At 48.9% G+C, this 574,131-nt stretch overlaps 4 protein-coding genes and 4 long non-coding RNA genes across 33 annotated transcripts; 5 read left to right on the top strand and 3 right to left on the bottom strand.

Moving 5' to 3' along the window:
• Positions 1 to 2,040: 2,040 nt before the first annotated feature.
• Pwwp2b (PWWP domain containing 2B) lies at positions 2,041 to 20,669 on the top strand. Of its 2 annotated transcripts, none has more exons than XM_052761046.1 (3): positions 2,041 to 2,212; positions 8,577 to 10,272; positions 19,898 to 20,669. In XM_052761046.1, the coding sequence occupies exons 1-2, from the start codon at positions 2,088 to 2,090 to the stop codon at positions 10,252 to 10,254; spliced, it is 1,803 nt and encodes a 600-aa protein (XP_052617006.1). In that variant the 5' UTR covers positions 2,041 to 2,087; the 3' UTR covers positions 10,255 to 10,272; positions 19,898 to 20,669. The 2 variants fall into 2 exon arrangements, with proteins under 2 accessions (XP_052617006.1, XP_052617005.1); XM_052761045.1 differs by having other exon boundaries at positions 2,042 to 2,212; positions 8,577 to 9,967.
• Positions 20,670 to 23,170: 2,501 nt separating this feature from the next.
• On the top strand, positions 23,171 to 37,385 carry LOC128094746 (uncharacterized). 2 transcript variants are annotated; one of them, XR_008213040.1, is made up of 4 exons: positions 23,171 to 32,514; positions 32,878 to 32,966; positions 35,815 to 35,990; positions 36,935 to 37,385. It is a non-coding gene; the product is annotated as an uncharacterized LOC128094746 (long non-coding RNA). The 2 variants fall into 2 exon arrangements; XR_008213039.1 differs by lacking the exon at positions 23,171 to 32,514 and adding an exon at positions 32,532 to 32,594.
• A 13,266-nt stretch (positions 37,386 to 50,651) lies between these two features.
• On the top strand, positions 50,652 to 78,518 carry LOC128095166 (uncharacterized). Its single transcript, XR_008213174.1, has 4 exons — positions 50,652 to 50,807; positions 70,007 to 70,170; positions 77,855 to 78,101; positions 78,255 to 78,518. It is a non-coding gene; the product is annotated as an uncharacterized LOC128095166 (long non-coding RNA).
• Positions 78,519 to 88,061: 9,543 nt separating this feature from the next.
• On the top strand, positions 88,062 to 103,278 carry LOC128094890 (uncharacterized). Of its 2 annotated transcripts, XR_008213102.1 has the most exons (4): positions 88,062 to 88,284; positions 91,483 to 94,563; positions 100,476 to 100,544; positions 102,213 to 103,278. It is a non-coding gene; the product is annotated as an uncharacterized LOC128094890 (long non-coding RNA). The 2 variants fall into 2 exon arrangements; XR_008213101.1 differs by having other exon boundaries at positions 100,476 to 103,278.
• A 42,473-nt stretch (positions 103,279 to 145,751) lies between these two features.
• Inpp5a (inositol polyphosphate-5-phosphatase A) lies at positions 145,752 to 346,139 on the top strand. Of its 2 annotated transcripts, none has more exons than XM_052714263.1 (16): positions 145,752 to 145,937; positions 203,924 to 203,965; positions 236,402 to 236,502; positions 242,885 to 242,972; positions 272,470 to 272,533; positions 279,383 to 279,486; positions 286,623 to 286,675; positions 288,089 to 288,208; positions 303,945 to 304,029; positions 322,952 to 323,047; positions 323,139 to 323,213; positions 330,800 to 330,873; positions 341,219 to 341,330; positions 343,801 to 343,869; positions 344,664 to 344,700; positions 344,835 to 346,139. In XM_052714263.1, the coding sequence occupies exons 1-16, from the start codon at positions 145,863 to 145,865 to the stop codon at positions 344,906 to 344,908; spliced, it is 1,269 nt and encodes a 422-aa protein (XP_052570223.1). In that variant the 5' UTR covers positions 145,752 to 145,862; the 3' UTR covers positions 344,909 to 346,139. The 2 variants fall into 2 exon arrangements, with proteins under 2 accessions (XP_052570223.1, XP_052570224.1); XM_052714264.1 differs by having other exon boundaries at positions 344,664 to 344,751.
• LOC128095385 (uncharacterized) lies at positions 294,731 to 317,501 on the bottom strand. Its single transcript, XR_008213235.1, has 4 exons — positions 309,070 to 317,501; positions 308,780 to 308,863; positions 303,636 to 303,798; positions 294,731 to 295,620 (listed from the first exon to the last, which is right to left on the bottom strand). It is a non-coding gene; the product is annotated as an uncharacterized LOC128095385 (long non-coding RNA).
• Positions 346,140 to 347,824: 1,685 nt separating the features above from the next.
• On the bottom strand, positions 347,825 to 349,394 carry Nkx6-2 (NK6 homeobox 2). The gene is made up of 3 exons (XM_052714265.1): positions 348,716 to 349,394; positions 348,463 to 348,635; positions 347,825 to 348,273 (listed from the first exon to the last, which is right to left on the bottom strand). The coding sequence occupies exons 1-3, from the start codon at positions 349,119 to 349,121 to the stop codon at positions 348,019 to 348,021; spliced, it is 834 nt and encodes a 277-aa protein (XP_052570225.1). The 5' UTR covers positions 349,122 to 349,394; the 3' UTR covers positions 347,825 to 348,018.
• Positions 349,395 to 369,165: 19,771 nt separating this feature from the next.
• Cfap46 (cilia and flagella associated protein 46) lies at positions 369,166 to 465,144 on the bottom strand. 22 transcript variants are annotated; one of them, XM_052761167.1, is made up of 59 exons: positions 463,408 to 465,143; positions 463,042 to 463,166; positions 462,707 to 462,838; positions 462,178 to 462,242; positions 459,195 to 459,359; positions 458,253 to 458,376; positions 457,565 to 457,659; positions 456,575 to 456,685; positions 453,482 to 453,581; positions 445,239 to 445,337; positions 444,447 to 444,736; positions 439,916 to 440,144; positions 439,542 to 439,662; positions 437,786 to 437,909; positions 437,042 to 437,172; positions 436,298 to 436,422; positions 435,057 to 435,190; positions 434,272 to 434,484; positions 433,044 to 433,209; positions 432,743 to 432,892; positions 431,870 to 431,977; positions 431,205 to 431,371; positions 423,836 to 423,967; positions 423,134 to 423,296; positions 420,571 to 420,658; positions 417,506 to 417,644; positions 417,075 to 417,258; positions 413,241 to 413,409; positions 412,417 to 412,622; positions 411,645 to 411,956; positions 411,233 to 411,382; positions 408,715 to 408,863; positions 407,943 to 408,041; positions 405,874 to 406,006; positions 404,129 to 404,275; positions 400,929 to 401,129; positions 400,710 to 400,816; positions 399,846 to 400,022; positions 398,666 to 398,801; positions 391,203 to 391,391; positions 389,832 to 390,020; positions 388,138 to 388,278; positions 387,878 to 388,057; positions 387,314 to 387,484; positions 384,745 to 384,842; positions 384,163 to 384,239; positions 383,653 to 383,747; positions 383,023 to 383,144; positions 382,082 to 382,161; positions 379,937 to 380,089; positions 375,531 to 375,601; positions 375,352 to 375,412; positions 375,240 to 375,275; positions 374,752 to 374,854; positions 373,929 to 374,041; positions 372,056 to 372,137; positions 371,572 to 371,708; positions 371,392 to 371,469; positions 369,166 to 369,543 (listed from the first exon to the last, which is right to left on the bottom strand). In XM_052761167.1, exons 1-59 carry the CDS (start codon positions 463,454 to 463,456, stop codon positions 369,422 to 369,424), a joined length of 8,013 nt encoding a protein of 2,670 aa, XP_052617127.1. In that variant the 5' UTR covers positions 463,457 to 465,143; the 3' UTR covers positions 369,166 to 369,421. The 22 variants fall into 22 exon arrangements, 21 of the variants coding, with proteins under 21 accessions (XP_052617127.1, XP_052617130.1, XP_052617133.1 ...); XM_052761170.1 differs by having other exon boundaries at positions 444,447 to 444,637; positions 463,408 to 465,141; XM_052761168.1 differs by lacking the exon at positions 369,166 to 369,543 and adding an exon at positions 369,557 to 370,844.
• Positions 465,145 to 574,131: the final 108,987 nt, after the last annotated feature.

The following is a 574,131-nucleotide window of genomic DNA, read 5'->3' as shown; positions in this document are numbered from 1 at the left end:
TTTTTAAAAATGGCTTCCAAATACACATTAAAATACACAGCACAAACCTGGCAGGCTGGCCCAGAAAGCAGCGCAAGTGGGCTGTGGCCCGTGGCCCTTCCCTCTCCTCCCCAGCTCTGACCACTAGCAGCCCAGGAGCTTCCTGCCACAGGCTAAACCCTAGGTTCTGTCTGTCCCTTGTGTCTCTGTGTCCCTCCAAGCCAAATCTGTCCCTTACCACAACCAAATTATTCCTGTTGACATCTCGGAATTAATAGAAACGTCTTACCCACACAATAAGCTGGCAGTTTTCAAGGTGTTCTCCTGCCCTTGTTTAGCAAACTTACTTTCCACCCCTCTATAACCTGAGGTCCCTCCACAAGGGCACCTGCTTGCTCAAGTGTCTTTTTCCACGGCCCCTTCCACTGGCCTCTCATAGCCCCAGTTGCTCAGAACTTGTGGGTGTCCCCAGCTTGGGAGCTACTAAACTGGGGGAAGAGGGTCCTGCTATGGTCTGTCCTTTAGCAGGCACCCCCAATACTCAGGCACAGATGCTCAGTTGATATCTGGGCTGAGCGAGTGGGCAGCCACCCACCAGCCATCCACCTGGGACTGGGCTGGGAATGGTTCCTGCAGCCACCATTTTTGCTCCAAATTTTGCTGCACCCAGCTCTGGAGAGAAGGCATGAGGATAACAGACGCTTGGGGGAGGCGGGGTGCCCATCAACAGGACTCCGCCCAGGCTTTCTCATCTGCTCTGGAACTAGGGCCATGGTCGCCTTAAGGTGAGGTAGAGCGGTGCCAGAGGCGGCCTCGACTGTCCTCGGTGGCGGCGTCTGTGGTAGCAGCCCTGAAGCAGGTCCCAGCGGGGGAAAACCTCCATTCCCAAGCTGAGAGGGGCACGGGCTCAGGAGACCGGTGGCCAGGGCCTCAATGCCCTCCTGGTGCCACCAATCAAGGCGATGCCGCCAGGCTTAGGGGCCCGGGTCGCAGATGCCGTTGGTCATTACAACACAGCCGACCCTTGGGGACAGTCAGTTACGGGTTCCGAATCCGGATCCAAAGTGCAAGTGCTTGCGGAAGCCGGAGGAGGTCTGAGGTGGCGGTCAGGCGTCCGCCGGGCGCCGCCACCTCCCACTCCTGGCCAGCCTACCCCCGCAGGCTCGGCTGCGCGCGCCTGGGAGCCCGGCTCTTGCTCTCGGGAGGCGGCTCTTCGTCATGTACACTAGGCGAGGCGCGTTGCGGCGTCTAGTCGGGGGAGACCTAAGAGACTGGTCCTAGGGCTCTGAATGGAATTATCCTCCCCAACGCTAGTGCTGGCCACCCCTGCGTTCTGTGAGGTCCTCACTCTGGCGCGAGCCCTCTTGTCGCCCAGGAGGCGTCGAGCACACCTGGGTAGCCCAGTGCTAAGTCGCCCGTGTGGTCAGGGCGACACACAAGGCCTCGTTGCAAGAGTCCCACTGGGGTCCCTCAGCACCCCGAGTCTCCTCGGCCAGGCCTGACTCGCTTCAAACACACGCGCCCACAGACTTTCCCAAGTACTGAGTGGACATAGGAGTCGTGCGTAGGAGACGCTGCCAGGGTACGCTAGCACAGACTGCTAGGCAGGGGACCCCAGGGTGCATGGGGGAAGGGCCCCAGGCTGCGCCGGGGTTAAGGGAGTGGCCCCGGGACAGGATCAGGAAGGAGGTGGGGCCCGGGGTGGGACCCAGAGCAGCAGAATGGGGGAAGGGCCTGGGCCCGGGGAGTGTCCCTGCCACCCCTCGGTTCCTGGCAGGGCCTCCTAGGGGGCATTCCTAGCCAGCGTGGCGGCAAGATTCACGAACCCTCCTCTCCGCCCGGCGGGGCCCCGCAATGCGTTGCCAGTCCAGCTCTGAGAGCCGGCTGTGGGGCGCACACTGCGGGCGGACCGCCCCACGCCCTCCGGTTCCCGGGAGCGCAGCCCGCGGCCGCGCGCCCCGGCCCAGCTCCGCGGTGGCGGCCGGCAGAGAGAGCTTTGTGACGTCAGGCGGCGTCACGCGGGGCTGACCCGGCGGCGGCGGCGGCGGCGGCGGCGGCGGCGGCAGCGGCGGTGGCGGGCGGGGGCGGCCTCCGGAGGCGGCGAGAGCATGGAGCCGCGGGCCGGCAGCCGGTTGCCGGTGCGGGTGGAACAGGTCGTCAACGGCGCGCTGGTGGTCACCGTGAGCTGTGGCGAGCGCAGCTTCGCCGGGATCCTGCTGGATTGCACGAAAAAGTGAGCGGGGCAGGGTCGCGGGCCCGGGACTCCTCGGAATCCCCCGGGACACTCCCCCGCCGATTCAAGGTTCCGATGCAGGCTCTTGGGCAGAGCAGCAAAGCCCGGCGCCCACTTTCAGTTTTTCCCGGGCCGGGGTTTCGAGGCGCGCCAGCTGGCCGCCGGTCTGGGTGCGAAAGTGGCTCTCTCCCAAAGTCGCGGTGACTTTCGGGGCAGGAGAGCATGTGGCCCCGCTGAGGGGCTGCGGGAGCCGGCCGGGACTCATGGGAAGCATTGCCTGAAACTCCGCACATCTGCCATAATTAACGCACTTTTCTTTGTTCAGAAGCACTGTTGATTCGACTGTTTGCAGAATTGTGATTCGTTTAAGGGGGTCAGTTACGCGGTGGCCTCACCTGTCACAAAAGGGAGAAGCCCTATCTCTATCGTGGGTCCCGAGGCTTGTAGGAGTGACTGGTGGGGACCAACTGCGACGACTGCGGGGTGTAGAAACACTGATGTGGGCGAGGTGCCTCGCGGGGGAGTGGAAGATACAAGTTACAGGGCCAATGCCTCTACTGGAGGGGCGCATTGGGCTCAGCTCCTGAGACCACCTGTGCACCCCTTGCAGGGGTTTCTGCGGCGCAGAGCAGCCACCTGAACCCGGAGTCACATGGCAGTGCGCTGTCACTGCCGGATAAATGATTAGGCATTAATCAGGCTGTGACTCTTCGGCTCCAGCCGGTCTTTATTCTGGAACTGGGAACAGAGAAAGGCTCTGCTTCCAAAGATTCAACTTTTTCCCTTCCTAAAACCCAGATCTTCCTGGGTTCCCAGCACAGAGCCGAGCCCTTCCTTCTCTGACAGTTACCCTGCTGACATTATGTCTTCATTAGATGTGCCAGAAGCCATTTATGCACAAGTCATGTGACTTAACATATGGCCTCCCGTGTGACTGGTGCCCCTCTCTTGTTGGTTAGCACAGGGTGATGTGGTGACTTTCAGGGGCTGCCGAATAGCCACCTGAGCGCCTCCAGTGAAGGCCCTCCCCCACCCTGCTGATGGCTGCCCTGTCCTCCCTAGGCAGGTCTGGCTCAGTCCTCAGCCTGCAGGGCTGCACCCCTGCTCTACCTGTGCTGCCTGCTCTGGCCTCTCTCCCTAGAGAGTGTCTGCAGCAGAGGACTTGCATTTCTCCAGCTCTTCAGGCTCCAGTGCTCAGAATAAGATAGGCCGAGGTAGTTCTAGCTTGTGGCTGAGACTGTCTATAGAGATAGTGGGATAGCCTGAGGCCCATGGCTAACCTGGCTTACAGATCCATGCACCCTTCATGAAAAGAAGCTGCTGGGATCTTGAGAATGGGAACTAGCAGCACAAGATGCATGGGTGTCTGTGCCCCACAGACTACCATAACCAAAACCCCTCGGAGCCTGGAGCTCAGCCTCCCTCAGTGGTCACAGCTCTTCTCTGCACTTGGCTTTGGCTGCGGCTGTGACTTTGCAGAGAATCTGAAGATAAAGCTGCTTTTCCCTGCCCCTCCAGTCTTGCAAGGTTTGGCCTTGAAACTATCCCTCCATCTTCCCCACCCCTAATCTTTCCTTCAGGCCACCCCCGGTTTCTGTTTCCAGTGTTCTAGCCATGGTAGTGTAAGTTTCAAAGCTAATATTTACAGCCCTGCTTGCCAGGCAGGACCCAGTACAGCTTAGGAATGATCTGGGTGTTAATTGGCAGCAGGGTCTGCTTTTAGCCTACAGGGTCCACACGCTGACCTACCCTCCCAGGTACCAGTTTCTTCTCAGGGTCCAGTACCAGTCTTTGCTTCTATGGAGGCCCAGTCCTTGGATGTGGGCCAGGGAAGAGCTCCCAAATTCTATTTCCTCTCACCTCAGGGGAGCATCTGGGTCTCAAAGCAGCAAGCAGGTCAGCATTCCTGGGGTACTGGTGGCGTTTTATCCTGGGGTACTGGTGGCGTTTATAGCCGTCAGAGCTCCCACAGTTTGGATACAGACCTGGTGGCCCGATTGTCCTTTATGGTTCCTGATCACTGTGTGTCCCCCTTGCTAGATTGGAAGTATCGCCTGGATGGTCCCATTCACATAGGCTCCTGGGTGGAAGGGGCTGAGACTGGATCCAGCCACCACCACCACCACCACCGGTGTTCATCGTGGAGTTATTGAAAGATGTTTTCTCTTTTGATCCCCTTCCCTGGCTGCAGATGGTTGGGGAGCTCTGAGAGGTCTTGCCTGCAAGCCACCTGGCACAGTGCCAAGTACCACCTCCCACTTATATCCTGAATCTGCTGCCTGGCAATAGAGCAGCCTGAAGCAAGTTCTCTGCTGCTCTGAGTACCTGTGCATTCCTGTACGTTCACTGAGCAGCTACACTGTGCCAGGGAGTGGGGTGAGCCTCTGCCAAGCTGCCTCTGTGATCCCTACTTACAAATTTGAGGATCCCTTCCAAGGTGTGCTGACCCAAATCCTTCATGAAGGGGTGGGGTCGACACTGTTCTGCAGGCGGTGTAGAGGTATGTCTCTTACTGAGCACCTCAGGTGAGGTAACCCTGGCCAAAGGGTAGTCTGCAGACGGCAAAGGCTCACTGACTCAGGACTTCTAATCTTTTTGTTTGTTTGTTTGTTTGTTTGTTTTTCAAGACAGGGTTTCTCTGTGTAGCTTTGCGCCTTTCCTGGAACTCGCTTTGGAGACCAGGCTAGCCTCGAACTCACAGAGATCCACCTGGCTCTGCCTCCCGAGTGCTGGGATTAAAGGCGTGTGCCACCACCGCCCGGCTAGAGCTGTTGATTCTTAAACATCACCACACAACCCCTGAGCCCATCTGCTGGGATGGTCAGCGTGGCATCCTCTGTGACCAAGACCACAGCCACTGCCTGTCATCAGGCTAAAGAGCACTCTGTCCTGGAATATACCATCCAGGATGGAGGCTCAGCTGCTGATGGCTATTCATGAGAGTATGTAGTAGGCACAGAGGTCACAATAGCACTCAGACATCCTCTCTGCCCTCAAGGAACTGGAGGGTCCCAGGTGCCTTGCACTTCACAGCTGGTGTGCTGGGGGCTTGGTTGGCATGCTGGAATTGGGAGCTTTACCATCGAGATGTAGGTTGGCTGAGTGGGTAAGGAAGACATGGGAGTGGGGTGGGCCTGGTCTGAGCTTCTAGGGGAGCCTTAGGGCTTACGGTCGGACGGTATTGGTGCTAATAAGTCTTTGATGCTAATACATGCAGGATCCTCACCTATTTTCCCTTGGAAATCTGGGGTCAGTGCCCAAAGATGTGGGGCAGGTCCAGTTGTATGCTCTGGAGAAGGGGCTCCTCTGGTGTCCAGGCTGTGACTTATCCTGAGAACCTCCTCACCTTGACTCCCAGAGCAGAAGTGGTCCCTGGAGGCCTCTGGGTACTTTGCAGTTGTGAGCAGCCCATTCTGTTTTCTGCAAGACCTTCCTGCTCGTGGCCCTATCCAGCTCTAGCCCTATTGCTTCCTGGCTGTTTGCTGGGCAGCAGAAAGACCACAGGGACTTTCTAAACTAAGCCCTGGTGAACAGCCCAAGGTGGGGCCTTGGGTGTTTGGACTTGGGCCTTCCTGGGGCTGCAGGCTCCTGGCAACAGAGCTATGTAGAGAAGTTTCCGCAGGCTCCCGCCCAGCTTTGCACATCCGCATGCCTCTGATCCAGGAGCCTGTTGACTCAACCCTCAGGCAGTGGCAGGATGGCCTCTGCCACCACAGGCTCAGGGAGGAAGGCCCTAGAAAGGCGGAGTGGGGGAGGGGTTGCCACTTGGGTGCCAGGAGCCCCATGAGCCCTGGGTCTGCCTGCAGATCTGGGAAGCCGGATGGAGGCAGCTGCAAGCAGGGGCAGCCCAGAGCTCTGGCAGGGAGCCAGAACTGTATTCTTACTGTCCATGGGCTGGCCTTAGCCAGGCTACTCTGGGTGAGTGGCTGAGACATACCCACAGGTGAGTCCCCAGGGACATGATTTGGTCACTGGTGTCTTGCTGAGGACTTTGGGCCAGGCCATATGCCCCCAGGACTGTGTGTCCTCATCAGAGCACTGTACAGAACAGGAGAGGCTCGGTATTCCTGGGAGCCCTGTTTCCTGTCCTCTTTGTTAGTACTGCTTTTGCTTTTGGATATGACCCCCTCTTATAACCCGGGCTTCTCAACCCTGCGAAGTTTCCCCATCTTTTCCTGAAATCAGAGGTTCTTTCCTCTGCCTCTGAGTTCCCCAAGATGCTATGCTTCTAGGAGATCCTGGCTCCTACCCTGGTGGATCATTCCCTAATCTCCAGGCACCTCTCCTACATACCTACCCAAAGTTAGTCATCTCCAAAGCTGCACCCATTCATTCAGCAGGCCCTCTTAGTCCACTGTGAACCCTGACAGGTTCCTCTCGCTGCCAAAGCCCTTAGCACTTCCTGTGGGCCTCTGTCCTTGAGACTGGTCAGCTGGGACCACAGCCTGGCCTTGCTGGGGTTGCCAAGCCTTGGGAGCCACAGGCTGTAGCACACACTCCCCCCCCCCCCATGGGCCCCAGGCCAGGCCACAGTTTGCCCACTTGTTTTCCCCTGTGCCATGGCCATCTCCATGCTTGGAGGTAGCTAGCGGATCCCAACATCCCAGGACTGGGCAGCAGGGTCATGTTTGCAGGTCCCTTCACCTCATTGTCTTATCTGTGAAGAGGGACTGTCACTGCTGCTGGTCATTCCGTGGAACTGCTAAAGGGTTAAAGGAGCTTAAGTCAGAGCCACAGCCACAAGCTCTGCTTCCTAGATGGCGGAAGCACTAAAGCAGAGCCCTGGAGCTCCATGGCCTCCCAAAGTTTAGCAGTTAGCCTCAGCGACTTTCATGGCTCCTAGGGGAAGTCATCAGCCAGCCTGCCTTGACCTAGGGTGAGCTGTTCTGATGTTTACCCACCAGGCAGGCCTTGGGTGTGGCCGAAGCAGGGGCAAGGCAGTAGCTCTAGGAAAGAAGAGTGGCCGCCTGCTGCTGGGTCCATGTCATTTCTGAGGAAAATCTGGCCCCTGGACTCTGAGAAAGGACCAGCTCCAGCCTGTGGTAATGCTTGACGGCCCTGGCCCAAGTCAGGACCTGTGTTTGCAGCCAAGCACTGGGTGTCTGTCGTCAGCATACAGAGTCTGACTAGGCCTCTGGAAGAAGCAGACCCCCCGAAGTGCTCTTTGCCCTCTACAGGACCTGTCAGGTGGTCAGCACAAGGAGGAGGGGAGGGATGGACAGATAAGAGGAAGGGCTAGAGGGAATCCCCACTTCATGTCCTAGGTGACTGTGGAAGTGGGCAGGGAGGTGGACTTTGGATAGTAACTCTCCATCCCTGGCCCCTTGTCTGCTCTGCCTCCCATACCATCCACTTGCCATTCCTTCCTGCTGTCTTATGGCCTTCTCTAGCCCTTAGTCGAGTCTGGGCAGGGTACCCTGTTCCCAGTTCCTGGGATGACCTCCACTCCCTTCCCCAGGACCTGGATGTGTGTTACTCTCGCAGGAATGCTACGCTCCCTGGGGCGGGTATTCCAGCTTCCCCTTTCTTCCAACATCCTCATTAGAGTCACTGTGCTGTTTTCTGAGGGCGGGGTCCAGAGGTGACAGGTTGGCTGAGGAATCTTTTCTAGAGGCCATGGAAGTAGAGGCCAGTTGTGAAGCTTTGGGAAGCAATAGAGCCCAAAGGCTGTGCTTTGGCGCCTCTGGCCTCTAGGTAGCAGAAGCTGTGGCTGTGACTCTGGATCTGGCCACGTGTGGCTCCCACCCTGCACGTACAGATGTGTACAAGGCAACTGGGACCAGGGTGCTCCATAACACATTCTTTTGTTGTTGTTTTTGTTTTTTCGAGACAGGGTTTCTCTGTGTAGCTTTACACCTTTCCTGGAACTCACTCTGTAGGCCAGGCTGGCCTTGAACTCACAGAGATCCGCCTGCCTCTGCCTCCCGAGTACTGGGATTAAAGGCGTGCACCACCACCGCCCAGCATCCATAACACATTTTTAGGGTCAGGAGGCTTGTGTGGAGTCCCCAGCAAGTTGAGTCCCTTGTTCTCTTAAAGGAAACGACAACTGAGGCGCATGAACAGAGGCCTGGGTTCTGTGGCTACTGGCCACGGGGCAGGTGAACTCCCTCTCAGGCCACGTCCTGTCTTGGGATGCAGATGTTCTCAGGTTTCTAGAAGCATGTCAGCCTTCAAACCATATGTCACAGGACATACAGGGCCTGGGCACCTGTTTAATGTCAACCTGTACCTGTTTAATGTTAACTACTGCTCTGGATCTAGATACAGACGGCCTCCCAGGCCTAGAGCTTGTTAGGTGACAGATGCTGGGCGTAGCTGGAATTCTCGTCATTCTCACTCTGATTTTGTTCCTTTCTACCAGGTCCGGCCTTTTCGGCCTGTCTCCATCGACTCTGCTGCCTCTGGCTGACAACCCCTCTGTCATCAGCTGTCATGGCCAGGTGCCTAAGGAGGGAACTGGAGAAGTGATGCAGCTGGGAACAGGACCTCTGCCTCCTCACCACACAGACCAGCCCCCAGAAAAGGATCAGCCTCCCAAGACAGCTGGGTCGGAGCTGCCCCCACCTCTCATTCCACCTCTGCCTGCTGGGAACCTTCCTCCCTTTCCACCATACTTTGAGGGTGCCCCTTTCCCCCACCCACTATGGCTGAGGAACACCTACCAGCAGTGGGTGCCGCAGCCCCCACCCAGGACCATCAAGCGGACCCGGCGGCGACTGTCCCGCAACCGGGACCCTGGCAGACTCATTCTTAGCACGATCCGCCTGCGGCCACGCCAGGTACTGTGTGAGAAATGCAAGAGTACTGTGAGTCCTCAGGAGGCCAGTCCTGGCCCCCTGACCACCCCCAGACCCCGCCGGAGGCTAGGCAGTGGCCCTGACAGTGAGCACCGTAAGCCAGAAGAACCAGAGGACAGTGACTCCGTATCTGCGGCCACCTCAAGGAGGAGCAAGAGGGAGAAGCGGGAAGAGGACAGGGTTCCTGGAGAACGTGTTCCACGGAGCCCAGTCATCAAGATCTCCTACAGCACGCCACAGGGCAAGGGTGAGGTGGTCAAGATCCCATCCAGAGTGCACGGCTCTGTGGAGCCCTTCTGTCCCCAACAGCCTCTACAGAACGGCAGCCAGGACTTAGAGGTAGCGAGGGATGTGGAGCCCAGGGGTGGTGGTGACCGACCACCCAGCGGGCATTCTATTCCCAAGCTGAAGCTGACTCGGCCATTGCCTCCCATCTCAGACCTGCCGCCTCCCAAAATCCGCCTGAAGCCCCACCGGCTGAGGGATGGGGAGCATGAGCCTCTGTACAAGGCTGAGCTGGTTGAGGAGCTGAATGGATGCCCCCGAGGCCCCCTGGCCAACTCTCCTGCTCTCTTTGCTGATGGCTCTACCCATGGGCTGGAGGATTTGTCTTCTGGAAGTTCTGGTGAGGACGATGACCTCAAGGGGTTTACTCACGGTAAACATGGACGTGGTAGCTTGGCTTTCCTTGTCGACTGCCCGGGGAGGAGAGCAGATTGTACCAGTGAATCTGTGTGCAGCACCGACAGCCTGGATGAACTGAAATCATCTGGTTCAGAAGTGACATCTCCAGACACAGGAGACCTGTCATCTGGTGACGGCGCCTCTGTGCCTTCCTCTTCTGCTGACACTCGCCAGACAGTCCCTCCCCTCACGGTCAGGCTGCACACGCAGAGCGTCTCACAATGTGTGACCGAAGATGGAAGGACGGTGGCTGTAGGGGACATTGTGTGGGGTAAGATTCATGGTTTTCCTTGGTGGCCAGCGCGTGTCCTTGACATCAGCCTTGGCCAGAAGGAGGATGGAGAGCCCTCTTGGCAAGAAGCGAAAGTCTCATGGTTTGGGTCTCCAACTACATCATTCTTGTCTATTTCAAAACTGTCCCCTTTCTCTGAATTTTTCAAACTGAGATTTAACCGTAAGAAGAAGGGGATGTATCGGAGAGCTATAACTGAGGCTGCTAACGCCACACAACATGTGGCCCCAGAAATAAGGGAGCTCTTGACCCAGTTTGAAATGTAACTTTGGTTCCGGGAGCAGGTGAGTGTTGTGTCCACTGGGTGCCTGCTGTTCCCAAAGCAGTGATCCTGAGCCGGTGTCAGCAGCCAGCCCCCAGGGAGCCAGACTTTGTCCTGTTGCTCAGCAGGGGCTGTCCTAACACACTAGTGCCCTCACTGATGTTGTCCCCGGAGCCCACACATCCCAACAGAGATGCTTTAAAGATTCTGATTATCGCCGGGCGGTGGTGGCGCACGCCTTTAATCCCAGCACTCGGGAGGCAGAGCCAGGCGGATCTCTGTGAGTTCGAGGCCAGCCTGGGCTACCAAGTGAGTTCCAGGAAAGGCGCAAAGCTACACAGAGAAACCCTGTCTCGAAAAACCAAAAAAAAAAAAAAAAAAAAAAGATTCTGATTATCGAGTGTGTGTTGGTGATTGTGAGTTTTGCAGCCAGTTAATCAAAGGAAGCCCTCCCTATGAGTCTTCTGCTGGGATTTTTGAGAAAGGGATGCAGTTTGCCTGACTCTGACTGGGGTAAAGGGAGAGCAGAAAGATAAAGGGCAGGCCATCATCTTCTGTCACTCTGAGGAAACTTCTTTTACTCTCTTCCCTAGTGACCTTCATCATCTTCACTAGTAGCCTTAAAGCTCCTGCTTATGGGGGTGCATGCCATGCTGGCCCAGCATCTGACTGGCAGGGAAGTGGTGGGGGGCACAGTAAGGAGAGCATCTTACCCTCCAGTGAAGCCGGCCTCAGCTCCTCAAGCAGGCCGTTCCCCCTCAGCACACCCCTCTCTCCTTCGCGGCAAGTGTGATGGTTCCCGCATGGTTCTGAATGCCATGTGGCCAGGTGCACCCAGTTCTGATGCCCCGGTGCTCTGTACAGCGTCTTGGTCTCTCATGGAAGAACTCTGTAGTTTAGTAGTCAGTCCTCAGATGGACTACAGGGTCTGGGGCATTGCACCATGCGCGGTTAGGGAGTGTCATCCTTCAGGCTTGTGGGGGATCACGGGGTGTGATCACATGGAGTAGGGAGACTCTGGTGGATCTGTAGTCACCATGTGGGGTGTCTGGAAACATGAGGGATACAACCTGCCTGCACTTACACAACCTGCCTGCACTTCCACAACCTGCCTGCACTTCTCCCTGGGCATACTCACATCTGATAGCCACTTCCAGCTGTGACCGCCCTGGTGATTGACTCTGTGAGGTCTGGCCTAGGGCTCGCTTCCTGGCTCCAGGCAGCCTCTTTGTTTTGCTTAATCCTTGGCTTAATGTGACCTCAGAGTACAGAGACATGGAGATCAGGTCAGGTGATTATACTCAGAAGACAAGAGCAGTGCATCTCCCTCCAGCCGGACCCCCGACTTGGTCTTAGTTCCTTCAGGGACTGATCTGCCCAGACCTCTTGCTCACGCCGCCATTTTGGCGTCATGCTTTCTTAGATGATAGCCTTTTGTCAGTCTTTCAGGCTTAGCCGGGCCCGCTGACGTCTGGTTCAGGAAGAGGGGTCTGGGATACCTCTCGAGCCTGTTCACTGTTCTGCCAGTTAAACAGGAGGTACCAGGAGATGAAGCAGTAATGGGGGGCAGGCTTTGGGGCCAGCTGTCAGCCTGCTCTGGCACCTACCTTCTCCACTGCGTCCTGGTTGTGCATAATGTCTCTTTCTCTACACAGCCAAGCTAGTTTCTCTTCAGTTTTGGGACCTTTGTGTAGAATGAGGCAGGTAGAAACAGGCATTGGCGGCTGTGGCAACAGCCTCCGAATCTCTCTCTCTCTCTCTCTCTCTCTCTCTCTCTCTCTCTCTCTCTCTCTCTCGGTTTTTTCGAGACAAGGTTTCTCAATGTAACAGCCCTGGCTGTTTTGGAACTCACTTTGTAGACCAGGCTGGCCTTGAACTCACAGAACAGAGATCCACCTGCCTCTGCTGGGATTAAAGGTGTGCACCACCACACCTGGCACCTCTGCAAATCTTAAGGCAGAACACCCATCAGGCTAATCAGAGAAGGGTCAGCTGACTTGCCCTGAGTCCCGGTGCTGTATCCTAGCCCTGGTAGAACCTCAGCTGTAGCCACACCCAGTCCTGGCACACTCTCCACCTGGTTGTGGCTTACTGGGCCCCTCCTCATGCTCTTCCCTGCCTTGGCCCTCTGTTCAGCAGCTGGTCATGGCACTGGCTTGACCGGAGGCAGTATGGATGAAAGCTGACAGCCCCTGTCATGTGCCCCAATTATGTGGCATAAACCCAGGTCCTGGTGAGAGATGGATGGAGTCTAGCCTGACTTTCAATTCCCATCATAGCAGCTGTGTAGATCCAGATGGTGACTGGAGACGCCTACCCAAAGGGACCCCTGGGCTCTGGAAGCCCAGCCAGGCCTTAGCTGCACTTTGGAGAATGCAGCCTTGTAGGTTCTGGGCGGCCCTGCTTATCCGGAAGCAGAGGAAAAAAATCTCACCCAACTGGTTTGCCTGGCCCCCGGGTCCTGGGCTGTGCCTGGACCAGCATGCACCCAGCAGCCCTTTGCTTTCCTGGGAGTGTGGAGCGCTGGGTCTCTATAGCAGCAAAGTGCTCAATGGTGCTTGTCTGGCTGGTGTTTTGGTTCTGTAAGGACTTTATAAACATGGAGAGGAGGTTCCTGCCAGGCAGGTCAAGTGCTCATCAGTGATCCGAGCTGGTGTTTGCAGCTAGAACCTCCTGCTGTGTGAATTGGGGGGGGTCCCCTGGTGGACAAATGTGCCTTGCACTGTCCCTAGTGCTATTAGAGTTAAGCCCTTCCAGCTGGCGCAGGCAGGGAACCTGGGGACCTGGCCCTCCCTAAGCAGAAGCTGTTGAAATGCTGATGGGGATCCAGGGAAGGGCATAATTGCTGGCCTGGGCATTTGAAAGTGGGAAGCTGCCCCGGGATAGAGTTCAGGTAGGAGGAGAGGCCTGATGGAGAAGGTCGGCTTCCAGGTCCAGCTCACTGGCAGTTCATATCTGGCCCTGCAAGTACCTGAAGACAGCTGTGATGGGACAGCAGTTCTTCAGGATTTGGGGGTGTCTGTGCCACTCTCACGTGTGCTGGGAGCCATCATAGGAAGCACAGCCACATGTTCCCTTCCAAAGGCACTGAGCTCAGTATCCCACCCAAGAGACCCTATACTCACCTTGATGGATGGCTGAAGGACCAGCTAAGGGAACTTGGTGTGGACACCCTGCACACTGGACCTAGATGGGGTGGGGTGGGAAGGGCCCCTATCAAGGACTTTCCTGGGACATGGTGTCATTTGTCAAACTCAATGACTCCTTCAAGTAAGTCCTGATCCAGATGTACAGGCTCGGCTGCCCTCACTCCAGACGTGTGCAGAGATTCGTTTCCTTGTGTACCATGGGGTGGCAATGGTACCTGTTTTGTGGATGAGTGAGGGGTATACAACATTATGGGCTTAGGAATGAACTTGTAGGCAGATTTGGAGGTGATACCATACCTTCTCTAGCTACACTGGGGTTGTTTACTCAGGGGCTCTGGTGTGAGTTTAGTGGTTGGGACAGGAAGCTCTTGGCGATGCTTTCGTGGAAGTAGAGCCTCTACCCCTGGTTGGACAGGACAGGTTTCTGCTACCACCCATGATGCTGCCTGGAGCCCTGTAGAAGATGGCCACCCAACTTTGTCCTCCATATGAGTGGGTGCTCCCCAAATGGAGAACTTGACTTTACCTACCTCCCAGACCAGCAAAGATTGAAAAGGGCTGGTTTGAGTCCACATACTTTGGTTCTTCAAGACAGGGTGTCTCTGTGTAGCTTTTGGAGCCTGTCCTGGAACTTGCTCTGTAGACAGGGCTGGCCTTGAACTTACGGAGATCAGCCTGCTTTTGCCTCCTCAGCGCTGGGATTAAAGGCGTGCGCCACCGCAGCCCAGCTTGAGTCCACATTCCTCTCCAGCCCCTGGTCCTGTCTTCCTCCTCTAGCTAGTGTGTCTGTTATCCACCCTGCAGGTACTCAGCTGGATATGGGCTAGCAGGGTGGGCAGAATCCTGGAGATATCTGTGAGTCACAGTTCCCAAATTAATGTGTCCTAATCACACAGGCATGCTCCAGGAAGGAAGGGACAAGGGCTTTGAAGCAGATCATACGGTCAGAACCCAGACCTACACTGTTATCTGGGAGGGCTTCCTGGAGAAAGTGACTTGAGATCTAAATCAGGTGTAGGGGATTGTGGGAGGTAGTTCCAGGGCAGACCCTGTTCCAGGTGCTGCAGACTCTGGCCTGACCCTAGAAACAATGGCGCCTGAAATACAGGACTCAGAGCAGTGAGCAGGTCCAGTCATCTGTGCTGAAACAAGCTATAGAGAGTGGGCAACGTATGGTGTTAAATCCTCAGACAAGAGGGTGCTGCCTCTCCCTGCCCCACAATACTGACCTCAAAGTGACCCTGGTGGGCTAATGGTGGCAAAGTGCCCAAGGCCTGGCTTAAAGTGTCTCTGGTGGAAAGCTCAGAGCCCTGGTACCACAGGCTGAAGGTGAGGGGCATTCAATAGGACATGAGTGGGGACAGTACTGTGGGAGACAGAGGAGGAAAGAGGACCTTGCTATGGCTGGCAAGGCTCTATTCAGGACCTCAGTGAGGAGGGATGCTGTGGGGATAAGAGAGTGGCACCATAGAAGCAGGAAGAGAGGGTCCAGGAGAGGGTGGGCTCACTACCCCCGAGGGCAGGACGCCCTAAAGGATCAGGAGGACTCAGGGCTGACAGTAACGGGATGGGGCCTTGCTCACCCTGTCCCGCAACACTCTCAAGAGGTACAGCATGCCTGCCCTGGTTGCCTGGGAGCTACAACGGTTGATGGTGCCTCTTTTCTGTTTTCTGGAGTGCCCAGGCAATCTGCGGACAGAGGCACAGAGTTGGCAGGTAGCCAGCACAGTGCTTGGCTGCTGCGTGGACTGGAAGTTATATCACTTCCCTACAAGGAAGATGGAGTACCATCCCAGGACCTAGCCCCTAGGACAGTGGAGACATCACAGGCCCCAGACATGGGAGCATCCAGGCCTCAACCTTGGGTGGCCAGACCGCTGGGCTGAAAGCTCTCCCGGGGAGTACAGCACACCCGTGCCCTGGATGGCCCCCTTTGCTGGCCCTCATCCTCCCGAGAGTCAGTTTGTCTTGTGGCCATGGTAACAGACTGCCACAAAGGAGGGCCTACAAACACCCCCATGTCCTTTAGAGTCAGAGGTCTGGAATCAAGGGTTGAGCTCAAGGGGGCCCCTCTGAAAGCTGGGGAGGGTAGCCAACTCTCCAGCTCCTGGTGGCTCCAGGAGCTGCTGGCTGTGGCCGTGTCCCTCTAGTTTGCCTCCGTAATCTTGGAGCTCCTTCCTCTTCCTCAGCATGGTATCGTAAGCTGCCCTTCTGACAAGGACCCATAATGACTTTGGGGGCCCACCTACAGAGTTCAGTATAATCATCTTAGAAACACCTAATTGGGTTATATCTGCAGAAGTGTGTGGTAGAAGCTGACATGAACAGATTACAGACATTAGGGTCTAGGTCTGTGGGGTGCTGTCCACCTCTCACCCATCCCTTCCGGTCAACATTCCCAGCTTATTGGTCGTTGGAATACCTGCACACACTGTCTGTGCCCAGCCTCTCATGGAGCAGAGAGAAGGCTGAGCTTCAAGGATAGACTGTCCCTGGGCCCACGGAGGCAGCAAGAGCCACTGCCTCTGTGCCCCACCACACCATCCTGATTGGACAGGAGCACCTGCAAAGAGCCATTATGGTGCGGAGCTCCAGGGGGTCTGTGCTGTGAGGGAAGGAATTGTTGTTCCAGAAAGATCCGTCTGTGAAGGCGTTTGAGACAGCCAGTTCAGGGAACATCGTGGCCCCTCTCGCCTTCCTGCTTCTTGACATTTATTTCTCCTGGGAAAGTAGATATGATCAGGATCCAGTGTATTGCAGGTGCTAGTGCACTGTGCCTGCTGGGTGGAAAGGAGGACATGCCCCCCAGACCCCAAGTGCACTGTGCACCACCCCCATCCCCGCAGTGTCTCCCCCATCCAGTCTTTGAACAGCATCCTTTAGTGGAACGCACCAAACCAGCTCGCTCTTCTAGCACTTCTGCGCCCCCCCCCCCCCCCATGGCTTGTCAGCTGACTTCTGCATTGCTTTCAGGGAATTCAGGTCCTCTGGGAAGGTTGTAATTATTTTGTTCCAGAAGGAAACTAAGGCCTATAATTCCAGGCCTTCTACAGGGGCTCAGGCCTTCCCACCCACTGGCTCCCAGTGGCCTGTCCCTGCCACTGCCACTGGGTATGGTGTGGGAGCCTGCAGGCAGGCCGACAGGACAGTTGGGGGCAGGTAAATGGGAAGAGCAGGTGTTAAAGTGTCTGGGGCTTCATGGGCCCTCTCCAGAGTCTCTGAACGTTCCTACCCGTTTTGGGCCAAGTACTGGCTGTTTTCTGTCGAGAGGCTGTGGTCTCAACCCCCATCTCTATATGTTGGTCCCTGCCCCTCCCTGCTTTGGGCTTCGTCTCGTAGACCCCTCCTTGGACTGCCCATCAAGAAGTTACTCCCTTTGGTCAGTCAAAGTGCAGACTTGAGGTTATCACATAACCTGCTATCCATAGAGAATATTTCCAGTCCCCACCGCTCGTGGTGGTCTCGAGGCTCACCTAGTCACTGGTGAGCTGACTGTGTCTTCCTTCCCCAACCATGCGTGTTCGGGCACAGTGGCTATCCTGCAAGGCCAGGCTGAACCATGGGTAGATCCCTGACAGACTGACAGGGCAGCTGTCCAGTGACTCAGGAGCTGCGTCCTAAGCCAGTGTTCCCTAACAGTGTAGTGCTTGTCAACATGCCCCACTGCTTCCGGCCAGCAGGAGTTCCTCCGCTGCTGAGATTGCCCACCCTAAGTCACTCAGTCCATCAGCCCCAGGCCTTCGGTGACCACGGCATCTGGCAGCAGCCTGGCTTCCTGCCACACCCAACATCCCACTCTAGCACTCTACATTTTCTGGCCAGGCCTGAGGCGCTCACACTTCCTGAGGGCCCAGGCCTGGGCCCAGGCTGCTCAATGCTCCCGGCTTGCTCTAACTCCTGAATTGTTTACTGGCTTCTGGGGTTAACACTGGGGGTTACTTTTTTTTTTTTTTTTCCTTATAGCAAAGCTTTGACTCCTAGTGGTAGTATAATAATACAATTACTAATTTTACATATGCAAAATTGAATTGCTTTTAGTAATGCATGTTATACATATCTTTTACTGCATTACAATACAGTATGATAGTTTTAGGATATAAGACCACTAATGTCGTCCACCAGGAGGGCTGGCCACCAAGGTTGTCCAGATGATAGATGACACAACCGTCTAGGACCTCCACATTCCTGTGTTTCAAAGGCCTTGAGGACAATTCCTTTCTGAGTCAAGTTGTGACACAAACACAGCAATACAGGTTTATTTCATTTGCATTCGTTATTGTATTTCTAAAGTCTAGCCGTGTCTTGTCATGCTGTGAGCATTTCTGCTTGGCATCCCTCATGGTCCCTCCTGACCCTCTCAGAGTCAGCACCCTAGTCTGGGAGGCTTGTCTCTATGATCTTTACATAAGCAAGCTCATGAACACTATCCTCTGAGGGCTGAGCAGTGGCAAACAGCAACTACTTTTGGGTTGTTCCTGTCCTTTCTTTGGGGAGCTGAAGGGTGAGCCCCCTAGGTTTCTTAGCTATGGAGAAAGCTGGATTTGGGTAGAGAGGTGCCCCAAGCTGCAGGGTGGGATGGGCTGGGGTAGGATGAGTCTGATATTCTGTAGGTTTCTGGGGTGGCCTGGTGTTCTCGCGTGTCAGCAACCCAGAGCCTCGAGGCTTGCTCTGCCATGCTGGTCCCAATGCTGGTAAGGGGCCAGCTCCCTGAGAGTGGGAGGGAAAGGCTTCTTTGAAGGCCACAGTTGTAGGACAAAGAGAGGCTCGAGGCCAGGAGCAGGCTCCTCTCAAAGCTTGTCCTTTCCCCCCAATGAAGGTTTCTACTGCTGGATGTTTTAAGGACATTTCCAAAGGTCAGGCTATGGTGATGAGAGAAACTTAGTTTTAACTGTCTCCCAAGGCTGAGGTTTTTATGTTGTTGTTGTTTTTCAGTAAAGCATGGATGGCCTCAATATGAGCCCCTTTCAAACCTTAAAGCACTCATTAGAAGCGGCAGGAGAAGTGGTTTTAAGTCATGCTACCCCCCCCCACCCCCCACTATACCTGTTACATCTGCACAGACCCTAGACCTTACAGGCATGCCAAGGCCATTCAGAGATCTGGGACTCCCTACCCACAGAGGCTGTCTCTCCTCACATGTGTTCCAGCCTGGATGTAGGTCAGCCTGTGGGGCCAGGGTAGGTCAGAATGCTGAGCACCAAGAGAGCTGTGTGGTATATTTATGGGCCTCCTTTACTTTGCTTCTAGGGTGATGGGAGAGGCTCCTCGCCCCAGGACCTGTTTGCACGTGACTTTCTAACTAACATAATGCATCTTGATGAATTGAGTTCCTCTGATTCTCAAGAGCCTCCAGGGGCCCAGAGAACCAAGGTCCTTTGGTTGGGCAGATTGCTGAGCTGCTGCAATTGTTCAGTGTGTCCACGTGTACACACGCGAACATGCACGTATATGTACACAAGCAGAGGATCCCTTTAAGCCTTCCGCAGTGGGATCACAGGTAGTTGCCACACCCATCTGGGTGCTGTGGCTCCAAACTCCAGTCCTCAAATTTGCACAGCCAGTCTCTCCAGCCCCTGGTTTCTAGATTCTCCCAGGTTGGGCATTCCCTATAGTCTTTTCCCCAGGGAAGATGGGGATTTTGTGTTCTCTGAGCATTCTTCTCCATCAACATGTTCAGAAACCTGGCTTGCTGATGAGAGTCGGGGTTTGTGTGCGTAAACGGAACCCATCACTGCAGATCATACAGGATTCTGCTCTCCGAACTTTGCTGTGGCCCTGCTTCCTGTCTGATTTGCTTTGTAGTCCTGTTGCCTGCCTATCTATCTGCAGCTCTGAAGAGAAGTCTTTCAGTGCTTCAGGCATATTAGGTATCCATTTTAGCTTAAAACTGCTGAGTTGACACATTTCTCCAAAACACCTCAACTAAGCATAATGCTTACAGATATCTGTGCTCCCTGGGTAGTAGCAGTGGTCAGGCCCGGAGCTGCAGAATGGTTGTATCTGTAAGCCAGACACCTGGGGCTGGTGCCACAGCCCCCTCCATCTACACACACACACACACACACACACACACACACACACACACACACACTCATCATCTGTGTTCAGGTCTGCCCTCCTTCACCCTGGGGGCAGAGGACATGTCCTGGTGAATGGGGAGCCCAGGATTCCCTGTGCAGTGAGCTCATTGCTAGAACCACAGTGTCCCAGTGTTTGGCCCTCCTACTGGACTTGGCTGATCCTGTGGTCAAAGCCTCCCACTATCTAAGATCCTCTGCTTTCCTCAAGCATGGCTAAGCACTGGTACCTCAGGTTGTGAGAACAAGAGAGGTATGGTGAGGGCTGGTGGGGAAACTGAGCAGCCTTAGGGACTCTGCAAAGCCGTAGAGCCCAAGGCTGAGAAGACTCTGATGCAAACGTGGAAGTGCTTGGACCCTCTAGGGTCCTGCTCCCTACAACTGACCCTCGGTAACATCTACCTTTTCTGCTTCTCTCAAGGTCACCGACACTGAGGGTGGAGCTGCTGTCCTGGAACTTCTGTCCGAGGGGCCCCTGTGCCTCTGGCTGGCTGTGTGCAGAAACATGCTGGGCACAGTGGTTGGCCTGACTCCGGGTCCCCAGAGGAGCAGGTGTGCATGGGGAGGAGCCAAGCTCAGGGCACCTGGCTCCTCTCGGCTGAATGTATCTGTTCCCTTTGATTCAGGCTTCGGCATTCCTAGCTGAGAAGTGTCCTGGAGCTTGGTGACATGTTTGCTGCTTTGTGTGTGAGCAGCTGCCAGGCTTGGGCACCCTCAAACAGAAGCAGGGCCTTCTGCCCAGCCTGTGAGACTTCTGCGTGGGTACAGGGCACCCTCCTGGGCCTGGCCTCGGCTATTCAGCTGGAGCCGCTTTGCAGGCTTGAGGAAACCAAATCGCACGTCTGAGGTTCTTCTCCAGCCCTGGGGTATAGGGTCTCTGTGCTCTTGAGCCAGGAATCTAGTTGGGTCTCCTCCACATTCCTCTCAAAGCATGGGCCCCTGGGCTCCCAGCCCTGGCCGGCAAGGCCGCCTAGATCTGAGATGCTGCTATGTCACCTACTGTGAGGGGGAGAGAAAGGGGAAGGGCAGAACTGAAAACAGGCCTCAGGTTAGGACATACCAGCTCTGCCCTGTGAGGCCACATTCCTTTCTCCTCTGTCACTTTCCAGACCAAAAAGAAAACAGAAAGAAAAGAAAACTGTCTCTGCCCCTTTGTTTAAGCGTGAAGAGGAATAAACAGGAGTCTGGGTTGAGGCTCTTGCCTGAATAGCCTCAAAAGGGCACCTGCCTGACCTGTGAGGGAGGGTACCGCCCTCTGATGGGGTGAAGAAGGGCCGTGGCCACCCCTGTCAAGGTGGTGGTGTGCCTGTCGTATTGCTCATTCACAGTCACCTGACGGGATGCAAATTTGAAGCAAGCGGCCACTCTTTGCTCCAAGTGGTGGCTTCAGTCTCCTGCCTCAGGCCTCCCTCCTGGTTCTCTGGTCCACCCTGAGTCCCTCAGGCAGAGGCTTGGGCCTGGAATGGTTTGGCTCTTTCCTCCTGTGGAGCCTTCCGCCTCCCTTTTCTCCCTTTGCTCAATTAGAGTTAAAGGATGTCCTGAGATTGCAGTAGTGGCTTTTCCCGTTCCTGATTTTAATGGAAAATATTCCGGGTGTTGAGGGTGCCATAGCCCTCAGGAGGAACCTGTGGGCAAGATGGGAGCACTGGTTGTCTTCAAGGCCTTCTCCAAGCACAGGAAGGAGAAGAGGCTTGATGCAGATCCATTACTGACTAGCCCAAGGGCTGCTCTAACTGTGTCCTGAGGTTCTGGATCTGCTCTTTGGAGTCAGGAGAATGTTTTCCCAACTTTTTGTAGCAGCAAAGCCTTCTCCACGTTCAAGCCCCCCAGGAAGAAGTGATACCAGAGACTTGCCCCCAAGACCCTATATATACACCATCTCTCTATTTTCAGGTCTCTCCCCATCATCCTGGAGGCCCTTGTGTCAGGAGGGATATGTCTTGGTGAATGGGAGATTCTGGGGTTCCCTGTGCAGCCAGCTCATGGCTAGAGCAACAGCTCTTCCCCCAGAGCCCCAGTGTCTGGCCCCAAGGACTGCTGAAAATGCACACGTAGGAGTGGGGACCTTGTATGAGAGGGGGCTTTGGAGGAATGAGAGCAGTCGGCCTTGCCTTTGTGGCCCCCACCCCCACCCCGTTCTGAGGCTGGGAGAGGAGGGTGGAAGAGCCACCTACAGCTGTTTCCTGGGCATGGCTTCCCCACATCTGTCCTACAACCTAGGAAGAGTGAGTTTCAGCCTCTGGCCAACCAGGGGCCCTGTAGTCACATGCTATACCATGTCCTTAGTTGATAGACTTCCTCTCAGGGGTTCCCCAGGAAAAGCTGAGCTGGGGGAATTCATGCCTCCAACTATCTTGAGCCAAGTGGACCCTGCCATGTGGGGCCTGGGACAGGGGTTTGTCTCTTCCAGAGACCTGCTCTGCTGGGCAGGAGGGTGGGGATATATATGAAGCAAACAGAACCAAGTAGACTGGTCTGTACTTTGTCTACGGAGTGCATTCTACCTACCTCTTCAAGAGCATTAGTCCAGAGCTGGTATAGTAGTCAGAGGCAGAAGGATCTGACAGGGAGGTGTAGGCCAGCCAGGGCTACATAACCCTGTCTCAGAAAAAAACAAAAAACAGACCAGGAAAGGCCACTGGCACCTGTCCCAGGCTCTACTGAAGACTGAAGAAAAAAACCAGCATGATGTGTGAGTGCTATACCCGGGCTACCCCAACTCAGAGGGGGCTGGCCTTGTCCTCTGCCCGTAGCTGTCTCTAGCACCCACATTCTTGAACCACAAGTTCTGGCTTGAGGCTGGTGGAACCTGAGGAGGGAAGACCAGTTTCCTCAACAAAGTGGAAGAGTCTGTTTCCAGGCATCCCCTTTTAGCCCAGCCTATTGGGCAGGTACTGTTCTAGGCGCCCAGTGTCTCTGCTAAGGGAGCTGAGGCCCAGGAGCACCTGCCACTGGGCAACTCTCAGCCACGCACAACCTTTACTAGGCCAGAGCTTCTGACAGGATTTAGGCCAGTGACACAGGCAAGGACTGGTGTCTGTGAAAACGAGGTCTACATCAGAGCAGTGTGAGCACAACTCTTAGAACTCAGTTCTGGACATCAGAGGATGGGGTCAGATGTTGTCCTTCCCACGTGTTCCGAGGGCTCTGCAAGCTGCCCTGCCTGGTGGATCTCAGAGCAGTCGGCCTTGGGCACCTTATCCTAGAGAACTGAGAAACTGCAATGAAAAGTAGTTCTCCAGGTGTGGGGTGCCTCTAGAATACTTATCCTGTGCCTGGCCATGGAAGGTGATGTCCTAGTCAGGGTTACCCTTGCCACGATGAAACACCATGACCAAAAGCAAGTTGGAGGAAAGGGTTCATTTGGCTTCTTACACTTCCACATCATAGTCCATCATGGAAGGAAGTTAAGACAGGAACCTGGAGGCAGGAACTGATTCAGAGACCATGGAAGGGGACTGCTTACTGGCTTGCTCCCTCTGGCTTGTCCAGCTCTTTTTTCTTTTTCCTTTTTTTTTTTTAAAATTAAAAGAATTTTTATTGTATTTTTGTTATTTAAAATAATTTTTAACTTTAAGTATGTTTGATCATATTCTTCCCCTCTCTAGAACAACAGCCCCCGCAAATCAAGAAAATGATCCACCAAAAAAGTAAACAAAAAAACCCATCAAACTATAACCAAATAAACACACACACACACACACACACACACACACACACACACACACACACACACACACACAACAAAACCTGTGGCATTACGTTTGTCAACTACTCTTGAACATGAGGCCTGCCCTGGAATGGTTAAGATACCCAGTGTCACTCCATTGGAGAAAACTGATTTTCCCTCTCCCAGCAGGTCTAAATGACAGTTCAGTTGTTAGCCTTTACCCTAGTGGCTAGAATTTCATTCATTCATTTTTTAAAATATAGCAATAAAATATAAGATTAAAAAAACTATCACGTCAAAGTTGGACAAGACGAACCAACAGAAGGAAAAGAGCCCAAGAGAAGGCACAAGAGTGAGAGAGACTCTCATTCACATACTCAGGAGTCCTACAAAAACACTAAACTGGAAGCCATATTATGAGCACAGAGGACCTGGTACAGACCCATGCAGGCCCTGCGCATGGCGCTTCAGTCTCTCTGAGTTCCTATGAGTTTTGCTTATGTTGATTGAGAGGGCTCTGATTTCTTGGAGTCCTCTGTCACCTCTGACTCTTACACTCTCTGCCTCCTCTTCTGTGGAGTTTCCTGAGGTGTAAGGAGAGGGGTTTTTATTTAGCCTGCTTTCTTATAGCACTGGGGACCACCAACCCAGGAATGGCACTACTCACAGTGGAACTCCCACGTCAATCACTGAGAAGATGTCCTACAGGTTTGCCTACAGCCCAGTTTATGGAGAGTTTTCTCAGTTGAGACTCCCTCCTCTCCAGTGACTCTAGCTTGTGTCACACTGACATAGAACTAGCCAGGACAGGTGGAAAGCACTACCTTTTTGCATACCTGTACACTCAACACCCTAGGGCACTGGGGAGTCCTATCACTAAAACAGAAGGAACTCTTGCATGCCTGACATTTCCCAGACTTCAGGACCATGAAAGTCCCTCTCAGGTCCCTTGGTAGCACTTCTTAGAGAAGCCAATGAGGTACGCAGTACTCACACGGATGGCTGGGTCAGTCCCTAGAACCCTGATGCAACCTGATCCTGCTCACTTCCTAAGTTGGGACCCTTGCTTGCCCACAGAAGGCCAGTGCCCCCTCGAGCTGTCCACAACCTCAGAGGCTCAGGGCATCAAAGCTTTCAGGAAGGGTGGTCAAGATAGTCCTAGAATCCTAAGCTAGCCTATGCTGCCTATCACCCACCCCCCAAGCCTGGGGAGAGCAGCTATCCTGGGGCCTAGATGATGCTTCAGATCTAATGAGAAGTGCAAGCAGTTTCATTAAGAAGTCATTGAGAACGTCTTTTTAAGAAGAACATTTGTGGTGCTTTCTGAGTCTGATTTCATGGTAGTGCACAGGAGACTGGGGAATAGTGGGGAAAGGCCATTACCCCTAGGTTGACCCCAATGGAAGGGTCCCCAGAAGGTAACACCTGCCTCTTCTAAACAACTCTTGGGTGACTCTCCTTCTAGTCCTGGTGAATGACCCCTTGGAGAACCCCTGACACAAAGCCTTCTTCCCCACAAGGAGGCCTGGAATGCTTGACATGGCATGCTTCTGTGTAGCCAGTGGTGGGTAGCCACTCCGTGTGGCTCTCACTACTCACCTGCCCTGGGTGCCATGCTCTGCTCTGGCTTCAGATGACACACCCACTATGGCCTCCAGGCCCTGTTGCCAATGCTTCCTTCTGATACACAGGATGGCTATCCAAGGTTACTAGCTCCCTTTCTGCTCACTGGGACGGGGAGCTCCCAGGAAGATGACAGGAGCAAACACTTGGATTTCAGGTACTAGCCAGGAGTGTGGGGAGTGTGTCCTGTGGGAATTTGGAGACATGGGCAGAGAGAGCTGGTACTGAGTCCCTCCCACTCCCATGGACTCCCACAGGAAAGAGATGATCCACTTAGAGCAGAAATTGGCTGGGTCTCTTCCATCATCCACCCCAGAGTGCCACTGGAGAAGCTCCAACACCTTCACCTTCAGATGCCAGTGGGTATGAGTGGGACTCTAGCCAGGTTGGGGGGGGGGGGCTGGTATAATTCCTTCCCAGAATAGTGACAACCTAAGAGCAGACTTTATTCCACCAGTCAGACATCCAGCATCCTTCATGTGAAGCAGTGACATGACCCTCCCTGTTCTACAACCAGCTCTTACTCCATCATCCCTTCTTTCCCTCAGGATTGGCGATCAGTTGTCAGGTGCTGAGGCCAGCTGTCACTACTCTGATACTGAACAGCCTGGATGGAGAGTGACATGGAGGATCTGTGGGTGGAGCCCCAAGTAATAGTATCCCAAGCATGCACAGGGACTCTGTTCTGTCTTTTACCTCCCTAACCCCTACCCCTGCCTGAGCTCCTCCTACCCACCTCTACCAACCTTCTACTCCCTCTGCGCCTCCATGTTGCAGCCAAGGCATGTCCTTACCTGCCTGCTCAGATGGCCCTGGAGGCTGTGGGTGCTGGGACTGTAGCCTGGCAATGTGGGGCAGGGTGAGGCTGGACAGAGGCCTGGACAGCAGAACTTCTGGCCCCAGGACAGACCTGACCTGGCCCTGCACTCCTTGGGGCCACCTTAGCTACTCCTGTGCGCACACATACCCCCTTGGCCCCGCAGCCTAGCCCTTTTGGGTCTCTCGTGACTAAGGAGGAAGGAGGAGAGGGGAAGGGACAAGGGCAGAGTCGTCCCTGTGGGCTTCATCAAGCCTGAAGCCCTGTACTATAACTATACAAAAAGGGAAGGCTTAGCCTCGCCCCCGCCCCCAACTAACTCCTGGTCTCTGTCCACTGAGAAGGAAGGCCCCAAACCTGGACACTTCCAGATGCTGCCCGTGGTGCCACACCCTGGTGTGGTTTCTGCAGGGCCTCTTTTTCCTCTAACTCTGAGGTCACCACTGTTGGAGGTAGAAAATTAGTAAAATAAAGTAAAAGAAGATAAAAGTAGGTGGGCTCCGCCCATATGTGCTTTGCGCTCGGTTCTCAGAGAGACTTCTGGCATTCACAGATGTTTGCTCTTCAGATTTGGCCTCCTGCCACCAAGAAGCTCCGCCTGGCTCTCCCTTCCATGTTCCCCATGTCTCCCCATGTCCTGGGATTCCCCCTGCCTGCCAGGCTCTGGGGCTGCTCCCAGTTGCCTGGTGTTTGATGGCGTCTTACCCCCCTGGACACTGCAGAAAGAGCAAGGGCCTAAATGGGATTGACTCCCATGGGAGCCTCCCCCTCCGCTGTCCCTGTCTGCCATGGAAAGGAGTGAGCCAGGAAGAGAGAAGCTACACACGGCAGAGCACACACCCATACCCACCACACACACACACACACACACACACACACACCACACACACAGGTGGGGGTGGGCTGTCTGAATAGCTAGGTTGGGCCTGTCCCTGGCTGTCATCTGTTCAGGAGGGTTAAGCTGTTTGGTGCCCCAGAAACCCAAAGAAGCTTCCAGAGCTGACCAATGCCTAGCCAGAAGGAGGGGCTGTGGCTGGAGGGGGAGCTGCCCACAGGTCTGATCCAGGACTGACTTCCTCCTCCCGCAGCCTCTGTGGATTCAAGGAAGATTCAGCGGCCCCTCCTGCTCTTCCTACGACTATGGCTACTGCTGTCACCAGCCCAGACCCCCTTCCTGCCCGCCCCCCTCCGGAGGCGCCAACCAGCCTCTGCCCCAGCTGGTTTATTTTTAGCTCCTGCCCTGCCTGACACTGCCTTGGATTTTGCACTGGGATCTACCCGAAGCCCTTCCTAGGGTAGGCAGGCTTTGACCACCGGAGGGCACAGGGAGGGCTTCCTTCCTTGTGATTCTAGGAAGTGGCAGGAAGAGTGGTATTCCTGACCTTCCTGACCAACTGAGAGATGGAGCCTGGGAGTGGGGCCCAATGAAGCCCATAGCAGAACAGATTCAGTGTCCACAGCTAGAGGGGACAGTAGAGGCTGAGGAGCTGGAATGTCAGTCTGAAGAGAGCAGTTGCAGTCACAGCATGAGGCCTAGTCTGTAGGGCATAGGTGGGAATCACAAGTTGGGACCATAGCAGTCTGAGGGTGGACATTAGGACAGAGAGGCAGCTGCTCATAGAAACAAGGGGCATGTGCTGATTGGACTCTACGGGAGACATGATAGCAAGGCCCATGTAGTGGTAGTGACGGGATAGTCCCAGGTAGGAGGGAGGAAGAGGGGTTGGGGCAGACGGGCCTGAGAGGTCCAGGGTTTCTGGAGCACAGGACTGGGTCCTCATGCTCCCAACCTTGCAGAAGGGTTACATCCTTGCACAGGAGAGGGTTTGAGAGATGAGTGCACACACGGCAGGATGCACACTCAGCAACACTTACTCTGGGACAGATCTATGCAAGTCATACAGCTCATCAAGAAGGTCCCTGGAAGATCAGCGGGAAGCCACACAAAGCATGTCCACCTTCTTCAGTCCTGCATGGAACGGGAAGGCCAGGACCCAGCAGGTGACACCAGCAGTGAAGACACCAGCCCATGGGGGCCCTGGATGGACCTTGTCAAGTATGAGTCTTTCCCGGTAGCCACTCACCGCAGAGGTCCAACCTGACCATTTGAGGGGCTTGCTGAGTGGTTGGTACAATGAGTGGGTTTTATTTAGTGTGTTCACAGACAGGCACACACAACACTATAGTCTATTTGATGACATCACCATGTCCTCTGAAGGAAAATCCGTACTTTTTAACTGTGTTACCCCCAGACCTCAATGGCCACTACTCTGACTTCTGCCACAAGAGTCATTCTATCCTAGACGTTCATGTCCTGTGTCCATGGAGTCACACTGCACATGGTTTGGGTCTTCATCCCCTGAGTGTGTTACCAAGGTTCATCCACGTTACCTGTATACTTCCACGCTCCAGCCTTTCTAAGCCTGAAGAATGCTCTGTCATGTGGGCGTGCCACATTTCACAGTAAGATTTTTGTTGTTTGGGTCGGTGTTTTTCTGAAGTGATAGAAATTGAACCCAGGGTGATGCACAGGCTGGGAACATCCTTTATCTCTAACGTGCCCCCACAACACCCCCATTCTGCTGACCCGACAGCCCATCTGTTGATAGACCTTGCGCCATTGTGAATTAAGCTGCCAAGAACGCTGGTGCACGGGTTTCTGTGTGGACAGGGGTTTGTATATGGTCACTGGGTCCTGTGGGTCGCAGCTACATGTCATTTTCAGACAGCAGCCATGGTGGTGACTTCCAGTGACAGGGGAGCCACTGTGGCCAGCTACCAGCTCTATTAAGGGCAGGACTGAGCTGTGCCTTGGCTCCCAGGTCTCAGACTTGGAGGCATCCAGCCCACAAGACCAGATTAGCTGCTAAGGGTGGTCGCGAGGGATGGTAACCCTAGCGGGAGGCCCAGCCAGGCACTCTAGATATTCCTGCTGCAGACATGCTGTTCTGAGTGCCTTAGGCCAGTGCTGAGGCAGGAGGCACAGTCTTGCATGGTGTCCCGGGTTCATGGTAGCATGCTTTCGGGGTAGCACCCAGGACGGCACTAGATTCAGAGTCATCCCCTTCCTTGCGCTGAGCTTCCTCCTGTGCTGGCAGTTTGGGGCCAGGGCACACACTCCCAGCCTCCGCGGTGAACACGGAGCAGGCAGAGTCTGGGCACACGGTACCTGCTGCATTAAGCGCAGTCCACACTGGCCCTGCTGTGTCTTCTCCTGCCTGTAATCTTATCACACATGGTTTAGGGTCTGCAGAAGGTGCGGCACGGTGCTGTTCTCAGCCTGGAGATGGACTGGTTGTAAGTATTCCGTCTTACACGTTGTTCCCTAGAGCTCCTGCTAACTGGCAGCATTCCTACAGACAACAGGCCCCTTCTTGGCTTGGCAGCATCCTCCTCACATATTGTACGTTTTCCTCTGAAATGTTTAACGTGCTCAAGTCTAGCTTCAATCACATCAGCTCTATGGCAGACTAATCACTTAGCCTGATTGTTGAGCTGCATTTGGTTCTGGGATTTTTAAAACACAGAAGAAAACAACCCTACCAAGCTCCATACCCACAGACCGCTGCGCAGCTGATCCTTCACAGGAAAATGTATTGCCCTCTCTGGGGCTTTGTGGTTGGGTTAGTGTTTACTGGGAGTGAAAATTGTTTTACCCACCAGCACAGTGCCTAGAATGTTGGACAGATGTTAATTGTGTTATCGATGCCAAAACTGGAAACACCTTGCCCCTTCCCAGAGTTGAGCTTTTTGGTTTAATTACTATAACTGTGATGGCTGAAACCGAAGCGCGTGTGCATTCGGAACGGGAAACACTGATGTTAGAAAGTAATTTCAGATCTGCATGCATAGCTGGGGATGGAGATAGCAGGTGTGTCAAAGAGCAGGGCTGCTGGCTGATTCTGGCACGCGTGTGGGGGGAGGGGGTAGTGTGACGGTGCCTTCCATGCATGCCCATGCTGTGTTTATAGCTGGCGATGATTTCTCATCTGCAGTGACTCCATGATTCCAAGCCTTATTCCTTAAATGCAGAGGCAAACAGCAGTCTGTTCCGGTAGACACAGGCTGCAGGTCATTTGGTGGTGGACTTGCTGGCCTGGCCCAGGGCCTCTTTCCCAGACCCCTGCATTGCTCCAAGGTGGTATGTGTGGGTGGGTGGGGGACTGCTTTGGCAGCCAAGGGATCTTTTTTATTTCACAATTAATAGATGCAAACACGGTAATAGACTTAATATTTTAGAGTTGTCTTTGATTTATACAAAGTGAACTAATAGTTGGGGAGTCCCGCGTACTTTTCGTGGTTCCCCTGTCCTTCACTTCTGGCAGTGGGGTGACTTGTCTGGCAGAGCTGGTATCGACACTGTTACCGACAGCCATCTGCTCACCACATGAGAGTGGACTCTCTCTCGGAGCTGCACATTCAATGGGTTTGGGCATAGTCACACTGTCACATCTTCCATTGCAGCATCATACACAAGCCTCTGTCCACAAATTCTGCAATCCACCGTTTCAAGTGAACAAACACACAAGACCACGAAGAGCTCCAGTTCCAGTGGCACATTTGCTAAAACATCAACAGCACAGGTGTGGGGAATAGTGATGTGTTTACTCCAAGGCGCACTGGGTATCAAAGACCCATATTCCTCAGACCATCCCCGTGGCTTTGAGCCTGGAGTGAGAGTGGGCAGCGCTTGAAATACTCAAGGCAACGATAAAGTGAGGTGACCGCATGTTATCTACTGGAAATGAAGTTCCAAAGCTGCTAATATTCTCAAGAGAAGGAAATGACTATTTGAGTCAGAAATCAGTGAACATAAAATGTTAGTTTTCCTTGTCCAAGTTCCTAGTCCCCATGGATTAAGTCTCTACTCTATAGACATATGGAAATATTGTGAATCAGAAGAAATAAAATGCTAACAGGGATAAAAAAATGTGTTTTCAAAATCAAACATGCTGTTTTTGAAACTCCACCTTCATTAGCACCAGGTGGGCTTTGACTGCTGTCTGCACAATGGCTCAGTGAATTCACTGATCTGCCCTGAGAAAAAGCAGATTGATGAGGAGAAGCTGATTACGCTCAGTGGCAGGAGGTGTGATTAATGCCTACTCACACAGCAACCAGGATGGTTCCATTTCACTGTCTTCCCGTGACTCAAAGACAGTGGCTAAGAACCCCAAGAGGGAAAGGGAGAAATCCATTCCAGGGACCCCAGGCATCCAACAAGCATCAAGTGTCACTGGTCGCTGCATGCTGGAGGCCTAAGAAGTTGGTTGCAGGAGCTCCACCATCATCAATATCATCATTATCTTCATCTTCACCACTATCACCAGAACCATGGTCTTACCACCATTATCACCATCAACACCTCCATCATCTTCGCTAACACCATATCACAATCACCTCTAACATCATCTTCATTAGCACTTTGAACTCCATCACCGTCATCATAACCATCATCTTTGACACCCTCATCTTCAACCTAAGCACGATCACAACCATCTTCATGTCTTCATCATCACCACCATCATGACCGTGACCTTTATCAGGGTCGTAGTCACTGTCATTACTGCTGGCAAGCCAGGTAGATGAGGTGGGGGGGGGGGGCTGACTCCTATTGATCAAGACCCCACGTAGAGAAGTGTGTACTGTGTGAACGGACATACAGACCCAGAGAAGGGAGAATACTGACGTAGAAAGGAAGTGACAGGGTGGCCCTGAGAGTCCTGCCAGCACTAGGCATCCTTGTTCTTGGTGGTGTTTCAGACTGTGCAGTTGCCCAGGGCCTCCACGTTCTGCCCTCCCAGGTCCTCTTCTGCTCTCTCCTACCCTGTCTATTCATTCTGCATTTTCTACCCTTGTTTTTTAAACTTCCTACCTTCAGGAAGCACATACACTCCCTGCCCCCTGCAGGTCTTAGAACTCAGGGCCAGCCAGAGCCAGGGGTTGGCATCCAGTGTAGGAAGAAAATAGAGTTGGAATTCTGCCTATAAATGTCTCCATCCCTTTTCTGGTGACTGATACTCCATCCACACAGAGCTCTCGGCTTGCGGATGCTCTGGGGATCAGATATGCCAAAGACCCTTCTAGTTAGAAGGGTGGGGTCTACTGCATGCTCATTCCAGCCTTCCATGATTATCATTCTGAGCCATCCACTGCTTGCCGGCATCCAGGCCCCCTGGAAGCCACCCCTATGCCCCACAGAAAGCCCCGATGGCAGGCCCTGACATGTTTTGTACCCTGTAGCTTGGCAACCATGGGATAGAGTGGGCATCCTGTCAACATTCCTAGGACTCTCTCTCATCCTCTAGCCCTGCCTGGTCTCCATCAGCATGTGAACTCACACTTAAGGTTACTCTGGGGCGAAACTGGGAATGAGGCTCCCGTCAGGACCCCCCCCCCCAAGACTGTTGTTCCTTTCTGTGTGTACTGGGCCTCATAGCTCTCTACCCTCATCCTGCTCCTTCTGGGCAAAGTTGGACTGTAGGTCTCTTTCTTCAGATCCTCCTTTCCATGGCTTTTTCTCTTCTTTTTTAAATCTCTAGTAAAACAGGTGTTTCATGCACAAAAGCACTCTGTGGACACCACAGACCAGAGTGGAGACAGATAGGTGGGAAGAGAGTACCCATACCAGCTTTCTTTTTCAGGTTCTAGCACAAGGTACCAAGGGTAGCAAAACTTTGGGCTTAAAGGAGTGATACTTGTCTACTTGGGTCCTTGAGGGAGCATCTCCTCTTCATCTGGCACATCCCTGGTAGTTTGAGCTCCAGATAGTCTCTGAGCTCATCCAGCATATGCCCCAGGCCTCCCCAGGCTCTGCAAGACATGGTGGTGACAGCGTTTCCTAGGAAACTGCAGCTAGCTGCCAGACCAACACGCCTGTGCCCCTTGGGGCTTCAGTGGGTGTAGGCTGGGATGCTCCAGAGGGAAGGTGTGTGTCTGTGTGTAGTGAGATGAGGAGTGAGGGGGGTGAGGAGGCACATGTGTATGTGTGTCCACAAGAATACTCATGTGAGTATGTGGTACTGTGTGTGAAGCATTCCCATGTGAGTTCTGTATTTGGGATCTTCATGGAGTGCATGTCTGAGTGTCTTGGGTCTGTGTTCTCCAAGCCTCCGTACGGATGTGTGAGCTTGTGTGCACTGGGCTTTGGTGTGCCTCTAAATCCATGTGGGTGTATGTATCTTTCTGTGTCTGTTTGTACGTCTGTGTGTACACAGATATATTTGAGGAGCTGTGTGCGTGTGGGCAGTGTATTGGGTTTCTGGAATACTCTTGTGTTCTCTCTCCGCAGGTCTGAGACTTCCTGGCTGCAGCCTCATGGGCCCAGAGCCAAGCTTGCTACCAGCCAGCAATGCACCACTCCTGCCCTGGAGCCTTCAGGTAAACTAACTGCCTTTAGCAAACAAGCGGGTGGGGTGGGCGGCGACAGGGTCACCAAGGCAAGCACAGACCTGGCTGAGAGCCTTGAAAGTGGTACCACTCTCCCAAGCTGACTACCTAGCAGCAAGAAACAATACTGTCTTCAGATCAACCCCCTTCCCTGAGTCCCACCTGCCTCGGGGAAGACAGGATGTCGGAGTGGTGTAAGTATGAAGGAGGGGCCACTGTCAAGGAGGACTTGGCGGGGTGGGGGGGGTGGGGGGGTGGGGGGTGGGGGGTGGGGGGTGGGGGGGGGTGGGGGGGCCTCCCAGGGTGCCTGAGCAGGAATCAGGGTGGGGCCTAGGGAGCAGGGAAGGAGGACAGGAGGGAGAGAGGGGCTTCCAGGGCTAGGGTTGCAGTTGACACAGGCCTCAGGGAGACAGGTCTCCTCCATCACCTCCCCAGCCACAGCCTCCGCATTAGAAATGCCACGGGAAGCAGGGACAGTGCAGGTGAGCCAGTCTGCAGCTATGCCTGAGAATGGGGGGGGGGGCAGACCAGAGATCCAGAATGGGGGCAGGCCTCACAAGCAGGAACTATGGGACAGACAATGACAGAGCCCCCAAGAGGTTCTCTGGGAGAGGCGCTGCAGCTGGTTGTAGAAGGACGAAGGCTGACCTGAGCAGAGCCATGATAAACACCTCTGTCGCAGGCTCACCTAGAGAAGCCGGCAGCGCCAGAGCCTCGGCTCCTCCTCTGCAGCCCAGGCCCCAGCGGAAAAAGCTGAGAAAGCACCAGGCACACCAGGCACAAAGAAAGGGACGGATAGGAAGGGCTCAGGGACCCCAGCGTTCAGAGCTGCCAATGGTCTTCTCCCACAGAGCACACTCAGGCCTGAGCTGGGCCTGCTGTGAGGGGTTGGGGGTACCTCCATAGACAGGAAGGATCGCATGCAGGCCCTTGTCCAGTCAGCAGATGTGGGCCCAGTAGAGAAGGAAATGCCTTCCCCACCCCCAGCCAGTGAAGAGCTGGGCCCTAGCCAGAAGGAGTGACAAGCGGGGAGGACAGCAGTCAGGGACAGGATGGACAGGATCAATCAGACCCTCATTCCACCCACTGCCACCCCATCGTCCCCTCTCCCACCATCCTGTTTCTGCATCATCCTAAGAGAGGCAAATCTGAACGTTTGATTCAGTATATGGTGCTTCCTCTTTGCTGACTAGAATATGTCTGCTGTAGGAGCAAATGGAAAAATTAAAGCATGCAGAATTTGCATAGTTAAGCTGGGTGTGGTGGCACACACCAGTAACCCCAGCAGCTGAAAGGCAGAGGCAGATGTGAGGCCAGCCTGGGCTACGTAGTGAGTTCCACAGAGCCCAGGTTCCAAAGGGAGAACCTGTCTCAAGGAGAGAGAGAGAGAGAGAGAGAGAGAGAGAGAGAGAGAGAGAGAGAGAGAGAGAAGAAACTTACACACTTAACATTAAAATAAGCAACCATTTCCCCCCTTAAGTGAATATTGGACTAGAGACAAGATGAAGTCAGTCGATGCTGACAGGTATAAACTCCTTTTATTATTATGTGCTCCACTCTGGCTAGGGTTAGGGGCCTGTGCTGTCCATGTGGGTGTGTGGTGCCCTCCATAAACCCTGCACCTGTCTGCTGCCCTTACTTGCTCTAGGCAGAACTTAAAGGACAGAGCCAGGGAACATCTTCCTGCTGACCTCAGCCAGGACCCTGCAGCTTCTAGCTTCCTCCCAGAGAGCTCTGCCTCAGGGAATATTTCCCTGTGGACTTATTGAACAGGACCACCATCAGCTCTAGAGTGCTCCTGTATGTTCCAAAGCCTGATCTTTGTGCATTGTGTCTGGGCATCCTGGATACCTGATTGACACAGGATATGCTAAATAAAGTTGTGTCTGGTGGGAAGAGGGGATTCTTCTCCTGAGGTGGATGCCTGGTGGTGCCCTGTGGGGTGGGGGACTCTAACAGTGTCTGGAGGAGAAATATATATATATATCTTAGTGTGGGCACCTTGAGCAAGCAGCAGGCAAGCCTGATCATGTGCAGCCAGCGGTGGGTACAATGGCTGCCAGTCACCATTCCCAGGACCTGAGCAGGCCTTTGTAACTGTCCTCATTATTTTGTGATACAATAAATATTAGACCTGAAAGATGATAAACAATAGAATTTTTTAGATTTATTTTTTCTTATTTTAATTATGTGCATGTGTGTCTATATGTGGTATTATGTACATGAATGCACATGCCCACAGAGATCAGACAGAGGTGTCAGATCTCCCTAGAGCTGAGGTTATAGGCAGCCTGATGTGGGTGCTGGGAATTGAACTCAGGTCCTCAGGTAGAGCAATATGTGCTCTTAACCACTGGACCATCTCTCCAGCCCATAATTTTATTTTTTAACTGTAGCCTGGGAAGTTCATGATTGAGCCTCAGCTGGTCTAGTGTCTGGTGAGGCTGCTGTTGCTTCCAGAGGGCGCGATCTCACTGGGTCCTCACACAAGAGAACAGTCAGGAAGGCGGTCTGCATCCCTCCAGGCCGTCTATAGGGACAGAGCCTGGAGACCTGATTACTTCTAAAGTAAACCTCCCAACGCAGTCCTCTTGGGGGTTAGGTTCTAACATGAATTCAGAGTGCACCAGTAATCAGTCAGCAGCAGAAGCCAGGAGGGTTGGTTTCCTGAGTCCTCCATGCTCAGTGTTTAGCCAAACACTAGTCTAGAGGGCACTGTGGAGGCCCTTTAAGAGGGAAGATGCAGTAGGACCCAACAGCAGAGCCAGACAGACCTCAGGGATCCACTGAGAGAGCCTGTTAGATGGCTGCTCCCACGACACAAGCTTTTCCCTATCAGGGCTCCCAGGCACTGGACACCTACTCAACCAGCTGACATCCTGCGGTTGCTGAACACGACCTGGGCGGGAGACTCCACGGCACTCAAAAGCAAGGATCCAGGAAGCCTCTCATTTAGTGGGGATTATGACAGACAGCAAGGGCCCTCAGGGATTCAGATCCCAGGGAACACCCCACGTGAGTACAGAGTCTGTCATAACCTTTTAAATGTTCCTCTACTCACCACTCACTTCAAAATACAGGCCATGTGTCCAGGGCCTCTAAGAACAGAGAAGATGGCACGAATGTTACCCTAATTCAACCCCAAAGGAGCAGACAGGGTCAAGGCAGCTTTTTGAGGGGGACCAAATCCAACAGACACCTTGCTTGTCCCTGAGACAACTGCTTGCTCTACAGCCCAGAAATGTGCCATATCTCAGCCATAGCCTGGGGACAGAACAGGTGAGTGGTATCCAGATAGTCCCAAGTATAGGGACAGTCACTGAGCGACCTTCTTTTCTCTGAGCCCCATGGGGTATTCCAGTGTACCTGCCAATAGGCCAGGGCAGAGAAGTTCTGAATATACCCATGACCTCAACTCACCCCAGCCACACATCAGATTCCTATTGGGAGACATCACGCCCTAATGGGTGATGGCCTCTGTGCACAGGACTGGGGCTCTCCATGTATGCAGCTAGCTTGCTCATTTCACTATCCTTCCTGGAGCCACGCTGTGAGGCTACTTAGGAAATGCCAGGCCTCTTCCCGGAGCCTGGTGGCATCTTTCAGTGTATCAGTTTACTCAATGCCTTGACAAAACTCCTGTCTTAAGTTCCTCCAGCACTTGAGGGAGGAAGGGTTCATTTCAGTTAGAGGGACACAGCCCACCATGGCGTGGATGTAGTGGCAGCAGGAGCTTGAGGCCGCTGGTCACATTGCACCCACCGCTGAGAAGCAGAGTTGGGCATGCTAGTGCTCAGCTCACTTTCTCTTTGTATGAAGTCTAGGACCCCAGCCCATGGAATGGTGTTGCCCGCAGTAAAGGTGGGTCTTTGTACCTCCGTCGACATAACCTACATAATCCCTTGCAGTCATGCCCAGAGGCTAACCTAACCTACATAATCTCTCACGGGTGTTCCTAGAGGACTGTCTCCTATATGAGTCTGGATCCTGTCAAGTTGACGACATGAACAGTCACCGGCAGTGATTGCAGCCATGAAGCACCCTGTTCTCCAAAGTGCAGGCCCAAGCTGTTCCTCAACAGTGCCCAGCCCTTCCTGAATGCTCCTTGTGTTGCTCTGTTCTCACTTAAAACTTGTAGCTGTTCTTTATAAGCTATGAAGAAGCATAAGGATGGAGCTGAAGAGATGGTTCAGTACTTAACAGTACTTCCTGCTCTTCCAGAAGACGTGTTGAGGTGCTAACAACCGCCTGTAACTCAAGCTCCAGCGATTTAATGCTGACTTCTGGACTCCTTGGCACCTGCACACACCGAGAACATATTCTTACTGTCAATAAAAATAAATCCTTAAAAAAAGAGAAAACATAAGGAAACATTCTTAAAAGAAAATTAAAATTACCCACATTCAATTCACTAGAGATGAAATCGGTTAACCACTTTGATGTATTTCTTTAGGGGATACGTATGAGTGTGTGTGTGTGTGTGTGTGTGTGTGTGTGTGTGTGTGTGTGTGTGGTGTGTGTGAAGGCAGCTGAAACAAATCTGAGCATAACATCATTTTACTTCAAGCATTGAGGTTTGTTTACACAAACAGGGCTGTTCAGGGCAAATTTTACACTCAGTAGTCCCCGAGTTGGTCCTAGTTGGCCATTTGGTTATTTTGTACCGAGTCACCCACTGATGGCACATCCTGCTGGAGTGTGGCCCCCAGGGAGGGTGTCCTGTACTTCCTGGCTCCAGGTGAAGTCATGTCTAAGGCTCTGGTCTAAAGGACCAGATGGACTGCTAGGAAACATAGATGCTCCAGAAAGATATGCTTGCTGGGAATGTTTTATCCCAAATGCAAAAGAAATGGCAGACACAGCATTGAAATGAGAACCATGACATTTCCCTTTCTCTCCTGGAACATTAAGAGTGACATACGCTCAGTGGAAAAATCACAGGAAAATGTCAGTTAAGTAAAAACTATTTCCCTGATCCTCCTACACCAAGAGTGGTTGTCCTTTTAAGCCCTGTCACTCCCCTCCTTCTCCCTCTTTCAGGAGCGGGGGAGGAGTGTGGAGGCTTCAAGCTTCCTTACTTAGTGGCCAGCAGGTCTTAGCATGTGACTTGCGTTCCCTGAGCCTTGGCCCATTGCAGAAGAGGTGTGAAGAGGTTTAAGGAGCCAATTGCAGTGCGTTGGTCTCCACCGCTCAACCTGTGCTGTCTCCAAATGCCACACAGGAGGCATCTTCCCACAGAAGCTGATGCATACCCTCGGCCTTTTTGAGTGACCCCCTGGCATTCCACTGCGTGGGTGCAGAGAGTTACATAATCTGACTTCCATGGCTGGAAATTTAGATGGCTTTTAGATTTGACTATTATAAGCAATCCCGTGATAAGTGGTCTCCTGGTGAGCTGTTTATACTAGTCTGTGGCTCTTTCTGGGGACAACCTCCCATCTAGGGAGTTGCAGGTTACAGGGATGCAGGGACCAGGCTTGGAAACAGTTTGCCTGTGCTTTCTATGCACACCACTTAGAGCATATTGCCTCTACCAGTCCTGCTTCTGTCTCGGGCAGGATGTGTGTAAGTGTGTATGTGCACCACAAACGTTCATGTATATGTGCTGTGGACCATGTATGTGTGCCGTATTGACTTTTACAGGACATCAGCCCTGAGAAACAGTTGGGAGAGGCACTAATGAAAGGTAAAGCAGGGAGCAGGACTGGGTGTGGGGAGACTCAGACCACCATGAGGGTCTGGCAGCGGGGCAGCCAACAGGAGGAGGGGTCGGGGGAGGGGCACCTGTACAACTGCATGGTCAAGTCGGGGCATGCCCAGTGTGGTATTCAGTCCAGGCCAGGGCCTGCTGGGAAGAGTGTGGCCTCAGTACGATGGCACTGGATTCTGATGCTTTGCAGGCTGGTAGCTGGTAGTATAGTGGCAGCTGGCAGACAAGTTCTGTTTGAAGGGAAGCTGTACATCTACACAACACTTGGTTAGTCCAGTACCCTTAGTGTGCAAGTCCGTGGCTACTCATGAGATAAGCGATGCTGTTTACTGAGCCATTTGACTTCCTCCTGAAAGCCCATCTAAAAAAAATCCCTGATGCTTACATTTTCTTATTTATTTATAGGATGCCTTTGTATATTTCTTCTACTTTGGGACAAAACTATTTATTTTAGGAAGCTTAGAAGTTGAGGCGGCATGTATGTGGTGGTTAGATTAACTCAGGCCTTGGGCTCAGCTGTTTGAACAATTTAGTAACTTTTCAGCCATCTTCACCCCTGGAGCCTCAGATTTCTTCATTGCCTATTTGGGTGCTAGCAGGACCAGGTATCCAGAGCCAAGAAGGGAGCTGGTATCCTCAGACTGTAGGTAAGAGTGAGGTCTACAGGCATAGTCTACAGAGGCCAGCTGTGAGCAGCCTCTTTGTTGTTTCGTATGCATCTTAGAATTTCAAACATCTCAGGTGACATGGGAACTCCTGAAACTCAATGATGTCGCAAAAATGGGCAAAGGACTTGAGTAGACCTTCATGTCATGGGAGGGTGCTAAATCCACCGCAGCCTCCTAGTGGTCCCCAGAGCACTTTGGAGTCCAGGAAATTGGAAAGATCAAGCAGGAATATGTGTCACATGACTTGGGCAGTTGGGTGAGGTCAGAGCACCCTTCCGTGGCCTCCTTGTTCTGTACTGGTCCTGAGACGAAACTCTTTCTGCCAGGATTGTGTGGAGGGATCTGTTAGGAGCTCTTTCAAGTTTCTTTCATTCATTCCCATCCTGTGGTGGTAACAGGAAGGGCACACGTAGGGACAGTGCATTGGGAAGTACACACTCTTGCTTTACCCATGGGGTGGGGGGGTCAATAATAGCAAGGAGGGGCAAGGAGGCTTGTGGCAGGATGAGATGCACACTCATCTGCCTGAGCACTATGTTCTTTCATCAGCCCAACACATGCTCCAGGCTGTAGAAGACACTGGATGTGTCAGTATTGAGCTGGTGGCTTCCTATGTAGCTCTGTCTCTCCCCTTGAAGACCCGCTCATCCTGCAGAGGCTAGATGCAAAGCAAGGTGGAACAGAGATCTTGTCAGAGAGAGAGAGATGCAGGGAGCTGATAAGAGGAGAGTTGGGGGGTGGGGCATGATAGAGGGCGGGGCTTTGGTGGTCTGTAAGGAAAGGACTCAGAGGCAGCAAGGGACAGAGTTCTGGATATTTTGGACATGCTGACCCCACAGAATTAGCAGTCACCTGGTCCTTCTTCACCTATCACGTGCCAGGCCACAGGCTGTCTCCAAGAGCCCTGCTTCCTGTCCTAAGAAGGGCTGGGCTTGGTCCATTTGAGTCTCTGTTGGGGAGAGCCTGGGGACTGAGACTGGAAGCTGGGCTGGCTCTACAACTGCCCATGGGTGCAGCATGAGCTTGGAGAAATGGCCCCCTCTGCCACCCACCCTGAATGTCCATAACTTTCCACCTGTGGTGGCTATTCTTTGGTGTCAACTTGACTCAATCAGGAATTAACTAAAACCCAAATGGCCAGGCATACCTATAAGGGATTTTTTTCTTAATGAAGTCATTCGAAATGGGGAGACCCTCTTCTAATCTGGATCTTTGAGGTGGGAAGATCCACCTTCAATCTGGACCACACCTTCTCCTGGCAGCCTATATTCACGGAAGAAGGAAACCTGCTCTCTCTTTGCCAGCTTGCTCTCCATAGCATACCCATTCCTCTACTGGCATTAGAGCCTACTTCTTCAGGATTCTGGAGTATACTGAAGACCAGCTGAGACATCTAGCCCCATGGACTGGATCCTGGAACCTTCTGTTGGTAGACAGCCATTGTTGGATCACAGCCTGTAAGTGCTGTCCCTCTAAAGAAAATCCTGATTAAGACATCACCCCTGGCACCACATAGTGAGCAGACAGATTCATCCAGAGAAAACTTAGGGTTGCCTCTCTCAGTGCCTCCCGTACAGAGTAAGCTGCAGAGACATCTGTGCTGCTCAAGCTGTTGGTAAAGGAGTGAGCTCAAGGTCCAGAGCAAGCTCTTCCCCCACAACTGTCCTGAGAGGCTGTGATCAGCAAAGCAGCACGACAGCAAGACTGCCTCCTCCCACGCAGGCTCCTCCACGCCTGTCCAGTTGCTGTGACCTTGATGAACTGAGTCTGCCATCTCACAACCCAGGGAGGGCTCTGCTAAATCTAGCAATGCTGCTCTCCCTGACAGGTGACACAGTCAAACACCCACCATAATCTCTGACTGCTCAGCACCCCATCAGATGGTTCGGAGGTGGGAGCAGGAATGGGGGCTTGCTCTGCCTGATCTCCACTTTAGTCTACTCGAGAGGTTCCAGAAGAGCGTTGACTCGTGTGCCAAACTCTTGGAACACTTGGTCCCCAGTTGATGGCACTATTTTGGGAGGGTCTACAAACTTCCGTAGGTAGACCTCGTTGGAGAAACAGGTTACTGGGGACTGTGCCTTTGAAATTAAATCTGTTCCTTTCTCATTCTTTGTTTCATGTGTGTCTTGAGGCAAACAACCTACTCCTGTACACACACTCCCACCATCACAATGGTCTGTCCAAGTACACAGGGCCAAGTGACCATGGACTGAATCCTGAGAAACCATGTCCCATTAAGGCTTTCCTCCTGCAACTTGTTCCTTTAGATATTTTGGTTCACAGTGACACAGGACAAATTTATATAGGCCCGAATGCTGTGCTCACCATAGGATCCTCCTTAGGACCCAGGTTCACTGCTTTCTCTGGGAACATCCCTACACTGTCCACTCCATGTTCTTTGGACCCTGCCAAGGTGTAGATCCTGTCCTCCGGACTCCTTCCCATCCTCGGCCATCTCTACCCTGCATGTTCCTCATATTGGCTGCCAAGAGATGCTCAATTCCAGCTACATCTCCAAGTGAGCATCTGTACCAGGCACCGTTGTGGGCCCTGGAGACACATTCCATTCCTGGAAGATAGTTCAGCCTAGGGAACAGTTAAGCAGCAAGCATAGGCCCTTAGGAATGGCCCCAGTGTTGCCCCGCCAGCCTGTGGCATGAGTGATGAAGGGAAGAGAGGTTTTATGATCCAATATTAACTTTTCTCAAAAAAAAAAAAAAGTGAAGCAAAACACACTAGTTAGTATTTGGTGACTGTGAAAAAACACCTGAGATAATGAGCCGAGGAAAAGTCTGCTCTGGCTCCCTGGTCTCAGAGGCATCAGTCCATGGTGGGTCAGCTCTGTGGCTGTGTCAGCTGAGGACATGGCTGGTGTGTATAGCAGAGACACATGCTTACTATTCAGTTACCGTAAGCCAAGAGTGAGAGGAAGGGACTAAGGTCCTAATAGCACCCCCAAAGGCACACCCCACTGATCTACTTCCAGTAGGCCCCTTCTCCTGAAGACTCTGATAATCTTCCTAGAGCACCAAGCTGAGGACCAAGCCTCCATCTCACAGTCACTGAGGAGGCAGTTCAAGGCTCAGACTACAGTAGTGTGAGAACTCAAATAGAACAAAACGTTAGCGGGAGAACTGCCAGGTTTCCCCGGCCCTCAGCACAGCAGCCTCTGCCTCTGCCCGCTGCCTGCTCGGCTGCAGGGCTGCAGAGCCTGGCCACAGGCCACACAGTCTGTGACTCCAGTCTTGGCAGCCAGGATGAGGAACATGCAGGGGTGAGTCACGCTGTGACCCCAGTTCTCTTGTGGTTATTTGTGGGCACCCCGCTTTAATCGAGACCAGATTCATTTCTATCTCTCTCCCCGCCCTGGATTATGCTATTCCTGCTTCCAATTCACACCTTGGTAGATGTTCTGTGGCCCTGTGACTTCTGCTCCCTACTGTAGTCCCAGTAACTGAGACAGGGGAATGTCAAGCAGTAGAAGATCAGTCAACCTCAGGGGGTTACAAATAGCACGTGCAAGAGGATGACTTCTAGAAACTGTGACCTGGAGATGGAAAACATTCATTAGAATAACTTGTAAGGCCATCAAGCTGAGCATAGAAGCACACGCCTATAGTCCCAGCCCTAATGAGGCTGAGGAAGGAGGATCATGACTATGAGGCCAGCCTGGACTGCATGTCAAAAAACAAAACAAGATCATCAAATGCTGTCAAAGGTTTAAGGGTGGAAGGCAAATTTAAAATGAAACAAAACCCCACTCTTCCTTGTTCCTGGCGTCTTTATAAAATCTATTTTCTTATTTAAAAAGTAACTCAGGTCTCTTATGAAGCAATCACAAAGTACCAACAGTGGAAAAATGTGTCCTGAGCCATCAATGCCTGGCGTACCCAGAAACGATCCTCATTCACCTTGGTCAAGATGTCTCAGGAAACTTTGAGGGCACAAAGTGTGTTTGTGTGTGTGTGTGTGTGTGTGTGTGTGTGTGTGTGTGTATGTGTGTGTGTGTGTGTGTGTGTGTGTGTCTGTCTGTCTGTCTGTCTGTCTGTCTGTATGTGTGCTCTCGTGCATGTACTTTTTTTTTTTGAGACAGGGTTTCTCTCTATAGCTCTGGCTGTTCTGGAATTCGCTTGTAGACTAGGCTGGCCTCGAACTACAGAGATCCGCCTGCCTCTGCCTCCCTAGTGCTGGGATTTAAGGCGTGCACTACCACACTTGACTGCACAGGAACATTTTAGTCCAGAACTATGTTATAACCAAACCCAGAACTATGTTATAACCAAATGTCTCACCAGCCTTTCGAGGTGAGATGCTGAGTCTCTTTTCAGACATGCCCTTTACTGTTGGCAAGGACAGTGGAGCTGGGGGAGGCAACAGGGGGAAAGTAGAGAGCAGGAAACATGAGATCCTTCAAAAAGGGCAGCTTGGGAGAGGAAGGCCCTTGTCTTTTTTGGGGCTGGGGTTGGATGTAAGATAAGATGTTTAAGGAGACAAGGAAGGACCAGAACTAGCCTGGAATCCCAGGAGAGATTTTGGGGATGGTACAAGGCTGCACAGCTGCTCCCATGATGCTCATTTACCAAGGCAGCAATGTTCACCTCCAACCCATGTCTTCATGGTTACTTTGTTTCTATGGCATTTCCCCTTGAAGTTCATGCGGGCAGTCAGGGGGAACCACCAAGGAGAGAGGATCTTATACTAGTGAGACAGATACAATGGCTCAACTTTTCCAATGAGTTTATAGCAAAGAGCAGAGCACTGTTAAGTACTATAAAAATATTGCTGACATTAATGACAGATCTTTATTGTCTTAGTCACTATTCTATTGCTGTGAAGAGACACCATGACCAAGGCAACTGTTATAGAAGAAAACATTTAACTGGGGGCTTGCTTACACTTTCAGAGGGTTGGTTCATTATCATCATGGTAGAGAGCATGGTGGCAAGCTTCGTGCTGAACAGTAGCTGAGAGCTACATCCTGATCTGCAAGCAGAGATGGGGGAGCAGATTGAGCCTGGCATGGGCTTTTGAAACCCACCCCCCAGTGATATACTTCCTCCAACAAGGCCATACCTACTTCAATAAGGCTACACCTCCTAATCCTTCTCAAATAGTGCCTCTCTCTGGTCACTAAGCACACACCCATTCATTTTTGTTTTTTGAAATAGTCTCTCCAGTCTGGTCTTGAACTCTCAATACAGCTACCTTTATCTCTCGTTCCTGGTTTTACATGTATGAGCCACCATACCCAGTTTTGTTTAGTACTGGGGACCAAACCCAGGGCTTCATGCACGTTAGGTCAGCACTTTACTGAGTTACAGCCCTAGCTCTTAAGCACCTCTTTTAATGTTTATTTTTTCTCTAAAGCTAAAATATAGGGACTCCAGGGGCTGTTAAATCCGTAGCCAAAAGCTGTTAGACTCTTCCCTGGGGCCTGGCTGCTTTGAACCGAAAACAAGCAGACAAACAGGCCCTCCCTAGAAGCCAGGGAGACAGTTCTCATGAATGCCTAGATACTCTGAATGCTTCACAGATAGATCCCCAAGGAAGTTGTACTGCAACCACAGCTGCTTAGTGCCCAAGCTCCTCACCGGTTCAAGAAGGTAATATTCCAGTCAAAACTGTTCCAAATGGCTTGCTCTACCTTTGTGTTTATCACCAGTCTCAGTGAACTCTAGAAACCACTTTCCTTGCGGCCCAGCAGTTGTGGGCTGCAACTGGTGCAAACACACTGCTTCATTTGCATAAGGTCACTGTACCCCTCCCTGACCAGATAAGCAAGGGGCTCAGCTGATGGCTCCATCCAGCCCGAAGGAATCCTCCTACGCTGCCCCCGGTATTGCAACACTGGGTCCCTTGAAAGGTTTCTCGAACATGTTTGGTTTTTCCTTGCCCGCTTTTTGGTCATTGTCATTAGTAGAACGGGCTGAGCGGGTGACAGAGAAGAGATGTCCAGAGTGGCAGCTGGTGAGGGTGGCAGCTGCACAGCAGCTGGCCGGGAGCCTTGAAGAGTTCCACGGAGTGGCGCAGGGCGCAGAGTAGAAGTGGCAGAGACGACAAAGGTGACAGCCAGTTAAAAGGCAAGAAACCATCAGCCTCAGTGCCTGCAAGTGTCAAGCCGTGACTCCAAATACCCCAGGTCATCGTGAGAACTGAGCGGCTTAACGCTGCCTACTGGTGCTATGGAAGCCTGGCATGACAACAGCTGCTGAGCGCAGGGTGGCTGGGTCTTAATGCCCAGAGTGATAAGCCTCTAGCTTGAGAACCTAGAGCCATAAGGCTCTGGCTTCTAAAACCTGGAGCAAGAGGGCCTCGGGTCTTAGGGTTTGATCTGTATGCCTCTGGGTCTGCTAGACTTATCTGTGAGTCTTGAGCACTCAAGGGCCTGGGGTTGCCAACACCAGAAGGTGTCACCTCAACATCTCACAATTTGCCTCCAGGTACAAGAAAAGCACCCCAGCCACCTGAGCGGCAACACAAAGACCTGCTTTTGTGCTCTGGCCCCAGATACCATGTGAGGGGGCCCCTCTCTCTTCACTGCCTTTGATCTGCTTCTTGGACTTCATCCTCTACCACTAAATCTTTTTTGCACAAAAATAATTTGCAAATATCAGCAACCAGTTAGCTCTTTAATGGAGCTTTAATTTTTAAATGAATATTTATGAGCTGTTAGGAGCCAAGCTGAGTCAGTGGTGGAGCCCTGGAGCCTGGAAGTCCCTGAGCAGAGCCGAGTTGGTTAGGCCCGGTTATCCCTGCAGAAGCTGGGGGAGGGAGGCAGGAGGGGCCTGGTCCTGTCACGGCTCTCAGGCCCCAGTTCCCAAGCTCCCCTTACTCCTCGTGCCCCATTCGCTCTGACTCCTGTCCCTCTCCTGGTTTGTCTGTCCTCTAAGCCGTGCTCTGCCATATCGCTGCATCTAGACTTGCTCTACACCCTAGCCATTGTCTGCATCCCAGCAGGAGCCCACCACAAAGAAGCTCATTGCTTATGTCCTCTCTGTCTCAAATACCCAAAGGCTGAGACTTGGGGACAGAGGGAGTGGTCAAAGGGACCTGAAATGTTCCTCCCCAACTGCCTGTCAGTACTTCCTGGACACAGTGCTCTAGCTAGGCACAGCCGCTCCAGGCTCTGTCCATATCCCAGAAGCCTGGGTGACCTCATGAAAGGCTGAGGAGAAGAAGCTGGTCACAGTGGTCATACAACTGGAATTGACTTTAAGGCATGGAGTGGAGCCTCCCTAAGGCTGGACCTTTGGGTAGAAAGGCAGTGTGGTGGGGCTCAGACCTAGGGCGAGGGGCTGCAGCCTCAGTTGTGGGCCTTGGACACCCAAACTCTGCAGAGAGCATGAGAGAAGTTCTAGCCGCTTCTCTGAAGGAGCCCAGGGTGGAAGCCACTAACAGATGAGCTGCCATGGTCCATGGTAAGGCTGGGCCTTGAGTGTGGCCCCTCACCCCCATCCTGCCTATGAGCGTCAAGCCCCTCCCAACACTGCCCCCTGCTATGACAGGCCCATGGGAAGGGGGGGCACTCAAAAGTACTTGGAGCATCAGTTCTGGAGCCAGCAGCAATAGAAGGTAGGCCAAGGGTGAGAAGGAACTTGGTCTGACTCTGTAGGTACAGCGGGGTCAGGGTAAAGGTGGGCAGGACCTCCACTGAGTGCAGAGGAGGCCTCAAGCATGGATCATGCTGGAAGATGAGGGTGGCTAGACTAAGGGATTGCAATGGGCTGTGAGCTCCCTGCTGACTCACTTAGGGAGAGACAGAGGAAGTGTGGGCAGGGGGAGGAGCTGGCAGAGGAGGAGGAAGAAGAGGAGGAAGAGGAGGAGCAGGCAGGAGGAGAGGGGAAGGGAGACTGGGTTCCCTACTGCTCCTTCTGAGCAAGGCCATCCAGGTTGCTCCCCAGGGATTCTGGGCATTTAGGGTAGAAAATAGACAAGAGATGAGCAGGCTCTCTGGGGAGCTCTGCCCTGAGTAGCAGCCACTCGGGAGCACAGCCTGGCTTTGGGATCTCACTGTGGAAATCCCCCAGGCTACACCTCTTGAAAGACCCACCTGGGCTTGGAACCAGGGGCCAGTGAGACCTACTCTAGTATTTCTCTAGCATTTTTTGCCAGAGTGACGGGCAGGCCCGGGAACTAATTGCAGAGGCCCTCCTGGCGGTATGGGGCTGTTCCCAGGCCTGGAATCCAGCTACTACCCCATCCTGAGTGGTGCTGGCCAGAGTGGCCCTCAGAGTGGTCCAACACGTGTCCCAGATCCTGAAGGCTCAGGGATAACAAGTGGGACCACCACAGGGCACAGAGGGACTTGGCTGTGCCCTACTTCATCGTGTGTGTCACCGTGCAGAGACAGGGTTAGGCCCGAGCTTCTGGGTGCCTGGGGCAGGGACTGGCTGTAGCATTAGCATGGGCCACTGGGTTCTACCCCTCTGGCAGCTTTCCCGGCAGGAGATAGGAGAGGCAGAGGCTTAGTGTCAGCAGCCTTGGCGAGTGCCAGCCCTGCACTCCTCCCATCCCCTCCCTGCCCTCCTCCACCCCTTCTCCCCCCTCCCTTCTGAATCAACATTTCCCTCTCTGGCCCTGGAAGGCCCAGGCTTGGAGGGTTTGGAGGTTCCTGTTCTTACCCAAACCTCAGACAAGAAGCATATTTCCAGTCTCTCTCCAAGGCCAGCCCCAGGCCCCACAGCAACTGTCTCCTGGGCCTCCCACACACCAGAGGCCAGAGGCCAGAACCTGGTGAGGCTGCCTAGTGAGCAGCTGGAAAAGCCGGTTTGGGCCTGTGTGAACAGGTGGCCTTAGTCTGGCTTTCAGGAATGCAGCCTGAGGAGGCTGCAGTATCTAAGACCACTCTTGCTTCCCAACCTGGGGAAGTTGGGGAGGCCCACCTGGCACCCTTCCACCCATCCCCAGGACCCCAGATTGTTTTGGAAGAGCTCCCAAGGCTCTTTAGATTATGGAGGAGGAGCAGCCTGTGAAGGCTAAGGGCCTGCTCAGGCAGAGGCAGGAAACAAATTGCCTGTCAAAAATCCTAATTAAAATACAGTATAAGCAACATTGACTCCCTCTCTAAGGGATAGGGTGGTGGTGGTTGAGGGAGGCGGGGATTAGGGAAGCCAGTCCCCAGACACCAGTCTAAAGAGCCCTCAAATACTGCAAGGAAAGCCATAGCTGCTCTAATTTAAAGATTATATTAGTAAGTGGGGTTTCTAAACAAAAGAAGGATCTCCTGAGAGAAGCAGAATGAGGCCCCTTCCCAGATGTGGCCCCACATCTCCCTCCAGGCTCCACTCCAACTGGAAAGGGCTGCCTGCCCTAAGCCTTGCCCAAGTTCTTCTGGTATTTAGGGTTTTGTCTTGGGTTTTATTATAGATATTAATAAGATAAAATGTACACTATTAAAAAATCTGAAAATACAAAAAGAAATAATCTATTTAGGAGAAAAAAAATGAAGCAGAAACCAGGAGATAGTGGGCTGGGGGCCCTGGAGTGTTTGCTTTGTCTTCTGGGACTCAAGCCTCCATCTGCGCCTCCTAGAGCAGGGGACCCCAGAATGTTGATGGAGGGCGTTCTATTGCCTTCTCTGGGTCCTGCCTATAATGACTGGGAGGAACCATCTCAATTCAGAGGGTCAGCTGCTGAGGCCCCAAATACATGGAACACCAGAATGCAGGTCCTGTGGGCCTTAAAGGACAGTGGAGTCAGGAGGGTGGGTGAGAGGCAGGGGCAGCAGATAGGGACCGAATTGTAACCCTGGGAGAGCAGTAAGTGCAGATATACACCCTCAGCACAGACCTGTGCCTGAGAATTGCCCCGGGCCACCACTGCCTCCGATATGACCTGCAGGCTGTGCCTATAACGTGGACTGATTTTAAAATTCAACTGCACTTCCATGTATAAAATATTCACATTGTCTTTCTGCTTAAGTGCATTATTTATATTGCCACCCATGAAATATTCACATCTGACTTTGACTTCCAGTCAGTACCCGTGGGTGACAGGCTGCCCAAAGTGCTCATAGGAGGGTGCAGTGATGTAGCAGGTGTGCTCAGGGAACCTGGGTGCAGACCCCTAGGGAGGTGTGGCCCATCCGGAGCTTGAACCCGGACCCCTCAAGGAGGAGCTCCCGAGAGAGTAGAGGCACAGTTAACACTTAACAGAATCTGACCCACATTCACCTGGGTACCCAGCTGCTGGCAGGTGACACCTGGGAGTGTGCTGGAACCTGCATATTATGCTGCCTGTCACAGCATGGCAGCAATACAATGAGCTGCAGCACTTGGCAGAAATCCACGAGCCCCATGCGGCCACAGGGAAGGGGACAGCCCCGCAAGAACACTGATTCCCCAGGCCCTCTGGCAGTGGCTACCACAACTGCCTGAACCCTAGGGCTGGGAGGAAGACTCAGTTCAGAGAGCCCACAGGGCCAATCCCCAGAGGCACACAGGCTGGCTTGCCTAACACAGGATTCTCTGCTGCCCAGTGCCCAGTAGTTTGTGTAGTCAGCAGAGGGAGGGGGTGGGCACTCTCTGCTGGCTTCTTGCAGAAAGGTCGAGTTACCACACTCCTAGAAGCCTCCCCATGCACCTCTTGTTCACACTGCACTGGGCTCCCTTATAACCGTCAGCACCCCCTATACTCAGCTGCCTATGGTAGCCAGGCACATACCCCCTCCATATTCCCAGGAGGCAGACTCCCTGGTCCTGACCTTCATGAAGCTCTGGACAGCCTGGCTTCTTAGGCTGGGAAGCCATGGAGCAGGAGGGAGAGGCTGGAGGTTTGATGGCTCCAGTGACCAGACTGGTGGTAGCACCTAACTTGTCCTCTGACCCCCATCAGGCCTGGCCTCCCATGTCCAAGGCTGATCCCCACTCCCCGGCATTGGTTTTGACCTCGCTGGTGCCTCTGGTCTGAGGGTGGGATGGAGCCTCTGTCTAGGAACTTCCCCCAATCCCAGCCGAGCAGAAACACTAGATACTGAGGTCAGAGTCCCCACGGAAGATGTCCCATGCATACACTATGACTGTGGCCAGTCTACCTGAGTCTGAGGTTTTGGAGTGTGGCAGGGAGGATAGAGAAAGCTAGATTCTCGGGTCCTGCTGGGTCATTTTAAGAAACGAGATTTAGAGTAGGCAACAGCAAATTTGCTCAGCCTCCTTTCTCCCTTCTGTGCCCCAGGATCATATTAACGCTATCTCTAGGTATCCCAGGGTGGTGGGGAGGCTGAGCTACCCTGGGTGGTCCTCCCTGTGCCTCCAGTAGGAAGGGCCCAGACAGTGCAGTGATGCCACCTGCCGACACTTTGCAGCATTGCAAGATCCTGAGGGGAATCCAAGCCCAGGGCTGGCAGGTCCCAGAGAAAGGACATGATTGCTTCTTCTAAATGGACACTGGCAAGGCTGCACACATACTTACTTGGTTAAGACCAGGAGCAAGGTGTCCCGGACAACCCCAGAGGTAAGGTTCTGGCAGCCATGGGTGAAGCTGGAGAGACACCAGGTAGAGGGGTCCTGGACAAACAGAGGGACCAGTGCTGTGAGGCCAGAGTCAAGCAAAGGAGGTCTAGGAGGTGCATGTGAATTTGCTTTCATGATAAATTTACAAATTTTGGGACTTTGGGGCCTGAGCAGGAGTCTTTCTAAAGCAGAGACTGTCAACATTAAAGATTAAGAGAAGACATAGTGTCACAGGAGTATGGGCATGGGGTAGGGACATGATGCCAGAGGTCAGATGCTTGGGTCTTGGGTGATGACGGTGGGTCAGTTCTCTAGCCCTGGCTCTCAGGGTGAGCACCAGGAAAGTGCAGAGAGACGCCATTTTGCAGCAGGGTGGAGGCTGGGGAGTGGTAGGGACATGGCTGCTGAGGCCCCCATGTCTCTCCTTAGCTGTGCAGACTTGCTAGGAAAGGCATAGCCCTGGAACATACAGTCCTATGGGGTGACCCCACCCCCAGGAAGTAGAGTCCTGGAGGACAGTCCTGGGGGCATCCTTGAGGACACGGAACCAGAGTGACATAGTCGTAAGGGCAGAGTCATGAGGGAGCACACTTCAGGGAGCCAGGGCAGATGGGCTCTCTCTGAGGCTGCAGGGCTTGGCTCTGATGCCAGGGCGTCCTGGGCCAGTGCAGTCAGCTTGGGGGAATGATGGCGTCAAAGAAGCTGAGACCTAGTAAAGCTCACACTGTGTCCTTGGCACAGGCTGTGCAGGTCCTGGGAGAGGAACGAGGTGACATCTTCATTTCCATAGCAACCGCGATGCTTGGCAGCGTGACAGAGGGCTAAGAGGTGGCAGGTGCACATGGCTGAGCCATGTGAAGAGCCCAGCCTGCTCAGACAAGACACGGCGGCTGCTTTCTGGGCCACGACCCTGCACTAAGGAAGCTGTCCAGGACTCAGGTCCTCCAGCCCACCTCTAAATGGCTCCTAAGTGCTTCCTGATCTTTGATCCAGGGTGCTGTGGCCCCGAGAGCCCATGCTAGAGCTAGGGCTACTGTTATCATGCCTGTCCATAGCCCTATTCCAGCACTCTGGGCCTGGCCTGCTGAACTACTCAGCTTCCCTTGCCCATAGGTGGACTGGTCAGTACTTTCACAGGACTCTGGCCCTCAAGGGATACATTTGTAGACGTGTGTGGGGACTGCTTATCTCCCTACCTTGCCTCTTTTGTTTTTAGCTCAGATCGGTAGGTTGGACCCTCTGCCTGCACCCAATGCATAGTAACCCATAGTAGGAAGGTGGGGAATCTCCCTGTACTGAAGGGAAACTGAAACACACAGCTTGTCCAAGATAAATTGTGAGCTCCACAAAATCTCACCCTCCCCTCCCCCTTTTTTGAGACAGGGTCTCACTTTGTAGCCCTAGTTGTCCTGGAACTCATTATGTAGATCAGGCTAGCCTTAAATTCACAGAGATCTACCTGCCTCTGCTTCCCATGTTCTGGGGTTAAAGGCATGTATCACCATACTCAGCACAAATTTTCCTTTTGGGCCATGCTTCCTTGCTGAGAGCTGAGCAACGCTGTCTTCTCATGGTGGTCCTACCTACTGTAGCAAATTGTTACGGTAGATAACACCTGGGGTGGGCAGGTGGAAGCCCCTTGGCTAAGAGGCACCTATCATTGCCAGACACTTGAGTCCACTAAGGTTAACTGGTCCATGAACCATGAAGTGCTCTTGTTATCTGGCTGTAGGGGGCATGCCTGGCAGTGGCCCTGCGCTAGGGAGTGGAGGGTGAGGGGTGGTCTTACAGATATGCTACCTGGTCATGAGAGGGCCCTTTGCACCGAGAGGCTATCAGTTTTGATTCTGTTGTGATATAAAATTCCCCAATGGAAGCAACTTAAGGGAGCAAGGGTTTATTTGGCTCTAGGTTCCAGCCCCTCGTTTCTGGGAATTCACAGCAGCAGACGCTTGAGTGAGCTGGTTGCTTTACATCTGCAGTCAGAAGCCAGTAATCAGGGCGTGCATGTTGGTGCTCAGCTCCCTATCACCTCCAGGACCCAGCCCATGAAATGGTGCTGCCCGCATTCAGGGTAGGTCTGTGTCTTAGTTGCTGCGGGCCGCAGGAATATATCATAAGAACTCAGCGGGTTATGGCAAAGCACTACCTGGAGGGATCAAGGATTTCCTCCAGAGGAAGCCAAATTCCAAGGAGCTTTTGGTGTTACTTGGCTTGTTATATATCAGCTGTCTTTTGTTATGAAAATCATGTGTGCCTTCATAGTTTTCCCAATTGACTTTTCCCTAAGAAGGGCTAACAGTGTGGACTGATCACTCTCTGGACATACACATTCCAGGTATTTGGAGAACAGCCTCAGGAAAGGCTTTCTCTGGAATCAGATATCTCCTTTGGCCACTTTCAAGGACTAGCAGTAATAACAGTCCACATGCAAGTCTCCTGGTTTAAGATAAATTCCACAAGGAGACACCGTAGACAGGTAGACATTAAGTAATAACTTTATACAATTTAGCTCAGACCCTTCCTTCTTACAGCCTTACTAACTTTATAGACCTCTAACTCCTTACCTAACCACTTCTAGGAATATTTAGATAACCTTCTGCGCTGACAGCTATGCTCAGCCAGAACTCCCAGTTCAAGCCTCCCTGTAATTATCATCACTTGCAGCATCCGGCCAGGTCCATCCCCAGATGGAGGAAAGTACCTTATCAGAGATGCCTCTGTACTCTCTAAGAACAGACTTAAGCATCCAGACTACCTGTTTGAGAAGGCCTGGCAGATGTGCCAATTAAGCTTTACTTCCTCCTTTCCCAAACCTTACCTCTAGTTCCAGATCTCCCTTTAACTATCACCAGAGGCATCTAGCTGTACACAGGTTGCTTAGTGACTGAGCACACTTTCCCCCACCCTGCAGAAAAATGGCAGATAGCTTGGACAGATAGGAGCCACAGGAAAAAAGAAGACAGTTTTATTTTCTCCCATTGACCTAGCAACTTATAGATTCTTAACATTTTCTACTAATCACGTTTAAGACTATAGTTGAGCACATAAGAGCCCTCTTCTTAGATATTACCTAAATTTAGCCTTTAGTTAATTCATTTCCCCATTGGTCACTTCCCTTTGGGGTGGCAAATGATAATTAACGGTTATTGCCTCCCTATGTGATTCTTATCACCCCTCCGTTTGACCCTGGAAGCCTGGCTTTGCACTGCCAAGGGATTACTCCTTGTAAGTGTATATATACCAGGACTTCCAGGGCATGGGGATGGAGAAGAGAAAAGAGAATGGAAGAACTAGATGGGTAAGTTGAGAGGAACAAACTGAGATGGGGAAGAACTGGATTGAAGGGCTAAAAGAGAGGACTAGAGGAACGAGATGGAAGATGAGGAAGAGCCAGATGGGGAAGAACAAGATGAGGAAGAACAAGATGAGAGAGAAGGAGATGGGAGAGGAGCTGATATGGGAAAGAACTAGATGGCTGAGAACCTAGAAGGGACAAAACTAGATGTAGGAATTAAGGTAGAACCTCAAGGGGACAACAAATAAGTTGAGAGATGTTGGGCAAGAAAGGAGCTAAATATGAGAGCAGAGTATATGCTTGTAACTGATACAGAATAATAAAGTATATGGACTAAGGAATTTCATGTACATAGATTCATTTATTTTCATCAAAGATTAATTATCCTGGTTGTAGATTCTTCCCGGACCATGGGAGGGGACTACTGAGGGGCTGGACCCCCATAGTCCCCGATACTTACTTAGGGTTTCTATTGCTGTGAAGAGACACAATGACCACAACAACTTTTTTTTGTTTTTGTTTTTGTTTTTCGAGACAGCGTTTCTCTGTGTAATTTTGGTGCCTGTCCTGGATCTCGCTCTGTAGACCGGGCTGGCCTCAAACACACAGAGATCTGCCTGGCTCTGCCTCCCGAGTGCTGGGATTAAAGGTGTGCACCACCACCGTCTGGCCTGGCAACTCTTATAAATGAAAACATTTAATTGGGGCTGGCTTACAGTTCAGAGGTTTAGTCCATTATCATCATGGTGGGCCATGGTGGCAATATAGGCAGACATGGTGCTGGAAAAACAGTTGAGAGTTCTACATCTAGATCCACAGGCAGCAGCAGGAGACTGTACCACACTGGGCGTAGCTTGAGCATAGCAGACTTCTAAGCCCGCCCCCATAGTGACATACTTCCTCCAACAAGGCCACACCTACTCCAACAAGGCCATACCTCCCAATAGCACCACTCCCTATGGACCTATGGGTGTGGGGGGGGCATTTTCCTTCAAACCACCACAGTCTTCCCACCTCAATTAACCCAATTAAAAAAAAAAATCCCAGCCGGGCGGTGGTGGCGCACGCCTTTAATCCCAGCACTCAGGAGGCAGAGCCAGGCAGATCTCTGTGAGTTCGAGGCCAGCCTGGACTACCAAGTGAGTTCCAGGAAAGGCGCAAAGCTACACAGAGAAACCCTGTCTCGAAAAACAACAACAACAAAAAAAAACAAAATAAAAAAAAATCCCTCACAGGCATGCCCACAGATCAAATTAATCTAGACCATTCCTGATGGAGACTCTCTTCCTTGTTGATTCTCGATTGTACTAAGTTGACAATCGACACTAACCATCACACAAGTGGAAGCTACATTGTGGTACCTGGTGACAGACAAAGGCTGCCCACCTTGCACTGAAGGCCTCCCCTGTGATCCTGCTCTTCCTGCACACATCCCCCAGTAGGCCCCAGCTCTGGCCTCTCCTCCAGCCTATGGCCTAGCTCTAACACTTGCTGATTGACAGGGATGGGGAGGAGCCAGGGGTCCGCAGTCCTTGTAGACAAGCTTCTCAGTGATGGCCTTTTAGCGCTGCTAGCCCTTGTTCTGGGCCTCTACGGAGGACAACCCCAGGAATGGCTGGCTGGTCACAGGGTCTGAGCATGTACACTGGATGAAGATGCTGCCACATTCCCCCTGCCGGGGTTGGGGAACCGTCCAAACCTAGGAGCCCAGTGAGGCCTGTCATGGGTGACAGAAGTCTGCAAGGGTGAGATATACAGACACCATGTATTAGCTGCAAATACAAAGTCTGAAGTTTCAGAGAATGATGAGAACTCACATGAGGACTTTTCCAGGCATAGCACCAGGAAAGTGAAGACTCCTTGACACTGTGTAGCATCATGAGCATCCATTCAGCATATGACAGCCAGTGCATGGGTCAGTCTGTGATTTAGCTAGCCCAGAGGACCCACTGATTACCAGCTCAGAGAGAGCCATTACTGGTGAGTAAATGGGGAATGTAGCTCCTGCTAGGTCCATGTGTCTGGCTGCCAATGCGATGTGGGCACAGGCTCATGATACGTGGGGTGGAATCAGAATCACATGGTTGACCCACTGTGGATGACAAAATCCTTCTCAGGGGAAAGGCCAAGAGCCTCCCGAGAAGCCTGCCCCTTCCAGGTAACCCCCCTTTAAATACAAGAGACCAAAGAAAGTGTATCCCTGAGACAGCAGATGGGAGCAGAGCTACCTACAACAGTAGCTAGAGATGAAAGGTCTAAATGGCATCACTAGACAAAGACAGACCCTTCAGAAGGTCACAGAGAGTGCCCGCAGTTCACAGGCTTAGCAGCCCACCCTCAGTCATAGCTTAGCCCAGCTCAGCCCTGCTGATGCAGGAAGGAGTCCAGAAAAAGCCCTGATGGCTAGGGCTGCAGTCATGCTCAGCTCTGCCAGCAGAGGGCACCCCACACTTGTGTGAGCTGTTCCAGAGTACCCAGGAACCAGCAGTACACAGTGCAATTCAAAAAGCTCCTCTGGTTGCAAGCCTGCAGAAACTCGTGACTGGTACTCTGAAGTTTACAGTCAAATGTAGCCATGACCTGGAGTAATCCCAGAAACTTCTCCCCAGACGTTTCTTACCCAAGGGCACATACTTCTGTATTCACATAACTGGGAATGAGCTAAGGTTGGGTACCCACACTCTTTCAGGCAGTCTTGGAAGTGGCAGGTTGTGTGTGCTCTTTACACCAGGTTGCTTTGACTCAGGTGTGGTGCTGCGAAAAGTCCCACTGTCTGTGGCCCCCGTGTTGTTGCCCATGTGACCACAAACAGAGCTGTGTGATCTCTGAAATAAGTAGTGACTGATGACCACAGGCTGTCAATGTGCAGCTGCTCAGTGCTTCTCTGTTCTTCCCTATTTACTATCTATCGATCTACATATTTACATATCTGTCTATCTATCTACCTACTTATCTATCTATCTACTATCTATCTATTTATTCATTTTGGTTTTTGAGACAGAATCTCTTTACACAGATCTGTCTGTCCTAGAACTCAGTATAACTCACTACTTAGACCAGGCCTGGCCTTGAACTCATAGAGATCTACCTGCTTCTGCTTCCCAAGTGCTAGTATTTGCTGTGGGATGTTCTGTATGTTAAATGTGTTGCTCTGATTGGTTAATAAATAAAACACTGATTGTCCAGTAGCCAGGCAAGCAGTATAGGCAGGACAAGGAGAGAGGAGAATTCTGGGAACAGGAAGGCTGAGTCAGGAGAGACACTGCCAGCCGCCGCCATGATAAGCAACATGTGAAGATGCTGGTAAGCCATGAGCCACGTGGCAAGGTATAGATTTACAGAAGTGGGTTAATTTAAGATAGAAGAACTAGATAACAAGAAGCCTGTTGCGGCCATACAGTTTGTAAGCAATATAAATCTCTGTGTGTTTACTTGGTTGGGTCTAAGCAGCTGCGGGACTGGCGAGTGAGAGAGATTTGTCCTGACCGTGGGCCAGGCAAGACCAGAAAAACTCTAGCTACAAGTATTCAAAGTGTGTGCCACTACACTCAGTCCCTCCCTCTTTAAAAGCAAGGTCTCACTATGTAGTTCTGGCTGGTCTAGAAAATCACCTGGGCCCTAAATATTTTTAGTGTGTGTGTGTGTGTGTGTGTGTGTGTGTGTGTGTGTGTGTGTGTATGCCTGCACATACACATGCCTGGAAGCCAGAGCACAACTTGTGGGAGTTAGTTTTCTCCTTCCATCCTGCAGGCCCCAGAGATCTAACTCAGGTCTCAGGGCTTTGCAGCAGGTGCCTTTCCCCGTGAGGCATCTCACCAACCCATGCCCTCTCCTCCTGCATAGCGCATCTTTAGAAGTGAGAGTGAATGTCCTCAGGGTCCTTCCAGGAGGCATCAGAACTCTCTTGGAGGAGTGAGAGGTACAAAATTTGGGATAATGGTTTACATGTGCAATACCCTTGCAGAGGCCTCCGGAGAGAAACAAGACTGACTTTTGATGTAGATGCCCTGTCCCCCTGGCTGGCTGGACAGTGGATCTGAACTGGCTCTACCTTCCCTGGGGCCAGTGAGGGCTCCATGAACTGCACCTGACCACGGCTGCAGCTCTGTTGGGTCTCCCACCTTGAACCTGGGAGGTCCACCTAAGAGTGCTAAGAGAAATAATGGCTGCTCGAGCCCTGGCCCCCAGTACCTGAGAGGTTCTACCTGGCCCTAAACATGTAGGGGTTCCATGTGTCTCCCCTTGAACCACAGACAGGTAGTACAGTTGTTTCACTGCAGGTCCAGTGACACAAGGGTCCAGGTTTATACCTCAGGCTAGGCCAGCTCTCAGCTTCTCCTCTTTATTGTTCCGCTTCTCCCTGTTCCACTGGCTAATGCTTCTCTATTTCTGGTCCCCATCTTCTGATTAGCTCTCTTGTCCCTCTCCTTTCTCCCTGGTGGTAGCCCTGCCTTCTCCCCTTTCCACTCTCACTCTCCAGGTGCCCTTGGTCCCCAGCAACTGTCTTGCTGCCTGTGAGAGTGCTGAAATATACCAGATGGATGGATGGATGGATGGATGGATGGATGGATGGATGGATGGATGGACAACTGGATGGATGAATGCATGGATGCATGGATGGATGAGTGGGTGGGTGGGTGGATGGGTGGATGTGTGAGTGGATGGATGGATGAATGGATGGATGCATGGATGGGTGGATGGATAGATGGATGGATGGATGGACAAGTGGATGGATGGATGGATGGGTAGGTGGGTGGACAGACAGAATGGCTGGTGGGTGAATGGATGCATGGGTGTTTGTATGTATAGAATGTATGAATGAGTGGATGGATATGAATGGATGGTTGGGTAGATGGATGGATGAGTGGATGGGTGGATGTATGAGATGACTACACGGATGGGTAGATAGATGGATGGAACATCTTACATCAAACTGGCCTCTGGACTCTTGTGGCAATGCAGAGTGGACCTTTGGACCTGAGGACCTCAAAAACTCTGAATTTTCTTCCTTCTTTTGCTGCAGAAAGTCTGTGTGTAGCCCTGCTTCTTGACCCCTGCCCAGGTACAGCTGTCTAGCAGAGCAGTCTACTGCCCTGCACTCCACTGCCTGGTCCTTGAGTATATACATCCTCTGCCTTCTCTGGGACGGGTGAAATCGGGTTATACAGCTTTCTAGAGGGATGGGGAGGCGGCCTCCAAAATCAGGACAGATGGCGGTGCTTCTCCGGGGAGAGCTGAGAATTAGGTCCATTAGGTTGTTTCTAAATTAGTCAGAGGATGACTGAGCTCCATGGGCCTCAGGAGTCACGTTCCAGTGTCCCAGCACAGGTAGGAGGCCTGACACTTCCCAGAGGGCTGTGTTTCATCCCCACCCCCCAAATAAGGAAATGATAGTGGGAAGGCTGCGGAACAAAACAGAGTCAATGGAGCAGGGTTAGGCTTCAGCCAGAGAAGGGGCAACAAAGGGGGAAATAAGACTGGGGAGATGAGGAAAGGGAGAAAGGGGTGGGTGGCGGGGCACCTATGCAGGTGGGGAGGCGAGGTACCTGTGCATACGGAAAAGTGGGCATCTTTGTAGTCAGGGGAATAGACGTGTGCAGACGTATGCAGGCAGGGAACGCGGGCACTTGTGTAGACAAGAGGGTGTTGCAGAATGCTGTCCTCCAAGCCAAACAGCCATCATCTTCATCACATCTTTCCATACTTGCAAGAGGCTGTCACAGCCCCACTTGCTGATTGTTGGTATTCCCTCACGGAAGGAGGGAGTGGGGAGGGTGACTGAACCTTTACCTGAGATTCCAGATTCTCCTCTCAGCCTAATTGAACATGGCCTGGATAGAGAGAAGTTGTCTTAGGAGGTGTTAGAGCATATGGGTGTAGTGGGTAGCCATTCCAGCTTTGATCTGGAAGTTCCAACCCCCATTGAGGCTTCGGTAACTGTCATGCCTACAAGGCGGGGCCGAGAGAGGACCCTGAAGACTCGAGATCCGGTTGCACCAGCTGTCTTGGTTCCTAGACCCTGGATGCTGGAGGTAGACCGAGCAGAGTTCTCCAGAGAACACCACAGGACTGTGCTACACCTTTCCCAGACCCTGTTACCTATCCCTTCACTTGTAAGTTACTGCACAAAATAAACCTCCCTTTTAACTACATGGAGTGGCCTTAATAATTTCACCAATATATGGGCTGGAGAAGGTTATCTGGAAAGGAACTTTATCTACATGGCTATGGGGAAGCCATCATGTATCCTGGGGGCAGGTTTTCTAAAGCAGTTCTTTAGGGTCCTCCATACTTTGGCCCGTAGTCCCTCATCCCTGCTTTGGAAGTAAGGTCAATAAACTCATTGGTTCCCCAGGATGAAATTTGGTTTGTCATTGGGACCTTATGGGAAGAAGGTTGGTGTTTATATCTCCTCAGGGAAGGAGTTGTCAACACAGAGGGGTAGCTCCCACTGAATACCTCTTTGTGCCTGGGAGAGGGCTGGGTCTCCAGGCTACAACAGCATTAAATAGCATAAATAAATTCTCCACCTATCAACGGTGAGCATTCAGAGTGGCCAGTGGCACTCGAGGGGACACTGATGGGCAAGGACTTATGGGCCTGGGAAATAGCCTGCTGCCCTCTTGAGACTAGGCACTGAGCACCCTTGGATGGACACTAGAACTCATGGGCAAAGTCTGGACCTTTACTTGACCTGTCGCCAGGGTGAGCTGAGCAGGAAGCATCATGTGAAGGCATTATCCAGGGCTCCTCTTGGGGACCTGGCTCAGGAAGCACCCTGCTAGAAGGCCACTATGTGTGGAAACCTAGTATTCTCCCCCCCACCCCCCGTATGTCAGACCCAGCCCTGGGGAAGCATGGTAAGCACACGGTATCCACAGGAGTGTAGATGCTCCCTTCCTACTGTTCTCTCCAGCAGAGAGGGCTGGGAAAAGACAGAGAGACTGGGAGCATCAAGAGGTCTGGCTGGAGATGGGGTACCTTCATTCCCTGGTAGTAGGCAGCTGCCATTTTTCAGGGTAGATTGTGAGCAGAAGGTGAGACTCACATGTCCAGCTCCTGCCTTCTGACCCAGAGCAGGGTTGGAGCCCCCCCCCCCGATCTGACAGTGGCTAATTGAGGCTGAGGGTACGGGGACTGTGGTCAGTCTCTGGTCAGGCAATGAAAGGACTAAACAGACACCATAACAGGCTGTCAGTCTTCTCTCAGAGATCAGGCCTCCAGCAAGCAGTTTCTGGGAGGGCCCTGAACAAAAGACATAGTCCTCGCAGTAGCTCCCTTTCTGCACGTACTCTGACTGCTCAAGGTTCAGCCAGTTGTTTACTGTGTGGGACCCCTCACCAATTTAGAGCTATGTGCATGGGTCAAAGTGAACATGCGAGGCCATCCAGCCTCCATGGCAGCTCAAGGACAAAGCCAGGGACTTGTCCAGGCCTGCCCCAAAATGATAACTGTAACCCGCAACCAGTAAATTCAAAGGTTTTACATACCCTCACCCAATCATATAATGCAAAGGCTTATACCACCCAGCTTGCGGTTTTTCCCTTTAAAAACCCCTCACCCTGAGAGCTCAGGGTCATCCTCCTCTACCTGCTGTGTCAAGTTTTGGACACGGACCAAGCCCGGGTTGCTTGTTATCAATAAAGCCCTTTGTGCTTTGCATTGGATATGGACTCTGTGGTGGTCTTGCTCGGGGGTCTCTCGACACGGGCACAACAGTGACCCACGTAGTGCTGGATGTATATCAGAAAACTAGGCGGTTAGAGCATTTCAGGATGGCTTGTTCAATGAACAATCCCTCATGTCTTCCCACCTACTCCATAGGAGTACCCTAACTGTAAGGGGGTGCCATGTCTCTGGGAGGCTACCCAAGCTCTGAGAGGTATCTCAGCCCTGAGAGGGTGTCTGGTCCTGGGAGGGTTTTAAATACTGACAGTGCTTTTGCCTAGCGCTTTCTGAGGCTTTCACCTGACAGATGTGGGGTTACCAAGGATGTTCAGGTCACACTCAAGTGGTGAGAAATGGGACAAGTACTGGTCACTGTTCCTCTCTCCTGGCAGAAGCCAGAAAGAACTGCAGAGGCTACCAACCCTGGACCTCCCATGACTGCCGGCCTTAAGCTAGGGCTGCCTGAGACGCAGCTCCCAGTACCTATCACCTCAGCAAATTAGCCAGCACCAGACACCATGAGAGAGCAGGTGGGATTCCCTGGTCACCGGTTCAGTAGACCTGCGCCCCAGTCTGTCTCGTCCCCCTTGTCCCTGTCCTTTTGCTCGTTTCTCCCAGCCTTAGCCATAGAGAGGATCTGTTGGCTGTCTCTTCCCCCAACATTCTTCCCTTGCTTAAGCAACAAGTTTCCGGTCCTGTTAGCTGGGCATCACAGTGTGTGTATGTGTGTGTGGGTGGGTGTTCAGGAGTGGCACACCCAGTCCTCCAAACAGGGTGCTCATCTTTAAGGCCGCTGGGCTGCTGGCATTTCCATTAGTGGGTGGACATACTCTGGAGAGCCTGGCTTTGCAGGCTGGTGGTTCTAGAACAGTGGTTCTCAATGCTTCCTAATGCTGTGACCCTTTAATACAGTTCCTCATGTTATGGTGACCCCCAACCATAAAATTATTATTATTATTTTTTTAAAGACAGAGTTTCTCTGTGTAGCTTTGGAACCTGTCCTGGAACTCACTCTGTAGACCAGGCTGGCCTCAAACTCACAGAAATCCACCTGCCTCTGCCTCCCTAGTGCTGGAATTAAAGGCGTGCGCCACCACCTGACCCATAAAATTATTTTGTTGCTACTTCATAACTGTAATTTTGCTACTGTTATGAATCATAATGTAAATATTTTCAGAGAAAGAGGTTTGCCAAAAGGGTCATGACCCACAGGTTGAAAACCACTGTTCTGGAGCTCTTTACAGCCCTGGGGACACCCTAGATCCACAGCCTACCTCCAAGTACACCAAAGTGGGCCGTTAGTGGAATAGGTCCATGGTGTTCCCTGAAAGGCAGTTCCCCCCTACCCCCAGAGCTCTGTGAGACAACAGCTAATCAAAGAGGTAGCCCCTTTATTAAGGTGTCGGAGGCCTAGGAGCAGGCTTGACATGGCTAAGGTGGACCTCACAGGTCTGGCCCTGTCCATGTTTGGAAAGGTGACAGTCCTGATACCCCTGCATCCTCCTAGAGGCCATCGGGGAGCCATGCTGGTGTTGCCTGGCCCTGCCCACGTATTTGGAAGGGCTGTTGCAGCCTCAGCCAGCTCCTCATGTTCTCTGGCTGAGCTGAAAGCCAGCATGTTTTTCCAGGCCTGGAAACTCCCAGAAGGAGGGGAGCTGGCCTCACTGTACGGAACAGAGCCATCTTGAGGTTGGCCCAGGAATAGCCCTTGTCTTCCAGCAAATGTCCAAAGAAACTCCAAACTGTCTACCCTGATTGAAGGGTGTGGGCAGCCATTCATGGGCAAGCAGAACCAGCAAACACACACACGTGGGTCTGGGACAAGCCTGGAGCAACCAATTAGAAGAACTTCTAATTTGTGAATGAACCCGGACCATTAGGTAAATGTCAATGCTGGAGGGGATGGAAAGGGAAACTGAGCCCCATAGTGTAGTCAGTTAGCTCCTAGGAATGGTTAAGCTGACCCTGGCTCCTCCCTTTCTGCCTCGATGTCTCAGAAAACCGACTGCCATATCAAGGGGCCTGGGACTCAGGAGGTTACCCTCACCTCCACAGCAGAACAGTTGGGATGTGTGTCCCCACTTCAGCCCCTGGGCACAGGCCTCTTGGAGACAGTGCAACTGTTGAGGTCACTGTCTTAGGACAGCACTCACTGCTGGCCCTGGTGGTGGGAAAGGAAGTGGCTAGGCCTGGCCTGAACGAGCCCATCTGGTTTTCTTCTCTGGCTAGGAGTCTAAAGGAGCCTGGGCCTGCCACAACCCAGAAGCTTCCAAGATACTCTGCAGGCCAAGGCAGGCCCCTCCCACTCCCCAGGCAGGACCTGAAGTCACACCAACAGTCAGCCACTTGCTGGCTGAGGCTCTGAGCCACACTGACCTCTCAGGACCTCCTTGCTTTTCCTGTGAGATATGACAGGGACCGGCTATGGGGATCTTAAGCACAGAGAATCCGTACCCATGCAGCACAGGAGGCCACTGGCCCAGGACTCTAAGTTGCCTCCTTCCTGGCACCAGTCCCAGGGCCTCTATACAGGCCTGGCCTGCAAAAGCTGTGTGTAGAAACCTGGGAGCCTCAGTCCCCAGCCCCTTGCCAGACATGGCCCAGAACAGACCAGAGCTTCCCCTTCTTCCTTCCTTCCTTCCTTCCTTCCTTCCTTCCTTCCTTCCTTCCTTCCTTCCTTCCTTCCCTTCCTTCCTTCCTCCCTTCCTTCCTCCAGGCCCTTCCATCTCCCATTCCCTGCCTCTGTCTATAGGGTGTGTGTGCATGCTCTTTTTGAAACAGCATCTCACCATGTAGCCCTAGCTGTCCTGAAACTCCCTATATAGACCATGCTACCTTCAAACTCACAAAGATTTACCTATCTTTGCCTCTCTAGTGCTGGAATTAAAGGCATATACTACCATGCCCAGTCCTCTTCCTGTGTTTTCGAGTCAGGTCTCTTTATGTAATTCAGACTGGCCTAGGACTTGCTACATAACCCAGACTGGCCTGGAACTTAGGATCTTCCTGGCCCTGCCAATCAAGTGCTAGGATTATAGGCATCAGACAGCATACTCTCAGCCCCAGAGCCTCTCTGTCTGCTCCTAAGGCTACCCCAGTCTCCATTCCTATCAGCCCCAAAGCCTTGTGCATAATGAGGCTAAGTTCAGAAGAACTCAAGGGTGCTGGCAGTTGTCAGAAGGGATCTTAAGACTGGGTGTGGTGGCGCACGCCTTAAATCCCAGCACCCAGGAGGCAGAGGCAGGTGGATCTCTGGGAGTTTAGCACCAGTCTAGTCTATAATAAGAGACTGTTTCAAAACAAACAAGCAAGCAAACAAGCAGACAGACAGACGGAACTGGAAAGACCCTGCAGGTGCCCAGGTGCCACGGCAGACAACAAATGAAACCGCCTAATGGCAGCATCCTGCCCTGCCCTTTGTTCCAGGCACTGTCCCCAGACCACCATGCGGTAAGCACCCCTCCCATTCTTACATCACCCCTTCACTCTCCATCTGCAAGGCTCATTAATGGCCTCATGTCCAGGACACTCTCTTGGGAGGCTCATTGCCAACGAAAGCCCTGTGCCTTTGAAGTCTCTGGACTCATGCCAGCACTGTCCACCCCTAGACTCACAGCCCCTGCATGGCCTCTAAGCTCTGCTCAGTGGCAGCAGGAACATCACGGCCTCTATCAGCTGCACTGCCAGCCAAGAACAAGCAGCCCCGCAGATCCCTCCCTGTCCCCAGCTCTCAGCATCCTTGTTTGTGTGCTCAGAGTAGGAGAAAGGCCTAGTGGGACTCTCTGTAGGAGACCCTGAAGATCATAGGCCCTAGTTATAGGATGCTGCTATCCGGAGGAGGAGGAAGAAGAGGAGGAGGAGGAAGAGGAGGAGGAGGAGGAGGAGGAGGAGGAGGAGGAGGCAGGAGATCAAATGGGCTGTGTCAGTGACATCAGAGAGGTCTGGCTAACTCAGGGTGTCTCTGCCATCCACGGCCTCAGAAAGGTGTACCAGGCAGAGTTGCAGATAAACCAGGACTGCCCCTGCTGAAGCCTCCCAGTGTGCAGGTGTGAGGGTCAGTCCCTTCTGGGAATCCTTTTCTGTGACCCTGAAAAAGCCTGTATGAGGTCAGGAGCACTATCCTCATTTCATCCTCACTGGAGAAGCCAAGGCACAAGGACCATGCAGGAAGCATGTGAGGCTGCACCCAGGCAGGGGTTAGGCCTGACTGTGCAGGCATCTTTAGAGAGGTGACCTAAGACTTAGGGTCATGGGATCATGCCTACCAATCCCCTACCCCAGGAGACCCAGTCCAGGAAAGGGTAGGTCAGGTAGCAGGTTCTCAGGAGGACCACAGTGGGTGAGTCCGGGTGCATCACAGTGACCGAAGCTAGATTCAAGCTTTCCTCTCCTTCAGCCAACATCACTCCTGCTCACTCATCAGGCTGCCGGGGCCTCAGCCAGGCCCCCTACTGAGGTTGTAGACATGATGCTCATGCCGCACCCCAATCACCAGTTCTCTACCCAGTTCTCTGCTCACCATTCCTTGCCTGGCCTCAAAGTCTCTCTTGACTCCACACAAGGATCTAAGACCTCTGAGGCCTCTCACCGGAGGATTGGAGGCCCCCTCCTCCCACATGCAATTAGAAATAAAAATAAAAACAGTGCTAAGACATAAAATACGAGAATAAAGGTCAAAGTTCTGATCTCTCCCACAGTGTCAACTTGGGTGACTTTTCTGCAATAACAAATACCGAATCTGTACTAAAACAGTACCTCCTGGCCAAAGCAACTTCTAAGGGACCCTCCAACTGACTCCTAACTGGCTGAGGCCACTGTGCCCATCACCAGGGTGGGAACCTGGGCCCCTTCAATAGCTGTCTTAGAAATGCCACCCAGAGGCTCAGGCCTGGCACTAGAATTAGCCCTATCTAGTCACATCTCTCTAGTCTGACTCCTTCCAGGTCAGGGGCTGACCACAGACAATAGAGGTATCTATCCCTAGAAAGACTGACTGCAGGACCCAAGACCAAGGGTGGGAGAGTCCCATCCCAAAGGCACGGCTTAGGCTAGTCACTACCTTGTGCCAGCTGGTGGTCTTTGTCAGGGGAGTACTCACTAGACGGAAGGCTCTTTTCCCCACCGGAAGAGAATGTGTGCACAGGGAGAGAACACACTTGACTCCACAATAGAGCCATGGCCTTGGAATAAAGGCCGTGAATCCCATCCTGACACTGGCCAGTCCTGCCCTGGCTCCACTGTGTGTCCCATGCAGCTGGACAAGCTCCCTGGTTCTCTGAGCACACCCAGACAGGCATGACCAGGGCTTTGTGCAATTCTTGGTCTCATCAGATCAGATCTTCCAGTGTACACTGAAGCCAGAGAGCAATTTCCCTGTGAGATCCAGCTGCTGTCGGACATTGGTATGCTAGGCAGAAAGACTGCTTTTCTATCCAGCTACCTTCAAGGCACCCAAGGCCACCCCCAGGCTGTCAGAGGCATGTGTCAACCACTGAGCTTAGAGCTTCTTTCAAGTGGAGACAAAGCAAGGCTGCAGTCTGAAGGACCCCAGGGGACAACCTGATAGACCCAGCCCTCAACTATCTGTCTCAGAACCGGGCTTGGGCAGAAAAGTATGGCTGCTGGCCTGCTGTCCCTCTAGCTTAGGCTAGAGGTAAGAAAGGGGTAGCCCTGGCAGAGGCTCAGCGCTGGGCTGGCTGCTCATCTCACACTGAGTGTCCTCCCAAAGCTGATCTCTGCACGTCCCACGTCTGCTACCTGAGGGTTTAGATAAACCGCTGAAAGTGGAGAAAGACCCTGGGGGCCAGCCCCTCCCACAGCCCAGCCCAGCCCTCCCCGCAGGCCATCATGCCCCAGATACACTTCTGGAAATACACTCACAATTAAATGGAAGGGCTGAGAGCGCTGCCCGCAGAGGAGAGCAATGCAATTACACAACATCTCATTACTGTGCTCCCAGTGGCCCAGGAGGACACTTGCCCGCCAAGGCTGGACAGCAGCGGTCCAGATTGCCTGTGGCTTCCAGGCCCAAGAGTTTCCTGGCTGGAAGCAAGGGAAGAACAGGACCCACTGGCCTCTCCCCAGGAAGGTGACCTGAAGCAGCCTGCATACCCTCAAGTCTGGCCATACCCTCCCGGGCTGGCCATGAATTAATGCATAGGGTGTGGGGACCCTGGGAACAAAGCCCTCTTCCATTTCCTGGATTCATTCAGAAGAACCTATCTGACAACATAGAGAGACAATATGCTGAGAGAACTTCCAAAGCAAGGAGGGTGACTCCTGAAGGAGGTACCTAGGTTTCAGTGGGGTGCAGAGGCCGAGAGGAGGGGTTGAGACACAAGATAACCCTGGGGTGCAGGGCTTGGTATGGATGATGCAGACAGCTGGGTAGTTTAGCAACGGTGTTACTAACCAGATGGCTGGCATCCTTTTGCTCTACCTGGATAGGAATTGTGGGTAGGTGAGGAGAATCTCTTTCTAAGAAGCCTGGCCTCTTGTGTGCCCAAGAGTTTGCGGGTGAACTGGCAGACCCAGAGCATTCAAGCTCTAAGCCCTGAGAGCTACAGGCCTATCACTCTAGGCTTCAGCAAGCCACAGGCTCATGACTCAAGGCACTCAGGCCAGAGGCTTATTGCTTCGGCCTCTAACTACCAGTGGCTCCATCACTTGGCAGTGGTGACATTCCTTGGTTTCCAGCAGTAGTGGGCAGCAGTAGCTGACAACAGGAAGCAGCAGCTGGATTACAGCTTTCATACACACGTCAGGTGCTGGGATCCTGTGTTACAGCCTTCATACACACGTCAGGTGCTGGGATCCTGTGTTACAACCTTCATACAAATGTCAGGAGCTGGGATCCCGTGCTCTTCAGTGGTAAGTGTTACAGCCTTCATACAAATGTCAGGAGCTGGGATCCTGTGCTACAGCCTTCATACACACGTCAGGAGCTGGGATCCCATGCTCTTCAGTGGTAAGTGTTACAGCCTTCATACAAATGTCAGGAGCTGGGATCCTGTGCTCTTCAGTGGTAAGTGTTACAGCCTTCATATAAATGTCAGGTGCTGGGATCCTGTGTCCTTTAGTGGTAAGTGTTACAGCCTTCATACACACGTCAGGAGCTGGGATCCCATGCTCTTCAGTGGTAAGTGTTACGGCCTTCATACAAATGTCAGGTGCTGGGATCCTGTGTCCTTCAGTGGTAAGTGTTACAGCCTTCATACACACGTCAGGAGCTGGGATCCTGTGTCCTTCAGTGGTAAGTGTTATGGCTTTCAGGCAGAAAGAGTTGGACTCCTCAGCCCTTGACAGAAGCCAGTGTTGCTCCTCTCAGGCCTGGGGTATTAAGGAACTGTTACAGCTCTTAGGGCCTAGAGTGTGGAGACTGTAGTGAAGCTGTTTCCTTTATCTCTGTCTTGGAGATGAGCAACTGTGATAATCCACAGGAAACCCTCAGGAGAGGGTTAGCTCTCCTCGTGGAAGGGGTAGAGGGTGAAGAGACTTACAAGCCTCACCATACTCACAAAGCTCCTAAGAATCACATCATCTCCACTGCGGAGGCTCCTCCATCCTGACTGCCGTGAAATAAAAGGAAAATAATTGATTAGGGGCATTTCTAGGGGTGCAGCTGACTTGCTGTGGGATGTTCTGTATGGCAAATGTGTTGCTGATTAGTCATTAAATAAAACACTGATTGGCCATTGGCTAGGCAGGAAGTGTAGGCGGGACAAGGAGGAGAATAAAGCTGGGAAGTGGAAGGCTGAGTCAGAGAGACACTGCCAGCCGCCATGATGAGAAACAGCATGTGAAGGTGCCGGTAAGCCACGAGTCATGTGGCAAGGTATAGATTAATGGAAATGGATTAATTTAAGCTGTAAGAACAGTTAGCAAGAAGCCTGCCAAGGCCATACAGTTTGTAACCAATATAAGTCTCTGTTTACTTGGTTGGGTCTGATGGCTGTGGGACTGGCAGGTGATAGAGATTTGTCCTGACTGTGGGCCAGGCAGGAAAACTCTACCTACACTGACTAGTTGCCTGCTAATAGCCACAGCATTTCTCAGTGATACAGCTGCTTGTGAGTTGCCCGTGCTCCTGTAAGTTACCCTAATACAATTATTAGTTCACCAAGTGGGACTTGGACACACTCTTCTTTGGTCTATTGGTGACCCAGATAAAGTCCTGTCACAGAGATCCTGGAGCCCGCTGTGACCAGGGCCCACAGTTTCTCATCTTTTCACAGCCTTTGTTGCCTCCATCACTTCTGCCACGGCTGCTCTCTGGAATTCTTCAGATGCCCGTTTGTTGCCACTGCCACCATTGGCACCCCTGGAGCAGTGGCGACTGCTGCCTTCACCTCTGCTGACACCTTCCTTTCTTCATGGTACCAGCGGAAATCAAAAGTAGGTAAGAAAAGACAAGTGGAGAGCAGTTTTGTTTTGGGGGGAGGGGCGGGAGGACTTATTATTACAACATCAGGGTGCAGCACAAGAGGGTGTCCTTAAGCTGGCTCACAAAGTGAGCCAAACAGCTTGCTTATATAACCAGAAAAGGGGTGTGTCAAGGGTGTCTACTCCAATTACAGCAAACGCAAGCAAAGGATAATGATTATACCAGTCATGGCACAGTCCCTCATGCAAATAAGAAACTGCACTTATACCAATTACCGTAGTCCCCCATGCAAATAAAGAGCTGCATTTACACCAATCATGCCATAGTCCCTCATTCAAATAAGAAACCATGCCTACATCAATCTCATCAGTCTCTTATGCAAATGAAGGGCACAATTTCTCATGCAGAATGAGAAATTGCTCTTAAATCAATCATAGCTGTCAGTCCATTATGGCAATGAAGAACTGTGCTTACATTAGTCACAAGCCTCTGCTGGGTCATCAGTGCAAGTACTTGTCTTAGGGTTTCTATTGCTGTGATGAAACACAATGACCAAAAGCAACTCAGGGAGGGAAGGGTTTATTTTGCTTGCACATCTACATCACAGTCAATCATTAAATGAAGTTGGGGCAGGAACTCAAGGCAGGAACCTGGAGGCAGGGACTAAAGCAGAGGCCATGAAGGAACTATACTTACTGGCTTGTACTTCATGGCTTGCTCAGTTGCTTTCTTACACCATCTAGGACCACTTGCCCAAGGGTAGCACTGCCGCAGTAAGCTGGACCCATACACATCAATGATTAATCAAGAAAATGCACTAGAGACTTGCCTACAGGCAAATTTTATGGCAGTATTTTCTCAATTAAGAGTCCCTCTTTCCAAATGAATCTAGATTCTGTCCAGTTGACATAAAACTAACCAACACAATTGACTTCTAGTCATCTTGACATGCAAACACATCACTATTAAACCATAACCTTTCCTTTTTCATTTGTCCCCAAGATGTCATGTTAATATTAATACCACAATATAAAACATTATGACTTCTGAAAATCCTGGTCTTTAAAAATTCAAATACTTGCTGGGTGTTGTGGTGCATGCCTTAAATTCTAGTACCCTGGAGGCTGAGGCAGGTTTGAGGCCAGACTGATCAACAGCCAAGGCTACATAGTGAGACACTGTCTTAAAAATAAAACAAGGCAAAAATAAATCTGAGTTCCAGATAAACTGGTCAGTTCTACCTCTTTGACTCTGACATCTTCAGCATACATAATTTGTTTCACAGGTTCAAGCTGGTTCTACTTCACAGCTGCTACTGTCTTTGGTGGTTATCCCATGGTATTGGCTTCTCTGAAATGCTGGAGTCTCCATTGCAACTGGGCTGCACCTTCACCAGTAGAATCTCCTGGGTTCTCTTTAGGAATCCTGGTTCTGCAAATGTCCTCTGTACCCAACATGATTCAAAGCTTCATCTTCTATCTATGACCCTTTCAATCCTGGGGCCTCTATTGTAACTGATGCTGCACCTTTACCAATGGCCTCTCCTGACCTCTCATTATGTCAAGCCTCAACTTCTCTCCACAATCCCTTTATACCTTCAAAAATTCTACCTGAGAAGCTCTTACATATTACCAAGTTCAGCTGCTAGCATACAGTACAGTCTCAGGCCCCTCGGGACCACAGTTTCTTTGTGCCAATCCTGAGGAAATACTCTAAAAGATTCTCAATGATACTACTGTCATCATCATCATTGTCTTCTTGTTCTTTTTCTTGTTCTCCTCCTCCTCCTCCTCCTCCTCCTCCTCCTCCTCCTTTTTTGAGACAGGGTTCCTCTGTGTAACAGCCCTGGCTCTCCTGGAACTCTCTTTGTAGACCAGGCTGGTCTCAAACTCACAGAGATCTGGCTGCCCTGCCTCCTGAGTGTTGGGATTAAAGACATGTGCCACCACTCCTGACTGCCACTGTATTCTTAATCACCACTAACTTCTTAGCTCCAGCTAACCAGCATCAATTATTCCATCAAAGCAAATATTTCACCTTAGTGACTCTGGTCTCTTGTTAATCACAGTCCCAGTTGAGCAGACCCACAGATTATCAACTTGAAATGTCACTCACATGGCCCCAGTAAAGTCTTTATTTCCCTCTGAATGTCACACACCAGACCTCTACTATCCACATTGCTCTCAATACGCTTATCTTCCAAGCTCCCACAGAACAGCCCACTGGTCTCTGAGAACTCAATGGTTTGTACAGTCTGATGTTCAGATGTCACCACAATCCTCCCCAAAACACATGGTCAGGTCTGACACATCAAAATCCAACTCCTGGTACCAATTTTTGCCTTAGGGGTTCTACTGCTGTGAAGTGACACCATGACCATGGCAACTGTTATAAAGGAAAGCATTTAATTGGGCTTGCTTACATTCAAAGGTTTAGTCCCTTATTGTCAGGGCAGGAAGCATGGCAGCACACAGGCAGACATGGTGCTACAACCAGATCAGCAGGCCGCAGGAAGAGAGAGTGAGCCATTGAGCCTGGTTTGAGCTTCTGAAATCTGAAAGCACACTCCCAGTGATATACTTCCTCTAATAAAGCCACATGTACTCCAACAAGGCCACAGGTTCTAATCCTTTCAAATAGTGCCACTCCCTATGAGCCTATGGGGGTCATTTTTATTTAAACTGTCACAGGAAAGAAGGGTTTATTTTTCTTACACTTCCAGATCATAGTCCATCATCAAAGGAAGTCAGGGCAGGAATTCAAGGCAGGAACTGATGTAGAGGCTATGGAGGAATGATGCTTACTGGCTTGATCAGCCTGCTTTTTTTTTTTTTTAAATACCATCCAGGACTATCTTCCTAGGGGTGGCATACACATGTCAGTGATTAATGAAGAAAACACACCAAAGACTAGCCTACAGGCAAACTTTATAGAGGTATTTTATCAATTGGGAGTTCCTCTTCCCAAAAGAATCTAGCTTGTGTCAAGTTGACACAAAATTAACCAACTTGGTGCTCCCTCTTTGGTCTGGGTGGAAGAGGCTAAAGAATCATCTAGAGTTTGTTGAGGCTTGTGGTGGCCAAAAAGTCCAGTGCAAAGTGCTGGAAACAGCTGGAGCTGCGCCTTCAGGCATTGGCATTATGCTTTGGCAGCAAGCAGCTGCAGTTACTGAGCAGATTCCTCCTTGCATCTGTGGGGGGGTCAAAGCATCTGGTGCCAGCATGTGGGCAGTCTAGCTGGCCGCTTGGCTGATAGCTCTTTGCTCAAGTCAGCAAGGACACCAAGAACTAGTTAGACCCCCATCCCTTGACTTCTAAAGCTTATTTAAGGAAAAGATAAACATCAGCAGAGGTGCTTACCACAAAGACCATACATTAACAGTAACAGTGATTTAACATTATTCAATACTGCCATAATGATGTTTAACTCTTGCTCCAGAACACCCAGGGAGAAATGGGTCTTTTAAGTCTGTCTTGAAGGGACTAGTGTTCACATTTTATCCCACATACAAGTGTGGCTATGATCCTTTGTGCAACCTATCCCTTTGTGTGCCTAAAACAAAACGAGGAAAGGAAGAGGGGGAAGGAGATAGATGAGGGGAAGGGAGCTCTGGAGGGCACCTAGGGCTGCAGGTACTTCCTTGGCTGGAAGAGGCAATGGCTTTGGCAGCATTGGGTAGAGGAGGCCTCTCTGAGCCTGCTGACCTCATACCAGCCGCTCATCCTCTGAGATTCTTCCTGCCTCACAGATAGGGTTGGTAGTGTGGTTAGGCAGGTGGGGCTATCTCCGAACTACAAGTATCTCAGAAAGTTCTGCAGATTTGGCACATGTCCTGTGCTGTGGAATAATCCTCTTGTACACTGTAAAGATTTGTCACTCAAATTGGTTTAATAAAACGCTGATTGACCAGTAGCCAGGCAGGAAGTACAGGTGGGACAACCAAACTAAGGATGATGGGAAGGAGAGGGACAGAGTCAGGAGTTGCCAGCCAGATGCAGAAGGAGCAGGAGATGAACTGTGCCATGCTAAAAAGGTACCACCACGTGGCAGAGCATAAATAAGGAATATGAGTTAACTTATAAAGTAAGAGCTAGTTAGTAACAAGCCTGAGCTATTGGCTGAGCCTTTACAATTTGTATAAGCTCTGTGTGTTTATTTGGGAATAGGCAGTTGGGACAGGAAACATCTGATTATAGTCCTGGGCCACTGACATTGTTGTTTATGGCCCTTTGGCCAGAAGTTGTCAATCTAGGCCCTATTAGCCATGCGAGGCCAGGTCAGCTCTTACATCAAACCTGGACTAGCAGGCCCAGGGGTCTAGAGGGTTCCCTCAGCCTGCCCACATCAGGCTGATCTCTGACCTCTTTGTTTGCTAGACATTTGCTCAGATGAGCACACACTTCAAAGTTTTCCCATAAAATAATGTTTCCTGACTTACTTAATGATAAACGGACTTATTGATATTATAAAAAAATGTGTAAAATAGAAGAAAACATAAAAACACTCCAAAAAATTAAGAGCTGTCAAGAGCTATAGCAATATAATAGCTATGACCTTCTGGCCTGCCTTTGACCTTGTAACCTTGAGTATATTTGCTATTCAGGCCTCCTTCTGGCTAGCTCATGCTTGCCTCATGCTATGGTGGTGATAGAAAAGGCAGAGTCCCCCCAAACCACCCTGATACTCCTGCCCCAGGAAGGAAGCTGGCAAAACTGTAACAGGCAAGACCAGCCACCAGCACAGCCTCCCTCTGTGATAGTTCAGGCTTTCAGAGAAAGTCAGGCCGGTGTCCAGGCAAGCTGTTTCCCGCCTGGCCATCGAGGAGAACATTGGAATGAAGTGAGATTGCGCAGAGAGTTGGTAAGCGGGCAACTTGAGGTGACTGCTGAAGCAGAAAGCCGAGCTAGCACTAAAGCCCCAAGGCAGAAAGAGCTATTAACTAACTGCTAGGGCAGAGAGCTGTGAGTGAGGCCACAGTAGTGGACAGGGGATCCTTGCAAGGCTGAAAGGCTCAGTCACGATGAGCAAAGGGTATGTAGGGTGTAAGTCTCGCCAGGCAGCCTGACTGCAAACATCATCTATCTGTGATCTGACTTTCTTCAGGTCCCTGCGCTCTGGAGCGAGTTTGTCACTGAGGGAAATTGGTTGTTGGTTAGAAAACTATGTGAATAAGCCTTTGGGAAAGTCTAGGCACAGTCTAAACAGGAGGGTCCAAGAGGCCTCAGTAAAGCGGGCATCCGGCAGGGCCAGTGAATCGCTCAGGAGGGCTTGAGACTAGGGAGGGGAGCAACTGTGACCAGCTATATCTGGTTTCACCTTAGTGGCTCTGTGACCAGAGAGTGACATTTCATTTATTTCTGTTGCTTCTTCCTGCTCTTTCTCCATTCCTCTGGGACATTTGTCTTCTTATTGGTGTCAGAGTTTTGCATCTGTTGCAAATATTCCCTCCTCTTTGTCTCTTGGCTGTTAATCTATTGAAAGAATTTTTGAACGTCTCTCTGTGTGAAAATCACAACCACTTAAATTTATCCATACTTTTCTCTGATGATTCTTCTTTAGGCTTATGCTTAGAAGTTTGTATCAGGCTGAGTGTAGTGGGATAATCCCAGCACTTGGGAGTCTGAATCGGGAAGATTGTGAGTTCAAGGCCAACATGGGCTACATAATGAGACTGTGCCTCAAAAAGCAAGGTTTGGGGATGTAGCTCAGTGGTAGAGTGCTTGCAGAGTTTATGTATGTGAACATTTTCCCCTTGTAACATCATTTTTTCTTTTCTTTTTCTTTAATCCAGCTGGTATTGATTTATACGAATACTTGGAAAAGACATAACTTCGTTTTCTCTAAATAATGAGCTATCCCATAGTTATCTAAATCATCCCAGAGATAGCCCCTGCACATAACTTGTGCAGCAGAGTTCTGGTGGAAGGCACTTTGCATTGCAGATAATAAAGGCTGAGCCTATAGAAGGCAGGAGGACAGAGCTGATCCCCAGGCTGGAGGAGAATGAGGAGTAGCCCTGGGGCCTAGGCTCAGGAAGCCAGGAGAGCTCTGGGAGTATAGAACAGTGTGAACTGTTCAGGGGACTCCTATGTGGGCTGAAGTCCATACTGAACAGCCAGCACATCCAAAGTGGCCTGGAGGGGACACAGGAGGTCAGAAGGCTGCCTGCCCCCCTCCTTTCCCAGTTCCCTCTGTTACCAAACCAACTCTGCATGCAGCCCACACAAGGGCTCGTTGGCCACCACAGGGTAGGACTGGGATTTCACCCAGCACCCTGCTAAACTATAATTTAAATGGATTTAAAACTTAGGAGTTGTAAAATCTTTATAATTCTGAAGTGAAAAAAATCAATTAAGTCAGAATTCTTTATCTTGCTGAACTAAGCAAACAACATGAAAGACAGACCCAGTAGCACCAAGCAGGACAGATAGAGGCAAGGAGAAACAAGTTTGCTCTCAGGGAAGGAGCCAGAGGATCAACACTTGACCAAACCAGGCAAAGAAGCACACAGAAGTTCCACTCAAAACAAGGCACAGTGGACATGATAGGCCGCTGCTTCCAGAAAGAGATAAGGTGCAAAATGATACCCAAGGTACCTGGGAGCTATGCAAGCAATAAAGGTTGTGGACAGGCAGACCCCTTGCAGACAAATTGCCTGTCCCAGATGTTACTGATGTTACCACACCATCATCTCCACTACCACCCAGCCACCCACTTACCCATAACCCACCCTCCAGTACTGGCTGAGCACTGGTTTGGCCTGACAAGGATCCTCTTCTAGAAAGAGAAACCACTAGAACTTCCAGTGCTTGCTCCAGCTGAATAGCTAGCCTGGGAGCCCAAGGCTGCAGCACAGCCCTGGCTTTCCTGGTCTTGAACTCACAGACATCATCCTGCTTCTGTCTCCCAAGTGCTGGGATTAAAGGTGTGCGCCACCACACCCCACATATTTAATTATTTTATTGTTGTGTGTAAATCTGTGTACATGTGTGAGTGTGTGCACACATGTGCCCTAGCAGGCTTGTTGGGGTCAGAGAATAACTCTTTGGAGATGGTTTTCTCTTCCCCTTTATGTGGGAACTAGAACCCAGGCCACCAAGCTTGCTTGCCAAGCGCCTTTTGCAGGCCTTACTACCAGGGAGGTTGGGGGCTGGTAAGAGATCCCAGGGCAGAGTGACATCTCCAATGCCCTGTCTGTCAGGGAGGAAGCTCCTTGGGTGCCACAAATCTCTCCCTCTGCCAAGAGCATTACGAATAACAAAATAAGAGAGGGAGTTGGAGAGTACTGTGGTGGAGACGGACCTTGCACAGCCCTTACTCCCTCTCAGAAGGCCATGCATTGAGCAGACAGACAAGCTGCAGACATGGTCATCTGCCTCCACAAGGCTCTGTCTTGACTGCTGTCATGTGATAGGCCCTGACCCCACCTTCTCATGAGAGCAAGAGACCCTCCCAAGTGAAAGATAATGCCACCTGGTCCTCACTATTTCCTCCATACACAATGTAAAACACAATCAATAATCACCAGACATGGTAGAGGCAATTATGAAGGAATAATTATGACTAATTGTTAAGAGAAAAGAGACAGTCGGGTGATGGTGGCTCATCCCAGCACCTGATCTCCAGAGCAAGTTTGCAGAGTTTATGTATGTGAACATTTTCCCCTTGTAACATCATTTTTTATTTTCTTTTTCTCCAGCCTGGTCTCCAGAGCAAGTTTCAGGACAGTCAGGGCTGTTACACAGAGAAACCCTGTCTCAAAAAACAAACAAACAAAAAACAACACAAAGTCCTTTAAAAAAGAAAAGAGACACTAGAAGGAGGATCACCACAAACCCAGTCCTCCTGGATCAGCCTTCTGAATGCCTGGATTACAGGTGTGCACCACCACTCACGACGAGTTTTCCTTTGAGAGGTGCAAGTGTTGGACGTGACTCCATTTGTTTGTAAGAACTGCTTTTTTATAGTGAATTATTTTCAGTAACCAATTATTTAAGCCATTCTATGCTTTATTTGTTTCAAGACCCACTATAAGTATTTTAAATTTCAAGATGTGTCCGTCCTTTCTCTGATGTCTTTTCTCTGGTGTCACTTCTCAGCTGCCAGCATTGGAGAATGGGAATAGACTTCTCAAGCCCACGTCCATACAGATGTGCCTTCCTCCAGATTCCTCGGGTCTCTCTAATCTTTCCTGTCATGCTCTTCATGTTTACATGACTTGTAGACAGCTTCTCTGCTTTAAAAAAAAAACTTACTTTATGAAGACATCTTATTTATCCTTTGTGCTCTTGCGTCCATGTTTTCTTGGTTTTTAAATGAAAGTACAAAGCAGGCATTTAAAAAACATTTCTTTGCTAGAAAATATTTCTAATATTGTTGTTATAGCCTCTGTCTTGCATGATAGAGAATCTTTCCATCAGCTCCACGTGAGTTTATTTTGGGCACATACATGTGTATGGGTTGCACACACACACACACACACACACACACACACACACATACATATATATACATGCACATATGTGTGAACAAGTGTGAATAAGTATGTGTAGGATGAGTGTGAGAATACATTGTGTGCCTGTGTGTGCTGGTATATGCAAATATGTCCCCCACACGTGTTCATGTTGCTATATGGGAATGTGTTGTGTGCATGCTTGTTTGTCTCCAGATTGTTCACCCTGGAGGCAGGAGGCCTGACCCACCCAATAGGGGTAGGTGCCTGTCAGTGTTTCTTGATCTTTTATATCCTTTGCTTTGACACTTAACCTGAATAGGCTCAGCCGCTGGCCATGCCAACATCTGTCAGCCTTTCTCATGCAGATGGTGCTGGCCTTTGTCCCCCTTAAAAATGGGAAAGGGAAATCTCTCTTCCAGGAGCAGTGGAGAGCCAGGCTCTGAGAGGAGCCCCTTGCTTGCTAACATGCAGCATCCATCACAGATCCAGGCACCTGGGTTCAAAGCATCCCATTTCCCATGCTATATCTCCTCCAGCTAGACCATGTCCTGGATTCCCAGGTCCCAGAATGGGCACAGACCAGGTGGAGCGCCCAAGTCTATGAGTCCAAGCTGTGACACCATTGCACTCACCCTGGCTGCCTGCTATCCCTATAGTCTGGCCCTTCGAGGATGCTCTTTAGATTTCGGTGAGCTCCTGCTAGTGATCAATAAGCTATTTACCACCGCAGACAGAGGAGCTGTGTGTCTGACAGCCTGTGGCATTTTGCTGGGTAAGAATTAATCAGCGGCAACCTTTGTGGCTGTCAGCGTCTCTGCTCATGATATCTTCCCAAATCTAGGGCTTAACCTAACGCTAGTCAGAGTGGCTGCTTAGGTTCTTAGCTGGAAAGGCCTTAGCCTGAGACTGCCATCACCATCTCTTGTCACCCAAAGATAAGGTCTATCCCATCCTACTTGCACAGAACAGACAGACGGCCAGAGTAGAAGCATTAGGACTCATAGGGCAAGTGGTTGCCAGCAGCCTGGTGAGGGGCTGGCAATGCTCCCAGCCCCTCACTACCATGTATTCACTCCCTTGGGGGGTGAGTACCTCTGTTCCTATCCAGTTGTACCATTGTCTGAGGCACTGAGGGATGAAGATGTGGGTACACTAGGAGATGGTACAGGGTCCTCCTTGATGCTCCTCAGATTGATGGCCAGCCCTCCCCAGTGCTTCTGTTCTCATCATCTTTCTCCACTTGACCCCTTGAGCTGCATTCAATATCTCCTCATGTCTTACCTCTAATGGAAGGTCCACCTCTAGCCACCCCTAAAACAACCCTCCTCCTGAAGACATAGCCCCAAGATTCAACTCAACCTTTTAAAGAATCACCTCTGACATCAGGCAGCCCCAGGCTTCCCTTCCTGTCATCTCTTATCTCAGACCTTCAATCCGCCTGGAGCCCGCCCCTTCTGTCTCAGCCTGGAGTATTGGCTCCCACCGTCTTCAGAACGCCCTCCTTCAGTGGGTCTGGCCCCGACATGACTTACTTGCTCCCCCTAGTGGCTGAGGGCTCCAGGAGGCTGAACAAGTGTCACACAGAAGTCCTGACTTACTGTAGATTCATGAAGCTTCAAGGAGCTGCAAGGTGCTCGTCTGGGCCCCTACATTTTGGGGCCTTCCTGCTCCCATTGGCCTGTGTCCACAGAGATGGCCTGGAGTGAGTGTACATGAGTTCTCTTCTATCTGGTACTCAGAAGTTTCTCCTCATTCCTACCTGCTCCGCTTCAGTGGGACTAGCTGCCCACTGAAGTTTGTCTATTTGTGTGTGTGCACATAGGAGAGCAAGCAAGAGTGGGTGAGTGAGGGAGAGAGAGACAGACGGGGAGAGAGGGAGGGAGAGTGTGGGCACATAGCATGGGGAGGCTAGAGGACAACTGACAACTTGGTCTGTTATTACAGGCACTGTCCACTTTTTTCTGATACAGGATCTCTCACTGGACTGTAGCTAACCAGCTAGGCTAGGCTGGCTGGCCAGCACGCCCCAAGGATCTGCTCATCTCTGCTTCCCCAGCCCTGGAATTACAAATGCATGACACCAAGACTACCTTTTTATTTCTTTCTTTTCTTTTCTTTTTTTCCCCTTTTTCTTATATGATGTCTTAGTTACTTTCCTGTACCTGTAATGAAATACCATGGCCAAGGCAATATGTAGAAGAGTTTGTTTTGGCTTACAGTTCCAGAGGGTTAGAGTCCATCACGGCAGGGCAGAGGCAGTAGGCAGGCATGGCTGAAACTTTACATCTTGAGCCATAAGCACAAAGCAGAGAGACAGAGAGGGAGAGGAGGGGGAGGGAGGGAGGGAGGGAGAGAAAGAGAGAGAGAGAGAGAGAGAGAGAGAGAGAGAGAGAGAGAGAGAGAGAGAGAAAACTGGAAATGGAGAAGGCTTTTTACTCTCAAAGCCAACTCCTCAATGACACACTTCCTCCAGCAATGCTGCTCCTCTTAAACCTCCCAAAACAGTACCACAAACTGGAGACCAGGCATTCAAATGCCATAGACTATAGGGGACATGTCATTCAAAACACAATACGTGAGTTCTGCAATTGAACTCAAGCTTGAAAAGCACGAACTTTACTGACTGAGCTCTCCTCAGCCCCTGAAGGCCATCTTTTATTGATTAACAATGCGCTGAAGGAACAGGAACATACAAACCCTCCCTTCCTAAGAACCTCCTGCTTACGGCATGGTCAAGAGTCACACCTGGAAGGGTCCTGGCCAGAAGTTCAGCCACAACAAAGACCAGACGCCAGTCCTTTTAACCAACACAGAAGCCGCAGTCTTCCCACATGTTGGCTTGTTGTTAATGAAGCACATTCTTTCCCCATCACTCTGCCTTTTGATTCAGTGATCCCATCAGATAGCAGTACATGGACTATTGTGCAGTTACAGGAAGATTTCCCCTTGCTCTGTCCTGATCTCAAGTCCCCCGAGGCACCGGGAGAAAGACGATGAGCCTTGAAGTTAGGATCACCCACTTTACAGAGGCCTCCAGCCAGAGGCCGCCCAAAGACAGCTGGGAGTTCTGTGGGTTGCAGGACAGGCCCATCCAGCTCTCCACACCCAGAGCACTTTGGAGTGTATAGGCAAGGATCTGGGCTGTGGAGGCTGCCAAGGGTCCAAGGCTGCATTGAAGGCACACCCTTCACTAACTGAAAGGCATCCTGGGAGGAGATCACCAAAGACCAGCCTGATTATTGCTGCCCAAACCACTAGTGCCTACAACACTGAAGCACAGCACACACCAAAGCCCTGGCTACATTTAGGGCTAATTTGTGCAGTTCCTGGTGTGCCTCCCACTGCCAAAGTGGCAACTGAGGCTGGAGATGCTTTGCTTCTTGCTTCCTTAGCGAGCAGCAGGTGGGCCCTTCTTGACAGCTCACTTGGCTTCCAAAGTGGGGATAAGGCTGTGAGGGGGTCCCCAGACCATAGCCATGGAGCTGGGGATCCAAGTACTCTGCACACTGAAACTGGGCAGTGAAGGGTGGGATAAAGATAAGGGAACCAGAAAGTAGGTCATGGCCCTGTCTCTCACAGCACCCCTCAGGACACCAAGGTCCCAAAGATAAAATGGGAGAGACTTCTGTCCTCCAGGCCAGGTTGTGGGTGCGCAGAGATGGGGTACCCACCAGTTGCCCACCCTGCAGGTGCAGCCTACCTGCCCTCATTGCATGGGAGTATTAAGGAAACCACTTCAGTAGCCATTTGTGGGATCTTATTCTGGGTTTTCCCTCCATGATCTTGGGCTCTGACTGAAGCACGTCACAGAGGCAGGGGGCATACCTCCAGGGATCCAATGCCTCCCTTGCCCAGCTTCCCAGGCCTCTTAACTCCATCCCCTGCTGTGCTTATGCAGCCCCAAGGAGCAGGAAAAGGCATGGAGAGGTGTCCCCCATAGTACCCTCTGCCTTCCAGGCCCTCGGCCATCAAAGCTATTCCTTGGACCTTATAGCTTGGCAAGAGTTTCTCAAGGAGAAGCCAGGGGCCAGGCAAGACCTGCACACCTCGGGAGGTGGACACAGATGTCCTGTTCTCCTGACATACCTCAACTACAGCCAGTCTTCCACTAAACCCAGTTGTTAGGGTTTGAAGAGAAAATGTCCCCTTCATCCTCATGTGTTAAATACTAGGTCAAGTCGGTGGTTCTGTTTTGGGACACGATGGAAGCTTTAGAAGGTGGGGCCTCATTGAAGGAGTTAGATCACTGAGATTGTGCCCCTGAGGCCTATATATTGCCCAGCCCATTCCCATTCCCAGTGTTGTGATGACCTGCCCAAGCTCATGGGAGCAGATAACCATGGGCTGAACCCTCCAAATCTGTGAGCCAACACAATTGCATTGTTTATGTCAGATATTTTGGCCACAGCAGTGAGAAAGGCTAACACACCCACTAAACCCCTGTTGAAGGACCTAGCATCACACAAGCCTATGCCAGAGCAGGCCCAACTTTATAGGGAGAACTGAGGGTAGCAGTGAGGCCTGAAACATCCAGAGGCTGACCAGATAAGAGTCCTCTCAGCTGGAAGTACCAGACTATCTGCTCCTGTGAACCCCACTGGCTCAGAGTCCTGCAGGCTTGGTCCTGAGCATTCAGTCAGGACAAGCCTGAGTAGGTCACCCTACTGTGCTATCTGAGCCAAAGCCTGCCTTTGTTTCTTTCTCTGTCACAAAATCTCCAGCAAGGCTCACTGAACCTTAGACCAACATCCTGTGAAGCTGTATATCAGGGACCCTAGCCTATGCAGCAGACACAGCCCAGGGGCATGAGGATAACATTGACTAAATCAGAGCTCTGGAGGCCAGAAGGCTCAGACCAAGGTGTCACAAGGCCCTAGTCCTTCTGAAGGCTGTAGGGAAGATTTCCTGGACTCTCAAAGCACACAAATGGCCACACCAAGGTGGCAGCATCTGGTAAACTCATGGGACCCAGGTCAGGATCCCAGCCCAAGGGTAGGCTGAGAGAGCCATGAATCCCATCCAAGTGAATTGGAGGAGAGCTTTGGTGTGGATATGAATAAAGATGAGAACTCTGCCCCACCCACACACCCACACGAGACAAACTTGAATGGCATGGCCTCTTTAAGATAGAAGATAAGCTCCCATGGGAGAAATGTGCTGAGAAGAAACCAGCTGTGCTGTGCAGCATGGAGTTGAAACTGGCCTCATGGTAGCATCCTCCTTTGCCTCCTCATCCCACAGACTGGTGGCCCTTTACATCCAGCTGAAATAGAGCCACTGAGCCTTCAGCCAGTCGATGGAACTTCCATTTGCCATAAGACACAGAACTCAGGTCACAGGAGGACACAGAATGTCCTTACACGGGGACTGCCCCAGCACTGTTCAACACATGGTGATAATGTATAAGATGACCCAACTAGGGCCATGAACTGCAGGACACTGGCCCCTAACAAGAGGGTAAGGCAATGAGCCTGGTGCCCAGTAGGACACACACACACACACACACACACACACACACACACACACACACACTATGGTTGCTCCTGGGTGATACCAGAGTCCCTTAACAACAGCCTGCCTACCCATTTCCAGACCTTTGTCCAAATGGTATACTGTCCCCAGCCGTCAGTGTCCAGAGAAGGGCAGTCTGTTTGAAGAAACAAAGGATCTGAACCAGGTAATTCCTCCCAAATCCACAATACCACTTCCCAGGAGTCTTGGTTCTCATCTCTATTTACAGACACGCAACACATATAAATGAAGAAGCCCTTTTGTTCTATCTATGTCATAAATGACATTCTACTGGGATTATTCTATAACTCCCTTCAAAGAAAAACACTTGATGTTTTTCACATTTTTTTTATAGTTCTGTTGTATGCATTTAGAATTCTGCAAACAAATGGAAAATGGCTGGAAGTCCCCAGAGCAGGGTTGTTTCTACATGTGTAATATCGCTCACCGTGGTGTAGTGGACATCCTTAAGCCTGCTTCTTTGGTACTCACTCCTTTCAGTTTGTGTGTATGACAGGTCCAGCCTGGGAAAATAAAACTCTAGAGCCAGCAGACACAAGCTTCTTTGAACCTTGGGTAAGGAAGGAGCCAGGCCTCTGTGGTAAAGGAAAAAATGTGATATGAAGGTGGAGGAGAGAGACCCGCTCATCCCTACAAACAAGTGCCAACTAACAAATACAGAAGACTGCAGGAGTGGAAAGATGGACACCTTACAGGAAACACAGCCACTAATGATGGTGGCAGAACCATCTGTGGGCCCTAAAGCCATGCTGGGGAGCCTGCAGCCCCAGACCTAAAGCTCATCTGCAGGAACACACACTTTACAAAGGGGATAAGCACCTGGCCATGCAGAAATCCCATGGTGACTTGGAGTAAACGGTAGTTACCAACACTTCCCCACTAGACAACTGTGATGTATTGCACGCTTTGTCCTTTGTCCACAGCCCCAGGCTGCAGTCCTGGTATGGGGCTCCCCAAGAGTAAATCTGTCATAGCCCAGTGACCAGAATGACTGACATCAGTCAGGGCATTGGATTAGTTCCCAGCAGAGGCCCCCAGGGCTGCTACATGTGATGGCTCTCTGCTGAGCCCCTACACCAAAAAGGGGCGCTGCTGTTCCTCAGGTGGGGTCCCAGATCCAAGGAAAGACTAAATAAATTGGAAGGTCAGTGTCCCATAGCTAACTCACGTGTACAAGGAAAGTGCTATTGTCCCAAAGTCACAATTGAGAGTTAGATTATTGCACACCAAAACAGACCTCTGTGGTTCTCCATTAGTCCAAATAGAGACACATCCCTTACAATAGACCTCCAATCAGAAGAGACAAACTAGCAGATGTAACACGAATCTTAAAAAGTCTTACTAATAAAAACAAACCTGGAGGTAGCCAGGTACTGGGGTCAACGCTGGAAGATCAGAGAAGCAGAACAAGCCACAGCTACCTCACCTCGCTGATTCCTCAGCTGATCCTGTTTCCTTAGACTGGAAGCCTCTCAGTCCTCATCTAGAATGGGTCTCAGCTGAACTGCTGCTCAAAAGCCTAAAAGCTTAACCAGGCTCTAGTTCCTGGTCCTCACGCCTTATATACCTTTCTGCTTTCTGCCATCACTTCCTGGGATTAAAAGCTCACTTCCTGGGATTAAAGGCATGAGTCACCATGCCTGGCTGTTTCCAGTGTGGCTTTAAACTCTCAGAGATCCAGGAGGATCTCTGCCTCTGGAATAATAAGGCATGTGTGCCACTATTTTCTGGCCTCTATATCTAGTGACTGCTTTGTTCTCTGACCCCAGATAAGTTTATTAGGGTGCACAATATTTTGGGGAACACAATACCACCACAGGCAGATGCAGATTGAGAAGCAGAGAGAACCCAGGGCTAAATGAAACCTGGAAACCACTATGGAGGATGGTACTGGGCCACTGAGCATTTTGACATGGAACATGCACCAAGCACTGGGGAGTGCCAGTGGAAAACTCCATCAGTTATGTGGTGTTCTGTGGCTGTTTCCTCAGACTGGACATAGTCACTGTCATTGTCCTAATTACTTTTCTATTGCTGTGATAAGCCACCCCAACCAAGACAAGTTAGAATCCTTGAGCATCACTATGGAGAGCATGGCAGCAGGTAGGCAGGCAAGGCACTGGAGCAGTATCCCATAGCTTACATCTTGATCCACAAGCAGGAAGAAGAAAGAGGGCACCCTGGGAATGGCCCGAGTCTTTTGAAACTTCAAAGCCCACTCAGTGACACATCTCTTCCAATAAGACCACACCTCCTAATCCTTCCCAGTTTCATCAGTTGAGGACCAGGAATTCAAACATATGAACTTATGGGGCTTTCTCATTCAAATCACCAGAGCCATCTTGAATCAGAAGAGCTGTGGTCCCTCACACTGGGCCCTTCAATTATTGAGTCCATTAACATTCCTTATGGAAGGAGGATCTGGTGGATTTGAGTGACTTATATTGGCATGCTGGTCAGGTTGATGGGGTACTAAGGCAGTCAAAGGGGAATGAGAAAAGGGGGAGCTGGCACAGGGGCCTCTCCAGCAAGATTTGTGCTGAGCCAGAGTTTCTAGCGAAAAAGTTGACAGAGGCCCAGATGCTGTGCTTGTGGGTGCTGGAGGACTTTAAAGCAGTGGTTCTCAACCTTCCTAATGCTGTGACCCATTAAGACATGTCTTCATGTTGTGGGGAACCCCTCAACCATAAAATTATTTTCGTTGCTATTTCATAACTGTAATTTTGCTACTGTTATGAATCCTAATGTAAATATCTGTGTTTTCCGAACATCTTTGGCAATACCTGTGAAGGGCTCGTGACCCACATGCTGAGAATCACCACTTTAAAGCCTGATGACAATTCACTGAAGAGGTAGAGGAGATGCCAGTGATCCCCAAGGTGCTTGCTACTATGAAAGAAAACCTCCAGGTGGCCAAGATTGCCCACAGGTGAGGCGCATACAAGGCAATAGGAGGTCCCACATTGAGTTGTGGATTTCTGGGTCCTCTACTGTATGAGTAAGTTTTCTCTTGCTGTGATAAAATACCATGATGAAAAGCACCTCATAAAAGAAAGGGTTTATTTCGGCTTATGGTTCCAGAGGGAGAAACCATAATGGCAGGAAAGGCATTGCATGGTGGCATGAGTAGAGATCATATTTCAACCATACACAGAGAGCAGCAAGGGAGAACAGGAAACAGGCTGAGGCTAATTTATGGCAACCCCAGAAGCTCCAGGAACAATGGGCAACAGTAGACAGACTTATAGAAGAATGCCCGTGAGAAAGACAAACCTTGTCACAGGGGTGGGCAGTTACCTCCTGAGGGCATACTGTGTACATTCCTCCCTTGCCAAAGATTACAGTGAGGGTGGACAGACGGACTGCTGGGACTCACCCTACAAACCGTGGTTAGAGTTTCACTGAGGGTGTGAACTGTGAAGAAGTCATGTTCAGCTGGGTGAAATGGGAGCTTATTGAGTTGCCCAGTCCCTGTAGGGTAGTAAATACCAAACAGTTTAGTCAGCCTGGCTGATATGACAAAGTTACAGAAACCTTCTAAGAATTAGAAAAGATATCAAATATTTGCCCAGGCTAACGCCCTTACTACAGTTGGATGTGGCTGGAAAAATAAAAAATAAAATCAAACAACCCACAAATGAGTCAGTGAGAATAACTTGATTCTTGAGAGCTAATTAAGGACGTCCCTCCATCTATGACAACTGTGTCCAACATTGTTCTTTTGAGGAAACAACTGATATGTGGTGGGACCTTTCCCTACTGTGCTGAGCCTCACCTATGCTTTCTTTAATATTCCCGTAGCACTGAGTCCCAGGACCAATTCCCGCTCACCCGACATAGGCAACAGTTCACCTTAGAGTCTTGCCCCAAGGTGACCTTCACAGTCCTGCTATTTGTCACAGGATGGTGGCTTAGAACCTTGCTTTGTCATCCTGCACATCTTCTATTAAAAGCCTTCATTACAGAAATGATGTAATGCTCACTTCTGAGTGTCTTACGGAGTCAGGAAGCCCTGGAGGAAGGGCAGACACATCTGAGAGAAGGAGGATGGAAATCAGTGTGGACAAAGTGCAAGGGTTGAGTCCAGCTGCAGAGTTCGGGGGAGTTCTATGGTTGAGTGAGACACGTATGCTACTGAGAAGGTTAGTGAATACCCTGTGCATGTGAATGCGAAACAGCTGCAGATGTTTGGGGGCAGGGATCTAGGAGTGTTGGATCTTGGAGTGTTGGGTTTTGCACCCCGCCTTGCTCAAGTTGTCTGCCATGTGTGTAACTTGATCAAAAGGGGCTGGCTCCTTGTGGGATTGGGACAGAAAATCTTAAGAGGCTTTTGAGCAAGTCAGATCCCTGTAGGACAGCCTAACAAGCTGTTTGCTTCAATGCATCCATCCCTTTGTACTAGAAGTCATGAGGAACCTGGAAGGTTATGGGGGCTGTGGAAGAAGCAGCCTAAGCAGGTGGTTCTAATAGGGCTTTAGTCTCCGCCATGGAGAGGGAGAGAAGCTCAGCAGAGAACCAGAAGAGCGATTGCTAACAGTATGTAAGACAATCGCATCCATTATCCCACTTTAGTAACGGTAAAAGTGTTGATTTAAATATGGATGCCCCACCCCCATGCTCATATGTCTGACTACTTAGTCATCAAAAGGGGCACTATTTGAGAAGGATTAGAAGGTGTGGCCTTGTTGGAAGAAATATGTCATTAGGGGTGGAATTTGAGGTTTCAAAAGCCCACACCAGGCCCAGGCCCAGGCCCAGTCTCTTTCTCTGTCTCTCTGTCTCTCTCTGTCTCTCTGTCTCTCTCTGTCTCTCTGTCTCTGTCTCTGTCTCTCTCTCCCTTCCTCTCTCTCTCTCTCTCTCTCTCTCTCTCTCTCTCTCTCTTTCTTTCTCTCTCTCTCCTGCCTACAGATCAGGATGTAACTCTCAGCTACTTCTCCAGCACCTGCCTACTTGCTGCCACACTGCCGCCATGATGATAATGGACTAAGCCTCTGAAGCTATAAGCAAGCCCCCAGTTAAACGTTTTCTTTCATAAGAATTGCCTTGGTCACGGTGCTTCTTTACAGCAGTAGAAGAGTGACTGTGATGTTCAGCAATACAAATCAGCACAGACATCATGAGGCCAAGAAAGAGGGGGTGGGGATACCCAGTGGACTGAGGTTAGAGCAGCATGAATGAAAACTGACCCACGATAATCTTTACTGATGATTAGGCTATATGTAGAGGTCTGGCTTTATGGATTGCCCAGTGGAAAAAGGAGATCTGGCAGATGCTGTGTTAGCCACTGTGGGGATAACAGATGTGGAAGGGGGTATATAACAGAGTCCACCAGGGATCAGTTCCTGATACTTTTCATGTGACAACCAATAGCTCATTGAGTCCTCTCAGATGATTGGTGGGTGAATACTGTAGTGGAGTAAGTGTATAAATATACCTGTTTTATGTGGGATTAACAAATAGGCTGCATAGGAATACCTATGCGTGTCACTGAGGGATTCAAATACGCCCTCACCTGTATGGACACTGCCACGGGCCTCTTGCAAGCATTACATACAAGCAAACAGCAGGTAAGGCTACCATCAAGGCCCTCACCCAACTCAGTGTTATGTGTGGACACACCAGAGAATGGACAGCCACAGGGGCACTCATTTCACCAACACAAATTTGCAGAACTGGGTGGAGGACCACTAAATCAAACGTCATTTCTACCCACCTTACAACCTTAAAAGGACTGCATTAGTTGGAAGGAAGGATAAATTGCTAAAATAGCAATTTAAGAGTTTGAATGCTACCTACATTGGAAGAAAAAAAGACCTCGGAAGTTATTAAGTTGACTAGATGAAATTCCCAGTGTTGGAGATGGGCCTCCTTTCTATGAGTTCTTGGCGGTGGCGTGGAGGGGGGGCTCACACATAATACAGGCGATTGCCACTTATGTTGGTTGCATGCCAGAACTGAACATATAAGTGCCTACTGCCCAAAGTATCATATATTTTGGTTGTAGGACATGTAGAAAGCAGGCTGACTTAGTTGGAATCTCTCTCTCTCTACTGGCTTGTATTGATAGTACCAGAGGGTGCTATGTGCTGTGCTACTGGGAGAGAGTTGTCACAGGTAGTTTTTATCACTTATAGATTCTGCACGTTGTTACCCACATGCCAGTCAAGATATGCCCATTGGCACAAGAGTGGCATGGCTGATAAGAGTGCAACCAACTAGTTTCTGTTAGATTGAATGCCCACTCCACAGAAGGAAAGGAATGCTTGCTACTATAAGCCTGGGAGTGAGGGGCTGTGACTATGGAGGTCCTAGGCTCTAATGTGGAAGCTATTGCTTTTATTTTATTAAATGGATGCAATGCACCCATCAAATCACCTTAAAAAGATTTCTTTTAAAGGTTAATTTATTTCTATGTATATGGATGTTTTGCCTGCACGCATGTCTGTGTATGCCTGGTACCTGTGCATGCTTGGTACTGCAGAGGGAAGAAAAAGGCATTGGATCACCTGGAACTGTGTGGGTGCTAGGAACTGAACCCAGGTCCTCTGGAAGAACAGTCGGTGCTCTTAACCGCTGAGCCATCTCTCCAGCTCCAGCAGTTCCACTTCTTAATGCCACCTTTCCATTTTAATTGCTTTTCCTGTAATAGAATACCCTAACAAAAGCAACTTGAGGGAGAAAGAGATTTATAGTTTGGTTTGTTTGTCTCACAGTTTGAGGGTATAGTCCACCATGATGGGAAAGTCCTGGCTGTAGGAGTTCAAAGCAACTGATCATACTGCACCCTGTCAGGAAACAGAATGGTAAACATTTGTGCTCAGCCCACTTTCTCATATTTATTTATTGAAACACAGTCTCACTGTGTAGCTCTTGGCGGCCTGGAGCTCTCCATGTAGAGCAAGCTGGCCTTAAACTCACAGCAATCCACCTGCCTCTGTCTCTCAAGTGCTGGGATTAAAAGCATGTGCCACCATGCCTGGTGCTTTCTCTTATTTTATACAGTTCAGCGCAGGAGGACTGCCTTCAGACTGGACTTAGAAAATACTTAGGGGCTCACATAGATCACCAGAAGGGATAGCTGTTATTATCCTTGATTAATGGGCTGTTCCTTCCTTCTGGGTGGTAAAGATTTCATTAGGGAGGTGGGCTGGGATAGGTATGATGTGCTATAGGTAAATGCAACAGTGAGAGGAGTGTGTCCTCAAGTAGAGGCTTGGTAGGAGTGGTAAACAGTCACACAAGTACACTCAAAAGGTTTGGACAATCCTTGATGGAGAGGGAATGCTATGCTGGGTGGACCTTGGAGCTGTTACTGACTTTCAAAGCTTGTTGCTTTTCAGAGCCTGTGACAGCCCGGATAACCTTCAGAAGCCCTTTCTGAGAACAGAGGGATGGGCCTCTGCACATCACAGACCCATCACCGCAAAAGGCAATTGAAAGCCGGATTTCAGGGCACCACATACCTTGTTGCTGAGGTTCATTAGATGCCCTCTTTCTTAGGGTTTCCACAGGAGCCTTTCTTCCTCAGCCCTGTGTTCCAGGGGCCTCCTCCGGGATGATTTTTAATATCTTTGCCAAATTAAATATGAGCCACCTAATTACAATGGGGACACCCTGCCCTTGGATGAACAAACTCGAGCTATAGAAGAAATGTTGCATCAGCATCGCATCCTCCCTGAACTTTGAAAAGGAGGGAACTAGAAGCCGCGTCTGCTTCTGCTCAGGATGGATCCATCAGCCCCAGTGACTGCTGTGAGAGAGCTCAAGGTGCTGCCCCAAGTTCCTTACGGAAAACAGAGTGCCAAGCCCACCAAGAATGCAGCTGATAGCCCTGCATGACTGTGGCCTCTCCTGTCACTCTGTAAAGGGAGCCAGGGAAGCAGGCCTGAGGCTGGCATGCAACTCATTGGTGGCTAAGGCCATGGTCAGCATGAGAAGGAGCTGAACACTGTTTCTAGAACTGCATCTGGACCAGACCCCCTTTAGAAGGGTGTGCTACAGAGTCCATAGGCCCTGAGTGGTCCAGGCAGTGGCTAGAGGGGCTGGATCCTCTCCATAGGAAACCCCCTCATAGCTGGCAAAAGAAATGGGTGAAGTGCTTATCTCTACCCATGGTGGTGTCCTAGGGACCCAGGGACCCTGCTTTTGAAGACTCTGAGTACTCCAGAGTCCAAGAGAGGAAGTGACAGAGAACATCAGAAAGAATCTTCCGTGAGTGAATATGGTGCAGGCTATGTGTCTAGATGGAAATCTGGACCCCTCAGAGTTGTTACTGATTGATGCCTCTTTCTTCTAACAGTTGAGGGTTAACAGAGGTCCTTGCCACAGACTCGGTGTGGCCTCTGTCTTGTGAGAGTTCTAAGAATCTGTCTGTCATCCCTACTCTATGTCGTGTCTGGGAACCACAAGTTTTGTGGGAAGAGGGGTGAGAAGGAGAGATGAAGACTCAGAGGTGATGGCTTCCTGGGGGTAACACTGGGTGAGAATTACAAGGGGGTTTGTTAGAGGTGAGGCTGACCCAGAATCTCAACAGCATGGAAAGAGGGGGCGTGCCCCAGATCAGTAGTCTCTGGGTACCCCCATCAGAGCAGTCACCCTCCAGCCTTGAAGGCAGCCTGATCCTGGTGGGGTCTAAAGCTTTCTCTCAACTGTGTTGGGACTTGTCTGGGAAAAGTCTTCCTTCAGTGTTACCTCTTAAAAACAACTCTGTTGAGATAGCATTCACATCCCACGCAGCCCACCCACCCATGGTGTGGAGTCTGGTGGTTTGAAGAAATTCACCAATACCAACACCACCACAGCCATTTGTAGAACATTTAACATCACCCCCAAGAACAGCTCTGGGCAGCAACGAATCTACTTTGTGTCTCATGTTCCCAGGTCTGGAAGTTTCACAGGGATGGCATCCGTGGTCCGTGCCAGTTCCTCCCCCATGTGGAGTTTTCTTTGGACACAGTAAGCACTAACTGTGCCCGACTGGTTTGCTTTCAGTGAGCCCTTGAGTTCTAATAACTGTTAGGCATATTTGGGATAGGAATGTAACTCAATATCCAAAGCCCTGTGTCCTGTCTACAGTAACCCAAACACATAGCTTGAATGACAGTATTGCTCAGAGGTCAGTGACATGGGACATCCTAATACCTGGGCTTCCTGGCTTCAGGTGGGGGAGGAACCACCTCCATGGGTGGAGATAAGTACTTCACCCATTTCTCTTGACTTCTTGGACACTTGCCACCCCCTCTGACAGTGGGGACATCATGTTCCCTTAGAAGAGCCATTGGTACTGCAGTTCTCCTCCAGAGCCACCCAGCATCTCCATTGACTCCCCTCCATCCTAAGCCTCCTTCTCTGGGAGGGGCAGTAAACTGACAACTACCCCACATAGTGTTGAAGAGATTCAATGCAACTGGGGCATTTTGGCAGTCACAAGGGGGTATGGTCCACACAGGCAAGAAGAAAAGATATATTTGAAGGAAGTTGAGTTGAGGGGAGAGATGTATAAACATCTGTGTGTATGTGTGTCTATGTGTGTGCATGCACATTACATACATGCGTGGAGGGCCAGAGGTGAACATTCTCCACATTAATTCTTGATATAGGGTTCCTCACTGAACCCGAGCTCACAAATTGGGTAGGCTAGCTGGCCAATGGGCACTGGAGCTCCACCTGTCTCTGTGTTCCCACCCTTACCCTAGTGCTGGGGTTACAGAAGTGTGTTGCTCAGCCCAACTTTTATGCACGTGCTGGGGATCCAGAGTCAGGTCCCCATCCTTGTGCAGCCAAGTCTTTACTGGCTGAGTCATCTTCCAAGCCCAAGATGTTTAAGCATTGTAAATGTCCGAGATGCAAAGCATTCTTCTTTGTTGCTGTGATAAAACACTCAACCAAAAGCAACCTAAGAGAATTTGCTCACAGCCAAGGAAGTACAGCAGAAACCATGGAGGATGCTACTTGCTAGCTGACTTACAGGCTCACACTTAGCTAGATTTCTTATATAGCCTAGAGCTGCCTGCCCAGAGAAGGATGCCATGCCCACAATGGGATGGGCTCAGGAAAGGAGGACCCTGACCTAGTCCACTGTGAACACAAGCCAGTCCAGGATGATTAGACTCAACATAGTCTAGATCCAGGCTCCATGTGGCAGGCTGGGAGAAGAAACTGGGTCACAGTCAGCATGAATCCTTTTGGACTATAGGCTCTGAGAGCATCTTCATGATGTAACCACAGGCTTTCATGTTAATGGCAGGAAGCCCCATCTGCCTTGACACTGCTTCAAAGAACCATTCCCTCTCCCTCTGTGAGATCAGCAAATGTGTCCCCAGGGGCCTCTGAGTCTGGAAATCAGGAGGCTGAGAACTGAAAGAACCACAAGACCAAGGGACCAGCAGGAAGGCCAGGAGAGAACTTGACCCCAGGATGAAGTATGTAATATCCTTTGCCACTCTGCATGCTGTGCTTCAGGAGCCAGGGAAGGTGCATGCTGCATGCTGCCTTGGCCTGCTATTAGTCCCCACAGCCTCATCACCCAGTACTCATGTTTCCCATCACATTCCTCCGTGGGCCATTTGCCCCCAAAGCATGAAGACCACAAGGCATTCCACACTCACTCTGCACTGGGCCCAGGCAGCAGATTCTGATAGTCTGGTTCTGCACACTGACAGCCGTCTCAGGCAGTCCTATCAATCAGCCTCCCATCAGTAGGGAAGGGATGTTCAGGGAATCTTCCAGAATGCAGATAGTGGGAGCCCAGCAGCTTTCAAGTGGTTTGGGGTCCATTTAAATGACACTGGGATCCCACATAATGACAAGTTTGGGTGAGTATATGGCAGGCATGGGAGTTGGGGGATATCAACCATCCTACTAAAGCCAACCATGCAGCTGCAATTGGTACATGGGTTGGGGGGGGCTCAAATATCATAGTCCTCTCCCTCTCCATTCTTCTGTGTCTTGATGTAGCTGGAGTTTTCTCCAGTCCCACCCGGGCCCGCAGCCACTCAGACCCAAGTAAACACACAGAGACTTATATTACTTATAAACTGTTTGGCTGTGGCAGGCTCCATGCTATCCAGTTCTTATTTCTTAAATTAACCCATTTCTATCAATCTATAAGTTGCCACGTGGCTTGTGGCTTACTGGTACTTTCACATCATGCTTCCTCTGTCTCTGGCTGGTGACTCCTGACTCAGCCTTTCTCTTCTCAGAATTGTCTCCTCTCTGCTTGTCCCATCTATACTATACTTCCTGCCTGGCTACTGGCCAATCAATGTTTTACTTATCAACCAAATCAGAGCAACACATTCACAGCATACAGAGTGATCGATATCCACAGCATCTTGAGGCTCAGGACTTGGGACTATTTGCCCTGTCTCAAGCTTGGGGTGTGTGTGTGTGTGTGTGTGTGTGTGTGTGTGTGTGTGTGTGTGTGTGTGTGCTGGGGAATCCACACATTACAGGGCACATGAATGTCCCATCCTTCTTCATTCTTCTGTGTCCTGAGGCTCAGGCATTGGGCAGTCATAGAATGGGGGGATCAGTCAGACTTCCAGAGAGGTGGAAGATGAGTTATAGAGAGCTCTCCTACTGTCAAAGTGACCCCAGGGTGCTTTCTCTCTGGCATGAACCACATGTTTGTAGTTATTCCACTGGTGACAAGAGCAGCTTGTCAAGCACACTAAGAGTAACCGTGTTGAAAATGAAGCTTGGTTCCTAGAAAAATTGTCATGTCCAGCATCTTTAGTCAGGGCTACTCTTCCCCATATTGGCTAAGTGCAGGTAGTTCAGTGTTCCGCCCAGATTACCAGAAGAAATGGGTAAGGACAGGATGCAGCCTCAAAGCAGGGCTAGTGGTCCAGGCTTCGCCCAGGCACTCTGTCTTGGACACACTTGGCTTCTAGGGCTGTGGATTTAAATTCTTGCAAGTCCATATGAGAGAACAAACTAGTACCATAGGAGCTCCCAGTCAGGTGTGCCCCTACCATCAGGCAGGGTGTGTCCTGGGAGCTAGGCTGGCACGTTTGTGGCAGCCTTCTCATAGGAGGTCAAGAGTGGGAGGCAGCATCTCTGCCCACCTGTCTGGTAGCCTTGAGCTCACTCCATAGGCGCACAGATCTGTCTCAAACCCCTATTGGTATCGCCGAGTTTACGGCCTGAGCACAGCCACTCACCTAAGCTCTACAGCAAGTTCTTAAGAGGTTGCACTTGAGCCAGGCATGATACTCCACACTTTTAATCCCAGCATTTAGGAGGCAGAGGCAGGTAGATTCCTGTTAGCTTGAGGCCAGCTTGGTTTCTATAGCAAGTTCCAGGGCAGCTAGGGCTATATAGTGAGACCCTGTCTCAGATTTAAAAAAAAAAAAAGGAGGTTGTACTTGACTTAGGTCTGGCTGCCTCTCCTGAAAGCAGAGCATTTCCCTTAAATGAAATGACCTCTGGCCCCAGCTGGAAGTGGTCATCTCATCTCGAAAATTCATTCGGATGCGCCAGCTCTTTTCTGCAAAATGCGTCTCAGAATTTATATAAAGAAGGGTTTAAAAATAGCTGCTAGAGCCACAGTGAGCGCTGACCCAATTATCGATCAAGAGAGGGAAGCAGGTGCCCACTGGGCATGCTCGCCTCTGCCCAGGCCTCCCTTGTGGCTAGCTCAGAGCCTGTGCACTGCTGGACCTTCAGGAGAAGGTGTTAACTTCTCAGCATGCTTTCCAGAACAAAATGTGTTTCTGACTCCTGAATTTTCTGTGCCTCAAGGGTCTTTCAGCCGGCACTATTTATCACCTGGCTCTCATTTCAGGGACTGGGGAAGCTTTTGGCTTGAGGATGCTCATGTACCTGCTGACCCCCTCCTCGCTGTATAACTACCCCCAAGTGTTTTCAGGATTTTCAAGTTCTAGGACAATTGTCAGCGACTGGTTCCTAGTTCCTTTCTTCTGAACAACCACGTGGCCCAGCACAGGTTCTAGCTATGGTCCTGGCTCTAAAAGAACCACCGGCCTCCATAGCCATCCTCTTGTCCTCCAATTTAATAAGACCCTGGGCTTAGGCTGGGCGGCTGGTGGTGCACACCTTGAATCCCAGCACTAGGAGGCAGAGGCAGGCAGATCTCTGAGTTTGAGGCCAGCCTGGTCTACAGAGCAAGTTCCAGGACAGCCAGGGCTGTTAACATAGAGAAACTCTGTAAAACAAAACAAGCAAACAAGACTTTAAGATTCGACCTGCTGGGACTGAGAAATGGCACTGAGCCTCACACCCCAATCCTGCTCCTGCAAGGGTCACTCAGCAAATAAGGAGGGCCATTATACTGTGGAGAGACGCTGAGAACAGGATAGGTATGTCCCTGCTCTCAGGGGACTCAGGAACCAGGGGGCAATTACACAAGCATGAAGATGGCTTAAAAGCAGGGTTCCATGCCAGTTAGGAAAAGATAATGCTGGATGGACTTGTAGCAGGACATCATAATCTGGGGGCAAAGGGTCAGCTGGCATTTCTGGGGAAGTGAGATTTGAGGAGTGACCTTAATATGGCCTTCTTCTTCTCTCTCTACCTTCAAACACCTAGGCCATCTTCTGCCACTCTCCCCATTCTTAGGCAGGCAAGCCTTGGCTTCTAATCCATACCCCAGGAATAGGCTTGTCCAGTGCCTCCCCCTGAGGTCAAATACTTTCATATTCAGGCTGCCTTGGAGGAGGTGTGTTCCTGGGATGAGCTTTAAGGTTTTTTTTTTTTTTTTTTTTTTTTGTTTTTCGAGACAGGGTTTCTCTGTGTAGCTTTGCGCCTTTCCTGGTACTCGCTTTGGAGACCAGGCTGGCCTCGAACTCACAGAGATCCGCCTGCCTCTGCCTCCTGAGTGCTGGGATTAAAGGCGTGCGCCACCACCGCCCGACGAGCTTTAAGGTTTTAAAAACCCACACCATTCATTCGCAGCTAGCTTTCTCCTGTGTCTCAAGATGCAAGCTCTCAGCTACTGCTTCAGAACCATGCCTGTCTGTCTGCTGCCATGCTTCCTGCCATGATGGTCATGGACTCTCACTCTCTGAAACTGTAAGCTCCTAATAAACTCTTTCTTCTGTAAGTTGCTTTAGTCATAATATCTTATCACAGCAATAAAAAAAAAAAAACCTAAGACACACACCTGCTTCCTCAGTGTGTTTCTCTGGTGTATATTTCTCATATGTTCTGAATCTCTTTGAATGTAGGCCTTACACGTAATACACAAACAGGGTTGTTTTGTAATCAATTCCCAAGATCACTTTATCTTTACTTGTTTTTTAACAAGGAAAACAAGTGTAATCTGTAAATGCTATCCCTAGATGCTTTGGCCTCTGGCTAGAAGGGCAGTTGAACATAGAACCCTAGAAGAGGGCTCTGCCCAATGGACAGCCATCACCAGGTAGTCTGTCCTTCCTTCTACTTAGTTATTTCCAGCTTATTTATTTATTTGTATTTTGAGACAGGGTCTCACTATGTAGCCTTGGCTGATCTGGAGCTTGCTATGTAGATCAGGCTGTCCTTGAACTCACAGAGCTCTATCTGCCTCTGCCTCCCAGTACTGGGATTAAAGGTGTGCCATCACACCTGGTTTATTTCCAGCCATGAGGTGGCATTACTTTTGAAGCAGAAGTCTTATTATTTCAAAACTTGGTAGCACACAAAAGGAAGTCCCTCTAAGGCAGGAGGGTGTATGTGTCCCATCTGGCTGCCTCTACGAACAGTGTCTGGGGCCTGTATATAGAGCTGGGTTTAGACTGGGAATAAGTCCTTTTCAGAAGGAAGGTCCAAAATCTCAAGGCAGGACGGCTCTGAAAGCCCACAGAGAGGTACCTGGATGTGCTAGGTGGGGACCCTGAGGCCCAGTGTCTAAGGGTGCCTCCCTCCAATAGGAACTAACTCTGGACACAACCTGACAACCCTGCACATCTGATGCAAAAGCTCACAGTGATGCCAACAGCATTTCAAGGAGTAAACAGAGATTACTAACTGCAGATCCCTGCCGAGGCACCTGCTCACAGTGACTTGGTCATTGCCTTCCAGGCCAGGCTAGAAAGGCAGGGCCAGCTGGCCTGCACTAGGGGCTTTTGATGAGCTGGCTAGATCTACCATGGGCCAGGTATGCAGGGATGGTGTTCAGGGCACAGCTTGCCTGGATCTCTCAGGAATCTCAGGTGTGCAGACAGTCCTTACCCTCCTGGAGCTCCTGGAACTTCCCGGAATACTAGCAGCTGCCAGCACACCTGAGGGTAGAGGAAGAAAGTCACTAGCAGGTGCCAGCACACTTGAGGGTAGAGGAAGAAAGTCACTAGCAGCTGCCAGCACACTTGAGGGTAGGGGAAATGGAGTCATTAGCAGGTGCCAGCACACCTGAGGGTAGGGGAAATGAGGTCATTAACAGGTGCCAGCACACTTGAGGGTAGGAGAAGGGGGGTCGGTAGTCCTAGCCACCCTGTCTGTGTTCCTGGTTACATTGGGTTACCTCATACTAGAGTCCCTGCTGTGGATAGGGTCCTGTGTAAAAGGCTGGGACTTACGAACATCCCAAGATGAATCTCCAGGGTGTCCTGAGGTGGCAGGAGGAAAGATAGGGACTCAGGGCTGCCAGCAGCTTGCCCTCTTTCCACACTCCTATGGGATCCCAGCCAGAAGCGACAGCAACAGGACCCAAAGCTCCTGTCAGCAGTTCCATGAGCCCCCATGGGTTCTGGCAGAATGTTGGTATGGGCCAGGAGCTCACTGACAGGGCCACTTCTCAAAGTCAAGATCAAGGGAACCGTATATGAAGTGCAGCATTGTCTCTGCCTCACCAAGGAGGGAGCTATGTAAACAACTTGGCATTCTGCACTGGAGATAGACCCTTCCATGGCCCATTTCCTCCTCACAGACTCCTGGATACAGACACCAGTGTGCTTGCCCCTCTTGGAGGTGGCGATTGCTAGACACCTTCAGCAGAGTTATGCTCGGCTGTCATGCCTGTAGTCTTTGAGGCTAGACAATGCCATTGTGCATGGAAACCCCTTCAGCACCCACTGTGCCACCCTTGCCTGCCTTCTGGGAAACCTTGTAAGATGGGCCATGGCATACCAGAGGTAAGATGGTTCATACAAACAGATGCTTGCCACCTAACTTACCACTCAGCTCCCGGTCCCTCCTGTAGCCCCAGAGGTGTATCCTGGGCTTTGTTTCTTCCAGGGTAAGTGACCCTCTGGGTGACTGGCCACAGCTTCCACTCCACAGAGGCCTGACTGCATAGGAACACCAACAGGACCCCACGGAAGCCGGGAGGGGACAATCCCTAGATGAGGGTGAGTGAACTGACTCCCGCTGGCTTTCTCTCCCTTTTGCTCAGGAAGGACCGCATTCAGGATCTTCACTCAAGATTGGAAGGATACCTCAGGAGCCTCCTCCAAGTACCCAGGTGGGTCTTTCTGGGGACAGACATCTGTGTCAGCAGTGTGGGTGTCTGCGGAAGCCCGTGAGTAGGGTGAGGGATGCACTGTCCAGAACAGCATGTATTTTCCTTCAGAAGGGAGTACGTCTCGGCCAGAACTGGGTCTGTGTTACCTGCCAGGCAGGCTGGGAACAGCGGGCCCACCAGTTCACTCAGCTGTAACCTCAGCAGCCAGGACTCTAGGCTTCAGATCCAATTCTGTCTGGTAAAATTGGAGCTCTCCTTACACTAAATGGGCTCCTTGATCTGATTCCATGATCATCATGAAATCAGCGCTATCCAGAGCCCACTCTGAGGTCCTGGAAATTAATTTAGCTATTTCTTGAGCAAGCTCAGCATTCCCACACTGACAGCCCAGCTTTCAAATGCACTGGCTGCTGCTCTCGGGAGCAAGGGAGGGAGGCCAAGATGTCATCTCTGGCATGCTGGAGAACACAGGACCCAGTCAATGCCAGTGAGGCCATTGGCTTTCTACTTGATGGGTGCATCACTAGGCCCAGCAAGGCAGACTCTACCTCACTCAGAGGAGGGGTGCAGAAGTAGCCTCCCTAGCCAGGGTCTCCTATGGGGGAATGTGCGGTTACAGAGAGGTCTCAGAGTTTGGACACAGGAAGGGCAGACAGTTCCCAGCCTTTGCCTCTTCCTTTTCTCATAATCCCCCACTTTGGACATGAACATTATCACATTGAAAACTATCCACTGTGGACCAAGTGTGTTAATAATAAACATGGAACTAGAGTAGACTGTCCTTTCTGGTCCTGCCTTCACTCAGTTTCTTTTAAATGTTGTGGCCTCAGGGTAGTTTGGGGGAGTTTTTTCGCTTTTCTCTCAGGAAGTGTCTGTTTCAAACTGGAATATTTTGTTCCTTGCAAACTTGGTATAACACGTCTCTGCAACCTGTGTGAGACAAATAACACCTCCTACAGGTTCCTAGCTGGAAGGGACCCTGTGACAAAAGACAGCTGAACCAGAGAAAAGTGCACAGAAGCTTAGTGACGTGTGTGTTTCGTGAGCACACAGACACACTAGGAAATACACAGCTTTCAGGATGGGCCTTGTATTGCAGCTTGTGTAGCTTCCTCAGTAAAGATCTGCGAGCCTGGGAGAGGTGACAAGGCAAGGAACACTCAGGGTCTCTAGAGTGGGTGCTGTCGGGCAAGACAAGTGCCTAGCAACGGATAAAAATGGATGTTCTCTCAGCCATGTTAAAGCCAGTCAGCACGAACCCCTCCAGGTCTCCCTGGAGGCTTCAGGGAGTATGTTGTCAGCTTTCACCTCCCAGGGACAGGGGTGGTGGCAGGTCCCTTTGATCTGTAAACCTGGGCCCTGCTTTTTGGTGAGCAGAGGGAGGCAAAGCCCTTGCACCTGATGCTTCTCGACCTTGGCACTTAGCGGTGTTCTGCAATTGTCAGCTGGGTTTTCTTATGCGGAGATAATAATGGCTATAGAACTCTCAGGTCAACCCTCTCCTCTTGAATCAATATTTAAGTCATTATTTTCTAGGAAGTGATTTGCTTTCCATACTTGAACATCTCGTTCATTTTGAAGGAGACTTCAAATTGACTGGTTTGTGGTCTTTTTATCCTTTAAAACTGCTGTACACATCAGCTGACTTCCTCATTTTCGTCCTAGCAGTCACGGCCTTCCCTCTCATGAGCGCTGTGGACGACACTTCAGTCAACTCTCTTTCCTGGGGCTTCTGGATTGGGCCTTATTTGATGACTAATTTTAGCTCATGCCTTTATCTTTTTTCTCCCAGTGACATTGCCCTTAGCCTCCTCTTCTTCCTCTCATTGAGGTTGGATATTTAGCTCATTGATTTTCATTCTTTCCTTCTCTTAAGGCTACAGTTTCCAGGTACCATTACTTTAGTCTATGTAATGATAACAGAATACCTCAGGCTGGGTAATTTATAAAGGTAAAAAATATTCCTCAGTCTTGAGCCTGGAAAGTTCAGAAGAATGGTGCTGGCATCTGGCAAGAGCCTCCAGATGTGTCCTGATGTGGTGGAGGGACAAGATACACAGAGAGGGTTGGACCCATCCTCCTATCAGGACCCCACTCCAGGGAAACAAACCTGGTCCCTCATTAATTACTCTTGAAAGCAGGGCCCTCATTCTTGGTCATTGGGGTTTATTGTTATTATTACTTTTTAAGATTTATTCATTTTATTTTTATATATGAGTGTTTTGCCTGCATATATGTATGTGCACTACATGCATGCCTGTTGTCCAAAGAAATTAGAAGAGGATATCAGATCCCCTGGAACTGGAGTTACAGATGCCTGTGAGCCACCATGTGTGTGCTGAAAACCAAAGTCAGCTCCTCTGCAAAAACAAATACTCTTAACCACCGAACCACGGCTCCAGTTCCCTTGATCACCGTTAAACTCACCTCTCAACACTTCAGACTGTAATGGCAATTGAATTTCAGCTCATTTGATGTGTCTTGTTGTTAGTTAGTTAGTTTGTTTGCTTATTGGTTGAGACAAGATCTCACTATGTGTCCCACGATGGTTTCAAATTCATGGTAATCCTCCTGCTTCACCCTCTTGAGTGCTAGGATTTCAAGTGTAAGCCACAACACCCAGTTTACCAGTTTTAAGGATTTCTAATGTTTATTTTGCATCATTCCTTAATTTGTGTGCCATTTAGAACTGTCTGTTTTATTTTTCCAAATAAATGATGATTTGTAAAGGTTATTTTCATGAGTTATCTGTAAAATCTTGTTTTTACTTCAAACTAATTGCATTATGGCTGAAAACAGTTTGTATGCTACTGAGTCATTGAAATAGACTAACTGACTGTGTTGAAGTAAATAGTCACTTAAAAATTACATTTATTTATTTACTGTGTGTTTGTGTGCATACACAAGCTTGCCAACAATACTCATGTGGTCAGAGGACAGCTTGGGGAAGTTGATTTTCTCCTTCAATCGCATGGATTCCAGGGATCAAATTCAGGTTGTCAGACTTGGTGCCTTTACCAGCTGAGCTGTCTCATGGCCCCCACTTTCGTGTTTGAGAGCAGGAAGGTGCTTCACAGAGCCACAGACACCAACACTTAGAAGGAATGTCCATTCTCACTTCTTGTTGTAGCCACAAATTCCTACCTAAAACCTCTACCACTCATCACAACTCTGTGCCCCTTACAAGTCCAGTAGGAAACGTGGCTCTGACTTTGGGGAGATCCAGATGCATCTGCAAGTCTTACCCAAGCTCTCAGTTTTTCTCATGTCTCCAATGGGGGCTTGTCCTTCTGTGCATGAGGTCTCTTTGTTCTTTAGAGGAGGTGCTTGGCTTCACACCTGCACTTGATAAGGGCAGTTGCTTAAGAGTCAATGCCCTGAAGCTTTTGCTAGTGGTTCTTTCTAAGAGCTTCCCAGATGCATGAGGTGGGCATGGCTTCTCTTTCTCAGGCTGGTGATTGGTGGGTACATATACTGGTCCTTATTTGTTAGTGGGGTAAGGTGGTGTAGGCTGCAGGACTGCTTCATGTTTAGCTACAGGGTGACTTCCTTCTGAGCACAAGAAGGGCACCCACCCTTTCTTTCTGGCCTTTGGCCTCCACCTTAACTGGCAGTGAGGGCTGGGTTCTGATTGTCTGAATGGGTAGCTCAGTTATATGGTTTTGTCTTTAGCCATGGCCAGCAGAGTGACAAGGGAAGAAACAGGCCATATTAAGTCCTAGGGTCAGACAGGCCCGGACTCCAAGGAAGGAACAAACATTATCATCTTCAACTTCTGGGAGAGGGATGGGGCCATGAGCAGGCCCATTCCAGGGCTGTGTTGGGATACTGTGAAGCTAGAGACATGCCCAGGACTGCTCTAAGAGGGTTGGGAACACTCAACGCTATTCTCTGCAGATGGGCTGATGGGAGGGCTATGGCAAAGAGCCCTGGTCCTAAGTGGGACAAAGCAGCAGATCTCTCAGTGCCTACCTTCCAATCTCAAATGAAGCTGCATTATCTCAGCCCAGAGGCTCCTACTCCATAGGCCAAAGTTCTGGTTTCACCACACACTGAGTCACCCGCTTCCCTCTGTATGTCCATGAGCAATGCACCCACACACATCTGTCTACACACTGGTGACACTTCAGAATGAACCTTCAGAGAGCAAAGCACCTCCCACATGGTATGTCACTTTTTCTTGGGAATCTATTTCTATTCACCCCAGATAAAAGAGCAACAGAAGCCCAGACAAATGACACCCATCACAGTCCATTTGGTGAATTCATGAGTTAGCTGGGGGTTATCTGCAGTGTAAAGGGTTACTTACAGAAGCAGAAACCGGTAAGGACTTATATATCCTTGGGGAGGTCTGGTGAGTCTTTCCCTCCTTTCACAGGGGAATATTACAGAATTCACTCTTGCGAGTGTCTTGTGTGAGTGGCCACCGTTGTTCTGATTCACGATGGCAACGATCATATTCAACCCGGAGAAAGCAGCTGTGCAGCACTCTACCCCTTCAACTAGCTCTTAAATTCTATCTCCTCTTTCACAATGTTCCCTGAGCCTTGGAGGGGATGATACAAAGGTATGACTCTTTTCTCCTATTTAGAACTGAGCATTGGGCTGCCACGACATGGTAATAATCATTTATTCTCAGTTGTTTCACTGACTAAGAGTCTCCTCAGTAACCACTGCCCACTAAAAGAAAAAAGAAAAAAAAAAAAAGAAACGTCCCTGACCAAAGCTAACAGCAACAGTAATCGATGGGTATAAACTGAAATATGTAGAAGACAAATTGATAGGGACATCTTATCATTTAATAAGACAACAGTAGGGGCTTCTTCACAAAGCCAATTCGACATGCCCAGCCCTAGGCTTTTGTCCTCATTTGCAGCACCAAACTTGAGTTTCCTGCTGTGGAGTCCGCCTTACATCCAATTGGAAAGCATTTGGTTACATTCACAGCAATCATGCCACTGGTGCACCAGCAGACACTTCTTGTCTAGCGTCCTGAGAACATAACTGGGGATTTCGGGGGAGACGGGGGTGTCCATAACCAGGAAGGACCACTGATACCAGTTCTTCCCCAGCAGCCTGCATAGCACCCTCCAGCACCGTGTACAGCAGCAAGTACAGAGGCTGCCTCAAGATCAGCTACAGCCCAGTTTCTACATGTCCTACAACTCAAGCATGCAGTATCCTCAGGCATATGGATTCACCATCCAGTTCTGGCATGTAACCAACATCAGTGGCAATAGTCTATATTATATGAAGAGTCTCAGGGACCTCCATGACTAACAAGTCGTAAGAGGTGGATTACCAGGATTTTCACTCGGTAACCTTGTGGCTTCTGAGAGGATCTTTTCCCACTAATGCCAAGTGCCTTCACTAAAACTCTGGAATAGCTGTTTCAGCAGCTCATTCTTCCTTTCAATTAACCCAGATCCTACAGAGTTTTCAGATAGCTTAAGAGCCCCTGGAGTTGGTTGTACCAAGCCCGGTTCTGCATATCAGTGTTTGTGACGTATGTGCCCCCACCACAGTCAATTCTCCAAGAACACCCATATATAACACTGACTTGGCTGAGGCCCCTAATGGTAGCCTTCCATGTTGCTTGCTTGCACGAGAATGCTTACAAGAAGCCTTTGCCAGTGTCCACACGGATGAGGACTTATTCGCATCCATTATTGACAGGCACAAGTGTCATAGAGTCTACCTGGCAATCACAGCAGGACAGGTAGATATATGTACTTGCCCAATCATAGCATCCATCTGTCATGTCAAGCCTCACATGTTTGAATAGCATTCAAAATATCACAATATCCCACGGGAATGGGACAGTTGAAGCTATTTCCAGCCTGTCTTGGCTCCCCTATGGCTGACCCAGCACTTGCCAGTTCTTCTTTCTCATGGGACTATCCATAAAATCAAGTCTCTAATTAGAGTTCAACTGTCAGTCCAGTTGCTGCCACCATACTGCTCTGACTCATCTCCTTGCTCCAGCTGCATAGTATCCGCGTTCACTTGTATTGCTGCAGTCACCCATTTCTATCTGCTTAAGTGACCTGCGTCACCAGGAAGTGCAGGGGAGAGCCCTTCCTGGTGTTTGCTTTGTTTTAGTCGGTTGTAGAATTTCACTGATTTCCTCATCAGGTGTCCACAGGTCATACTCACCTGTGAAACTTGCCCAGATCACATAGCTGTGCCTGGCTCTTGCACCATGTATGGACTCGCTTCTCTCTTCATTCCTTCAAGTACATTTGTACATCTTCCAGATGGCTTCCTGAAGCTGTGAGATACCCAGAAATCAGCACTATAGCCTCTATTCAGTAAAGAGGGCTTTTTGTTTGTTTGTTTGTTTTTTGTTGGTCACATGATAACAAAAAAAAAGTCTTGGGCTATCATCCCATGACAAATAATGGGACTGGGACAGGAACCTTGGAGGACTCTAAAGTGAATCATTGCCTGTGGCAGGTGAGTGGGAATTGGTCATGGAACTCAGCAGCTAACAGAATACTAAAGAAAGCACTACTAAGGTCCAAGGCAGAAGGGAAAGACCTCACTACATATCAATTGTTTCATTAAAATAAAAAAGCAATATCTACTTTATTTAGCTCTCATGAATCCGGCCGTTCTCTATGACCCATTTGTGTTTTTGTTACCAGCCACACCCATCTGCAGAAAGGGCTTTTAGCCTGGGAAAATAATCTCCACCTTTCTAATTCCTAGAAGGTCTCTGTAATTTGTCATATCCGCCAGGCTGACTAAACTATTCGGTGTTGACTACCCCACAGGGACTGGGCAACTCGATAAGCTTCCATTTCACCCAACCAAGCAGGACTTCTTCACGGTTCACACCCTCAGCTGAAACTCCAGCCATAGTTTGCAGGGTGAGTCCCAGCAAACACCTACCCCAGTATAATTTCTTGCAGAGGAGAAATGTACACAGTATACTCTTGGGTTGCCCAAGAGTTGCCCACCTCTGTGACACATGAGAAAGATAAAGCTTGTCCGAAGGGTGGGCAATTATCTCCCCATGCTAATTCACAGATGGTTCTGCTGTGTTCCTGTTTTTGTGGCAAATGCTGTGTGACTATTCCTGGGTGATGTATTTCTATTCTACTCAGAAAGAAAGAGAAATCATGGACAGAAGAAATGATTCTACCCAAATCCAGTGTGTGAATTAATAAGCGTATTGGAGTTACTTAGGAGCATGCTGACAAATGAACAGTCCCCTTCTCCCAAAAGTTAACTGTCTAAATATCCTTGAGGATCCACAGGGGCCTTATAGGCCTAGTGAGCCCTCCCATTCTCCCTGACGGAATGCTAACATGCTCAGTCTTGTGAAGATCTTATGCAAGTGACTATAGCTCCTTTCTATTCAAAATGGCAATGATCATTTTCTCGCAGGAGGAAAGAGCCACAACAGAACTGCAGGAAGGTGGGTTAGGGCTACTGAGGTGGATCCAGTGATGCCTGGATGCAGGCCTGAGGCCTAAGTCCTAGCTGGGCTTTCACTGTCTTGTGCTTTCAGCTAATCAATGGAGCTTCAGTTTCCTGACTGTGGAATGGAAACACAGTGAGGTACCAACATTCAAGCCCCTGGGAAAGTGTGCTGTGAACTCGGGGGTGCCAGAAGATCCTGGGACCCAGCTCCAGCTCTGAGCAGAGGCAGCCTTGCCAGCATGACAGCTGAGCTGGCCTCAGTAGGACACAGATGCATTTCTAGGGTGTCATGCAGTCATTTGACAGTGTCCACGGCTTGGGCCTCCTGACCATTGGGTTCTTAGCTGCTAGTCTCCCAGCTCAAAGACTGGGAACTAGTTACAGTAGGTACAGGAACTCATGCTCACAACACAAGCAGCTCTATCCACATCCAGCCCAGCTGTTGTCCAAGAGGAGGATGATTGGGGTCCAGTCATCAGCCCTTGCCAAAGCTTTGGTTTTTATCAGCACAGTTCTGGGTCTGCTTCAAGTAAGCTAGGGGGACTTCATCCATGGGAAGCTTGGCAATATCCCAGGTCAACAAGCATGCATAGCCAGACCCCATGGCTGCCCCCTGAGGAGGAAATGGACATCTGAAGGGACAGTGTCACAGTCTGGATGCAGTGATGAAAAAAAGTCATTTTCATAGATGTGCCTCCTATAAGACAAACACATTCTCAAAAGTAGGAAAAGCTTGCTTGTTCCCCTGAGACATAAGATGAGGCACTCCCAGACCACTTGTGTGGAACACCTCCTAGTGAAAGGTAGGTGCATTTTGGAGACAAAAGAAAATTTGGTGGCTACTTCTTATAGGGGCCAAGGGATTAGGCTAAGTGGTCGTGGCTCCCCCCAGGAGGAACAGAGCTAGACATTGGGGTGAGTGAGCCCCTGGGTGGGCTCACATGCACAGCTGCATCTGGGTCTTCAGGATAAGTGGAATCTTCTTTCAGCAAATGGTCCGTCTACATGAAGCTAATTCTTGCTGGACCCACTAAGAGTCTCCTGTCTCTACCTGCTCCACCTCTAAGAGCAGCCAAGCCAAGCACGCACACTGCAGGACAGAATCTCTCATCCCTTCTCTGCAGCCCCTGCCCCCAAACCAGCCACTCTCCAGCTCCAGATCCCACCAGCTCGGGGAAACCCACATTCTAAAGAGGCCGAAGTAAACGAGTGAGCCCAAGAGTGAAGGAGTTCATGCTGTGGGATGGTCTGTATGTCAAATGTGTTGCTGATTGGTCAATAAATAAATCACTGATTGGTCTGTGGCCAGGCAGGAAGTATAGGTGGGACAAGGAGGAGAATAGAGCTGGGAAGTGGAAGGCTGAGTCAGAGAGACACTGCCAGCCGCCATCAGGACAAGGAAGATGTAAAGTACCGGTAAGCCACGAGCCATGTGGCAAGGTATAGATTAATAGAAATGGATTAATTTAAGCTGTAAGAACGGTTAGCAAGAAGCCTGCCACGGCCATACAGTTTGTAACCAATAAAAGTCTCTGTGTTTACTTGGTTGGGTCTGAATGGCTGTGGGACTGGCGGGTGTCAGAGATTTGTCCTGACTGTGGGCCAGGCAGAAAAACTCTAGCTACAAGTTCATGCCATTGAATGAGCTGTTTTGGAGGCAACAAAATTGGGTAACTCCAGGGAGTGCGAAGGCTATGGGTCAGTCAGAGAAGGCCTCACCAAGGGCTACTGGATGACAAGAAGGTGGCCACACAGTCTAGGCTATGGTAGAGGTGAAGGTCCTGAGACTAGATCAAGCTTCAGATTCTGGGTACAGAAAAGAGGCCTGGGTGTCATTGCGGGAGGAGAGAGGGAGGCATGTGGCCTGGGTGGTTGGTAGGATCTGAAAGACAACTGTAGCCTACACTAGGGACGTCAGCATGTGAGTGAGACCCTGGGGCCTCTAGAGCTACCAGTGACAAACACCAGCCCTACTGTGTCCATAGGTCCTGGCAACTGGAGCTTGCTGCCTTTTGATTGCTCATCGGTCTTTCACTGGAGGAGTTGGGAGAGGCTGAGGGCGGGACTTCCATTCAGGACTAAAGATAAAGCCACGGTCAGGAATGAAGAGCACTGTATTAGGAAGGGGTCCCAGCTGTTTTTTTGTTCTTCTTTTTCACAATTTTATTTTTAGGTTATTTTACTTTATGTGAGTGTCTTGCTCATGTATATGTCTATATTAGAGTTGTTTGTTTGTTTTTGTTTTGTTTGTTTGTTTTTCCAAGACAGGGTTTCTCTGTGTAGCTTTGCGCCTTTCCTGGATCTCACTCTGTAGCCCAGCTGTATTAGGGTTCTTCAGAGTAAAAGAACTTCTAGAATGAATCTCCGAAAATATAAAAAGGGGGTTTGTTAGAATGGCTTAGAGGTTGTGGTCCACCTAGTCTAACAATGACTGGCTATGAGTGAAAAGTCAAGGAATCTAGTAGTTGCTCAGTCCACGAGGCTAGATGGCTGTCTGAGCTGGTCTTCAGTACACTCTGGAATCCCAAAGAAGTAGGCTCTAATGCTAGTGAAGGAATGGACTTGCTGGTGAGAGAGAGAGCAAGCAGGCCAAGAGCGAAAGCTTAATTCTTCCATGTACTCACGTAGGCGTCTAGCAGAAGGTGTGGTCCAGATTAGAGGTGGGTTTTCCCAGATCAAATGATCTGGATTAAAGGTCTGTCTTCCCAACTCAAGATCCCAAAAAGGCATACATATCTCTTCCTAACTCAAATGATCTGTATTAAAGGCATGTCTTTTCCAAGCTCATAAGATCTGGATTAAAGGCATACCTTCCTACCTCAAAGATCCAGATCAGAAGGGGATCTTCCTACTTCATATTAAGCAAATATCCTTTACAAGTGTGCCCGTCATTTTTGGGTTTTACTTAATTCCAGATGTAGTCAAGTTGACAACCAAGAATAGCCATCACAGTGTCTGTGTACCAAGTGCACACTTGTGCCTGAGAAGGCATCAGGTCCTCTGGAAGTGGGGTTATGGACAGTTGTGGGCCACCATCTGCGTGCTGGGAATTGAACCTGGGTCCTCTGAAAGAAGAGCAAGCATTCCTCACTGCTGAGGAACTCATTGCTCCAGGCCCGCAGCTGGCTTCTTGTTGCACCAGGAGCAGAGGTGGTCATGAAGAGAGCTTCTGTTCCAGAAGAGGGAGGCTAGGTGTGCTAAGTGCCCAGTGCTAGAGACTCCGGCAGGCAAAGAGGGCATGGAAAATGCTCCCGGGATGAATAAGGCCGAGGCTGGGCTTTCCCACACAGGACTGTTCATTCTCAGGGAAGCCTCCTTCTTGGCAGGGCACCACCACACCCTCCCCTCTGCTCTCATCAGGCCCGGTGCCCTAACACCTGTTCCTGGACCTTGCACCCAGCCATTCAGGCACACCCTCTCCTGTGGACTGTGACTGTAGCAATTCTGACTCACTGTCCCTGCCCCGTCCCTGCTTCCTGCCCAGCTCTTCTTTCTCCCAGAGCTCCACCTCAGGTCCTCCCTGTCCTTGACGGCGGTGCCCTTCCCTCTGACTTGAACAGTCCAGTGCCAGCTATTTGGTTTCTCCTGCCAGCTACTCCAGGATCCCCATCCCTAGTGCCAGATCAGAAGCAGGACCCCATTATTGTCCTGGTCTCCAGCTTGGCTTGGAGGAATGGTTTGTAGCTGCAGTGGTGACAGTAGGCATGAGCAGACTGGTGACATCCTCACTTCTGCACCTGAAGCTAGGCCAGCCCCATGATGTCCAGCACATAGACTGAGCACCGCTTCCCAACCCCCTCCCCCCAGTCCAACAGTGCCTCAATGTCTGCTGGTCCTGAGAAAACTTCAAGTCTGGCCAAAATAACCAGGAGGCTGCCATCTTGTAGAACCCTATACTGGCTAGTTTTATGTCAACTTGACACAAGCCAGAATCACCGGAAAGGAGGGAACCTCAGTTGGGAAGTTTCCTCCATAAGATTAGGCTGTAGTGCATTTTCTTAATTAGTGATTGATGTGGGAGAGCCCAGCCCATTGTGGGTGGTTCTGTCTCTGGGCTGGTGGGCTGGGGTTCTATAAGAAAGCAGACTGAGCAAGCCATGAGGAACAAGCCAGTAAGCAGCACTCGTCCACAGCCTCTGCATCAGCCCCTGCCTCCAGATTCCTGCCCTGTTTGAGTTCCTACCCTGACTTCCTTCAGTGATGGACTACAATGTGGAAATGTAAGGCAAATAAACACTTTCCTCCCCAACTTGCTTTTGGTCATTGTGGTGGTTTGAAAGAAAATGGCCCCTAAAGGGAGTGGCATTTTTAGGAGGTGTGGCCTTACTGGAGTAGGTGTGGTCTTGTCAGAGGAAATGTGTCACTGTGGAGGTGGGCTTTGGCATCTCATATATGCTCAAGCCATGCCCAGTGTCTCAGTTCACTTCCTGTTGTCTGTAGGATGTGAAACTCTCAGCTCCTTTTCTATCACCATGTCTGTCTGCACATCACCATGTCCTGCCATGATGATAATGGACTAAACTTCTGAACTCCAAGTCACCATCTCAATTAAATGTTTTCCTTTATAACAGTTTCTGTGGTCATGGTGTCTCTCCACAGCAATAGAAACCGTAACAAAGACAGACCCCTTCATGGTCCTTCTCCCAGTGACCACTCAGACCATGGAAGCAGAGAGGAAGAAGCAGGGTAGGAGGAAGCTGCTGGCTCCGTTGCATTGTTTGCTCTATCTATGTTTTGTAAGAGAAATCACTTGTGACTCTGAGAAATTCTCCAGAGCAAACAGGGGATTCCAACTTAGAGACGCCAAAGGAACTTGCCTGTAGCTGCTAAGATTCCCTCGGGAGGTCATGCAGGTCTTGCAGGAAGCAGGGAGTGTCAGCTAGACTTGGTCTTCAAAGGAAAGGGATGATGGTGCTCACTGAGCCCAGGCCAGGCCCAGTACCACCAGCTCTCCACTAGCCTTCCCACATCCCGAGTCATCAGCCCTTTCCACTTTCATATTCAGCTCTTCCCACCTCTGAAACTTTTGATGACAATCCCAGTAAGATTTTACTATAATCCATGACAGACTGTGAACAAAGACAAAGATACTGCAAACAAACAAAAACAAAACAGAAATAAACACCTCTCCCCCAAACCTAAAATAAGCAAAGAAACTATGGACCATGACATCTCGTACACACAGAAAATGTTTAGCTAAGTATACATAAATTAGACTCAGGTTTAAAGAAGAGTGATATTACTTCACAAGAAAGTAGAATTTATCTTGGGAATACAGGGTGGTCCTTGTTTAAAAATCAATGTGGGGGCTGGAGAGACCGCTCAGTCAGTAAAGAGCTTGTGGTCCAAGAGAGAGACCCGAGTTTGGTTTCCTAGAATCCATTTTAAAAACGATGTGTGTGGCAGCATGCACTTGCAATCTTTGTACTGGGGAAGTGGAGATGGGCAGGTCCCTGGGACTCACTGGCCAGCCAAGCCAGCCAAATCAGTGAGTTCCAGGACAATGAGAGAGTCTGCCTTAAATTAAAAAAAAAAAAAAGAGGATAGTGCCTGAGGAACTACAATTGAGGTTGTCTTTTGGCTTTCACACACACACACACACACACACACACACACACACACACACACACACACACCTGTAGACACATTTGATTTGTACCTGCACTCACATGAACATGTGCAACACACACCTACACACACACCTATATACTCCCCAATCCCAATGTGATCTACCACATCAACAAACGAGAGATACCTGTGGTCATCTTGACAAAATGCAACATCCATGCATAAAACCCTCAGCAAAAGAAACCTCCTTCACGAAATAGAAGGCCTGGGCAAAGCTTCATAGCTCACATCCTTCTCAGCTGCCAGTCCGAACGCTTTCTCTAATGTTGGGAACAAGGCAGGAAAAGCCGCTCTTCCCTCTCCCACTCAGCTTCACTACAGGAGTCCTAGAGCAACAAGGAAAGGAAAAGAAGCTGACCTAAGAGAAGAAGCTGAAGTGCTGTGGGATGATCCTTCGGTACGCTATGAGTTTATATTTCTCTCATTGGTTGACAATAAAGTTGTTTTGGCCTATGGCAAGACAGGATAAGGTTAGGCAGAAGAATCAAACTCTCAGAGGAAGAGAGGCCAGGTTGACACAGACACCATGAGCTGTCCAAGAAGCAGGATGCTGGAGGACCCGTAAGCCACAGACCATGTGGCAATAAATAGATTAATAGGAATGGGTTAATTTAAATGTAAGAGCTAGTTAATAATAAGCCTGAGCCACTTGGCCAAACATTTATAATTAATATAAGCCTCTGTGTGGTAATTTGGGAAGCAGCTGCTGGGTATTTGGGAATAGGCAGAACAGAAACTCTGCTTCCTTTTACACTGAGGCCTGGCAGTGGTGGTACTTATCTTTAATCCTAGCACTCAGGAGGCAGAGGCAGGATGATCTCTGTGAGTTTGAGGCCAGCCTGGTCTACAGAGTGAGTTCTAGGACAGCCCAGGCTACACAGAGAAACCATATCTCAAAAACCAAAAAAAACCAACCAAACAAACAAAAAACAAAACAAAACCCATACACTCAAAAAGAGGAAGACCAGACCAAACAGAGTTACTGGTGAAGAAGACAGTCATGTGGAAAAAAATCACAATTTGCAGGAAATCTGAAGGTAGGCTGGGGTGAGGCTCTGTGGTAGAGCGTGTACCTAGCACGCTTGAGAGATACAACTCTAGCCTTAGCATTGCAAATCCCAAGGATCAAATGAGTGATTTTCAAAAACTTCATGCCTTTGTACAATGTATTTTGACCCTATTCACCCACCATTATCTCCCTCCAACTCCCCGTAGTATCTCCCATCCTGTCTCTTTCCCAACTTCATTTCCCAGTCAACATTCTGACATCGATAGGGGAGGGTTCCCCTGCCCTAAGTCCCACCCCTGGCAGAAGAACTAAGGACAGTGGGTGGTTGCTGAGGGAGGGAGAGCCACTCTCCTTTAGACATGAGGCTGCTAATAAATTGCCCAAGCTTCCGGTTGCCCCACGTTCATGAACATATGGGTAGCACTAGTTGAATTCAGGGTTATCAATAACACCAAAAAAGGTGCATTTTGTAAGGCCACAGGATTCATGAACATCACCTGCATCTATGCACACTTCCCTCCCGGTCTTCAAGCTTTGCATCAGTAGATTCAACCAACTGCACATGGACTATAGATTCAAATGTGTGTCTGCACCAAACACACAGACCTTACTGCAAACCCCACGTGTAGGACTGGTGGGATGCCTCAGGGAATGAAAGCACTTGCTGCATAAGCCGGATGTCCTGAGTTTAACCCGTGGAATTCACAGTGGAAGGAGAGAACAGACTCTTCTGGTCTCCAAATGCATGCTGTGGTGCACATGCCTGCACACACACACACACACACACACACACACACACACACACACACACACTGAAACCTGCCCCCTCGATTTTTTTGTTGTTGTTGTTGTTGGTTTGTTTTTGAGACAAGGTCTTGCTAAGTAACCCTAGCTGGTGTGGAACTTTCTATGTAGACCAGGCTGGCTCAAAAGTCACAGAAAACCACTGCCTCGGCCTCTTATACCGGGATCAAAGCTGTGTGCCACTCTACCTACCCTACCTAGTAAAGCTCTCTGAAAAGACTACTGTGCATAGAATAGCATTTCATCAAACCCCTCCTTGGCAGTTATTGAGACCGGCTCTTTTCTTCTTTGTAAACTGCTAGGATTTCAGCTGTCTCTGCACCCCTGAGCTTCTGACATCCCAGGCCACCACGGTTTTCCCTTCTTGAATTCGATTGACTAATAGTCCATCTTCGCAAGCAAATAGTCCATAATTTTCTCTTTTGAATCAGTTTTGACCTGGCCAAGGTTATTCTACCTCATAAAAACACAGTTAGGCAATATCTAGTCTTTTTCTTATCAGAAAAGTTTATATTGCCCGATAATTGCTGTAACTCTGTGAAAGGTTTACCCAACAGGCCCCAAGTCAGTGATAATTCCTGAACATCTCCAAACGTTTACAGTGGTTCGTCTGCTTAGTTTTTCCATATGATTCTTGGAGCTTTTTAAAAAAATTAAGTGTGTGTGTGTGTGTGTGTGTGTGTGTGTGTGTGTATGTGTGTGTGTGTGAGAGAGAGAGAGAGAGACAGAGACAGAGACAGAGACAGAGACAGAGAGACAGACTGAGGACAGAACCCAGGGCCTAGTGAACTTGTACACCTAGGCAAGGGCTCTACCACTGAGCTAGCTATATGCCCTGCCCTCTCTTCTCCACCTTTTATATTGTGGCAGTTCTCACTAAATTACCCAGGCTGGCTTTAACTCACTTTGTAGCCTAAGCAAGCCTTGAACTTCTTGTCTCCTTGCCTTGTAACTATTTTGTTGATTTCTATTTTTACAGAATTATTTGTGATTTCATGTTTTAGTTGCCTTTGTGTTGTGATTTTCTTTCATAAGGACCAGCAGTTGGGAGCTGGAGAGATGGCTCAGTGGTTAATGCCAAGTACTCGTCCAGAGGACCTGATTTCCATTCCCAGTGCCCACATGGAGGCTCACAAACTGTAACTCCAGTTCCAGAGGCTCCAACACACTTTCTGACCTCCTCAGGAGCCGGGCATGCATGTGATACCCATACATACATGCAGACAAAACACTTAACACACAATAAAAAAATTTTAGCTGAGTGGTGGTGGCACATGCCTTTGATCTAGGGATTTGGGAAGCAGAGATAGGCTGATCTCTGAGTTCAAGGCCATCCTGGTCTACAAAGTGAGTTCCAGGACAGCCAGGGCTACATACAGAGAAACCCTGTCTTGAAAAAACAAAACAAAATCTTTAAAGTAAAGACCAGTAGTTGGATATATGTCCAATTTTGACTGCTTTACCATTTTCACTTTTAAAGTAACCAGTTCTTTCCTTGTGATGTTTGGTACTGTGTTTTTTTAGCTATTGTATTTGAATCCTTCACAAATTATCAGTTGCTTCTAGGAAGAGTTTTTCATACATCCCAGAATACTATCAAGTAGTATTTTAATTTTCATTATGTCTCAAACGCCTATGGTTCTTAAATTTTTCTATTTCTTTATTTATGTATTCATTCAGTGATGTGTGTGTGTGTATGTGTGTGACAGAGAGAGAGAGAGAGAGAGAGAGAGAGAGAGAGAGAGAGAGAGAGAGAGAGAGAGAGAGAGAGATGGAGTTACAGGCTGTGTGCCTGATGTAGGTACTGGGAACCAAACTCTGGTCCTCTGGAAGAGCAGAAAGTTCTCTTAACCATTAAGTCATCTCTCCAGCCCCCCCCCCCCCCATGTGGCTTCTGAGGATTTGTTTTCAGTTCTTGTGTGGTTGGTGAATATCTGTGTGAGCCATAGGATCAGCCCAGAACAATTCTGAGGAGAGGATTCAGCTGCCACTGGCCTCCCTGTCCCTGATGTGAGTGGCACTGTCCCAGGTTGTCACTGAGAGGAGGGGTTGCGTGTCTCTGTAGCCCTGGCACCAGTGAAGTATTTAAGGATGGCTGGCAGACTGTCTTTCACTCCTAACATATTTCATTGTAGAAAAAAGGGTCTCAACAAATCACATTTCTTTGGAGGGCATTGTAGAGGTCTCATAGACATTTTAAAATAAACTTTTGCTACATCTTTACAAAATAAATTTATATTTATTTTCTTTATTCTTTATATGACATGTAGCATTTTGTAAAACAACTTGGTCAACCTTGTTACTTGAAAATTTTATCTCCTCATTTATCAAAAGTGGGCAGAACTAATTTTATTTATTTATTATTTATTTATTTATGTATTTCCCACAGTGAATTGCTGATTTTTGTTTCAGTTTGCAGAATTGCAGCATTTATTTCTCTCACACTTTGCTCTCCAAGTCTCTCCCCATCTCACCTTGCCTGATCCCCTTTTGTGTTCCCTGTGTAGAATTCAGCATAGATTTCTAGATTGTCTATAGGGACACTTGCCTTTGAAGAATCGTTCCTCTAATAGCCAGCAGAGAGGAGGCATTTTCTGTCTCTTATGAAGGATGCTTTATGAGCCCCGTGGTGGTGAGGGTTGTGGGACATGTGGCCTGTGTGATGTGTGTACACATGGATACCCCTTTGTAGTATATATATGTAGTATACATATATATTTGTATGGACCTGTGTTTGCACCTATGTGTACTATGTGTGCATGTAAATGGGAAGTTTGTATACATGTATGTAGATGTGTGCTATATGTATGCTTTGTGTACATGTGTGTACCTTGTGTGCAAGTGCATACCTATGTGTGGTGTGCATATATGCAGTATGTGTATGTGTGTGTATACCTATGAGAAGTAGAGAATTACTCTCAGCCCCAACTGTGCAGGTTTGAGTAGGACATGTCAGATGGCTTCCTCCTCTGGGGTCATTTTGGAACCCACTTGGGGGGGATCTCAGAACCAGGGCTCTATGGCTGCCCTCAGGAAGCCCATTCCTAGGTACCTGGCGGTGTCCAGCACAGCTCCTCTGTCCTCTGAATGCTTTTGTTATAGCCCTGACTCACGTGAAACCAGGTCAGCCTGTGTGAACCTCCTGGTGGTTACTCACTCCTGGACTACAGTGCCTTCCTGGGGGCACCTAGGCCCAGCATCACATTGTGTTGCTTCTCACCTGCTGGATCTGATGAAATATGGATGTTGGGGGGCTCATCCCAGTTGCTCCCAAAACAGCCTCCAGCCCCTGGCCTGCCAGGAGCAGAGTCTCCAGGCACATTCGCCATAGATGTCTGTCAATCTCCTTGTTGGTCCAAATTCCTGCCAGATTTCAACAAAAGATGGCAAACCCTGGTTTTAACAGGCGTGACCAGATTTGCATTATTCTGTCTTTGGGGGCACCTGAGTGGGAAGTTTCAAGGGGAAGCCTGCGGCAGGAACGGCTAGCAAGGTTTTTCAAGTGGAAGTCGTTTGCTAAGTGATTTTGAAGTTAATGAGAAACAGCATGCCACCTTCATTCTCTAAAGTGACTTTTTATAACTCTTTCTATTTTCCTTGCTTCATTAAAGCCAGACTTAGGAGACAGCAAACAAGCGCAGGATTAACAGGGTGAAACTGGCTTGGGGAACGATTTTCTCCCCTATGTATAAAAGTGCCCTAACTCCGAAGTCCAGAGACAGAGGGTGGACGCTGCATGACTCCAGTGTGGACAGCAGCAAGCTGGCTTTTCGCAACCTCCTCCTCTTCCAAGGGTATAAGCACAGTGAAGACCCAGTCACAGACACTTCATAGGAAAGGCAGAAAGGCAGGAAGTGGCTGGGAGTGCCAGTCCCCTGCAGAGCTGGGGAGGCCAGCCAGTCTCCACCTTAGCCCGTGTCCCTCTCCAGCATTGCCAGGGAGGCCCAGAGCCAGGGCTTCTAAGAACTTGTAAGGACTGGGGACTTGGAAGGCTTCAGGGCAGGCCTGCCTATCACCACTCCAGCTCCTGGACAGCTGCATCTCTGCCCATTGCAAAGCCTTCCCATTCTGTAGAAGGGTCCCCAGTGCCCGCTCCTGTTGGGGTGGTATTCCTACTCAACCCTGAGCCTGACCCTGAGGGGGTGAGTGTAAACACGAAAACTGTGTTTGTGGACACACAGGCATACATGTGTAGTAGACACCACATCTACAGATGTATGCCGAATGTCAGCACATACATGAACTCGCCCTACCCCCAACTTCCTTCTAATTCTGCTTCCTACCCTTCCCCATCCTGGAGACCCTTTCCAGGACTGGACGGGCTGGGGTTTCTATGCAACCAAGGTTCAGGGATCCTGACTGGGGCAGGAACAAGCACTGTTCCAGACTCACCCTGTGACCTGCTTCAGAAGCTGTTTTTCTGGGCAGCTGTAACTAACTGAGCTGTTGGGGTGAGGCCAGCTCAGTGACATGCTGCCTGGTACCTTTGGGTGCTCAGCAATAGGGCAGGATGCAGAAACCAGTAGGCCAGGGCTGCAGCAGGGGGGCAGGAAATGGGGGATGGTGCTAGGATGGAGTGCTGCCCTCTAGGTGGAGTGGGCCTCAGGGTACCCAGAGATGCCCAGTGGGGACATGCCCACCCCGCTTGAGCCTCAGGCAAGATGGCTCCCTGGGAGGTGAAGGTCAGGCCACATTCCTTGCTGAAGCTGGAATTCTGACATCAGATTTTCCATGCTCGCCTGTGGGGGAGGAGCAGGCTTGGAGCCAGAAGTGCAGGAGTGGCAGATGGGGGAAGGGCAGAGCAGCTGAGGCTGTCTCAGGCTTCGTAGGCCCAATGTCCAAGGAGGGGAAGGCTTTTTTGGCCCACCCACCACCTCCAGGGTCCTTGCTGCCCAGTTCCTTTCCCTGAAGCATCCCTGGCAGCAGCAACTTTCCCATCCCAGCCGGACCTTGCTGAGTCACAAGGGGGCTGGATTAGAGAATGCTAAAAATAGCTGGCGGCTAGCTGGGCCAGCATTAGAAGTTATAATTAGGAGTGGGTAGAGCCATCCTCCTGGGCTGGTCTCACCGTTCAGAGCTGCTGGAGAACCAGGGGTTTGGCCAGGGGCCGTGGGGCTCCCGTATCCCACCTTGGTTACTCTGGGTGGCGGCTCAAGTGGGATTTATACCCTGGTTCCTTGGCCTGACCTCCGTCCAGAAGCCCCGTGGTAACTGTGGCGGTGGGGCTGCTCTTGACTCTAATCTCTGGTCAGGAGAAACCTTCAGATCTCCTTTGGCTCTGGCCCCAGGAATTCACCAATATCTGTAGGGTCTTTTTCGGGACACAAGGAACCACACAGTTCTAGGGTTCTTTCACTTGGCAGGAGGAAGCAGTGCAAAGCGGAGTACCGGATCCTTGTTCAAAAATGACTAAGAATGTGAAGGCAATCCTGGAACCTGAAGGAAGTGCTCATGCCCAGGTCACAGGCCAGGAAGCCGCCTACATCCTTCTCCTGAGGTCATCTGGCCTGCAGGGATGCAGGGGTCATCTGGTAAAGCCAGGGAACACCTGAATCTATAACCTGTTTCCTTGGGAAAACAGCCACGGGCAACCTAACTTCAGAGAAAGGATCTCCCCAGCCCCACCCGACTCGGCCCCTAGAAGCCTTACACTGGACAGGGACTTGAACCCTCAGCCAATCCTTAAGTTAGTTTCTGAGGCCCTGGGCAGTATGCTGGCCCCAGACTGACTAACCAGAGGCTACTTTCCTATCTCAAAACAGTGGCACTTTCGTAACCAAGGGCTAGGGAACCAGATAAGCCCAAACTTCGCAGCTGAGGCTTCACAGCCCCTAGCTCCACCCAATCACCAGCACCCTACGATTCAGACCTCTGCAGGCAAGCCTGGCCCCCAACACAGACACAGTGTATGGGTGAGCAGTTCATTCTGAAAACAACTTTCTGGCTATAAAAAAAAAAGATATTGTTCTCTGTAAACAATACAAACCATTAAAAAAAAAGTAGGAAATATCCTCTACCAGAACCCCCTAAAGCATGCGGATGTGGAGGCCCTGTCTGTATGCCATTATAAGAGGGATATGGCAGGGATGGTCGGTGTCGCCAATCCAATAGGAACATTTCCTGTGCCATTCTGTTTGAATAAACCTATAGTTGGGCCAATGTGCTTTGCTCAAATCTGTCAGTAGACATTTTCGTGGGTCTGCATTTTTGTTTCTGTTTTCCTTTTTTCGGTGTTAGTGTTTAAAGCCAGGGCCTTGCCCATGGTAGGCAAACATTCTTCCACTGAGTTCCATTGGCAACCTGGTTCCATCTCTATCCGCTTTCTAATTTTTCTCAGATAAACCTCCCAAGAAGACATGGGTCAGGGAACAGTCTCTGTTAATTTGACTTGATTTTTTTCAAGACAGGGATTCTCTGTGTAGACCTGGCTATCCGGGAATGAGATTTGTAGACCAGGCTGGTCTTGAACTCAGGAATCCACTTGTCTCTGTCTCTGGAGTGCTAGGATTAAAGGCGTGGGCCACTTCACCCAGCCTCCTGTTAGACTTTGAACTGTTGGGGGTCGGGGATCTGGTATTTTACTTTTCTTCACTGATAGGTGATGGACCGAGGAACCATTGACACTGACCAAGCCCCTGTTCCTGCGCCAGCTCTAGTTAAGATCTTTGCTGTAAAATGAAAGGAGTTTTGGTTTTGGTTTGGTTTGGTTTTTTTCTTTCCCCAGGGTTGTGGGTTGTACCTGGGAGATAAGTGCAATCCATTGACACAGTGCAAGTGGCCAGCTGCCTGGAGGGTAGGTCCTTCTCACTCTGGATAATCATCTCACCTCCAGCCTCTACACTCTGTGGTTCAGACATAGCCTCCAGGACTATCCACTAGAGAAGATCTTGATGAAGGGTATTATCACCAAGCATCCTCCCTCTACTTTGGGCAGAGGTCAGGTAGGGTGTCTAGCCTTCATGTGAGCCTGTGGTCTTCAAATACTCTTCAGGATCTGGGAAGTAGTCCTTCCCTGAGGGCTAGTTTCAGATCTTCTTGGCTGCTAAAGATCTGTCACAGAACAGTGTGAAGAAACCCTGGAGCACAGAGCTGGGACCATGAGGACGTTCTGGGAAGGGATGGCTGCAGACTGAAGAACCCCATGCCCATAAAATCGTAGTATGATCACTACCACAGTAGAACATGTATTCAGGCCACCTGAATTTGTGTTTCTGAGCCATGGTCACTCAAACTCTTATCCACTTAGGCACAAGTGCTGTAGTTTGCATCCACACTGTCCTGCTTGGCCTCAGCACCCTGGTTCCTCAGGAAGCCCCAAGGGAAACAGGAACTCCGCCCGGCTGGAGATATGTCCCCAGAATTCCACTGGGTGGGTAGGTGAGCTAGGGGATTGCAATGCCCTAGCAAATACTAACAAGGATATCCCTTAAGAAGAGTTTCCAGGAAATTTCTGCTGATGATAAACGCTATCCAGAGAGACTCCAGCTTGAGGGGTACAGAAGATAAGATCATCTGTGATCACCCCTGGGAAGTGCAGCCCTATACACACACGGCGACAATGCTGAGAGTCTGGGAGTCTCTGGGTATCTCTGTGTTTAAGGAGGCACCTTTTCTGAGCTATCTTCCGAATGCCCACAGCAGGGGCCCCTCCCCCACCTGGTTTTCAGAGGAATGAGGAAGACACAGGGTCACATAGTTTCTTGGCAGATACCCATTAGAACATTCTAGTTGCCCTTCCTAAATTTTGCCACATCTGAAAAAGAAGAAACCAGATCTACACTTGTCCATGTCCTCATGAACAGTCACTGTGGGCCAAAGGGCACTGCAAGCTGTCCCCTTTGCTATCTGCCTTGGGTATGTCGTGCTCCACAGAGTCTTCGTGTCATAGGTAAACTCAATATTCCCATCATGCACCTGAACACTTGAGGATTGACTGTGAAGCTTTCCTGTTAAGTGGAGCCACCTGGAAGAAAAAGAGGACCTGCTGGGTGACAGCCTAGAGGCGGGACAGCTGCAAGCTACCTGGTGACTGACAGGCTAACCCCTGATGACAGGGTGAGCTTGCAAACACACCTTTTGCCAGAATCTGAGCTGCGCATAAATCCTTCATCCCTGAGAACAAGTCTACCAAGGGCCCAGCTGCCAGTATGGAGTTTATCACTGAAAGTAGCGGGTTTGTTTACCAAAGGGAAACTGAGGCAGTTATGGGACACAAAACCATTGAGAAGTGACTGCTAAGTGTCTCTCACCAGGACAAGTTGAGTTTTCCTGGGGCAGATGACACCTGTAACAAGACCTGACACATTCAGGCCCCTTAGGGGTACTATGGATGGAGGCAACGAGCCGGCTGAGAGAGCTACAGAGAGTCAAGAGCTAGCAAAATGGACAGACCAGAAACACTGGAGGGCGGGGGAAGCTGTGGAGCTCCTCATGTAAATTGTGTAGGGCAATCTTCGGAATGAGTGGCTGTAGGGGAAGGAAGAAATGCTGTGGACCCCAACCCAGAGTATGTTGCCCCTCCATTTCCCCTCTCCCCCACAGCATGTGCTTGCAGAAGACATCTGATAGATTCACATTGCATGGATCCCTGGAAACCATGAGGTGGGACACCTCAGAAGCAACCACCTCTCTGACCATGAGCAAAGCTAGTTCTATGACATAATGTCCACAGGGTCCCCACCAAATTTCATTGTGGACACTATTAATCTGTGCCTAGTCTATGTGTCCAGTAGCAATGGGGCCAAGTTAAAAACTATGCAGATAAAGAGGTAGGGAGGGACATAGAGAATGATGGAGGTTGACTCCCAGGCTGAGAAGAACATTTCTGAGTCCATTCAAGTGGACAGTATGCCCTGGTGACTGGTGACCCTCCCAGCTTGTGGGGGTACAAGCTCAAGAGCAGGTTCAAGTTGGGGCAGGTGCAGATCTGAGTGGTGGGCTGTGCAGGTACCATGTGTGGCTGGGTCCTGTAAACCCTCTCCTGCCAGAGCCCGGGTGAGCTTGCTGCACAGTCCCCCTCCCAGCTTCGGTACTAGATCTCTGGAAACAGGCAGCCAGGCAACAACTCCTCCCAGGCCTGGGATCTGGCCAGTGCTAACTGAAAAGAGCGTGCATGCACTCCACAGCCTCTTGGCCTAGGGCTCTGACTTACAGCAGTCCCTGTCACCAGGATGACACTCTGATGTCCACCTCATCCTTGAGTGTAGTGTCCAGTGTGGGGTGGGGGGGCCTGGTGGCTGATGGCTTGGGCAGGGGACCCTAGGGTGGGAGACAGTCTGGCCGGAAGAGGGCAGTTTCATAATCTTAAAGTCTGCCTCTTCAGTTTAGTCAGTGGTCCCCAAGTAGGCCCCAGATAGGAGGCAAAGAAATGCTGGCAAGACTCTGTCCTGGGCTAGAGGTAGTGAAGGAAAACCGGCAGGAAGGAGCCATGCAGGAGCAGCTGGGCCAGCTCTGAGCCCCAGCATGCAGCCGGGCCAGGGTGAGCCCCTGCCAGACACGCCCACCATGGCCTTTGCTGCCTCCCTGACCGATGAATTACGGAAACTTGGCACTGATGTTGGCCAGGATCCTTGTTCTAAAGCTGGGCCTTGCCCTGTGCCAGGTGGAGCTGGTTGAGGCCTGGAGACCCGCTCTGGCCAAGCGTTGATCCAGCTGCGGGGCCTGCTGGCCAAGCTCTTTGTCCCATCGCTCCAGGAAATGGAAATGTGCCTGCAGCTTTTCATTTTACAGCTGCTTTTACTTTATAAGTCTCTGCTTAAAATAGCTCTGAGTGGGGCCTCTGGTTTACCTTTCCCGAGGTTAAAAGCAGTCGGCTCTGTGGCTCTGCACTGTCAGGAGCCTGAGGGAAAGGCGGAGAGGGGGAAAGGTTGGCCGGAAAGTGTTTCTTCTTTTTATATAACTCTGAGCTGTGATGCTTATATTTTGAAAGTTAAGTAAATACTGTATTCATTCTTGAAACTTATTTTCTTCTATGCAGTCTGAAAGGGTCGTACATGAATTAAGTGCGACAAAAAGACGCCCTGACATCACCTCACAGAACACTACAGGGGCTGGGTCCAGGAACTGAACGAGGGTCTTCCATCCAAGCCTCTGTCTTATAGAGGAATCTCAAGGAATGATGTGACTGGGGTACATCATCTTACAGATGGGGAAACTGAGGCTGGGAGATTCAGTGGTTGAACTAAAGTCATGCCACTATTGAGGGTAAATACTGAGGAACAATGCCTGAAGGTCCTGCCCAAGCCAGCCTGGCCGAAACAGTCCATTGTGGAGATGGTAGAAGCCCTTGCTTGCTTAGAGGCTACTGCCAACCTCTCAGATATCCCTGGAGGAGAATGACAGAATCTTCCACAGACCAGCAGAGCCTCCTTGTCCTAAAGTCATAGAATGTCATAAAGTCCTCAAGTCTCATCCTTGAGATGAGCCTCCCACCAGTCTCCCGCCTGAGCTGTTTCCTGGCCACATCCTGGGAGCTCTGGCTTCCTGTTCACAGAATTCAGTGGATAAGACAGAACCTAGGGGTAGGAGGAGCTCATGAGTGCCATGGTGCTCCACACCCAGCTGCACCCTGACCGAGGCAGGCCTAGGAGAGAAAGCATCAGCTCCATAGGTGCAAGGCACGGGTGGGATGGTTTCCATCACTGAGCACTAGCCCATAACAAGTGGTTGGTGGGCATCAAGGTGCTTCAGCAGACAACCTGGAAGTTGACACTCAGGGCCTGAGTCAGATCGCACTCTGATCAGAACTCCACGACCACGAGAGCTGCAGGGCTTCATCTGTACAGATTTAGCCTCCATACAGAGCTCACGAGACTTACCCCTTTTAGTCCTTGGGTGATTTTCTGCAGTCCCCAGGCTCATCGAGGGCCTCTAAAGTTCTTATCCAAGATTTCCTTTGACAGTTGAGAGAAGGAAGCATGCCAAGGCAGCCCTTAGCTATACGGTCAGTTGCATAACACTGCTTAGGGATGACGGAGTTTGTGACAGGAGTCAGGCCTAGATAGGTGGCTCGTAAGCTCCACAGTGGAGGCAGGAGATAGAGGAGTTTGGTGTAGCCCAGGTCGGAATCAGAGTGCTGCTCAGCTCTAGGCCAAGAGGCAGTGGAGAATGCATGCCCCTTTTAGTAAGCACTGGCCGGATCCAAGACCTGGGTGGAGCTGTTGCCTGGCTGCCTGATCCCAGAGATCCAGCCACCAAAGCTGGGGGAGGGACTGTGCTACAAGCTCACCTAGCAGGGGAGGGTCTCTAGGACCCAGCCACACATGGTACCTGTGCCAGTCCACCACTCCAGCCTGCAGCTGCCCCAACTTGAGCCTGCTCCCGAGTTCTCTTTTCTTGTCCTGCAGCTCCTAGGTCACAACACTGACCACACCAAGGATCTTCCAAGCCATGCCCAGAGCCATGTCTCCCTGATCTCAGTTGCATGGCCAGCTGTGCTAGGTGCTGCCAACCCCACAGTGCCTGCTCGAAGTATTTGTACTATCTCTGTTTCTGCCTCATTCTGTCTCTCTCCCTCCCCACCACGATCTCTCCACCCACCATCACCCCTCCTTTGTCCCAGGGGCTGTAACTGTACCCTTCCTAGCTCATCTGACTGCAGCATTTGGGCAGCCTGGGCCCCACTGAGCCTGGATCTACTAGAAAGGAAACAGAAGTCTCAGACACCACTTCCCATAACCCAGCATGTGTAGATGGCTGCTGGCCACACAGAGCAGGCTTATAACTCCTGGTGGTATGATCTGGCGGTCGCATAGCCTGTAAGATTGTTATCAAGGTCCCCTGAGGAACAGGATAGGAGCATAGTCAGTGTGTTCCAGGGAAGGGCAGAGTAGTGTAAACCTGTATCACAGTGCCGGGGACCCAGGACCCTGGAGAAGAAGCCTGCGCTTGGTCAGGGATACTCATGAGCTCTAGCCCAGCAGGGGCTGGTTGGGGGCCTGCCAGATAAGTCCTGTGGCCCAAGCCATCAAACCACTGCCCTCAGCACAAGTCTTGAACCTCACACCCCCATGCTAACATTTTGGCCACACCTGACTCTGTTTGCCTTCCACATGGAAGGGTCTGTAGAGAAATGCATATGAGCCAGCTCTTGGAGCTTCCCATTATCTGTCTTATGAAGGGCTAATGTGATTTTTTTTCTTGAGAGAAAGGCCTTCGAGGCTGGGGACACACTTAACGAGAGAATCCCTCACTTCAGGTGGCCACCCCTGAGTGGAAGGGAGTGCCCCTTCCAGCCACAGTGCCACTGATCACCACTCCAAAACAGAGTAGCCCAGGTGACTCAGGCCTGATTCACTGCTTATCTTGTACAGGTATGAAATGGAGAGCAGTAGGTGGGAGGGTGTCTCCTCCCTGCCCTCTCTTGGCAAGCTGCTCCTCAAGTTGGGATGGGGAGGCGTTGTTCCCACAATGCTGGCCTCTCCACTCTGTTCCATCTGCCCTGCCTTGTATCCTCTGCTGAGGTGTCTTGTGGCTGAACCTAGGTTGACTTACCTGCTAACTTCTTGAAGGATTCAACACAGAGGAGAGCCATGGAGAAAGGAACTGTGTAATTCTTCCCCATCCTCCCTGGGCTGGGCTGCCCTGACCACAAACCCTTGGGTAGGTATCCCTCTTCCATATGCAGTTATCTCAGGCTCTGGTAGGGGTAGCCCCCTTTTCTATCCCTGCAGAAGTTGGCTCTTACACCCAGTCTTCACTTGCCCCCCAGGTTGAACAACTGCTTCCACTTGGGTGAGAGTCCCTTTAGTAAATACCCTGGCCCATCAGCTGGCTGACATACTCACTATACTCACTATCCCTGACTCAAATTCTGTTCTTATGAAAGTTTTTGCCTGGTCTTAGGAATATTTCACATCAGACACAATCATCATCATCAGCAGCATCCTTTGCTTCTGGCCTTGAAAAATTACATTCCTCCTCAGTTGACAGCTGCTGTCTCCTAACGTCAGACCCATTGCCTGTCCTTCACAAGACGCTTCAAGGTCATATCATCACTCTGATGTATGGTCTGTCCCTAAACCCCAGCTTTCACAAGTGGAAGCTCACTGAGAACCCATTCCACTGAGAGTGTTGCCCTGTGGGCTGGTGCTTTGTGGATTTGGAGAAGATGCATACTAGTACCTGGACTGACAGCAAATCTCAGTCTGGGTGCTGATTATCAGGTTATGCTATCCACTCAGGTTTCTGGGCTGGGCCCAATCAGACAAGTCCAGGGAACCATGTGGGACAAGGCAACTTTGGAGAAGAAACACACAGCTTTCCAACTCTCTGTATCTGAGACTCCTTACATTTTTTACTTTCCTTTTCTTCTCTTTTATTTTATTTTATTTTTTTATTTTTCAAGACAGAGTTTCTCTGTATAGTCCTGGCTGTTCTGGAACTTGCTCTGTAGACTAGGCTGGCCTTGAACTCACAGAGATCCACCTGCCTCTGCTTCCCCAGTGCTGGGATTAGTTATTTTTCTTGTTGCTATGGCAAAATACTTGCCAAAATGAACTTAAAGAGGAAAGGGTTTGTTTTGGCTTACATTCTGAGGGCACAGTCCATCATGGTGGGAAAGGCATGGAGGGCATCAGGAGCTTGAGGAAAATGGTCACATTGCACCTGCTGTCAGGAAGCAGAGAGAGATGAATGCTAATGCTCACCTTACTTTCTCCAGACCCCAGACCATAAGTTTGTGCCACCTATAGTCAGGGCTGGATTTCCCATCTTGTTTAGCATTATCTAGAAACTCCTTCATAGACACTCCCAGATGTTTGTTTCCATGGTGATTCTATATCCTGTCAAGCTGAAATCAGTTTTAAGCATCATACTCCTGTCTGTCTTCTCTCTGATTGTTGAATGATCCCCCCTCCCCTCCGCCCCCAGTGTAGCCTCTTCATCTTTCTTTAGACAATGCCCTCCTGGTTGTGGGAAGTAGGTTGCATCATCTATGGCAGACTATCCTTCCCATATCAAGGTAGCCCCTGGATCATGTACAGCCTGGAGACTAACTCACCCAGGGTAAAGCCAAGCAAAGAGTGACTAGACCTCCCAGAAGTGAGAGGAGGCCATGCCTATCCCCAGCCCCCCAGGCTCAGCAGAACTGAAGCTTGTGTGTATTTGCAATGCCCAAGGAAGCCATCCTACTTGCCCAGGAAGATTCAGGCTCCAAAGCTTTGGAGACCTGGAAATAAGCACTTGAATCATTCTTTGTGCTCCATAGCTCAGGTAAGGAACTGGCCCTGGAGAGGTCTGCTGGAGGAACCTAGCTAGCGCCATGGCTCTTTTTCTAAACCCTGTGTGTGTTTAGAAGCATAGCAAGCTGTGTATTCCTGCAGGCTCAGGATCTGCGCTCTGATCAGGCTCTGGGCTGCCCACATTCAATGATGCCTCTTCTGATCTGCCCACTTTTGTCCTGAACCGTCTGCATGTGGTTTCTTTCCGCTGTCCTTGCCAAGGCGCTGCTGGCCCGAGGTGTTCAAATGGAGAGAAGTCCCTGGGGCTTGTTATAAGGCCAGGAGCAGAAGCTCGCATGTCTGGGGCAAATGGAGAATCACAAGGCCTGGGAGACCTCCGAGGAGCTCCCCTTTTGTGAAGGGCAAATGTGCAGTAAGAGGTCAGCAGAATGGCTCTTGAGTTTCTCCTGAAATTTCAGGGTCTCGGGTCTATGCTGTTTTCTGGGCTTTGACTAGAAAAGGGTCTCTGCCGTTTCTAAGGAGCCTTGGGTTCCGCATGACTCTTGTAATGAACACAGCTAGTCTGGTTCCACTACTCGCTGCTATACTCATTTGAGTATTGAAAGGCTGCTTGTGGGCAGCCGAGCCATCTGTAGTTCTGCTCTTGGGCAGGAGGACACTGGATGATGGGGAGACAGCAAAGGAAGAGGTACGGTGCAGCCAGGATAGTGAGACCTATTCTTGGTGAGACCAGTACCACTGGCCAAACCAGATGGGGCTTCTGTTTACTTATTTACTGTTGTTGTGGTTTTTTTTTTTTTTTTTTTTTTTTTGGTTTTGGTTTTTCGAGACAGGGTTTCTCTGTGTAGCTTTGCGCCTTTTCCTGGAACTCACTTGGTAGACCAGGCTGGCCTCGAACTCACAGAGATCCGCCTGGCTCTGCCTCCCAAGTGCTGGGATTAAAGGTGTGCGCCACCACCGCCCGGCTGTGGTTTTGTTTTTTAAGACAGGGTTTTTCTGTGTAGCCCTAGCTATCCCGGAACTTGCTTTGTAGACCAGGCTGGCCTTGAAATCAGAGATTTGCGTGCCTCTGCCTCCCAAACACTGCAACTAAAGTCATATGCCACCATGCCCCTTGAGATTTTTATTTTTTAAGAAATATTTCATCTTAAAAATTATGATCATATGAGTTGCAAAGCAAATATTTTTCTTGAATCATATTTCAAAAAATAAACAATTTTAATTAAATTTATTTGTGGTTTGGAAAAAAATCTGTCATGTATTTTCCATTCTCAGGCATATTGTCATTTAGCTTTAAATAGCATTACAGTTTTCATTCAAACTTGCTGATATGATTGTCCACCTAAAACATTCAAGAAGATGTCTAGCCGGGCGGTGGTGGCGCATGCCTTTAATCCCAGCACTCGGGAGGCAGAGGCAGGCGGATCTCTGTGAGTTCGAGGCCAGCCTGGGCTACAGAGTGAGTTCCAGGACAGGCTCCAAAGCTACACAGAGAAACCCTGTCTTGAAAAACAAACAAACAAACAAAGTCTAATAAATAATAAAGGAGGGAAAATCAGAAGTGACAGTTTTCAAGTGTTAAATATTCTTCTACTGACAAACTTCAGCCAATTTGAATATGTGGTAGAAGACAATCCAGCGTCAGTAAAAAAAAAAAAAAAAAAAAAAAACACAAAATGCCCAGGAATAAGTATAAGATATATGGCATTCAAAAGAATAGATATGGGCAAAGATGACGCCAGTAGACATGGTACCATGGATGGGGGAAAGCTCACGAGGTCTCATCCCTGCACTGTGAACTACGGGCAGCAGTTGACGGTAGGAGAAACAGTCTTCCCTAGGGAAGAGCACACCAGTTGGTTATCCAATACCAAATGGTCAGCTCTGAAACATTTACATACAAGTCACATTGTGCAGACAGAGTAGGTTGTATTTATGTACTTAGAAATATCCATCTCTAGCTACACATACATGTATGTATATGTAAGAATGTAAAAAAGACGTCATAAATTTGAAAGAGAGAAAAGAAAGGTACATGGCACAGTTTGGAGGGAGGAAAAGGAAGGGAGAAATAATGTAGTTGTATTATAATCTCAAAAAAATAAAAGAGAGAGAGAGGGAAAAAAGAATATACATAGTGGTGCATGCCTTTAATCCCAGGCAGAGGCAGGCTGATCTCTGTGAGTCTGAGGCCAGCCTGGTCTACATGAGAGTTCCAGGATAGCCAAGACTACGTAGAGAGATAACCTATGTCAGAGAAAATAACACAAACAGGCCATGTGGTACTCTATTAATATGCATAACTTTTATGCTTTATATATCAGTTAAAATAATTGCCCTGAAAGAGATATAAGAACTTTTATATAATGGAAAGGCATGCTCTGTATTAGATTCAATTTTATAATTTAAAGACTAGAGAAAAGTTTTCTACCAAGGAAAGAAACGATTTGTATCATAGAACACTTCTGTGGTTTTGTTCTTCTTTTTTTAAGATTAAATTATTTTATTTTATGTGTATGAATGTTTTATCTGCATATATGTTGGCTAATCACATGTGTGCCTGGTGTCCTCAGAAGAGGGCTTTGGATTCCCTGGGAATGGAGTTGCCGATGGTTCTGAGTCATCACTGTAGGTGCTGAGAATTGAACCCATGTCCTTGACGAGAACAGCGGGTGCTCGTTGAGCCCTTTCTCCAGCCCCACCATTGTTTTTGAGCTAGTGATTCTCTGTATAGACCTTGCTGGCCTCAAACTTTCCAAACTCCTTCTACCTTTGCTTCCCGAGGGCTGTGATGACAGATACATACTAGAATACTCTTGATTTTATTGATTTCTGCTTAATTAACAAGATAGGAAAAAAAACACAAATAATAATAAAATACGTTATTTTTATCAAATTTGTAAATACTCTAGCTATTAGACCTGAACTAATGGTGAATTAAAGCAGTTACTGTAAGTCAGGGAGGAAGTGTCTGCAACGGTCTTGACTGTAACTTTTACAAGATATTCCCATTTTCAGAAGCAAACCTGTTTTCACAAGTTAAGGTAGCCCTGTCTAGAAGTCAATAAGCATAGTGGTTGGAATGGAGATTTGGATTCGTTCCCATTGTGAATTCCCAGGACCACACTGGGGTTGTGTTCAACTATGAACAGATGGGCACAAATTCAAAGGATTCAGAAATGGAAGTGATCAACTACTTTTTCTTTTGGTTTTTATTTTTCTTTCCTTTTTTTTTTTCAAGACAAGGTTTCTCTGTGTAGCCTTGGTTGTCCTGGAACTTGCTTTGTTGACCAGACTGTCCTCAAACTCAGAGACCCACCTGCCTCTGCCTCCTGAGTGCTGGATTAAATTTCCCATAAACCATGGTATGGTGATAGTAGCCTGTACATAGAGTGAGTATTTCTGGACGTATCTGTTACATGTGGGGGCTTTGGAGGTTCTCCCTGCTACCCCGAATCCTGACACAGCTCTTCTCCTTTGACACAGAACTGTGGGTGTGTGTGACTGAGGAGGCCACACTTCCTCTTCCTCCCACTTGCAGCTCAGATTCCTAGAAGATGACCCAGAGAAGCATCAGAGTGGCAGGACAGCCTTTCCTCCATGTCACTTTGTTGCCAGAACTATTCTCCACAGAAAGAATGACCCACTCCCAACTGCCCTCCTGGCTCCTCTCTGAACTGTTACAGACAGTCAAGAGCATTTATTTATTCTCCTGAGGGATAGAAGACATCCTATGGCCAAAGTAAGCAACTTACCAAGAGCTGCCGAAGCAAAAGTAAACCATCTGACAAGAAAAAGTCCCGGTAAAGGTTTTTTTGTTTTTTGTTTTCTTTCTTTCTTTCTTTTTTTGACAGGTTTTTATGGTATAACAACCCTGCCTGTTCTGGAACTCTCTTTAAAGACCAGATGGCCTCAAACTCACAGAGATCTGCCTGCCTCTGCCTCTGCTGGGTTTAAAGACATGCACCACCACCGACTGGCCTAAATCTAGATTTTTTTTTTTTTTTTTTTTTTGGTTTTTCGAGACAGGGTTTCTCTGTGTAGCTTTGCGCCTCTCCTGGAACTCGCTTTGGAGACCAGGCTGGCCTCGAACTCACAGAGATCCGCCTGGCTCTGCCTCCCAAGTGCTGGGATTAAAGGCGTGCGCCACCACCGCCCGGCGGATTTTTTTTTTAAATGTGTAGTCTAGGCTGACCTCGAACTTGTGATCCTCCAGCCTCCACCTCCTTCATGAAATCTTACCAGTGTGGGACACCACAAGAAAGTTACTTTAATACAGAGAGGTGTGTAATGTGTATATACAGTGAGATTTGTTTTTGAATGGACCATGACTCAAATAATACAACAGTGTAAATGAATAGTATCTTCTTAGCAGAACGGTTCAGCTCAGTGGGATCTGTTTACTAGTTCATACAGCTTCCCGTGTGTGTGCCAGGGACCATACTTAGCACTCCACATCTACCAACCAATGAAACTGGCTCCACCCAGACACACAATTTAGAGGATCTGAGAAACAAAGTTTCCACTACGGTGTAGCAAAGGCCTGCTCTTGCTCAGTTTGTTTGTTTGGTTTTGAGACAAAGTCTCACTATGCAGCCTTGGACTACAAAGTGTGACCTGGAACTCACTCTGTAGGCCTTGAACTCACAAGAGAGCCATCTGCTCCTGCCTCCTAAGTGCTGGGATTAAAGACATGTGCCACCACACCCAGATTTTCAGCTTTTTAAAACTTGTTATTTTTAGTTCTTTCCTTTTATAACGGCTTGAGTATATTTTTTAAGTGTTCTGTAGACTCAACAATGGACAATAGAAACGGATCTTTACAGAGATGATTTATTGAAATACAAAGTTGCAGAATGGAAATTATGGCTGATCAGAGAATCCTTGAGGATGACTTGTCAACGCTAGCCTTGCCAATTATTATATTAAGAATGTGGGTATCTTCAAAACCATTCTTACTTTAACTCTAAAGACAGCAGCTTTGGCATCATTATACAGCATTTCCAATGCAGAGGCAAATGCTCTTTGTATGTTTTTCCTGACTTCGGTTTAGTTATTTTTGGGGTGGAGGAATTTCAGTTGTTTAGGGACCTATGTGCCTTTTTTGGCCACAGACGTGTATCCCCTCATTGAAGATTTATCCCTCTACAGGTGTCCTGTTTCTGCCAGGTCTGCTGCAACGAGCCTCGATGCCCCTGAGTGTGTGTGTTTCTGTCTGACTCCTTGTGCAGGACAATGCTTTCTGCCTGCTAATTTTATGTAGATAATTTGGCCCTGTCTGCAGTGTATAAGACAAAGGAGAGGAACTGATTTCCTTACCCAGAAGAGCAGTCATTGAACTCACACCATCCTGCTGAGAGCCTCCTGAGATGGTCAGGAAGGATCAAAATTACTGTCTTACAGCACCGAGAGGGTGCTCTGGATCTGGGTGGCTGGGGAGGCCCAGGTTGCAAGGCCTGCCTGAACAGGTTGCTCTCCTCCTATTGGAATCTCTTATCAGCATCAGTGACTTTTATGGACCTGGTTAAGTGCAGAGAAGAAGGGCTGGGAATGGAGCTAGCCTGTAGAGTACTTAGGTTAGGGTGGAGACAGACATCAATCCTGCGGAAGTGGGCCCCTGAGGGCAGAAGAGAAACCTTGCAGAACGGAGTGCCTGGTTGTTGGTGAAGGCTCTGCCTGTGCTGCAAGCTCTCCAGTGACTAAGGATTTGTGAAAGGTCAGTAAATGTATAGTGATCTTACAGCCCAAACCCCAACTAGTGATTTACTTCCAGGGAAGAGTCTGTCTCCTTTCGCAATGCTGGGAGCAAAGTAGAGCCCATGACTGACAGCCAACCCTCAGGGCCAGGCTTTTTGGAGAGCCTCTTCTGGACTTGTACACTGAAGTGCCTGCCTGCATCCTCCTCCCAGGTGATGCCAGATGTGAGCTGTTGAGGGCCAGATAGTCTTCAAGCATCTCTTACCCAGACACTACAGGTTTGGGGTAGAAATGAGCATCAGTCGCTTGCCATTCTGTTTCCTGACGCCTCACTTGTGGAGTGGTTTTTTTTTTTTTTTAAAGAATGAAATGTGCCCAGGAAGCTGCTGTTCTCTAAGGTATTGCTGCAACAGAAGGGTCACAGCACCTTTTCTGAAATTCTCAGGCCCAGATGCCATTCAGAATTCAGATTTTTCTCCCCAAGGACAGTAGTCCACACAGCTCATACGTTGACCATGATATAGTACAAAGGGCATCAGAATACCTGGGTATTTCATTGTATCAGAAATGAAACCTTAGTACACACAAGACTATTTTTCTTTTTTCTTTCTTTTTTTTAAAGATTTATTTATTCATTATGTATACAGTGGTCTGCCTGGATGTATGTCTGCAGACCAGAAGAAGGCATCAGATCTCATTATAGATGGTTGTGAGCCACCATGTGGGTGCTGGGAATTGAACTCAGGTCCTCTGGAAGAACAGCCAGTGCTCTTAAACTCTGAGCCATCTCTCCAGCACAAGACTATTTTTCTTTACTTCCACTTAGGCCGACAAATTAATTTACAACTTCCTATGTATAAAGGATTATGGTTTAATATTAGTGCTCATAAAAATTGTCAGTATCCATACACATCATTGTGAATTCACTTCCTAAAAGTTCCATACTGTTAGCTTGGCGTGGTGGCCTTTGGCACACTGTATGGTACAGTCCAGATTTATTCTGCTCCGCAGGGAGCCAACTGATCCCAGAGGCATTTGCTGAAGAGACTTTCTTTCCCCATGGAATTGCCACCTTGGGCTTCCCATCCTATGGTCCTCAAAAGGACTTTGACTGAAGTTTTATGACAAGTTCTGAAACCAGGTAGTGTGAGTATCCAAACTTTGTTGTTTTTTTCAAAGCTCTCTTGGCTGCTCTAGATCATTTGCCTGTGTCTACATGTTTTAGTGTCAACTTCTATAAAGGGAAAAAAGGCGGGGGGTGGGGGGGAGAGGAGGAAAATGTAGAGGAGGAAGAAAAGGATGGAGGAGGAAGAAGAAAATAAGGAAATAGAAGTTGGGATTACATTGAATCTACAGATCAATAGAGGAAAATTCAAGTTTTGCTGCCCCCGAGTCTTCATGCATAAACATGACACATTCCTCTGCTTAGTGTTAGATTGAAGAGGCTGCTTTGTAGAGGGAAATTAGCCACCTCTTATATCCTATTTATTACCTTCCATAAGCTGGTAAATTCCTAGAGTATGCACTACATGTGTACCTGGTGGCCGCTGAGGCAGAAGGTTTCTGATACCTTGGAACTGGAGTTACAGAAAATTGTGAACTACCATGTGGATGCTGAGAACCCAACTTAGATCCTCTGCAACTGCAGTAAGCATCCTTAACTGCTGAGCCATTTCTCCAGGTCCTAAAAGGATCCTAAAAGCTGAAAATGCTTCACATTTGTTACAACATTCATTTTCTGTTTTTTTTTTTTAATTTCCTTTTTTTTTTTTTTTGGTTTGATTCAGGGATATGTAGTCCAGTATGATCTAGAATTCCTGACCCCCTTGTCTCCATATTCTAAGTTATAGAATTATAGACCTGAGTTCCCACATCTAGCTTATCACATCATTTTTCTAACTATGTGGTAGTAGAGACAATCTAACAGCAATTGGTTGTAACTAGTTAAGTGAATTACCATGCGGGTATTAGGTGTCCTTTATTTATACAGCCATCAGAAACATCTAGAAAGAGTTTTCAGTTTTTCAGAAAGCACTTACAGTACAACATTGGGCTTAAATAAGGAACCCAAAACTGTGCCTGGCATGATCAGAGAGCATCCTGTAGGACGAAGTAAAAAGAAGAAATACTACCAGAATAATATGTCACAAGTAGATGTTCCCTTGTGGGGCTCTGTGCAGGGCTGTAGTTTTTTGATGTTCTTCCATCAGCGTTTGGCTGTTCTGTGTGTGCACAGAGGCATGTATGCATGTTCCTGCATGTGTGTGCCTGTGTGCATGCACATATATGTGTAAGTACATGTGTGCAGCACAGATTAGCCTCAGGTGCCATTCTTCAGGAGCTAATCACCTTTTAAAAATGTATTTATTTTATGTCTATTGGTGTTTGGTCTTTTCCCATGTCTTTGCATGGCATGTGTGCCTGGAGCCTACAAAGTCCAGAAGACAGTGCTGGATCTCTTGAGACTAGAGTGACAGAGGGTTGTGAGTCACCATGTGAGTGCTGGGAATCAAACCAGGGTCCTTTGGAAGGGAAGCCAGTGCTCTTAACCACACCTTAGGGTTTTGTTTTGTTTTGTTTTGTTTTTGAGACAGGATCTCTTATTAGGAACTGGAACTGGCCAATTAGGCTGGGCTGCATGGTCATCAAGCCCCAGGAATCCATCTGTCCTAATCTCTCTAGCAATAAGATTACAAACATGTACCCCCATGCCTGGTTTATATGTGGGGGCTGGGGATCAAACCCAGGTATTAACTCTTGTAGGGCAAGTATATTATCAACCGAGTCATCTCCCCAGCCCCACCATATGATTCTTAGAGGAAAAAGTTCAGAAAGGCACCATACATACAGCTATCTGACATACAGTACACGTGTTTCTTGCCTACCTCCACTGGGAATCTCAGCTTTTTAAAGATCTGGACTTTAGTCTTCACCATTATAAGAATGCACAACAGCATGTTACCTTTCCTAGGGAAATTCTTTGTATTCACACCAGGTAGAGAAGCCACGGAGAGACCAAAGAAACAAATAACCCCATCCAAGTCCAGCTTGGTGAATCAGTGAGTTCATCGGAGTAACTTACACAAACATGAATGACTTGGAGAGTTGCTTTGCTGCAAAGACCACCCCATTATGTGTGATGATCCACAAAAGCTATATGATTTTGCCGCACAATTTGCTCCATTGGTGTTGACTGCTAGCATAAGCTCAGAATGAGACCTCGTAAATTTTGTAAATTTTATAAACCCATGAGTCTTTTAAACTTCTTGCTAGTTTCAAAAGCCTCATGAGCCTGGTGAGTCACCGCCCAGCCCTGAGAGAATGTTACCATCAGGAGGAAACAGCTATACAACAGTACCTAATAAATATTTGTTGAATGAATAGTGAAGTGAGAGCATGTTTGCAGGTTAAGGCTGCATGGTGCTGCTCAGAGTAGCTGATCTGGAGTCCTGCCTGAGCCCTGCCCTGGCCTGTGCTCCTTAGTCTGGAAGTCTCGTTTAAAAAAAAAAAAGACTTTTTAAAAATTATTTTAATTATGTGTATGTGTGTGTACTTCTGTGGCACTTGCACATGAATGCAAGTGCCACAGAAGTCATATTCCCCCAGAGCTGGGCTTATAGACAGTTGTAAGCCACCTAATGGGGGTGCTGGGAATCAAACTCAAGTCCTCAGGAAGACAGTATGTTCTCTTGACCGCTGAGCCATCTCTCCAGCCATCGTTTTCTCATGTACAGAGGGAACAGAAACAGCTCTTAAAGACAGTGCTGAGGAACAGCAGTACGCATTGTGTCGCACTCTCATGCAACTGGACCTGAAGGTGGTGGTAACTGTTACCGGACACATCAGTGAGGAGAGGACCCCTGAGACTCTGGGACACCCTCCTTTCCTGCAGGGCTTTCAGGTGATGACACATGTTCCATCAGCAAATTCCAGGCTCAACTGGGCATGCTGATCTATACCTGCCATTTTAGAATTTTGAGGCAGATGGATCACCATGAATTCAAGGCCAGCCTTGGCCACAAAGTGAGACCTTGTCTCAAAACAAACATGTCCAACTAGATAACTCAAAGTGGGTGAAGATTCATGTTGCCAAGTGTGACAATCTGAGTTTGATGCTCAGGATCTACATACTGGAAGGAAAGAACTGACTCTCACAGGTCACACAGGTTGTACACACACACACACACACACACACACACACACACACACACTATATATATATATATATATATATATATATATATATATATATATGTATATATAATTACAGATAAGTTGCAAATAATAAATAAATAAATAAATAAATAGATAAATAAATAAAATATATCCCAGCTTAAAGAACTCTCAAGCCCCCCTTCCCCTACCAAAAGAAGACAGGATCCTGGATTCTTCTCACTCTGAACCTAGTTAGGCTCTCTGTTTACAGAAAATTATCCAGTAAGTCACTAACCACAGTGTTTTGAGATGCAGTGGTGCTGAGGAGATAGTCAATCACACTGTGAACCTGGAGTTTGCATTTGTGTTAGTTAAACAAAATTAACCTTGGGTCAGGAGGCTGAGTTAGTAACTAGTTGACAGAAAGTAATCGTAGAGCATCAGAGGGCGTCTGGAAGAGAGATAGAGAGACACACAGGAAGAATTAGGGAGGGATTTGGAGTGGTGTGGCTTTTTTTTTTTTTTTTTTTTTTTTGACCAAGTGGAAGAAGGATGCTCTTTCTTTGGGAGATACCAGCAAGGAAAGAAGGTCAGTTAGTTGCAACTCAGCCTCTCTGAGCTAGCAGGTTTTCACCCCAGTTTCTGAATCTCAAGTCTTATTTGTAAATAGAATGGTAGAGATTTAGTTAAAGCTACCTTTAGCAGCAGGGCCAGAGCCAGTGCGTGCAGGAGCAGAATTCTCCCAGGCTGCCGCCTGAATGGCTGGGCTGCTGCTAGAGAAGCGGCCGGTAACTGTGGAGTTGCACTTGCTGGCTGAAATAGCCGTAGATTAAGGCACCGCCACTGTACTGGAGTTGAAAGAACCCAGTGGTGGGATATTGAAGCCTGGCTATGGAAAGAGTGAAATGTGCTTAGCAATGTGAGGTGCCACACTACATATGCTAAGAGTGGCTTCTGAAGGGGACAGAGAATGCTCACAAGGAATATGGGTTGTAAACTTTCAACTTTTTGCTAGTTCCGAATCTGTAAATACATCAAATACATCGGTACTTCCTTAGACTAAGTAACAATGTGGCTAATGCGCTCGCTGCTCTTTCTAGGAAGGTTACAACATACAGTTTAGCAAATGGCTTGGGCCTAATTTCCTTCCTGGGGCCCCAACCCCTCTGGCCGAAGAGGGGTGGATGTCACCACAGCAGGCGGGGATTCATGCTGTCTCTGCCACCACCTCAGTCTTCTGCCCTTCACTGTCCTGGTGGGCTCAGGTCTCTCCCGAACAGGGGAGCAGGGCTTTGCAGCCCTTCTCATTTTGTCTTGGTCCTGATTACGTGGAGACCCTGGACCACATCCAAGAGGTGATGGAAGCTTAGGGGAAGCAGCCTCTTTCCTGCTTTTAGAAATGTGTGGCTTTGAACTTGGGTGAGGTGAGCACCGTTTCTTTCTGAAGACTGGATGCTTCTGGATGCAGCTTTGTGGTGGGCCTGACATCTCACTGATTCATACTATAAATATTTGTTGAGAACTTTTTATATAACCAGCTCCATAACACCGTGATAGTGTAAAGGAGCAAGTGGATGGGAGGTCCTACGGAGGAAGGGGCCGGTGTGGGGCCTGAGAGAAGAGGAGGCCAGCCAGGCTAATGAGACATGTGATTGCCATGGTCCTGAGGCCAGAGCTAGGGTGTTACTGAGGGGATGTTTAAGATGTTTTAGATATAAATTGGAGAAGTAAAGGGGCATATAGGTTTGTGAAAACCCTCTCTGAGTCACATTCAGTTGTGAAGACCAAAGGCAGGATGTGGAACCCAAGAGGTCAGTCAGGAAGAAGTATGCCCCCAGAAAGTACACCACCAGGACCCCAGGACTTGGGTGGGGCACAGAGAGAATCTAGCAAAGGAGAAGAGAGGGAAGGATAAGAGAGATGCGATCCATAGCGTAGGTGCTGGCAGGTGTGTCCTGAACGTGAGAGCAAGCATTCAGGAGTGACAGAGGCGTCAGCCATGTTGAGAAGCTGGCTGAGATCCAGTCTGGAACCTGGCCACTGAATTAGGAGGGCAGTAGGAATCCAGTGTCAGGCCTTGATAGTATGTGGGCATGAGGAGCAAACCTGAAGCTCTGGAAGATATGGCTCCTTGGCATGTTAGGCAGACTCCAGGACACCTTGAGGACAGTGTTGCATTTGAGGCAGAAAGAAGCAGGGACAGTCTGGGCAGTGGTGGCTCATGCCTTTAATCCCAGCACTTGGGAGGCAGAGGCAGGCAGATCTCTGTGAGTTCGAGGACAGCCTGGTTTACAGAGTGAGTTCCAGGTAGGCCCCAAAACTACACAGAGAAACCCTGTCTTGAAAACAACAACAAACAAACAAACAAACAAAAGAAGCAGGGACAGAGCAAGGTGCAGGGGAAAGGAGAGTTTTCAAAAAGCAGAGTCACAGGCCTGTTGTGAGCTGATGGCACCAGCCAGGAGGTAGGGGTGGGGAGTGTCCTGGGTGTGAGACTGGTGCCTCATCTCCCTGAAGGGCAGAGGAGTCACAGAGCAGCTACCAGAGACCCACAGCCTGCTGCTGTAGCAGCATGATCAGACTGCAAATTATTTCCACAGTGAAGAGTGAGAACAGCTGCTGGGGTGGCTGGGGGTCCAGATAGAGGGGGCAGGGTTTTTGTTGACAGTCTTTTGTGATGATAACTAAAGGTGGGCAGCCTGGGGTCTGGCGTTCAGTGGATGAGCCCCTGAGTATGAGGGTGCCTTGGATCAGGGAGTACAGACATGTTCTTGAGTTGTTTTTCTAGCTGAGTATTCTCTACTTTGGGGGCAGACTCAGAGCAAGTGCACAGACACATGATCAGTCTTGGGGGTCAGCCAGAAAGTGTAGGGAACAGACAGAGGCAAGGGAGGGGGGTGCATGAGAATGACAACACCCTGGAGAAGCTGAGGGAGCTGGAAGCCGAGGCAAGTGCATGTCTGTCTGTGTGGGTGTCATGTGGGCATGTATGTGCTGATAAAGGATGGGAACAGCATTGGGTTCGAAGTTTTTTTTTTTTTGTGTGTGTGTTATGAAAGAGAATCTGAAGGGCAGAGTTGAGGGTGAGCAGCTTGGACTTGGAGGTAGTGTGGTTATTGATGATATAAGGAATGAGGCTATGATAGGGTGGGGTGTCCATGTGGGACTAGGACTACCCACTAGGGTACTGGAGGAGTCCAGGAGGGTCTCACGATAACAAGTACAAGAGAGGGCTAAGACTGTGGGTGAGCCATGTTTGAAGGGATACGAAAAGGACAGAATCTGATGTGTATGAGAAAGGAGGTTAAAACAACACCCACCTTGGCCAGGGAGTGATGGGATACGAGGGAGAAGATGGCCTGAGGGGAGGCAAGGAAGCGATGCCACCACGTTCAGAACACTTACAGGGAACAACGTGCCCTATATTTCGTTTCTATTAAGGGTATGTTTACCAGATGTAGTGGTGCGCTCTTATTCAGCCCTTGGGAGGTGGAGAAAAGAGGATTAGGAGTTCAGGGTCAGGCCCAGCTGTGTGAGACCTCTCCCGCCCCCCAAAATAAAGACAAACCAAACCAACCAACCCAACAAACAAACAAAAAAGAATGTTTGCCATATGTTTGCTTTGTTAAAAAATAAAAATAAAGACTGTATTATCCAGCTTGCCTGGGATGGCAAAATGACACTGGCTGGGTGGATTTGATAGCAGAAGTTTATGTCCTACAGCTCCAGAGGCTGGAGTTTCTAGCTCAGGATGCTCCTGGTGTTAGGCAGAGGTCCTCTTGTTGTGTTCACATGACCTTTTGTGTGTAGTTAGAGGGGCTATGGAGGACTGGGGCTCTCTGATCCCACTTCTTATAAGGACACTGATCCCATTAGATCAGAATACCCCTTCCCCTTCAGGCCCCATGTAACTTTAAAGACCTCCAGATAGGCCTTATTTCTCAATAGTCACATGTGAAGTTATGGTTTAAGTCTATTGATTCTGGATAGGGTACACAATTAAGTTCACAGCAGACATCTACTACTGACTGTGTTAGACATCGGCTAAGGGATGGGTGTTTGAGGAATAAAAAGGGTTGTCAGGTAGATTAGGGAGAGAGAGGGGGAAAGAAGCAAAGTGCACTACTGCCCAAGTCTGACGCTACTGCAGAGTGCACTGTAGGACTAGGGGCACATCAAGTGACTGGGCAAAGTGTAGAGAAACACCCGGAATGAATATGGCCACTAACTAGTCTTTGAGTCTTTATAACAGCATTTCTACGTCACTGGCCATGCAGATTTGTCTGGTCCCATCATACATCTGGCATCATGACATCCCCAAACCCATGAGGACAGAGGAGCGAATAAACTTTATTTTGGGTAAATGTCAATTCCTTCTTGGAATTTCTCTCCCTACTTCACCTCTTCAATACTCTCTTCTTCCAAAGCTTGCCAGTAAGACAGGATATCCAAAATCATGGCCATAGATTTTTCTTGAGAAGCTTGCACACATTCACTTGCACTTGTAATACTTTCTCCTAATTCTTTACTTTGTCTCATCTCTGAAATCTTTCTTGGATGGTGCCAAGAGTTGGAAAACACTTGGTTGAGACCATGTGGCTACTGGGCACTGTGCTGCAAGTACCAGATACTCATTTCAAAGCCTTGCTGTGGGAAGCTCATTAACATTGCTGAACGCTAGTTACACATTGGATGGTGTTTATATCTACTGGGTTAAGCAAATGTGCTGCTAAAATTAATTTTGTCTATTAGTTGTTACCTTTGAAAAGTACATCTACAGCCGGCAAGATGGCTCAGTGGGTAAGAGCGCGTGCCACGAAACTAAATAAAAATGTAAAGAATGAACTCTCTAGGAGAACTCCCTTTGCAAAAGGGTTCTGGCATGTCTGTAGCACTGTTTCTTTAAGGTGGATGCCTCCCCCAAGGCTAAGATGCAGCAGTCCCACTGGACAGGGCTTTCTGGTGGCCTAGACTAGCTAGGACAGCTCAGCTCACTATTTGTTCCGTCCCAGGATCAACTGACTCTGCCTCAGAGAAATTTCTCGATTCCTTCCACATCTAGGACTGACTATATTCTTCCAACCAGCACACCTCCCATCCACCCCAGCTCTCTATGGTGGTTAAAATTCCCGACTGACTACAACCTCAACTCTGGGAGGTCTCTGGGTGTGGTATATGGACTGCAGCTGGCTGTCCAAGCACCTACTCTGAATTTTCTTTTCTCCTCCCTTCTTCCCTCCCTCCCCCCAGCTTTCTTTTTTTTTTGATATGGTCTCAAGCTATAGCCCAGGCTGGCCTCGAACTCACAGCAATCCTGCCACAGCCTCTTAGTGCTGGGATTACAGGAGTACACCAATACACTTGTTTCTCAAAAAGATTTTTAATTTTTCTGTTTCTGGATGCAAACAGCTTTCTGTCTTGTAAGCAAAGTCCTACATAAGGAACTGGGTGGACGTGTTAGGAAATTGCAAAATCCCATACACTTAATCTGCAGACCCACTCTTTGCAGACCCAGAGCCCGGGCTGAAGGAGGCTCCTCCCCAATTCTCCAAGACCTTGCTCCCTCCCACGATCCGCCAACGTCCGATTCACCGTATCCGCAAGGGCCCGGACCCCGGCTGGAGTCGCGTTTTCCATCCGGGCAAGGACCGAGGTTTCCGGAGCTCCAAAGCTCCCAACTAGAGCGGGTAGAAGAGCGCGGGCTACAGGTTCCCCAGCTTGCGGCTCCTTTAAGAGGTGCCTTGGTAGCAGGGTCGTGACGTCATGGGAGTGGAGGCTGGAATATGCGCGTAACAGCGGCAGGGCGGGGCAAAGCCTGGGGAGGACCCAGGGACCTGACTGACAGGAATGCCCCATAGGCCTCGCCTCTCCTCTCTCTGGTGTTGGCTCCGCCCCACCCTAGGCCTAGCTCCTGTAGGCAGACCCCGCCCCTGCACAGGCCACGCCCTCTCAGTCTGGCTCGGGCTCGAGGCCCCGCCCTTCCAGCTGACCCACAGCCGGAGAGCCGAGGCCCCAAGTCTTTAGGCTGCCCGCAGGCCCCGCCCCATCCATAGGCCCCGCCCTCGGCGCGACCACCAGCCCCGCCTCCTACGGTCCCACCCTCTGTGGGGCGGGACTTGCCCCAGCCGGAGTCGGCGGCGGCGGCTGCGGGAACTTTCCCGGCGGGTCTAATGGCTGCGCGCGGGCCGCTGTGAGGCGCGGCGGCGAGCGGGCGCGGGGCCGCGGAGCAGCGAAGAGCCAGCGACCGCGAGGCTGGAGCCCCGGCCAGGCCCGGTCCGACCCGCGGAGCCCGCGATGCGCCCCGGTGCTGTCCCCCGGCGCAGCTGACGCCCCGCGGCCCCGCGAGACCCCAGCCCGCCCGGCCCCGCAGGAAGCGGCCGCCGCCACCCAGTCCAGCGCCCGCTCCGCCCGGGCACCATGGCGGGCAAGGCGGCCGCCCCCGGCACCGCGGTCCTGCTGGTCACGGCCAACGTGGGCTCGCTCTTCGACGACGTAAGTGCCGCGCCGTCGGCTAGGGAGGGGCGGCTGCGGGCCAGGAGTCTCCCAGCCCCGGACCCTGACATCCCCATTTCCAGCTGGAGACCTTAAATTCCGGCCCCTACAGCGCCTTCTACAGCCGCGGACTCCGGGCCAGTTGTCTTTTGGACGTGTGACTCTGATGCCCCCTACCCACAGCTGGGGACACCGATCAGGGATCCTCCAGGCCCCAGACCCTGACCCCATAGTGGTGGACCCTAGGCCAGGAAACTTCCAGCACACGCCCCAGACCTTGACACCTTTGCTTTTCTGATTCCCGAGGCCAAACTTGAAGACCCAGCTTTTGAACCCCTATCTTAACCCAGACTACAGGAACCCAGCCTAAGTCTGGATCTTTGAATCCTGATGCTGGTACCTTGCTGTGATCTCTATCCCTTTTCTGCTCCCGAACTCCAGAGCCACAAGTACTGACCTGGAATTTTGACCCAGAATCCTGGTACTTGGATGCCCTGGCCTCTAAACCTAACCACATGCTGACCCCAGGTCTCCTGATTCAATCCTGACCCCCCAGTCTCTGACTCTGATTTCCAAAGTCTGAATTCTGACTCCAGAAACCCAGCTTTTGGTTCCTTCTCCTCTCAACCCAGACCACAGTGACCCTGAACTCTGAGTCTCTACCCTAAAACCTCAGATCCTACACCTATCCATGGCCTCTGAACATGAACCCTGGCCTCTAATTCTGCTCCCCAGCCCTATCCGTGGAGCCTTCCTCACGAAGTCACAATAGACCTCACCCCCAAACCTTAAGCTCCATCATCTGAGTCCTGGTCCCTAGATCCCATCCCTAGGTCCTGTCTCCTGGGGGTGGGGGGAGTCCTGAGATGTGAAGCACCCTTCCTTATTTTGCCATGTTACTTGTAATTGCACTAGCTCTCAAATGAGGCAGTTCTAGTCAAGCCATGGAGGACTTTCTATTCCTTGTTTACTAAATGAAAAGGTGCTGAGAAGCTCTTCAAGGCCAAAAACGATGCCAAAGGCCTTTATCTTCTAGGACTACGCCTCCAGTCCTCAGTCCCACCCTGGAACCCTGGGTTTTCTCCTCTGGGAGGCAGAAGGGAGCTGAGGCCTGGGGCACTGGGAGCTCCCTGGAGCAGGCTGAGGCTGACCTAGTTCAGCATTGCAGCCACGGTGCCACCCTGCTGTTGGTACTTAAACTGCCAACCCAAATAAAGCAGAATGCGGCTCCAAGTGGCATGCTTGTTTAAGAAGAAAGGGTAATGTCACAGATGGAACTATGAAGCCACATACTCCCCTTTCTCTCTCCCTCCCCTTGCCTAGGTGAACAGTTGGGACAATGCCAGGCCTTGGATACAGGCCTGATGTAGATTTCAGGGGAGGGTCTTGTTTCGTTCCTGGCAGCAAGCATGGGAGAGGAGTTTCGTTGAGCTGAGTTCTCAGACAGCGTAGACTTGGTTTTTATTAGTAAAAGGCAGGCGTTATTGCTGTATTTTGTGATTTTACTTATAAACATGTGAGTGTTCTAGTTCGCTGCAGGAGAGGCACTGTTTACCCTCTCAAGTTATAGACAACTTGATGTAGTTTCACGTGTGATCATTTTCTACAAGGGCCTGTATGGGTGTGTGTCCATATATTTAGCATTCTATTCTAGGCCTTCCAGTAACATGTCACTGTAGCGTGGTTTTGTTCAGATGATTCAGATCCGTTAGCTGTGGCTTCAAAGCCTCAGAAATGTCAGGAAAATTAGGCATGGTGGGGCACTTTCATCTCCAAGGGAAAATAATTTTGCTATGAAAACATTCTTTCTAGTAATTTTTGATTCTAAGTTCTAGAGTTTTTTTGTGTTTCAATCATATACATACATACATACATACATACATACATACATACATACATACTTCTGTCTGATGATATTAAAGAGGGTTCTTTTTGGAACAGGAGCTCATCTTGTAGTCCTGGCTAGCCCGCAACTCACTGTGTAGACCAGGCAGACAGAGATCCACCTGCCTCTGCTGGGATTAAAGATGGTACACCACCATGCCTGGCTCAACTCACTTTCATTTAGCAACATGTTCTCTGAATTTTTATTTTTTCCTTACGGCTCTCTGGAGTTTTGTACTGCATTTGCAGCTAGAAGGTGTATTTGTCTTGGTGAATTGTACTTAAGTTAATTCCGAACCAGTCTCCAGGGGCAGTCATACCCTCAATGGAATGACCAAGAAGGGCACACTCATATTCTGGGGCCTGCTTCCTTGGTGGGGGTTTGGGTGCTGTGGGAAAGAAGCTGAAAGAGAGAAAATGGCGAATTCTCAAGTGAGGTCAATGTTAATTCATTGGTTCTACTAGACTCAGAAAATTCTTGTGATTGAGTGTGCCCCTTGGCGCCTCTGATGACAGACATGCCTCTCCAACAGTCTGCAGGACTATAAAGGAGTTTGCACTGTGGGAAACAAGCTCTGCCCTGCCCAGCACAGCGCTTTAGCTGCCGCTTAAGGGAGTCGGTTCCCAGGAGGAAAGTGTCCGATTTGAAACAGTCAGGCTGGCTCCGAAGGCATTTTTTCCTTTTATGCTCTAGCAGTAGGTAGTTTGTTTCTGCATTTGTAGTTTTGAAAGTCTTCCCTCTGATGCCCCTGTCCTCTTCCTAATCCAGAGGTGACCCTTCGTAAAACAACATGCAATTTTTTTTTTTTTAAATTGGGGTTTGAACCCAGGACTTCCCTGCTTAGCTATAGGCCCCAGCCCATGTATGTAAATTTTAATCATAGCTTTGTCGTCAGTACCCTGGGATCTCCAGAACATCTTGTTCAGCCTGCTCTTGTCTCACCAGCAATCCTGGCTGGCATCCTTGCCTGGCAGGGTGGCCCACTACAGTTACTGAGCTGTGCTGCTAAGGGCCCCCAGGTTGCTTCTAGCCATTTGACCTTATAGTGTTGTCCAAATGCCTCACTGTAGGCAGACTTTTGTTTCATGTTCTTAAAAAACTATGTAAGCCCATTAATGTGTGTGTGTGTGTGTGTGTGTGTGTGTGTGTGTGTGTGTGTGTGTGTGTGTGTTGTACTAATCAATAGTCATTGTGTTAGATGTCAAAACTGAAAATGTTAAGCAGAGAACACTCAGCGGACACTCCATTTGCTGGCAGAGGGATTGGTCACTTTATACCCAGCCCCAGGGCAGGGAAGCTCCATGGGCCCTTGGGTTGGAGTGAGATAGTTGATGTTATTACACAGTGTTAGGAAAAAGCAATCTTGGCTAGGTCACTCTTTGCGAGAAGAGAGTCTTCAGCCCATTCTCTGAGGACCTCTGTCCCAGCTGGTGACCCTTCAGAAGTATTTTTCCAGGTAGCCAGGGCACCTGTGACTTTCTATCTCACTAGTAGTGACTGCCACATTGCTTCTCACTGATTCCTAGTTTGACTTGGTGTCACTGGGAGAGAGGGAATGGGTGATCCGGCCATGTCGATGGTTGTTCTGCTGACCTGGCTGGTGTTTTGACCAACGTGTTTCTAGGTCTAGTCTCCTCACTCATTGACTAGTAGTGAATGGAGAAGGTAAATGCTTGAAGGCTTGCTTCAGAGTTCTCCTCACGCTTTCACGGTCAGGCTTTGTTGGCCCTTGGCCCTGCTATATATTCAGAATCAGATGTCATTTGGAGCTGGTTTCCTGCTTTGCTTAGTTTGCTCCCAAGTGGCCCTTTCCAGGCAGACATGGTCTTGCAGAACTGGCAGTAAGCGTTAGTGGGGAGCAAGGGTCCCTAGTCAGCAGGTGTTCTTGAGCCTGGGGATAGAGAGAGGCCAGTCAGACTGCTGTGGGCGGAGAGACTCAGGCAGACAGCCTCTCCCTCCTGCCTCTTTGGGTTTCTCTTTGTTGCCAGGTTTTCCCCATCAGTGTGGAAGGGGCTGTAGTTCTGGCCTCCACAGATCTGCTCTGTCCTCCATATCTGTCCTCCATAGCAGCCTCCAGGAGGGTAGTTGCCCCCTCACTCCTCTCCCCAGGTTCTGCCCCATACTGCTGCACTCTGAGACTCTTGGTGTCAGTACTAGGGTCCTGTTCTTGCAGTCAGCTCAAGAACATTCAAGTCCCCTCAAAGGGAAGCCCTGTGCATTGGCTGTCACCCTCCATTGCTGCTGCCCACTAACTGTATGTTTGCCCTCTCTGTGGATTTGGCTGTTCTGGAGGTTCCTGGTTTCCGGAAGTGGATCTGTGGAGCATGTAGATTTTGTGTCTGGCTTTTTTTTTTTTAACTTAGCGAGAAGTCATCAGACTTCTTCCTGTCATAGCATACATCACTGCTTCATTCCTTTCTGTGGATGGACAGTTGTCCATGTGTGCTTGTGTTGGTCCAGTGATCAGCTAGTGGGCATTTGGACTGTTTTTGCGTCTTGGTTGTGAAAACTGTTGTCAACTCTGGTGTATATGTTCTTGCGCATGACTGTTCTCAGCTCTCAGGGTGTGTGGGCCTTGCAGAGGACTTGCTGAGTCCTGAAGAAACTGTGTCCTGCCACTGGAGACACCAGGCTGTCTATACATAGCTGTCCCATTTCTCTCTCTCTCTCTCTCTCTCTCTCTCTCTCTCTCTCTCTATATATATATATATATATATATATATATATATATATAATATTATATTACTATTCTGGGTTTGTGTTTTGCCTACTTGTATGTCTGTGTAGCACATGTGTGCCTGGTGTCCACAGAGGTCAGAAGAGGGCTTTGGATTCCCTGGGAGTGGAATTTCAGACAGTTCCCTGCCTCCCTACATTTCACATCCCCCCTAGTGGTTCTTGGAGAAACCGCATCCTCCCCAGTACCTAACCTATTGCCCCCCCCCCCCCCCCCCCCCCCCCCCCCCCCCCCCGCAAGACTTGGCTTCTTGGAAATGCTGCTGCATTTGCTTCTCCTTTCCTACTTCTCAGGGTGGTATACCCAGGTCAAGCCACACCTTCCCTGCCATGCTCATTTTCTGGTCCTCACCTGGATTTCATTTCTCTTTGTGATGCCCAAAGCTGCAGGAGAGAGAGGCTGAAGCTGAGGCTAAGGCCAGGATGGACTTGTGCAGCACAGAGGGCCCAACCTGGCCCACTGCAATCAGCCTCCACAGAAGACCAGCAGTCTCTCTTTAAAACGTTATTTTTAGCCTGACGATGGTGGTCCATGCCTTTAATCCCAGCACTGGGGAGGCAGAGGCAGGTGGATCTCAGTTCAAGGTCAGTCTGGTCTACAGAACTGTCAAGAGTAACAGAGAAATCCTGTCAAAAAAGCAAACAACAAAAAACCCATAGTTCTTAAGTGTGTGTATGTGTACACATGAGTATAGTGCCTATGGAGGCCAGAAGAGGGCGCCTGTCTCCTGGAACTGGTGCTGGGAACTGAACTTGGGTCCTCTGTGAGAGAAGTGCATGCTCTTACCCAGTGAACCATTCCTGCCAGCACTCTCTTGAAGTAGGGCTGGCTCACTTGTCTCTTTATTCATTGGCAGAGCACATGGCTGCCAGTGGCCTGGCCTTTCCTGCAGGAAAAGGCTATTTTCAATGTTTAGAATTTTGAGATATACCTGGTGGTCATCTGTTTCCATGTTGTGAATGCTCTCTCACCCCCCCCCCCCCCCCCGCCCCTTTCCCAGTGTGAAGGAACTGGGACTTGGTGTCTCTCCACTGATCCTGGTTGGTCTCAGGATAGGTAGGTAGCTAAGGAGTCTCAGTGTTCTTCCTTTTGACACTGCTGTTTGTGAGCAGAGATTTCAGCAGGTAGTCTGAATTCTAGTCAAGTTTCCTGAATATGTAAGACAGGATCACTGGGTGGTGGTGCACACCTGTAATCCCAGCACTCAGGAGGCAGAGGCAGGCGGATCTCTGAGTTCGAGGACAGCCTGGTCTACAGAGTGAGTTCCGAGATAGCAAGGGCTACACAGAGAAACCTTGTGTCGACCCCCACTCCCTGGAAAAAAAAGTAAGACAGGACGGCTCTTGTCTCCCAGGGTGGTAGGGCTCTTGTCTCCCAGGGTGGTAGGATCAAGTGAGACAGTATTGCAACATTTATGCTACTGTTACTGGCGCTTCTGACCACTGTATGAAACCATTTCTGATTTGTAAACACAGGTGATTTTCCACAGACATCATTTCCTGGCTGCTTTCAATGTTTAGAGTTTTGAGATACAATGTTTAGAATTTAGAGATACACCTGGTGGTCTTCTGCTTCCATGCTATGCTTCCCGCCAACCCCAACTTTGTCCCAGCATAAAGGAACTGGAACCATGTGTTTCTCTGTTACTGACTGGCCTTTGAGGATGCAGTAATCCCCTGTTGGACTGCCATTCTCCTTGTGGCCTACTTTCATTGCTCCAGAGGTGCTGAGGGGCCTGGGTGCATGGGGGTGGTTTGAAATATTAAGTATTTTTTCATCTTTGAGGTAAGCACTTTGAGTAGAGCTGTTGGACGGCCCAGTGACATTTGGGGGCATTTGTGTTCACACAGTCCACGTAGACACTGGAGCAGTCTCATCATGAGGGGCACTCCTCCCAGTAGCAGAGAGGGGCCTGGAATCTGATGGGTGTTTTCATGGACTGGGTGGTCTGACTGGGAAGTCACAGAAACCCATCCCAGACCTGCCTCTGCAAAGGGCCTCAGGAGTCCCTGTCCCCAGCAGTGAGACTACAGCTGAGAGGCTTTGACTTGCAAAGAGGAGCCAACTTCCCTAAGTTACAGCTGAGGGAGTGTGGGCTCTCTCTGGAAACGGCCTCAGCTCTGAGGTGTCTGCCTTCTGTCCTGTGCTGTTAAGGACAGCCATGCTCACACTGGGTGTCCTGCCCTGATGTGAGCTCACTGAATGACCAGTGTGCCTGAGACAGAGAAGGCAGACTTTCCCCCACCCCCGCAGTGCGGTGGTTGAGTCCTTTTCAGTTGTTAGGATACTTGGGAATCTCTCACACTGACACTCTCCAAAGGCCTGGAGAGGTGCCTATGCTGGCCAGGCTCTTGGTACTGCTAGGTAATCAGGTAAGGTCAAAGGTTTGCCTTGCAAGCATCACCTTTGGAGTTGCAGGGAGGGAATTTACAAGGTCTGGTGGCCATTCTGCACTCTCCTCTTTCCTGGAGAGTAGATTAGGTTTTGGCCTCCAGGCATGGTGAAACCTCGAAAAGTCCAGAACTAATTCTCAGGGAAGACAGTGCTGAACTGTTTCATCCAGAGGACTAAGGACACTGGTGTAAACTTCCTGACAAGATACAGTGGTGAGAAAGCTTTCTGGGCTTTCCTTAATGATGAATGAGAATGGAGCACCCACAATGTAGGACCAATGTGAGGCCATTGCCTGTCTTCATGCTAGGATGATTTTGATCCAGATATGGAAATCTTACTCTGATTTAATAATACTGTAGTATTGGCAGATTGGGAGCGGTGTGCACCAGATTAATACAGCATCCCTGTGGGTTCTGTGGGAGGCTGGCTTCTCACCATTGGTCCTTAGCCCACAGTTTCTCACAACTGCTCTGTTTTGTGAGCATGTCTTTGGACTTTATCTTCAAGACACTTGAGTCACTGTTGTGCCTCAGCTTGGCATTAGTGATGAGTATACCCCTGGTGCCTTTGTAGCTCCTCCAACATTTAAGCTGTGAAAGGTCGTTTTGAGAGGTGGCATGCCACCGGAGGAGTGATTGTTGGATACCCCTATGCCATAGGGAGTAGGTGTGCCTGCTGGTCCTCTATAGAATGATTGGGCAGTTACCTTGTATAGATCAACCCTTATAATGCAAAGGGTCCTAGGCCCTGGCAGGGGCTCTGGGTGGGCTGGGCTTAATATTTGATGTAAGGGGATTCCTGGCCGGAGATAGGCCCTGAGTGTGATACCAGGACACTAGTGCTTTGCAAGTCCAGAACATACTGCCTCTGGGTTTGCTTTCTCTTTTGCAAATGGAATGCCTTCAGCTTGTTTCCAGGAGTGTCTCCATGGGCTAGTTACTGCAGAGTCCTGACATACTGATTGACCATTGTGACCTTGAGCTGTTTGTCTTCTTGATTTATCTCTCTGATGAGGGTATGGTGCCTTTCCTTGGAGTTTGCTGAGGCTCTGGGTTATTCTCCCTGCCCTTTGTCCTGGGGTATGCGTGTAGAACAGAGCTGCCTTTCCGTGTTGGAACGGTTGGACCAGCTCCTGCCTTCTGGTCTGGCCCTACTCCATCTCTAAACTGACTGCACCCTAGAGCACAGGCTTCATGATGAATCTGACTCTTACCATCTGCATCCCAAACTCCAAGTCTATTACCTCACATGTTTGGACCTTCCAACTGATGTGCTAGCCCTTTCAAGTTGATCCCGGGCCTTTCTCTCCTCTTGGAGGCTCAGATAGCCCACATTCCGAGTCAGCATGGACCCTGGAGTCTGCTACTTCTCTTTAAAAATATATGTATATTTATTTCCATGTACATGTGTTTGTGTATGTGTGTGTAGGTGCCTATGGAGAGCAGAAGAAGGCATTGGATCCCCTGGAGCTAGAGTTTCAGGTGGTTGTGAGCTGCCCAACATGGGTGCTGGGAGCCAAACTAGGGTCTTCTAGAAGAGCAATGCATTCTTAACTGCTGAGCCATCTCTTCAGTGCCCCATCCCCCCACTCACCCGACATGTGACCCTGGTTCATTTTCTGCTCCTGCCTTTAGTAAGCCAGAATCACCTGGAAATCTGGTTAAGGACATCGAGAGGATAAAGCAGAGAGGAGGCCACATGTCTTTGTCAATGTTACTGGGTGAGCACAAGGTTCTTGAGGCCTTGCCTCTGCCCTCCTAGTTCGATGTGGGGAACTTGCTATGGGTCTCTAGGGACAGCAGCCTCATCTTCAGTATGTCTCTGGGTGCTGCGCTGCTGCCAGATGGCTGGCCAACCACTCACTGAGCCTGAACGCATGTGGCTAACGGTTGTAGCCTCTTGTATGACCTGGCACTGGTCCCAGAGGAACCTCATCCCCTGCAGCTTTGCTGTTTGGCTGCCTTGGCCTGCTGGAACACTTGGGACTCCCCAGAAGCCCTGCTTCTGCATTGGTGCAGTCTCCCTTGCTCATGCGCTTGTTCCCTCTCCTCCCTCACAGTGCTGGTTGCTCAAGTACATTTCTACATCTGTGGCCTCCGAACCACTGTTCTTTCCCAGGGACACCTCCAGATCCCTGCAGGGGCAGTGGCTGTCACTGATCCTTCCAGGACCAGCTTGTGTCCTGGCTTTGGGCAAAACGTTTAGAGTTCTCCTTGCCTGCCTCCCTCTTCTCCAACCTGAAGAGATTCCAGGCTTTGCTTTGTCATGTCGTTTTTCCCTGTTGATGGTTTTCAACATATACATTACATCCAGATGTCTGGCCTTCAACAGCAGCACTGTGCATGGTTTGGGGTTCTCCAGGAGTGGAGGCCTGGCGAGTTTCCTTGGAGTTGCTGGTACCCATGTCTGGATGAAGGTGGAGGCTGGGAGGTGTTTAAGTCAGCTGACATCAAAGGCAATGTGTTGCCCTGGCACAGTGACGTCAGCATTGGCTCTGTTTGCACCTCGTGTGCTATGGGGATAAGTATGGTCAGATCCACTCTTGTGGCTAGTGGAGAAGTCTGATTCTTAGACTGTAGCTCCCCTCCTCTTTTTCCTTTAAATAGTTTTATTGAGGAATAATGTGCATACCATTCAATTTACCTAACAGGCTGTACAGGTCGATGACTTTTGGAAAATGCCTGCATTTATGCAGCTGTTGCCATGAAGTGGTTTTGCAACACTTCCCGCCTGGCCCTCTGCAGTGCTCAGCCACAGCTCCTGGCCCCACCCACCTCAGCTCTGCTGTCCTGTTAGATTCTGTCTTTCCTGAAGTTTTCACATCCTGGAATCGTATGATGTTCAGTCTGATGTCTGGTTTCTCTCACTGAGCACAGTGTGATGGTTTTGAGGTTCCTCAGGTGTGCGTGTCCGCAGTTGGTCTGGCTCATGGCTGAATTGTATTGCACTGTATGGTCACATGGTTCATTTGCCCCCAGTAGGCAGGTCTTTGGGGTATAGTGAATGAGTAAACATTGTTTCCATGGACATAAGTGCTTGTCTTCCTGGGGCTTACAGTTCTGTATGGGAGTGGGTGCCCGCTTCCCTGGGACTGATCGAACAGTCTGTGTGTGTGTGTGTGTGTGTGTGTGTATGCATGTTTCTGGCTGTGCACAGTTTCATACCCTTCTGGCAATGTGTAGGGCTCAGCCTTTGCTGTGCAAGCATCTGGTGGTGCCTTCCTGATGATGAGTAGGCATGGAGTGCCCTATGCATTTCTAGCCTCTTTTAAATAGTAGGCATCCTACAAATTGGTTCCTTTGCCTTATTGTAATGGCTTTTGGCAATGACTGTGGTTGGCAATTCCATGGCTGCTATCTTCCTGCTCACCTCTCTAGGAGGGTAGAGGGACACCCCCAACCCCCGCACTGGAGGCCCCATTTACTTGGACAGACAGGCAGGTGTGATAATGCTCCTTCGTTGAGTATAGTTAATTCAGGTGAAGCAGGAGTAGGCATCCTCCCAGGGGAACTCAGTAGACGATCCTCTTTTATTGCTTACAGGTGCAGGGAACATGCTACTGTTGAGTGGGAAAGGGGTCCTGCAGTTCAACCCATGTCTGTCAATCTCTGGGGGGTGAGGTGGGGCTTTTCCAGGACCCTCACTGACTCTTGACCTGGTATTCTTGCCCTTTCTCAGTTACCGTCTCCCTGGGGTCTGGATTTGTGTTTGTACATCGGTATGCAGGTCTGGGAGGCACTTTGTGGCTGTAGCTCTGTGAACCTATCACCCAGGCTCTAGGTAGGATTGTGGTCATGCTGTGTAGATAATTAGTGGCATGCTGGGCAGGGGCATTGCTGCCAAGCAGGGTGTTTCTATGGACTTGGCTGTAGCATTCTTTGAGGTTAGGTGGGGAACGTCTGTCTATGATGGGATGGTCTGGTATTCTTGGTAGCAGGTGGCTGGCTCTCTTGGCATAGACCTGTCAACATGGGCAGCCACTGTAGGAGAGTAGGGGGTGTTAATTGCAGCTGGGAGGCGTCTGGCTGCCTCAGTGGTGGGAGAACGAGGAAGGGTGAATTTGCTCTCATTTCTCTATTTAAGAGGGTCCTTGACCTTGTCTAAGGCTGTGGGGTGATGGGCTGTCGTCAGGCTTGCTGGCTGACCTGCAGTGGTTGTTGCCTCTCTGGGAGTTGGCCACTGGGATGGCTTGGGTGTGTGGCCCTGGGTCCATCTGGGCTTCAGTCTCTGTTATACGAGGCCCTATCTGAGGTCCTGAGAAGGAGCCAGAGAGGCCTACTTCAGCCCTGAGCAGCCTCCTTCATCCCTTTTGGGATTTTGGTGATTGCTGACTGCATGATGAGTTAGGATGAGAAGTCAGAGTAGGGACATCTTTGGGCTGCTGGCTCTGACCACCCGAGTGACACACATCTAGGTGCTGAGAGTCAGCCTTGCAGCTTCCATCTGTGGATTCTTCTCCTGGAAGAAGAGGTTGCTGCTCTCATTGGTCAGCGAGCCCCTGAGGTGTTTTGGGGTTGTGTACTGGTTGGTTCTAGGCTACAGAGTTTTGTTGGGGGCTTCAATGGACACTTGGTTTGTCTAGTTCAGGAAGTGTCAAGTGTTCCTAGCATCTCGGAGGTGAGGTCCAGCCATGCTGGGTATGATCTAGGGTCATTTGGAGTCACTCTCCTAGCTCTTGTTCGGTTGGGATGGCATCTGCCCGAGGAGCAGGCAGATTTCTGGGGACATGTTTTGCTGCTTTCCTCCTTCATCACAGTTTGCGTTTTTTAGATCTGTCATAACTTCCTGTTTTGCTGTAACGACCTGGGGCCCTCACTGTTGCAGTCAGGTGGTGTACTCTGTGACTGTCCAGGTGTGAGGAAAGGGCCGGCTCATTGTGGGAAACGAGAGTGAGCCATGGAAACTGACCAGTAAGGTAAACAAAACAGCACCCTGTGACAGACCTGAGGCTGTCTGAGAGACCCTCACTGTGTCAGGTGGGCTCTCACTTCCCCCAACCTGCCTCACTTGGTGCAGAAGCTTTGGGGTCCCCCCAGACCTGCTTGCTGTTACCTTTGCAGAGCTCCAGTTTCGCGTGACTCTGCTGTGTCTTAGAGGAAAGACAAGGCCTGGGGAGAGCATGCTGGGAAGTGAGGAGAGGCCTCCAGCAGGAGGGTCTTGGTCCACTGGATATGGTCCAAGGTACTTTGCACATCAGGCCTGTCACCCTCATGGCTTTGGGGGTTCAGCCTCTCCTGCAAAGACACTGGTGACCCACGTTTCCCACAGCCTGGAACCCTACTCTGCCAGCCTTGGAACCTAATTCTGAATGAGAAGCTCTTCCCGAAGCCAGTCTCGAATGGCCTAGCGCACAGAGATGCTCTGCTGTGGAGAGCACAAAGCCCCTGGTGCAGGTGGCAGGAGCTGAGTCCTAAAGGCTTTGGTTTGGAGGATCAGAGCTAGCTGGAGAGGCAAGGAAGGAGTGACTGTTGGGGTTCTGTGACGCAAGAGCAGCGTCAGGAAATGGGGAGTTATGTGGCTGTTAGGGCTGACAGTAGTAGGAACAAGCACCATGGGGTAAGAGGTGCTGTATGCTAATGGTTCTCAGGCCCCTGCTTCTTTCCAGTGAACAAGGTCATTGGCTTGGGTTTGTGTCTAGTGGGAGAGTGTGGCAAATTGTGGGGTGCCATGTCTGCTCCATTGTTATTGTTGTCCCTTCGAGTGGGGGCTTGAGTCTGGTGGAGCCCCTGAGCTGACTGTAATTGTTTCTTAATCTACACGTAAGCAGCTGCTCCCATGGAAGAAGAGAGGTTGCACTGGGGGTGGGGCTAAGGGGGTCTAAAAGCTTCAAGTGACTTGGGACTTCTGACTGTGGATAACAGACTCAAAGACACTGATACATGATCTTTGCATTTTATTTTTTGAATACAATTCTCCTTGGGGAGAGGTCAGCTATACCTTAGTGTCAATAGGAAACCAACACCTGTGCTTCGATGACCTCAATGACCATATTCTCCAGTAGTGGTGTGTAAGATAGATGCATAACACTGACCTCCCTGTTCACACTCTGGAGGGGCTAAACGCTGTGAGCTGCGTGGCCTACATAGATGTGCAGTGGAGGGATGTCAGTCTTTCAGTGGTGTTTGCATCAGGGGCCTGTCTTAACTGATGAGACCCCGGCTTACAGCATCTTTGTAGGAGAGTGCTCAGCACTCACCTGCTGGAGTCAGCTTACCTCCCGTGGCTGGGTGCTGCTCATGGAGCAAGTCCAGTTGTTATAGGTGCAGATCTGAGTCTACAGTTACTTGCCAGAATGTCCCTGGGTACCTGTTGAAAGATCCAGGTACTTGTGTCTGAGGGCAATGAATTGAATTGGATCAGGGACACGTGGTTAGGAAAAGAAATAAACAGTTTATTAAGAAGGAAAGCCCTCCTGGGAGTGGGAGTGGGCTAGTGAGCTAAGGGTAATGATCCCAAAGCACCAGGCCACAAGCAGCACCACCCTTTATAGGACATTTACATAGTAAAGCCCACCTCCTCTTCTTTAGCTCAGACTTTTCTTGCAACAGCTCTGTTTGTTATATGAACCCCAGGTGAGGAAGGGCTTCCAGTCTTTTGCTAAAAGTTGACCTGAACATGCTCTGATTGTTGTGTGAAGTCCAGGTTGGGAAGGACTTTCAGGCTTTCTCTGTCAGCTGGCTGCTTTTCTGTTAATCTTTTTTTTTTAGATTTATTAGCTGGCACATACCTTTAATTCCAGCACTTGGGAGACAGAGGCATTTGGATCTTTGTGAGTTCAAGGCCAGCTTGATCTACATAGTGAGTTCTAGGTCAGCCAGAGCTACCTAGCGAGACTCTGTCCCCCAAAACAAAACAAAAAGCATATACAAGGGATTTATTTTTTATTTATGTGTACGTGTGTCTGATTGTTTATATGTGAACCACATGGATGCAGGTCCCCTTGGAGGCCAAAAGAGGGCATCAGAACCCCTGGAACTGGAGTTAAAAGCAGTTGTGAGCTGCCATGTGGGTTCTGGGAACCAAACTCAGATCCTTTGCAAGAGCAGCAAATGCTCTTAACTGCTGAACCATCTCCCTGACTCCTTGTGTTAATCCCACCCCTCATAGGTTTCTCTGTTTAGCCCTGGCTGTCCTGGAACTCATTCTGTAAACCAGGCTGGCCTCGAACTCCGAGATTCGCCTGCCTCTGCCTCTCAAGTGCTGGGATTAAAGGCATGTGCCCAGCTCCCTTATTTTAATCTTAGTGTAGCTTTCTTTCAGCCTCTATTCTCTCGCCACGCAGTTCCACTAAGATTGCAAAGGATTCCAGAAGATCTGGGTTTGGATGAGGCCTGCCTGGCATTTGGCCATGGTTCTCTGCTAGTTGCAGAGTTCCTGCCCAGAATGTGCTTTTTCACTCTGAGTGCTGTCCAAGTGTGATGGAACCTCTGGAAGGCTGCTCATGGCTGTCTTGTGCTTTAAAGAGTGCCAGTCTCTGTCCTCTGACAAACTGGGAAGCTGACACAATGTTACTGTTATTGTAGAAAGGGTTCAGAGTCTCACCATGCATTCATTTCTTACTTTATACATAAAACAACTTGCTTCCAGGCATGATGTTCAAGCAGGGTAGGTAGGAGAATGTGGAGGTACCCGGAAAGGAAGGGGCACTCTGTCTCTGGGCTGCCTTCCCATAGGCACATATGTGACTAGGTTGCCAGGAGCCATTTAAGAGTCTGTACCTTCCTGAGACTGACCTGGGAATGTTTGGGCACATGCACCAAGCAAACACGAACACACTGACATGAGGCTCTTGTGGAGGCTGCTTGTGCTGGGGCTGATCATAGCTAATCCTTCATGATCCCTTCTCATCCCTGGTGGCCTGGATGACACCTGCTCTGGTATTTCTGCCTCTTGAACAGTGTCCCCATCTGGACTTTCTGGAGGGTGTTTGGACTACTTGGTACTTTGCTGCCAGGTCTCTGGATTAGAAGACCCAGGACATGGTGGCAGTGGTATTGACTCTAGTGAGGGGTGTTATACAGGGAACCTGGTTGTCTTTTCTCCAGAGCTGGAACAAGCTCTCCAGATGGGAGGAGAATGCATATATAACATTAATGGGGTGTGCCGAGTCCCTGTACATTGCCACAGGACTTTGTATCCCCCTTCAGAGTGTGGAGCTCTGATAGTCAGAGGGACCTTTGGAGTGGAGGCTACCTTGTAATAGTGACTTTCCAGGCACTTGCTGGCTGCTGCCTCCTTTGCAACTTCCAGTTTCCCAGAGTCCCCAGGGTCTATGGACATGGGCCTTCTGGAAGTTGTAGTCACGTCTGCATCTGTGCCCAGTGTGCCTAGCCCAGACTGAGTTGAGTAGATCTAGTGTCCTTCCCAGACTTGCTCAGTGTTGCCTCCTCCAAGGTGCTCTCTGAACCCTGGGCCTTGTCATTCACCTCAGCTGGCCAAGAGCTGTGGGTCCTTAGCTCACTCAACTTGCAACTTGCATCTTGTGGCCCTTGCCTTTGAGCGGCATGACCAGACTGGAGAAGCCTCCATGGAAAGGTTCCATCGTTCCATGGCTGCTGGCAGTTTGTGAAGCAGTGGGTTCTGCTTTTGTGCACACGGTGTGGGTGTGGCCTAAACCAGCTGCTTCCTTAGGACCAGCATTTTTCTTACCTCAGCCCCACTGACGGAGCACATGGGTAAGTGAGGCCCCACCTTTTGAATATTTATTTTGTGTGTGTGTGTGTGTATGTGTGTGTGTGTGTGTGTGTGTGTGTGTGTGTGTGTGTGTGTGTGTGTGTGTGATGTGTCCATATCTGTAGAACATACCTCCTTTTCATTTGGAAGAGTCTGTACTGGTTTCTTTTATTATTATCTATAAATTACAAAGTTCATATAACATAGAAATCCTGTTCTAAAATATACAGCTCAGCGTTTCCATGCATTCACCAGCTTGTGCGACCACTAGCACTCTCTAATTCCAGGGTGCTTTAGCATCCTGAAAAGAAACCCAGTGCTTCTTTGTAGTCACCCCCATCCCATTGCCCTGAAACTCTGGCAACCGTAAATCTACTTTTTGTCTCTGGGTCACTGGTTCTGGATGTTTCCTATGAATGGGATTCAGCAGTCTGTCCTGTCGGATGCTTTGACTCAGCACAGTATTTTCTGGGATGGCCCATGGGGTGGCTTTGGTGATACTTCATTCGCTTTCATGACCCAGTGCTATTCCTTTGTGTAGACACACATCACGTTTTGTGGGTATTGATGGACAGTTGGCTGTTACAGATAGGGCTGCTGTGAGCATCCACGTACCAGCTTTTGTTTGAACACAGGTTTCTGTTTTCTTGGGTGTAAACCCAGCTGTGGAGGTGCTGGCCAAGTGAGCTTAGCTTTTGAGGAACTGCTGGGTGCTTTCCACGGCCAGACCGTTTCACGTTCCACTAGCAGTGAGTGACGGGTCCAATGTTTCCACAACCCTAAACAGCACTTGTTATTGCTCGTCTTTGACAATAACTGTCCTGCTAGGGATAAAGTGACATCTTCTTGTGGTTTGATGTGCATTTCCCCAATGTTGAGTTTCTTCATGAGCTGGTTGGGTATTTATATGTCTACTTTGAAGATTCAAATCCACAGCACATTTTAACTTTTTAAAAGAATTATTGTTATTAGAATTCTTTATATATTTTGGGTGCGAGCTTACCAACTTTGTGATTCACAGTTTGTTTTCCCATTTGGTGTATTGTATTCATTTCTTGAGTGTTATTTGAGGCATTGATGGTATTAGTTTTGATGGACTATGCCTTGCTTTTTCTTTGATTACTTGTATCTAGTCTGAGGTTACAAAGACATCTGTTTCCTTTAAGACCTATAGTCATATAAGGAAGGGGGTCTTGCTTCTTTTCTATGTGGCTATCTAGTCATTCCAGAAGCACTTATTAAAAAGATTCTTATTCCCCACTGAACCATCTTATCACTCGTCTTGAAAATTTAATGGCTGTGAACATACAAATTTATTTCTGGACTCATTTATATTTCATTGGTTGACATGTCCATCCTTTTGCCGGCAACACACTCTCTTGATTACCGCAGCTTTGTAGTAAGTCAGCTTGAACTTGGACAGAGGTTTTCACGAGTCTGTAGTTTCTTCAGAGGAGTATTACCATTGTAGTAGTGTGCTTCCAATTAGGTTGAGTTCATCTTAATTTCTTATCTTATTGGTTTTTTAAAGTTAACATACAAAATAAAATCTCTCTCTCTCACCATGGTACCTTGCTTATTCACTCTCCTACTATCTTTCCCATCCCTTTAATTAATTTCACTGATGTTTTAAAAACTATTTTACAAGTCTTGAACTTAGGTTAAGTTTATCCTTCTCGTTGCATTTGTGTGTGATCTGTTGAGAGTTTTATTTCTTTCTGAGTCAGCTTTACTGTTTGTATCTTGCTAGGAATTCTTATGGCACCTGGCTGCTTAGCTACTGCTCCATGATTGGCACCTGGCTGCTTAGCTACTGCTCCATGATTGGCACCTGGCTGCTTAGCTACTGCTCCATGATTGGCACCTGGCTGCTCAGCTCACTGCTCCATGATTGGCACCTGGCTGTTTAGCTACTGCTCCATGATTGACACCTGGCTGCTTAGCTCACTGCTCCATGATTGACACCCGTTCCTTTCCTTTTACTTCCGTGAGGCTGGATCATCTTGTCCTTCATTCCTGACTTTAGGTTTTTCCTCACCAGTCTAATTCAGCTTTGCCAATTTTGCTGATCTTTTGGCCTTCTAGGTTCTCTCTGTCTTCTGGTTGGTGTTGGATGCATTCGGAGTTGAATCACCTGGAAGCCTTTTTTGAGTATTCCTATTTCACCCCTCTGCCTTCACCTCCTCACTTCTTGTAGTTGGTAGACACTAAGCTGATGACCTGAAAACAGCTGAGCTGACTGTCTCCTGTGCAGACAGATGGGGTCCACCCTCTTCTGAGTGTCCGGGGTCATGGCTCTAAGTTTGAGGCTTTGCTCCTGTTTGCGTAAGCTGGGGGGGGGGGCGGACCTCATAAGGGGGCACCCTTGTTGACTTAATATGTTGATGGAATATACCAAGAGTGGGTCAGCTTCCAACAGAAAGATGAATGCCCTGGGTATCTTTTGAGTCAGCCATCCTGTAGCACTGTGCCTGCAGCTCCAAGCATGTGAGAGGACACAGCACCCCTGCAACTGGAGACCATGTACCTGCATGTTGCCATGTTCTAGTGAGTTCTCCTCTGGCCTAACAAGGTTTCTGTTGTGATAGGCATCATGACCAAAAGCAACCTGGGGAAGAAAGGCTTTATTTCACCTTACAGCTCACGTCCATCATGAAGGACAAACCAAGGCAGGAACTCAAGGAGGAGGAACTGAAGCAGAGACCCTGGAAGGATGCTGCTTACTGGTGTGCTTCCATGGCTTGCTCAGCTTTCTTTCCAGACAACCCAGACCTATCTGCCTAGGTGTGGTCCACCCACAGTAGGCTGAGTCTTCCCACATCAATCACTAATCAAGAAAGGCTTGCATAAAGACCAATCTGATGGAGGCATTTTTTTTTTTCAGTTGAGGTTCCCTCTCCCCAGATGACCTTAACTTGTGTTCAGTTGACAAACTAACCCGCACACTCTCACTGTTGACCACTGCAGCTGACACTAGGAAGAAATCAGCACTTCAGGGCTCTTGAAGAAATGCCTTTGAACACTTTCCACTCAGTAGCCCTCGGCAGTGAGCACCCAGGGGTGTATGTTTTGTGTGTACTCCCTGTGGGCTTGGAGAAGTCAGTGTCCAGGCCAACCTGCCCTACTTGCATTGTGACTCATCTACTTGTCTTATTCCTGAAGATGACCTTGCTGGAGGTCCTGGTCCTTAGGGAACACAGACACTTACTGGCCTGGGGCTGCTTACCAAAAGCCTTATTGGGACCAGAGGCAGCTGTTAGCCTGGCTTCCTTCTCCACTTACGCGTGTTTGCTCACTTCTGCACTGACTTGTGCTGTCTCTGCCCCTTGCAGGAACAGAAACTGCTTCTTGCAGTGAGATGCATGCGTCTTCTTGTGCATGATTAATTGCTTTCTTTTTTTTTTTTTTTTTTGGTTTTTCGAGACAGGGTTTCTCTGTGTAGCTTTGCGCCTTTCCTGGGACTCACTTGGTAGCCCAGGCTGGCCTCGAACTCACAGAGATCCGCCTGGCTCTGCCTCCCGAGTGCTGGGATTAAAGGCGTGCGCCACCACCGCCCGGCTTAATTGCTTTCTTTGAGAGATTGGTTTGAACTAAGTCAGTGCACATCATCCTATAGAAACTGATCCAGTGCTGCCTCTAACTCGGTTCTTTCCTGTTACTGCTTCATATTGATGCAGTCCTGCTGGTGTCTCCTCTCTGGCTGCAATAACAGTTGCTAAGAGACCCTAAAGGTCAAGCCCTAAGCTCCCAAGGTATGGAGTACCTTTTGGGGTGATGTAAGACAGCCTTCTCATTGAGCCCCAAGATGTGACAGCAGTCACAGGGGCCTTGCTTTTTGTTGGCTTCAACCTTGGTCAGTGTGGCTTGAGCCCTTCTAGATTGTTAGACTGCTTTCACATCTGTCACCTAGAAGAATGTGTAGAAAATACATCTGGCTCTTGTGTCTTCTTTTAGGTTGTAGACATGGTTATTGATGTCACAAGGGCTTCTTGCTCTCTGCAGATGTGAGTCTGTCTTGTACAGGTTGACCTCCAGCTGCTGGCTCTGTCTTTAGGTGTGAGCTGCAGGTGCTGCTCCACCTCCTACTGAGAACAACCAGGCTTTTTCAGGCCCTGGGGTGTAGTTGAAAGGATTACATATTACAGAATCCCTTAGCTACCTGTCAGCCTAAGGGTAGCTTAAGCAGAAGAGGAAGTGTAGAAACAAGCCACTGGATAGCTCCTAGGAAGAGCCCAAGAGCTAGGCTTGTTGCACCAGCACCCCATGCCTCTCATGAAGCAGTCAATGTTCATCTTTTACTGTTCATGTGGGCTGAAAGCTCCTGTCCTTCCTTGTGTCCACTGCCCTTTCTGAGAAGTGCCAGGTGCATGTGTATGCTACCATGTCCAGAGTTTGGCTGTGTGGGTGGGCTGGAGGCTAGAACCTCTGGTTTATGGTCAACTTGCTCATGTTGTGGACAGCACCCTGGCACCTCCTCCAAGGAGGATGGCTTATGCCCTGAAGCCAGGAGCACAGTGCTGGGAGCAGGAGACAGTGGCTGCTCCCTTCCAGGGCCAACTCCTAGTTTCCGTTTCTCTGCTTCGTTCCACATGCTGCTATGATGTGTGTGTGTGTGTGTGTGTGTGTGTGTGTGTGTGTGTGTGTGTGTGTGTGCGCGCGTGCGTGCACGCCCTTGCCAATACCCTGGCTCCAAGCCCTGTCTCTCTGCTGTTTTTCCAGGCAGCCACTAGGCCTCTTCTTGAGCTCATCATCAGCAAGGATTGACCTATATCCCAAGGAAGCTTCTGCTGTTGGGTGGGGGTCCTTAGTTCATCCTAGAACTGGCCAGGGAGGATGGCTGACCTGGTGGATGCAGTGCCCATCCCCACTTTCACAGGGAGGACAAGGGGCAAGGCCCCAAGGGAAAAGGTACTATCGTCATGGCTTGCCACGGCATCTCAGCCTTTCCTTTGTGCTGTGCCTGAAGGCATCCCTGGGCAGGCATCCTGATGATACTCTATGAGGATAGACATCCATGTAAAGATTTTACAGTCTGGATGAGCTCCACAGTGATTCTAAAGGGAGCTCTGTCTAGTATTTTAAGGTTGAGAGCGTTGTTGGACCAGTTGTGAAATGTGATGCCAGGAAGGTGAGCATGTAAAAGTTTTATGTTTGTGGGTGTGGTCAGCTCTCACATCCATGGTAAGCTCTTGGGCCCATGGTTAGCTCTCACATCCGTGATCCACTCTCCACTTTATAATCAGCTCTCAGGTCTGTGGTCAGCTTTCAGGTATATGGTCAGCTCTCAGGTCTGTGGTCAGCCCTCAGATCTATGGCTAGCTTTTATGTCTGTGGTCAGGTCTCAGGTCAGCCCTTAAATCTATAGTCAGCTCTCAGGTTTATGGTCAGCTCTTAGATCTGTGGCCAACTCTCAAGTCTATGGTTAGCTCTCGAGTACATGATCAACTTGCATGGCCTCGATCAGCTCTTTGGTCCACGGGCAACTTGCAAATCAGGGCTTAGCTTTCAGGTGTATGGCCTGGCTGTTAGGTATGTAGCAGCCAGGCAGGCAGGACTCCAGGATGTGCTGCACCTGGGAATGCAAAGCTCAGGACCATCTGTTCCTCAGAACACAAAGCTACCAGGCCACTTGATTGACAAAATGAAATGTTGCTGCTCCTGCTTCTCACATCTGTTCTGAAGTTGGGGCAGAAACACAATGCTTTTGACTGGTAGGCAGAGCAGAATGTGGGGTGCTCCTTTGATGTGGGGCTTCCCCTAGGATACTGCATCTGGTAGTTAGTGGAGTTCCCAGTGAGATGTGCAGACCTGGCTCTCTGCGTGTCCAGCATGCATGCTTCAACAACTGCGGAGAGTACTTTGGGGTATTGTGCTGACTAGTTCAGCTCCCTGTCGAGAGGTGCTGTGGATGTGCCATGGTGTGAGCTGAGGACTAGATAAACTGGAGCTGGTTCTCAGGTGTGCCCTGAGCAGTTCCAAGTCCCTAACCAAAGTGCCTGCAGGGTTGGCTGGCTGTAGAGGAAAAGCTGAGGCTGTCTGGATGGCAGACCGCCGCTGCTGCTCAGGAGACTGGATGGAGCTCAGGGAAGGCTCAGGGTTACATTTCCTCCTCTCTCTGTGCTGCTCTCTCTGTAACCCTGGCCCCATCCTTTGGCCTGTCTATTACCCTACTTGAGTATACTCAAGCCCTGAGGGCAGGGCAGTATCCAGGCTTGCTTTGCTCTGTATAGACCATGGCAGGGGAGCAAGACTTTTCTCTCCAAAGCCTCCCCCTCCTCCCTCTGATTGCTCCTTCCTTTCTTGGATCCTGCTGCCTGCTGCCCTTGTGCCTTTTCTGTTCCTTGGCAGCTACACTCATTCTAAAGGCTTGCCAGTATTTTTTTTTCTTCCTTACCTTTCCAAAAATCTGCTTCGCTATGATTCTCTCTGAGAAGCAGTGTGCATCTGGGTGGCAGGGACCCCAGCCCTGAGCCCTCACACCTACTCAGCCCTGCAGCCCCAGGCTCTGCTTCCTTTTCCTCCTAATGAGTCACATAGAGTTCTCAGCTCATTGCCTGCCTCAGCCACCTTCCACTTGTTCTTCACTTCCCAGCCTGCACTGTGTTCCTTTGTGACTTTAGATTCTATTCATGTCCCTCTGAAGACCTTTTCCCACATCCCTCAGGATGTCCCACCCTCCCTCCTTCCTCCATGAGAGTCTCAGTGGGTTCACATTGGGCTTTTAGTTCAGCCATTCCTCTCTCCTAGCTGGAGACACCATTGTGGTCTGTGTGAATTTATCCGTGTCATGTAGATCCAGGTCCCCAGTACAGGTCCCAGTCTGTGCAGGCCCAGACTTTCCTCCAGCTCCTATCTGGGTGAGGAGGGGCCCAGTGTTCACCATTGCAGCCTGGCTGTGAGGGAGGTCCTAGGTGCCATCAGCCATGGATGGCCATCTGAGGGCCAGAGCCTTTGGGGTCCCTTGGGTTGGAGAATGTGTCTGTGTCTGTCATGTTGTTGGCCAGTTCATGCCATTTCCTTCCTTGAGCTTCATCTCTTCTTTTGGCCATCACTGAGCTTAGTCCCATGTACCCAGCCTCTTCTGCTCTCTTTGTAGCTCTTACCACTGTGGCTTGGTGGTGGCATCTGTCTTTCTGCTGATCTGTCTGCACATAACATCAGCTTACTGTGGTCACAGCTGGCTGTGCTATTCATCGTACACACTAGTACTAACAGCTCTTAGCCCGGGGCTGTGCTTTGGGAGGACCTGAGGACACCTGTCTTCCGTGCAGTGGGGAAAGTTCGGATGTTGACCTGTGACCCCTGCTGCATCTTGTTCTCTGTCCTAGAAGACACCTGAGTAAATCACAGAGAGAGGCTGTGGCTTTTCCTCAAGCTTACGCACGACAGACAGGATGCCACCCAGTTCCATGGATCTAACTTGGGTTTCTGTGTGCGTGGCAGAAGGAGGAGGGTAGAAAGGACAGATGATTGACTTGTCCGTACCCTGGTCCTTCCCCCTTTCTTCCTTCTCCTCCTCCTTACTCTCATCTTGCTGTCTTCTTCCTCTTCCTTCTCATCCTGCCCTTCAGCATACTTGTCTTCCTCCTTGCTCTTACTCCCCCTTCTTCCTCTTCCCTCTCCTTCCTTTTCTCCTCTTCACATTACTTCCTTCCCTCCCCCCACTTCCTCCTGCTCGGCCTTGCCTTTTCTTCTATGCCTGTGGCCTCCATACCCTGGGCTGTAGGCTATGATTCCTGTAGGTTCCTGCTATGAGGCATGGGTGCATGTAACCTCTGACCCTTTCCTTTTGATAGTCTGTGTTGACCATATGACCTGCTTCCTCTTTCCAAACCCTTTGTTAGGTTCTGGTTATGTGGTGAAAGTAGATTGGCAATGATGATAAGAGTGTGAATTTGGGGTCTGGCCAGACTGGAGACGGATGCCTTGTTCAGAGCCAGAACAGTGAGACTAACCCAGCCAGCAGCCACAAGGGTACCTGCCTAGTGCTCGTACCCTCTCTTTTCACCACAGCTTGGGCTTTGGTGGTATTCCTGGTCTGGGGCAATCTGTGAGGGGAGCTTTGTGGGGTGAGAGGCTCTGCCTTCTTCTGTAATGATGGGATGTTCTAGGTGCACATGCATAAACCAGGGAACTAAACACCAGCCCATTTCCTTTTGGGAATTTTGTTCTGTGTGGTGGTAAGTGGATATGAACATGTGCAGGGTGGAAAAAGTAACAATATATCCTTATATTTGCAAAGGTCATAATTGCTGCTGCGAAACTGCTAAGTAACTCTAAAGTCAAAAGGAGCTCTTTTCTCAGGTGAGCTGGGGTGGATGAAGTGTGAACTGGTGTCCTCTAGGAAAACTGAAGCCAGAGAGGAAAGGAAGGAAGGGAAATGGCCTTGTGGTTGGACCCCTGGCTTTCACTGGGACTGTTGGCCAGATGTTCCTTGAGGGACTAGTTAGTAACAAGCACTCATCTCTTTTTCTTGGGTTTACTTGCCCCAGTTTTACCCACTTGTCACCCAGGTGTGTCTCCATGTCCACTCTGCACTGATGGTTTCCCATAGTAGTCAAGGTCAGCCTTGGTTTATCATTGGGCCAGGAGGCTGGGTGGAGGCTAGTTTTGAACTCCCAGAGATACTTCTGCTGTGTCAGCACAGGGCTGGGCCAGGCGACCCCTTACCCATGAGGAGGCTGGTGTGGTTCTCTGGGTGCTGCTTGGCTGCCTCCTGGCAACACTGCCCTTGTCTCCTCTTCACTGCTCCAGGACTTCATTTTGTTGCCCTGTCTGCGTGTTTGGGGAATGAGGGGAGAGGCTCCTGTGCGGGACTATTGGTGATCTTTAGTGGGAGTCCATGGCTGTTGTTGGGTGGTAGGCCATCAGGGAATTAGGTGGCCGGCCATCAGGGAAGATGGTGATTTGTATAGGATCATTTACTGATCTGGTGTCTTGAAGAGTTGATGCTTGCTTCCTCTCTGGGTTCAGGATTGTGCATCTTGATTGTTTTTGAGTTTCCTCTGCCATGTGCTGTGGTCTGCACATGTGGGCATGTGACTTGAGGCTTGCATGGTGGCCAGTGACATTCTCAGAGCTTTCTTGGCATATCCCCCTCCCTGCTGCATGTGGCCTGGTTCTGAGCTTGCCACTGTCAGTCATGAGTCTCAGCTGAGAAACAGCTCATGGAATCCAATCATTGGTTCCAAGTTTCCTTGTGGTTTGGAAGTGTACATCCAGAGTAATGTTAAGTGGCCAAACACTTGACTAAATCCAAATGGAGAGCCAAGGATAGGAGAGAAAGGAGACCTCAGTGTGACTCTTGTGTACACCAGGCCCTGCCAGAGGCTGCTGCTCCCAGGCCTGTCTGGAGCTCTGGAAGTGGGTGTGTTATGCCACTTTGTATGTCAAGGTGGCTGTTAGTGTTCACTGAGTATGTGCTGTGGGAGTCATCTTTGGTTCTGAGCAGTGCTTAGGACATGGGACCCCTTGCTGGCCACCTGGCTGTGCCCTATAGGAGAGCACTCACACTGGCAAGCCACATTTATAGCATCTTTCACAACGGTGCCAAATCTAGTGTGTGAAAAGCCACTGCACATTTCATGGATTTGAGTAGTACATATCTCATTTTTTAAAATTTAAAACCTAAAATGCTCAAGGTGTAAACCACAGACAAGGCAAAGAACCTCTCCTGCCACTGCCCAAGCCTTGTCATGGCTTTCAGAGACACATTCTCTGATGCAGATGGTGTAGAGGTGATTTGGAGTTTGCAAGTTATCCTGAATACAATCTATCCAGAAAACTCGGGACTCAGGTGTTTAGTCTGGGGAACTAAAACTATCTAGGCCAACATGGCAGGAGATTGGACAACAGCCTCCCAAGCGGTACTCTGATGCCATTGAATGTCCTGTTGGCTCTGGCGGAATTAGGGGTGTTCAGGGCAGTGGGGCTGCAAGTACTTTTAGTCCATGGGTTTGAGAGACTTACAAGCTTGAAGGACCTCAAATTCCTGCTGGGGTTGTTTTCTGTTTGCTCATCACCCTGTATCTGGCCAATGCAAAATGGTGTTACTATTGCTTGTTACTGGTCTTGTGTGCTGGTTTCAGCTTCTCTTTGTAGCTTTTTCTAAGACCTAGGACAAAATGTAGAGAAGTGTTGGCTGAGCAGAGCGGCACAGCTTTCAGTCTCTGGGTGGCATGTGTTGCCCTTCTGTTTGCAGGCAGCCTCAGAGGGTTTTCTCAACTCTACTGCTGGCTGAAACCTTGGGACCTGGCACTCTTCAGAATGGAGACTAAAGTACTGGCATGGAACTCATTGTATAGCCCAGGCTGGCCTTGACCTCTCTCTCTTTCTGCCTCAGCCTCCTCAGTGCTGGGATTACAGGCATGTGCCCACCACACCTGGCTGAAAGTACCTCGCTGAAGACTTCTCGGCTGAGTTTATTTCATGTGTGCTTCTTCCACATGCTGAAATTTTATTGCAATGTGTACGTGTCCTGTGAGCTTCCAGTGGGCAGCTCTCCCTGTATTCATATAGGCCTCTCACTGGGGCTGGGGTGGAATGAATGAGGGTCTTGGGGACAATATTTCCATCCTTTCTGAAGGGCATCAGTGGACAGGAGACTGGCTGGTCACAGCTGGCTGCCTGGAAGCCTTGCATCTGGATGGTGGCTGGGACTGTGCAGCACCTCTGCACATGCTGTCTAGGTGGCTTCGTAGTGGCTCAGGTATCAGGTGCCCTGGCAAACAGGTGGTGCTGACTCTGCAGTGTGACAGCAAAGCTTTCCTGGCACGCGCACCTGCTAAGAGTCTGTTTCCTGGAATATCAATAGCACATTAGGCAGCGCTAAAGTTAATTTTCAGGCCAGAATGGTAGTGACTAAAATCATGGCAGAGTTAGGATCCCAGGCTTGTCGTCCTGTGTTGGGGATTTTGTGCACCATATGAAAGCATGTACTCTTTCTCTGAGGCCTGGGACCTGTACGTTCCTGAAGAATGGACCCAAGAACAGGCCTGTGCATGTAGGTGATGTGTGTTTTCTGTTTCAGGGGGTTGGTCCTTTTTCCTAATACAAGTTGTTGTATTTAGAAAGAGCTGGCTGGCTTTTGCCATCTTGTTCAGGGAATTAGGTGCCATGGACATTAGCCAGTCCCCATGAGCCAAAAAGTAGGTTGCAGAGGAGGACAGGTGGTGCTGGTAGAGCCCACCCAGCACCCCCAGTCTGGTTAGAAACCATCAGACTAGTAACCAAACCCATCTAGCCACATTCCCAGTCATTTGGAAACCAGTGAAGGGAAGAAAACTCAGTGGTACCCACCTCCCCCAGCCGCTGAGGCTGTGGAGAATGTTTACTCCCAGGCTCTTCCTGCAGAAATCTGTTTATTTGAAGTTCTGTGTGTGATGTTTATGTTAGTGAGGGCGAGTCAAGCATGGACTTGGACAGGGGGTTCAGGGATGCTTTGGGTGAGCTCCCTGACAGGACTTGCTGCTAATGTCACCCTTCCTGTGCTGGTGCCATCCCAGTGGCCAGGGGGCCCGTGGAGTGTCCACAAGGGCTGCCCACACTGGCCTGTTCTTTCTGGTGTAATTTCTGCCTCTCATTTTCTGTCTAAGTGTCTGATGTCATTGACATTGTGGCTCATGTGCACTTTAGAGCCTGTGGCTCCTGTCCATGCCTGGGCCACAGCAGTGTTTGAGGAAGTGGTTTCACTACACATTTCTCTGCCCACAGATGCCACCAGCCCGCAACAGCTTTTTGCGCTACTGCTGTGGATCTCCTTGTAGCCCAAATTTGTCCTTCTCTGCTTAGTGTATGAGCGTGGACTTGGAAGGCCAGGTCCCGGGCCCCAGCCTTGAACTGATATAGGCATGGCTCCCTGCAGCCATGGTTGGGTGGGCTTTTCCAGGCTCCCACGGGAAGTCAAGAGAACCCCTCAGGACGAGAACTCCTTGTCTGCTTCTCCCTAGATCACAGCACAGCATGTCTGGTGCGATACAGTTTTGTTTGTAGGGAGAAGGGGTTTAGAAGAAGCTCCACCAGGTGTTGGGCAGCACCACATGCTGCTTTTCCTTCCAGGTGTGCGGATGCAAACTCTAGAGGGTTCTTCAGTTGGTCCTGGGATGAGGGGGGGCAACCTTGGTCCTGGATGTTGAAAGAGGGAGAAAAAGTCACAGCGACCCCTCAGGCTGTGGCATTTTGGAGGTTTCATGGCTGGAGGTCTTCCACCAACTGCAGCCCTTGCTCCTTGAGTCTCTGGGCACAAGATCTATTGTCACCTTTCCCTCGGCCAGCTAGCTGAGCTAGGAATCTCCCTAGTGTTTATAGACATGGCTGCTGTCACCAGCACACACAGTTGGGCATGTGCGTTCCCAAATCGGCACCTTCTCCTCACTCACTGAAACCAAAAGATGCCTCTGGGTACCCATGTACCTGCCTTGGCCTGGGAGGCTCTAGGCTGTGTCCTGAGACTAGATATGGGGCAAGGAGCTGGCTGTGGCTTGGCTGCCACACCCTTACCTTGGAACTGTAGTTTCAGAATGACTTACACAGACCTCTGCTTTGCTCCATGGGTGTCACTTGGTTCCTCCTGCTTCCTCCAAAGTCTAGTCACCTGATCTTTCGACTTGCACCCACACCTAGAGGAATTCCTGTCCAGAGTACCTTGGGATCTTGGAAAGAAGATGTCATGTTAAGTTCCCAGAAACTTTGAGTGGAGTAGACCTTAGGTAGCTGGGTGTGGAAGGGCTTTTGGCAGGGGCCCAATGGAAAAGAGAACATGGGAGGTAGAAAGTACAGGGACACTCCCTGGCAGGGCCACTACACTCAGAGCAAAGCTCAGAAGGCAAAGCCAGAGGGACAGACCATGCTGGAGGCCACCCTGGCCTTGGTCCTTTCCAGGCCCTTACTTTGACATGTCGTCTTCTGTGTTTCCTGTCAAGCTTGCTGGTAGGGTTCTAGTGGACTCTAGAGGTTGTGTTGCTGAGGTGGGATGTCCAGGAGGTGGTATGGGCCTGAGTCTCATGAATCCCTTCATGTTTGTGATTATTGCTTATCACATAGCTATGACTTGTCTGTCACTGAGCTGAAGAACAAGATGTGACCATGATAGACACACGGGCTTCTGTTCTGTCAGGTCTAGTTTTAGCAGGGTAAGAGTGAGCCAGGAGAAGGGTCTGATCCTTCTAGGGGCAGATGGGAATTGGAATCTTTAGGATGTGCCCTTTGCTCTGAGAAAACAGAGCAGAAGATGCTTGGAGGAAAGGGCCTATGGTAGGAAAGAATGGGTAGTTAGAATCAGGATATGATGCAGGTTTCCCTCAGCTGGGCAGACAGGTACACAGCCTTCTCTATCTTCTGTGGGGACAACTAGGCATTGCTATTGGTACTCCCTCAGTGGTGATATTTGCTAGTAAGTGAGCTTGGTAAATTTTTAATTAAACACTTTTATTTATTTATTTATTTATTTAGTTATTTAGTTATTTAGTTATTTATTACACTATTGGGCCTCCAACTCAAGGCTTTTGCATGATGGGCAAGTGCTTTCCTACTGAGCCATACTTTGGTCCTTGCTCTCACTCTTCAGCCCTCAGAATATTATGGTTTGCCATGGAGGAGAATGGGGAGCCAGGAGGAACCAGATTCAAGGAGCAGGTAGAAGTATGAGCACTGTCTTTAGTTTCTCAGATTCCAGCATGTTTGAGGAGAGTGGTCACTTACATTCAGTATGAACCCCAGCTTAGGAGGCATCCTCTTGCTGTGAGCCATTCAAGCAGGGAGTTTGAGTGGAGCCTGTGAGTGTGTATAGCTGACTCAGGATGTCTGGGTTAACTTGCTTCATTGTGTTTTTTTTTTTTTGTTTTTTTTTTTTTTGTTTTTTTTTTTTGTTTTTTTTCTATGGGGACCAGGGAGTAGGGGTTAATATTGGTGGCTTTCTTAGGTTTGTTTTGTTTTCAGGACAGGATTTTTCTGTGTAGCTTTGGCTGTCTTAGAACTACCTCTGTAGACCAAGCTGGCCTCACACTCATAGATATTCACCTGCCTCTGCCTCCCAAGTGCTGGGATTAAAGGCATGCTCCACCACTGCCTGACCTTTCTTAGTATTTGCTCTAATGTTTTCCGTGTGGACCCATTATTCAAAAGGGTTCCAACAGTGTGTACACATTGGTGGGCTGAAGCTTGACATAGATATCTGTTTGCAGTCCCTGAGGATTGTGAAATACCTTCCCAGGGCAGTGCTGTCATCTCTCTGGCTTCTTTCTGGAGACTGTCAGCTTTTGTCTAAAGGTCAAAGGGACCCCTTTTGGGTGACTAAGAAAGCCATACTGTTTTGTAGGGAGAAGCTGGGGCCAAATTGGGAGAGGCAGGTTGGTGGTGAGTGGTTCTGGACAGCTTTTGGGAACAGATTGTGACCCAGGCTTTGAGAGGACAGATATGGATGTGAGGGTGGACAGTTGTCCCTGGAGGGGCCATAGTAGAAGCGGAGAGGGAAGCAGGAGGGGACAGTGACTCATCTGGGCCCATGGTCATGTAGTGTGTGTGGGGTGGCAAGTTCTAGGATTGCTGAGAAGAAGGCAGGAGTAATGGCTTAGCTGTAAAGTCGAGTCCCACAGCAGGGGCTCCTCATAGCCCTGGAGCATACAAGACAGATGAAGGACCCAGCACTGCAGATCTCTGCTTGGGTTGCTACTGGCTGGTTCCCATTGTGTTCCCACCTGGACTCACTGCATATGTAAGAGAGCTCTCTGCTGGCTCCTCTTCCTTTTAGAAGGACAGCTGGCCATATATATGCTCTAAGGACCTCTTGGACCTTAATTAGCTTCCTCTTGGCCCTGTCCCCTCATGTAGGGGGCTAAAGCCTCAGAATGAATTTTAGAAGGTGTGATTTGTTTAGTCCATAACAAAGGACTTGTATGAAGAGGTGTTGCGGTTTTAAGTAGAAGCTGCTAAAAGGGGAGAATTGCCACTGGCTGAGTCTAAGATGATAGGAACATACAGAGCAGACTGGCTTGGATTTCCCAGTCTCTTAAACACCCAGGGGTGCTCCCGGGCAGGAGGTAGGACCACAAAGTGGTGTAGGGATAGCACAGTCTTGCAGGGGAGTTTTGGTTGCAGGTGGATCTCTGGGCACAGAGGAGACACAGATAACTCCTTTTCCTGGTATCTATCTGGCTTTGGTTCATAGCCTTACTATGGGCTCCCATAGTGTGGCTTTATTTTGTGGACGACAGTGGCCTGGTTCTTCTGGAGAAGACCTGGCTTCTCCCCAGTAGCAGGCATCTGCCCCCGTGCTGTACTGAGCCATATGGACAGGAGGGTAGGTTTCTTTTAGGGACTCCAGAAGAGATGGGTGAGTGCTGGTTCCGTTATGGGGGTGGGGGTGGGGCTTGTATCCATACTGGGTTATACAGGCTGCAGTCCTGGCCCTGAGTGCACAGTGGCCTTGGAAATGTGGATGCCTGTGCAGCATTCCTCAGGACAGAGTGGAAAACGGTCCTCACTTCAAAACAGGATGTCTGTGAATAGCTCAAATCGGAGAGTAAAGGATGTTGGAAGCGTTTCTGAGCTTCCAGAGGAGCCAAGCTAGAGAAACTTTACTTCTTTCTTTGTGAGTTCTGAGTTCTCCTGCTGGCTGGCAGGTTCTAGGGTAGTTTCTAGGTTGTATATGTGTCATTGGAAGGATATTTTCATTCTGGGTTCATGTGGGATGATTGATAGTTAAGACCTTATAAGTACCTTCTTGGGGATATGTGTAGGCACGTGTGCATTCCCACCTACACATGTGCTCACACTGACAGAAGCAAGATAGCAATGGTGGGAGGCCAGTGGGCTGGAGACCTCTGCTGGCCAGACAACAGGAGGCACTGGGTCCTGGGCTTGGTTCACAGATGCTATAACTCTGTCCGCGTGAGTAGGTTTTGGTCTGGCAGCTCTGCTTGGCTCTGGGACTGGTCTCCTTGTGATGTGAGACTGGGATAGCTTCAGTGAAGGAGGGTTGTGCTCTGGGCTGTCTAGAAACCTGTGAAGTTGAGTGTGTCTCTTGATGATCCTGAGAGACACAGCAGTCTGGTAACATTCATTGCTCAATGGTGAAGCAGGCTTGAAGTTGAACTCTTTAAATAGGCCAGCTTTCTAGATGGAAAAAAATCAAATAATTAAATTTTGTCGCCATCCATAGTGGAGAAGCCCCTTGGCAGAGATGTTTCTCTCTAGGCACTTTTCATGGAGTCTTGTGGAAGGCTAGGGGGTGGGGGTGGGGCAGCCAATGAAACCTTTGTCCTCCATTGCTCCTGACTCATGTACAGCAGGTCCCATTAGGCAGGTGGCCTGTGCCCTGTGATCCACAAGCATCGGTGAAGCCATGTCCTTCATGTTCCTCCAGCTCCTTAGCCTGGGCTCCAGCTGCATTGTACATCAATCATAGTTCAGGAGCTCCGGCTGAGGGAGATGGATAGGGAGGCCATGTCCCTGGTGCTGAATGTAGGTGCCATGTCTCTGATTTGATGACTTTGGATGTGTTTGCATAAGCTAGTCACAGGCTTTGGGGTAGGTGGTTGTGGGGGAGGTGGCCCTATCTCGGGGGGAAAGATGCTGTGGCCCTACTCGTGGGTCAGAAGTGCAGCCAATACATTGCCACACTTCTCTTGTCTCAGTCCATAGCTGGGGACAGTTGCAGGTTTGAATAGACATGTACTATATGGGCCAAGATTGCTCTCCCTTGGGTGCCCATGTCTCAGCCTGCTTTCATGACTTTGATGCAGGCTCTGTGCTGTGTGTTTGCCTATCATGTATTTCTGGGTAGAACAGTTGTCCCCTCTGTACCCCTGCTGTTCCCAGCTGGGTCCTGGTGGCCAGCTAGCCAGGATCTTACCTAAATTTGGATGCAATGTAGGTTATTAGTCCAGCCATGGTGCTGTGATCAGAGTCCTGGCCTTGCCCCAGCGTTCTCAACTGAGCCTCGAATTCACTGGCTGTGTGATCTGGAGCTATGTGGAACTACTCTAGAAAAGAGCCGTGTTCGGCTCCCCAGTAGGAAGACTGAACATAGCTGACTGTCACTATGGGGTAGAAGGGTACTCAGAGGCCCTGGTTCCCTCTTTTACTTGAGGGCACACTCGGCTTTTCCAGTTACTTGTGTGTGCATAATTGGCTACAAGAACAAATCTAGGGAAAGAGACAGGACAGTGGGTATTTAGCACCAAGCCAGGCCCAGGCACCCTGTTACCTCCTTCAGAGTCAGGCAGGCTTCTCTTGCTTTACGTGTCCCTCTTCCTGGACCTGTGTTGATTTCTGAGCATCTGGCTCTATGTAGAAGCTGAGCTGGGAAGTTAGTTGGACTCTAGCTATAGTTGGGTTGAGTGAGTGTATGAAGGGTGGGCTCTTAGATGCCATTTGGTCTTGAGTAAAGAGGAAGCTGGCCTCCTGTGGGAAGAGGCTGGTCCCTTAGCCCAATAGAAGGTGTACCTGGAGGATATGTGTTACTTGGACAGCATTACAGTGTGGGAGCGTACTCTGAGCATCCTGACTTACCAGGGGAAGAATAGGAGGCAGGGCTGCAGTGTGCTGGAGACCCGAGGGTAAGTCGAAAGTTTTCCTGTGTCCCGCCTGGTCCCGCAGCTGTTCAGACCCAAGTAAACACACAGAGGCTTATATTAATTACAAACTGATGGCCTATGGCTCAAGCTTCTTGCTAGCTAGCTCTTATAACTTAACCCATTTCTTTTAATCTATAAGTTGCCATGTGGCCATGGCATTACTGGTCTGCTGGCATCTTGCTGTTCCTTGGGTGGTGGCTGGCCTCTCCCCCACTCTGTCCTTCTTCTCTCTGTTTCTGTACTTAGATTTCCCACCTGGCTATAAGCTTTCTTATCATAGGCCGAAACAGCTTTATTTACTAACCAATGGGAACAGCATATATTCACAGTGTACAGAAAGACATCCCACAGCACCTGAAGGTTGAATTTCATTCTTAGAGGTGTGGTCTGTGTCTTGTCTTGCCATGCATCAAGGGATATAGGCCCCCCCAGTTGCCCTGCCCTTCCTTTTTAGGGTGGGACTCACATAGCATAGATATACCACTGCAGCTTCTCATTAGCAACAAGCAGTGTGGGAAAGAGAAGAAGGAAGATTTAGCAAGTGCTTATTTAACAGTGATATCCTCTCTCTCTCTCTCTCTCTCTCTCTCTCACACACACACACACACACACACACACACACACACACACACACACACACACACACACATCAGGGATTCTCTGTGTAGTTTTGGTATTCTCTCTGTAGACCAGGCTGTCCTGGAATTCACAGAGATCTGCCTGCCTCTGCCTCCCGAGTGCTGGAATTAAAGGCGTGCACCACCACCGGCAATGTGTCTCTCATTCTGTTCTTAGAAAGCCTTGCTATGAAGCCTGGTCTGGCCTCAAGTTCATGATCTACCTCCCTCAGCCTCTTGAGTGAAGGGCTGAGGACTTTATTTTTAGACTTATTTTGAACCTGACTTCTTACTCATTACACTCTCTGTCATATAAAACATCTTTGCTTCCAGAAGCCATGTCCCAGGCAGCCTTGCCCTTAGAAGCTTTACCGAGCTGGCTAGCTAGATGAGCAGAAATAGTGAGCTCTGGGTTTAGCAAGGGACCCTGCATTAATAAGTAAGATGGAAAGTAATTGAGGAAGCCACCCAATGTCAGTCTTAGGCCTGCACACATATACACATGCACATATGTGAACACACAAATACATGTGAGTGAACACCACACACACAGAAAAAAGGAGGGGGGGAGGGACTAGAAGTTTTGTGACTTACGTTTGTCTCCCCGTGGTATTTTTTGCATATACTGTGGATAATGGTGGAGGGGTCACTTTGCCCACATGTGCATACAGCTTGGTACTGACCACCTCTGTTGACCTTGATTTGCTTTCCATTAGATTGCAGCAGCATCTGTTTTTTTTTTTTTTTTGAGGGGGGGTTTCGAAACAAGGTTTCTCTATAGCTCTGGCTGTCCTGGATCTCACTTTGTAGACCAGGCTGGCCTCAAACTCAGAGATCCATTTGCCTCTGTCCCCTGAGTGCTGGGATTAAAGGTGTGCACCACCACCGCCCGGCCTGCCAGGAGCACCTTCACTGAAAATCAAGGTGTAGGTGCATGTCTGTTTCTGGACTCGATTCTACACCACTGCTCTGTTGGGTCTTATTCCAGGACTCGATGTGGATACAGTGACTTCATAGTTAGTCCTGAGGTCAGTGAAGCCCCTCACTGTTCTTCCTTTAAGATTGGTTTACAAATTGCTGGCATGTTTTGTTTAATGTATGTTTTACAGTACTTTGCCAATTTCTGTCAGAGCCTGCTAGGATTGTGACTTGTGCTGCCCTGAATCTGTGGATCAGCAGGAGGCACCAGGGAGCTGTCTTCTGATTGACACTAGTGGTAGGTGGCTTTTGTTTGTTGAGGCAGCTTCGATTCCCTCACAGTGGTCTGTAGTCCTTGGTCTTGCATGTCTTTTATGCTGTCCTGTCCTGTGGAATGCACGCTGTCAGCTGCTGTGGGCAGTTGTGTTCGTTAGTGGCTGCTGTGGGCAGTTGTGTTCGTTAGTGTGTGGAAAGGAAAAGGAGCTTTAGGACGTTACTCTTGTGTCCCTGACCTTGTGCAGTCACAACTCTTGTGTTGCTCTTCCAGTTTCTTATGGGAGCAGTGTCTACACACGAAGAACCTGCATGTCTTCCCCAGTCCTCGCTGTGCCCTCAGGCCCCGGATACACATGAAGTGCTTCTGTGTTTAGTAGCTCATCAGTAAGGATACAGCATCTCTGTGGGGTTGTTGATGTCCCTTATCAAACAGAGGGTATTTCCTCCTGTTTCCCACATCACTGAAAGTTTTTACTATGGAGTGTTGAATGCTGCCACATGCTTTTCTGTGTCCATCCAAAGGAGCCTGCAGCTTTCCTCCATGCTCACTCAGGGTGGATTACAGTGATCTTGAATGTTGGAGACTCAGTTTTCCCAGGCTAAGCACTCCTTGGTTACACTGCTCCTTTCCCTGTAGTTTAGGGCCCCTTGGCTGGGACCTCTGCCTGTGGCTTTCTTCTCTGCCTGACTCTGCAGCCATGTTGTCTGGCTCAGGTGTCTCTCATAGTGCCTCACAAAACACGCTGGGCTTTTCTCTCCTCTTAACTTGGAAAGAGCTGTATGACACTGATGGTATTTCTTCTTTCGGTGTTTATGGTATTCAGCAGTGAAGCCATCTGTGCCATTTTTGTGGCAAAGTTTTTTTTTCCTTTGACACTATTCTGAGATTTTTTTTAAAGATGAGCGTTTTCTATTTTATTACATGCTAAGTTTTATGTGTTAAAAATTAATTTTTTGTGTGTGCACATGGCATGCACATGTGTGTGTGTGTATGTATGTATGAGAGAGAGAGAGAGAGAGAGAGAGAGAGAGAGAGAGAGAGAGAGTGTTCAGGTATGTGTACACAAATGTAGTACTGTGAGGCCAGAAGAATTTGTCAGATTCCCCTGGAGCTAGAGTTACAGGCAGTTATGAGTGGGTGCTGGGAACTGAACTCAGATCCTCCAGAAGAGGAGTGTATGCTCTTAAATGCTGAGCCATCCTGTGGTGATATTTTGTGTATGCTCTAACAAATAAAGCTTGCCTGAAGATCAGAGGGCAAAGCCAACCACTAGTTAGCCATAGAGACCAGGCAGTGGTGGCCCACACCTTTAATCCTAGCACTTGGGATCTCATGCCTTTGCTCCCAGTGTTTGGGAGACACACACTCCTTTAATCCCAGCACTAGGGAGGTTGAGACAGGAAGTGATATGGCTGGGCAGAGAAAAGGAATATAAGGCAGGAGGAGAAAGCTCAGCCCCTTTCAGGCTGAGGAGTTGGTGAGGTGAGAGGTGGCTGTGGCTTGTTCCGTTGTCTCTCTGATCTTTCAGCATTTACTCTGATATCTGGCTCTGGTTTTGTTTTTTTTTTTTTTATCAAGACCAATAGGATTCATGCTACACCATCCCATTTTTCCATCCCCTTAATTTTACATTTCAAGGAGAAAAAAACCCAAATGATTAGTAAATTGCTTTAGAAGAAAAAATAAGCTTTAATTAAAAATCCATATTTTAGAGGACTAATTTGTACATTTCTTCTCAGTTGTTTGATTAGTGGTATAGTATTCGTGCGTTGTCTCCTCTGTCACGTGTGTTGTGATGGCCCCTGTAGTCCTGAGCTGGCCATTTGTTTCCTTCTCTGTGTCGTGTCCCTGTGGCACCAGCTTTTTTACCCAGGAACCAGCTTTTGGCATCGCTCACTGCTTTCTTGTCTGTTTCCTTTATGGGTATGGAATGAGGGCCTTTGTCTGTCTGGGTTCCTGGCCTGCAGCTGCTTGCCATGTGAAGAATCTGAAGGAAGCCCATGTTGCCTTCTGAGTATGACGGATAGAGGTCCCATTTGAACTGTTTCTAGTATGAAAACTTGGATTATATTTAATTAAAAAATACATTTATTTTCTGGGCGTAGTTGGGCTGGGTTGCATTAAATTGAGTTGTTGGCCAAGGGGATCCTCTGAAAACTGACAGTGGGGCTCCATTGCTGAGGACAACATCTACACAACTCACTGAACATGGAGAAGTCAAGTTGGTACCTACATGGAACTTTTACCCCTATGTTCTAGTCGCTTTGGTGTGGGAAGATACTCTGCAGGCTACTGAAAGAGAAACATGGACACCAACCTAGCCACAAAACCTTTGACCTATAGTCTATTCTGCTTGCAAGATATGCTAGGGCAATGGTGGCACAGAACTTCTGAAAGTAGCCAACCAATGTCTGATTTGACTTAAGGCCCACTCCATGAGAAGGAACCCATACTTCACACTGCTTGAGTAACCAAAAACCAGAGACTAGATAGCCCAAAGACCTATGATAAATAAAACCAAACACAACTGGTCTAAAAACCAAATCAATAAAATTATTTGTAACGATATTCTGCTACACTCATAGATCAGTGCTTTATCTAGTCATCATCTGTAAGATGAATTGTTTAACAGTCTTATTAATAAAAAACCTGGAGCCAGACATTGGGGTAAAAACTGAGAGATCAGGGAAGCAGAAAGAAGCCAGTCATGTTCTTACCACTAAAAATCCTCAGCCTCCAGAGAGCTACTTCCTGTATACTCACGCCTATATATCCTTTCTGTCCCTGCCGTCTCACTTCCTCTCTCCGCCCAGCTACATCACTTCCTCTTTCTGCCCAGCTCTGTCACTTCCGGTCTGTCTGTACAGACCTCCAGACCTCTATGGTTAACTAGTATTGGAATTTAAAGGCATGTGCCACCACGCCTGGCTCTGTTCCCAGTGTGGCCTGAACTCACAGAGATCCACATGAATCTCTGCCTCCTGAATGCTAGGATTAAAGGTGTGTACTAACATTGCCTGACTTCTATGTTTAATATAGTGGCTGGCTTTTTCCTCTGATCTCCAAGTAAGCTTTATTGGGGTGCACAAATAAAATATCACCACAGTCATCATAGAGGCTTCCTCTGACAGCAGTTGGGAACAGATGCAGAGACCCACGGTCAGACATTATGCATAGAGAGAGTCTAAACTGGAGCTCTACATCAAGAGATCCCTTCCCTCAGAAATCAGGGAATCCTTCAAAAGAAGATGCAGTAAGATTGTAAGAGCCAGAGGGGATGGATGACACAGGAGAACAAGCCCCTCTGAATTAACTAAGCAAGGCACATATGAGCTCACAGATTGAAGCAGTAAGCACAGGGCCTTCATGGGTTTGCATCAGGTCCTCTGCTTATATATTATAGCTATTAGCTTTGCATTTTTACGGAACTCCTGACTGTGAGAACGAACAGGTCTCTTGACTCTATTGTCTGCTCTTGGGACTCTTTTCCTCCTGTTGGGTTGCTGTGTCCAACTTCAATATGAAAGTTTTTGGTTCACCTTATTATATTTTATTTTGTCATGTCTGGTTGTTATCTTTTAGAAGCCTATTATTCTCTAATGAGAGACAGAAATGGAGTGGATGGGGGGGCGTGGAACTGGGAGGAGTAGAGGGAGGGGAAACATCTTAAGATGTATGAGAAAAAAATCTATTTTCAATAAAAAAGTTACTATATTATACAAAAGCAAAACAAAACAAAAAAATCCATATTTATTTGCAAGGCATAGTGGCACATGTCTTTAATCCCAGCACCTGGGAGGCAGAGACAGGTAAATCTCTGAAGAATTTGAGGCCAATCTGGTCTACATAGTGAGTTCCAGGCCTGCTAGGACCTGTCTCATTTTTTTTTTTAAACACAGTTTAACATGCTTTCAGATCATGTATATGGGGTGAACTAGAAACATAGGTAAATTCTGTGCTTAGATTTGGATCCTGTCCCAAGCTAGCTCATTATGTGTATGGAAGTGTCCCCTTACTCCAATTCAGAATCAGAAACACTCTAAGCCAAACATTTTGGATAAAGAGACATTCATCCGCGTGGCTGGGTTTTATCCCTCGGAATGAGCTTCAGCTTTTCCTAATTCTCCACAGACATCGTTCCCAGCTCATGAGGTGGAAACACCTGCTAGCTGAGGTGCCCAGTGGTCAGTGTGACCACTGGCTGAGGTAGTCACACTGCTACTCTAGGTCTTCCTTTTGAGTCACAGAGGAGCAGGCCCACATGCAAGGCTTGGAATGACTGCTGGGATTTTCCAGACACATTTTAGGGTAGAGGCCAACCCCACCTGGGCAGGCGTGTGCAGAGGCCAGTCCTCCTTCAGAAGAGGCAGGGTCCCTGGCCTTTCCTAGTCTCTATGTCTGACCACAGCTGGCCTGTCACCAGCAGAACAAAGCCTTGACCTCTGTAAAGGAGATCGGCTCGCACCTGGCTTCCCATCTGGCAAGGAAGGCTCCAAGGGTTGCTGGCCGGGCTGTCTTCCCAGGCACATGGTGTGGGAATGGCTCTGTTGGGTTGAAGGCTGCCATGGCTGTGGAAGGATGTAGGAAGGCCCATGCATTTCTGCTAGGTGGTTTCCTGATGTGTGGACACAGGTGTATTACAGAGCTTCATGAGAGCCCCAGGAAAATGGTATCACCATTACCACAGTTATGACTTTCTTCTTGTATGCCCTCTCGATGACTTTCCAAAATTTTTGAAGTCAGCACACACAGTTCATGTTAGAAAGCAGCCTATTTTATGTTGGACCTAGAAGTGTCTGTACTCATGGTGTGGCAGAGAATGCACACGGTGGAGAAGTGGCTGGACACCTCTCCACTAGCCCACTCCGTGCACTCTCTACATTCTGGTTTTCAAATGTGGGTTTGTAAATGATGAACTGACAACTTGGTTTTCTGGCTAATTTCTCACCATCTTTTGACTGTAGACTGCCATGACTTAACTGGCCCCTGCCCCTTGAGGTTCCCTTTTTCCCATCCTCACTCCATGCTTGTTTACAAGCAAGAGGACCAGGAGCATATTGTTCACCACAGAGCCACATCGTGTGCTATGACTTGTTTGCTATGATTTGTTTTCAATATTTTTTAAGAGATGAACATATTTAGAAAATACAGAGGACATAAACGCCGCCTCCTCTGCGCCTGCTGCACTGTGTGGAGCTGGCAGGAGCTGAAGACAGAGGTGGCGTGTGTGAGGGAAGCTCTTGTCTGAAGGGCATTGGGCTTGTGACTGCCTGGGGGTATGCTGCTATCAGAGGAGCAGCTGAAATTTCCATGTTGCTATGTCAACCTGCTGTACTGGCTTCCTTTTCTTTTTCTTTTCTTTTTTTCCTTTTTTCTTTCTCCTCTTCCTCCTCCTCTTCTTCATCTTCTTCCTCTTCCTCCTTCCTTTTCTGTCAAGTTGACACCAGCTAGGGTCATCTGGGAAAAGGGAACCTCAGTTGTGAAAATGCCTCCATTGTATTGGCCTGTAAGCAAAGTCTGTGGGGCATTTTTTTCATTAATGATTGATGTCAGAGGGACCAGTGCATGATGGGCAGTGCCACACCTCGGCAGGTGGGCCTGGGGTGTATAAGAAAGCAGGCTGAACAAACCATGGAGAGCAAGCCAGTAAGCGGTGTTCTTCCATGGCCTCTGCATCAGTTCCTGCCTCCAGGTTCCTGCCTTGAGTTCCTGCCCTGACTTGCCTTCTTGATGGACTGTAAGCTGTAAGAGGAAATAAGCCCTTTCCTCCACAGGTTGTTTTTAGTCTTGGTGTCTGCCACAGCAGTAGAAAGCAAACTAGGCTGCCTACCTGTGTTCCAGTCTTTTACTTTATTTGGTTTAAAATTTACCTGTCTTCTTTTGTGTCTGGTGCTCAGACTCTAGCTAGACAGGGATGGTAAGAAGTGGGACCGTTGAGCCTTTGGTCTCAGCCCAGCCAGTGGCCTGGACTATGCCTAAAAAAATGGATCGCTTCATTTATTTTTAAAATTTTATTCGTGTGTGTGTGTGTGTGTGTGTGTGTGTGTGTGTGTGTGTGTGTGTGAGACATGTAGATGTGATGCAGCTTCAGAGGCCAGGAGAGGGTGCCAGATACCCTAGGACTAGAGTTACAGGCAGTTGTGAGCTGCCAGCCATGGGTGCTAGGATGGAACTTGGGTTCTCTTGGAGAGCAGGAAACACCTTTAACTGATGAGCCATCTTGCAACCCTGGTTTACTTAATTTTTGTATGCTACTATTTCAAAGTTTGACTTTTTCTTAGAATTTGACCTTCTCTAATGAAAAACAATCACTTAAAATTCTGGTCCAGGGCACTTTTTTCTCTTTTAGGATAAAGCCTTTATTTGGTTTAAAATTTACCCAGCCTTTCTTCCCAGTGGATTAAGGTTCTCAGCCTGTGTGTCCTCTGGAGAAGCTCAGCACACTTCACAGCCAGCCAGCCTGCTTTAATCTCTGGTTTAATGGAGGATGAGAGATTTCCTAATTGTCTTTCAGAGGGAGGTGTCTGCTCCTTGCTGTCTCTCCAGTCCTGCTGTCAGGGCTCCCTGCGAAGAACCACCATTGTCATCAAGGAAGCTGGGTCCTGGAGGGCTCCTGGGCCTAGCACTCTCTCTGGTGGCTCCTTTTCCTGGCGTCTCCCCAGTCAGCAGGAGCTTCTCCCCCCATCCATGGGGACACAGCTTGCTCTTGTCATTGGAGTAGGGAGGCCCAATCAGCACTTCCTTTTATAAAACTATTTTTAGCCTCAGTGTTTTCGTGACTGCGTAGACAAGATTGCGTTCCTCATGAGAGGAAATGGTTTTCCGCAGGGATAAGGGTGTCATGGGGCAGGATTTCCTGAAGAATCCAGCAGCTCCACCCTGGGTCCCTGTGCTGCCGTGGGGTGCACTCTGGTCCTTGGGAAGCCCCAGTGCGTGGCTTCTACAGGGGTTGGGAGCCCATGACATTAGTTTATGCCTTGTGTGTGGAAGATCTGAAGAAGTGTTTGAGGAAAGATGAATTCATGTTGAAGATGGTTGTTCTCAGTTGTTGTTGATTGGGCTATGGGATGTGGTCTCACTACAGGGGGCCGTATGAACGCCCAGTATACTGGGTGCAAGGGCTTCTGTAGCTTGTGTCCAGTCTGCCGAAAGCTTGGGTTCCAGACCTTGGAAACTGATGACCCCTTTGCTGTGGGAGAGGTGGTATTCCCCTGTAGAGGCAGAGAGGGCTATCTGAAAGACAAGATGTTCTGTACCACTAGAAGGGGTCCATTTATGGGAAGGGGCTCATTCTTTCTCGTGGTCTGACACCAGGCTACAGAAGGCAGCACTGTCACCTTCATCTCAGATGGGATCCAGGCTAATGGCCGGCACTTTTCCCAGTACCTTGTGCGGAGAACTTGGATGTAGATTTAAGCTTGTTTGCTGGACAGTTCTCATGACTTTTCTCTGCCCTCCATTGTTGTGCATAAATAGAGCCTTGTCTGCCTCTAAAGGTGCAAGATGGTGAGTGCCTGCCTGCAGGAACAGGGCTCTGTGGAGTTGATGGGCATGTGTATTACATCCTCAGTGAGGAGGCCTCCAGCAGGCAGTATGTGGAGCATGGGTGATGACTGACACCTGTTTACCTCTGGGGGATCATGGGTAGGAAGTATTCCTAGGCCTAGAGAGAAGTAAATAGATGGAGAGGCTACTGGGGAAGAGCTGAGGCTCTATTGAGCATAGCTGCTGTCCAGTGATGCCTGCCAGGGAGCAAGGTGGGAGATACTCTGTGTCCTGTCTCAGCCGGTAAAAAGGCCATCTGCACATGCCACCTCTCAGGGTGCAGAGGGGACTCCATTGGCAAGTGAGCTGCATACAGACATGCAGTCATGAGATACCAGAGCCTGGCACTGTGGTGGATCTTATCCCCACGCGGCCATCCATGTTGTTTCTGTAGTCCTTTCCAGTTGCCTGAGCCCCCAACCACTGTGTGTTCTTCCTCCCAGAGAGTAGTCTGGGTCCTTTGGGGTCCGTGGAGTATGCATATTCTTCAGTCATTAGCTTTATTCACTCCCTCCCGCCCTCCCTTCTTTAAATAGGGTCTTATGTGGTTCAGGCTGGACTGGAACTTGCTGTGTAGCTGAGGGTGATCTTGAACTCCTGATCCTTCTGTGTACACCTCCTGAGTCCTGGAATTGTAGGCATGAGTTACTATGCTTGATTTTATGTGGTACTGGAATTGAATCCAGGGCTTTATGCATGCTAGGCAGGCACTCTACCAATTGACCTCTGAGCCTCATTTTGACCCTAGTGTTTGGCTGAGGAGGGGCTGACTTTAAAATACAGACAATCATATATGGCATGCACTATTTATACATATATTTCACAATATTTAAGGTTGCTGCTATAGAGCACAATGTAATAAACAGACTCAAAAGCTAGAATATAGAACTACCTCATACCTGAAGGAGTGTAGAAAGGGAGACAAATCCTAGGTTACTGAGTGAGAAGACAGAAGAACCGTAAGTTAAGGAAATGTCAAGAGTTGTTTGAAGACGTGGACAGCAAGTATTTGGCGAGATGGAGAGAAGGCCGGTGGTCACTCTGATAGTAGGTGTCCTTTAATAGCTGTGCAGGGCAACATTAGGTAAAGTTTTAAATGAAATCCTGACCATAGACATTATGCCAAAACAAACCTGGTTGGGACAGTTATTTGAAATAGTCCTTGTGTTCTGCTCTACACACTTACGTATTTATGGCAGTTTTCTGTGCTAGGTGACAAGTAATAATTTACTGTCGTGTGTTTCTGTGGGTGGGAGTCAGCCTTCACCCAGCTGGCTCCTGTGCCTTAGTCTCCTGAGTCAGTCAGCTTGTAGGTGGGCCTTGTTCTCCCAGAGCGGGGCCTGTGCTTCTCTTCCTGGGTGGCTTTGCTGCCGACGCCCTTTCTCCTGGCTGAGGGATCTTGACAGGTGCCTGCTGTGGTACTTGCCTCCAGGGTCTCTCCTTCAGACTCAGAAATGGCCATATGGTGAGACCAAGTCTACCTGGGACTTCCCCTGTCCATCAACCTGAGAGCCGTCCAGGTGGTGCCTACTTGTATCTGTGGAGCCCCATTGCGGGGAGGGGTGGGGTTCTTCCCTTGTTCACAAGTCCTGTCGTGGTTGTAGGTGAGGTTATCCTGGAATGAACACCGTCATGAGAGGTTGAGCAGCGCTGACATCCTGCCTGCACAGGAAGTGCCTGCAGTCTGGTTCTCACAGCCTTATCACAGATGGTTGTTGGCCTTTATGATTACTTTTTTTTTTTTTTTTTTTGGTTTTTTCGAGACAGGGTTTCTCTGTGCAGCTTTGCGCCTTTCCTGGGATTCACTTGGTAGCCCAGGCTGGCCTCGAACTCACAGAGATCCGCCTGGCTCTGCCTCCCGAGTGCTGGGATTAAAGGCGTGCGCCACCACCGCCCGGCTATGATTACTTTTTAAAGTATATTTTATGTGTAGGGATGTTTGGCCTGCATGCATATCTGTACGCTGCATGCATGCAGTGCCCACAGAGGCCAGAAGAGGGCGTTAGATCCCTGGGACTGGAGGTAACAGATGGTTTTGAGCCACCATGTGGATACTGGGAATTGAATCTAGGTCCTCTGGAAGAGCAGTCGGTGTTCTTAAGCGCTGAGCCATCTCTCCAGCCCTGTTGGCTATTATTGAAGAACTTTACACTCATTTTTTCAAATTAATTTCTTTCATACAATATATTTTGATCATGTTTCCCTTTTCCCAATTCCTCCAAGGTTCTCCCTACCCACTGAACTTCATGTTTGTGTTCTCTCTCTCTCCACAAAACAAAAACAAACAAACAAACAAATACCAATAAGAAAAAAATGCCAAATGAAACAAAAAGCCCATAAAAACCAAAACCAACCAAATAACCATAGAGTCGGTGTGTATTGGCCTTCCCCCTATCCCCCACCCCTGGTACAGGACACTCATCTTTTAAAATTCCCTTCCTTTAATCCTTCTCCTTTGCTCGCTGGGTGGGTCTTGTCTGAGAAGGCTTTTTCATTCTTTCATGTTTGAAGGGCGATTTTTCAGTACACAGGATCCTAGATGATTTTTTATATTTTGTGAAGAATACCTCACCACTTAAAGTGGTTTACTCTTTTACTTGCATGGTTATGCTGAGAAGCTGACTGTAATTCTTGTCTCTGTTCCTCCACAGTTAAGATGATTTTTTTTTTTCTTGCCTCCTTCAAGACTTGCCCTGGTATCAGTGTCCTGAAGTTTGAAGAGACACACTTGGGTCTGGATGTTTTCCTATTTATTCCGTATGGTGTTTGCTGAGATGATCGCATCTGTGGCTTCTCCTGCTTGCCATTCATTTCAGAAATTTCTCAGTCATTACTGCTTCGTACTTTTGCTATCCTTTCTTCCTGGTACTCTTGGTATATTATGGACTCACGGCCTTTGAAGTAGCGTATTTCCAGATAGCCTGTTCTCTTTCTCTCCCTCTGTCCAGCAGAGCTCAGTCTTAGGTGTTATTCACCAGGAGCCAGGTATCTTTTGTTTTTACCTAACAAAATGATTCAAAATTTTATGCATATTAGTGTTTTGTCGGCATGTATGTCTGTGCACCATGTTTGTGCCTGGTGTCCAGGGAGACCAGGAGAGGGCATCGGATCCTCGAGAATGGAGTTGCAGTTGTGAGCTGCCATGTGAGTGCTGGAAACCGAACCAGGTCCTTTGGAAGAGCAGCCAGTGCTCTTTACTGCTAGCCATCTCTCCAGCCCCTTATTTTTATTTTTCTGCTAGAGAGTCTCTCACTGTCTTGGGCTCCAGGATTATGGTAAACTGTCTGATGTGTGAGCCCTCGAGATCTGCTGCCTCAGTGTTCCCAGCGCCAGGATTACCAGCTCGCCACATTAAGCTGTTACACAGGTTCTGGGGCTTGAACTCGGGACCTCATGTTTGCATGGCAAGCACTTTACCAAGTCAGCTCACCCCTGGCCCCTGACCGCCAGCCCTGCTCTGTTTAGTTTAAGATCTTTTTTCTGTCTGTGCTTCAGGCTAGGACATTGCTGTTGACATTTCTCTGTGCTTACTGATGGTCCCCTCTGTGGCTGAGTCTCCAGTGGGTCTGGCAGAGGCCATCATTTTTTTCACTGCCGTGTCTGCATTTATGGTTCCATCACTTTGTCATAAGACCAGTCTGTCCTCACTGGCCATCCACTCTCCCTTTAGAGTCCTTAGTGTGCATGTCTCCATTGTTTCAGACATGTGTCATAGCAGAGGTTGGTTCTAATGTGGGTTTTATGTCTTTGGGCTTTTCTTGCCTTTCACATACCTTGTGAGTTTTGCTGGAATGCAGACATGGTGTGTGAGGTGGAGGAGTTGAGGTTGATTGGTGTCTGCAGCTGGCTGTCTCTGATATTTGTTGGAGCCACGGCAGAGGGTCCGAATCTTTCCAGTATCTTTGTCTCTTTTTCGTCAGATGCCTTTGGTTTCTCCGAGTCTTCAGAGAGGCTGTGTCGGTAGTACCCCGTACTGCCCTGTCTTGCTCTGTTGGAGCCATAGTGGTGCAGCTGTCATGTGGGGGGTGGTCTGTAGTCTGTGGTTAACTCCCAGCCCTGGTGGCCCTATGCCTAGACTGTCCTCCGCATCTTGCCTGCTCTTCCCAGGTGAGGTGGAAGGCTTTGTGAGGGCAGAGCCCTTGCAGGTGGGCTAGGTGTCTATTAGAATCCTGACCACTTGGGCATAAGCTTTGGCTCTGGGGGTGCTCAGGGTGCATTTCACCACATTGCTTGTATCTCTCAGGGCCTGCAAGGATCTTTCCTTCAGGACTTTCCCTTCTCTTTACTGAGAACCAGGAAGGTTAGCAGAGGTGAAGCCCACAGCATCTGGAATGCCCAGTTGAGCTTTAAATATGAAGTGTCTCCCACAAGCTTGTGTGCTAACGCCTATTTCTAGCTCGTGGTACTATTTGGGGGAGGTTCTGGAAACTTCTGGTGATAGCATCTAGCTAGAGGAAGTAGGTGACTGGGGCAGGTCTTTGGGGGTATCCTGTCCCTGGCCCCTTTCTGTCTCCTTCTCTCTGTCCTGTGCTCTGAGGTGAGCTTCAACTCTTGCTGCCATGATGTCCTGCCCAAGTACATGGGGCCACGCAACTGGAAGCTGAGTGCTGTGTGACCCCGAGCCAAAACAAACAGCTCCCTTTAAGTTGCTTGTCAGCTATTTGGTCACAGAATGGAAAAGTAACCAACACACCCCAAACGTGGTGGTGTTCACTTCCCTTTTCTCACACGAGTCTGCACCCAGACTCCAGTGGCTTGTGCAGATGATTATCTGCACCCTTCCAAACCATGGTTCCTAGGGCTGTTCAGGCTAGCTGCTCCTGGCTGTGCCTCCCTCCTGTGTGTGCTTGTCCCTAGTCTCTGTGCTAACTCCCCAGCCACCGAGCCTTCTCCCGGGCCGTTGGTACTCACTGAGGACAGGGCCAAGGGCCTTGAGCTCTGTCTGTGTAGAGCTGTGGTTGGAGTGAACTGTGGAGATTGTTGCTTGATTGTCTTTGAGAGTGTGAGCAGTTATGTTTTCCCTGTAGGAAACTGTGTGTGTGTTCTTGATTTTCTACTGAGTGAGGCGTGTGACGCTGTAACTACTGCTCGGTGTACTGGGGATGTGTGATAGCTGTAAATGCAGTTGGTTTGAATGGTCCTTGTTTGTGTGTGCTTTGCTTGTCATGTTTCTATGTCAGTGTCATGTTCATTGAATCATAGGAACTCAGAGTTTCCTCTTTCTGTAATCTAGAGCTCTCCTTTCTAAGAACATAGCCACAAGCCCCCTATTTAGTTTAAACAATAAAAATTGCATAAAATACTCAGCCACACTAGCACATGACCAATACAGAGCTGGTCACTACAAATGTAGAACATTTCTATCCTCATAGGAAGACAGAGCCCGTGCTGACTCGCAGTGGGAGAGACTCCTGACCTCGGCATACTCTGCAGTACCCTGGAGCAGTCACCTGACCCAGGTGGCTTTTGAGTTGATGTGTGCCTCTGTCCTTGTGGGCATGTGTCTCATGCACGTGGTGTGTATGGGTTTGTACATAGTCTCTCTCTCTCTCCCTCTGTGTGTGATATGTATGTTTGAGCTGATGATCTTTTTCTGGCTTATTCAGAGCAGCTTTTTATATAGCCAGGAAATTGGCCTACCAGCTTTCACAGAAGCTGTAAATATTTTCCCTCTCCGCCTCTTGTCTTTTATTGCTCCTTTCAGCCACTAGTAGTTATTCACAGTGTTGGCTAAAGCGTTCTGAATGCTTCGCTTGTTTTCTTTCTGAGACCTTGAAAAAGAGTTAAAAATATGAAAGCAGTGCATGGCAATTATAAGAATAAAAGAGAAGAAGAAGTAACCACTGCTGAAAGGACAGCTGTTCCAAAATGTGGTGTTTTCTCCTTTCCTATTTAGAATGCCATGGACAGGACCCAAGGGCTGGGGTGGGGAGGGGCTGGCTGACTGGGCCTTGCTGCTGGGGACTTGTCTGAAGACATGGTATATTTTGCCCACCCTCCCTCTCTTCTTCTCTCCTTCCCTTTCTCTGGTTGTGTGGCCCAGGCTGGCCTCAAACTTGTAGCTCTCTTTCCTCCACCTCCCAAGTACTGGGGTTATGTGGGCTCTTTAAGATAGAAGCCGCCATGTTGATGGGTACTATCATAAACCATTATTTTATGTTCTCTGGGGTATAACAGGTAGAAATGTTTGCAGTTCCGCTGGGTCCTTCCTTTCTCCTCCTGCTCCTCCCAGCCTTGGGAGGCCCGTTCATGTGTGGTGAGGGAGGTCCCACAGGGCTTCAGGGTGTCTGCCCCACTCCACAGGCGATGGGAATGTTTTGTGCCTATACTTCCTTATCTGTGCTTACTACAGCCCTTAAATTTGGTGGGAGAAGATTAGAGGCAAATATTAGGATGTCAAATGATAATTTTTGCTGTGACCTTCAGGAGATCATGTTTTCCCACACATCTGTAGGAACATGAGAGAAATATTAGTAGGGTTGTGGGGCTATCTTTATATACAGAGTTTTTTTTTTAATTTTTAAAAATGATTTGTGTGTGAGCGCATGTGTGCGTGTATGAGTGTGTGATGTATGCACATGCTATAGTACAGGTCTGAGGGTTAGAGGACAGCTCTGTGGATTTGCTTCTTTCCCCCTATATGTGGGTTCTAGGGATTAGACTCAGGTCACCAGCCTTGTGTGACAAGTGTCTTTACTCAGAGAACCAACTTGCTGGTTCTTTATGCAGGATTTTATTTTATATTGTATTTTTGCTTTTCTGAGACAAGGTCTCACTCCTGGCTGGCTTAGAATTTGCTATTCACACCAGGCTGGCCTTGAATTCCAGAAATCTACCTGCCTCTGCCTCCCTGAGCACTGGGGTTAAAGGAGTGTGCCACCATGCCCAGCCCCTGTATGCAGGATTTAAGACTGTGTTCAGGTCTCTAACTGTGGGATTGTGGTTGTCTCCTCATATCTTGTGTTTCTTTCCAGCCTGTCTGGCTTTTGCTGTGTGTTGTAAGGTCGCTGGAGGTGGGCTTTTCTGCTCTAGCAGGATTTCCCCTTTCCTCTCCTTCTCTCCCCTGTCTGAGATAAGATCTTGCTATGTAGCAATAGCTATCTGGGGTCTCAGTCCTTCTGCCTCAGCCTCCTGAGTGCTGGGATACAAACATACTACTGTGTCTATCTTGGACCCAGAATTCTCTTCACCTTAATTGGGTTGAATTTATGGGACCTCTTGTTATTGCTGGCTCTGAACCTTCTCCCCTTGGTTTTTATAAAATGAGAATAAACTGTGGTAAGGCTGTAAACAGCTCAGCCAACCTGGACCTAAATGTGCGTGGAGTAAGGTACCGCTCTCCCTTGCCCACCAAGTGGCTTCGGTAGCCTTGTTAAACTTCACAGGACAGTGTCAGTCAAGGCTTGCTTATTCCTAGGCCCTCTGGTCTATCCTGTCATTCTGTGGTCTTCCTTTGTGCCAGTCCGTGCCAGCCTGCTTTCTGTAGGACTAAAGGCGGGTGACACTAAGTTGTGAGGACCTCCAACTTCCTACTGTTGCTGTTCCTTTCTCCCTCTCCCGCTTTCTCTTCCTTCTCTTCCTTCCTTCCTCCTCCTGCCTCCTTCCTTCCCTCCTGCCCCTTCCCCACTCCTCTTCTTCCTCCTCTTTTCTCTTCCCCTTCTCCTCCTCCACCTCCTTTCTCAGACTCCCTAGAACCAGGATTATAGGTGTATGCTACTGTGCCTGACACAATTTGTTCTTCTTCTTATTTTTTTTAAAGATTATTTTGGATATTTGGGGTTCCTTGAGAGTTCCGTGTGGATGGTAGGAGTTTTGCTTCTGTGAAAAACGTTATGGGGATTTTGCTGCCTACTGCCCTGGCTGTGGATTGCTTTGGACTCGCAGCTTCTCCGCTGCTCTCCCAGCCCATGCAGTTATTACTTGGGTTCTTGGGGTATTGTTTTGCACTGGGGAGTAGACAATATTTTGATTCCTTGTTTAATTCCTGCTTATTCCTTATGATGTTATCCTAAGTGAGATGGGTTTTTAGCTTGGCTTTTGGATTGCTTATTATGAGTATAAGAAACACTGTGTGTGTGTGTGTGTGTGTGTGTGTGTGTGTGTGTGTGTGTGTGTGTGTGTGTGTTGATTCTTTATCTTGCTGTTTTGCTAAATGTATTGGTTCTAAGAATTGTCTCTGTTTGTGTATAATATTGAGTTTTGTATTTCCAAGATCATGTCGTCTTTGAGAAGAGGTAATTTCTCTCCCCCTTTCAGTGTGATACGTTTCTTTCTTTTCTTGCTTGGTTTTCCTCACTGGGACACAGATTGCCATGTTGCACAGAAGGGTGTGGGCATCTTTGCCTTGTTCCTGGCCTTAGCAGAAAAAGTCTTTCTGTAGTTGGTGTGCTTTGCTGTGGATCTTTTGGGTATTGTTAAAGTTATGGATAGTTCCTCAGGATCCCTCTTTGCTTTTTTTTTTTATTAAATTTTTCTTAGATTTTATTTACTTTTATGTGTGTGAGTGTCTTTCCTGACATATATGTCTGTGCACCACATGTGCACATGCCTGTGGAGGACAGAAGAGGGCATCAGATCTCCTGGGACTAGAGTTAAAATTTTTAGCTATCAAGTGGTGCTGGGAATTGAACCTTGGTCTTCTAGAAAAGTAGTCAGTGCTCTTAACTGCTGAGCCATCTCTCTAGTCTCTTTGCTTTTTGTATCCCAAAGAACTTCCCTTCTATTGAAAAAATAAGTTAAATTATTGTTATTGTAGTACTGGAAATTGAACACAAGACTTCAGCTCTATTGAGCCATATCCCAGCACCAGCATGAACTTGTGCTATTGGCTTATATTTCCTTTTAGCATGAGAATAGCTATTTATTTTTCCTCTTATTCTTTTGTGGTTTCAAGTTTATTGTTTACATCTCGAATTCCTCTGGATTTTGTTTGTAAAGAAACACACACACACACATATGTCTCTCTCTCTCTCTCTCTCTCTCTCTCTCTCTATATATATATATATATATATATATATATATATATATATATACATATATGATTCTGGAAATAAACACTTGCCCACTGGCTTGGTGTTCCTTATCTGTTGCCTGACCTCACCAGTGGGAAGTGCCTGGGTCCTTCTGCCAGCTTTGGCCTCCTAGGCCTTCTGGGGACACTGTTGTCAGGCTGCCTGGGCATTTGTGCCTGTTTTCTGCTAGGATGTGTGACAAATATGCTAAGAGGCCAGTCTCAACTCTCACATGTTCCCCATGAAAATGAAATTACTTCACGACGGTCTTCTTTTCTTTCTTTAAAAAAGCATTAGAGAAAATCACAAATCACCTACAGATTCCATCTCTCAGAAATCTCCATCCTTGTGATGACTGACTACACAGGTGGGCAGCAGGTTACCTGACCAATGTCCCCTGTCCCCAGCTTAAAGCGTTAGAGTCTGTTCTTCTGGGATCATGGGGCAGAGCACAGAGCTAAGAGGGACTGCTGAATTTGAGATAAACCATTGTTGGTGCAAGAGGGTTACCTCTACAGTGCTCCTAACAGCCAGCCAGGAATGGAGTTTTGAGCTGCGTGTTCATATTAGGCCATATTTGTGAATGCCCTGCCCTGCCTTATGGGGTGACTGCTTGACGCCAGCTAGCCTCCCCCAACTTTCTCATTTGCTTGCTGTCACTAGTCTTTTCACTGGCTCTCACCCCGTGGCCCTCTGTGGCTAACCACAGTCACACTGTGCTTTTGCCACATCTTAGGGCTCTCTATGCTGATGTGCTCGAGGTTGTCTGCTGTCGTCTCTGTTCCAGTGTTGCGGGGTCACTGCCCTCTCTCTGGCCTGGTTGGTTTTCCTTCCCTCCAGGATGTTTTGATGTGGTTTTTGTTCTGCAGTTTCCCGCCTCGTGCATTTGTCCTGGTGTCTTTACCCCTGTCCTTGGCTGTTACGTTAAGGACCTTTTCCAGTAGTGCCTTCTCCCTATCCCTTGACTATACTCTCTAAGGTGAGGTGAGAAGTTGCCCCCACTATTATTCTATGGTTTCAGGTACAGCCATCTCTCCACCTAGCTCAGATTGGCTGTCTCTGTCTCAGAACTTGATGATGGTTGACGTTACTGTCATACTGAGTCTTATAGCTCATGTGGGGCTAGGAAGAAATGTGTAGGGGTTAGGAGATGACAGCTTCTGAGGGGAGGCAGGGCAGGACTATGATGTAGCTTGCTTGCTTGGGATGGAAAAATACGGGCTTAGGATTGATTGATTGACTGTTGGTTGGGGAGCCTCCGTAACCCAGGGATGGCATGCTGGGGGAGGCGGTGGCCTGTGATCATGCATGGTAGCAGTGTTGAGCTTCTAAGACTCTGAGGACAAAATGTAGAGACCCTGATGTCAGAGAAGCAGGGTCTGCACTGTGTGATGTGGGCCAAGGATCAGGAGCTCAGGCCTGGTGGTTCTGAAGATCTGGAGGTTGTTGTCTTTTACTGAGGGATGAGGGGGACTGTGTTCTGGAGGGCTGACACTGTTCTGGAGGCTGGCTGTGTCTTCTGGAGACTACTATGGCAGCAGAGGAACAAAGACTGAGAGGGGAGGAGCAGACTGGAAACACTTGGAGGAAGAAATGTAGCAGTTTGGGGCTGAGCAGTGTAGTCAGCATGGTGCTCCGCTTGCTTCAGTGGTAAAAGCAGAGGACATAGGGATGGGTTGCATGTGGGCAGATCCATGATGAGCTGAGGAATGGGGACATCACTACAGTGATGGTCACCTTGAGGGGAAAGGTTGTGGGAATGTGATGGTCTGAGAGAGTCAAGTACATGGCAGTATATGGTAGAACAAATATTTGAGTAGGTGAGACAGTATGTGGGCACAGATGAGCACAGAGTTTGTGAAAGTGAGCATGGGCATGTGTGAGTGTGAATGTGGGTGTTGGTGAGTGTGGAACTTGTGAGAGTGAGCATGTGTGAGAATGAGTGTAGGCATGGACTGGTAAGTGTGGAGCTTGTGAGAGTGAGCATGTATGAGTGTAGGCATGGACTGGTAAGTGTGGAGCATGTGAGAGTGGGCATGGGCATGGCTGAGTGTGGAGCCTGTGAGAGTGAACATGGGCATGAGTGAGTGTGGAGCCTATAAGAGTGAGCATGTGTGAGTGTGGACATGGACAGGTGAGTGTGGAGCTTGTGAGAGTGGGCATGGTGAGTGTGGAGCCTGTGAGAGTGAGTGTGGGCATGGGTAAATGTGGGTAAAGGTTAGTGTAGAGCCTGAGAGTGAACTTGAGTATGTGTGCTTGAGTATGGATACAGGTGAGTGTGGGCACAAACGAGTGTAGAACTGGGGAGAGTGAGCATGTGTGATTGAGCATGGATGACACTGTGAGTATGGAACCTGTGAGAGAGTGTGAATGAGTGTAGGAAGGAGTGAGGGTCTGTGAGATCAGAGCAGTGAGAAGGCAGTTCACGAGGACCCAGAGGAGCCTGGTCAGGGTGAGGGAGCATGTCCATAGGACCTGGTGGGCATTTCCTATGACTCATTGTAGTTCTGACCTTGTCCTTTTCAAGTTATCCTCTCCCTGCTTTCCATGGAGTATCTTCAGTCATGTATTTAGATGGCTGTCTAATTCTTCCACAGCTGAAGTGACCTCTTACAAATAGTAAACACAGAGGTTACTTTTGTCTAAAGCACTTTCTTGGTACTGTCTGGGTCATAGTTCTTGTGCATCCACAGTGAACATAGGAAAAAGTCAGATTAATGTTCTAAACAAGACCGTGATCCAAAAACTGGATTGGAGGGGCTTGCAAAGTACTTCCCGAAGTGTGAACATGCTCTCACAGCCATGTCCGTGCGGCCTTGAGCATGATTCCTGACAGGGCCACTTTGGAGGGGTTTGCCAGGTTCCGTACAGGATGAAACTGGATTGCTGGCAGTATCACCCTGGTTCTGATCCATTTCCAAATAAGGCAGATGCTGTACTGACACAGCGGCTGAGATGGGTGTGGGGTCCAGGTCTCACACAGCTGGACTTCCTGGTGTGAGCCAGAACCAGGGAGCATGTGGTCGGTGTGGGCCTGTGGGTATGTCCTGGTGGCAGAGCCAAGTTGTGCTGGGAATTGCTTGCCTCGCCTCCCCTTCTTTCTGGGTGGTTTTTTGCTCGTATGAGGAGATGAACAGAGGTGATGTTTGAGTGGGCAGAGCATGTGTTGGGATCGCTGGCTTCTCTGGACAGTGAGGCACTAAGATGCGGACATCAGGGGAAGGTGCAGGCTCAGCTGGTTCCCACGGAGGCTGAAAGTGTGTTTTCATCTATCTGCATAGGAGGGACAGAGCGAGGGGTCTCAGGCTTAAAGGTGTGCCATGTTAGTGTCTAGTCATGCCTAGTCCATGTCTAGCCAGCTGAGTGGTCATGACACACAGGTGCACATATATCACCATGCCGAAGTCCCTGGCAGCACAGGACTGTGCCAGGACCTGGTATCATTATACCCTATGTTCCTAGGCAGGTGTCCCTCAGTACGGTTGTTATGTGCAAAGCTCATGTGTGCAAGTGACAAAAGAGGCCAGTACTGGATGCTCTAGGCTGGGGAAGGTACCCTCCAGCCAGTTCCTCATTTAGCCTCTTCTGTAGAGGTAGTGCAGAAATGGCAGCATGTCCAGGTGCTATTGAAGTGAGAACTGAGTCTAGAACCTAGACTTCCCTTGTCCTTGCTCAGTTCAGACCATTCCTGCTGGCCTGTCCTAAAGTATGGCTTTTCCTTTTGTCTCCATTAAGGATCCCATGCTCTGGTTCTGAAACCTAATGACACATGTGTCCATTTGTGTGAGCGGTGGGAGTACTGGATAGATGGGACTGTATGGGTTGGGGCCCCTATGACAAGTAGCTTGGAGAGAATTGTGTTGGGTTGCCAGTGTCCCCCTCTGAGAGACTTGCTGTAAGCACTGTGGAAGCCCAAGTTTAGCAGGACAAGACACACATGTTTTGCTCTGCACCACAGAGCCCCTTTGCAGAGCTTATCTGGGTGGGGGCTCTTGGACCAGGTAGCAGAGGCTGGGAGATCATAGTTGGGCTTTGCCTGTGATCAGACTGGGAACTTGGTTAGTGGACTTTACATCTGTTTCATGACGTAAGTCCCACTTCTAGTACTGAAGAGCACTTGGAGTGTTGACAGGGAGCCCCCTGGATGAGAATAAGGAGAAAGTATGGCAGTTGGACCTTTAGCTGTGTTAGAGCTCCATGTGCTGGAACCGGTGTCTACTTAGGAAAGAAACAGCAGTCCTGGAAGACTGGCTGTCTTGAAGACCATGCAATGGACTCTTTCACTGAGAGCTTCTGGGGGCTCCACTGCCCTTGCCTTCTCCCCTGCTCATAACCCTCACCCTGCTCAGAGGCCTGGGCAGGACTGTATCTTTCTTCCATGACTCAGCTTCTACCTGGGCCCGAGGAGTAGTGAGGCCCGCGGAGTAGTGAGGCCCGCGGGCCAGACCTGCTGAGATCGTCCTCTCTGTGTGTGTATCCCATTTCCTGTACCCTTTCACTGTGGGCATTCAGCTGTGTCTGTCTTTTGGCCGCTGTCAACCTAAGTTTCCACGTGGAAAGCATTTTTACTTATCTGGAGAATACGCCGGGGACTTGCTGGTTAAATGGTGGTCCAGATTTAGCATTTCAAGGACCAGCCTAAACTGCCCCCTCCAGCAGTGTAGCGGGTTTCTGTTTGCTGCCCTTTTCGCTGACACTGTTTTAGCATCCTAACCATTGTATCATCTGCCTTGACTGCTTGGTTATTTATTTTGGATTTTTTTTTTTTTTTTTTTAAAGGCTGGCTCTACCTATGTAGTCCCAACAGTCCTAGAACTCAGATTATAGACCAGGCTACCGTCAGACTTGAAATGACCCTCCTGCCTCTGTTTTCTAACACTAGGATTACAGTGTGCCCCACCGTACTAGGATCCTCTGTGGTTTTGGATTGGCATTTCCTCAGAGGCAAGTGATGCTGACCCTCTGCCTGTGCTTGGCCTCTCTGCCTGTCCTTGCCGCACTCTGGCTTGTCTTTGTAGTGCCCTATTGCCGCTTTCAGTGGGGACAAGGCAGGGAGGCAGTGTCTCCTGTGTGTGTGAAACCCACCTGGGAGTCCCTCTAAGGCATCCGTTTGAGAGTCGGTTGATGTCCGGTTTCCTCTGTGTTCCTTGTGTGGTCTGTGATGCTCTTTTTCCTTGCCAACTTTCCCCATCATTAATTTTCCTGCAGTTCTCTCTCCATGATTTTCAGGACACTCAGTGGACAAAACTCTGGGAGTGGTTCAGGCCTAGCCGTGGTTAGGCAGCCTGGCCTCTGCTCCTCTGAGCCTTGCTTGTGGGTGGGTGTTCAGGTTCTGCCTATCTGGGATAAACTGGGCAGTGACTTCAGTTTCAGTGGCAGAGGCAGGCCTTGTGAAAAACCAACCAACCAACAGACAGACAGACAGACAAACAAACATAAAACATTATGTCTGTAACATTTGCAGTTTTTAAGTGTGTACTGCAGAGGGCAGAGTACATTTGCATTGTTGGATGGCTTTGACATGCCCAGGGCAGCACTAGCCTGCTCATGGAACACTGACTCTCCTCCCCCATGCCACCTTCTGACCAAGGCCTACTCAGGGCATCTCATGCTTGCTCACACCAGGCCCTGGCTGAGTCCCACACTTGGGCTTGGTTGGGCTACACTGCCCTGGGCCTGACTGGCAAGGAGCCTAAGGGAGCACTGTCAAGGTTTGGGGGCCTTTAACTGTGACCATAGCTCCTTTCTGCTTCCCTGAGCAGGACTTGTCATGGCTGATACTTGGCTCTTCTGATCCTGCTTCTTGTTTGGGAGCACTGTACATACATGGCATGGGGTTTCCATCTGTCCACTGTTTCTTGAAAGTTCTGAGCATTGGGATTGACTCCCTAAACCCCTCCTGACATCACCCTCCCCTTGCCCCAACTCCCAGAAGAGCCCCATGGCGTCGGATGGTGTGTGCTCATGTGGCACTAAAAAGTGGCTCTGGCTGAAGCAGGGATGCTGCTGCTCAGCTTTGTTGTCTTTTGGAAGCAGATATATGACGCTGCTCCTGTCACCTTCCCTACAGCCCCAGCTGGGGACAGAACAAGGATGTGGGTCAGTGGGACATAGGTGCCCTGTGCCTCACTCTGGCTAAATGTCAATTTTGCATCACAGGGGCAGCCCACAGGGCCCAGCTTGTGTGTGGATGGTCTCCCTCTGAGGAGTACAGACCCCATGTGGATAGAGGTCCCCCATACACACCCCTGGCTCCTCACTGTGAGGCTTGCCCTCAGGTTTCCTCACTGGAGCCTCTGCTCCCTGTTTGGGGTAGTGGCTGTGCTCTAATTTTCCTTTTTCCTCTTCATTTCCAGCCAGAAAACCTGCAGAAGAACTGGCTTCGGGAATTTTACCAGGTAAGAGCCTCTGAGCAAGCACTTTCCGAGTAGCCATTTGGGTGGTGAGTATCTTCATTGTGGTGTTTTGATGCCAAGGTTACATCTTGTCCATGTGGAGCGCAGGAACGGCTGTCACTAGGTCAGTCCTAGGAAGCAGTTGTTATCATCTCCCAGTGATTGACACTCGGCTCTTTGGTTCCCACCTGGAAGGGAGGGAAACAGAACACAGAGGGCCTTGGTGGGGGTGGTTCTTTGAGGTTGGGTGTCTGTACCATGACGAATAGCACTTTTCAGGAGGGTTCCCCTAGCTGCAGCATGAACGTGGACAGGCCCATACAGATAACATGACCACATGGGGCCTGCCACAAGTCTGGGTGGGAAGCAATGGGGGTGTCACTTTGAATAGGTGGGCAGCAGTCTCCAAGTGCGTCCCTGTAGGAGGATGACCCAATGCCGCAAGCAGCCACCTGGTTCTGCAGTTGGCTCTGGGTGGGTGACACCTCTGAGCAGATGATATGTAGACCTGGAGGGTGGGAAGGGCGGAGCAGCCAAGAAGGGTAAACCAAGGTAACTGGGTAAGTGACCACGGCCCAGAGGACAGCAAGGCACACTGTATTTGTACACAAAAGTTCCCACAGAGTTTTCACAGGGTTAGGCCAGGACTCCGGTGCTTAATTCTCTCAGCTTTGTTTATTTGTTGGGTGGAGGTGGACAAGGGTGGGACCCAAGCCATGCAGGAGACAAAGAGACCAGGAATTATAGCTATCCCAGGGCCCATGGCGCACACCTGCCTGTAGCTCTGCAGCTTGCTGGAGGTGCAGGCTGGGTAGAGACAGGGTTGGGGGAGTCCCAGTTCGTACTGGTCATCCTGGGGACAGTGATGTAGGTCTTTTGGGGCTGAGTCTTTTCATCCTGCACAACACTTGGCAGCTCTCTGTCCTACTGGCCACCACTTATGTCTACTAGGCATTTGGATGTGGGCTCATTCAATCCGAATTTAGCATTCTGAGCCTCCCATCATCCAGGTTTTACACTTGGTTCTCATTAGGGATGTAAGGCAGATTTTTGGTGTGTATTTAAGGCCAAGGAAGGAAAGACCCTGAGTATGCTTGGGTTGGGACAGATAAGGAGTTGGTAGTCACAGAAGGGCCTAAGAGTGTGGAGCAGGGCAGGGCCCTACCTTTTAAGGATCTGAGGTCATAAGGAGATGGGCTTTGCCATGGGAGGGCCTGATTTAGAGAGGGGCTGGTCAGGACCCTGTCAGGGAAGGGTCTGAGGTCGTGAGGGGCAGGGTCGGGTCCTGCATAGGAGGCCAAAGGTAGCAGAGGTAGGGCAGAGACCTGTTGTGGAAGGGTCTGAGGTGGTATGTGAATATGGAGGCCTGTCAGAAGATCTCAGTGAGTGAGCAGATCAGAGCCATGTCAGAGGTGGTCATAGGTGGTGAGGGGCCAGTTGGGTTCAGGGTCTGGGAGCCATGAACCTTGTCTCTGGAGTACCAGGTCTGGGTCTTGTGGAGCTGGTGTGGTGTGGCCTTGAGATTGTTTTATGAGCTCATATGATTGTGTGGATACCCACAAGGTGGTAGGCATGTATTCCTCCTGTTCTCACAGTCCCTGTATGATATGGCACATGTTCTTAGGTTAAACCAGGGAGCTCATGGACCTTGGTGTGGGCGATAGCCACCATAGAGATGGCATCACTCTGTTGGTTGTAAACCAGTTCTAAGAGTGATTGGTGCAGGGAGAGTCATATCTAGGATTACCCTGAGGTACAAGGGAGCAGAGTTCCCAGCATGCCATGGTGTCAACATGGATCAGTTGATAGAGGGATATAGTTTGGGGTGAGGGAGAGGCATGAGGAACAGCATGGATACAGGATCCTCCTGGAACTCTGGTCCCAGATTTGGTAGGACTCTGTCTAGCTGGTATTAAATGTGGTGCAGAAGGATCCTGCTTGATCATGTCTCTCCTGCAGAAGGGTCTTGGTCTTGCTATCTGGGAACAGGGATTGGCTTGTGGAAAATAGCTGTCTATGCCAGTCCCCAGGCATTTATTTGGGTGGGAGATGCAGGCTTACACTGGGCCCCAAGCTGACTCCCCTGGCCCTCTGAGTGGCCTGTGAGAGCAACAAGAGCAAGTGGGAGCTGGGTCTGGGTATTTGAGGATAACTCTGGTCAGTGATGTTCCAAGATGCTCATCACAGAAATCCGGAACTGTGAATCTGGATTGAGGCCTAAGAGTACAGAGATGGTGCATGTGAGTTTGGTTCTGGGGGTACTCAGCAGAGAAAGCCAGTACAGGAGCTGTGTAACTCGAGCTAGGTCTGGCTTGCGCTGTGTCTATCTGATTAATTTCATCTGGGTACTTGCCTTCTAAGGCAGGCTCTCAGTGCTGATCTGAGGGGTCTTGCTGGTGTGGCATACTTTCCCTCACTCTCCACTGGCTGTTTGGCCAGGCCCTGGTTCCTCACCCTCATTGGAGGGAAGCATGAATGAGCTTGCAGCTTGTGCTCTAAATGTGTGGTGAGGGCAAAGGGTTCACGTTGTGAAAATTGGGGAGAATGAGAAATAAGGCCTCTCCTACATATTTTAGCATGCCATTGCAATTATAGTGCCAAATATACATACCACAGTAAATTTCAGAGCCATTGCCTCAGCCTCCTCATTTATTAGTTTGTTTGCTCATTCATCATTCATTCATATTAACTTCATTCATCTGGGAGGCACCAGCATGAACAGGACAGACATTGCTCTCTTGAGCATCTGTGCATCGTGGGTGGGATGGGGAACCTTTTCCTTGGCGTGGTCATGGACAGCCTCCAAGGGAGATTAGGAGGGGCCCTTGCTGACTTTGTGCTGATTTTGTTTCTTCCAGCCTTAATGGTGGCCTAGGTAGAAAATTAGCTCCAGTTTTGTTGATACTGACAAAGGTAATGTACTTTAGTGTTTGAGCTCTTGGAACAGGGGCTTCTTGCCTTGTGTGTTGGTGTGCCCAAGCATTTGCCTGCCTGGCATGTAGTGTGTGAGTGTGTGTGTGTGTGTGTGTGTGTGTGTGTGTGTGTGTGTGTGTGTGTGTGAAGGGGAGGGGCAGTTGTTAGTTGAATATCATTCTGAAGAAATTGAACAAAGAAAAAATTAAAAATATCTTCTCTGCTACATTCTACATCCAACTTGATATACACACACATTAATATGTATGTGTCTGTCTATATGGGGCTGCAGGGGAATACATTATATCTTCCATAAGTGGTTCACATACATATATATACCCTTTTCGATAAGTTAATTCTCAGAACTGTTTGAGTAGCTTAGCAGTATTTCCTTATATGGTACACCTTGAGTTTTTGAAGTTATTTTTCTATTACCAGAACTTCTAGGTTGTTTGAATTTGGTAGCACTATAAGGATAATTTAAAAACAGAACAGGATATAATGTTATTTGTACAAATATAAAACAAGAGGGTTGTCTTACTTTTCTATTGCTGTGATAAAATACCACAACCAAGGCAACTTATAAAAGAAAGCATTTCATTTGGGACTTACAATTTCAAAGGGTTTAGAGTCCATGATGGTGGAGCAAAGCTGTGATAGGAATAGCTGAGAACTCACATCTTGATCCATGGGTAGGAATGCGCGCGCGCGCGCGCGCGCGCGCGCGCGCGCGCGCACACACACACACACACAATGATGCAAGTCTTTTGAACCCTCAAAGCCTGCTTCCAGTGACACACTTCCTCCAACAAGAACACAATTATTCATAGTTCCACCAACTTGGGCCTAAGTATCCAAAGATATGAGCCTATAAGGGTGGTGGGGAGCATCCTTATTCAAGCCACCACCCAGGTATTGAAGATTTTTAAATTGATATGAGAGCTAGTTTGTATTTACTAATAAGAACCAGAAAGATGTAAAATGTTTCAATGAAGAAGCCGGTGCTCAGAGGTCCTCCCCTCAGCAGTTCTGAAGTGAACTGACTTAATATATGTGAGGTGGCCAGTGTCTACAGCAGGGCAGTCATCATGAGCATCCTTCACAGCAGGCCTCTCCGTGATCGCGGGGCACGTGCATTGCTGTGTCTTTAAGTGTTCAGACTTACCAAACAGTTCACAGATAGCAAAGGTGAGATAGCAAGAGGTGAGCTAAACAGGTGCCAAGCTCCGTCCTCAAAGTCTTCCACGGCCTTTCCTTACAGGGCTTTAAGAACGGGGTGATGGATCATATCTGTGTCCATCGAACAGGAAAGAACAGTTGCCAGTTTATCCTCCTGCCTTAAGAAAACCAGAACCAGGCAAAGTGCAGGCACCCATGTTTCAAGCACTAGACAGCACACACCCTTGGACAGTGGTCCCCGTGGGAGGGAGCAGCTGAGGGAAGAAGCACTCTGCTCACTCAGCTTGTAGCAGAGAGAATTTCCATAGCAGCGTCCAGCAGCCTCTTAAGGAGAGTTTAACAGCCAGTCACAAACTACTCGGCAGGTGAAGAAGCCACAGGAGAGCATGGCCTGCAGTGAGGAAAACCAACTGTTAGTGTGGGTCGGGTTGCCGTTTTTGTCAACTCTAAAGATCCTGCTTGTAGTTTTCCTCACTGTCTATTGCCCACTTCTTCTTTTCACCAATTTTTGCCCTTTCTTTTCCTTACCCTGGGTTCATTCTGTTCTTTTATATTTAGCTTCTGAAGATGGAAGACAAAATGATAAAAAAAAATCAAAATACAGCATGGAATATGACACTCAAGATCCTAGAGGAAGTAAAAGATAGTCTGGGACCAGCACTGGCACTTTATGCCAGCAGATTTGAAATTTTATATGAAGTGAGCCAATTCTTGGAGAACCATAGTGTCAGTGTTTACTCTAGAGGCAGTAAATGAGTGTGGCCCTATAGTAAATGAGCTTGGTCCCGTACTCATTAGATTAAAATTTTGCTCATATATTTCCCCTAAACCCTCCAGGTCCAGATGGCTTCACTGGTGAGTTCTGTCCAACATTTCAGCAAGAAGCAATAACAGTTTTACAGGAACTTTCCAAGAAAATTGAGTCACAGTTGATGCTTCCTAACTCAGCCTGTGACATGAACACTAATTATCTTGGCTCCCAAAGTAGACAGACATTACATGATAAGAAAAACACATATCAGTATCCACCCTGGAAACAAGTACAACGCTCCTTAAAGGTTCAGTAGATCAAAATGATTTGTTGTCAAAATGCCTTCTAGAACTGTTGTCCTCCGACATTAGCCAGAGAAGCTTTCCTCTGCAGTGGTCAGCAGTCACTGCAGAGGGCTATAACTGACCAGAGTGCTGAGATTAATGCTCAGCCTGAGTGAGACGTCGTATCAATTCTCACCCCCAATGGTCAGGGACCATCGCTGAAGAGGAGCAGGAAGACTATAAGAGCTGGGAAATGGGGAGGGATGCTGTGAAACACTGTCTTAAGGGCATGCCATGGCCGTGGCACCCATGGACTCACTGCAGCTGTGATTAATTGCACGGGCTCACTCGGCACTCCAACAGTCCAACTAATTGGACTAAGTGGATTATTAACCTAAAAGAGGAGAGGACAGGAAACAGGGAGGGGGACTTTTGGGGATACCTGGAGGGAGTGTAAGGGATAACAGGGGGAGCATATGGTCAAGGTGCATTGCTTACATGTATGAAATTGTCATATATTAAGTAGAAGGTATTCTGTTTTAAAAGATTGAGCAAATCAAAGCTATAAACATGAAAATACTCAGACATGCATCGTGATGGTAGTTTTTCCTCAATTTCTATGGGGGATGGGCTCTGGTGCATCCCACAGATATGAAATGGCTCAATATTTTGTAGAATTTGTGTACATCTTCCCACAGGGTTTACTATCTAACACAATGCGGATACTGTATAGTTATCACTTATGTTGTTTAGGGAATAACAAGACAAATGTCTGTGTATGTTCAGCTTTCCTCCAGATATTTTCAATCTGTGGTTGGCCAAATCCATGTGTATAGAACTACAGATGTAGTTAATGTATAATGACTTAGGAATTCAAGGCTAACTTAACATTCAGATATCAATGACTATAATTTACTATGTTGATTGAAGAAAAAAGCCATATTTGTCTCAACAGATGTAGAAAAATCATTTGAAAAAATCTTGTAATATGTTTGATTAAAAATCTAAAGCAACTGAAAAAACAGCCAGGTGTGGTGATGCACATCTTTAATCCCAGCACTCAGGAGGTGGAGGCCAGTGGGTCTCTGAGTTTGAGTCTAGCCTGATCTACATAGTGAGTTCAGGCCAGCCAAAGGCTACATAGTGAGACCCTGTCTCAAACAAATGAACAAATAAATAGACTAGTGTAGAAAACAACTTCCTCTGAACTGTGGAAGCTTGTGTTGTTCCCTCAGTTCACTTGTATCTAATGGTGACAAGCATAATGCCTTTTTTTTTTTTTTTGAGGCAGATTTCTCTGTGTAGCCCTAGCTGTCCCAGAACTCTCTCTGTAGACCAGGCTATCCTTGAACTCACAGACATCCGACTGCCTCTGCCCACAAAGTGCTGGTATTAAAGGTGTGCACCACCACTGCCCAGCTTGCATAATGACTGGAGGAGCAGGTAGTGTTGCCTGTCTTCTCATTGTGGTGTTGAAGGGCCATGTCACTGCAGTGCAGCAAGAAATGGAACAAAAGAAAAGTAATAAAACCCTCCATTGGCAGAAGACATTGCCGACTGCCTAGAAAATCATGACGGCCCACAAAGACTTTGGCTGCTGTACTGCTAACTGGATATATTTAGTTTTCAACATATAAGGCCAGTGTGAAAGCATGTTTTTATTAGCTACAGACAACTATAAACTTAGTATTAAGAAAAGCATTAGCAGTAAAATGAAATACCTGGTCAAACTCTAATGTAATGTCAATATATACACTGAAAAGCTTCGAGACACCAATGCAGGAGCAAAGAATATGAAGAAGTTGAGAGATGCCACATTTGTGGATTAGGAGATGTGAATTATGTCAGAGTGTTAATTTTCCATCATCTGATATACCACTAATCTAATATAGTTATGATAAAAATCTCAGCAGAAGACAGGTGTGTGGTACATGCTGGTAATCCCTGTACTTGGGCGGCTGAGTCAGGAGGATCATGAATTTGAGAACAGCCTAGGCTGTATAATGAGACCCTGTCTCAAAAAATTCTCAACAGAAGTTTTTGATGCAAGTATAAAATATGATTCTAAAAATATATGGGCAAGGAAAGGAACTAGAAGAGCCAAACAGTTTGAAGCCAAACAGGATTTGAGGGCTCACGTTCTGGTTTCAGGAAGTGTCATAGAGCTGCAGGAGTCAGGACATACATTGGCAGTTGTGTGGAGGCAGAGGAGTGTGGCAGCAGAGATGGATATGGCCAAGTGAGCAGCAGCAGTATAGAGTTCAGTTTCTGGAGCGGTGGCCTGGCTAGTATGCACTGGGACAGCTGCTCAGCCAGGTGCAAATGCACCTGTGAAGTCCACACTTTGTACTGTGACTCAGTGTGAGTCACAGAGCTAAATGTCAGTCCACACTTTCTGCTGTGTACAGAAACTGACTCAACGTAGGTCCTAGAGCAAATGTAAGACTTAAGCCCATGAAACTTCTAAAAGGAAGTTGTTTTTTTTTTTTTGTCATCCTGGGTTAGGCAAAGGTTTCTTATGTCCAACACTAAAAGCATAAGTCAAGGTCAAGAAAGAAAATCAATAAGTTAGACTTCATATAATTAGGAACAGTTCTTCATGAAAACAATATTAAAAGAATGGAAAGAAATCTCAGGTGGGAAGGTGCAGTTTAGGATGCAATAGTCTCAGAAACTCATGTATTGAGGTGTGCTTGCCAGCTGATCGAAGCTATTGAATCCCAAGGGCTAATATATGGATCTACTGGCATTCATTCTTTGATTCACAGTACAATTTCACTATTAGGAAGTAGGGCTTGCTGCTGTCTGTTTACCTAGCTGACACAAGGGCATATTTATGCTGAGACTTGATGCAAATATGTACAGTTGCTTTGTTTGTAAAACTGCCTTTGAGAGAAGCCAGGCTCAGAACATGCCACAGGACTCCATCATGTGGCTTGGAGGAGACAGGACTATGGAGCAGAAATGCTGCCTTGCTGGACTGCCTGGGAGTGTCTGAGTTCCAAATGGATGTCTAGAGTGACATCAGATGTTTATTTGTGTACTCCATACTTCCTCTGGTAGCTCCTCTGTCCCTCTGGTGTCCTTCCCATTGCCACCATGTCACAGTGCCCAGATGCAGGCTGCCTTTTTATATTGTGCTGTCCTCACTCCTTTTGAAATTCTTTGCAGATACTCAGGGCTTCCTGAATTGTTAGCCTGTTTGCAGCTCTCCTTTTCTTCCCGACTCCATTTCCAGCAGCTGGAGTGACCTGGGGCCTCTTGGTCAGGTTTTCCTGTTCAGCTTCACACACCTTTGACGGCTGGCTCTGCAGCCTTGCCATGCCTGATAAAGCCCTTCATCCTCACTTTAGTCTTCAGACTGTGTAGCTAGGCAGGCTTTCTAGCCTCCCCAGTACCTGAGATTGTAGGCTTGTACCACCAGGCCCAGCTTCACCAGAGTCTTTGAAAGATACCATATAACCCAGCCTCATTCCACAAAGCAGCAATCATCCTCAAATTCTTGGTCAGAGCCTGACCTAGAGTAGGAGGTAATACATTTTCACAATGTAGCATAGCCAGAAGTGAGGAAGCCAGTGTCCTGTGGTCTTTCTGTGAAGTACAAGAGAGGCCTATTGGACAGGGGCACGGGAGGGGATAAGAGAAGGAAAGCTGACCCAGGGTTCCACATGCAGGCTTTGGAGCAGCATGAGCCTAAGTATATAATAGTTGTGATAAAGTCAGGCTCCTTTGCTTTCAGATTGTCTGTTTGGCTGAGGTTCAAGAAGTGCCTTGGCGAGAGCCACAAGACATGGTTCAACAGACATGAAGCGGATTTGGTCACTGGCTTAAAGCAGGGGTCCTGGAGTTGGTGAAGGCAGTCTAGGAGCCCCTTGGGACTTTCTACTGCCAGTGTGACTTTTTGAGGACTGAGGAGGCCTGCTGTATATAGACCCTCTTGGGCCTTAGCTCTTTAACTTGAAGTGACCGCTGTCGGTATAGTTTTGCCCATCCACGCCTAGTGTCTTTGGATCCAGGGTGTGGACATCCTGCCTGCTTCCCAAGGGGCAGCCTGAGGTTCTGCCAATCTGAGTGGCTTATTCCAGAATGCCTATTGCTGGGGTCTTAATCTTCCTTCTTTTACCTCTTAAGACTTAGAGGCATCACATGTCACGTTATAGGTACTACTTCATTCTTCTGTAATGGTACATGTGACTTATGATTAGCCCATTGGTGGTATCTGGGTTCCCTCAGACCAGTACTACCTGAGCATTTGTGTGTCATTCTCCATGGACACAAGGGTCCACTCCTCTCAGTCCACTTCAGGAATGTGTGCCGAAGGCTGCAAGAATGTAGCCAGGTGAGGGTGCGGGAGAATCCACAGGTGGTGATGTGGCTGGTCATTCTTGCTCTCTGATTCTGGGAAGGGCATTGTGGCAGCATCTACCCGAGAGAGCAGCACATAGACAGGCACAGCTGAAGAGAAGCAGCTGAGTCTACCAGGCTCACCAACAGCTCCCATTCTGAGGGAATTTTCGTTGGTCTGTGTTTTAGATCCCTTACATGGTCACACTTGCTGTAAGATTCAGGCATTCAGTCTTCACTGTGACCCTGTGCCCCGGAAGTCCAACCCTCCATTGTGATGGTGCTGGTGGTGGGACCCAGGTGGTGATGAGGTTTAGACGAGGTCTTGAGAATGGGCCCGAGATGGGATTAGTGCCCATGTCAACAAGAAACAGCAGGGATTGTCTGCTTCTCACACAGGAAAACACGGCACAGGCAGTGTTTTGAGCTGAGGCAGAGACCTCACTAACCCCCAGTGGGCTGGCATCTTGACCTTGTGCTTCTGTCCTCAACTGTGAGTGTGTTTAACTTGGCCCTCATGCAACATTTTGTCCAGCTAACTATGCTGACCAAGGCAGAGTGGTGAGGGGACTGCCTGTGCTTCCAGAAGGCTTTTGGGGAACCAAGAGTGGGAGCTAATGCTGGCTTTACACCTGTCCTGAGAGGGCCGACCTTGGGTGCTTTGTGAGGGAAAGTGGGATCAGCATAATTGAGGTCTTGGGTGTCATGCCTCCAAAGGATGCTGCTGTCCTCTGTTGGCTGACTTGCTAACCAGTGTACCCTTTATAGAAGTAGTGGCCTTTTATGCCTCTGTTCGCTCTGTCCCTCTCTGCCAGAAAGACCCTGGTCCTCCTCTTTACATAACTGTAGAAGGGATGGATGGATGAACGAAGGAATAAATTACTGAGGCTGGAAGAGAAGCATCTTCCAGCATGAAGAATGGTGAAAGCAGACGGTTTGGGGCTGGGACCAGGAACAGCCTGGAATATAGGGGGATGGGGCAGAAGCTTGCAGAGGAGGCCTCGGGAACCTTGGAGAGCTTGGCCCTTCCTGTGGGGGCAGACCCAATCCCCGATGGTTTACAGTGGAGATACTGGGGTCAGATCTGCCACAACTGTGAGTTGGGATGGAAAACATGTTCAAGGGAGCTGTAGCATGGGAGGTTCCCTGGGCAGGTGTGACCCTTCCAAGCATGGAGAGGAGTTGGAGGTGATGGGTGGGTCTGTCTGATTTGAAGATATTATTACTAGAGATTTAATTCCGTTGCCATTGTTGACAAGTATGTTTATGACATATGGTTCTGATTGGCAGTCCTTTTTTATTTGAGATTGGGTCTTGCTTTGTTGCATAGGTTGGTCTTGAACTTGTGAACTCAAGCAGTTTTCCCATCTCAACCTCCTGAGTGGCAGGGACTGCAGGTGCCACCATCTTGCTTGACTCTGACCAGCAATCATAAATATGCTCTTTGTGAAGGGAGCCCAAGTATGGATGAATACTTTTCTAGAAATTTATCTCTAGCAGAAAACCCTGAAAGCAGGAGTGCTGACCATGTCTTCCATGAAGGGAGTGATCCTTCATGCCAAGGCCGTGTTTCTGCCTTAAGTGGCCTGCTGGCACAGGCCCTTTCATGCCCACCAGGAAAAGGCTTCAGAGCATGGCTGCAAAGCCCAGTGCAGGCCCAGGAGTCTGACAGGAAGGGTTCCATTCTCACTACACATAGCCCATCTTTGCTATGTGACTCTAAGCAAGCTTTGTAACTTATCTGTGACTCCTGTCCTGAAGTAATGGCACCCACCCCATTAGGGTGAGGATTAATGAAGTTATTGCAAAGAAAGTGCCAGTGAGTTCTCCTGGCTCAGGTGCTGTGATGACACAGACAAGGCACTTCCTGCACCACCTGTCACCTGTCCTCCTCAGTTTGCTCTGGGGACTCTGGGTGACATGGAGTGAATGTAGCTGTGTGCTGTGTGGAGCAGACTGCCCTGGGCTCCTGGTAGTTGAAGGATTCACAGAGGGAAGGGCCTGGCTGAGCAGGGCTAGCACGTTCCCTCTGGGCTCTGACAGTGTCAGTGTTATTAAAGGACAGACAGAGCACACACTGGAAAGACAGCCTCACTCAGAATTGGCAGTTCTGAACACATCAGCCCTCAGCTGACGGGAGGGCCTGTCTTCTGCCCCACTAGAAATACCATCTGGGAATTAACACACTTTCAAGTTTTCCAGGACCACAATTAACAAAATGGAAAGAAACAAATGGAATGGATTGTGTTTTGTTGTTTTGAGCCAGAGTCTTACTATGTAACTGGCCTGGAACTCGCTATGTAGACCAGGCTGGCTTGAACTCACAGAGGTCTGCCTGACTGTGCCTCCTGAGTGCATGGAATTTATTTAATAATATGTTGTGTTTAACCCTGTAATTCTAAGCTATTACTGCTTCAGCGTGTGATCAGTGTAGTTAGTAATAAAATACTTCATGAGCTTTTGTGTTGCCTTGGGAATCGAGTGTACTTTATGCTTAAGGTACATCTGTGCAGTACACCCAGTCACCAGGGAAGGTGGCTGGCTGCTCAATGTCTCGATGGATGTGCTCTTAACTTCCTTTCCCTGCTTTTCCCCTGAGAGTTGTATTGATGAGCTTGTTGCCACAGCAGCGTAAGGCACATCAGGGCTGGGTGTGGTCAATATCTGTCCTAGTTAGGGTTTCTTTTGCTATGATGAAAAACCATGACCAAAGCAAGTTGAGAAGGAAAGGGTTTATTTGGCTTACATGTCCACATTGTAGTCCAACACTGAAGGAAGTCAGGGCAGGAACTTAAACAGGGCAGGGACCTGGAGGCAGGAGCTGATGCAGAGACCATGGAGGGTGCTGCTTACTGACTTGATCCTTGTGGCTTGTTCAGCATGCTTTCTTAGAGAACCTAGGACCACCTGCCGAGGGATGGCATCACCCATAATGGACTGGGCACTCGCCCACCAATCACAAATGTAAAAAGTGTCCTACAAGTTTGCCTACAGCCCAGTCTTATGGAGGCATTTTCTTAATTAAGGCTCCCTCCTCTCAGATGACTTTAGCTTGTGTCAAGTTGACATAAAACTAGCCAGCACACTATCTTTTGGAAGGAATGTGGTGGGTTTACATCAAGGTCATCCTGTTTGCTCATGTCCTCTTTTAGGGCACACTCTTCAGCAGATCTCTAGAAACATGGATTTTCAGATGTGCAGGGACACCTAACTGGTCTGGATCAGAGGCCCAGCAGCTCAGCCCCAGGCTAACACAGGTGTCTGCCATCAGGGTGGTGACTACTCAACTGTATAACCATTAGTGTGTGAAGATACTTGTCTGGGAGAAGAACTTCAGATGAAATATTGTAAAAATGATTGGGCAACAGTGGTGTCAGCTTCATATGCATTGGAAAGGTTGGTGTGGTGACAGGTCGCATAGTCTCTTATGTCTTTGTTCTTCCTTTTGTTTCCCATCTCCTAAGTCAGTAATGGTGTCCCTAGGCTGTGACCACTGGGTGCCCTGGGCTGCCGTGCTCTGGGTGTCTGAGGCTTGTAATGTGCTGGATCCCTCTGGGCTGTGATGCTCTGGGTACTCCCCCCTGGGTTTTGATGTTGTTGTGCTCAGCCCTTCTTTCCAGTTTCCTCAGAAGTTTGGTGATTGAGTTACTCTTCACACCCACTTTTATAGATAAGAAAATTGAGGCTTCAATAGGCTATGAGATGTTCCTGCAGCCACAAGGCTGATCCGTTGTCAGGATAAGAGCCCTGTCACTGCTGTCCCAAAGCCATGCTTGCCAACAGCCAGAACTGGAAGAAGAGGCAAGCAGGACCTTGTGGAGAGAAGTGTGTAGGACTGAGGATCTGCTGTGCTGTGGAAGGGCTGGTGGACATTCTCAGAGTTGGGACAGGGGTGTGGGAAGCAGGTCCTGAAGAGGATCCTTGTGACTTCCTGAAGTGGGGTGGAAAAAGGGGGGAGGGGAGACTCAGCAAGACTGTTAGCCTTCCTCTGCACCATAGGCTGGATGTAATTTGATGTGTCAGAGGAAAATGGATGGAGTGGGGCACTTAGAGAAAAAGAAAGGTGACTGAGCCATGAAGACTGTGCTAGACAGTTTTATGTCAACTTGACACAGGCTAGAAGTCATCTGAAAGGAGGGAACCTCGATTGAGAAAATGCCTCCATGAGATCCAGCTGCAAGGCCTTTCTTTTTTTTTTTTTTTTTTTTTTTTTTGGTTTTTCGAGACAGGGTTTCTCTGTGTAGCTTTGCGCCTTTCCTGGAACTCACTCGGTAGTCCAGGCTGGCCTCGAACTCACAGAGATCCGCCTGGCTCTGCCTCCCGAGTGCTGGGATTAAAGGCGTGCGCCACCACCGCCCGGCTGCAAGGCCTTTCTTAATCAGTGATTGATGGGGTGTCATTGTGGTGGTGTCATCTCTGGACTGGTAGTCCTGGGTGGTCCTGGGTTCTATAACAAAACATGCTGAGCAAGCTATAGGGAGCAAGCTAGTAAGCAGCACCCCTCCATGGCCTCTGCATCAGCTCCTCTTCCAGGTTCCTGCCCTGTTTGAATTCCTGTCCTGACTTCCTTCAAGGATGTGGCAGTGTTGTAGAAGTGTAAGCCAATTAAGCCCTTTTGTCCCAATTTGCTTTTTGATCTTGATGTTTTATCACAGCAACAGAAACCCTACGACGAAGAAAGACCTGGGACAGAGTGTCTTGCGAGGTCCCAGCAGCCTAGCCAGGCACTCTCTGTGCAGTCCTTTAGAGAGCTCTCCTGTGCCAGCTGTCCTGGTGACTCAGATGAGCCTGGAAGAGTACAGTTTGGTTCTGAGGACCCAAGTCTAAAAGGCATTGATGGGGTCAAGGTGGAAATGGAGGAAGATGGGAGAAGCTGGGACTATTGATATGGAGACCAGACTATAATTAGGGCTCAAGGAGCTGCCAGGGGCTTAGAGGCTCTGTAATTCACATATGGGGACCCCCTCTCTACTGTGTGCCTTTAACACCAGTGATCTAGAAGTGGCCAGAGTGAAGAGGAACCTTATATGATTCTGTGCGGTAGGCAGCTTCCTGAGAGAGGTGTTGAGCAGCGTCTCTGGCTGATCTCGTCAGTCCATGACTTCCCGCTGGAAAGCCAGGAAGACACATGGAGGCCTCGCAGTGCTGTGTGAGCTTCAGTTTGATTTGCCCCGACCTTGGTTGGAGGCGCACACTCCTTATATGAAAATGGACCAGTCCATATAGCTTAGAATTCCTTAAGCATAGGGTCTAAGGACAGGACCTAGTTCCACAGCTGACTCGGTTGTCACTCTTCACAGGCTACAGGCTTCTTTCAGGTCCCCAGAGGAACTGCTAGTAGTTTCTGCCCTTGAAGAAAGAACACAGCAAGAGCCCTGGCCTTATTAAGAAACCTTGGGCTGTATTCCAAAGTCGACCATGCTGCCTGCCCACGAGGTCAAGGAAATTCACAGTGTCCTATGTAGAGCAGTAAGACCCCTCCATCCCAGCTGACCCTCTGTGCTAGGCATAGACTTGATTGAGAGAGGCCATTTGATGGGGCCAACCAGGAGCTACATCTAGTGGATCCCACACTATAAAGCCAGAGACCCAAGTGCAGGGTACCTCTGTTGCCCAGCCCACAGGGATGTAGGAGAGCCCACACCTGAGTCCTAAGGCAGTGGGATGTTTAGAGCCTGGACTTGGTAGCAGGGCTGGTGAACTCTTTTGTTCCTCTGTGCTTATCCTGGCGGTGAGGCTCCTGTGGTATGGCCTGCAGGATGTAATTCCTTTTTAGGTCACCAACACTCCTCTTTGGAGGAAACCTACCTAACAAGGCCTGGTTGTTGCTATTTTTAACTCTGCTCTTGGCAGTGTACAGGGTTGGTGACCACAGGCTCACAGTGCAAGCTTCCTGGAAGCTGAGTATGGCCCTGTATTCAGGCATCTGCACAACATCACAAACAGAGAAGGGACTTATTGTTGGAAGGCTGTGCACCAACCTGCATGGGTGAATTTAATTCCCTGTGCAGTTTCTGCCCAAAATGTCTAGTTCACTCTTTTCCAAAATACTTTAATATACTTAATATTAAATATTATTTAATATATTTTTTGAGCTTTCCTTGAAGAATGTAGTTCACGGAAATGGCACTAGAGCCCCTGTACCAATTGTGTTATCTCTAAGTCAGAAGCAGCTCCTTTTGTCCGGGAGAAGACCTGTCATTTCCATTATCAGGCAAGGGCAGTGTTGAATGGAACTCTACATCTTACACAGCCACACCCTGTGGAGGGCTGGAGCTTGGTTTGCAGTATGCTTCCTGTTCATGGTGTCATAATGTGGCATCCTATACCAGCTGACTTTACATTTTTTATTAATAAAATATGTTCTATGTACTTTTCACATCATGTATCTTGATCCCATTCATTCCCTGTCCCTTCGCATCTGCCCCCCCCCCCCATAAAACAAAATTCAAGAGAAAAAAAATGAAGAAAAGAAAATGAGAAAAATTAACATAAAAAGTGGAGAGGGAAGGAATTAAAAATCTTGTCATGGAAGCTATAATGTGGCCCAAGAAGTTACGCTGTATACTCCTTGGTCCATACATCTCTACTTGCAAGTGCTCATTGCAAAGAGTCATTGGTCTGGTCCGAGGCCCCTGGTCTCTTCTACATGTTCAATGCTGAGTGCCCACAGGAATTCTTCCTGGACATCCTGCTGGTGCCCTATGTTGTGGTGATCCTGCAGCTTTGGGTCTGTGGGTCAGGTCCCTTCATGTGCTCCAGCAGATCATAGATAGTGTGGATGTTGGGGCAGGCCAAGTCATAACCCTGGGTCTAGGCATGGGCAGCTATAGGGTTGGTCCACCAGATGGGAAATGGGGACAGCTGTTTCATGCTCACATTTCAGAGATAGCTCACCCACACCTCCACTAACAGGGTTGGATCTGTTGTGCTGCCCTAGTGGAGTACAGGGCCTGCTCTTCCAAGTGTTGCAGTTGATGGGGATCAGGGATAGCTCTCCCACTCTTGTGACCACAGGGCCAACTCTCCCAGGGGCAAGCTCTCCCACTTGCCCCAGGCATTGGTAGGCAGTGGGGAAGCTTCTTTTCCCCACCCATGCTGCCACAAGACAAATGAGAAATGGGGGCAGCTCTCCCATGCACACAACTTCAGGGCTGGCTCACCCACCCCTGCACTAACAGGGTTGGCTCTATTGTGCTGCCCTGGCAAGGTGGGGGATCTGCTCTTCTGAGTGTTGCAACCAGCTGACTTTACACTCTATCCTATAGACATCCTGCTGTCAGGCAACCCCTGAGGTCTACTGGTTTCTCCAAGAAAACTGACCATGCTGCTCTCAGGCCAGCTATGTTGCCTGCCCAGGCTCTTTAAGGGCACAAAGCTCCTTCCAGAAGCCAGTTAAGGGCAGCCCAGGAGCCAGCTGGTTGTCTTGTAGCTGCTGTGAGGACTTTGCATGAGGTCTCCACCCTCCCTGGTCCTGAGTGGGGGCAGCTCTGTGCCCAACATGGTGACATCTCCCTAGCCCCTGATGCATCCTTTGTCATGAATGCTAATGTCAAAGCAATACCCCTTGTCCTCCTGTGCTGGGTACTTGGTGTAGTTATACTTTTTTGTTGGGACTGCCAGCCTGCAAATAATGACACAGAGACTTATTGTTACTTATGAAAGTTTGGCCTTTAGCTTAGGCTTGTCTCCAACCAGCTCTTACAACTCAAATTAACCTTCTACTAATCTACATTCTGTAACGTGGCTTGGTTACCACTGCTCTGTACCATGCATCTAACTTCTTCAGAGTCTCATTGGCGTCTGGCTGGGGACTCCACCTTTCTTCTTCCCTGCTTTCTCTCTCTGTCCCTAGAAGTCCCACCTATACCTCCTGCCTAGCTATTGGCCATTCAGTTTTTTATTACACCAATCACAGTAATACATCTTCACATAGTGTACGGATATTCCACAACATTTTCCTCTTTTTGTCTAAATAAAAAGGAAAAGGTTTAACACAGTAAAACTTTATATAATAACAATTATTAGGTATTGTCAAATTAAAAAGGAATGGTTTTAACTCTATCATAGTAAAACTATATATAATAAGGACAATTTTAAGGTAATAATTGCATTCACAATATCCAGTCCATATGTGTTTGGCAAATCCAGAGAAAGAACTGTATTATCTATCTTAGTAAGTCCAAAGTTTTATACCTAAACCACTTTCTATCATAACCTGTATTACCATTCTAAAAATATCTTTTTAAACTTTAAAACATCTTCTTAGATAAACCACTTAAGCTTTTATGTCTCTCAACCTTTACAAACTTTACATCTCTTTTGTAAATTTCCTTTCTAAATTTGGTAACAAGAAAAACTGTAACTATAACTATCCAGTCTTCAACCCCATCAAAGACCTGAGAAGGATATAATATTACCTGAGTAAACAGGAAGTGCAGAGCAAGCAACTTCTAAAACTATAGAAATGACAGAAACAACTGGCTGTCTGGACAATCACTCAAGGTTCTTCTGCAACATTGGGGCATCCATCTACAGGCCTAGAATATCTGAAAGACTTTTTTGTGAAGCAGAAATTTCAAAGGACTGTCTTACCTTGTCTTGGCTAAGTTTGGCAGTCTCCTTCTTTTGTGCCATGCTTATCCAATTTGGACATCATACTGCAGCATTTGAGGCAAGGGCAGTTTCTTGCCCAGTGGCTAACTTTGCCATAATGAAAGCAAACTCCATATGGAGGTTCTTTGATGACCACCATCTGCTGTGGGATGTTCTGTATGTCAAATGTGTTTCTGATTGGTCAATAAATAAAACACTGATTGGCCATTGGCTAGGCAGGAAGTATAGGCGGAACAAGGAGGAGAATAAAGCTGGGAAGTGGAAGTCTGAGTCAGAGAGACACTGCCAGCCGCCACGATGAGAAACAGCATGTGAAGATGCCGGTAAGCCATGAGCCACGTGGCAAGGTATAGATCTATAGAAATGGATTAATTTAAGCTGTAAGAACAGTTAGCAAGAAGCCTGCCATGGCCGTACAGTTTGTAACCAATATAAGTCTCTGTGTTTACTTTGTTGGGTCTGAGCAGCTGTGGGACGGGCAGGGGAGAGAGATTTGTCCTGACTGTGGGCCAGGCAGGAAAACTCTAGCTACAACCATCCTTTTTTGAAGTATATAGGTGCTGCCAGAAGCAGATGTTTCTCACTATCATGAAAAGCCTTGTGTTTTTAAAATATCTTAAATACCATATTCTGTAGGTCTCTGAAGTATTTCAAGACCATCTGTCTATCTAAAATATATCTCTTTGACCTTGAAAACATACCTAACATAGTCACAAATTTGATTGTTAGATGACTAACTACTAACCTGTACTTCTTAATTATCATAAATAGTAGTTTCAAGGATTTGAATAACTTTTAATGACTAGAAATTTACATTATATTGTTAACTGAGCTGCATAGGCACAATACCTTAAACAAGAGTAGAAACATATATGCAGTATAACAAAAATAACCTTAAGTTTGTATCAGTATACAAAAATCCATACCAATGTAAAATATTTAAGACTAGTAGTTGCTTTTTTAGTTTAAAAGTAGATTCAATAATCTACCCTTTTATCTTTTCATTCCTATATTCCTTTTTCTTTTCAGAATGAGGTCCTTGAATCTAATCTTCTTTGCTTAGTTTCCTCCCTGACTATGACCAATAACAACTTGCAACCAACACCCCTAAACAATGATAAACATCCATAATCTACTGAACGACCAAAAACCATCCACTCCACCTCTTGGGAATGTGGGTGTTGTGTTTCTCTAGACTGCTTCCTGTTGTCTTGGGGGTGATGGTATCTTTAGGGGACCCTGAGAAAATTGGGATAATGACCAAGTCCTGGGAAGGCTAGCTGTATTATTTTTTGTTTAGTCTCTGTGTGATGGGAAAGTGTAGAGCTAATCTGAAGTCTTGGCTAAAGTAGTCTGTGAGGTTGGACCATCTCAGGTAGCAACTTTGACGTGTTCTGGATGCAGAATTTTGAGGAAACTGCAACAGAGGCATTCTGAGAGTCTGGATCATCTGGGCTACTTGTCCTTATTGGTGTCTGGTCCTTTTTTTTCTGAAAACTCACAAATTTTTAAAGGCAACATATATATCTGCATTAACACAAGTATAGGATGTGTGGTGTGCACAAGTCCGCTAAAGATGATTTTTTTGTTCTATGTTTGAATAGGTAAAAGGTATCTGTCTACTTTATAAGTCCATTTGGACTGAGCAGCCGACACTGGATACAAACTCCTGCTTCAGGCAGACACAACAAATTCCCAGAGCTGGGGAGGGTAAATGCAGCTCCAGGACCAGTACCCACTGGCATGAGGCATGAGGCTAGTCTCTCATGGAACCGAGGTGGGTGGAGGCAGCCACCAGCGCCACTTCATGGAAGTAGCCAAGCAGTTCAAGATTTGTCTTCCATGGTCAGAAAATGCCGCATATCCAAACTGTAATATAATCAGTCATGAGGGCTCTGTAACCAACAAGATTTATCATGTCTCATCCAGTCTCAGAGCTGTTCCCACATTGAGGGATCAGCATATATGTCACCTGTCCTGTAGTCTTTCTTGGCTTTTCCCCTCATGTCTGTAACCAAGATCCCCAGGAAAATGGGTACAGACAGTCATAAAAAAATAGTTTAAAAATAATAGTCTTTAAAGAGAAAGTAAAGTAATATAAAGAAATAAGCCACCTAAGGATGAAAAATATTGTTACACAAGGAGTTTGGATCTTTTTTTTTTTTTTTTTTTTTTTTTTTTGGTTTTTCGAGACAGGGTTTCTCTGTGTAGCTTTGCGCCTTTCCTGGAACTCACTTGGTAGCCCAGGCTGGCCTCGAACTCACAGAGATCCGCCTGGCTCTGCCTCCCGAGTGCTGGGATTAAAGGCATGCGCCACCACCGCCCGGCCGAGTTTGGATCTTTTATGGGTGCTTTGTTAATTCTGAATTTTTAAAATGCTAATGAAAGAGAACTGCTCAGCTGCACAGCAGGCCTCTTAAAAGAGCTGCACCTTTGTACACCGAGCCTACCTGAGAGACCGCTTTCTCTGGCCCTATCGGGATATGCAAGCCCCACATTAAGCGCCAAATATAGTTGTACTTGTTCATCTGGCCCGCCAACTCTCAACTTGGTACATACATTCTCATCAGTCCCTTATAATTGTCTAAGGAGGACAAATACACTACAGACCCTCAACTGAGGCCCAGGGCCTCTGAGACAGATGGCAAAGCAAGAATCAGTTCTGTGTAGTTCCTGGACAGGGCTTGCTCTTCCTCTGCTGACCCTACTCCTTGCTAAATGGGCAGCTACAGCTGGTTGGCTTGCTCACTGGAGCCTACAGAAGTGCTCAGGAGCTTGTGGAGTAGACATTCAATATTGCTATTATTAAGAATCAAATTATCGGGCTGGAGATATGGCTCAGAGGTTAAGAGCACCGACTGCTCTTCCAGAGGTCCTGAGTTCAATTCCCAGCATCCACATAGTGGCTCATAACCATCTGTAATGAGACCTGGACCCTCTTCTGTATACATAATAAATAAATAAATCTTAAAAAAAATATGCTGGGTGGTGGTGGCACACACCTTTAATCCCAGCACTGGGGAGGCAGAGGCAGGTGGATCTCTGTGAGTTTAAGGCCAGCCTAGTCTCTAAAGCGAGTTCCAGGAAAGGTACAAAGCTACACAGAGAAACCCTGTCTCGAAAAACCAGAAAAAGAATCAAATGATCTGACCCTATAATGAAGTAAGTGACAGTAAACCTGAAGGTAGAGATCACTCAGAGCTCATCTCTTCTAATGACTTGGCTGTGCTGTCTTTGCCTGTGGCCCTAGTTGACCTGCCTGTGCTGTGAGTCTGGAATTGCTGCATGGCAGTGAATTACTGGTGTTTCCACCCCCAGGGTGTTGATGTGTATTAGTGTGCTCGAGGCGTTGGCCACAGGGAAGTGGGTAGGTGCTGTGCACAACCCTTTTCCAGCCTGCCATTGCCTGCATAGTGAGTTGAGCAAGCACTCTCATTTGACCACTGAGGAGACTTGTGTCTCCTCGGGCAGTAATTCCTGGGATGTTTTAGAAACTAGTGGAAGATTGTGAGGCTGCTTTGTCACATGGCATCGCAGTGAAAGTGTTACTTGCTCAGCTGTCTCAGAACCCCCGGCGCTGGCCCTCTTCCCGTCTTCCCACAGAGACTGGCAGCATCCTATTCCTGTGCCCCTGGGACCTTCTGCTTCCTCAGCATAGTGTTTACATGTGCCTTACAAATTACTGCATGGCTTCACTCCCTTGTAAAAGAAATAGTTATTTTTTATAATGTTATCCAAAAATGTCCAACAGCATGTCACTAAAAATTACTTTCTTCTGATAAGCCCCTTTGAATTCTTTGTTGTGTACAGTGGCTGGCTCAGTTTTGAATGTGCTCTCATTGGAGTGTGCAGTCAGGCCCTTGTGCCAGCCTTTTAGACAGCTGGGTAGAGTATGGTTTCACACAGTCTGAGCATAGCTCTTCACTGTCGTGGGAGCTGGATGCAGATTCCATGCTGAGCACCACAACAGGACAGTTGTAAGGAACCTGCCTTCTCATCAGCAAGCTAGAGGAGGACAGAGACCCCAAAGGAGGTCAGAATTTTCCACCATCCAGGCGTGCTCACTGTAACACTTGACAGTGGTTTTTAATTCCATTCCAGTGCTCCAGCAGGGACTATGGTCACTGGCCCAGGGGATGTAAACTTTTGGTCTCTGGCTTTGTTCCTACCCAGTTAAACTACGAGTGTTTTCAGCACATTTGCCTGGTCAGTTTCAAGCCTGTGGATGTAAAGAATAGTGGCATGAACTCTAGGCCAATCCCATACCCCCATCTGAGCTTGGCAGATTTTTTAAAACATTTATTTATTTATGTGCAGGAGTGTTTCGCCTACATGCATGTATGTGTACCTCATGCATGCCTGATGCCCTCAGAGGTCATAAGAATGTATTGGGTCCCCTGGAACTGAAGATATGAGCCAGCATGTAGGTACTGGGAACCAAACTCAGGTCCTCTGGAAGAGTTGCCCGTGCTCAGAATCACCGAACCATCTCTCCAGCCCGGCAGATTTGTGATTTTCAAACCAGCTCCTCCACTTCCATTATCTTCAAGCAAAACTGGACCCTGGAACAAATTATCCACAAATGTTCTTAGGATTATCTGCAAAGGAACAAGAAGGAAGTCTCCTGCCCTTTGTCACTGTGCTTGAAGGACAGCATCAAGTCCTAGTGAACATCAGCCAGGACTCAGATGCTCAGGGTCATTGTTAGACCTGACTGCTCTCCTGGGAGAAATTGTATTTTTGCGATTTTTTGGGGGGATATTCTTAACATATGGCTCACTTCGTATAATTGGGATATTTAGTGAGGGGGTTCTGATATAGGTCCATACCATGAAACCCTCAGCATGACCAGGATGTGATTATGCATTGCATGTGGAAGGCCTGGGGCCTTTGCCATCCCCTCTCTTCCCCTGCTGCCACTGGGCAGCTACCTTGCTTTATGACGAGTCAGCATTTCTAGTTTCATTCATTCATTCATTCATTCATTCATTCATTCATTCATTTGTATAAACCGACCCTAATAACGTATGTTCTTTTCCTTATGACTCTTGATCCTGTGGTGAGAGGACAGTTTCTGTGACTTCCATCCTTTAGGATTCACTGAGACTTGATTTATGGGCAGCAGAGGCTTCTTTTGGAGAATACACCCTGACAAGAGCTCACATCCTGCAGGCACTGAGCATGTGGTTCTGTGTTGTCATAGATAGGTTTTGACTCAAAAAATTATCTGTCCTGTGTCCTGATTGTGTTTGTATGCATGAGAATATGGTGAATGTTCACATGTGTACACATGCGTATGTGACCGTGAGTCTGACGTGTATATATGTTGTCACTGTCATTTTTGTCCAGTGTGCTTTGGGTCATTGTCCCTCCCCCCAGGTTGTTTTTCTGTCTTCCTCTCTGATGGCTCTGAAGTGTTCATCCTCTGAGGCCTTTCTGGCATCAGTACTACCCCCACCCCCCATCCCCGTACCCCAGCGTGCTCATTGCAAAGTGGGTCTTTCTCTGTATAGCTGCTTCAAGCCTGTTCCTTCCTAATGTGGGGCCCTGGCTGGTGGCACACCTGAGGCCTCTCTGCCTGCCCTGTAGTTCCTACCTTTTACTTGCTTTCCAGGCTGGACACTGCAGCAGGACATATGTCTGACTCCAGGGCCATCTGGTACCTTGCCACAGGCCCTGTGAGACTGGTGACTGTCTCAGTGGGTTTGGTTCTGGGAAGGATCTCAGACTGTTTCCTTTTACACAGCCACATCACACAGAGCAGGTCGTACGGCCTTGCCCTTGTGAGCACTGATGCCACTGGGTTGGGGCTTCTCTATGCTTGCTTGCTGTATGTACACATTGCTTTTTGTTGTTTCCCTTTCCTGCTTTGCTTTGGATTTTGCATTCTGATCTCGTTTCTGTTTTAGATGTTTGCCCTTTTATCAACATTTTGGGTGGTTGCTCTAGTTTTGTGATACACAGTCATGTGTCACTTAACAGTAGGGACTCATTCTGAGAAGCATGAGATACTTTTGCTAAGCAAGCATCCAGAGCATACTCCAGCCATTCAGTGTAGTCCCTGGATGTAGTAAGGAGATATGGTGATTAGAGATGGAGGAGGCTGTTGCTGCACAATAGGCAGACTATTTTAGGGGAGCCTTTTTTAGTAAGGAGGAGCTGAACACTGTATCTCTGAAGATACAGCATACTAAATATGTACACCAGGAACAGTCACTATGGCCGGCTGTTCTATAGTGCTTGTACAACACTGGCTGAGTAGGTTTGGCTGTGTGCTGGCATCACCACAGATGGAAACACATCATGACATCATGGGGTGGTAGGATTTCCAGCTCCATTACAGTCTTGGAGAGCACTGTCATACACATGACTTGTCATTGGTGGAAACATCATTTTGAGTGCATGATGGCAGAGGTAAAAATGCTCCACTGTCTTTGAGATCTGATCTATTGTACCTGTGTGCTGTATGGAAATCTTGAGGTTGTAAAGAATTATATGTGGCATAGAATTGCATCTGTGCATGCTGAAGAACATAACAGGCACTATCATTGCTTCAAACCTGAGGTCTGCACCCCTACTAGCCAAATCTGATTTTGAACACAAGGCCCAGCATGTGGCTGGTCTTGTGTTTTCCCTGAAAAGCTCAGTTTATACACCGACAGGAAAGGCTAGCTGAGCCCAGATAGCCCCCTACCCTGATGGCTTAGAGATGCTACATTTTCTCATGAGAACCTGCCTTGATAGTACTCCCAGTCTGCATTTCTCACTGAGATGTCTCTGAAGGTATTTCTGTGGTTACCTTCCTTGGACATTGCTTTTACAGAGTCCGGCCTTAGCCTGGGTCTTTGCATTGTTGTTTGTAGGTTTTCTGCCCTGGAGGGCTGTGACTCTTGGAGTTGATGCTTCAGAGTTTCTGTTTTCGGTGCTCCAGGAGCCTGTTCCTGGGCAAATTCAAGTCTTGTTCCTTGATGGTGGTGATCAGTGCTGCTCTGGCTTTTCTGCTTCAGTTCTGCATTATTCCTCCCTTGCCCCCGACTCCATCCTCCTGTTTTCTTCCCGCCAGGAACTTCTTATGGACATGTTGCTGACGTTACTAGTTGTGGAATTTATCTTTTACTTGTTCTTTTCTGGTGCCCTTTGTGGATTTGTTATTTATGCTGTTAACTTTGTCCCTTCCTTGAGGTTGCTGCGGTCCTCATCTCCCAGTCTGTGGCTCTTGGTTTCTGACTGGAGTAGCTCTGGCTCTGTGAGCGCAGTGGATGTGGCTTACTCTACTGTGTGGTTGTTCTGCAGAGAATTCTCTATAGTCAGGACCTTTTAACCTTCCGGTTGTAGGGTTTTCAGCAGGATACCAGGGACTCCTAGAACTTATCCATGCTTCTGCTGCAGGCGATGGTGGTAGTTGGTGAGATTCCTGGTGTGCTGGCGCCCTCTTCTGTCAGTTGTTGAGTCCAGGTACCCTCACTGGTTGTTTATTTTCCTGATTGTTAGTTACTTCTTGAGCATCATGGTTCTTGTCTTGTCAAATGCTACTTTTTGGGCTTTTCCTTCCTTCATGCTTTCCTACCCAGTTACCTGGGGTGGCTTCTTTTTTTCTTTTCTTTGTGCTTACCTATTTCAAATTGCAGATCCCTGAGATTTTCCTTGAGCCCACACACTGATGTCCCAGAATCTGCCCTGGAGTCCTTGGGACATCTTTCATTTCCTGACCTAACTTTTGCTAATCTGGGAGCCCTGACCCAGGGTGGGGTGGTAGCCATTTTATTGTCTTCAGCCACACTGAGGCTGTGGTGTAGGTTATTCTGCTTATGTATAAAGACATGTATCATAGTTTGTATGTTGTGTGTGTGCACATGCATGTGTAGCTTGTGTTCAATATATGTAGATATATGTATATATGAAATTTGGCAGGACAGATTTTGGGGATTAGATTCAGCCATCCTGGAAGCTACGTATCTAAAGCAGTAAGAAGCCATCTTTGTGGTTGCCCAGGCTTTTTCTTCACTCCAAGAACTCCAAAAGCCTCTTGGAAACATGCGTCCCCAGTGCTGCTCGGGGTAGAGCAGGTCTGTGGTTGGGATTTTTTTGAATTTTCCTCTTCTATGAGATTGTATTTATTTTGCCTTTGTTCCTGATGAATGTGGCCTGTGTTCTTGTTGGAATATGAATCTGTCCCCTGCAGGACATCTGGGGACCCAGAATGTCTCCACTGAGTCCGTGTTCCCTTGCTTGTCTCTAGATGGACGGAGGACTTTCCCAGTCTTTGGTTTTCATAGGTTTGGTGATGTTTGGTTTTCTCTGGCTTAGCTTGCCAGAAATCCATCAACTTTCTAGAGTTTGTGGATCTCAGAAAACTAGGAACACTTGAACTGTGGTTGTTGAAAATGACTTTTTTCTGCTCTGATCTCCACCTCTTCCTTTGTATTCCGTTTACAGTCCTATGCCACATAATGTTTCAGTCATCCATGTTTTCACCCAAGAGGGACTCATTCACCATATGGTGGGTAGTTATGCAGCTAAAAAATTCCTCCAACCTAAGAAAAGTATAGCTGAAGAAGCAAGAGAAGAGGACCTACAGAAGAGAGAGCAGGGCCCTGAGGACATGCATCACGGGGGCTGAGCAGATGTGGATTTCAGCTTACTTCATAGAGCTTGAAAATACCAGAGCACCTGGAAGCATGTTTTCTATTATTATTATTGTTATTGTTATTATTATTCGTTTTTTGAGGCAGGGTTTCTCTGCATCCTGGAACTCACTGTGTAGACCAGGCTGGACTTGAACTCCCAGAGATCCACCTGCCTCTGCCTCTTGAGTGCTGGGATTAAAGGTGTACACCACCACCACCCAGCCTGGAAGGTCTTTCTTAACATGGAAAGTTCTGGGTGTGATGTTGGCCTGCAGATGAATCTATTATGAATGTAACCTGCCAAGTCTCTTGAAATATGGTTCATGAGGAGAACAGGCACACCAGCAGCAAAGCATCTTGATGTACATCTGTGAGGAGATGGGCACACCAGCAAAACACCTGGACATAAGTCCATGGGGAGAATGAGCACACCAGAAGAGCACCTGGATGTAAGTCCATGAGGAGAATGGGCACACCAGAAGAGCACCTGGACATAAGTCCATGAGGAGAATGGGCACACCAGAAGAGCACCTGTACATAAGTCCATGGGGAGAATGAGCACACCAGAAGAGCACCTGGATGTAAGTCCACAAGGAGAATGGGCACACCAGAAGAGCACCTGGACATAAGTCTATGGGGAGAATGGGCACACCAGAAGAGCACCTGGACGTAAGTCCACAAGGAGAATGTGCACACCAGAAGAGTACCTGGACGTAAGTCCATGGGGAGAATGGGCACACCAGAAGAGCACCTGGATGTAAGTCCACAAGGAGAATGAGCACACCAGAAGAGCACCTGGACGTAAGTCCATGGGGCGAATGGGCACACCAGAAGAGCACCTGGATGTAAGTCCACGGGGAGAATGAGCACACCAGAAGAGCACCTGGATGTAAGTCCACAAGGAGAATGGGCACACCAGAAGAGCACCTGGACATAAGTCTATGGGGAGAATGGGCACACCAGAAGAGCACCTGGACGTAAGTCCACAAGGAGAATGAGCACACCAGAAGAGTACCTGGACGTAAGTCCATGGGGAGAATGGGCACACCAGAAGAGCACCTGGATGTAAGTCCACAAGGAGAATGAGCACACCAGAAGAGCACCTGGACGTAAGTCCATGGGGCGAATGGGCACACCAGAAGAGCACCTGGATGTAAGTCCACGGGGAGAATGAGCACACCAGAAGAGCACCTGGATGTAAGTCCATAAGAGGTGACACACCTAGATGTTAGTCTATGAGAACAGACACACAGGCAAAACACCCGGATGTAAATCCATGAGGAGAATGGGTGTACCAGCAAGATACCTGGATGTTAGTCTATAATAATGGACACACAGGCAGAACACCTGGATATAAGTCCACAAGGAGAATGGGCACACCAGAAGAGCACCTGGATGTAGTTCTGAGTGATATTCCTGTTTGAGTGCTAGTTCCTAGGTGTGTGTTCTCATGAGAGAAGCATGCACTGTAGCAGAGTGGCCCAAGCTAGGGCCAGTGTGTGGAACCTACAAGGAATGTCTACCCAGCACATGCCTCTGGCGCTGCTGCTGTGGCCAGGTGAGGCCATCCTGGCTTGGCCCTCTAAGGTGACACTCCTCAACTATACCCTAGTGACACAGGCTGTTGGGATCTCGGGAGACAACAGTGCCTCTTGCTTCCCTGGCCATTGTGGATGTGTTGTAATTGTCCTGGGGGACTCCATATCCCCAAGTATAATGCAGATGGGACCCAAGTCAAATTGTCCAGGTATGAAAGGAACAAAGGAGCCCTGCCAGGTGGCAGTGACCTACGGATTTCCTCATGCCAGCTCATGGCTTCTTCCCATCACCTGTGGGGCAAAGCCGCATCCTTAATTACTAGAAGCAGCTTATGCAGGGCAGGAACTGGCCCAAAGGTACACAGTGGTAGCTGTGGGGTGATCTCCAGACCACCAAGTCCAGTTTGGGAACAAATCTCAGTGCTGAAGACTAGAATCTAGGGCAAGATGAAGTTGTTGATGTGCAGGGCCTTAGGCAAAGCTCTTGGGTGCTGTCCTTGGGCACACTTCACCACTCATCAGGTTCATGTTCTTGAAGTTGCAAAGCACCCTGGTTTTCAGGGCAAGTCAAAGCCTATGCCACACACACCACAGCTGGCAGAGGTGGTGCTTGGGAACTTACAATGAGATTAGGAAGATGCTTCCTGCCCAGCCTGGGTCAGGTCAGAATTTTTCAGTGCTGGCCCTCATCTAACAGTTCCTATGAGGGTCTACTCATCACTCTCTCTGTTCCTTTAAAAGTCTTCACTGATATTATACAAGAAACATGCAAACATACTTTATTTTTTAAAAATTTAGTGTAGCTGAAAAAACCTAAAGCACCCCTTGAACCCTGCCAGCCGGCCAGCTATCCTACAGTTGTTCTTGTGATTTGTGTGGGGCTTCGGCTTCTATGTCCTGTGCCCCTAAGCCAGATGTTCAGGACCCCGAGATTTTCAGAGTTGTTTGGGGTTTGCTTTGATGAGCTCTTAATCCCCTTTCTGAAGCAGTCACAGTGGGGCTAAGGTCCTCCCTGGTGAATCTGGTGGGCTCTTCACTATGTCTGCGCTTTCAGATCCACACGGTGCTCTTCTGCCCTAAGTGTCTGTGGGCCACGGGCTGTGCTCCCTGGCCCTGGTGCTGGCTGTAGCTTTGCTTGATGCTCAGGTGAGCTCATTACTGCTCTGGTCCTGTGGCTGTGCTGACCCCTGCTGTGTATGGGCAGCATCTCCTGTTTGCTAGCATTCAGTTTGTAGCTGTCTATCAGACACTGCTCTGTTTTTGAGGGTTTCTCTGTGTTGTCTTAGTCCCTGGCTGTCCTGGAACTCACTCTGTAGTCCAGGCTGGCTTCGAACTCACAGAGATCTGCCTGCCTCTTCCTACTAAGTGCTGGGATTGAAGACAGAAACTGCTCTTTTTAACCAGGGACCTTCAGTGGAGCAGACTGATCTGCTGGGTAAGTGTGGCCCTTCATACCCATCTATTGTGCTCCTTCTTCTCCTGTTAGTGCTCCTTCTTCTCCTGGTCCTTTTCCCCTGAGTCTAAGTCTTGCTGTGGGTCCCATTGTTTTGTCATGTGGAAGATAGCACTAGCCCTCTTCTAGGTGATATCTACTTAAAGTTATCTTATGGCCATAGCATGATCTGATCTACCGTCCTCTCTGTCCTGGTGAGGTTATCTTTTCTTCTGGAGTGTCTGGCAGAGTCTAAACTCCTTCTGAGCAGTGCCCATGGTGTCTGGGGAAGGATTTTTATGTCTGGTGTCATGCCGTGCTTGACTATTAGGCTGGTATTTTTCTTGCTAAGTCTGTAGCTCCTTCCTTCACAGCCCACGGGGTGGGGGTGGGGGTCCTCATGTAGCTGTTGATCTTAGATCCTTCTCTTGTGAGGATATTAGGATCATAGTTGAACCTTGAGTTCCAGTCATTCAAATATTGACCTTTGTGCTACTAATGGCTATTTGCCTAATCAACAATAAAAACTCATTTAGAAAGGGAAAATGTTACTTGGAAGTTAGATGAAGACAGAGTTGAAGACTTGCAGAGAGTTGTTATGTAACTGTTCATAAAGTAAAAGTTGTGACCTTGGGGGAACTTCCTCCTGATTGGGCCTGGGGCAGTCAAAGGAAGGTACAGACAAGCTAGTAGGTGCCTGCACAAAGGGACACGGTGTCCAGGCCTTTGAACAGGAGGTTATTAAAGTGGTTCCCGTCAGCTGTCATGAACTGAGTTGAAGACTGCTAGCATTGGTGTTACTTCATTTTTAATAGGAAGCAGGGGCATCACCATGGATACAGCATCCATGTTTGAGCGTCACGTTACTCCTCCACTTTCACTCTACCCTTTCTCAGTTTAATAGAGCTAAGTAGTAACATTCTGAGGAGTTCTAGGAAGCTGGACTCAGCTGAAGTCCTGAGTCTATGAAAATCATTATATCAGTTCACCCTTCACCCCCATTTCTTGTGCTACACTATGTGTCAGGAATGCAATGACAAAATTGCAGGGTGACAAAGGGCTCCAGGTGGGCACTATGCCCCTGCAGCACAGCCTTCACCTCTCTGAGGAAAGCATGCATTGTAGATAGGCCACCATTGGGACAGGTGGCTTCTAGAGGCTGCAGGGATGGGAGAGATCAGCCTGTGGCTGTTACCTTTGAAAGGAAAGTCTTTTGTCCACTGGTGGCCACTGCCCACGTGACGTGGTCATCATCATGTGCTGATGTTAATCCTGGGCTCTGGGGAAGTTCCCCAGTATAATGACTATGTAGCTGAGAGCCACTCACTCCCTTCTGGTGCTGTCCTGGAGCACCTGCCACCAGGTTGAGCAGCAGCAGCTGGCCTTGCCGCCTCACAGCTTCTGCAACTGCAGGGCTGCTTATGATGCTCATATAGAAGCAATGTGAAGCTGTACCTGAAGTGCAGGGAAATGCAGAGGCTGTAGGGCCATGGGTGGGGTGCTCATTACATCCAAATAGCTTCTAAACCTTTGGCTCTAGGTACACTGGCTTCCAGCCCTGCCTGTGGGTTTTCCTGCTACCACCTTGGCCCTATGGTGACAGGAACCCCAACTTAGTGGTTCCTTTTCTGAATCTTTCCAGCCCTTCCTTTCCACTGTACCAGTTCTTCAATGGCTGCTGGGGCTCAGCCTTCCATCAGTGATCTGCCCCCTTCCCTTACCAGGTGCTGCCCTTCCTGTACTTCAGAAGGGCAGAACCAAGTGCCTCACCACCTTCCTACCCAGGACATGCATGGGCTTCCTGTGTTGTACTGCCCATGCCCAGCTAGGTTTATTACTGGTCGATGTAGGCTTATACTGCTGTCTGGACTCACTGAGTCATTTACTGTGCTGCTCTTTGGCTGAAAAGTTTAGGACTCGGTGTTTGTGTGGTGGGGGAGGGCAATTGAATCAGAATCCTTGCTGATAACTTCAGCAATGTGTTGGAAACCCAAGCACCTTAATGATTGGACAGAGGTAGGTTGTGAGCTGTAGACAAGTTCAGGCCATGCCACTCAATACCCTTGAGACCATGGGTGTTTTTCTGCCATACACTAGACTCCTCCACTGCTGTAATTAGATAATAGGGTAACACCTTGTAGAGCTAAGGAGAATACAAGATGTGCATTTCTGGTGCTTCAGACAGCATGGGTACTAGAGTGAGCTTAGAAGCCAGCCTTGATGGTTCCTGAATAAGAATGAGACTGTGCATACTAAACTCACACATGCATACACACATACTGGCACACAGGCAATGCTCTCACTCTAACTTAAGCTGATACTCACATCCTCATACATGCATGGTGCATGAACAGGAACACAGGCTGTCACACACATGGTTGCCTGGACTCTGTCTCTCAACAGGTATGCACAGCAGTGTTAATGATGTGATGAGGTTGTGACTTGTGTTGAGAGCTTTCCAGATGTTCTCCTGTCCACACATATTACTTTGTTGTACTTAAGGAAAGATGCCTCTAGGTAATTGAAAAAGGTTCTCAGAAATTCTGAATCTTTGCTAAGGAAACAGTAGAGGCCAGAAATAAACAGTTGGAAGCATCAAGGTGGCAACCCATAGAATCTGTTAAGAACTTGTGGACACAGATGTGTGGACTTTGTCCTGTTGTCTGGGGGATGCTCTGGCTATGGAGGCAGCATTTGAGATGTGCCACTTTACCCTGCAGTGGTTTTGTGCTCTAACTCTATGCTTTCTCCCCAGGTCCTGCACGCACACAAGCCTCACTTCATGGCCTTGCACTGCCAAGAATTCGGAGGGAAAAACTATGAGGCCTCCATGTCTCATGTGGACAAGTTTGTCAAGTAAGTCTCAGCTGGAGCCTGTGGACTGTGGGATAGGTCTTTGGATGGGATGTGGTCTTGAATGCCACTCTTTGAAACTCATCTGTGGGTCATGTTGAGGCAGTTGCAACTTTCCCCAGAGAGGTGTGGCTCAGAGGTGTGGCAGCTGCTTGCCTCCAAAGAGTAAGCACCTGTGCTAGGCTAGGGGGGCAGGTCTTGGGGACCCATTAGAGCACCTAGGTGGATGGATGCTAGCCAGCCTGCTTCAGTGGATGATGGATGATGGGCAGGACTGGGTTCTCCAGCAGCTTCTGTGCTTTGAAAGCCTGGGAGGTAACATTATGTTGTCTAGGAAGGAGGCACTGTATGTGTAGAGCCAGTACGAATTGTGCTCTGTGGCTCCTTAGAGGACAGAACCATCTGGGCTCAGCCCAGGACCAAGGGAAACGGGGTCTCTTGAGGTGGCTATGTGAATGGAGACAGAGTGGAACAGCAAGCAGGTACCCAACCCTGGGCTCCAGGTCTGGAATTGGGGCCCTTCCTCTTCTGTGGCTTTTGGACCCAGCTCAGAAGCCCGTTTGCCCTCAGACACCATTGTACCCATTCTGCTTTTTTTTTTCTTTCTTTTTTTGGTCTTCTAGAAGCATCCTAACAGTGACCAGAAAGGTGACTAGGGATGAAGAGGAACAGTTAAAATTTACGGAATCCTGGATATAGTTTTCAGTGGAGAAATGGAGTGAAGTTCTGAAAGGATTGTAGAACCACATCAGGGTTGCATTGAGGTCATTTGTTGTTCCTGGTGTATGGCTTTGAAAGAAGTCATCTAGGCCACAGCTTTGACTATGGGGAATGTTGCAGAAGAAATGTCCATGTGGTGTTCCTGGGACCTGCCCTCTATTGGAACAGCTTGGCATGAACACAGCTGGGTCCTCAGTTTGTGATTTTTCCCTCAGTTCCTGGTATGCACTGAAGGTGCTACCTACCTGTGAGTCTCTGGTGTTCATTCCATCCCTGGCCCTGCTGCTGCCTCAGAGAGAGAGAGAGACAGAGACAGAGACAGAGACAGAGACACACTTTGTGTGTCTGTGTAAGTAAGGGGCTGTGCATATGCCACAGAGCTCATGTAGAGGTCAGAAGATAACTTTTTGGAGTCAGTTTTTTCAACTTTTATGTGATTTCCTGTAGATTGAAGTTTCTTGGTCCCACCAGGTCCCAGCTGTTTTTTATAAAATAATCACTCAGAGGCTTAATATTAATTACAAACTGTTTGGTCTATGGCTCAGGATAGCTAGCTATTACATCTTAAATTAACCCATTTCTATTAATCTATGTATTACCACGTGTCTCGTGACTTTACCTGTGTTCTATTACATCTTTTTCCCCCTGGCGTCTCACAGCATCTCTCCAACTCCACCTTCTCCCTGTATCTCGTGTTTCTTGCCTGGCTATATCCTGTGTTGCCATAGGCCAAAACAGCTTCTTTATTAACCAATAGTAGCAACACATATTCACAGCATACAGAAAGACCATACCACAGCACTTCCCTTTTTCTGTCTAATCAAAAAGGGAGGTTTTAACTTTAACAAAATAAAATTACATATAACAAAACAGTCATCAAGCAAGAATTACAGTTATAATATCTAGTCTATTAGTATTTGAAAAAATTAAAATACTCTGTCCTATACTCTGGTGAGTCTAAAGTTTCATATCTAATTTATCTTTTATCATGACTAATGAAAACTATAGTTATAACAATTTAGTCTTCAACTCCATCAAAGACCCCAGAAGGATCTAATATTATCTGAGTAAACAGGAAGTGCATTGCCAGAAACTTCCATAATTCTAGAAATGACAGAGACATCTGGCTGTCTGGACAGTCATCCAAAGTTCTTTTGTAATGTTGGGGCATCCATCTTCAGCCTATGGGTCTAGAGTATCTGGCAGACTTTTCAGAGAAGCAAGAAATTTGAAGGACTGTTCTGCCTGTTTTATCAAAATTCATCATCAGTCACTTTTCTCTGTGTCCTGCAGAATGTCTGGCAGTTTCTTCTGTGAAGCAGGAACCTGAAGGACCATCCCACCTTGCTTTGGCAAAGTTCAGTGGTCATCTTCTTAAGGTTCTGCATGTCCAGTTTATACAACATACTGTCAAGCAGTCCAGGCGGGAGCAGTTTCTTGTTCAAATGGCTAGCTTTTTCCATATTGTAAGCAAACTCCATAATGAGTTTCTTCGATGCCCATCATCCTCTTTGAAGTAATTGACGCTGCCAGGAGCAGATGTGTCTCATTGTCCAGAAAAGTCCAAGTTCTTAAAACATTTTAAATGCCATATTCTCTAGGTTTTTGAAGTGTTTGAAGATTATCTAATTGAAATGTATCTTTGTATACCTAAAAAAAACTTAACTAACATGACTGTAAGTTTGAGTATCATAGATGGCTAGTTATTAATGTGTATTTCTTAATTATACATTACAATTTTAAATGAGTTGCATAAACATAATACCTTAAACAAGAGTAGAAATATACATACCGTGTAACAAAATTGACCTTAAATTTGTATCAATAAACCAAAATCCATATCAATATAAGTATTTTGAGATGAACAGTTGTTTTTTGGATCAAAGTTGATTCAATAATTTTTTTAATCATTTCTGTATTATATCCTCCTTTTTTTTTTTAGAAAGAAATTGCATTTATAATCAACCCCCTTTAAATAAAAACCAACATTTTTAACAAACATTTATAAACAATAGTTGGGAAATTTGGGTGTAGCTTTTCATACTACTTCCTGCTGATTGTGGGTGCTGGTAATCTTATGGGGATCCTGAGGAAATTTAGAATTATGGTCAAGTCTTGACTGTAGTAGTCTGTGAGGCTGCATCATCTCAGCCAATTGCCTTGAAGCTGTTCTGGATGTTGGATCATCTGGGCTATAGATCCCATTGGAGACCTCTGAGAGGGTCTTCCTTGATGGAACTATAATAACCTGGAAGGAATCCACAGCTTCTCAACTTCTGTGGAAACAAAAGCAGAACCTTTTTTTCCAAAGCATCATATCCTTAGACCCAGATTTTGAAGTCAAGATACCTTTAAAATATATATGTTGGTTTAACTTAGCAGCCCCCACAATCAAATGTCTCTATAGTTAAAAAAAAAAAAACAAAACCTCAAAGACAGCACAATTATATACAGTATCCAGACTCTCTGTGTATTTTCCATTTTTACGTGACTTTTTAAAAAAATTCTATTTCTTTTTTAAGGACTTTATCCTTTTTCTTTTTTTCTCCTAAGCCTATGTATAATTTTAAACACAGTGTAACCTGTTTAGAGATTTTTTCCCATCTGAATCTATTTTATTGTGTATCTTTAATTCTTTTCTGACCCAGAGAGTTTTTAAACTGCTAAGCTGCATGGCTAGAACTGAAGTGGTACCCTGGCTGCTGACTCTGCTCTGTTTGGCTTTTCAACATGGCGGAGGTATGTTCACTGCCAATTCTGGGAGCCATGCTCACCATCCCAATTCTGGGAAGCAGTGGGTCTATGCCTCCATCAAGCAGCTTGTAGCAAGCACATTGCCCACAAACCCCATTTAAGTGCTCGGTAGCAGGACCTCTGGAAAGAGCTGTCAGTGCTGCCAGCATGGGTCTAGAATCCCTTTATAAGCTTTTATCAGGTTTTATGCGGTTTTATGTTGGGCGCCAGATGTAGCTCGAAGTTTCTTGGTCCCACCAGGTCCCACCTGGGCAGCAGACATTTTTATAAAAGAATTACTCAGAGACTTAATATTAATTACAAACTGTTTGATCTATGGCTCAGGCTAACTTGATATTACATCTTAAATTAACTCATTTCTATTAATCTCTGTATCACTCCATGTCTTGTGGGTTTACCTGTGTTCTATTACATCTTGTGTTACCCCCACCCCTAGCAGCTTGCAGCATCTCCCCAACTCCACCTTTCTTTTCCCTGTATCTCTCTTAGATTTCCTGCCTGGCTATATCTGTGTTGCCATAGGCCAAAACAGCTTCTTTATTAACCAATAGTAGCAACACATATTCACAGTATACAGAAAGACCATCCCACAGCAAGTTCCAAGAATCAAATTCAGGTTTCCAGGACTGTACAACAAGTGCCATTACCCACTGAGCCATCTTACTGGCCCTTGTTGCCACTTTTTCTTGCCCCTTTACTCCTGTTTGCATCTGGCCTAAGCTTGACAAGAAAAGAGGAAATGTTTCCTCAGTGCTCAAATGCTCCTGCTGGTGACAGCTGGGAACCTCAAGGTCTCTGTGTGTAGAAAGATCCTGTAACCAACTTGTTCCCACCAGAGAGTTTCTTCCAAGCAACATGTGCTGCATTCCCACCAGTCAAGGTCTTGGAGCTTGATCAGGTTTCAAAAACCCTGCACCTTTCTCCCAAATAGTCTATAACTTCAAGGCAGTTTTAATGAAAGTGTTAAAAGCATTTTCCCTGACACTCTATAAGCAAATACTGATCACATGGAGAAGCATAGTACGGAAAACAGCTGAAATGATCTTGAGGAAAACCAAGGCAGCGTTCTGTTGGCCAGGGCACCAGCCCTGGCTGCAGCAGAGACATGCTGTGCAAAATGTGTGGCCAGACTGCACCACTCCCTGCTTCCTTGGTGCATGGCCTGCTGCAGGCTAAGAAGGGCTGAGTCTTGTGTCAGGAAGATGCTGTGTCACAATGTTCCTTGTCCCTCGTGGTTACCTTGCCTCAGAATGAATTCCAGTTGTAGATACCACAGGGTGTCTTTGTAGCTTTGAGGCAGGGAGGGTTTTTTTCAGAATGTGCAGCTTAGAAAGGTAAGACATATTTGCCATGTTAAAGTGAGCCATATTATTACAGATATTCAGAACAAAAGAAGATCTAAGTCACCTTATGGAAAACATCTGCAGCACACGTCACTGACAGAAACCAGTGTTTACGCCAAGAACCGAACATTGATAAGGAAAAGAAAAGCTTGTGGGCTAGAGCAGCAGAGCATCTGAAGGGAGAGGTGCAGTGGGTGCTGAGCCCTGGGCACCCGCAGGCCAGTGGCCTTCGGGAGGGAGGTTTCTCCACTACCGTCCCTTCGGTGTGCTGTGTGTGGCAGTGGCGCATGCCTTGCTGCTCTGGCTTTGAAGAGAAGGCTGAGGGCTGTCGGGTACCTCCCTGTGCATTTCCTGCACAGTGCCATTTGCTCTGGGCTGGATTCAGCTTTTACCTGGACCATATTTCTTAGCCATAGAGCTTTTTGTACTGTTTATTTCAGTACTAGTCAGCTGCTGCCGATTCCCTCAGCCTTTGTTTGTCTGAACGAGGTTGTTGTTCTCATTTTTGAAAGCTGTGTTTATTGGGAATGAATGGGAGCTTGTCAGTTCCCTCACTACTTCAAGGAGGCCGTGTCATTGTCTCCTGTGTTTCATTGTTTCTGACCAGAGCACAGCCCTTGTGTCCATCTTCATCTTCTTGTGTATAATGTGCTTTCCCCACGGGAGGGCTTTCCTCTACATGTAGCTGCTTTGTAGCAACTCAGTTTACTGTGCTCTGCTTTAATATTGTTTATTTCAACCAAGTTTGGAGAACATTAGTCCCCCGTGTCTGCAGGTGCTGCTCTTCACCCCGCCCCCACTTAGATTCAGTGTTGCCCAGAGAGGCTCGCTTCCCCATGGAGTGGGATCCCCTGCTGCACTGCTGTACAGGGGAGCCCACCCTCAGTCCGTCCTGTGAAACCCTGATTCTCTCGTTGGTCAGCACCAGAAGCTCCTTTCTTCTGTACGTTTCTATTTTCCTTTAGGGCTCTGATCATATTTATGTTCACCACTTTAAGATTCTTTCAGCTAATCCTATTAAATTTGCCTTTCTGAATCTGGATCTGTTGATAGCTTACTTCAGAAAAAATTTCAGCACCAATTTGTTGTTCCTTCCCACGTCAGGTAAATTTTTAATCACATTTCTGTGTATGTGGGGCGGAGCACAAGTGTACCAATGGCATGTGTGTGGAGGTCAGACAGGAACTTGCAGGAGTCGCTTCTCTTCTTCCACCTTGTCTTGGGGATTGAACTCAAAGGAAATGCTAGTTGCTGTCACTGTCCTTCATCAGTGTCTTCATCCCAGGGAGGCCTTGGGGCATAGGCATCTCATAGGCCTGAGTGGAGACCGAGCCTGCTATGTGGGCTGCTCTCCGAGTGCTGAGGACACGTTGAACTTTGGTTTCACCTTGGCTGTCACTGATCCTCCTCTCTCCCCTCCGCCCGCCCTCCCGCTTTGCCCCAGTAGTGACTGTGTGGGTCTCTGGGTATGTGAAAAAGTTTTAACCAGGGCCTTGTGACTGGGAGCACATCTGTGGGAAGGCGTGGCGCTTGGGCTTTGCTTACTGTGCTCACTCTTTCACTCCCAGGGAACTACTATCAAGTGACGCAATGAAAGAATACAACAGGGCGCGTGTCTACCTGGATGAAAACTACAAGTCACAGGAGCACTTCACGGTGAGTCATCTCTAAGTTGTGGCGTGGGTCCCAGGCCAAGGGAACCTGAGTCTTGGCTGTCCCTGAAGAGTGCTGAGTTGGCTTGCATGCTCTGTCACAGCATAGTGTGACTGTCCTAGTGAAAAGCTTCTCACATTCTAATGGCTGTTGGGTGGTCTGAGTCCACCGAAAACTGGCAGTGCTGCTGGCTGAGCTTAAGATTGCATCCTCAATTGCTGGTGCAGACAAAGCGTGGGCAGGAGCTGGGATGCAGATGGTCAGTGGAGGGAGGCTGGCCTTGGAATGTATGACATTAGAGGAGAAGTCTAGGGTCTCGAGATTGGCTTAGATGAGAGATTGGACTGGAACGTAGGCTGCTCTGGTGAGCCCTCTATACCAACGCCCCTGTTCCTGGGCTTGCCTATCACTTTGTAAGCCATGAGCAGGCCCCCAGAGTTAGGCCTGCTTCAGAACAGGTGTACCTTAGCATCACTTTAATAAGAACTGTCCCTCTTCTACAAGGGTCCTGCATCTGGGACCCAGTGCGGGATAGCTACTTTAGGAGGTAGGAGGTAGGCAGTGGGAGGGGCCAGAAACTCTTGGGAGATGTTTGAAAGCTTTAATAACCGTTGGTTTGGAGGACAGTGTCTCAAACTGGGGGGTGCCCAGGCCTTCAGGGGTTAACTTTCCGTTCTTTCTGCTCCAGTGCCTTTTACTTCATCCTCTATCACTTTGTCACATTCATAGATGCTGCTCTTCTTCTCCATGAGGGGAGATCTGGCAGGGATCCTTGTTTGTCAGCCCATCTTCTGTCTTGGGCTGGCCTGAGCAGCTGCTCGCCTTCTGTTGGAGCTGTATGGAGAGTTGTAACAAGAGTGTGTGTCATGGTGGGCAGAGCAGCGATATGACTCCTGCCCTGCGTGGTGGTGACTTTGGGGTTGTCCTTGGGGTAGAGAACCCCTGTCATGGGTTCAGTCTCTGAGTTTGAGGCATCCGGTGGCAGGTTTGTTCTAGCCTCTCAAAGACGTTTTCTCTACGTCTGTCTTCCATCCACATTCAGGGGTGCCCTCGCCTCTAGCTCTGTTCTGCTCAGAATACAGTCCTCCCATTTCCCCTTTCTCTTCCCTTTGCCCTTTCTGCTGCTGGCTGCTTCTCCCGAGCTCTCTACTCCCTCCCTTCTTGTGAACAGCCTCTCCCCTTAGACTTCTGGGAGTCTCTCAGCTTCTTGTCTTTTCAAGTCAGGCCTACACAGTTTAAAAAGATACGACCTATTGGTGAGGATGGACAAGAGTCTAGACACAACAGAAGGAGAGGGGATAAACTGAAGAAAGCAATGGGAACTGCTAGAAATGAAATGGAGCAAACAGCCCATAAAGCGTCACTCTGAGATGATGTCACATAGCCTGACATCATGTCCCTGGGGCCTTCCAGAGGGCAGAGGAAACAGAGATGCTTGGAGAAATAATGGCTGAGGGTTTCCACAGTTCCACAAAACTTACACGCTCATAGATCTGATTGTGGCAATGGGATTTCTAGCCAAGCCTCCAGACAGAGTCTCTGTAAGGTCTATCATTGTCGGACAGTGGAGCCCCAGTGCTGAAAAGGCTCATCACCGTCTCTCCTCCGTCTGTCTGCCATCAAGGCCTTACTCCTCTGCAGGCATCATCTGTCGGAAGGGCCTTTTCTCCACAACCCCCTTTAAATATATAGACACAATGATCTAAAAGCACAGGGAAAGGGAGGCTAAATCTCACATGTGCAAACAGGGCTGGTTTGGCACCGTGAGAGCCTTCATAGCTGGACTGACAAGGGGAGGAGGCCACTGCTTGAGGATAGAGCATGGTTTGTGATAAATCTACGTTGCTCTCCATTGCTTGTCAAGTGGTGACTATGCCTTGGCATTCCTATCCTGGTACCCAGTCTCTGTCAGCCGCAGTGTGGTATGAAGTGCCTCCCTGTCGGACTGAGTGGTGATGATCAAGGGCTCTCCATGTCTGACTGGAGTCACTGTAGGTAGCAGAGAGTAGAGGTCACTTATTTACTTATCCCAGATTGTAACTGCAGTGGCCCTGAGCCTTTGAGCACCATCCACTTCATATGCCTCCACTGCAGTCCCTTGGTGTGCCATGGTCTTTAGTGGGAGCCTTAGGCTGTCCTCGTAGGAAGGACCTACACCCCTGAGGTCCTGAACAGAGTTGGCAGCATCTGGCTGCTAGGTAGCCATCCTCCTGCCCAGCCTGGTACCCTGTAGCTTCAGACAGAGAAATTTAATCTTTGTAAGATTGATGGTATCAGCTGAGTGTTTTTAGCTGAGTCTGGTTCAAATAATAGGCCATTAATTGAAAAAGGAAATTGAGATGAATTTATCTTATACATAAATGCTGTCATGGGCATTAATAGGGATCAGAAAATAGTGGCCTGTTTCCAGCAAGCTGCTGAACTGAATGAACTGCACCTGCTATATGAACCTGCCGTGGGGGTGGTGTTGGGGTGGGGGTGGGAGCTCCCGGGGATGGGGTGGCCTGCTGGGGTAAGATCTGCTGCTTCTGTTGCTGGGCATGCCCTAGGGGCTTAGAGTAGGAGACTTGCAAATGGCCCTTGCTGCCAGGAGGTGGCACCAGTGCAGCACTTTAGCCACAGTGCTCCCTACAGGGCTTGTTCCTAAGAGCATTTTTTATACTTAAATGGGTACATTAGTGTGCTTACTGTGGCTTGCATATGTGTCTGTTGATGTCAGATGGACGTCTGTTGTCTATGCTCTATAAAGACCATGAAAATGGTCCCTCATTTCTGGGCCCCTGGCTTTGTCACTGGCTAGCTCCTTGCTAGTTTTACATGGAAAGTTGTCTGTGAGAAGTCTGGGTCTTCAGAGGTTCTGCCAGAATGGTGTGTTGGATTGTTACCACTGGAAGACTTTGGTCCCCATCCTGTTTCTTGTGTTTGAATGTTTCTACTTGGACAGAGGGGGTTGGCCTTGGGCCAACACAGTGATTACTTGTGAATCAGGTAAGAGGCAGGAATGAGCATTCTATGTCCGGGAACACTGAGAGTGCCTGACTCTACTTCCTAGGAGAGCCTGCCTTGGTTGGCTTAGCTTGGTTTTGTTTGCTGTTTCCTCCTGGGATTGACCATAAAGGTGCCCAGTCACATGTTTAGAGTCATTGAATGAGCTGGTCTCCTAGCAGAGCACTGAAGAGCACTGGAGGGCTGGGAGTGTGGAGTAATTGTGAATACATCCACAACCCCTCTGGGTGGGATGGGAGAAGGCAGTGGTATCTTGGAGAGAGAGTGACAGTCGTGAGCAGAAGAGAGAATTGGTGGCTGGTGGTGGGTGTGTTTAATAGCAGGGACTAAAGAGGGTCCCTGGCTGAGTTGCAAGGAGCATGGCTGCAAGGAGGTGAACTCAGGGAGGCGGAAGGGAAACAGGAAATGGAGGCCCAGAAGCCAAAGTGCAGTGAGAAAGAGTTCCCCAAGGTGGGTTTTCAGGGAGGTAGAGGCCACGTCTCTCTCCACACTGCCCTTCCAGGCCAGACCCGAGAAGAATGAGCTATGACATCCAGGTGGGAGGGCCCTGGGGTCTGTGCACTGTGTGGAAGCTGGCACTACTGAGTCTGTAGCAAAGGTGGCTCTGAGGCCTGTGCCATCCAGAGAATGGTAGGTACATTTCCTGTTTGGTCATGTGTTGGTGTCCTGGTCATGCTTTCGTGTTAACCCCAAAGAACAAGGTGCCACCAGTTTAAACATCAGTGAGGTAAGCGAAACATACAGCTCTTGCGTTGAAGTGGGTTGTGTGTGACTCTGTAGCTGCCTGTAGCAGGAACTAAAGGGCAAACGATGTGCTCCCCAAGTGGGAGAATCCTTCTGGGCATCCAGGCCACCACACTGTTCTGTCTTTCCTGCTCTGGGGCCCAGGGGTCCCCTTTAGCTAGTCCTGATCAACCCTTTTTACATTTCTCCTCGGCACCACCTGGGGTAGGAGTTGGAGGTAGTAACACAGAACGCATACTCCTGCAGACCAAATCATTGCTGTTGGACCCTAGAATGTCAGATTTCCGCGGCATGCTCCTGAAGGACATCTGCAAAGAGACGCACTGAAAGAAAAATCTTGTCATCCAGCCATCCTCTGTGGGCTAGGGCCATCATTGTCACACTCCTGGCCCTTCTGTCATCTTAGCTGCCTGTGACACTTACTGTTACCTGGCCTTTGAGCTGGCTTGCCTGTCCACTTCTTCTCAGACACTTACACCCTGTTCTCTTCCTGAGGGACTTCTGCCTTCTAGAGTAGGTGTTCTTCTACTGGTGGGCACACCTTAGCCAAGGCCACTCCTCACTGCCAGAGACTGTCTCAGTGAGGACAGGGCTTTGCCTTTACAGGAGGGGCTCTACCACTTGGTGTAAAAGTGCAACATGTGTTGGTATGAATAGCCCCTGTGCGACATTTATGTTGATAGAACAGTCATGGAAATCTGTATTAACTGTTTGGCGTGTAACATGAAGCTATGACTTCATAAGAAAAGTGGTTTGAACAAAATGAAGAACAAACCTGACCTTTACAAAGTTGGACTCCACAGTAGAGTTGAGGTTTTTCTTGGATGTGCCAGGTAGGAGCCCTGGGTTGCTTATTCACAGGGTGGCTCTCTTGGGCCTGCCAGGTGAGGTGGGCCCAAGAAGGAGGGCCCCCAGCTGGAAACTGAGCTCTGTGCTATGTGGATGGAAGATAGAAACATGATCCTGAACTGGTGTGGATGGTACCCAGGGTGCAGAGGATCCAGGAGAGAGAGAGGGAGAGGGAGGAGGGAAGAGAGAGAAAGAGAAAGAGCTCTCACCTGGTACTTGAACTACCTTCCTGAGTTTATGCCTCTCACCGCCAGTGTTAGAGATGGACTTTGAAGGCCACTCCCAGGGCACTCAGCATCTGGCACAGTTGAGTTTCACAGTAATCCAGCCATGCAGATTGGACACTGAGGAAGTACCTGGGTGAAGTTTTCCAAGTCTGTGCTAGCGTCTATTGATCAGGCACTCTAGCAGCATGGAAATCATGTGTCTGATTTAGCTAGCCACTCAGAGGAGCATAGAAAACACATTGCTTACCTCCCGACAAGCTGGCGCATCAATAAGAGTACGTGAGGTAACAGCTTCCTTGTACTACTCTAGCTTCAAAATGGCAAAGTGAGGAAGAGATTGAAAATTTATTTTCATATAATTCCACTGCTGTCTTGTTTTGCTGCTGAAGGAAAGCATTGCAGCATGGGATGTTCATCAATGCTTTGCTGGTTGTTCATCTGGCCTGGGAAGCCAGAGGCTGTACTCACTGTGGTGGACTTCAGACGTGGCCTGGGGATAGCAACGTTTATCACCTCCCATCCCAGGTGACCTGATGTCTGAAATTTTGGTGCCTGAGTAGGGGATCTAAAGCCCAGGTCCAGGGCTATGGTCCTTGCCTGGCTTCAGAGCCAGCCTGAGTGGCCTCTTGAAGCTGCAGCTGATTCAGTAGCATTGCTGCTGGGAACTGGAAAGGCAGTAGGTCTCTTGGTTTTACTTCTGTCTGTACCCAGGAGAGGGCACTGGCTGGAACCTTGAGAGCTGGTGAGATCAGGCCAAAGCTCTTGTTTCTGGACTAAAGATGCTACAGAGCCAGGGTACAGGAGGGAATACTCCCTTTCCATGTGGGTTTTCTTGACCAGCTAGGGGAGGAGGAGCCACACCTTACTAATAACAGTGTGGGAGCAGAAAGACTTGGTTGGTGTGGGTGACACAGCTTCTGAGAGGTCTGAGAAGGCTTAGCTAGCTGTCATAGGTCCCCAGGAATGGCACAGTGCCAGTGGAGCAGTTGATAAGAGATGGCATCTGTAGGTTTCTTAGTTCCATGTCCTGCCTGGACCTGGGATTGCCCACACCCTGCCTCAGGCCAGGGGAGGAGGCTGTATAGCTGGACATAGAACATTCTTGGAAGTTGCACATGCTTCTTGAGGTGCAGGTGCCTGGAGAAAATCTTGCATGCTATGCTGCTGGTGGCAGGCACAAGTGTGGTAGCTGGGATGGGTAAACCAGTGGTGTTTGGAGAGCTTAAGAGGATTCTGGCCTCATTTGTTTCCCTAGGAATCTTATTCATGAGCAGTCTCTGTGGGCTGTGGAGTGATGGGGTTGAAGGGGGTCCTGGGCAGGCCAGAGACTGAAGATCCCAATGACCTGTCTGATTCAGGGAGAGTAGCAGGCCAAGGGTGGCTCCAGTAGGCAAAGCCTACCTCAGGTTCAGGGACCACAGCTCTGTCAGTGCAAAAACCCTGCTGTCTGTTTACTCAAGGCTCTTACCTGGCAGAAGGCCTCGGGCCTTGTAGTCAAGATTGCCTAGACATCTGGATGCTGCTCACATGTGGGCTGGTAGTTCCTTTTCTGCCCTCATACAAGGTCAGGGTCTCCTTCTTTGCTTTCTCCTGTGTGGCTTCAGCACTATTGGGAATAGGTGTTTCTTGGAGGTCCAAGAAACAAGCTAGAGCACTTGGACATACGACACCTGACTCTGCTTTTGCCTGGGTGTCCTGGGTTTTCCTGGGCTTTGGAATTACTTGCAGAGTGTGGGGTGGGGTGTGATAGTGATGGTTAAGTTAGGGTTAAGGGGGGCATGAGAGGCTGAAGGCTGATAAGGAGGAGCTGTCACAGCGTGAAGTACACATTTACCTTTACTCCCTGAGTGAGCTCAGAAGGCTCCTGCCCTGTGTGGCCTGACTGACCCAGCAGAGGCCCTGGTGCTGGTGTTCAGGGTGTGACTGAGGGGTGGAGGTTACCCCTTCCTGGAAGACCCCTTCCCACCACAGTATGAGGGGTCTCTCCCCGCTCTAAGATGTTAGGGGAAATTTGTGGGAAATTAATAGAGTTTGCTGGTGTTCTTTGATCTGAGGAAGAGGAAGGAAAGGCAAATGTGTTTATGATGAGGGACTAATCTTTGCCAGCAGCAGCCCCCTCTGCACTGGGCCCTGCCCTCCTCCTCCTCACCTGAGGCCTGATGAAGTGAGGAGCAAGATTGGTTTTCTGAGGGCATCGGGCGCCCTGTGCTCAGTTAAATCATGGCTGTCTGCACCCCTGGCGGGTGATGACCTGCCCTCCTGCCTCGGCACCACGGCCCTTCGGGATGTGATGATGTGCAGCCGCAGCAGCCGGGCTTCAGTGAAGGTGAAACTGTCGTATCGATCTTTTTAGCACTAAAATATGAGCCACTTTACGCCGCTCCCCGCTGCTGTGATGTGAAAAATAATAACTCGGATCCAAATTAAAAATATTGATCCCTGGAAGGTGTTGAAAGTAAATAAACACCTTCCGAAGTTTTCGGGTCAGCCGAGGAATGGTGCTCAGCAATAAATGTGTCGGCACGTCAGAGTCAGGGTTCTTGATCTGTTTTTCCTCTGAATTGATTTTTCATTATTTACTTCCTAAAAGTGTTGGAATTTGGTCCTCTACCGTTAAATCCCAGTGTTTGGGCAAATGATTTCTTTGGGGCTTATGAGGTGCTCCTGACCCACTCCCTCATTGATTGATTGATTTTTGACTCAATGAGCTTGCAGTCTACGCTTTATTTAGGACTTCCATCATAATTTTTTATACATTTAGGCTTGACTTTTTTATTTCCCTGTAACAGATGAGCTGACATTGGGCTATCAAACTGGGGGAAACAATTGCCACGAGGTTAATTTTGTTGCGGGCTCCATGCATTGTGCGGAGATGTGAGGTTTTCCCTCGTATAGCCCAGGCCCTGGAGGGAGTCTGCCTGGCCCAGGACATACATACGTTTAGAACACCTAGAAGGGTGGTGCCTGTAGGGACCCCAGGATTTGTAAGTGGCTGACACTGGTTCTCATGAGCTCGAGGACAAGCTGAGACTTGTCTCTTAGGAGGTTCCCTTTTCAGAAGGCAGCTGAGAGCTACTACTAGCTGTGTCTCTACCTGGCCTGGCAGGAAGACCAGGAGGCAGGTGCTAGGTACCACACAGGGGAACATGGTTGGCCCATGCTCACTGGGTTTTCCTGGGTGGAAACATGACCATGTCATTCATCCTACTGTCTTTAGGGGTGAGGGATCCTACTCACCACCATCCAAACGGGGATGCTGAGTCTGTCAAAACTGTGTAGGTTGGATGTTGGAGAGCTGCCTGCAGAGAAGAAGGGGTAACCTTGATCTCCAGCAGCTTCAGTAAAGGCCCAGTATCTTTCTGCTCTGCCAGTAGCTTCTCATGCTCCTTGTTGGTGCCAGGCAGGCTCAGCTGTGTGCCTATGGGCATTGGGCAGATCCTGATGCATCCCTGTTGGCATTAGGCAGACAAAGATGTTCCCCTTGGACATTGAGAAGACCCATATGTGCTCACTGGGCATCAAATAGATCCAGATGTGCCCATATGAGTGTCTACCAGAACTAGATATGCCCCTGTGGGCATCTGGTAGACACATGTGCCCAGTAAGCATGGGGCAGACCCAGATATACCCCTCTGGGAATCAGGTAGATACAGATGTGCCCCTTGGGTGTCCACTGGATCCAGAAATGTCCCTGTTAGTACCAGGCACGCTCCAAGGTGCCTCTGCAACTGTTGAGAACCCTCAGATATGCCTCTGCAGGTGCTGAGGACCCCAGATGTACCCTTGTAGGTGTCAAACAGACCTAGGTATTGTTCTATGCATGTCAGGAGATCCAGATGTCCCTTTTGAATGTTGGACAGGACAAAATGTGCCCCTGTGGGCATTGGAAGACTCAGCTGTGGGCCTGTTCATAGGGCTCTTTGTCATCCATGAGAAGCAGTTGCTTATGTTCCCATATTCTGTCTACTTTCTGATGGAGGAGATTGGGGTGGAGAGCTATAGTAACATGGTACTCATATCAGAGCTTTCATCTGCTTATCCACAAGTGTCTGCCAGAGCTCATGTGTCCCATGACTAGCCCACCTCTCCATTGTCACTCATATTTGGACCTAAGGTAGTTAGGAATAAGAGGCTGGGATATCTACTGATGGATTTTGGACAGGGAGGGAACACCACAGGCATTCTGAGAAGGCTCAGTGCTGGAAGGAGGGATGGGGCCACCAGCTTGGGACTAGGTATCCTTGATTGAGTCTGTGGCCTCTCACAAGGGTGGAGTAGCCCTGGCCAACTGTGTTGCCTGCTTACCATGGATGAGTGGTTTTAAGAAAGAACACTTCAACCTGGTTTCAAGCGAGCATTGATTGAAGAGGAGGTGACAATAGCTGGCTGGTGAGAAGGATGTTGGTATGTAACCCCCAAACCTCCTTTCTTCTACATCATTCTGGCATTACCTCCCCTAGGTGTGGTACTGTGGAAATACCACCAATCCACCAATACCAGGTTTGGGATACGAGATGACCAGAGCCCAAGTCATCTTTACATATATGGTTGGCTCCCCTGGGATGACGTGGTGACTGCTAGGCCGCACTCACCTCCCAAATTCCAGATGCCCATGACTAGATGGGAATGATGCATCTTCTTATGGGACTGTCTTTTGCCAGACAGTGGTGCCCAGCTCACCTCTGGCAGTGATTGGACAAGAGTCTCGGAGGGAGACACACATGCCCTATGCCACAGGGAGGCTCACCAAGTAACCACACAGAAGAGTTCTGGGACACTGCCAGCCATCTCTTTGTGGGACAGAGAAGACAGGGACATTGATTTTCTTCTCAGGACCAAAGTCTACCAAGCTTAGCCAAGAGCTTGGGCCTGCTTCCCTATCCTGAGGGTGACATACAGCCTGCTTATTGGCCCTGGAAAACCAGGATGTGCTCCTGTGTGTTGGGCCTGCTGCTGGCCTGAGACACAGACACAAGGATGGCTACCCTGCCCCCTGCCCTCAGGACCTATGTTGTAGGCTGATGAATACAGAGGGTGTAGTTGAGACGTTGGCCGAGGCTTTGAGAATACATTAGGATGAGGACGTGCTGAAGAAGCATCTTGTGAAATCAGGGTAGAGTGGTGTTCACTCAGCTCACCCAACTAGCGAACCCTGCACAGTGGGTTTTCTGTGCCAGGCAGTTCAGTCAGGGCTGTGTGAACCCCAGAAGAAGGACCAAAGTCTCCACTGAGAGTGAAGCCCCAACACTTGAAGCCAGCTGCATCTATTGGTCCTACTGGCCAGTCACTCCAGCAGAGCTAGCTGGATTCTGATAGTGTCATTTTGTGTGTTTTGCTGGGTACAGTAGCCGACGTCCCAGGTTAACATCAATATGCAGGTATGGCTGACCCAGGCCACATCGAAAGATACCAGGCAGGTAGTGCTCCCACTGTGGCAGTTGCTAAGGAGCCCTTAGTGGCCAGCACTGCCTGATCTGGGTCCTCACAGCTGCTGAGCACTAGGCTGTTGTGAGCAGAAGTGGATCCAAGAGAAGTTTAGGAACTCGCCCAGAGCACAGCACAGTGGAAGCTTATGCTTTCAGTTGGAATAATACATCTAATGCTCTGACTTGAAGGAACAGACAGGCACTTAAACCAGCACACATGAGGACATATAGGAAGTACCCGGCATGATGGTGTAGATAGAGCATGTCTTGGGGACCTGGCACCCAGGGAGCAGATGTTGCATTGAGCAGATGTTGCATTGAGCAGCACAGGGAGGGTCTCCCATCACTGGTACATAGAATATCTGAGCATGATTGGCAGGGAGATAGGAAGCCAGAGTTATACCATGCTTAGAGCATCAAAGAAAGAATTAGGGTGTGATGAGGTGGTCAGTGGGGACTGCTACAGGATTTGGGGGAAGAGGGGAGGCAGTCATCTAGGGGCACGTTGGTTGTTTCTAATTTAAAGGTCTATCTGATTTAGCCTTAAATTCATATTGAAGTAAATTCACAAAGTAGACTAGAAAAAGTGATCCAACCCAGTTTGTTTTCATTTTTCTTGACTTCAGTCTTCTGCCTTTCAAAAAAGAGATGCAAGGTCAGACCTTGGTGGGTGGAGACCAATGGGGAACTCCTGTATCCTGGTGGGACGTGGAAACCAGATGGAGTGTGGCCAATCCTATAAATGAAGCTGTGTTTTAGTTTCTTTCCCACATGCCCTCTGCTCCTCCGTCCACCTCACACTGTGCCCCAGGGACACACTTTCACCTTTTGTGCTGGGTTTGAGGAATCAACCCAGAGACAAACAAGAACTGTTTGAGGTGTAGGATCAACTTCATGAATTAACTGCACTGGAATGATGAGACAGGTTTCCTGCAGTGAACCACCAGGGTGCAGTGCTCTCACAAGCGGCCAGAACTGGGTTTGTTAACATGCAAGTACTTCATTTAGATCTTTGACATCTTGTCCCACGTCCAGTGGCTTGCAAGCTATCAATTTGTAAATGATTCTATGGGAAACTGAAATTTAAATAACACCAAAATAGGAACTGTTCAGTATTGTATTAGGTCAGTGCTATGTAAGACCCATATGATGAGAGCCTTAGCATGCTGTTGCACAAATCAGTGAGATCTGAGTATATGGAGCTGTACCAGGCTCGGGGGAGGCTCAGTAGTATTGATGTATCTATTCTACCCAGGTTGACATGATGCTTCAATGCCGTTCTAATCAATATTGGAGTAGATTTTTTTGTAGAAATCAAAAATCTGGATTTAGGTTTTTTATGGAAGCGTAAAGGACCTACAGTGGCCCAGTGACACCGAAACTGGACAGAGTCAGAGGTCTCATTTTGCCTGATCAAGACTTGCTACAAATCTACAGTAGGCAAGACAATGGAGCATTATCAGAAAACCAGAACAACAGGCCAAGGGCTAGAGAGGGGCCTGGAAGTCATTTGAGTTAGGCTGTCCTCAAGGCTCTAAGGGCTGGGATTTCAAGGGCATACTACCTTTGAGTTTTGACAAAGGTGTCCAGGCTATTCAGCCATGAGGGTGTATGCTTAAGGGATGAGTGACCCTTATGACCACTTGCTGTGAGTCAACCCCAGCTTTCACCAGAAACTGGAAATTAACTTCTATGTGGTTACAAGTCTGGGGGGGGAAGTGATGACAGAACTTGGCAGGCAGCATCAAATGAAACATTGGTGTTTTTGCAGAGTAGAGGCAGTTCACAGCCCACGAGACAACATTGCAATCTTACCTGACCGAGAATTTTCCCTTGAAGTTCTTCATATAAATAACTTACCAATCAATAAAAGTAGGACAGAGGGCCTGGTTTTTAACATGGGGGGAGATCTGAACAGACTTATCAGTAAGATGCAGAAATGGCAGGTGAGAGTGAAAGGTGCTCACCTTCTGGCCACCAAGGCAGTGTCCTTGTCTCTGAGTGTCCCTTCAACCAGCAGCCCAGCTTCCAATATTAAGCACTGTCCCTGCTGTGTGCTGACAGTGTCCACTTTACAAGTGAGGAAACCCCCTCATATCTGGACTCTGGACTGCTTCTGGGGCTAGGCTCCAATTTTATGTGAACCCATCTGTCACAGAAGGTGTAAAGCATAAAGCCTCAGATTTCACACGTGTACCTGTGCCTGGTACTAGAAGGTCTGCTATGGGAGCACACATGGGATAAGAACCAAGGAGAAGCCTCATCTGAGGGCAGCAAGGAGCATGGGCCCTGCTGACCCTTTAGCCACAGCCATGGGGTGCTACCACCCATCTGCCCTGGCTAATTGTGACATCTGGTCTCATGACTCTGACTATCCCCCCTTCCCCCAGGTGTCCTCCACTTCCATAACTGTGGACATTGTGTCTGCAGTAAAAGCAGATTCTGTGGTCAGTGTGCCCAAAGTCTTCAGGGGCCTGTGTCTGCAATCATGGCTTCTAATCCTGCCCTTCCCTTCTACTCCCATAGGGCATTTGCTGGTGGTGGCTGTGTCAGTCAGCTGTGAGTTCGGGACCTTGGTTTCTGTGGGCAGGAGAGCAGTGTGGAGTGGGAAACCCCGTGGCTGCTGGCTGCATGTATGGGGAGGGGTGATAAAGGCTTGACACTCCTGGCCTGCTGATCCAGGCCCGCCTGACTACTTCCCACCTAGGCCCTCAGTTACTATATGTCTCCCTTTGTCCTACGCTCTCTGGTGAGAAATCCCTAACAGGCCTTTGGTGAAGCTGAGCCAGGTGCCTGGTGGCGGCAGATCCATCAGGCTGCAGACAGGCATGATCGAGGACCATGTCACATGAGCCTAGGAAACAAATACACTGCAGGAAATGTATTGGTGAACAAACTGAAAGATTGTAAAGCTCTTAAGGACTTTGATGCTTGTTAGCATTTTTTGACAGAAAATCACTGAAGCAGTGGACATAAAAAAAATAGTGCTGGTGCTCACAGTGTAGCTGCTCATTCTATTTATTTGGCCTCAAGTGACGTTTCTCTTCGGAGTCCCTGTGAGCCTTGCCCTGCTTCCCTAGACTGTTTTTCCTGGGAGTTCCAGCAAGTCCCAGCCTCTACCTCATGCGTGCCTGGTCTCCTTGAGGGGTCTTTACGCTGTGGATGGAGGCCAAGCCATCTCATGTAGTAGTGTATCCCCTTAGCCCTGACAAGCTTGACCTCAGATGCAGGAGCATCCTGGGTCCTTGTCCTCTGGAACCCAGTTTGCAGGGCCTGTAGCACTCTGGTGGGGGCTACTCTAGGGACTTTTCTCCTCTGACCTCAGAGGTTTTCACGTAGATGATAGCTGGGTCTCCTGCAGTGGGCCAGGTATATGTGGCTTCAGTGGCTAGATCTCTGCACTCTTACCAAGTCCTCCACCATTTCCTTGTCTGTAGCTCAGTGCCCAGAACAAAGGTTTGAATGGTCTACAGAAAAGGACTGTGGGAACTTCAACATCTGGCCTGGCACCAGTCTGCATAATTTGCTTTTCTAAAACCAGCCCCAGCTGGAGAGGGAGATGTTCTTGTCTGTGAGCCAGGTGGCCACTTTTAAGATGCAGCAGTGGGGACAGCTGATTGATTGGTGTGTACTCTAACCGTGTTTGCAGAGTTGTACCCTGCTGACCCTTTAGCCATGAGATGGTGGCCAGGGTCAGTTTTGCTGAGCAGTCTCTGGTTTCTGGTTAACCTCCATTGCCAAGGTATGTACACAGTTGGGTGTGGGTCAGTGTGATATCTGTAGGGTATGGTGGTCAGGAGTGGCCTCTCACTGTGCCTCCTCTGGGTGATTAGGGTGGTCTTTGGTCTTTATACTTAGTTCTCATCTGTTTTGGATTCATGTCCTTTTGACTGGCTGCTTGCCGTTTTACAGTTTTAAACACAGCCCTGTTTACACGAAGAGAATGACCCAGGAGGACATAGTTCATGGCTTCTGCGCCTGGGTTCTTACTGTCCAGTTGACACTGCTGAAGGACTTCCTCATCTTGTCTGTGGTGGAGCTTCACAGTTTACTTGTGGGAGGAGCTGCACTGTCAGGTTGTCCCTCCTTTTCCAGAACTGTGGTAAATGGGTGGCTGGGCTGGTGTACCAGCCTCGCCAGCCAAGAGTGAACTATAGCCTATCCGGCATGGGCCCCCATTACTAAACCTCGTATGTCCAGGCCCCACCTCTGCAGATGTCCCTTGTTCTTACAAAGGCCGAGGACAAGTGCCTAGCTACCATCACCAGAAAGCATCATCCTGAATGTCTCAGGGTCACTGCAGTGCACCACAAAGCCACTGGGACATGGGGAGCCACAGCCATGTAAGTACCCTTCCCAAAGCAAAGCCAGCTTCCTCTCCTTCTTGTCTGCTGAATTGTGTGAGAAGATCCTAGTTTTCTTCCTTTTTTTAAAAAAAATATATTCTTGTGGCTGTCTGTCATGTGAAGGTGACTGTGTACATGTGGAAGTTAGGACAGCTCTCAGGAGCTGGTTCTCTCTTCCACCATGTGGGATCCAGGGATCAAACTCAGGTCATCAGTCCTAGCACACATACTTCTGCCCACTAAGCCATCTAGTTAGCCCAGTTTCTCATTTTGTATAGGGCAAAGTGGTGGTGAAACTTGAAGGAATTTTCTGTAACTTTTTCTAATGGTTAGGAATTAAGGATGCCCTAACTGTGTCATTCCTGTAGAGCATTTTCCTAAACCAAATATCTTGAGCTCTGGATTCCACTCAGCTGTCTCCACAGCATGAGAACTTCTCACCAATGCTAACTTCCTCTCTAGGTGCTCGTCCCTAAACTCTGGAAAGGTCTTATACTCAGCAGAAAAGGTAACCCATCTGAACACATTCTGCATTTCACTCATCTTAAAACTGATTTCTACCAATGGTTGTTGGAGGAGGACATAAGCATGTGGAACCAGAGATTTTGTATGTGAGAACAAGAAAATGATGTAGTCCTTCAGTTCGGCAGGGGCATATGAAAACTAACTGTACACGTCTCTTGCAGAATGTTTGAAGTTTAGATAGTTTCAGTATGCATTCTTCCCTGGCAGGGGCGCCCTCCCCATCCAACTCCTGTAGCAGATTAAGGCCTGCAATTATCTGAGTAGATCTGAAAGATTGCACATTCATTGTGCAAACATCTCTCAAACGGAAATTGTTACACTTTGCTCTTCATCTTGAAATGAATGTTTGGTTGTCAATTTTTATTGCTGATGTAATGAATAAAGCCCAGTGACGGCCACTGTCCCTGAGGCAGCCCCGGCCCATGGGCAGAAAAGTGCTGGTGTGGAGCGCTATGGGCATCCCACTCCCACTGTGCACTTGGCCCCTGGAATCAAAGCAGAGTGGTGATTTTTCCCCTTTAATTTTCTTTGTATTATTGTCCCCATTGTCTACCCAGAAAGAAGATGCCTGGCTGCTGGTTCCTGAGCTGGAGCTGGGCATCAGGATTGGACAGGCAGTTCTGGTCCATGGCTGGCGAGTTTTATGTATCTCTTTATGAGTCCAGCAATGCAATGATAACACGGAGCTTGTCTCATAAATGCTGCTGTATAGCTTAGGACAGCAAGCGCTTGCATGTGACCCAGATTATCTAAGCCGCAGTCCCTTTGGGTTGGAGCAAGTCTCTTTAATAAATGTTGGCTGTCCTTCCAACCGTCATAATTATTTAAAGGGTTTTCAAAAGAGAGGGGACAAATCAAATCAGGCCATTGCTGCCGCATCCCATTGTGGAGGTAAGTGTATTTGTAAAACGTGGGTCTTGTTAGAGTCTCCTCCCAGTTTTCATCTATTATCACAATAATTGAGTTTGTAGCTGGAATTAAATTCATCAAATTGTGTTATCCTCTTTAGAAATTGGATAGGCACCCTGGCAGGGCGAGGCAGAAGTTAATCCGCTTTGCTAAAGCCTCCAGTGGCACCATGCAGCAGGGTGAGGAGGCTCAAGCGTCTTCCTGTCACCTCAGACACGGTGTGATTTCTCCTCGATCCCCAGTGCAAATAATGACATTTGAATCGAGCATTAACAGGCTTAATTACTTTAAAATTGTCATTTTAATTTACACTGATATAGTATTGATCATACAAGCAGAGATTAAGCTGTTCAGCGGAGCGGATGATGGGGAATTAAACATTAAAGGGTCCTCGAGGGGCTGTGCACACTGCCTGGCGTGCGCTGGAAGAGGGATGATAGTTCTTCGTAATGAACTGGCGGCATGCGAGGACATGAATCTTGGGCTTCTGGAAAAGGGGAAATAATGGGGTTTGGGACGCATTTGCAGGTTATTCATTCGCTGCCATGCGCCAGTTCTCCAGTGATTCATCCACCTTGCCGGCGTTTATTTATCCAGCAGATTCCGGAGCTCTGACCTTTTGCTAAGTACACTGAGCATAAGTTAGAGTGGAGATTTTTCAGGTGCAACTTTTTATCAGTGTTTGTTATTTTTTCTTATTTCCAATTGGCGTTCAACAGAGTGATTCCAGGTTTTGGATGTTCTCATGTCTGCAGGCCCTTGCAGATGGTCCAGTGGTGAGAGTAAGGTATTTGAGGGAAGGTGTTGGGGAGGGTGTCTCATGCACTACTGTAGACATTTCAGGGGTAGTCCAGACTTTAGTCTCACATCCCTGTGTATGGACGGATGTCATGAGATGTCATACTTGTGCCCTTTGCTCCACTTCCCAGTTTTTAAGTTTTCTGGCACAGACTTGTTGCTGTAACTATTTAGACACTAAGATGAGAGTTGAGAAGGAAGAAGGCACTTCTGTCTCAGAAGCAGATGTATCTGACAGATTCCTTTTGGCTAAAATGAGAACCCATCAAATCTTTTAACCTCAGAAAGGTCTGCTTTTCTTAGGTTACGTCATAAAAACTTAAGTGATTGATTTTTATGCTTACCAGGGAGTGATGAAATTCTTGGTAACTATCCATAATGGCTTTATTTTAAACTGTGGGCTGGAGATTTAATTAAAGTATAATCAGGGAACTGAAAGAGTGCTGATGCTTCCCCTCAAGGTGGACACTAGTGTGCATGGGACCTTAGAAGGGCTTGTTTTGTTTTGTTTTGTTTTGTTTTATTTTGTTTTGTTTTTCGAGACAGGGTTTCTTTGTGTAGTCCTGATTGTCTTAGAACTTGCTCTGTAGACCACGTTGGCCTTGAACTCACAGAGATCTGCTTGCCTCTGCTTCCCAAGCCCTGGGATTAAACACATGTGCCACTACCACCCAAAGGGCTCATGATTGCAAGTGTTTCCTGGATGCTAGTAGGGCTCATCACTGTGAGCATGCTCAAGCTCAAGGTCTCATTGTTGCACATGGACAAGGGGTGCTAGGAGGCCTCCTCGTTCCTGGAGATGTCTTTTCAGAAGTTAAGGACTTGTTGCACAGCTTAGTGGTTGCGGCCTTTTTGATGACACTTGTCCTTTGTTGATGCCTATAGCCTTTCCTGAGCACCTCTGTGATCCCATAGGACTCCTAGCAGCCACTGTGCACTGAGCACAGCCCACCTGCTGGGTGTTGTTTTCAACCCTTAGCCATTGTCACCGAGGGCAAAGCTGGGATGCTGAGCATAGAGTAATGTGTGGCACTAGGTAGCAGATTTCAAGCAAGTGGTCCACTGATGGTGCCACTGTCCTAGGCCCAACTGTGGCCTCTTTGAACTGGAACATGGGGAAATACATGTTCTCCTCCAGTGTAGAGCTTTGGGATTATTAGAAGTAATAGGAAGGGGGAGGGAGTTCCAAGTCCCATTTTATAAGCCAGAAGTAACAAGACTCAGAGGCCCTAGGGGATTGGCAGCTACATGTGAATGGGTTAGCCTTTTTTCAATTTCTCTTCTCCTTCAGTTGATGGATTTTGACCAGTGTCCCACGTTGTAGAATACTGTATGCCATTAATGAGAGCAGACTGGTAAGGCTTCATAGGCATGGAGCCATGTAGAGAGAACTCCCTCCACTCCTGCTACATAACTGCTTCCATGCAGGGGCAAGTTTGGTTCAGATTAGGTGGATGTGGTTAGGATCCCAGAGCTTAGTTTCTAGAAGAGCTGGTTCTCCCGTGTTCTCTCTCCATTCTCTTCTTGGTGTCTGCACACTAACTCTGTTAGACTATGGAGACCCTGTGTAAGGCATCAGGGGCAACTGTGTGCTTCCTTCCTGGCCTGGCAGAACTCCGTCCACTCCACCTTGGAAAGGCGGCTTCCTTTCTCCTCAAGGCTCACCGCCATTCTGCTCTTTATGTGGTGGTTCCATCTTGATACCTCTAGCTTACTTCTCCCTCACCTGAGGTGCCTTTCCCTCTGGCTCTGTCTAAACTGGCTACTGCAGGGACTCCATCGGCAGCCCTGCAGTCTCTCCCGATTCTGTGGCCCTGCATGCCCTGTGCCACCCCTTAGCCCTTCCTCCTCTTCAACCTCTGCTTCTTCCACTGGCCGCAACTCTCTTCCAGAAAATCCCTTTGTCTCTGGCTCCACTGAAACCTAGATGCCCAACCATTTGAAATCAGTTTTCCACTGCAGCCTGGGTCCTCGTGTCATTAGAATCCCACATGTCACCTGCCATCCTTCCCCTTCCCCTAGCTTGTCTTCACTTACCTACAAGACTAGTAACCAGTAAGAAAGGACACAGTTGACCTCCAATCTGGAGGTCAAGTGGCAGTCAAGGGGGTATTTGCCCCTGACTCAGCTGCAGCCGGTGCCATCCTTAGTGGCCTTCCAGGAGGCCCCGCAGTGGTAGATCCCTGGGATTGCTGGCATGCCCTTCTTCCATGACCTGTACGTCCCTGCTTCTGTCCTGATATTCTGGCACCATTTCCTTCTTTAAATGAAAATGGCAGACACGTGTGAGGTCAGGACAGTGGTGCTGAGTCTGGAAAGTGCAAACATCAGGTCCGCTTGATGGGTGTCACTTTTCCTTGGTCTTTGTCAGTAAGGTCTAATTTATAACAAGGCCATTAGTGGGAGATAGCTTGTTTTGGACATCTTTCCCGTAAGAGTTCTTCGTGATTTGCCTCAGAAAAGAGGTGAAGGTCTCCTTGCAGATGGTTAAAGCCCCAAGCCCTGCTGCTTGCAATACCAGGTCAGGGACAGAGTGTGCTGAAGCCCCTTTTCTTCTCGGGGTAGCCTTGGTTCTTTCTAGTTGAGGCAGAGGTCATGTTTTGGGCTGGTGGGGGACGGGGAGAGGCACATTCAGGTGGGGAACTGGAAGCATTGATTGTTTCTCTGCTGTGGAGCTGGCCTTCTAGACTAGCAGCCTTCCATGCTGGGCCTTTGTATTCTGGCATTATCCAAGGACTTACTCTTGTGTACTGAGGGAATAGATTCAGAAGAAGTGACACCCTGATAGGAGTGTCGGTCCCTGTTGGCTCCTGACACCAGTCCATAGTGCTTGGTAACCATGGGGATCTGAGGAATCCGGTGGTGTTCTCACCATCCCTGTGTTGTAGAAAGGAAATAGGCAGAGGTTTTCAGTAGCTTGATGACAGTCCTGAGCCCCAAAGAGGCAGGCATGGGATGACACAGGGATTCCTCACTCTGGACTTATGTTGTATGATCAGAAACAGGATAGGGTGGAATGATTCCAGCTAGTGAAACTGTCGCTAGGAGGTGACATGTTGTCACATATTCAGGAGACTGCATCAGAGCTTGAGGCCAGGCTCTTGTACACTGAGACCTGCCAGCAGCCTCCTCTAGGTGCAGGAATCAGGAGGAGAGCCCTGTGTCCTGATTGTGTTCACCAGACAGGCTCCTGACATTTTCTGCTTCTGTGACCCTTATCACTTTCCTGGCTGGGGAGAGGTGGGCTCACTGGGTGGGAGCACCTCCAGAATTTAAAAGTAGAACAAGTTTTACTCATACTTTGCATTTAATGGAAACTGCAGTGATGAAAATATTCTCAGTGAAGTACAAATAGGACAGAAGGAAATACCATCTGGAGCGTGCCACATTCTGGGTGCACACATTGTGGAGTACACATGGCCCAGAGTTGGCTGATGGAAGGGGAGCCTGGGAAACAAGCAGAGAGAGGATGCAAAGACAGAGATAATATTTTTTAAAGTATTTATTTATTTTTGTTTTACCTATATGTGTTTTGCTTGCATGTGTGTATGTGTACCACATGTGTGTCTGGTGCCTGAAGAACCAGAAAAAGTTGTTGGATCTTCTGGAACTGGAGATAGTTGTGAAGTGCCATGTGGATGCTGGGAAATAAGCCTCCATCCTCTGCAAGAATAGTGGGTGCTCTTAACCACTAGGACATCTCTTTAGCCCCAGAAATTGTTTTGGACGGGATGATGTCACAAATTTCCAGAGTTATGGAAGATCTCTATACAGAACTAGGAATCCCAGTGAGTTCCTGTCAGAATTGGAAAAGAAAGCCATACCAGATAGATGATAATCCACCTGAAAGCAGAGTAGAAGAAAGAGAGAATTAACCATTAACTGACAGCTCATGTTCCAGCACAACTGGTAGAGGAGGGGCGTGGTTCTTGGTGTGGCAGAGGGAGCCTTCTTACTAGTTCTATCTAGTAAGATCATCTAAGGATGAAGAAGATGCTGGAATGTTAGTTGTATTAGCTAGTTTGTGTCAACTTGACACTATCTCGAGTCATTTGGGAAGAGTGAATCTCAATTGAGAAAATGCTCTTACCAGAATGGCCTGTGGGCAAGCTTGTGGTACTTTAATTAGTGACTGATGTTGGAAGGCCCATCCCTGTGCCACCCCTGGGCTGGTGGTCTTGAGTGCTATAAGAAAGCAGGCTGAGCAAGCCATGGGGAGCAAGCAGGGTAAGCAACACCCTTCCATGGCCTTTGCATCAGCTCCTGCCTCCAGGTTCCTGCCCTGCTTGAGTTTCTGTCCTGACTTCCTTCAGTGATGGACTATGATGTGGAAGCATAAGTGAAATAAACCCCTTCCTCCCCAAGTTGCTCATGGTCATGGTGTTTCATCACAGCAAAAGAAACCCTAACAAAGACCATGGTGCAGTCCTGTAACCAGGTCAGCTTGGGCTGCATAGCAAGATTCTGCCCCCGCCCCCAATAAGGAGGAGGAGGTAGTAAAGATGAGAAACACATTCTTATTCACATGAAATCAGAAAAGATTCATGACCAGCAGACCCACAAAAGATGATAAATGTTGAAGGATGCTCTTTTTTTTTTTTTTTTTTTTTTTTTTTCGTTTTTCGAGACAGGGTTTCTCTGTGTAGCTTTGCGCCTTTCCTGGGACTCGCTTGGTAGCCTAGGCTGGCCTCGAACTCACAGAGATCCACCTGGCTCTGCCTCCCGAGTGCTGGGATTAAAGGCGTGCGCCACCACCGCCCGGCGAAGGATGCTCTTTAGACAGCGGCCCAAGTGAAGAAGGAAGGAAGGGAGGAAGAGGGATGAGATGGGAAATATGGGGCTACGTAAGTGGATGTCAGGTATGTAAGACAGATCATCCGTGAGAGAGAAGGTCCATCACGAAGGACAGGAGCAAGTGGCATTCTCACTTCAAGGCCTTGCAGCCTGAAAGAAGTGACAGTTAAGGAATGTCAGACCTGAAGTGTGGCCGTCAGGACCAGAGCTCACTCACATAACACCCTTGGAAGAATCGCACCACAGCAGCATTTCCTTGGGCTTAGTACTAAGTTAAATGATTTGGAACAGAAGTAGATGGCAGTTTTCCAATATAATTGAAATTCAAAAATCAATTAAAGCCTTCCTGCAGTGTTTTCTGTGTCCTGCACTTCGCTAATGGCGGGAGGTATTTTGTAAACAACCCTTGCTTGCTGCTGGCCTCCTTTAAAGTGCATTGTGCTTTAATTATCCTATATCCATAATGCACATAACTGGGATTGTAATTGAAAAGCTAATGATTTCCAGAAGCCAAAAGAGAAGGCAGGGCTGTTGCAGTGATGTGAACTCATCACATAATTCAATGGCCCTGAAAATCTATTGATTGACTTCTGAAGCCATTCAGATATGGAAAAAGTATAACTTAATAAATTTAGTAATTAAAACTAGATGTTATTTTAAGTTGAATTTTATATTATTATCAAAACTCAGTTTGAAAAATCTGTGTTATCAAAAAACATCTAGGTTGCATAGGCTGTAAGTCTGAGAGGAAGGTACCTCAGGGGTGCCTGTGAAGTCTAGATGCCTGTATGGGAAGCCCTGTCCTTACATAGCTCTGTCTTCATTAACTATGCAGGAAGCCTCAGGGTTGGCATCCTCTCGCATCATGGCAGAGGCATGTAATAGATACAGCATGCTGTATGACTTTTGCAAGGCTGCACTCTCCCCGTCCACACACCTCCTGCCACAGTGAAACAGATAGCAGGACTTGCTTTTCCCACTTGTGGTCATCAGCCACCCAGAAAATAGATGGAATTGGGCAGAGCAGGCGACTGCGGGTCTCCAAAGGCCTCCTGCTGGCCCGTGCAGATGCTGTCTCAGTTCTGCTGCAGTGCCTCGTTTATCCTTAGTGCTTACTTAGTCTTCAGTAAGCTAGAAATGGCCCGTCCTGGGGACCACTGTCCATGCAAAGCTGCAGGACAGAGTGGAGGACCTCTTCCTGCCCTCCCTTTACGATGAATTTTTCTGACTTCTGGCCAGAAGTTGTCCAGCCCCTCTGACATCTCAAAGAGTTAAGACAGTTAAGCCATGCATGATCAAAATAATTCAGATTAACTGTGGATTTGGCTGCTCACGTCACTACTGGCTTCCATACTGTGCAGTCTGGGCTTAGGCTTTGTCTCCGTTGCTCTTGGCATGGCAGTCACATTGTCCACCTGTGGGCATCCTCCTGGCTCCCCCCTAGGTTGCTTCCTATCCTTGGCTCTTCTGTGGCCACTCCTTGTCCCCACTGATCACTTCTTGTTACTATTGGCTGCTTTGTACCCCGCCCCCACTTCTTATCCCTTACCTACTTCTTGTTCTTCTATCTAGTCATTTTCCTTCTTTGCCTGACACCCCCTGGGTCTGGACCTTCATCTCTGCTCTCTTCTCCACCCTTAGTTCCTGTTGGCAAGTTCATCATTTCATCACACGACTGTCCACATGCTCATACTCAGTGGCTACCCAGGCTGGTGGTTTGGCCACTGTGCTAGATAGTTTTATGTCAACTTGACGTAAGGAGGGAACCTCAGTTGAGAAAATGCCTCCATAAGTTCTGGCTGTAAGGCATTTTCTTAATTAATGATTGATGGGGGAGGGCCTAGCTCATTGTGAGTAGTGCCATCTCTAGACTGTTGGTCCTGGGTGATCCTGGGTTCTATAAGAAAGCAGACTAAGCAAGCCATGGGCATCAAGCCTGTGAGCAGCACTCCTCCATGGCTTCTGCATCAACTCCTACCTTCCTGTCCTGACTTCCTTTGTTGATGAACAGTGATGTGGAAGCAAAAGCCCAATCAACCCTTTCCTCTCCAAGTTGCTTTGGTCATGGCATTTTGTAACAGCAATAGTAACCCTAACTAAGACAGCCATGTTGACCATTTCTCCCAGTTTCAGGTGAGGTAGTTATGGCTACCAAGCTTTCTAGCTTGTTCTCAGGCTCCTATTCATCTACCTTTCTTAAATAGCCTAGGACCACCTAGGTCCTAGGGGTGACACTGCCCCCAGTAGGCGTGGCCCTCCTGCATCAATAATCAATCAAGAAAATGCCCCCACAGACATGCTTACAGGCCAGTCTGATTGAGACAATTCTTCAATTACGGTTCCCTCTTCCTAGTTAACTCCACTTGTGTCTGTTGACTATAGAAGCCAACCAGCACCCCCACGCATCCAGCCCATGTGTCTCATCCAAGTAGGAACCTAGTCTTACCCCTTCACTGTCCACACCTTCCAGATATGTATCTCTCCCACAACCCGTCTTCAAGACCGTCTTGTTCTGATTTGGCTGCTCCACACTATGGTAATGTGAAATGTTAACAGGCCTACTAATCTGGTGGAATTTATTGTAGTTCAACACGAGATATTAAGTGGCTGTTGTGTGTAGTGTTTACCCTCACTGTCAGGATGACTTGTGCTTTGCCCTGGCAGACAAGGCCCTGCCCTTCCCAGGCTGCCTAATTGGAGATGCAACAACCAGGATCTGTGACAGGGTTCAGCACCCCATGTACGACATGCCAGCTCCCATGGTGCACGCTTTATAAAATGCTCCTTAATTCAGGGACAGAATATCATTAACTTTGTAAGTGGATGAATACAGTGGACAACCAATTTAATTAACTTCTAATGTCGGCTGTTGGATGGGAGATGGAATGAAATTATGTGTGCATCTCTCGGGCCAACAGCCAGCCTGGATGGGGCTTGGTGCCGAGGGTCAGGGGGTGGGGAGGGAGCAGCTTTGTGCCGTCTCTCCTATCCAGCCCTGGGAGCTGAAATGCATCAGCTCTCAGTTTGTACTGGTTACAAAGGAAGACACTCTGTGACAGCGACATGCTAAATGTAGCCTTTCTCACGTGCATGTCCCCCACTCAGTAATGCTAGGGAGACAGGCGGTAAATGCTGCCTCATCCAATTAGATTGGCTGCCTGTGAGTTTATTATAAAGGGAAGAATCAATAAAGCTCTGCATTGATTGAAACAAAAGCTTTGTTTCATTTATTATTGTTTATAATCTAATGAATGTTAAAATAACTTTGCTTTGATTTATTGCTCAATCTGTTAAATTGTTTTAAAGCCAGTCCTCTCAGGGCTTACCTTTGGGGTATGATCAGAAGAGTATTTTCTGTGAACACACAGTTTCTCAGAAGCTGTGCTTGAGGTCATTTCTGAGACTTGAGCAGACAGTTGAGTGTACCAGGTCAGAGCTGCCCAGCCAGCTGGGCCCTAAGGGCACCATGCTGCTGGAATTCCTCCAGGGACCGATCTCTGCTGGGGGACTCTTATCACATTCCTGCCCTCAATGAGCTTCCCCCTGTAAGAACCCAAGGCTGAGGCAGCTGGGATATGCAGCATTTTGAGGGAATAATGGGGTGCTGGGTTGGGTTTATGCCGCTCGGAGGAGATAGTGTTTCCGTGGAGACTTGGAATAGCAGAGGGTTCCTGTGAGAATCACCTGGAAGAGGAGAAAGAAGCCATGTCGTGACCCCAGAGACAGAGATCTTGGCCAGCCCATGCTTCATGGCCAGCAGTGCTGGAGCCCTGTGAGTGGCAGGCGTGCTGACTTGTGTGAGAGTGTAGGGCAGAACGTGGATACCTGTAGAAGGCTGGTGGGCTTCTGAGTGGAGAGGAAACTGAGGGGCAATAGCAGTGGCACAAGGAGTACCCATTTGGAGCTGATGGCTTAGCGTTGGCAGAGGAGAGGATGGAATTTAGAGATAGACAGTGGGTCTGTGGTCTGCCGAGTGTGCAGATGAAGTGGAGATGGGTTTGCAGAGGAGACATGTGGTGATGGGAAAACGCTGGGGAATCAGGGAAGTCCATACTTTTCAGGGGAGCAAGAGGAGAGGAGGGTTAGTATACATACTAAATTGGGAGATTCAACTTCTAAGAGATCTAAGAAGGATTGTGAAAGCACCAGAGGACCTTCTAGAAAGGGCCAGTGCAATACATGTGGCCTTATCAACCAAAGATGGGGTGGAGGCCACTCTAGGAGGAGGAGGAGGAGAAAGACAGAAAGGCTTTGTTGGGTGCCCTGTCCAGATTCATTGTGTTGTCACTGAGGGTGGGGTGTGGGGTGCCCTGTCCAGATTCATTGTGTTGTCACTGAGGGTGGGGTGCGGGGTGGCGAGGAGACTCCAGAGAAGGGAGTGTGATACCCTGGAACTCAGGAATAAAAGTGTGGACCTATCATCCCATCACTCAGGAGGCTGATGCAGAAGGCAAGCCTGGACCATCTGAAAAGACACTGTCTTCAAAAAGAAGAGAGGAGGGAAGGAGGGCAGGAGGGCAGGGTGGGTGTCCTGTGTTGCTGAGGGAAATGCCTGTCTGATTTGCAACATGAACGCCATTGAAGAGTTGAAATAGAGGAATATTGTGGTGGTGAGAGCAGAAACAAGATTGGAAGCAAATGTTTTTTTTTAACAAAAATTCGAAACACAGTGTTAGCAAGTAGAATTCCACAGGATATGAAAACATGATGAGATCAAGTTGGGTCTCTGCCCCAGAATGCAAGACGGGCATATTCACACAGGTGCTTCCCATGCAGAAGTGGTAATGTCTCAGCCTCTGATGTCCTAAGTTTGTTCTCAAGAAAGTAGAGCTGTCAGAGCTTGATCCTGAGAGAGTGTGTGTCCTTGACGGCAGCACAGTGGGGGCGAGGCTACCTCCTTCCCTTGGGTGGGGGTATCTGCCAGGTATAGAAGAGGTGTATGTGAGGAGGAGGGGAGGAGGTGTGAATGGTTCAGCCTACTCATGGTTTATTAGTCTGCCAATTCTATTTGGAACAGTTAAGCTCTCTGTTTGGTTGCAGGCCTGAAGATTAGTTATTGTTACAGTTTATAGAGCTTTTTCCTGCTCATAGATTGATTTCATTTTATAAAGAAAGAAAAAATAAAACAACCAAACCCTGGAGTTGGAGACACTTTATCCATAAAAACAATATGGTAGACTCTTATGTGAGGTATTGCTTGTCCAATTCTGTATTGCCTTTAATGAACATAGTTGGCCTATGAAAAGGCCCCTGGTCTCTCTGCTATAGCCTCTTGGCCCTGTACTCAGCTGTCTCAGCAGTGGTCACAGCACTGGCACCTGAGGGACCTACCCACAGGCATTCTGGGAACTTTCAGTGTCGAGCTTACAGTGCTGTGGAAGCTGCCCAACATTTTCATAGGATGTCTGGCCAAATATAAAGTGGGCTGTCGCCCACCTTAGGGCCTGCCTCATGTAGGAGATGCTTGGGTGACCCCCTCATTCATAGAATCTGAGAGGCAAACGGCACTGTTGTGTGTCTCTGTTGATGAGTCAGTTTGACTTAAGTTTAGGACTAAGCCATTTCCTGGAAGAGTGAGCTCCACACAGGAGCCTGGGTTAATGGTGTGCTCTTTGCTGCCAACTTCCCAGCAGAAATGACAGATTACCTAAGCCAATTTGTTTGTCACATTTGTTTGAGAGTACACAGTGATAGAGGTGTTTCTGTGTGGGCTTCTGCTCTAGACCAGGAAACTCCCAGGTTTGTATATGGCTGGAGCAGGAGTACACCAAGCACATTTCTTCTTGACTCTGCATCAGACTTGTCAATAGTAATTGACCTCTGTTGTTCTGATTCTCCTGTATGTACAAGCTGGGCCTACCACTGTTCCTTTCAACCAATGGAGATATGTGGGTGGCTGCACTCTCCCTGAGGCTGGAGTGTGTCTGGATGGTTACACTCCCCCTAAGGTTGAAGTATGTCTGACAACGCCATTAATGCTTCATTTCTAGCCAGTGTGGCTGCTAGGGCCTGGCAAGTAGGTCCACCTGTCCAGGCTAGCTCTCCTCTGCTCACTCCCTGTCCCATACTAACATAGCTGGGAGTCTGAACCCAGTGTCCAAAGTGGTCTTCCTAACACTATCTCGTTCCTCTTCACCTGAGGCAGGTAGAGAGGCGTCCTACACAGAGCTGTGTGTCTTGTGGCTCTGGAGCAAGTGTTAGGTTCATGCTGGGCCCAGCCCTGCAATTTTCTCCTCTGGCCCATAGAGGAGGCTCAGTCCTTGCATCTATCTGAAACATGGTCTCTCCTATTGATGCAGCCTTAAGAAGGCAAACTGAAAGCTGGCTGCTTCCAAGTTCTGCTATACAGGTGCCTCAGTTATGCACATGTGACCAGAGGAAAATGTGACCATGGGTCTGGCCGGACTATCCACAGAGCAGAGGAATCTTCCTGCTACAGTGCAAATGGGGACAAGACGTGAGACAGCAGAGCCCTGGGATCTTCCAGAAGCAAGGATAGATGTGATGCACAGAGCACCTTGTGAATGGGTGTCAGGCAGGATGTGTGTGGGTGGACCGGAGGAGGAATGAGGAAAAACCACTAAATTCCAGGGGACACTAGATTCTGGGGCTAAAAGCATGGAGGTGAGCTGTGTGGGAAACTAGAGGGCTGGGGGATGATCAAGAGATAGCTGGGGATTGATAAGGACATAAGATGGCAAAAAGAAGAAAGGGGTTGGATAAATAAAGCCCTTCCCCACCCCACTGTGGAGTGGCCAACATGGTCTAGGGAAGCAGGTAGAATTCCACATAAGCGTATACCAGATGAGGTCCAGCTTCATGAGGATGTCACATGTGCAAAGCCATAGACTAGGCACCTTGAATGCAAGGTTTGAGTAGAGTTTCTTGCCATGACAGCCAGAGTTTTATAGAGTGTGATAGCCAGGGAAAATTAAAACCAAGCAGTATTACACAGGAATTTGAGTCTTACTTTTGAAAGGCCAAAAATGCCATCTTTGTTGCCAGCAGACATGGCGTTGGTCTCCTGCTTTGCTGTCCTTGGGGTCTGATGGCAAGTATAGAGCAGGCTATTCTTATGTGAACGCTGAAGAAGAAGGACCAAACCCATCCTTGTGTGGCCATTGAACTGGGTGACCAGACCTATTCCTTTGTAGACCGTGAGCTAGGGGATAAAACCTTAGACTTTGTGGGCATTCTGGCCGGGGGAAGTGGACTGTTTCTGTGTGGATGCTGAGTTGGGGGTCAGACCAACTTTGTGTGGTCATTGAACTGGGCACCGAACCCTTACGTGAACACTGAGTTAGGGGACCAGACGTGTTTCCATGTAGACACTGAGCTGGTGGACCGAGCTTTACTGTGTGGGCAGTCTAGTGGGGGTCCCAGACTATTCCTGTGTGGACATTGGAGGTGGGAACTGACTAACTTCTATACTTCGGTCCTTAATTATTGAAGTCATTTGTTTTCCAACTCCCATTTTTCATAGTAGTAAATCCCATCTGTGCCTGTGTTGTGGTGATGGATAGATGATGGTGGGTGTGGGATCCGATGAGTGAAGCCTGGGGAGATGAGCCTGGATCTTCTGAGGATCCAACTCCTGAAAACGTGTGAGGCCTGGAGTGTGCAGCTTGGGACGGCAACACGGCAGCTGTTTGCTTGTTGGCTGAACGGTGCTGCTCCGAGCTGACTAATTTACCACTGCGCTGTGCTGGCAGGTGGGAGGTGCTGGCCAGCCCATGGCCACCTCTGCCTCCGCTGCTGGGACTGAATGACAGTTTGTGTCCTCCGCTGTCCTTGCAGAAGCATTTTTTATGCTTCCCGAACCTCACATAGTGGAGAACCAGTACTGCCCTGACCGTCTTTCTCTTTGCTCCTACAGGCACTAGGAAGCTTTTATTTTCTTCACGAATCCTTAAAAAACATCTACCAGTTTGACTTTAAAGGTAAGACTCCATGCCGGCTTCCCTGACCTGTTTCTGCAGCCCATCCCTTGGTCGGTCCTCTCCAGGTCTCTCTGGCTTTGTTGTCATGAGGAGGCCTGCATGGTCTGCGTTTGATGTCACTTGTACATCTTGTAAACCTGGCACCTTGCCGTTCCTGAGGGGAGATGCCACTGACCTGCTCTGCCTGTCCTGAGTCACATGTCAAAGCTCTGCCCATCTCAGTGGGCTCTAGCTTTCTTCCCTTCCCCTCCCCTCCCCTCCCTCTCTCTCTCCTCCCCCTCCCTCCCTTTGTTTGTTGTTTGTTTGTTTGTTTGTTTTGAGACAAGGTTTCTCGGTTTAACAGCCCTCACTCTCCTGGAACTCATTTTTATAGACCAACCTCTGCCTCCCGAGTACTGGGGTTAAATGAGTGTGCCACCATGCCCTGCTAGCTCTAGCTTTCATATAGGAACTCAAAGGAGATAGTAGTTTCCTACCCATGTTCCTTTGAAATATAAGAAAATGAAATGGAATGGGGGAGGGTTGCATATTTCAGAAACAGAAGCGGATGTATTTGTGGCTGTGCAAACTGCTGGCTGTCATTTAGTGGCTGGTGCTGGCCCTGCACTGTTTGCCTGAGTGTCACTGCTAAGATGGCCTTTCTGTAGTTCACTAATCTAGACTCTCTGGGGGCACCTGTTGCCACAGTGAGAGGGATTCCTTCAGGGCCCCAACTGACTATTCCGTGCTCTTGCTTCTGTTGTATGTAAACCTTGAACTCCATGCTGGTCTGGGGCCAGATCATGCCACCTGGAAAAGTCACTGAGTTCATGACAATCGTGAAAGTAACTGTTGTATAAGATGTTCTTCTCACACATTTAAATGTTTGGTTCCAGCTGGTGACTCTGGTTTGGGTTGGTAGTTGTGGCGTCTTAGGCTGTGGGGCCTTACTAGAGGGTACTAGGTCACTGGGATCTGACATTGAGATTTAGCCCAATTCTCCTTCCTGATCTCCAGATGTGAACAAGTTCTTGCCACCAGAGGGTCAAGCCACCTCTGCCAGGACCCCTGCTAAGACTTCCTGCCATGATGGATTGTACTCTCAGACCTTGGGCCCAAATCATCCTCTTTTAAGTTACCTTTTGTCAGGCATTTATAACCAGTGACGTAACCACTTTTATCTGCTGGTTCAGGTTCACTGTTGGTATGCACCCAGAGAAAGGTTCCCCTAGGAGGTGGAGGAACTATCTTCTCTGCATCACTCTAGCAGCCTGTCCAGCCTGTGGTGAGCAGGATTCTGGCCAGTAGAGTGATTGTCACTGTGCCTCGGCAGCTGCTTCTTAGTACAGCACTTGTCTTTCTTACCAAGCATTTGGCCAGGATGAGGTGGCCAGAGCTGCTTTTCCAGGACTCCATGAACATCGGGTACCAGTGCATGTCCCCAGCAATGATATCCAGATATGGACTATTTTCTGCCATGCTAGGGGTAAGACACAGAATAGCTTCTTAAACATGAACATCTGAGTGGTGGGGCACACCTTTAATCCCAGTTCTTGGGAGGCAGGGGCAGGCAGACCTCTGAGTTTGAGGCCAGCCTGGTCGACAGAGTGAGTTCCTGGACAGCCAGGGCTACACAGAGAAAGCATGTCTTGAACACTCCCTCCCCCACTCCAAAAAAAAAAACATCGAACTCAAGAGGTTCTGAATCCATAGAACAGTTTTCTTAAGAAACTATTTGCATATATATTTTACTACTAAATGAAGTCAGTCATAGTGTGCCTTGCTAATACACAGTTCAGTCTGCAAAGCCTCCTGTTGCCAGTAGGAACTGAAGCAGTGCCATTGTAGGCATGTGCTTAGCATGCGTCTTTCTAGGATGAGAGTTGATTCTGCAAACATAGTGGCCTGACCTGGTGGTTGCTGCTGGCACAGATAGAGCCTGCCGGCTCGGCTCATCTCAGGCTGGGGTGGGCACACAGTACTCACTCTCCTGGCTTGATGAATTAAAGCAAGAAATCTAGAATTTGTAAAAAATCTTGAATAGGCTTAAGAATTAGTAGTCCAATTTGAAAAGTAATTACATTGTTAGAAATTTAAGGAGTCTCTGAAAGTATACCAGAGAAAGATAGAGGGGACTTCTACTTTCTAGTCCAATATACATTATTTGGAAGACATGGTTCCCATTCTCACAGATGCAGGCAGAACAGCTTTTTTTGTATCCAATAGGAAATAAGGTCATAGGACAAATTCATCCCCCCACAGACAGATGGGTGCAGGGGCATGGTTGCCAGGAGCAGGCATGTCTCTGGGACTGCAGCTAGTGGGTACATGCAACAGGATCCAACTGGGTCCAGGAGGCTGCTGTGGATAAGCTTGAGGAGGAAGGTTCCCAGGATCCATGTGTTTGAGTTTTTCTTCCAGATGTCCCACAGAGATCTCACAGTCAAGGGCAGGTATTCCCTTCTGCTTCACAAGGCCTGCTTTCAAGGAGACCTATTCCCTAGCTAACCAGACTCTCATCAGAACTTATGTGGCCAAGAAGTTGAGATACTCAACCCAGCTTCTAGCGTTCTTGTCTTGTGGGATGCAGGGCTGCCAATCAGTGGGAAGATCACAGCCTGGGGCAGACTTAGTGGAAGACAGGTGCTGCTCTGAGCCTGTGAGAAGACGTCTGACTGGACATCCTCAGGCAGCAGAGACGAGCACTAGGATGGGGAGAAGGGAGATTGAGTGCCTGACACTGTATGGCCAGGGCCGTGGCCCCAGCCCAGCACATCAGTCTGCTTCTTTGACCCAGTGGCTCATGCTCTGTCCTTAGCAACATGCTAAAGACTTAAAAATCAGGTTAAGGAGATGAACCAAGTCTCTGGCACAGACTCAAATATGACAGAGATCTGGAATGATTGTACTGGAATTTAGAGTAAGTGTGGTTAATATGCCTAGGACTGAGGTGCAAGAAAGTAGAAAACAAAATTCACAATAAACAGAAAGAAAAGAAATAAAAATTGGAGGCAAAATTAATGGAACTGAATACAGGAAATCAGAGAAAATTGGTCCTTAGAAAAGATCTATTAAATTGATAAACTGTTAGCCCCATGAACCAAGAACAAAGAAGAAGGAAGATGCAAAATATTGGTAACAAGTGAGTAAAGGACCACCACTGATAGCAGGGTAATAACAATATTATAACAAGTCTCTGCCTATAAGTTTAATAATATGATGGAGCAATTGCAGGAACATAAAGTCTGAATACTTGTGCAAGGGCTTTGAAGTTGAAAATACCCACAGCTGTGAATGAAGCTAAGACAGTGGTAAGCCTTCTGAAAAGCAAGTGCCAGGTCTGGTGGGTTCACTGGTGAATCTACTGAGAAAACCACAGCATTCCCTCCCAAGTTCCCAGGTATAAGCTAAGGAGCACCACATGACTTATCCTGCAGGGCCAGCCCTGCTTGAATCCCTAAACCAGATGGAGACATTGGAAACAGGGAGGTCGACAGACTGCCTCATGAAAATAAAATGCAAGAGCTCTCAGGAAGATGTTAGCAAGGTGTAAGAAGGATTATACACTATGAACAGTTGGGGTTTACTCTAGACATGCAATTGACATCACATTCCAAAATCAGCCAATAAGATTGCTCACACCATCTGTTAAAGAAAGAAAACCTTGTGACTGGGTCAGTAGATACAGAAAAAGCATATGGCAGAATCCAGCAAATACTCTCAGCAAACTAGGAATAGAGATGACCATCCTCCACTAGACAAGGAAATCAGCTACAACCCCCCCCCCCAGCATGCATCAGAGTTAATGAGAAACTAGAAAAATGAGCAGATGAAAGATGCTGGTCTGGTGGCTGTACGTTGCAGGATCGCAGCTGTAACTGTCTGGAAGTGGAAGAACTCCAGAAATATAAAGAATGTGGCTAGGTGGAGTGAAGTGATGTGCCCGGGCACAGAAGACATTTTGGACAGAAAAACTGGTGCATATGGTACATGACATGTGTGTGCATTTGTCAAAACCCATAGCATTGCAGCATGAAAAGTACACTGAACTGTACTGTACTGAGAAGTACACAGCCTGGAGTACACTGAACTCCAGTGGGTAGCACGGTCTATGCAGACAGTGTGGGATAGGTTTATGTGCAGTCTCTGCTGCCTCTGAAAATTATATATTTAAGATATGCCCTTCCATCCCAGTTTCTTCCTTATCCTCAGTGAACAAGATGGTCTGGATTCCTCCTAAGCCCAATGGCTTCCCTCAGCCCCCGCCATTCCTCCACCTACATTCACATGTAGACCTGCTTCCCCTCAGCCATGTAGCATAACCCTTTCTGAATTCATGAGGTGTTCCTCCTTGGTGTATGTCTTCAGCTGAGAGACGCAGGCTCCTAGGAGAGGTGTTGCAGTTCAGCCAGAATTCTGAGGAGCCCAGAGTGAGCCGAGCTTTAGAGTGGTGTCTTCTCTCACTGGTGTGTGGCAGTCTCTGACTATATAGCTGACTATTCTGACTGCCCAACTGATCACAGGAATACACATGTGACTGGGTGTTTGAAAGCATTGTGTGTGTCTGTTCTTGCATCTTGCCTGTCTGAGTGGGCCCCTGCCATTGCTTTTTCATCTCAAGAGCCCGGGGCCCACCGAGGGGATGGATGATGGCAAGAGGTGAGTATCGAACACTTTAGCTTTGTGGGTCTGGTGGAGGGGCATTAGGCAGCCCACGGATAAGCCTGTTGGGAAAGTTATCTGCCTGGGTACCCAGGAGTGTCTGTTCCGACCTTCAGTCTCTGGTGGAAGCTTCCACTCCTCAGGCTTCCCAGTGGCCTTCCACCAGACACTTGGCCACCCTAGTATGTCTGGGTACTACTGTATGTGCCAAATACCCTCCTGTGGGATTGATGGGCATCTGCAGCAAATGTTCCCGGGGCCAAGTGCACATCTGTCCCAGCACAGGGCTCACTGGGACCTGTCTGACCTACCTACCCACCCCAGGTGCTGGCTCCATGTTCTGCTGAGGCCTTGTTCTCTCTGAGTGAGGAAGACACAGAGTTCCAGTTGCCCTCTTCTGCAGGGAAGGGGGTGGTGTTGGCTTCAAAGCTAAGCACACTCAGGTTCTCCAGTATCTGCTTGAATCTGAGGAATATGATCAGAGGCCCATGGTGCATTTAGCTCCTGGCTGACCCAGTCCCTGGACATGCTCCCATGGGCTTTCAGGTCCCTGTTACATTCATTATGAGCCACCAGTACAACCCAAACCAGATCATAGACCTGAATGGGGACCTCTGATGCTAGCTGGTTCCTTAGAATCAAAACTTTGGTTTTTTACCTGGGTTCAGCCTCTATCCCTTTATGTCCCTGGTGCTACATCCCTCAGCCAGCTCCTGCTGTCCTACTCTTACCCCTAGTATGGAAAGCACTCCAGACTGTAAAAGTCTTGCTGCTCCTAGAATGTGAAGACATCCCTAAAATCCAGGCAGCTGCTGGTCCAAAGCTAGTCTCCAAGAACCTGCTTGACAACCCAAAAGCTTCTGTTTTTTTTTTTTTCCCGGAGCTGAGGATCGAACCCAGGGCCTTGCGCTTGCTAGGCAAGCACTCTACCACTGAGCTAAATCCCCAACCCAAGCTTCTGTTCTTGGATTGGGGATCTTGGGGTGCTGGGACTGGTAGCCAGGGTACGAGACTGTCCGGGCTACATTCTGGCCTTAGGGACCAAATGTTGCCTGAACCTTATGGCACCTTGCTGAGGCCAGCAGTTCTCTTGTCCTGCCTGCGAGGGCCATGAGAAACACATTCTCATGCTTGTTGCACGAATCTTAACAGGTCTTATTAATAAAATCAAACCTGAGGCCAGGTATTGGGGTGAATGCTGGAAGATCAGAGAAGCAGAACAAGCCACAGCTTCCCCACCTTGCCAATTCTTCAGCTGATCCTGTTTCCTCAGACTGGAAGCCTCTGAGTCCTTATCCAAATGGATCTCAGCTGAACTGCTTCTCTAAAGCCTGAAAGCTTAACCAGCCAAGTGCTTCTAGTTTCTGGTCTTCACACCTTATTATATACCTTTCTGCTTCCTGCCATCACTTCCTGGGATTAAAGGTGTGAGTCACCATGCCTGGCTGTTTCCAGAGTGTGGCCTTAAACTCACAGAGATCCAGACTGATTTCTGCCTCTGGAATGCTAGGATTAAAGGTGTGTGTGCCACCATTTTCTGGCCTCTATATCTAGTGGCTGTTCTGTTCTCTGACCTCAGATAAGTTTATTAGGGTGTACAATATTTTGGGGAGCACAATATCACCACACATGCTTATCATGTATCACTGAATGTGGGACACTTGTCCATAGAAAGAACCTTTCCCAGACCTGCCTGTGGAGGGACTCAGACCAGGGCCTGTCACAGTGCTGTCAGTCCAGGACAGGTAGGGTGGCAGCTAGCAAGGCAGGTCTGAAGAGTGCCTGCCCTGTGTCCCTGTCTACATCTCATGTAAAAATTGTTCCCTGGAATATGAGTAATGTCGTTCGTGTGTGAAGAGGAAATCGATGTTATTAAATAAATTCCTGTGAAGGTCTGAGTGAATGGTAATTCCACAGCCCTCTTAACTATATTCACGGCTTTCAAAGAGGGTGCCAATTAGCCCCTGTAAATCTGCAGGCTGGGAGCTCTTAGAGGATAATGAAGTAGAGTGTCAGGTTCCAGGTCATGGAACAAGAATTTATGAGCCACAGGCGCCTCTGGAGCAGCAATTGGCCCCTTGCCTGCTTGGAGACATCCCTCTGACCCAGGTGCTGCTGTGATAGGGCATGGCATCCCCCAGAAGCGTGTGGCTAGTTGGTAGGCTGTGGTGATGGTGTTAATTCATGTATTCCTCCTATCTTTTCCAGCTAAGAAGTATAAAAAAGTCACTGGCAAGGAGATCTATTCGGACACCTTGGAGAGCACGCCCATGCTGGAGAAGGAGAAGTTCCCACAGGATTACTTTCCTGAGGTGTGTGAGGACTGGTGCCTCCTCATCAGCACCCTGATTATCAGAATGAGTGAGTCAGAGGTGATGTAGGTTTGAGCTGTCCTCGCTGTCAGCGGTCACAGCCCTGTCACACTACAGGACTGTTGTCCCTGGAGTTTGGAGGTGATCTGAGCTGCCCTGGATAAGGGCACAGAGAACCTAAGAGCTCAGGTTTTGTTGTTACTAAACTTAAAGCGTCATATGTAGGCAGGAGAACCATTCTCCAAAGACAAGGAAATGTCTTCATTCTCTTGGGCTGACACTGTGGCTGGAGCCACTGTGTGCTGTGTCTTATATGCCATGCTGTGCAGGAACTGTGCACGTGGTACACCTTCACCTTCCTGGGGGGGGGGGGTTGCTGGAGTGAGAGCTAAGTCCCAGAGGAGGCCTCTGGGTTGCCTCAGCCAGTGAAGACACAACGGCTAACACAGAATTGGTGGGTTAGTGATACATGCTAGCAGTTGTACCTGCTTGATAGAGTTTAGAAATTGAAAAGCCAGAAGCTGCTTTCTGCCTCTCTACTCAGATGTGAGTAGCTTCCCTCAGGCTCCATTTTGACACCTTGCCCTGAGTCATCTGTTAAGGTACGGTAGATGTTGGATGCCCTGGTTGGAAGGTTTTTAGGTGCCAAGGCGGGAAGAACTGAGAATTGGCCCCAATGACTGCTGGCTGTTCATCCATGTCCCACCTTTGCCATGGTGGTTGGGGCACTCTAACCAGCTCCAAGGACTGCCCTGTGGTTCTCTCTCTTAGATGGCTGTACCGTGTAGTAGTATTTTTACTCAGAGCTGGTTTTCAGCAAGGCCACAACTTTATTAACTTGCATTGTAATGTGCCTTGCATGAAAGGATCATGGCCACCTCTTGTCACCTTGTGGCTTGGCTTCCCCATTCATTGTCCCCAGGCCAGGGATGTTCCCAATCTCTTGTCCTCTGCTGGCTCAGGTCTACCCTGGCTCAGATTCTTGGCCCTTCTGCTTCAGGCATCCTGAGGGTGGTGTAGGGTGTCAGGGAAGGTTGTAGCCTTCTGTGGTCCATATATAATGACACCTGAATCTGAATGTTGCTGATTTCCATGGAAGGACCCCATGGATGTTGTTCCCATGAAAAAGCCATTAGCCAACATGCCAACTTTAGTCGAGTTACTCCTGAGTTTGGGTTTCTGCCTGCCCAGGACTCATCCCAGTTACCTCAGAGGTCTCTGGGATCTCACTCACCATTTAATCTCTCATTCAAAATGGCCAGGGCTTGAGGAGCCCAGGTAGAAATGGTGGGTGCTGGGGCAGTTCTGGGTGAGCCTGGCAGAAGCCAGGGCTGGCTGAGGTAGTACAGCACAAGCTCTGGCTTTAAGATGTTCCCTTGCAGGGCAGGTGGTATGCACTAAAAGGTAGTGTTGAGCATAGGCACAGGCTGTGGTGTGTGTACCAGTTCCCTGGGGAGGCGGTGTTTGAGATAGCCTCCCACCAAGCATCTCCTTTTTTCCCTTTAAATACTTTTTAAAACTGTCTCATACACTGAGAAGTGTGGCAAGTAGACAGACATGGGCCCTACCCAATTAGAGTGAAGCTATGACTGTATATACTCCCTGTGTCTTGTTGTGAGTGTATTGAGGCCCTCACCCTGTACTCCCCAGTAGGCTCTCCTGAGGACAGTGTCTGCCCTCTTGCTAAAAGGCCCAAATATGCCTGGTCTCTGATGAGCCCTGCACTGTGCTCTGTGTTTTAATTCTTGGGTGTGGTTGCACCGTGCATCTCCCATACCTCTATACATATCAGCAGATGTGATGTTCCCCACAAGAAGCTAGTGTGTAGCATCCTTCCACAACCATGTATCATGTATAGCCTCCCTGTTGCCTTACTCTCACACCGCTCCTTGAATTCCAGAACTGGAATCCCATCACAGCTTCGTCTACCGCACTAGAGGCTCAAGATGTAAGCCACAGCAAAGTGTATCCTGAGTGGGCAGGGGTAGGGGAAGGCTGGGGCTGTGGACATCAAATGGAAGACTCTTGCAGAGATGTGCCCCTGGTCCCCAGCAGCCCTCAGCCCTTGCTTGTACAATTCTTCCAAGGGCCTCCTTGTTCCTACCTGTAGCCTCAGGGCTTCTCTGGCTAATAGTTCTCTTGCTTTACTGAACCTGGAGGCCTCAGGAGTCGAGGTCTGTGAAATCTGGGTGGTCTTGCCTATGACCTACCACCCATATAGGGAGGATACCCTTTACTTCTGAGGCCAGTTCTCTGTCCCCTTATGCAAAGTGGAACATGCATCAGGACAGAGTATGGGAGGCTGACATCCCCCCATAGGAAAGTGACCACAGCCTGGGGCCATCCCTTCCTGTACTTAGCAGACCTGGTCAGGGGCCTCATTCACGTTTTCTGCAGGCAAAGAAAAGGATACATCTCTGTTGTTTTGTTGAGACAAGATCTCATCGTGTAGTCCTGTCTGGCTTCACAGAGATCCGATGGTCTCTGCCTCCTGAGTGCTGGGATTAAAGGCATGCAGCCCATCCCTAGGATATATCTTTGAAGAATGAACTCTCATCATGGGAAGGCCACAGGATGTCTTTAGGTGGACTCCTGTCTTCGCTTAGAACAAGCTGCTATCCATGATTGGCAGCTGGTTCACAGACCCCTGTGGTGACTGGCTCCTGGGCCTGCAAGGAACATAAGTGCTCAACTGGGGAGTGTCTTGGGGTTCTGTGTATCAACCTTAGGTCATGACTATGCCAGTACACTCTCACATTTCCTTCACCATAGTAATAAACAGAAACAAAATCTCCATTTTAAAGCCATAAACCCCAACACTTTCTGTCAGTTCTGTGGTGCTTCTTAATGCCTAGAACATCACAGAGCATGCTGTGTTCCACAGGTTAGGACCTGGGGCTCCAATGCAGAGATCACCAGCAATAGCTCTGTCTAGACCCTTGGGATCCGCTCCCAGACTTACCCCTTCATGCCTCTGCCAGGCCGTCATTGCACCCAGCACATTTAGGGGAGAGAATTAGTTGAAGACTGATCTCTCTTTCTTTTATTGCCATCACTTAGGGATAATCTAAATGTAATTACTGTGATGGAGGCATAATGCAATTCCAAATAATGACGGCCCTCTGCTTCTAAAACTAACAAAACTTTCTCTGCTGATTTATGGGTGCTTCTGGCTCAGTATGAATTCCAAATGACGCCTCTGGGAGCAACACTCCAGATAACGCGAGGCCATTTTTAAAAAGCAGATTTGTGTAGTCGATCGGACCGAGTCATTTTTTTCCTCTTGGCCGTGGTGAGAAATTGGTTGTTACCATAGATCACAGGCCCTGCTGCATGTGCCCATGAAAGATGAATTAATTCCACTAATGCTGCAAGCAGGCCTTCCTCAGTGGGGCCGCTCGGTGATAACCTCCCGCAGCCCCTCTTTTCTCCGCTGCGATTTATGCTCTCTCAGTAGATGAAGCTGCCTGGATTTGCAATCCATCTGCCGGCTCAAGGAACCCTATTAACAGGGGACTGAGCAGAGGCCGCATGAGGTGAGCACTGTGTTGCCCTCCTGGGCCTGTGTGCGTTCCCTTTCTGTGGCCATGGTCCCTCTAAGAGAGGAGATGCCACCACCCCAGAGATACGAGAACCTTGCCATCCCCATTGGCTCAGAGGAGTTCATAAGTGAAGGTTTCAGAAGGTGGCCTCCTGGAAGTGACCCATCAAAGTCGAGCCCCACCTACCCTCTGCACACTGCTCCCATCTGCAATGGCCAGGTGACAGCGCTGTAGCTGGGAGCTTCTAGGCCTTTCAAGACCTTTACTATGGCCTGAGTTCCTGCCTCCATGCCTATCTGTCTGGGCCTTCCCCACCCTCCACACCAAACATAGCCAGTCATAAGTACATAGGTAGGGGTGTGTGTGTGTGTGTGTGTGTGTGTGTGTGTGTGTTTGTGTTTACATGTGCATGGGTCAGTTCCTTTGCATGTATTTGTGTGTGCTGTACATAGAGGGTGTCAGGGAGGCCTCACTAAGGAGTCTCCTTTTCAAAAAGGCACCTGATGGTCTGCTGATGGGGGTGCTGGGGGTGTTCCTATGGGCTAGTCCCATGTAACAACTACCCATGTGCTTATACTTGACCATAAAAAGAAAATGAGTCATCAGAAAGAAAGATAGAACCTTGGTCCAGGAGAAAGGAAGTGGATCCCAGTTCTGTTCCCTTCTTCTGGTTGCTGGCAGACTGAGGAAGTTTGGGGCCCATGTCTTCCTGGTTGAAGGAAGAGCTTTGCTGTGATGGCCTCCTTTCAGGCCACTGAAGGGAGTGTGGGATGCTGGAGGACCGTCTTTTAAAGTAACTAAGTAGAGTCCACTGGCCCTTGCAAGGACAGAGATGCATCCCAGCTCAGACCCAGGACATAGACAAGCCCAAGGCCACATACAGAGTGCCCTGGGTGGTGGCTACATCTTTCCATTCTGTCACAATGTTGGCAATGAAGGCTGAGTGGCCATAGCTGTAGTGATGAGTGTGCCTCAGAGGCAAGATGTAAATATTTCTGTAAATATTTTACCAAACTTTGGGTTATACAAATGTTAACTGTATATGTCTTGAGATTCACCTTCAACTCCTGTCTCACGTCTAGTTAGAATCCTAGTTGCAGTTTTTACCAACATCTGTTATAGAAAAAAGTGCACTTTTTGCTGTGTATTCAATTAGTAATTGATGTTAAAGTCATGCTCTATTATGGAAATTTAATCTCTACAACAATATATGTGTGTGTATTCAAGATACACAAATGTACAGATGTACCTTAATTTACACAAAATTTGAAAACTAAGGAGAAAATGGTTTCTGGTCCTAAAATTCACAAGTGCCTTCCATTTGCAGTGGCAATGAAGCTGTTGCCCACTATAGAATTCTAGGCCAAGTGCAGGTGTTCAGTTTGGGGTCAGAGCTTGGGAGTGTGACTGCAGGTGGGCTGGGCTTGCTGCTTCTCTGGAAGAACCCTTAGGAAGCGGGGGAGGGGTGACCCCAGGAGGGCTGATCCTTCCTGTGGAGCACACTGGCCTGTGCCATGTACAGCTCTACATGCTGTGAGCCTGTGTGTACTGGACCTTAAGACAAGTGCAGGCCTGGTCTTCTAGAGCCATTCTTGGATGAAGAGGGAACCCATGATGTGCTGCATTCATGAATTCTCAAGGTGCTGGGACTGTGGAGAGTGCAGGACCACACAGAGTGATGCTTGGGCTTGGGAGAGGTGGCCAGGTACATTTGTACCACAAGGACATCCGGTGTAGATTCTGTGTTAGTTATGATGGTAACTGTATTAGCCAGAGTATCTATCTATCTATCTATCTATCTATCTAGCTATCTATGGGATTTATTAGAATGATTTACAGGTTGTGATCCAGAGTGTCATGGAGTTAAACTGAGCTATTTCTGTTATGTAAAGGAGTAAGATGCTGAACAGAAAACTTCCCTACCCTACATCTCTGGATCCTTTTTGTTTTCTTTTAGATTTATTTTATGTGTATGAATGTTTTATCTGCATGTATGTATGTGCACCATGAATGTGCCTGGTGCCCAGAGAAGTCAGAAGGGAATGCTGAACCCCCAGAAACTGGAGTTAGAAATGGTTGTGAGCCACCATGTGTGTGCTGGGAACCAAACTTGGGTGGGTCCTCTACAAGAGCAACAAGTACTCTTAACCACTGATCCATCTCTCCAGCCCTCTTTGCTTCCCTCTTAAGGCAGAGAATGTTTTGTTAGAAATTAACCAAATTCCGTCGGATGGTGGTGGTGCATGCCTTTAATCCCAGCACTTGGGAGACAGAGCCAGGCAGATCTCTGTGAGTTCGAGGCCAGCCTGGTCTACAGAGTGAGATCCAGGATAGGCACCAAAACTACATGGAGAAACCCTGTCTCAAAAAAAAAAAAAAGAAAAGAAAGAAAGAAATCTCTGTCTCTGAGAGAGACTACCTACCAGGCACTGTAGAAGATCCCCACCCTGTAGGCCACTCTCCTTAGGGAGCCGAGACACTTGTTCCTGCCTCCCATTTGTGACCTAGGGATGCAGGAGGAGCTCTTCTTTGCCCACAGGACTTCTGCTTCCAAACTGAGAGGCCATGAGGTGGCTTTCTGTAGGGTGTGTGAATTAAAGTTCAGTTCTTTCATTCATATACATTGAGTGCTGGAAAGGCCATTGTCCCACAGGTAGGTCTGATGTCAGCAGAATGCTTCCTGTGCCTGACCTCCTGTGTGCAATGAACAGTCTTGGTTAGCAGTACTGCAGCAACACTGGGACTGGAAGCTGGGGAGGCTGGCTCGGGGTGTGTGCAGTCCATCTGAAACTGTAGTCCAGAGCAAGTCCAGCTTCTTCCCTGTTCTTTTCCTTTCCCTCCCCTTCCCTTCCCATGACTTTCTCTGCTTTTTCATTTTTTTCATTATTTTAGAACCCAAGCAGGGGCTTCCCAGACTCTGAAGAGTGGTTGTTTGTTTGGAGGGAGAGAACAGAGCATAGAAGTGACCACCCCTTTCTTTAGTCCAGCCTTCAGTTAGCAGCTCTAGCCTGAGGACTAGGTAGTTGATCAGCCACAGAAAGTTCTTTCTCACAGTTTTGGATTCCCAGTAAGTGCAGGATCCAGGAGATAGCCGAGCATCTGGTGCGGGCTGCATCCTTTTCCAAGGTAGGACCTGGCTACCTGCCCTCTACAAGCCCAAATACATGTTCCCATGTGGCAGAAAGCAGGCAAGTGATGAAAAGGCCCAGACTCCCTTCATCAAGCCCCTTTGCAAGAAGGCCCAGCCCTGGTGACAGAATCACCTTTCAGAGACCCCTGCCTCTCAGACCTATCATATTGGAGGTCCGCTGTCAACACCAGGGTTTAGGGGACATTCAGACCACAGCACCCGCTCTGCCTAGTAGCTGCCCAACCTGTGGATGAACATTGCATGCTATATAACTGCTGGGAGTAGCACTTAGAGCTAGTAGGATCGTGAGTTTAAGGCCAGCCTGGATTGTATGGCAAGGCATTGTCTCCAAAACAAACAAACAAGCAAAGGAGAGACCGCCTCTTAGCTGTGCCATGACTGCAGACGAACCCCGTGGCTTCCCATTTCTCTGTGTTGCTGACGGTGTAACCTTTACTTTTCAGTGCAAATGGTCAAGAAAAGGCTTCATCAGGACGCGGTGGTGCATTGCTGACTGGTATGTTCCATGGCATCTGAATTGACTGTCTCCACTCCATAATTTTGATTTTTACCCTTCTTTTGTACGTGTCAAAACGTGTCGTCAAAGACTCTACTCCCTTAGAACAGAGATCCTGCTGCTCAAACTGCCCCATAACTCCTCTTTTGGTTGATGGGTGATGCCACATGGCACAGTGTTGTTTCCTGTTCCGTGTAAATTGGAGGTTCAGGTAGTCAGTCCAAATGAAGGCCAAAAGACATCGCGTCCATCCTCAAGTGTGACCTGTGTGTGTCAGAGCACACTGCACAGTTGAACTGGTGGGAAGGCCTTCCATTAGGTCCCAGGCCACAAAGTTAAGCTCTGCAAAGACAGCCTGAGGTTTTTGGGCACAGACAAATGAGGTCTTAGCTCTACTCACTTGTCCTAGCCTATTCGTCCTTTGGATAAGCATTCTCCCTAGTAATGCTCGCCTTGTCCACCTGAGAACCACAGAAACATGGCTCAGTTTTCAGCTCCTGAAACAAGAGTTGACTAAGCCCTGGTCTCTCTAGTTCAGCTAAGGTACTGACCCAGGCCCATAGAGTTGGTCAGGACAATGTCCAGAATGGACATGGGGGAGAAAAGCAGAGGGTTCCTAAGATAGAGCTAATGACCCAATCCAGGAGGTGGGTGGCCACCCATGCTACTCTTTGTCCTTGTTCTCAGGGACCAACTTCTCCCTATACAGTATGGGAGGATCACTTAGGCACAGAGCTAGTGACTGAGTTATTGGGCTTTCCTTCACATTGCTGCTGAAGAGAAATGGTGAGGTCCAGTTCCAGTGCCCTATAGAAGATGCAACATGGTAGTATGCGCCTTTGGGATGGTATGAAGCCATTATCTGGTAAGGCAGATGGTCCTTGCTAACTGGAGATGCCTAGGGACGTCACAGGTCATGGGAAAGGTTGATGCAGACCTCACTCTGGCCTCATCAAGTCCATATACATGAGGCCCCTCAGGCTGCATGCTCAGAGGCAATGGAAGGACAGTTTTTCTGCTTATTTCCATGCCCCTGTCTTACAGAGTCCCCAACAGTGGTTCATCCCTGCAGTGTGGGCTCTTGGAAACAGAGACTCAGAGAGAAGTATCCTCCTCCTTGAAGCTGGGCCTACAGCTTACAGGCAGTTCTATAATACCATCTTTTCTTTAAAGGAAAATAGCTCTAGTTTACTTGGCCAGAGTGATGATTTATTGGAGATATAACTGAAGGTCTCATGCCTTCTGGCCATGGGGAGGCAATGCTGTGGTTCACTTTGTAGTGACTAAGGATGGGTGCCCAGGGCTTTAATCCTGAGCTGAGGAAGAGGGTGGGAGCCAGAGAGGCATAGCTCTGTTCAGGGTAACCTGGAATTCTAGCTCTTGGTATAAGGTCCCTTTTTTTGTTCATTACAGTGCCTTCGACTTGGTGAACATCCATCTTTTTCATGATGCATCCAACTTAGTGGCCTGGGAGACAAGCCCCTCAGTGTACTCGGGTGTCAGGCACAAGGCTCTGGGCTATGTGCTCGACAGGTAGGTGCTGTATCCTAGCCACTTCTGAGCATGACTGAGGCTGCTCTAAGGCCACTTCATGGTTTCTGTTTTCCTGTTTGAGAGTAGCCCTCTAGAATGTCAACCCATAAGGAATGTAAAATCTCCAGCTCCATCCACTGGCTGAGCAGACCCTGAGCAAATGAGCCAATGGTTGCATATGACTTCCCTTTCCTTCTGTGTTCTGTGGGAAAATGAAGAAAGCTGTGCCTTGAAGAGGAGGGCAAATGCAAACTACAATGTGGCATCTCAGAATTGCCACGGTTGTGTTTAGGTATGGATTCAAGAATAGATACCTCTGGTGCTCTGCCTGGGTCAACTCGAGGAAGCTCTGCTGCCCAGCCATACCGTTGCCTTTGTCCCTTTCCTGTCCATCTGTGCTTCCTGGGCACAGGATCATCCCTGAGGAAGGGCTGGTGGCCTTAGTGGTCATCAGAGCTAGGGACTACTCACCTTCTGCTGGGGCTTCCACCTGCCCTGGCTGTAGGCTCCTCTGTCTGTGATATCCTGTGTGATCTTGGATGGGTTGGGACTAGTGGGCTGTCATCCAGAGAAGATGGTAGCCCTGACAGGATGAACCTGGGCCTGAGTAACAGCATCCATCTGACTTATAGATAGGCATTTCTGAAGCCCAGGCTGGGAGACACATCGGGATCTAGACTCTCCTCCTTTCTTATGGTCCTCAAGTTGATCCTCTTGCCATGTGATGAGGAAGGATCAACTCTGGTTGGCTAAAACCACTTCCCACAGACCAGGGCAGGTGGTCTTGGTTCTTCCTGAGCCTCACACTGTTTCCTGGAGGCCTTGCTCTGGCCTTACCCCAGAGCAAGGCAACACATTGAGTTCAGAGTAGAGGGAGTGGAGTGTGTGGGGTCTTGTCTGGCTTGGCTTTAGTCTCCTTTTCTCAGCCCATCCTGACCTCCACTCAGATCTTAGCCTCCCGCTAGCCCATGTCTGGCCTCTCCTTATGCTCTTCCATCCCCTGTACCTTCACAGAGCACTTCCTGTCTGGTCTCCTGAAGTGGCCATCTGTGAATACAGGTGTTTTGCTAAGCAGAGGATTTTGCAATCTCCAAATCACCACTTGTCCTGTGGACAGTCATATTGATTGTTGCTGCATCCCTTAGAGAGGACACACTAGCTGGCATGTGCCAAGTACTGACTCAGGCAGGAAGAAAAGATTGGCAGGATGCAGGACATTTCTTGAGCCTGTACGGGCTTCTTGGAAGATTTGTGCACCTGAAGGAAAAGCAGTCCACCCAGGGTTCCCATAGAACCACCTCTAGTCACATGTATCATGTTGTTCCTGCACCATCAAATTCTTGAGGGCAGAGCTAGCAGACTCCTATGATGGGAGATCCTAGGGAGTATGCAAATTTCTGCCCCAGCATGAACAGGGGCGATGGTCTAGTGGTGTGTATTGAGGGTCCCTAGCATCAGATAAGGTCTCAAAGAACACCTGCTGAGGAGGTCCTTATATAAACCTTAAGCACAAGGCCTATCTCCTCCTTGTGCCTTGTGAGAATTTGTTTGTTTGTGTGTGTGTGTGTGTGTGTGTGTGTGTGTGTGTGTGTGTGTGTGTGTGTATGTGTATGTGTGTGTGTGTATAATGTCTATGTGAGTGTGAGCATGTTTATGCATGTGAATGCACACATGTGTTTGTGGGGCTTGTACTGGGCAAATTTGTACATGCATGTCTGTGCCATAGATCAGTGTGCCCATAAAGTAAGAGGCAAAGCTGGGCCCTCTGGACCACAGTGTCACTGTAGGGTAGGGCTGGGGTCACTGAGCATCCTACCATCTCTCTCTTCAATGGCACATTAGTAGCTTATTCTGTGAGTTCTTTATTGTCTTCACATGCTTCTGAAGCAGTGCTTGATACAAGAAGTCAGGAGATAGAGTCTTACTCCTGTGCCATCACTAGACAATCACAAGGCTAGTGACCTCTGGAGACCATGCCATCATGTAAGAGAGGTCAGCCTATGGTCCTTCCACTGGGTCCTTTCCCCTGTTGACCTCTCACAGCCTCTAGGGTAAGAGAGGCTCTAGTGCTACTGGTGTCATCCAGGTCCCTGCAGAAGAACCCCAGATAAGGGAAATCGACCTGAGGTTTCTCCTGTTGTTGCTCCAGTCTAAGGGCTTGTCTTTAAAATCTGTATGCAGCCACACCCTTTCATCTGGGATTGAAGCCCGAGCAGGTACTGTACCATGCTTGAAGCCTGAACTCAGCACCCACTATGGGAACAGCTCAGGCAGTTGGAGATAAGTTCAAGTGCTTTGCCCCAACAAAACATCCCATTTCTGTCCATTTCTATCTTCCCCACATAACCTTTGAGCCCAGAGGCCCTCATCCTTTGGTGTCCTCAACTCAACTCCCCTGCACTTCACCAGCCCTATTCTTAAGTACCCTCAGGTATGGGCCCTGCCCAGCCATGCTTGTGTGGAGGTACCATGATAATGTCGCTCACTAGTTCCTGGAGTGGAACAGTAGCTGATGCTGCCCCCATCAAGACCAGATCCTGAGGACAGCACTGAACTGATAGTGTCTCACCTCAGGATCATGTCTAAATTTCAAGGAGATTGCTAGAGTCTCGGGTGGGTGACCCTAGAACCTCCTTCCTGGCAGGTTCCTCTGTGGTGGTGATGTCTCCATGGGGCTGCCTTCCTGGGCTAGTGAATCAGCAGCCAGCAGCAAGAGCCTTGTCTGTGTGGTTCTTCCTGCTGTTTGCTCCATGGCCATTTTTCTGGGACCTCCCAGGGAGCTGGGAGCTGAGAGAGACCAAATGTCCATCAGTCCTGGTGACCATGGTCAGCTTGTCAATGTGGTAAGGCATTAGAATGTGTCATTGCCCTACACCACCATCCCTCCAGAAAAGCAGCCTTGGGGTCTGGGGGCCACTTTTCTGCATCTTTGCATTCCAATGAATGGCTTCTGTGGCGAGCTCAGCCAGCCGCAGATCCGGACCTCCGCAGTGTAGGGCTGGGCTGCTGGGCACAAAGGGGCACTCTGCAGGAGTGGTGAATAATGGCCCGCCCTTTCATCGGGAGGCTAACCTTTTGGCAGCCACCAGCAGACTGCATTCTACTGTGCTGATTGGGGAGGACAATGCTGTACTGGCCTTTGAATGGACACCGCCACCAACAGCGCTGTATTCACAGCCGCAGCACTGGGAACCGTGCGAGCATTGTCTGCAGGCCCCACTGAGCTGCAGGAGACAGTGAGGAGGCTGGGATAGGGAGGCTGGCTTCTTTGGTTTAATCTCCCTGTCCAGCCTGCCTGTAGGTCCCTGTCTTCGACTGAGAAGTGGGGGCATCCGACCCAGGGATAGACAGTATCACACCCCTGTCTGAGAAAGGGGAGGAAAGATGGTGTGAAAACCAAGAGGCGCCAGTATGCCATAATTTCCTCCAAATCGAAGATTATTCTAAAATAAATTATAAAGAAACAAGTCCAAGAGCCAAGGCTGACTTAGTTCTCAGGAACCTCAGCTGTGAGTGCCATGCCTGCCTGCACTAGAACCATTGCATGCAAAGACACTTGTGTCCCTGAGACACCAGTGAGGAACTGGCCTCTCACTCCAGCATAAGCAGCTACAATTGCTTCCTTCACAGTCTCTCTTTTTCTTTGCAGATTTGTTTGGGGTTTTGCCTTCCTTCCTTCTTTTCCTTCCTTCTTTTTTGTTTTTTGATGAAGGAACTTACTCTGTAGCCCAGACTAGCCTAGAACTCACAATTCTCCTGCCTCAGTTGCCTGAATACTGGTATTGCTTTCATGAGCCATCAGGCCTGGCCAGCCAAGACTTCTTGTGTAAGATAATATGTCTATGTTTGTGTGACTTGTGAGTTTTTAGCCTTAAATATCTAGTTATGAAAAAAATGTAAATATTTTAGATTTATTTATTTTATTATTTTATGTGTATATGTATATACCACATAGGCCTGGTATTGGATCTCCTGGGACTGTGAGCTGCCATATGGATTCTGGGAATCAAACCCGGGTGCAACAAGTATTCTTAACCACTGAGCCTGCTCTATAGCCCAAAGTTTGTGTGTGTGTGTGTGTGTGTGTGTGTGTGTGTGTGTGTGTGTGTGTGTTGTGGTGGTGGTGGTGGGGTGTATATGTATGTATATATGTGTGTGTGTGTGTATGTTTGTATGTAGAATTTTGTTTTGTTCTGAGACAGCATCTTACAATGTAGCCCTAGCTGCCTGGAACTTGCTCTATAGACCAGGCTGGCCTTGAACATACAGTGATCTGCCTACCTCTGCCATCTTCGTACTTGGATTAAAGACGTGTACTACCACACCCTGTTATGAAAGAGTTTAAAAGAAAACCCATAGGTGCTGAAGAGCAGACTCTGAGAAGTTTAGGCAGGTTCAGAGGCCCAGGAAGTTGAAGGCATCTGTGTTAGGGCCTGGGGATGCTGGGATGTCAAAGGCCTCCACCCTCTGTGGCTCCAGGGGGTGCCTGCACTGGTCACCGCTGTGATACTCTTCTTGACACAAGGTTAGCCCTTTGGGGGTATCTAGGGTGACTAAACCAGGACCCTGAGGCAGCAACTGTGAGCATGCCCTGAAACCTTCCTGAGTGCTCAGCCCATGAAATGAGATTTTTTTTTTCTGCCCAGTGACAGGAGCCTTCAGTGTCCCCTTTGAAATGTGGCCTGGCTAGTTCAACAGAGACATTTTTACATTACAACTGTGAAACCCTGGCATAAAGCACCCCTCTGTCCCCCCATTATTTTCTCACAAACACAGTCCATTGTCACAGTGCTGAAGTTAATTTGATCAACATTGGGACATTTAACTTTTATGTCCAGTGAAAAGAGTTGTTTCATGCTCATTTTAGGCATTCAAAGGAAATGATTGCCAGAAAAATAATGTTCCTTGGGACAATCCGGAGCAATTAGTTTCCCAGGGAGAGGCTATGTGACGCCGGCTGCCACACAGCCCCTCTTTGTCGCTTTATGGATGGTCATCCGTCAGCTGTCAGGCTGCTCAAAGACCCCTCCAATCTAAATGTTTCTCTTTAGGCCGTTCCCAGAACTCGCCTTGCTGTTCAGTGAGCAGAAGAAAAGCACTGCGTCTCTAGGCAAAGGCGAGCTCCCTGCTAAGGATCTAGGTCATTCCGGAATGCTCTGGTGGGGCTGGCACAGAGCTGTTTCTTGCACCTCATTTGCTGCCCGCTGCCCTGGAGAAAAAGTGCAGGTGTCTCTGTGGGCTGTGCCTACAGCCCAAGTTTTGGAAGCCTCAGGCTACCCACTGCCTGGAGCTCACCCTGCACAGCACAGAATTCCCATAGGAGCCCACAGACTTGCTATGTGTGTCATCAGCCTGAAACTCCAAGGCCCGTGCCAGCATTGCCATGGATTCCATTGAAAGCATGGTAGCCAGGACATGTCAAGTCCAGTTACAGTTGAGCAAGATGAGTCGGTAAGGGCCAGTGTCTCAGATGATTGATGAAATTTGCAGTATGTTCTTTATTTTACTAAAAATAGATCTAGGTGTCCAAATGCTTGTAGAAGGCTATGATGAGGAAAATTACACACCTCTACTCAATGGTTGACATGTGTAACCTTTCTTCTCTTTTCTGAAGAAATAAAACAGTAAGGTGCTGCTGGTACCCTGTGTCTGTGTCTTGAGCCTCTGTGGCTGCACAGTACCACCTGGATTCAGTGTCTGGGTTTCTTTGCATGCTTCTATGCTTTTTCTCATAAGTTGTGCATCTCTTTCTTTTCCATGCCTCAGGTTTAGATCGTCACATGTGTATAGTTCTCTGTGTGTGTGTTCTGTGCATGTGAATATCCACAGCAATGCTTGGAGAGTGCTGTGAATGGCTTCCTGCTGCTCATCCTCCATCTGCAGGATGTTTGTGCTCTGGTGGCTTCATATCAACTGCTCCTTGATGGATCCCCACCATACTCTTGTGGAGACTCCCTTTAGAGGGTCTCAGTATTTTACCAAACATGCCTCCCCCACCTATCCACTTCTAACTAGTCTTGGGGAGGCAGCACGATTTTTATTTCCCTGGAGCTGGTGAAACTGAGCGTTGCTTTGAGTGCTTATGGGCATCTGAGGCTTAAGGGCTGCTCCATTTCTAGAGATCTCAGCTGTGGTTTTTCCTGCTAGATTCCTAAGAAATAAAGCATTCATAGGAGGCTAAGGTTCTTCCATGTAGCCCGGTGGGGTTTTATAATCAGTGGAGTTGTCTCAATGTGAGGAGAGGAAGTAGTACATTCAATATCTAGATCTTATGCTTAGAAAACAAATGGGGCTGGGCGGTGGTGGCGCACGCCTTTAATCCCAGCACTTGGGAGGTAGAGCCAGGTGGATCTCTGTGAGTTCGAGGCCAGCCTGGGCTACCAAGTGAGTTCCAGGAAAGGCGCAAAGCTACACAGAGAAACCCTGTCTCGAAAAACCAAAACAAACAAACAAACAAAAAAAAAACCAAAAACAAACAAACAAAAAAAACAAATGGGAATGGTGACTGATAGAGAGAGAAAAGCAGCTATTTACCCAGAAGGTGTGGATTAGAGCCATGCAGCCCTCATGCTAGGGGTACACAGTGGGACAGAGTTCCCCCGGCAGAGTGGAACATGTATCATCAAGGAGCCTGACTTTTGCAAGATTGGGAAAGATCAATGTGGCTATGGCCCACAATGCCCCTAGCACATAGTGAATACCCAGCACATTGCCATTGGGAGAGGGAACCAATTACTATTCAGAGGAAAAATCCCAATCTCTAAAAATTCCACCAATAATTTCAGTCTTTACTGGAGCACTGTGAAAGTAGGTAAAGTCAAAGTTACAAGGAGCCTTGGCCAGTAACTTACAGAGTCTAGATATGTCCCAAGTCTTCCATGCCTGTCCTGCTGTCCTTTTGTCCATAGTTGGTGCCCTAGGGATGGATACTGTCCCAGGGAGTGCTGGATGCTACAGCAGAAGGCTTCAGACAAGAGACTTGACTGAGATTCATTTCTTGCAATTCTGGAGGCTGAAGTTCAAGCTAAGGGCAGCAAGCCAGGCTCTAAAACTGGCTTATGGACACTGTGTCCTTACATGATAGAAAGCCAACAACTCTGGGGATTCTTCCCTTCGTGTCAGGTCCCCTCTGACCTTGTTAACCTCCATGACCTCTTTAAAGACCCCTTTTCCAATGCAGTGACCCTTGGTCATTCCCTAGAAGGAGCTCATGTACCAAGCTTGGACCATTAGCCTGCTAAGGCAGGGTCTGCTATTCAGGCGGGGAGCAGCAGTTCCCATAGGCCAAGGTGGGGCAGGTGCTCACTTACCAGAACCAATTGGCTCAGGTTGTCAGTGTTCTGCTGCATGAAGCTGTCCTATATGGTGCTGGGAGCAGGAGCCTCAGAGTGCCCTGGGTTTAATGGCAGCTGCTGGAGGAATAGGATGGGGTGGTAAGGTTAGGAAAGGTGTCTGTGCGGCAGGGCATTATGCTTGGGATCAGTGGAGTAGTTAGGAAGAGGAATGTGGTCGTTACTAGGACTAGATCCTAAGAGCCACCTCAAGTCATGTCGGGTGTTCTGTGCTCCTACTACTTCTGGGTTTTTGTTGTTTGCCTCTGAAGTGTTAACTCTCTCATATTTCAGGCAGACCCTCTGAACTGAGGGTCCCCAGGGCTTCAGGCCTCATGGAGCTATATAGATCTTGTCCCCAGCAGCACCTTCCCGGGGGCTTAGGTGAGGAATGAGAACCTGGGAAGTTTCAGGCTAGTTGTGCATTTATTTTGTTGGCTGAATTTACTTTTGTGACTAGATAACTTATGATGAAGAGACACTTTTAGGAAATTAAATTATCCTCAAATATTTTGGGTAATTTAGCCATTTTATATTATCAGTATTTGAGCTACTTAATATTTGTTCAATAAACATGGTCTCTCCCATAGCTGAGGATAGAACCAACCTTAGTTGATCTCTAAGTTTATGTAGACTCCACAGTTAAGTAAAAATATAATGCCAAAAGATTTAACATCCCAACCATTGGTTGAAGAGTAAAAAGGGAAGCAAGCCAAGTTATCAGTGTGTTAGAAGCACTTCAGGGGGTGGCACTGACGAGTCATGACAAATCCACCTTTCAGACCTTTGCAGCTCCTTGGGGGCATCTCTAACGGCCTTTGGGATGTTGCATGGGTGCCCTCTGCAGCCTCAATGACCATGGGACCCTCAGTGGGTCCAAGGCACCCCAGGGTTCCTGTGGCACAGAAGTGACTGCAGCTGAAAGGGTGACTTTTCACTGTGACTTCCTCCAGAAATCCAGAGCCCATTGCATTATGGGAGGTAATGTCCTCAGATGGGGAACAGGCCCTGGCCAGATAGAAAAAAGTCACCCTTCCCCCAGTAGGGCTGTCACATCCTGGAATCACCTGTCAAACAAGAGACACCATTTCCAGGCCTAAAAAATTGATTTTTATGGCTCTTCTTGTAATTCTCTTTCTGAATAAGGCACATGATATTGATGTGGGCCTCCTTTTTAATCATAATAGCCACTGACAAGGTAATTAATTTTAAAACAACTCTTTTTTTTCTGGTCCAAATGGCACTATGTAGAAATTAAAAGTGAGTGCCGTGAGGGCCGCCGGCCTGGCACTCAGGCGATTGCCTCGGCCATGACAGCCCCTTTATCTTGCTGCTTCTGTGCGACCTTCAGCGATGGGCGTTGTTATTAATTGGCTTGGGCTATTATATCAAAAAGAGCAGGGCAGGAAAGCATGATAAAGTTTAGGTTTTTAATGATAGTCTTACAGGAATCAAGACATGCCAGTGAAATTGCCTTCCTGGGTCATCACAGGCCCAGCATGGGGCACAGCCAGGACCCATCAACACCTCTCTTGGGAGGAATGGCCCAAATGCAGCATTCTCACACAAAGCACACAGGCATCTAAAGTTAGTACACTCAGCCTCAATCTGAAATAATTTACCATAACATGGATTCTGCCATTTGATTAGTCAGGTAGGTGTATGCTACTGGTTCTAAGACCACGCCTTTATGTTGCTTTCTAGGCCTTTGTTTTCATCGCCTCAAAACTTAGTGCAGTCCATTGTGTTTGATGCTCACACTAGTTGATGAGACAGAAAAAGACCTGGCTTCCACTGTTCCACACATGAGCCTGTAGATTCACTTGCCCACATAGACACACCTTAGCGTCTTGTGAACTCACTTCCTCCTGTGGTGCTCTTATGCTGAGCTCAACTTGGGCTTATTCCACATTCTCTGGCCTGTGGGTGCCATTAGACTCCCAAGATGCCTCAGCATAACCTCTGGGCAGCTGTGAACACCTGCTAAATGGTTTCTGACCACAGGAAAAGCCTAAGTGCCCTTTCCCAACTCAGAGCTTGAGGTGGTTGTGCACATCGATCTAGAAGAGATAGAACCCTTGAAAGTGAAGATGTAGTCAAATATATTTGGCTCAAGAAATCAGTACTGATGAATGCAAGTTAACTCTCCTGCATGCTTTGCTCATGAATCCTTCAAAGCCCTCCCTCTCTGTAGAGGTAGATTCTTGCTATGAAACTGGATGGACATGTCTGCAACCTGTACACATAAACAACCAGTGATGTGTCTGTGATATGTACAATAGCACATGCCTGAGTGGGACAAGACTTCTGAAGTATGTATGTCATTCGTGTGTGTGTGTGTGTGTGTGTGTGTAGGCATTCATGACAATGAAAAGTTCAGATCATCTGTAATGTTCATTCCCATTAAGAGAAGTGGAAGTGGGGGGTAGTGGGAGAGGAAACTGTGGTTGGTATGTAAAATGAAAAAATAAATAAATAAATTTAAAAAAACGCATGTGTAAGTAGCCAGGCAGTAGTGGCCCACACCTTTAATCCCAGCACTCAGGAGGCAGAGGCAGGTGGATCTCTGAGTTTGAAGCTAGCCTGGTCTATAGAGTGAGTTCCAAGATAGCCAGGAATACAACACAGCGAAAACTCTGTCTCAAAAAGACAAAAACAAAAAAGAAAGAAAAGAGAGGTGGAGAAGTGTAAGTAAAGGAAGCATGGTGTGTGTCTGTAACTCCTGCACTTGGGAGGCAGAGACAGGTGTTCTAGGCCAAGCTATTCTTTATAACAAGACTCCCCAAACTAGAAAACAATCAGCAACAGAAAAAACACTAGTAAACTTCATTCACCCAGGAGTCTTTATTGTTATTGATGTTGGATTTCCTAAGGTACACGAGTATTCCGCATTGAGCATGTGGAGGACATGGAGTCAGTTCTCTCCTTTCACTTTTATGTGGGTCCCAAGTATCATACTCGGGTCTCCAGGCTTGTACAGCAAGCACCCTCACCCCCTGAGCCATCTCACCACCTCTGTTCTGTGCGTTCTCATGGGAGATATTTGGGCTTAAAGATCAGATAGTAAATGTTCAGACATACAAAGGGTTTCTGTCCAGGATGTGATAGCATTGTTCTTTCAGCCATCCCTGCAGCTACACAAGCTGGAGGTTTGCTCCAGTTTGGTTTTCCTCTAAAATACAGAGTTGGGAAAAAGAGGAAAGACAAGAAGGAAGAGTAGAGGCAGGAGGAGATGCATGTATATGGCTCAGTGCCATAGGCACAGCACTCTCTTGGAAGAGAGGCCCAGGCCCATCTTCAAAGAACCCATCACTGTGTCCAGGCCATGGGAGTCTCACAGCTGTACTGGCCCCAAGCTGCCTGCTTCAAGTGTCTGACCCCATCCATCCCCCAAGAGGAGGGCAGGCTGGCCCTGCACAGTCAGGGAGGATGGTCTACGGCTCCAAAAAGGAAAGTGAGATGTTGGAAACCAGTTGGACTGTGGAGATAGAGCAGGTTACAAGCCAGGCAACAACCTTGTGAGTGTAGGGGAGAATGAGGCAAGAAGGGCAAGGGGTGGGCAGCAGACCTCTGGTTCCTACATATGGTCAGAATGGTTCTCCACTTTCTCTAGACTCCTAGTAGAACTTGGTACCCATTACACAGCACCTATGTGTCCCTGCTAGAAGCACTGGTGTCCTCACCAGTTACATCCTTTCTCACACCCTAAGCCAGCATCGTGATATGAATTAGTGGTTTTGTTGTTGTTTTGTGTCTTCTTAAATATTTTTATTTCATACATCTGTCCCCTACAGTCCCTTCCTCCAACCCCTACCATATCCCTTCCCCCCTTCGTCTTCATGTCCTTTACAAAATATAACTCCCTAAGTCCAGTTAGTGCTGCCTGCATGCACGTGGGTGTGGGGTCACCCACTGCAGCATGGGCACCCTGTCAGAGGCCACACTTCTAAGAAAATTGACTCTCCCTTCCCACCAGCTATCAGCTACCAGTGGCTCTTTAGCTAGGTGTGGTAGCGCCATCTCCATCTGCACTGAACTGTTGGACAGCTTAATCTTGTGCTGGTTTCCCAGCCGTTGTGAGTTCCTGAGTGTAACAGGTATGTCATGTCCAGAAGACGGAATTTTACAGCACTGTTCCCCGTCCTCCAGATCTTAATTCTTTCCAGCTTCCCTTCTATACTGTTCCCAAGCTTTGATGGGCAGGGGTGGTGTTGGTGTTGATAAAGATGTTCCGTTTAAGGCTGAGCACTCAACGGTTACTTATCCTCAGCTCTTGGACTAGCCTTGAGTCTCTGTGTTAATCACTGCCCACTGTAGAAAGTCTCTGACCAAGGTTGAGAGCAGCACAGTCTATGGGTATAAATATATCTAATTAGAAGGCAGTTTGATAACATGGACATTTAGCAAAACAACAGTAGAAGGTTCCCCTAGGGCTTAAGACCTCCTCAGCCTTGGACTTTTCACCAGGTTTACAGCATCAGTCGTGAATTTCCCCTGTAGAGCAGCCTCAGATCCCATCAGAAACTAGTTGTTCATGGGCTAGTTATAAGGGGAAAAGTTGATTATTCCCAGAATAGTCATGCCACTATTACACCCCTGGGCATCTCTTGCCGGTGTAATAATAGCATTTTGTATTGTAGCAATTCAGGATCCAGCACTGGATAAGACCATACTGTCTTTTATCCCCCAGCAACCTGCATATACCTTCGGGGCACTGTAAAACATGGTAGATTTTCCTGGTCCTTTGCAGATTGATTTCTCTATGTCCTACAACAGTGGTTCTCAATCTTCCTAATGCTGCAACTCTTTAATGCAGTTCCTCATGTTGTGGTGACTCCCAGCCATACAGTTGTTTTTGTTGGTACTTCATAACTGTAGTTTTGCTACTGTTATGAATTATAATGTAAATGTCTGTGGTTTCTGATGGTCTTAAGTGACCCATGTGAAAGGGTTGTTCGACCTTCAAAGGGTTCACAACTCACAGGTTGAGAACCACTGTCCTGTAACCAAAGTGCAACACTCAGTCTTACCATGTAGTTAAGGTGGACGACCAAGAGCAGAGATAATAATCTGTATTGTTTGGGGGGGCCTCTGGAGTCTCTCTGATGAGTAAGTTATTATGGTGATATTTTATTTGTATTAAAATGTTATTTGTATGTTAATAAATAAAGTTGCCCGGGGGTCAGAGCTATTAGCAAGCCATAGGAAAGCAGGGCAGTGGTGGCGTACTCTTGTAATCCCAGCACTTGGTAGGCAGAGCTGGGTAAGTCTCTGTGTGTTCAGGGATACAGCCAGTATTGGATACACATGCCTTTAATCTCAATACCAATCATGGAAAACCTGGAGGCCTATACAGACAGGCCGTGAGGAAGCGGTCATGTGGTTGGGTTTACAACCAATGAGAAGGCAGGACAGGAACTCTATATAAAGACTTTAACACAGGGGTAGCTCTGGTTCGGAGAGGTAGGACCACCGCAGGAGGAAGGGTAAGGTTTTAGCTCTTAGCTCTGACCTCTTGGCTTTCTTCTTTGCATTGGTTCTGTGTTTCTTATTTAATAAGAAGGTTGGTTACATCTACAAGTTATAGAGCAGTATCCTATGCTTAGCACTGAGATTTTCATTTAATGGTTCATGTTTTCTTGGAGCACCGTTGTCCATCTGTTAGGGTACCACTATTTAAACTTCTTTTTAAGTTATTATTATATTTTTAAATTAGCTTACAAAGCAGTGAGTTTCTACTTTGGGTTAGCCTACCCCCTCCTCTACATCACTGCTCTCCATCCTCCATCAAACCTTTAATTCCTAGTATTCTCTCCCTCTCTTGGAATATCACTTGTGTTTGCTGTCTCTTCTCCTTGTTCTTCCTGCTGAGAGACAAACAGGGTCCTGTTGGGATGGGTCCCACTCCCCTCACTACTCCAGGCAGTGCTGGCACCCACTGGGTGAGCAGGAAGAAGAAGGGCAGAAGGGGCAAAGCTGAGCACAGCCTGTGACCCAACCAGACTCAGACCTTGCTGCTGTGAAAGGGCTTCACTCCTCAGCCACCTTCCCTCACAGAAACCCTTTTAAAAGTAGATAAGCTGCCGGCCATTTGCGTTGCTGTTAAGATGCAACTTTCTCTGTAAATTAATATTTAAATTAAATGCAATTCCAACTAGAGGGAAGACAGATTTTTTTGTGGAATTTGGCCGGAGGATACAGCAAATTTTACATAAGAGGAATATGAAAAAACTAAAGGAATTTTTAAAAGAATGTCAATAAAACTTTGTTATTAAAAGTCATATGAATCAAAGGTATATAGGAATAGATGTTTATTTTTAAATCTATGGAAAAGAGTAGGTAGTCTCCCACTGTTTTCCTAGGCTGACCCGTGTGCTCTGTGATGTGAGGCAGCTTGCACAGGAAGTGGTGGACTATTTAATGACAGACCAGTCAGCCTTGTAGGAAAGTCAGAGCAGAAACTGTACTTTTCAGACCATCCCACACAGCACTGGGAAAGACACAGCACAGGGAGCCTGGTTCAAGCTGTGCGAGTGGAAAGGAAGGAGCAGGCCACAAGAGGGAAGCTCACAGCGATAGCCAAGCACAGGGCCCCACAAACATAAAAACGAAAGAGCAGAGTCCAGTTTCAGTAGAGAAGACTTCTTCCCAGTCTGGGCCAGTAGGCAGAGTTCTCCAGTCCCTCAGGATGCCTGGCCCACAGAACTCTCCACATTCCTCTCCAGGGTAACTGATTTCCTCTCGGTGACTATTCTGTCAGCCCAGGGTTTGGACATCCTTTATACTTTCACTGGGTAAGCAGTGTAGCCCAAGCCATAACAATTCTACATAGGAGACGGTCCTTCCTAATGAGCAGGTGCTTCATTGGCTGCCTCTTTCCAGGTTTCCTTTGCAACCTGAGTTCAGCTCTAGGTACCTGACCCCACCCCAAGGCTACCCTCCCTGGTGGTAGTCATTGATGCTGACAGCAGCACATCTGTAACAGGGTAGCAATAACCAGGCCACAGCAAGACACATTGGGCTTCCTGGTAGCCACTGACACTTGAGTCAATGTGACTGAGAAAGTCTGTCTGATTTCTGCCCAATAATCAAGTTTCTCCCCTTCCCCTTCTTTCTCTTCCTCTTCTTCCTCCTCTTCTTCCTTCTCCCCACTCCTCCTCCTCTTCTCTTTCATGTGTGTTGTGTGTATCACATGTTTATGTGGTGCATGGATGTGACTGTGAGCACACATGTTGAAGGCAGAGCAAGGTGTTGAGTGTCTTCCTCTGTCTTTGTCTACCTTAATGCCTGGAGACAGAGTTTCTCCTCAACTGGAAGTTGGTCATTTAGGCATGGCTGGCTGGCCAGGGAGCAAGCTCTCAGGGTGTATCTGTCTGTCTTTACCCGCTCCATCTCAACAAAATGCTGGATTATAAGCACACACAGCCGCATGGGGCTTTTTAAGTGGATGCTGGGGATTCAAACTCAGTCCATCATGTTTGTGGAGCAAGCAAGTGAGCCATCTCCACAGTCCATCCAGTTTACTTTATTTTAAACATGAGCCTGTCTCTTTTCTACCTTGGACCTTGTCACAGCAGGTAGCATAGATAAGGGTGGAGTGGCCAGTGAATTCTGGAATAACTACTGCTGTCCTCTGCCTCTGAACAGAAGGCACACTTTTGTTCTCCTGGTGTCTGGTTAGCAAAGCTGTGCTGTAAGTGACCCTCGCTTCACTTTCAAATCAGAAACAAGGACCACTTACCCTGCCTCAGGAGCAGGAGAGCTGCCCCACATGGCAGTTGAGAAACTCGGCTCCTCTGTAAGGGAAGCTGCTATGTGTCCGTCTGCCAAATGTTTGTGTGTTTATATCTCAATGGAAAAAATTCTTCATAAAGTGCTTGTGATTGGTAGAGAATTTGTAGAGAAGGCCTTCAGCAAAGCAGCATGGGCTAGCCCGTGTATTATTACAGGTGTTCCCCATTGTGACTTGGAAGCATCTGGGTGGAATGTGATTGCAGAGTAAGAATGAGCTCATGCTGTAAAAGGAGGGTAACTGTGGGCAGCTGAGGCAGTGGCCTGCTGTGGGCACAGAGTCCCACATGCAGACATAAGCATACCTGTTTCCAAGGACAAGCTCTCCACTTCCTTCCTTCTGAATGCTCTTCTCACACAAGTGTCTGTCTAGTCCTGCTTGCACTGCTGATTTCCACATCCTCCTGGCCAGCCAATGAGGACAGTTGAGTGCTGTTTGTTGCAGTGTGCTTGATGGTAGCCTTTGCACTAGATTTAGGAGTGCAAGAAACAATCACCATAATGTCTTTATAGCAGGAAGCATTTGGGGAGCATGGAGGAGCAGCTGGCCCAGGCCGGTTAGGCTGGCCAGCATTGCAGCATCAGGTGACCACTGTCTCTTTTTCTCTTCCCAGAATCATCGACCAGCGATTTGAGAAAGTTTCCTACTTTGTCTTTGGTGATTTCAACTTCCGCCTGGATTCCAAATCTGTTGTAGAGGTAGGTAAGCATGGGTTGCCTCCTCAGTCTGGGCATTGAGTTCCCTTGTGGCAGAACCAATTGTGGCAGAGAAATGCTATCTGTTTAGGCCACTTCCATGTCAGCATTTTCATAGTTTATGGTTTTTTGTTTTTTAAGTAAGTTTTTGCTGGGTGGGGAGAGAGGGGTCTGTGCAGCTGTTCAGCCAGTCAGCCATTACTGGCTTTAAGAATAGGCCTCCTGGCCGGGCAGTGGTGGCGCACGCCTTTAATCCCAGCACTCGGAAGGCAGAGGCAGGTGGATCTCTGTGAGTTCAAGGACAGCCTGGTCTACAACTCTGGTTTCAGGACAGCCAGGGCTAAACAGAGGAACCCTGTCTTGAAACACCAATCAGAATAGGCGTCCCTGCATCCTGCAGGCTCAGTGTCCCTTATAGAAAAAAGCCTGGGGAACCCACTGTGTGTTGCTGCTCAATACCTGCAGAGCTGGAGATCGCTGAGCTCTGGGCTGTTTCCCCCTGGGATTTCCACTGCTTAATCCTCATCAAACACCAGGAAACTGGTTGTTCTTCTTGATTTAATCAATTGAGGCTCTCTTGGTTTGGGGAACTCTAAAGCTATGCTGACTACTATGGGAACTCTAGGCTGGGTGCCAGGGTCCTGGAATCCCTAGAGTGACTGCAGCTGGCAAACTTTGGCACCAAGACAAGTGATGTGACCACTGAGGTTGGAAGGAAACTATGTGGCTAGGATGTGCTGCCAAGGGAAGCAAGTCCTATGATGTTGGCTTAAGGGCTAGATTTCTCTGTAGTGAGGTCCATGCCTGTCACCAGATGTGTGCTGGCATCCTGAGCCAGGGACAGGTAACTGAGTGTCTGGCTTCTTCCTGCCATTCTCTCTGGTTCTAATATGATTAGGATGTACTACCTTCTCTGGTGACAGAAAACTGGAGGTGCAAAAAGTGAGACACTTACCCCTTCCACCTTCCATACCACCCTGCCTGGGATCTTTCAAGCATGTGGCAACACTACGTAATCTGCATGCAGGGGCCAAGTAAGAACAGCATGAAGTCACGCAGTGCTTCACATTACTATCTTTGCATTAGTAGTCTTAGTTCCAAATCTTGTCACACATTAATCTTCCATCCTCAGTAGAAAATTATTTTTTAAAGACAGAGCTGAGCGGGTGTCTCCTTTTGGTTGATAGAAATGAGTGATGTGCCGTTAAAATCCTTCTGTATTTAATTAAGCTGCAGGTACCTCATCAGGGCAGGCCCACAGGGTACATTTTGAACTTTGTAGTACAAGGGGTCTCTCTAGATTCCCAGTAGGTGCAGGGGTCTCCCCTGGATTTTCAGTGGGTAGTGGGAAGGGGGATCCTGGGTGTTCAATGACTCCTGGTAGCAGTACATCATTTTTTCTTTTATTCTTCTCTCGTACATTACATCCTGACTGCATTTCTCTCCTCCTCCACTCTTCCCAGTCCCCTCTCCCCCCAAAACCTCTGCTCTCCCCCTGATCCACTCCTCCTTTATTTCCCTTTAGAGAAAGAGCAGGTCTCTGAGGGATACCAACCAAATACAGGGCTATATCAAGCATAGCCAGTTACAATAAAACCAGGCACAAACCTTCATATCCAGGCTGGACAAGGCAACCCATTAGGAGGAAAAGGGTCCCAAGAGCAGGCAAAAGAGTCAGAGACATCCCTCACTCCTACTGTTAGGAGTGCCACAAGAACACCGAGCTACACAACCATAACAAATATGCAGAGGACCTAGCTCAGACCCATACAGGGTCCATGACTGTCATTTCAGTCTCCTTGAAGTAGCAGTGTATCTAAACCCAGCCATGGAGGAAGGAATACCGAGGAGCAGATGCAGTTTCTAAAACAGTCATATTAAAGACTCATTCCCCATACCTCCACTTTCTTGTTCCCAAGCTTCTGAGCTGAGTTGCCAGCTTGCTGCTGGAGGCCAGCAATTCTGCTGCACACAGTGGTTTCCCTGCCTCCCCAGAGGCTTCCACTTGGAGCAGAGTGGCCATTGTGAAAGTAAAGGACTCTTAGAAGGCCAAAGCTGGTCAACCTAGAGCTGTCTGTGGTTGGGAAAAGGTCAGAGAATCTTTTTCACAATAGACTTTTCTTTCTGTGTGGAACACAGGCTATAAGAAAAAGAAGCCCATCTGGACAGACTCAGAATGGCTAATGAGCACTCTCTGAATCTGTCCTTCAGGATGTGTTTCTGTGGGAGGACAGTTTGGCTGTGTGGGTGAGTGGACACGTGGATATTCCATACTGTAGGTCTGTATGCAGAGTCAAGAAGGAGCTCACCAGGGCTGTTAGCTTCATTGCCTGTCCTTTGTCTCCTTATGGCACCTGGGCAAGAGTTGGGCAGCTTCAGATATCATAAACCCAAGGAAGCTAGAAAGTGCCCAGGGGTTCATCAGCCTGACCTATACCGTATAGCTTCCCATTAGCTTCCAGCCAGAGCTGTGTTGGCTACTTTGCTGAGCTGGAGGCGGAGATACTGGGGAGGCCAAGTGATGATGGAGCTGGAACAGGAACCAAAGAGTGGTAGGTGGGAGATGCCCTGTCTTTCAGCTACCGCTCCTTTGCTGTGGTTCAGACCATGATGGGGACTGGAGAATGGGACTGTGGGGACTTAGAGAAAGCACCAGGAGATCTCACCTAACTGCATAGTCCCCTTTCCTCAAGGTATGAATGGTTTGTGTCTCATGGTTGTTGGCTGCCTCTGTGAATAGTCAGACAATTCATGGAAATCAGTGTTGCCTCCTGGTCTGTCAGAGAACTGTTGGCCTTTATGGTAATCTGCTAAGTGTTAGATGTGTCTGGAGCACTGGCCTAGCTGCACTGGCCTCATGGAGGGTGAGTTTTTGTCACCTGATGGCAGATTGATGCATCTGCAAAGCCACCCAGGTCTCCTGCAGTCCTCACTGTTTGGAGAGAGGTTTTCCAAGAGGAGGGGTGGCTTCTGGGACAGGAGTTCTCTAAGTTTCTTAAGTGAAGTTCCTACTTCACTGGAACTCTCACTGAATCCAGCCTGCTGCTAACCCCTTTTAACTGGACATTGTCCCCATTCATGCCTGAGCAGATGGTGTTAACTAATGCAGCTACATTGCTTGTACTATCCCTTCCAGAGTGCATGGCCTTGAGTATCAGGCAGCCAAGGATCCAGAGTTCAAGTTTCATTTTTCCCAGGTTTTACAGAGCCAAGTAGTTGGGCTACCCAGTGGCAGATCTGGATGAAGTTGTAGTACAAATTCAAGGACCTTTGTATTTGAGAAAATGTCCCATGGACTTGCTATCATGTTGCACTGGAATTCAGCTTCCTCGCCCACGAATAAAATGTCTATATTCATCTTGGAAACACAGTTCTGAGATGTCCACAATACAGGGTCTCCAGCCAAGCCCCAACTTGCTTTACAGTGCTTCATCTGTGGCACTATCCCACTCCAGATGGGGCAGCACTGTGATCTGCTGTACAGACTCCCACAGAAGGGACAGGCAGTGTCTCCAGGCACAGGGAGGGGCCCCAAGAGTGTAGAGGAGGAGTCTCTCCAGCCATAAGCAAGGTACCTGCACTGTCAGGTCTCTTAAACACACCGTCTTTGTGCCACCTCCCTCCAGGTATTAGACGACACATAGTAACAGGGCTGTATACACTGTACTTCACTATGGGCTCTGGGCCTTGCCTGAGGAGGGACCACTGCAGCCACTTGTCATCTGTTGTGGGGTGTCTTCCTTAGGCACAGCTTGGCCTGCATTTCCACATGGGGGCTTCTGGCATTGATGTGCTGTGGTCATATCAGCTTTGCTGGGCTTCTATGAACAGCACCCTCTACAGTTTTCTTCTCAAAGCCACTGGGATGGGACAGCATGACCTACATTGCTGTAACACCCCCAAGGAAGCCTCCTCCTCAGGGAGGCCCCCAGAACAGGGCATTGAGATCATTGGCACTGGGCACTTGCTGACCTGGCATGCTGCCCGCCTGATGACTGTGACTTTTCCCCAAATCACTAATTCTGGTGTGCGTCCCTTCTCACTTTGGAGGCCTGGAGCTCCTTGTCTCTGCTATCCATCTGACACGTTCAAAGGAGTGGGAGGAGAATCAGTAGTTTTTAAACTGGATTATTTGCCCAATACATAAATGAATATATCTTAGATCTGTGCATTAATTCCTGGAGGGTTTTTGAGGCTCTTTAAGACCTGTGGATAGCTGCTATTCATTTAGCCAGTAAAGCTTACCTTTATATTCTGAATATACTTTATCACATAAGTAAAGCAAATAATCAAAAATGTGGGAAACAATTTATTAGTGTAGGTTTTAAAAGCCCATTTAGTGAAGCAAAGGTTGTAGCTCTGAGATTAAAGAGCCTGTATTCTTGTGATTTTTACCGTCACCAGCCCAGTGTGAAAATTCCATGTTCCCACTACCCCACTTGAGAAGCCTGTCCTACCACATCTCCCAGGCTCACTGTTCTGTCTTCTGTCTTGCTCTACCACATGTACTCCTCTGCTAAGAAAGAAGGCAAAGCCTCCACTCCACCTAGAACTGCCTGAGGACCCACAGGAACCATACAGCCGAGCCAGCCCATGCTTACTGGAGCACTGCCTATGACGGCTTCTGTGGGCCTTTGACTAGAACCCCAGTTCATAGACATGGCCGCTTGGAATGCCAAGCCCTTCCTCTCTTCACTTTTCCTCTCTGTGCTTGTTCTTCCTGGAAGGGCCTCAGATGCCTCAGTGTACATACCTGCAGACCAGCCGTTACCCAAGTGCTCTTAGGGATTCTGTACCTTTATTTCTGGCAGGTCACATCCAAGTGACTTCCATATTTCTGAAAGGCAGAGTAAAAAATGAGAAGAATGAGAAATCAAAAGAGCCACAGACAGACACAGTCATAAGTAGAAAGGTCTGCTGCTCAGAATACAGTATGCCCTGCAGGAAGGTGTGTGTCTTCTGGAAAATCAGTCCTGGGGCTGTGGGTGGGCTGGTGCCTGAGATACCCAACACATACAGGTATTTCATCTACAGGTGGCTTACCTCCTAAAATGAAAGTGGAGATGGATCATCAGTGCCTAGGCTTTTTGCTTTGTTTTCTTAGGCCACTGGGTCCCCCACCCAGAACAGAGCCCCCTCAGTTCTCCTGCCATCCTGGACAGGCGAGGAGATCCCAGTCTCGCAGGGAATAGGGCCCATTTGATAGCCCTGGCCCTTGGGGTCTCACGCCATCACACTGGCTGGCAAGATTCATCAGAGGTTAATTAAATCTATCTCCAAAACAATGAAAGGCCAATGAGCTAAGCCCAATCTCAGTAAATTAAATGCATTAAATGCAGCCATTGTTCATCCTGCAGGGAGGGCGGGCTCAGGCTCCGGGGTGCCTCCAGGAAGGGACCAGCCTCTAGGCTCTGGGGGCTCGTGGAGCACAGTAGAGACCTGCTTGTCACTTGCAGTGAGGGAGGAGTGTGGGGATGGGATGGGTGGCCTGTGAAAGAGGCTCTGTGTGCAGAGCTGTGAGGCATTGCTCCCAGGAAGAGCAGCTTCTTATGTTTCAAATGCAAATTAATGCAAACATGCTTGCAGAGCAGAACTGAAAAGATGATATTGTGATCAAATTTGGCACCGCTTAAGCCATAATTAAAACATACACAAATTAAACACGATTATCCTGCCGTGTACCAGGACCACGCGCCATTACTCTAATTAATAATGCAGTCTCCGGCACAGTCCTGCTGCTGGGATTGCTTGGAGGGTATGTTTTATGCCTTGCACAGTGGCAACTGGCAGCTGGGGTGTTCAGCTGGCCATGGTGACGCAGAGTGACAGCGGTGCCATCCGCGCCTGTCTCTGCATGGTCTGGGCTCACCACACCTGCTCTCCATCACCTCCCCATCAGTAGTGGTGATAGATGCATTTTTGGAAGCTGGTTGTCTTTGAAAACCCTGTTGCCAGTTGCTGACAGCTACACGCTCAGATGCCAGCTGTACCTGTTTTAGAACAGGGCCCAGTGAAGGCACCACGGTCTCAGCAGATGTGCCTTCCTCAACAGAGGGACTCCTGGGACACAGTGCAGAGTGGCACTGAGGTGGTCTCAGTGTTGGCTATGCCAGCTATGATGAGCGCTTGAGAGGATCCTCAGTGTCACAGCCACAATGTGATGAAGACCATTAAAACCGTAAGCCAGCTCAGCTCAGGCTGCCTGGTGTCCAGACATTACTAGTATCCAGGCGCTCCTGAAAGTCAGCCAGTGAGGTAATATTGCACCTTTTCATTACTTTTGATGACCCCACAGGATGACCCTTTCAGCCCCTTACACTAGCCAGTGAACTACCTGTGGTCATTGGGTCCTTGTTCGGCCAAACCCTCTGCTGTGCCCTGTGTGCACAGCCTACAAGTACTGTGAGCATGTTTCAGACCATAGCAAGAGGGACTGGGGCCTAGGTGTCAACCAGCATATCCCCAGGGGCTCAGTGAACAGGGGTAGCTGTGGCAGCCATGGCCACCCTGCTGTGTGTGTACAGCTATGTGAATTGAGTCCTGTTCCTCAGCATTTCAGTGATTGGCCTTGGCCTTACCCTGGTAAGCCTTAGCAGCCCTTTGTGATATGGAGCTTTGCCTGTATTATGGAGAGTGAAGAGTGAGCATTAAAACTTGGGCTTCATGTGACGTGGGCACTGCTGTGTCAGAGTCCAGTAGAGTTCCCATGAGCCCCTCAGGGTCTGCTTTACCTGGCTAGCAGCCCTTAGAATTCTATCTTAACTCAAGAGTGCAGGCAGATCTGCACTGCGGCGCTCACCAGCTCCTGTAACACTTTGCACACTTACCCCTGCAGTAAGTAAGTAAGTAGTAGCAGCCCTCCCACAGGGTCAAGTGGACATTTCATTCTACCTTTGCCTGCAGGAGACTGGGCATTCAGGTGGCAGGGAGCATAGGTCCTGGGGCCTCAAATAGGGTGTACACAAAGTACCATCCAATTTGAGGGCTTTAGAAAAGTAATGGCAGTAGCATAATTAATTCCTAATTAAAATTGTTGTATTTTTAATGACTTCAGAAGGAGACCTAGTTGGTCCATTTCTGAATAGGGGTGGTCATATCAGCTGTATTGAAGTAAATTATAACAACAGTTTGGATTTTATATTCAGAGTATTTACTTCTGCAAAGATCAATTTGCATACCTTAATTAGCCAGTGTTTTTCTATTCCAAGACCATATTAGAGGAGCTAGATCTTTGGACTCACTGCTCAAGGATTTGTCTGGCTGCATACTTACAGCCTGTCCCAGCTCTAAGAGTCTGAGGGGACTCTGCTCTGCTTTCTCTCCATCCTTCCCTGCCTCATGATCCTAGGGGACATCCTGAAGGGGTCCTGCTGCAGGTATACCTCCATCCACAATAGAGCATGATCCACAGGGGCAACACAGTCTTGTGAGACACTTCTGGGCCATGGATGTGGGTGCCTGCTACATGTGAGCCTCAGTTTGTGCCCATACTCCTATAAAAGTAGGTCCTGTCCTACCTTGGTGGGACAAACAAGTCATTCAAGCTCATTAGTGCCATGTCCATCTTTGTCCAGCTGCTGCAAGGCAAGCCATCTCAGGAGAGGAAATAACAGAGTCGTTATGATACTCTGTTTCATTTCATATGAACAGTTGACAGTGTCCAGCAAGGGGAAGGACAGAAAATGGGCCTCTGCGTCTGTTGATTGACAGTTCTCCAAACAGCATCCATGTCTGATGCACTTGTGGGCCGTGAACTTTGCACAGCAGATGTGAACTTAGCCCTTATGCCCCACCCTGTGACTACAGTGCTAGCTGGCCAGCAGGTGTTTCCTCTGCCATCATTGGTAGCTTCTTCTGATCTCCAAGATGGTGGGGCTCTTCACCTGGACCTCATTTGTTTGGATAGTCAGAGGAGATGAACTGGAGTGATGGATGGGGCCTGCCTGAAGGAAGCTCCAGTGGCCAGACCTGCTTTGCTCTCAGGCCTCCTGTGTCACATGAAGCCCCATTCCAAAAAGCTCAAGAAGTCATATAAAATCCTGCCCTCAGTTTTGCTGAGTCAGTCTGAACTTCTGGCCTCACAGAGGGTGGACTGGTCAGCCGCCACAGTCCTGTAGCCACCGATCTACAACCTGTTCTAAGTGAGGTGTACTGCTACGACTCCCTGCCCAGGGAAGCACATGTGAGCTAGTTAGGCTAGCTCCAGGACACTCAGGTTTTGGATCAGTGAGGATGTTTTATGTGCTGTGCCTTACTGGGCACCTGAGAGGCCGCAGATGTGACGTAGTGGCTGTAATGCTGGTGTGTGTATCTGTAGTTCCTATAGCCTGGCCACAGACAACTTCCCTATGGGACAAGGCACCCACTGACCCCCATCTAGACTTCAAGAGAGATGACAGACTGGAAGGGCTGGCCATCCAGAAGCTGTATGTGTCTATGTGCATGCTCAAGGTATGCAAGGTTGGCAGGGTGAATTCGGTACTGTTTGTATGTACTATTAAGTCACAAGTTTTTATCAGACACAATTAGACCTGATGTGGTATTATCCTTGCCAGCTCCATGGTGGCTTTTTGCCTCTATAAGGATGGCAGTGGCTTCTCCCCATGGTTTCCTGTGGATCCAGGACCCTGGTTTCCACCACAAAGGGCATAGAACAGCAGTCAAGATGAGCATCTCTTATGTGTGTGCTGACTGGGGTGCAGTTAATGTCAGGGAATTTGTCTAGATACTATTTTCATATGTTGAATACTTCCATCTTAGAGCTGTCACTTGAGTGACTTGCCAATTGGCCTTATTGTCCACTCCATGATATGATTTAAAATAATGTTCATAGACACCAGTTATCAAGGAATGGTTAGACAATGCTTATTTGTGTTTTAAAATTCAAGTGGCTATCATAGGACAGTGACAGACTGTGAGGGCTATCACGTTTTAACATTTAAATCCCTGGTGCCTGTTTCACAGTGACCTGCATTTAAACCTAAGGACTTCATCCACTGTTTTATTGGTGAGGCAAGTGTGTTCTGGATCCAAGATGTCTGGTTTGTGGGGGTTACAGTGTCTAAGCACCCTACATCAACAGCAGTAGTGGGGGCCTTTTTGTTAGCATCGCCAGGAAATATTCCAAGGAAAACATTCTGTTAATTCAACAGCATATTATGTAGTAGAACCCAAATTTATATTAATGTTCAGTATTCTAAGAGAACTATTTTTAATGTACATAATGATTATTCTCTGGGTCAGTTCTTCATTTTAGAGACATCAAAATGTGAGCTTAGTGGTAAGAATTGTCCTTTGATATGCTTCAAGGGACATCTGTGGGAACTGTCAGCATGGCTAGGAGCACTTGCTGGGAGTCCGTCCCTCCTTCAGTAGAGTCTTGGGCTGGCTGGGAGCTGACTGCACTCGGCCCCTTTCTGCTCTACTGTCATCTCTGCTGTGGGAAGGTTGCTCGAGGAGCTTCACTTCTATACATTTGCTTGACTGGAATTTAGCTAAAAGCCTTGGATGGGAAGAGAAAGATTGAACTAGGATGGGTGTCTTCTGCACTGTCCGTGACCACCATTCCAGTCAGGAGCCTGTCCTAGGCTCACATGCTCTTGTCAAGGTGCCGGCTATACATACAAGATGGGCCTCCTTGGCCCAAGCAGTTTCTTGCCACATACCAGCTGCTATCTGTCTGGCTGCCTAGACCAGGGCAGGCTCATCCCATGGACTTCAGTTGTCCAAGCCAGAAGGGGTTTACTTGTTCAGGAGACTTCAAAGCCCATCATACCCAGAAGTGTCCCAGAGTGAAAGCAGAGCCTTCATTGTTAGTGGCCTGTGTCCTGCTGGCTGTGTCCTCTGACCTGGTGGGCCCCTGTGCAGAGGCTGTGCAGTCAGAGAGAGTCACAGTCACCTGCAGAGCAGCAGAGGCTAGGAAGGCAGGTGATCTCTGCACAGCTCAGGTTTCATGGAGAAGCTTGTCCTCATGTCAGTGAGCATCTGCACATGTCCACCCGTGTGTGTCCCACAGCCATGAGTGTCACTATTTGTTAGTGACACTGATGGATTTGCGTGCTGATGAGATGGGATACAGCCACCATATTTGTAGCTGAATATGGATGCCGAAGGGGTCTTGTGAGTGATGGCATGTGTGGACAGAGTCAGAGGAGCCTCACTGGGCACAAGCACTTCTGTGTCCCTGCTTCCAGCCCCACTCTGTGCCAGTACCATGGAAGAGCAGTTGGCCCAGGGACTCGGACTTTCTTCAGAGTTCCTACCCCATTCACAGCACAGTGGGAGGTAGCACAGCCATTCTGTCCTCACTCCCAGCCTTACCCCTCTTAGTCTGGAATGCTGCCCCTCAGTAGCTAAATGGGGTTCAGTTGTTGTCTCAAACCAGAGTTTCTATATAAAGTTTTCCTGTCTTGAGTGATCACTGTTGTTGGAAGTCTTGGAGAGTGTAGATCAAATGTCACTAAACTGTAAAGCTATGAAGCAAAATTCATCTTGGAAAGAGAACAGACTGTGGTGTGGGACACACAGCTCAGATGGATGTGAGGGCCCAGTACAGCCCATCACTAAAACTTGCAATGTTGGTCTGGCCCCGTAGGGGTCCAATAACATGCTGCTGGGACTGCCTTCCCTCCTCACTACTGAAGACATTGTTTTAAGGCTCATTTCTTTTTAAAACATCAGCTTTCAGGCATTCCTAGGAACATCTGTGTGTGGCTGAAATGTGGCCGGCCACAGCCACCCCTCACTCCTTTGTCCCCAGGCCTTTGTTCCTGATTTCACACTATCAGAGGGTCTGCATGTTTTCTTGCATGAAGTTGTCAGAGGAATAATGGCTCAGGAACAGGGTCATGTTTAGAGGATGGGCATGAAAAATTGATAAGATGTATCTCTAAGCCCACCCACCAGCTGTTGCCCGAAACAAGCAAAGGCAGGCCCACATGAGGAGCAAGCACCCCACACTCTACCTGGAGTGGATCCATGCTGAGCTCCACTCCTTTCTCTAAGCAACCCCACTGCCCTCCTTCCCTTATCCTCCCACAGGCACATGCAAAGCTTGTGAGTGCCAGGTAGTCCACGTGCCCATGAGTCAGGCACCATTTTAAAGAGCAGGAGGCCACTTACCTACTTTCCATGTGCAGACAGACAGACCTCTGCTGGTTACAGTACAGAACCGGTCATCCCACCGCCGGACGCCTTTACCCACGGAGAAGCCTCTGGAACTTGGTGTGACCATCCTAGAGCCTTGGATGAGGATTGCAGGGAGCTAGCCTCAGGCTGCCAGCAGATAGAGGTCTCCACCACTGTGGGGACCAGAGCTGCCTGGTTTCTAGTGGCATAGACTGTGACTGAGTAGGGGGCAAAGCGGAAGTGCCCAACAAGGTTTTACTTAGGGGAAGCTGTCAGTCTTGGTCACCTGGTGCCCAGCTGGCTAGACGGGGGTTCCACAGAGGTAGAGATGTAGCTTTCCTGCCTGTGCTCCAGGCTGTCTCAACACAAAGTGCCAGTGAGGTGAGGTCTTAAACCACAGACAGCTGGGACTGCTCCTCCAGGAGAGTAGCCACACGAGTCTTGTGACTTAAAAGACCAGGGGATGTCACAGCTTCAAGGAGTCAGCTTGCTTTGCATTTTCAGTTTGAAGGTGGTTTTACCACTGAGGAGTTACTTGTTCTTTGTGTGACCCTCAAGTCTAGGAACCAGCCGGGTCAGGTCTGACTGCTGTGTCTCCTCCACCCTTGGCTTGGCAGCTTTGCTGGCTGGGCAGAGCAGCGAGGGAGCCCTAGAATCTCTGCTTCTGCTTGCTCATAGAGTATGCATTGAAGCACCTGGTCTCCTGGCTTCTGCAAATGGAGTTGCAGGCATGGTTCCCTTCAGGTTCCACTTGGGGAGGGAGGGATGCCTAATCCTCTTGGGGGTGGTTTAACTTCTATCTTGCCCTGGAATGGCTCCCCTTGCTGCCTGTGATGTCTGTTAGGGGGTGGTACTGCTTTGTAATTAACTCTTGACCCCCCTACTCCCACCCCACAAGCCCCCTTGAAGGAAAGAAAAAAAAAGTGAGGCCAAGAGGCTCTGGGTTTTTAAACAGACTGGGACATCTGGCCTCTGGTTTTCATCTGCTGACTAAAGTCAGGATTAAACCTTGCCCCCACAGCTTTGTGCAGCTACTGGTGAGTGACAGGCTACCTTAGACAATGGAGGCGTCAACCCCTCCCAGAGCACAGTCCTGGGCTGGACAATGGAGTGTTTGGTGGCTATGCAAGGTCCAGAGCTGTCCACCAGTCTGCCCATGTGCCCCCTGGGACAAATTCTAAGCGATGCTGTGCTCTAGCCAGAGGCCAGGCAAGCAGGCCCAGTGAGGAGTTGATGCTAGCTGTGTTCCCCCTCCCAGATATCCAGAGGCTTTTGGAGAACTGCAGGTGCTGATGCTGGCCAGCCTGTGCTTAAGCCCTTGCTGAGGACTCGGGCCTCTGTCCCCTCAAAGAGTTGCTCACCTGCCCTGGCAGGATCACTCCTGGGATGCCTTCTCCCTCTGCAAAGATGCCAGGGGAACCCTGGATGTCACCAAGGGATAGGTACCTATCCTTGGGGCATTCATCCATCTAACTACCAGCAGATATCCTGGTCTGAGTAACAAACAAGTATAATATAGCCATCGTGGAGTATGGTGACTCACGCCTTTAATCCCAGCGCTCAGGAGGCAGAGGCAGGTGGGCCTCTGTGAGTTTGAGACCAGCCTGGTCTACTGGAACCTCTGTGAGTTCCAGGACTATGTAGAGAGACCCTGTCTCAAAACAAATAAACAAGCAAAAACTTTTAATGGTCAGCATGCACTGGGCCTTCACAGGTTCATATGGGTTCCAGCATTGAGGGAGAAATTGGACATGAGCTCCTGTCCTTAACCAAGAAGCTATTTCCAATAGACAATCACTTGCAAAGGAAAATTAATTCTCTCCAGTGGAGTCTCACTGAGTGTATAGACCACACTCAAGGGTAGGCCTCAATCCCAGCACTATGTATTTTTGTAGATTTCTTTTTGTCTCGTATTGCTTTGTTTGATTATTTCTCTCACTGGTCTTTTGTTTAGATATTATGTTTTCCAATGTTATGTTTTCATGGGTGTTGCTTTTGTGTGTGTTTGTGTTTCTCGTTCCTTTTCATTGTTTTTTATTCTGATTTGTTTGCTTTTTAAATTTTCCTGTTTGTTTTCTAAAAAGAGAGAGAGAGAGAGAGAGAGAGAGAGAGAGAGAGAGAGAGAGAGAGAGAGAGAGAGAAGACATGGAGTTGGATGGGTCTGGAGGTAGAAAGGATCTGAGAGGAAATGGGGGAGGAAACCATGATCAGAATATATTGTATGAATCTGTATGAATCTTCAATAAAAAAAAGTAGGCCGGGCGGTGGTGGCACATGCCTTTAATCCCAGCACTGGGGAGGCAGAGCCAGACGGATCTCTGTGAGTTCGAGGCCAGCCTGGTCTACGAAGTGAGTTCCAGGAAAGGTGCAAAACTACACAGAGAAACCCTGTCTCAAAAAAACCAAAAAAAAAAAAAAAAAAGTAATAAAGCACCACGAAAGAATCTGGGGTCAGACCATGTCACTGTATAGAAATGGATATTCCTGGCCCCATTGTTTCTGGAGGCTTCTTCTGGGGTTCTGAATCCTGTTCCTGTGAGCCTAGTGCTCTCTCTCTCTCTCTCTCTCTCTCTCATTTTTATTTTTTTTTAATATCCTGACATCAGTTTCCTGTCCTCCTAGTTCCTCCCCCCCAACCTTTCCTCTGCCCACCCCACCCCCCATCCACTCCTCCATTTCTCTCCCAAAAAGGGCAGGCCTCCCATGGATATCAACAAAACATGGCACATCAAATTGCAATAAGACTAGACACCTCCCCTCATATGAAGGCTGGACAAGGCAACCCAGTATGAGGAAAAGGGTCCCAAAAACAGAGCCTGTCACTCTTGTCTGGGTGCTTCCTCTACAGCATTATTTATCACTTCCAGTGCTAGCCTGACATAAAGTGGCATGGCCAGAGTGCAGACGGATGCCTGGAGCGCCTTTAGACATCCAGGGCCCCTAAAGCTGGCTCCTCACCATGGAGAGTCCTTCAGCAGGATCTACTACAATATGGCATTCACTACTCCTGCCTTGGAGCTTAGGCCAGAAACCCAAGTTTTCTCTGAGGCTATATATCCTACAGCCCAAACCAGGTGCCCACAGAGTGGGGCATGGTTCCAGCTCAGATGAAGATTAAGATTCAGGAGGGTCTCATCAGCCCTTAGGGATGGGACAGTGGCAAAAGGCACTGCCCCATGCTCTACTGAGGAATGATTTTAATACAGGTGCATTTACTGTACTTCTGGGTGAATGAAATAGGCAATTTCGAGGCACATTTGGATTTTCTCTGCCTCTGAGGAGTGAGAAGAGCCCTGGGTCCCAGCTGCTGTGTATACCCTGTTTCTATTCTGGCCTCTCATGAGCCACAGGGATGGGCCCCACATCTGTGCTCCACCCTATGGCTCTATCCATCACCTCGCAATTTAGTGCTGGTCCATCTTCCTTCCATGCTATCTCTCGGCCGTGGCCACCCCCTTTCCATATTACTGCCCCCCCCTTAGCTCAGTTCCACTGTCTCAGCCTAAAGACAGGGTTCTCCTGTGACCCTCATTGCTTATGTAGCCACCACCAGCTCCCTCCTTCCCAAAGGCTCCTGCAGCCCCTCTCTGTACTCTAGACTCCTGCCTAGCCCTGGCCTGCCTTTGTTCAGGCTGGGGTTTCCTTCCAAGGACCCCCATCTGCTTTGCTCTAACCCCCTCTTATTTCTCCAAGAAGCCCATTAGTTACTTGCCTGACACCCGGCCAGTTTCAAGGGTGCTGGGACCACTTGGCTTCCTGAAAAACCCTATAGTCTGGTAAGTAGACCCATGCAGCATGTCCAGGTGATCGATGGACACAGAACTGCAGTACCCACTCCAGCCCTGGCACCGGAGGCCAATAGAGAATGACCGTGAAAGCTTGACCTAGGAGTCCCTGTCTGCCTAGCCCAGGGCTGTATGATCCTTTGGAAACCCAACCTGGTGAAGTCCACCATATGCCGTGGCAAGGTACAGAGGGAAACCTGCCCAGTGAAGGCAATTCTGGACTCTTTCAGCTGCTGACAAGCATGCACAAGATGCTTTTTAAAGAATGTTGTTGGCTTTGGAGGCTGGTGTGCTGGATACTGCAGAGAGGCTGCAGTGTGGCTTGGTTTGTGTTTTGTAGCTGGGGAACTGCTGGAGAACAGCCTAGCCAGATGCACTCACACTGAGCTTAGAGCTGCCTTGCCTGGATTCCATTGCTGATACAAAGGTTTTAATATCTCTTTATGTATTTCTACAATGTGCTTCAACCACTATTATCAACAGTAGCTCCAAAACTTACAAGGGTGCTTAAAACTTCCCCAGATCACCAAAGCAGATTCAAAAATGTCCAGAGGCCATGTGAAGGTTGTCCTGGGACTAAGAAGCCATCTCCTCATGGGACAGCTGCACTCTCCCCTTCCCCTATAAGGAGATAGTATGGGAAGGACCTTGAGTGGGCTGGAATCTGGTTATTCTGAGGTTGGAGGCCAGCTGACTGTTACTGTCTAGCCCAGATATACCTGTGTGTCAAAAAGCGCAGGTAAGGACCAATGAGATGGCTCAGTGGGTGGGGGTGCTTAGCCACTAAGGCTGATGACCTGAGTTCCATCCCAGGGACATAAGTGGTCGAAGAAGAGAACTGACAACTACAAATTGTTCTCTGGTCTCCATGTGCATGTGGTGACACACGCGCACACACACATGTCCACTCACATGTGCACACACACAAGTAAATGCCATTTTAAAGATTTTTTTTTTGCAGGGGAGGCAGAGGCAAGCAGAGCTCTGTGAGTTCAAGGCCAGGCCTGGTCTACATAGCCAGAGCAACATAATAGAGAGACTCTGTCTGGATGGATGGATAGATAGATAGATAGATAGATAGATAGATAGATAGATAGATAGGTAGGTAGGTAGGTAGGTAGATAGATAGATAGATAGATAGATAGATAGATAGAGATGTTTTTAAAGAAAGCACAGGTAAATTTTGCTTTTGTAGACAGACAGACTCTTTCACATTACATCTGAGAGGCTTGGTCTGCTGTCAGGGCCAACAGGCTATTTGCCTTTAATAGAGTTTTGATCTCTGTGAGTAGTGTTTGTGACAGCTGAGTAGAGGGAAGGTGAACAGATTTAGTTCCTGGGATGAGTTGGCCAATGCCTACCCTCACACAAGGGCATCTGATTACTGGGTAGCTTTGTGCAAATCTAATGAGCTGTAAAAATTGTGTGGTTTGATAGCACAAAAAACAGCTGTCTGCCGCTGTCATCAATGTCCTGGGCTTGGGGACGCCAGACTAGGCATCATGCTTTGGTAGCTGTCTAAGCAAGAAGAAACCAGGAAAGCAGGTGACCATCCTTGGCACATGGTGATCCTAGCATATTCCAGGAGACAAAACCCTTTGAGGGCTAAGCTAACCCTTCCAGTGCCCTGTGATGAAGCCATTGGTAGTAAAAATGGATCTTAGATGGCTTTTTAAAAATAGCATTTGGGGTATTTCTTCTCTTTTCAAAAGAGTTAAAATCCCTTCCTTAGGTTGAGCCGGAAAGGCTGGGCCTGGCAGCTTTCTGCATGAGTGGTCACGACTTCCCGGGTTTGAAAGGCCAAGAGAAGGCTGCTTTGCCTGCTCAGTCCTGATGGAGCCTTTACAACCTGTGAATGGAGAGGTTCCATGGGAAGGGATGTGGGAGAAAGGGGCGGGGTGGCTGGCTCTTGCACAGCTCTGCGGGACCTTCAAGATGTCGATCTTTTGGGAGCTGCCAGCTTGGTGAGATAAAGCAGGGTTTTTAACAGCTGAGGGCAGATGCCTTCAAGGAGACACAACCATGAATTTCCTGAACCATCTTGCAGTGGTCACAATGGCCCTCTGCCTGCCTGCCCCCACCCAGAGCCTTTCCCCCATTCATAGAAAGCAGCTTAAGCCACTTAAGCGCATTAGCATCAGGATGGGCCAAGACCTCCATGGGATGCAGGGGGCTGGGTGGCCTTGATGCCCCTGGTTGTTTGGGTACTTGTCCTAATCCTCCACAGTTCCAAGGCAGCCAGACTGATTTGTGACACAGAGTCCAAAAGCCACTTTGGGGCCTTGGCTGGGTTAGCTGATCTGTGCCCTGAATGTCAATGGCCTGGCCTGGAGTGTGTTTGGGGAGTGGAGGCCTGGGCTGGAATGCTGCACATAGGGCTGGCTCCACTCACCTTCGTCCCCATCCACCTTATAGGATGGGTACTGTGTTGGTCCAGCTGCCTAGGAGCACCTGGGATTGTTCCAATGGGTATCTGACACCTCGGTGGGCCCCAGGCAGGAATGAGGGTGCAGAGCCCTGAACTTAAGCGATTCTGCGTCTTCACAGCACAGACCTCCAAGGGCTCCTGCAATATTGAGACCTTAAAAGGTCAGATGCTTCTAGTAAGCTGGTTTCCTTATAAGTAAAACTCGTTCTCTTTGTTTAAAAATAAAAATACTTTGTTTACATATGGCTCAGTTGAGGACTGTCACTAGCCCCAAGTAGTTCCTCCTATAATCCCATTCCAGGTGACAGGCTCTTGCTTTCTCCTTGACTTGGCTGTTTATACATGTTTTGTGCAACTGTTCTCTTGGCCAAGAAAGTAGCCACTCCCTTCATCTTCGCCATCAAGGCAAGAGGCAGTTACTTAGAACCTCCATTTGTCTAAGAGGTGTTTCGCATTTGTCTCTAGGGATCTTGTGTTGCCTTATCACTTGTGTTGTAAGTGTCTTGTTCTCGCTCCAGCCCTCTGCAGTGTGTATTTGGGGCACAGGGGAGGGGGAAGGCTGTTGCTCCTAGTGGCTCCTGTGCCTGGGAGGGGGGCAGTCCCCAACTTTGTCCTGCCTTTGGGGAGTGGCCTCTTTGACCCCTTCCTGCATGTATTGAGGTTAATTCAAACAGGCATGAATTTAATTATCAACCATTGCTCTAGCTGGCTGCTTTTGGTCCAGGACCACCAAAGACAGCACAGCCAAGCATGCAACAAGAAGGCTGTGGTTCGCCGGGCGGTGGTGGCGCACGCCTTTAATCCCAGCACTTGGGAGGCAGAGCCAGGCGGATCTCTGTGAGTTCGAGGCCAGCCTGGGCTACCAAGTGAGTTCCAGGAAAGGCGCAAAGCTACACAGAGAAACCCTGTCTCGAAAAACCAAAAAAAAAAAAAAAAAAAAAAAAAAAATTTAAAAAAAAAAAAAAAAAAGAAGGCTGTGGTTGCTTCATAGCCACCATTCCTTTGGTGGAAAAGACAGCCTGAGCATTTGCTGATTTCATCAGGCTACTTGCCCCTCTTAGGTCCTTGTCACACCCGCACTCAGTTCTCCTGACTCCTGACCAGAGCCTAGGACTTATCTCCCGAGATTCTGACCTTTTGACCATCTACCTCTGCACCTCCTGGGCTTAGTGTCCTATGCCATGGCCCTTCTACATCTTGACAGCCTTAGCTAGCCCTATAGGGCTCAGGGCAGCCAGCAACAGCAGGAGCCAGTCCCTTGAAGGGTTCAACTTGCTGCCTGGCATGGCACTGCTAACAAAACCTTGCCTCTTGTAGAAGCATGAGCATATTGCATTTGTGTTACACTATCAGCTACACGCAGTCAGGTCCCTGTGTAGCCTGGTAGAGGGCCTTCTGAGGAATAGCCCACAAAGACTGTCAAGCTCGTCTCCTGGAGTGGATGTGAAACCTTTGTGTCAAGGAACCCTAATCCCCTTCCATTCCCATTGGAGACATTGGGAAACCATTGATTATGGGCTTTGGGTGATACCAACTGGGACAGTGAGTAGACAGAAAGGGACTGAGCACCCTTGTCTTCTTGCAGACGCTCTGCACAAAGGCCACGATGCAGACAGTCCGGGCTGCTGATACCAATGAAGTTGTAAAGTTGATATTTCGGGAGTCAGACAATGACCGGAAGGTAAGTAGCTCATGACTAAGGGCAGCCACCAGCCACACCCAGCCTGAGGAGTGGGAGCTGTGCAGGCACTGAAGCATCTCTGACCCGGCAGGTCGTGCTCCAGTTGGAAAAGAAGCTCTTCGACTACTTCAACCAGGATGTCTTCCGGGACAACAACGGCACTGCGGTGAGTTCTGCTTTAAGGTGTACGTGTGGTCACCCTGGATCCTTCCCATGAAACACTCCTTGCCCTGGAGTACCATAAGCATATTTACATGTGTTTGGGCCACTCAGAGTTCGGCTTGGGCTCCAGGCTCACTTGGTGGGAGTGACTTATAGGGCTGGGGCAGGGGCAGGCTAGGCTAGGCTGCCACGATTATCATCCTGTCAATGGGTAGCACAGTGTTCCTATGACGTATGAGCGCAGCAATCTCCTGAGTGAGAATGGTAAGGTCCTGCCTGCTACTGTGGAAACCAGAAAGTCCATGGCCTTAGGTATATCCATAACCAGCTGTAGGCGCTAGGTACAGATTCAAGTACTTCAAGTCAGGTACTGTTGCATGTGTGCATAGATTTACTCTCTCTGACTTGCTATGACCTAGCTGGATGCCTGTTTCCCCTCATAAGGTATGGAAGGATACGTGTATAGTACATGGAGTGGAGCTGGGTACATCAAATTCTGATGAAGGGATGCAGTCCATCTGCATCTCTCAGACACATCAAAACCATCTGATGGTAGGCCTGCCTCCTATATCTGCAGACCCAGTACAGGAACTTTAGGAATCTTGGGAGCTGGCTGTTAAATACAGTGGTCACAGTGTAGTTTAGGATTGCCCACAAAGTAGAGTTTATACCACAGAGATTGTCAGGACACAAGCACAGTTCCCACCCCCAGCATAGCTCCACATTTACAAGAACATAGTGAACTGCATGCCCAGCCCTCCATGCTGTAACCTCTCTTACAGCTATTCATCTGGCCCAGAGTCCAGCAATTTCTGTGACTCCCAACTCCTCCTACTAGTCATGCCCAGCAGCTACTCCTCGAGAAGCCTGAATCCATCTCCACTGCTGTGGCAGGCCTAGCCACCTGCCGTGGGGCTGATTATTAACCTCACTCCTGCAGCATGCCCTGTTGACCTTGCAAGTAACACTAACTCACTGCTGCTGTCCACAGGAGAGCTTCCTACAGTTTCTCCCACTGTGTCCTTCAAGCCTCTGATGGATTCCTTCCCCTTTCCTTTTCTGCTTCAGTGTCCACTGGTCCCTTCCTACATGCTCAGTCACTCAAAGACCATAGCTACTGGTGGTTCCTGCTAGAGGGGCTTCCCTAGGGCAATAATGGTTGTGTTAGCCTGCCAACCCTGTGCAGGAACAGGCTACTTTCCAGTTCACTTCAAAAGAGTAGAGCAAGTTGGGCATGGTGGCACAGGCCTTTAATCCCAGCACTCAGGAAGCAGAGTAGAACTGATGAGTTCAAGGCCAGCCAAAGCTACAAAGCGAGATGCTATCTCAGAAGAAAAGGAAGGAAGGGACGGAGGGAGGGAGGGAGGAAGGGAGGAAGGAAGGGAGGGAGGAAGGAAGGAAGGAGTAGAACAAGAACCCATATGAGCCTGGGCACCTAGGTGATGTACACTGGCCCCTGCTACATGGTTTCCAAGCTGAGAGAAGGCCAGGGAAAGGTGTTTGGGGGCCCCCATCAGAGCTTGCTCTTTTGATCCAGAGAATTAAGGTCACTTGGGGCTTTGCACAAGGCAAGAAGCAAGTGAGGTTGGATGCAAGGGCCACAAAGGACACAGAACATTTTGGAAGAAGCAGAGAGACAGATAAGGAGACTCCAGCAGCTAAGGAGAAAACAGTTGGACTTTGGGCAACACTGGGAAAGAGAATGGAAAAATGTGTCCTAGAAACATCCAGGGGTATGCCACTGGGATCTAGGGCTCTGGAAGGCTGTCTCAGCATCTAACAGAGAATTTGCTGTGCCGTTGGAATGACCAGCCTTGTTCTCCAGGAGATAATCTGCATTCAGCACACACTCTCTGGCCTTTCTTTAAGGTGAAATTTGAGTGGTTATTCCTGTACTTCCATTACTGCAGGGCTGTAGGCAGGAGAGGTGGGAATTCAAGGGCATCCTCGGTTGCATAGAGTTTAAAGCCAGCCTGGGCTACATGAGACCTTACCTCAAAGAAACAAAAGAAGAAGGGCTGGGGAGATTGTTCAGGGTAAAGTGCTTACCATGCAAAACCGAGAAACTGAGTTCGGATCTCCAGTGTTCTTGTTTTGTTTTGTTTTTTTAAAGTCAGGTGTGATAATCTGTTATCTCAGCATTGAGAAGGCAGAAAGCAGAGGGGCTTTGGTACTCGCTGGCCAGCAAGTCTAGCTGAATCAGTGAGCTCCAGGTCCAGTGACAAATGCTGTCTCAAAATAAGCTGGAGAATGACTGAAGACGACACTTCATATTGAGCCATGGCTTCCATGTATATGCACACAGATGTGTACAAGCACCCCAGCACACACATACGTGAACACACACAAGAATATTTTTTTAAAGAAGAGGAAAAGATTAAGTAGAAGGAAAAATTGCATTCGGCATGTACAGATGTGTAGACATGGTGCAAGTCTCTAATTGCAGACTTGGGAGGTTGAGACAGGAAAATTTGAGGCCACTGGGGACTACACAGTAAGAAAGGCCCTGTTGGTTTGTTTGATTTTTCCATTTTGAGTTGCATTTATTTATGTATTTATTTTTATTTATTCTTCTCTCATACAATACATTCTGACTGAAGCTTCCCCTCCCTCCAGTCCTCCCAGTCACCACCGTACCTCCCCTCTACCCCAGATCCACTACTCTCTGTTTACCTTCTGAAAAGAGCAGGCCTCCCAGGAATATCAACTGAACACAGCATAACAAGACGCAATAAGACTAGGCACAAACCCTCATCAAGGCTGGACGAGACAGCCCAGTAGGAGGAAAAGGATTGAAAGTCTCTGTTGTTTTGAAAAAGTGTGAACATCCAGGAAATGTTTGGAATTTGACTCTAATATAAAAGTTTTGAAGTAGGGGACATCTCCACATAGTAAGTTCTCGGGACTCCTGCCTATCTGCCAGAATCTTACCTAGGAAGTCAGCAGGTTTGCCAAGTGCCTGGAGCTCAAGTGGCGCATGCTTCCACGGGCTGCTACTCAGAACTTGAGACATACTTGAAGAAATGTCCCAGCCATGCTGCTGATGCCCAGCCTCTGCCCAGGTCACACATTCAGAGGAATTGGCCACCATCACTCAAGCCCAACTCTGGGCATTGAGTCCCTTCAACCTAATGAGCAGTGGAGATAATCTCATCCTCATGGCCTGGTTGAACACGCTGTGCCACAAGCACTACAAACAAACTCCCGTCTGCAGGATGGATGTGCCCGAGCCGGACTCAGCCCCCAAAATCCATCGCATCCTTCATCAGCCACTGGTCTTGTACTCGTCTGACAGAAATTTAATTCAAGCTGGCTCCTGAAAATAATTATTGTATTTTAAGAGTAGTAATCATTGGCCGGGACATGATTGAATGTGTCCATGCGTATTGACTTTTTCTATGATTTATAGCTTTGTTTAGTCGATATTCCCATCGAAATTGTATAATTAATTATAAGTGTGGCTGTCAGGGCTGCAGGATGGAGTGCCCTGGTGAGGATTTGGAGAGATTAAATTTTCCTTGGCTGTCCCAGGGCAGGGCTTGGGAATTTTCTAGGTGCTTGGCCTGTTGGATAGAGATGTTTTCTGTGTGTTTAGCAACCGCCCGGGCTCTGGGTGCATTGATTTTCCAAGCCCTTTTTTCTTTATCAGCACGGTGTCCACGCAGCAACAGTGGAATTTGTGCAGCTGGGACGGCTCCTGACAGATGCATGAGGCCAGCAGCTGCTTTATCATTGTCCACACACATCGGTGCTGCTTTTCACTTTGTAATCAAGAAGAACGTTTAAGATACATTTGAAATTGGTTATCATGTTTGTGAAAAATCTCAAAGAAATACAAATTATCAATTCACCAGCAGTGTGGTGCAATTTCCAATCAGAAATGCCTCGCAGTTGATGTTCTGTGGCGGCAGCAGCTTTAATCCCGGTCATCCTGTTGATGTGGCAGGCCTGGAGCTTCGGGCATTCTGCAAGCCAATCACACAGGATCAGGGTTTCACCGGCCTGTCAGAGCCAGCTGGTTGAGCAGGGAACCAGTGACTCCATCTATACCTATGCTCTGCACAGAAGAAGCTGAGTGAATGTGTGATCAGAGAGAGTGCACATTTGAGTTCCAGAACATGTCTGTCTTTAGACAGCATCAGCTAGCAGGAGGATGGAGGGCAGGGTCCAAGTATGTTTCCTCCAGCATGAAGCTGGGGACCTGGGTTAGGGTATATGGGAGTAATGGGTGATATATGAAGACTTGGGAGTTCTCCACCTGCCATTCCTGAGCCCCCTTACCTTCTAAGCAGTTTTTAAAATCCAAATTCCAAATTCAATATTTTTTCCTTTAAACATTACAAAATTGAAGAAGGGTTCCTTTAAAATAGAGGCTATGGTGTGACAGTTTCTTCAGCACTTTAGGAAAGTGATACATTATGTATATCCACATTGGTGACTTCAGGCAGGAGCCTAACAGGTAGACCCTGGCCATCCAGAAATAAGTGCTGACTCTGAAGAGGCCCCCGGGGAATCTTGGCACAGCTCTGCAGTGTCTTGAGCATGTTTAAAACTGGAGAATGTTGAGTGAGTGACAGTGAAGGCCACCCACACACCTGAGGTCAGAGACACAGGTACTCAATGTCCTCATACACAAAGAACACACTCATGTGCATGGCAAGAATTATAGTGTCTTCACCTTTGGGAGAGTGTCAGAACTGGTCATGACCAGTGGCCAGGTCGGCATTTAGTGGTCTGATGCAGAGGCAGAAGCAAAGATGAACACATAGAAGTAGTCTCCCATGTACTCCCTCAGCCCAGCCCAGAACTTTGAAGCAAAGCATATGTGTGTGTATATACATGTGTATATATGCATGAGTATATGTATCCATGCATGTGTATGTATATAGTGCTGTGTATATACATATTTACAGTCATGTATATTGTGCACATATATATGTAAGTATGTGTGCACAGAATACTTGTCAAAGAGCTTTAATGTTGATAGCGTGCCTTGAGTACTAGGGCCATGGCAGAGCTGAAGAATTGGGAAGCTAGACTGTATAACTAGCGGGTGGGCATGGACCCTGTTCATCTATCCTCCTCATGTCCAGAGGGCTTCTGACCTGTGGCGGGAGCAGAGGAAGAGTCTACACGGTAGAGAAAGGTGTGGCCTAAAGATCCAAATGCTTCAGCTGCCCCTTCTGTGCTCACAAACTCCTGTGGACCTTGGCAGCCAAAGGAAGTGACTGCCCACTCCTGAGCAACAATTAACTTTACACAAAAACAGCACTTCATTATCCAAGGTTAAGTAAATTATGTTGGCCGAAATTCCATCTTTGCAGGGTCCCTGTCTGTGTTCCCAGCCTTTGTGTCCTTGCTGCTTCTAGAAATCCGACCAGAATCAGGGTGGAAAATAGAGCAGGTCAAGAGCCCACAAAGGCAAGAAGACTCTACCCTGGTGACTTCTGTAGCCCAGGCAGGTGTCATTCCAGGACTGTGGGCCTCAGACCACCAGGTGGCCACAGGGCAGTGGGTGTCCAACCCACAGCTACCTTGTGAGGACTCAAGAATTTGTCTACTATTTTCTGTGAGTGGATTAGACTCTCCTGGAGGGTAGACCACATTCACAACTAGAAATTTTCTCAAACTTTGAACCAGCAAAGACAAGCTCACAACCCCAATCTGCAGGGCATGGGAGAAGAACTCTACTTTTGATCAAGATTCTGAAGACTACAGCCAGAGGCACAGAAGACCCATGAAAATGCCAAATGGTTGAGGACACAGAGAGCTTCTGAGATCGTAGTTGTTGAGAATAAATGGATGCATGCCCAGGCTGAGTAGACATAGCTGAAGAGAGAACTTAAAAACTGGAGACTAAATGGAGGAGTGGCCCAGAAGCAGCTCCAAAACTTAGAGGGTGTGGCAGAAGGTATGGGGCAGAGACAAGGTAGGTGGACAGAGGACCCCATCCAGCAGGAAGAGATCACCTGCCTGTTTTCATACCTGTCTACATCACAAATCCTCACAAGTGAGTCCTGAGCTGGAAGAATGCAAAATTCAGATCACAAGTGAAACAGCAGAGCATCAAATAGAAAAGAAGAAATCTTACAGTAGCCTGAAGAAGTTGCATATAACTCATGGTTAGGCAGTAGACAGTCAAGAATCACAGCAGCCATAAGCAATGGAGTCAGTTAATTGAAGAGTAGAGTTGTAGTCACCTCTCAGGAGCCTGTTTAGGAGACCTCATAAGGTTGCATGTCCTCCTTAAAAGTCCACAGTAAACATGGAAAAGGGAAGGGATTTAAGAGGGTGGGATGCTAGGCGGATGCTAGGCTCCACCTACTTTCCTGAAACTGCTGTTAGCAGGTGCTTCTGTGTTTTAGTCCAATGCACCTGTTGCTTGTGGTACTTTCTATCTCTGAGCTGCCTCAGGCCTCCACCCAGACCTTTGAAGAACACTGGCTCCTGACTCACACTGGTGGCACCTCTAAGCAAACATGTTTTTTCCTCTTTTGTTCATATGGTCCAGACCATAGTAGGGCCAGACAGAAGCCAATGTTGGAGCCATGCCAGACAGGGTCTGAGACCCCCTGGCTTAAGTCTGTGAATGTCCAGCATGCCACCACATGGCTCTGAGGTTATGATATTAAATAAAGAGGCTCTGTCTGGAGTGATATCTTATCCTTTTCTCCTCTCTCATAAACAATATCACCTCAGAGTGGGTTCGACTGGCCTCAACTTGACCCTTGTCCAGTTCCAAGTCACTCTGGTTGGTAAGAGTGGCACTCAGCCTGGTGCTGATCTGATGAAGACAGCTCTGAGAGGGGCAAGCGGGCAGGAGACCCATGCCAGTGAGCAGGTAGCAGGCTGGCACACAAGTAATTACAGTGTACACATGCTGGTAATTGCACATTCAGGAATGATGGATGAGGTGGTAGGAAGAAGTGAAGACATGATGTGGTTTTGAGGGGAGCCCCAGCACGATGCCATGGCTACACACAGCTGTGAGGTAGGACATGATTAATGGATAGTATCCCACAGGGTGTTTATGGTGACTGGACAGAGCCATGGCTGGTGTGGCGACCTCTCCTTCCAGCAGGCACAATACTCTGATGGAAGCCTCCTGAGGGAGCCAGGCTGTCTGCCATCTCCTCTGCCTACAGAAGTGAATGTTTCCTCCCTGGTGGCTGCTAGACTCTCACCAGTGTGCAGACTCAGCTGCAGTTCATGATGCACTGCGTTGATTTTGCTCACTCTGAGAGTTACTTTCAGCCCTGGACATTTTCCCTTACTTTGGAAAGGACATCCGGGCCCCATTTAGGGGATGCATGCTTTCTGGGTAATCTTCATGTGTCTCATGTGAGCAGGACCAGGCAGTCTGAGCACTGTTCTTGCACTGCTGGCAGCAGATGCAGCTGGATGCTAGAGCCAGGCTGGCACCCCTGAGTCTTGGTGGTGATAGATCTTGGTCTCTGAGTAGGGCAAGGTCACACTAGATGCTCAAGTCCTTCTTGTTTTTAAGAATTTACACACAACCCAGGTATGCACAGCCTGCCACCTTCCAGTAAGGAAACCAAGTGATTCTCTTATCTTCTTTCTTTCCTTTAGCTCTTGGAATTTGACAAGGAGTTGTCTGTCTTTAAGGACAGACTGTATGAACTGGACATCTCATTCCCCCCCAGGTAAGGAGCCCTGCACCTGCTAAGAGCAGGTAACCTTCCCGACGACCTCCTCAGATGTGCCTGTGTGTTGGTGTCAGTATGTGCATTCATGTGCATGTATGCACACATGCATCTAAGTACATAAATGTGTGCATGTGTGTCTATCTGTATTGCCCTGTGTACATAAGGACCTGTGTATATCACCATGGCATCTTGCATGTATGTCTGTCTGCATGTGTTGTCTGTCTGCATGTGTTGTGTGCATCTGTCTGTATGCATATACCTATCTGTGTGAATTACATCTCCTCCCATCATTTCCATGGCCTGAAGAAAGGAATTGGCTGTGAGTAATTAATGATTCTAATTTTTAAGACTCCTTTCCAATGTGAAAGAAGAGTTATAGATTTGCAGGGACAGGTTTGTGGGCAGCACGCTGAGGCTCTCTGGAAGTCTTGAGACTCACCACCGTGTGGCTTCCCTGGCAGAGGGTTCTGAATCTATCTTCTGAAGCAGATAAGTACTCGGTGTTTCACTCCGGTGCTCCTGGGATCTTGATATCTGCAACAGTAGCACTGGTTCCCTTGAGACATCCAGGGCCTCCTAGTGCTGTGGTGTAAAGGAAGGTGAACGGGCTAACAGAAAGTAGTGTGTGGTATGTAGTGGACCACGCAGGATTACCCACCACCTGCTGCAGCTGTGCCTGGCCTCTTGGGCTTTGCATCTTCCTGGAAGCACTGTACAGAAGGTGGATCCTGAGGACAAGGGACTGTGGCAGGCCCAAGCCTCCAGGAGCTGTGGTGTTCCTTCTCCCAGCCCTTTGGCTGTGTCAGACCCCCAGTCTTGTGACCTAAAGTGGTGAGGAGACTTTCCAACAGACTGAATTATGCCAGCGACTTCATCATGCTGCTGTTTTATGCCTGCATGGTGGGAAATACTGGGGATCTTTTCCTCAGAATGAGGGTCCTGCATCCAATGTGTCTGACAGCCAGGCAGCTTTCCCCCTCTCTGCCAGTGCCCTCCATCTCTGCCAACTGGACATAATCAAACATGTGCGGTTCCTTCCTTTTCAGCTACCAGCCCATACCCCCTAACCTAGGAGACTAAGGTGAGGGGCCTGGATAGAGTTTCAGGGATGGAGAAACAGGACCACAGGCCCTAGTAATTCCAAGACATCTGATTAGTGCCCAGACCAAGGTATTAGACACTTATATATTGGCTCATAGCAGCAGGGCTCAAGGAGGTAACCTCATGAGACTCTGAGCAGAATACCTGAGATTCTTCTCTCAGTGTTGCAGTCTTGGAAGTCACCTGGACACCAAAGGTACAGGACAGGACCCAACCAGGCCGAAAATCCAGAGGGCCTTGTAGTCTTAGCCCAAGTAGCTAAGAGAGAGCCCTGGACCCACATGGCAACCACGGGCCCTGCTTTCCCTACCTGGCAGGAGCAGCTGGCATCTCTCACAAGGTTGAAGCCATCTTGACAGATGGGCATGTTCTAGTCAGTTGAATGTTATGTTATCAAGAAGGGGCCCTACATGATGACCCCAGTGTCTGGAGCTACAAGCTTCCAGGAAGGTTCCTTGTGCCAAGCCCAGGCTGGTGGGGAATAGGCACACCTGCTCCAGCCTGTTTACCAGGGGTCCATTCCCCTGAGTAGGAAGCAAAGACAGCAGTGGATTTTTAAGGCAGAATCTTTGGCACAAACAGGAAAGAATGTAAGAGCCATCTGTGTGTTCAGAGATGGGGAGAGGTGTATGCAGCACAGTGCCCAGGATTCCCACTCAGGAAAGGTTAATTAGCACAGCAGAGAGTACCAGAGAACCCCGAGAGGACCATATTCTCATTTTAGAACTAAGTTTGTTGTGTGACTCACCACAGGGGATGTTCAGAGGCAACTGAGGAAAGTGCCCTTAAAATAGAGTAGAATCCCAGGTATTGGGGTAGAGCTAGGCAAATCATATGAGCCCTCAAAAGCAGAGCTTCTTTGGTGAGAGAGTCGAGTTCAGAGTAGTGAAGAGAATTCACATGCTAGCCTGGAAGATGAAGATAGCCTCAAACTAATAGCCATCCAGTGGAAGGCCAATAATGAAATGGGAGCCATATGCCACCATCCCAATGGGCAGAGGACTTCTCGGCATGACACAATTGATGCTTCATCTTTGGGCTTTGAGACCCTGAGCTGGGTCCACCCAGGTACCCAACCCAGGGAGACTTAGGGGCAGTCTGTGCCCTGTGAACTGGAAGCCTGCTGGACTGTCAGGCAGCAGTGGAGAAGGTTGGTGGAGCATTGGGAGCCTTCCCTGTACTGTTTGCTGTGAGAGCATTTGTATTCCATGTCAGATCACAGAGGCTCCCACCCGCAGGCTCCATCTCCCTTCAGTGGTCACAGTTATCTCAGAAGCACCCTGCCCTGTTCCTGAGGCCTATCTCCACAACTCAGGATATGCACACAGTGTTCTCCACCACCACCTCCTGGGACACTGCTGAAGTCTCTCACTCCCAGAGAGGACTGACGTTCCTTCTCCATTTGGTTCTACTGTGTTTTAAAACTGTGACAAGCTGGGAATGGTGGCTTGTGATGGTAATCTTGGTCACTTGGGAAGATCAGGAGGTGGAAGCCAGTCTGGAGAATACATGGAGACTCTGTCTCAGAACAACTAAGACGATCAAACAGTTAGTTCATAGTCCTGTTGTGTTGAATGTGTGGTTTGGAGAGCCATTCCAGTGTCAACAGAATAAGCCAAAGTGGAAGTGGAAAAGACCGGGGATTGAAGTGGGGGATGTGAATGGAAAAAAGAATGAAAAGGAAAGGACATGTCTGTTCCTAGGTATGGGGAGGAGAAAGTGTATTGTAGATAAAAGGGAGAGTATAGCCAGAGTCAGAGACATCTGGGAGAGTCCAGAGTGGATGTGACCCTGAGCCATGTGAGGAGAAGACGAAGGGAAGGGAGAGAAGAGAGGGGGGACCAGGTGCAGCAGCCAGGAGGCTCACAGGGAGCCTGGTAACGAAAATGACTGGATTATATAGGGAAGGGCAGCTGGAGGAAGGGCAGTCCACCCCAGGGCTGGAGAAGTTTAGGGTAGGGGGCAGAGTATGCCAGCCAGGAGGGCCCTGTAACAGGTAGGGACTGAGGGATGCCAGGAGAACTTGGTGACCAGGTCTGCTTTGATATATTAAATAGACACCTCAGCCATTTGTCCCAGATTTGAAACCTAACAGAATGACCAGATACATTCTTAGTCTATAATAAAATAGAGAGTCTTGGGCCAGGTGTGATGGTACACGTCTTTAATTCCCATTCTCATGAGGCAGAGGTAGTCTGATCTCTGAGTTTGAGGCTAGCTAGTTCTTCTACACAGTGAGTTCCAGGCCAGCCAGGGCTACACAGTGACATAGTGACTCTGTCTCAAAAAAATAAAAATAACAAAAAGCTAGCCTTAAGCATACTGTATGCACAAAAATAGGTGTGTGTGTGGTATGTATGTATGTGAGTATGCATGGGTGATAATGTATGCAGAGAAATCACTGTTGTTTATATTTTGCTCATACATGTACACACACTATGGGTTTGAATATGTGGTGTGCAGGATGTATATATATTGCTGAACTATTTGTACACGTGTATATAGTATATGCATATATAGACTGTTCTATGTGCATGGACATTTGTGCTGGAACATGGGTATTCGCATCACTGTGTATATGTGTACACATCAGAGCGTGTATCTTTCAGGGCCTGTGTAGGTGTGTACATATGTACATGTGTGTACATGCTTATAGGTACATGTGCAGGGATTAGATGTGGGAGGAGTGAACTCATGAATGTGCATGTATATGAGCAAGCACATGTATCTAAGTGAGTACAGTTGCATGAGTGCACAGCTGCTAACACAGTAGTCTGTCACTGATGACTTGGGACTTCAATTGTGCATCCAGAACTCACTCCACTTGGAACAGAGAAGTGGACCACAGGATACTGCCTAGGGAACATGGGAACATGAGCTTTACTGTAGCCCTGTTCCATAGGCAAGAGGCTATGCTCTAGCCTGAGCACTGTGTTATCTGGAGAGGTCTTCAAATGGGCTGGGAGAAGCCTTCCTGGGAGACAGCAGTGCCTGAAGCATCTGTTCTCCCTGTGAGCTCCTTCCCACCCTAGGCTTATGCCTGCATCTCATCACCAGGTATGGCAGGCGAACATGTGGAAAGGCCATGGTTACTCCACCACCACACACTCTGGGCCCATGCAGGAAGCCTTGGGTCCCCCTCAGAACTGCACCCCTTTTGTTGAAGGACTAGTGCCACCACTTAGGCCTAATATCTGACTGCTGGACCTACAACTACCCTGCGGAGCCCCAGAGTCCCTGTGTTCCCATTCCCAAGATGCCCAGAGTAAATCTTAAGTATGCATGTTTGCTCTACTGACCCCAGAGCCACTCTGGGTAAGTGAAACTGCTCACCTTTAAAAGCAGCTCCTGCAGTCTAGAGCTCCTATCTCGGTTCTGTTTTTCTATGGCCAGATGGTCAGTAACCAGTGTGAAGGTTGCTGGCCATTTGAGATGTTGGTATGTATGTGAGTATGTAGAACAAGGTACTCCTGAGTACCTAGGTTGCATGTGTCAGGAGCCAGCCTGCTTCCATGCATCCTTGAGGGCACAGAACACACCAGGCAGGTAGGAAGCCTTCGCATAACATACAGTCCTGCCCACCACCCAGGGCTCTGCGTTATCCCATGGTTTTCATTTTTACTTCCATTTTCCAAGCTCTTTCTATTTTGGCTATATCTTGAGGAATAAAACCTCTACCATGTGGGATTGGAGTCAAACTCAGGTTTCCAGTCTTGTTGGCAAATACAATTACATGCTGATCTTGCTGGTCCCTAAATATTTATTACTTTATTTTAAAATAATAATAATAAACTCATTACATGTTAACTAAGTAGCACTATAATGAAAAAATTTATTTTCCAAACAAAAATAATGTTAAAGGCAACCTCTCACATTTAGAAGTTTACTTAGAAGTTTGTCTAGACAAGTGACAGAAATGTGGCAGGCACATGCAGAGGAAGAACCCCTCCCCCTACTATGGGTACTTTGCCTTTCTTTCTGATGACTTGTAGAAGGGGTGATTCCCTAGCCTCTCACCACCATGCTATATTGAGAACCTACTCTGGGCTAAGAGTGGACCTGCCCCATTGTGTTTGGTGGCAGCATGTATCGGATGCTGAGTGGGGCAAGTGCTGGACATCACTCCAGAGCACATGGTACCTTCATCAGAACACATGGACCTCAGCAGACATGTCCTCATAGGGGAGGGCTGTCAGGCTCATTGGCCACTTGCATTTTGTGGTTGGCCACAAACACCATCGCATCCAATCCCAGAGAGACAGCTTGTTTGGTGCTTTCTTGAGAAAACTCTGTACTTGTCTCTCAGCCTGCCTCAGAAAAGGTGCTGCCCAAACACACAGCTGTCCAGTAGAACAGCTGTACAGCACTGGCCTGAGATTCTGCCTGCCTAGCCTGGAGCATGAAGTGCCTAAATGCTCACGTTTCACACCTTTTACTCCCAGGAACCTTGTTTCCCAGGGTTGGGGTTTGGGAGGGTAAGGATTTAGTCTGCACAGGCATCTGCCCTGCTGTGAACGTAGCACTGAGGGTGATGACGTGGGGCTTTGGCTGGTTCTTGCCCAGGCACCTCTGCTTTCCCCATAGTAGTCTTTGCTTCATCGGTGCAGAAGCAGCACCATGGAAGGAAGCGTTGTCAGCTTGGTGCCGTTATGAGTGGTTTCTCCTTCTGGATCATGGAAGAATCCAGGGTTCCCTCACCCTGAGGCTCACACACCAAACTACCAGTAGCCCCAAAGCAGCAATAACCAAAATGCCATGAACTGTGGATGGACATTTGGAGTACAAACACCTTCAGGCGGTGAGAACAAATCCACAATCCAAGCGTATGGGCCAGAATGGACATTTGGAGTACAAACACCTTCAGGCCCTGAGAACAAATCCACAATCAAAGCGTGTCTGGGCCAGCCAACATGGGGTGAACCCTTTGAGATCCTATGTGCTCTTCACTGCCAGCCAGACCTACTGAGGAGCTGAGCCTGGCATCTCCCACCTCCAGTGGAATCTGCTGATGCATTTTAATCCTGTGTGCGCTTTGCCTAATACAAAGCTTAACTTAGAAAAGGCAGTTTAAGTGCTATGCAGATCAGAATCTTTGCTCAGTGAGCACTGGATGGGAAGAACTCCACTCTCAGCACTGAGCACACCTGGCATAAGATCAATATTTTGAAATGGCACGCATGTTTATAACATGGATGTTTCAGCTCCAGTAAGTTCAGCATTGGAAGTGCCACTGGTCACATTGGCCAAAAATCTAGAAATAGGGCTTGTATCCGTGACTTGTAACCCAGTCAGGGAACAAAGAGGCTATGGGACCAGGCTGTCATGGGGTCCTGGTTACAGAAAGTCAATGCAATGTGGGGACAGTCAGTGAACCAGTAGACAGAAAAGCCTTGCATGCAAGCTGTGGTCACCTGAGATCTAGTATGAGCAAGCTGCCCCTGAAGCCATAGCAAAGGAAACCAGGGCAGGCTCCAGCCTCACACCTCCAGCCACCAGGACACTCCTGGGCACCTCAGCTGCTGGGATCTTCTACTTAACGTTTCAGAATTGGTCATGATTCTGGAGCTCTGTTCTTTTCCTTTGGCTTTAGCCTCGAGTGCTCCTCCCTTTTCAGACATTTTAATAGCAACTGGTATCTTTGAAACCTGGTGTCTGTTCGTTATGTCTCTAGACCTCAGTGCATGTAGATGTGTCCCTAATGAAATTCCTTCTGTGACACACACGCATCAGGGCTAAGTTGCCCTTGATGCCAGTACCTTTGATGTGCTGTGTAACCAACATCAAAAGCAGAGCAGGGACCGAGAACAGGTGACATTTCGCCAGGTGAAAGCAGAGAGGCTCCCTGCCTGGCACAATGGGGTTCAGCCCTTCCACCCTCCCCAGTCTGAGGACAGCCTCGGTACTACACCTCAGTACTACCCAGTGACCTTCTTATGCTTGTTTTCGTGTAGTCCAAGAAGGGCCAAGAGTTGAAGGCATGAGTTACACTGCTTTCCACCACCACCCTAGGCCTACACTGTAGGAGTCTCAAACACAACAGGCTTTGTGCTTCCCACAGTGGGTCATGGCGGCCATGGCAACACTATCCAAGCCTAGCCCTCCCAGGTCTTGAGCCTAGCCTTGTCACCCGAGCCAGGCTGGCTGCAAGCAAACAGCCAGCAAAGGGGCGCTGCCCACATCCTGACAGAGTTCGAGGGGCGAAGAGGAAGGGAGGCAGCGTGGAGGAAGCACAGGTGGGCAATTGTTAATTTTATCAGCACTGCAATTAATTATGACGATTATTCCCGGAGCTGTACGGAGCTGAGATAGGGTTGGTTTGCCCTGCCTCCCACCCCTTTTAGGTTTGCTTCCAGATAAGTCTGCATGCACAGCCCTGCTTGCATTAATCATCCACATGCAGCCACATCCAGGCCTTGCACTCAGCTGGGCAGCCCCTGACCCCTGAATACAAGATGGAATGGCTCCATACCCAATGTTGGCCTCTAGACCTGTCTGGATCAGAACTTCCTGCTTTTATATTTTGGATGTTGCAGAGCACCCTCAGGCTGTGGAGCTGAGGGCACTCCCCTCACCCTTCTCCAACCAGAGTTTGCTCTGAGTCCCATAGGATCCAAGGGAACATGGGCCCCCCAGAACTTGTTAAGCATAGACAGTATTGAGAGATACAGAGAGCCTCAATCCCTGTCTCTCCCGCTGTTCTCTTCTGTAACTCATGGAGCCTAGAATGTCTGATCACCGACCACCTGCAGATCCCATCCCTGGTGACAGAAGGGTTTTTCCTTGCCTCCTGCTTGTTCTGACTGTGTAGGTCTGCACACGTTCTCATACTATTCACTGTGCCTGGGGGATGGAAATTTCACATTTACAGACTCACTGGCAAGTCACTTATAATACCCAAACCCAGAACTCTGTTTTCACTAGACTCTGGTCCTGGACTAGCAGTAGAACATCCAGTAAGGTCTCCAGGACACAGGGCTTCCATGGATGGTGACCTGTGGTTAAGAACCGTGTCAGAGCCGGGTGGTGGTGGTGCACGCCTTTAATCCCAGCACTTGGGAGGCAGAGGCAGGCGGATCTCTGTGAGTTTGAGGCCAGCCTGGTCTACAGAGCGAGATCCAGGAAAGGCGCAAAGCTACACAGAGAAACCCTGTCTCAAAAAACCCAAAAAAAAAAAAAAAAAAAGAACCATGTCAGAACTGTTAGCATGTTAGCAGACATGAGATGATGACTTCTAAGAGCATGCTAAGTACAAAGCATGGTGATGGACACTTGTAATCCCAACACTTGGGAGGTAGAGGCAGGAGGTCAAGGTCATCCTTGACTATGCAGTTTAAGGGCATCCTGGAATACAGGAGACCCTGCCTCAAAAACAAAACGAATCAAAACAAAAAAGAAAAAAAACTAAGAGGGCCAATGAAATGACTGAGCAGGTAAGAGCACTTGCTGCCAAGCCTGGTGACCTGAATTCAATTCCCAGGACCTGCATGATGGAAAGAGAGAACCAACTCTCACAAGTTGTCCTCTGGCCTAAACACACACACACACACACACACACACACACACACACACACACACACACTATTGCACATGTCCCATATTAGTAAATATAATTTTAGTTTTTATTTTAAACTGATAGCATGCTTGGTTCAATCCTGTTTCCAAGTTGGCACCTCCCAGTGATACCTTTTAAGTTGAGCATCACTGGGCTACTGTTAGACATTTAGCTGAACACCGAACCTCTCCTCTGAAGACAGTGCCAAGGCCAGACTATGGCAGTAGGCACAAACAAAGGTACTCTGCCTGCGGAGGTCTCACTCCTGAATCCACATAGCCCGTGTAGAAGAACCAGCTGGCCAGCACCTGCTGGACCACTGGGATGGCCAGTGAGTGAGTGTTCTGTTTCCATGGAGACTCTATTGCAGTGCATGTGCAAGTTGAGAGGGGCCTCAAGTCATGGTGCCCTGCATCTGGTTAAAGCAGTGAGCTTCCTGTTACAATAGAGCCACAAGAGGAGGATTCAACTGCACAGCCCTGTGGCTTTATCAGTCCCATGCTGGCTGAGCCTTGCTTTTTTCATTCCAGCCTCCACCATACTGGTTATACTCACTGTGAGGCTTTCTCTCTTTGAAAGAGACCACCGTGTTTGTTCACTATCATGGAAGCCAGGAAGACCATGTAGTTCATTTTGTAGTTCACAACACTGCTTGGGGTGGCCTGTTAACGTGTGTGGTCACAGTGAGATGTTCCTCTGACTCAGCCTATGTCTTGGGTGGACTGAGGAGCACTTGAACAAGGTCATTGTCACTGTGATGTACAGAAATGGGATTGGTCATTGGCCTTTTGCTCTTCCCGAAAAAGAAAGTGTGGGAAATTTTACGTTCTTTAAAATGGTATAATGTGCAGGAATTACATAGACTTTGTTTTTAGCCTAATTTGAGATCAATTTAATCAGGTAAAGTGGTAATTCCTACAAAAGACAAAGATCACAAGCCATGGATTCTACGAAGGATACATGCCTCATGCAGCATCTTCCAGCTTTAGATGGTTGAATTCCAGGGAGATATTAGCTCCCCAGCTCTCTTAGGTCAGTGGAAGTGGGGCCAGGCCTGCTGGTAGCATAAGCCCCTTCCCACAATCACCAACTGGTAAGTGGCCTGACAGCCACAGTCACATTCTCTTCTCAGCTGGAGTCAACAGGAACATTTGAGCATTAGCCTGGTGCTCTGAAATTGACCTGAGAAAACATATTGCACTTTGAAAGAGAGTCTTAATGGTCTGAAAACCATGTAGAGTGTGGATATGCAAACACCTGGGCCAGCCAAATTCTGGGAAAGGCTCTTCTCCAGCCAGTTCTACATGGAATTCATTCTGCAGTGCAGTCCAGCAAGTGTCCCCATGTGTGTGGGGGTTATTGTTTTACAACTATGGTGAATTGATAGGTCCCCTGGGTGGCAGGTACAGGAGGTAGGTGGCCTCTCCACAAGGCTCAGGCCATGAATGCCAAGGCCTATGTGAGTAAGGGGTATAATATAGGAAGCAGCCAGCCTGACCCACACAATCTGTAGGTATATGTAGGGAGAACTAAGTTTGATGGGGACACTTGGGTTTCAAGTTTGGCTTTATATTCTAGAAACCTCACTGTGTGCATTCTTTCCTGGATAGCAGCACACCCTCCCCTTCAGAACTTGGAGGATTTCTGGGACCAGAGTGCAGTTGACGCTTTGTTCCTGTGTCTTCACAGCTACCCGTATAGTGAGGACTCCAGCCAGGGAGAGCAGTATATGAACACAAGATGCCCTGCATGGTGTGATCGAATCCTCATGTCCCTGTCTGCCAAGGAGCTGGTTCTTAAGGTAAGAGGGAGCCCTGGGCTAGCCATGAAGAAGGAGTACCCAGCCTGGGGACATTTCAGTAGCACATTCAGTCGATTGTAAGATGAGTGGAAGGGAAGTGCTTAGCCACCTCTCAGCTAGCACAAACACCCTGCTTGGAGCAGGGACTAAACATAATTTATTGCATGGTGTTTTGTGTTCTTGTGGGGGTTCATAGGTTATGTAAAGCAAAAACAGTTTGCAGCTGGGCTCAGCAGGATCAGGATGGAGGGGTAATGTGCTCAAGTTACAGATAGGGAGGGTTTTCAGATTTCCTATTATTTTCTGCTTCCATATTTTACATGTAAATTGCATGTTTTGAAAAGTACCAACATCTGAATTAGCTCAGCCCCATCCATGCAGATCTAACAGTGGAAAGGGTAGACTCATGCAGGGACAGCAGTTGGAGGCTGAGTGTGTGCAGAGCCACAGTCAGACTGAGTGATGTGTGGGTCCTTGGTGAGGAGGCAGTGAGAGAAGTGCCTCCAGTGGGCTGGGTGTGTGTGTGTGTGTGTGTGTGTGTGTGTGTGTGTGTGTGTGTGTGTGTGCTCCACTGCTCCATCCTCCTGCTGGAGTCCTGTGCGGGGGAGGGAGGAGCCCCTCATGGATTCCCACCTCCACTGTGCTGCTAGATTGCATTGTAGACCCTGTGAGCTGCCACTGGCTGTCCCTGTGCCAAACACCCACCCACACACTTGTGGTCCTCAAGAAACCCTCCCCCAGCTTGTGGGATAGCCCTGCCGTCCTCTACCTGAGGCTCTGCTGGTCTTTGCTGTGTAGCCACTGTCCTCCAGATCCCAGACTTTTCTCCACTCCTGGGTGAACACACTGGGTGCAGCTGGTGTTCCTGCCCTGGCCTTGGAGAGGAGTTTGCAGGCAGGCATGCTGGAACTGAGGAAGGGTGTTGGCCAGAAGCCTCTTGGATCTGCAGCAGCCTTCTAGTCTCATGAGTGGGGCCTGTGCCGCAGTGTGCCCAATGACCCAGGGCCATCTCTGAGGAAAGGCCACTCGGCAGCCTGAAGCTACATTACCTGTGACCTGGGCCTTCCTGTCTCCCCTGAGATAGAAGTACAAGAATTAGAACCACCCAGTTTGCCACGGGGGCAGCCTCCGCCTCTCCATGGGACTGAGCTGGACAGAAGAAACTGATGTCATCCACCGAGAAAACAGTTAAGATCATCAAAGTGCACCTTGTGGGAAGGTCCCTAAGATAAGTGCACTTTGATTAGTGATCAGAAAGCTGCCAGGATCCTGGGAGGTCATGTAGGGTGCTATGCACAACTTCAGGAAGGCAGCAGTGGAACCTGTTTACATGCGCTCACGTCTCTGGGTCTCCCGACCCAGAATTCATACTTCAGAGCCACGGGGGCAGACCAAGCTCTGCCCTTTATCTAACTGAGAATAAAGCTCTTAGGAGAGCTTCTGCCTGCAGGGGCTGGAGTCTCTAGGGCTCACAGTAAGCTACCTCCAGAGTGCCTCAGGCCGCCTCCCCGATACCATCCATCATGCCATGCGCTGGTGCCCTCATCATGTTCTGTTCTGCTTCCTGAACCCTAAAACGCCAAGCGGTGTGGTGCCTGGGAGCCTCAGTGACGAATGCTCAGTGAGGTGTGCCTGCATCCTGTCTGAGCCCCTCTGTCATTTGTTTATCTGTCCAAAGATTATGCAGCTGAAAACCCACGATTTTATGCTGCCTTTGTAAATTACCATGCAGCATTTGATGGATGTTTCTCCACTTCTGAGGAGTCGGCCACATGCGCCTGAAAGATGGGCGAGTGTTCATGCATGCGGTGCTGAAGGTTATGTTTTCATACTTTCTGGCAGGCAACCGTGCTGGAAAGTAAATCTGACCTTAAGCTTCCTACTGCATTAAAGATAAGTCAGTTTTAACTTTATCGTTGTAGATGCTTCAGCTGCGGGTATAAAACTACAGCCTGGTCAGAGTTGACTGACTGATTAGCATTGACAAAACCTCTGCCTTCAAACCCAAAGCCAAGGGTCTGCCAGGAAGTACAGGGAACAGTCAATTAATATGCATACGTGGCCTTGGACGGCGTGCTCTAGGTTAATAAAGCAGGCTTTCAGAAGCAAGTGTAAATAGGGAAAATGGGAAACAGATGAGCTACTCAGATAAGGACACACCCTTAGAAAGGAAGCTTTGAGTGGCACTAATTACAGGGCTAGGGGCTCTGTGCCGGCCAGTGGACCGGCAGAAGAGACCTAGGGGAGTCCCAACTGCTAGGCTGACCTGCCACCCCTCTCTAGAGGCAGGATTCCTCTCTGGCAGAAGAGCCAGCCACATGCTGAGATGTAGCACAGCCCCCAAGGTCTTCCTGCAACAGCCCCTCCCTTCTCTGATCCCAAGGCTACCCCAAAGCCCCTGCCTGTCCCCTCCTGGCAGGACTGCAGATTGCCTCAGCCTTCCTACACACCCCTCTCTGTTTGCTTCCAGTCAGAGAGCGAGGAGAAAGTTGCCACCTACGACCACATCGGGCCTAATGTCTGCATGGGAGACCACAAGGTGATGTTGCAGTGTGTTGCTGGGGTCCAGGGGCTGAACCCCTGGAGGGGGGGGCATCATATCGTCTCCTTTAGTCTGGCTTTACCAAGCAAACAAAGTTAATGTAGTTAATTGAGTTTTAATAAAATACCAAAGGATGTGTGGATGAGTAAGCAGGAAAAGAAATGATCAGTCATAACAGAAGATAATCTCACTGTGTGTAAAAAACATCATGTCGCCAGCTGGTTATGATTGAAGGCTGCTTCTTGAGTCTACATTGGGACTATGTTCCTGGCCTTCCCATGCTGAGCTCACTCCTGTCAGAGTGTGGTAATGCATGTCTCACAGACCAGGTGTGTGTGCATTGACCCTCTGCACAGACTTCCCAAGTGTGGCTATCCCTGAACCCAGAGTGGCCCACCATCCCCAGTGACACTGAGGCCAGGTGACAAATCTCAGTCACATTAGACAAGTCCACATCCTCCGTATCCACATGCTCTGAGGTAGGACACTGCATGCCCTAGTCATGGGTGCATACATTCCTCTGCATTTAGAACGTACTCCAATGTCCCTTACACTGATTCCGATCTGGAACCTATCCTCCTTATAAGCAGAAAGGGCTTGTGTGGGTCCTTTCATGGCCCAGCTCTTAGCTCCCAGGTCCAAGCTAACTGTCTCAATTCCTGCTTTGTACGCACGACTGCCTTCATCTCCTCTGGACTCAGTGCCAGATACTCAGGAGACATGAGGGCCGAGTCCAGGGGCGGTGGGCTGCAGCCTGCACATGCTGACCTCTCCCTTTTCTCCCACTGCAGCCGGTGTTCCTGGCCTTCCGAATCGCACCTGGGGCAGGTAAACCTCATGCCCATGTGCACAAGTGTTGTGTCGTGCAGTGACGTGGTGGTAAATATGGCTCCTCCTTGCTCTCCTTTCTGCAGCTTTCCTGGTGTGTTTGATCCTTTAACAAATTGTTAATTCCACTCCAGGGAAGAGGTGCCAGCGCCATGAGAGGACCCTCGAGAGACCTCCCTGTAGCAGTGTATCGAACTCATCCTCCTAACAGCTGTGTCGGAACCCGCCCAAGCATCACCTGCTAGACGGCCGGCCCCACACTTCGCTTCAGCCTCCGGACCTCCGGAAAGCCTCACATACCTCACTGTCGTGTCTGTCACGTGACATTGTAGACATATTGGGTTTAATCAAGCCACAGTCCTATTGCCAAAACTCTAACAGACAGCCGAGCGCCTGTATTTTAGACTTCACAGTTTTCCATTTTTAACGATTGTCTGTGGAGGAAGCTTCTCCATTTACAGCCCCAGGTGTCCAGCGTCCCTCTCTGCCAGGAGGAGTGTGCCGGGCACTAGCCCAGGCAGCAAGGCTGCCGTGTGTGCTCAAGCCCGAGGCCCCGAGGTCTGACTCTACTGCCATGTTACATGGCGTCTGAATCACACTGCAGCTGCTTTCCATTTTTATATATATAAATACATATAAATATATACTTTTTAAAAATAATTTATAAATCTTACCAAAACTTATGCTGAATATACTTTCCAGTATGAGTGCACGAGTGTCCTGAACAGGCAGAACCGCAGTCTAGTTGAATGGTGAGTCCATCAGCAGTCAGCACAGGTTCCTGAGACAAGACCTAGCAAGTGCCCAGGGGAGAGGGGCCCCTGCAGCATGCCTGGACTAGCAGCTCGTCACTCTTCTGCCTTTTTCTGTGTAATATTAAGAACTGAATGTGAAGTTTATAGCTAGCCTGGGTGTACCTTTTAAGAATTTTGTAAACCGTTTTGTCTGTCTTTTGTTACCGTTTTATGGTGCCAAGTATCCTACATTAAAACCATAATCTCGTGGGAGAATTAGAAGTAGCCTCGTCCACTTCCCACAGATCGCTTCTAGCATGGGCTGTGTGTAAACGTGGCAGAGAAGCGATGGGTGATGCTGGGCACAACCTGTTGCCCTTACTCGCACCCAGCACTGAGTACCACGGAAGGCGCCTGCGGAGCCTGCTGAGGAAACACAGCGTGCTTTTATTGATTTACTTCTGAACACTACAGTTCCTGGATGGGGCGGAGGCGCGAGTTAATGTCGGTTTCCCTAGAAATCACCGAAGGCCAGCCTGTGTCCTTGATGCCAGGGTCGGGTCTGTGACTGCCATGGTCGCTGCTTGCCAATGTGCCATGTCCGCAGCGGTTGTCTGTGGGTTCCAGCTGTGGGTCCTTCCTCCGAAGGCCTCTGGAAGTGACTGCTCGGTTCCTAAGCAATAAAATTGATCATGGTGAAAAACAGTTCCTGCTGCTCTGTCTCTTGCTTCACTCTCCCATGCCTTTGAAATGCTAAGTGCCCAGGAGTGGCCTCCTTTGTGCCCGGTTTGCTCTGCCCTACTCGGATTCTGGGAATTTCAATGTCCATTCTGCCACAGGGCACCAAGCTCTCAGAAAAATCACCTCTTAGACTTTTTACTGTAGTGTAAAAAGGCTGGCCCCTCACTATTTTAAATGGAATTATACAAACACTGTTCTTTTGCTTTGAACAAAACCTTCAACAAAATTTCTCTGCTCTGAACTTTGGCCGAGAAGCAACACAGAAACAACACACTGCCCCATTTAAGAAAGAAAAAAAAAAGTGCTGCTCCCTTTTAAAGAAATCGAAAGAAGCGTGTGACTTTGGTTGATGGAGCCACATCACAAAAGGCAAAACAAAAGAAAAGCTTTTCATGGTTCTAATAAATATTTTTAAATGCCCTACAATAGAAATCTTATGATTAGCTTGTGTTGAAATCCCACACATAACGTTCAGTACATTAAGGTGCAGCTGTGGAGTGTGGAGGAGACTGAAGCTGAAGATGGGTTTTTCCACTACAGGGAATTGTAGCCCTGAAAAGTCCTAGGGCGAAATGGGTGCAGGCTCTTCCCTGGCTGAGCCTGAGCCACTGGTCTTACAGACGGGCTAGCTCAGGTAGAAGTGACAGTGGTGGGCTGCTGGTCGGAAGTGACCCTAGTTGAGGGCCCTCTGAGAAACCAGTGGTGGGTGTCAGGGCTGCTGACACAGGCTGAAGGCTGTGAGCTATGGGGCAGGATTCTCACACCGACTCTGCAGTCCTCCTTAAAATCATGCTTTCTCCCAAGGAAAGTCTGTTAACACTGGTAGCCTGGGGCCCAGCAGGGTGCAGAGCCCCGAGCCTTATTACCTACAGCTGGAGTTTAGTAAGTAATTATATTCAAAATACCTGGAATTCTGGCTAAACGGGATAATGATTATGAAATACTTGTGACAGAACGCAGCCCACGCTTGAGACAGTGCTGATTTACCCGAACCAGGACAAGGGCACTAAATAACAGGGCACACTCATTGCCCCAGCTTGCAAAAAAAGAAAGAAATTTTTAAAAAAAAAAATAGCGCGAGGGTGCACACTGCTTGCAATGGGGACAAGCCTTGCTGGACTTTGGGCCCCCCTTCAAGTGTGGTTTAGTTAATGTCTGCCCCAACTTCATTCATTTGAGTCAAGGACACCCAGCACTGTACATCTCAGGTAGGGGTGCAGCGGATGCCATGTCTCTGGCCACGGGAAATGGAAATCATACCTGGGGTCTCTTCCACTGAGTTCCCTGCTGGTCCCGCTCCTTCAAGCACTACACTGCGGTGTCCTTCCCTTCCCGGGGCGGTGGAAACTGCCTTTGCTCGGCCTGGGCTCCAGACGCTCAAGTCTCACCACTTCCGTGCTCCTGAAAGCTGCCATCACCGTGCGTGCGCTCTGGGACCATCACCATGCGCTCAGCCTCTGAACCCAACGCGCACACGGGCCCTGGGTCGTCATCAAGCACTGTCGCGCCCCCCTGCGCCAGGCCCTGGCGCCCACAGGGGGAACAGGCTAGGTGGGATCTGGAGGGTGCTGCTGCCTGCCCGCCCGCTGGCGCCAGCTCCGTAAGGAAGAAACACGATGTGCAGCCTTGGGAGCCACGGCTCCGACGGGGACGTGTTAAATAATTTATTGATTATACAAAGTGAACGGCCCAAACCCCGCGCTCCGCGCCTCACGCCGAGGCCGCGCCAATGTCCGCTTTATAACTTATTCTGTAAAAATATATATACACACTGCGGCTGGGCGGCTGGCGTCGGGGCATGCCGCGCACCCCGGTTCCTGGGTTCTCTGGCCTGGCCTCGTCCTCACAAGGCGTCCCCCGCGCTGCCGCCGCACGGGCTAACCAGCGCCAAGTTCGAGGGTTTGTGCTTTTTGAGAAGCCGCGTGATCTTCTCGTCGTCGGAGTTGGGGTCCAGGGGCCGGTTGTACTCGTCATCGTCCTCCACGTCTGAGCCACCCACCTTCAGCTTCTCGGCATCCGAGTCCTGCTTCTTTTTAGCCGACGCCATCTCTGCCGCGTGCCGCTTGCGCCACTTGGTCCGCCGATTCTGGAACCACACCTGGGGGGTTAGGGAGGGACCATCAGGCGGGCACCGAGGCTCGCCACACCAGACCAGCACTCTGGACCCGCCTGGCATCAGCGCTTTCCGCGGTCGGGCCGCAGCCGAATGGCCGCTCTCCCGCCGTTCGCAGGACGCGGGCTCTGGGCCCGCGTCAATACTGCTGGACCCCGGCCCATTCGAGCTCACCTTCACCTGGCTCTCGGTCATTCCCAGAGAGTAGGCAAGCCGCGCGCGCTCTGGGCCTGCCAGGTACTTGGTCTGCTCGAAAGTCTTCTCCAGCGCGAAGATCTGCTGGCCCGAGAAAGTCGGCCGCGAGTGTTTCTTCTTGCCATCCTTGTCCAGGATCCCGCCGGCTTGGGCTGCGAAGAAGAGCCGGTGAGCGCAGTCCGCGGCCCGCGCCCAGCCCCGCTCCTCACCGCATCCCGCGCGGGTCACTTACCCGAGCCGGCCAGGCGCGGGTCCCTCCAGGGAGAGCCCTGCACCACTCCCGGCCAGAAGATGGGCGGGCGCCCAGGCAATTCCGCCAGCGGTTTGGGGTAGCCCCGTGCCACTGCTGCCGCGGGCCCGAAGTAGACACCTGCAGACGAGGCGAGCCCGTTGAGGCGGGGCAGGCCTCCCAGGAGGCCGCCACCCGCTGCGCCCACCGGCCGTCCCAGGATGTCGCTGATGCCGTGCGGAGTGCCTAGAGGCAACTGCGCGCCAAGGCTGCCTAGGGCGGGCGCCTTGAAGCCGGCCGGGCCCTGCAGCGCATAGGGGAACAGCGACGTCTTCATCTCAGCCATGTTGTGCAGCGCGGCCAGCGGCGCGCTGCTCAGCACAAACGCGCCCGGCCGGTTAGCGTCCATGGGCGCCGCCGCCGCCGACCCGGGCTCCCATCCGGGCCCCGCTGCCACCGCCCGCGCCCTCCGACTCGGGAAGTTTGAGCGCGGCACCGACGGGCGCCGGCTGCACTGGGACGCGTGGAACGCGTTCAGACGGACGCCGACGGCCCCCGCAGGAAAGCGGGAGGACCGATGGCTGCTGCACGGAATGGGCAGCGGTCAGAGAGAAGGCAGGGATACTAGGATCGGCGGTGGCGGCGGCTGCTCCGGGGCCGGTCGGAGCGGCGCCGCGCGGGACGGACGCACTGATAACCGCGGGGCCTGGGCGCGGCGCGCGCGCTGATTGGCTGTAGGCACTGGCGACCAGGCCATTGGCCAACGTCCCGCCCGTCTGCGCGCGCCCCCGCCGGCCATGCACTCCATGAAGGGCCCATTAGCGCGGCAGGTGCCTCCGGGGCTGTAAATTTGCCCCCTGATTTATCTCCCCAGAGATGAAATAAATCCCGTTGGATGGGAGTTTAGTTAGGCAAAGGTTTTAATGAGAAAATCAGGAAAAAATACGAGAACATATTTTATCGACCGAAAGAATGTAGATTTCAAGATCCACTCCGCAGGCTCAGTATGCCCAGTTCAGGGAAGAGCCTGGGAAGGCTGGACGCCACGGGTCAGGGGGCTCCATCCGGGACCAGGGCCCAAGCCCCGTACTGTGGCTTTTTAGCCTCCCAGCTTGTGGTGGTGCCAGCTGGAGTGAACTTGTGGGTATCATTTTCTTGAACACAAAAGGGTGGAGTCTAGTGAGCAAATGGCTAGATTTGGCTCTCTCGGATCTACCAAAATCCCTCAACTGACAATTGACTCCAGGCAATGTCGGGGCAAGGACCGTGGCCCTGGTACTACGCACATGCCTATTAGAATAAATTGCCCAGCCCCGCGGTTCCGAACTCGAACTCGTTGAAGTTGGATGGGGTATTGGGAAGAGGTCCGGCCTTCTCGAGGTTTTCTGATTATTAGGCATTCTTCTGGGAGGTTACTTGAGCCAGACTTTGAGACCCAGGACCAGGATTCGCATGCCCGCGGCTTTCCAGCGAGCCTCAGAGGCTTAGGCAGCGAGGCCCAGGATGCAGCGGCCTCGGAATTCAAGGTCCAAGACGAAAAGATCCCCACATTCAGTGACTTAAGATGGGTGTGCGCTTGCAGTCTAGAGGGCAGAGTAGGAGCTATAGACTGACCTGTGGGGTCCACTTGGCCCTAATTCCTTTTCTAGTACAGGGCCTCTCACTCCATAGAATTGCTGAAGGGTTAACTGAAATTGTAGTGGGCTAGAGCGGAGCAAGGCGGGCCGTGAGAAGGTTGCACTTTCCTTCTCTTGGGTGGTGCTTCCGGTTAACCTTGTAATACCTAGTGATTGTGATACAGCCTGTGGAGACAGAACCGACTGTTTCCTGTCCCGGGGATCTAGGCAGAGGCCCTGTGCCTTTGTGGAGCAGTTTGCTAATAACGACTTTCCCTTTTTGCCCTGGTCTCCGGGGTTTTTGTGTCATGGAAGAAAGTGTTCCGGGTGGCTCCATGGAGGGGCCTCAACGTCCGTTCTCGCTGGTCTTCTTAGAAGTTCATTTTCGTTTTTTTACGGTGAGTGTCCGGGCCTTGACGCCACGGGTCTCCAACAGGTCAAGGCTTGGAACGCCATTTTATGGCGGGAACTGGAAATAAGTTCTGTGGTCGCCCCTGACTCGTGAAAGACCTGGAGCGTGGGATCCTCACCCAAATTCCCGTGGCCCCTAGCGCCTAGAGGTTTCAGTGTACGGGCTTCCTAGGCTCAATCTGCACTCTCAGGATCGGATTGGGCGCCGCCAGCGACCAGCGGGAGCTGAGTTCCCTCCAGTGCGGAGCACACCGCCCTCTGGTCCCCTGGCTGCTGATGGTACCCAGCCTTTAGAGCAGCGCTTTGCCTCGCTTTCGCTCCACTTTGATTACGATCGCGATGCACTCCGAGGATCTGGCCATCGGAAGGACAGGCCATGGTAGAGTGTGGACTTTCCTGGGCTCACAGGAGACCACGATGGAGTCCAGAGACTCGAGCTCTTGCGAAGAGGGACCCAGAGCTGAGAGCAGCATGAAGGTGGGGCGGCAGAATGCCGGGCCGGTCTAGTGGGAGGTGCTGAAACCTCCTACCCTACTCTAAGCAGACCCTGGACATAGGAGCGGGCTAGGAATAGCACGGATCCTCGGGGGGGGGGGGAGGGAGTGTTCTGGGAGGTGCACCGCGAGACAGGGCAGGTGTGCCCTGGCCTTTCGCATGCTCATGCTCGCGGAGCCCCGGCTGTGAGGCAAGAGGAGTGCGGCAGTTCCCCTCTCGTACTCTGGATTTTCTCGTAGGCCTGTCCCAGCCTGGTTAAAGCTGGGAATCGAAAGATGCAGCTGCCTGGATCTGTGTACGCCTCCCGGCCCACTCCACTGGGTCCGAAACCTGCGCTCTGTCTGGATACACATTGCATTGCTCTCCCTGGGATCACAGACTCCGGGTGCGGTGAGGCCAGTGTGCTGGATGAATAAAGCTGGAGTACGGGTTGAGGGCTGGAATGAGTTGCATCCCTCTCTGCAGGCGCTCTGTCCTACCTAGCGCATCCCGGCGCGAGCGCGCGCGGGGGTGGGGATGGGGGGCACTTCTTACCCCTGAAAAGGCTGGGCACAAAATATTCCCCCAGCGCAGCTGGCCAGAATAGAGGGGCTAAACTGTCTCCTTCCCACAGAGTTCCCACCTGCAGGAGCTCCTCCTGTACCCCCAGGTTGTGCCCTCTGGGTTGGGCCAAAGGTGATTGCCCACCTCCCAGTCCCCACCCCTCGGCGCACACCAACCGGTCAGAAGGCGCTGGAGCCTTCAGCCCGCCCACGGAGATGCGATCCCTGGAGCCTCCTTCCTTGTGGCTATGGAGAGGTTCGCCATCTCCCGGTCTTGAAGAAAATGTCTGATGAGGAAGACTGTAGGCGCAAACTTAGCTCGGGTCGGAAAACTGTTTGCCATTCAGCACTTAGGGCACTTAGTCTACACATCTGTTGTGTGCCTCGTGGCCCTGTCTTGGGTGAGTGCCCTGAAGGTAGCTAACTACAGCTTCCAGGTCCCCTTCCCACTACAGGGAACTTAGTTAGGGAATGGAACTTAGGAAGTAGTGCGGGCGTGGAGAATAGGCAACCCACCTAGAGTGGAAGGGTGTCTCCCAGAGGTTGCCTTGTCAGAGGGTTCGTGGAAGGGAACAGCTGTCACAGTGCAAGCATGAAAGGCGCCCAGACACTATGGACACTGCGCCTTAAGAAAGCCAAATGCGCCGGTGAGACCCCAGCCTGGAAGGGTTGACTAGAGCTGCTGGAGGCAGCCGCGGCTGGCTGTCCTGCCCTGGGCTCGCCTACTCTGAACTGGAGTCTTAGCCGCCCTTTGTTCTGTGCACAGGTGTGAACACTTCCCAAAATGTCTGTGAGTGCCTCAGCAAGCAGGGTTCTAGGCTGAGGACTGGGGCGCTTTCACCGGTGTGGAGGACGGGGGCGATCGCTGAGTCCCTACAGCTGTCCAACTTCTGACAGCACTCCCCCGGCTGGGGATAAAAGGGAAGAGGTGGGGTACAAACGCCCCGAAGGATTCCCTAAGCTGGAACCCGCCCTTCACTATTTCTTGGACTTTTTCTAGGACTTTTGAAGAGGACCACAAGGATGTTCTGGGGTTACTTAAAGCCAACAAAAAGAGAAAATGGGTGTCCCTCTCTCCAGCGCCCTCTAGTGCCCTACCCCCACAGCGGCAGCAGAGGACTAAGGGTGTTGTAGACCCCAGGCCTGGCCAGGATCCTGTACAGGGAGAAGGGTATTGACCCGAGGGAGGGGAGGGGGTGCAGGTCCTGAGGCAGAGGCCTTTTCCTTTCATCACCTACCTGCTCAATTGCTGCCACCTGCCTTGACTCCCTTTCCAGTGAAGGTCAGTGTGGACCAGGCTAGGGCCCATGCTGCCCACTCCAGGTCCCTTGTGAATAAAGGGCCCATGTTCTGTGTGCTCTGGGACTGAAAAAAGGTGATTAAATAACCAAAACATATGCCAGAGCAGTGGGTTCCAAAGGGTTCCAGAAGCTAGGTGGCAGTCCATCCCTTTACTCTCAGCAGCCAGGAGGCAGAGGTAGGTGCATCTTTGTGAGTTCAAGGCTAGCCAGGGCCAGAACCACAAAGATGACACTGTCTCTAAACAAAAACAGAACAGTATGTGGAGGCTTCATCTGAGACCTTCCTGCTCCCAACAGTTGGTAAGAAAGGAAGTGAGGAAGAGGATGCAGAACAGGGGAAGAGGATGGGGAACAGGGAGGAACACTCCCCAGCAAAAGACCCTAATACACAACTGGGCCAGGGAGGGGAGCTCTGAGGCAGGCCTCCGTTTGCGAACAGCACACAGGTGGCTCTGGGACTAAGAACAGCCGGGAGCTGAAGGTGGGCTAGAAAGAGGGTCCGGTCGGAGGCAGGATGGAAGTCTGCCCTCGGCCTCTTGTCAGGAAACCACCCAAGCAGCAGAAAGGGCTGGAGGGGTCCAGGTGTCAGCGAAGGGTGAGCCCCTGAGACTGGCCATAGAGGTCGGGGTCCCTTGTTCTTTCCCCAGCTCTGCTGAATCTGGCCAGGCATCTTCTGCCCACCCTGCGCTCCATCCCACCGCCTCACTCCAGTTCTCTTCTTTTTTACAAGCCCTTTGCTTTGATATATATAGCCGCTTCCAGGGGAATGGAATGAACTGAAGATTTTGCCATCCAGTTTCTCTCATGATTCGGCTGGACTGACTCTACCTTCTCTGGAGGAAAACGCTGCCAGCAGCATCCAGGAGCCTGTTCTGCAGCACCTGTGGCCTGTGGCTCATTCTTCCAGCCACACGAACTGTAAGGGGTGTTGGTCTCTATCACAAGCCTGTCTTCCTATAGCTCACTGGGTATTAAGGTCAATCCAGGCTGTCAGGAGCAGCATCTCCAGAAGGAGGGGTGAGGAGGGAACCTTGGACTGGGAAGTTCTTTCCCATGTTTTCACTGAGGTTCTGAGAGAAGAAACTGCCCTCACTCTCCAAGGCAGGGTGTGTGAAGAGCCTCTGAGAGCTGGCATGCCGAGTACAGGGAGGGATATTCTCTGTCTCCCCTGCTTCCCAGAGATTCACAGATTCACAGATGCGTTCATAGATCCCTGCTTGCCCATACATGGGGTGACCTCAAAGAGGGCAACTGACTGAGCTGGAGAGTTAGCTTTGCCCTGCCAGGCACTGGATGGGGGAAGAGGCTGCACTGACCTCAGGACTACCTCATTAAGATGCCTAGGATGCTAGAGTGGTCCAGGCCACGACCTGAACAATGACCAAGGGGGCAGATGGTCGGACAGTCACAGAGAGTGGGAAGGTGGATACATCTTTGGATACAGCTGTGGAGAAGGAAGGTCCACAGGGCCACAAATGAGAGTCAGGTACTTTTCCACAAATCACAGTGGTAGGAGGGACTGGATACTCCTGTCAAGGTGGCAGTTGGCTGCTCATGGGTGTGGTGTTCGATGAGGTGTTGTGTTCCAAACAAATCTGAGCCCTGACCTTATCTCCTGGGCCAGCCCCCTCTCCTCTGGCTTTGGGCAGCCAGTCCCTTCCACAGCTGTATCCAAGCCAGCCGGGCAGCAGGACTCCCCCACCCTCTCGGGTGTGCTGGAAACCAGAGTGAGAGGCAAGGTGGGGGTCAAGGAGCCAAACTGCCTAAGTCACAGGAGGGCCTGCCCTAGGAGCAAGGGGACTTGCTATGGGACTATAGAGGCCAGGAGGTGGCTAAGGCTTTCCAGGAGACAGCCACATGCCACCCAAGGTGCACTCTTCTCTGGGGGTCCAACAATCTTGTCTCCTTCAGGGAAGGACAAAGAGAAGAGGCCGTAAATCACAGTGCAGAGCTAATTCCCCAGGGCCTCTCAGGCACAGATGTGCCATCGCTTGTAATGAGCTCTCTCTTGGGGCCTCCAGGGGGTCTGACCACGTGCCACATGAGCTAATTGAGTGCTGAGCCTGGTAAAAGATTTGTGTTAAGGCTACTGCTCCAGCCATCACTGCTGTGATACAGGGATGGGATTGGACCACACCGGCTGGGGGAAATGGTAAAGTGTGTGTGTATGTGTGTGTGTGTGTGTGTGTGTGTGTGTGTGTGTGTGTGTGTGATTCCAGAGGAGCTCTTGGCATGCTTCAGGCAGGACCAAGGCCCACTGTGAGTGGAGGTGTCTTTCTGATGGTGAGAGATTTAGTTGGTGTCAAAGTCAGTGCTTTCTGAGGCAGGCAACCTCTAAGTATCTTGGGAAGGCCTTTCCTGGACAACCTTGGGCAAAGCACTGGCCCAGAGCTTCCTGTGGCCCCAGCTGTCCATATCTGTGATGGGGAGGACCAGCAGCAATTGCCCCTGAGGTATTCGATCCGAGTGTTCTAGCTTGTAGTCATTTTTTTTCCCACAGTCCCCAGGCTTTTGTCCACCTCCTCATCTGACTAGCATGGGAATGAGGGCCTTGCTGAGTGCTTCCTTGTCATGGGAGAAGGACACTAAGCAAATTAGTAAGTTGGATGCTGACTATGACGTATCTTAGAATTATAGCACAAGGGATAGTGTTTTGTTACTGAAGATGCTGATGAGGGAGATGCTGTTTGTTCTGAAGACAAGTGTGGCACCATGACATTAAGAGTGGAAAATGACAAGAAAGCAAAGTAAGCAAGCAGAAACTCTGAGGTCATGAACTGCCACCGCCCTGCCCTGCCATTCCTCAGGTGTTCCCATCAGTTGGTGGAGGAACCCGTAAAGATGGTGGATTCTCTATCCCGAGACACTGTGTGAACACCATGACAGTTCCAAGAGCAGACCACACGTTATCCTCAAGGAAGACACCCCAGTTAATGAAAAGTGGACACACTTGTTCAATTCAGTGACCACTGTCACAGGGAGAGGTCCAAGCGTGAGCGGGAAGTGTCCACAAACATGCCAAGTGGGGGGTGGCAGAATTGCATGTCTGATGAGCCACTTCTGAAAATATGCTCAATGTTCCCTTAAATAGGTTTATGATACTTCGTTGCAAAATAAACAGCATTTATTCTGGTTTGGCCTGGAAGCCCCGGAGGGCACCACACACTCAGGCAGGTACCATGCAGGACTGGTGGACAGACAGCCCAATGCTTCCTTTGCTGCTCGGCACAGGGCTTCCTCTTGGGAGCACATATCATTCCTATTAACACACACACACACATACACACACACACACACACACACACACACACACACACACACACACACACAGAGAGAGAGAGAGAGAGAGAGAGAGAGAGAGAGAGAGAGAGAGAGAGAGAGAGAGAGAGAGAGTTCAAGTCTTTAGAAATGAGTGCAAGACAGGTGGCTCATTCTCCATGACGGATCAGGCTCTGAGTGTTCCTGGAAGCGTTGCGTTTGTTTAAGCTCACAGACTGATTTGAGTGAGGTTAAGTTCAGACAGACCCAATTGCTGTAGCCATAGATTTCTCTATGCGCTTGAGCGCACACACACACACAAGAAGGAAATACACACATGAAATGAAGAACACGTAGAATATTTCTGGCCTGTTCATAAGAGCATAATCAGAAGGAGAAAGAACAAATTATGAAATCAGATCCACCCCTTGGGCCCTGCAGGGGTGTCTTTGAGAGGGATAGGGGTGCAGTGGCCAGATGCAGGCCTAAGATGCTGTGTTTGGAATGAAGTTAGTCTGGGGAATGCTTTACACCTCTAACCCTAGCCTATGGCAGGTTAACCTCAAGGGGTCCCTGGCATATCCCCATACTCCTGATGATCCTGACCAGTCTGCAGAGCTGTGGTTTCACCCTACAGAGTTAACTGGGCTCTTGGCATTATTTTTGACAATTTTCTCAATTCATGGGGAAGGGGGTGAAGAAAGCTGTTCCATGACGTCTGCATTTTCCCAAAATAGCTTTGGCCTTTAGCAGAGGACTTAACCCAGATTGTCCTCTGTAGGAAAGTGTGGAGAGCACTCACGGTGCCTGGGTCTGTTGTGAGTTGCGAGTTTGGGTGTGAGTGAGCTTCACTGGGTGGGGTTATACTCTTGAGCACTTACCCTAGGAGCACCATGGGACTTACCCTTCGAGTCCCATATTGAGTGCTTACCCCAGGAGTCCTGTAGTATGATGCTCTAGGAGAAGCCTGAGGCCCTCTTCAAAGGCCCCTAAGCTGCCAGCCAACATTGTTTATGACCATGGGGGGATGATGGGTTGGAAGAAGCTTCTCTAGGCAATGTCCTGTGTGTCTGAAATTGAGGAATCACATGTACATTTGACCACACAGCTGCAGATATCCAAAGCTCTCTTCTAGACTCCAGGGAAAGGGAGCTGCCAGGAGATGGGGAGGCCGGGAGACAAGCAAGAGGGGTAGAAAGGATCCATCAGGACATCCCTTCATGCCCTTTGGGAGCCAAATCCTAGGTTTGAACCAGCCAGGCTTGGCCCCCTGACTTGAGCCCCATTGAAACCTCTAATTGCAAATCAAAACCAGGTCCATAGGTCGCTAGATCTATAGATTACTTTATAGCAATCTTAACAATCAGTGAACAGAATGGAGAGGCTATGTGGCAGGGAATATTGACTTACCAGTCCCTACTAGCAGCTGCCCTAGCAGAAGTCTGTCTGGGGCAGTTAGCTGTTCTCAATGCCCAGGCCCGATGACCATAAGCTGGCAGCAGCAGATGATTTTGTCTATGCTTTGCAGTTAGGTGACGAGGCTTCAGTTCAGACACTACTGTCGGCACTCAGAACCACTGACCTCAGAGAAGAAGGTGATAACCAGGCACCAAGCAGAGCTCCTGGAAGCAGGCAGGCTGAACTAGGGGACCCAGTGTTTAGCCTGATGTATGACTTGGTGGCTGGTATCACCTGTTGCCACACTGCTTCTCTGGCCAGGCCTGTCCTCACTTCCCAAATTCTTTGAGCTTATTATCATCATCACTTGCAGGGTTCACATCACAGCTCAGTATGGCCCACCACAGCAGTAAGTCCAGAAGCCATTCCAAATGTGGCCTCCAGGTGGCAGTGAGGAGCCAGCCTGACAGTGTGACCAGCCCTTCACACCTGAAATCACGGAACAGAAAGAAACAGCATTTCAGAGCAGCCAAACCCCATTGTCAACCTAACACCTGGTGACATTGTCACCTGGCTTCTTCAGTTAGGAAACTTTGGCTCTTTCATAGGCAACCAAGTGCCAGGGAAGCAGTTTTCCTCCTGTGTGCTGCCCTGTATGCTGGACTGCCTGGCTGTTGACAGCGGGATAAGGCACAAGACACAAGAAGTAGCAGGCAGGTGTCCTGGTCCTCCGGGGAAGAGGAGTGCCCATGAAGGTTGACGGAAGTACTGTGGGAAGACCTTGATGTTGCTCCAGATACTACTTAATCTTCCCCTGACGTTCTTCATCGGTGGGTTTATAGTGGACCTAAGCTCCGTGGGTCCTACAAAACTAAGCGCATCACCGGGGCACCGCTGCACAGCTCATTCAGGCCTAAGGGCCCATGGGGAAAGCACAGCGGGCTATTCCTATAGAGCCACGAGAGGAGGTAGGCAGCAGCAGATAACATCAGGGCAACCACCTGAGGGATTGAGAGGAGGTTACTGGAAACTCTCCTGGGCAATGGAGCCTTGTTCCGATGTAAGAGCTCAATCCAGATGCAGAGAGAAAGTGAAATAAATTATAGGCATGTTTCTGCCCGCATTTTCCAATATAAGTTTGCAGCTCAACCAGATATTTTTTTGGGGGGGGCTGCATTGTAGAGTGAGAAAACCAAGTTGTAGAGAAGTCTGATAACTGTAGTTGATTCCAATTTTTGTGACCAAAAGGTGAGATGTTTCCTCCCAGCCTTGCCCTACCCCTGCTCTGAAGGGCTCAAGGGGGTCTCAGGGACACTGCGGAGTTTTCACACAGGGATACAAGCAGACATCGGTGTGGCCTAAGATCAGCGGTGCTCCACACAGAGGGCAGCCTGCTGTGTGCTTCTGGGTCTCAGGCCACAGCCCACTGTCAAATTTCAGTCTTTATCTAAGCACCCTCCTGCTGAGGGACATGGGAACTGCCCCCATCCCTTTGCTAGATAGAGGCAGAAAGGATGAGGAAAGGAAAGGAAAGGAAAGAGGAGAAGATGTGAGAAGGGAAGGGGGGAGAAGGGGAGGGGAAGACAGAGAGGGGGAGAGAAGACAGGGAGGGGGAGAAGGGGAAGGGAAGAGAAGACAGGGAGGGGGAGAGAAGACAGGGAGGGGGAGAGAAGACAGGGAGGGGGAGAAGGGATCAGAAATCTGAGGTAGCTGTCTGGTGAGTGATGGGGAACAGGAGTATTATAAAGTCAGGAAAGCAAATTGTAGGGTTGTTTGATAATTGTAAAACAGTACTAATGGGACCAACATCTCACAATAATCTAGTCACCTCAACCCAGGAACACCAACATGACTCAGCAACAGAAACCGTTCGATGAATTTGCCACATTAATGGACTAAAAGGAAGAAAGACCTGCACAATCCTTTAAAAATACTTCCCAAAAGGCAGTTGAGGATGGAGTAGCCTACATAGGACTCCTATATTCTTTTTAAAAGTAGGAGCAGAAAGGAACCTCCTTAAATTTATAGAGCAAGCACGTTTTAACCCCCACCCCAAGGTAAGCCAAGTATGGTGACACAAATATGCCCAGAACTCAGGAAGTAGAGGCAGGAGGATTGTGAGTTGAAAGTCACCTGGGATATGTTACAGACCCTATCTCAACCCTCTCCACTCCTCTACCCCCACCAAATCCCCAGGGAAACCACACTTTAATAAGGGAATTTTAGGGCTTTGGGGGAGACTTAAATGCTTGCTGACACTGATGCTGTCTAATGTGATCACGGACATCTTGGTCATCCCAATGGAACGAGAGAAGAAAATGAGATGCATGGGACCAAAGGGAAGGCATATGTTGTCATTACTTGCTAGTGATGTTAGTTAGCTTTTAGTTGCAACTGATATGACATTCCATCAATTTTCTGAGTAAATGGGTTGGAGGAAAAAAAAATCAACATTTCTTTATAATGGTAATGCCACCAAGAGATGTAATAGAAACCATTACTTATAATAATTGCAAAAACCATGAAACCACTAGGAAATAGCAAAGAATGCTCCCAGGATCCACTCAGGCCTGTTCTGTGTGTCTAATGAATATGTCCTGTGTTGCTGGAAGGCACCTCACTGCCCACCCTCAGCCCTTCTTCAGGATGATACAGGCATAAGCCTGTGGGGCATGATCTACTTGACTAATTTAGAAGCCAAGAACCAGGCATGGAGACAGAAGAGGGGGAGGAGCCGCAGCTGACCCCTGAAAACAGAGGCACTAGACTGGGGAGAGGGGGTGCTCTGGGGTCCCTGATGGCTTGAGCCTGGGCTCTGCAGGACTTGAGGGCATTTCTTCCTGGCTGCTCTGTGGTGATATATTGTGTATCAAATAAAGCTTGCCTGAGGATCAGAGGACAGAGCCAGCCACTAGATTAAACATAGAGACCAGGCACACACCTTTAATCCTAGCACTCATGAGGCAGAGATCCATCTGGATCTCTGTGAGTTCAAAGCCACCCTGGTCTACATGAGATTGATTCAGTCTAGGAGAGAAACAGAGCCAGGCAGGGGTGGCACACACCTTTAATCCCAGTACTGGGAAGCACATACGTCTTTAATCCCAGCACCTGAGATCTCATGCCTTTGCTACCAGTATTTGGGAAGCATACACCATTAATTTCAGCACTAGGAAGGAAGTGAAATGGCTGGGCAGAGAAAGGCATATAAGGTGTGAGGAGACAGGAACTAAGGCCTTTCAGCTGAGGACTCAGAGGCATTCAGTCAGAGGATTTGTGGAGACAGGATCTCGCCTTCCATTTGGCCTGAGGATTTTGTAGTGGTGAGAAGTTTCTCTAGTGGCTTGTTCCTTTGTCTCTCTGATCTTTCAGCATTTACTCCAATATCTGGCTCTGGGTTTTTATTATAAGACCAATTAAGATTCGTGCAACACTGCTCATACTCAGCATCTCTCCTGGTTTTCCACTCTGGGAATCGGGGAGGTAGGAGCTGAATAACTGCTAGAGTAGAACACCAAAACAGTGGAGCAGAGACGGCCTTCCCTGGCCTTAGACCTTCTCCACAGCCCAGCCAGCTCACACACCCTACCCACCCCTCCCTGCTCTCATCTGGGTAGAGTCCTTGGCTGAAGTACCCCGCTCTCAAGTGACTTTGAATCTGGACAAGCAGAAAGGAAGGTGGGGCCCTACTCTTGGGCACAGCCTTCAGAGTTCTAGTTAGTGACACACTGAGGTAGAATACTGTCACTCTGTCATCCTGAGTGAGATGCCCAGGATGGGCAGGTAATCCTAAGGGCCTCAGATACCCAGGTCCCTCTTTGTGACCCTGTAATCCTCAGCATGTAAATTTTGTCTCATTGCATGAAGAAGCTGCCAAGTGCCAGTCGTCAGGTTTCACTTCAGCCTGTAGAAAGGGGCGTTCCTCTGCAGGGAACTTGGTAAAACGGCCACACTCGTCAGGCAGGAGTGTGACTATGCTCCCTCTAAGCATGAAGGGCTCTGCTACTGAGGGATCTTCTGAGTCTCATTAATTCCTACAATCTGCAGAGCAAGACTGCAACCTAGGGACCCTGAGGTGCCTCTGCATTGTCTCTGCCACAGCAAGCACAGTGAATACCTGACTTCCCTGAAACACTGAGTTTGGCAGAATATGGGCATCCAGGTGCTAGGGTTGAGCTGCCTCTCTGCATACTGTCCATCATTATGGTCTGGGATCTCCAAGCTCTCTCCAATGGGCAGGACATTCAGAGATTGGGCTGCTCAGGAAAAGTCCTCAACTAACACCCTTGAAAACACCCACATAAACCCACCTGCCCTGCACAGTTTTCTACTGGGTCAGACTTGCAGCCAGCCCCAGCAGGCTCTGCTTTGAGCTCAGGCTGTAGAACTCAGGCAGGGTCATCCCTGGACTCTGCCTGGCTGCTCAGTCACCGGGTCTTTCCATCCCCCTCATCAACCTGGTTCAAAGCAAAGACAGTGGGGGCAACTGCTTCCTCCTTGTCACAGCGACACTGTCTCTCACCTCTCGTCACAAAGATTAAAATCTATAATAAGGACATTTAAGAACTCCCTGTAATTTGGTCATCAGATCTATCTGGGCCATTAGCCGATGGCACCAGGGTATTAATCTAGTCATTGCATGGGCCTCTGTGAATTGTGATAAAAAACGCCCCGATGATTGGACTGCACTGGCCACAGCACTGTAGTGATTGAATGGCGAGGCAGGGAGCATCCCTTCATCACCCTGGCCGAGGGAGCTAGGCTCTGTGTAGCGGTAAACCCCCACAGGACCTTGATCTGAGAAGTGAGGGTGGTGTCTATCCCAGCGAGGGAATGAGTGGGGCTGTCCTTTGGAAGCCCACGGCCCTGGGGTCCCTCAGATCCCTTCTCTGGAGGCTGTAGGGCCCTGGGGTGGTACAGGTGGAAGAGAGCCAGGAAACCAGATATAACATACAGTGGAGAGGCTGCTGACCTTGCCCACAGAGGAGGGTAGTCTCCAAGGTCACCGAGGAGGGTAGCCTTGGATCTGCTTTTCTCGGCTCTCCTGGGGTCAGCTCCCTGTGTCCGTGGTCAAGCTTGCAGCAGGCACCTGAACACACCCACCTGCCCTGCCCTTCCCAGGGACCGGGCAGCCTCTTTTATAAGGGGTGAAGACGTATTGAAATTGATTTCTCTGTTGGAAATGGGATAATTAAACCGGTTGTTTCTCTGTTCATCATCGTCATAATAAAAGGAGAGGACAGTGGGGGTTATGTGTGGCGTGAAGTAATATTGTGCTGGCTTAATGTGAGGGAGCATTAATTGAATACAAATGGCCTTTCTGGGAGTTGCTGAGTTATATTTCAGAGATATGGGATAATGATGCCATTTAATCATTTTTACAAGATATAAAATTACTGGCTGCTCTAGGAAGATCATTAAGGAAAACAATTGTTCACAGCAATTGAAAATAGAGTTTTAATTATTTAATACAGAAATTAAACTATTACAGACCAATGCTGGACAAGGCAACTTAATAGAAATTTATATACAAGCGTCTATGAACATTTTAGTTTTATTAACCTGCCTAATTCCTTAATCCAAATCAGCCAGAGGCTACCTTAGCTGTGGCTGTAACTTCACTGCTTGGATTGACTGGAGAGGAGGAGGCTGGGCAGGGCAGGCAGGACAAGCTGGGCAGGGCAGGCAGGCTTCTGGGAAGTGGATGGGCACTGGTGGATGGGCAGTCTGGCGAATGGGGAAGTAGGGGAATCTTACCTTGGAATTCCAGGGATAATTCAGGGAGCCCCAAAAGTTCCAGCAGCAACTCTGTGTTACATGCAATGGCCCTGGGGGAACCTGGGCACAGATCTGGGCACAAGAGGTTATGGTTTCCTGTGGGGCAGGTGGTGGCCTAAGGCTGGGCAGGTAACAGAACAGGGGGCCGGGGCCACCATCTGGGTGCTACCCTAAGCAGGGTGACCCCCAAGAATGATGTTCTGGAGAGCTTCATGTGAAATGGATGGGAAGTGTCAGTGCAGTATGTGGACCTCGGGTTTGGTGATTCCCCTCCAGAAACCAGGGGTGACTCCTGAGTGGATAGAAGCAGAAAGGGGCCTGATCTTCAAAGGCCTGGCTCTCATGCTTGATTAAAACTTCCCAGAAGAAGGTGCCCAGCTCTCCCTTTCAGAATTTCTTGGCTGGAGGCAATGGACAAGGAGTGTAAGCAAGGGCACCAGGCACAAAGCGGACGGCTGCTGGATTGTTGTGCCCATCTGTGTTTCTGCCCAGGGCTGCAGGCCACTTGACGGTAGTCCCCACTGTCCCCCATGTTCCCTTGTCCCTGTCTTATATGGCCCACCAGACAGCCCAAAGCTCTGTGCCTAGAGAGTCCTAAATACTGGGATAAGGGCTACAGGATCAGCAGAGGGGCTTTTCCAGGTACCTCTGGCCTTTTCCTAGCCTTGGCTGACACCAGATGGAAAGAAAGGATATTTTAAATGGGATTTTGGTTAAAAACTGTGAGATACAATATACTTCACCTCCCAAAGTGAAGACTCTGGGAGAAATGAGACAATGCTAGGGAGAAACGCCCACCAAGCCTTGATGCAGCTTTGATATGGACTGAAGAGAGGTTTTATCTCCCTACACGCTTTTCTTATTTTCCAAAATTTCTTCTATAAACAGTTAACATAAATCTTCATTTTAAAAATTGGAAAGTTTCTCCACATAAAGAGAATAGAGTGGCATTTAAGAAGCTAATTGACCAGCTATAGTGGAGATGGCTGGCCTGAAATAGACCCTTACAGAGCATCTGTAGTGGGTTGTGGGCTGGAGGATATGCAAACAGCTTCCTTTACTACTGTCAGGGGGCTGGATAGGGTCAGACCTTTGGCCTCCCACTCCTCCTAGCCCTACACTAACTCCTGGCCCCTGCTTCCCCTGGGAATGTCCCAGAGGAGAAGGCGGGGCTATTGAGTGCTTAAGGTTGATGTGAAGATCATCCAGCACGGCCCCTTCTCACTGTGCTGGCTCAGAAGTGACAGCAACCTGCAGAGGGCCCTATCCCCACCTTACCCACCTGTGCAGGGTCGTCTGACATCAGGGAAGTCCAGGCTAGATGTGGACAGTAGCCATCACCCTTGTGTCTGATGCCCCTGCCTACCCTCCCGTCTACTGCCTCCAGGAGAGGCATCTTCAGAGGCAGGGCCGGGTGCCTTACTCGGAGGCCATCCACCGCTGGAATTACATCCTGTCTCCCATTATGACCAATAAATCCCAAGCAATCTTTTTCCTCCTCATAGTTTTTAGGGTTACATAAATTTCACCTATGCAATTTTTTTTCATGCTTGAATATATTACAGAATGCCACTTCTGCCGCAGGAGCTAATTGATAATGTGATTTGTTATGTTGCCGGGACATAATTCAGAAAGTTATTTTAACGCCTTTGATACATGGAATAGCACTCACTGTTTAATATTTCTCACATGAGCAGACACGGTGTGAGGTGAAGAATGTGATATGGCAGATGAAATATTTCTAGAAGCTTTTATTCTTGTTGTTTGGGTGCGTGCCAACGTCTTTGTAGAAGAAAGCTCATATTTCCAGTACTGCTCAGATTTGAATTTATCCCCTGGTCATTAGTTAGCTTTGTGTGTGTGTGTGTGTGTGTGTGTGTGTGTGTGTGTGTGTGTTTTAAATTCTGGAACAAGTATGATACATATTTTAAAAAGGAAAAACATGAAACAAAATAGAAGAGAATCACACATAACTCTTCCAACACCGTCTAAGACGTTTGTTTGACATATTTGTATGTCAGGTGGGTTTAGATTCTCTTTAGTCAGAAAAACAGTGTGCGTCTCCCCTACCCATGCCCGCACTGTTTGTGGTTTCAGGCACCCGACTTCAAGTGAGCTTAGAAAAAGGAGAAAAATTCCACAATCCAACAACTTTTAACAAGCTGCACGCCGTTCTGTGTTGCTTGTGAATGTGGCAGCTGTCTGATGTGTGGTGTCACATCATCCAATGAAGGTGGATCATGCCACGTGCTCCCTGCCTGCGAGGCTTGGGCCACCATCTCAGGTGTCCTATTCACTGTCCTGGAATCTCAGTGTTCGCATGACCCTTGTTCTACCAGCTCATGGAACAAAGCACAGGACTGTGGCACAGAAGAGGGGGTGGGACGGAAAAGAGAACCCATCTCCAGCCAACACTGACTTTGGTATTCTCTGGCAGCACTTCTTGTGTCCTCGCGAATTCCCCTCCGGGGTTTGGTGCTGTCTCTGGTTTTCTTTGAATCCCAACCTTCAGGATAAAGGGCCTTCAGTCCCTCCCCCTCCTTCCCCAGTGGTGACATTTTTCATCACTGTCAGGGACAGCCAAACAGAGATGGTGATGTGGGTCCCAGGTGTTAGTGAGGTCAACGTGCTTCTGCCTATGTGTAGTAGCTCTGCAACACTGTCTCCTGTGCAGGCGGGTATCACTGCCACAGTAGAGACCCAAATGGGGCTGTCACCAGGCCCCCTACCGCTGTTTCCAGCTTTGTCCCTATGCTCTGGCAATACTGATTTGCTTGTCTCTATACTTTGCTATTTGATGTTATATAATGAAATCTTGTAACTTTTACAGGGGCTTTCATTTCTCAGCAAGGACCCTCCAGGTCCATCTAGGTGACTCTATTGATGACTTGATTTTTGTTTTTGTTTTTAATATAAGACCGAGTGCTATGGTTCAACTCTGGAGTATTCCCCAAGACCCATATGTCAAAACCTTGGTTCCCTGTGGTGGTATTTTACTTGTACTGAAATGTGATTTTAATTGTATGTTAATAAATAAAGTTGCCTGGGGGTCAGAGCTATTAGAGCCATAGCAAGAGCATGGCGGTGGTGGCGCATGCCTTTAATCCCAGCACTTGGTAGACAGAGCTAGGTAGATCTCTGTGTGTTCAAGGATACAGCCAACATTAGAAACACACGCCTTTAATCTCAATACCATAGAGGACCTGGAGGGCTGTACATACAGGCAGTGACGAAGCAGTCATGTGTTTGGGTTTACAACCAATAAGAAGGCAGAACAGACAGTCTATATAAAGACGAACAGACAGGAAGTAGGCCCCTCTTCGGAGAGCTCTCTTGGCTGAAGCAGGAAGGGTAAGGCTCTTAGCTCTGACCTCTTGGCTTTCTTCTCTGAATCAGCTCTGTGTTTCTTATTTAATAAGACGGTTAGTTACATCTACAGTTCCCAGGGTGGTGCTATGGGAGACAGGGCCCAGTTAGGGAGGGATTCTTTAGGACTTTGGGTGTAGGACCTTGAAAAGGTTTGTGGGCCTCCAGCCTCATTCCCTTTTGCCTCCCGGCTATAAAGTAGGCAGCTCTGCTTACCACAGTCGCCACCGTGTTGTGCTGCCTCTTCACAGGCTCAGTGCAAGACTGTGAGCCAGAATCCGCCTATATTCTTTATCATGGTGAAGGGACACTGGTCCACACTGTGATGTGACATGGGTGTTGTCTTCTGCTCACTGAAGGACATTTGTGCAATTTCTGGTGTTTGGTCATCATGAGCAAGGCTGTTCTAAACACTCAGATGTGGTGGTATTGTGTTCCCCAAAATATTGTGTACCCTAATAAACTTATCTGGGGTCAGAGAACAGAACAGCCACTAGATATAGAGGCCAGAAAATGGTGGCGCACACGCCTTTAATCCTATCACTTGGGAGGCAGAGATCCATCCGGATCTCTGTGAGTTTAAAGCCACACTGGAAACAGCCAGGCATGGTGACTCACGCCTTTAATCCCAAGAAGTGAGCCTTTAATCCCAGGAAGTGAGGGCAGAAAGCAGAAAGGTATAAAAAGGCATGAAAACCAGGAACTAGGCTGGTTAAGCTTTTAGGCTTTGAGCAGCACAGTTCATCTGAGATCCATTTGGATGAGGACTCAGAAGCTTCCAGTCTGAGGAAACAGGACCAGCTGAGGAATTGGCAAGTTGAGGTGGCTGTGGCTTATTCTGCTTCTCTGATCTCCCAGCATTCACCCCAATACCTGACTCCAGGTTTGTTTTTATTAATAAGAACTTTTAAGATTCATGCTACACTCAGGTATATGTATGGGGGTGGGGTGGGGGCTGAAACACCACTTCTCTGAGATACAGAGTTATCCAAGGCTACACTCGGGGTGGAGGAGGGATTTGCAGGGTTTGTTTTGTATGAATCTCTTCTGGCATGCGCAGTGCTGTGTGACAGTGACTGCATCGCCATTCTGCAGCTGTTTTAGTAGGTATTCATTTGTGCTTATTATAAAAAAAAAAAACAATTTTTGACCACGTGTGTCCTGATCCAGGAAGCCCTGGCAGCAGTCCCTCTGTCCACAGCCAGAGGCAGGGAAAGATGAGTACAGAGTATCAAGGTACAGGGGCCACTGAGCAGGCTTGGCACTCTGGAGACGCACTCAGATGTCAAGAATGCCTCCTTCAGACCGCCCTTTCCTTGGGTGACGTTTCCCCCAGGGATACCCATCTGACACCAGTTCTGGGGAGACAGCTCTGGGCCCCACAAGGCTTAGGACAAAGAACACCTGTCAGTGGCTCTGGATCCCTTGCTTTCACAATTCTAGTTCAGAACAAAGAACAAGTCCCACTTCTGAGATGGTTTGTGTGTGCCCCCCCACAAAGAGTTGGTATCCAGAAGTCACTGCCTGTTGTGAGGTGTGAAAAAGTGGGTGTTTGGGGCCCAGCTTGGGAAGTGACTGAGACAAGGTCGTGGTGTAGACCCTATGACTGACTCCTAGTGGCTTTGGAAGAGGAAGGACAGAAACCAGGGAAGGTATACTCCCTGCTTTTCACTGTCAGAGGTGTGCAGCACCTTTGGGACACAGAACTCTTATCAGCAAGAAGGCCATTGCTGGATACAGTCCCCTGGGCTACCAGAACTAGGAGGCGAAATGACCCTCTCCTCTTTCTGTAGCATTGCATCATTAGCAGAGAAAATGGGAAACAGCCCCATCCTGACCCCTTAGCAGAGGTAGCAGTCAGGGAAGCGAATGGACCACACTGGAGCTTCAAGCTCCTGCCCTGTGGACTGCTCTTTTCTTCCCCCCTTTCCTAGCCAGAGAGCCAGAATGGGCAAAGAAGATCCACAGCTGGGCTTTGCAGTCCATGGCTAAAAGGGCCCTCCAGGATCTCGTGCACCACCCTTGAGTACCATGTCAGGAAAAGCCTGTTTGGAACTGCAGAAGGATCATATATAAGATGGGTATTTTCCCAAAAGCCCTGCCACAGCAGCCAGGAGAGTAGGGGGCAGAGGACCACACATATCTCCAGAGCTGTGGGGTGGGTATGGTGGGTCTCAGTTCACACAAGGATACCGTCTCCTGTAAGCCTTGATGGTGCCGGAATGTGCTGATGATCATAACCAGATGCCCCAGCTCCTGTCCTGGACTTCCAGAAACACACCACACACTTAGCTGTTTGTAAACTTTAGTTGTTTCCTAAAGCACTGAAACTGAGAACAAACCTGGGGGGCTAACAAGCAGGAGCTTAGGTGGTATACCCGGCAACAGCCGTCTTCTCAGGACTATGTATGGTGGACAGAAGGACAGACACCAGGCTGTGTCAAGGCTGGGGTGAGCTCCAGAAAGTGGGGAAAGAGCCCTGAGTGGAGAGGAGCCTCAGAGGGGTAGAGCTCGGGGTAGTGGCTCCAGACTCCAGGGTTTAGCTCACACGATGGCTTGGTGAGGCAGTCCGTACAGAACCAAGCCCAGAGCAGTGGGGTGCAACTCCAGGTGCTGAGGCTGCTGCTCCGAGAACATTTTTTCCTTGGAGGTGTGGGGAGCCTCGTCTGTGGAGCATAAGACATAAGCTGCCCCAGAGCTCTCGGGCAGCGGCCTGAGTCCTGCCTGGATACCCAGCCTCTCACCAAGGGCATGATACCATGAAGAGGGGAGCATCAGGGAGCAGGTTGGTGCTTCTGGCTGCAGGGGGCCCTGAGTTCTCCCTGCAGCCTGACCACAGAAGCCCGGCCACCTCCTGCTCCTCAGTGCTGCCGAGTTTTTAAGCTATGGAGGTCTGGCTATGTGGTTGTTAACGACAGCACCAGAATGTGATCGGGCCTGACCCCAAGCCCCCTGCCCATCTCCCCTGGAACCCTGGAACACCTTAAACCTGGAGACTGGCCTCATAGCTTCCTCTGTGATGCCTCGAGGCACCCCTACCCTAGACAGGATGACTCACAGGTATAAGCATCAGTTGGTCCCTTCCTTCCAAACACATGCTACCTGCTTCAAGTTGGGCCCTCTGTGATGACAGGAACGAGGGGACCAACGCTGACAGTGGCGGTCATGAGACCTGCACAGTTTGCTCTTTCCCCATTTACGGCAAAGCGACATGCTGGCCACTCTGTAGCGCAGACCGAGTGGGCAGAGTCATGTCCAGTCCTGTTTCTGGTTTGTTAGGAAGAAGTGGCAGGTTTTACCACCCTTGTCCACCTCTCTGCTCTCTTCCTTTACTTGACTGCTCAGTCACTGTTCTCACTTATTCTCACAAATTCATTCTTTCAATTACTAACAGACAACTTCATTCATTTATTCCTGACTCACTCACTCACTCATTTACTCACTCACTTATTCACCCACTTAATTCACCCCTCAACTTACTAATGTACTCACTAATACACGCACAAGTTCACACATTCACTCCTCATTCATTTGTTCATTTGCTCGCCCGCTTATTCACTCCTCATTCATTCACCCTCTCAAATACATTTACACATCCAACTCCCCTCTTTTCCCTGGCAACTACATCCCAGGCACTGGGGAGTGTAAGATTTTTCAAAAGTTAATCTCCTGCTGAGTTGTATTGAATGTATTTCAGATTTCTCAATTTTAAACTCTCCCGGGATAAATCTTCATGAATTATGGTACATTTTCACTTTAGTGTATTGCTAAATGCAATTAGCTAGAGTTTTATCTGTTCTTTTTTTTACTCTAGTATCTACATGTGAAATTTATCTGCAGATTCTTTCACTGCAGCTGGCACATCTTGGCACGAGGTTTGTTTGAAGGATGGGTGGGTGGAGTTTGTCTCATCTAGAACAGCAACATCCTGCAGCCCTCCCTGAAGCTTTACTCCCTAGGTTAGAGGCTGTCGGAAATTTTCCCGGATCAGGAGATGCAAGTAGGGTGATCCTCCTGGCTCTAGCAAGCCACACCCCCAGTCCAGGAGTTCCTCTTCCTGGATGTTTTCTTGGACCAGGTGGCTGCATGGGGCCCATGGACTGGGTAGTCTAGGTGGTCGACTCCCCAAAGTCCTCTCTCTGGGCAGAGGGAAAGTGCAGGGACCACCCAGATCTCCCCATCATTTCATAGAGAGTACAGCTGAGCTCTTTTGCTTACTCTCCTGACCGCCCCCCCACCCTTCCTCCGTCTCTCTTTCTCTATATGGTGGGCTAGAGACTGGGCTCCTCCATGCTCCTGTTCAGCTCTAGCTCACCCAGAGGCTGAGCAGACTAGGTTGACTTCTCCACAAGGGCAATGCATATTGACTCAGGCTCTTCCCATCCTTTCCTCCCCCCTCCCTCTTCTTTTCTTTCTTGAAGTGGGGAACATCTTGTCCCTGAGGGCAATGGGGTGCAATGTAACCTAGGGTGACTTACACAGACAAGCAAATGGTTGGGCAGTCTCTACCTTACCTGGGTTACCTGTTTCGTTGCCTATCCTCTGAATGAGACGAACAGTTTTCCCAAGTGGCTTGCCAAATGCTAACATGTCTAAGGGGGGGGGGAAAAGTCCCTTCAGGTGGGCTGTGGACATCCTTGGCAGGCTTCTTGCAAAAGCCCAAGGAGACTGGGATAGCCAGCATGCCCACTCACTCTCCCACAGGATGGTGGCCCTCAGCGCGTTGTCCTGCAGCAGTGTGGGCCACTGGTTAGCCACGATGCTTTCAACCCCCACCAGGCTCAGAAGGATGGCAGTCTTGATGGGCTTCTCCAAGGACCGCTGTGATGCACTGTGGAGACACATGGACTGGCACCAAGGGACTGGTGGCCCTCCCTCTGTCCTTCCCTACACCAGCTGTCAGAACGCATGTGTGGACCAGGGCTTTTATAGTTCTGAATCTCACCCACAAGAGTTACATGTCATTTAACAGAAAATAGCATTTTTGAGTATTGTCAAATCCATCTGGTGGCAGCTCCCAGCCCTAGCTTGGAGCCTGCCAGCAGTGGGAGCTGGTACCACGAGGTGGAAGGTGCTGGCCAGCCAGCTCTGGTAGCCCATCTGGGGTGAGCCGTACCAGCACTTCCTCATTATACCCCCTTCCCCATCCCCCATTGATAACACAAGGACACTAGGTACCTCTTGTTCTCTGTGGACTCTACCTTCCGCTTCCTGCTCTCAGGGGATCTTGTCAAGTCCAGCAGGACCATCATCTGGCATTCTGCAGGACACAGTGAGGCTCCTCAGTGGTCATCCACACCATTACCAGATCCCCATGGGAGCTGCACTCTGACTAATCAGCCTGAGGCTTGGACTCTCAACAGGTTCTTTTCAGCTACCCAGTGTATACACTGGAAATGGGGAACAAGCCTGCTCAGGGCCACCTCTAACTCTTCCTAGCATGGGTGGCTCTGCTCCCTCATCACTTATGGAAGCTTCTGACGTTCCATACTGGTGCTGGGGGAGAGAGAGAGAGAGAGAGAGAGAGAGAGACAGACAGACAGACAGAGACAGAGACACAGAGACACAGAAAGAACTTCAGTGCTAACCTGGGGTGTGGTGTGGTATGAGAAGCTGGCCCCAAAGAGGGGCTGGCAAAGGTGCCATGTGCACTATTAGAGGGCTTTGGGTGCTGACCAAGCTTACTAACCCTCAGTTTGTGAGGATTTCTGGGACGTGAGATGGTCATGAGTACTTGGGTGTGAGTGGGCCACCCTAGACAGGCATGCTCATTGCAACAGGGGGCAGAGTGTGGCCTTGGTGTGACTATCTACAGGACTGACATGGACACAGAGGTGAAGGTTGTTCTTGTCCCTGAGCCCTGAGATGGGCTTTGGCAACTGTTCCCACAGGAAAAATGTCCATCTGTGAGGGGACATGGCCTCCTGGGGACAGTGGACACCAGGAAGGATGGCCACTTTTGCACTTGACTCATGTGTCTCCTACTTTAAGTGACATGTCACTGAGAATTAGTTCTTCTAAGAGGGCTTTTTCCATCACTGGGACAAGGAATGTTCTCTGGGCGTGTCTGATGATGGAAGTTCTGCTCACTCTACTCATGTAAGACTGGTACATGCCCAAGGCTACCAAGAGTTGGAAGTAGACCTGGTCAGCATGTGGCCATGGTGGACACGGGTGCCCTGGTGTGGAAGGAGCATCCAGGCAGTTGCTATAAAACCCTGAAAGGGGCCATATGCCTCATGAGGGAGGAAGGGCCATCTCTGAGGTCCTGAAAAGGCTTACCCATTGGCTGTTCATGATGGCTGGCCCTGAGCAGCCCAACAAAAGTGGCCTCTTATGAGTGGGAAAAAGACCCTGGGGCATCTGGAAGGAATGTGGACACACCGGAGGGGTCTATGGACATGTTGCTGAGACAGCCGTGGACCACAAAGACCAGCTCATTGCCACACATTCTCCGTATGTCTGAGCATCGAGCCTGCAGTCCTGCAGTGCTGTGTGTTGTCAGGGCCGTGTTAGCACGGACCTCCCAGCAAGGAGCCTGTAAGCACACTGTACTCGGCACAGTCCTGGTACTGTGTCCTCTACCTGGCCTCTGGACCCCTTCAGTCCCTGGATGTCTCAGTACAGCACTTCCCAGGCTCACTGGCCTCCTGGGCCTGTTGTTAACAGATGCACAGAGAGAACAAGGCTACCCAAACACACATGTTCAGACTGGAAGGGTTCTGGGACCTCTCAGCCCAGCCTTCGGCGGTGACACTCGGCAACTGGATCTCGTTTGTGGGGGTCTGGAGATCTGGACAGGGGTCCTCTGCATGTAAGGAGGTGCTGAGGGCAACCAGGAGGGCTAGTGGCCCTGTGGCTGCCCGGCCATTGTTGGAAAGAGTGCAGGGACAGTTTTCAGGTAGGTGGAGGACAGACTAGGGTGGGGTTCTATGCCTTCCTGAAGCATCACAGCCTTGGACTCTGGATCAAGCAGCAGCAGCCAAGCCCTTGAGGCTTCACGTGTGTCTGCAGGCCCTGGCTGAGGCTGCTGACGAGAGAGGGGCCTTACCTTGTAGATCCATGGCTACCAGTCTTTCCACTACCAGGTGGGACAGGAAGCCCTCCATCCCGTAGAAGAAAAAGCCTCTGCAGCTGTCCAGTATCTGCTCCCAGTCAGTCTGGCTGCACAGGGTGAAAACGTCGGTGGGTGGGATCACACATCTGGGCTAGGCACGTGCATCTGCAACCCCCTCCTCCAGATCTGTTTGTCCAGCAGGGAATGCCCTCTGCCACCCACACAAGACCCTTTATACGGCTGTGGGGCCCACATTATTTTTGTTTTTCTAGTGTATAGCTGGCCTCAGATGGACTTCTCCACAAAGAGTGGTACTCTAGGGACAATCACACATCTCAAGCCAGTAGAGCTGGCCCTGGAAAGTACTATAGTACCTCTAATATGGGAGAACGGAACTAGGTAGAGCGTTCGTCACCCTCCATGTCCTACCTCCACCAGCTCTGCTCTCTGTGATCCACCCCAGCCCTGCACAGGCTTGCTCCTGTACCCCTATACCAACTAGCTTGGCTCCCCCTGCCCTAGTAGCATACACATTAAGGGACCAGCACGACAGAATGCCTGCTCTCGGGGGCTAGTGACATGGAACTACCTGACTCTATGCTAGTAGTATACCTTCTTTGGGTGGTCTGGCCTGAAGGGTACCTGAGGTCACCTGGGGTAGATCATGTGTGGGTGAGTGACCCTGGGATTATAACAGCTTCCCTTGCCTAGTGCTGTGCCTGGGGGCTCTACAGGACATACAGATCCATCCAGCAGGGAAGGTGCCACATAAGGGTACCAGCCTCTCTAGCCAGCTTTTGGAGATCCATGTCCCAACCTTGGAAAGTGGTAGCTTCCCAGATGCCCCATCCAACGTGCAGTGTATGAGTCTCGGAACTTATCCAAGATCTCCTGGGTTATGGAGACAGGATTCAACACCTCTGCAGGAAGAATTGAGAAGAGACAGGCTGCTGCTTCCTCATGGGAGCATGAGGGTTGGGGCCCTGTGACACTGGGATGGGACAGAGGCTGGGGAGGAGTGAGGTTTGAGCACAGGTGGGAATGCTAGTGCCTTTCCTTTCCTCTTTAGGTGGAGGAATTGGCCGAGGAGGATAAGCATTAGGAAGAGAAGGCAGGGGGAAGGAAGAGGAGGAGGAGGAGGAGGGAGGCGGCCCCAAAGTATTGAGAATGGCAAGGTGGTCAGCTTGTGTTCAGACCCAAGACTCCAAGGCTACTTGAGTCAATTTCCACACATCCATGAGAGCAGCTGGCGCAAGGCCTGGGTGGCCTTGGCCTATGTGCCAAGAGCCCACGTGATGGTCTCACCTTTGTTCTCCGCCTCCTCATAAGGGTCCACAACAACTGGGTCTGAGTCAAGGGCAAACAAGAACCAAAGCAGAGTCCTGGGGGCCGTGAGCACCCACCCCTCAAAGGATACACTTGAAAGTGTCCGAGTCGATGAGGATGCATTCGGGTGGGACGACCCTGATCACGGTGCTCTGCAACACAGCCAGAGGTGTCAACACCTGGGGCCAGCAGCTGGGCCTCGGCAGGCCTGCTGAGCCTTACCGAGCTCAAGCAAGAGGAGCAAGGGGCCCCTGGGCTCCACCCACCTACCTTCGGGCCTTTCTTTCCCGGACCTTTCTTCTTGATATCCTTGCTTTTGACCTCTTTCTTCACACTGCCTTCTGTGGGGGACAATGACAGGTGTGACAAGTGTGACAGGTGTGACGCGTCGGCGGGCACACAGCACCGTGAAGGTGCTGGGTGCTACTCGGGTCAATTTTGAGTTTTGTGAATCTGCTAGTGGTGAGAACAATGGGATTTTAATTTTTGCCATGTCGAAAGACAAAGCTTCATAGGCCCAAGAAAAGCTCCAGGAATGACCAGTCCCCCAGGCTTCGAGGCACCAGCAGAATGCCTGTAGTGTCTGGGCCCCTGATGGTCCCAGGGTCTCTGCATACAGACTTATAGCCTGAGTCTTTTCTGTGTTAGCTCTCCCCAGTGAGCAGGTCTTTTCTGGAGGCTTCATGTGGCTGGCTCCGTACCCCACTGTGACCATCTTCTCCCTTTTCCACCTTGTGCCTTCCACTCTTTTCTCTGCCTTCCAGGGTGGGACTTCCATAGGGAGTGGGGTTGAGGCACAGACATGGCTCTCTGCCACCCTCGTTTTGCCAAGGATGCTTCTCAGGGACACACTAAGAGGGTGCTTGGAGCTGATGGATCTTCTACCAGAGTCAGACCTGGCCTTCGCACAGGCCCTCAGATACATCTCAGTCTTGCATTTCCTGAGGCCTTCATTCTTACCAAGTAGCTACTTATTGGCTTTCTGAGTGGAAACCAATCTGCACTTTGCAGAATTTTCCAGAAATGAAGGCGTCTGCTGTGTGCCCTCTTTTGAGTCTTTCCCTGGGCACAGTCTCCTCACTGATGATATGTTCCCATGTGCTATCCATTCAAGAGGGTGTTCAAATGACCGTCAATTGGCTGCTCAGTTGTGGGGGGCAGAGGAAGACCTTAACGAATGTGTGCTGTTGACATGGGCATGGCCATGGGAAAATGACAAATGCCCCATAACCCAAGGTAAGGCTCAGAAGGAAATGACTAATCCTTCCCCTGGTCCATTGTAGATGTCGGTAGTGTGTTAAGAAAATGTCCACCATGGCTTTCTCCCCTCCAGGAATTCACAGTCTGAGGACTGCTCCCCTACTACTACTCCTACCAAGATTAGCTAATTTGTTTAGCTCTATATAATAATTTTGCCTCCTTGTTTATCTATCTGTAATAACCATACCTCCTTGTCCAGCTGTATGCAATAACCCTGCTGAGCTTCCAGTATGCTCCTGTGGCTTCTCCATCAGGGAGCCCAGCCCACCCAATCTCAGCTTCTCTCTCTCTCTCTCTCTCTCTCTCTCTCTCTCTCTCTCTCTCTCTCTCTCTCTCTCTCTGTGTGTGTGTGTGTGTGTGTGTGTGTGTGTGTGTGGTCATATCATCATTCCCTCACCGGTCCCAGCCAAATGAAATCCTTAAAACTGCAAGGACATGACCCTGAGTGTTTTAGTTCAGGGGCTTTCAGGTTTGGGCTGTCACAGGGAGTTGTACAATCTAAATGTTTTTATGTCTAAGCATGCCTTCTCATCTCTTGTATAAAGACCTAGGAGAGGGTGCATGGGTCACCTGTGGGGCAGTGTGTAACTTTTTATGACCCCCCCAACCCTTTCCCAGGGGTGGTTCTCCTGTGTGCCATCCCCACCAACAGCAGCACTCCCATCAATGGTGGGCAAGCATGCTTCTCTACATCTTCCCTACTATTTGGAATGGTGGACCTTTTAATTGAATTACTTATTTAAAACATTTAATTGAATCGTTCGTCTTTTACTTGAATTAGCAAACACACTTGGCACGTGGTAGGCGACTCTGAAGTGTGCATGCACTGTGGACTAGTGGAGCCGAGCCTGCCAAACAGTCACCACACGCTCCCATTGCTGCTGCTTGGCAAAATCACCTAAACTCTACTCTTCGCCACTTTCAAAAAAAAAAAAAAAGAGAGAGAGAAAAACAAGGCATTGCACTGGCCACCATCACCATGTCACTCAACCGAGCTCTCGGTCTTTTTCCTCCAACTGGGGTTTTGTGCCCTTGGCCAGCAGCTCCCTGCTGCCAGCCCCTGCCTACGCTTTTCTCTCTGCTTTGGAGTTGAACCTTATAGGCTCCCCGGTGTGAATGACATAGTGTAAGCTTGTTGCCTGTGCCTGGCACAGTGTCCTCCAGACTCCTTCATGTTGGCTTAAAGCAAGACCTCCTTCTTTTCCGTGGCTGAATAGTGCTCTCTTGTGTAGATGTGGTCCATCCTCTGTAACCATCCACCCAGTGATGGGCACTTAGGCTGCTGTGAATGGGGATGCCACAAACATGGGAGAACAGGTGTTCCTTCACCGGGCTGATTCCATTTCCTCTGATGGACACCCACTGCATGTAGCCATCAGCCCAAAATTGCTCATCCGTTGACCTGTGGAGGCCGCTAGTCCTCACCCATCCACACCAACCTGTTCAACGGCAGCCATCCTCCTAGCTGCAGACGCGTGTGGAGATTCGGTGTATGCCTCCCACAGTCAGCTTCATCTCCCCACCCTCCACCAGCGCCGATCTAGACTAAACTCTGGGGCTTGGGTTGTCCTTAGTGCTTGCTTGAGGGCTTACTTCACATTTTATCACAGTCTCCCTTTAAGTCACACTACCCTGCATCAGCTATGGCGCAGGGCCCTTGCACAGCCCGCACCACCCCCGCCCCCCAGCTCTTGCTCTGGTCTTGTCATACATGTTATAAAATCCCACACGTATTGCTATTATTTTCTTTCACTTACGTGCTTGCTCAAAAATATTTTAAATAGATTTTTTTTTTATTAAAAAAAAAGTTATCACCCCCTTGCTCCACAGCTGCTTATTTCTTTCCCTGATCTCTGGGTTCACCATTGCTGGCCTCGCTTCTGCTGGCCTCCATGGGGTCCTCTGTAGGCCTTTTTAAGCAGTTGTTACTTCTTGCTATGTTGTCCCCAAGTTTCTCAGCTTTCTCTCCAGGCTCCAAGCTCCATGTCTTGAGTCCAGGATCCTCCTGGGCTGTTCTTGCCCATGTTTGAGCCACAAGACTCTAAGAAGCACCTGGGTCATGTGTGGTGGTTTGAAGGAAAATGGCCCCCAAAGGAGGTGGCACTATTAGGAATTGTGGCCTTGTGGAGTAGGTGTGGTCTTGTTTGGGGCAGTGTGTCACTGTGGAGGGGGGCTTTGAGATCTCATATATGCTAAAGATACCACCCAATGTCTCAGACCACTTTCTGTTGCCTACTCGTTAAGATGTAGGAATCTAAGTTTCTTCTCCAGCACCATGTCTGCCTGCACATTACCATTTCGTACCATAATGATAATGGATTAGACCTCTGGAAATGTAAGTCACCCCCATTAAATGTTTTTTTCCTTTATAAGAGTTGCCATGGTCATGGTGTCTCTACACAGCAATAGAAACCTTAACTAAGACACCATGTATCTCCCCTCTCTTCGGGGGGGCGTGTCCTGGGTTGATTGATACCTTGCTTCTTCTTTTCCGGTTTCTTGTCATCTTGGTAGGAAGAATGTGGCTCGTATTATTTTTATCTGGAGTAGCAGCAGAAGTCTAATTGATTTTTAACTTAATTTGGTGTTTATTGATCACTGAATGCTTTTCTCTTTTTGCAGTCCTGGGTTTATAACCAAGGGCCTTGTTCAGGCTGGGTGAACGCTCTGTCACTGAGCTGTATTTTCGACTTCATATGGTATATATTTATGGTCAACATGTACTACAAAGTGGCAGTGTTCCCTAGGAACGGTTTGGAGGACTTTCACAGACTGAAGTATCTTGCAATGTCACAGGCGATGGTCCCCAAGTCCTTGTTTTCTCTTGCCCAGGCCTGACTGAGAGTCTGCCTTCCCTCCCTGTCCCTCAGCATCTAGCCAAATGATTCTGGCCGTCAGGTTTTTCAATCAGCAGGGTTCTTCTTTGCTGTGGTGTCAACACTCATGAAACACAGATTCAACTATCTATTCTGGAAATGGTTTTGAATGAATAAGGGCCAAGGAAAAGGTTAAAACAGTTGGTAGTTGTTTTCAGTGCTGGCTATGGAATTCAGGGCCATGGAACAAGGGTACATGCTAGCCAAGCATCGCACACTGGGCTGCATCCCTAGTGCCTTGCTCCTCACCCTTTGACAGGAGTTAACAATGGTTTCTCTGAAACGTAATTTTAAATTTCCCATTTTGTTTATTTATTTATTTATTTATTTATTTATTTTGGTTTTTCGAGACAGGGCTTCTCTGTGTCATTTTAGTGCCTGTCCTGGTTCTCGCTCTGTAGACCAGGCTGGCCTTGAACTCACAGAGATCCTCCTGGCTCTGCCTCCTGAGTGCTGGGATTAAAGGTGTGCGCCACCGCTGCTCGGCCTAAAAACTCCTATTTTAAAATTGAGCATTACTATGGCCAAGGCACTACTCACCTAGCTCCTCCTTATGGAGACGATTCCACAGCATCTGGAGGGAAAACTCTCTTGACAGGGAGGTGACCTGGTCAAATGCGGAGAGCCCCTCCAGGGGCAACTCCAGTAGGAGCCTGTCTGCGATCAGGATCATGTACTCAGGATCAGGCTGCACTGTGGAATGGGAATAGCAGGGGCTCAAACATGAGGAGAGACCAGCTCTGGGGACAGGACAAACCCTGGAGCTTGGGCTTCATCACTCCAAGCCCTGAGCCTGTGGCTAGGTGACTGGCCTGGGGGCAGCTGTCCCTGGCATGGAGATAGGAGGGAAAAGTGTGGCCCCCGCTCAGCTTGCAGAGACATAGCTACACTGATGACATGGTAGAGTCCCCGAGGAAACCACTGGTTTTGATGGTGAGATCACACTCATGACGTGGACCTGGACAGAGACCTGGACCTATACTTACTGGTACACCTTACAGGATGCTACATCTCAAGACACCTGACTCCCAAGGCAGGCTGCGTACTATCCAGGCTGATGAAAATGAAAACTCCCCCTCCCCAAACCAGTGGGTCCTTCAGAGAGCCCTGGGAGGAAGGCTCGCTCTCACGACCCGACTGGTAGCCTCTCTCTGCCCATAGATGTGGGCCACTGACTGATGAGGTACTGCCATTCTGTGTACCCAGAGATGAGGCCACAGACACTGCGACTGTATTTTCTTAATTTTCAAAACCGGAACAGGCTTGCCTGAAACCCAGCAGTGACTCTTCTTTTCTATTTTTAATCCTGGGAGTTTAGCGCAGGGCAGGGACTCAGCTCAGGAGAGAGGTCTCTCTCGGGGGGGGGGGGGGGCGGTGAGCAGCCTGCCCACAGAGTGTGAGACCGGCACTCACTTCCCTAGTCTCTGCAGTAATTCTGTTTTTGTTTTTGGAGACAGGGTTTCTCTGTGTAGCTTTGCACCATTCCTGGATCTCGCTCTGTAGACCAGGCTGGCCTCGAACTCACAAAGATCCGCCTGCCTCTGCCTCCCGAGTGCTGGGATTAAAGGCGTGCACCACCACCGCCCGGCACTCTGCAGTAATTCTGAACGGCCTCCCCTCCCCCCAGCTTAGGCCTGACCCATCTGCAGTTTGCAGGTCTTGTGGTGCTGGTTATGTCTGGGTCATGGCAATATGGCCAGCTTGACTTGGGAGAAGGTTGGTGGGGTTTCAGAGGGAGGGGCGCAGGGGAAGCAGCCATCCCCTTGGCCATCTGTCAATAATTCCTTATGGGGACGGAAAAGCAGACAGCACTTAAGACAAGAACTTGCATTTTAAAGGAGAGGTTAGCAAAATCAAAGTAGCCAAGAGGGCACCCACCTGACCTCCCTGCCAGGAGTCATGCATCAAGAGCATGCTCCCATCCATGCCAATGGGAATAAAAGCTGCAGGCTGGTGCTAAAAGTACCCACGGACAGTGCCACTAGCAGAGACCACACACGGGCACCACGTGGATGCAATGGAGTCCCTTCCTGTGGCTCCCTCTGGTGAGCTCCCTAAGGCAGGGCGACAATGCCCATCTTTCCTAGAAACATCAGCAGACTGTCAGCAGGGCCTCCTCCTCCCACCTGGCCAGGGTAGGGAGGGCTGGGTACAGCACCACTGCTCTTGCTTATGGGCACTGCGTGGGTCAAAAACTGACAATTTGCCCAGAAAGGGTGGGATGGCTCTGCTGTTTGATAACGCCTTTCAGTGAGCTGTCAGTCTCAGTGCCCAGAACCTTCTAGGCAGGTGGTCTCAACCTGTGACTCGCAAGCCCTTTGGGCACCCAACGATTCTTTCACCGGGGTTGCCTAAGACCATCGGAAAACACAGATATTTACATTATAATTCGTAACAGTAGCAAAATTATAGTTATGAAGTAGCAATGAAAATAATTTTATGGTTGGGGGTCACCACAACATGAGGTCACAGCACTAGGAAGGTTGAGATCTAGGGCCTTTCATCTAGCCTGGTGTGATTGTGTACTGGGGACCTCAAGGGATCCTGTGCAGCACTCAGGTGTAGGACTTGTTTGGAGATGGAACCCGCGAGTCCTGACCCAGGTTTTTTCTGGTGGGAGGGTGAGTCCTCGCGCAAGCTCCTGAGGTACCAGCAGTGCCCTGCGGGTCCATTCCTGCCACTCACCTAAAGGGAGAGACGGCTTCCTTTCCTTCTCTTTGCCTTTGTGTTTCCCTGTATCAGCCATAGCCACTGGCATCTGTGTTCTGAAATTCAGAGTGACTGTGTTCAAACTTTAGGAAGCATAGGAAGATACTCAAAGACGATGAGAAGCACCACTCAGCCTGTCCCTCGGCCAATGATAGCTGCTTTGTTTTGGTTTTTAAAGACATAGTCTCACTATATAGCTCCAGCTGGCCCACAACTCTCTATGTAAATCAGGCTGGCCTCAAACTCACAGAGATCCTCCTGCCTCTGCCTCCTGAGTGCTGGGGTTAAAGACACGTACTACCACACCCAGCAATCATTGAGGGCCATCTCTATACCAGGGGAATTTCGCAGAGTGTCAACAGATAGGGCCCTTGGGATGGCCTCATGCTGCTGGAGAAGAATGCCACCTCCACCTTCCATCCGCCCTTCTTTTCTTCCAAAATGAATGCCAGAGGCTGGGTCCTGGGGACTTGCTAGTTCTCCCACACCACACTCAGACCAGGGGGCCACTGGGGCAGGGACAGCAGCAGCAGCTGCAGCAGCTGGATTCCTGCCTACAAAACACACCAAATAGCCAGGCACTCATGTTTGTCTTCAGTAGGAACAGGACACTCAGAGACCAATTTCCACGTGGAGGGAGATCACAGAAACCAGCTCTGGCTTTCTACCCATCACAACTGGCTACCCAGCTCACATAGGTACTTATGCTGTCCAGATCTGGGGTTGAAGCTGGCCTTCAGCTACACCTGGCTGACCTTTCCTGTAGACTCCTGGAAGATTCTGGTTACTGTGGGACTTGTAGCCCATGAACAACAATCTCTAGCTCCTTCTGCTTCAGCTAGAGACAACTGCCTATTACCTAGCACCACGAAGCTGGCTGCCCCTGGGGACTTTCAGAGGAAATGACCTGCTGATACCTGGCTTCTGGGAAGGTGAACAGGGGAGTGATGGGCTTCATATACTCTTCCAAGTGCTCCAGGATGCTGTTGAGTCTCTGCATGCACAGGTCTCGCTCCTCATCATGCAAGGTGTCCGATTTCTGTCCCAACCCAAACCACAGCCTATTGTCCAGGGGTGTCTAGATATGACTTCCACCCAATCAAGACTTCCCACTAATTGAGAAGACACCTAGGGAAAGAACTGAGCTCCAAGCCTTCCACATAGAGCATTGGCATGCTCTAGTCCTTCCCAGCACAATGTGCCCAGTAGTTTTCTGGAGGCCATTCTGACATCTCAGCCCTGTCCCTGTCCTCTGCTGACACTATGGAGTATCTTGCTGGTAGGGATAGGCCAGGACAGCTAACCCTATGCTCTGTAGAGAAGAGGTAACCGGATACCTTTGCTGGGGCTAGACTCAACTCAAGGACTCAGGAGAGCTCCCCACCTTTCCCAGGGCTTCACCTCATCCTCTTGAGATCTGGGCCCAGAACCTGGCCCAACCCAATCTTGGAGCCCTGGCTTTCCCTGAGATAGACTGCAGTATGCAACATGACTTGGAGCCTTAGGCCCCAAGTGCTTGGGTTCAGGGTCATATCTTAGCTGTGTACCTGGCTCTGTGTCTGCTTCCGGAACCAATGGACCCTGGTCAACAGGTCTGAGAAGGCAGTTGGACTCATAGTCACCCGCATTACCTTGCAGTGACCTGTAGAGACACACCCATGGCCTTTACAGGGCTCAGAGCAGAGTTACTAGGAGTGTGTGACCAGGTGGCGATGTGGACATATTCAACTTTGATGTCTCAGAGGTGAGGCATGTGATGGGAAGGTCTTCACATGGAGTTCCCCATTCCTCTCTGGGCAGTACAAGGGCTGATACCCAGAAAGTTCAGGCAGAGGTGAAACACAGTGGTGACTGACGGGGGAGCTCTTGGGAGGCATGGATCATCTAGATCCCTTAGAAATATGATGATAATTCTATTTTCTCTTCTATCCTGGGCTCAGCCTCCCCTCACCCCTGCATCTGGAAGTGAGAGGTCCTGCTGTGTGGTTGGGATTTCTTACACCCACTGCAACCCATCTAGAGTCAATGAGAGGAACTCTGCGTATGCCCAAGCTTACCGCCCACTGGGACCATTTTCCCCTTGGGTGCAGGCATGGATTTTGGTCTCTCAAAGGCAGCACCATACAGATAGGACCTGCAGGTAGAGTGAAGGTCACAAGCCCATTCTCAGAGGAGGTAAAACAGCAAGGCACATGGGTCTCAGGAGCCTATCGAGACTACCTGCTGCTGGCACCCAATAGGTACCTTTCCTTGTTTACTTTGCCAGGCAGAGGCCCATGAATCAGTCTATATAACCCAAGTAAGACTTGAAATTACAAAAGACCCAGCAGTGTAGGCCTACACAGACCTAACAGAAAGACCCTGTGTGGGCACAGATCACAGAGTGCCTCCATCCCTATATAGTCCCCATCATCATGGAAATTCATCCTGGCCTTTTCCAGACTTCCCATGTCTCCGGATTGAACAAGTGCCCATGCCTGTCAGTGACTGGCTAGCTGAGTCTTTCTAGCATGCTTTCTAGATGGGCCCAGTCTGCCTCAGGACAGGAGCTGAGGTGTGGTAAGCTTGCTATGCCCATGTCTTCTTGCTGGGCTTCTCAACAGAACAGAGATTAACAAGGATGGGGGGGGAGGCCTCACCTGTCTCTCGAGTGCTGCAGAAAGAGGATCCGGAACATGGGTGGAATCTCATTCAGGAAGGTGAAATGCTGCTCTGTGACACAGAGGTTCTGCCATGCCTGTGTGTGATGGGGGAGAAATCACTCAGGACGCAGGGCCACTGCTCTCCCTGAGGTTGTTTGGGCTGTGGGATGCATTACTACCACAAGAGGGCAGCAGAGGCATGAGACATTCACTGGCTCCTCTAAACTATCCAACTCTGCCCACTTGCTGAGGCAGTTTTCAGAGACCTTAAACAGCATCTCTTCAATAAGGTCTTTACTGCGGGGTGGTACACCTTTAATCCCAGCACTAGGGATGCAGAGGCAGGGGAATCTTTGCAAGTTCGAGGCCAGCCTGGTCTACAGGGCTAGTTTCAGGACAGCCAGAGCTACACCAAGAAGCCCTGTCAAACAAAACAAAACAAAATAAGAACAAAAATAAGGTTCTTACTGCTTCTTGAAGCCTAGATGAGGACCTCTGCTTAGTGCTGAGTCTTCAGGCTGCTGACCTAGGTGGGGGTCGGTCTACTCCAGAACCCCAGTTCTGCTTCCTGTGAGTATTGTACACGGATAATCTGAGTAATCCTAGACATTGCACACTTCAGGGTCTCCACTGCCCATGGCAGGCAGCCAGCATGGGCCCTGGGGAGTATCCTGGGATCTCCTGTGTGAGCTGCTAATGCTCATGGCTTCAAGACAGAGCTTTGGGTTTGCAAAACTACAATTATTTCTTAGAAAACTTTTGTCAAAGATTAAGCAACAGGGAGCCGCATAAACCCTACATGAAGCACCTGGTGGATTTTTCACAGTGCCTGTACCCACACAGCAGGTGAAGAGATGGGCAGAGTTTTTGCCCTAGCTTCTCCACACAGAGACAGTGAAGAGACTTCTATTGCTAGTGGTTTGCTTTTCTGCCTGGCTGTTGACCACCTCAGGAATGTGGGTAGCCTTGCCGTGCAGGTTCATGCTCTCCTTGCTGCAGGGCGTTCTGTTGTGTGGGTACCCACTTGTAGTGCTTTGAGTAAGAACGGCCCCCACAGGCTTATGTATTTGAATGCTTGGTCCCAGTAGGTAGGATTAGGAGATGTGGCCTTGTTGGAGGAGGTCGTGTCACTGGGTGTGGGCTTTGAGGTTTGGAAAGTACCCAACATTCCCAGTGAGCTCCCAGCTACTGTTCTGTTGTGTCTGGTTGCCACCATGTTCCTGCCGTGATGGCCATGGAGTCTAACCCTCTGGAACCGGGATCCTCAAATGCAATGCTTTCTTTTATGAGTTGCTTTGGTCATGGTGCTCTTGTCATGGCAATAGGAAAGTAACTAAGACAGGCTGCTGGTGTCCAGGACCTGGTTGGTTTTCGTTACACTGACACACTTGGGCAGAATATGAGGGATGGCACTCATGGAGTGGTACCTCTGGATGTCAGCGGGGACAGGGCCTCCAGGTTGTTTGTGTAGAGCTGGCTTGCATCACACTTGCTATGTGGATGACAGAGAGAGTGCCTACCATTCCCTTCAAGAACTATAGTTTGCTGCTCCTTTTGTATCTGTTGAGGGTATGTGTGTCACTGGGTAGAAAGTGACTTCTTGCTAAGGTGTCCCCTGTGTCATTATGAGGTATCCTTCCATCTCTAGTAACACAGTGTACCATGTCTGCTCATCTGACCTTTGACTTTTAACCTCTCTCTCCTCATGTGTAAAGTGCTTCCTCTAAGTAGTTGCATCGGGAGTCTGTGGTCCTTTTTTATCTCGTCTCTTTCTTAGTCTCTGGCATAGTGTCATTCAACATGCACTTACTGTCATTACCAATATATTGGATGTGTAGCTACTGCTGTACTGCTTTTTACATACAGAACTGTCGGTTTTTATAGTCCACTTGCTTTCTTTTGAATTGATTTCTGCTCTTTACTGTTATTTTGATACATATTGCTTTAGTGGCTCTGCTTAGGGACTATGGTAGTCACCATAGACTTGTGAATCACACCACTTCTCTGGTGACCACAGGACCTTGGAATCTTAAATTTTCCTCCTTCCTCCTGCTCCTTGAACTTCCTTTAGCACCATGATTTGACTCAAGCCAAACAGGATGGATGTAGGGTTCTGGCCTCACCTCAGCACTAGTTTTGGGTGCTATGAGATGACTTGAGATGAGATAATAAGCCATGAGTCACGTGGCAACACATAGATGAATAGAAATGGGTTAATTTAAGTTATGAGAGCTAATTAGAAACAAGCCTAAGCTATCAGCCGAGCTTTCATAATTACTAATAAGTCTCTGTGTCATTATTTGTGAGCTGATGGTCATGATGAAAAAGTCTGACTACACCTTGGCTCCCCAGGGCAAGTGAGGGGAAGGAACTACAATTCTCTTAGCTTTCTTGTCTTTGTTACCTACAGCACATGGGGCTCAGAGAGGTTGAGTGGTCTCCAGACCCACACAGCTAAAAGGGTTAAGGCACGCGTCACTTGGAAGCTGTTCTCTTAGTGGTTAATGAGTGGGCATAGAGGCCTACAGACCGTAGGAACAGGTATGAAGGCTCCTTTGCCCATTACCCTGGAAGTGGTGGCCAGCCTCTGCTCTACACTGGCAAACAGGCTGGTGGAGGCCATGTCCTGCTGCCTCAGTCGCTTGTGGAGCTGCAGGAGGGCTGCCAGCTGTGAGCTGCTGGTATTGTTCGTGGCGGTGAGCAAAACATTCCGCATCATCTCTGAGGTTGAACAGCTCTGAAACAGAGCAGAGAAGGGTGGTATGTGCTGTGTGAAAGGGCAGAGGGTGACTGAGCCTTGAGTGGGCCATCTGGGAGTCTGTCCCACCCTCTGCGGGACCTCTGTCCACCATGTAAGTGGACTATGCCACCATGGAGGCTTGGGGTATGGGGTGAGCACAGCGTGTGGTCACTGAGCTACAAGAACAGGTACTTGGCTGGCTTCCATAACTTGAGGACTAGCATGACCTAAGGCTCAGAGAATGGGTGTGTGTGGGGTGGGGGAGGGTCTCTTCTTTCAGCCACAGGGCCACCCTGGTCCTGTCTAATGGAGAGCAGTGTGGCTGCCTGGGACTTACAGACAAGGTGACAGACAAGGGCCCTTTTGGAGATGGGCAGAGGAGGTCCATACCTGCGACAGTGCCAGGAACTGGCATGTGGTTGCGGGATCCAGGATGCCAATACACTCCACCATCTCCAAGCTGGCAGTGGCTGCGATGTCCAGAAGGTTGATGCTCAGGGCAGCCTGCAGACACTGCAGCAGTACCTCTGATGTCTGCGCCAGGAACCTCTGGGCCAGCACCGCCCTCTTCTGCAGACAGTGCCAAGTTCAAGCCAAGGTGGGCTCCTCAGGCAGAGGCCACCAGGGGACAGACAGGGAGTGCTGCATACCTTCAGACCCTCTCCCTTCCGGTTTTGTTCCTTGGGGGCTTCCTTCAAGGTTGTGGAGTCCCTGGAAGAGGTCTCCACACTCTTGTCCTCTGTATCGGTCTCCAGCTCCAGCGATCTCAGGCTGCTCTGCTTAGTGCCTACCTGCAGTGCACACCGTGTGGTGAGAGGGGTCTGTGGGTGCCTGCTTGGCTGGCAGGGGAAACACAGAGGCCAGGGAAGGGGAAGATGATAGGGATCAGTAGTAGGCCCTGGAAGTGATCAGGAGCCACGCGTTTGTGGGGTCAAAGGTGTTATCAATTTGGAGGGAAAGGGAGAGGTAATCTCTCAATGGCCCACACACAGAGTGGAAGAAGAGCCAGGCCCTGGCCCAGCTGGCATCTGTGGGTGCCACCTCTCATACTTTGCCCAAGTTGTGTCAAAACGCTGCCCAAATCCACCGGGCCCTGGCCAGCAGCAGCCTTAACAGGTCCCCAAGGACAGAGATCATCAGTGAGATCAGGCTAGCAATCAGGAATAGACGCCTGTGACAGGACAGCAGCCTCAAAATGAGACAAGCTACTTAGAGCCATCAAGCCGATCAAGGAAGAAACCACCACAGTGGCATTTGGGAAACAAACTCAGAGAATGAAAGTTCTACACATCAAATTTAGGAGGCTTCATGGAAACGCGTTTAGAGGAAAGATCCGGCCTGGAAAACAAGAAGGAAGACCGGAAGAAGGAAGGTGGGCTTTGGTGTCAGGAAACTGGTCAGCGACAACAAGCCATCCCTACGGAGGAGGAAAAGGAACCAACGCCGCCGCACAGAGGTGGCGGGAACTCCAGGGCCTGGGAGGAAGCAGCTGGGTTTCCTGGAGCCTTCTGAACTCCACACAGCGGTCATGGCGCCTTTAGAGACAGTGTTCCTCACTGTCTTACAGACGAAGACCCTGACTCAGGACAGACAGGTGTGGGGCTTGTGCTTCCGCATCTCAAGCCCCTGACTTTGTGACCGGGGCAGGAGCTGCAAACATAGGCTAACCCAGCCTGGGGCTTACTGGTCTCCTGCTGTCTACACCGTGAAGACTCAGGACAAACAACCCCGAGTACTAAGCCAAGGGCTTCAGAGCTAGCTGGCCGGGAGCTTCTCTGTGTGCTGAGTCCTGGGGCACGGCTTGCTGCACTGGGTTGTGAGGCCTCCTACTGGAACTTGTCGACTAAGCATTGTCTTGTCCATCGAGGCTGGTGCCATCTTGGGGTAGAAGTGCCTCTGTGCAGGCTCTTAGGAAGGGGACGAGGGACAGGCAGGCTTGCAAGAGCTGTTACCAGGGTTCTGAATTGGGCAGGTGCTTCTGTCAGAGAACCTAGCCCTAAAAGAGGGTGGGCCCTGGGAGGAGCTGAGGAACAGGTGGCATCGGCCCTTCTCGGAGATTCTCAGGCTCTGTGGTATATAGAGGGCCATAGAGGCAGACACCATCCATCCTGGTGCATCTCAGCATGGAGGTCAACACCCAGGGCATAGGTGTACCTCAGGGAGTGCATGAGCTTTCTGAAGCTCCTAGGGGCCTGTGCACAACCAGACACAAGTCACTAAGACAGAGAGATGCCAGGGCCAGACCCTTCTTAGTTGAGTTGGTGGAACACCTCTTCCACCGCAATTCTACAGTCGATGTGGAGCCATCGGGGACTAGACTTCAGGGGGAGGAAGGGACACCTACCAAGAGGTCTTCCTCCCAGCAGAAGGAAGGGTACACAGGGTCTGTCTGCACAGACAGCAGGTGGAGGGCCTTCCCGGCCAGGACCAGAAGCTGAGCACGGATGTCCATGCAGCCCACGGACAGCGGCTGCAGACTCTCGAGCTGCGCCAGCACTGTGTGAGGCAGGGTCCGCTTTAGCATGAACCATTGCTTCAGGAAGACAAGAAGATGCTGTCACCACCAATGGCTGTCATGTGACCTCCACCTAGCCACCCAGAGAGCTCAGATAGCTGCCTTCTAGGACTGCCTAGCAGGGAACATGTGGGTACTTGGTGTCTTTGCTCTGTGCAGTCCTGTGTGGTAGCATGGGGGCAGGGGAGGGGGTCTCTAGGACTTAGATATTGAAAGTACCATAAAAGACAACTATTAATATAAAGCAGAACTCATTATAGATAGAGGTTAACTATAGGATTCATTTATGTTCACCCTAAATTAACCTGATTCATTTCATGACATTTAAGAGAATGGAAAGTGCTCGAGCTACAGCTGAGTTGATAGAGTGCTTGCCTAGCATGTGCAGGGCCCTGGGTTCTACTGCTAGGGTTGGCTAAATAGGAAGGGAGGAAGGAAGGAAGGAAGGAAGGAAGGAAGGAAGGAAGGGAGGGAGGGAGGAAGGAAGGAAGGAAGGAAGGAAGGAAAGAAGGAAGGAAGGGAGGGAGGGAGGGAGGAAGGAAGGAAGGAAGGAAAGAAGGAAGGAAGGAAAGAAGGAAGGAAGGAAGGAAAGAAGGAAGAAAGGGAGGGAGGGAGGGAGGAAGGAAGGAAAGAAGGAAGGAAGGAAAGAAGGAAGGAAGGAAAGAAGGAAGGAAGGAAGGAAAGAAGGAAGAAAGGGAGGAAGGAAGGAAAGAAGGAAGAAAGGGAGGAAGGAAGGAAGGAAGGAAGGAAAGAAGGAAAGGAAGGAAGGAAAGAAGGAAGGAAGGAAGGAAAGGGAGGGAGGGAGGAAGGGAGGAAGGAAGGGAAGAAAGGAAGGAAGGGAAGGAAGGAAGGAAGGGAAGAAAGGGAAGGAGGGAGGAAGGAAGGAAGTGGAAGAAGGGTTTTCTTCCAAATAGGTATTCACTTATTCAGTTTGCTCTGTTTGCGGTGCTGGGAGGAACGGGGCAGGGTGCTAGCCCCCAGACCCAGGAGTGAAAACTGTAAGCCTACACAGGAAACCCCTTCCCATAAGCTCTTCGCTATTAGTTAAGTCCTCTCGGTGATCAGACAATGCCTCGCTGCACACAAGGTGTGGGGGTGGTCAAGAGCTGCCATGGCAGGGGGCGGGGTGGGTAGAGACCGGGGTCCCTCAGATTGGCAGGCCCCCGGGGGAGAACATGAGCTAAGGCTGCCTGCTGTCACCAAGTCGATGGACGAGTAGTTGCTGATGTTCAGAAGGAAGTCTGCAAGCAGCCTCTCGAAGGAACCCTGCTCAAGCTGCAGCTCCAAGGCCTCCTTGCAGACCAGCTGCTGCATGTCCAGGCATGTTTCTGCCAGGCGGAGTTTGAGGCGGGCCAGCCTTCTCATCAGTGGGGAGTTGATGTTCTGTAACTGAGATGGTTGAGGTGGGTCAAGCAGGGCACTCTTCCCCAGGAGACCAATCACTGGTAAGTACTCTGACAAGGCAGAGCTGACGCGTCATAGACAGCACACATTTGAAGTATAAACTAAAGTGTGAAATGGATATATTTTGACATGGCGATAGATGCTAAACTATCGCCAACCCAAGAAAAGGAACACGGTCTTCACACTCTGGGTTTCTCCATGTGCTTTCTTGGGCCTGTGTTGACATCAGGCTGTTCCCTGCTCTAAGTTACTCTGTATTGCACAAGCAGTGGTTTCTCAGGCTGGGCCTTTGCCCTGAGAGACTCCATTTCACAAGCAGCTTTGAGGGTGGAGGATAATTTGTAACACGAATTGCTAAATGGTCTTATTAATAAAAAAAAAAAACAAACCTGGAGCCAGATATTGAGGTGAAAACTGAAAGATCAGAGGGATAGAACAAGCCAGCCACAAATTCTTACCGCTGGGAAATCCTCAGCCCAAGAGAGAGCTACTTCCTGTATATGTCTTTCTGTGCCCTGCCATCTTCCTCTCTCTGCTCAGCTACATCACTTGCTCTTTCCACCCAGCTCTATCACTTCCTGTCTGTCTGTACAGACCTCCAGACCTCTATGGTTAACTAGTGCGGGGATTAAAGTCATGCGCCACCGTGCCCGGCTCTGTCCCCAGTGTGGCCTTGAATTCACAGAAATCCGGATGACTTTCTGCCTCCCGAATGCTGGGATTAAAGGCATGTGCTACCACTGCCTGACCTCTATATTTAATCTAGTAGCTGGCTTTTTCCTTTGGTCCCCAAGCAAGCTTTATTTGTTAGAGCACAAATAAAATATCACCACAATAACTGAACTCCTGGCTGGACCCACAAACACCACCATCTCTCTGGCATCACCCGTGCAGCTTAGACTGATAAATGGAATATTCCTGGGAGAAAGAAGCCACTCTATACAGTTACTGAGGTGAATGGAAACTGTAGGAATATATAGGTGTATTAAAATCATATTAGGGAAACTAGGCCCAAGAACTAAACAGGACGGGAAAACAGGGAAAGGACATGACTCCCTCACCTGCCCCCCATAAAGCTATGGACACCTACCTCTGTGATGGTATGGCCCCAAGCCATTTTATCACCTGATACCTGGGGTGTGTGAATCAAGGACTCACAGGCAGAGACTCTCCAACTGTCCTTGGGGCTTCTGCTCTGCTTGGGCACCCAGATGTCTCTGATTGTCTACATGCTTGCCCATTCAGACCTAAACGTGCTCTGACCTGGTTCTGCCCTGTCGTCTCTACAGTTGACTAGGTTTTTGCTCTCAAACCTGACTCTTCCTCAGCTCAGTCTCTATGGCAACAGCTTCTTCTTTTCTGGATTCCTTTTCAATTCAGACCTCCCTTGAATTTTTCTCAGTCCACCTCAGAAACCTCTTGAACCCTTCGGCACCCTCGCTAACTTGTATTCATTCTGTAACCCACACATATCCATATATAGATGTATCTACTGTGTACTGTGTGGTATGAGAGTTAATACTTATAGTTAAGATTGGAGAATAAGAACCTGCATTTGCCTCAGCCAGATTTCTAGAGTAGGCAGATTTAATCTGGCAAATTGCTGCCATTAACACTCCTAAACCTTGTGAATTTATTTTTATTCAATAAATCCTCATGCTGTAAAAAGACACAGGTGTGTTTGTCTCTGTTTCTGGCATAGCATACTCAAGACAGCCTTCCCCTCTTCCAAGTGACAGCTATTCTGTGGTGCAACAAATCAGCTTTATAGAAACGGCATCACATAGTATGTGAGCCTTTTGTCACTTTGCCTCAGTACGGCTGTTTTGAGACTCATTCATATGCCACAAGGATGATGTTTATCTTTTCACATGCTTGCTTTCCATACATTTGAGGAAATGTCTCTTCAAATAGTTTGCTCGTTTTTAATATTTTAAAATTTTGAGAGCTCTTAATGCATTACTGATATGTTACTGCTATCGAGGAATAAAATTGGCAAATGTTTTCTCCAAGTCTGTGTTGTTTTCACTGTTCTCTTGATAGTATATTTTATTGTTTGTTTGTTTTAAAGACAGGGTTTCTCTGTGTAACAGTTCTGGCTGTCCTGGAACTCTCTCTGTACACCAGGCTGGCCTCAAACTCACAGAGATCCTCTTGCCTCTGCCTCCCGAGTGCTGGGATTAAAGGCGTGCGCTACCACACCTAGCAATAGTGTATTTTAAAGAGAAGAGCAGTTTATCAATTTTTCCTTTTATTGGATCATGTGTTAGGTACATTTCTTTGCCAATCATGTCATCACCAACTGACTGTGCTGTGGGTTCTAGGCTTTCGTTTCAGGTTTATGACCCATTTGAGGGTATTTCCCACCTCAGTCTGAGGTGTGAGTGGAAGTCCAGGTTTTTGAATGTGCATTTCCTGTTGTTCTAGCATCATCTAAAGACTGTCTTTTGTCCATGGAGTTGTGCCTCTGTTAGAGACTCTATGTGTGTCTCTATTTCTGGATTCTCAGGTTAGTCCCATTGGTCTGTTTGTTCATGTTCCCACTGAACACACACTGTCTTGATTGCTGTAGCTCTGTAATAAAATTTAAAGTCAGGTACCATTGGCTCCTAATCTTATTCTTTTTTGAAATTGTCTTGGCTATTTTAGACTTTCCATATTTTAAAATCACATTGTCAATATATATTAAAAAGTATCTGTCCGGGCAGTGGTGGCGCACGCCTTTAATCCCAGCACTCAGGAGCCAGAGACAGGCGGATCTCTGTGAGTTCGAGGCCAGCCTGGGCTACAGAGTGAGTTCCAGGAAAGGCACAAAGCTACACAGAGAAACCCTGTCTCGAAAAACCAAAATATATATATATATATATATATGTAGGAATCTTAGTTATAGTTAAGGAAGAACTGATATCTTAATATTGAATCGTCTGATGTAGGAACATGAGTTTTGCTGCCATTTCTTTAAATCATCTTTAACTGCTCTCAGCAATGTTTACTGTTTTCACAGTGTAGGCATTCACATCTTGCCTATACTCTGGTCAAGTTTCATTTTTAAGTAGTCATAAATGATACTGCTTTAATTTTTAATATACAATTAATCTTTCTTTGCATAGAAATATAATGTAGCCGGGTGGTGGTGGCGCACGCCTTTAATCCCAGCACTCAGGAGGCAGAGCCAGGAGGATCTCTGTGAGTTTGAGGCCAGCCTGGTCTACAGAGTGAGATCCAGGACAGGCTCCAAAACTACACAGAGAAACCAAAGGAAAAAAAAGAAATATAATGTATATACTATATAACCCTGAAACTCAACCAAACTTGCTCATTAACTTTAATTTAGCCTACTTGTAGTTTTTAATTTTGGTATATTACATGATTTTCTATAAAATCTGTTATCTGTGAAAAAGTATTTTACTTACATGTTCCTTCTATCAATCTGGATGGTAGCTGTATTGCATTGGCTAGCACCTCCACAACAATGCTGAATAAATGTGATAAGATATCATTGTCTTAGTCCTTAGCTATGGAAGAATCAGTCGTCTTTTACCAGTGAGCACGGTGTGATGTTGTTATGTTAGCCATGTTCATGTGCAACACTGCTCTGTTGGTTTTTTTTGTCTGTTTGTAACGTCTTTAACTCTTTAACCTTTTTTAAAAAATTGAGACAGAGTCTCTCTGTGTGGCCCTAGCTGTCTTGGAGCTCACTCTATAGACCAGGCTGGCCTGGAACTCACGGAGCTCCTTCTACCTCTGCCTCCTGAATTCTGGGATTAAAGAAAGGTGCATTCCACTACACCCTCCTGTATCTTATTTTGGAGTTAGACTTGAAAACTTCCTATAGATTTTTTTCCCTTTCAACCTTCTAAAATAATCTGCTCAGAAGTGATATTTAAAAAAATTATTTGGTGGAGTCAGCAGTAGATCTGCCTGGGCTTTACATTTGCTTTGTGATAAGGTTTTCAATTACAGACTCAATTCCCCTCATTCACAGAGTTGTTATAGAGTTATTTCTTTTTGAGTGGGTATTGCAAGTGTGGGTCTATTTCACCTCAACTATAAAAGTCCCATGTCTCCTCACTATCCTTTGAATATAGGCAGTCAGGGCTAGGTCACTCATTTCTGGTATTTGGCACTTAAATCCTTTATAGACTGTTTGATCAGTCTGACTCAGTTTACCAACTGATCTATACCAAAGAACCAGCTTTGGCTTTAGTGACTTTCTCCATTTTTTGTTTGTTTTTTGAGACAGGGTTTCTCTGTGTAAGTACCCTGGCTGTCCTAGAACTCACTTTGTAGACCAGGCTGGCCTTGAACTCACAGAGATCTGTCTGCCTCTGCCTCCCAAGTGCTGAGAACAAAGGTGTGCGCCACCACCACCCAGCTGTGACCTTCTCCTTTAAAAAGCTGCAGTGAGCTTGAACCTCAGCTCAGAGACTACCATTGGATATCCAAGGTCTTGAAAATCTTTGTTTCATTGATTTGTTTTGGATGAGAGGGTGAATCTCTTTCACTGAATGTTTTACTCCATCTTTAATTCCTATTCTACTACTTGTTTTGGATTCAGTTTTCTCTTTATTTTTAAGGTAAAGGCTGAGCTCATTGACTTCTGGCCCATCACCCTTATGTTATCGTTATTACTCAGGTGTTTAGTGCTCCACATTCCCCCTAAGTACTGCACTGACGACATCTTAAACTCCTTGGTGTCCTCTCCTCCCTCCATTTCAAAACATTTTATCTTTGGCTTCTTCTGTGGCCTAGAGTTAGTTGTTAGCTGTATTCTACTTACATTCCAAACACTTGAGGTTTTCCCTGGACACAATGTTTTGTTTTGTTTTGGTTTTAATTTGAGGTAAAGCAACATAACGGAATCAACAAATCTGAAGAATGAAGGCTGGAGAAATGACTCAATGGTTAAGAGCACTTGCCACTCTTGCAGAGGACCCAGGTTTGATTCTCAGCACCCATGTGGCAGTGCACAACCATCTGTAACTCCAGTTCCAAGGGATCTGACCACCTCTTCAGACCTCTATGGGCATCAGGCATGCATGTAGAGCACACATATACTCACAGGCAAAACACTAAAGTAAACCTAAAACTTAAAGTATGCAGTTCATTAGCACATAATGATTCCACAGTGTTGCACAATCATTGCTAGTTCAGTTCCCAAACATTGCCCTCATTCTACAAGGAAACCCAAATAAATCCTTATTCCTGTCCTTGCTCCCCAGAAGCCACTAGTCCGTGTCTATACTCTATTTCCTGTTTTTTAAAAAGATTTATTTATTTAGTATGTATGCAATGTTCTGTCTGCATGTATGCCTACACGTCAGAGGAGGGTGTCAGATCTCATTTTAGATGGTTGTGAGCTGCCATGTGGTTGCTGGGAATTGAACTCAGAACCTCTGGAAGAGCAGTCAGCATTATCAACCTCTGAGCCATCTCTCCAGCCCCTACTTCCTGGTTTTGATGTTCAATTTAATTCCATACAATCCTCTGTATAATTCACGTTTAATGAGATTCATCTTATGGTTCATAGAATAGCCTATGTAGGAAGACAGTCCACATCTGTGTAAGAGTGTATCCCACTGTTGTTGAGTGAAACGTTAAAAATATGTCTATTGGGTCATGTTGGTTGACAATATTTTAATCTTTTCATTCTTTTCTGATTTCATGTTTCCTTATTCTACTAATAATTGAAGAGAAGGACAATGAAATTTTTGGCTCTAATTGATTTAGCAATTTTTTTTAAAAGATCAATGTTTTCTTATATATTTTAAAGCTCTCTTATGGTCATAGTGTTTAGGTTAACTTTCTTCTTGGTTAGTTTACACTACAAGATAAATAGTCTCATTCCTGGTAATGTTCCAGCTGTCTTTTGATCAGTATTAGTCAGGGATATTCCTCCCAGTATTTTACTTTTCTTCTATTTGTCTTTGTGTTCATAATGGCTTTCTTGTAGGCACCACATAGTTGGGTTCACTTACTTACTTACTGCTAAATTCTGAGGTCAGGCCCTCTGTGCTCTCTGCCCACTATCTTGAGGTCTTGGAACCTCTCTCACCCCATTCCCAGGACCTCCTAATCAGCACCAGTGCACTCCCTGTAACCCTTGCAGGTGGTTCTTTCTCAGCCTTGGGCACTTCATCCTGGGTGATCATTCTTTAGAGAGATGTTTTGGGGTATCCCCTAGACATCTGTGAGCAGTGCTCTTCTTCCATGGGCTCTATTTTGCCTCCTTCTCCCTAGACTCTCAGGATTTAATCACCTTGACTCAGGTCTTCACCTAGGCTCTACCTAGTTCCATCTCTGTAGCTGCAGTGAGCTGGGACTTAAGCATAGGGATCACTAACTGGCATGGTTGATGTATGGGGTTTGGAAAATCCTTGTTTTGGGTAGTTTGTCTGTTTTCTTTTTTTAATTGTTTTGTATGGGTGCATGAGTCTGGTTATTGTTACTCTACCTTAGCAAAAATCAGGTGCTTTGTTATATATATATATGCATGTGTGTGCTTGTATAGGTGTGCATGCTCAGTACAAATGTGTGGGCATGTGTGCAGACATTCATGTGGAGGCCAGTGGACAGCCTCAGGTATTGTCCTTCAGGAACCATCTACCTGGTTTTCTGAGACCTAGTTTCTTGCTGGTTTGGACCTCGCCAAGTGTACCAGGATGCCTGGCCAGGGAGACCAGGAATCCACCATCTCCTCTTCAGTACTGCAATTACAAGTGCAAGCCATCACGTCTACTTCTTTGGCAATATGGGTTGGAAGGGTCTAGGGGTAGAAGGCGAGTTTCTCTTCTATACGCATTTCCAGCTTCTAGACTGGATCTTGCAGAAGATGCTGAGGTCGAAGGTGGGGGAGGCAGAGATCCAGAGGCCCAGAGAATATATACAACTTTCTTGACTAAACTATGGACCCAGGCCCTATATGTGTGTTTTGTGAAAATATATACTGGGGTCTCTTCCCCTCGCATCTCTGTCTCTGTCTCTGACTCTGTCTTTGTGTGTGTGTGTGTGTGTGTGTGTGTGTGTGTGTGTGTGTGTGTGTGTGTATGTGTATGTGTGTGTGTGTGTTTATAGGACTGGGCCTCACTGGGTAGCCTAAGTTGGCCTGGAACTCCCCCATTCTCTTGCCTCAGTTTCCGAAGTAGCAGGATTTCAGGCATGCTCCACTGCACCTGGCTGGTTTTGCTTTAAAATCGGATCTGTCAGGCAGTGCTGTCCTGTACACAGAAATGACTGGGACATGCAGACTCCATACTTACATCTTGAAGGGACAGTATCCCCTGGATTCTGTGAAATAGTTCTTCTTCCTCATCTATAGCTTCCTGGGACAAGTTATACACTTCCAGCCAATAGGCAGTTTTTTCTTCTCCATCTTTCTCCTTTTGAGCGCATAACCTTTATGCAATATAAGAGTGGAATTTAGAATAAAGAAGTTAAAGCTAATTAATATATTATACCAGTACATGTTACACTGAGTAATATATAATATATAATTTCTACATAATTATGGTATACAATATCAGTACCTAAAAATTTTGCAGTTAAATGTTTTATACATAAAGGTATTTTCAGTACATTTTAGTTATTTATTTTCAATGTGCATGTAGATATGTTCATTTATGTGTGCAGGTACATGTATGTGCATGTGGAGGTCAAAGATCAACCCTGGAATTGTTCCTCAGGTGCTGTCCACCTTTCTTTGGAGACAGGGTATCACACTGGCCTAGAATTCACCAAGTAGGCTAGACTGCTAGCCAGCAATCCCCGAGGATCCACTTGTCTCTGTCTCCCCAGAGCTGGCATTACAAATGTCCACCGCCATTCTTGGCTTCTTTATATGGATTCTGGGGGAATGAACTCAAGTCCTTGTGTTTGCAAGGCAAGGGGTTTACCAACTGAGCCATCTCCCCAGCCCTCTACATACATTTTAGAACAAGATGTTGAACAGTGACACAGGGATGTGGCAACACACCAATTTCCACCTGCTGGCTCAGTCACTCACTTCCCTGCCTTCCTGGTGGCCCACAATGGTGCCGCAGCACACCTGTGGTACCGGATGTGACGTGGGTGTTGGCTGATCGTGGCTCCTGAAGGCAGGGTCACACCTACACAGGATTTGTTCATGTGTAAAAGGCTTGTGGGTACCCAGGGCAGGCAGAGACACTGTGAGAAGCACTGGGCACTGCAGTGGGAGGAGAGGTACACGCCCATCAGAATGCACAGCGGTGGCGACAGTAGGAACAGCTGCTGGGGAACCTGCAGGACTGCAGTGGTGGGTTGGCAGGGAGGAAGTTGGGGAGGGAGCTGGCTCTAGTCACGTCTGAGGCTGGGGAGGAGCAGGGGTTGTCTGGGGGAGCTCAAAGGTGGACCCTGTTCAGAAGACAGCTCCAGTGGCATGGGTGGAGTCTGTGGCGATCGAGTGTGTGGTGACGTCCTTACTTCTTTATCCTTGCGTGCTCTAGTTTTAAGTCGACACAATTTTTCTTGTAGCCACTGCGTATGAAGTTTTCTTCAACTTTCAACAGGTGCTTTTCTAGGTCCATCAGCAAAAGTGGGTACTCAAGAAGTTCGCCGTCAACAGAGTTGCAGGCAAGCTGGATTTGAAGTGTCACACACCTGCTGGACAGAAATCTTCTCAAGATGGTGGGGACTGAAGTTTCCCCTCCATATTCAAAAGCCCAAGACCACAGCAACCCTCTTTCTGTCCAGTGTCTACCCAGGGACACTGAATCAAATACCAATGAGCCTTTTCCCGCCAAGATGGACATCATGCACCCCTGGCCCTGGATCAATGTAGTTAGAATCTAATAATCTCACCTAGGCACCAGATTCACCCCTGGAAAACAGAAAACCGTGCTGATATGAGACTGCTTACAGACTCACATCAGGACCAGCTGGTGGAATACAGTGCTCACTCACAGCACTTTCCAGAGAGGAATCAGTGCAGAAACAAGGCAAGGATCCCTGTATCTGTGGTCAATGAGCTCAGAGGAGTCCTGGAAAAGGACCTGTGATGTGACTTGAAGTCTGTATTGGCATGTATGGAAGAAGAGAGGTCCTCTGACAGCTCCCTACAAAGGGGCAGAGTCCAAAGGCTCCAGGAACCATAGGAAAGACACGGTGGAAATCTGGGCTGTCTGGGAGGAAGCCATGACTTCTCTGAGTCACATAGTAGAAGGCAGGCCCGCTCCTCAGAGGAACCTGAGGGCACATGGGGCACACAGAGTAGAGCAGGCACATATAGCATGAAAGGGAATGTGTGAGGGAAGTAGCCACAGCTTTTAGTAGACTAGGCATCATTACCTGGCCTCTAGCTCCATGATGAGGTATTTCAGTAGGGATACTCGGTTTGGTCTTTCATTCTGGAGAACCTTGAATGTTTCTATGAGTTTCCGAAACAGTTTGAAAACCTAAACGTGATGGTTGCATGTCACCATGTCACTCAGCAGGGCCTGGGGACAAGACCTCAGCACATACCCTCTTCCATGCACCCCACATTGTCCACTGGCCACCCCAACTCACTTTGACTTCTTTTCTATCATCTTCAGAGGATAAGATGGCTTCAGCCAGAGCCAAGGTTGAATTGTACCAGAACTCCTCAGCTCCGCCTAGCTGCTGGGCCCTCTCAATCATGAGTACAGCTTGTCCATGGTTCTTTTCCTTATTGGCCAACTGTGCTAGAAGCAACAGGCACTGTGCTTCTGCGCAGATATTGCCTAGCTCCTAAAAACAGGAACAGACAATACTCGATAGACAGATGGGCAGCTCCACTCAGGTTGGCATAGCCACGAGTTGGGAGTGATAGTCCTCAGGAGTGGAAAGTGTGCCCTGGGAGCCACAGGAGCCAGCCTGTGCAGGATTTTGGTTGTACTGGCAGCGTCTTTCTGCCCTGCTGCCTGAGGTTGGCAGCCTTTTCCCTATGGAGGCTACTGTCTGAATCAGCTTTGCCGTGTATGATAGTTGTATGTCAACTTAACACAAGCCAAAGGCATCTGATGGGAGGGAGCCTCAGCTGAGAAAATGTCTCCACAAGATGAGGCTGTGTGCAAGCCTGTAGGACATTTTCTTTCTCTTTTTTTTTCTTTTCCTTTTGTTTTTGTTTTTTGAGACAGGATTTCTCTGTATAACAGCTCTAGTTGTCCTGGAACTCCCTTTGTAGTTCAGGCTGGCCTTGAACTCACTGAGATCTGCCTGCCTCTGCCTCCTGAGTGCTGGGATTAAAGATGTGCACCACCACACCTGGCTATGTATTTATTCTTAATTAGTGACTGATGTGGGAGCGCCCAGTTCACTGTGGATGGGGCCGCCCCTGGGCTGGTGGTCCAGGGTTCTATAAGAAAGCAGGCTGAGCAAGCCAGTAAGCGGCATCCCTCTGCGGCCTCTGCGGCAGTTCTTGCCTCCATGTTCCTGCCTTTTTTGAGTTCCCGTCCTGACTTCCTTTGATGAACAATGATATAGAAGTATCAGCCAAATAAACCCTTTCCTCCTCAAGTTGGTTTGGTCATGGTATCTCATTACAGCAATAGAAGCCCTAACTAAGACAGCATACATGGACTTATCACACTGTAGTTCTGTCAGCTGGGTCAGGTAATCAACAGACAACTCGTGATAGTTCTGCCTGAGGAAATTCAGGCCTGAATGTGGGCCAGAGGGTGTTCTTTGGAGGAGGGTATGTGGTGACCTGTCTAGGCAGTACAAGGCCAGCCCCTTAGTCCTCCCAGGTTCTTGCTGGAACTGATCTCTCTCTTTGCAGAGGACTTCCTGGGGTCGAGCCCCAAGGGCAAGTCTACACGTAGATATTACTTGGTGCCCAGAGGGTCCCAGCAGCTCACAGCATCCATCCTCACCTATCCTGGGCAGCCATGTAGCAAATGCCAGGGCAAATAATGCGATTTATGTTAAACACCAAGGGAAGGAGCAGACTCCCACAGCACTGGGCATCCCTTTAGATGCCCTACAGATTACAAGTAAGCCTCAGGTGATGAGGATAAAGGACATAACCCCACAACAGATGGAGCTGGGGTGATGGGGAGAGTCTGAGCATGCCACAAAGAAGGGAAGGTACCAGAAGAAGCAGAGCTGAACGTCCACATTAGCCCTGCCCCTGAGCTGGGACATTAGTCATGTTATCTATGCCTGGATGCAGTGAGTTACAGGAGAGGTGAAGAGGAGGAGGAGGAAGCCAGGTACAGATGTAGGTTGCCAGGGCAACCACAGTTGATGGCAGAGTACTGAGCAAACAGAGTACAGCCTGCCTGTCAGCTCACAGGCCTACAACTGTCAGCTCAGTCACTTCTGGGACAGGTTATCTCAACTCTGTGTACATACTTGTCCCCTCCCTGATATACAAACACAGCACATGTCCTTTCTGAAGTTGGTACACCTGTCCTGTGCAGCTAGTCTTATGTCAACTTGACATACAAACTAGAATTATCTGAAAGGAGGGAACCTCAATTGAGAAAATGCCTCCATAAGATCTGGCTGTAAGACATTTTCTTAATTACTGACTGATGGGGGAGGGCCCAGCCCGTGGTGGGTACTGGCATCCTTGGGCTGGTGGTCCTGAGTTTTATAAGAAAGCAGACTGAGCAAGCAATGGGGGAGCAAGCCAGTAAGCAGCACCCCTCCACAGTCTCTGCATCAGCTTCTGCCTCCAGGTTCCTGCTATGTGTGAGCTCCTGTCTTGACTTCCTTCTACGATGAACAGCAATATGGAAGTGTAAGTCAAAGGAAGCTTTTCCTTCCCAACTTGCATTTTTGTCATTGTGTTTTGGTCATGGTGTTTCATTGAAGCAGTAGAAACCCTAACTAGGACAGTCCTTCCCTGGTACTTGAACATCTGTCTGCTCACTACAACCGTATACTTGCTCCCTCCTTGTTCATCTACATCTTTCCCTTCCCTGATGTCTCCTTGCCTGTCCCTTCTTTGATACCTGCACATCTCTTCCCTTTCCAGTACCTTCACCCTTGTCCTCTTCTTTATACCCGTACATCTGCCTCATCTCTGGCACCTGCACATCTGTCTTAACCCTGACATCTGTACAGTTGTTCCTCTACCCCAGCACCTGCACATCTGTCCTAACCCTGCTACTTACATGCCTGTTCCCTCTCTGGTACCCGCACCCCTGCTCTCACTGTATGGACCAAAGCCTGAGCTTACAGCTTTCTGGTGACACTGAATTTTTCCATCATTGTTGAATCTTCATCTTTTCCTTGAATTCTTCAGAACAAGCCACAGGCTGGTTGTGTCAAATTCTTGGCCTCATCTCCCAACTGAAAGCAATTCTAAGTCTGTCCATAGGGATTTGGAGGAGTTATGGGGATTGTAACTTGGGAGAATGGCATCATTAGAGCAGACAACACAAACAGCTTCTTCAATCCAGACTGTTCAAGGTCAGCTGTTCACCGGGGACAGAGTCCAGAATAGAAAAGCCCTGCCAAGTGTAGTTTGGGACTTGAGACCCAAAAGGCCAATCTAGGGAGTGAATGGGCACTGGTGTGGACACAAGTTCCTCTAGTAGGCAGCTCCTCAGAGAAGAACAGCCAATGCTCCCAAGCCAGTGCTCTGTGGAAAGATGCTAACTCAAGCCTTTTGGGGGGACTCAGTGGAGACTCTGAGAAGCCAGGTGTCCCTGAAGTCCTTAGATGAGGAGTAAGAACGCATCTGAAGAGTTCAGGCCCCGGTGGAGATGGCTACAGTGGAGATAGGTAAGGTGTATTACCTGGAAAGTCTGCTGGGCCTCTGACAAGAGCAGCCGTGCCGGTTGGTACAGCTCCAACTCCAGCAGGACCTCCCCTTTGAGCATCCACAGCTGAGGGCAGGATGTCCCATCCAGGCCCTTGCCAGTCTCTCCATTTATCTTCAAAATCTGCGAGACACCATGGCCCTAAGACACTCCCCCCGCCCCCCCCCTCAGTCTGTGTCCCGTGATGTGCTCCGGCTTAGAAGCAGAAACACTCTGTGAAGCCAGTGTGCCGCAGGATGCACTGCCACAGGGGCGTCCCCAGCGTGCCCTACTCAGAACCTCAGGCCTTTGGCTTCTGCTTGTCTAGCTTCTGATACACCTCAGGGATCATCAGCCGTGAGGGGGGAGGGAGCAGAAGCCAGTGAGCAGGGTCGGAAGGCTTGTGGATCACTGGAGATAGCTCTCTGGGAGGCAGCTTTAGTGAGTCAGCTCAGTTTTATTCCAGAGTATAGGGAATATACAGGATTGGGGATGGTAGCTAAGGAATCACCTCACTTGCATTGAACAGCATGTTCCTATCATAAAGCTCCTAGAACAAGCCTTAGTTATCATCTGTGGAAGCACGGTCCTCTTGTAAAGCCCCTAGCACGATGTCTAATTACCAGAGGGAGAGCTCTAGCAGGCAACTATGCCAAAGGTCACACTAGAGACAAATCAGGCATCCAAGCTTGGGGACAGCTTTCATATAAGGTCAGGCTTCTGGACCAAGAGACCTTCTCCAAATAAGAGCAGGTAGAGAGCAGGAAGTCTCGCTGGGGTGGGGGGATGGGGAGGTCCTCATGCTTCTGAGCTTGGAGAGAACTACCGGGCCAGGAGAGACTGCAACCTCTGACCAGTAAGGCTTCCCAACACCCCAGGCTTTGGGGACCCCTGTCTCTCCTTAGTTACCCCTTCTGCTCTCCCACAACTGGTTACAGCCGCTGCTGAGCTGCCTGGCTTGGCAGGCTCGCTTCCTGCTCTGTGAGCCTAGCTGGGAAGCAGTTGTGAGGCCTACAGGACTGCCTGGTCCATAGCTGTGCTTTTCTCTCTTTTTCCTGTGTACCCGTCAGCATCCCCTAGCCCCATTGTGGATGGGTTACATAGTCCTTGACCCTAATTTTTATGAGTTCAGGTCCCCAAACAAACCCCAAGTGTTGGGCACTTTCCACCATGCCCCAAGTGCTGACTTTAACAGGCTCACAGAGTTGGCCCTCTGAGGAACTGAGGTTCTTTGGGATGGCTTTTTCTCCTGTACATGGACTGAAGGGGACAGCCAGTCGGTGATAGGACAGCAGGAGCTTCAAGAGTCTAGCCAAGACCCCCTTAGATGTGCTCGGCTCCACAGCGAGCCTCCCTTATTTTCCTTCCCCTTGCCTGAGCCCGGGGCCTTAAACATTTTAGATAAGCAGCTACACTATATCTCTAGCCTGCTGACGATTTAAGTTGCTGCTCAGGCCCCAGGTGATCTGTTTTACATATAATGTTTGCCTTCCCTGAGGAAATTCGGGGCCCCAGGGTAGGGCAAACTTGGTCAGGTCTCTCCAAGTTTCCCATGAAACCATACCTAGGCGCGTGTTCAGTAGGCACTCCAGAAATCAGCAGCGGCTTGCTGACTCTTAGGGCAACCCTACACGACAACCAAGTCAATGTCATCTCTGGGTTTCAGATTCCACTGTGGCAAAGCCAGGCTAAGTCAGTGTTAGCCCTGGGTTCTGGACCCCACCATGGCAGTGCCAGCCTACCTTGTCTTGAGCTATCAGTGGCTTCACCTCCATAGAGCGGGATGGAGTCGGCTGCTCCGGCAGCGTTAGCGGGCTGTCTTCTATCACAGGCTCCTTGTTCTTCTCCTTTTTAAATGTGATTTCTTTTCTGCAGCTAATTGAAGCGAAATAGCACCATGCATCAGAAGAACTGCAATGGCTGGTGACAACGGTCAGTTTCATTTACAGTCAAAGAAACACAAGCTAGCACAGCCAGGAGAGGCCACGATTCACATATGCAGTAGTTTGAAGGAAAATGGCCCCCAAAGGGAGTGGCACTATTAGGAGGTGTGGCCTTGTTGGAAGAAATGTGCCACTGTGGGGGCGTCCCTCCGTGTGACTGTAGTTGACTTCTGGTTGCCTGCAAGATGTAGGACACTCAGCTATTTCTCCAGCACCATGTCTGCCTGCGCGCCACCATGCTCCCTGCCATGATGATTATGGACTAAGCCTCTGAAACTGTAAGCTGCCGTCTCAATTAAACGTTTTCTTTATAAGAGTGGCCATGGTCATGGTGTCTCTTCACAGCAAGAGAAACCCCAACTAAGACAACACATGTCTACGAAAGCCGGAACAGTCTCCAGGTGGGCAGCTGTCTGGTTCCCACAACCACACCAGCCACCTGTTCTCTCTGCAGCTGCCTGACAAGCTGATGGGTAGTTTAATGAGCTTCTCAAGCTTAATGTCTGTAGAGCAGACCTGCCTCTGGAGCCCCTCCAAAAAGACAAAACCACTTAGTGCTCAGGATTTCCTACAGAGCAGCAGGGTGGCCCCTTCTCCCTTGCCACTTACCCGAAACAGGAGTCACCCACCACACTACATCCAGAGCTGTCCATTGGGAGGTGGGCCAGTGCATCACAGCATTCAACCCAGTCTGACCACGTCACACAAGGGTTCTTCCCGTCAGGGCATCCAACACTTGCACCCCAATGGTGTCACTTCACAGATCCCCAAAAGTCTTGCTCATCCAACTGTCCCGGACTCCCCAACTGCATGCATTTGGAACTGAGGCCTCTGTGTATCCCCAGCCCTGGTATCACCATGGGCACCAGCCCGTTCTGTCGGTCTCAGTCCTCCTCCTTCCTCTGCAGCCCACCTGCTGTGCCTCCCACACTGCACAGCGAGTGCTCCCGTGAACCCAAGAGCAAGAAGAGGCAGGCATCTCTCCCAGGCTTGACAGCTGCATTTCTGGACCCCATCTGAGGGCAGGGAGGACTCAGCAAACACTCTCCCAGTCAGTCCAGGGATGGACAGATAAATGACTGTGCTAACAGCATGGAAATGATTTTGTAGACAGACATTTGTTGCCAAAGGCTGCAGGGTGAAAAAGTGTATGCAGCAGAATTACATTTTCATAACTGATCCGGTGTACAACGGCAAAGCCCCAGAAGGGATTACTGTCAAGGGATGGGGCCCGTAGTGATGTTTATTCTCTTCCTTACCTGTTTTCTAAAATTTGAACAATGATCATGTAATTTATATGGGGGGGAAGCCATGTTGCAACCATTAACGATAATATGACTATGTATACCTTCTTACATATTCTTAGATGGTCTCTAAGTCTGAAAAGGATTGCCACAGAATCTGTAATTGGCTAATTTAACTATTGGACAGCCTACTATTAGCCAACCACAAATGCTGTAGAGTAACCCAAAGAACCAGAACCATCACTTAGCGCCATCACTCCTGGCACATCCTGGGAGGAGCCTGGGACTGGTGAAGGACAGTCTTTCCCCATCCTGTCCTGCCGACCCTTCATCTCTTTCTTCTGCTGAGCACCCACAGCTCAGCAGTCCCCAAAACCTGTCATGAAAGCTGTGGAGGAGACTCACACATTTCTCTATGCACTGCCCTCCCAGGTACAGCTACCTAGAAATTGCCCCCAGGACCTCCAAGTCCAGACTGAGGAGCCTGTAGCCATAATGGGCCTGGTACTGAGAGGAGCCACAGCCCAGGGCTAGCTAGGGTTTCCTCAGCACTGTCCTTAAGAGACTGGATTGCATATGGCTAGAAAGAGGAGACCCACACGCAGGGGCAAGCACTGTACACACCTGGCCTGTTCCATGTCCCCAATGTACGCCTGTCCAATCACCTCTTCATGATAAGCCGCTGCGTAGTGCAGCCTCAGGTCGGAACACACCTGCAAAAGTCTGAGGGGAAAGGCAGGGAGGGAAGAGCCACCATCACATAGGGTGCTGTCACCTCCAAAAGAAGTGGTGCTGGATTTGGGGTACTTAATCAGAGTTGGTAAACCAAAAAAAAAAATGCACTTTCGTGTTTCAAATTTTTTTTAAAGCTAAATGTGCTAGGTGATTCTATGAAACTTCAGGTGGCAATTTTCTCTGTCATTCACTCAGTTATTTTACTCACTACGTCTGCATTTGGGGGCATAGTCAGAGGTTAATAGTCAGGTGCCCAGATGGGCTCTGCCAAACCCTGCCGTTGCCTCCAGTAGGAAATTCAACTGAGGTTTTGTTTAAAGCAAACCTACTCAAGCATTGTGTGTGTCCCTCCTTCCCCGAGTGAGCCCCGTCACCATGCCCTCCTCTCCACTCCCTCCCCATTTCTCCTTCTAGACCCTTGGTGGGAAGTATAATACCCCTTGATCCTTAAATACCTCAGTATGCATCTCCTTGAAACAAGGTATTCTCTAAGGATCAGGCAAAATTCTTCAATGAAGATACCATTCCATTATCTGGCTGTCTTAGGGATTTATTATTCACACAGCCAGCTACAGAATGAATATCTAGGGCGCTGTTTGTTTTTATGTTGTTTTGGACCACCCGTCGCTCTCAGTACTTCAGGTAAAGGAGAGGTACCCACCGCAGGTGGTAGAGGTCCGCAAGGCTCTTGCTCTCCACCACCACATCTGCAATCAGTACAGCCAGCTGCAGGACCGGGATGCTGAGCTCGTGAAGGTACATCTTTTGCAAGGCTTTGGCCAAGTGGTCTATGTAATACAAACTGTATGTCTGCATAAACACATAGCAAACAGGGGTGGTCACAGGCAGGGGTAGCACACTAGTCCCCTAGAGTGACGGTTAACACTGATTGTCAACTTGATGTTATTAGAATCACCCAGGAGATGAGTCTTGGCCTGCCTGTGAGGGATTAGCTGGAGCAGGTTAGAGACTCTGCATTTCTTTTGTAGAGGGTTATCTTGATTTGGTTAATTGAGGTGAGGAGACCCACACTAAGTGTGGGCAGGGCCATTCCATGGAGTAGGACCCTGGACTGCAGAACAAGGAGGAGGCTAGCTTGGCATGACCAATCATTACTCTTTGCTTCCTGAATGCTGATGGACTATGATGAGCTGCCTCAAGTTCCTGCTGCTGGGACTTCCTCACCAGGATAGACTGTACCCTCAAACCGCGGGCCAAAAGACATGCTTTCTCCTTCAAGTTGCTTTGGTATTTTGGTCACAACAGCAAGGAATGTTAGCTAATGCACTCAGTTTTGCCTGGCACAGTGCCCAGCACTCAGCAAGTGTTAAACAAGTTTGTGGGGTGCCTTCTTTCCTATCTGTTATTACAGGTTTTGCTTTGTCATATGCAATGCTTTGGTTGTTAGCACCAGAGTATTGTTAAAGATCCACACAAGAGACACCTCCATTAATTCATTAATTTCATATTCCATTTGGTTCTTTTCTAATTAAAACTAATGAACTACCAAATGCAGAATTCCTTGGTGTATGTATACAACTGGGTATCTAGGAACAAAAGAGCTAGTGCCTCTTATGGTGTTGGGCTTGGTATATGGGGTGCTGGAGACATTAGATGAGATACTGAACATGATTTTCTGGTAACTGGATAGAGGACAGGGCATAGAAAAGCACAGAACTAAGATCAGGAGGGAGATGTGTGTCAGAGACGTGGCCTGGCCCATTGCCCAGGATTAGTGTCAAGGCTGGCTGGTTCCTGGCCCCTGGACACACAGATCATGTAAGGTAGACTAGATCCAAATTTGACACTAGGCTATACAAGTGAAGAATATCTGTACCTCGGGGGAGAATACTGGAGGATGCTATATTTGACCTAAGAAAAGGAAACAGTGTTGTTGTTGTTGTTCTTTAAAAAAGGACTGAGGGAAGCACCAGTCACAGAGGAAAAGATTCCTAATTTTCATAACACTAAGGTTAATATTTCTACACAGAAGACCCTATCATGGGAGGAAAGGCAAGTCACTTGTGACTTGCTGTGTACAGGACTGGCAGAGTATCCCTCTCAGAACAGGCCTGTGGCATTTTTTCAATTCTATAAGAAAAAAAGAAAATTTGCTAAATTATGGCGGTGTGCTGGGCAGACACATCACAGAAGAAGAAGGGCTAGGACAGGCTGACAGGGCAGTCAGCATCACTGTAACCATGGGAGATGCCATCACATGCACACTAGCACAGGCTGGCAAGGATGTGGGCAGCAGGAACTCCCCCACAAGGACAGGGATGAAAGTCAGCATAGCATCCCTGGGATGCGATTTGCCAACTAGCAATGTTCATCATCACTGGAAAGCTTCCCACACTGTGGTCCAGCAATGTGGGCACCAGTGTTCACAGATGCTTCATTTGTAAGAACCATGAACACAATGTCCATTAGCAGGTGAGTGGGCAGGCACACCAAGGCCTGTTCACTGCAGTACATACACACTGTGGCATTGAAAGGAACTAAAATAGTCATCCCCAAACAGCATGGGCAAACCCCACCAACCTACTGACCAAGAGGAATATGCTGAACAATTCCATCCCTGTGAAGCCCCCAACCAAGCCGAAGGTGGCTGGACCAAGGACCCTCAAGAGCATGGACTCTTAATACATAGAACGTCTGAGTGTGACTTTACATCTAAAGGGATTGTACTCTATGACTAGGGTGAGGCTCTGTCCAAGGTATAGCCCTGAGTGTAGAATCTTGGAGGTCTCTACAAGCGCTGGATTTGCTAGAAAGGAGAGATTATGTGGGCTTGGTGATAGAGATAGGGTGGGGTGAAGCATCCAGAGGGACCACGTGATTCTGCTGATACTGTGATTCTTGTGGTCATAGTTGCCTAGTTTGTGGAAATATGACAGCAGGCAGAAGCAGTACCAAGACTATGTATGTGTACTTGGGTGTGGATGTAGCGCGACAGGGCTTCTCACAGATGTTTGGAAGAAAGAGGGTGTAGACGAGAGGGAGCTTTGTAGCTAAAGGTGGAAAGCTGCTCCTTTTTAACACTCTCTGTGAAAACCCTGTCTCAAAGGTCCCTCTTTGGAAATATCTGCAATAGAAATGTTAGCTGTGGTTTTGAAGGAGAGAGGTTAGGTTTGTCAGCCCTGTGGCAAAGCTCTGGCTGGCTGCTCAGATCCACTCACCGGCTTCTGGAAACTTGATGAGTTAACAGTAGTGTCACTCCTGTCTTGCTTGAACACAGACAACAGATCCTCAGGGCAGGAGTAGGAGGCCCAATCTTCTATGCTGGTGGGAATATAATCAAGTGGCTTGTTGGAAGCTGGGGTTGAAATCTGTGAATGGGAGAAAGCAAGGTTTACTGTAAAACATGGAGCTCTGAAATGGATGCTCCTGTGGCGCAATATGGAGAGGACAAGCTGCTAACCTCTGGCACGGTGTTTGGAAGCTGTGGCCCAGAGTGGGGACAGCATGTCTTCCAGAAGGGGAAACTGAGGCATGGGATGATTATAAGACCCCCAACAGTGGAGTTGGGGTTCAGGCTCCATGACTGTTACCATCCACCTCAAGTGAGGATACACTATGTGGATCACTCACCTGTTTCATGTCCTTGATCTTCTCCTTCTCCTTCTCCTTCTCTTTCCCCTTCTCCTTTTCCTTCTCCTTCTCTTTCCCCTTCTCCTTTTCCTTCTCTTTCTCCTTCTTCTTCTCCTTCTCCTTGTCCTTTTCCTTCTCCTTCTCTTTCTCCTTGTCCTTTTCCTTGTCCTTCTTCTTCTCCTTCTTCTCCTTGTCTTTCTCCTTGTCCTTGTCCTTCTCCTTTTCCTTCTCCTTTTTTGTCAGTAACAATTGTGAACTAACTACTTGTAAAGTTTTTTCTATAATTAGTTCTCCTCCTGATACCAAGGAAATCTGGGGGAGGGGAGGAAATATAAGTGGGGAGCATGAAAAGTAAGGCCTGTATCTCCCATTTCTGCACCTGGCTGGAGGTAGCTCTTAGATCTGAGGGTGTTGTTGCTCAGCCATGGGTCAAACCCCGGAGCCTCCACAGCACAGAGCAAGTCTGATCAGTGACCCGGACCTACAAGTTTTTGTGGTGGATGGACAGCAGAGCTGGGGTGGTTTTGGGAAGCACCCTCTTCAAGGAGCCTCAAAAACACGAGTGTGGCAGGGCCAAGAGAGATGCTGATGCATCTTTCTGCACAGAGGAAGAGGTGGACGGTGCAGGAAAAAAAGTCTGTGTGCTTCTCAAAAGCCTTTACAGAGGGGCGAATCGGCAGCAATAAGCCCTTCAGAGTCTCCTCCCGGGGGTGGAGGATGGGGTTGGTGGAGACCTTCACTGTTTGGCATCACATCTCCAGCCTGCCCTTACCTGCCAGATGCGCCTGAGGAAGCTGTAGGCCATGAAGCAGTCATCTTCATAGGAAGAAGAGCTTGGGGACACCATCAAGGCCCGAAGGATGTGCACACGGGCCAGGGCCTCCAACTGCCTCACACTTCGAAACTGGCCCAAGGAGACTGTCTCCAGATTCAAGGACACTGCACTCTTTATAGGAAACTGAGCAGGAGAGACCTGACCTGCACATCATGGTGGGAGTGAGTCTGGGGCCATGAACAGGTTTAGGCTCCTGCAGGCCCTGGGGTATCTCCCCTCCTGACCTGTGATAGTGACCCAATAACCTGTCTGTCCCCAGGTACCTTGTAGTGTGCTGCTACCTGCCCTAGACTGGAGTTTCTCCAGCAGAAATACCTTCTACTCAGCCTTTTCTGTGACCCAGACTTCTCTCTCTGAGTCTGGGAGTCATTTTCTGGGAGATCCATTTTCCAGGAAGCCAAGAGCTGCTGGCCTTGTGCTTGGTACCCATGCAGGTGCCCAGCTGGTGTCCTGAAGCCTTTACACCGGTCAGAATAGGCCATAGGCTGGCCTGCTCTGTTTTGTTCCTAGCTAGTTTGACCTTCTGTATTCAGCTGTATGGGTTAAATGCTGAGTGGACAGGATTACAGCTATTCCTTAACACAAGTTCTGGGACCTTCCCACTCTGCATCTTTCCCCCACTCCTAACTGCTATACCAATATAGCATGTCTATCCCACAGGGCATGGCGGCCCAGCAACAGTCTCACTATGTCCTGTTGTCCTGGGCCCAGATGGGGCCTACAGTGCGTGGGTCAGGACAAGCCAGCATGATCATCCTCACCTTCCTTTGGCTCTTGCTCAGGGGCATCTTCAGTGGGTTTCATGGATAGCAGAATCTCAATTGCCCACTCAAGGTGGGCAACCACCTCTTCCATAGGGAACTGCTTGTAATACAGCCATTCACTGAACTCCACGATGTAATCTACCTTCTGCCAGTTGCTCTCTGGCTTCTTTGGGACAAGACAGAAAAGAACTAATCAGGTCAATGTGTCATTAGTTAGCACGGGGAAGCCACCTATAGCAGCGAAAGACTTGATGATTCATGTCACCCTAGAATTACCATGGGGTCCCCCTCCAGGAAGATGGGACTTGCCACCAAGGTTCCCTGAGGGCTCCAGCTGTGGACAGAAGTATGATAGAAAAACAAGAATTTGGTAAAGTCCCCCAGGTCTTCTGCATCCTTTGCAAGTGTGCCCTACCTGTCCCACTGGCCCTGGTATTTCCTCACACTACTCCAAGTCTCCATCACAACACAGAAGATGCTGAGCAGGGCTCACTGCAAGGCAGTCTGGCTAATCTGAAGCCTTGAATGGGTGGTTCTTGGGTTAGGGCCTCTATTGAGGGCCCCATGCATGCACAGCTTTTGCCTAAACTATCAACAGCTTCCATGGCTCGGTGTGGGCCTGTGGGAGGGTGCGTCAGGGAAACTACAGCCGAAGATGCGGCATGGCACACACTTGGCCCATGTACAGTCCCGAGCTTTAGTGTGCTGACCTGCTGCACACTCCCTTCCTTTCCAGGCCTTTTCCTTGGCCCAGCCTCAAGGCATCACCCCCACACTTTTCAGGACCTAGAGTCATGGCCCTCTCGCCTCTAGAGCTGACTCTAGCTTTCCTGAGTGCTTGCCTGTACTTTCTCATTCACTGTGAAAAGAGTGTCCATGAGAGGCTAGTCCGTGCTCACCCCTGCATGAGGCTCAAAGCAAGAAAATCAAACATAAAAAAGTGCTGCAGGGATGGTCCCAGGTGGGGCATAGCAATCCGGACAGGGATGCTGTTGGCAGCGGGAACAGGCCTCATGAGGAAGTGGGAGCAAAGCTTCTGGGAGGAGAAAGTGCTACAGCATCCTGAGGGACAGGTGGGGTGTGAACCTCTGGCAGGATACAGGGCCTAAGGTGGCCCAGTGGTACCTGAATCCCAGTGGAGGAGGGAGAAGGCATCTTCTGGAGGTAAGAGGGAGTCCGAATGTGCCATGGGAGCCGTGACTTAGACAGAAGCTGTGCAAGCCTGGGGAAGCATGGGTGCCTCATAGAGGGGCTAAGGAGGGAAGGATAATCCTCTCATCATATAGTGTAAGGCTGAGTAGAGAGTCTACAGCTAAAGAATGAGGCTGGACCTGCCTCCCATACACTAACTAACTAAGAATGGACAGGCCCCCTGGATAGAAGGTCTGTAATCACAGAGTTCTCTGAAGAAAACAAAGAATGCACCTTCCGGACTTTGGAGGAAAATGATCTCTCTGATATAATATCATACACATAAGTGACAGAAGATGAAATAGACATCGACCTCATCACAATTAAAAACTTTGTGCTACGAGCAATACTAAGAAAAAAGTTCAGTCCACGAGGGCACAGCCTGGTGGCTCTTCTTTAGCAAAACACGGAGTCACCATGTGACTCAATTCCACTCCTAAGTACATTCTCAAGGGAACCAAGAACATAGGTTCACTTGTGCATGCAAGTTCACGGAAGCCCAACTCACCGGAGACTAGCGACATGAGAAACAGTGTAAGAGCCTGACAAACAGCTAACGAGCCAAGTGCATGTCTACCTATGGCGTGTTGCTTAGTCACAACAAAGAGTTAGGACAGTCATACAATACGGTGTGACTGTAACAGGATGAGATCATGATATGACAGCCACATGGTGTGCCTGATTTCATTCTGTGAACAGTCCGGAGCAGCACCCTGGGTCAGTGATGCCTGGCTGCAGGAGGGGTTGGAGAGGAGAGTGAGTGCTAACAGACACCATGTGGGACTGGGGCAGGGTGATGGAATAGTCCACAACAGATTGTGGTGATAGCCTTGAGAATAAACTACAGACTGTATTGTGCCAAAGGAAAGAAGGAAGGAGGGAAGGGAAGGAAGAGGAGGAGGGAGGGAGGGAGGGAGGGTGTAGTGGGTAGCCATTCCAGCTTTGATCTGGAAGTTCCAACCCCCATTGAGACTTTGGCAACTGTCATGCCTACAAGGCGGGGCCAAGGGAGGCGCCTGGAGACCTGAGATCTGGATCTACAAGGCGCTCTCACTTGGTTCCGGGACCTTGGACGGTTAAGGTGGGCCAAGCAGAGCTCCAGAGAACACTACTGGACTGCGATACACCTTCCCCAGACCCCGCGACCTACCTATCCCTTAACTTGTAAGTTACACCATTAAATAAATCTCCTTTTAATTACGTGGAGTGGCCTTAATAATTTCACCAATAGGAGGGAGGGAGGGAGGAAGGGAGGGAGGGAGGGAGGGAGGGAGGAAGGGAGGGAGGGAGGGAGGGAGGGAGGGAGAGAGGAAAAAGAAAGAGAGAGGGAAGAAGTGAAGGAAAGAGAGAGAGAGAGAGAGAGAGAGAGAGAGAGAGAGAGAGAGAGAGAGAGAGAGAGAGAGAGAAAGAATGAGAATTCAAGGGGCTGGGGAAATGGCTCAGTGGATAAAGTGCTTGTTGTATACATGTAAGGACCAGAGGCTGAGTGCCCAGAACCCACACATGACAGTGTGCATCTATAATACCAGCCAGCCTACAGCAAGATGGGAGGCCAAGACAGGAGAAGGCCCAGAAGCTTGTGGGTCAGCGACCTTGGTACACACGGCAGAGCACAGATCCTGCCTCAAACAAGGTACGGGGGAGGACTGGCACATGAGGCTGTCCTCTGACCTCCACAGGCGTGCCATGGCATGTGCATGCTCACGTTTGCACACAGGAGCACACATACACATATACACACACCACACACATATTTTATGCACAAGTACATTTAAATAATAAGTACATAAAAACAAATTTCCAAGATGAGACTCAAGGTCACGGAAGACAGCTATACCTTCGGTGTCCAGCTGAATGTGTTGAGCTCTCTGCTCTTCCTCGAGGCCAGCCTGGCCGCTTCCCCTTCTCAGGGGGCTGCCCTTCCAGTGCCCTCATCGAGATGCCCACATATTGCCTGACTCTGAAACCCAGCAGGGAAACTTGAGGATGACCAGTTACTTGGTCTCCAGGCAGGAGCAAAACACATTCATTAGTGTCAGGCCTCTGCAGCCACAACCCATGCCCTGAGACGGACCTTGGTCCCTTGTTGAGAGCTGGTCTTTGCAGCGCCCAGGACCTCACGACAGGAATATGCTAGTGCCTGGGAAACAGACCAGCCTTCCAAGGTGGCTCCTCACAGTTCAGACCTTTCAGTTCTGAGGCCCAGGACACCATTGGTCCCACATTCAGGACTCCAGGGTGCCCCGTGTGGGCCTCACTCCTGAGAACCACTGTCATTGACTCAGAAATCAGAGCGCCCTCCCACTAAAGTGCTCAGAATGCGATGTCTGTTTTGGCATTTTGGTAGTGGGGACAAGATCTGCCTGTCCCAGCCTGCTGCATGCAGAGCCCTGCTCGCTCAGCAATCCAGGGAGCCCAGGCATTTGCCTCAGGGCTCTCCCCTACTCTCTCCTTTCCAAGATGGGTGACTAAGGGATGAATCAGCAGAAGGGAGTCTCCAGCCTCAGCCAGGGCTTACTACACAGTGGCTTCCTCTGAGCTGACCCAGGAAGTCCCTAATTCTGAAGCTTTTCATATGATTATCTCTGTCACCAAGAGACAGATCCACCCCACCATCGCCAACATGAGCACCACACACACCTGCAGCGCCTGGATAGCATTTTGATAACAGGTGAGCTCCCCACAGATGTTCCTCGAGTTCTGAGCCAGACGGTACCACATGTGTGCCAAATAATCTTCGCTCTCATCCTTGAACTTCTGGATTTCCATGGTAAAGTTCTGGCCAAGTTTGGCCTTCACAATGACCATATGTTTGAAAATCAAGCTAAAGAATAGGGAAGGATGGGTCCGCTGAGATATTAAAACATTAAGCATACACAGGACGCACAGAACTACTGCTGCCTACGTTCCTGTTGGCAGGGATGGGACCAGATAGGGACGTAGCTGGGGTTTTGTGCTATGTATTTGGTTCTTCCTGGGGAGCTGAAGCCCTTTAGTGGAAAGGGACCACAGGGAAGCCCAGCTGAGGAGCACAGAGGGTATCCCGGGGTGCTCAGGGTAAGGGCCCTCACAGGCGGTGGGCTGTTCTCGGCAGCACTTGGACGGCCTCATCCAGCACCTTGAGGCCCATCTCCCAGTCATTCTGGTCAGCATGGCTGTGGAAGAGCAGGCTATAGAGTGCAGCGCGGAGTGTGAGGTCATCCTCAGACCCTGGGGTAAAGAAGAGATGGAGTCTCAAGGGGACTGGGCAGCCAGCTCCCTGCCAACGGACTTGATGCCCTCTGACCTCTGACTCCACACACCCCTACTCCCTCACACCCCATGTCACAGTCTTCCAGTCATATGCAGGTATGTATCAGAAGGCTAGACGTTGTCCTAGACGTTGTCCTGTAGTGCTGTGGGTAGATCAGTGTGGCCCCTGCCTGCAGCTCCGCCCCCCACCCCCCCAGGCCCGCCGGCCATGGCTCAGGTACTCCTCTGTCTGAAGGAACCAGCTCCAAGTGCCCGCTCTGGTCTCCACTTCTCTCCTCTACTGGCTTTCCCCCTAACTATCACGGAGTCTCTTGGTTGCCCAGCTCAGGGTCTGAGGGCCAGGGTCCCAGGTTTTTCTGAGTCCCCACGACCTCTCTCTTCTCAGAAAGCCTGATATTTTTCTTTTAATCTAAAAGTAAACAACATGACCACGAGGAAATGGAAATCTTGTCTTCCCTCTGTATGTTACATGTTCCCAGTAACATTCAGGGGAGGCTGCGGGCCTTGCCACCAAATTTGTCCCATATCCTCAGGGCCAACCCTGGCACTGAGTGTGTCGGCGGGTCTTGCTGGCCGTGGTCATCAGGGTCCTCCTTCTCCTTTTGTCATGGTTCTCACGCTGAGTGTTCTAGCATAGGGATGCTGGGTCAAGGATTGAACACACCCATGTTCGTGCCACATGCTGGCTGAGAGACGACACCATGAGGCACTGCTGAGGTTGGTGGCTTTGCTAGCTTTCCCCTAACCCAAAGTAGGCTGGAAAACCTGGCTAACCTCGGGTACTTGGAGACCTGATAGTTCCTCTATTATTTGAGCTTGTTCGCTGAACCTGCCAGCTGCACTGGACCAGAAGGGATACTTATGTGCATGCTCATTCCTAATCCTACATAGCCCAGACTCCACATCTTGGTTCCTTGTTGAGTGTATTGAAGTATACCATGTACATACCCCTGTCCATCTGATGCTTCACCAACCAATGGGGAAAAGACTTAGGGCAGAGACCCTGCTTGCCAAACCTCCCAGCCATCCAGCAGCAGGGACAGGGGACTTCCTTTCAGTACTGTCCTTACATGGAGACTTGGTTCCAAGCTCAGAGTGCATGCTGGGGAAAGGCAGCAAGGCCTGGGAGAGCCGAGCCCTGAGTCAAAGCACCATCTGACTAGCACTAATAGTTGATGGGTCTTTGACCTCCTACAGCTGACACACTGGATATGAGGATTTCCCACATTGTTATTCCTTAATTTTCTGCCTTTCTTACCAGTTGTAAATTTTTTTTTTGTCTGTTTGAAAATGTGCCTCTTTCTACAGAATTTCTGTTTGCCTGATTCTACCTTCAACAATACCTGGTGTTGTGTATCTGGAGTAGAAGGTGGTTTTGTTGTTGCTTGTTTGAAAGTTTTACTATGTAGCTTTGGCTGGCCTAGAACTCACTATGGAGACCAGGCTGGCTTCTAACTCACAGCAATTTGCCTGCTTCTATCTCCCAAGTGCTGGAATTAAAGGTATATGACACCACACCTGGCCCAGAATGAGAGGGTTGGTTTTTTGTTGTTTGTGGTGGTGTTTTGTTTTGTTTATATGTATGGAGTTTTCACTTGCACATGTATGACCGTGCCCATGGAGGCCAGAAGAGGGCATCAGATGCCCTGGAGTTACAGATGGTTGTGAACCACCAGGTGGGTACTGGGGATCGAACCTGGGTCCTCTGGAAGAACATCAAGTGTTCTTGACAGCTGAGCTATCCCTCCAGCAACAGAATGGAAAATTTTAAAGCCATGGAATTCCTGACCTAGCTTCTGATGGTTTCCTGGGTGATAGTAGTTTGACTTCCAGCTTCTGTCTGGCACCATAGTTAACAAACTGCCTCAACTAGTCCCCACATCCCCCTGGAGTCTGAGGCATCCCTGCTTTGTAGACTATGTTTTCTGTATTGTTTTTCTTGAAATGTTTGTCAATGTTCTAAACTCTGGGGGTTCAGTACGCTATTTGTTTACACATGCTTACACATTGTTTACACATGGCCATACTTTTGTTAATTTTAAATAAATTTTACCTGTGAGGAGACTCTAACATGCTCAAGGCAGGGTCCACTATTCTATCTCACAGTGCTGAAGAGCTGCCAAATACACACAGGGCTCTTGATTTTTGTTTTGTTTTATTTTGTTTTGTTTGTTTCCAGCTAGGGTTTCTCTGTATAGCCCTGACTGTCCTGGAACTCACTCTGTAGACCAGGCTGGCCTCAACCTCAAAGATCTGCCTGCCTCTGTCTCCTGAGGACTGGGATTAAAGGCATGCACCATCACCCAGTGACAGAGAATCTTACCATGAGAAGAAAATGCATCCTTTTCGAAAACTTGAAACGGTACTGAACGTAGTTCTGCTGGTCTATGGTTAGAGTGTTTCCCTTCATCATTCTGCTGAGGAGTGCATCTCCAAATGTTTTATAGTAGAAAATGTAATTAAGATGACATGAAGCTGGGTGTTGGTGACATACACCTTTAATTCTGGCACTTGGGAGGCAGAGGCAGACAGATCTCTGTGAGTTTGAGAACAGTCTGGTCTACGAAGAGAGGTCCAAGAGAGCCAGGGCTAGACAGAAAAACCAAAAAGAAGAGGAGGAGGAAGAAGGGGAGGAGGTGACTCATTTATCAGCACAGCCAAGGGTAGACTATGAAGGCTCTCCATACTGGCAGGATGGAGGACCCTGGGTGCTCTCTCTGCAGAGCAGGCTTCCGTAGGCTCTTAAGGGAAAACATCAAGCGAGAAGCAAATGGACTTGTGGGCATAGTCATGAGTGTAGTGCCTCATGTAAGGACACAGCATGTAAAACATGAAGTACTCTAATTTCCAGAACTCTCTTTCCCACTGGCCCACAGCTACCAACCTGGAAGGAACTGGCCTTCAGGTGATGTCCCTCCGCCCTGGAAATCAGCTGTTGGCCACTGGTGCAGAAGCAGAGTTTTCTCTGTCTCCTGAAGTGAAACAAACAAGCAGCACATGTTGGAGGGGACTGATTGTTCCTCCATCTTGTTTCTCGTTAGTATCAGTAAAAACAAACAAAAGACAGAAGTCGCAGCAAAATTTCAGAACTATCAAGTCACAAAATGTTAGGCACATACACCATACATGCCACATGCATACAATACCACACATGCATAACACACTGTGTTTCGTATTATACACACATCATACCACGCATAGACCATATCACGCATATACTATACACACCAAAACCTTCCATACCATACATACATAATTCCACAGCACACCACACCATACCACACACTCTCATACTATACACGACACCACATTCCATACACACCATAGTACAATACTACATAACCACACACATATGATATCATACATATACCACACCACAATACCAAATTGTAACCAACACACTGTGTGTGTGTGCGCGCGCACACACACACACACACACATATTATATCTAACATATACCACACCATATGTACACATCAAACACTATGCCATACATACAAACACACTCCACCATGCCACCCACGCTTCATACAATACACACTACATACCATACAACATATACCATGCTGTGGGCCGCAGGAATATATCATAAGAACTCAGCTGGTTATGGCAAAGTCACTACCTGGAGGAATCAGGGAATTCCTCCAGAGGAAGCCAAATCCCAAGGAGTTTTTGGTGTTACTTGGCTTGTTATATATCAGCTGTCTTCTGTTATGAAAATCATGTGTGCCTTCATAGTTTTCCCAATTGACTTTTCCCTAAGAAGGGCTAACAGTGTGGACTGCTCACTCTCTGGACATACACATTCCAGGCATTTGGAGAACAGCCTCAGGAAAGGTTTTCTCTGGAATCAGATATCTCCCCTAGCCACTTTCAAGGACTAAAGGAGACACCACCCAGGTGGTCGCCCAACTTCCGAGGACTAACAGTGATAACCACCCACAGGCGAGTCTCCTGACTTAAGGTAAATTCCACAAGGAGACACCGCCCAGGTGGTCGCCCAATTTCCGTGGACTAACAGTGATAACAGCCCACATACAAGTCTCCTGACTTAAGGTAAATTCCACAAGGAGACACCGCCTAGGTCAGGTGGACGTTAAGTAATAGCTTTACACAATTTAGCTCGGACCCTCCTTTTATATACGGGGACTTCCAGGGCACAAGGGGAGAAGAGAAAAGAGAATGGAAGAACTAGATGGGTAAGAACTTGAGAGGAACAAACTGAGATGGGGAAGAACTAGATTGAAGGGCTAGAAGAGAGTAGTAGAGGAATGAGATGGAAGCTGAGGAAGAGCCAGATGGGGAAGAACAAGATGAGGAAGAGCCAGATGAGAGAGAAGGAGACGGGAGAGGAGCTGATAGGGGAAAGAACTAGATAGATGAGAACCTAGAAGGGACAGAACTAGATGAAGGAATTAAGATAGAACCTATAGGGGACAGTAGATAAATATAGAGAGAAATCAGGCAAGAATGGAGCTAGACATGAGAGCAGAATAGAAGCTGTGTAGAGAGAGAACTATGACAGAATAATAAAGTGTATGAACTAAGGAGTTTCGTGTACATAGATTCATTTCTTTTCATCAAAGATTAATTATCAGCTGGTTGTAGATTCTTCCTGGACCCTGGGAGGGGACTATCCAGGGGCTGGACCCCCTTAGTCCCCGATAATACCATTCACATACCACATCACAGCACAACACACACACACACACACACACACACACACACACACACACACACACACACACACATCACGTATCTCACACAGCCCACATTATACACACATATACAGCACACAGACTACTTCCTCAACATAATCTAGTTTTTCCAATGACGTTCAATCAGTGGAATAAAAAAATAGAAATAAACATTGGGACATAGTAAAAGCAACGCCCAGAGGCCAGCTAACAGCTGTGAACACTGCCAATACAGAAGAAAGATCTCAAATCAGTAATCTGCCTTTCATTTCCAGACAACAGAAAAAGAACAAACAAAACTCTAAACCGGGGAGGGAAGAGATTAACTGAGAACAGGGGAAACCTTCTGTTTCAAAGTTGTTTAAAATGAAGAGGGAATGGGAGAGGATTCTGGACCGGGAGACAGGAGGTTAGAGGCCACCACTGAGGTTGGCCAGGAACCTCCGACCAATCCTCTCTGGGATCTGGAGAATGCTGTGCTGCCCAGCAGGAGAAGCTGTGAAGGTGCTCTCTGGTAGAGGTCATGCCCAATGTGGCTCATGTCTTGTTGGGGGTCATATCCTACGGAAGCCATGTCCCATGGGGGCTGTGTTCAGTGAGAGTCATGTCCCACAGGGGCCCTATCCCAATCAAGGCAGCCCCCAAGGCAGTCAAACTCTGTGGGAGCCCTGTGAGGCTGTCTTTTCCTGTGAGTCTGGCCGGACCGGAGGGTAAGGGCTCCTAGGACCCTAGCCGGTGTCCCTCTGGCACCTGCTTCTTGGTGTCTGTCTTGTTGATGATGTTGATGATCCGCTGGAGGGATCCCTTGGCCTTTTTCCTGCTGCTTGGTGAGGACAGAAGCGGGAGCCATGTGTTCCAGTAGTGTCGGGCGGCCATCATCACCAGGGAACTGCTGTCTGCCAGGCCCCCAAACCTGAAATGACATGCCTCATCCAAAGCTATATAACCTGCTCAGGCTACACCTTTCCCCAGGTACATCCAATCCCGAAGTTTCTGGACTTTGTAGAGAAGGAGTGCAATCAGGGTGGTACAGCTTTGGTACTGTATGGCAGGCACCATGGAAGAGTAAGCCTGCCATACCTCCTCCTTGGCAAACTGTTTGGGCCAGGTGCTGCCCATATCACAGGGCAATGATCAGCACTTCTGGCCTGGCCCTTGCTGTGTCTACCTGCCCCTTGCTACTTAGGCCCCTGTATGCTTAGGGACCCTCCAGACAGCCTCGGCATCCACTTAGCTCACAGCTCCATTGGGCTTCTCCCAGTACTGCCCTTGGATGCCCTGGTGTCTGTGAGCTTGGCTGCATGTCAGGATGCAGCCAGAGGCTCACTGGTACCACCCAGTTTCTTCCCTGGGACTCAGGAATGCCCCCACAGCATCACTGTGGCACCACACCAGTTTCTGGCCACACCCCCCCACATACCCACATTGCCAGCACATCCCCCAGTTGCGTACCTGGCACTCTCTATAAAGGCCTTGGCTGCTGCTAGCCGTAGCTGCTTCCTACCCTTCAAGTTTTCCATGATGCTACGGCCCTGGATGCAGGACACAGTACACAGCATTTCTGCTGCCAGCTTGGCATCGGTCCTGGAGAGGGCACAGAGTGGTTTAGGGGAGAGGTGGGAAGTGGTACATGCTGGACTCTACTCACTGTGAATGCTGTCTCTTCACCCACGGCCCTGCAAGTGCTTCCAAAGATGGAGGTGCATTACCACCCCACCCTGTGCCTTAGGGACCCGCCCAACTGATAGATGATACAGGGCAAGTGATTCCACCTTCTGAGGCCTTCTTTGCTGGGGAACTAAGATGCCCACATCTGGCCTGGGTATCTTGGACATTCATTGAGGGGATGGTCTCTCAGTGCTTGCATTCACAGAGACACTACACAGCAAGGCCCATGGCAGTTCCTAGAGATGCCCACCCACAGAGAACTTCTGGGGATGTGGGAACCAGCTCTGTGGGTGCCTAACTGATGGGCACTCTAGTACCCTTATGAGTGACCCCAAACCAGAACTAATTGTCAGAGTCCAGTGAACCCACAGAACCATGAGACAGACTCCTTAACTGGCTCTTAGCCACTTGTTTGGGGTGGGTTTCCATCCATCCATGGGCCAGTAGAACTATCTGTTGGGTTCTGTCTTCAGCTAGACTCTGTTTCCTGGGCAGAAAGTCTTGTCCCAGGCACTCTGCTCTCTTCACTCAGAGGGGCACATCGGCCTGCAGCACCATATCAGAGCAGCACCGTAGCTCCCCAGACACTCTCCTGGTTCCCAAACCTGGTGCAGCTGTGGTCTGGGCACATGCAGAGTGGGGGGTGGGGTGGGGTGAGGTGAGAGGGGAGGGCATGTTCCAGCTGCTCAGCTCAGCAGCACAGATTTTATTCTTTGAGTGACATACTTGTTCTGGGAACATTTCCTTTGGGTCCCGGGGCTCTAGAAGACAGGCACCTGCTTGCTGGAGCAAACAGCCAACTACGTTCCAAGGAGCCAGTGGAGGAAGGTGCATCTGACCCTTAGCCTGCCAGGACCTGCTGTACGATGGGAATTGTGGTCTGAAGGTAAATGGAGGCTGGGTGGTAATTAAACCCGTCTTCTTAGGTGGTAGGCTGGTGTAAAGAAGGATGTGACACTAGCCTGGCGAGTGACAGTTGGAAATTTTGGCCCTTGCAGCCAGCAGGGTGCAGTGACAGCAGTCACCAGGAGGGGGCAACATCGGTCTACAAAAGATCTTCAGCCGCCCGCGTGAGGAACATTACCGCCTCTAGGTTTCCTATTGCTGTTTGTATGCATGGGCATCTTCGCTTCATTTATTACAGGGGTTTCCTTTATAAATTGGATTTGAGTTATGATCGCAGATGGAAGAGAGTATGCTAGTCTGGCCTGGTGCTGTGTGGAGCTCTCCTCTTGTGCCCAAGCAGGGAGTGGCTGTGCACAGCAGCACAAACGGCGCACCGCAACCCTTTCTGCAAAGATGCCCAATTCGTTTACTTCTTCTAAGGATAATGTCTGAGTGACTGACAGGGATCTTGCACGGGGTTGAATATGACCACCGTCTGCCAGCGCTTGCCTGACCCCACAGGGTGTGACTTCTAATCTGTAGCCACCTCATGTTCCTGGCCCCTCCCTACCTTGGGGCCTTGCCAGTCTTGCCCGAAGAGCCTATGGAAAGTGGACTTCAGCTACTCTGCCCTCCAACCTCCCCTTCCAACTCACTATTGGATCTAAGTAAGAGGGGGGTTAGTGTGGGTGAGATGGTCCAATGGTAAAGGTCCTGCCTGCTAAGGCCAGGGCACTGGAAGACATTGTTTTTAGTCGCTTTTCTTGTAGCTGTAACCAAATTGCTGGTAAGAACAATTTAAGGAGGGAAGGGCTTATTTTGGTTTACAGTTGAGGGGATATAGTCCATCATGGTGTGTGGCGACACAATCTTATGAACATATCTCTTCCATTCTAAGAGACTGGAACTTTTGCTGGACCTCACAGGCAGTCTTAACCACTGTGAGGTCACTTAAGATTTAAGACTGCTATCCCACTGTGTGCTCAAGCTTTTTTTTTTTTAACCTGCTTTTAAGAGAACAATGTAACAATCAACCTTACTTGCCTTGGATTTTTCATGAAGTCAACTTTTCCAATCTAAGTTAATGCATAACTGTATTCTTTTTTTTTTTTTTTTTTTTTTTTTTTTTTGGTTTTTCGAGACAGGGTTTCTCTGTGTAGCTTTGCGCCTTTTCCTGGAACTCACTTGGTAGCCCAGGCTGGCCTCGAACTCACAGAGATCCGCCTGGCTCTGCCTCCCGAGTGCTGGGATTAAAGGCGTGCGCCACCACCGCCCAGCCCATAACTGTATTCTTAAGTTGTGTACTTTTCCATGTCCCTGACCCAGACAATGCATGTGTATCATTTGCTGAAAGTAGCAAATACAGAGGTGGAAAGCCACTCCCTAAAATCTATGATAAAGGCCGAAAACCACCACTTGTGGATATTAATTGATAAACAATGATGTCTGTTGTCTGAGCCAGTTGGAACCAGAGCCCTGATTGTGGTGATATATTGTGTACCCTAATAAAATTTGCCTGAAGATCAGAGAATAGAACAAGCTACTAGATTAAACATAGAGGCCAGGCAGTGGTGGCACACACCTCCCTAGTGCTTGCGAGGCAAGGATCCATCTGGATCTCTGTGAGTTCAAAGCCACCCTGGACTACATGAGATTGATTCAGTCTAGGAAAGAAAACAGAGCCAGGCTGTGGTGGCACACACCTTTAATCCTAGTACTGGGAAGCACACAGGCCTTTAATCTCAGGAAGTGATTGCTGGCTGGGCGGAGAAAGGTATATAAGGCGTGAGGAGACAGGAACTAAAGGCGTTTCGGCAGAAGCGTCCCTTTCAGTTAGAGGCTTTTCAGGCTGAGGAGCCCTAGAGGCAAGAGGTGGCTTGTTCCTTCATTTTCTCTGATCTTTCATTATTTACCCCAATATCTGGCTCTGGATTTTTATTAAAAGACCCTTTAACATTCACGTAACACCTGATCCCTTGTAAAACTCTGTTAAATATTTCTGTAAAGCATCCTATTCTTTCCCAAGGTGGCGCTCTCTGTGCTGTTCAATAAAGACGGAGGGAAGCCAGACAGAACAGATGGATACCGGGGGACAGACACAGTCTTCAGGCAGCCACAGATTCAGACTCGTGCACCAGACAGACAGAGGGCAGAAGACACAGGGAGCATGAAGCAGAGAACTCAAATCTGGATTCGCTCTTGGTTAAATGACCCCAAGGGGAGGTGCTTTTCTTTCTTCCTTTAATGTGGTACTGATGCCTCAGAGTTGGTGACTCAGTTTATCACTAATGTGAATAATCCATGCAGTGGCGGGGAAGGCAGGAGCAGGAGGCAGCTGGCCACATGGATCTGACCCACAACCGGAAGACTGAGAGAGATGAATACTGGTGCACCATTGGCTTCCTCCCCCGCCCTACACTGTAGTTCTGTGTCCCCAGCCCATGGAGTGATGCCACCCACATTCAAAATGAGTCTTCCTCTCCTGTTAAATCTGTTTGAGAATACCCTCAAGGACATCCCCGGAGGTCTGCCTCATTAATGCTTTAGGTGCCTCTTAATACAATCAAGCTGGCAATTGAAATAAATTAACCATGACAATCCTACCTATTGTCAACTTGACACCCAAACACATCACTTTAAGCCATAATATCCTACCTGTCCAAGGGGGCAAAACATTAAAGATTCTATAGGACCGACTGGTTAGAACATCATGCTTGTAGAGACTTGGAATGCGGCAGATCCAAAGTCAAAATCATCCTGGGCTATCTTTAGTATTCTTAATAGCCATTCATTTGCCATCTCAGTACTTGACTTAGCATGCTCCCAACTCTAGGTGAACCTTTGAAATGCACTAATATAAAAGACACTGGATTCTGCCAACCCAAACATGAAGAACGTCTTCAGAGAACAGAGTTCCTTGCTTTGCTGTAACCTGCTTTCCTGATGTCCCATCAGTGTGTTCAGCCAATACATTGATTAAGGATTTGCTTTTGTTCTGTGACTAACACAGTGCAAGTGCTTTCAAGGAAGAACATATCATTCAGAGCGATTTGACCCGGAGCCCTGTTCCCAGGCCATGGCCACCCACATGGGGCTCAGAACAAAGCTATCTCCTATTCCCCTTGTGTTAGCGCATCACTGGCCCCCCAGTCTCATGGCCATCTCATGATGGAAAATGAAGCCATTCTAACTTCCAAAGTCCTCATAGTTTTAACCAGATCAATGCTTCAAAAGCCCCAAATCTCTTCTGAGACTCGGGCAATCTCTCACTTACGAGTCCCTATAAAATACAATCTAAAGGTTACAAACTTCCTGTAGACAATGAGACAGAGCAAACATTCCCAAAGAAACACAGACAGAGAAAGACAGACTCAGCGGAGCACCGCCGAACCCTGCAGCTCACACTCAGCGTCTGGAATTATCATCGTAACGGAATCATACGGGCTCAGCAGCACCAAGGGGCCCAAACCTCCAATTCTGCCACCTGCGATACATGGAGCTTCTCTCTCAGGCTAGCTCCACTCTGTGCTACAGCGTTCCTCCATAGGTTCCTGTGATCCTGGCAACTCCAACATCCTAGGGTCCCTACTGCAACTGAAGCAACACTTTCACATTCCATGGGATGGCCCCTCAGCATTTCCCTTCAGGAGACACGACTCTGTCACACATGGTGTGGCCCTAATGGCGTTCCAGAACTTGGACGTAAGCCTCTGTAAATCTCTCACTCTTGCATTTTGCCTGCCTACAAAATCGGCATCACGTGGACATCGCCAAGTTCGGATGTTAGCCTGAGATGTAGTTAGGTTCCCTTGTACCATAGCTGTGGTGGTCTCTGTACCCTGGCTGAGTCTGGGAAAATATTTCCCTAGGCAGCTGTTTTTGAGCAGAGAAAACTTTGTGTGTCACTTTCTTCCTCTTTTCAAGTGAATTTGCATTTCCAGAGACACCTTTCCTGCGATCTCAGTGCAGAACTTCAGGTTTCTCTCCAGTGGCACCAATCTCATTAAGAACACGTCTGCTTTGCTCGGACCACCATATCTACAAGTTTGGAACCTGCCGCCCGCCTCTCCTTTCCTCACCAAACTGCACACTTTTCTTACCTTGTTGCTCCTTCTCACTGTAGATCTGGCTAAGAACAGTGACCAGTAACCATGCCACAGCTTGGTCATTGTGCTATCACGGACTTTCCATTACTTTTGAATTCAGCCTTACTAAAATGATCAGGACACAGGGGGAAAGCAGCCAGATTCTCTGCCGGAATAGGACAGGAATGCGGCCAGGTCCCCCAGAGCCCTTCTTCGTCTTGAAAAGCTCATGAGCTGGGGCTCCCCTGTCCATCCCTGTCAGCATCTATTCTTCTACATTCTGACCAAAAGTCCATTAAGTTCTGCTTATAGCATTTCTAGGCATTCTCAGTCCTACAGCTATGAACTCTTGCACATTCCTCCTACAAGCAGTTCTAAAGGCCCCTGAACCACATGATCAGGTTTGTCATAGGAACAGCACCCTACTCCTCAATACTAATGCTCTGTCCTTGCCCCTGCGTGTACAGCAGGGTCTGGACATGTGAATGCTTCTGTTACAGACATTGCAGGTCATGGGGTTCTGCTGACTCTCAGACTCTCAGCAGTTGTGTGAACACAGCCTTGGAGCTGTCACTGTGAACAAGACACATGCTTGACCTTGTCCTCATATGGGTCCGACCAACTAGGAGGCGTATGTTACATGCCCCATAAATACTGCCAACACACCAGGAGCACATCAAGGGCTCATAAAGCAAGGCTGGTAGACACAGGCCAAGACTGGAGACATGGGCATGCGGAAGAACTCTATGGATTTGGTGACCATTGACCACACTGGCCGCTGGGCAAAGGAGCCACCTTTCATAACCCTGGGTTATGACTTTATCTTTCAGGATAATGGAACTCAGGAAAGAAGCCCAAAAGAAAAGCCCTGAGGAAAATATTGGCTGCATGGCCATTTGTTACAATATTGCCTTTTACAACAGCCCCATATCCAGGGAGAAGGAAAGACTTAAGTTTTCTGATCACAGATCAACATAGTGGAACATTGTAGAAACCATGAAGGAAGACGGACGTGTTCTGGTGCTTCACTGGTGGTGTAGGTAGAACAAGAAATGTCCCTCGCTGGCTAATGTGTTTGAACACTGGTTTCTAGCTGGAGGCACTGTCGTGGGAGGTTGTGGGACCTTTAAGAGGTGGCACTTCCTCACTAGAGGAAGCCAGTCATTGAGGACAGGCCGTGAGGTTTTTGTGGCCTGGCCTTACTCCCTGTCTGCTCCCTGCTTCCTGTTCTGCCAAATAAAACACATGGTGAGGGATCCCAGCTGCACACTTCAGCTGCCTTCCAGCAGCTTGCCGCCATGCCTTCCCTTCGTAATGGACTGTACCCAGAAACCGTGAACCAGAAGAACCCTTTCCTCCCGTGGACTGCTTCTCATCAGTTCACGGCAACGAGAAAAGCGACTAATGCAGCTGGTGACTGGCAATCTCCAGCAGTTGCCATGGGAGACCTGACAACAACAAGCCAGCTGATGGCCTGTCCAGGGGCATTGAGATTATATTTCATGCATCTTGTTTCTCCCCAGATCACTTGGACAAAGCTGTCTGCACCAGGTTGATCTGAGAACCACGTATGTTCCCGAAAGTCCCATGCTGACATCTGATTCCCCGGGTGACGGCGGCGTTAGTAGAAAGGCTGTTGGAAGATGAAGGCAGTGAAGTGTAGGGGTTGGAGCCTCAGGATGGACTCCTGCTCCCTAAAGGAAGATAAAAGTGCGTCTTTCCTCTTCCACCTGTGAAGTGGCCATCTTTCAACTAGGCAGTGACAATTCACCAGACACCAACTGCCATGCCCTGAACCCGAACATCCAGCTGCTATGCCATGAACAACAAATCCCCATTTCTTCGGCCTCCCCAGCTGTGGTATTCTATCACAGCTGCCTCACCTAAGAGAACCATCAGCTCCTACCTATCTATCACACACAGATAGCTGTTGCACAGACCTCCTAACAGGCCTATGTGTCTTCTGTGTCCCCATTAATACCCAGCTTCGTGGGCTGTTCATTGTGCTGTCCTGTAGCGCACACAGCCAGCAGATGAAGGGTCATGGCAGTCAGATTCCTGCCAACTGTCCCTTGCACAGCAGGCCTGCATCTCCGGCCCCTTCCCTGGGGCACGGGGCACACACTCCTCACTCTGCTTACGTCACTGTATGCCTCTAGGAGGCCATCGTGGAGGGCACTTACCTGCCAAACGACCTCAGGTGCTTGAGGCCCATCTGTGTGGCGTTCTGAGAACATGCCATGGTGATCTCGTGGTCGTGAGCCACATAGGCGAAGTGGGTGAGGCGGGTCAGGGTCTGCAGCTCCACCAGGGGTTCTGACCAGCTGCACTCAGAAGCCATTTTCATCACCTTCCCAGCATGTGAGGAAGGGGAGAAGGACATCACATTAGTAACAATGACTTTCTAGTCGTCGGTGGCCCTCAACAACGACCATGCTGCCAGCTTGCCGAGTTTCATCCATCCTGCGATGTATGCAGTCATGGATTTCTATGCAGATGCAGTTCCCGACAGACCACCAATCTGTGAAGCCTGGCTGCAAGCGTAAAATCTGTCACTTATCTCACGACTTTGCCACCACACATGGCATGCTTGTCCTCTTCTATGCCTCTGCCTGTGCTGAGGTCTTGAGATGAAGTAGGACACAGGAAGGCCACCCAGGGAAGCATCTTCCTCATACTGGTACAAAGGACTGTTCCATACAAAAGCCAAACAGGAGGCAGAGGGAGCTGTGGTGTGGATGTGGGTTTGAGTTCTGACTGCCTCGGGCAGGACTCTAGGCCTCAGTTTCTTCATCTTTCCCGGATGGGGGCTGTTGACTTACCTCTTGGGATACCTGGGGAAACCCACCTGGGCTAGCGGGGGAAGACTGAAGTCCATGAGGCCCAGTCCATTGCATGAGTACATCTCAAGGGCAACAAGGACTCTGGTGACGGCATTGATGTCCTCATTGGTACTCTGCAGAGAGAGAAGGCCTAGAGTGCCCAGCTGCCCAGGAGCCAGGGAAGGAAAGCTGTGGCTATCTGAACCATTTTTGAGATAACTAATGTGCAGAGTCAGGGGACAGCCAGACCACAGTATATGGAGTGTTGATGTCTTAGGCTGTTTTGGTAAGAATCAACACTACCTACACCATCTTCTTAGGCAACAAGGTATGAAGTCTGTAAATTCCTGAACCTTGAAGACAGTATTGTCTGACCTCTAAGGAGAGCTTTCTAGAGGGAGAAGGCTGCTGAGCCCTGGTAAGGAGGTTACTGGTATGGGAATGGCCCATTAACCCCTTCTGTCTGGCCCAGTATAAATATCCCTGCCTGGGCTCTCCCCTGCTCCCTCCCTCTAGCTCTGCGCAGTGATGGACTTGCTGCAGGGTCAGGGTCATGGCAGGAGTTCTTAAGTTCATGCTGTTCCTGTCTCCTTCCCAGACCCTGTTCCGGTAGGATTTGTGCTGGGGCAGACTGGTGCCCTGTCAAAGTGACGACTCTGTCAATGAGTGGCAGTGAGAACGGGCAGCAGCCCCAGAGGTCCAGAGCTCAGACCTAGTGGAGACCTTTTGCCTTGGCTCTCAAAAGCGGCAGTTTTGGTAACGGGAGAGAACAGCCTCAGGCTTTGCTAGGTGGAAACACCCCCTTTCCAGCCACTGTGGCCACATTTAAGACCATAATGAGAACACCAGGGAAAGGCAGTCTGTGCGTCCTAACCCCCCAGGGTGCCCTCAGCACCCACCTGTTCATCAGTGCCCAGTCGCTGTCCAATCTGCTGCTGCAGTAGCTGCTTGGTCTTCACCCAGGTGGAGATGAGATGCTGCCGCACACTGGTGGGGACGACATCCTCCGGCACGTTCCCATTAGTGAGGTTCAGTGCGAACTCACAGACCTAAAACAAGGGTGTCTTCATCATGAGGCAAATCTGAGAGGGGTCCTTGAGCCCTCCTCCCTCTGGCCTTCCCCATGGCTCTCCATGCCCAGGCATCAAGTTCGCCCATGGCCCACCCGATGGCCCATCCCTGGACTGCAAGATGGAGTACCTCCAGTGCGGCTCTGATCTCAGGTGAGGCCGATGACTCGAGCGGAACATGAACAAAGTTAGGGCGCATGCTCTTTTTCGACTTTTCGGGTGTCTGGATGGGAATCCAGCTGAGGATCAGGCCTCGAGCCAGGGCATCACAGAGCATGACGAGCATAACTGAGTCCCTGGAGGGTGTAACATGAGAACTGTGAAAGCCAGGGCAGTGCAGAGCTTAGGCCCATGCAGAACCTCACAGCACCACACCCGCTCCTTCCGCCTCCCAGTCAAGGTGAGAGGATGGTTGAGGTTTAACATAGACCGTGGGTGAGTGCCCCGGAGCACCAGCTCATGTCCCCTCCCTCCCTTCCTTTCTTTTTTTCTTTCCTTCTTGACAGGTTCTCACTATGTTGCCCTGGTTGGCCTGGAACTCACTTTGTCGACCAGGCAAGCCTCAAATCCAACCTAACATGACGCTTTCAGACTTCTAATGTCTGCTGGGGAAACGTTAATCTAAGTTCTTGTTCACCTGGATAAGAAACACACAGTCGCCGGGTGGTGGTGGCGCACGCCTTTAATCCCAGCACTCGGGAGGCAGAGCCAGGCGGATCTCTGTGAGTTCGAGGCTAGCCTGGTCTCCAAAGCGAGTTCCAGGAAAGGCGCAAAGCTACACAGAGAAACCCTGTCTCGAAAAACCAAAAAAAAAAAAAAAAAAAAAAAAAAAAGAAACACACAGTCAGCCGGGCGGTGGTGGCGCACGCCTTTAATCCCAGCACTCGGGAGGCAGAGGCAGGCGGATCTCTGTGAGTTCGAGGCCAGCCTGGGCTACCAAGTGAGTTCCAGGACAGGCGCAAAGCTACACAGAGAAACCCTGTCTCGAAAAACCAAAAAAAAAAAAAAAAAAAAGAAACACACAGTCATGGAGTCCCACCCTCTCCCCACCCCCAGCCCAAGGTGGGATGACCACTGAGCTACTTCACAGAGTGCCTGGGCCTCTGCTGAGCTCTGCAATGGCTTGGAGCAGAGCCATCAAAGAGTAGTGTTGGAGCAGAGCCGGCAGAGGGCAGTGAAGCTGCTGTGAGAATCGTGGGTCATGGAGGCCGCGTCATCCAAGTGCAGGCTGAGTGCCTCCTCAGAGTACAGGTCTTAACCACGCCTACTAGTCTCTCAACTCATTGCCCCCACAACGGTCATGCCTGAGCCCACAGCTATGACTCCCAAACAGAAACAGGTGTGGTGCCCGCACCCACCCTTTGTAGTCAGTGGCCTTGAGGGTGTTGAGGAGGTGACACAGAGAATCCACCAGCTCCTTCTGCCTCCCGGCCAAGATGAGATGACGGTTGTGATTCAAAACATAGACCACGGCGTTCTGCACAATCCAGGATTCCCCTATCTCCTGCCCAATCTCTGCAGCACGCAGCCAGTTGCTCATGGCATACTGTGACAGGCTTTCTATCCAGGTTCTGAAACAACACACGGGGCAGCAGTCAGCTCCACATCCGGCCTCCGCCTTCCCCATCCCAAACACCACTGCAGGAGTGAGTGAGGGCTCTCTGGGTCATCTCCACCTGGGTCTGGAGGGCGTTTCAGGCTGTCTGTCTAGGCCAGGGACCCAGGATCTAGAGAGATTGCTGGTGCTGCCCCCCTCATGCGACTTCTTCTATTTTGTTTTACGGTCGTTTGATTTGTCCAAGCCACTCTTAGCCGTGGCTTACAAACAGCCTAGGCTCTAACATGTATATCCTGCTTCATCCACAACTGGGTCTGGGCAAATGAAGCAGTTCTTCAACCCTTGGTCCAGAGTAGCGGTCCTCAACTCTCCAAATGCCGTGACCCTTTAACACAGTTCCTCATGTTGTGGTGACCTCTAACCATAATATTATTTCATTGTTACTTCATAACTGATTTTGCTACTGTTGCGAACTGTAGTATAAAAACAACTGATATGCAGATTATCTGATACGTGACCCCAGAGGGGTTTCCACCTACAGGTTGAGAACTGCTGGTCTACAGGGTGGCTGGGACTCCAACCCACCTGTATGTGATCCACTCTGGATTGCTATCTGGTGGCTCAGGCACATAGCCAGCTGGGTGTTGGCTCAAGTCCTCAGGCGGGATGGCCCGGTCATTCAGTTCCACACCTTCCAAGCGCAGCAAGTGGACAGTGGCCTGTGAGGAAATAATTACAGTCATAGAAGTCACAGCAAGGCAGACCACCGCACTGGGGGAACACACAGAACACTCTTCTTTTGAAAAAGTCAGACACGAATCAAGAGTGCATGATGGACCTCCACACCCCATCTGCCTCAACAGCCTGCCAATTCGTGCATCCCAAGGAGAGAGGGCTTCTTTCAGAAGCACAGCCTACATCCATCATCACGCTCTGGCAGGTAGGCAGAACAGTCTTCGTGTTCTCCCATGGCAGCTGGCCGACTGTTCGTTTCTCTGAAGCCTCCCAAACTTGCTCTGCAACATCAAAGGCTTTTGCGAAGCCCAGCCGGCAGGTAGGTGGGGTGGGAGGACATGGGTCGGGCCAGCCCCTAGCTGGCAGACCAGTTAGTCAATCCCAGCCGCTGGTCTCCTTGCACGTCCGCTCTCAGCACTGCGGCCTGGCAGTTTGCTACCTGAGCACAGGGGCTGTTTTGGGTCATGCCGCCGTGTCACCGGACTCTGATGGAATAAACTGCTGAGTGCCCCCAGCCTCTGCTTTGTGCGCACTGAGTGAAAGCAAAGGAAATGCTGTACCACTGTGAGGGCGAAACAGATGGCCAAGGTTGCCTCTGACATGGGCACAGGTGTGGGGAGCTGAGAGCTCACATCGAGGGCTTTGGGTACAGCTAGGTCAAAATACATGTGGTTAGCTTTGGGTCTCGGTACCCCGTCTGTAAAGGAGCAGGCCTATTGGTTCTGGGGAACCAAGACCCAGCCCAAGTCTCTGCTGAGCCTGCAGAGTCGTACGGCAGAGATCACATCTCCTTCAAGAGCTTCCTAAGTCATCTCCAAGTTCAATCCCCAAATACAACTTCACACCCAGAAGGCAGAAATTATTTCCCACAAAAAAAATTGACACCAACACACACCACAAGGCATCTCAATTCACACTTTTCTCATGCAGTCTTCCAAGAACTGAATTAATTTTGTCTCCCTTATGTATGTATAGTTTTGTTTAGGGATGTGTGTGCCGAGGGGAGCCCAGCCCGTATGACAAGTCTCTCTGGTGTGTTAATGGCCACATCACCACCGGCAGCTACAATGGCCAAGACCTTCATGACGCACCTCAGCGCTGAGGAAGGACACCTCCGCGATCTTCCTCAGCAGGTCAGGGGACATGCGCTTTTGCAGGACCACCTCAGATGTCCCCCCGTCATGCACAGAGCCATCGACACCTTTTTTCTTCTTCCCTGAGGGAAGAGCAGCAGGGAAGGATAGGCTCTCTTTGAACAAGCAAAAACATAGCAGTTCCTTCCCCACCCACCTGTTGCCCAAATCTCTGCCCAGCTCTTTGTGGGACGAGTCCTTCAAGAAGGACAGCCTGGGTTGCTATAACTCTGTAACCCTCACTGTTACTATCGGTCAGTTTTAAGTACAGCTGCCACTCAGTATTGCTGGGACCCCCAGGGGTACTGAGGCACAGTCTTTTTTATAAAATGGTGTCAGGTACACATGGAACCTATACAATCCTCCTTTGAACTATGTATCAGCTGTAGTGGACGGTGATACCGTTTGCAATGTACGACGCACTGTGTGGATCACTGTTAAAGGGCGATGGTCAAGGTTAATGGCCAGGAACCAGCATGTGTACGCTCAGCATAGATGTTTGTTTTGTTGCCAATATTTTCAAGCCTTTGTGGTTGACCTTGTGAATATAAAGCCAGGAAGTGGCCAACTGGCTCTGGGTTGCATCCTTTGCTTGATGTCCCTTGGTAGGATCGACTGGTTCGGAGGTGCTGTGCCTGCCACAGGCACCAGAAGTGGATGAAGCCCTAAAGCCCAGCCCACCCACATGCCAAGGGGACACACCTCGTCTTAGCTTTGAGGTCTTCTTTGACTTGATATTGTCATACAGAAGGCAGAAGCGGGTTGCTGTGCGGCAGACATCACATACGTCTTGCTTCCAGGCAACCTTGGCCAGCTCGGCCCAAATTGCAATCCTGCTCGTCAGGATCCAGGTGGTAAAAAGGAAGCACGGGTGAGATTAGGAACACCTGGAGGACTGTTCCGGGGAGAGCCACCCTACAGCATTACAGCATCCAGGTGCAGAGTACTGGCTTGAGACACCGAAGTGCAACAGACTGAGCGTGTGAACGGAAAGACAGTCCTTGATAGTGGGGTCATAATTCAGGGGTCGTAGCTGGAGCAATTCATAGGGTCAAGGCCCAGAAGTCAGAGCTAGGGCTGTCCCCAAGGTCATGTGCAGCTCTCTGGCTGACCTCTCCCTAGGGTCAGTGACTCTTCTAGTCATTTAACAATGATAAATGCCCACCCCCCAGAATTCATTTCCCTGCATGCGGCGTGGATGGGTCTCCCTGGGTTGGGGACTCCTGTGGAAGCCATGGCCAGCACACACTAATATGTAGCTCAGTTGTTGCACAGGAAAAAGCCACACCCTCAGCAGAGAGGCTGCACTTGGAATGTCCATGGCTTGCCATCTCTCACAGGGTCCCAGGTAGCCATGAATTCAGCGCCTAGAGGCAGGTCTCAGCGGACAGACCCTCCTGGACAGCACCGCTGTGGGTGTGCCTCTGTCCCTCCTTCCTGGCTCACCTCTCCTTGTCGTTCTCATTGCCCAGACGCCGCAGGTGTCCAGCGGCCTTATCCACACTGAGGATGTGATGTCGAGCTTTGGCGCAGAGGTAGGTGAAGCGACCCCTGGTTTTCCCAGTGGAAACTGAAAGCAGGCAACATCCAAGCTGAGGAGGTGGGCCAGGGTTGGGCGCTGGATAGCGCCACTGACCCAGGCAAATGGGACCAAGGTCTGCACTGAGGTTTTGACAGCTGAGCTCATTCTAGGTGTATGAAGAGGCCCCAACACCAGGGCATCTTTAGTGCTTTTGGACCAGCAATGACATTGAGCTATTATGGAGTGTGTGCAGCTTCCAGCCCTCAGAGACAGCCTACATTAGCTCAGAAACACCAGGCCTCTGTCCTGTCCCCCACATCCTGAGCTCTCAGGCAGCACCCACTATTCATTTCCAAGCTCAACAGTTATGTCTGCTATGATGTAAAGGTTCTGAACCACTGCCCTTCTTCCAGATCTAAGATGAGCGCCCACCCAGAGCTCAACTTCACAGTGAGAACCAGCTGTCCAGTGCAGAGCCAGGCTCAGGAGACACCAGATAGGACACTGGGGCTTTGGCGGGGGGCGGGGGGGAGGGGGAGAGGGGGGGAAAGCATCTCCTCTCAGGTGATCTCCTGCATCCTCTGTGCTGCCATCTATAACATAGATATTGACTTGCTGGGGTACCCTCCCCCGAGTCCCCCGCCTTGCTAAGTCCTCGGCATCTCCTACAGGTGCCAGCTTGGCTCTATGTCTCCCGGTGAAAATGTGTATGGTTATCTAATGAAATGAACCAACCAAGTGGGATGGGCCCAGCCATGTCATGTCAACAGACCTACAGCTGCTCAGAGGGTCAAAACAGAACCAGAGCCACAACAAGGCCCAAGGATACAGCGGAGCCAGAAAGATAGTTCCTGGGCCAGAAGGGCTTTATTTTCAGAGACTTCATCCCAGCACAGGGCCGGGACTCCTCCCTCCCTTTCTCACCCCTTGTCTTGGGCCCACAACATGGACTACAGCCAACTCAGCTGTCATCTCCAAGGCTCACATCCCTCTAACACTTTTTGTCAGAGCTGTGCTGGAGGGAGCTCCGGAGAGTGCCCCCACCGACTAAGACCTGCCTGTGGCTCCAGCGACAATGGCGCGGCCTATCTAGCCAGAGTTGCTGGTTGTCCCTGAGAGCTGGGCTCGGCAGCCACGACTAGGGTATAGCACAACCCTGTTTCTACCCTGGGGACAAAGTAAGTGGCCCAGGTAAGTGAAATCTACTCGGCGTTGATACAAAGAGCACCCAGAGCTGCCATCTTTGGTCCTCAGATGGTACTGTGGGCTGAATTGTGTCCCCAGACAGGCTGCTTCCAAGCTCTGCCCTTGGGACTCCAAAACAAAGCCTTGTTTTCAAGAGATGGGGTCTGAATAGGTGATAAGGTTGAAGAGACCATCAGGAGGCCCTATGTTCACTCTATGGCTGAGTCCTTTCCTTGTACAAAGAGGGTATTGGGGTAGACGTATATGACAGCCAGTGAAGACAAAAAGCAAAGATGACTATCTACAGGCCATGGGAGATGGCACCAAGAAAGACCAGCCCATCACATCCCCGTCACAGATGTCCAGCATCTAGAACAGTGATGTTAAGTTCTGACTGTGGTACGCGGCTACTAATAGCCACCTGTAGACACAATCCTTCTCTAGTACTTCCGGAGATTTATATGGTGTGTCACAAGGTCAAGGGCAGCACTTAACCTTTGGCCTCATTTTCGCTGTCCAGCACGATCTGGAAGGTGTCAGGGGCGAGGGCCAGGCCTGCATTCACCAGGAGTGCACGCTTCTTCCGGGCACTGTCTTTCAGGGTGGCTTTCTTTGCCTGCGGACAGTATGATATGCACGATGTCTGAGGTAGCCCCTCTCCTGGGACAGCTGAGACTCTCAAGGTATCCTATGGTTCCACCCTCAGGCAACAGAGCTCCCACAGGCCTTCTGGATGCCAGACAGACCTTGGGGAGCTAAGCTTGGGCCTCATGCTTGGGTCTGCATGGTCCCTAAGGCTCTCTCTGTCCCAGGGTTCCCCCTTAGCCTCTTCATTTGAAGGCTGGCCCCACAATGGGTTGGGTGTGTACCTGTTCAATGGCCATGGTGGCCTTGTCCTCGGGGCGGTCAGGGGACTGGTAGAGCATGGTACACAACTGCAGCCGGTTGTAAGCTATCTTCATCTTGTCCTGGTAGAGGCCTAGGCTGTCCAGGCGCATGGCCTTCTGCAGGTGCTCCATGGCGGGCTCCAGCCGGTCCTCATCCTGCTCAATATATGCCAACTCCATGTGGACTTGGCAGCGCATCATGGTCATGAGGCTAGAGAGAACAGCACGTGTGAGGAAGCCATGGTGGGCTGCTAGTGTGCCTGTGGGGCTTTTGTCCAGTCACCAGCAAGAGGCATGGCATGACATGGCTGCCCAGAGCCCTGCTCTCCAGCCTCCTTTCTGTCTTGTCTAGAAACCTCACAAAGGGAGAGAAAATCTGCAGTGGTTGTTATAGGCCACTGGAGACATGCTCACTGAGCCTTGGGCCCAGGCTGAGAAGAAGCAGACAGAGAAAAGTTTAGTGTGGTGCTTCCTGCTGTGACATGAGCACAAGGGCAAACTCAGCCTTCCCATGACCACCCAGATATCACTGCCACCCCACTCTCTACTGTGATGCTCCTCTGTCCCCTGGAATATGTTTGGTGTCAATGCTGCAGTCCATTGTCTTTACTCTGATGGATACACTGGACGTCTGCCCAGGAGGCTTAGCCACATTCTGGCTGGAGCTCAGCCAGGCTTGGAGAAGCCCCTGCACCCAAGTAAAAGCTTTATGCAGTAGTGATGGGGGGGCCACCTCAAGCAGCACCACAGGACACAGAGCTAACAACCTACCGACTACTGGATGGAGATGCTCTAGGACCCACAGGTTCATTAACTTTCTACCAAGATGGAGAAAGAAAAGTGATAGTAACACTCTCCTGACCACAGGGGTAACAGAAATACTATGAGGCTGTGCAGAGAAGTGGAGAGACCCTGTGGTAACGGGTGTTAGAGCTCTGCTACCCAAAGGAGCAGGGATCTGGGGCACCATGGAGCCTACTGTGGATGGAATAAGAGAGGCCCATGTGAAACGTGTCAGGAACTGACATCAGGAGTCATTCATAAAGAGAAGCCCACAGGGGACCAGAAATGAAAACCACAATCAGCAGATGTAAAACCAGAGTTCACAGCCTGAAAATAAGCCAGATAGCTGGCCCAAGGCTCCAGCTGCTTCTGCTTCCAACTATGATAAAGTCACTCAGTCACCCATACCATCTGAAAAACGATGTAATAAGAGGACAGCTGTTTCTAGGTACTGATGCTGGATAGCATAAAATCAGGGTCCCTTGGAAGGAGACTCATGAAGGAAGTAGCCATGGCTCCTGAGAGGCAGAGCAGGTGGCCACTGACACAGCAGGCAGCAGTTAGAGCATGGACTTGCTAAACAGCAGGGATCTCTGTTCCTCTTCCTCCAGCCAAAACACAAAGCTTAGCCTGAAGAAAGCCTGTGTCATAGGTAAATTCTCTCTGGGATGGGTGTAGGAAACATCTGGACCCCCAGAGGTACATTCGAGCAAGGTGGACCAGCCAATGTGATTTTAAGACCATCAGCCAACATTAAACTGCCCTTAAAAACTAAAACAACACTTCTTTTAAAACGGCAGCAATCATGGTGGTCCATTCATAGTACTTGGGAAGCAGGAGGCAGGAGGATCATTGCAAGCTGGAGGCCAACCTGATTTATATAACAAATTGAAGGCTAGTCAGGGCCACACTGTCTACAAGCTACGTAGGAGCCTGTCTTAAACAAACAAAAATGCAAAGACTCCATAGGATACCACCTGCAATGCTTAACATAGAATCACTAGTCGTTAGTAATGCCAGGAGATGGAAGGGTCAGGACGCAGGGCCAAGACACAGATAGGCTGGCTGTTGGGTTTTGCAGATAAGTTTTTTAAAGTAGATATCACAATATACATGTCACGAATCTGCTCACAAAAAGTGAAAACAGTGGTAACAAGTAAACACGAGACCCAAAAGCTGTGGTAAGGGAAAGAAGAACCATTCTAGACTTGTATGATGGAAGAGTGGACAGCCAGGAAGATCGTGAGCCTGGAAACAGAAATGGCCTGATCAGAAGACTGGAGATCAAAAGAACTAAAAAACCAAGCAGTGTCCAGGAACTGTGAGGAGCATCCCACATTCTGCGGGTGTAAAGCCAGCATCCCATTTCTGGAATGTACTCAAAGAAACAATAGCTCATAACTCCCCAAATCTTATAAAAGTGTCATTTAACATACTTGAATTATATTAAAGTTTTAAAGGGCTCCTGGGGCTATTCTAATCAACATGCTGAAAGGTTAAAGAGCCAGGCTTAAAAACAGGAGGGAAACAGTACACACAGAGAACAATACTGCACTAGACCTTCCATCAGAGATGATGGAGAGGGAAGAAAATCCCTCTGCAAGGTGTTTAAAGAACCAACCCTGCATCCAGTAACAAGCAACAGTTTCTGAAACTGAGGGTGTGGGATTCGTTCAGATCAGCAGGGCGGAGGGTGTACACCAGTCATGCCCTGCGCTCTGGGATGGGTGCCCTCCAGCTGGAGAAATCTGCTCTGTGGAAGAAGGAGATGATTCCTTCTTCCACAGAGCAATGATGAGGTGAACGTCAGAGGCCACGTTTTCCCAGAATGAAAAGAACGCCAGCAGCAGGCACAGGTTAGCTGTGGAGTGGCCCCATGGTTTGCACGAGGCTGGCATCTCCATGGGTGGAGAGAGGGATGGTGGGAACTGAGTGCCTTATACAGGCTGTGCTAGGTAAAGGGAGTCGTGACCTTGGAGGAGCCTATCTCCTTAGAGATACATAAAAGCAAGGAAGCCAGCAGAGGGAAGAAGGAATTCTAGAACATTCAGCGAGCTCCTGGGGATGGAGCAGTGGCAGGATGAAGAGAGGAAAGGCATACTGATGAGCGTATGATGAGGCTGCTCACCTCAAAGCAGTGTCTGGTAGACAAGCTGTGCCACAATGGGCACGGGGAGCCGGCATGTTGGAGTCCGCATCAAACGACACAGAATGCCAGGCTAGGCATGCACACAGATTTAATGGAGAGTGCATCTGCCAGAGCAGAGGGAGGGTGCTGGCATCACACCCTGGCTAGGACATGCAATGGTCCCCTCCCTGGGATCTTTTCAAGTAACAGAAGCCAAGATGCAGAGCATGAGCCATGTGACCACCCATGCATGGTGACACAGTGCTCTGGGGAAGGGCTTACTCATTTCGGTCCAGACTTAGAGACTGTCTGTAAGATGAATCTTAAATGGTCTTATTAATAAAAACAAACAAACAAACAAAAAACTCAGTGCTAGCTATTGGGGTAAATTCTGAAAGATCAGAGAGACAGAACAAGCTACAGCTAACCTCACCTCGCCAATCATCAGCTGATCCTGTTTCCTCACACTGGAAGCCTCTGTGTCCTCATCCGAATGGATCTCAGCTGAAACTGCTGCTAAAAGTCTAAAAGCTTAAAAGCCTCTAGTTCCTGGTCCTCACACCTTATAGACTTTTATGCTTCCTGCCATCACCTCCTGGGATTAAAGGCATGTGTGTGTCTTTCTCAAGCAAGACGAGATCTCAAGTCTGGTGTGTACCACCATGCCTGGCTCTGTTTCCAGTGTGGCCTTGAAGTCACAGGGATCCAGATGGATCTCTGCCTCCCTAGTGATAGAATTAAAGGTGTGTGTGCCACCATTTTCTGGCCTCTATGTCTGTCTAGTGGCTGTTCTGTTCTCTAACACAAGATAAGTTTATTAGGGTGCACGATATATTGGGGGACACAATAAACTGTCTCAGACTGAAGGCCTTCCCAGGATATAGACAACCAGACAAGCACACCCTGGGCCTGGATGATTTCACTGTTGATTAGGGGAAATATGACAAGTAGTTGTATTGGCTCCTCTGGAAAGAGATTTTAGAATGGCACCTCACAAGTCATCGTATAAAGCCAGCATGACCTTGATGTTAAACTGGCAGAGATACAAGGTCTGCGCAGGCAGGTCACCAAAACAGACAGTTGAATGTCAACAGCACAGGAAAGACACTTGCTCACACAAGGAAATAAAAAGCATCTACTGTTGAATATGAGTACACATCCACAGTACAGCTGAAGTCTAGGGATACATAAAACTGTGAGGATGTGGGATGACAGGGACCCTGCAGTATGGTGTGAGCAAAGGGAGGTGCACTTAGAAGGAGTCTTTGGATTATGATGATAGCCTGTCCACAACATGCCCATAATGGCTACTGAGGATACACTTACAAGTCTCTCTCCAGATAATCACCACCACCATACACTGACAGGCAGATAGCTTGAGGACTGTTTACACCATGAGGAGTCTTGATCTAGGTTGCCTGGGTGACTGAAAAGCATCAGCTGAACAAGTGAAGCCGGCCTCTTGTACCTGGGCGCCCCCACAGATGATGCTGAGAACAGGGTGCACACACCCTGGACTCTGTCTGTAATACTAAAAATCCCTACCCCGGTCCTCCCCCGACTAAGAGCCCCTGGGGATAACACAGGAGAAATGGTGCCCACCTATCAACCTTTTCCAGAATCTCGGCGATGGTGGTCAGTGGCTTTCGGAGGTAGCACCTCAGGTTGCGCTGCAGGAGGGGCAGGCAGGTGTTCCACTGGGTGGTACACAGCACATGGATGGTCTTGGGGTCACCCAAACGGATGGCCCGCTGCAGCGTGATGTCCAGTCTCTTAATGATGTCCAGCTGGTTCTGTAGGGGGCATGTTGGGTGGCTGGCTGAGGGTTGTGAGACTAGGATGGGAAACTTGTTATGGTCACCATCTGGAAAAGCCAGTGCTGGGGATGGCAACTGGGTAAATGGCAGATTAGGGGGTCAGGCATACGATATCTCCAGGTCATCAGACCAGGGCCCCAATCCCTCTGAGAATGCCACAGACCTATTCTGTGGTGGGCACTTTATGAGACATTCAGCCAAAAGGCTTAGATACAGCTCTGGTTCATTGTGTTTCTTGACCCCAAATGGCGTCAGAGTTCGTTTGTTTCTTATTGGAGTGTACTCATCAGGACCTGCATCTTTTATTCACTACCCAAGAAGATTCACCTCTGGTTTGTGTTGTGTGTCCTTTCCAGCAAGAATGCTCCAGGTTGGAATCTCAGAATCCATGGAACACACTCACCATGCTCTGAGCCTTCATCAAACCCCACACCCATTCTATTCTCAGCCACATCCCCCGTGGCTTCCGGCTTCCTGCCCCCAGGCACCTCAGGGCCATGTACCAGTGCTCTCAAAGCTAGCCTGACCCCCGTGATCCTGGGTCCAGGGGAACTCTGACTTAGGCTTAAGGCTTTACCTCCACGGCTCCTCGAAGGTATATTTTAAGTTTGCTCTCCAGTCTCAAAGCTTCTAATTCACACTCCAGGCCTTCAATTTCTAGCAGCATGCCAGGATCCTGCAGATGCAGATTGGAACTTTGAGCACAAAGACATAAATGACAGCAATCACGCACATTCATCAGCCTTAAAGACCTTGAAATGCCTTGAATTCCCAGAAGAAACAGACACCAGGAAATGGACAATCAGAGAACAGTGCCAAGTCACAGGAGAAAAATGGAACGTGTGTCAAAAGATACAAAGGGAGAGAGACTTTCTGAAACCTTTTAACAGGGGGAATAAAAAAACCTCACTGATTTTAGAGGACCTTGCATTTTCCTTTATTTTTTCATTTCTCTCTCTCTCTCTCTCTCTCTTTTTTTTTTTTTAAATGCAGGGTCTCCCATTATAGCCAAGACTTCCCTGGAACTCACTCTATAGCTCAGGAAGGCTTTGAACTCACACCAGTCCTGCCTCAGTTTCCTGAGTGTTGGGATTATAGAAGTAAGCCACCACACCTGACCTAAATTAAAAAAAAATCATGTAAATATGTGTTTAAATATGGGAATCAGAGGGCAACTTGCAAGAATATTAGCTCTCTCCTTTCGCAATGTGGATTCTAAGGATCAAACTCAGGTCCTTAGGTTTGGGGGCAAGTACCTCTACACATTGAGTCATCTCATCAGCCTCTGGTTTAAATTCTTCTCTTTTTACTGAGAATTACATATGTGCATATCATATGTTTTGATCAAACTCACTCCCACTCACTCCCCTCTAGCTCTAATCTTTACCACCTCTATTCCCTCCAAATTTCATGTGTTGACTTAAAAAAAAAATTACAGATTCCATCTATTGCTGTCAGCATGTGCACTGGTACAGAGCCATCCAGCAGAGTATGGGCAGCTTCCCCGGGGTGACATCCCTGATGAAAATGGCCCCTCCTAAAAAAAATGGCCCCTCCTTCTCTGAGCAGTCATCAGTTGCCAATAGTTTCTCAGCTAGTTGTGGGACTTTCTGACTTCACTGCATGCTGAGATTTGTGTGTGTGACTTTATCTTGTCACAGATACAGTCAGTCCACATGGGCAACATCCCAGGAGACACTGTTTCCCGGTTGTCATTCACGTGTCTGGCTCTTACACTCTTCCCACCCACACTTCTGCAATAATTCTGAGCTTCGGGAGGTGGGGTATGATACAGATGTCCCATTTAGGGCTGAGCACTCTGCAATTTCTTATTCTCTGCAAGTTGACCAGTTGTGGAACTCTGTGTTAATCTTCTATTATAAGAAACTTCTCTCACAAGATTGAGTGATGCACTTATCTGTGACTATGATAGGACTTTAGGAGTCAGTCTATTGATATATCTATTCAGCAGAATAATAACGGCAGGTTCTCCCCTAGAGCCTACAACCTGCCTGGCCTTGGATTCTTGGCCACATCAAGGGTGCCAGGCATGAGTTCTACCATGTGGAGTGGCCTTAAACCTGATCAGAAAGTGGTTGGTTTCTCCCCTAACATATGCGCCGCTATTGTACCAGTGGGCGTATCATGTTTGGCCTTTTGTTACTGTAGGTCACGTGACTCGCAACTAGTAAGACTAATGACAACTTTTCTCCCTCGGTAGTGTGTTTAGAACCAGTACTCTGAAAGCTAGACGGTAGGGATGAAGCTTCCACATACCAGCTTGACTTCTCTACATTCTGTGACTAAAGTATGTGGTGTCTTCAGCAATAGAGTCTTACCATCAAGTTTTGGAAGCTCAACGGCAATATTCTGTGATGTTGGGGTGGGGTGGTTTGTTTAAGACCCTGGCTTAAATTTTTAAATAATGAAACTAGCTTCCAACCTCTATGAAATTTAGCAACTGTGTTTTATTGCATTCCTGCCTGGGGTCCTGGCATCAAGCAGCAAAAGCTCCTGGTTTTGGTATGAGGTACCCTGCCCTTGTGGGAGGGCATACAAAAGCCCTGTCCCTGCCATCACTATGGCCAGTGAAGGGCTCTTTGAGTGACCCTTGTTCAAGGACCTCATCAGGGTCTTGAAACTCCACAGCTGGAAATCTGAGGTTTAAAGAGGCAGTTTATGGGGAGGGCACAGTCAGAATTTCTGAGTTTTTCAGAGTTACACAGTTACACAGTTGATGACAAAGTATTTTCAGAGAACACATGATCTCTGTGCCCAAGGCTCAGGCTTCTGGAGCTGGAGGAGGCTTCTGAATGGATGAAACTCATCTCTGGGTCCCAACAGCAATTTTAATTTACTGATTTTCCTGTTAGTCTCTTTTTAAAAAGCTTTCTTAGAGCATAAAGGTCATATAGTCAGCTACAAATATTTGAGGTGTACAATTTGGTAAGCTTTGACTTATGCCTATACAAACCCAGGAAAGCCTCACCAGCTGAAGACACAACACTGACCCACCCATTTCCTGTGCCTGTGCCCCTGCCCACTGGCCACCCAAGCATCTCATTTACTTTCCAAACATCTCCACTTTCTTAGAACAAGTGAAGGAATCACATGGTGTCCCCTGACTCTTGCTCCAAGTCCCACAGTAATTTAGAGCTTCATCTACCCGGCCACATCTTTACCAACAGCTTGGCTCTGTTCCTTCTCCATCAGAACACCACAACTCGTTCATCTGCCTGTTAATGGCCACCTTGGCTCCTACCCATTTTCTGCTATTACAAAGATGAATGTTGCGTGCAAGTGTTCTCAATGGATGCAGGCCTTGTTAACTTGGCCAAATGCAGTCTCTCTGCTTTAAGAAACACCCCACAGGGCTTAGATGGCCAATGGGGAAAGTGTCTGCTGTGCAAGCACAAGGACCTGAGTTCAGATCCCCAGCACCCATGTAAAAGGCCATCACAGCAGCACTTGCATGTAACCCCTGATTGGGCAGGGCAGACAGGCAGGTACTGCGTCTCCTTAGCCAGCCAGTCTAGCCGAAACAGAAAGCTCCAGGTTCAGTGAGAGGTTCTGTCTCAAAAAATAAGGAGAATGATACCCAACATCAACCTCTGGTCTCCACATGCATGCACACGTGCTACATATTTTTAAAAAAATGACCTCTTTATAACTCACAAACTTTGATAAGTGTTTTTTACATTTTTACTCAGCTCAAAATACCTTCTAATTCCATTTTGAAGTTTTATTGGACTCATGAGCTATGTAGAAATGTGACTTCAAATGTAATTCCATACTAGTCAGTCAACACTTCATAAGAATTGAACGTCTTTAAAATTTATGTATTTTTAAGTCTAGAATATAACCTATTGTGGCAAATAATTTGTGACCCAAGAAGATGGTGCATTCTGGTGCTGGGGGGGGCAGGTCAGGGTAGAATGGGGTATGATTTATAGCTGTCACAAAACAAATAGATTGCCTTATCTTAGCCTTTTATATTTTTACAAACAATTTAAAAAAATTAAATTTATTTTCATTTCATGTATATGAATGTTTTGCCTGAACGTATGTCTGCACTCCATGTGCATGCCTGGTACGCAAGTCAGAAGAGTTATAGCTGGTTGTGAGCCACCATGTGAGTGTTGGGAATGGAACCTGGCCACCTCTCCAGCCCCAGTCTTTATATCTCCCATCCTATCCATCACTCAGAGTGTCACCTCGAAATGTCTGGCTTTGCTTTTGGACTTTGTTTGTCCCCAGTTATAACAACTTAATTCCTTCATTTTAAAGTGCTGTGGTAGGTGCCCCTGACAACTGGCATCCTTTCCCTACTAGCTGAGCCCATTCACCTTGTGAAGTGACCTCTCTACAACTAGCAATGCTAAAATCAGACACCGAACAGCAGAAATGCGGCCTCCAGCTTCTCCCTCTCTAGTGTCAGCAGCTGCCATTTGTCAGTGTGAGCACGGCTGCATGCTTCACCACCCTGTAGCTTTAGATCTCAAACATTTCACGCTGAATGTGGGTTTCTCACAGGCAGTGTGAGTTTAAGACCTGGCCTTTTCTCGTTGGGACAGCATGTCTTTTAATTGTGATGACTAGGCCATTTACATTTATTGTGATTACAGCATAATAGATCAGATTAATTACATCATTTCACCATTTGTTTCTATCTGCCCCATATTTTTCTTATTCTATTGTTTCTTCAGTTTTCTCTCCTCCTCCTTTCCCTTCTTCCTCTTTCTCTCCCTCGGTACTAGGGATGGAATCTAGGGTTCATATCTAATAGGTAAACACTCTACCAGTTGGGCTATATCCTCAGTTCTTCTGTCTACTTTGAGAGTTCACTAGCTCCATATCCTACTACTACTACTACTTTGGAGCTACTCTCATGGGACATATGGCAGGTGTCATCTGTTTATCAGACTGTGCCTCCTGCAGTCTTCTTACCATGGTAACTTCACATTAGCGATTTCACACCGGTGCACACATCACATCTTTCCTACCATTCTGCTGTGGAGTCTCACCTCTCGTTCTACTTACCAACATCCCCACAGTATACCCTGGTTATCTTTGCCACAATTACTGTCCTATGCAGATCTAGTTCTCCATCAAGCACCATTTTTTTTCTCCCCCAGAGTTTCCTTTATGCTCATGGGAAGAGGAGGAGGTCAAAGAAAACCTTTTTGTTTTAAAAGATATGGTCTCAGGATGCAGATTTTAGGCCAACTAGACTTTAGAATCTTAATGACCATCCTTATCTTTTGCTTTTATTGTCTCCAGCAAGCAGTATGCTGCCACTCCTAACTACTTTCTAACATCCCTTGCTCCTCCTTCTCCAAGGTTGCTAACTGTAGCATTTGGGTCATTATGTCTTCTGGTATCCTTCTCTTCTCTGTTGTCCTCAGAGATTCTTAGCATCTCTGTTGGTCCACTGGAAGCTGCTTCAGGCTTGCAGACACTCTGAATTTCCTCACAGTGCTTCTTCTCTGCGTTTCATCTGGTGTCTAACCTGCTCTGGAGTCTGTCCAATGTTGTTACATCGGAGCCAGTACGGTTTTCAACTCTACAAGTTCAAATTAAGCTTGGGTGTTTCATGCATTTTGTTTCTATTTTACATGAATGTTCAATCTTTTTTTCAACCTTTTAAAAAGTCTGGAATGAATTATAATAGAGTTAATAGCACTTGTGTCAACCTATACGGTTATTTATATCATTTATTGGTTGATTTTGATTGCTTTTCTCTCTCATTTTTTTTCATGAATCATTTTTTTTGCTCTCTTTCCATGTCTGGTAATTTTTCGGCAGGCACTACAGATTGTCCATTCTACTTTGTTGGAAAATGGAGATTCCTTTAATGTTTGAGAACTTCACAATGTGTATAATGTATTTTGATCTGCCTCCAAACCTTTCCATATCCCTCTCATTAATATTCCCTCCCAACTTCTTGTTCTCTCTTTTTTAACACAGTGAGTCTAGTTAGTTCTTTAGACTGTGCATGGGTGCAGGGCATTCTACTGGACAATGAGTTAACCCCTTAGGGACTGCATCCCTGAAGAAAACTGACTCTCTCCCCAACAGATATCAACTGACAATAATTCCCCAGCTAGGGTGGGACTTTGTGACCCCCTCCATCATCTACATGGGGACTTTTGGCTGGCTTGATCTTGTGCAGTCACAGTCATTGTGAGTTCACACCTACATTCGTCCCCTCATAGTTCGATTCTTTATTCCTGTTCTTAAGCTTTGTTATACACAATCAGAGCACAGTAAAGTGGGGATGGCTTTTCACTATACTCCAGAGCACTCAACTTGAGAATCCAGAGTTTGGTTCTCTGGTTGAAGAGGACAGGAGCTACACCCAGGTTGTCTGCAGAGCTCTGCTGTCTTACTTCTCCAGGTAAACTGCTGCCCTAGTGTGAACGAGCTCATCAGCATTCAGCTAAGGGGTCAAGGGCAGCTTTCCTGTGTGCCCGTCACTCCTGCTCCTCTGTTCTGTGTCCCCACCACCAACAGGTCAATGCCATAGGCTTCTCCTGAGGTCCCTTACATGTGGTTAAATGGCATAGGACTTTCCTTCATTATCTGCTGTCCAGTGCCTTGAAGGTTGTGGTTTCTTGTATGTTGTTTGGTTTTCAGGTGCTTCTGACTTGAGGACAATGTCCCTGTGTCTCTGCTCTTTGGACCGCAAGGTAAACTCCATCACTGTCTTCCTGCACCACTTTATGCCGCAAAAGGCTCGCTTGTTTCTGGACAGTCACGTAGAATTGTGTTTTTGCTTTCGTTTTGCCAAAGTACCAGATGTGTGGGCTCCATGCTTCTTCCTCCTGGGGTGTGTCTCCATACTGACCTTGAAAGTGGCCTGGTTCTTTGACTTTCGGCCATAGGTTCCTGCAGGTCATACAAGGGGCTACAGGCCTGAAAGCTTGCCATCTTTAGCAAGATGGAGAAATTTCCTGAGTACCTCTTAGGCACCAGCTTCTATACCAGAAAGTAGAGGTGTAGTAGGGAGAGCGCCAGATGTGCCCCATTCTCAAGAGGGCTGCATCCCAGCAGAGAAGATGGACAATGAACACACAGTGAAGCATACTTCTCAGGAAGACCCAGGAGACTTCACTGGTGAAGAACGTCTGGTCTTCCCTGAACTCGTACCAAGGAACACAACAAATGACAGATGTTGTTCGCCAGATTGAGACATCCTTTCTCATAGATAAAGAACAGAAGTGTTTTTCACAGGAAATAAAAACAACAAGCAGAAAACATGATATAAAATGCTGGAACCGATGTACTCTTACTGACACTGATGTACTGTTGCCTACCTACAGAATCCTTAACTAGAAATATAAATTTATCTCTCTCAGGCATGCATGAATGAGAATGACCCACCTTGGACACATTGAGATGGAGGCCTGGAACAGACCAGTGAGGAGAAGGGAGTGTGTGTATGGAATCAGAGGCACAGAACCCTCAATCCTTCCCTGCCCCTGAATTAAAGATACCCAGAGCAAGTGGCCAAGGTGTTCTACCACACAGACCACAGCTTCAGTTAGGAAAGGCAGAGCCAGGAAGCCCAATGGCCTCCTTGGAATGTTAGATGGGAGGGGGGCTGCTTCAACAGGTAGTAGAGAGGCTTGTGGATGGGCAGTAGCTGTGGCAGAGTAGAAGAGAGGCCTGCAGCTGGGCACTGCTCTAGGGGTGGAGTTGAAAGCTCTTTGGTCTTGTGAAAGTCTCCCTGGCAAGGTGGGGCTCTCCCGACACTTCTCCGCTCACCAAGAACAGATGTCATTGTGAGATGTGTCTGTTGGCATTGCTATCTTAAAGACAAAACCCAGGGTTCAGGGAGAGAAGGAAGCTATTGCTTGGTGAAGAGGGAGCAGGGCCGGGTTTGGGTGCCGGTGTCAAAGACACCTAGAAGAGGAAAACGGACCTCAAAAGAATTTGGTTAAGTGCTGTAACATAATCCTATCATATGCTACTTCCACACTCCATGTGTCCCAGCCTCAGCCGCTTTCTCCTCACCTGATAGTGAAGGTCCAGATGGAGTCTTATTTCCATTGAAAGCAGTCCTATATTGCCACCCCATGTGCACCCATTTCGCCTTTGGCTGTGTGAACTGTTCCTGCTTGTCTGCTCTGGCCCTGTGACTCCAGCTAACCAACACCAGAAGGCCACAGAGGCTCACCCTTACAGGCAACCGAGACCGAACAGACAGCAAGTGTTCAACTAAGACAGCAGGAAGCGGTGGTCGGGACAGGGACCAGGTTGTCCAGCACAACCATCATCTAACCTCACTCCTGAAAGCAGCAGCACTCCTGGGAAAAGCACTCTCCGCTCTGGAAATGCCTCATGCGGCTTCGGAAGACAAGAGGGTTACCATCTACCACTGTGTGTACTCCTAAACTTCCCCTGGATGGCGATATTGTCATAAGCATAAAAAAAATTCACAGTAACAGCTCTTGGCAATCCATGTCACTGAGGAATCCCTAATTGCTAAAGCATTGGTTTAGGCAGAGAATTTCTATTGGGGTCCTTTGAGAAATAAGCAAAAATTAAGTATGATTTAAATGTCCAGGGGTCAGATCATTACTAGTGTGAGCATTACGCAGCCCTTCCCTGAACAGTGGTGGCGACACAGGCCAGAGCCAGCGATAAAGGTGAAAGGAAAGACGCGAGACCCGAGTGCCGACCAGGAGACACTGCCAGCACGCTCCTGCAGGGGACGTGCCGCCCGCCGAGGACAGAAGGCCTTCCCGCCAACCCTTTTCACCATCCTCTGAGCTACCCTCTGTGGCCACCACCCAGCGTTAACCTTACGTCACTTACTTTGGTTTGAATTTTCTTCAGATCTGAGAGGCAGTCGCAGGCAATGGGCTCATTTTTCAAGGTCAGGGACAGGCGGCCCAACTCAAAGAGCAGAAGCATTCTGGAAATAAAGAAACAAACAGGCCCTGGCTCAGCGTAGGGCAGAAGTTGACGTGTGTGGCGTGTGTGGTGGTGACGTCAGCCTTGCTCCACCGTGACCGTGGTGTGACAGTCGCAGGAGCTAGGAGTGAAGTAAGACAGAACAAGTTACAGACCTGCTGTGCTGGCCCCGCCTCCCAGTTGTTGCAGGACCCAGAGCTCTCCACAACGCTGTATCTGTCCCCACTGGACACACTGTCCCCTGAAGTGCAGTCCTAATTAGTCTTATTAAATAAAAACTGGGGGTCAGATATGGAGGGTGAAAGCTGGAAGATCAGAGAAGCAGAGCCGCCACCACTAGAGACTCTTAATCTCTACGAAACCTCAGACAGAATAGGGGAGATTCTATCTCTATGAATCCTCAGACTGAATGGGGGACAAAATCCTGTCTCCTCCTCCCTAGTGCTGGGATCAAAGGCATAATCCTCCCACGTGCTGGGATCAAAGGCATGATCCTCCCAAGTGCTGGATTAAAGGTGTGCACCACCACCGCCTGGCTCTGTTTCTCTTTTAGACTGGTTCAATCTCATGTAGCCCAGGGTGGCCTTGAGCTCCCGCTCTTCCTGCTTCCTTTCTCCTGAGTGCTGGGATTAAAGGTGTGAGCCACCACTGCCTGGCCTCCCCACTCCGATCTCCAGGCAAACTTTATTTGTCAGAACACAAACAAAACATCATACAGCAGTCCCCAGCCAGGATTCCAGGCCATGGCCCAGGTGCCATGAGGCCAGGGAAACACTGGTTCGTTACAAACCCCTTGCATAGTTGTCTCTGTCGAGGACACAGTTTAGAAGAAGGTCATGTGGGGAGAGACACAGCACAGGTTTGTCCTCCCTGTGACTGGCACATGGGATGTCATCAATACAGCCACCATCACCAAGTCTCAGCGGGTGACACTTACATGTATGTTAAAGTACAGGAACCTGTGATGGACAAACAGCTTTGAAAAACAACAAATTGGTAGAGGAAATCGCCCATTTTTGAGACGTAGGCTAGCCTATGGTCCTTTAGGAGACTGGCCAGTGCTTCCTGACCTCAACCTTGGGCCTTCTGCATCTCCTCATCCCCTGGCCTGCCACTGCATCCCTGCTTTCCTCCCACTGGACTCCAGCAACATCCCCAGCGGTGACCACTAAGTATCTCCAGAGACTGGCAGCCATTCTGGGGGAACAGACGCAGTATCTCTCTGCCTTTGTAATGTCATGGACAGGACTGCTGGGGTCTGACTTCAGTTAAAATAACTTAGAGAATCTGATGACAGATGTGGCCTTCCTTCCAGGAGCAAGCATACATACACATTCAAATGTATATGAGCACTCACTCCTCTCAGAGAGCTGTTATTAACCTGACAAGAGGGTCTGAAAGCCGGTGTGGAGAGCCTCTGGTTCTCACTTAGACTTTGGGGCCCTTAGGACCCCAAGTGTGGCCCTCTGCATGCTCCTCCCCCTGAGGAGTATGTGTCAAGCACTACACAGCCCCTGTGTGCAAGCGGAGTCTCCCCCAGCCCTGAACCACACATAGCCCTGCCTGTAGACAACTGGTGCTTTCCCTGGCTGTTCTGATAAGGCAGGCAGGCCATCCCCTCTGGAGTTACCCCATGGGCCATAAGAACTAATGGTGCCAGCAGCCATGTGAGCAGGGAAGCTCTCTCCCTGCTTAGCTGCCAGAGAGACCCGAGGGAGGCATCTTGTTGGTAAGTGGACCCTGCCCACAGACACAACCAGAGAGAGACAAATGTGCCCAGGGTCAAGCTTTATCTTGTGACACAGATAACTAACGCACGCTCTCAGCCAGCTTTCTGGGCTCCCACAGCACAGCACTATAGACCAAGTAGCAGAAAACAGCAGACACGGTTGTCGCACAGTTCTCAGGCCAGACTTCAAATAAAAAGTGTTCCCCCAAGCTACATTCCATTTGAAGATTCAGTAGAGGATCCCTCCTCACTTCCCCAGGTTATGGCCAGTAATTGTTGGTACCTTCTGTTCCCATGTGTGTCTCTGTGCCTGCATTTCCCTTTTCTTAAAGGACATCTGTCCTGGGAGTCGGAGGCCACCTTTATTTGGTATGACACATCTGGACTCGTAGCTACAAAGGCCCGCTTCTGCATCACGTTTGCAGTCTGACGCTGACACCACTCTCATCAATGGTACAGCCTCTTATATACAAAATCGACACACTTCAGCCCACGTCGGTGGCCAAATGATCCCTGAGACCAGGCGGTGCTCTGCCTCTGGTAACAGTGGCTATCGTATGGAGAGGCCCCGTGGCTAAAACAACTATCATAGCCAAGGTTTCTTACATTAGGAGAGAACGGAAGTTAGTGAGAAAATCATTGAGAATTCAGAAGATAAATTCTCAGGGGAGGCAGTCCGAAAGCCCCGAACATAGGTGAACACGGCACCCCACTAGTGATCAGAGACTTGGAAATCAAAAGCCAACGCATGGGAGCAATTACGTCATCAAACCAATGCGAAGTGCTCACGAGGGTGTGATAGATAACCACTGAGGCGAGGAACAAACTCCCGCCACCGCTGTGAAAGAACATTCCAGATCCTTACCTCTGCATCAGCACCACCTGCTTCTTCATCCAGGAGCCAGCCCAGAACTCCTCCCAACTCCACCAGTATTCAGAAATGCCAGAAACCTCAGAATTAAGATGAGCTCCTGGGAAGGACTCAATACATTCTTCTAAGTGTAGCTGCTAAGAAGTTTCGAGGCACTGTGGCGAGCTGAAAGTGATTGTGCTTAGACACGAAGGTCCACACCACAACTGCGGTACACAGACAGTGTAAACGTCAGGACAATGTCATGCCGGAGGGGCAGCGCCAAATCTTCCCCTGGTGTGGGGCTGGTGCTTGCATGTTTTTGTATTTTTTCACATTTTCTGGTACTTTCTGAATACTGTGCGGTGGCCATGTAGGTATATGTGTATGCACACAAAGGAAGGTTTACACTTACTTTTCTTCTCTGATGTCAGGGAAGCGATGGTGACTGTAATGACTTAAATGTTTATAGGCTTTTTTCAGAATTTGGTTGATGTCTTCTGGCAAATTATTTTTATCCAATTTCCTAGAATTGATTTAAACACTATGTTGTCAAATCATCCTGTCATATTGTTAAAAAATTATTCTCCAGGAAACTCTTAAATCAATGAACCCATGCTTCTCACAGAATGGAGGTCTTAAAACGTCCCTTCTTCTCTCTTCGTGCCCAATTTCCCAGGCAAATTGTCATGCCTCTTTATCTTTTTCTTTGCAGGTAATATTACTCCTTTTCTTATATCCCCGCAGGGAAACTCCAGGAAAGTATGCAAGGGCCTGTCTGCTGAGCCAGCACTGTCTAGGACCCCTGCCCTGGGGCACTTTGGTCCTTAGCAGTCTCTTTGTAGCTTTGCATTATTGCCAGGAGGTCAAAACCTCTCAGAAATAAGCAGTCTCCCTCAGCTTCAAACAAGCTCTGGTCTCCACACTCACCTCAGGACCAAACATACTGTCATCTCCTCACTCTCCTCAGGACCAAGCATACTGTCATCTCCTCACTCTCCTCAGGACCAAGCATGCTGTAATCTCCTCACTCTCCTCAGGACCAAGCGTATTGTAATCTCACTCTCCTTAGCCTGAAACACACATTGTCTCCTCATGGTCTCCCTCAAGTCTCATCTGGCAGGACTTGTGAGAAGCATCTGACTTGGTTGGGGACTTTCTTTACTTGCTGGGACTCCGATTACTCTGTTGGTGGCTTCACTACCCCTTGCTTCTCAGTAATGTACATAGTAAGTGGGGGTTACTTTAGGTCCTCTCCACAAAACCCTAGTACAACCTCCTCTAGGGTAGCTCCTACAGCCAGCCCTAAGCCCTAAAACTTCCTGTCACTGACAAAGGGTGTCCCAAGGGAAGGGACAGTGTCCTGATCTCAGCCTGAGAAGGTCAACCTTCCCAAACTACTTACGCTTTTAGCGAATTGATGTGGTAAGTGATGGAGAGACTTGTGGAATGCTTTTTCTCTTCCCTTAACTGATGGTCATCCATTAGTTCATGACGAACCTGTCCGAGAATGCAACCAAATGTTACTTTGCATTCAAATGATGAATTAGAGATTCATTCAGATTTTGTGTCTAGATATTATTTTATTCCGCCTATAAAATTAATATTTGTAATTAAGACAAATGATCACTAATTAAGTTTTATACATTTTATATATAATTTAAGCTGATTCTTTTTTTTTTGGAGCTGAGGACTGAACCCAGGGCCTTGTGCTTGCTAGGCAAGCGCTCTACCACTGAGCTAAATCCCCACCCCGTTAAGCTGATTCTTATACATCAAAATTTACAGGTTGTAGACACTTTGGGGACATGGTGCTATAGTATTACTTATATTTCACAAATTTTCTGTTAATCTTCTAAAAATTTGATGCTGTTACAAAAGAAATATTTAAACAATAGTAATAAAAGGGCTTTGCTTTTTCATATAGGATGAACTGCCCTTTTTCTTTTTTTATTATTTTTTCTTGTTTTGTTCATATGTGTATGTTTTTATATTCTTCAACAAATAGGCTCATTGTGGTTTTGTGCATAGTCTCTGCACAATGACCGTGAACAACACCGCCTCTTGCCTTGCCTTGGGAAGTCTCCTCTTACCATGACTGAGAACATGTGCCGGTACTTGTGCGGCACGTTGGCTTTGACGAATGGTGCGGCCGTCGTGCAGAACTTGGCAGCATCCTCGTCCCTTCCGGCTTGCAGGTAGCATTCAAGAAGTTCCCTGGACAACAGCAAACAGCACACATTAGCCTGCTTGACTGTCTTCGGCTGCAAACCTCTAGGAGCCAGATTCTCAGGCTTTTGCAAACTCCATGTTTCACAAACTTTCAAAGGTTTCCCAGGGAAGCGCCTGACACTCGCCAGGATCCACGGCAACGCCAGGATTGGAAGAAGCTACTGCAGACAGCATGGGAACTATTGCCATTTTAATTATCAAGAACATTTCCAGACGACACTTTGAAGGAAGATCTCATTTGCATCAATTTTCTCTTTGAGGTTCCCAAATGGCCACAAACAGGTACCCTAAGCCTGCAGACTGCTCTAGACTTGAGCTGACATCTTTGATGCTGGGATCTACATTGTCAAAATCAGCTGGTCCCTTGCTTGTAGCAAGATCTAACAAAACCTGTGGAAGATCCCTTCTCTGTCTAGCTGGCACAGTTACCAGGCATTTGCTGATAGTCTGTGGCTTCAGGGCAGTGACCTCAGATCTCCCACGCACAGGCACCTGGGAACCCAGATGTGATGTTCATATTGGCAAAGCTATTTGCCAAAGTGCTTACCAACACCCAAACCAAAACAGCAGCAGCAGCAACAAAACCCCACTGCACTAAGGCTTTAAAAGTGTGGGCCGGGACTGTGCCACATTTCCTTTGCTTTGAATCCTCATGCATCTCTACGGCCTGTTGCAATATCCATCAATTGCTAGAAAGAACACCCTGACAGTTCAGGAACCCAGCTCCTCCCTTGGAAGAGAAAGAGAGGTACATATAGCCTGAGTCATAATAAGCTTAGGACTGGCCTACCGCCCCCACTCACATCATCAGCTCTGCCTGCCACTCCTTGTCCTCCTCTTCTGTCTGATTTAACACGTTGACGATTTGGGAGAGGCTGGGGATCACATACTGGTGATATCCAGGCTTGAGGAATGGTCGCACCATGTGCCAGTAGAGAACAGAAGCATTGAACACCAAGAAGTAATACCTAGGCAGGGAGTGGAAGTCAGAGTGCTATAGAGTCACAGGGCTGGGGGATCCTGATGCCTGGACCCATTCAGGAGGGAAGTGGAGGTGTGTCCCATCACCATCAGATACAGGCACCTCTGCATCAGCACCAGGATGCAGAGTCATCCCCTGACAGCCCTGTTCCACATGAGCAGTGGCTGTCTCACAGTGGTGATGACATGGTACCTGTCTAGAGCAGGTTCCTTTCATTTAGTCATTCCATGAACTAACCAGGCCCTATGAAAATACAGTCATAAGCAAGGAGGGAAAGAGCATGGAAAGCTTCCTGGAGGAGGTGGCATCCTACTGTAACCAGGAAGAAGTCCAAGAATCAGCCAGGAGCCAAGTGGACAAAAGATGGCCAGACAGGGGTGGTGGTGGCGCACGCCTTTAATCCCAGCACTCGGGAGGCAGAGCCAGGCGGATCTCTGTGAGTTCGAGGCCAGCCTGGGCTACCAAGTGAGTTCCAGGAAAGGCGCAAAGCTACACAGAGAAACCCTGTCTCGAAAAACCAAAAAAAAAAAAAAAAAACAAAAACATTTTTAGATCCCAGCTGGATCAACAACAGAGAGGGAGAACAAGGAATAGGAGACCATGCTAAATAAAGACCACATGAGAATAGGAAGAAGCAAAGTGCTAGAGAGGCCCACAGAAATCCACAAAGATACCCACACAACAGACTGCCGGCAATGGTCGAGAGACAGCCTGAACTGACCTACTCTGGTGATGGGATGGCCAAACACCCTAATTGTTGTGCTAGAAACCTCATCCAACTACTGAGGGATCTGGATGCAGAGATCCATGTCTAGGCCCTGGGTGGATCTCTGGGAGTCCAATTAGCGAGAATGAGGAGGGTTTATATGAGCGAGAATTGTTGAGACCAAGGTTGGATAAAGCACAGGGACAAATAGCCAAATGAATGGAAACACATGAACTATGAACCAATGGCTGAGGGGTCCCCACTGGATCAGGCCCTCTGAATGGGTGAGACAGTTGATTGGCTTGATCTGTTTGGGAGGCATCCAGGCAGTGGGACCAGATCTTGTGCTCATTGCATGAGTTGGCTGTTTGAAACCTGGGGCCTATGCAGGATTGTTTGGCTCGGCCTGGGAAGAGGGGACTAGACCTACCTGGACTGAATCTACCAGGTTGACCTCAGTCTGTGGGGAAGGCTTTGCCCTGGAGGAGATGGGAATGGGGGGGGGGGGTTGGGGGGAAGGTGAGGGGGACGGGAGGGGGGAGAACAAGGGAATCCGTGGCTGATATGTAGAACTGAATTGTATTGCAAAATAAATTAATAAAAAAAAAAAAAAAAAAGATGGCCAGACAGAGTGTGTTGCAAATGGAAGTGAGGGACTGAAGGACAAACTCCATGTCTGGACATAAACCCTTGAGGAGATGTTGAAGGTGTGTGGAGAGACTCTTTTCAGGCATCTCCCTCTGAGTGGCAGGGCATCATCTGAGAGAGTCACATAGGGGAACTGCAGGACCTTCTTACTGTGAAGCCACTGTCTGGAGTGGGCAGCCCTGATGTTCTACCACTGATTGGTCATCAGACAGGCCATTGTTTGTAGCTAGAAGTTTTCCTGTGTCCTGGCCTGCCAGTGGTCAGGACAAATCTCTCCCATTCACATCCCCCACGTAAATACACAGAGGCTTATATTAACTACAAACTGTATAGCCACGGCTCCAGCTTTTTGCTAGCTAGCTGTTATATCTTAAATTAGCCCATAACTATCAATCTACGTATTGCCACATGTTCTGTGGCTTTACCTGTGTGCCATTACATGTTGCTCCTTGGACCATTCACTCCCCTCTCCCCGCCTTCTTCCTGTCTCTCTCTTTGAATTTCCTGCCTGCTTCTAAGCTGCCTTGCTTTATTTATCAACCAATCAGAGCAACACACATTCACCGCATAAAGGAAGACATTCCCCTATCAATTGTTGCTCATTACCCAGGAAGGAGGAAGGGAAACCAAGTTGCCAGCAACCAGACCAGTGAGTCCCAGTCACCCCTCAGCCCATCTATAGTTGTTTCCAAGATCCTTGCAGTGGAGCATGGCCAGGAGCTGAAGGCTGTATTTGGAAACATTCACTCTGCTAAATTTTCTGGTGCAGAGTCGGCTCCTGACCCCTGTAGGGAAGGTCTATGGGACTAGACCCTGGACCCTTGTACCTATGAGTGTGTGACCTGAGAAGGCCTTCAACAGATGAGCAGTGGACATGGGCAGAATGAATGGAAGCCCCTTTTAATGTTGGGTCCCACTGCATGTGTGCCAATGCTGGTGTATGCCAACTTAACTTTTCAATAATTGAATCTGAGTTTGGGGTGGACAAAAAAACAAGTGCTAGATAGAAAGCTGGGCGAGAGTCACAGAGTCACAGCTGCAGAGACAGGAAGAGGTGCAGGGGACAGGAAAGGGTGCAGGGGCAGAGGACCACAGTCCAGCTGGAGGAACCACAGAGTGTGCCCTTCTCCCTTCAGAGAGACTGACCCCCAAAAGCCAGGAACAAGGGGGTCTGGGGGATGGGTTGGGAAGGAGGTCATAGAGAAAGTACTTTGACAGCTATCTACAAATCTCAACAAGTCCTGAGCACAGCAAAGGATGCTGCTTCTGGGAAGTCTGCATGAACATGGCTGATTCTCCCAAGTAACAAGACAAGCCTGTGTCCTAACTCCAAACACAAAACAAAATGGGGAAGGGATGGTTGACAGTATAAATCAATAGGATCACTTGGTACTTTTGGGTACCAAAGTCTTACGCAGTCAAGTAGAAGCAGACAGCTCAGCATGCCTACCTCGGTTCTCCTTTTGCGAAGTTTATAGCCTTCATGTACTGAGTCACACAATTTTCAAATTCCTCCTAAAACAGCACAATGGATGCACAGGTAAGGCACCTTTGCCGCCCAAGTGACCATCACCACTCATCTCCACTTCTGTCACCAAATGCAAACTGTTTGGCACCCCAGCTTCTGCACAGTTGGGGTACAGCAGGAGACTCTTGAGAAACCACGGCTGGCTGTGCCCATGGGTGCCAGCCTCTCCCAGCTCCCCCCTCTGCTCAGCTCAGGGAGGGCTGTGGTAGAGAAAAGACAGACAGGCCATAGCACTGCCACGCAGAGGTGGGAGGTCAGATGGATTCATCCCAGGCACTGGCAAGTGCTGAGTGGAGAGAAAAAGCACAAACAGGAACTGTGAACATTCTGCATCACTGTGGAGGACATGTCATCTGGCTCCTCAACTCCATCTTGCTTGAAAGCCACTCTCAAGGCCTGCCTTACTGCCATCCCTGGGGGTGGGGTAAAAAAAGAAGGGGGATGTTCTCACCAGGTTTTCCTCTGATTGTGGGGCACAAAGCTGGGCCCTGCACAAATGTGCTCGACCCAGAAACTGAGTGACTGGCCCCTTCACTTTGAAGTACATCTGGATGCAGTCATCACTCATTTCAGGCTCGCCCATCTGTAGGAGATTGAAGCCAGGAAAAGTAGGGAAGATGCCCGGAATAAAGGGGCTTCAGGTCACTGGTGAGACTAGCTTGGCCATTCCCATTCCCACAACACTCATCAGTGCCCTACCCTCCCTCCTCTGTGCCATTTATACATAAAAATGTGAGGGGGGGCAGGTTCATTGTGTCCCAGTGCCAGCCAGGCTTGGGGCTCCACCTTGAGTGCCTGCTCTGCACACAGCACGAACAGGTCCGGGCTGAAGCTCTCTGAGGGGTCGAACTCCGACTTTCCCAGGTTTGCTGACTTGATCAGCTCATAAGCTCGTTGCAGGGCAGCTGTGTCTATGGGGCAGAGGATCAGCAGAGGGGCCCGGTATGGGTGCGTCAGAGAGACACAGTCCCCAGGAGAGCTTTCCTCTGGCACAGAAACAGGAGTCTGAATTCCTGGCCAGGCTGCCCACAGCCCTCCCCACTCAACAGTTAGGCCAGGCTCAACAACTGTAGCCACCGCATCATGGGAGGCCTCTGTGCCTCTCTACTGGGGCGAGGGGGTTCCCATCAGCAGAGCTAGGATGAGACCCACCTTGTTGATTCTGGGCACGGGCCAGTTCCTGCGTGATGACCAGGTCCATGGCGCCTGAGGCCCACGGTCAGACAGCTGCTTCGCTGCTGTACCGGTAAGCGGTTGCCTAGAGACGGACCCAGACTGAGGACGCAGGAGCTCGGGGCGGGGCTACACTTAGGGGGTGCGTGACGCAGGTAGCACAGAGGGGAAGGGAGCAGAAAAGGAGGCAAGAAGGGGGCGGGGCGAGACTGGCGGACACCAAGCGAATCCACGTCAAGAACTCTTGAGTGTCGAGTTGGTACCAACGCCGGGCTTTCCTCAGTTTCCTCGCCAGGCTGCGCTCACCTCTCATCCATCCACTCATTCTTCAGTGTCCCCGCTTTGCTGAGTCAGGGAAAAGACAAGAGCGCTCCACAGAACCTCCCTGCTTTGGGTGAGCGCGGGCTGGACGCATGTCCGCAAATATCTAACAGAGGATGTCTAGAGGAGCAGGAAGGAGGGCTGTTGGGTACCAGAGGACAAGGAAGCCACCAGCCTGGAAAGAATCCCCCTTTCTAACTCCAGGTACCACCTGTGGCAGGTCTACATGTGACATCTAACTAAGCCTTTGGGGATCTGAGGAGTGAAGACTGGGCAGATCTGCCTGTAGCTGCGGTCTGGGCCAGAAGCTCCAATTCCAAGGAATTGGAGCAGTCGTGGGGTCATGGAGGGTGGAAAGACGCCTTCTAGGGCCCTTGGGCGAGGATGACTCTCGGAGAGGACTCCCACTAAGACACAGTAGTCTTGGAGGTCCTAGCTGGGGCTGAGCTCCAGGCTGCAGATGAGGCTGCACTTCGGAAGCTGAGAAGCCATAGTGGGTGGGCAGCGATGGAGATCCCTGGAGCATCAGGTGAGCAGGCGCATAGACAAAGACAAACCTGGCTCTAAAAGCCCAAATGAGCATTTAGAACGGAGTGCAGTGCAGAAGGACAAATGTACCCAAGAGCTAAGTAAGGAGCCGCATCCCCAAGGCCACGCCTCCAGTGACCTACTTCCTCTAGCAAAGCGCCACCTCTCAAAATAGCGCCACCTGCTGGGGCTATGAGTCATCACATGAGTCCGTGAGACCTTAGTAGGCATAAACACAAAAATCACAAAGGGAGAAACAGATAAATTTGTCCTCAAAAGTAAAGCCTTCTGATCTTTGAAAGAGGTTGCTAGGAAAATGAAAAGGTAGAGTACAGGTTGAGAGAAAATATTCACAATAAAATCTCTGATACAAGACCAAGAGTTCAACAGAAAAATTATAGACAAGTTTAAGATGCTAAAGGCTTGGACAGACACGTGACAATTGTGAGATACGAGACTATCCAGAAAGCACTGAATGAGTGCTGACTTTGCCAGTAATAAAACAAACAAACAAAAAAACCAACCAAGAGATGTCTCCTGCATTCAAACCCATCAGTGCAGCTAAAATCAAGAAGCCTGATGAGATGGAAGCCTGGTGAGGACAAAGAGCTGCATATACCACACAGTTGATGGGAATGTAAACTCTGGAAAATTGTTAGCTCCAAGTAAACTGAGGCATGTACTTGCCTCATGACCCAGAAATTCTCCTCATAGGTGCTTGCCCCAAGGGATGGATGCATCTCTCCTTTGAAGTCCTGTAGAGAGTGTTCGTGGCTGCTTTACTCATGATGGCCTGAGGGTGGAAGTGACCCAAATAGCCAACAAAAGCCTCGCTAAGGATGGTCAGTTACACAATGGGCCGCTGCATTAGCAATAAGGGAAACAGAGGAGGAGTTGATCTGGGGGAGAAGGGGGAGGGAGCCAGGGAGGAGAGGGGGAAGGGAAACTGCAGTAGGGATGTAGTGTATGAGAGAAGAATAAAAGTTTAAAAAAAAATGACCCTTGGCAGGCAGCAATACCATAGTGAGTTCTGGCAATGTGGAACAGTGGGCCCAACCCTGCAGGATCTGGTGTGTGTGTGTGTGTGTGTGTGTGTGTGTGTGTGTGTGTGTCAGTGAGCTGTGAAGGTTTCTCACTGAGAGACTGGGGTGTTACATTCAGACTTACTGTCAGCTAGGATTGGTGGTGATGTTCATGGTGGTGGACACACGTAGGACATGGTCACTAGACCTCAGAGGTTGGTCTTGTAGCTGGGGGGATCTTGGTTTATGTTCATTTTCCCTCCATGAAGGAACCAAAGGAAGCCCAGAACCCGAGAGCTCCAGTCAGGAACCCCACCTGGGAGGAGGCGGATGGGCCTGGAGCTCCCCCTGGGCCCTGGGCAGGTCAAGGAGCAAGATGTCTACCACAGGGGTTTTGCACTGGGAAGCTGGGGCATCTCTGAGGTACTTTCTTACTTTCTAGAACTTGGGCATGCTGAGGTGAAGGTCTGTTGGGGGGTGGCCACTGAAGAGTGGAGGATACATACATGATTATGGGGGGCGGGGTTATGGTTCCAGCTACTGCCCTGTGTCATTGGAGCTTGTATTTCATATAGGCAGCCAGGGAGGAGATTGGAATTCAATACTGAAGTGTGAGTTCTATTGAATATGGCTCTCTTTTGCACCTTCATGAGGTGGGAAAACCTCATGGACCATCTGTGTGTGGGTGTATAATAAAGTTGGGTTTGCCTGATATAATTTTGAAACTTAAATGTCACATTTTCCCAAGGGTCCCAGAGCAGTGTTCCACCCTAGAGGTGAAGCCTCAAGTCCCTCTAAGTTAACTATCTCTCCAGTCCTAAGACAGCACTGTTGTGGGTCTTTGTTGATTCATAAAGAGTCTCCATAGTGTGTATACAGCAGTAAATACAAAGATATTTACTCCCACCAAGGAAGCATTGCCCATACTTTATGTAGTAAGATCTCAGTTTTCAAATCCAAGCACATCAAATATTAAAACTCATTTTCCTGGTTATACAGTAGCTATAAATAAGAAGAATGTGACACAAAATCTTTTTTCTCTCCAGACATGTTTTGTTTTTCCATGGACCACTCAGGTCAGCCATTGACTCCAAGAGTGTGAGATTATGGGGTTCTTTATATTATCCCTGAAACTCACTTCCCCTTCTTACAGATGCCACCCACTGCCCTTTGTCTGCAGAAGTGCTGGAGACAGAGGGACTCCTGGCTGCCAGCAGAGACCCTGGTGTCAGGCTCTTCTGAGGCGGGGCCACCTGGGACTGGGGTTTGCAGGCTTTCCTTCAAGTTGTTCCTCACACTTCCCTCTGGCTCTCAGATGCCCAGGTGTCACCGGTACTCTCCCACAGCAGGAACTCTTTAACACCCTCCCAGGCAGTGCTGAGGATCTAACAGGAGGACAGTCACCAGCATTCCTGATGTGAAATGTGAGTTTTCCTCTACTGAGGGGACATTCCCACCCTCTCTAGACACCACTGGGTATCCCATAAACTAGCTCACCTTGGGCAGTGTTGAGTTAGCATGGGGGCCATGGGCTATGGCAGTGTCGCAAGGCACTCTACTTTGAGCGCCAGTTATAAGGAGTGAGCCCCTACATAGCCATCTAACGTGGTTATGGCTCCCTGACTCCTTGAAGGTTCAGTATTTTGCCAGAGCTCAATACGTCCAAGGGAACAGACACAAAAACACTCCCGCCCATGCCAGCTGGTGAGCAAAACTCCAGAAGGTGGCCACCCAAAGTGCACCTGGAATCCTAGCAGTGGCAAGAAAGGGCAGGAGGTAACACTGGCCACTCTCAGAAGAATGTGGTGCCACCGTCACCTAAGGGGTTTCCAAAGTTGGGGAGGGAGGATCTACAGGGACAAGTGGCTCTCCCAGGGAGACACAAAGATGGCACCCTGACCCAGAGCATTGGCTCTTTATATCCTGACATAGCCCATCTAAACTGCCTAAGGTTTACCTAGCTTACCACCTCCTGCACACGCCTCTGCTGGTGGGCTGGAGCCTATCACTGGCTGGATGTCCCCTGGAAGAAGTCAGTGGGCTGCTGGTCTGCAGCTCCCACCCTAGGAAGGAACAGCTGTGGGGAGTGTGCCCTCTATTCACTGCAGTCAGCAGACCATGGCAGCTTTTCATGGCTGTGTATTCACTTCGAGAAACACTGAGTCTGCTTTGATGATGATGTGAGAATTCAAACATGAAGTGTGGGCAGAACATTGGGCTGGAGTGACATTCAGTGGGGACAGTCTGATCAGAGGATATCAGGAGATGTGGAGGTAGGATCCATGGCCTGCATCAGAGGAGGTCTTATGGAGGTCATGATGGGCATGGAGGGGATGCTCAGCCAGTCAGTGGGTCCTCCAAGTCTTTTCCTGTGTGTGCTGAGTGCACATGTATATGTGAGTGTGGGAACATGACTGCAAGTTATATGTGTGCATGAATGTGATTGTGTTGATATGTGTGACTGTAGATATGTGAGTTGTATATGAATGTTGAGCAAGTAATGTGTATGATCACAAGTATGTGAATGTATACAGCATGCGATGTAAGTGTTCATGAGTGTGACTATGAGAGTATGCATATGACCTTCTGCTGGTCCAGGAAGCCAAGGTATAGTCCCCCTACCCTCAGGTATTACCAGAGCATGTGTGTGGGACCAGGCTCTAGGTACTGGCCAGAGAACAGGTACAAAAGGCTTGGCTCTCCCCTCAGACCAAAGCTCTACTGCCTGGTTCCTCACCAGGAGGAGGAGCTTGATGACTTTAGGAAGTACCAGGGGAACACAGAGCAGGAGGAAATGACAACTTAGCTTCCATCTTCACCTTTCTCAAAGAACAACCACAGAACAGAAAGGACATTGCTTCCCTGGGCAGATGGGTTCCTGCACTTCCCTAGTGGGCCATGGGAGGGCTCTGTACCCCTACCTTGCAAACACAGAGTGAAGCATCACAACATCCTAGCAAACCAACACCCCAGCTTCCCTGAAACCCTAACACCTAAACTTGTTCAGCATGCCAAATATCCCCAGCATCCCAACATTTCCAGGATCTCAGCAACCCTTTCTCAGTTTTCAACATCTCCAACATCTCAGTGTCTCCAGTATCCACCATTTCAGCACACAACATCCCTGATATTCAGTATCCCCAGGCCCCCAACACCTGACATCCCAGCATCCTGAATACCTGGGGTGTCTCTAGCACTGCAAACGCCTCGGAATCTCCAGGAAATGCTGCTATGGCTTCTACCACTTCCTGCATTTCAACCCGGGTCTTTCTTCATTGATCAAACTCGTCCCTTTCATCTCTGATTTGTCTGTACACCTTTCACAAAGGAATATGCTCAAACAGGCCACAGAAACCTTCCTCTCTCCTCCATTCCAGTGGGGCCCACTACCTTTCCTAGGTCAGCCAGGTGCCACACGGGGCACCAGTTAAACATGGTCTCCCATAACGGATGATATTTTAGTACTGTGCAAGCATATGCGAAGATTTTATGGAAATGCTAAAAAGCTTCTTCATTATTTAGCTGACATTTAGACTTTACTTGGCTTCCTGTGCTTTCATTTGATAGTGTGCAACTGTCATTCGGTGCTTCTTGCTTCGTCTCTACATCCCACAGTCACAGGATGGCTCAGGTGACATGCGCGCATCCATTCTGTTCTTGGTCACGGAGATGGCAATGCACCGCAGCCCGTTTTCCACACTTTCTTCCTCTAAGTGCCATCCATTTCCTCACCATCATTTACCCAGGATTCATGGAGCAGCTACAGCCACTGCAGCGATGGTCACTTCGGATCAGGGCTCCTTAGTCTCAGCACGGAGACACTCTGGGCCACATAGCTCTTTGGGGAATTGCCATGCACATAACAGGATGTTGAATGGAATTAGCTGTCACGAGTGCTGTCCTCCCACCTGGGTTATAGCAACCCAAAATGTTTGCAAGCATGCATCCCTTGGGGCAGAATTGCAACAGAGACCCTCAGGTTGTCTCCATATCTCTCATCTGTTTTTGTTTGCTTGTTCCAAACCATTTTTAACTTCTCCTATTTTAAAAGTTAAAATATAACTACATCATTTCCCCCTTCCCTTCCTTACCTCCAGACCCCTCCCATTTACACCTCCTTGCTCTTATCACATTCATGGCCTCCCCCCACCAGTAATTATTGTTACCTGCATATATGTATACACACATATATATTCATAAATACAACCTGCTCAGTTTGTATGATGTTACTTATATGTTTTCAGAGCTGACCACTTGGTATTGGATACCCAATTGGTAGACTCTTCCTGGAGAAGACTCATTATTCTCCTGTTCTCAGCATTCCTTAATTGCCTGTGGTTCTTTGTGTAGAGTTGAGGTTTGATGAGCTACCCCACCCCACCCTTGTCCAGGTACCACACTGTTGATGTTGTCCTTGCTCAGCTCCTGTGTATGCAGTCATGTTTGTGAGACCAAGAGTGTAGCTTCCGACACTACTACAATACACAATCCACAACAAACTCCCCGATCTGACTCTTATGCTCTTTCTGACCCTCTTACACAATGTTCCCTGAGCCTTAGCTGTGGGAGTTATTCTGTAGACGTATCTCTTGGAACTGGACCCCACAACTCTGCGTTTCAATTGGCTGTGGTTTTCTGTAGTGCTCTCTGTCTGTTACATAGAGAAGTCTTCTTGATGAGGGGTAAGGACTCCACTTATCTATGGGGATAAGAACAAATATTTAGAAAGTAGTTAGTAAAGTAGTAGTTAGGGGTTCGTGTCTAAGATCCATGACTTTCCTAGCTCTGGGTAGTTAACTAGGTTTCCAGTACCAGGCATGATTTCCCTCCTGTTGATCAGGTCCTAAGTTCAATTAGAGCACCATCCATCGGTTAGCATCCAGGTATACATACCACTACTGCCTTTAGGGTTATCATGGCGTGCTGGTCATTGTGGTTCCTAGGCGTCACAGCTGGGTAGGACTGTTAGTTGCTTCCCTCCTTTGGAAGCTTGCATGGTGCCTTCTGGTAGTCCTCAACAGAGGAGGCATTGAGTTCAGTTCCAGCTCAGGGGCCTCCAGGGCCTGTGTCTGAAGTGCCTGTTGTCTTCAGCAACAAGGACTTACCTTCCACCTCTGATCTCCATCTATTCTGAGGGAGTAAGAACTTTTCCTCTTTCCTCTTAGGTTTAACATCTGGGGCCCTAAAAATGAAACCAACAAACAACAGGGTAACAGGATACCAATTTTATTTGATGTTAATACTTTATTTTTTATGAGTACTTAAGGGTCTCCAGAGAAGGAAAAGGAGCATGAGGCAGCAGCTGGGGAGGCCCTAGTGCCTGCAGGCATCTCAACAGAGGTGTGAAGTGTGGAAACAGGAGACTCAGGAAAGGGGCCCTGAGGAGTACACCCATGAGGGGCGGGGCTTATTTAAGACAGTCTGCTGTCTGCTGTGCATCAGGGTGGGAGGAGTGGGTGGGGCTTTCCTTACACCCATTTCCTGGCTTCCTTTTGTGCACCTTAATCCTCTAGTTACCTTGTCTATCTGTCAGTCTGTCTGTCAGAGTTTGCACCAGAGTTACAGGTCACAAGCCCCCCCCCCCCCCTGTGCATCTAAAACTTTGTCAGCAAGGCTTAAATGCTTCCCCTCCCCGGCCCTGCCACCATGATGAACTGATTTCTGTTTCCTCCGACAAGGAACAATGTGGCTGTTTCCTCACACCCAGTCTACACAGGTTGCTGTCAAATTCACTGAGTATCACCAGTGTGACGGGGAACATGTTTTCCGCCTGAGTTCCAACTTGCATCTGTTTGCACTAATCGCAGTGTCTTTCTGTATGTGTCGGATGTTGTCTTTTCTGTCAGCTGGGCACTGTAGTCTACCCGTTATTTCTTTTAGGCTCCTGGCAAGTTTAGACGACTGCCAGGAACTTCAAAAGCTAAGGAAATCACCACTTAGTGATACTAATTCAAAGTATGTTTCCTGCTTTGTTGTTATGGTCTTTGATTTTTGCTTACTTTGATTCTTGTCAGCCAGAATTTTAAAAATTAAATGTAGCTGAGTTAATCTGTCTGTTTCTGTCTCCCCAAGAAGACATGCCTGGTTTCAACCTTCCAAGGAACTCCTGCTGCCCTCCCGTAGTTCAGGGATTCTTAGGTCTTTGACAAAGCAGTTGATTTGGACATGAGGAGTAAGCCAGGAGCCCCCTCTTCCACACACACTGTCCTGGTACGTTCTGCTCTGGTTTCTTCCCGGGTCTCTGTGTAAGACACACTATCATGCTGTAGTGGGCCCTGATTTCTTCTCGGGTCTCTATACGGGGCTCACACACGCTATCTTGATGTATTGTGATCTCATTTCTTCCTGGGTCTCTGTGTAGGGTTCATCCACGCTGTCTTGTGTATCCTGGTCTTATTTCTTCCTTGCTCTCTGTGCAGGGCTTATACATGCTGGTTTGCTTCCTTCCTGGGTCTCTGTGCGGGGCTCACACACTCTGTCTCGTGTATTCTGGTCTGATTTCTTCCTGCATCTCTGTGCGGGGCTCACACACACTGCTTTGTTGTTCCCATCTCCAATATGTTTCTGCATCTGCTTTGCCAGGCTGAGCCTGTCCTGTCTCTGTTCTTAGCATCTTTCAAGCCCATATTTGCATGTTTATGTAAATGCTGAGTCATCTGGTCTAGTTAAAATATATCTATAGAAAACACAAAACTGAAAACACTCCGTGACGTTTCCTTTAGGAAGCTAGCTACTCAAGTATGAATTGACTGACACCCCTTAGGTGGGGACTCCTGCTCCAGGACCCAGTGTGGTGTTCCATTTGCCTGCTGTCCATGCAGTTTGCTGATCTTCCATGGACTCTGAGGCTTGGTCTGATACATAGGCTCATTCCCCCATTTCCCCTCAAGCACCACTTTTGAAGTGTGCTGTTTCTGTGCTTCTGTGCTGCTGTGCTGGGTTCAGAGGCCATGACTGTGTTCCCTAGAGGTTTCCTGGATTCTCCTAGGTGGGGCTGCTGCTTTTCAGTCTCATGTGACACAAGTGTGTGTACGTGTGAATGCTTGGGCGTGTATGCATAAAGGTGTGTGCATATCTATGTGCGTACGCACAAGTGTGTGTATCTGTAGCTGTGGGGGTCATTGTCAGGGTAGCCCTTTAACCCTGGGGAAGCAGCCAGGTGAGAGAGCTAGGCAGTGTCTGTGCAGGTCACTTAAGACTGCACCCAACTCCCATCATGGGGAATGGGGTGATGCCAGTGGAGCCCTGTTTCCCATTCCCTGTGCTCCTCTCTGGCTACTGGCCCCTTACTGTAGCCTGCTTCCTGCAGGGAGCATACATAAATGTGCTCATAACCTGACGGTTTGACTCCACTATCAAAAGCGACTGAAAGCTACAGGGATAGAGTGGGATCCAGGTGTGGCCAAGGGAGACTTTTCTGAGATAATAGCAAGGGGGCTCTTCCATTAGAGCAGGGAGCTGGGTCATCCCTTCAGGGTCTTTTTAGCATTGGAAACATTTTTTGTTGGGTTTATGTGCAGGGTCTGAATGAGTGGGAGATGGAGGTTAATGCCAAATGATGCTCAGATAATGGAACCCAGTGACTTAGGATATTTTGGGGCCTCTGGCCTTGCCTCTAGAGCTTCTGACTACAGAGGCTCCATGGGTTGCCTCCATGCTCAGGGTGTTCTTGGTGAATAACCTTCAGGAAGAAAGAACCCTGACTAACTACCATCCACCTCTGCAGGCTATTCAGGGAGGTATGGGTTTTATGCCATTCTTGGCTCCCCGGCGCAGGACCCCTACCCTTACTCACAGCCTAGGAACTGAGGGCACCTTCTGTTCTCCTAGCATCTGGACACAGCAGGCAGCTGTTTAAATGCAGGCCCAGTTGGCTGTGACAGGAAGCACTGGTCTGAGAGGAAGATGTCACAATTCTACTCCCCAAGCTGGAAGAGACTAAAGTGGGATATGGATCATAACCTCAGTGTCTGGGGACAAGCAAGCAAAGGCCAAGCTGAGCCTTTGTGCTTGGGGCAGTGGATCTTGGACACTTAGGTGCCATCAGTCTCAGGGGGGCCGCTTGGAGAGTGATGGGAAGGATTCTGTAGCGCTCAAACCCCTTAAACCCAGAGAATATGTAAGGGGTCTCAGGGGCTTCTTTTGAGGAGGCGCCCTCATTTGGACATAGGGGGAGGAGGGCAAGGTGCCAAGCTGTCCCCGTAGGACTGGCCCAGGGTGCTACTTGAATACATAGCCTGGAGGAGGCACAGGCAAGGCTGCCTTTGGAGCTTATATGTCCTAGGCTAAGGGATGCCCGGGCCATACCTCTGACATCCTGGGACTAGGACTGGCAATGCACAGCTGTTCCAACAGCAGTGGGCAATTAAATCCTTCAGTGAAGTATGTTGTGCAGCTTGGTTAGCTACACCATTTGCCTGCTTGTTTCTTCAGAGGAGAGTCACCTTCTTTGTGTGCCTTGGATCCTCAGCCCTCAGTGAAACCTTGCCCCTCTAAATCTTCTAGTTATTTGGCAAAGGTATGCTGGTATCATCCAATCTTTCATATACAAGTATCTCACCATCATATTATCTCCGAGGTCTACCCAAGCTTAAGTGGTGAGATCAGGGGTCACCTACCTCATGGAGAGGGAGCTTCCTATGGAACTAAGGGTGATCCTCCAAAGAATCATGGTCAAGTGTGTGGTGGCAACCATGAAGACTTGGAACACCCTGTGGGGATCAATCATGCCTCCTTTGGGACTCTAGAGTGTGGAGGGTGCACCTGGGCACGGAGGGGTGGACAGGTGACTCTTGGGTTGGCCTTGGGGCCATTGCTGGATCCCCTGCAGGATGAAATGGATAAGCAGGCAGCTGCTGGGAGAGGCTATGCAACCTTAGGAGCAGCGATGCCAGGATGGGCAAGGACTGCAGCACTGATGTGCAGGAGGCCTCAGGAGGTGGTAGCCAGGCTGCCGTGACCCTCTGAGAACACCTTTGTCAATACTGGGCACTGGGGCTCCCAGCTAAGCCAGCCGAGGCTCTGGGGCCTTGGTGCTGCCTCCTCATGCCCTGTGTGCTCCTTTCACCCAAATCCCCTTAACGTGTCCTGATGTGGATGGATACTATGCACATGGCCTGGGTCTCTTTGACAACATGCCCACAGTGGATAGGCAGCATGCTCTTACTGCCCAGCCAGATGAAGCTCTCTGTGGGGCTTGCTTCTGGAAAGATGCTTCTCACTAGACTCACAGAGACACAGGTCCCCTTCCCAGGGGATGATCCCATCAGTGGCCCCAGACTCTCATCTCAGGCAAGGCCTGGATCAGTTAGGTTCCTTGGAAGAGTAAATCAAGGTGACTCCCTTCCTGAAAGGGCCGGTGTCCTCTACAGGCCAGGACAAGTGAAATAGGTATTTCTTATGTTACAGTGTGAATAGTCTGAGTCAGAATCTCCCTGCTTAGTGATCATGTGGTCAGGTGACGCCATGTCCTGACCCAAACCCAGGAGGGACTGGGTAATGCACAGTCTGACTGTAGCCGTGATGCCTATGTGTGTCCTAAGGGAATAGTTACACAGCCCATCTAGGCCTCCCACTGGGCTGCTATGTGAGATAAAGAGGGCGTGGATAGAATGGAACTGGAGGTTAGAGGTGGGGGGATGTGGGGTGTTGTTGTTTTACTCTTTTGGGGGGGCCCACCAACCAGCTCCCAAATAAATCACACACGGAGGTTTATTCTTACAAATGCCCAGGCTTAGCTTGACTTATTTCTTGCCAGCTTTCCTGAACTTAACTTTTATCCCATCTACCTTTTGCCTCTGGGCTTTTCTTGTTCTCTTACTTCTGTAAATCTTACTCTTACTCTGTGGCTTGCTGTGTAGCTGGGTGGTGCATACGAGTGTATGAAAGTACATATGTGAGGGCATGACTGGATACTAGTGTGCATAAGCGTGTGTATGAGTATATGTAAGTATGTGGACGTGACATATGTATGGGTAAGTGTATGTGCATTGGGGTACATGAATATGAGTGTATAAACATAAGTAGGTTTAGGGGGTATGAGTGCGGAGTACATGTGAGTATGTAGTATGTAATATGAGTGAGGAGGTGTGAGTGTTTGTGTGCACATGTGTGTTCCAGTGCATGTGAGGCTTCCACTTCTTTATATATGCATATCGAGGCAGATACTCTGTGCTCACACCTCCTTAGTTAATGTAACTTGAGTTGGCCCTGTCACAGACACGTGCCTGGCACATCACCTCAGAGCCAGGAAAGGGCCTTCTGAGGAGCTGACAGCAGTCCTCTGGAAAGTACCTGGGGCGGTCCTGGAGGTATGCTGTGAATATGAATCTTCTCTCCAATGAGCTGGAAAATGGAAGTGGTTCCTGTGTTCATTTTAAACAATGACATCAAGAGGGTCTTGGGAAGAAAGTGTCTCCCTGGCAGCCTTATTATCGCAATACGGGAGAACCTTTCACTATTTGCTAAAATATTCATAGAAGTATGAAAATTTAAGCATTAGTAATTTGTTCGGTATTCATTATTTATTAAGCTTATTTTTCCTTTTGGCAAGGCCATCCTGATCTTTTCCAAGAAAACAATGGGCAAGATGAACAGCGCGGGTATCTCAAGCCACTGAAATTAAAATGTAAATGATCTCCCTGTCCAATGTGAAAACAAAATAAAGATGTTTACAAATGCAGACGGGTTGGAAGCAGAAGGCAGGAGAGTGCCTGGCTACTCATTTCATGAAGGTAAATTCCATTCCCATTAACACCCAGGATTGAGTCTGGAGCTGGTTTACATCTGGGATTTTATCTTCACTTCCCAGGGGACACCCAAAGCCTGCTAATTGTATATCCCTTCCTGCTGGTCTGGTGGGGTGCATGTAGGGAGAGACAGCTCTGTCTCCTTCAGTGGACCCAAGGAAGGCTCTCATAGATGAATGGACATGGCCCCGGGGTGGCTGACCGAGGAGCTCACTGTACCAACTGAACCAGCTGCATTGGACAGCCCCCATAGTTCCTTGCATAGCCTCTCCAGTGTAGGGAGGAAGCGGCCATGGGAATCTCTGGGCTCTGGTTTCCTGGGCTGCAGCAGCAAAGGCAGAGTTGGGGGCTGAAAGCAGCACACATTTATTCCCCCCAGTCCAGGTGCCTAAAGCCAAAATCACAGGTCAGCAGAGCGGCACCATTGGAATGCTCCAGGAAAGGTGGCCCCTCCCTTGATGCCTCAGTCCATCTTTCCAGCGTGTCTGTTGGGGTTTCACATGCCTCTTACAAAGACACCAGCCATTCCGCCGAGGACCAACCCTAAATGCAAGCTGCTCTTGCCTGAGCTCCTTTCTGAGTAAGTCATAACACATAGGGGGATCTAGAACTTCAGACCCACCTCCTGCAGCATAGAACAATTCAGCCTTCCAGTGATCTCACACTTAGAACTGCCAAGGGCTTAATCTGGGCTTCATTTCAAGATTTTGATGAAAAGGGGACCTGACTGGAAGAGGACAGAAATATAAACCAGACGCTGGTAGGAACAGGTTCCCAAAGACGCTAAAAATTTAGGCTTGAAGGCACAGGTGGGAGACGGCAGGGGAATAGCCTCTTCCAGCCTTTGGACCATACAGCCTCAGGAACCAACCCTCCATGACTATTCCACTCTCTGAGTCTGTGTTGAAGGGACTCCTCACAACAGAGTCAGAAAGAGTCCTAGCTTCAGGTTCTGCAAGCAACACCTCTACACCGTATTTATAATAATCTTCCTGCACTCTCCTTCTATCTCACCCTAAGCTGTAACCCAGCTCCACAAGCATGGCATCAGGGCTAGACCATCTGTTCCTAGTTTCTACAACTGTAGAGAGACAATTTGACAAGAAGCAAGAAAGGGACATGAAACATTAAAAGTAGTTGCTAATTGTGATCACATGTGAGACTACCCCCTAAAGAGCCTAAAGCCAACCCTGGCATGAGACCTAGTGTAGCCAAGACTCAGAGGGTGTAGCCCACTTTCCCCATTCTGCAGTGGCTGGGATGAGGCAGATGCTGTTCACACAGGCCAGGGACTGGGATTCCAGATTCACAGAGTGTTGCACAAAGGACATCGAGGGCCAACCGAAGGATCCTGTTCAGGAAGGGCTCCTGAGGTGGCTTCTTATAGCTTACTTGTCCGCCCCCAACCCACCTCGTGTGTGTGTGTGTGTGTGTGTGTGTGTGAGAGAGAGAGAGAGAGAGAGAGAGAGAGAGAGAGATCAGGCTGGTAACTGAACACACTATGCGAATTTGTTGCTAAATACTTCATCGCTACATATCCAAACACGGACATATTTTTTCCTAACCAAAGTACAATTATCAGAATTGTTGAGTTCTAGTCTTACTTCCAGGGATTCCTTAATTCTGCTCATTTGTGTAAATGTACTCCTAGGAGGTGACACAGACAGCTAGAACGCACAGGATTCCTTGAGTGTCTGTGAGGGTGCTTCTGGAAGAGAGCAGCGATTGAATGAGTGAGCTGAGTGAAGATCCACTCTCACCCACACCACAGAGCACATTAACCCTTGTGGTCCTCAGCCCCTTGAACTTGAACTGAATTACCATCTGCTCTACTTACCTTTTATCCATTACCTCTCTGCTATTTAATCTATCATCTAACATCTGTCTGTCACCTATCTTTCACCTATGCCCACTCTCTACCTGTTGGTATGTATCACCTATCTCTATCTATCTATCTATCTATCTATCTATCTATCTATCTATCTATCTATCATCTATCTATCTATCTATCAATCATCTATCTATCTATCTATCTATCATCTATCTATCATCTATCTATCTATCTATCATCTATCTATCTATCATCTATTTATCTATCTACCTATCTATCATCTCTAACTATCTACCTGTCATCTCTAACCATCTATCATCTATCTATCTGCCTGCCTGTCTGTCTGTCTGTCTGTCTGCCTGCCTGCCTGCCTATCTATCATCTATCTATCATATACTTATTTGTCCATCTGTCTATTTATCTATCTATTGTCTATCTACTTATCATCTATCTATCTATCTGTCTGTCTGTCTGTCTGTCTATCTATCTATCATCTATCTGTCTGTCTCTGTCTATCTGTCTGTCTATCTATCATCAGTTGCCTACATATCTGCATATCTATTTTCTATCAGTCTACCTACCTATACATCTATCTGTCCAGTGGTCAGGTTTCTCTGGAGCACCTTGACCAAAATAATTGGTTTTGAATTTTTATTCTTTAAAACCATCCAAGTAAGATGACACATAAGAGGATTTTGAATGTTCACTATCAACTTGAAATACTTATAACTTCTTTTTTTTGTTTTTTTTGTTTTTTGAGACATGGGTTTCTCTGTGCAGCTTTGCTTCTTTCCTGGATCTCACTCTGTAGACCAGGATGGCCTCGAACTCACAGAGGTCCGCCTGGCTCTGCCTCCCAAGTGCTGGGATTAAAGGCATGCGCCACCACTGCCCGGCTTATAACTTCTATTTTATTTTATGTTAAGCAGTCACATCATTTTTAGAATACAGCCCTTCACATTTAATTACATACATGTTGCCTCTGGAATGCTTCTGGTTGACTTTGTAGATCCAGTGTCTATTTTTAACAGCAGTTTCTTATCCAAAGATGTATTTAATATTTGCAAGTAAAAATCACACGTGCGGTAGACACAGAACTCTGGGTTTAAAGCGTTCTTTCTGCTCTCAGTTTCCCCAAAGTCCGCCAGCACCGGAGTCACCATTCTCCAACTAGTGTCCTTGTTCCTCTGGCTGCTGTAAGGACACTCCCCTCGTCTAGGGTTTGGTGTGATTTCATTGTTGATTCTGCTTTAGGCTTGCTGGACTTCTCGAGTCTGTAAGCATGCTTTTATCTCAGCCATATTTAAGTTTTTGCTACTGTCTTTCTCCTGTCCCTCTGGGACTCCCATATGCATGTGCATTAGGCCCCTTACTCCCCTCCATTACTTTCTGTCTCTTTCAGAGTGGATGATTTCTAACAGTGTGGAGATTTAGGCCTGCTGATGAGTCACTGGGGCTGCTGGCGTGGATGGGGCTGAGCTGGAACTAGGGCTCTGTGCTCATAGAGATGACCTAGAGCCACATTCTAGACAGGCTCATTCATGGGAACTAGGGGAAAGCCATTTCACCTTCCTCTTAAGACTAGGCCTCTCTGCTGCAGAAGCACAGATTGTGACCTGCTAGTTCTCCTAGAATCCCGAGGAGCAGGGGCAGGAGCCTTGAACCGTTCTGCACGCTGTGCGGGACTTCAAGCACACACTGTCCCTGGCTTCAGCCAAAGATGTCGGACACCTTTATCAAAGGGAGGTGGCTCACCCAGCCTGTGAGACAGGTTCTGGGCATCCTCAGATCAGGACCCTGGTCGTTGACAGCATGCTCTGTGGTCTCCCTATGGCAGGATGGTATCATGGTGCTCCCTGCTTCCTGGCAGCTTCCCCTACTCAGATGGAGACGATTAATTCCATCTTATACAAAGCTTCGTGCTCAGGACACACACCACCTCTAACTGTGCTGACCCCTGGGAGCCGCAGGCTCAGTCCTCAGCCTAGGCTGGGCAGGCCTCTCTCCCTTGTGTCCCACTTAAGCGAGTCTCTCTTGTCCCGGGTTACTCCGGGATTCTGGCGCTGTGGGTGGCCTCATAACTGCAATGGACACTGATGACCACCAGGTGGCGACAAAGGGGAGTAGCAGCTGGTCTGTGCTGATCTGGCGTCTGCAGACCATCCTTCCTCTCTTCCTGTCCTCCTTCTGTTTCTTTTATTCTCTGCATCCACCCTCCTTCCATTTCTGTTTATCTGTTTCTGTCTTCCTATTTTCTTCCCTCCTTCCCTTCCTCTCTCCCGACCTCCCACCCATTCTCCCTTCCTATTTTTGAGGGCTTACTTAGACTTAGCAAATATCCTGCTTTTAGTTACATAACCCCCCGCCCCAGCAGCTGGACAGATCTGTGTAAAAATAACACTTGTCAGGCGTGATTACCTTCCTGTCCTCTGCGCTGAGTTGCCTCACCTCCCTGCAGGGCTATTTAAAGCCAGGCAAGAGGCGGCCCTTCACCCATAGGCTTTGAGGCTACAGAAGGCCTTGAGCAGGGGGGCGCAGGGACACTTTTACCTGGCCACCTGGCCCTGGCTGTCATGCAGGAGGAAGTCCCTGGGGGGAAAGGGGATGTTTAGACTTAGTCAGAAGAAGACACAAAAGAGGCTTTCTTGCTTTCCATGCCAGTGAGTCTGGGAGACAAAGAAAACCAAGCTTGGTAGAGGTGCCAAGGGTGGGGCTGAGAATTGAGTGTAGATATGGCTGCCAACTACTGGGGGCACAAGAGCATGGCAAAGGCACCTCTGTTTTGCTGTAAAGAGCTGGGAACTCAAACAGAAACGAGCAGGCCTAGAGGTGGACCAGCACAAGAGCACATCGCTAGTGTGGTGGGGAGCTGGATCTAAGTAGGTTGTCGGGTGCCCTGAAGTCCAGTGTGCAGCTGCAGCCTGCAGCCTGCTTACTGCCCTGGGAAGAGCACAGTTGCCCCAGGAAGGACCCTAGAGCGTTTGAGGAACCAGGAGAGGTTGTTGAGCATAAGGGGGGTTGCTGAATGTTTGTCCACAAGCCCCTCGCTCATATTGTGACATCCCAGAGTAGTAGCCCAAGAGCTAATAGGAGTCCAGAGGTTGCCATTACTTCCTGTAGTCCCTGACCTTATGACCTCAGAATCTGCCTTTCAAAGGAAGGCAGAGGTTAGCTGTGGCTCCAGATGTCTACTGGGGACAGGACTGGGCCCTGGAAGAGAAAAGGTCACACTGCAGAAGCTGTGGTCTCCCTCAGTGGGGCCCTATTTGTGAGCTGATTGGCCCCTTTCATGGCCAGCTTGGTAGGGTGTGAGAGCCATGGCTTGCAAGCAAACCCCAGTGAGATAGTTTCATATTTTACTGCTGTTGCTAAGATAGAGCGAGTTACCATCCCAGGAACAGGCACATTTTTTCTCAGGTCTTTACAGAGCAGCAGTCCCCAACACCCTTCTCATCTACAGCATCATGGCATTTCCCAGACCCCAGCATCCTCTCCCTGGCTCTTTTCCTCCTTGGCTGGCAGATTGTTCTCCCCCAAAGACCTGCTGTCTTGAGATGAGAGGCCATGGTAAAGCTGCCCTTCCAGCTTCTTCCAGACGTAGGGAAGTCAGAGGCCATCTGATCATCCACCTAGGCTCTCTGGTGGGGGAGACTGTGCCTGCCATCAACACCCTTGGAGTCCCTGGGTTTCACTCTTATCTCGTTCTCAGGCAGCAGGCTTGTGCATCCTGGGACCACGTTGAGTTGTTTTCCAAACTGTCCCCAGATGGCACAGAATTTCTGGAATTCCAGGTCTGGGAAGCCAGACTCTTGGAATATCTTAGGTCAGGCGTTCCCTCTGTGGAGAAGCAGGAGAAGTCTGAAGAGGATTCCCGAGAAGAACAGGTCATCTAAGATTGTCTAGGGACTCTAGCCCACTGAAATCACCTGGGCTGGGAGAAAAAGTGATCAGATGACCAAGATGACCCAAGCAAAAGAATGCACGCACACACACATGCACACACACACACACACACACACACACACACACACACACACACACACAGGTACACACAGATACGTGCATATGCGTAGCACACAAACACACAAATGTACATACTTATGCACATGCACAAATGTACTTGTGTGTATACATAGGTATGTAATGCAGCCTCACACATACCTGCATGTACATGTCTATATGCACACATACCATGCATGCAGGTACACACTGCAAATAGGCATCTAGATACCAACTCTGGGATGAAGATGGCAAAGGTACAAGGTGAATGCAGGATGCCTTCTTGTCTGCTTGGAAGAATGTGCTCTGGTACCTGAACTGGCCATCTCCTGTGACCAGGCAAGTCTTCAAATAGAGGAATTGGTACACCAACCCAACCACATAACCTTCGGCCCACAGTCTGTCCTGCCAATGGGATGTACTGGAGTAAGGGTGGCCTAGAGATTGAGGTAGTAACCAACTAATGACTGGTATAGCCTAAAACCCATGCCAGGATAATAAGCCCACTCCTGGCACTGTCTGGAGCACCAGGACCCAGAGGCTGGATGACCCAGAGACCTAGGATAGAACCAAACAGGACTAGAGAAAAAAAAAACACCACGTCATTGTACTGATGCCTAATGACATTCTGCTATACTCATAGATTGGTGCCTAGCCCAATTGTCATCAGAGAGGCTTCATGCAGCAATGATGGAAACAGAGACAAAGACTCACAGCCAAACATTAGGCAAAATTTGGGGAATTCTGCAAAAGAGGAGGAGAAAGCATTGTAGGAGCCAGAGGAGTCAAGGACACAATAAGAAAACCCACAGAAACAACTAACCTGGGCTCATAGGGGCTCAGAGAGATTGAACTGACAACCAGGGAGCCTGCAAGAGACTGACCTAGACCCTCTGCATATATGATACAGTTGTGTAGCTTGGTTCTCTTATGAGACTCCTAATAGACTGACCTAGACCCTCTGCATATATGTTACAGTTGTGTAGCTTGGTTCTCTTATGAGACTCCTAATAGTGGGAGCAGGGGCTGTCTCCAACTCTTTTACTGGCTTTTGGGACCCTACTCCTCATACTGGGTCACCTTGCCCAGCCTTAACACATGGGGAGATGCTTAGTCTTACTGCAGCTGGATATGTCACGTTTTGCTGATATTCATGGGAGGCCTGCCCTTTTCTGAACAGGAATGGGGGAGGAGTGGGTTGGGGGGGAGGAGAGAGAAAGGGGTGGGGTGAGGGACTAGGAGGAGAGGAGGGAGGGGAAACTGCATGGGCAGCAGGGACCTCTACCCAGGGATGGCGCTCCCCCAGTGTACTGTGAACACCGGGTAGAGGCATGGCTGCTGGAGTGTTCAAGTGCTCTGCCTTACAAAAAAATCTTCCACTGAGCGTGGCTCGGGCAATTGCCACTAAGCAGCATGTCCACAGCCATTCATTTAGGCAGGAGTTCTCCAAGGACGCCAACTTGGCAGGCAGGTTTCTGATGCACAGGAAACTAAACTGGTCTCCAAGCATCTCCCCAGAAAATAAGAATTAATTGCTTTTTAATTAATGTGTGCCACATGTATTCATTTTCAGTGGATGCAAAGAGAAAAAAATTGGCACAAACTTCGTGACTCTAAACAACCTAAACATAATTGTCCTCTGTTATGAGGTCCTTGTCCCACCCAGGCCTTCTGGAGCGCTACATTCTTAGATGTATGAGTGATGACATTCCTGTATCAAGGGCAGTCTTCACCTTCCAAGTTATGGTGTGTTTTTAGCTCTCTCCCTAGCCCTGCACACTCTGTCTGTCTCCTCTTTGGATCTGTGTCTGTGGAAGCCACAAGAGGAGTCCAGAGTGAGTCTTGTCTCTAGGACAGCTGTCTGCCACCTGTTCTTAATCTGTAGTCTGGAAGCCTCCTGCCGTATAGGTTCCTAATTCTGGGCATCAGGACATGGGCATCGCTGCAGACCTTTGCCTTGCCAGCCACATCATGCTTGCTAAGTTGCTTTAACAGCAGAGAAACCCAGCAGACATCCTGCTAGCCAGGTGACCTGCAGGGACAAATGAGCCACACTGACGTGCTTCCCTGAAAACAACCAGGTAGAGCATTGTGCTCTGGAAAAACAAGCCATTCTGCTGGACAAGTTGAAGGATGTAGCACCCGACAGCTGGTCTGTGGGAGCTCTAAATTCAAGGGCAGTCGAGGAATTGCTTCATCCCCCAGACCTTGGTGACTGAAGTCCTAATTCAGCCCTGGACTTTGAAAGGGGCCCTTGGCTGAATGGGGCCTTGGGCTGGAGGGCAGTACTGGTGCTGTACCACAGTAATATGACACTACTTGCTCTTGGAGAATTCCCTGAGATGTAGCATAGCAGAAACCAAGTGTCTGCAGTCAGTTCCCACGTGGGTCAGTGATAAAGGTCTCCAGGGAACAGATAGGATCTGTCTATTATTTCTGCAACTTCCATGTAAGTTTTATTAATTTAAATAAGAAGCTGAAGACGTCATGCATGAGGGAATCAGAGGCCAAGGGAAAGGTGTATACATGCCTGCCTTGGGGCAGAGCTCTGCCAGCCCATCCATCCCTTCATCTACACACACACACACACACACACACACACACACACACACACACACACCTATCCACTCTCCTATCCATCCATCCATCCATCCATCCATCCATCCATCCATCCATCCATCCCTGTTGACCCACCTTTCCATCCATCTATCCATCCCTCCCTCTGCCTGTAGAAACAGTCCTCTGCTAAAGTGTTTGGTCAGTCCCCCTCCCCAGAGAAATACAAGCAGATGTCAGTCACCTATGTCCTGATGGAGGTTTTTTCTGAGCAGAACCAAAGAACCTGTGTGTGATTCCTACTGTCTCACTAATGGGGTACTTAGAAAGGTGGGGTGTGGGCTGCAGCTCAGGGACTGAGGACCATCACAAAAAGGCAGAAATGGGGAAACTGCGGAGCAGAAGAGACGTAACAGGCAAGTGTTCATGTCAGATATTCTAAGTCTTAAGACAATATCCTGAGACAAGAGAGGAAGGCCGCACAGTTGCAGTGTGACGGGCCCCCACCGGGCATGTGACAGTTCAGAAGGCCGGCTGCCACTCATTTTAAATGTGAAACGGTGTCGAAGTTATTTATCTAATGGGTCCATGCTCCCTGTGAAATACACTGCAATATTAATACATAAAATTCTACTGTTGAGATTTGCTTAAGCACAGAGCAGTTGGGGTGGGTGACACCACCTCCAGATTGCCTCCATATATGATGTGGAGTTCTTGGTGTCCACAAGTTCATCACACAAGCAGGTTTGCTGTGTGTCTAGGCTTCCCTTCAACACCACCCCAGGAAGGAAGCAGGAGGACATTTGAGGCAGTGCGATAGCAGAGGGGCTCTCAACTCATGGGGTTTGGTGCTTTATTTCAGCACCATATTCACCCACAAGTGGAAACATTTATGCCCCACTTGCCTCTGGTAGACACACTGGTGTCACAGGATATGTTTGCAAACCTGCCTCCCCCAAGAGGATGCTGCACAGTGAAGTCTGTGCGTGCAGAAGGGGCCCACACATGCTCAAGAAAGAAGAGCGTTCCCTGTCTGCTGTTAGCATACCAACAGCAGCCTAGTCAGTCCCTTAGAGTCTGTAGCTCATAGTCACGACCTGATGACCCGATGCCGATACGAACCTGAAAAGAAGGTGAACTCCAGTACAGCAGGAGGATTCCTTTTTTTAAAAAAAAAAAAGTCTTCATACAATGCATTCTGATCACAGTTTCTCCTCCCCCAACTCACCCCAGTTCTCTTACACCTCCCACCCACCCAATTCCCTTCTTTCTCTCTCTTTTTAGAAAACAGGCAAATAAACACAAACACACACACACACGCACGCACGCACGCACGCACGCACGCACGCACGCACACTGAGACCCATGAAAACACAAAATGGGAAAAAATGCCCAAACAAAGCCGTATGAGACAAAAGTCTACAAAAATACCATTGAGTTCATTTTGTGTTGGTCATCTGCTGCTGGACATGGGACTTGCCCTTAAATGTGGTTTATATTCCCAATGAGATTCCATCAGGGAGAACTAATTTTTCCTTTGCAAGTGGGTGTTAATTGCAGATAGTTTCTTGGCTAGAGATGAGAACTTGTGTCCATTTCCTCACATCAATGCTGGGACCCCATCTGGCTTGAACCTATGAGGGTCCTGTGCATGTTGCCACAGTCTCTGTGAGTTCATATAGGTGTCAGTCCTGCTGTGTCTGGAAAACACTTTCCTTGGTGTCATCCATCCGGCTCTCATGATCTTCCCACCTTCTCTTCTGCATAGCCACCTGAGCCCTGAGGAGGGGGGTTTGATGAAGATATTCCATTTATGACTAAGTGCTCTAAAACTGTGTGATGGTTTGAATGAGAATCCCCTCACACCCTACAGGCTCATGTGTTTGGATACTTGGTCACCAGTGAGTAAAACTGTTTGGGAAGGACTAGGAGGTGTGGCCTTATTGGAGGTGTGTCACTAGGGGTTGGGCTTTTAGGTTTCAAAAATTCATGTCAGACTCTCTCTCTCTCTCTCTCTCTCTCTCTCTCTCTCTCTCTCTCTCTCTCTCTCTCTCCCATCTATCTCTCTATCTCTTTGCCTACTGCCTACAGATCAGAAGCTCTCAGCTACTACTCCTGGTCATGAACTAGCCTTCTAAATCTGAGAGCGAACCACCAATTAAATGCTTTCTTTTATCAGTGTTGCTTGGTCACGGACTGAGACAATGGCTTTGTTTCTAACTTCCCTAGTATCAAGAATATTAACTGCAGTAGGATGATGCATTATTATTCCTTTCATAGTGGTGCTAACCCAAAACTCATTGAAAGTTGTTCATCAGCCCAATGTGCCTGCAGGCGACTATTATCTGTGGCAAGATGGTCAGTTTCCTGTACTCTCAGTGTGGAGTCTCAAGTGTGCTAGAGGCATCTCGCAGTTGTCCTCCTCTGAAACCTTCGAATGTCAAGCAAGAGGGGAGTGGTGTTTTTTTTTTTAAAATAAGATCCCAAGAAAGCTGTTATTTTGGTGTATTTTTAAATGTTAAGTTTGTCAGGGCACAGGTGTGACCTCTCTTTGTTTATTAATTTCTTGTTCTGATTAGTTTACCTTCCATAGGTGAGTAGCAATTCAATTTGACATTTTGACATTTAACATGGTGGGAAACTGGCAAGGTTTTCCTCTACATCTAATTCTAAAGGTTGAAGCAATTTCAGAGAATATGCTCAGCATAATCTTCATCAACTGAATGGAATGCTGGTTCTACAAAGTAGAGACTTCAGGCTTGGGCCAGATGGGGAGCTGGGGCTAAATCCTGGGCCCTAGTCCTCCGTGAGCTCCCTTGGAGGTGGGGGCTCTGGTTCCTGCACCTGAGGCAGGTTCTCCTAATGACCTATCTGTTGTGCTCCAGATTTTTTACAAAGCCCCATTTCCTTGCCCTGGGACCTACAGTCCTGCCTGTCCTGCCTTGATTTTCCTCAGACAAAGGTATCCTCATGGGTCCCTCAACTCTTCTTGTGCCTACACTTCTTACCATTTTCCATCTCCACTAGGATAACAGAGGGGGTGAGTCACCAGCCTCAGGAGTCCCAGTCTCCTAAATGGCAGATACAAAGGATGGCATTGATCTGTGGAGGCCAGGGTCCAGGGCAGGAGGTCATGCTGGCCTGGTGTGGCTGAGCCCAGGGCATAGTGGACAGTGCTCTATAGCCTCAGCCCCAGAGTATGGTTCTGGGGAGCTTTAGCACTGCACTCCCTAACACGGGCTTCCGGGCGTCAGGCCTAACAGCTGCATGTCCTGTGGCTCCTTCATGTATTCCTGACACTACACGAAGACCCACGGGGTTGGAACTGCCATTAAGGCCTCTGGAGACAAAGGAAGCATGGTGGGAAATGAACACAACCGGCAGGAGAGTGTGGTCTGAAAACTTCAGGGATTCTGCTTCTGATGTGGAGGATCTAGGATCTAGCATGTGGGACTCCTAGCTCCCAGTCCGTGGAAGCCCAGGTCAAATGCTAAGGTAGCCACCCAAGGGCCCCATGAACAAATGAAGGCAGACTTCAGAGGAAAGCCTAAGTTGGGGCAGCAATGGCTGCCTGTGAGTGTCAGGGCATCCTCAACAGCCACACTGATGGGTGGAAGAGACGACAGGAAATCTCTGCCTTGGAAGAAGTGATAGGCAAGGGCCCTGGACACTCAGGCTGCCTAAGTGTGTGTAAGAGAGTGGAGGGACGGGGATCTTGGAAGGGGGACAGCCAGGAGGAAGAGACAGTGTTAAGATTGGCACAATCACTGGGTTAATCTCAACTTTTCAGAAACAGAAGGACCAACAGCTCTGAACTGACCCAAACCACTGCCTAGGGAAGGCATGACCCACAGTGTAAGTATGGACCAAGAAGTTGTAGCAAAGGAAAGCGTTAGCACTCTTTGGGGAACGTGATTGAATCTAGAGGGTGCACAAGGTAAGACTCAATGTTGCAAACGCAATCCCTATCACTCGGTATAGAGTCAGGAAACTCCTCCAAGATGCTAGAGAGAGGCTAGAGGACCCCAAGATGGCAGTCAGAAAAGGGTTTTGATACAGCTCAAAGGAAGTGGTAAGTTTACCCATAGTGACTGCAACAAGAGGAGCTAGCAGCCGGGAAACCGGTGACACAGACAAGCAGAAGCTGGAGAAGTAACACTTCATGACTGCATTAAGACTACCGTGCTCCAGAGAAGCTAGGAAACAAGGAAGACTCTAAGAGGGACGCGTGGATTGCCCTGGGAAGGGGAAATAGATGAGCTCTCCAGAGTAAAGGGGAGCAATAGAGGGGAGAGGAAGGGGGATGAGGACATGGAGGGAATGGGATGGTCGAGCTGGAGGAGGGATGGAGTGGGAGAGCAATGAAAGAGATATCTTGATAGAGGGAGACATTATGGGGTTAGGGAGAAACCTGGTCCCAGAAATCCACAAGGATAACCCCAGCTTAGACTACTAGCAATAGTGGTGAGGGTACCTGAACTGACCTACCCTGGTAATCAGATTGGTGAAAACCTAACTGTCATCATAGAGCCTTCATCTAGTAACTGATGGAAGCAGATGCAGAGATTGACAGCCAAGTACCAGGCTGAGCTCCAGGAGTTCATCGAAGAGAGGGCAGAGGAATTGTTTGAGCAAAGCGGGGGGGGGGGGGGGGGGGTCAAGATAATGATGGGGAAATCTACAGAGACAACAGAACCATGTTTGTAGGAACTCAAGAAATTTGGACTGACAGCTGTGGAGCCTGCATGGGACTGGACTAGACCCTCTGCATACGGAAGACAGTTGTGTAGCTTGGTCTGTTTGAGAACCTCCTGGCAGTAGGATCAGGATCTATCCCTGCTGCATGAGCTGGCTTTTTGGAGCCCATTACCAATGGTGGGACACCTTGCTCAGCCTTGATGCACGGGGAGGGACTTGGTCCTGCCTCAACTGAATGTACCAGGCTTTGCTGACTCCCCATGGGAGGACTTATCCTTTTGGAGGGGGGGATGGGGAAGGTAAGTCTGGGAGGGGAGAATGCTGGGGTGAGCAGGAGGAGGGATAAGAGGGGGAATCTGTGGTTGGTATGTAAAAGGAATAAAAAAATTTCTTTAAAAAAAAAAAAAGACTATTGTGACCTGGCGAGTCAGTAGAAAAAACATGTAATCCAAAGACTAGGTAAGAAAAATGACAGAGAAGAGGAGAAAGGAGCAGAATTTCAGGTAACCATGGGACAAGATTGACAAACTGACATGGGTAACTGGATTCCCAAAAAAAAGTGAGATATAATCTGGAGAGAAAAAATATTTAGTCCAGAATTCTGTATGTGACAAGAATCTCCATCAGCAATGAAGTTGCAATGAAGACCCCTGCAAATAAAACCGAAAAGCAGAGAGAATTCCTCACCATAAGTTCACTGAAAAGTGTTTCAAAGAGAAGCATCTGAGGTTTAGACACCAGAGCTGAGAGCTTGGGAAGTAGATGATATTTGCATGAACCATGTACTGTTTAATTCCTTTAAAAGATAAATAAATGTGGCATCAGTAAAACAGCTCAGTGAGGAAAAGCCCTTGCACCCAGCCCGGGGGATTGACTTTTTTAAGTCCCTGAACCTACATGGAGGAAGGAAAAAACTGACTCCTGTCAAATTGTCCTTTGACGTCTGGTGCCCACCCTGACACACAGGCATAGAGGCAGGCGCGCTCGCACACACAAACACAGGCAGGCACACACAAATAAATGTAATTTAAAATTGTAAAAAAATATAATTGTGTAAACAAAAAATTACCATGTTAAAAAGAAAGTTACAGGACATGAAAGCTAACAGCCAACAGTGAGGGTGGACACATACCGCACACTTGGCTGCAAAGTTTCCACACTTTACGTAAGGTGTTACAAGATAGCTTTTAAGTTGGCCAAGGAGTGAAGCAGGAACATGGCAATCCGAAAGCAAGAGCTGAAATAGCAAAGGTGGTGCAGAGATTTTGTCCAAAAGCCAACAGAAATTAGAAAATAACACAAGACAGATATGATGGAGACTGAATTCAACCATATCAATTGTTATGTTAAATATTAATGGAGTAAGCGTGGCAATAAAAAAGGCAGAGATTATAAAATGGATAAAAGAGTAAACAAAATCAGCTTAGGTATATGGTATCTCTAAGAGATTGGTGTGAATTTTTCTCTATTTTTCAGAAAGAAGGCTACAAACCACAGAAACGACCCCCACTGAAGTCCATCTTCGTGAACCAGAGAGCCAAGGTAAAAAGCATGGGTGACCGGGTCAGTGTCACTGAAAAGTCCCACCCCAGCATGGATGACAATTTGTGAGAACTATGCAGATAGATTTCCTGGACACTTGACCTTCCACCTTCTACATAGTCTAGCACCTCAGGGGAAGGTGACCTGGGGAAGAGGAACATACAGCCTGGGGGAGGGCGCAGGAGTGAGTGAGGGCTTCAAGCTCTGGGGAGGTTCTGGCCACTCCCCCCAACTCCATCGGGCAGTGTTCATAGGCTCCACCCTGTGAGATCTCCTGTTCCAGCTGCTTTGATCAAGACAGCAGCATCCATGTCATGCCTGGAGCAGGACAGAGCTCGACCACAGAGGAAAATTCTGTTCTCAAGTAGAAACTGAGGGACGAGATAGCCAGATGGCAGTAAGCATGAGGGGTGTGGGGAGAACCATATTTTGTATCGTCACAAAAATAAATTATGTCTCACCACAAAGAATGTTAATGCGGTAAGAAAGGGCATTCCAAAATCATCCATTTTGGTTAATTCATCTAAAAGACACAACTGTTATAAATATTTATAGTCATAAAAACAGGGTTTCAAAATGCGTGAAGCCAAAACTGACAGAATCAAAGAGAAAAGCATTATTCTACATCCTTGTAAAATCCGAAAACTTCTCTTTCAGCAATTGACAGAACCAGACAAAAAGCAACCAGCGTGGTTTGTCCTTCACAGTCACTGCCTTGGACCAGTTGGCACTTGAAAATACCATAGCCAACACTGGCTGACCTGAGTTCCTGCAGACATACACGGTCTCTTCACTGAACTGGACCTTATGTCCTTGGCCGGTCAACAATTTCCAATGTTAAAGGGACTGATTCAGGTAGGGAGAGTGCCTGTAATCCCAGTACTTGGAAGGTTAAATCCAGCCAGGACTATGTAACAGGATCCTGTTTCAAAAACCCAACAACAAAGTCAAAAGAACTAAAATCATGTAGAAGATGCCCTCTGAACACAGTAGAATTAACTTAGCGATTGTGACACCTAGCCTGTTGTGCACCACGAGGAAGGAGAGAGACAACACTTATGGGTTCCCAAGATTTTAATAATTCACCACATAAGCGGGTCACTGATGGACCAGGGCTGCAGGACAGGGACTCGGGAGCCTTGTTTGTCCGGACAGCCCTGAGCAAGGGTTTATAAGCATAAAATACACAAACATTTGTTGCCAAGTTATAGTTACAATTTTCACCAATCAGGATTTAGAGATTAGGGGCTTCATTGAATGTTCCATCATTGTCAACCGGTATACAAATGCAAGCCTTCAGTCCAACCAATCAGATGCATTTGTTCCTTCCATTATTAGGAACAGCCATAATGTTTCTAGAGAACTAAAGATACATGACTACTATTCTATGGTGTAGGGAGGAAGTTGGTCAGCCAGTGGAAAGTTCTCAGCTCCCCTATGGCTTGGGAACCTGAACTTTATTTCAACCTGCAAGTAAAATGGAGTCTGAAGTCAAAATGGCAGTACTCAGGTCAAGGTGCTTTTGCCTGCTTCCTTTCAGAGATCAACAAGGAAAATCACAAATATTTGAAATAAACAGCACACTTACATTACCTCCAATAATTAAATATGAAATCAAAAAGAAAATTAGGAAATATTCAATAGTATTAAGTAGTGTTAAATAGTACTGAAAACAGCATCCTAACATGAATAAAGCACAGCTAAAATAACACTAAGCGGATGCTTTCAGTGGAAGTTTATATTAGGAAATATCCAACATTTATGATCAGTGACTACCTCAGGAAGACAAGGAAAACAAGCCTGAAGTAAGTAGCTAAGAAAGGCATAAAACTCAACAAAATGGAAGACCCCACATAATAACAAAAGCCTTAAAAACCAAGTGCCAATTCCTTAAACAAATGAGCTTGTTGGGGACAGGAAGGGCTGTCCTTCCCACAGGAGAAGACACCGACCCCCACTACAGGAATCTACTTTGATTTCTGCTGCTCTGACATACACCACAGTCAGAAGGAAAGGGGTTATTTCAGCTTCCTCGCCACAGTCCACTGTTAAGGAAAGCCAGGCAGGAACTGAGGTAGAAACTGGGAAAACATCGCTCACTCGCTTGCTCCTCCGGGTTTCTCAGCTACTTTGCTTACACAGCACAGGCCCACCTGCCTGTGGGCGGCACCACCCACAGTTGACGAGGCAGTCAGGAAAATTACCCACAGACATGGCCGACAGGCCAAACCGATGGTGGCAATTTCTCAACTGAGAGTCCCTCTTTCAGGTAGGTCTAGGTTCGTGTCAAGTTGACAAAAACTAACAATGACATATGCATGGTAAGTGACCATCACAACTAAAGATCCAGGTAGTAGCTCGGGCTTGTAATCCAAGTAGTCGGGAGGAGGCCAGAGGTGGGAGGGTCTCTTTGAGTTTTAGACCAGCTGTGGCTGCAGAGTGAGACCTTGTCACAATCAAAGGCTACAGGTGTGCAGGCGGCAAGTACTTTGGAATACTTCATGCAAAACCAGCTTCAGTGGAGTATGAGGTGGGGACCACTACAAAGAAATACATGGCAGGTATAAGCTGGGCACTAACCTGCTGCCTGTTAAAAGTAACATGCATCTTCTTCTTGCTCTGTCCTTGTGCCTTCTCAAAAGCTTTGTCATGAAGGCCAAGGTCCCCAAGTCAGATGGCAAAGTGAGAATGCTTACATGTAGGAGACCCTGTGACTAACCAAGTTAATGGGTGTCCTGATGGAATCACAAGTGACAGACACGGGGGGCAGGGGGGTTACAGAAGAAGAAAAAAATAAGCCTTCATGCTTCGCTTGCTCCCGTTGACTTAAAAATAACGAACTGCAGAAGTCATACAGCTGAGCAATATGTAATTGGCTTCCCACTAAATTTGCTGCAGGGTGTCCCCTCTGGTGTATGGATAGCAAGGACTGTGGCCCAGGTCACTGCAGAAATTTGCAGTGTGCTTTTAGTAAAAACATTGGCTCTTTGCCCGTGCCTCTAGCCCCTGATGGGTGCCTGAACAGAGTAAGAGGCCCATGTCTCTGTCTACACATCATGCTTGCCCTCCTGCTGCCTTAACCATAGAGCCAGACTCTCCTGAGCTCCACACTAGACGTGTCAACCATTTGAGTGATGTTTTACCTCAGACTATCACACAGGGTGAATTTGGTCTGTTGACGGTCGGATCAGTGTGTGTTCCGTCTACATCACCTATGAGCTTCAGTCATCTCAAATGCTGAAAGTTCTTCAGCCCCCTCTAGAGGCCGAGGGTCCTTCCGTGAGCCTTCCAAATGTGAAGCTGGGATTCTTTCACACAGTAGGAAGGCATTGCTTGAAAATGCACCCACAGACAATTACCAAATGAGCCCACTCCATAAAAATCAATCAAAGCTTGCTGCTCCCTGAGGTGAGCTATGAGCATGGTCACCTCCAATCAGTGCTCACCCAACCCAATCAGGCTCAATTCAACCAGCTCAAGCTGATGTTCCAATAAATAAAACTTGGTCATTGTATTTGTCATGTGTGACTTGTTCATGGTTCTGCTGTTTTCAGATCCATCTTTCCAGCACCAAAATGGACAAACTCCCTGAATGTTCAAATAACTGACTGCATCGATCCAAAATGAAATAGAAAACATGAATAGCTCCATCCTTTCAAAGATGTTCCTTACCAAAACCTTCACCCAATTGTTCATCCCTAAAGGTTTGCCTGGCGATTTTACTAAGCAGGGGCACCCTAGTACAAAAGCTTCCAGACAGTTCACAGCCCGGGAACAATTCTTCCCTCACAGCCTAAAACCCAAAATGTAGCAAAGGCATTATTAAAAGGGGGAGGTTTGGGGCTGGAGAGATGGCTCAGAGGTTAAGAGCACTGACTGCTCTTCCAGAGGTCCTGAGTTCAATTCCCAGCAACCACATGGTGGCTCACAACCACTTGTAATGAGATCTGGTGCCCTCTTCTGGCCTGCAGTCATACATGCTGTATACATAATAAATAAATAAATCTTTTTAAAAAGGGGGGGGGCGAGGTTGGAGAGGTGGCTCAGAGGTTAGCTGCACTTGCTCTTCCAGAAGACTCCGTTGGTCTCAAACTCCAGTTCCAGGGGATCTGATGCCTTCTTATGGCCTCCGAAGGCACCAAACATACATGCAGGCAAAAGATTCACAGTATGTGAAATAAAAATAAATACATATTTTCAAAAGAAAAGTAGAAAGAGGAAGAATAGGAAGAGAATTTCATTATCATTTTTCATGAATATAAATGCAAAAATTCCTGACAAAATATCAGCCAGACTTCCCACCAAGCCTGATGACTTGAGTTCAGTCTCCAGCACCCACATGGTATAAGGAGACAACCAATTCCAACAACCTCCGTAAGGTTGTTCTCTAGCCTCCACAAGCACACCATGGCAACTTTGCACCCCCACAAAACACACACACAATAAATAAATAAAATGTAATATTTTTTAAAAGCCAGTAACACAGTGAGGTCCAGTGGGCATGACCCCAGGAATGTAGGCTTTGTTTAACATTTTTTTGAAAGTCATATATTTAGCCACATTAAAAAGATAAAAGAAAAAAAATTAATAGATGACAAGCATTTGATAAAACTCTACAACCAGTAGTAATGACTCAACAAAATCTCTCAGCAAACTAGGAATAAAAGGGATTTCTTATATCTGAAGAGACATCTGTGAACAATCCTCAGCCTTCCTGCTGATGGTGAGAACAAAACGGATGCTCAGCTTCATCGTTCCCATCCGGCTTTGTCATGGAGATGCTAGCCATTGCAATAAAGCAGGAAAAGAAACAAACATATAAGATCTGAAAGAAAGAAGTAAGGCTGGCTCTGGTTACAGGCAACATGTTTTGTTGCTTATGGAAAACAGCCATCAAGATTACTAAGTAAGTTCAGCAGAGGTGCAGAGCATTTTTTTTAAAAAAAAGTGTATTTTAATATGATCAAAACCAACATTTGGAAATTGAAATCCCAAGAAAACAAGTCCATGATAAATTCATAAATGTAAAATAAGCAGACAAACAAACAAAAATTACAAGACAGAAAAATACAAGATAAAGACATGGGAAATGTAGAAATAAACTTAACAGGTATTGTACAAAACCTCTTTATTGAAACTGCAGAACATTTCGTGAACATGAGAGCTATTAACATAGGCCTCAGCCATTTTCATTAATTTTTGTTGTTGTTATTTTTTTGTCTTTTTTTTTTTTTCAGAGCTGAGGACCGAACCCAGGGCCTTGCACTTGCTAGGCAAGCTCTCTACCACTGAGCTAAATCCCCAACCCTGCCATTTTCAATCTACATCAAGTTTTCAGCTGAAATGACTGTAGATCTAGTAGGCTGTTAGTTTTCTCATCTTAGTCTATAGACACAAAATCACATCTAAAGAAAAATCTCAGTGGAATTATTTTTGGTAGAAATTGACAGGATGACTTCAAATGCATATGGAAGTATGAAAATGCAAACCAGAATATCCAGGTGATTATTAAAAAACAAGAACAAAACTACCAGAATTGCAGTCTTGATTTCAAGGCTGGCTGTGAAGCTTTGGTGACCCCCATTCACGGTGAAAAGTCAGACATACTGATCAGCGCAATGGAGCACAGCAGTACATCCAGCTCCCACACACCTGGTGAGAGAACTGTTTGACAAAGATGCTGAAATTATTCCCCAGAGAAAGAATCTTCTCAAAAAAAATTACATCAGTACACCTAGATATCCATGCAGAAGAAAAAGAACATTTACCCTCACCTAACCCACAGAGAACTAGCTCACAGTGGGCCATAGGCCATAATGTAAATGCTAAGTCAAAATAAAACCCCCAGAAAAATGCATGGGAGAAAAATCTTCGCAATCCTGGGCTATACAAAGAATTCTTATCTGGAGCACGTCATTTACACAGAAGAAAAATGTGGCAAAATGCAGTTTATCCAAACTTTAAGGCTTTTCCTTAAAAGACACCACTGAGAAAATAAAAAGGCAGTTCATGAAAAGGAACGAGAGCCTCAGGTGTAAATCAAGCATGCATACTTTCTCCATACTAGGGAAGAGCAGCACATCAGAGAAAGGAAGATATAAAAACAGCTCCCAAGCACACAGAGGTGCTCCCCACATCGAGGTCACCGTGGAGGGGAAATTAAACCATGACGTCACCTTTACACATGCATCATCACTAGAGGGCCAGTCACCTGAGATCAGAGTCAGACCAGCTGGCTAGTCTCACCTTGTATCCCAGATGGCCCTGTGATACCAACAGAGATAAGAGTCCCTTTTTCTTTTTTTTTTTTTTTGTTTGTTTGTTTGTTTTTTGTTTTTCGAGACAGGGTTTCTCTGTGTAGCTTTGCGCCTTTCCTGTAACTCGCTTTGGAGACCAGGCTGGCCTCGAACTCACAGAGATCCACCTGGCTCTGCCTCCCGAGTGCTGGGATTAAAGGCGTGCGCCACCACCGCCCGGCGAGAGTCCCTTTTTCTTAAGGCTAGACCCAGAACTTCTTAACGGACATTTTGTGTCCCAGTGACCAGCTCAGCAGGTGAGACAAATGACCGTTCTCAAGGTTCTAGATTTGCTATGCTGTTCAAAAGAGCAGGAACCACTTCTCTGGTGGGGTCATGAGATTGTGGCCTTCAAACCCCTGTTTTGTGGGAACACATAATAGTCTCGGCAGCAATGCTGTCCGGCTGGTCTGCAGGCCTTAGCTTCTGGACCCCTCATCACTGCTTTGACAGAGCTCATTTCTGAGACCCCATGTTCTGAAACACATGTGAGGTCTCACTTCCTCTCCCTCATGTTGTCCTTAGGCATATTTTTTTTTTTTTTTTTTTTTTTTTGGTTTTTCGAGACAGGGTTTCTCTGTGTAGCTTTGCGCCTTTCCTGGGACTCACTTGGTAGCCCAGGCTGGCCTCGAACTCACAGAGATCCGCCTGGCTCTGCCTCCCGAGTGCTGGGATTAAAGGCGTGCGCCACCACTGCCCGGCCCTTAGGCATATTTTTATTCTTCAACTCACTGGTTCATGACCTAGTAAAAAGCTTCACATGAATATTTTATCCTGATCATAATTCAAGAAGGAAAATTAGGAAAAGGCAAAGTTCCCTGTGTGAATGTCACCCTGAAGTTGGAATGGAGAGGTCACTGGTCTCCCATGCCCTTGTATAGATGGAATCCAGATACTAGAAATTGGAAATTAACAGGATGAACCATTGGATTTTACTAAATCTTTTCAACTTCCAAATGGGATGTGATGACTGGTGTGGCAGACACATGTGGCTGTATCCCTGGACCATTTTATCTCTGCCTCCCTTCTACCTCTGTGTCTGGTGCTGTGTGACTTTTCCTGAGATGATGCAAGCTAACATCTACTCATCCAAGAGGTAACAGAACAATGAAGCAATTCACCTGAGTCTTTTCTTGGTGAACCAATGAGTCTGTTGTGGTAACTTCCAAGGAGATGATGACTCAAAGACACTATTGCATCACTGAAAAGCCCACTCTGCATGGGTGATGACTCATGAACGCTGCATCCCTGGACTTCTTCGGACGACCTGCTTGCCAGCCAGAGAACCAGCCATTGCTGTACATATACAGCTTTGGGGAAGAGCCACGTGAATCTTATAAGTTTCTTTTTTTTTATTCTTTAAGAATTTCATACATGCATATTTTGATTGAATTCAGCCCCATGAGTCTTGTCAGTTTCATGAGATCCTGAGACGTTTTATTTACTTTCTGGGTCCTCATGACCCTCTCCTGGAAGGTTTCCATTAGGGAAAAATTTCAAAAAGCAGATTTTGATCCTGCTCGAAATCCTGGGGACACGAGCCAGAACAGTCCTCGGAAGGGCTTGGTTTTTGACAGTCGGTGCTGAGTGGGTCAGGCCTGTAGCGTCACTGCCACTGCTGTCTTGTGACCAAGTCAGCAGAAAGGAGGCTAGGAGGAGGCCAGACATAACCAGGCTGTGTCGGAAGGCCCTGCTCTCAGAGAGCCTATCACAGCCTGGCAGCTTTCTCTAAGCTTGGTGACATGGAGAATTCCCTCCCTCCCAGAGAGACTTCCTGCTCTCTACCTGCCCTTATCTGGACTATGTCTCTAGGCCCAGAGGACTGACCTTATCTGAAAGCTATCTCTAAGTCTGGATGCCTGATTTATCTCTAGCATGATCCTCGGCACAGTTTCCTGCTAGAAGTCTTTTCCCCTACTGCACATGTGGTAACTAAGACTTGTACTAGAAACTTTGCTATAGGACTCTGATGCCACATACGAAGCCTTATGATAGGAGCGTGCCATTTAATGCAAATTAGGGTTTGTCGCCAGGCTTCCCAGTCCTATATGTTCCCTATAGTATGGAATAAAGTTGAGCTCGTTCACCAAAGTCATCTCCCAGAGGGCTATCTCCATCGAATCCACAGCTGTCCGAACCCTGTTCCCTGCTTCTGCTCCCTCCCACCTCGTGGGAGGAAGAGGCAAAACCACAAGGGTAGGATGCTGCACCTGCTTTCACAAAGGCAGCCCCAGACCCATGTGCTCTGGAAAGGCCCTGAGTGTCTGAGTTTGGCTCTGTGGAAGGCCCATGACAGAGGCCATGAGGTAGATGGACCACCATCTACTTCATGATTTGGGTAAGTGATTTGGGTGTTCTTACCCAGTGATTTGGGTAAGAATAGCCGAGCACGGTAGTAGGTCACTATGCTGTCTGAGCATCACCAGAGAGTGGCAGCTAGCTGGAAATCCCTGTAGACAGGCTTTGAGGAGAGAAAGAAGGAGAGGGACAATGCAATGGGAGAGAGAGAAGCAGGGGATGAACAACCCTTTAGATCTTCAAACTCAGCTGTACTTAAGAGCTTTGGCCCCTGGCAGGTCAAGGGAGATGAGATTAACTAACCAGGGAGATGTGTCTTAGATCTTAAATTACAGTGACTCCCACAAGTACAGAAAACCATACTCTGGAGCCTCCCTGCACACACAGGCAGGCCTCCCGGCAGATCCCATGGTCAGCCCCACCTCACACTCTGCTCTCCTGATGCCTGGGACTCTCTGTCCTGCACTGTCCAGAGAGGATGCAGGCTCTGCCTCCACCTCACCCTGTGATGAAGATGTCTTGACAAAGCTCCTCTACAAACCAGGAAAAGAAGCTGACCTGTCAGCCCCTGACAAGCATCGGGCTCAGAAGCGTATAAATATTAATCTAGCACAGTTTATGACTGCTTTTTACTGAGCCTTTTTCTAGATCTTTGAAGACAGATTTTGCCATTAGTGGCAGCAGCTGTCCGAGAGGAAGAAAAGAAACAGCCTGTCCCTCCTATAAAAGTCCCAGTGATTTGGGTAAGAACAGCCGAGCATACCTCCGGGTGAGCTGGGAATCTCAGCCCACCTTTTCTGTTAGGATGGTTCCTACCCTGTGGCTGCCATTCCCTCTCACCTCCACCAGCAGCAGCTCTGAGGTAGCGGCTTGATCTGAGGAGGGCCCACAGGGCAGGCTCAGAGGAATGCCCCTGGAGCATTGGTGCGATCTCAGCTCTTTACAGAATGGTGGGTGCCAAATACACCCTTGGTGGGTGCAAGTGGACACAAAGCCAGCAAGAGGCATATCGCCTCTTTTTCTGTCCCATTCAGAAGTCCCCACCATAGAGGCAGATGTAGGGTGTATCCTTCTTGTAGGTGGCCCCTTGGAGACACAGTGCCCCATCATCATGAGGACAGGGTTTGTCCATCCCCAGTACCATCTCCTGTACTTCCATCTATAATGTGTGCCCCGTACTATATCAAGGAGGGTCATTTCCACAGGTATTAAGAGCTCAAAACAGCTAACTGTCATGGAAAGTACCTGTGTTCAGCCTGACTTCCCCTTGTGATGAATTCGAACCCACCCCTCCACAACGGCTCCTGGGGCCCTAGCTGTGACAATACAGCCTGGCATGCCCCACTCACTCCCTGCATGATGGCTTAGATGTCTCTGATGCTCAAACCTCTTTGTTTTTTTTTTTATTATTAAGACTCTGATCCTTTCCACACTGACTCCAAGAAGTCTTCCGAATGCTGCCGCCAATTATGGGCAAACCCTGTGGTGACTTGTGAGGAGCTGGAGGAGGGATGGCACACATCTTTGCTCTCTAGGGAACACCTACCTTTGTACAAGGAAAGGGGAGGTGTGGTAGATCTGTGTCTCTGTCTGTGGGTGGCTCACAGAGCTCTGAGGAAAGCTGGGGGCTCCGGCTGATAGGGTACTGGCTGGGTGGGACCAGGCTGCTGCATCAGTGGCAAGTGGCCATGAGCTGGCCTGTCTGCTCCACAAAGGGGCAGCCCTGGTAGACCCAGGGGCCTCAGTGGTAGCAGCCAGTCTTCTATCAGCCTCTCAGAAGGTCCTGGGCTCCTTCTGGGCTATCTGCAGACTGGGAAAGAATGAGCACCGGTTTCTCTCTGCCTGAGTCTTGAGACTCAGTGCTTACATCTCCAGGGTCTAAGGTAGTCAGTGGCTGTGGAAAGAAAGTGGGGGGTGTTGTTTTTATGCTGTGGCGCTGCTCCTCGTGGCTGGTCACCGCCCGCGGCGGCCATGCCGGCGGCGGAGGAGCGTGCTGATTAAAAGAATCACAGCCATGGTTACCTTTCAGAGCTTTATTGGGGGGGAGGAAAAAGAGACGGGGGGGGGGGGGGAGGGAGAGAGGGGAGCCGACCAGAGGAAGGAGTGGAAAGGAGAGAGACAGAACGCGCACAGAGGGCCCACCCGCTTTTTAGGCTGGGAAGCCGTCGAAGGCTGATGACATAATTAAGGACCGAATCCTTACTGGGGGGGGGGGGGTGGAAAAGAAGGGGAGGGGCGTGAAGGAGAAAGGAGGGTAGGACAGCAAGAAACAACCACCAACCACCTGAACAGAGTCCCTGGACGCACTGCTGGCAATGACTGTCTGGGGACAACACTTCCTCCTTCTCCTGTTGGTAAAGGCATATGCTGTTCACGCCTAACAGACCCTTCCTCACTAATTGCTGGTGGGAATAGACAGCATGTGTGCAAACAAAGATGGAAAGCGAGGCAAACAGTGGCTGGGAATCGCTTCCAGCCAGTCGGGTCTGGTGACACAGGATGGCACGTGTCAACACCTCCTGGTCTTAGGACCAATGTTTTATTCTGGAGAAGAGACACAAAGCCAGGTGGCCTCTGGTGCAGCCTGGGACCTCAGCTATCTCTTAGTCTTTGTGAGGACACCTCTTATATGGAGCCACACCCAAACGGAGAACCAGGGAACCGTAAACCACTCAGGGGGCTGTTGGGAGTCTTGCCCCTGCCCTGCAGGCTCACACTGCTTGTGGCCACAGCTCTTTGTATTCTCTCTCCATAATGGTGAAGAACAGATGTGTTTCCTAAGAATAGAGTGATAATTTGCTGCTGAAAACATACTGGAAATAAAAGGAAAAGAACATTTTTACTGTTTAAAAAAAGAAAGAAAGAAAACAAACTTCGTTTTTGCAAGAGTTTGAGAACCACAGATCCATGAAATTGCATCTCCATTGCCCCAGGCACCCTTTTAAAATCCTGTCCACTCCTTTGTCCCGTGTAGGTGTAGACATCTTGCTTTGTTGACCTCAGAGCAGCCCTTGTCCTCAGGGCCTCTGACTGAGCTCCATGAGCAACTGTGGTCCTGGGCTCCCCATGCTCATTCTAGGCTGCCTCCTAGGCAGAGGAGGGAGAAGCTTCGGGTTCTCAGAGCCTCAGGCCCTGTATAGCCGAGGGGCTCAATTGTGACATTGTGCATCCTGGGTTTTAGGTGGAGTTTTGCTCAAGGATATCAAGGAACTTCTACTTCAGAGATCTAGAGTCATTTGGAAAGAGAGAAAGAGCAGATGCCTCCATAAGATATGTCTATAGACAAGTCTGTAGAACATTTTTAAATTAGTGGGAGGGCCTGCACATTGTGGGTGGTGCCATCCCTGGGCTGGTGGTCGTGGGTTCTGTGAGAAAGCAGGCTGAGCAAGCCAAGAGGGAGCATGTCAGTAAGCAGCCTTCTTCCATGGCCTCTGCATCAGCTCCTGCCTCCAAGATCCTGTCCTGCTTGGGTTCCTGCCCTGACTTTCTTTAATGATGAACTATGACCTGAGAGTTGTAAATTGGAACAAACCCTTTCCTTCCCAAGTTGCTTTTGGTAATGGTATTTTATCACAGAAACAGAAACCCTAACTACAATATCTCTGCACTACCCTGACATTCTTTCTTTCTCCATGATTCCCTGGTATACTTGCCAAGACGTCTCACTCCCTAGATACCAAACACACTCTCTCAAGGCCACAATTTCCTCCTATAGGCTATCTAGTTGAATATGGATTGTAAGGTTGACCATCAACAAATGAGGGACAGCTAATTTCCCTTTGTGTTAGGGATGAAAGACGAAAGCCCATTTAAGTAGGTATGCTTGCTTTCCTGCTTTGGATAGCCAAGTCCCCTTCTGTGTGTGAGTAAATTGCCTTGTTGAGATTTCATGAGTAGTGGTATCTTGGTCTATCTTATCCTGTTTCCAGCAGTGATAGTTGTGGTAGTGTTGATGGTGATGGTGGTGGTGATGATGATGACGATGATGGTAGTGGTGGTGATAGTGATGGTGGTGATGGTGATGGTAGTGATGGCTGTGTGGTAATGATGATGGTGGTGGTGGTGGTGATAGTGATGGTGGTGATGGTTATATAGTGGTAATGATGACAGCAATCATTCATATTTATGATGACAGTGGTGGTGACAGCGGTGGCAGTGGAGACCACAGTGCTCAGTACTTACTCAGAACTGCCTGCATTCCAGATTCTTCTAACAAGCCCTAATAGCTACAGTGCCTAGATGTGGCCTCCATTTTCCTCCACTCAGTTCCTAGGCATTAGAGATGTACCTCTGAACTTTCAGAGCTAAGACCAGCATGGGCAAGCTACTCCAGGGCCACTTGTGACTGTGTCCCACCGGATATGAAAACCAACTTGCTTTCTGACCTGAAAAGAACCCAGGCCGGGGGAACACACTGCCCAAGGGCTGCAGTGTTCTTGTGCTGGAAGCATCCAATTCTCAGAAAGCATGCTCTCTGCAAACCACACGGACATTCTGTATGCAATCTCCAGAGAGACACCACAGCAGAGGGGCAGCTCCTATAGATGGCACTTCAAGTAAAGGCAGCCTCCAGCCTTAAAGCTACACAGGGAGTAACAAGGTGGGAAATGGATGAGAGCTGGGTGGGCTGGAGGAGTGGGATGGGAAGAGCTGCTCTGCCAGTGCTGCCTGTGAGAGGCCAGCTCAGCTAGACAAGCCCGTCTTCAGAAGCAGCGAGGAGGGCTCAGCTAGACAAGCCCGTCTTCAGAAGCAGCGAGGAGGGCTCAGCTAGACAAGCCCGTCTTCAGAAGCAGCAAAGAGGACTCAGCTAGACAAGAATGTCTTCGGAAGCAGCCAGAGGGTTCCATGCAAGGTCTTACCTCCTGGCTCAGGGTGGCTTGGGATGAAGGAGTCTGAGAAGGCAATTGGGACAGCACCAGGATACCCTAGACCCCCAGGGCCTAGGGTCTGTCATCGCCTATGTGTGCTGCCACTGGACTGGAACGCCAGCGGAGCAGCTCACAGGTACAGTGCTGTGAGTGGAAGATGAGCCACTTCACAGTGGTGAAGCACACCAAATCGAAAGGGTGCGTTTACACGATTACCCTAACAGACGTATGCACGGTATCACCTACAACTCGGCCTCCTACACAGAGCTTGGCGTTCATTCTCCTCCAAGGGCTCATGGGGGAGAATGTCAGGATTCTTGGGCCACATGAAATCCACCCCATCTACCCAGCCTTGTATAATGGCTGCACACCAGCCAGGAGTGACCCCACACAAACCTGCGTGTCCTTGGAGTGGCACTGTCTGCCACTGCCTAGTCCTCCACTAGCACAGTGTATGGCTACTGCCAGGTAGCTTACTTAGTATGCCGTATTACTTACTTAGTATACCTGTCTGTATACTCCCCCACAGAGCTCACCTTTCTTGATCAGCCAACCCTCCACCCAGGAGTGGAGAATGCTATGATCCCCAACTATCCCTGCTGCCCACTGGATCCTGAACAGTGGTACCCTCTGTTGGTCCAGAATCCCTGCTGTTATGGTATTTTCTCAGAAGCAGCTTCATTCTAACAATGGTGCCTGTGGTTCTGGGCCTTTTCTATCTGAGCCTAGGGTCAGAGTTGGTCACTGTCCTGCCCAGCTCCCCACACTGTCCCTACCAGGTCATCTCAAGGTCATCCCCACCATAATTCAACCATCATAAAGTTCCATTAGAGCTGTTGAGTCCATCTGACTTTGTGTGGCTTTAAAGGGACATGTCCCAGGAGAGGGGATGCTCCTGGGGAAGGTCTGCCTGAGTCAGAGTCCTAGGGATGAGTTTCTCCAGAGCAGACAGTAACACCGGACGCTGTTGTTGCTACAGGGTGGACTGAGCAGGCAGCTGAGTGCCCAGCTGAGGATGGGCAGCGTCCTCAGTCCTGCCACAGCTTGCTTCAGGACCGTCACCATTCATCCCACACCTCTGTTGCAGCTCCAGCTGAGTGGCCATCCCCCAAAGTGACGGTTGTTTAACACGGGCTTCTACAAACAGTGGCTCTGCAATAGTCCAAAAGCAGCTTTTCTACTGAGGCCACTCTGGGTCACACTGTGACTGGAAACATCGCTCCCAAGCCCTATCTAGAAGCAGCTTAGTAACTGGATATGGCACCAGAGGACCACTGGAGCCACTGGAAGATCAAAGCCTGAGGGCACATCTTCTTTGGCCAAGGAGCCTAAGACAGTCAGGGCCTCAAGTACCAGGATGAGCAGACAGTTCCAAGTGCCCTCTTGTGCTTCAGGGTGAGGTCAAAGCTGGCATTACGCAGTGTCCTAGGGTCTCAGAAGGTCCCATATCCCCGGCACCAAGAGACTAGGGTTCTCACCAGGCTCTGCTCACCCTGCCCTTTGATTTCCTTTCCTATCCTTGACCCTCGGTCCCTAGTACTGTATGGGAGAAGGCATGAGACCTCTGAAGGCAGGGTTAGGGCCAGGCTAAGACTGGTAACCACATGTGTATTCTAGTGACTTGGCACACATCTTGTCCTTCCAGATGTGACCACCTGAGAGGGAAGCACAGAATCCTCTCTGATCCAGGGTCTGGCCTCTCTTCCATGCAATGCTGTTTAGGATTCTCCTCCCCATTCTCTGAACTCTGTCTTTGGCTATTTGGATGGCAGATACTAACATCTGCAGGTCCCCCCCACCCCCCAGGTCTTTGCTTCTACCACAGTTCCAGGACCTGTGGATCTAGGAGTCTTTAAAAACTTTGTGTCTTTTTATTATCATTCAGGAAAATTGACTGCTGTCTTTGGCTCTGTGGATTTTAGCCCATGTGTAGATTCTAGCACATATGTGGATTCTTACACTGCAACATCCCCAGGACACACAGAAGCTGCCAGGAGGATCTGACCTGGACAGACACCCTTACCGCACCTCTTCCGGGTCTGCCATTGTCTTTCAAGCTCTGCTGTGGCTCCTGTGAGGGAAATGGCCAACATTCGGGCTCTGATCTTCCTCAGATTGGCAGTTCTGTTTGGTAGGGCTTGTTGTTGGTGCCGTTTTGGTTTCTTTCAACCACAACATCCAAAGATGAAATGGTTCCTGGGTTCTACTGTCTCCCTGGCTGGGCTGCTCCACGTTCATCCTGACATTCTTCACCATGCAGTGTCTCCAGGCCTGGGCAGCACAGTCACATAGGATCAGACAGACAAGCAGGGCAGCCTGGGGTGGAATGGGAGTCACTCGAGGCTACGGACCAGCAGGAAAGCAAAGGGACACTGTTAGTTGATCTTGCTACTGGGACCTGACTGCCCGCTTTGTGGTCTGAATCTCCCTGGGCCTCATATCCTGGCATGGGTCGTGCTCACCACAACGGCAGCCCTCAGTTCTGAACACTTGCCTCAGATCCAGGTCTGAATCCACTGGTGATGAATCTGTCCAGGCTGGGGCATGAGGTAGGTGAATAGCAGAGAGGAGGGAGGAAGGCTAGGCTCTATTGGCCTGCCTGTTTCTATGGCCAAGAAGGAACAGACACGCTGAACTGATGTCTGTTCTTCTGGCTATGCTAATGAGCCAGATGGGTGCGGAGAGGGGGATTAAGTGGGTCATGCCCTGGTCGTGGGGTGCTGAGAGGCAGCACGCTTAGCTCTTCAGATGTAAGCCAAAGAGTAGTCAAGCAGAAACGAGACAAGAAGGGGCCTCGTTCATTCTGTCTTGTTTATGTAAAGAGGGACAAAGCTTAGGGAGATGCTTCCACCCTCAGGGACTGCTTTTCACGGTGCAAGGCTGCTGTGCTGGTGTCTGAGGGAAGCCAGGCAGGGCGGGGGGGGGGGGGGGGGGGGGGGGGAGGGGAGCTGTGCCAGTCATCTGCTGCTGGTGACAATCCGCCCCCACCCCCACCCCAGGGAGCTTCCTATAGTGTGGGTCCAGCTGCAGCCTGCTGGCCCAGCTTCACTCAGCTCATCAAGGGGTCCCTACTTTCGCAGCCATCTGACACTGGCAAACACTGGGTGACCTCATGTGGCCTTGCCTACTTAGTTGTGGATGTGGGCTGATGGGAGAGGCCTTCACTTCCTATGAGGGGGTAAGGGGACTTCTCCATGTGAAAGCTGGCAGAGGATGGCAGTGGCAGCCCACAGGTCCTCAGTCCACCAAGGAAAGCCAGCCAGGCCAGCCCAGTCAAGGGCTGTAGATAGAACCATTACATCCCAGATTGACAGGAAGGGAGAAGACCACTCTCTGCTGGGTGGTAGAGAGGGCACAGCTGGCTGACCAAGTTGAACCCAGGTCTCTGCACCCTTGGGGTAATTAAGATTGACAGGAAGGGAAAAGACCACTCTCTGCTGGGTGGTAGAGAGGGCACAGCTGGCTGACCAAGTTGAACTCAGGTCTCTGCACCCTTGGGGTAATTACCCTGTTCCCTTTTCTGCTTCCCCAAGCCTCCATCCTGCCTGGAGTCTTCTGTAGACAGAAGTCAGGAGCTCACTTGCCTCATCTGGATTTCACAACTGTGTTCAGCATAGATCTGTACCCTGATGAGACTGATGAGACTCCGATCATGGATGCAAGTCTGTATGCGCATGTACACACCCCAGGCCTCTCCCTGTGAGCCCTGAAGGTTTGTTAGCCTCAAGGTCCGGGGATTCCTGGCCATACAGCTGGTGAGCCTGCTTCCTCCGAGCTCCACCATTCTCTTCCTCTTGAGTTTCAGACTTCTGGGTGCCAACCTCAGAGACTCCCACACTCAGGCACTTCAAAGGGGAAAAGGCGTGGTCTGAGATCCACGTGACCTGACTCCACCTTGCTCAAGCCTCTTGCTCTTCTTCTCCTCTGCCATTCCCTCTCTCTGGTTCCTTGGCATACACTATTCCACGCTGAGTCTAGGCACCGCCATCCCATAACCTCTGCACCAGTCACATTTCCCCCCAGCTCAGACAAAACTATGCCTCCCAGCCAGCCATGGGATTATTAAACTGCTCCTTTCAAATAGATCATAGAGAGAGAGGATCTCTCCAGAGTGGAGGATGGCACTGGAGAGGACAGCATCTGCCCGGGAACCATCAGTACACTCGAGGCCTTTCCTCACTCAGGGTGACAGGGTCCTTGGCCTCAGCTTGTGTGATGTGGCCTTCCAGTCACAGCCTTCCTGCCCCCAACTAATATGAATCTCTGGGTACAAAGCAGAGGATGAGCTGCCACTGGGTTGGGTCACAGGCAGACTCTGCATTAAGGTAGGAGTCCAGGGTTCAGGTAGAGAGGAGGGCGACTGGGGCTGTGAAGGGGCTCCAATGCCCCCCCAGCCCCCACGCACACGCCGCCGCCTCCCAGAGCCACACTGATTCCATTTCTTACATCTGGCCTTTTTTGCATCTTTGAGATCCGGATGCTGGATTCATTTAAAACACAGCCCCTGACATTAAATATTTGGGCTTTGCAATTACGGGGGGGATGATTTTGGGTGCTCATAATGTAGTTTGTCTGAGTGAGGTTTAAATGTGACGAGTTAATCACACCCTTCCATATGGCCTAATGGAAGAGTGGCATTTTCTTTGTGCCAATGAATGACTAGAATATTCTTTCCGCAGTCGGCAACACTGAAGGCACAGGCCTTCCCCACCAGGGGGCTCTGCGCCACTGTCTCTCCCTCGGATGGTGAAGTGGTTCTGCTCAGAGGCTGCAGAGATGGTCCGGTCCTGACCACTGTCCTGATCCTCACTCAGCCGAGGACCCTCGGCAGCCCCCTCTTCGCTAGAGTTACATCATCAGCACACGCACAGGCTGTGTGTTCTGTCACCCATTGTCACCCCGGCACCTCCATCCAGCGCCTCCTCAGCCTTCCTGAATCACCTCTGCCAAGACCTTCCTGTCAGTTTTAAGGTCGTTTCTGAGACCTCCCCCGTTCTCTCTCTCTCTCTTTCTTGTTTTGTGTGTGTATGTATGTGTGGTATGTGTTCGCATGTATATACACACGCATGTGTAGATCTGAAGATATTGGTGTCTTCCTTGATCATTCTCCACTTTTTCTTTACTGAGTCAGGGTCTCTTGCTGAACCCGGGGCTCACTAGTCAGCCAGCCAGCTCTCCTGGGGATCCCTAGCTCGGCTTCTGGAGTGCTGTGATTGCACGCAGCTGCCATGCCTGCTCCGTTTTTCCATGGGTTCTGGGAACCTGAGCTCAGGTCCCCCATGCGTGCAGAGCAAGCGCTTTATTAACTGAGCCATCTTCCCAGCTGACCCCACCTTTGAGTCAGTTCCCCATGCCAAGCCCCAGGTCTACATTCAGACAGGAGCTTTTTCTCAGTACTCCGTAGACAAGGAGTCGGTGTCTCTCTTGGATTGGTCCATGTGACACTTGTCCAGCACTGCCTCATGGGGCAGCTGTGCCCCCTCCTCACAGGTCCTGAGGCCAAAGCCCCTCACTAACCTTCCCCTGTGGCTACTTGGGGGAGGACAAGGGGACAGTGGGTGACCAGCAGCCTTATCCTGTTCATTCCTTCAGGCCATATTCTCAGCCTCGTTGGAACCCAAGGCTGATGGTATGCCTCAGCTCGGTGCCCCATAGTCACGCCTGTAGGTCAGAGGTTAGACCTCAATGAAGGTTCTCTTTGCCGTGGGAAGTTTTTGTTGTTGTTTTTGTTGTTATTGTTCAGTAAATCTGATTTTTACTTCTGATTTGTAGATTCAGCCTTTCAAAACTGATGCATTTCCCTGAATCCAGCCTCGCGAGTCCCAGCTTCTCAGTAAGGTCATTCTGTAAACAAAGGGATGCCAACGGGCAGAGGGTGGAAATTTCCAGAATCGCACAGGAAGGAGAGGTTCCGTCAGTCTACCATAGTGAAAACACTGACCCTCCTCACTCTTGAGTGGTGTTTTGCAGCCTGGAGGGCCAGGGTGAAGCTGTCAAGAAGGCCAGCGCTTCGCTCCTTCAGAGCCTTGTGGAATGAGTCCACGCACAAGCAAGGGAGCCACAGCAGGAGGGACAGAGCCTCTCACCCTGTGCTCTTCCTGTGTTTTTATTCTTCCTTCCCTATCCAGTGGTTCCCCGGAGAAGACAGCATGTGGTGCGCCCGCCGGGAATGATACTCTGGCAGGAATCTGAGGTAGGGCTAGAGATCCAAGATGCACAGAGAGCCACAATTTTGTCATCAGGTAAGGTAAATCTCTGATTCTTGTCAGAAAAGACACTACATCCAAGGGTATGACTGACCTCTAGCTTGCTGTGTCCCGGGACATGGCTGTCACATCACTGGCTAATTGTGCCTATGACTGTCCCCAACTTCCCACCTCATCCTCCGGCCTGTGTCTTCTGAGCTCTGAGGTTTGCCAATGCTGCTGTGGACCCTGATGCCTTGATGTCCCAGCCATTCTTTAACCGGCCACACACACAGTAGATATCTCGTCCAATAGTGAATTGGGTTGGATTTGGGGCAACCTAGCAGGGAAATGTGGCACAGTTATCCCCTGGCACTGTTATTCAGGTGAAGTTTGTTATAGGTATCTGAAGTGTCCTGGGACTTTAGCACAGGTACGATCCTGTGAACAGTCACTACTCTTTAGATCCAGAATAAGTCACCACAAAAGAAAAAAAAAAAAAGACCTCCTGCCCATTAGCAGTAACTGCTCCTTAGCAGTGATGCCTCCTTGCTCCCAGCACCCGAAGACCCCTCTCTACTCACTGTCACTCTGAATATTCCACATGGAATCAGATGGCATGCGACCCCATAACCAGCACTCTCCAATGGGGACAATTTCAAGATCTGGGTTCAAGGTGCCCCATGTCTGGTCCCTGGTTCGTGTCTATTCCTATTATTTGTAGAACAGCACCCCCAGCCTGGACCCACTCTCTTTGACTGATGGACGTAGGGGTGGACTCTCCTCTGCTGTCTTGAGCACCTGCCTGCAGGGTGCAGGGGTTCCTCCCAAGCACCTCTGCTGAGCTCTACTGTGTGGCAGGAAGCAGAGATGCTAGCCACACAGCAGCTCGCTCACCTTTTGGGCAGTCTCCCTGACCCAGTGGCCACAGTGATGGCCTGTTCTCAGGCGTCTGTGGGTCTCACTGACTTGACGAGCATTCGATGCTGACATGCTGCCTCCCAGCACTGTTTATATCCAATGCTCAGCCTCGCAGCAGCCGGTGGCATCTGTTTCTTAACTGTCCTTTCATGTGAGAATTCACACCATCTGAGAAGGTTCTCGGCTGTGCCGAATATGAGGCAGATCAAGGAGGATGCTTCTTTTTAATTAAATACTTCCTGAGCTTGAGTGGTTTTTGTATTTATAAAGTCAATGACTTGCATGTTTTTGCTTCTTTTTTTAAGTAAAACCTTAGCAAATGTTATTCCTGAGATGAACAGGTGGGATCTTCAAAATAAAATACCTGCCTTGGGCACTCGAAGGCATTACGGGGATGGTGCCATCTCTGTGGCAGAAAGTCCCAGGGGATGTTGGCAGGTCCCAGGAGATGGCAGTGCTGGGGGTCTGGTCCCCTCTGAGCCTGATTTGGCCTCTGATTCCACACTGTAAAAACAGTGCTCAGCCTGAAGGCTGTCTGTTCAGTCCATTCTCAGTCCCATGGGCTGGGCAGGCCTTTTCTGTCCTTACTCCAAGGAATAAAGAAGTAAAGCCATGGGGGGTGGGGGGTTGAGGGGGGTGCTTTTTCTGGGTTATGGCTGTGGATGTTCCTACAGCATACCACTTACCTGTAATTGAGGCTAATGTCATAGCTCCCTGTACTGATGTGTAACCCCCTCCCTTCATTTGCCAACCCCTCTATTGCATCTGAGAGAAACTGGGGAACTGACTACTGGTGATCCCAGGAGAATCTCTTTCCTGCAAAGTTGGCCCTGAATTCAGCTTAGATAGTAGAGGGGCCTGTGACTTTCCATGATGGTGATTCACCCAACAGGGGACCTGGTGGGACCTGTGGAACCCATGGACTGATAGTCACGGCTGCAGGTTGGTGATCCTACTAGCCCATCACCTTTGGTCCAAGCCAGAAATGGGTTAAGTCTAGACTGAGTCTGGCTCAGGACTTGGGATCAGTGCTAGGCAGGAGTCTGGCCTTTGCCTGCCTTGTTACCTCCCTTGAGCTCCTTAAAGGTCTATGACTTGTAAGTCTGATCATTCTCAGAAAACGGCCTTCAAATGGTGTCCAGCTGTGCTGCATGGGACAAAGAGAGGCCATGGTTAGAAACCCAGAGTATTTGTCATCCAAACAGACAACAAACAAACAAACAAACAAAACCTGAGAAGACCTTTGTCTAAGAAAGGAGACTGTTTGGGAGTTGCTCTGTTCTCCACCACTGGGTCCATCACAGGATTCTCATGACCAGAGCAGGTCACAGGGTCAGGAAAGCAATTCTTCCTCTACTCTCTTCCTATTGGCTTAAGGTAGGTGGTGGACATGTGGATGCTTGGCCTTTTAAGGACATGTCTCATCTCTGTGACCTAAAGAGGAGCCATCTTTGGGTTGAAACAACCCTGTGACCTTGCTTTGAGCAATCAGCCATGTGGGGTGGCTCTTGTCTGGAGGAGGACTGGTGGCTGAAATGCCAGACACTATTCAGTAGGGTTTGGGGGAGGGTGGGGTTGGAAAGGAGGAAGCAGTGGGAATGTGGAGGGCTAATCAGGACTGACCTGGTCCTCACCTGCCTGGCATCAGTTCCACCCTGTGCAACTGGCCATAGTGTCCCTAGGAAAACGTTGATCCATCAGCACAGCTGGCCACTATTTGAAGGTCATTTTCCAAAAGTGGCCAGACTCACAAGTCAGAGGCCTTCAGGGATCTCATTGGAGGCAACAGGAGGGCAAAGACCAGACTCCTGCCTAGAACTGAGCTCATTATCCAAGTCCGGAGTTACTTGGGTGGGCTCAAAGGCCCTTAAACCTTGGTTTCTCCATTTGTACTGGGGTCCTCTAATGCAAGAGATGGGGGCTTAGCTGCTGGAGGGGCAGATCTAGGCCACTATGAAAGATCCCAGGCAGGCTGGGAGCTACTGAGGACCTGGCTGGGTGGTTGCAAAGCTCACTGTAATGCTTCTGTTCTCAGAAAGTGACCCTCCAGGCAAGATGTAGACTCAGTGTACCACTGTGGGGAACACTGAGGCAATTGATTGTCCCAAGGCACCCCAACAGCAGATCCACCCCCAATGTTATCACCCTATGAGCCTGGGGTACAGGCAAGAACCTCCCAGGGCCTGAGCACAGGCTGGAGGCCTTGACCATCAAGGCTGAGTGCAATGTAGACTGTATCGCAGCTAAAGGGAGAAGGTGATGAGGTGTTGCTTCAGGCAGGAGGCTACTCAGGCTGAGGACAGCAGGTGTAACTACAAGAGAAGACATCTCAGGCAGTGTTCTTCTTGGGTGGAGAAGAGTGGAGAATGGTCTGACCTGGGAACCCTAGGCGGTAAAGGGCAGGGTATAGGGTGAAGAGGTCCATCTGATGGTGTGTAAAGGTCCATCTGCTGGGAGATCCTGGACCACAGAGATTTCACTGTCATCCATAGTCCCTGGATTCCTTCAACACTCCAAGGTCTTCTATTTACAGCAACATTGGCACCTGTTAAGTTGGACTGTTGGGGCCTGGCTGTCCTGACTGAAGAATCTTGCCTTCCTCAAGGACCCACAGCTGGCTTATTACATCCTGGGTTTTTCCTCCGTGTAGGCTGTAGTGGCGTATCTGGAACTGATCCAAGAGAATGACCCACGAGTGTTGAGTGTGAAGTGTTGCTGAGAGCCAATGATGGACTTCCACGCATTGGGTGCATGCCTGTTAATAGTCAACGCCATGGCTAATTATACAGATTGTTGCAAAACCTTCACTGCCAATCCTGAAAAGACGCGTCTACATGTTGGTAGTCCCCTCTCCATTCTCCTAAGGGCTTTAAGTAGACACTCTCTCCAACATCTCAGGATCACAGAAGGGGCTTTGGTGACTCCTAAGCCCCAGTGCATCTGTGAATCTCAGCGCCCAGAGACTTATGTCCCCAGAACATTCCTCATGTCATCTGAGGGGAGGGAAGAATAAAGATTGGCCAGGGCTCTCCTGACCTCAGTGATAAGGAGTACAGCCCCCCTGCAAAATCTTCAAGGGACAATTCTCTTGAAGCTCAAGTTGGAGACCAAGAGCTTCACTCAAGCTCTGAATGTATGTATCATTCAGCTTAGTGGGCCACTGAGTCATCTGCAGGAAGCCTGGGCTGGGATCCTCTTCCCAGCATCCTACTCAAATAACAATTCAGAAAAGGGTTTTCAGAAATGTGGATAGATGATACTGTGCCTGTCAGTCAGCAATCCAAACCCAACTGTAGAGGTTATTTTTCATCAAGATGTATTTTAACGATTTAGTCAAATTATATGCAGTAAACAAAACGCACATTTAACTAGAACCAGATGAAACGGAACACAAGAACAGATTTGGAAACAGACCGACGACGCTGGCATTGTGCAACGCAAGAAGAAACAAGTGGAGTGATTACCGCTCATTGAGGGGGATGAGAGCGCCTGGGCGGCGTCATCACAGGATGTTGTGGAGACACCATCAGCAGGAGGCCAGGCAAGCAGAGCACCAGCCTCATCTCCCCCGCATCCCTGGCCATGAGCACAATGGGGAGAGGGCTCTGCTGATTCTGTGGGCTGTGAATAAGGGATACGGGGCATCCTACAGGGTGTGTGTGTGTGTGTGTGTGTGTGTGTGTGTGTGTGTGTGTGTGTGTGTGTGTTAGTGTGTGTATGTGTGTGTGTGTTCAGGAGGGTTGGGGGGGTCTCCTCAGCACCAAGTACCACTCACCTAGAGTAGAGCTGACCTCACAGTGAAGTCTCTAGAGCCAAGGTCCAGCTATTTTCCATGCTGCGCTAAGAATAATATGGAATCCAAGAATGGCTTTCTCGACCTGGACAGGAAGGCAGAGTGTGGTGGGGGGACAGTATGAGATGAGAGAGTTGCTTTGAAGAACTGCCTTGTCACAAATATTCATGTAGTAGTTGACTTGACTGAGGTACCACGTATGGGAAAAGTCACACATTTTGTGAGTTTGTTTGCTGGTTTTAGTGCATATACATGACAGCTTTAACACAACAGAGACACAGAATGCTGCTCTCACCCTACAGAGTTGCCTCCCACTCTTCATGGAAAAAACTTCTCTCTCAGCCCCAGGTGACCCTGGTCTACTCTGGCACAGACTGGGGCTTGCTTTTCCTGGTAGATAACTTTCCACATCTGGTGTTTCAGGCTGTGGTCCTTTGGTCTGGCTTCCTCTACTTGGCCGTCAAGAGTCATCACTTTGGTCCTGTGTGTGTGAGCAGCTGGTCACTTCTGTGGCTATGGCGTGTGTACGCCTTGGCACCCAGTTCCTGTCACTAGCTTTCCCACTCACCTGCTGAGGGATGCTTAGATTAGGCCAAGTTTTGCCTGCATACACAAGGCTCTCATAAGCATTCTTGTATCGGTCCATAGAAATACATTCTTGTTTGCCTTGGGCAAACACAATGTGTATATTTGACTTTTTAAACAAATTAGCAAGTTATTTTCCCAAGTAACTACCAGTCTGGGCTCCTGCCAGCGGAGAATAAAGACTCCAGTTTCTCCCCATCCTCAGCACTGGCAGAGTCTGTTTTGTTTGTTCGATTTTGTTAGGTTCAAAGCAGCTTAATGCCTTTCTCCTATGGGTGAAGGACACCAAGAACGTTCACGCATCCGCTGGCCCCATTCACACGCTCAGAGAAGAAGCATGTACTCCATGGGTTTTCTGTCTTCTTACTTTTGAGTGACATGGTCTTTCGTATTCTAGAGACCAGTCTTTTGCCAGGTGTGTGTATTGGAGACCTTGTCACCTGTTCAGGTTTTGGTTTTTGTTGTTTTGGTTTGAGGTTTTTGTTTTTGTTTTTTGTTTTTGTTTTTTTTTTTTTCCATTCTCTTAACAGTGTATTTCAAAAAGCAAACACACTTACTTGCAGAAAGGTCTGGATAATCGATATTTTCTTTCTTTCTTTCTTTAGATAATTTCCTCATTCCTGTGTTCTCTTTTTCTCTCACCTTAGTCTAGCCGGAAGTCCATCGTTGTTCTCGGTATTCTCCAGGAACCAGGCTTGCCTTCTTGGTTCTTCTCCACTCTTTGCCCAGTTCTGGCTTTGCCAGTCCTTTCCCTGGTCACTCTCTTCTGCTCCCTCTCCTTTTAGTTGGCCTCTTCTTCCACCTCCTAGTCGGGAGAACTGAGCCTACACCCCAAGAACCTCCTTTTTTTTTTCAAGACAGAGTTTCTCTGTATAGCTTTGGAACCTTTCCTGGATCTCATTCTGTAGCCCAGGCTGGCCTTGAACTCACAGAGATCCGCCTGCCTCTGCCTCCCAAGCACTAGGATTAAAGGCGTGCGCCACCACCGCCCGGCTAGAGCCTCCTTTTCTAATGTAAGCCTCTTCTACCATCCTTACCTTCTCTCCTCCCCAGGGCTCCTGTGAGGCCTGTACTATGTTCTCAGTCCCCTCCATAGCTCTTCCTTTCTGATCCCATGACCTTAATTGTCTGACAGTTAAGATTTGGGATTCTTTATTCTGCCAGTTCAAAATAAAAAACAAAAAACCATTGAACCTTTTCCTTGGCCTTTTGTTTGTTTGTTTGTTTGTTTGTTACAGTACTGTCCGGTTCCATAATGTCTCCCTCCTCCTTTCTTTTGATTTCTGTATCTTTCCTGAAATTCTCTCACTGGGGAGACGTTGCTGGACTTTCTTAGTTCTTTATCTTACGGCTGACTGAAGTCAGCTGCTTTGATCTTCTCTAGCAATCCCAACACACAGGCCTCTTCAGGCATGGTTTCTATGCTTCCTTTCCTGTGTGTAGGGCAATTTTTTTCTCCTTGGTATATTTCACAGCTTTTGTGGAAAATAGGATATTTCAAGTAGTGTAAGGTTGCACCGAGCAGTGGAAGTGAGAATCAGATTCCTCTGCTTGTGGCCACTGCTTCTTGTTCAGTGGCCCCTTGAGTCAGCACCTGGGACTCTGCATTCTTTTGTGTATTGTGTGTATTACGTACGCCCACTGAAGGCTCTGGTTGGTGAGCCTGTGTTCAGACAGTTCCTGGGAGCAATTTCCCCTACATCCTGGAACACGTAAGCTCCCCAGTCTCTGGTGAGGAACTGTTGGCGTGTGCTGGCCATGCTTTCAACATTCAGCCAGGCATCTAAACCTCACCTCAGTTTTCTCTTGCTGCTTCATGAATGTTGGAGGTGGGTGAGACGTCAGGACCTTCCCAGTTCCCTGCTTGTCCTGGGTGACACCCTGCACACGTGACCAACCTTCCTGGTTCCCAGAAATGTGTTGGAACTTTTCAAAGTCTCTTGTGGATGTTTTATTCCCTTGTTCTCTTGGACAGGGGTTTCCTCTGTGTGTTTGTAGCCCTGGCTGTCCTGGAACTTGCTCTGCAGACCATGCTGGCCTTGAACTCACAGAGCGCCTCCAAAGTGCTGGTATGAAAAGTATGTGCCACTGCCACCAGGCCTCTTGCTCTCTTTCTAAGTGCCTTGCTCAGGTCTGGGTTTGTTTCCTGTGATGTTGTCTTCCTGAGCAGCTAGTGTGTTAAACAACTACCTCTGATAACAACTCCCAAGCCCGGAAATGGTGCCAGTTCTGGGCGAATTATAACTTACAAAAAAAAAAAAAAAAAAAGCCTTGCAAATGCGTTTCCAGGCAATCCAAGGTGGGTCAGGTGGTACTGCCGGCACCAGCCCTGCTCTAGCTCATCCAGCAGCAGCTTCTGATCTCCATCAGAGAGAGGGACTGTTGGTTTTCTCGGCTACGGAGGAGCTGGGGAGATAGAGAATAGGAAAGGGACATATTAAAGCCCTAAAAAACTCATTATTCTTCCAAGATGCAGCTGCTTTTCTTGCATAAATACTCCCTTGTTTGTGACCATCTTTGGTTAGTCTCAGAGTTCTGAAAAGGCTATTTTGACAGCCTTTCCCAGTGTTCCTGTTACTTTTATGATAAAAAGCATCTTCAGAGGTCTTCACACTGCCATCTCTGTGAACATCATTCCCATCAATTTTGATGGACTCTTTTTATCATGGGTCCCATTCTCCCGCCCCTTTGTAGACCTGGTCACCTTTGATTAGATGGTAAACACTCAGTAGCTCACCCTGTTAGTTGCTGCATGGTTCTGTGGCTCCATCGTGATGAAGGGAGTAGTTTCTCAGTCTCTTCACGCTCTTGACCTAGGCAAGACTTTGGGTGCATTCCCCAGTAACTTCCAATTATCTTCTTCCTTCCAGCTACTGGAGTGATCCCTAGAGCATCAAGTACTTACTCTGGTCCGTGGTTTTCTCCTATGCCTGTGCTGACCAGCTTCAGAAGCACTTTGGGGGACCCTCTGCTTGTACTCATGGCTCTACCACTTTCCTCCCTGGCAGCTTGTGCCCTGTACACTGAGTGCCCTTGTGTCCTCCAGGAATTGGCCCCACCTGACTCCCAAGGCAGCCCTAAACGTGGCTGCAGGTTTGGGTGGTCATGGGGTCCCATAGGTGGTCATGGCTCATCCCGTCTGTCTCTCAGAAATCCTGCTCCTCTCAGCTGACACCAAGAACATAAACTGTGTGTTTCTCTGGCTTTTGGGCTGCCTCTAATGGGAGGTCATTCTTTCTACGGCTGCACCATGATCAAAGTGTGGGTGACTGCTGCCTGGCCTGGCTTGTGAAGGACAGGGAACATCATTAGAGTGCCTCCACATGGATCAGCACAGCATTTGGGGGTGTGTTGTCTTAGGGTGTGGATCTGAGGGAGGTCTTTGTGGAGCTGAGTGTCATGCCCACTCTGGCTCTAGGGAATCTCTTGTCGGTAGAGTCTTGGGGGATATCTACAAAGCTCTGGTCCCTACTTCCATGGTACTCAGACAGCTTGATGCTATACTCAGCAAGCCTCAGCCTCCTCAGTCCACTGCATGCGGAACCGTAGCTGGACCTCCTCTCCTTACCCTGCGTAACCACTTCATGCCTCACTTCCTGAGTGAATTCCCAGTTCCAGCCAGTTACATCTCTGAAGCCCCATACATGCTCCTGCCTCAGCACTGGCTCAAAACAAGAGAAGCGCCTCCAGGCAGGCTAGGAGGACATGGAGGTACCTGGTAAGCTGAGCAGCTTCTCCAGGAGCCAGAGCCTAGAGTCTCCATGGAGATGCTGCTTTCTTCACCTGATGACAAGAGTGTGGAGGAGGGAAACCAACTACCGTGGCTTCAACAGTCTTCCTCAGAGGTGACCAACTCTACCCTATTCTAGGAACATGACCTTACTTGGAAATGTGGTTTTCGGAGGCACAGCTGTTAGGGGTCCAGAGATGAGATCATCCTGAACTGAAGGATTCTCTGCAAGCATCAGTGCATGGGCTTGCAAGAGGAAGGAGAGGGAGATATGAGAGCCATGAAGATGGAGGCTGAGACCAGAGGACGGCAGCCAAAAGCCAGCGGATGATTGTAGACCCCCAGAAGCGGAAGTGGCAGAAAGGATGCCTCCCCAAAACCTCAGGAAGGAGCCTGTATTGCCTAGACCTCGGTTTAAGGCTCTGGGACTCCTGACAGGTGAGCTGGTAGCTATGTCTTGTTCAAAGCCCGCTGGTCTTTGGTAATTTGCTGTAACAGACTGAGACACACACGTCTGTTTCACAGGCAGATGGAGCACTCTGGCATGGTGCCCAACATTTTGTAGGTCAAATAAACACATCTGCAAGCACATCTCTCCACAGTTGCCTCCAGTTGCCTGAGATCTGTGTGAGAACCTTTTGCAATGCGTCTTTGTTCTGCTGAGGCCCAGATGGAAGTCAAGAGATGGGAGTGCACTCCAGGGCATACTGGGCCAAGGCTGCAGTCAGGCTCCTTTCGGGGGGTGCTTCATGTTGCTGTGCAATTGCAGAACGCACAGTGCATGTTTCCTGTTTTCACCTGTGCTCTGGGCTGCAGCAGGGATGAGACGGCATTTGCAGTGTTCACCGATGGCCTCTCTCACAGATGGGTCTGGCTGATACCTTCAGCCTTTGATGAATAAAGAAGGCTGAGGTCTCAGTCCCAGGACACTGTTCCAGTCCTTGAACTTACAGGGACTTGGGCAGTAACTGTCTCACACCAGCCAGCCTTACCCAGGCTCATCTTCTTACACAGGGGTTTTCTATTCTGACCTGGACCCAGTATGTTTTGTCGGGGGGGCAGGCAGGGGGCGGGCGGGGGGCGGGGGATACCGAATAGAAAAGATTTGCAGAAAGCCAGGGAAGAGGCTTCATGCTCTGCCTAGAAACCTAGTGAATCATTAAAAAAACATCGGCACAGATGGAGCCTGCATCCCATGAGCCTTGGGCAGACCCTGATAGGCCCATCAGCAAGCAGAGGCTGCTTTCCTCTTTAAACATTTAGGGCTGTGGGGCTTACACCTGTACCTCAAAACAGACAGGCTGAGTACAGCTGAGACCCAAGTGAGGAGTTCGTCGACAGAGCAAAACCCAGAAGCCGCCTGCACCTCTAGGGTATCTCAGCTCTCGCCAGTACTTTCCAGAGAGCAAGGCATCTGGCCACAGCAGACTCTGTGGTACACACTAGGTGCTGCCTCCTCACCCATTCATTCCCTTAACTCTTCCTGAGACATACCTGCATGACTTGGGACTTGCTTAACCCCAGCAGACCACCGCTGCCGCCGCCGCGCCCTGCCGTCTCCCGAGTCTAGTGCCATCAGTAGATGGCCTCTTCTTAACCCTCCCAGGATGCTCTATGGCTGGGAAGAAGCCTAGCCTGGGGCCCCACACATAGACATCTGTGTGACAAATGTTTGCTTAGAGCAACCTAGGCAGGCTTAGAAAAAGAATGGAAAGCACACCTTTCCAGGCACAGCTCTGGAGGGCAGGGAATCCCAAGGGGCTACCAAGTCCATCAGCTTGGAGGAGGTGTCTGGAATTCTGTGCATTTGCCTCTTCACACCTAAGGTTATACATCAGTGACATCGTTCTTAGAAGATGCTTCTAGAGCTTGCAAGATGGTTCAGCAAGTAAAGGTACATTGCTGTCGAGCCTAGCAATCTGAGTTCAATTCCTGGAACCCATGTGAAAACCAACTCTCCAAAGACTTCTGGTCTCCATACCTCTGTACAATGGCAGGCAGGCATGCATGCACATGCATGCCCACACACACACACATTAATTATTTAATTAAGAAAATACTTCTAACCATTCTTTTTTGTTTTTGTTTTTGTTTTTGTTTTTCAAAACAGGGTGTCTCTGTGTAGCTTTGTGCCTTTCCTGGAACTCGCTTTGGAGACCAGGCTGGCCTCGAACTCACAGAGATCCACCTGCCTCTGCCTCCCGAGTGCTGGGATTAAAGGCGTGCGCCACCACCGCACTTCTAACCATTCTTACATGCTGAAATTTTCATCACACCCACAGGCATTTCCTCTGTGCTAAAAGAAGTCTCCAGTCATCCTAGTCAATGTTCTATTGCTATGAAGAGACTCCATGACCATGGCAACTCTTATAAAAGAAAGCATCTAATTGGGGCTTGCTTACATTCAGAGGTTTAATCCATTATTGTCTTGGCAGGAAGCATGGTGGCATGTAGGCAGACATAGTGCTGGGAGGTAGCTGAGAGTTCTACATCTGGATCATCACGCAGCAGGAAGAGAGAAACCACTGGGCCTGGCTTGAGCAGTTGAAACCCCAAAGTCCACCCCCAGTGACACACTTCCTCCAAGGCCACACCTACCCCAATAAGGCTGCACCTCCTAATAGTGCTCCTCTCTGGTGACCAAGCATTCACATCTATGAGCTTATGGGTCCATTCTTATTCAAAACACCACACCAGTCTTCTCAAGGCTTCAGTGGACCCTGCCCTGCATCCAGGGCTAGGAGGGCATTATCATACCCAGACTCACCACACAGGACCTGTGTTCAGGGCATGGGTGGGGCAGTGACTCCTGAGGGGCATTCTAACCATGCCTGGCACTAGTGGCAAGCAAACAGTGGTTTGTTTCTTCAAAGTCAATTGATTCCTTCAACTTTCTAGACTTTTTCTTGAAAAGTGCAAGGCTGTGAGCTGGCATTCTCTCAGGCCACACGCTACAATCGCTTCAGCTATGTGGTGTTTCTCCCTCATTTCAGCACTGGCCACTAGCTGCGCACACCCTTCGTATTCCCGGGGAGGCTGAGTGGGTTGACTGATGAGGATACATTGATGCCCCCGTGTCCCGCCAGGCTTAGTCACCCTGCCTTCACCACAGTTCACAGTTCAGTACATGCAGCTCTTTTAGGGAGGACGTCAGCACAAGTCCACTAGGCCCATGCACAGCTGAGGGGTCCATACCTGTGGTGGACAGGAAAGCGGTGTGCTTTTTATGGTGCTTTCCCAGCACCCTGTCACAACACCCCTGACATGGTCTTGTCCTTGGATATGGCAGCTCCCAGCTTACTTTCATAACCCAGGCTTACTGAGAATGAGTCCTAGGTTTGCTCCCAAGTGCCAGAGTTCACCTGGGCAGGCAGCAGACAGACTCCTTTCCTAGGTCACTTGGTGAAGTATGCACCTTCTGACACATGGGTAGACTCCCCACAGAGTCCCACTTGAGCATGGTGGAACTCTTACAGCAGAAGAGGTACATGTCATCACCCTGTCCCGGAATCTGAGGTCATAGTGTAGGTTATGGAGTGTTTCTGGGAAGGCTACAGAAAACTGCAGGGATATGTGTGGCCTGGACTCAGCAGGGACACTGACCTGGGGGGATGAAGGCAGCCAGTGACAGCTGCTGGAACACTCTGGTGCTCTCTGCATTTTAGATACATGGACTCCAACTGGTCCTTCTGCTAGGTCTTGGATCAGGACCCTCCTGACTTTTTGGAAACTGCTTTCTTCTCCCAGATGTATCTCAACAGCCTCTCCTACAGGAATCCCTCTGTATCTGTTCCTTTTCTCATCACATTGATGGAAACAACGTAAGAGGAGTGGTTTCCGCACCCAGTTTCAGATGGGTGAGTCCATCTTGACAGGACAGGTGTGGCGATGGGAGCGGCTCAGTCATATGGGAGGAGCAGGGAACATTGCTTGTTCTCATCACAGAAACCAAGAAGTCAGGAGCTGGGAACCAGCATCTCAGCAGGCCAAGCTCTAGTGACCTATCTCTGTCCCTTATGTCCCATGTCCTTAAAGTTCCAGAACCTCCCAAAACAGAGCCACCTGCTGGGGATCAGGTGTTCAAACGTGAGAGCCTATTGGGGAGACTTAAACCTAAACTGTACACCCTTCCTGACCTCTGCCTATAGGACACCTTCCTCAGGGGCCCTCCCAGAACCCCATGAGGGCAGATACACAGTGGCCCAACCCAGCCAAGAGGGAGAACAAATGTGCTGAGCTGTGTGACTGTCCAGAGGTTCGCTGCACCCACACTGACTGCCCACATTCTGTCCTGAGTTCCCTGCCCATCTTCTCCTGGCTCCCAAATGTGCAGCACTGGTGCATATTCTGAATCAGATTTGCAAACCAAGACACTTCTTCATGAGGCTGAGCGCCCGATGTTTGTTCTTCTTATTGGAATCCTGGTGATCCAAGGAGCGCTTGCTGTTCATGCGCTTATTAAAAAGAAATGTGTGGAAGGAGTAATTGCCTGCTCTGTGGTGAGAAATTACCATCTCTGTTTTACTTAGGCTGTATAGGAAACAAGAAACATGCACATAATTTAGTGATTAAAACTTTGCAGCTTTCATTTCATATAATTGCATGCTTTTATTCAGTTAGGCTATTACTTTGGTTAAAAAAATCTGTTCTGACCCCTTTCAGGGTCCTGAGCAGTAGAAGGGTCCCATGTGGGGAGGACCATGTTTTCCAGGAAAGCTGAGGGTTTGCCCCAGGAATTGTGGGTGGGAGCTGGCAAGGGACCAATGGAGGAGGGGTGCTGGATTTGGTCAGCAACAGTGAACAAGAGAGGAAATTGAAACGACCTCTGCCCATCATCCAATTCCTCAAGGAACGGAGGCTAATGGAGTGGCTGGCATGCCCATGAAGGGACCGTAAACAGAGGCTTGTTCTAGGCTGGCCCTGGCCATCAGCTGTCCTTAGCCTGGAGTATGGACAGTGGTCAACATCCATCTTTCATGGTGTCAGTCTAGGCTGTTTCATTTGTGGTCCATGACTCTTGCTGCTGCAGAAGGTCCTAGAAGTACCACCTTACTCCATAGTCTGAGGTTCCATGAAGCCCTTCCCACCCTCCTCAAATAGGGTGCAACTCTGTGGGGTCCTATCACTCAGCAGAAGCATGGCCTCGTTTCTCATAGTCCCTCATCTCCAAAGCTGGGGCAGGCTCTTCTCTCCTCAGCAGAGGAGATATTGCAAACAAGGAGAGGTGCTGGCCCTCAGGGTCATGGAAACCTGATAGAAGGTTACTATAAGAGGACAGGGACTCTGAAACAGCAAGTCTCTGGGCATTCATTTTCTGTTTTGTGAATTTATGTGTATAAAATGTATTCAAATTACTGAATTTCACCAAATATGAAAATAAATACCAGCTGGGCAGTGGTAGCTCATGCCTTAGTCCTAGCACTTGGGAGGCAGAGGCAGGAGGATCTCTGAGTTCCAGGCCAGCCTGGTCTACTGAGTCAGTTCCAGGACAGTCAGGGCTGCACAAAGAAACTCTGTCTTGAAAAACAAAATCAAAAGAGGAGGAGGAGGAAGAGGAGGAGGAGGAGGAGGAAGAGGAGGAAGAGGAGGAGGAGGAAGAATATCTCAAGACTAGAGATAATTTGAAGTCCAGTGAACTGTGTCCCCCTGTGTCCTGTGAGGTCCCCTTCCTCCCATGTCTGTTGCTGAGGGCATGGAAGCTACATGTAGCTGAAGGTGTAGCCATGTCTTTCTGATCACCCAGCCTTTCTCTCCTGTCTGCCTGATAATCAGCTTCCAGTAAAGGCATTGCAGCTGAAGACTAGAAACATGTTTCAAGCCCCATCTTGAGAAATCACTGCTCTGATGGCCCACCTGGCCTTACCTGGCCCTAGGAAACAGCCTAAAGAGCCACCACCAGACCATCAGTTCACTAGCCTCAGTCCCATTCAGGACGCATGAGACCTAGAAAGTCAGGGTTCCATTTGCTGTTGTCAAAATGCTGCGTGGAGGCTGGCTGGATGCCGAACCAACCAGTAAGTCTCTTCCCTGTAGATCCATCTGGGCTGAATGGAGCCAATTAATATCCTGGTGGGGCTCAAAAGCTTCTGATGAATGGGAAGAGTCTTACCCAGGCTGGCAGATTTCTAGGCCATTGTCTCTGACCTAAGACCCTGGTCCAGAACTTATAAGACCCCGGTCCAGAACTTATGAGAAGTTCCCATTGAGACTCTAACTTCTGCACCCCACAGCCTGCCTCTGATTCTTTTCATTTGCCCTCTGTTCTTCTCAACATAGACACTCCCAACCGGGGTTCATTTGGCTTGCATTCTGTCTAATGGAGTTATGTTCTAAACATATTCTAAGGAAGAACCACATTTAAAGGAACTCACTGTTCTTTTATCCTGTAGATGATGTTTCTCAGTTGAGGGTTAAAAGAGTTTGCACATGACTGAGTTCTCTTGGGTTAGGGTGAGGGTACTCGTGCTTCTGGAAGTGCTGGCTCTATTCCTCATGTTGGCTCAGGCCCATAAGTTGTGTAAAGTGAGTATTTCCCTACAGTACTTTCCACTGTTGGTGTCATTTCAGACACATCCTTTTCTGGAAAATGCTTTGGTCCCAGGACCTCATGGCATTGCATGTCTTAAGCCAGGTAAGAATTACAAAGTGAACAGCTGGGCACACCTGTGTCTGCAGGTAGGTGTGCATACTCTGTCCTGGTTTGTTTTCTGTCAACTCTACACAAACTAGAGTCAATTGGGAAGAGCGACTCTCAACTGAGAAAATGCCTCCAGAAGACTGGCCTATAGGCAAGTCTGTTGAGCATTTTCTTACTGATTGATGAAGAGAATCCTGCCCACTTTGGGCAGTGCCACCCCTGGAAAGGTGGCTGTGGCTTGTATAAGAAAGCAGGATGAATAGGACATGAGGAGCAAGCCAAGAAACAGTGTTCCTCCATAGCTTCTGCTTCAGTTCCTGTTTCCCAGTTCCTGCCTGACTTCCTTCAATGATGAACTGTGATGTGGAAGTATAAACTGAAATTAGACCCTCTCCACCTCAAGTTGCTTTTGATCATGGTGTTTAATCACAATAGAAACTGTCTTAGTTTTCTATTGTCATTGTCTTGACAAAAGCCATGATCACAGTAACCTATAGAAGAGTTTATTAGGTCTTACAGTTTCAGCGGGTGAGTCAGTGACCATGACCATCTTGTTGGGGAGCACAGCAGCAGACAGGCAGGCATAGTGCTGGAGCACTGACTAAGAGCTTACATAGGATCCACAACCAGGAGGCAGGGAAAGAACTAACTGGAAATGGTGTAGGCTTTTGAAACCCTGAAGCCCAACCCCAGTGACACACCTCCTCAAAACAAGGCTATACCTTCTAACCTTCCTAAACTGTTCCACCAACTGAGGACCAAGTATTCAAATATATGATCCTATGGGCCCATTCTCATTCAAACCACCACAAAACCCTAAGACACACCCACAAATACCGTACTCACATGTACATAGCACAGATGTGTATATCACACAGATGCATAAGTGCAAGTGACTCTCTCACTCATACACAGATGTCAAGCAATGCCCCACACACCACAGATGGACAATGTGTACACTAGACATCCTTACACACAGGTATAGGCACACTCTCCAGGAACAACGAAATCCTCACCCAGTCCTTTCTCAACTCTTATTCACACTAATCTGTTCTCAAATTTTTAACCTTTCCACTTCAAGAATGTCATGGACAACCTCTTGGCGTTGTCAATTTTCAGTCATCATAAGTTTGGAGGTAATTAGGCTTCCCTGTCTGTTACTCCTCGTTCATTCATTCCTGCTGTCAACTAGCTGTAGGGATATGAATGAGCTCAGCCTGTTTAACCCTTATCTGACAAAGAATGCCCAAGTCAGATACTATGGCTAAAACGGTTGCAAGCATCCAAGCATAGTTAGGGGAATGCATGCTTCCCAGATTCACCACTTCTGGGGTTGTTTTGTGATCATTTGGTGTAACCAGGACCATCTGTGTGACCATTAGATTGGCACAGCCTGGACTCTTTTCTTCTTATTTTTTCTAGGTTCTCGAAGTAGGAGCTTAGATTATTGATCAAGACCCTTCCTCTTTTCTAGTGTCAATATCTCAGCACTGTAAAGTTCCTGCTTGTCCTGATCTAGCTGCATCTACAACCAAAACATTTTGCTAAGTTGAATTTTTATTTTCATTCCATTCCTTGTGTTTTACATTATTTTTCTTGAGGCTATTCTTTAACTCATGGTTACTTACAAGTATATTTCTTGGGTTTTATGTTTATATTCTTTATACTTTCACCTATGACCTCCCCATTATTGATTTTTAATTTGATTCCACTGTAGTTGAATAATATGTAGAATACATATAAAGAACACACACACACACACACACACACACACACACACACACACACACACACACACACACACACAGAGTTTGGGTTTTATCTCCATAGCTGGCCTGCCCCCCACTCTCTCCACTATTCAGACTCCTGTCTACTCTACTGTCCTGTTCAGGGGGTGTGGTGTGGGAGGGGGAGGAAAGACATAAGCATCCTCCATCATTCTGGGAGCAGGGTTCTCTCTGGCCCATTTTTAATATCTTTGTAGCCTAATGCCAATCCCTGTAAGTGGTGCCTTGATTCCCACTCCTCCCTACTTTCCCAGCTCTCAGACAAAACTGATTCTTGCTCTTGCTGATGCAGGGTTCTGTATGTGAACCTAGGATTTCATCTGGGGTAAAAGGGAATCCTTTTTTACCTGAATTCTTTTACCATCCTGAATATTAGCCAGGGACACCCTGAGTAGTTCTTTAGAGGTCCTTGGTGGAGATTGGGGGGTCTATATTGGTTAATCTTGAGATATCCTGAAACATACTAGGGTATGATCCAGAGCCACCTTTGGAGTGGACTGCTCACAGACGTCCTGGTCAGACAGGGGATCCTGGAACCCACCGCCTCTATTTTTTAACCACCTTTACTTCCTTCACCCTGTCTAGACCTGTCTCTGAATGAGCAGCAGAGGTTGGGGGACACACCTAAGAAGCCCAGGGTCAATGGCAGCCTATGTGGACAGGGGCAATTCAATCTCTCCATTGCAGCCAGCCCCAAGCCTCACTCCGCCTATTTAGTCTTGCCACAGACACCTGCTAGCTGCCTGCTCTGGATTCCCGCCAAACTGCCCCTGTCTTCCCTGCTCGTTTCCCTGTTGACCTTCATCTGGAAAGCTGATGTGTTTTCCTTCCAAATCCCCACTACTTGGCTCCATGAGGCATTTGTCTTCAAAAACGTGCTCTGCCTACTGGCTTGGCCGGGGTGGGGAGGAGCCGCATTTTGTGTTGGAAAGCCCACACTGACGCTTAGCTGTGATGCTCTTGACATTTCCTGAGAGACTGCACGTAAGTACAGTTCTCTAGAAGGTAGAAATTGTGAGTTCGTTTTTTTTGTTTTTGTTTTTCCTCCATTGTGGGGACATCATTGCTCACATGGAAATTACTTCAAGCTGGCCCAGTTAGATGTGGACCTAGGGTGAATGTGTTGTGCCCAGTGAGCATTGGGGCAGCTTGAACTTTCTCTTGCCAGCTTCATGATGCTGTTTGTCTTCCAGAAATAACTGGCATCTCTCAGCTTCTCTGAAGAGGAAGTCAGCATGGCAAGTTCATCAGACCTGAATGCATTAGCTTTTGCTTTCTGATATGTGAAATCTGTTTTCTTTGTAACAGCAAAGAGAATCTTAATTCTGTGGGAAATCATTAAGTTTTAAAGTAAAATTCCGTCGATTAGAGAAGACCCCTTTAGCCAGGCATGGGGTCTATGTCCCTATATGCTGCTGGGTGTTGCGGGACCCTGGACTAGAGAGGTGTACCAAGCAGAGCTCCAGAGAACACCGCTGGACTGCGATACACCTTCCCCAGACTCCGCGACCTACCTATCCCTTAATTTGTAAGTTACGCCATTAAATAAATCTCCTTTTATCTACGTGGAGTGGCCTTAATAATTTCACCAATAGCTGGGTATCCTATCATGAGATGAAGCAACAGCACCTCCAACTGTTAGTGAAGAATTCTGCTTCTCCATTCAGTTGGTTGGGGGTGGGGTGGGGGGTACATGCATGCCGCATATATATGTGTACGTTTGTATGTTTGCACAAGTGTGTGTGTGTGTGTGTGTGTGTGTGTGTGTGTGTGTGTGTGCGTGTGTGTGTGTGTAGGCAAGAGGCTGACACTGATGTCCTTCTCAATCTCTGTCCACATTATTTTTCGAGACAGGGTCTCTCATGGAACCTGGAGTTCAATGATTCAGCTAGGCTAGCTAGCTAAGAAATAATGGAGATTCTCCTGTCTCTGCCTCCTTGATGCTGGGATTACAGGCACACACTGCTACAATTGGCCATTTGTGTGGATGCTAGAGATCAAAATTCAAGTCTCATGCTCTGTGACCAGCACTTGCCTGCTGAGCTGTCCCCCAGCCTTTTCTCTGTAGTCTGTTACTAGGTGTGAATATATTTATGATTATTTCCTCTTTGTTGAATACATCTTTTATTTAATATAAAGCATCTTTTATCTCCTGTAGCCTATCTTTGACCTAAAGTGAGTTTCTTATAGACAGCATATAATGAACTCATTTATTTATTTATTTATTTATTTATTTATTTATTTATTTATTTTACCAATCTCTCTCCTTTGGTTCTATAGCAAAATCATTTAAAGGAATCACTGATAAGCAGGGTCTTTGTTTCTTCACTTTGTTATTTGTTTTCTGTGTGTTTGGTAGCTTTTTCTGCCCCTTATTTCCTGCATGTCCTTTTCCTGAATGGACTTTCTGCTTAGTTGATTTTTTTAAAAAATAGTAAAATGTTTAAACTCTCCTCCTCCTCCTCCTCCTCTCTCTCTCTCTCTCTCTCTCTCTCTCTCTCTCTCTCTCTCTCTCTCTCAGTTATTCTTTATCTGTTCTCTTTCACTTTCAACAGTACAACTCCATGCAGACACAATTTCAACAGCAAACAAAACTCCCCTCCTTCAGCACTACCCCCACTCCTTTCAGGAATTAAATTACACAAAATTACATCTTTATACGGTGTCCTCACAAACATGCAGTTATCATTCTTTTAAATAATCAGGCCCTTAACTCATGTGAAAAACAAAATGTAGAATTATCAACAACCCAAGCTACAGTAATCCTTGCTTGTGGCTGCCCGTGCTTACCTGGCAAAGCTCGGTTTTTTTCATTTGGTTGCAGATCCCCTTCCATTGTCCTCTCCTGGCCTCGTGTGGACTCCCTGGAGAATTTCCTTCCTGTGGGTCCTGGAGTGACTCACAATCCTAGCTTTTGGCTTATCGGCAAATAATTGTCATTCATCATTCTTTATCTGTTCTCTTTCACTTTCAACAGTACAACTCCATGCAGACACTTTTCCTTAAGTGTAAGGAAAAGTTTTATTAGTCAGAGGGTTCTTGAAGCTGATTTGAATTTTGCATTGCTGCTGGCAGCATCACCAGATCTCCTGTGTGGGAGCAGCATCCCCTGGTGTGGGGGCAGCGTCCCCTGGTGTGGGGGCAGCGTCCCCTGGTGTGGGGGCAGCGTCTCCCCTGCTGCTCCCAAGGTCCTCCCTGCCTTTTGAATGTCTTATTCTAACACCCCTTGGGGTGGGTCTCTTGGAGTTCATGTCTCTTGAGATTGATTAAGTTCCTTGCATGTTTACATTCTTGTCTTTTATCAAATTTGGAAGGTTTGAGGATGTATTTTTTTCCTTTGTGTATTCTCTTTATCCCTTTCTCTCTCTTCTTTTCCTGGGGCTCCCACAACGTGTACACAGGTTTTTTGGTGGTGGCCCACAGGTCCCCTAAGCTCTGTTCTCTCTTCCCTGGCCTTGGTTTATTCTGTTCTTCAGTCCCAGTACTCTGTTATCCTGCCCTGGAGTGCACTTATTTCTTCCCTCCGCTCAGATGTTTGATTCTCTCCAGCCAGTTTTCACTCATCACTAGTTGTTTGCACCTTCATTTTCTAAAAGTTTATTTTGTTTTATGTATGGTTCCTGTGTTACACAGCTTCCTACCACTTTGGAAATACCTGAGAAGTCAACTTGAAAGGGGAAAGATGTATTTTGGCTCACATAGTCACTATCTTCTAATACTTCTGAGTCTGGGTGAGGGTTTATCATGGTGGGAGCATGTGATAAAGCAAAGCATCACCTCATGACATCCAGAAAGCAGAAAGACCAAGAGAACCAAAGAGGGACAAAGACCAAAACACTCCTAAAGCATGCCACCCAAACCTATTGCCTCTAAGTAAGCCTACCTCCTATAGTTCCCACAACTTCCCCACAGCCCTTTAAAGCCCTGAGTCCATCAATGGGTTTATTCTATATATACTTTTGAGACAGTCTCAGGTAGCCCAGGCTGGCCTCAAACTCTTTATGTTGCTAAGGATAACACTGAACTTGTTTCTCCAGGGATTACAGATATGGACCACCACACTGAGTTTTAGGTGAGAACATACCCAGGGCTTCTTGCATGCCAGGCAAACACTCTGTGAACTGAGCTGCACCCCCAGCCCTATGATCCCATTATTGGGTTTAATCTGCTGATACAGTCAGAGCTCTCATGATCCAATCACTTCCCAAAGCCCCTACCTCTGAACAGTGCTATGTTGGGGAGTAGATCCTCAACACATAGCTTCAGGGAGAAAGTCAAACCATGATAGGTCCCATTTCCTCCCATAGTTTTCTTGACTCTTCCCATGCTTTCCTTCGGTTCTCTGGGCATCTTCAAGACTTGGTTCCAAGGCCTTTGCCGAGTTTATCTGCCATCAGTCTTTCTCAGGCACAGCTTCTTTTGGTATTTTTCTTTAAATAGTCACACTACACTGCATGTATGCTTGGATTTTTATGTTGGAAATAATATTTAAGTCTCACCTCTGGCTAGGAGAATCTCCTTTCTACCCTGGGTTTTGCAAGACTTTTTGTTTTATTTCTAATTGCTGTAGGCTGCCCCGGCCAGGGCCTTCTGGGCCTTTTCAACCTTTCCTTCATCATGCTCATCTCTTTCGAATCCCTCCCCCCTCAGAATGTCCTGGGTATTTAGATGCCACCAACAGTACACCAAGGAGCTTCAGGACAGCCTCCTCAGGCTGGGCTGTGGTCAATGAAGAGCAGCAGCTTCAAGATGGGCTGGTTCAAGGTAATAAATGAGGAAGAAGAAGAAGAGAGACACGTGTTCTTCTTGGAAATAGGCTTTGATAGGTTTCCAAGGCCTGGGTGGTCTGAGTACCCTTCCCAGACTCCACACAGAGATATGCTAGGGTGAAGACTGGTACATCTACCATGGTGCCTACAGACTAATAGCAAGGTCACAGGCAAACTGGGCCCCTGTTATGCAGAACATAGCTCCACTGTTTACTGGCCTGAGACTCCTGGACCCACACAGGTATGGAGCCTGGCATCTGTACTTCCCGATCACCACCCTCAAGGTATTGGAGCCTCCCTGGCTTTGGTTCCTCCTCAGTGAAATAAACAAGGTCATCTAAAGACTGAGTCGGGGAAAGAAACCACATTATGGTCTGACTTGCCGTGAAGAGACCCAAGAGCCGGTCCCCAAGCCACACGCAGTGTGCTTGTGTATCAGTGCCTGGTTCCTGCCATGTGTCGTGTCTGGCATATGGTGCAGAATAAATGTTGGCTGAATAGATGACAGGAGCAGGGAGCAGAAGCAGAGATGCCGTAGGTGGTCTTGGGATAGCTGTACACTAGCAGCAGGACTCTAGTCCAACTAAATGTGACAGTAAGAGGTGGGCCCATGTACGCTGAGTGAAGAAGTTGCCAAGGCTGTGGTGGACACTGTAATTGCCTGGGGGCTCTTTATAATACTTTTTCTAATGTCTTTCCACCCAGTCCAGGGAGCAGGCTCTGGCTGCACCCCTCAGCGACATCCTCCTTCTCTTGCTCGGCTGACTATTGCTGCCATCTCACAGACATGGCTAGTCATTCAGAGAATAACTGTAGACTAAAAACATGCCTCTCCATGCCCAGCACCATTTTTCCACGTCAGAAAACTGCATTTGTGTGATAATTGATCAAAGTTAATGGAACAAGTGAACACAAGACCCAAAAAAACCCTGGAAATTGGTGATCTTGGCAGCTGCCTACACAAACACACTGGGGACAAGGGGTCAGAGGTCATAGAAACTGGGGGAGTTGGTCCATGAAGTACAGAGTCAGCGGGGACTGGCTTCAGGGGAAGAAAGAGTTTTCGTCATTGCACGGCATTATAATCAACTGGAATGAAGCTGTTGTGTCTGTTTCAAAGAACAGTGTGTTTTAGCTAATTCTTTCAAAGAAAATTGATGCGAGCTCATAACAAGAATACAGAAATGCTTTCATGAAATATCATGATAGAAGGAGACATTATGGGGTAAGGGAGAAACCTGGTGCTAGGGAAATGACCAGGAATCCACAAAGATGACCCCAGATTAGACTACTAGTAATAGTGGAGAGGGTGCCTGAACTGGCCTACGCTGGTAATCAGATTGGTGAATGAATACCTTAATTGTCAGCATAGAGCCTTCGTCTAGTAACTAATGGGAGCAGATGCAGAGATCCACAGCCAAGTACCAGACCAAGCTCTGGGAGTCCAGTCAAAGAGAGGAAAGAAGGATTATATGAGCGGGTCGGGGGTCAAGATCATGATGGGGAAATCTACAGAGACAACTGAACCAAGCTCATAAGAACTCATGAACTTTAGACCCACAGCTGTGAAACGTGCATGGGACAGACTAGACCCTCTACATACGGGAGACAGTTGTGTAGCTGGATCTGTTTGAGAGGCCCCTGGCAGTGGGATCAGGATCTATCCCTGGTGCATGAGCTGGCTTTCTGGATCCCATTACCTATGGTCGGACACCTTGTTTACCCTTGATGCAGGGGGTAGGGTCTTGATCCTGCCTCAACTGAATGTACCAGGCTTTGCTGTCCCCCCATGGGAGAACTTACCCTTTTGGAGGAGGGGATGAGGAAGCGGGCTGGGGGTGGGGGGAAGGCAGTGGGGAAGGAGCAGGAGGAGGGAAGAAGGGGAGATCTGTGGTTGGTATGTAAAATGAATAAAAAAATTTTTTTTACATTAAAACAAAATGCTTTCACAACACTTTGCATCTAACCTTGCACCAGAGAGGACCAGGAACTTCTGCTTATATGTGGGAGTCCTACAGCCATCACCAAGCATGGGTGGGTTCATGTCTACACAAATACTCATGGACAGAGAAATCATCTATATGGACAGGAAGCCTAGAACTAACTGGGGTACCGGAGAACTACATTAATTCCTTCCTAGGACAGTTCTCCTGTGATCCAATCACTGCCACCAGGCCACATGTTTTAATACTCCCATCACCTCAATACATGAGGACCTTGCCATCAGCACAGGACCCCTGGGGATACACTCATGCTATGTCTGAACTTACAGGCACTCCATTTCCAACTTCAACTGCACGAGACTGAGGAAGAGTCCCTAGTGCTGAGCTGGGTGGCTGCTTAAGTAGACCCTTAGGTTTAGGTATCTGGCATTTGTGAGGCCTTCTGAGGAAGAGGCTAGCAGACAGGGCAATAGAGTCAGCTTGGGAGAGTCTAACTCCTGACGTAAGAACCACCTTTGCTTTCTTTTGTGTCCTGTGCCCTAGTGGGAGCCAGCCAGGTGGTTATACCCAAAATCTTGAGGGCTAAGGGAGTCAGTCAGAGTCCTGAGCATGCAGTAGCCAGCTGCAGCCCCAAGTGGCCCTTCCAGCTTGGCTCAAGTGCACCCAGCCAAAGCAACATCAGAGGTGGCAGATAATTGGGGCCTGTGTAGGTTTCCAGAGCTTCTGTGAGCCCAGGGATAGTCAGACTTCACTGGTAGGACACTGCCTTGAGGGACAGTTCCAGAGGTGGTGATCACAGGCGCTCCAGGCTCTAGACTACAAAAGGGAGTCACAACCCGTTCTTACCCCATGTGGCCTACATCTGGACTCTGAAGGGTGCCATGCACCCGGGAAGACCCTACCTTTCTCCTACAGCTCACACGTCACTGTCATGGAGCAGACCTGCTGCATCTGGCTCCATTGTTGATCTCACTTATAGGTACCAGTAAGACATGGCCAATGTTCTGGGACACCTGTGTCCTCAAATGTAAGGATGAAGGGTTGCCTGTATGGGTGTATCAGGCCAACCCTTAATTTGATCCCCCCAAAGTCACTAACAAACTCATGCTAACAAGTACATGTTCCAGCTGTCATGTGGCATGAATGGGTAGTGGTTGAGGATGGGTGAGGTCAGCCTGTAGTTCTCTGATGCCCCAACTCTGAATGAGTAGAGGCTACATTTGGCTGCATAGAGATGGTGCATGTGGGCAAGGGGCAGGCCTCTCAGGCTACTGAATTCTGTCACTTGTCTTGCTGAACCTCAACTGTGTTCCAGACTTTCCACTGGCCAATGCAGTATGGATTTTAGTGCTAGAGCTGTGCCGTGCCATCTGTTCCTATCTGCTCTTTGAAATGTGTTAGAATTAAATTCTGATGTAGCAAGGGGCTGTGTGAGGGACAGTCTTGTCAGGTGGTGGCAATGGGTAGAGAGGGCTTGAATACGATGATGATCTTTGGGAACTAGGAAGAAGGCTTGGAGCTCATATCCAGCATGTGATAGTTTGAATGTAACTAGCCCCCATAATCTCATAGGGAGTGTGGCACTATTAGGAGGTGTGGCTTTGTTGGAGTGGGTGTGGCCTTGTTGGAGGAAGTGTGTCACTGTGGGGGTGGACTTTGAGGTCTCTTTTGCTCAAGCTTCCTTCAGTGTGACTGTCAGTTGACTTCCTGTTGCCTGTAAGATGTAGTACTCTCAGCTCCAGCTCCAGCTCCAGCACCACGTCTGCCTGCATGCTGCCCCCATGCTCCCCATCATGCTTCCTGCTAATAATAATGGACTGAACCTCTGAAACTGTAAGCAAGCCACCCCAATTAAATGTTTTTCTTATAAGAGTTGCCATGGTCATGGCGTCTCTTCACAGAAAATATAAACCCTAAGACAAGCATCATTTTCTCAACTCCCTGTGAAGAGATTGGTCTTGAAGTTTCCATTAAGAAATTTTGTAACTCTGCCTGTTAACATGTGGTGGTGTGATCCGTGGTACGATCATGCCCTGCACTGTGGGGAAGAGTCTGCTCCAGCCGCACAGCCAGAAGCCGAGATCACACTTCCCAAAGTGCTGCTATTGGAAGCCTTTTCCAGACTCATGCCCTGTTGCAGCTTAGCCAGTATTTTTGTTAGCCTTCTACATGTCACTGGGGGATAGTGGCTGGGAGATGGACGTGTCAGGCATCAAGTGGATATAGGCACTGTGTAACCATCAGCCAATCTAAGACGCTAAATGATGTCATCACACAGAGCCACTCAGCAAGGACAGAAACAGAATGTATGCTGCCAGGGACCTCTCAGAAAGTACCTCAGGTGCCTCACAGGGAAGTGTCTGATGACCAGACAGGACTCAAACTGGACCAGGCAGGGTTAGTGCCCTCCCCTGAGTCTGTGACTCAGCCCATAGTGCAGTTGGGGCAGGTATGTGAGGGGCTGTCTTAGGTTCTCTGGCTTCCAGGGTGTTTTGGTCAGAGTTTAGTTGCTGTGAAGAGACACCATGACCATGGCAACTCTTATAAAGGAAAACACTTAATTGGGGCTGGTTTACAGTTCAGAAGTTCAGTCCATTGTCATCATGGTGGGGAGCCTGGCAGCAACACAGGCAGACATGATGCTGGAGAGTTCTACATCTGGATCCCCAGGCAGCAGGAAGAAACAGTAGGCCACTGGGCCTGGCTTGATCTTCTAAAACCTCAAAACCTATTACCCCCCCAAGTGACATACTTCCTCCAACAAGGACACACCTACTCCAACAAGGACACACCCACAATAATGCCACTTCCTATGAGTCTGTGGGGGCCGTTTTCATTCAGACCTCCACATTCCACTCCCTAGCCCCCAGAGGCTTGCTGCCTTATCCTCATGCAAAATGCATTTAGTCCAACTTCAAAAGTCCCCATAGTCTATCACAGTCTCAACAGTGTTTAAAAGTCCAGAGTTCCAAGTCTCTGATACTCATGGCAATATCTTAACTATAACCACCTGTAAAATCAAAATGAAAAAAAAAACAGATCACATATTTACAATGTACAATGGCGCAGGATATACATTACCATTCCAAAATGGAGGAAAGGGAGGATAGTGAGGAAATACTGGACCAAAATAAGACTGAAAACCAGCTGGGCAAACTCCAAACTCTGCATCTCCATGTCTAATGCCAAAAAGCTCCCCACATCTCCAGCTCCTTTCAGCTTTGTTGCCTGCAACACACTGCTTTCTCTTGGGCTGGTTCCACTCCCTGTTATCAGCTTTCCTCGGCAGGTTTCCCATGACTCTGGCATCTCTAACATCTTGGAGTCTCCAAGGCAATCCAGGCTTCACCTTCACAGCTTCAGGCAATGGCCTCTCTAGGCCTCCATGCAGGGACATCCCGTCACACACCTGGGCTTCAGCAGCTTTCCTTAGTCAAGGAGGGAGGTCCCATGACTCCTTTCCTGTATCCTTGGCTCTAAAGCCAGAACCACATTGCCAAAGCTGTCAATTACTGCTGCTTGCTGGGGCTGGAACATGACTCCCTCATTCAAATACATTTTCATTAGTTTTCTGTTTTTCATAATTTCCTTCACTGTCTGAGCTTGGTGGTTCTGGAACTTGATCTATAGATTAGCCTGGCCTTGAACTCAGAGGTTCACCTGCCTCTGCCTCCTGAGTGCTGAGATTAAAGTTGTACGCCGCTATGCCCAGTCCTAAGCTTTTCTTCAATTCCTTTTCACTTTGCTTTAATTCTTTTTCACAAGCTTAGCGGGGTGTGGTCTTGCGCTGAGGTCACCCCTCCCCTTATTCCCATTAGCATCAGGTTTTTGATTAAGGTTAAGCACTTCCTGGCACCTCTTTTCTTTACAAACTGCACATTTTGTATTTTTTCTTGAATGGCTTGCTCCTCTTCATTATAGATCTGCATAAGACTGGCCACTAATAACCACATGACACAGTCAATACCAGGCTGTCGGAAAATTTCCTCTGTCAAAACTGTTAACATAGCTCTTCAACTCTTTAGCCTCAGACAGATTTTTTTGGACAAGGGCAGCAAACAGCCACATTCTTTGCCAAAACATCACAAGAGCGGGCTGAGCAATGAAAAATATTTGAGGAAAAAAGGAGCACCAGGAAGTGGAATGGAGCTAAGTCCTGTGTTCAGGGAGATAAACGGATTAAGAAATGGAATAAAGGGAGTGGTGACCTCAGGGCAAGATCCCACCCAGCTAAGTTTCCAACTTGTGGAAAGAAACTAAAGAAAAGCTTAGAGCCAGGTGTGGTGGTGCATGCCCTTAATCCCAGCACTTGGAAGGCAAAGGCTGGCAGATCTCTGAGTCTGAGGTCATCCTGGTCTACAGATCCACTTTTTTTTTTTTTTTTTTTTTTTTGGTTTTTCGAGACAGGGTTTCTCTGTGTAGCTTTGCGCCTTTCCTGGAACTCGCTTTGGAGACCAGGCTGGCCTCGAACTCACAGAGATCCGCCTGGCTCTGCCTCCCGAGTGCTGGGATTAAAGGCGTGAGCCACCACCACCCGGCTTACAGATCCACTTTTTTTTTTTTTTTTTTTTTTTTGGTTTTTCGAGACAGGGTTTCTCTGTGTAGCTTTGCGCCTTTCCTGGGACTCACTTGGTAGCCCAGGCTGGCCTCGAACTCACAGAGATCCGCCTGGCTCTGCCTCCCGAGTGCTGGGATTAAAGGCGTGCGCCACCACCACCCGGCCAGATCCACTTTTAAGACAGCCACGATTAAACAGTGAAGGAAACCATGGCAAACAGAAAGTTGGTAGAGATGTAATTGAATGAGAGGGCCATGTTCCAGCCCCAGTAAGCAGCGGAACTTGACAGCTTTGCCTCGTGGTTCTGGAGTTAAGGATAGAAGAAAGGGGCTATGGGATCTTATTCCACTATTAAGGAAAGCCACTGAGGCCAGGCATGTGTCAGGGGTGTCCCTGAATGGAAGCCTAGAGAGACCATTGTGTGAAGTTGTGAAGGAGAAGCCTGGATTGCCTTGGAGACCCCAAGATGTTAGAGATGCCAGAGTCCTGGGATACTTGCCAAGGAAAGCTGCTAACAGGGAGTGGAACCAACCCAAGAGAAAGAAGTGTGTTCAGGCAACAAAGCTGAACGGAGTTGGAGATGTGGTTTTGACATCAGACATGGAGATGCAGAGTTTTCAGTCTTGTTTTGGTCTAGTATTTCCTCGCTATGCTCCCTGCCCTGCATTTTGGAATGGTAATGTATATCCTGTGTCATTATATGTTGGAAGTATGTGATCTGTTTTTTATTTTGATTTTATAGGGGATTGCATTTAAGAGACTGCATGAATCTCAGAAGAGACTTTGAACTTTGGACTTCAAAACTTTGTTGAGATTTTGAGAGACTATGGGGACTTTTGAAGTTGGACTAAATGCATTTTGCATTATTATATTGTTACAAGCTTATGGGGGCCAGGGAGTGAAGTGTGGTAGTTTGAATGTAATTGGCCCCCAAAGGGAGTGGCCTTGTTGGAGTAGGTATGGTCTTGTTAGAGGAAGTGTGTCACTGTGGAGATGGGCTTTGAGGTCTCATATATGCTCAAGCCACATCTAGTGAGATAGTCCACTTCCTATTGCCTTTGTATCAAGATGTAGAATTCTCTGGCAACATGTCTGTCTGCATGCTGCCATGTTCCTAGCCACCATGCTTTCTGCCATGATGATAATAGACTAAACCTCTGAACTGTAAGCCGCCACTTCAGTTAAACATTTTCCTTTATAAGAGTTGCCATGATCATGGTGTCTCTTTACAGCAATAGATCCTAACTAAGACATCCACATTCCTCCACACAAAAGCATGCTCAGGCCTATCACAGCAATACCCCTATCCTTGGCACCAACTTCTCTCTTAGCTACGTTTTTATTGCTGTGAAGAGACACCATGACCATGGCAACTCTTATAAAGGAAAGCATTTAATGGGGACTGGCTTACAGTTCAGAGGCTTAGTCCATGATTGTCATGGTGGGAAGCATGGCAGCACTGAGGCAGACATGGTGCTGGAGGGGTAGCTAAGAGTTCTACATCTGGATCCCCAGGCAGCAGGAAGAGACAGTAAGCCACTGGGCCTGGCTTGACCTACTAAAACCTCAAAGTCCATTCCCCAGTGACACACTTCCTCCAAGGACACACCTCCAATAATGCCACTTCCTATGAGTCTATAGGGGCCATTATCATCCAGACCACCACCCAGGGAATGGCTGCTCTCTACCAAACTGCCTGGTAGCCTTGGCTAAAGCTCATTCCCCTCTGCTTTCTAATTTGTCTTCTTCCTGGCTTCTTTCTAATTTACTCCTGTCCCAGGACATGACTCAGCTCCTTCTTCCACACCAATCCCTCATATTGATCAGCCTCTGAGAGGCAGACAGTCTGGAAGGGTCACTGGCCTGTGCCTGTGGGCCATAAAAAAACCTCCCCTGGATATGGCCAGCACAGCAGTGAGAGGAAGGCATTCTTTAGGGCTAGCAGAGGTGCCCAACACCCAGGGGTTAAACTGGGAGAGCACAGCTCTGCATAAATGCCTTGAAGGCCTGTGACTCCATGCAAACCTGACCCGGGACCAAGAGGGCTGGAATAGCAGCCTTGTAGACTGAGCCCTGGAGGCGCTGGCATGGAACTCAGGAGGGGAACTGGCCCACTCACTCCACTCAGCTGTCAAGTGTGTGGTGGATGCCTGATGAGCTGGTAGGAAACAAAGAGGCAAATTGTAATTAGGTCGAAGAACTGTTCATAATCACAGGGTGATGGTAGTTAAGTTTCCCAAAATAAGGGCTGTGGAAAGATGGGCAGCTGAATGCTTGTCATCTGAAGGGAAAACACAGCATGAATCCAATGGTCTTGGATGAAGAAAGGGTTTGACACAGAAGAAAGCCCTGTGTGTTGTACCATTTTGTAAATCTTTAGCCTTCAAAGTGGTTTCCACACAGAGCCATTTCCACAGCATGTCAGGGTTGATGCCTCTGATGCCTCTGATGCCTGTGAGCTCTTGAGGTGCCAAGGTACACATACAAGCTTCTGCCTCTGAACAATGCAAGGACCTATTAGTGTGAAGGAGACACCACAAATGCAGACCTGCCCACTGGGGTGACTGTGGCCCCTGGGTTTTTCCTACCTTCCACCATAGCTTGAAAAAAAAGGCAAAACAGGTCCCCAGTCCTAGAGAAAAGGTAATGGAGGGACCCACCCTACTCCAAAGCCACCTGTGATAGAAACAGCCCCACAGAGCAGCAGGATTGGGTCAGCCCAGTATGTGCACCCTAAGATCCAGAGGAAAAAAGGAAAGCCCCCTCTTTTCCCAAAAGCAAAGGCTTTGGGCAGCTCCCTGTCCAGATACAGCCTGAGCCCCAGAAGAGAGCATGACCCCACCTGTACCTGCATATCCACCACACCCCTGCACCTGCACCCCTGTCACACCCCTGCACCTGCACTCCTGTCACACTCCTGCACCTGCACTCCTGTCACACCCCTGCACCTACACTGCTGCACCTGCACTCCTGCCACACCCCTGCACCTGCACCCCTGACACACCCCTGCACCTGCACCCCTGCCACACCCCTGCACCTGCACCCCTGACACACCCCTGCACCTGCACCCCTGACACACCCCTGCATCTGTACCCCTGACACACTGCTGCATCTGAACACCTGTCACACCACCACCACGTCTGTGCACTTGACACAATGATGCACCTGTGCACCACCATACTGTTGCACATGTTCACCTGTCACACTGCACCTGTGTACCAGATATACTGCTGCATCTGTATACCTGACAAACTGCTGCACCTGGACTCCTGCTATCCTGCTGCATCTGTTTTGCACTTATGTACCTGACATACTTTTCCACATGTGCACCTGCCACACCTGATACATCTGCCTAGATCTGCACACCTGTTGTACCTGCTGCACCTGCCTATATCTGCCATAGTTGCTGTACTGCTGTGGCTTCTGCCTAGGCTGTGGGAAGAGGGCTCTGTAGCCAGTTAACTAACTAAATGTGTTCTATAGAGACCTCTAACTTGCCTTCCTGGTGGTCTGGGGTGTTTCCTGACCTTCAGGACACACTGCTGATTGGCCACATTCAAACCGAGGTTCTTCCCAGACTGCAATTCTGGATGGTACTGCTAGGGACTCTGGCAGCTGTATGTACTTCAAGGCTCTTGGTCTGGGTGCCTGAAGCCTCTCACAGGACATGAGAAGACAAAGGAAATGGAGCTCTGCAGATTTCCAAACTCATGGCAGACCTGCTTCCATCACGCAGGCTTGAGTATCCCGCAAGGACACCCGTCAGCATAGGGCTGCATAGCCTCGGCTTCCCTGGGCCCTCTGCACACAGGCTGGAAACCAGAGTCTGAGCACGCTTTGAGAGGAATCAAACAATGTTCGAGGGTCATAATTGCTGGGAGCAGAGAGACCTAGAGGAGGAAAGATCTTGCTCTAGAACCTCAGTCAGGGAAGGGATCGGCAAACATCCACCTGTCTCAGACTTAATCCTGAGGAATGTCCAGGAGAGGGAGAGGCTTATGCTGCCACAGGGGCACTAGTCCCAAAGTCTGGACAATCATATTCTCCAGGCAAGATGGGGCTGGCACTTTCTCCAGAAAAGCTGGCACGGAATAAAGCTATACAACATCCCCATCTACATCCGGAGTCCCACCACCCTTTGAGTGGCCCAAATATTCCCCCAAAGGTATGATTCTCCACACATGAATGGCCTGGAAACAGACCCAGTACAGGAAGTAGAAAGCTTTCAAAAATACTTGAAGATGGAAAAAAAAATGGTATATTCATGAAACAAGAATGGAGCAGCACTCATAAAGAACCAAAACCAGTGGCTGCCTTGGAAAGGGACGAGGGGAACACCAAAATGAAAGAAGGATTTAAGGACTGAGGAAATCTCTCTAGCAACAACAACAAAAAAGAAAAGTCAGAGAGGTAGAAAGCAAGACCAGAGACTTAGGGAAACCAAAGGGCACCGAAACAAGATGGCTGACGAGCTTCAGGGAGGAAAGAGACCACAGGGAAGCTGCCGTCACTATTTAACAACAGGCCTCCAGCCCCCTGCCAACTAGTTACCTGCAGGTCTCCTGAAGTGAGACAAAGGGGGACACAGCCCCTGGACATGAACTTCAGACCCCCTAGGACAAGGAGAGGATATTGGGCAGCGGGGAGGATTGGACTTCTTAGAGTAACACTGAGGGCTGGAATGGGGAGCCAAGCCCTTGGGACAGAGGGACAACATCCCCAGTGACCCAGCCTATCAAGACTTGTTGAGTTCATGCTAAGACATGGAAAATACCAATGTGGACTTCCCGCCCCCCACACACACACCTCTATCAGGGCTCTACCTCACTCAGGAGGGTTGTGATGATTAATGTTGCCAGTTGGATTAGAATCACCATGGAAACACCTCTTTAGGTGTGTTGGTGATGGTGTTTCTAGGCTTAGATAAGAAAACAATAACTAACACAGGAGTGAAATCCCCTGGGCATCCACAGGAAGGTAAAGGTCAACACACTTTGAGCCTTGCAGCAGGTGCCTAGATAGACAGACAGCCAGGAACTCAGAGAAAAAGAACAGCCTCATATGGGTTTGATTTGAATTGAAGTAAAACTTATATAACCAAGAATTAACCAGTCTAAGTTACTCAGTTGAGCATTTAGTACATTTCTAATGTGTTGCTGTCTTACTCCAAAGCACTGTTACCAGGACAGAAGCTCCCACCCATGGGCAGTCATTCTCAGCCCCCAACACCCCTGCCCAGTCCCTAGCAACCACTAATCCACTTCCTGTCTCTGGTTTCATCATCCTGGGCAACTTGTATCAGTGGGCCCCTACCACATGGCTTCTGTGTCTGGCTTCTTAGAGCAAATGGAAGTCTCGGCGGCACAAGAATTACTGGGATAATTGGAAAGAGGCTTACATACAGCCCACCTGCCACGTGGTGCCTCCCTAGATGCCAGGATGTCCCTGGAATACAATGAAGAGTACATACAGGAACTGCTCTAATGTGAACTCCATCCTTACCACCCCAGGATTTGTTTAATGGGAACCTGCTTCCTGAAGAACATGGCTGCCATGGGCATTGCTGTGGAGGCTGGCTGTGGGGACAGAGTGGGTGGGGTATGTTGGTTAGAAGGTAGATGCCAATGGACAGCTCATCAAATGGTTTGCTTGTCTCTGTCTCTCTCTGTTTCTCTGTCTCTGTCTCCTATCTCTGTCTTTTTGTCCCTGTCTCTGAGTATTTATCAAGAGCTCATGTACACACACACACACACACACACACACACACACCACAGACTTTTGCAATCAAATAAACCAAACTTGCCAAGAGCACTGAGTCAAGAATCTTCTTCTCCCGGTGCCTGCTGGGCAGCTCCCCAGGTGGACATGAGGCCTTGGCAAGCTATGGTAGGAGGGAAAGACAGTGAGACCCTTCCCCTCCCACTGAGGCCCAGGTGGCAGAACCGCCTTCTCTCTGTGGTCTTGGACATGCTGGGGTTTTAGATGATGTGTTTCTTATGCAGTCATTATCAGCAAACACCTGGCCCCAACCATGCCAGAGAACCTTGCTCCTGCCTCAGGGAAGTTGCCATCTGGTTGTCTGGGAAAGAAAGAGGACACGGGAAAACACCACTCAGTCTGGGAACCAGTTCAGGTTGGGGACAGAGCTTTTGCCCTGGATGTTTAGCACAGGAACTGCCAGCTCCTCCCCACACCCACGTCTAGCCCTCACGGCGTTTAAACTGTTTCAATAGCTTTGCTGAGGTGTGATTTACACTCCATACAGTCATCCTTTTGCAGTGTACAATCCAATGGCTTTCGTGTCATCTTCACCCCAGAAATGGATGTCCCCTTTGTTGCACACAGTCAAGTCTCCTTGATGCCCCTGCCAGCCAGCACTGGTCTGCTCCATCTGGCAACCTCCAACGACTGCGATTTCTTAGTTGTGGAAGCACACGCATGGCCCTTGGCCACTCACTCGTCTTCGAAGCTCACCACTGATTTGAGCCGGGGAGTCATTCCATCTTCCAGAGGCATGAGCCACTGTTGGCCCACTCAGTGCTCTTTGGTTCTTGTGCGCATCACTGTGTGGGACACCCGAGTGCCTGTGAGGGCAGAAGCCTCCCTTTCCTGGACAGGGAGTCAGGGATGGACGCTAAGCTTATGCTTTGCTTGTTAAGAAACCTCCACAGCAGGCCTTTGAGGGGTCTTAGCTGGTAAAAATGGGTGCTCCAGCGCACGTACACACACACACACACACACACACACACACACACACACACACACACACACTCACACGGGTGCACAGATGCAAAAGTAAAAATAAGTAAACAAACTTTCAGATTGTTTTTCTGAGCTGGCTGCCCTTGTCACTCTTGGCTAATGGGGAGTGAGGTTCTAGTTTCCCTACACTCTCAACACAGTGTGGTGTTACCTTCTGGGGGTGTGAAGCTCACCTCTGGTCCTGTAGAGCTAAGGATGGGATGGGGCATCTGCTGGAGCCTCCAGCCCAATGGCTTCAAGAGGAGACACGGGCTGCCACAGTCCACAGTGGCTTTCCTGAGGTGCCTCCTCATTCTCTGCTCCCCTCCCCCATCTTTGTGTGAAGGGTTCTGTGTATGCTCTGACTGCAGTCCTTTATCAGAGACATGCCTGGAGACCTCCTCTTGCCGGGGCAGAGCTTCTCAAAGCTTTCTCAGTGTCATCTCCAGAAGTCCAATTTTGGCCTTTTTGTCTCATCGTGTGTGTTCTGTGTATCTGCTAAATCATTTCCTGACATGCGACCATAAAGTACAGCTTCTGTCTTCTTGGTTTTGCAGTTTGACTATGCCAAGTCTTGGATCGGTTCTGATGGACTCATCTTTTGCAGGAGCTCTCATCCCACATGCATTTTAGAGGGCAGGAGCACTCACAGCTCCGCACTGGAGAAGCCAGGACTGTTAATCAGCAGGGTTGCCTCCTCAGTGGAGGAGATGAACACCTGTTTTCCACCCAGAAGATTGGGAGCAGATGCTGCTAATGACCCGGTGACCTTTGCTCTCTGTAGAGCCAGGCCTCACGTAAATCCCCCAGAATTTTTATCCCAGACTCTCCCTCCCCAGACCTTTATCTTTAGTTTTGTTTCTCAGTCAATAGAACCCATCCTTAGGGGAGATGTCACGTGTACTTTAGAGCTCACCTCTATGCTATCCCTAAGACCACACCAGATCCTAGGCCCTTAAGCTATAGAACCCATCTTCATGGTAGAGGTAACATGTACTTTGTCAAAGAGTTTCAATGTAGTCACAACTTAAGATTTATTGTGCACATGGGATTCAGATGTTACCAGGAAACATTTTCCCCCCAAAACTTATGCTGCATTTTAATCTTTCTAAAATAAACTGCCTAGTGTCAGATTCCAGAAGTTTGATCCAGCCTGGCTAACTGTCACCCTGAACCAAGTTCCCCTGGTACCTCCTGCGGATTGTTTCCCTGCTGGCCAGTAAGCTTGCAGGAACCCCGGCAATACATGACCTGCAGCCAGCATCATATGCTGGAAGCCCATCTTCTCCTTACAGAACCCCATGAGAACCAACTGGACTCACTCAAGTGTCCGCACTAGCCTGCAGAACTGGCCTACTGATTCAGACCCAAACAGCTAACGGTTCAGGCACTGAAACAACGAGGCTGGTCGCTCTGATTTGTCTCTTTTCCATGACTGCCTGGTTCCTCCAGCTCCCCGTGTCTCTGCCTCACCACATTTGCTCATAGAGAACCTCTCTCTTTTGTAGACATGGTGGCAGGTCTTCCTATCGATCCAAGACCCTTCTCTGCTCTAGTTCACAGCTTGGATCTGGGATTTAACCTGGCACAGCTTGAGTGACCACCAGGAACAGAGCTTGCCATGTTCTGGAACCAAAAGCTCTAGGTCATAGTGGAGCAAATTCAATGTGCACAGCAACACACCCTGGCTTTCTCCCCCAGCAGCCTCGAGACAGAGCAGGGAAGCCCTTTGTGGCCCTCCATCTCTCTTTCCCATCTAACCAGATGAAGCTGGCTGGAAGCCACACTTTGCCGACAAACTAAGTATCTTCATCTCACATCTCCAGCCTGGACAGGGATTTGTCCCAGGCAGCAGGAAATTCCTTGTCTTGATCATGTGGAGTGAAATGAGGCCACTATTTCCAATGCCAGGTGTTAATAGTCTGATCTGCCCCTTGAAATCCCGCCCCTTGATTCGGCCCTGTGTCCTGACATAAAAGCCTCATTCTAAAGGAAAACTCCTCCCCTTCCTCTCTCCCTCTCTTCCGCTTTTCCTCCCATGAGGTGTACACCCTTAACTTCTCTCTCTCTTCTTCTCTCTCTTTCTCTCTGTCTCTCTCTCTTTCCATCATCTCTTTATTATAATAAACTCTCCACATGGACGCAGTGTCTGGGTTGTGAATTACTGGCCACTACCTCCATGCCCGCATGCCATGCATCTGCCCAACGTGTTTCCCTGCACTCGAGGGATACCCTCGGGGGTTCCCCCAAGCAATAATTGATAACACCAGGGATTCACAAAAAACAAGACAAGTCTCACAGGTCAACCATCAGTGTGACTACAGCTGCACCAGACATCACATATGGTGCCAGCCAAGGAAAGCATGTCTTTGTCTGCCAGCCTGAACTCTGTGTAGCCAGAGTCAGCAGTCATGTCTAGCCTGGCACATGCATCCAGGCAGATTACCTACAAAGCTTTTTCCCTATGAAACACACACACACACACACACACACACACACACACACACACACACACACTCACACACACACAGAGACAGAGACAGACAGACAGACAGACAGACAGAGACAGAGAGAGTAGAGTAGAGTATTAACCTCTACTCTCCCGACAGCTTTATGGTCTTGGGCCTGACCATTCCAGATTACTATTTAATAAATGCTTCCTGTGAGATGGCTACTCACTGCTTCTCTTTCCTTCTGGAAAAGAATAACATGATCAACACCGTTGACCTGAACTTCCTTGAACTTTCAGAATCAACATGTCTGGGAGTATGAATTCTACTTGAATGGCCACAGACATGGTGTTTCTGCTGACATCTTCCCTGCGGGATCCCAAAGACTCATCACACACCAGTCACAGAAGCCTCTGGAAGCAAGCACAATGCTGCAGCATTTTACTTTTTTTTTTTTATTTCTGCTTTGTGGATTTATCTAGATCTACATTTTGCATTCTGTTTTCAAAATACCTTTAAGGGAAGTTTTTAAAAGATCATTTTTGCCTTGGGGCAAAAACAAGGAAAATTGCTGTGGAAAACATGCCCACAAAATAGATGTATTGAGGCTTGCTCAGAACTTCCCATGGTTAATGGATTTTAACGGCCTGAATGTAAGAATCATTTCTGACAATTATGTCTAAACCACTTACACATGGAAGGCAGCAGCGAAAAGCGAGGAGCATTTCTGAAGCTTGCCAAGTCTGGGCCAAGGTAAAGTCTTTATGGCTTCTGAAGGTGAGTAGAGGGCTGAGGACACAGCTAGAGAGGAGGTGGTACCAATGTAAGATCATCCTCTCCCAGGGCCCCTGTGCCTGACCCAGGGCTGGCTCGTGACAGCAGGAGAGGGACCCCTCCAGTGTCACAGACAGCCATAGTAGCCACTGCTTCCTGTCACCCAGTCTCCACCCTGACTGGGGGACAATGAACTGTCCCCGAGGACACACAACCCAAGACCCAGGCCCGGCAGGACAAAGGTTCTTTTTGCTGAAGGTGGAGCAGGTGTCACTGGCTGCAGACTGGAATCAGAAATTTTCCTGGTCCTGTGTGTGGTAACTCTGAAGGGTGGGGTGACAGGGACCCAGTGCTTCTTTTCTACAGGGACTGTCAAGAAACAGTAAGGGACTGCCTGAAGCCCAAATGCAGCTAGACTGAATTACCTTCCCTCAGACTCATATTTTCCTTTTTCCTGTCCTTACCCACAAGCTGAGGCTAGTCTGGGGACCTGGGGACCCTCCTCTGTGTAGGGCGCCTGTGAAAACTGGCACAGAGCAGAATCTGGCATTGCCTGTGAACCTTGATTTCTGGAATTCAGGGAAACACAGAATGGGAGCCAGGAGCGAAGGCAGGAGCCACAGCGCAGGTGGGACATAGCATGCATAAGACTTAAGGAAGGAGTCAAAATACAGTCAACACTTCTGTGGGGAGCATCAGTCCTGGCAGAGTATGGACTTCTCATCTCGATAAAAAGGCCCTTAAGTCTTGAGCGTAGTGTTTTTTTTTTTTTGTTTTTTTTTTTTTTCGTTTTTCGAGACAGGGTTTCTCTGTGTAGGAGCGTAGTGTTTTAAGACAAAGTTACATGAAGTCAAAATAAAGTATCAGCAAGTAATCCATTTCAGTCGTTGATAACCAGGACAGGACTTCCTGTGTCATATTACCGTGTCTAATTTCACACAGGGCTTTGGCTCCCCTCCTGTACCAGGTGTCAGTAGTGACATCTGTGTGTGTGGCTGCAGCTTCACTCTGACTGAGCTTGGAGCAGACTCCCGCACCTCCCATTGTGGTGAGGTTAATGTGGGTCCCGCACACTCCACTGCGATGGCTTAATTTAGCAGTGGTTTAGGCTCCCTGTGCTCTCATGCTAATTACCCTGGGAACACTGAGCCGAGTGACATTATGCATGCTAAGCGAGCTGCCACGGAGCCTTCTCTATAATTATATTTTCTTAGGTGAGCATGTGTGTGGTTCAAAATCTGAATGTTTGACAGCTCTGGGCAGCCAGCTCCTTGTTTACATGATGTGTAGTGCCCTACGTGGGAAGGCCTGAGTGAAGGGATGCTGCCTGGCTGGGCCCTCCCTCCCTTGCTTGGCCTGATGTCTGTCTGGTACTGGTTGTTCCTGCGTAACTAAAACAACTGTGTGGCCCTCTTAGTGTCTCCTGGTTCTACCAGCTGGACAGGGCCCCCTGGTCAGTGAGGCGTCACCACAACAAGAAGGGCTCAAAGATGGTTCCTGACCTAGATCTGCTTACCACAAAGTCACAGGTTTGAATAAGAATGACCCTCATAGGCTCAAGTATTTGGATGCTTAATCACCAAAGGGTTGGAGTAGGAGATATGGCCTTGTTGAAGGAAGTGTGTCACTGGGGGTGGGCTCTGAGGTTTCAAAAGCCTGTCCCACGCCCAGAGTCTCTCTCTTGGCCCATGGATGAGGATGTAGCTTTTAGCTATTTCGCCAGCACCACACTTGCCTGCTGCCATGCTCCCTGCCATAATGAAAATGGGTTAAAGGTTTGAAACTGTGAGCAAAGTCCCAATTAAATGGTTTCTTTTGTAAGAGTTGCCTTAGTCATGGTGTCTCTTCACAGCAATAGAACAGTGACTAAGACACTCCCATCACAAGCAGAACTGCAGGAGAACCACCTCAGACACCTGCAGTCATGCATGCACGCATGCTCCGTCCATGGCACCTAGCAGGAGAATGAATCAGCCATCTCCATAGAACTATCAAAATGAAAAGGTCTTTTGGGTTTTTTAAATCACCTTACTCAGGAAAGGACTCAAGGCAGCTGGTGAAAGAAGAGGAAGACAAACATTAAATGTCCAACAGAATAAGAGAACAGCCAGGGTGTGGAGTCTCTAAGATGCCGTTCTCAGGTGTGATGTCACAGAGAGAGGAAAGGGGTCTTACCCGCAGTCAAGCACACACAGACAGCTCCTTGGCTCTGTCTGTGGCCTCTGGTATCCCTAGGCTCCAGCCTCAGTCCAGACCTACAGACCCAACAGAGGTATTGAAAGGGGAAAATCAGTAGCCATCTTGGGAGATGCTTCCCCCACCTCCTCTAAAGGTATTTAATGACCAGCAGTTTTAGAACTGACCAGAAGTTGAACTTATGGGAAGATAAGGCTGAAACAATAAATCTGTATATCCTGGACTTGGCAAAACAAGATATGGGGAGTAATGGACTCAACTGACCAGAAATTGAACTTATGGGAGAACAGGACTGGAACAACAAATCTGAATGTATCTATTCTGGGTTCAGCAAAAGCAGGACATAGGGAGTAAAAATTTATGTCTCTGTAGATACCCTGAACCCTGTTAGCCATCAGTAACCTCATACTTATAGTTCAGCCAGTAACTTCAAAGAACTACCTCACCCCAGTCCCCTCATCCAATCCCAAGCTGCATGTAAACCTTTCCTATATAAACCCCTTCAAGTGAGTGATTGGGGCTGTCCTCCTCCACCCACTGCATCAGATGTCGGACGCGGACCAAGCCCAAACTTGCTTGTTATCAATAAACCCCTTTGTGTTTTGCACTGGATATTGGCTCTGTGGTGGTTTTGCTTGGGGGTCTTGCGATGCGGGCACAACAATATCTGAACTGGGTGCAGCCTGGCAAGTCCAGTCCTCACTTACTACTCACCCCAGAACCTATATGTGAACATTCCTCCACAGACCATGCCATTGGTACCATTGTAGACTTTAGAGTTGTGGTAGTTTGAATGAAAATGCCTCCCATAGGGTCATACATAGGGAGTAGCATTACTTAAAAGGATTAGGACCTGTAGACTTGTTGGAGTAAGTGGCCTTGTTGGAGAAAGTGTGTCACTGGGGGTGGGCTTTGGGGTTTCAGAAGCTCAAACCATGCCCGATGGCTCATAGTCTCTTCCTGCCACCTGCTGTTCCAGATGTAGAACTCTCAGCTGCCTCTCCAGCACCATGTCTGCCTGAGTGCCACCATGCTTCCTGCCACGATGATAAGGGACTAAACCTCTGAACCTGTAAGCCAGCCCCAATTAAATTTTTTCCTTTATAAGTGTTGCCATGACATTAATTAATTAACTAATTAATTAATAAAAATAATAAAGAGTTGCCATGGTCATGGTGTCTCTTCACAGCAATAGAAACCCTAACTATGACAAGAGTGTTGAGCTACCTAAAGATAGCTACACATCTCTCTGTGACAGGGCAAAAAAACCAATGTCACTGCTATATGGGAGCTCCAACCAGAGGGCACCTTCCCTGACACCCCTTCACCAACAGTGCTCTCTATGTGTGCAAGAGTTATGAGCCACAAACTGGGATTACGAGCCATGGCCCTCATGTAAAACTATAAGGCTACACTTGATCACCTGTTTACTCACCCTCCACCATAACCTGGACTTGTTAGAACCCATGAGCTATGCATGTTGGTGATGTAGAAGCCAGTGACCTAACTCTTAGGGTGGGCTGGCCAGGGTGAAATTGGCCCATCCATGCAGCATGAACTCAAGCATTATAGCCCCAGAGCACTGAATAGACAGACAAGGCATTGAAGGTGACTTCCTGCTCCAGTGGGAGGGGCTGCACAGGAGAGAGATGAGATCAGCCCCTGCCCTCCTACACCCTGAGCCCTATTGTCCCGCTGGCACAAGAAGACCCTTCATTATGGACTGAGGAGTCCACAGGAATATTTTCATTCAAGACAGTGTGTTAGTATTCTCATTTAGTGTTGCTTACTAGTCAAGACCAAATTTCAGGCTTCTAGGCACCAAGATGACTCAGATTCCTATGGAGGTCTATCTCCCACAGCTTCTGCCTTAGGCTTTCAGCATAAGGACGCTGTAGGCTCTGGCCTCCAACATAACAACGGCACATCAGATGGGTTTCAACCCTCATGCTGTGCTGTACAGCCAGTTGGGACTTTGCTTGGTTCCCATCAAAAGTGAATCTCCATCCAGGAATCCATGGACTCCCTGGGCCATGTGTCCTGAGAGCACAGTGGGCCTGTGAGTTGGGAGCTCACCATAGTTTCCTGTATACCTGACACTCTGGATGAAGGCTCTCATCCAGCAACCAGCCATGCCATCAGAGGAGATCAGAGAGGAGTCATGCTGAGAATCTCCAAGACTTGCTCTGTAGACTCTACTCAGAGAGATCCAGATTTAAGCACCCTGAAACAAGCTTCCGAGCACTTTAGGGTCAAGTCTCGGCCTCCAAGAGAGAGTGAACAGCCCATCAGGCCATGCAGCATCTCTGAGATTCACACATTCTCAGGAGAATATTGGCAGTGTGTGGGCTGGGCCTTCCTCAGCAAAGTGGAGTACTCCATGGGGTGGCCAAGGGCTTCATGAATTCCAGACAACAGCTTCTATCGCAGGCTTCTTACAGGCTCTCCCCACAGCCCCATCTGTCTAGTCTGCCTGACGCCAGACATGTGGGCACAGAGTCTTGGTCTAAACAAGACCTCATCTGTTTCCTCCCTCCACCCCCACCCCACTGTCCTTAGACACAGAATCACAGTGCACTGGGGTTTGAGTCCTCACATCCTGAGTGTTCAGACTGATGGCTAAATTATTGGTTTCATATGGTAGAGGGCACCAGACAGTCCCAAATGTCACTGATGTCTACCATGGCCTGTAAGGAGCATGAACAGACATCTGAGATTTTGAAAACTGTATGACACAATTCCTTCCAAGGAGAATCCAATACACATACCCCTAAAAGTGTGCCATGTCTCTTCTCCATTACTGAGGTTGCTCCATCACTGACATGGGCCCTGTGTGACTTCAGTGCCATGTTGTGGACACCTCCTTACAACCCAGGCCTTCACAGACCCACCCTCTGCCAGACTCCTCCCTGGCAGAGACACACAGAAGAGTGGGGACTTGGTATGGTCTTGTGGGTCTTCTTAGAGAGTGCCAGGGCTAGACAGAGTTCTGCTCAGACCTGACAGAAAGAAACCCAAAGTCCAACACAGGAGTCTTTCTCTGCCTGTAGTGGTATTTGCTCCGCCCATGACCTTGGACTATAAGGCCCGAAGGAGGCGGTGCTTCCTGCCATTGTGCGTGACCTCTTAAAAGGAGAGGAAGAAGGGTCACAATAGATTACATAATGGTTTATTAACCTTGAATTTTCTCAATGCTGATAAGAAAGGAACAACAGCTGCGGAGAGACATTGACCAACAGAAAAAAACTCGTGAGCTAAACTAATTGGTTTACTTCAAAGATGTGTTGACCTCGGAATGGAAACCAGGATGCATCCCATGTTGGGGAAGGAGTTTTGCTTTTGTTTCTGCAAGAGAGGAAAAGCTATGGATACCTACAAAATTAATAAAAATCTGATACAAACAGGAGAAACCCCTTGATGAGGAGAAGTAAAAGCTCATCCACCAATGTAACAGCTCCACAAATTGTAAGAAAAACTCAACAAACAAGGGTCGAGGCAGGGTTTTGTTTTTTGTCTTTACAAGATAATGGAAATACTCATCTTCAAGAAATCATAAGACCTTGGACACCTAGACATCTACCACATAAAGGAAGGACCTATCGGTACCAATATACTCTACAGGGTAATATTTCACTGCCTAACATCAGTCTCTCTTTAACTCTAGAATAGTTGTGGTCCCGATTCAATTATAAATCAAGCTGGCTTTGGAGTTGGAATGTGCCTTTCTCCTTCTCTAAACCCAAGCATATTGCTAAAAGAAAAATTAGGAGATTCTATCTCATATTGGAGGAGCCAACTGGTGTGAGACAGAAGAAAATCAGTAATCTAGGGACCATTATTGTCAAGATTCTATTTTTTTTTTCATGTTTGTCCTTGCTTTTTGGGAATCCCTTCTCAGTCCAGTGTAAATCCAAACTTTCCATTTTGATATTAATAATGCTCAAGTTTTCCACAATGAAAAACAAGTCTTTCCAATAGCAATCTCTGAAGTCTCCAGAAAGAAGATGGGGCCCCCATAAAAACAACTCTCCTTGATCTAGAAAGATGCCATTGTAACTAAGAACATTACTCAATGATCAGCTTTGGACTAAAAACTCTTCAGGACAGTTCTAAGATGAGATGGTCCGTTATACTACATACATTTCTAGCCAGAATCTCAGACAATCTTACCATTACTCTGAGACTGGCTATAGACTCTAAGGCTAGCCTTATTGAGACCTAACTATCTAAGCTTTCTTACAGGACTCCACAGAGATACAATCACCCCCTAAACAGCAGGAAGCAATTCTAAGAAAACGATGCCCCCTCTCCCAAAGGTTTCATTTTTTTCTCAGGGTTATGGATGGATGGTTATAGGGTTGGGGGTAGAACAATAAAATTTACTCAGTATTCTCCTATAGAAAAGAAAAAGGGGAATGGATAGGTATAGTAAATTAAGGTAGATTATTTTATTTACTAGTAAACTGATTTAGCAAACTATCAGTCTTGGGTAATTTGCACCCATATGGGTTCTTGTATATTGATACAAATGTAAACTATTCTTATATTCCTATATAAGATAATTTGTATATTGATACAAATACAAAACTATATTTGTCGTATTGTAAAAATATTCCTACTCCTGTTTGAAATATTTTACATATTGATACAAATGTAAAATTATATTAGCCATTCTGTATGTATGTTCTACCTCTATTTAGGATATTTTGTATATTGATACATATTAAGGATATTGTTCTCATATTGCATTATACATTTCTACCTCTATTTAAGATACTTTGTGTATCATCACAATTTTGAGGTCATTGTCCTTATATGGTACATCTGCTTACAGACTGTTTATCTTGTTAATGTGAAGCCTTAGTCCTTGGGTTACTTAGGTAGATAAGACTTACAGAACTATAGTCACCCATGCTTGTCATTTCTATAGTTATGTTAATTAGGTTCTCCAGATTTACAGAAACATATGTCAGATGGATAGGTAAACACTTCATAGACCTAGAGAATATGGCATTTAAACATTTTGACAAATTAGAATTCTGTTGACATGAGACACAATTGCTCCTGGAAGCACTAATCTGATCCTGAGAGAATGCTGGACTTCTAGACATTTCTGTTTGGAAGTTGTCTTCTTCTTGGCACAAAATGGCCTGCTGGGCAAAGAACTGCCTTTGCCTCGACTGCTGACAGTATGAATGCTGTCCTTTCTAGATGAGCGGGACACAAGGAAAAGTAACTACTGAACTCTGCCAAGACAGGGTAAGATGGTCTTTCAAAAGTCCTGCTTCTGAAAATAGTCTGTCAGATATTCTAGGCCTGTAGTCAAATTGGATGCCCCAATGATGCTGAGAAACTTTAGATGACTGTCCAGGCTGCCAGCTGTCTCTGTCTATTCTCGAAAAAAATTTTCAGAAATTGCTTGCTTGCATTTTCCATTTTCTTGGGTATTATTATTTTCCTTCTCAGGTCTTTGATAGAGTTGAAGACTAGATAGTTAGAGTTACAATCTTCTCATATCTTAGCTAGAACATATTAGTACTAGAGTTAGAATCTTCACGATAGGACAGCTATTGGAGTGATCTCGGTAATTGGACCTATTTACCTATATTCTGGACATTTCTGGACACCTAGCATGTCTTTTTTGTTTGATGTTATTCTTGTTGCTTGTAGTTCCATTTTTGTTTATGTTATTACCCGTTGTTTTTCCTGGACAATGTGAAGGCCTAGACTTGACTTTATAGGCTCCATCTTAGGGAAGGGGCCACCATTTTAGACCACCTGCTGTGCCCAGTTCCAGGAAGAATCACAGGAATGTGCCATGACAACTCGAACAGATACAGGACAGTAAAGTTTAACAAGATCCAGATGCTCCTGCAGACACTCTGTCTGCAATTTATGGCCCTTGAAGATATCCAGATAATCCTGTCAGCAGATTGTGGCTCCCCGCCAAAAGTCTAACCAACCCAATAGTTTCAAATACGATTTTGCGCCAAAAGTCTAGACCAATAGTTTCAAAAAAAAATTACCTTGTCCCATATCCCTTCTACCCAATTCCAAAGACTGCCAAGGCATATAATTATCTGCTTATGGTTTTTTCCTTTAAAACCCCACAATGTGTGGGGTTTTAAAGGAAAATGTGTGTTTGCATCAGAAACTGGCTCCTTGGTGGTCCCTGGGGGTTTCACAACACGGATACAATAGACAATATTTGATCGTCATTCTGATTGCATATAGTTTGCATTAAGTTTAGAACCTTCTTATGTAGACAAAAAGGGGAAATGTAGTGGTATTTGCTCTGTCCATGACCTTGGGCTATAGGGCCCAAAAGGAGGCAGTACTTCCTGCTGTTGTACATGACCTCTTAAAATCCTGCCTGTGAGGTGGATTCGCTCCCAGTCAGATCAGAGGACGACTTCAGCTGTCTACTCCATTCTGTATTCATGAGTGTATTTCCTCAATTTATATCTTAATAAACTCCTATTACCCATTAAATAGACTCATGTGGATTGATCTTAATATTTCCCTAGTTTGAACAACCTGGAAAGAAATCCATCTTCCTTTACCAGTGTCTGTCTTGTGCTTCCTTTTGAAATACATGGAAAACAGGAGGTGGACTTACAGGCAGGCCTAAGTGTCCACTAAGAAGACCACAGCTCAGACCTCCTAGTTCTTTGAAAGGTGGGAGGCTGTGTCCGTGGAAGTCACTTGTCAAGTTGGAGTATGAATTTCTACAGTTACAGGTGTTTTCAACAAAGAAAGTGAAAAAATGACCCAGACTCCAGAACTTGTTCCCTGAGCTCTCAGTGCTGCTAAGGGCCTGGCAAAAATGCCACTCAAGGAGTGGCCACACACTTGGAGGGTGTGGCCAAGAAAATGAATGAATCCCATTAAAGCTAGATTTCAGATGTACACAAATAATTTGGGTATAATACTAGGGATGTACATATGCCCCAAAGGTTTTCATCTGGATGCCATCATAACTGGGCACTGAGGTTCTTACCTGACAGCTGTTATATTTCTGTGGTGGAGGGTGCAGGGGACATTTGAAGCAGCTGCCACATTCCTCCTTGGAATACATTTCTACATAATCAAACTTAGAAGGAGAGGGAGGTAACTGGCCTGGGGTCCCACAGAGACAGAGGAGCACCTCTCCCTAAGGTACTGGACAGGTGTTAGGCACTCAGCTCTTACTATAAGCAACTCCCCGGTGTTCATTTTTTTCTACAAATAAAGACTACAGGGAATTGGGATAATTTGAATCCCTAATTAGCATCTGGTGTATGCTCCTTCACTGCCCTAGCTGCCTTGAGCCAAAGGACTGCCAGTCTAACAGTGAGCAGGATTACCCTCACACGAGGATTGCTGTTGTAAACCATCTATAGGGCCTTGAGAAAACTACACAATCCCAGCAGATTGCCCCCAACTCCTGAGGGGACAGCCTCAGCCAAAGCTATTTCAGTTTATGCCAGACATTTTGTGCTCACTGTGGAGGGGCCCCAAAACAGCTTGACCACACAGCTGCCATGACAGGCTTAGAGGCCCAGACACAGCTTCTATGACAGGCTTACTGGCAGGCAATACTTAGACCCAGGAAAAGCCATAGGCTGACCCCACCCAGGGAGGGCCTACATCCAAGGGGAAGTTCCTGGCATCCCAAACATTCCAGCCATTAGATAAGGGGGCCAGTTGTCCCTGAGTCTAGCGCACACCTATTTTTGTTTTACAGATACCCCTAGACAAATGTCAGCCAATCAGGTCACCCCAACCACTGCTATGACAAAAACTCTACCTTGCCTGGGCTCAGGGCTCTCTCTTCTCACCCCTGCATTGGACAGAGAGACCAAAGCCTGGAGCTTGAAAATAAAGGCTCTTTGCTTTTACAGATGGAATTTGGTCTCCTTGGTGGTCTTTTGGGGGCCCCTGTGATCTGGGCCTAACACTCACAAATCTGGTGAATTCTAGGCAATCCTGTAACCACTCTACCTGAGTCAGAAGTTGAGGATGGGGGAGGGGCTGATGACCTAGCCAAGGACTGCTGTGACTGGTGCTGAAGAGCCAAGGCTGTGATTAGTACACACACAAACGTCTATTTGCATGTGGAGTGAGCTGATTGGTACAAACACAAATCTTCATTTGCATTCAAAGGTGTGCTGTGATTGGTCCAAACACCCCTCCTCTGGCTATACAACCATGCTGCTGGGAATCACCTACTGAGCTGGCAGGAGATGTCTCTCTTGGTGTTGCCACAAGAAGCCCTATAAAAGACATCAGTCTAGTGATGGACTGATAGCCTCACGGGGGAAAGCTCACTCAGGCCTGGGTTCACTTGGACTCCCTTTGTATCTGGAAGACTTTCTAGAGATGTGCTTTCTCCTGAGTGATGCCAGGAGTCCTCAGAGCTCTTGGCTCCAGAAGCTACAGAGTGGCTTACACAGGGATGTTCTTGGCTAGTTCCTTCCTGCCCTTGGCTCTGGCCATGGTCTTCCACAGGTTATGTTCACTATTGTCTGGTTCTGGCCCTGAACACCACAGATGGCTGTGAATAGGCCCTTCACGGGGTCCTAGGAGACTCCCCAGGCTGGCAGGACATCACTCTTCCCTCTGCAGCTTTTCTATCCCTGCCTGCTGCAGCTCGGGAACCCCAGGATCTTAAGAGGGTCAAGTCCTCCAAGGGCCCAAGCTACTGGATATCCTCTCCCAGCTATTCAGAGTGTGCACCCTGAGCCTCGCCCCAGGATCTCTTTGTAGACCCTCATAGAATAAACTAATTTCACCAAATTGCTGCTAAAGCTTTGAGCAGAGCCACAATGTCCCTGAGGGAACCTGTGCACTACAAGTCCTTAGCTCTCCACCACCTTTCCGGACCCCAGGCACTGGCCACTTTGGACCATCCCTGCCTAAATGCCCTACAAGCTGGTCACAGCCTCTTTTGTGCTTCTGTCTGATACACTTCCTTGCTCCTCTTCAGGCAATCAGGTCACTACTGAGCCACCAGCTGCCCAGTCTCTCCTCTACCGGCATTCTTCCTCCCTATGGAAACATGAAGCCACATTGCCTCGATTTCTAGCCTCGATTTCTAGCCCCCCAGGCCTCGTGGCCTTTGAAGCCCCACATCCAGCTCTGACCACCCAAGTTCTCCAAGGAGGCAGGCGCTCTACCTCATGTTTCCCATTCTGATCTTGATTTCCATGGGCCCTGCTTTTAGCAACTGGGTCATTTACCTCCCCTGCTTTCAGATATACTTATGTATCCGGATTCAGATGTGGCCACGTGGAGCCTGCTATGGGAACTGGCAAGGGAGCAGGCTTCACTTACTCCCTGAATAGGGCCACACAGTTCTTCCTGCTCCTGACCATCATCCCTACCTAGGACATGGGATGTCTGTCTGCTTCAAGAGGCCCTGCAACACAGGAATGGGGCCCTTGAAGTGTCTCTGCAGTCCTACCTGGGGACAAGCAGGTTAGGTTAGGTTAGATTAGGTTAGGTTAGGTTAGGTTAGGTCTATGATACACCTCCAGCCTTAGTGTGGGCAAAATGTAAGTGGAAGAATGCTATCTCTCTCCTGTACATGGCCTGCTCAAGTTCTCTCATTTGGTCTAGAACGTTCCAGCAAAACTACAAGCACATAGGTGTGATCACCTCTGACCCCATTCCCAGTCCCTCTGTGCATCTGGCTAATAGAAGGTTCCCACAGAGTTCACATGAAACCTCAAAGAAAAATGGCATGTAGTCACCAGAGCCTGACCAGAGGCCAGGTATAAGAGGACACTGTGGTTGGTTACAGGGCTGTGGACAGTCTCTCCAGTGGTTTATCTCCCTTCAGACTTTGCCTGTGAAGTGTGACATTGACCTCATGACAATCAGCCACTGCCATCCAGACAAACAAGCCGCATCCCTGTCTCAGAGCTGTCCAGATGTCACACGAATAAGCAGAGCAGAAATCCTGAGCCCTAGCAGGGTCTGAATCCTCCGTACTGAAGCTATAGCAGGTCAGAGGCTCAGACTCCACGCTCAGTCTCAGGGAGGGCAACACAGGCGGCCAGACAGGCACATTTTGCTGGGTCAACAAACTAGGGAGATTAATTTTTTCTTCTAATTCAATTGCAGCAACCATGTGAACAGCTCCAGATTCCCAAGAGTCTGGAGTTCTGGGCGGTGTCCAGTGGCCAAGTCTGGGACTGAAGGAGACTTAGGCAAGAGGGAATGTAATAGGCTGCCTGAGTGAGAGCACCCTTTGCCCAGTGGTTGGACGTCACAGAGCCGCATCTGAGAGAGAGCCCAGCCAGGCCTTAGCCCAGCCGCGTTCCACTGAGCTAGTCACCCTTGCTTCTCACTGGCTGAGCTTCTGTAATTATCTAATCAATGAAGAGGGTCCCAAAGTGTGTGCTGATGATGGCTCTCCTTTGTACGGGATTATTTGCAATCAAAGCACTCCATCAAGATAACAGGAAGCGAGCTAAGAATAGACCGCAGCTCCTGCTGAGTGACTTGTCCCCGGCTGAGCCCCTGCACCCAGCAACAGTGGGGCTCTCCCTTCGCCCACAGAGGCTCTGAGAGGCTGTAGTCACAGACAAGTGACCATCCCAGGACGCTTCCCTCCAGTCACCATGGTCCCTAGAAAACAGCCATTAGTGATCCTTGTTTTCTTTTGGAGAAAAAAAATAGAAAGCGTCCTGCTTCAGTTCTCAGTGCTCTCCCAGAAGCATCATGGACAAGGAGTGAGGGCTCTCTTCCTTGGAACACTGTGCATGATCTCCCCTGAGAAGACCAGTCACGGGGGTCTCACTATCGTGTGAACTGCCAGGCAGCTTCCAGAGCCTCAGACAGTGACTATGCCCATTTGTCCCTACTCTGCTAATTCTGGTGAGACGTGAACATCCATCATTCACCATATAGGACACCGAGGACAGGCCAAAGGAATTGTTCCCATGTGAGTTTAGTTTGGCAAACCTATTTGCTTAATTGGGATTACTTACAGCAGTGTGTGAAGGGCCATTTACAGGGGCACGGGCCGCTTACGGGCAGCTACGGCCTTAAGGAGAGTTGCTCTCGCTCAACCCCTAGTGATTGTTAACCTTTTATGTTATCTTTGGGGACAGGTGGAGCTTCATGAGCTTTCCCCCATTTCCACAAGGGGGCGTTAGTGAGTCCAATTTCGTTAGGGTCATCTGAGAATAACCATAGCTACTATGATTCCAAAATAGAAATAGCCAGGTAATGTCCAGAAGATGAGGCTCCACAACAGCCACACAATATGCTACCTCCTTTCACAGACCTTCTCCATCAGCCTGACCAACGAGTGCCATGTGATCCACCAGACTCCCCACGCTCAGCCTGACCCCTGTGTGCCAGTGTGGAGATTCACCAGACTCCCCACACTCAGCCTGACCCCTGTGTGCCAGTGTGGAGATCCACCAGACTCCCCACGCTCAGCCTGACCCCTGTGTGCCAGTGTGGAGATCCACCAGACTCCCCACGCTCAGCCTGACCCCTGTGTGCCAGTGTGGAGATCCACCAGACTCCCCACGCTCAGCCTGACCTCTCAGGTGCCTGATAGGCTGAGTGCTGCTAATGGCCTGCATCCACTAAACCTTCTAGTCCCAAAGACCCAGGACCACACCAGTGAACAAACACACGTACTGAGGGCTCATGTGACTGTGCTCCCAGGTGGGGACAGAGGAACCCCATACCCTGAGCACCCTTTCCCCACATCCACACCCACTTTGAGAATCTAGTTTCCGGTTTTTCTCTATGGGATTTTTAACAATTTTTAAGAGAAAAAAAGAATTTTCCCATCCTGAAAAAAAAAAGTCATTTTGCTATCGTGAAACCTATAAAAGCTTGTTGGCTTCTTTTTCATTCCATGAAGAAGGATGAAGCTGGACCTCTGTGTGGCCAGATGACCATCCAATGGTAGTCAGGGCTGCACAAGAGACTGCTGAACACACAAAAAGCACATCTTTCCATATTCAGGTTAAGGCAAATATTGTTTGGAGTGAAACATATTCCTTTCCATGTGGTATGAGTGTGCCCCCCCCCCTGCTCCTCACCCCCACATCCTTTCTAGTACCTTCTGAGGCTGCTCCAATACATGAGTGCCTCTGTACATGGCTACCAATATATGAAAGGCAGCAGAAAGAGAACTGGCTGGTGGAACCAGAGAGGTGGCTGGTGACCCAGCCTGGGACACACAGTGTTATACAAATGTCACCAGCTCTAGCGAAGCAACAAAAGATGGAACAGCCTCTGCTTACAGCCCCGGGGCAAACAGACAGGATCCTGGAAAAAGTGTTACAGCCACACAGCTGCCTCAGCACAGTGTCTACAATTCCTCAGACCACAGGCAGTGGGGAGACAGCTGGGAGGGTCCAGGCTGGCATCAAGAGTATTGTCCCAGAGCCCCACGTCTTCTCTAAGAGCAGAGTCCTTTTGACCAGCACGGAAAAGCACAGGAGCCAGGACCAGGGTCTGTCCTTGATGCAGGAGAAACTTAGGGTAACAAAATGGATGCTCTAGAGAGAGGATTTGCTACTATCTTGCTTAGGAAACACTAAGTTATACAAAGTAGAATTAGCTAAAGGAGCTCCTCCTCCATTACAACTGGAAACTAGTAGTACACTGACCAGGCTTGTTAGAAACAGTAGGGAAGAACATTGGTGCCATAATTGAAGTCTAGGGTGCTGAGAAAGTTTCTGCTAATGTTTGTTCACCAAGGCTGACCTGCAATTAGGCCCTACCCATAAGGAGAGGAGGCAGCCCTGACTTACAACCAGCCATTAGGCCCATCCCCTTATGTAAGAACATGCCTCCAAGGGGCAGCTCAAGGGGGCAGGCAGGATCACAACCATCATTAAGTCCTGGTCTGCCTTTAAGACCCCTGAGTCATTATCAGGAAATTATAATTCTGCCAGGTAGGCAAGATGGCCCTGGGTAACAACTACCAGAAAAGAACAATACAGGTGTACTTAAGAAATAATCCTGGCAGTATCTTTGCTGTGTAAATCTCCCATCTGCCCAAGTGTCCAGACTTGCAGTCTCCTGTCTCTCTTTAAATAGTTCAAAGTATGACCTGGAGCCAGGACCTAAGAGATGTAAGGATGATAGTTTATGTGAAATGGGTAAGTCCAAGACCTATAAAAGCTGGTATATTTTTCTGTTCAAGGCTGAATCCCTTTTGTGCATCAGCCAGAATCAGCCATGTACTACTAAAGAACAGCCCTTTCTTAATACTCTCTTAAGTGTGTGGAGTGTTGTCTCACTGAGAAGGCCTGTGAATTCTAGAACATACCCACACACAGACCTTCCTGGCCACACGAGACAATGTCACTTCTAGTCTCCTGTTTCTGGTCAGCCAAGGGGCTTCACTTAATTCTCCCCAGTGACTCCCACCATGAGGCTCGGCTACCTAACTGAACAACCACAGACTGGAGCTTCAGAGTCACCAGGCTGATCCTCCAGCAATGTTAGCTTCTGGGTTGGTTCTATTTGGATGGTTTGGGTTTTAGCCTTTTGAGATAGTGTCTCACTATGTATCCCTGGATGGCCTGGAGCTTGCTGTGTAGACCAGACTTGCCTCAAACTTGCTGTAATCCTCCTGCTTCTGAGTCTCAAAAGCTAAGATTTCAGGTGCAAACCATTCACTTGGCTCTGTCAAGGTTTTTGAAGACCCTCATCCACACTGATAAGTAACCCTGGTAGTGTTCTGTGTCACACCTAACAAAAGCAGAAACCAGGCATAAGCCAGGTGAGGACAGGAGTCAGCCAGAGTAACACCTCCTACAGCCGAGACTAACAGGCATACCTCAAAGCATGTGGTGTCCTGATGGATGCCAGGCTGGCCCTTGGAGCTCCAGTATGTGCATGTTATGGGGTGCTGACTTAGCAGGTCTCAAGATACCAGAGTCTTGACCCAGTCACTGAGCATGAGTGGACCCTCACGAAGCAGTGGTGTCCAGACTGCCATGAGATAGAGGGTGAGGCCAGGGACCACTCATCTCTAAGCTGTGGAGCTTGTGGACTCACAGCCCAGATCACAGCATCTCTTCGAGCTCTAAGGACACAGCTCAGAACAGTAATAGAAATGAGAAGCTCCTGGAAGATGCTGAGGTTCCATTTGCCTCATGGGAGCACCATCTCTTCAGTTGTGCTGAGGCTTGCCTCTTCCTGCTCTAAGCCAGGGCTGGGCCATTGCTGAGAGGCAGAATGACCACTGAACTGCAAGGCCTCCGCTCCTCTAATTCAAAACCTATTTCCCTCCACAAAAAGATGAATGAAACTCCTCCCAGGCAGGACTTTCCTGGAATCTAGAGCTGTGTAGGTGAGGCTTCTAGTTCTGTGGTCCTTGGGAAAGGGGACAATTGATTTGGGTTGCCATAACTACAGGCATCATTTGTCCTAGAGGCTGAGACAAGGCTATATCTTCTCTGGCTGACTGCCATTGCTGTTCACAGTTGCTCTTGAGAGGTCTGTCACTCCCCAGTATCCAGGCAGGTAGCTGGGATGTGACCTCACATTGTTTAACTTCTTAGTTAGGGTTTCTATTGCTGTGAAGAGACACCATGACCACAGCAATTCTTATAAAGGAAAACATTTAATTAATTAATGGTAACTTAGAGTTCAGAGATTTAGTCCATTATCATCATGATGGGGCATGGCAGCATGCTGACATACATGGTGCTGGAGAAGGAGCTGAGAGTTTTACATCTTGATATACAGGCAACAGGAAATGAACTAAGAAACTGGGTGTGGCTTGAACATACATGAGACCTCAAAGCCCACCTCCACAGTGACACACTTCCCCCAACAAGGCCATACCTACTCCAACAAGGTCACACCTCCTAATAGTGCCACTCCCAATGAGCTTCTGGGGGCCAATTACATTCAAACTACTACATTCCACTACCTGGCTCCCATAACCTTTTAACGATATCATAATGCAAAATACATTTAGTTCAGCTTTAAAAGTCCCCATAGTCTATTACAGTCTCAACAATGTTTTAAAGTCCAAAGTTCAAAGTCTCTTCTGAGATTCATGCAATCTCTTAACCGTAATCCTCTATAAGATCAAAATAAAAAAACAGATCACATACTTCCAACATATAATGGCACAAGAGAATATAGTAGGAAATACTGGACCAAAGTAAGACTGAAAACCAGCTGGGCAAATTCCAAACTCTGCATCTCCATGTCTGATGTCAAAGCACTCTTCAGATCTCCAGCTCCTTACAGCTTTGTTGCCTGTAACATACTTCTCTCTCTTGGGCTGGTTCCACTCCCTGTTAGCAGCTCTCCTCAGGAGGTATCCTATGACTCTGGCATCTCTAACATCCTGGGGGCTCAAAGACAGTCCAGGCTTTTCCTTCACAGCTTCATGCAATGGCCTCTCTAGGCCTCCTGGGACACCCTGACACATGCCTGACCTCAGCAGCTATCCCTTAGTTGCAGAATAAGATTCTAGAGCCCCTTTCTCCTGTCCTTAACTCTAGAATCACGTGGCCAAAGCTGCCAAGTTCTGCTGCATGCTGGGGCTGGAACATGGTCCCCTCATTCAATTACATCTTCACCAGCTTTTTATTTTCCATGGTTTCCTTCACTGCCTACACTTGGATGTCTTGAATCTCAATCTATAGACCAGGATGGCCTCAAACTCAGAGATCTGCATGCCTCTGTCTCCTGAGTGCTGGAATTAAAGGCATGTACCACCATGCCTGGACCTAAGCTTTTCTTTAATTCCTTTTCCCAGAAGGAAGCTTATCTGGGTGTGGTCTTACTCTGAGGTCCTCATTCCCTTTATTCCATTTCTTAATCTGTTTAGCTCCTTGAACACAGGACTTAGCTCCATTCTACTTCCTGTTGCCTCTTTCCTCTTCAAATTGTACATTTTGTATTTTTCCTTGCTCAGCTTATTCCTTTTCATTATAGATTTACCTAAGAGTGAATGCTAAAAACCATACCACAAAGTCAATACTAGGCTGTTTTGGGATTTTCTCTGCCAACAGAATTAACCCAAAACTTTTCATTTTAGCCTCGGTAGGTTTTTCAGAAAAGGGCAAAAAGCAGTCACAATCTTTACCAAAATATCACAAGACTGGTCTCTAGGCCACATACTAACATTCTCCTCCTCTGAAACCTCTTGAGCAATGATCCCAAAATTCAAAACATCCGCAGTACCACTGTCTTCCATGTTCCTACTAGTATGGCCCATTAAGCAGTGCTTGCTTAAAGCATTCCACTGCTTTCCTAGCCCAAACTCCCAAAGTCCAAATTCCTCCAAATAGAAGCATGGTCAGGCCTAACACAGCAATACCCCAGTCCCTGGTACCAATTTCTGTCTTAGTTTTGGTTTCTGTTGCTGTGAAGAGACACCATGATCATGGCAACTGTCTTAGGGTTTATATCACTGTGGTGAAACACCATGACCAAAAAGCAAGTTGGGGAGGGAAGGGTTTATTAGGCTTACACTTAAGCATTGCTGTTCATCACTGAAGGAAGTCAGAACAGGAACTCAAATGGGGCAGGATCCCAGAGGCAGGAGCTGATGCAGAGGCCACGGAGGGGAGCTGCTTACTGGCTTGCTTCCCCTGGCTTGCTCAGCCCACCTTCTTATAGAACCTAGGATGGCACCACCCACCATGGGCTGGGCCCTCCCCCATTGATCATTAAATAAGAAAATGCCTTACAGCTGGATCTCACTGAGGCATTTCCTCACCTGGGGCTTCTTCCTCTGATGACTCTAGCTTGTGTCAAGTTGACACATGAAACCAGCCAATACAGTAACTCTTATAAAGAAAAACATTCAATTCAGGCTGGCTTACAGTTTCAGAGGTTTAGTCCATTATCATCATGGCAGAACATGGTGGCATGCAGGCAGACATGATGCTGGAATAGGAGCTGAGAAGGATCTACATCTTGATCTGCAGGCAACAGGAAGTGAACTGTATACCACACTGAGTGTAGCTTAAGCATAGAAGACCTCAAAGCCCACCCCCATGGTGACACACTTCCTCCAACAAGGCCATACCTCCTAATAGTATCACTCTCTATGGAAGCTGTTTTCTTTCAAACCACCACACATCCTGAAATCTCACTGTGGCTGACTCACCCAGTCAGCCAGAGACCCACACACCTTTGTCTCCCAGCGACCAATTTTTCTGCCAAATGTGGGACTTGACAATGCCCTCTATCAGGTCACAGATGACAAAGCTAGCCAAGATCAATCTCCAGAGGGAACCCAGCGAGATGCAGCAGTGACACCCACATCTCCCCATCCTCAATGTCTTCACCCGCCTGCCTCTGGCCCCTCAATCTGGATGACACTCCTAGGGCTCAGCTCTGTCAGACACACACTACACTCTGAGGCTATGGCCTCTGGGCACAGCAGAGAGTAGGTTCAGGGACAACTCACCCCTGCTTGTGAACGAGGCAAACAGGGCCAGGAGTCTTTCAGTTACATTCCAATGTGTTGGTGAAAAGTCAGTTGCAGGTGTTTTCTGTCTCCTTTTATTGGTTGGCCAGTGCTCAGGCCAAGCATAGATCACAGGGTCACCCTGTCAGGTATTTTCTAGATATGACAGCCAGCCTAGGTGAGACCTCCTCAGACTCCCCTTTCTCTCCTCTTGCATAGATAGACAGGACTTCCTACATCATCCACTGGAAACATCTCCTAAAAGTCAGGAGCCCGGAGGCCTCATGAGCATAGGAGTACTGGGCAGGCTATCAGCACAGGATGTGGGGAAATGGGTAGAATGAAAGAGATAGCCCAGATTTCCTACAAAGGAGATCAGTGTATTAGTCATGGTTCTCTAGAGTAACAGAACTTATAGAATGGCTCTCTCTATATATATGTGTGTGTATGTACATATATGTATAGATAGATAGATATAGATTAGATAGATAGATATAAAGACAGAGATATACAGATATAGATATATAAAGGGGATCTATTAGAATGACTTACAGGTTATGGTACAGCTAATCCAACAATGGTGGGTTATGAACAGAAAGTCCAAGAACTGAGAAAGTCACTAAGTCCAGAAGGCTGAATGTCTCAGGTGGTCTTCAGTAGATGCTGGAATCCTGAAGAAGTAGGCTCTAATGCCAGTGAAGGAACAGATTCCCTAGCAAGTCAAGAGCAAGCAGGCAAAGAGCAAAAGCTTCCTTCTTCCATGTCTTCATATAGACTTCCAACAGAAGGCATGACCCAGATTAGAGGTGGATCTTCCCACCTCAAAAGATCTGGATTAAGGGTGTGTCTTCCTAACTCATAAATACAGATTAGAAGTAGATCTTCCTACTTCAAATTAAGCAAAAATCCCTCATAAGTGTGCCCTCCATTTTGGGGTTTTAGTTAATTCGAGATGTAGTTAAGTTGATAATGAAAAATAGCCATCACATCAGCAACCAGGGGCACCTGGTCACCTACAGTGGAGGCTTCAGGCCAGCAGTCTTCCTAGCACTTCAGATGTGGGTATAAGTGGCCCCAGAAAGGCCCACAGGCATGCAGGTACCTGAATGGGTGGTGCAGGTAAATCCCTGAAGCTTCATGTTAGGATCAGCTCCTGGCTTCACTGATCCCAACCAGCCTTGAAGAGCAGGCCCATGAGAAGAGGAAGGCATTGTTTCAGCAGTACAAAAGCAGACATTTCTGAGTAAGATGCCAAGGGCTATCTGGGTCCTCCTTTCTTTCCCTCAAAGGGACTTAGAACCCATGGATTCTGGGCAGGGGCAGAGGCCCAGACTGCTTCCTGCCCCAGGCTAGAGTCTCCTGCCCCCATACTCCTCCTCCCCAATAGCAAGGGCTATGCACCCAGGACCACCCAACTGCACAGGCCATGTAGGGTCTCTGGAGGCTCAGGACTTAGTGAATAATTGAGCCTCCTAAATAAAATATTAAAAAGCCCAGATTAGCCATTTTCTCCTGCCATGAAGATTTCATGATGGTGTTGAACCAGTCTGTGACCGCTGTGTGGCCTGAGCGGCCTCCCTGGATGGCAGAAGCTGCTTGGTCCTTAGGCTACATCAATTAAAGACATAGGAATCCCTTGCATCTGACTCGGGGGACTATTAAATAGCTAGAGGACTGGCCATGGGCTGAATTTGAGCTGTTGGTTGTTGCAAGCACAAAAACTGTGGTGGAGTGAGGCTTCTGGAAAGAGGCCCAATCAGGTCCTGTGTGTTGGGCTTTTCATGGAACCTTGGAGGCATCCTTAGAACATCCTTAGAACATGGGACCTAGGAGCTACCCACGGTCTGGATGTTCATCCCATTGCAGACACCAGGAACATCTGTCAAGGCTGCTGGTCAAACTCAGCATGGGGACAATCTTATAAAACCAGAAGATGGAGCCACTGGGTGACAAAGGACCCTGTGGATGGATGTGCCCCATCCCGTTTAGTAGGGGCAAAACCACACCTGAGGAATTATGGGAAGGTAGACTCAGAGCGGTCTTTCCTCACTGAATGCAGAAATGTCTTGTTCTGGACCACCCCTGCTTCTGGTCCTGGCCCCCAACCACTGAGGCTTGGATGTTCCAGTTAAAAATAAAACTTTAAAAGCACGTGGTTTGAACCAGCACTAAGCACAACATAACACCCCCGCTCAGAGCTCCAGGGGCACTTGAAGCCCGAGCCAGCAAATGTTCCTCCGATTCTTTAACAAGAAAAGGTTTGTTAAAAAAAAAAAATCCCACACTTTCCAGTGAAAGCCAAGGGTGCCTGTCATTGTGCTGCCATCAAAGGAAGGACACATTCTGAGTTGTGGAGCGTCCCACACAAAGTCTACTTGATTTTATTTTTGAAACACATATCAAAAGCCGCCCGTTCTTTTGGTATTAAGGGAGATGTATCAAACCTGCAGAGACCATCTCCGAGCACACTCAGCCCTGGCCCAGGATGCCACTCCAGAGGCTTTTGAGGCAGGTCTCTGACCAGTCAATTCTGAGGACTGATCTCATGGCAGTGAGGTAAGGAGAGAACTGCTTTACCAGGGGCTGGCTCAGTGCAAGGCTGCAGGAGGAAATGCCACTGTGCATTGCTGCAAGAACCTGGAGGCATTTATAATTGACACTTGAATGAGACCAAGCTGTGTCGGCAAACCAGACGCTGAGCCACCCATCACTCTTCCTGCATGTAAAACTGCCCCGATGATGGCCCAATCCGGGGTGAGAGGGAATGCCATGTTGTTCCATGGAATCTGCTTGTTCAGAAAGATGATGGACAGGGGCAGAGATTCCCTTCATAGGTACGCAGGCCGGAGTTCTCTATCCTTGAATTTAAATCTTTCGTGTGTGTGTGTGTGTTCATGAGTGCAGGTGCATGTGTGAGTGTGCATTTGAGTGTGTATGCATGTAGAGGTCAGAGGACAGTGTTTGGTCATTCCTTAAGAGCTGTCCACCCCCTTCTGAGACTGGGTCTCTCATAGACATGAAACTCACAAAATAGGCTAGGTTGAATGGTCAGTGAACCAAGAACTTACTGAGTTCTCTTGCCAGCCCCTAACTTCCCTCTGGGCTTCATCTGTTTGTCATCATCTAGGGCATCCATTCCCAATGGAGGAAATAGGATGACTTTCTCCCAAGCTCATGCTCACTGTGACTGAAGGACTCCTCTTTGTGGCAGCAGGTCCCAGAAGGATCCTGCTTGAGATTGCAACCTCCTGCTGGGGCCAGGGGGCACTCTAGAAGCTGGGCTAGGTGGAGAAATGTACCAACTTCCTCTCTGAGTCACCTGTGTGGGGTAGGTGGCCTGGGTGACCCCACATCTCTGGTGACTCACCCTGCCTCCTGCCAGCGGGGACCCCGAGGCCTCAACCAGCATGACTACACACCTGCCCTGCCTCAGGCTCAGCTTGATGTTATTCCTCTCCAGCCCCATTGTAGCTATAACTGATCCAGGCAGCAGAATATGGCTGGCTGTGTGCGGTGCCTCACACACACACACTAGAAAATGGTACTCAGCTCCTTCAGGATTTCCCCTGGTCAATTAGCTAGTCAACCACTACCCACTACCCTGGGGTCAGAACTAGACTCCAGTTAAGGAGTCTATCTAAGAACCGGTTCTGCCCTCTTTGTGTACTCCGGCAGCCTCCAGTAGCCCCGTGTTCATCAGCTTTTTGTCAGTGTGACAAGATGTTGAAGAAAACAACTACAAGAAAGAAGTTTGATTTTGACTCATGCTTCAATCTATGATCACCTAGCTCTGCTCTTTCTTGGCCTGTTACGTAAGGTTCCAACATGGTGGGGGCACAGTGGAGGAAAGCTGCTCAGAGGAAGGGCAGGGAGCGAGAGACAGAGAAAATATAAGATATAGTCACCAAGGGCATAGTCCCCCCCAAATCTCCCTCCCTCCAACCAGCTCTACCTCCTACACAGTCCACCTCCCATGTTTCCTTCAGCTCTGAATCCATCAATGGATCGATCCAATGATGGTCAGAGCCTTCATGATCCAATTACCTCTGAACAGAGATGAGACCAGGCCTTCAGCACACGAGTTCTTGAGTAATAGTTTACATCCAAATTGTAACACAAACCTCAGTGGCAAGAGACATTCCCAGCACCCAAGTCCAGCCTGCCAGGTGGAAGCGCCTACTAACGTTGGTCATCAGTTGATTGACTGGCTCTGGAACTGATCTGGAGAGCTTGTGCCCAGGCCCTCATAAATAGCAGCAAGGCTACATCCTAGAACTTGGGATGCATGCAAGAACACAGGTGATAGAGTGATGAGTGGGAACATTGAAGTTGTTCACTGACCAGATGGGAAAATAATTAAGGGACTAGCTAGGCCCAGTGTAGAACAACACAAGGGTGAGGCATGGGCCAACTGAGGCTCAACTGTCAGATGACTGGCTCAAGAGAACAGTCCAGAATCCTTGAAGCTCATATTGGCCAAGACCAGAGCCTTGTGTCGCAGAGGAGGACCAAGACGGTAGTATAGAGTGGAGATTTCAGTGACATCCTGGGGCCTTCTGTCTTGGATCCAGCCCAGCCATTCTTCCTATCTCGATTACCTTCAGTTCTCTATTCACAGGAAGGTTGTGGAAGAAGAAGGAGCCAAGCGTGACTCCACAGTCTCTCTTGGAGGAGAGGGAGGGCAATGAAGGCACTGCCCTGGACCCACTCATGGGTCAGAAAAGAAAGGCACACCTGCTTTCCTAGGACCCCAATACAAACACCTGTGAGGTGTGTAGAAGCAGAATGTGGTCACTGTTACTCAGCCACATGGAGCCTGCAGGGGCCCCCTCTTCCTCCCTTCCCCCACATTCGGATCCCATCTATAAGCCTTGTACAGTCTGGGGGCTAAGCCACAGACCCTGAGCAGTTCACGCATGGTCTTGAACTAGCCCCTGCCTCTGTGCTGCAGCTGGAGGCTCGAAACTGCAGGGTGCAGGCTCAGGCCAGGTGTGCCCTGTGGAGAGCTGGAGGCTGGCCCAGAGCCACAGCCTGTAAGGAGAATCAAGCATAGCCCTGTAGCAGGTGGCTGGATATGGTCAGCTGCCCCATCACACACCTGCTCCATGTCCCAGGTGCCCACTCGAGGGCAGCAGCTTCTCATCTATGGGGGCAAGAAGGAAAACAGCCTGCTCCACAATTTGAAATGAAGCACTTTCCACGGGGAATTGTCAGGCAAGATACAGAAGCAACAGGAAGTTCAGTTCTGCCCAGGCTCTTGTGGGAAGAAATGCTGCTTCAGCCAAGATGAAGCTTGAAGAAAATGCCAAAGCACATGCACCTGTGCCCACACGCCCACAGCTCACGTGCTCTGTGGCTTGTGGTCCCTCTGTCCCATGGATTTATGACAGCAGCTTCCAGAAGCCTTCTCCAGGCTGCAAGGGGGAGGGTATTTTGCTTCCCATGGAGTCTGCACTTCCAATCCAAAATCAAAGGTCACCTCTCACCTTTAAGAGGTTGCTGCTGCAAGCCCAGATCCTCACA

The sequence above is a fragment of the Peromyscus californicus genome, unplaced genomic scaffold, assembly GCF_007827085.1.
Source record: "Peromyscus californicus insignis strain IS unplaced genomic scaffold, ASM782708v3 Scaffold_4__1_contigs__length_199733344, whole genome shotgun sequence".
Lineage (NCBI taxonomy): Eukaryota > Metazoa > Chordata > Mammalia > Rodentia > Cricetidae > Peromyscus > Peromyscus californicus.
This window is presented reverse-complemented; position numbering and strand designations above follow the sequence as displayed.

Excerpts from the sequence above, each read along its gene's own strand:
- Pwwp2b (XM_052761046.1), top strand. The coding sequence starts at position 2,088 with ATGGAGCCGCGGGCCGGCAGCCGGTTGCCGGTGCGGGTGGAACAGGTC. Across the intron at positions 2,213-8,576 it reads CTGCTGGATTGCACGAAAAA|GTCCGGCCTTTTCGGCCTGT; the intron begins GTGAGCGGGGCA and ends CCTTTCTACCAG.
- Inpp5a (XM_052714263.1), top strand. The coding sequence starts at position 145,863 with ATGGCGGGCAAGGCGGCCGCCCCCGGCACCGCGGTCCTGCTGGTCACG. Across the intron at positions 323,214-330,799 it reads GGGACAACAACGGCACTGCG|CTCTTGGAATTTGACAAGGA; the intron begins GTGAGTTCTGCT and ends TCTTTCCTTTAG. Across the intron at positions 341,331-343,800 it reads CCAAGGAGCTGGTTCTTAAG|TCAGAGAGCGAGGAGAAAGT; the intron begins GTAAGAGGGAGC and ends GTTTGCTTCCAG.
- Nkx6-2 (XM_052714265.1), bottom strand. The coding sequence starts at position 349,121 with ATGGACGCTAACCGGCCGGGCGCGTTTGTGCTGAGCAGCGCGCCGCTG. Across the intron at positions 348,636-348,715 it reads CCCGCGCCTGGCCGGCTCGG|CCCAAGCCGGCGGGATCCTG; the intron begins GTAAGTGACCCG and ends TCTTCTTCGCAG. Across the intron at positions 348,274-348,462 it reads TGACCGAGAGCCAGGTGAAG|GTGTGGTTCCAGAATCGGCG; the intron begins GTGAGCTCGAAT and ends CTAACCCCCCAG.
- Cfap46 (XM_052761167.1), bottom strand. The coding sequence starts at position 463,456 with ATGGACCTGGTCATCACGCAGGAACTGGCCCGTGCCCAGAATCAACAA. Across the intron at positions 462,243-462,706 it reads CACAATCAGAGGAAAACCTG|GAGGAATTTGAAAATTGTGT; the intron begins GTGAGAACATCC and ends GTGCTGTTTTAG. Across the intron at positions 375,413-375,530 it reads CGGGAAAGAAAGGCCCGAAG|AGCACCGTGATCAGGGTCGT; the intron begins GTAGGTGGGTGG and ends GCTGTGTTGCAG.